The following is a 576,716-nucleotide window of genomic DNA, read 5'->3' as shown; positions in this document are numbered from 1 at the left end:
ACCACTTCAGACATGTTCTGAGGTGGTGGAGATTTATCGACGACATCTTCCTCATATGGAGTGGCAATGAAACTCAATTGATGGACTTATATGTGTTTCTGAACAATCATGACAAGAACCTGCAAGTCACGCTTGTACATGAGATCCAGTTTTTGGATAACAGGGTTATATATAGTGGAGGCACGTTTCACACTGAACTGTACATGAAGCCCACGGACACTAACACATTCTTGTGTTACAATAGTTCCCATCCTAGGAAGAAAATTCAGTTTCTTCCCTTTTCCCAATTTCCCAGGGTAAAACGCATAGTGACCGACCAGCACAAACTCAATTTGGCCCTGGACTCCATGACAACTAAATTTTCAGATAGGGGTTATCCCCACCAGTTGTTGGTGGAACATAGGGATAGGGTACGTAGCCTTGACAGGAATCATATGTTGTCTAAACAGAGAATTGTTAAGAAACCGGATAGAATTCCGTTTGTCTCTGTATACAATGAATTAAGTCCCTCCATTAACAGAATCGTCAGGAAACATTGGGATATATTGGTTACTTGTTTTAAGAAAAGCCCTGAGTTCAAACATCCACCGTTGTTTTTCATATAGACGCTCCAGGAACCTGCGAGATAAGCTGGTGAAGGCTGACATTGGTTCCAAGGGGGCCATTAGACAGACCACGTTGTCACAGCCTGGGCTGTTTTCACTGCCTAGGCTGTGTCAATTGTAAATATATCCGCAAGGGGAAGAAATTCACACACCCAACCACAGGCATGACTTATGATATCACGTTTCATTTAACCTGCGACTCAAGTTTTGTTATATACGTGTTGTCTTGCCCATGTAACTTACTTTACGTGGGTGAAATATCCACTGAGTTAAAAACCCACCTCAACAATCACCGGTATAGTATTAGAAAAAAACGTCTTGACCTGCCGGTATCTAAAAACTTCGCTGAGGCAGGGCACAAGGAGAATGATCTGAAGTGCTGGATCCTTGACCACATACCCCAACTAGAGATGGCCTTGCGGTTCGCCTGGCAGTCGTTTCGCGGCGAACTTTGTGTGTTCCCGATTCGCCGAACATGCAAACATATGGAGAAATTCACGCCCGCCATATTCTTTTACATTGTGAAGAACTTTGACCCGTGACACATCCATCAGGTGGTACAGGAAAGCCAATTGAGACATTTCAGCACATGGACATACCCCTACCTTTTAAATAAACCTGATCTGGCCGCCATTTTACATTCAGTGTTTTGCCAGGGTAGGGAGAGGTTGCTGTGTAGAGCAGGGACAGGCTGTTAGGGACACCAAACGCTAGCTAATAGGGCCACAAAAGTTTTTTTAAGGACTGGTATAGGTGTGCTATTGATAGGTGTGATACACAGAGGGGTGCGATATACTTATAATATACTTTTATAATGAGTCAAAAACATATAGATCTATATAGTGATCACCTGGAAGTCATGGGCCTAGGGGCTAGGGGCTTGTTAGGGCCATTTTTATATAGGGTAAGGTTCCAGACAGGGTCGCTCTTATCAGGGCGGGTGGTCTGTGGTTAGGCTATCAGGGCCAGAATGTAGGGCAATATCAGGGACAGTTCTTTGCCCACCCTGTCCTTCAATACCACATCATCATCTAGCCCAGGGATGGATTTTTTTTTGCTTTCCTCCTGGATTCATCGATGTGCACTGGAACCCCCCGGATTGTGGTAGGACATATGGTTTCTGATTTGGTGCCGCCGAGCACTTGTTATTGCCTACCACAGCTATGCTTTTTGGTTAACTTTAATAATTTCATTTATTTTCATTTTGAGGGATATCTTTTCCATTCATACGTCCTGAAAATGGGTCCGCATCCGTTCCGCAATTTTCAATGGGGCCGTAATATGCTGTCCGCATCCACGGATCCGCACTTCTGCATCTGTGCTTCCGTTTCCGCAAAAAAATAGAACATGTCCTATTCTTGTCCGCAATTGTAGACAAGATTAGGCATTTTCTATTATAGTGCCGGCAATGTGCGGTCTACAAATTGCAGAATGCACATTGCCAGTGTCCGTGTTTTGAGAATCCGCTAAACACTTCCAGATGTGTGAATGGACTCTCATAGTAAAATTATTAAAGGTTATGTTTTATCTTTATGTATATTCCAATGGATTGCCTTCCTTTTACAATGTTATAATATACTTTCTATGTTAGAAAGTATATTATAGTGCATTTGTATTGTGCGGCAGTTGTGTGCGGTTCTGCTGCGATAATGCCGGTATATAGAGGGACAAGCGTTATTGGAACAAATAATTTCAACTGGTGTGTCGTCCCCCCAAAAAACTGATTGAAGCGGGGTGTTATATACCAATATACTTTCTGTATAGTGCATTTGGGTACTGTATAGTGCAATTGCGCACACGCGTACGCGAAAATTATATTGCCGATATTTTGCATTGAAAACTGAAATTAGTGGAGATAGCAAATTCGATTAATACATCATGGTACATTATTAGAATATTTGTGCACTTTTAGTAATTATTTCTTGGCTGCAAATATGAGCTGAAGGTTTTTCAGGTTCGCCTGCCATTAAAATGAACGGGACCCGCCGCGAACTTGCGGTTCGCAAACATTTGATCGAATTTGCGCGATCGCGTTCGCGAACCGCCCCGGCAGATGTTCGTCCATCACTAACCCCAACTCAGACGCGGCGGTAATAAGCCCAATGGATTGAATGTTGAATATAATTTTGGGGATATTAAATAAAGTGTGGCTTACCTCCTCTGACCTGTGATTTGCATCTTGGTCTCCTGTGTGTGTACATGGAGAATCATAATATTTCTTGTTTGATTATTTTCTTCTTCTTTTTTCTCAGATCATTTGCACAATATAAAGACAGAAGGGATGGAGAACAAAGTCAAGTTGGATGCAGCACATTTGTCGGGAACGAGGCACTTTTAATGTAGTGTTTTTTGTAGTGTTTTTTATATGGTACACACTGCCCCACTCGAGGAGTGCCAGAGGGTATATGTCACACTAGCCTTTAGGGTTCAGCCTTTAATTTTCCAGGCATCACAGTTAATCTGCCCTCTGTATATATCTGCTCACCGGCTGGAGGAGATCCCTTCCGAGTTGAACAATGTCTGCACTAGAATACTGAAATATATACTAACCTAAAGAATTATTAGGAACACCTGTTCTATTTCTCATTAATGCGATTATCTAGTCAACCAATCACATGGCAGTTGCTTCAATGCATGTAGGGTTGTGGTCCTGGTCAAGACAATCTCCTGAACTCCAAACTGAATATCAAAATGGGACAGAAAGGTGGGCTACAACAGCAGAAGACCCCACCGGGTACCACTCATCTTCACTACAAATAGGAAAAAGAGGCTACAATTTGCACAAGCTCACCAAAATTGGACTGTTGAAGACTGTAAAAATGTTGCCTGGTCTGATGAGTCTCGATTTCTGTTGAGACATTCAAATGGTAGAGTCCGAATTTGGCGTAAACAGAATGAGAACATGTATCCATCATTCCTTGTTACCACTGTGCAGGCTGGTGGTGGTGTAATGGTGTGGGGGATGTTTTCTGGGCACACTTTAGGTCCCTTAGTGCCAATTGGCCATCACTTAAATGCCACGGGCTACCTGAGCATTGTTTCTTACCATGTCCATCACTTCATGACCACCATGTACCCATCCTCTGATGGCTACTTCCAGCAGGATAATGCACCATGTCACAAAGCTCGAATCATTTCAAATTGGTTTCTTGAACATGACAATGAGTTCACTGTACTAAAACTGCCCCCCACAGTCACCAGATCTCAACCCAATAGAGCAACTTTGGGATGTGGTGGAACGGGAGTTTCGTGCCCTGGATGTGCATCCCTCAAATCTCCATCAACTGCAAGATGCTATCCTATCAATATGGGCCAACATTTCTAAAGAATGCTATCAGCACCTTGTAGAATCAATGCCACATAGAATTAAGGCAGTTCTGAAGGCAAAAGGGTGTCCAACACCGTATTAGTATGGTGTTCCTTATAATTCTTTAGGTGAGTGTATAGCACAATTGATATATATGACCATGTCTTTACTATGTATCGTGTATTGTATACATTTTATGCACTTTTTTTCAATTGTATTTTATGTTATTTTGGTTGACACCCACTGATCTGATTGGGTCACATGATTTTGATGTGTTTTTTTTTACCTATATATACTCACCATATGCATATGTTCTTTGCTGGAAAAAGGCTCTAGTATTAATATATACTAGAGCCCTTTAGTATAAATTATATACAAAACAAACAAGTGTGAAACAACTGAAAATATGTCATCTCTGGGAACTCCTTCAAGACTGTTAGAAGACCATTTCAGGTGACTACCTCTTGAAACTCATCAAGAGAATGCCAAGAGTGTGCAAAGCAGTAAGCAAAAGGTGGCTACTTTGAAGAACCTAGAATATGACATATTTTCAGTTGTTTCACACTTGTTTGTTATGTATATAATTCCACAAGTGTTAATTACATGATTTTCCTATTCTATGACGTAAAGTCATGATTTTATTAAAGACACGGAGGCGAGTATTGCTTTAACTCTCTTTACTTGTCCACCATAGCAGCAAAGAATGAACAGTACAATCATGAAGAAAAAACCATAGCAACCGGTCCCACCCCCACATTCCAGTATATAAGGGCACCACCCTCTGGAAACCTCCTCTTTCTTTGCTCGACTGCAACACCACGAAGCTCACTGAAACTGGAACTCCGACCTGGATCCGGACCGAAGACACGACTCTTGAAAAACCTCCTCAACGAGATAAAACTGCCACAAACCAGTGACGTCAACCAACTCGAACAGGAACAAGGATGAACACTTCCCAGCGTACGCCCGTCTCAACCTAAGAACGGAAACAAACGGGATAAAAAGCAACTAGATGCTAGAAAAAATGTAGTCAAGAGACATAGTCACCAAACACATTACACATGTCATACACAATACCATGCAATACAATAGTAATCCAGACATTACAAACCCAGGGTGGGAAAAAAAAAAAAAGGGAGGGCAATACTCGCCTCCGTGTCTTTAATAAAATCATGACTTTACGTCATAGAATAGGAAAATCATGTAATTTTATAACAAGACACGGAGGCTCATATTGCAAGTTTAAAGTTGAGAAATCACAGTCTCAAAAACGTGCGCCTGAGGGCGGAAATAAAACTCCCGAAACGTGGAGACTCTAGACCAGTCTGCCAGTCTCATGACATCCTCAAGGCGGGCGCCTGCCACCGTCATAGATGTAGCCGATGCGCCGCGAACCGAATGAGCCGTAAAAATACTCGTGTCAATCCCAGCCAGACCGAGAATCCACTTCACCCAGCGCGAGAGGGTAACACTGGTGACCGGGGCATGAGGCCTGCGAAACGACACAAACAAATGGGGAAACTCAGGAGAACGTAACGCAGAAGTGCGAGACTCATATTCCCGCAAGCAGGCCACAGGGCAAAGCTGAGGCGAGTGCGGAAAATAAGGATATCTCACCGAGCGGATATTAGTCTTCGTCCGTCTAGAGATATTAAAGTGTACGCCCTCTGGAGTAAACGAACGAGCGTCCACATCTAACGCTCGCACAGTCCGAAACTCTCTTACAAGAGATCAAACAAAACAATGTGGCCAGTTTAGCGGACAGCTGTCGGAGGGACAACTGGGAATTAGACGACCACCCGGAAAGAAAATTTAAAACCACACACGCATCCCAGGTAGCCGAGAATCTAGGCCTGGGAGGACGAGAAAGACGAGAACCGCGTAACAACCGACACACGAGGGGGTGTTGACCCGCTGGGCAACCCTCAAAACCCTCGTGTTGAGACGATATGGCCGACCTGTACAAGTTGATAGTACGATAGGCCCTACCGGCATCGTAGAGCGAGGATAAAAAAGATAGAATTGAGCTCACAGGCGCTCGAACGGGATCCACATTGCGTGTTCTGCTCCAACTCGCCCAAGAGTCCCAAGCGGCTCTATAAGCACGTCGGGTTCCCGGGGCCCACGCGCTCTCCAATAGGAAAGCAGTCGTTCCTGAAACCCCTGACATTTCACCGGAGACCCTGAGACCCTGCATGCGAGAAGCCGAAGGGTACCCAACTGCAAGAGCGGATGAGGGTCCCCCGCCGGGTCCAGAAGGAGAGACGGAACATCTGGAAGGAGAAGAGGAAAATCGATCAACAGGTCCAGCAGTAGGGGGAACCAAGACTGAGACCTCCACAGAGGAAGCACCAGGATCACCTCCGCAGACTGACGCCGTATCTGAAGCAGCACCCGTGGAATGAGGGCAAATGGAGGGAAGGCATACATTAGAGCCCCCTCCCAAGACTGCAGGAACGCGTCCACTGCCTCTGCGAGAGGGTCCGGCCGCCAACTGAAGAACTTGGGAACCTGAGCGTTCAACCTGGAAGCAAACAGGTCTACACATGGAAGACCCCAACGAGATGACAAAGCCTGGAACACCGTTCCATCCAACTTCCAATCGCTGGAATCCCGAAAGTAACGAGAACTCCAGTCCGCCAACACGTTGTGGAGACCCGGAAGATGCTCCGCCACCACCATAATGCCTCTGGAGAGGCAAAACTCCCAGAAATCCTTTGCCAGGTAGGTTAATACCGATGAACGCGTCCCGCCCATACCGTTGACATATCGAACCGCGGAGACGTTGTCCATCCGCAGTCTGATACAAGTGGTGACAACGCCGTTGGTGAAACTGCGAATTGCTAGTGAACCCGCTAACAATTCCAGGCCATTGATATGGAGGCGGGACTCCTCTGGAGACCAAGGACCTCCTGTGGACACTCCATTGCAGTGTGCCCCCCAACCGTGCAGGCTGGCGTCTGATTCTATGATCAGGTCGGGCTGAGGCCCAAAGATCGCTTTGCCGTTCCAGATCGAGAGATTCTGGATCCACCACCGCAATTCGTCCATCGTTTCCCTGTCCAAGGAAATGGTGTCGGCATAGGAGGCACCCGAGTGAAGGTGGGCGATCTTGAGCCGTTGAAGGGCCCGATAATGTAAGGGGGCCGGGAACACCGCTTGAATGGAGGAGGCAAGAAGGCCAATCAACCGAGCCAGATGGCGAAGGGACAAAAATGGACGAAGCAAGGCATGGCGAAGCTCCTTGCGGATGCTGCGCACCTTGGTGAGGGGCAAGCTGAGTGTAAGGGCCACCGAATCTACTCTGAACCCCAGGAACTCCATTGAAGTGGAGGGAATCAGGCAGGACTTCTCCTGATTGACAATGAACCCCAGATCTGACAGAAGGGTGACAGCCATGGAGAGGTGTCTGCAAAGCATAGAGCGACATTGGGCCATTATGAGAATGTCGTCTAAATAGACTATCATGCGGACTCCTCTGCTGCGGAGCCAGGCCACCACCGGTCTCATCACCTTGGTGAAACACCACGGGGCGGAGGACAGGCCGAAAGGAAGGCAAGTAAACCGCCACATCTCGTCTCCCCACTTGAAGCGGAGCAGATCCCTGGAAACCGGAGATACCGGGACAGTCAGGTACGCGTCCTTGAGGTCTAATTTGACCATCAAGTCGCCGGGCAACAGCATGTCCCGTAACAGATGGATGCCCTCCATCTTGAAGTGACGATACCTTACGATAGAGTTTAGTGGTCTCAAATTGATGACGGGGCGCATCTGACCCCCTTTCTTTTGTACCAAGAAGACGTTGCTGACAATGCCTCCGGAGAGTGCAGGCGTGCGCTCTATCGCCCCCTTGTGGGACAACACCATGAGCTCTGTATGGAGCTGACGAGAGGCCGACCTGGACAGACGAATCGGGGGGGGGAGGAGGCAGGCGTGACGGAACATCTGTTAGTTCTATCACAAAGCCCCTGACGGTATCCAGGACCCAGGGGTCTGAGGTAATCTTTAACCAAGCTTGGAAAAAGAAACGGAGTCTGCCCCCAACAACATTTGTCAAAGAAGGCAACAGAGGTAGAAGATCGGGACTTACCCACTGGTCGTCTGGAATTGGGAGTTCCACGGAATCCTCTAGATCGTCCCGGGAAGCCTCTGGACGGGAAGAACGACGGCTGGTACCGCTGATCCTGAATGGAGGACCGGTTATTATAGGAGCCTCTTCCCGCGCCACGGGAGTGGAAATTGGAGCGGCCGGCCAGACGGCCCCTGGAGCTGCCGGCCCGTCCAGAAAAACGATGGCTAAAGACTTTTCGCATGGAAGTTTGGGCTTTGTCTAACGCAGTAAACGCGCCGACATACTTCCCTAATTCCTTAATAAAGGATTCTCTGAATAATTGGCCCCGAGCCTCTTTGCCCGCTTCAGAGAGGGCCAGATTGGAAAGCTTAGGCTCTATTTTCATCAATATGGCCTTGCGTCTCTCTATGGCCAGGGAAGTGTTGACATTTCCCGTCAAACAAATCGCCCTCTGGATCCAGCCACCTAACTCCACTGGATCTACCTGCCTGCCTTCGGCTTTGGCGGACTCCGCCATATCAAAGATCCTTGTAAGAGGACCAGTAAGGTCCAGGAGTTTATCTTGGACGGCCCTAAGGGCAGAATCCAATCCCTTTTTTGGGTTAAACCCTGTCTTGGCGAGAAATTGGACCATTTTGGGGTCCACTGTGGGCGTCTCGCACACCTTATGTGGGATTAAAGGTCGTGGGCATTCCGCACGTAATTTATTACGAGACTCCTTGGTTAAAGGAGCACGTATCTTGGACTCCAAATACTGTGCCACGTGAGTAGCAGGGAGCCATTCAGCGGAACGGGGATGATGGAGTTCCTCGGGGTTAAAGAGAGGTTCTCCCAAATTATCCATAGGTAGGTCCCCCTGAACAGTCTGCTCCTCTAATGGAGTAGCTGAAGCCGATAAAGCCCCTAAAGGCGACTGGACTACCCTGACATCGGCCAAATCTCCGTTTGAGTCATATGCCGACTCGTCAAATGCCTCCTCAAGGGATTCCCTTTCGGAATCAGACTCTGGCTCAGGCAGGGTCCTGGCCGACTTCCACGCACGAGGATGTTCTGCCTGGCGTGTACAGGCTCTTTTCCGCGGGACAACCGCGTTACCTTGGGATGGAATTAAACCATCATTCTGAGGTGTTCTGGAGGCTGAGGGGGTCCCTACATTTGGTGCTGACATGCTAGTCTGCGCACAGATGGCCTGCGATATGGATTGCGTTAAGGCAGAGGACATGGATCCCATGGCTGTGAGAATTGCATCAGAAATAGATTGATGCAGGGCAGGATTCTGCATAGCAGGATGGGCAGCATCCCTTGCATTATCAATATTAGGTGGCACCTGGGAGGCTGGAAGGTTAATCTGGGCTGGGGAGGACATGATAGGGCTAGAACTGTGGCAGGAGTAAGTCACCCCATACCTCAGTAAGTGGCAAGAGGGAAGAAAAAACCTGTGAAGAAAGAGAGAGAACGAACTAGAATACAGGCGATGGAATAAATGCAGGCAAAGAAGGGGGGAGGAGCAATAACTCACCGGAGCAACACAGGCGAACGGTAAGTAAAACGTGCGGCAGAGAAGATGGCGACGGTCCTGACTGGAGCAGCAGCGTGAGGGGCACTAAGAATGCGCCGCAACTCCCGCGAGATAGCCAATCAGGGGAGAGGGCACTGCCGCAAGATCGCGGCAAATGAAGGAAAAAATCCAAGATGGCGCCCCAAATCCCGCTCTCGCGAGACTACGGGCGCAGCAAGACGGGGCGCGAAAATGGCTGAGCGGAGGAGCGCAATGTCACGGGGCTAGAAGAGGTCAGAGAAAAAGGAAGGGTGAGTGTGAAAGGGGAACGGAGGAGGTGCGCGAACGAATGCGCCAGGGGAAAAAAACGCCGACGAGCGGCGGGAGGAGAACAGAAAGTAGTCTAAGGGGGAGGATAACCCCAGAAGGGGAAAAAAAAAAAAAAACTCACCAAATCTAAATAAGGGCTAAGAGCCCAAACCGTATACATAAACGGAATACAACCATAACACAGCAGTGAATAAGACAAAACCCCCAACTGTACATATATATATATATCACAATTAACAGCTGAGGAACCAATGTACTTATCTGCTATGGTAGCAGCAAAGAAAGAGGAGGTTTCCAGAGGGTGGTGCCCTTATATACTGGAATGTGGGGGTGGGACCGGTTGCTATGGTTTTTTCTTCATGATTGTACTGTTCATTCTTTGCTGCTATGGTGGACAGTAAAGAGAGTTAAAGCAATATGAGCCTCCGTGTCTTGTTATAAAATTCATAGTTTTGATGCCTTCAGTGTGAATCTACAATTTTCATAGTCATGAAAATAAAGAAAACTCTTTGAATGAGAAGGTGTGTCCAAACTTTTGGTCTGTATTGTGTATATATATATATATATATATATATATACACACACACACACGTGTGTATATAGACAGATAGATATAAAAAATAACTTATACAGAGTCAGCAACTTACAGTACATGCTGTATAACACTGGGGCCAGGATGGTGGGGGTTAACCTGTAGTCTGGAGAAAGCTGATGGCAAGGAGGGGGGGGGGGGTGGTAGGAGAAGATCTGTTCTGTCCACTGCTGTCAGAAGGTCGGAGGGCACACTGAGGTCATTAGGAAAAGGAACTTTGGTGGTGAAAAGCATAAAACATGTGCCCGAGCTGCCTGTCTCCACAGTCCCTCACCCCGATGAACTGCAGTGCTAGAACGTGCCATGTGACTGTGAAGCCAAACAGGGACTGAGTCAATAATAGCATACAGCCAGCAGAGCTCTGTAAGTGCTTCTGCTCTCTGTCACAATTCCCGCTCTGCCTGCCTCTGCCCCAGAGGATCTGCAGCCACCATTTCCGACTCCTGAATACAGGGAGAGGGACGGGCCAGGCAATAGGAGCCACTGCATCTAGGCAACAGCAAGTACCTGCTTGGAGCGAGGAGGAGGCTTTCAGGTGACCCGATGACTCTCCTTTGCGCCCAGATTGTAGGGCAAACTACTAGTGCTGCGGCCCGCCGTAGTACAGCTGTAGTGGGAGGTGGGCGCAGTGATGATGTAGGCAGTGAACTGAGTAGTGTCTGTGCTGCCGGCGCCCTCTTGCAGTTTGGCGCCCGGAGCAACGGTCTCCCTGGCCGACCCACGCTGCGCCACTGGCTATGAGTAAAAGGATGGCAGTCGTACCAAACAGACTGTTTAATAACACAGTCAGATTTGTTATCCTTTTTTAAAATAAGAAAAAGGTCCAAACTTGTATCTTGTTTGGAGGAAGATGTCTGCTGGTGTTTATTCACAGAGTGTGGTATCAGAAGAAGCAATGGCTTAATTGAACACTGAGTTCTGGGAAAGTGAAGAAACAATGGTTTGTGTTCTTACAAAGCTGTGAAAAAGTCTCCCTTTTTGGGAGCAGCAGGACAGTATGGAACCTAACGGACAAGACAGGAAATGTGTTATTGTGTAGGGGTAGTAGTAGTGGCAGCAGGACAGTATTGAATCTGACAAGGCAGGAGTTGTGCTCAGTCTGGGACAAGCCCACTGGCCAGGGCATAGTCTGTATAGTCATGTATTCCTTCTTTTTCATCTTCCCTGCCATGCTGTTACTGTCTTCTGATTTGTAAAATGGCAAAAAAAATAGAGAAGTTTGTCTGAATCGAATCACAAAAGTTTGATTAGTTTGGAATCAATTTCGCTCATCTGTACTCAAAATCCTTCCGAAGCACAAACAAGAGAGGAATGTCTTGTTTTTACTGACTTGTGTGTCATTTAGAGCCCAGAGAGATCAAACTCATTCACACCCTGCAATCAGTACTTCGTGCAACTGCAATTTGCTTTGATCGTGCAGGAAAAAAAAAAAGTTTCCTGTAGCATTATAAGCCTGAAGTCTGTTTTCCTACAGATCTGTCCCAGCACGTGCTGCTGGTAATGTGCTGCTGCCTCTTCCCTCTTAAGGTTACTCAGGGTTCTGTAGCTTTGAGCATCAACAAAATCAGGGACAGTTTTAGAAAAGTTCAGGTCATGGTAAACAATCACTAATTTATTATAAGGTTTTTAAAAAGCTGCATATATACACTTTATGGCCAAAAAGTATGTACACGCTTCTATTTGTTTTAATGCAGGTGTTTCAGCAACACTCATTCAAACAGGTGAATAAAATCAAGCACACAGTCATGCAATTTCCATAGACAAGTCCAGCGGCCCCAGAAGGAGTAAGCAGAGTAGTTTTTATGGCTCTCTAGGGCCATCAAGTGACTGAAGGGCACACCCTTTTTTTCCCTCAGGGCACACCCTGGTGTTGGGTTTCTGTCTGATGGTAGATGGGGTGCCTCTAATGTTAGGTGTTGGTCTGGGTGCAAGACAGGAAAACAGGTACAATCGCCGGCAATTGTGGAGTCAGTGACAAGGCCAGTTGGTATTAATAATAATGTCTCTCTTTACTAAAGTTCAGGATAGGAAGAATAGTACATTCAACAATGACAAGGCACAGTTCCAAGGCATATGCAACACAGTGCAATCCTGCCCCAGTAGCAGCGCATAGACAGCAACAATGATGGAGGTTGTAGTACTCCTTCTCTCTTCTAAAGTTTCTCAACAGAATCATAGAGATGCAAAGAGGTACTTGTTAAAAGGCGTTATCCCAAAAAATGAAAATCAGACATCATATAGTACATTACAATCTCTTTCTAACAAAGCTAGAACCAGCCCTGTGCCTCACATGGATCCAGAGATCTCCCCATTCATTGCTATGACAGCTCAAAGGGAGTGTCTTTTCTACTGACAGCTAAAGGGGGCGTGTCCATGATCTACCTATCACAGCTCAGGGGGCAGCTGAAGGCTTAAACTGAGCATGTGCGGCCTTCTATGGGACCCGGACAGAGAAATAAGAATAAGAACAAAGAGCAGGTGGCGCTATACTGATACAGTACATTTCACTGAATAACTGAGTGGCTATACAACATTTATAATTACTTGCCATTGCAAAAGTATTCAGAACCAGGTGCTGGTTTGAAAACTGTAGAATATTTTTCGTGGGACAAACGCTTTAACTGTTCTTGCAGCTCCCAGGCTGAGGGGTGCAGATATAAGATATGGCTGACCAAATCTTCCCAAAGTGTGGAATGGTACATTAACAATGTTCCTTCTCACAGCAACAAAGTTTCTCTGCCATAAACGTTCACAATATCTTGCTGACTGATTCCAATGCACAACCTTGTGTTCTGGACCTTCTAATGTCCTCCTCTCTGGAGCACTTTTGATTATAAAGTACCTTCTTTAGGGTACTTTCACACTAGCGTTTTTCTTTTCCGGCATAGAGTTCCGTCACAGGGGCTCTATACCGGAAAAGAACTGATCAGGCATATCCCCATGCATTCTGAATGGAGAGTAATCCGTTCAGTTTGCATCAGGATGTCTTCAGTTCAGTCGTTTTGACTGATCAGGCAAAAGAGAAAACCGTAGCATGCTACGGTTTTTTCTCCGGCGAAAAAAACTGAAGACTTGCCTGAACGCCGGATCCGGCATTTTTTCCCATAGGAATGTATTAGCGCCGGATCCAGCATTCAGAATACCGGAATGCCGGATCCGTCGTTCCGGCATGCGCATGCGCAGATCGGTAAAAATGCGAAAAATGTACAAGACGGATCCGTCGGTCCGCATGACAAGCGGAGAGACGGATCCGTCCTTGCAATGCATTTGTGAGACGGATCCGCATCCGGATCCGTCTCACAAATGCTTTCAGGCAGCAGCAGATCGGCGGATCCGACGACGGAACTGCCCGCCGGATCACACTGCCGCAAGTGTGAAAGTAGCCTTAGCTGTAGTAGTCTCCGAGATAAAGGTTCTCTGTGCTCGGGCTTATCTCTGAAGAGCTTGCAAATGCAGGTCTTCACTATAGCACAGCTATGAACAGACTCCCTGCTGACTAATCAGGGAATGGAGAGAGCCAGAAGCTCATGAATATGGGGACACATGGGCATGTGCTAGAGCTGTTCAATACAGCTGAATCAATTAAAGAAACGGACCCATACAGACATTATACAGTCATTACTATACCATGCTCAATGCCAAACGATCAGCTGCAGTAATGTAAAGCACACCACCATTGGCAGCCTGATGGACAACTCTGGCAGATGGCCACAGAATGATCTCTGAATGTAAAGTCTCTACTGCAAAATTTGGTGAACAACATGTAGAGGTATGAGTCTATTAATCAGGGCTTTGAGTGGACATCATTTTTGCAGTGAAGGGTAACATTATTGCTACAATGTACAAACCATTTTAAACAAATGTTTACTTCTAACTTTGGAAGTGCACAATGCAGGGACTATACAGGCATGGGTTGATGAGTTTATTGTGTAGGATGATTTAGAAGGCTGATTCAGGCCTTCCCATGCAACATCAGCACCTTTTCTCAACAAGGCTCCTTTGGCTGAATGAGCACAAATTCTCACAAGTATACGCCAAAATCTTACAGAAAGCTGTTTTAGTCACAGAAGTGTGTCCAACTGTATATTATTGACCATGGTTTTGGACTGGGTTGTCCGCCAAACTCATGTGGGTGTTGTGGTTTGATGACCACATAGTTTTGCTATAGTACAGTATATTAGTATCTAGTATAATATACTTGGTATTATATTATTTACCTATAACTTGCATTGTAAAGCACATTTTTCTTTAGAGTTGAAAACGGGAGACCGGACTTAAGACACATGTAGCATGAAACATTTACTGAACTTCTCCTCCCTGATGAGAAAAGTGGCAGTGAACAGATTATTATCTACATTGTACTGCAGATAAGAAGACCAGATGTAAATTTGTATTTTCTTACTGCTCCCGATTCCCCCGCTGTGCAGGGTTTACTGCAATACACTGACAGGATTGCTGCGCATGCGCACAGAATATCTCTCTATTATGTTAGCACAACACAGTGGTCTGGAGTGTGTTTTTCAGCGCAGATTTGATTATTGACCACAGGGTAATGGGAAGCAGTAGGAAAATTAAAATGAACAATCTGGGACCCTTTTGTGCAGTACTACTCGTTTATTACTACAGAAAATTGTCCAGAATCATAGTGACAGATTCCCTGTATTAAACTAGCTGCATCTTCTGCTGTCTATGCACCAGAACAGAAATCAACTCTAGTCAGGAGTCGAGCCATGGAGCTCCTGTCTGCTGCCCACCTTCTCCCACCATCACCTGGCTCTCTTTGGAAAGGTGGTAAGGGTGTCGGAAAATGCTAAAAATTCATATAAATTTTGTTACAAAATGAAACTTGCAATAATAATAAAAAAAATTCTACCCAAAACATCAGACATAGAATGTTACTATATAACCCCCAGTCTTTTTTTTGTACTGTAAGGTCACTTATCATTAACTCATTTCATGGGGAGCGTATTGCCCAAAACTGTTTGTAAATGTGGGCTGTTCCTGGAGATTACAATGTGTATGATGGCAAACCGACATGCCTCATTCTTTTTGCGCGTGGAGAAAAGTTATAAAATTGAAGCCTCCCAGGAGCCTCTCTAAGTATGAATTAAAACTGGGGGTGCAGAAGAGATAACTAACAGCTGTCTTAGGGTTTTCAGCCCTGCCAGGAACACCCACATATCGGTAGGATTTTCAGAAGCCCTGCCCATTTTTGTCACGGAATCAGTCAAATTTGCTGGGATTGTTCCTGCATAGTGTTGATCGAGCATGCTCGAGTCTCCTCCCCGCATGTTTTTTCGGCTGCTACGCATCCAATAAATGTGCCGGCAGGCATGGGATTCAGCCGCTTCCCTCCGGTTCTCCAGATCCGGTTGTTAAAATTACAGCCAGATCGGAGAACCGTGTTACCAGCTGAATCCCGATCCGGTGCGGCAGGAGATGAGCGCTTGCATTGTGGAATTGCTCATCTCCCTACATTCATCTGTATCACCGTCCTCAGGACGGCGATGCAGAAACAACACTGTAGCAGGGCAAAGGAGAGGCGTTGTCCCTGTTCCTCTGATAGGCTAAAGACACTAGGCTGGAAGAGGCCTGCATCGCATCGCTGACAGCGTGGGTTTATGTTTTTTTTTTTCTGTGGCGCGCTGGGGGAATTGTTGGCACATGGTGGACACTATGGGGGTATCTACTGCGGGCATTGCTGGCATATGGGGAACACTAGGTGGGCATCTGCTGGAGCATTGCTGGCACATGGGAGACACTATGGGGGTATCTACTGGGGGCATTGTTGGCACATGGGGGCTCTATGGGTGCATCTACTGGGGGAATTGCTGGCATATGGGGGACACTATGGGGGCATTACTGGCACATCATGGGGGACACTATGGGGGCATTATTGGCACATGGGGGACAATATGGGGGTATCTACTGGGAGCATTGCTGGCATATGGGGGACACTATGTGGGCATCTACTTGGACATTGCTGGCACATGGGGGATACTATGGGGGCATCTACTGGCACATCCTTGGGGACACTATGGGGGGCATCTACTGGGGGAATTGCTGGCACATGGGGACACTATGGGGGAATCTACTGGAGTAATTGCTGGCATATGGGGGACACTATGGGGGCATTGCTGGCACATCATGGGAGACACTGTGGGGGCATCTTATATTGGCACATTATGGGGACACTATGGTGTTGAGAGGGGGAAAGAACATTATGGGGACATAGTATATAGGCACATTATGGGGGCACTAAGAAGGGGCATTTATACTGGCACATTCTGGGGGACACTATGGGGGAATCTTATACTGGCACATTATGGGGCCACTATGGGGAAGAGGAGAGGAGCACCATGTGGGCATTTACTAGGGGTATTATATAGGGATATGTTATACTTGCGCACATTATGGGGGCACTATGGGGACATTAGCTCAACTGGGGGCACTGAGGGATTTTTTTGTACTGGCACACAGAACGGGAGCATTTTTGAACTAGTGCACATCATTATTATTATTATTATTATTGAAGGTGGCAGGTGATTTGTTAAGAAGGTAGGAGGATGATGGAAAAGTAGGAACCTAAGATGTCTTTTGTCAAACTGCAGAGACGAGAGATGGGTGAAAAATCATCATGGCGGTCTTTGTCTCAAAGGAGAAGATGAAGAAAGAGAAGGTCTGCATCAGAGGAGAAGTCACCTGATGTAAGAGGTATACGGTGCTGTATTGTGGATAGCACAGACTATAATATGTATGCAAATATATATTTAGTGCTAGGTACAAATGTGTATAAAATGTATATGGTGTAGGTAAATCTACTATAAGTGTAGCCTAGGTGTCATTTATATACTGTATGGTGTATATTGTATATGTGATTATGTGAGTGTAGTGTCTATATAGTTTGTTTATGTATGCATACCTCCCAACCCTCCCAGATCTGGCATAACTACTGTGTGGGGGCACAATGGAGAGTAAGCAGCGTTGGGACATGTAAATATATACATTGGGAGGAGTTAGAGGTGTTGGCCAGCGCTGTAAAAAAAAATTTGCATGACACTGATAGTTTAGCTTCTTAGACTTTTTAAAAGTTTTGTGGTATGTGTGTGTAGTGTATACATGGTGTATTTATGTATGTGTACCATGTATATGGTGTTTTTATGTGTGTTGCATATTTATGGTGTATGCACAGTATATGTAAACATGTGTCGTGACCCGCGTATCTGCCGTTGAGTAGGGAACCTGTTGCTAAAAATTTAAATCGCACCCCTGCATGCAGGTAAGTACTGCCCTTCACTGTAATGTCGTAGCCATGTTGGTTACTGGCATTACAGTGATTGGCTGGCCGGAACGCGTCATTGGGTGCTATATAGCACCCGATGATACGTGTTCGGCTCAGTGTTAGTCAGGGAGAGCTGTGCTGAAGAAGGGAAAGATAATGTAGGGAGTGATTTTTTTTTTAAGTTGAAAAACCCCAAAGTCCTTTTAAGTATTACTGTTGTGTGTGGCAGCAGCAATATATATTTTAGTGCAACCTGCGCTAAATTGCTAAAACTTTACAGACCCAAAAGTCCTTTTAAGGACTATTGTGTGTGGCAGCAATATCTATTTTTAGCGCATTCTGCGCTAAATAGCGTGCAATAGTTAGGCTGCTGCAGACAGCGACATTATCTGCGCTACATCTCCTGTGTAACTTGTGCGCATCCCAAAAATATCTGTAACATCCAGTGTACTTTTTACGTAGATGGTGTGCGCTGCAGACAGTGACATTAGCTGCGTTACATCTCCTGTGTAACGTGTGCACATCTAACAAATATCAGTGACATCCAGTGTACTTTTTCCGTAGACGGTGTCTGCTGCGGACAGTGACATTACCTTGGATACATCTCCTGTGTAACGTTTCCGTATCCCAAATACTTGTAACATTCACTGTAATTTTATATTAGCCTCTGCTGACATCAGCCACATTATCTGCGGCCTTTCTCCTGTATAACGTTTCCACATCCCAAATACTTGTTACATTCCCTGTTATTTTAATATTAGCCACTGCTGACATCAGCGACATTATCAGCAGTATTTCTCCTGTGTAACGTTTCCACATCTCAAATACATGTGACATTTCCTGTAATTTTTTTTATTAGCTGCTGGTGACAGCATTGACATTATCTGCAGTATATCTCCTATGTAAAGTTTCCACATCCCAAATACCTGTGACATTCCCTGTAATTTTTTATTAGCCGCTGGTGACATCAGCAACATTAACAGTGGTATTTCTCCTGTGTAACGCTTCCACATGCCAAATACCTGTGACATTCCCTGCAATTTTATATTAGCCGCTGCTGACATCAGCGACATTATCTCCAGTATTTCTCCTGTGTAACGTTTCCACATCCCAAATACCTGTGACATTCCCTGTAATTTTTTATTAGCCGCTGCTGACATCAGCAACATTATCTGCTGTATTTCTCCTGTGTAACATGTGCACATCCCAAATACCTTTATTAATTTTTTGGCACATACACTTACAAATCCTACGCTAATCTACGTGTGACATACTTTCAAGCATATATAACATTTAATATGAAGAAGGCAAGCAGTAAGGGACAGGGAAGTGGCCATGATGCTGGTGGTGCATGCCAACGCCGTGGCCCTGGGCGCGTTGAAACTGTGCCTGCTGCCGGGGCACAAGAAAAACAATCATCCACGATACCTAGCTTCATGTCCCAGTTTGCAGGGCGGCACAGGACAACGCTCTAGAAGTCATACCAGTGCGACCCGGTGGTCTGTTGGATTGCAGCAGATAATTTTTCCAGTCAGTTAAGCACCACCCTGTCTTCCACCAAGTCCAGTCTCAGTAGCCAAGAGTCTGGTCAACAGAATCTTCACCCTGATCCTCCTTCCTCCCACCATGGAGAGTCTTGGCAAACAAGTGATCCCACACTCGGATATTCCGAGGAGCTCTTTTCAGCGCCATTCCTTCATTTGGGCCTCTCGACTAGCCCGCTTGAAGAGGGACATGAGATCTTGTGCCCTGATTCCCAAACTCTTGAGCATCCACAGTCACAAAAAGATGATGGTGGGGAACGGCAATTAGTGTTTCACGAGGTGGATGATGATGAAGAAACACAGTTGCCAATAAGTCAACAGCAATTAGTGTCTCAAGAGGTTGATGATGAAGATGAGACACAGTTGTCAATAACTGAGGTTGTTGTTAGGTCAACAAGTCAGGAGGATGAGCAGAGTGAGGAAGTGGAAGAGGAGGTGGTGAACGATGAAGTCACTGACCCAACCTGGAAAGGTGGCAAGCCGAGCGAGGAGAGCAGTACAGAGGGGGAGGGATCCGCAGCACCGCAACAAGCTGGAAGAGGCAGTGGGGTAGCAAAGGGGAGAAGGCGGGCCACACCAAACTTGCCAAGGGGTAGGTGTTCCACAGTCTGGCGCTTTTATGAGGAAAGTGCGTATGACAAAAGAATTGTAATTTGCAACCTGTGCCATACAAAAATGAGCAGGGGCGTGAACACTAGCAACCTCACCACCATCAGCATAATCCGCCACATGGCATCAAAGCACCGTAATAGGTGGGCCGAACACCTGGGTCCACAATCTGTTTCTGCGGGTCACACCACTGCCTCCTCTTCCCCTGTGTTACGTGCTGGCCAATCCCAATGTCGAAGACGCAGGCCCGGATCCGGCTGCCCGGCACCTGGACCTTCACAAGCATCATCAGCGACCACATTCATTTCCGTGTCCCAGCACGGCAAACAAATGTAGTTACCCCAGGCATTTTGACGCAAGCGCAAATACCCAGCCACCCACCCACAGGCCATAGCACTAAATGCGCAACAATCCAAATTAGTGGCCCTGGAAATGTTGCTATTTAGGCTTGTGTACATTGAGGGATTCCGCAGCCTGATGTCGGTGGCCATCTCTCGTTATGCAGTCCCCAGCCACCACTATTTTTCACTTTGTGCCATGCCCACCTTACACCAGCATGTGTCCCGTAACATCACCTGTTCCCTGAGAAACGCAGTTACTGGGAAGGTCCACTTAACCACTGACACAGTGCTTACAGCCAGGGGCGCTGCATTTCCCTGACTGCACACTGGGTGAACGTTGTGGAGGGCTGGAGCGAGTCGTACACTGGGATGGCACAGGTGCTACGGACACCAAGGATTGCAGGCCCTAATTCCATCAGTGTTTCAGCAACCACCTACGTTAGTGGCTCCAACCCACAGTTCTCCTCCTCTGCCTCCTCCTCCACTTCCACCTCAGAATTATCCTCTTGCAGCACCAGTCAGCCATCAGTCGGTTGCTGGAAGCAGTGTAGAACTGCAGTGGGGAAGAGTCAACAAGTCATGCTTTAGCTGATTTGCTTATTTGAAAAACAGCACACCGCAGCAGAGCTGTGGCAGGGGATAAGAGACCAGACTGAGCTGTGGCTCACGCCACTCAACCTAAAACCAGGCATGGTTGTGTCTGATAATGGCCGTAACTTGGTGGCAGCTTTGGAGCTCGGCAAGCTCACACACATCTCATGACTAGCCCACGTCTTTAAGTTAGTGGTTCAGCAGTTTCTCAAAACCTACCCCAATTTGCCTGAGCTACTGGTGAAGGTTCGCAGCATGTGTGCCCATTTCCACAAGTCATCGACAGCTTCCGCTGGTTTGTTGACGCTGCAGCAGCGCTTACAATTGCCAGCACACCGACTTTTGTGCGACTTAAGCACGTGCTGGAACTTGACATTCCCCATGCTGGCCAGGCTTTGTGAGCAGCAGAGGGCAGTAGTGGAATACCAGCTGCACATGGTTGTCGCCTTTCCAGTCAGCTTCCGCTCTTCACAAGCGAGGAGTGGGCATGGATGTCTGACCTCTGTGAGGTTTTAAGAAACTTTGAGGAATCAACACAGATGGTGAGCGGCTATAACGCTATTATCACTTCTGTGTCTACTCAAGTGCTCTCTGCTCACAATTAAATCGAACGCTTTGCATGTGGAAGAGGTGGAAATAGGGGAAGACATTACACAGGGGGATAGACAGACCACCCTCAGTTCGTCTTCTTAGCACAAATTGTATGATGATGAGGAGTAGGAGACGGTTGCCTCCTCTACAGAGGGTAGTACCCATGGAAGTTTAATTCCATCTGTTCAGCGTGGATGGGCAGAAGAGGAGGAAGAGGATGAGGAGATTTATAGTCATCCTCCTGATGATGACAGCAAAGTCTTGCCCGTTGCGTCCCTGGCACACATGGCTGACTTTGTTAGGCTGCCTTTCCCATGACCCACGCGTTTTTCACATTTTGGACAACATTGATTACTGGTTGTTCACCCTTTTCGGCCCCCTGCTACAAAGACAACTTTTCATCTCTCATTCCTGTGGTGGAGAGGACAAACAAAATGGTGCAATACCAGAAAGTCCTTGTGGAAAAATTGCCCCAAAATTTTTTCAGCTGACAACGCTGGCGGCAGAGTACATAGTTCTTTGGGCAACTGAGGAGGGGAGACGAGGGGAACACACAGCAGTTCCAACAGAGGCAGGGCAACACTGTCCAAAGCCTAGGACAGTTCCATGACACCCCGCCAGCACCCTCACCCTGATGCATAGCCTAGTGTCACAAGGAGGGAAAAATTTGGGAAGATGGTGAAGTAGTACGTAGCAGACCGCGTCAACATCCTCAATAATCCTTTTGTGCCTTACAACTACTGGGTGACCAAGCTGGACATATGGCACGAACTGGCGCTCTACGCCTTAGAGGTGCTGGCCTGCTTTGCCGCCAGCGTTTTGTCAGAGTGGGTATTTGGTGCTGCTGGGGGCATAATAACTAATAACAGCATCCGCTTGGCAACGGAAAATGCTGACAGGTCGCCTCTTATAAAAAAGAACAAGAAATCCTAAAAAAGCAAACTGAGACTAAACAGGCTAAAATAATCAGTAATTTTATTAAATACATAAATATGACAAAAGACACAAAAGCACATCAAAAGATGTGGTACGAATCACTCCTGAGGAATAGTACAACACAGATGTATATAAATGGAGGCTTGTAATAAAATGCTAAAACGTCCCTGGAGGTGGAAGTGAAGATAAGTGATCAGGAGGGGCTGCCATAAAGAAAAAAAATTAAAAGAAAACTGAAGTTGTCTTAGTGTTAAATCGCAAGGTAGCAATACAAAGAGGTAGTGCAACACAAAGGCGCCCCCGGAAGAAGGCAGATCACGAAACGTGCCTTAGGGTGTACGGTTCTCCTGAGAAATCATCTCCTCCTAACTTTATGGGTAGGTTTATGGGATTCTATTTTTCCTCTGCTTGATTAAGGGGAGTGGCCTGGGCAACCAGGTGCTATAAATTGAACCACTGAACTCCCTGAGCTTGCTCTTCCTGAGGCTTGCTCTACTAAGTGGGCTTCTTTTTAAGTGGAGTTAAAAAAAAAGGAGTTGGAAACTAAGGCTGGATATAATTTCCTTGTGTGTTGTTGGCTTAATTTTAGGTAGTCCTTCAACTACAGCAGACAGGGTCTAATTCTAAATCATATTTACTGTTTTACTTTTTTACTGTTGTAATCCCCATTTAGTATGTGTTGCACAATTGACAACGCAGTCCAGTGCACATCTTGCATGATGTATGCAGTCCTGGAACTGCCGTTCGAGGGTGTATATCTTTGTTCAAAATGTGAGCAAATTACCCGTTTGCAATCGCAAATCGAGTCTCTAAACGGGCAAGTTGCAACACTGAGAGGCATTGACAATTTGCAAAAGTGTGTGCTTCTCACCTAGCAAGCACTCTTTGGGATAGATGAGGGGGAGATTGATAGAGAGGAGGCTGAGGAAAGTGACGTAGCTAGCTGGGTAACAGTTAGAAAGCGGGGTAGAGGGAAAAGTGCCAGGGAGGCTAGCACTGATCTAACACACCCTAACAAGTTTGCACGTTTGGCAGATGAGGGGGATGTCAGTCCAGGGATGGCACTGCTGCAGCCGGACACTTGTTCTGCCAGTCAGGGGAATGTCAGCTCCAGTAAGCAGGGAACCAGGAGAGCAGGGCAGGCCAGACAGGTGCTGGTAGTGGGAGACTCCATTATTAGGGGAACAGATAGGGAAATCGTCACAAAGACCGTGATCGCCGAACAGTGTGCTGTCTTCCTGCCGCTAGAGTTCGACACATCGTGGATCGGGTTGACAGATTACAGGGAGAGGCTGGAGAAGATCCAGCGGTCATGGTCCATATCGTAACCAATGACAAAGTTAGAGGTAGGTGGAGAGTCCTTAAAAATGATTTCAGGGATTTAGGTCAAAAGCTTAGGGAAAGGACCTCAAAGGTAGTATTTTCCGAAATACTGCCTGTACTATGAGCCACACAAGAAAGGCAGCGGGAGATTAGGGAGATTAACAAGTGGCTCAAGAACTGGTGTAGGAAGGAGGGGTTTGGGTTCCTGGAGAACTGGGCCGACTTTTCTATCGGCTACAGGCTCTATCGTAGGGACGGGCTGCACCTCAATGGGAAAGGGGCAGCAGTGCTGGGGAGAAAGATGGCTAGAGGGTTGGAGGAGTGTTTAACCGCCTCCCGATCGCCGAACGCAGGGATGCGTCCTGCGGGCGGTCGGGTTGTTCCTCGTAGACGCATCGGCGCGTCATCTCGCGAGATGCGAGATGACGCACATAGCCGCACATGCGCAGTGCGGGCCGGCCCGCACATGCACAGTGCAGGAGAAGTTCGTCACCAGCTTGCCAGCCAATGATCACCGCTGGCAGGTTGGTGACTTTTAAAAAATCGAATCACAAGCCATTTAACACATTATATTTATGATGGCTTCTGTGCTCTCTGCTGGTTCCTTTTCGTCGGTTGGTCCCAGCAGAGAGCACAGATCCCTGTGAGTACACCAAGAACAACACATTCAGCCCCAGATCACCCCCCATCACACCAATTAACCCCTTGATCACCCCTGTCAATCACTACTGAAAGGGAAAAAAGTGATCAGTGTAAACTGTCACTTTATTTTTTTCACCAGTATTGACTGTTAGGATTAGGATAGTTTAGGCCCCTTTGGTAGGTAGTTAGCTTCAGTTAGCGCCCAGCCCACTGCATCGCAGTCACTGATTCGCTGATTAGCGTATCGCTAATCAGCATTGGTACTTTTATAGTATCTGTAAGTGATCAGAACTGATCACAGTCAGATCTATAATAGTATTAGTGTCACCTTAGCTCGCCCTCCACCCAAAACGCAGTGTTTGCCCGATCAGGCCTGATCGGTCGCCCACACGTGCGTTCGCCCACACCCGCCCCGCCGCAGTGACAAATTATTATATTTTTTTTATCACTGCACAATCACTACACAAGCGCTGCGTCGATTAAAAAAATCAGTTTTGATATTTTTTTATCAATCGCAGCGGCTTACTGTACTTTGCTAGACTCCCATTTGTAAGACAGGCTTGCTTTTTTTCTTGGGTAGTCTCAGAGAATACCCCCTAAATTTAGTTGACCAAATGGCAAGGAAGGGGTATTCTTATGAAGAGGCCTACAGGCTTCTGACCCAGTCGGATGAGGAATGGGAACCCTCATCTGACGAATCCAGCAGGTCAGAATACGAACCTGTAGAAAGCAGTGGCAGTCTGACCCAAAGTTCGGACGATGAGGTTGAGGTCCCTGATACCACCAGGCGTACCGGCCCAGTGTTGCTAGACCACAGATTGCGCAGGATCTACTTCAAGGGCAGCAGAGTGGGGCTGGCGCTGTCGGATTACATGGTGAGGCATACACCAGCAGCGCAGCCCATCTTGGACCTAGTACCAGCACTGCCATAGAACATGGTGAAGAGGCGAGCACCAGAAGGGCAGTTGAAGCTGGTACGGTGGCATGTGCAGTAGTTCCCCCATCGCAGCCACCGCACAGACAGGCCCGTAGAGCCCCTGAGGTGCTGGCAAACCCTGATTGGCAGCCCCCATCTTCAGCTGCACCAGTAGTTCCCCCTTTCACCGCCCAGTCTGGAGTTCGGGTTGAGTGTAAAGGGGGAATATTAATCACCAATATTATGCGAATATCGATAATTAATATTCCTAAATAGGAGGAGCCGTCTAGTGATGACTCCACCTATTTATACCTTTATATAACAAATACAATATCCTTTCGCTATGCTTTACACTAATCACTAATGCTAGCTGCATGCGCCTTACTAACTCGCTACCGCTAACAAGTACACGCTACACAAAGGGTACAAATATAACGGTATTTATTTAACACACTAAGCACGCAATACACTAACAATACACAGCACTACACATATACAATACTCAAACTACGCTACAAGTTCCCAATTCCACCCATAAACTAACTATACAATACACACATACAAGTATAACAACCCACCCGCCTAGCTCTATACTGTCCCTACGGGGTTACAAGAGGGTTATACAGTTTGTATACAGCAAGGGTCCAGGGACACAGCAGGGCAGAGTAGGAGAAGGTGTGCAGAGTAGGAGAAGGCGGTTAACAGGGGACTGGCGCAGCAGGGGTTAATGGATAAGGGATATCAGGGGTAACAAGGGGCAGCATGGGGTCTGGGATACAAAGGGTTAGGATAATATGGTTGGCACTGCAAGGGAGGTACAATGCCATGCCAGCGTATACTCAGCCATCTCCAGGGCCAAAATGGGCCTCTCTTCCTTCAGGCAGCGGTCCTAATGTTTCTCTGTATCTAGTCTGGTTGCCAAAGGGGAGCCTGTTCCTTTGTCTTGGACTGATATATAAGTCCCTCTCACCCCCTCCCCCTCCCTTTCCAGGGGTGTGACATCATCGTGTGCGTGTGACGGAATGCATGCACTCAGATTGCAGCAGACAACTGGCTGGCCCCCACCACACGCCCAGCCATGTCACAAACACAAGGTTGGGGCCGCATAGTAAATAGGCTGATAATTCTTAGCCTTTGAAAAGTCACCAGGCACCTGGAGACATATCCACCCCCCTGCAGATGCCTGGGAAACTTAAGTATATATATATATATATGTATATAGATACTTGGGGCGCATCTATATACATATATATACTCATCATAAACCTGGGGGCATACATGGGCAGTTATAGGCCCATATATATATATATATATATACACACACACCTGGGGGAGAGCCATGGCAGATACACATATATGTCCCCCTGACAACACACATACACACATATTATATATATATATATATATATATATGTTATAGGGGGCCACAGCCATATATATTATAAGGGGCACGGTCTAAAGGAGGCACATATTTCCCACAGGGGCCACCATGAGCCCCTGGGGATCACCATGGGCAGACGTGCGCAGATGCTGGGCACATCTGCGCACATCGTCCCATGATGCTGTGGTTAATGTATGCACATATATACCATACATGCCCGCACGTGTTTGCAGGCATGCATGGATATATATGCATACGTCTCAACCCTTCCTCAACAATCCCCCTGTTGTCGGACTATATAATACGACAATATATTGGGGGAACGGGTTGAGATATATTTGCCCCCCCCTCAACCCCATCCTAGGTGGAAGTTCAGGAAGAACTGTAGTGTACACTGTTCTTTAGGTACTTAGACATCCCTAATCCATTTTCCTCCGACCTGCCCTTCACCGTAACCTACTACTCCGTCCACAGGATACACAGTCTTCTTCTTGACATCTTTAGGATACCACACACCCACAATCTCTTTAACAGTCTTTTAGTGTCGGCCACCCCCACTTTGGAGTGACCACACCCCCACAGTCTCTCGGTAATTCTGCCGATCTTCAGGTATCTTCGTCCCCCCCCAATTCTGGAGCGGGTTCACCCTTACAGTCTTTAACTGGCCTTTCTTTTATCCGTCTCTTGGTGTCAGCCACCCCCACTTTGGAGTGACCACACCCCCACAGTCTCTCGGTAGTTATGCCGATCTTCCGGTATGGCCCGCCTCCAAGGAATCTGGAGCGGGTTCACCCTCACAGTCTCAGTCCCAACTTTCTTCTATCACAACTTTCCAACGTCTGTTTCCATCTTGACGGGTGCGGTTCTCCCGTGGACAGATTAATAGGTCTTTACATAGCAGGTCAGACTCTTAAGCGGTGATGTCATAGTACCTAAATTCTACTGCGGAGAACACCTCCGCCACACTACACATCCAGCCCTTCCCTTAAGAACTTCACTGTTCCAGGGTTCAAGGTGGCAAATGAATGATGCCTGTCCCTATCGTGACCTAACCTTATCCCCATTCACACAAAATACATGTCGCATCCCTTCCAACACCACCAAATTCCATTACATATGTGTACCCATAGAGACTCATGCAACCTGGCATTCCTCTCTACCTCCAAAGACACAGGTAGGTCGTAGACCCCTGTGTCAATGAGAAACGACTATAGGATACAAATGTGTACAGTCAAATGATAGCTCACCGCAGTGCGTTGGGCGAGTTTTGGGCTGTCACACATTTGTACCTAGAGTGTCTATGGGTACACCATCAACCGACAAACAAAATCAATAAATACAATGTGCTATGGGGTTTCAGGGTAGTACATGTTATACGTCCCGAACCCCCATAGAAAACAAAGAGTGTCCATACATAATATTTGGCTACAGGAACCATGTTTGGTTGTGTCCTGAGCCTCCTCCTCCGGATAGTTCTGTACAGTTCTGTCTGGTTCTGGTGTATTTTGGTCAGTAAGTCCCTTGACCCTCCGATACACAGTCTACTGTAGGTGACGATCACCAGAACCAGAAGAAGTTTCACTGGGTGAAACAAGTGCTCTTCCACCCGAACGTCTCCGAATCTTCCTCCAGAGCCTTAAATAATGCTCCCGCTGGATTGTGGCACAGTCTTCCATCTCTAGAACACCTCTAGGCAGAGGTCGCTTGGTTGCCAAAATCCAGTGGGATCCTCTGGAGCCTCCCAAGAGTGTCAGGGGGAATAGCTGGCCTCTTCCGTGGCCTCTCCTGGGTTTTTCTTCCGCTCCATATAAAACCTATGGCAGAAGAAAATACCAGGTGCTCCCAGGGGAATTTCTCCCCTAACGGTGCAGTTAAATGTACAAAAATTCCCAGCACCAATACCTTTGACCCATGGGTAGAGAAAAGTATTGGGCTGCCCTTTGTCTCACAGGAATCCTCATTATCCCAACGCTGGTGTCTGAACACCCTACCTTCAGAGGAGCGTGTCCTCTGCTACACATCCCTCTGCACCAACAGATAAGGATGGCCTCCCTACTAGGTTAGGATAACTGGAGTTCTGTGGACAAAGCACCATCTTGATGGCACCGCATCCCTGTCCACTCATGTGTACCCAGGCTGACTTCCCCCTGTGATCCCATCTTGTGAAGGCCCGCAGAACCAACGGCATAGGCATGCCCCGGCTCCTCAGGACCCCACAACACAAGAACACAGTCCACACTCTGCTGCCAAACACTCTGCGTCCAATCCCCATCAGAGCTGTGCTACCTGCTCGGACTAGAATTAAGTGCGCAGCACAACATTACACCAATGTTGTCTGTCCGCCCCAGTCCCCAGCGCAACACAGCCCTACCGAAAACCTTGAGCACAACAGCGTTATCTGTATCGATCCGAGACCCTGGTTGCCCAGAATAATATCACATCATCCTTTGTGTGCTGCATGAAGAAGGTCCTTATGCCTTCTCCCGACCAGCAGGATTTCCCGTGTGATATTATCTGCTCGCGACCCTATACGTTCTCGATCCACAGTATAACACTGCTCCACTCCAAGGGGACACAGAATGAAACAAGACAGCAGACGGGACATTACAACACTACATAAATCAGCCCGGTGGAACACACTCATAGACAAGGACCACCATCAACATCAAGAAGAACGTTACAATGGACAACAAAAACACACAACATGGACATGTATAGGGAACAAACGGTGTAACAAATAGTACAGGGGTGTCAAATGTTGCCTAGCCTAGCTTGGCCACTCTGGCTCCTCAGCAGCTGATGATGCTGCCAAGAGGTTACCCCTTTATGGCCAAGCTGACTAGACCCCGCTGCACGATTTGCTACCTGAATCCCATCACTGGACACATTGCAATTACTTGCACAAGGGCAATTCCTTGCAATGTGTCCTTTGTTCCCACACCTGAAGCACCTGATTGGGCTTTCTGTCCTGTGTGTTTTGCAGTGCTTCGCTATATGACCCAAGCCACCACAAGCAAAGCATTTGATGTTTGCCCGGTGTGGCCTAGGTCCGTCCACACTGCAACCGCGCTCCCTGAATTGTTCCATCTTCAGGGAGGCACTTTTCACGATGTTTCTTTTCCCCAAAGTCAGGGAGAAATCTCTGTTAGTCTGGACAGGCTTGGTCTGGTGATTTGGCCTGTCACAGACTACTCTCCCCCCTATTTGCCCTGCATAGGGCACAGTTTTGGGATATTCCAACCCTGACTTTATGGGAAAAGAAAGGGCCGGCACCAACTTGGTGATGACCTGTTGCATGCCAGATATTATCTGGGAGCTTACAGCAACGTGAGCCTTCAATTTGGCTACCGTCACACTAGTAGAGGCAGTGCGTTCCTTGAAGGCCTTGACCTCAGTATAAGACTGAGTCAACTGAGCCTCAATTTCCTCCTTCTGCTTCTGCATTTCCACAAATTGTGACTGTATTCGAGCCACCTGCGCATCTCGGTCAACAGTAGACTGCACATTCTCCGCCAGCTGTGCCCGCAATGCCGAAACCTGGTCGGAACTATTGGCACAGCACTGGCAGTGAACAGCCGGAGGAATTGTCTCTGTTGACTGAGACACCAGCGCCACTTCCTTTGGCTTACAGATGCTAGCCTCAAACGTATGAACGAGTTTGGCCAGCATCCGAAGCCGTTTAGTGGCCTTATTCAACACCGTCCGTTTGTTAACACAAAGCTTGTCATAACTACAAGCCTGTGCCAACAAATCGGACCACAGCATTTCTGCTGACTTGTATGTGGTGGGGAGGATGGGATTGAATGTACTGTGTTTGCTCAAGTGTTGCAGTGTGGGGAAGTCCATTCTCACCGTTTGAGCATCCATCTTCTCCTTGGGGCCGTACCTCCTCGCAGCTGCTTGGAAGAAGTCCATTTTCCCGGAACGCCTCTTCCCGACCAGCCTGACTTTGTACGCTGCTCCCACGAAGATGGATCTCTTCCAGTGACGTGTCCTCTTCTCCCTCGCAATCACTCGAGCGATGTAGTGACCGTGCAAAGCAAATAGCAAAATATAAATTCACAGATAGAACATAGATTCTCTGCTAAAGATTTTGATCTGCGTTTGGTGCTGTGAGGAAGAGTCGCGTTACCTGTCCGAATTATCAGGTCCTAGACGCTCAGACTGCTGACCACGTCTCTCCTAGACGCTCAGACCGCTGACCACGTCTCTCTTGCCTGATAATTCACAGGATGGCCGACCTCTAACCTCAAAACCAAACACAGATTTCAAAATCTAAGCAGTGGGCCTGACTCGCCAATGTAAAGGGGGAATATTAATTACCAATATTATGCGAATATCGATAATTAATATTCCTAAATAGGAAGAGCCGTCTAGTGATGACTCCGCCTATTTATACCTTTATATAATAACAACATAATACTTTCGCTATGCTTTACACTAATCACTAATACTAGCTGCATGCGCCTTACTAACTCGCTACCGCTAACAAGTACACGCTACACAAAGGGTACAAATATAACGGTATTTATTTAACACACTAAGCACGCAATACACTAACAATACACAGCACTACACATATACAATCCTAAACTACACTACACGTTCCCAATTCCACCCATAAACTAACTAGACAATTCACACATACAAGTAATATTATCCCACCCGTCTATCTACTCACTGTCCCTACGGGGTTACAAGAGGGTATAGATTCAGCACTGCAAGGGTTATTTGCCAGTGAGTGCTGAGGTTAATACCAGCAGGAGAGCTGGGGTTCTGGCAGGGAAGGGGTTAATGGATTAGGGACATCAGGGGCACAGAATCAGGGCCACCAGGGTCCTGGCAGGGAAGGGGTTAAACACTCAGGGGTATGAGACCAGCAGGAGAGCTGGGGTGGCAGGGAAGAGGTTAAACAGTAGGGTTAATCAGGGGTAACAAGGGGCAGCATGGGGTCTGGGATACAAAGGGTTAAATCGTTGGTGGGATAGTGGTAGGGAAATGAGGGGGTGTATGTGGTTGGCACTGCAAGGGAGGTACAATGCCATGCCAGCGTATACTCAGCCATCTCCAGGGCCAAAATGGGCCTCTCTTCCTTCAGGCAGCAGTCCTCATGTTTCTCTGTATCTAGTCTGGTTGCCAAAGGGGAGCCTGTTCCTTTGTCTTGGACTGATATATAAGTCCCTCTCACCCCCCCCCCTCCCTTTCCAGGGGTGTGACATCATCGTGTGCGTGTGACGGAATGCATGCACTCAGATTGCAACTGGCTGGCCCCCTGAGGCTCACAGCACCACACGCCCAGCCATGTCACAAACACAAGGTTGGGGCTGCATAGTAAATAGGCTGATAATTCTTAGCCTTTGAAAAGTCACCAGGCACCTGGAGACATATCCACCCCCCTGCAGATGCCTGGGAAACTTAAGTATATATATATATATGTATATAGATACTTGGGGCGCATCTATATACATATATATACTCATCATAAACCTGGGGGCATACATGGGCAGTTATAGGCCCATATATATATATATATATATATATATACACACACACACCTGGGGGAGAGCCATGGCAGATACACATATATGTCCCCCTGACAACACACATACACACATATTATATATATATATATATATATATGTTATAGGGGGCCACAGCCATATATATTATAAGGGGCACGGTCTAAAGGAGGCACATATTTCCCACAGGGGCCACCATGAGCCCCTGGGGATCACCATGGGCAGACGTGCGCAGATGCTGGGCACATCTGCGCACATCGTCCCATGATGCTGTGGTTAATGTATGCACATATATACCATACATGCCCGCACGTGTTTGCAGGCATGCATGGATATATATGCATACGTCTCAACCCTTCCTCAACATTGAGACAGCTCAGATCGGATCGGCACTGGGGTTTTTTGAGCTGTTCTTGACTGCGGAGCTCTTGGACTTAGTCGTGGCAGAAACAAACCGGTATGCCACTCAAGTTATAGCCGCCAACCCGGGAAGCTTTTATGCCCAGTCTTTCCGGTGGAAACCCGTCCAAGTTTCCAAATTTAAAACTTTTCTGGGCCTTCTCCTCAACATGGGCCTGACAAAAAAGCATGAATTGCGGTCATATTGGTCCACGAACCCAATTCATCACATACCCATGTTCTCTACTGCCATTTCCAGGACACGATTTGAGACCATCCTGCGTTTCCTGCTCTTTAGTGATAATAGCACCTCTCGTCCCAGAGGCCACCCAGCTTTTAACCGGCTACACAAAATTCGGCCCCTCAAAGACCACTTTAACACCAAATTTGCAGATTTGTATACCCCTGAGCAAAAAATCTGCATAGACGAGTCCCTGATACATTTTACCGGGCGCCTTGGCTTCAAACAATACATCCCAAGCAAGCGCGCCCGGTATGGGGTCAATTTGTATAAGCTCTGTGAAAGGGCCACAGGCTATACGCACAAATTTCATGTCTATGAGGATAAAGATCAGACCCTGGAGCCGGTCGGTTGCCCTGACTACCTGGGGAGCAGTGGGAAGACAGTCTGGGACTTGGTGTCACCCTTATTTGGCAAGGGGTACCATCTTTATGTGGACAATTTCTTTACAAGTGTGCCCCTCTTCAGGCATTTGTTTCTAGAACAGATTGGCTGCTGTGGCACCGCGCAACCTAGTCGCCGAGGCTTCCCTCAACGGCTCATTACCACCCGTCTTGCAAGGGGGGAGAGGGCTGCCTTGTGTAACGAAGAACTGCTTGTGGTGAAATGGAGAGACAAGCGTGACGTTTACATGCTCTGCTCCATTCACACAGACACGACAATCGAAATTGAACGAGCAACTGGAGTCATTGAAAAGCCCCTCTGTGTCCACAACTATAATTCGCTCATGGGAGGGGTGGACTTCAATGACCAGATGTTGGCTCCTTATTTACTTTCCCACAGGACCAGACGCTGGTATAAGAAGGTGTCTGTATATTTAATTCAATTGGCACTGTATAATAGTTTTGTTCTCTACAGTAAGGCTGGGAGAACAAGATCCTTCCTCAAATTTGAGGAAGAGATCATCGAGAACCTCCTGTATCCAGGAGGTTCCGTGGCCCCAACCACCAGTGTACTGAGCCGTCTACACGAGCGACATTTCCCCAATGTCGATGCTGGTACCTCAAACCAACCCCCACCCCGATAAATATGTTGTGTCAGTAGCAGGAGTGGAATAAGGCGTGACACCCGCTATTTCTTTCCTGACTGCCCTGACCACCATGCCCTATGCTTAGGGGAGTGTTTCCAGAAGTACCACACACAGGTACACTTAGTATAGGGATTGTGTGACACAGGACAGGCACACAGGGGTCTTAGGGCCCTTTCACACAGAGCTGCTACAAACCTCTCCTTTCACCTGGGACAAAGTGCATAATGTACTTCGCCACATCTCTGGGCGATTTGCGCTTTGCACATTGTCCCATGGGGAAGGAGAGGTTTGTCCTATAAAGGTAAAAAAAAAAAATCACAGGTAAGCAAAAATGTTCAATAAAGTTTAGAAAAATTAATGTTCTGTTCAAATGTTATATAAATTAATGTTAATAAATTTATTGCGTTGTGGCCTGTTTTTTACCTTCTAGGTGGACCAACCGATCAACCAGCTGCAGCACTGATGTGCATTCTGACAGAAACATTGCGCTGCTGTCAGATTACACAAAAGTCGGTGTATGCGGCTGTCACGGACGGTGTACAGGAAACAAGGCAAAGCAACATGTATAAATGACTCGCTGGATCCAAAAGCTAAGGAACCAAGGGAGACCCCTGCAGAAGACCTGGCACTTTCCCTGGCTGCTCAGCCTATGCAAACATCCGAATGGTGGAGGTTTGCATATCCACGAACCTTGACTATAAAGCCCTGAGCACCCTACAATAGTGAGGGGACACGACCACCGGCTCCCTACACAAGATACGGAGGGAGTCAGGGTCACCTGGGATCCAGCAAACAGTAAATAACAGATAACGGTACAACACTTAGCTTTGTAGCAGACAGGAGAACAAGGTCAGCATGCACACACACTCCAGGAAGAAGTATAAGCCGCCCAGAAAAGCATTCTGGGGAGGAATTTAAAGGGAAGCAATTAGTCCAACACATGACAGCTGAGAGAGGCTAACGAGAGGAGGAACTGAATACCACAACACAGAAACTCAAGGAGGAGGTTCTGAAAGGCCTCTGTCAGAGCTTCTCAGCTGTCTGGTTGTGACAGCGGCGCTGCAAGACGAGATTTCTCCTCTGCAATTTAAAAGATATGTTTGCCGAGGCTTATGAGCTGAGGGGCGGTGTTCATATGCTTTGGCAAACACTTTGTATATAAAAAAATAAAAATAATTCTGGCAATAAATTATTCATCCACATCGATTGATGTGAATGGAGAAATCGGGTTTGCCAGGGCATACGGGCTGAGTGGGTTTGGATATTGGGCGGAGCTCCTATGTCCTGGCAGACGCCTTTCCTCTCCTTTTTTTTTTTGCAAATTTTTTGGCTGAGATTTTTTCATCCACATTGATAGATGCGAATGAAGAAATCTGTGCCGTTCATTTTTTTTTCAGCCCAGAGGCTGAACGGAAAAAAAAGGAGAATAGCAGAAACTCCTAATGCTGGCCATACATGTGATGATTGTGGAGACCCTCAAATGCCAGGGCAGTACAAACACCCTACAAATGACCCCATTTTGGAAAGAAGACACCCCAAGCTATTCGCTGAAGTGCATATTGAGTCCATGAAAGATTGAACTTTTTGTCCCAAGTTAGCGGAAAGGGAGACTTTGTGAGAAAAAAATAAATAAAAATCAATTTCCGCTAACTTGTGCCCAAAAGAAAAAATCTTCTATGAACTCGCCATGCCCCTCACGGAATACCTTGGGGTGTCTTCTTTCCAAAATGGGGTCACATGTGGGGTATTTATACTGCCCTGGCATTTTAGGGGCCCTTGAGCATGAGAAGAAGTCTGGAATCCAAATGTCTAAAAATGCCCTCCTAAAAGGTACTCATTGGAATTCGGGCCCCTTTGCACACCTAGGCTGCAAAAAAGTGTCACAAATGTGGTATCGCCGTACTCAAGAGAAGTAGGGCAATGTGTTTTGGGGTGTCTTTTTACATATACCCATGCTGGGTGAGAGAAATATCTCTGTAAAATGACAACTTTGCATAAAAAAATGGGAAAAGTTGTCTTTTACAGAGATATTTATCTCACCCAGCATGGGTATATGTAAAAATACACCCCAAAACACATTGCCCTACTTCTTCTGAGTACGGCGATACCAAATGTGTGACACTTTTTTGCAGCCTAGGTGCCAAAGGGGCCCAAATTCCAATGAGTACTTTTAGGATTTCACAGGGCATTTTTACGCATTTGGATTCCAAACTACTTCTCACGCTTTAGGACCCCTAAAATGCAAGGGCAGTATAAATACCCCACATGTGACCCTATTTTGGAAAGAAGACAGCCCAATGTATTCCGTGAGGGGTATGTTGAGATCATGTAAAATTTTATTTTTTTGTCACAAGTTAGTGGAATATGAGACTTTGTAAGAAAAAACAAAAAAATCATTTTCCGCTAACTTGTGACAAAAAAGAAAAACTTCCATGAACTCACTATGCCCATCAGCGAATATCTTAGGGCAGTGATGGCGAACCTATGGCACGGGTGCCAGAGGCAGCACTCAGAGCCCTCTCTGTGGGCACTCGCACTCTGGAAAAAGTCTATGGTCTACCAATATGCCTTAGACTTGCCTGCCATTCATCAGCGCAGGCACACTATGAACAGCACAGGCAGCGCACTGAATGTAGGCAGGCTATTATAGCTAAATGATAAAGTACATAAAGGATATACTATACTGGACTGTAGTATTCAGGGTAAATTGCTGTGCTGGCACTTTGCTATAAATAAGTGGGTTTTAGGTTGCAGTTTGGGCACTCGGCCTCTAAAAGGTTCGCCATCACTGCCTTAGGGTGTCTACTTATCAAAATGGGGTCATTTGTTGGGTGTTTCTACTGTCTGGGCATTGTAGAACCTCAGGAAACATGACAGGTGCTCAGAAAGTCAAAGTGCGTAAATTAATTTTTTTGCACCATAGTTTTTACATCGTTTGTAAACGCTATAACTTTTACCCAAACCAATAAATATACATTTGCATTTTTTTATCAAAGACATGTAGAACTATAAATTTAGAGAAAAAATTATATAGAAATGTAGTTTTAGTTGAAAAATTTTACAACAGAAAGTGCAAAAATTTCGGTCAATTTTGATTAATATAAAAAAAAGTAAAAATGTCAGCAGCAAAGAAATACCACCAAGTGAAAGCTCTATTAGTGAGAGGAAAAGGAGGTAATATTCATTTGGCTGGTAAGTTGTATGACCGAGCAATAAACCGTGAAAGTAGTGTAGTGCAGAATTGTAAAAAGTGGTCTGGTCATTAAGGGGGTTTAAGCTAGGGGAGCTGAGGTGTTTAAACTAGGGACTGGGGGGAGGGAAATTACATTATAGGAGGGGAAGATAGGGCAGACAGAGACCGGGGGCAATGTAGTGGGACTGGTGGAGGAATGGAAGGAGGGACTTGAACAGTTCAGAAGGAAAGGTGTAGGGTAAAAAATATACATAAACCTCTCAAATGTATGTATACTAATGCCAGAAGCCTGACTAATAAAACTAGGGAGCTGGAATTAGTGATGTGTGAGGAGCACTATGACATAGTGGGAATAACTGAGACATGGCTGGATGATAGCTATGACTGGGCAGTTAATGTACAGGATTACAGTCTGTTTAGAAAGGATTGTGAAAGCCGGAGAGGGGTTCTCCTTTATGTAAAGTCCTGTCTAAAGCCCACAGTCCGTGAAGATATAAGTGAGGGACATGAACATGTGGAGTCACTGTGGGTAGAGATACATGGCGCTAAAAACAACAATAAATTACTAATAGGAGTTTACTATAAACCACCTAATATACCAGAGTCCACAGAAAATCTACTATTAAACGAGATAGACGAGGCAGCAAATCATAATGAGGTGGTTATTATGGGGGACTTCAACTACCCAGATATAGAATGGGAAACTGAAACTTGTATATCTCATAAAGGAAACAGGTTCTTGGCAATAACCAAAAAAAATTACCTCTCCCAACTGGTTCAGGACCCGACTAGAGGAACGGCCATACTGGACTTAATGTTAACCAATAGGCCTGACAGAACAACAGACGTGCAGGTTGGGGGACACCTGGGAAATAGTGACCATAAAGTAATAACCTTCCAATTATTCAAAAGAGCGTTTCTACAGGGAGGAACAAAAATACCAAACTTCAAAAATGCTAAATTGGCCTAACTAACTGGGACAAAGTCCTCAAAAATAAAAATACAGCGACAAAATGGGATATCTTTAACCACCTCCCGACCGCCGTACGCGTATATGCGTCCGGGAGGTGGTTGCTTTATTCCTCCTGGACGCATATACGCGTCTTCTCGCGAGACGCGAGATTTCCTGTGAACGCGCGCGCACAGGCGCGCGCGCTCACAGGAACAGAAGGTAAGCGAGTGGATCTCCAGCCTGCCAGCGGCGATCGCTCGCTGGCAGGCTGGAGATCCGAATTTTTTAACCCCTAACAGGTATATTAGACGCTGTTTTCATAACAGCGTCTAATATACCTCCTACCTGGTCCTCTGGTGGTCCCTTTTGTTAGGATCGACCACCAGAGGACTCAGGTAGGTCAGTACAGTCCCACCAAACACCACACTACACTACACTACACCCCCCCCCCGTCACTTATTAACCCCTTATAAACCCCTGATCACCCCATATAAACTCCCTGATCACCCCCCTGTCATTGATCACCGCCCTGTCATTGATCACCCCCCTGTCAGGCTCCGTTCAGACGTCCACATGATTTTTACGGATCCGATCCATGGATCCATGGATCCGTAAAAATCATGCGGACGTCTGAATGGAGCCTTACAGGGGGGTGATCAATGACAGGCGGGTGATCACCCATATACACTCCCTGATCACCCCCTGTCATTGATCACCGCCCTGTCAGGCTCCATTCAGACGTCCGCATGATTTTTACGGATCCGATCCATGTATCCATGGATCCGTAAAAATCATGCGGACGTCTGAATGGAGCCTTACAGGGGGGTGATCAATGACAGGCGGGTGATCACCCATATACACTCCCTGATCACCCCCTGTCATTGATCACCGCCCTGTCAGGCTCCATTCAGACGTCCGCATGATTTTTACGGATCCGATCCATGTATCCATGGATCCGTAAAAATCATGCGGACGTCTGAATGGAGCCTTACAGGGGGGTGATCAATGACAGGCGGGTGATCACCCATATACACTCCCTGATCACCCCCTGTCATTGATCACCCCCCTGTCATTGATCACCCCCCTGTCATTGATCACCCCCCTGTCAGGCTCCATTCAGACGTCCGCATGATTTTTACGGATCCGATCCATGTATCCATGTATCCGTAAAAATCATGCGGACGTCTGAATGGAGCCTTACAGGGGGGGTGATCAGTGACAGGGGGGTGATCACCCTGATTACCCTGATCACCCCCTGTCATTGATAACCCCCCTGTAAGGCTCCATTCAGACGTCTGCATGCGTTCTGTGGATCCGATCCATGTATCCATGGATCCGTAAAAAATCATGCGGACGTCTGAATGGAGCCTTACAGGGGGGGTGATCAGTGACAGGGGGGTGATCACCCTGATTACCCTGATCACCCCCTGTCATTGATAACCCCCCTGTAAGGCTCCATTCAGACGTCCGCATGCGTTCTGTGGATCCGATCCATGTATCCATGGATCCGTAAAAAATCATGCGGATGTCTGAATGGAGCCTTACAGGGGGGGTGATCAGTGACAGGGGGGTGATCACCCTGATTACCCTGATCACCCCCTGTCATTGATAACCCCCCTGTAAGGCTCCATTCAGACGTCCGCATGCGTTCTGTGGATCCGATCCATGTATCCATGGATCCGTAAAAAATCATGCGGACGTCTGAATGGAGCCTTACAGGGGGGGTGATCAGTGACAGGGGGGTGATCACCCTGATTACCCTGATCACCCCCTGTCATTGATAACCCCCCTGTAAGGCTCCATTCAGACGTCCGCATGCGTTCTGTGGATCCGATCCATGTATCCATGGATCCGTAAAAAATCATGCGGATGTCTGAATGGAGCCTTACAGGGGGGGTGATCAGTGACAGGGGGGTGATCACCCTGATTACCCTGATCACCCCCTGTCATTGATAACCCCCCTGTAAGGCTCCATTCAGACGTCCGCATGCGTTCTGTGGATCCGATCCATGTATCCATGGATCCGTAAAAAATCATGCGGATGTCTGAATGGAGCCTTACAGGGGGGGTGATCAGTGACAGGGGGGTGATCACCCTGATTACCCTGATCACCCCCTGTCTTTGATAACCCCCCTGTAAGGCTCCATTCAGACGTCCGCATGCGTTCTGTGGATCCGATCCATGTATCCATGGATCCGTAAAAATCATGCGGACGTCTGAATGGAGCCTTACAGGGGGGGTGATCAGTGACAGGGGGGTGATCACCCTGATTACCCTGATCACCCCCTGTCATTGATAACCCCCCTGTAAGGCTCCATTCAGACGTCCGCATGCGTTCTGTGGATCCGATCCATGTATCCATGGATCCGTAAAAATCATGCGGACGTCTGAATGGAGCCTTACAGGGGGGGTGATCAATGACAGGGGGGTGATCAGGGAGTCTATATGGGTGATCACCCCCCTGTCATTGATCACCCCCCTGTCATTGATCACTCCCCCCCTGGTAAGGCTCCATTCAGCCATTTTTTTTGGCACAAGTTAGCGGACATTTTTTGTTTGTTTTTGTTTTTTCTTACAAAGTCTCATATTCCACTAACTTGTGTCAAAAAATAAAATCTCACATGGACGCACCATACCCCTCACGGAATCCAAATGCGTAAACATTTTTAGACATTTATATTCCAGACTTCTTCTCACGCTTTAGGGCCCCTAAAAAGCCAGGGCAGTATAAATACCCCACATGTGACCCCATTTCGGAAAGAAGACACCCCAAGGTATTCCGTGAGGGGCATATTGAGTCCATGAAAGATTGAAATTTTTGTCCTAAGTTAGCGGAAAGTGAGACTTTGTGAGAAAAAAAAACAAAAAAAATCAATATCCGCTAACTTATGCAAAAAAAAAAAAAATTCTAGGAACTCGCCATGCCCCTCATTGAATACCTCGGGGTGTCTTCTTTCCAAAGTGGGGTCACATGTGGGGTATTTATACTGCCCTGGCTTTTTAGGGGCCCGAAAGTGTGAGAAGAAGTCTGGGATCCAAATGTCTAAAAATGCCCTCCTAAAAGGAATTTGGGCCCCTTTGCGCATCTAGGCTGCAAAAAAGTGTCACACATGTGGTATCGCCGTACTCAGGAGAAGTTGGGGAATGTGTTTTGGGGTGTCATTTTACATATACCCATGCTGGGTGAGAAAAATATCTTGGTCAAATGCCAACTTTGTATAAAAAAATGGGAAAAGTTGTCTTTTGCCAAGATATTTCTCTCACCCAGCATGGGTATATGTAAAATGACCCCCCAAAACACATTGCCCAACTTCTCCTGAGTACGGCGATACCAGATGTGTGACACTTTTTTGCAGCCAAGGTGGGCAAAGGGGCACCTTTCGGATTTCGCAGGCCATTTTTTACACATTTTGATTTCAAGGTACTTCTTACACATTTGGGCCCCTAAATTGCCAGGGCAGTATAACTACGCCACAAGTGACCCCATTTTGGAAAGAAGACACCCCAAGGTATTCTGTGAGGGGCACGGCGAGTTCCTAGAATTTTTTATTTTTTGTCACAATTTAGCGGAAAGTGATGATTTTTCTTTTTTTTTCTTTTTTCCTTACAAAGTCTCATATTCCACTAACTTGCGACAAAAAATAAAAAATTCTAGGAACTCGCCATGCCCCTCACGGAATACCTTGGGGTGTCTTCTTTCCAAAATGGGGTCACTTGTGGGGTAGTTATACTGCCCTGGCAATTTAGGGGCCCAAATGTGTGAGAAGAACTTTGCAATCAAAATGTGTAAAAAATGCCCTGCAAAATCCGAAAGGTGCACTTTGGAATATGTGCCCCTTTGCCCACCTTGGCAGCAAAAAAGTGTGACACATCTGGTATCGCCGTACTCAGGAGAAGTTGGGCAATGTGTTTTGGGGTGTCATTTTACATATACCCATGCTGGGTGAGAAAAATATCTTGGTCAAATGCCAACTTTGTATAAAAAAATTGGAAAAGTTGTCTTTTGCCAAGATATTTCTCTCACCCAGCATGGGTATATGTAAAATGACAGCCCAAAACACATTCCCCAACTTCTCCTGAGTACGGCGATACCAGATGTGTGACACTTTTTTGATGCCAAGGTGGGCAAAGGGGCACATATTCCAAAGTGCACCTTTCGGATTTCACCGGTCATTTTTTACAGATTTTGATTGCAAAGTACTTCTCACACATTTGGGCCCCTAGAATGCCAGGGCAGTATAACTACGCCACAAGTGACCCCATTTTGGAAAGAAGACACCCCAAGGTATTCCGTGAGGGGCATGGCGAGTTCCTAGAATTTTTTATTTTTTGTCGCAAGTTAGTGGAATATGAGACTTTGTAAGGAAAAAAGAGAAAAAAAAAAAAATCATCATTTTCCGCTAACTTGTGACAAAAAATAAAACATTCTAGGAACTCGCAGTGCCCCTCACGGAATACCTTGGGGTGTCTTCTTTCCAAAATGGGGTCACTTGTGGCGTAGTTATACTGCCCTGGCAATTTAGGGGCCCAAATGTGTGAGAAGAACTTTGCAATCAAAATGTGTAAAAAATGCCCTGCAAAATCCGAAAGGTGCACTTTGGAATATGTGCCCCTTTGCCCACCTTGGCAGCAAAAAAGTGTGACACATCTGGTATCGCCGTACTCAGGAGAAGTTGGGGAATGTGTTTTGGGGTGTCATTTTACATATACCCATGCTGGGTGAGAAAAATATCTTGGTCAAATGCCAACTTTGTATAAAAAAATGGGAAAAGTTGTCTTTTGCCAAGATATTTCTCTCACCCAGCATGGGTATATGTAAAATGACACCCCAAAACACATTCCCCAACTTCTCCTGAGTACGGCGATACCACATGTGTGACACTTTTTTGCTGCCAAGGTGGGCAAAGGGGCGCATATTCCAAAGTGCACCTTTCGGATTTCACCGGTCATTTCTTACACATTTTGATTGCAAAGTTCTTCTCACACATTTGGGCCCCTAAATTGCCAGGGCAGTATAACTACCCCACAAGTGACCCCATTTTGGAAAGAAGACACCCCAAGGTATTCTGTGAGGGGCATGGTGAGTTCCTAGAATTTTTTATTTTTTGTCGCAAGTTAGTGGAATATGAGACTTTGTAAGAAAAAATAAATAAAATAAAAATCATCATCATTTTCCGCTAACTTGTGACAAAAAATAAAAAGTTCTATGAACTCACTATGCCCATCAGCGAATACCTTAGGGTGTCTACTTTCCGAAATGGGGTCATTTGTGGGGTTTTTCTACTGTTTGGGCATTGTAGAACCTCAGGAAACATGACAGGTGCTCAGAAAATCAGAGCCGTTTCAAAAAGCGGAAATTCACATTTTTGTACCATAGTTTGTAAATGCTATAACTTTTACCCAAACCATTTTTTTTTTGCCCAAACATTTTTTTTTTATCAAAGACATGTAGAACTATAAATTTAGCGAAAAATTTATATATGGATGTCGTTTTTTTTGCAAAATTTCACAGCTGAAAGTGAAAAATGTCATTTTTTTGCAAAAAAATCGTTACATTTTGATTAATAACAAAAAAAGTAAAAATGTCAGCAGCAATAAAATACCACCAAATGAAAGCTCCATTAGTGAGAAGAAAAGGAGGTAAAATTCATTTGGGTGGTAAGTTGCATGACCGAGCGATAAACGGTGAAAGTAGTGTAGTGCCGAAGTGTAAAAAGTGGCCTGGTCATGAAGGGGGTTTCACCTAGCGGGGCTGAAGTGGTTAAAAACATCCTAAAATCTCAATGTGAGAGGTACATACCGTATGGAAATAAAAGGTTAAGGAACAAAAATAAACCAATGTGGATATATAGAACTGTAAAGAAAGCAATAAATGACAAAAAGAAAGCATATAAATCACTAAAACTGAAGTGTAGCACGGAAGCACTTAAAAACTATAAGGAAAAAAATAGAACATGTAAAAAACAAATAAAAGTGGCCAAACTAGAGACCGAGAGATTAAAAATAACCCTAAAATGTTCTTCAATTATATAAATGTTAAAAGGTATAAATCTGAAGGTGTCGGCCCTTTGAAGAGTAATGAGGGGGGAGTCGCAGAGAGCGACGAGGAGAAAGCAAAGCTGTTAAATATTTTTTTCTCCAATGTATTCACTGAGGAAAAAAAAAAACTGTTAGATGACAAGCAGAATGTAAAAATAAATTCCCCATTAAAAGTGTCCTGTCTGACCCAGGAAGAAGTACATCAGCGACTAAAAAAGATTAAAATAGACAAATCGCCAGGACCGGATGGCATACACCCCCGTATCCTAAGGGAATTAAGTAATGTCATAGCCAGACCCTTATTTCTGATATTTGCAGACTCTATACTGACAGGGAATGTCCCACAGGATTGTCACATGGCAAATGTGGTGCCAATATTCAAAAAGGGTCCAAAAACAGATCCTGGAAACTATAGGCCGGTAAGTTTAACATCTGTTGTGGGTAAACTGTTTGAAGGTTTTCTGAGAGATGCTATGTTAGAGCATCTCAACGGAAATAAGCAAATAACACCATATCAGCATGGCTTCGGGAGGGATTGGTCATGCCAAACTAATTTAATCAGTTTCTATGAGGGGGTAAAATATAGACTTGACAGCGGCAAATCAATGGATGTCGTATATCTGGACTTCTCCAAAGCATTTGACACTGTACCACATAAAAGGTTAGTATATAAAATGAGAATGCTCGGACTGGGAGAAAACGTCTGTAAGTGGGTAAGTAACTGGTTCAATGATAGAAAACAGAGGGTGGTTATTAATGGTACATACTCAGATTGGGTCACTGTCACTAGTGGGGTATCTCAGGGGTCAGTATTGGGCCCTATTCTCTTCAATATATTTATTAATGATCTAGAAGGCTTGCATAGTAAAGTATCAATTTTCGCAGATGACACTAAACTGTGTAAAGTAATTAACACTGATGAGGACATAGAAACATAGAATGTGTCGGCAGATAAGAACCATTTGGCCCATCTAGTCTGCCCAATATATCTGAATCCTATGAATAGTCCCTGGCTCTATCTTATATGAAGGATAGCCTTATGCCTATCCCATGCATGCTTAAACTCCTTCACTGTATTTGCAGCTACCACTTCTGCAGGAAGGCTATTCCATGCATCCACTACTTTCTCAGTAAAGTAATACTTCCTTATATTACTTTTAAACCTTTGCCCCTCTAATTTAAAACTGTGTCCTCTTGTGGTAGTTTTTCTTCTTTTAAATATGCTCTCCTCCTTTACCGAGTTGATTCCCTTTATGTATTTAAAAGTTTCTATCATATCCCCTCTGTCTCTTCTTTCTTCCAAGCTATACATATTAAGGTCTTTTAACCTTTCCTGGTAAGTTTTATCCTGCAATCCCTGTACTAGTTTAGTAGCTCTTCTCTGAACTCTCTCTAGAGTATCTATATCCTTCTGGAGATATGGCCTCCAGTACTGCGCACAATACTCCAAGTGAGGTCTCACCAGTGTTCTGTACAGCGGCATAAGCACTTCACTCTTTCTACTGCTTATACCTCTCCCTATACATCCAAGCATTCTGCTGGCATTTCGTGCTGCTTTATTACATTGTCTTCCCACCTTTAAGTCTTCTGAAATAATTACTCCTAAATCCCTTTCCTCAGATACTGAGGTCAGGACTGTGTCAAATATTCTATATTCTGCCCTTGGGTTTTTAAGCCCCAGGTGCATTATCTTGCACTTATCCTCATTAAATTTCAGTTGCCAGAGTTCTGACCATTCTTCTAGTTTTCCTAAATCCTTTTCCATTTGGCGTTTCCCTCCAGGAACATCAACCCTGTTACATATCTTTGTGTCATCAGCAAAAAGACAAACCTTACCATCGAGGCCTTTTGCAATATCACTTATGAAGATATTAAACAAAATTGGTCCCAGTACAGATCCCTGTGGAATCCCACTGGTAACATGACCTTGTTTTGAATGTTCTCCATTGACTACAACCATCTGTTGTCTGTCACTAAGCCACTGCCTAATCCACTCAACAATATGGGAGTCCATGCTCAATGACTGCAGTTTATTGATAAGTCTTCTATGTGGGACAGTGTCAAAAGCCTTACTAAAATCTAGATATGCGATGTCTACTGCACCTCCACCGTCTATTATTTTAGTCACCCAGTCAAAAAAATCTATAAGATTTGTTTGACATGATCTCCCTGAAGTAAACCCATGTTGTTTTTCATCTTGCAATCCGTGGGATTTTAGATGTTCCACAATCCTATCCTTTAGTAGGGTTTCCATTAATTTGCCTACTATTGATGTCAGACTCACTGGTCTATAGTTGCTCGATTCCTCCCTACTACCTTTCTTGTGAATGGGCACGACATTTGCCAATTTCCAATCTTCCGGGACGACTCCTGTTACTAATGATTGGTTAAATAAATCTGTTAACGGTTTTGCCAGCTCACCACTAAGCTCTTTTAATAATTTTGGGTGTATCTCATCAGGCCCCTGTGACTTATTTGTCTTCACTTTAGACAGCAAACTTAGAACATCTTCCTCTGTAAAGACACATGCATCAAACGATTTAATAGTCATCCTTTCTAGTGGAGGTCCTTCTCCTTCTTTTTCTTTTGTAAAAACTGAACAGAAGTATTCATTAAGGCAGTCGGCTAGCCCTTTATTCTCTTCTACATACCTTCCGTCCTTTGTTTTTAATTTAGTTATTCCTTGTTTTAATTTCCTTTTTTCATTTATATATCTGAAGAATGTCTTATCTAGAGTTGAGCGAACACCTGGATGTTCGGGTTCGAGAAGTTCGGCCGAACATCCCGGAAATGTTCGGGTTCGGGATCCGAACCCGATCCGAACTTCGTCCCGAACCCGAACCCCATTGAAGTCAATGGGGACCCGAACTTTTCGGCACTAAAACGGCTGTAAAACAGCCCAGGAAAGGGCTAGAGGGCTGCAAAAGGCAGCAACATGTAGGTAAATCCCCTGCAAACAAATGTGGATAGGGAAATTAATTAAAATAAAAATTAAATAAATAAAAATTAACCAAAATCAATTGGAGAGAGGTTCCATAGCAGAGAATCTGGCTTCCCGTCACCCACCACTGGAACAGTCCATTCTCAGATATTTAGGCCCCGGCACCCAGGCAGAGGAGAGAGGTCCCGTAACAGACAATCTGGCTTCATGTCAGCAGAGAATCAGTCTTCATGTCATAGCAGAGAATCAGGCTTCACGTCACCCACCACTGTAATAGTCCATTTTCATAAATTTAGGCCCAGCACCCAGGCAGAGGAGAGAGGTCCCGTAACAGACAATCTGGCTTCATGTCAGCAGAGAATCAGTCTTCATATCATAGCAGAGAATCTGGCTTCCCGTTACCCACCACTGGAACAGTCCATTCTCAGATATTTAGGCCCCGGCACCCAGGCAGAGGAGAGAGGTCCCGTAACAGAGGATCTGGCTTCATGTCACCAGAGAATCAGTCTGCATGTCATAGCAGAGAATCAGGCTTCACGTCAGCCACCACTGCAACAATCCATTGGCATATATTTAGGCCTAGCACACAGGCAGAGGAGAGAGGTCCCGTAACAGACAATCTGGCTTCATGTCAGCAGAGAATCAGTCTTCATATCATAGCAGAGAATCAGGCTTCACGTCAGCCACCAATGCAACAGTCCATTGTCAGATATTTAGGCCCAGCACCCAGGCAGAGGAGAGAGGTCCCGTAACAGAGGATCTGGCTTCATGTCAGCAGAGAATCAGTCTTCATGTCATAGCAGAGAATCAGGCTTCACGTCACCCACCACTGTAAGAGTCCATTTTCATGAATTTAGGCCCAGCACCCAGGCAGAGGAGAGAGGTCCCGTAACAGACGATCTGGCTTCATGTCAGCAGAGAATCAGTCTGCATGTCATAGCAGAGAATGAGGCTTCACGTCACCCACCACTGCAACAGTCCATTTTCATAAATTTAGGCCCAGCACCCAGGCAGAGGAGAGAGGTCCCGTAACAGAGGATCTGGCTTCATGTCACCAGAGAATCAGTCTGCATGTCATAGCAGAGAATCAGGCTTCACGTCACCCACCACTGCAACAGTCCATTGTCATAAATTCAGGCCCAGCACCCAGGCAGAGGAGAGAGGTCCCGTAACAGACAATCTGGCTTCATGTCACCAGAGCATCAGTCTGCATGTCATAGCAGAGAATGAGGCTTCACGTCAGCCACCACTGCAACAATCCATTGGCATATATTTAGGCCTAGCACACAGGCAGAGGAGAGGTTCATTCAACTTTGGGTAGCCTTGCAATATAATGGTAAAATGAAAATAAAAATAGGATTGAATGAGGAAGTGCCCTGGAGTCCAATAATATATGGTTATGGGGAGGTAGTTAATGTCTAATCTGGACAAGGGACGGACAGGTCCTGTGGGATCCATGCCTGGTTCATTTTTATGAACGTCAGCTTGTCCACATTGGCTGTAGACAGGCGGCTGCGTTTGTCTGTAATGACGCCCCCTGCCGTGCTGAATACACGTTCAGACAAAACGCTGGCTGCCGGGCAGGCCAGCACCTCCAAGGCATAAAAGGCTAGCTCTGGCCACGTGGACAATTTAGAGACCCAGAAGTTGAATGGGGCCGAACCATCAGTCAGTACGTGGAGGGGTGTGCACACGTACTGTTCCACCATGTTAGTGAAATGTTGCCTCCTGCTAACACGTTGCGTATCAGGTGGTGGTGCAGTTAGCTGTGGCGTGTTGACAAAAGTTTTCCACATCTCTGCCATGCTAACCCTGCCCTCAGAGGAGCTGGCCGTGACACAGCTGCCTTGGCGACCTCTTGCTCCTCCTCTGCCTTGGCCTTGGGCTTCCACTTGTTCCCCTGTGACATTTGGGAATGCTCTCAGTAGCGCGTCTACCAACGTGCGCTTGTACTCGCGCATCTTCCTATCAAGCTCCAGTGCAGGAAGTAAGGTGGGCACATTGTCTTTGTAGCGTGGATCCAGCAGGGTGGCAACCCAGTAGTCCGCACAGGTTAAAATGTGGGCAACTCTGCTGTCGTTGCGCAGGCACTGCAGCATGTAGTCGCTCATGTGTGCCAGGCTGCCCAGGGGTAAGGACAAGCTGTCCTCTGTGGGAGGCGTATCGTCATCGTCCTGCCTTTCCCCCCAGCCACGCACCAGTGATGGACCCGAGCTGCGTTGGGTGCCACCCCGCTGTGACCATGCTTCATCCTCATCCTCCTCCACCTCCTCCTCATCCTCGTCCTCCTCGTCCTCCAGTAGTGGGCCCTGGCTGGCCACATTTGTACCTGGCCTCTGCTGTTGCCAAAAACCTCCCTCTGAGTCACTTCGAAGAGACTGGCCTGAAAGTGCTAAAAATGACCCCTCTTCCTCCTCCTCCTCCTCCTCCTCCTGGGCCACCTCCTCTTCCATCATCGCCCTAAGTGTTTTCTCAAGGAGACATAGAAGTGGTATTGTAACGCTGATAACGGTGTCATCGCCACTGGCCATGTTGGTGGAGTACTCGAAACAGCGCAACAGGGCACACAGGTCTCGCATGGAGGCCCAGTCATTGGTGGTGAAGTGGTGCTGTTCTGTAGTGCGACTGACCCGTGCGTGCTGCAGCTGAAACTCCACTATGGCCTGCTGCTGCTCGCACAGTCTGTCCAGCATGTGCAAGGTGGAGTTCCACCTGGTGGGCACGTCGCATATGAGGCGGTGAGCGGGAAGGCCGAAGTTACGCTGTAGCGCAGACAGGCGAGCAGCGGCAGGATGTGAACGCCGGAAGCGCGAACAGACGGCCCGCACTTTATGCAGCAGCTCTGACATGTCGGGGTAGTTGTGAATGAACTTCTGCACCACCAAATTCAGCACATGCGCCAAGCAAGGGATGTGCGTCAAATTGGCTAGTCCCAGAGCTGCAACGAGATTTCGCCCATTATCACACACCACCAGGCCGGGCTTGAGGCTCACCGGCAGCAACCACTCGTCGGTCTGTTGTTCAATACCCCGCCACAACTCCTGTGCGGTGTGGGGCCTGTCCCCCAAACATATGAGTTTCAGAATGGCCTGCTGACGTTTACCCCGGGCTGTGCTGAAGTTGGTGGTGAAGGTGTGTGGCTGACTGGATGAGCAGGTGGAAGAAGAGGAGGAGGAAGCCGAGAAGGAGGAGGTGGCAACAGGAGGCAAAGAATGTTGCCCTGCGATCCTTGGCGGCGGAAGGACGTGCGCCAAACAGCTCTCCGCCTGGGGCCCAGCTGCCACTACATTTACCCAGTGTGCAGTTAGGGAGATATAGCGTCCCTGGCCGTGCTTACTGGTCCACGTATCTGTGGTTAGGTGGACCTTGCTACAGATGGCGTTGCGCAGTGCACACTTGATTTTATCGGATACTTGGTTGTGCAGGGAAGGCACGGCTCTCTTGGAGAAGTAGTGCCGGCTGGGAACAACATACTGTGGGACAGCAAGCGACATGAGCTGTTTGAAGCTGTCTGTGTCCACCAGCCTAAATGACAGCATTTCATAGGCCAGTAGTTTAGAAATGCTGGCATTCAGGGCCAGGGATCGAGGGTGGCTAGGTGGGAATTTACGCTTTCTATCAAATGTTTGTGAGATGGAGAGCTGAACGCTGGCGTGTGACATGGTTGAGACGCTTGGTGACGGAGGTGGTGGTGGTGGTGTTGGTGGTACATCCCCTGTTTGCTGGGCGGCAGGTGCCAACGTTCCTCCAGAGGCGGAGGAAGAGGCCGAGGCGGCAGCAGCAGAATAGGCCGAGGCGGCAGCAGCAGAAGAGGTAGCAGGGGGAGCCTGAGTGACTTCCTTGGTTTTAAGGTGTTTACTCCACTGCAGTTCATGCTTTGCATGCAGGTGCCTGGTCATGCAGGTTGTGCTCAGGTTCAGAACGTTAATGCCTCGCTTCAGGCTCTGATGGCACAGCGTGCAAACCACTCGGGTCTTGTCGTCAGCACATTGTTTGAAGAAGTGCCATGCCAGGGAACTCCTTGAAGCTGCCTTTGGGGTGCTCGGTCCCAGATGGCGGCGGTCAGTAGCAGGCGGAGTCTCTTGGCGGCGGGTGTTCTGCTTTTGCCCACTGCTCCCTCTTTTGCTACGCTGTTGGCTCGGTCTCACCACTGCCTCTTCCTCCGAACTGTGAAAGTCAGTGGCACGACCTTCATTCCATGTGGGGTCTAGGACCTCATCGTCCCCTGCATCGTCTTCCACCCAGTCTTGATCCCTGACCTCCTGTTCAGTCTGCACACTGCAGAAAGACGCAGCAGTTGGCACCTGTGTTTCGTCATCATCAGAGACATGCTGAGGTGGTATTCCCATGTCCTCATCATCAGGAAACATAAGTGGTTGTGCGTCAGTGCATTCTATGTCTTTCACCGCTGGGGAAGGGCTAGGTGGATGCCCTTGGGAAACCCTGCCAGCGGAGTCTTCAAACAGCATAAGAGACTGCTGCATAACTTGAGGCTGAGACAGTTTCCCTGGTATGCATGGGGGTGATGTGACAGACTGATGGGGTTGGTTTTCAGGCGCCATCTGTGCGCTTTCTGCAGAAGACTGGGTGGGAGATAATGTGAACGTGCTGGATCCACTGTCGGCCACCCAATTGACTAATGCCTGTACCTGCTCAGGCCTTACCATCCTTAGAACGGCATTGGGCCCCACCATATATCGCTGTAAATTCTGGCGGCTACTGGGACCTGAGGTAGTTGGTACACTAGGACGTGTGGATGTGGCAGAACGGCCACGTCCTCTCCCAGCACCAGAGGGTCCACTAACACCACCACGACCATGTCCACGTCCGCGTCCCTTACTAGATGTTTTTCTCATTGTTATGGTTCACCACAACAACAAATATATTATTTGGCCCAATGTATTGTATTCAAATTCAGCGGGATATAAATTTGAGGCCTAGTATTTAGGCGCTGGGTGACCGGTATGGATTTAGTGACAGAATTAGACTTGGAAATGCACAGAAGCGTGTGTGTGAAGTTATTCTGAATGACCCTATGTGCACGTTCAATATGATCTACCCTTTTAGGGATAGATTTCAAATAGCTCTGATATAGCAGAAACGACTAAATTATGAAATTGCTAAATTGGGAATTGTATTTCAACCCAGAACAAAAAATGTGCTTTGACGGACACTAAATAACTTTCCCAGCCACAACAGGACAGCGGTAACGAGAGATTTAGCGGGATATAAATTTGAGGCCTAGTATTTAGGCGCTGGGTGACAGGTATGGGTTTAGTGACAGAATTAGATTTGGAAATGCACAGTAGCGGGTGTGTGAAGTTATTCTGAATGACCCTATGTGCACCTTGAATATTATATACCCTTTTAGGGATAGATTTCAAATAGCTCTGATATAGCAGAAACCACTAAATTATGAAATTGCTAAATTGGGAATTGTATTTCAACCCAGAACAAGAAATGTGCTTGAACGGACACTAAATAACTCGCCCAGCTACAGCACTAGGGACAGATTTAGCGGGATATAAATTTGAGGCCTAGTATTTAGGCGCTGGGTGACAGGTATGGGTTTAGTGCCAGAATTAGACTTGGAAATACACAGTAGCGGGTGTGTGTGAAGTTATTCTGAATGACCCAATGTGCACCTTGAATATTATATACCCTTTTAGGGATAGATTTCAAATAGCTCTGATATAGCAGAAACCACTAAATTATGAAATTGCTAAATTGGGAATTGTATTTCAACCCAGAACAAGAAATGTGCTTGAACGGACACTAAATAACTCGCCCAGCTACAGCACTAAGGACAGATTTAGCGGGATATAAATTTGAGGCCTAGTATTTAGGCGCTGGGTGACAGGTATGGGTTTAGTGCCAGAATTAGACTTGGAAATACACAGTAGCGGGTGTGTGTGAAGTTATTCTGAATGACCCAATGTGCACCTTGAATATTATATACCCTTTTAGGGATAGATTTCAAATAGCTCTGATATAGCAGAAACCACTAAATTATGAAATTGCTAAATTGGGAATTGTATTTCAACCCAGAACAAAAAATGTGCTTTGACGGACACTAAATATCTTGCCCAGCAACAACAGTACAGCGGTAACGAGAGATTTAGCAGGATATAAATTTGAGGCCTAGTATTTAGGCGCTGGGTGACAGGTATGGGTTTAGTGACAGAATTAGACTTGAAAATACACAGTAGCGGGTGTGTGTGAAGTTATTCTGAATGACCCAATGTGCACCTTGAATATTATATACCCTTTTAGGGATAGATTTCAAATAGCTCTGATATAGCAGAAACCACTAAATTATGAAATTGCTAAATTGGGAATTGTACTTCAACCCAGAACAAAAAATGTGCTTTGACGGACACTAAATATCTTTCCAAGCAACAACAGTACAGCGGTAACGAGAGATTTAGCAGGATATAAATTTGAGGCCTAGTATTTAGGCGCTGGGTGACAGGTATGGGTTTAGTGACAGAATTAGACTTGGAAATACACAGTAGCGGGTGTGTGTGAAGTTATTCTGAATGACCCAATGTGCACCTTGAATATTATATACCCTTTTAGGGATAGATTTCAAATAGCTCTGATATAGCAGAAACCACTAAATTATGAAATTGCTAAATTGGGAATTGTATTTCAACCCAGAACAAAAAATGTGCTTTGACGGACACTAAATATCTTGCCCAGCAACAACAGTACAGCGGTAACGAGAGATTTAGCAGGATATAAATTTGAGGCCTAGTATTTAGGCGCTGGGTGACAGGTATGGGTTTAGTGACAGAATTAGACTTGAAAATACACAGTAGCGGGTGTGTGTGAAGTTATTCTGAATGACCCAATGTGCACCTTGAATATTATATACCCTTTTAGGGATAGATTTCAAATAGCTCTGATATAGCAGAAACCACTAAATTATGAAATTGCTAAATTGGGAATTGTACTTCAACCCAGAACAAAAAATGTGCTTTGACGGACACTAAATAACTTTCCCAGCTACAACAGGACAGCGGTAACGAGAGATTTAGCGGGATATAAATTTGAGGCCTAGTATTTAGGCGCTGGGTGACCGGTATGGATTTAGTGACAGAATTAGACTGGGATATGGCCAAAAAATAACCACACTATTGCTGGTTAAATGCACTTGGTGACGGGCGCAGCTTGCCCCTGATGTAGTATATGGCCAAAAAATGAACAGACTATTGCTGGTTAAATGCACTTGGTGTCACAGCTTGACCAACCACACTACTGAGGGTTAAATGCACTTGGTGACGGGCGCAGCTTGCCCCTGATGTAGTATATGGCCAAAAAATAAACAGACTATTGCTGGTTAAATGCACTTGGTGTGACAGCTTCACCCTGATGTAGGCTTTAGCCAGAAAACAACCACACCATTGAGGGTTAAATGCACTTGGTGACAGGCGCAGCTTGCCCCTGATTTTGTATATGGCCAAAAAATGAACAGACTATTGCTGGTTAAATGCACTTGGTGTGACAGCTTCACCCTGATGTAGGCTTTAGCCAAAAAACAACCACACCATTGAGGGTTAAATGCACTTGGTGACAGGCGCAGCTTGCCCCTGATTTTGTATATGGCCAAAAAATGAACAGACTATTGCTGGTTAAATGCACTTGGTGTGACAGCTTCACCCTGATGTAGGCTTTAGCCAAAAAACAACCACACCATTGAGGGTTAAATGCACTTGGTCGCAGCTTGTGCTGGCGCACCACAAGACACAAAATGGCCGCCGATCACCCCAGAAAAATGTGACTGACAAACGGTCTGGGCAGCCTAAAAACAGTGAGCAATTGAGGATCAGCAGCTCAATGATCCACAGCTGCAGATCGATCAGTTAATCAAGTCCTTTGGAGGAGTTAATCTGCCTAATCTCGCCCTACTGTCGCAGCCGCAACCTCTCCCTACGCTAATCAGAGCAGAGTGACGGGCGGCGCTATGTGACTCCAGCTTAAATAGAGGCTGGGTCACATGGTGCTCTGGCCAATCACAGCCATGCCAATAGTAGGCATGGCTGTGATGGCCTCTTGGGGCAAGTAGTATGACGCTTGTTGATTGGCTGCTTTGCAGCCTTTCAAAAAGCGCCAAGAAAGCGTCACAAAAGCGCCAAGAAAGCGACGAACACCGAACCCGAACCCGGACTTTTACGAAAATGTCCGGGTTCGGGTCCGTGTCACGGACACCCCAAAATTCGGTACGAACCCGAACTATACAGTTCGAGTTCGCTCATCCCTAGTCTTATCCCCTTTTTTCATAGACTGAGCTAGTTTTTCTTCTGCCTGAGCTTTAGAAGTTCTTATAACTTGCTTGGCCTCTTTCTGCCTAATCTTGTAGATTTCCTTGTCTTCATTGCTCTGGGTTTTTTTATAATTACAAAATGCTAGCTTTTTATTTTTAATGATTTGGGCCACTTCTGCTGAGTACCACAGTGGTCTCTTCCTTTTTTTTGCTTTTACTGACAAGTCTAATGCAATTTTCTGTTGCCTTCAATAATGCACCTTTTAAGTAGTCCCATTTCTCCTGGACTCCATGTAATCCGTTCCAGTCTGATAAGGACTCATTTATGACTAATTTCATTTTTGAAAAGTCTGTTTTTCTAAAATCTAAAACTTTTGTTTTTGTGTTTGTGTGGTGGGACTCTTTCACAGTTCTTATATTAAACCACACTGACTGGTGATCACTAGATACCAAGGTTTCGCCTACAATGACCTCATATACCGAATCCCCATTTGTGAATATCAAATCCAAAATGGCCTCCCTCCGGGTTGGCTCCTCAACCATTTGTTGTAGGGATAACCCCAGTAGGGAATTTAGAATATCTGTACTCCTGGTAGAACTTGCTATTTTGGTTTTCCAGTTTATATCTGGAAGATTGAAATCTCCCATAATGATAACTTCTCCTTTCATTGTCATTTTAGCTATTTCTTCAACTAGTAGATCATCTAGTTCTTTAACTTGATCAGGTGGTCTATATATCACACCTACATGAGTTACTGCATGATTAGCAATCTGCAACGTAACCCAAACTGACTCTATGTTGGCCTCACCAACTTGTATTAGGTTAGATTTAATGCTATCTTTCACATACAGGGCCACTCCTCCTCCTTTCTTGCCTTCTCTGTCTCTTCTGTATAAAGAGTACCCTGGTATGGTTATGTCCCAGTCATTTCATTCATTAAACCATGTCTCGGTAACAGCCACTAAATCTACATTCTCAGATGCCATTATTGACCCAAGTTATTGACCCATTATTGATTTTTTTACCTAAACTGCGAGCATTTGTAGACAGGACTCTGAGCTTATCATTTCTTAACCTCTGTGCTTCTGACCTGTTCTGGCAGTATACTACTACAGAGGGATATGGATAGATTGGAGGTTTGGGCAGATAAGTGGCAGATGAGGTTTAACACTGACAAATGTAAAGTTATGCACATGGGAAGGAATAATGCAAGTCATCCGTACATACTAAATGGTAAAACAATCGGTAACACTGACATGGAAAAGGATCTAGGAATTTTAATAAACAGCAAACTAAGCTGCAAAACCAGTGTCAGGCAGCTGCTGCCAAGGCCAATAAGATAATGGGTTGCATCAGAAGGGGCATAGATGCCCGTGATAAGAACACAGTCCTACCACTTTACAAATTGCTAGTCAGACCGCACATGGAGTACAGTTCTGGGCTCCTGTAAACAAGGCAGACATAACAGAGCTGGAGAAGGTCCAGAGGAGGGCAACTAAAGTAATAACTGGAATGGGGCAACTACAGTACCCTGAAAGATTATCAAAATTAGGGTATTCACTTTAGAAAAAAGACGACTGAGGGGAGATCTAATTAATATGTATAAATATATCAGGGGTCAGTACAGAGATCTATCCCATCATCTATTTATCCCCAGGACTGTGACTGTGAAGAGGGGACAACCTCTGCGTCTGGAGGAAAGAGGTTTGTACACAAACATAGAAAAGGATTCTTTACGGTAAGAGCAGTGAGACTATGGAGCGCTCTACCTGAGGAGGTGGTGATGGTGAGTACAATAAAGGAATTCAAGAGGGGCCTGGAGTGTAATAATATTACAGGCTATAGCTTCTAGAGAGGTGTCGCTGATCCAGGGAGTTATTCTGATTGCCTGATTTGAGTCGGGAAGGAATTTTTTATTCCCCTAAAGTGGGGAAAATTGACTTCTACCTCACAGTTTTTTTTTTGCCTTCCTCTGGATCAACTTTTAGGATAACAGGCCGAAATGGATGGACAAATGTCTTTTTTCGGCCTTATGTACTATGTAACTACTATTGTCAGTAATATGAGGGCATTGTGTTTGCTTTTGCACTTTATCTCTGTTAGGAGGTCTGGGAAGCATACATTGATAGTGATTCACTGTGACTGCCAGTTTATTGTTTGCCGATTTTTACATTTACATACAATTTAGGTAGTTGCATATACTTTTTGACATTTTCCCATATTTTAGGATTTAATATATATCTTACCTTTGTGTTACACTACCTGTTTGTATTGCTATCTTGCGATTTAACACTAACAAGACATCTGTTTTGTTTTTTGTTTTTTTATGGCGTTTTAGCATTTTATTACAAGCCTCCATTTATATACATCTGTGTTCTACTATTCATCAGGAGTGATTCGTAGCACATCTTTTGATGTGCTTTTGTGTCGTCAGTGGCGTAGCGTGGGTTGCCAGCACCCGGGGCAAGCCAAAAATTGCGCCCCCCCCCGCGCCTACCCCAGGCACGCCACTTTTAACAGATACTGTAGTAGATCACTAGCAGTCCTATGTTACACCTCAGATAACACAGAGATAACTCTCTGAGTACAGATAATGTAGTAGATGGGTGTGAGGCCCCAGAATTCTGAACACGTACAGTGTGACCTGACGTCTGGGGCCAGAATGCGGCAGTATGGGCCAAATTCTCAATCTTCTCCCTCAACCCTACCATGAAACAGATATGTGGATGGACATTATTATTACAGTAGAATACCGCACCATACCTGTTACATCCAGTGACGTCTCCTGTGATGTAGACTCTCCTCGACGTCTTAATTCAGAGATAAGACCACCATGATAACTTCTTTCAGCCGCTTCTCGTCTCTGCAGAGTTTCACCGAAAAAAATTTAGGTTCCTCACTTTACTATCATGCTCTCCTTCCTTCAACACTGTCATCCTGCTGCCCCCCAATACTGAGCTAGAGCCAGACAGATAGCTTTCATTCCCCCTGTATATTATAATGGCCCCCTCTTTATTATTAATGTACTGGCCCCCTCTTTATTATTAATGTACTGGCCCCCTCTTTAATAACAAAGAGGGGGCCATTATATTAGCAAAGAGGGGGTCATTACATTAATAATAAAGAGGGGCCATTACATTAATAACAAAGAGGGGGTCATTACATTCATAACAAAGATGGGGTCATTATATTAATAATGAAGAGGGGGCCATTACATTAATAATAAAGAGGGGGCCATTATATTAATGATAAAGAGGGGGTCATTACATTAATAATAAAGAGGGGCCATTACATTAATAATAAAGAGGGGCCATTACATTAATAATAAAGAGGGGGCCATTATATTAATAATAAAGAGGGGGCCATTATATTAATAATAAAGAGGGGGTCATTACATTAATAATAATAATGTACTGGCCCCCTCTTTATTATTAATATAATGGCCCCCTTTTTATTAATAATGTACTGGCCCCCCTCTTTGCTAATATAATGTCCCCCTCTTTGTTATTAATGTAATGGCCCCTCTGTTATTAATGTACTGGCCCCCCTCTTTGCTAATATAATCGCCCCTCTTATTGCTGTGCCAATGCCATTGAATATAGCCTTTCTGCTCCAGTCCTCTCCTCTCCTCTCCCACCCCCCATACTGCCGCCAGAGCCTCTGCAATTAGGTAAGTTAACATAAAAAAAAAATACTTACCTATCTCCATCCCCGCTTGTTCCCGCCGCAGGCGGTCACGAACGCCTCACTGTGCCTTCCTGCGCCGCGTCATCGCGTCATCTCGCGAGACCCGACGCAGGAGGTCACAGTGAGGTTATCGTGACCGAGTCCTGCGTCGCTCGCCTCTACTGCCTTATAGGCTTCAGGCCACTAGGCCTGAAGCCTATGGGGCATAACGGAGGGGACGGGAGCCATAGGCTCCCGTAGCCCTCATTGAAATTTCAGATGCCTGGCGCCCCCTGCAATTTGGCGCCCGGGGCAACGGCCCCTCCGGCCCCCCCCACGCTATGCCCCTGTGTGTCGTTTATCATATTTATGTATTTAATAAAATTACTGATTATTTTAGCCTATGTAGTCTCAGTTTGCTTTTTTAGGATTACTTCATGATGCTGAGCTGGCTTCTTTAGGGTCAGACAATTTTGCCCAACATCTATGTGGGGTTTTCTTGTGTATGTTAACCTGTGCATGCTAAAAATGAACAAGGTCTGGATAGCCCCTTACCTTTCTACTCCACCAGAGGAAAGCGCTGAACATAAAAGCACTTTAAATGTGTTTTTTTATAATGTACTGAATACACTGTATTCCCATTCACCCCTTCCTCCACAAAACAGAGTATATGGTTCAATCTTCCATTTCTTGTTCTCCTCCTCTTCCATCATATCAACATGCTTATTAGTCTGCTGTCGCTCCTAATGTTGTAGAGGGTCAGCTCACCTGCAGGCCCTCACCTACAAACTTTAAGAGGGCCAGCTCACCTGCAAGCCCTCGCATGTAATGTTTTAGGAGGGTCAGCTCACCAGCAGGCCCTCACCTACAATGGTTTAGAGGGTCAGCTCACCTGCAGGCCCTCGCATATAATGTTTTAGAGGGTCAGCTCACCAGCAGACCCTCACCTACAATCTATTAGAGGGTCAGCTCACCTGCAGGCCCTCACCTACAAAGTTTTAGAGGGTCATCTCACCAGCAGGCCCTTACCTACAATCTTTTAGAGGGTCAGCTAACCAGCAGGCCCTCACCTACAATCTTTTAGAGGGTCAGCTCACCAGCAAGCCCTCGCATATAATGTTTTAGAAGGTCAGCTCACCAGCAGGCCCTCACCTATAATCTTTTGAAAGGTCAGCTCACCTGCAGGCCCTTGCATATACTGTTTTAGAGGGTCAGCTCACTAGCAGACCCTCAGCCATGTTTTACTGGGTCAGCTCACCAGCAGGCCCTTACCTACAATTTTTTAGAGGGTCAGCTCACCTGCAGGCCCTTGCATATAATGTTTTAGAGAGTCAGCTCACTAGCAGGACCTCACCTACAATCTATTAGAGGGTCAGCTCACCAGCAGGCCCTCACCTACAATATTTTAGAGGGTCAGCTCACCAGCAGGCCCTTACCTACAATCTTTTAGAGGGTCAGCTTACCAGCAGGTCCTCACCTACAATCTTTTAGAGGGTCAGCTCACCAGCAAGACCTCACATATGATGTTTTAGAGGGTCAGCTCACCAGCAGGCCCTCACCTACAATCTTTTAGAGGGTCAGCTCACCTGCAGGCCCTCATATAATGTTTTAGAGGATGAGCTCACCTGCAGGCCCTCGCATATAATTTCTTTGAGGGTGAGCGCAACAGCAGGCCCTCAAACATAATGTTTTACAGGGTCAGATCACCAGCAGGCCCTCGCATATGTTTTTGAGAGTAGGCTCACCAGCAGGCCCTCAACCATAATGTTTTACATGGTTAGCTCACCAGTAGGCCCTCACCTACAATCTTTTACAGAGTCAGTCACCTGCAGGCCCTCAACTACAATCTTTTAGAGGTTCAGCTCACCTGCAGGCCCTCTCATATAATGTTTTTGAGGGTCAGCTCACCAGTAGGCCCTCAACCATAATGTTTTACAGGGTCATCTCACCAGCAGGCCCTCTCATATATAATGTTTTAGAGGGTCAGCTCACCAGCAGGCCCTCACCTACAATCTTTTAGAGGGTCAGCTCACCTGCAGGCCCTCTCATACAAAGTTTTAGAGGATCAGCTCACCAGCAGGCCCTCACCTATAATCTTTTGAAAGGTCAGCTCACCTGCAGGCCCTTGCATATGTTTTAGAGGGTCAGCTCACTAGCAGACCCTCAGCCAAAATGTTTTACAGGGTCAGCTCACCAGCAGGCCCTCACCTACAAATTTTTAAAGGGTCAGCTCACCAGCAGGCCCTCACCTACAATCTTTTAGATGTCAGATCACCTGCAGGCCCTCACCTACAATCTTTTAGAGGGTCAGCTCACCTGCAGGCCCTTGCATATAATGTTTTTCGAAGGTCAGCTCACCAGCAGGCCCTCACCTACAATCTTTTAGAGGGTGAGCTCACCTGCAGGCCCTCACATATAATGTTTTTGAGGGTCAGCTCACCAGCAGGCCCTCAATTATAATGTTTGACATGGTTAGCTCACCAGCAGGCCCTCACATACAATCTTTTAGAGGGTTAGTTCACGTGCAGGCCCTCAACTACAATCTTTTAGAGGGTCAGCTCACATGCAGGCCCTCTCATATAATGTTTTTGAGGGTCAGCTCACCCAAAGGCCCTCAACCATAATGTTTTACAGGGTCAGCTAACCAGCAGGCCCTCACCTACAATCTTTTAGAGGGTCAGCTCACCAGCAGGCCCTCACCTACAATCTTTTAGAGGGTCAGCTCACTAGCAGGCCCTCACCTACAATCTTTTAGAGGGTCAGCTCACCAGCAGGACCTTAGCTACAATCTTTTAGCGGGTCAGCTCACCAGCAGGCCCTCACCTACAATCTTTTAGAGGGTCAGCTCACCTGCAGGCCCTCGCATATAATGTTTTTGAGGGTTAGCTCACCAGTAGGCTTGCAACCATAATGTTTTATATGGTCAGCTAATCAGCAGGCCCTCACCTACAATCTTTTAGAGGGTTAGCTCACCAGCAGGCCCTCACCTACAATCTTTTAGAGGGTCAGCTCACCTGCAGGCCCTCTCATATAATGTTTTAGAGGGTCAGCTCACCAGCAGGCCCTCACCTATAATCTTTTGAAAGGTCAGCTCACCTGCAGGCCCTTGCATATACTGTTTTAGAGGATCAGCTCACTAGCATACCCTCAGCCATAATGTTTTACAGGGTCAGCTCACCAGCAGGCCCTCACCTACAATTTTTTAGAGGGTCAGCTCACCTTCAGGCCCCTCACATATAATGTTTTAGAGGGTCAGCTCACCAGCAGGACCTCACCTACAATCTTTTAGAGGGTCAGCTCACCAGCAGGCCCTTACCTACAATCTTTTAGAGGGTCAGCTTACCAGCAGGTCCTCACCTACAATCTTTTAGAGGGTCAGCTAACCAGCAAGACCTCGCATTTAATGTTTTAGAGGGTCAGCTCACCAGCAGGCCCTCACCTACAATATTTTAGAGGGTCAGCTCACCTGCAGGCCCTCATATAATGTTTTAGAGGGTGAGCTCACCTGCAGGCCCTCACATATAATGTTTTTGAGGGTGAGCGCACCAGCAGGCCCTCAACCATAATGTTTTACAGGGTCAGATCACCAGCAGGCCCTCACATATGTTTTTGAGGGTCAGCTCACCAGTAGGCCCTCAACCATAATGTTTTACATGGTTAGCTCACCAGTAGGCCCTCACCTACAATCTTTTATAGGGTCAGTCACCTGCAGGCCCTCAACTACAATCTTTTAGAGGGTCAGCTCACCTGCAGACCCTCTCATATAATGTTTTTGAGGGTCAGCTCACCAGTAGGCCCTCAACCATAATGTTTTACAGGGTCAGCTAATCAGCTGGCCCTCACCTACAATTTTTTAGAGGGTCAGATCACCAGCAGGCCCTCCCCTACAATTTTTAGAGGGTAGGTTCACCAGGAGGCCATCACCTGAAATCTTTTAGAGGGTTAGCTCACCAGCAGGCCCTTAGCTACAATCTTTTAGAGGGTCAGCTCACCAGCAGGCCCTCACCTACAAACTTTTAGAGGGTTAGCTCACCTGCAGGCCCTCGCATATAATGTTTTTGAAGGTCAGCTCACCAGCAGGCCCTCAACCATGATGTTTTACAGAGTCAGCTAATCAGCAGGCCCTCACCTACAATATTTTAGAGGGTCAGCTCACAAGTAGGCCCTCAACTACAATCTTTTAGAGGTTAGCTCACCAGCAGACCCTCACCTACAAACTTTTAGAGGGTTACGTCACCTTCAGGCCCTCGCATATAATGTTTTAGAGGGTCAGCTCACCAGCAGGACCTCACCTACAATCTATTAGAGGGTCAGCTCACCAGCAGGCCCTTACCTACAATCTTTTAAAGGGTCAGCTTACCAGCAGGTCCTCACCTACAATCTTTTAGAGGGTCAGCTCACCAGCAAGACCTCGCATATAATGTTTTAGAGGGTCAGCTCACCAGCTGTCACGTACGGTGTACAGGAAACAAGGCAAAGCAACCTGTATAAATGACTCGCTGGATCCAAAAGCTAAGGAACCAAGGGAGACCCCTGCAGAAGACCTGGCACTTTCCCTGGCTGCTCAGCCTATGCAAACATCCGAATGGTGGAGGTTTGCATATCCACGAACCTTGACTATAAAGCCCTGAGCACCCTACAATAGTGAGGGGACACGACCACCGGCTCCCTACACAAGATACGGAGGGAGTCAGGGTCACCTGGGATCCAGCAAACAGAAAATAACAGATAAAGGTACAACACTTAGCTTTGTAGCAGATAGGAGAACAAGGTCAGCATGCACACACACTCCAGGAAGAAGTATAAGCCGCCCACAAAAGCATTCTGGGGAGGCATTTAAAGGGAAGCAATAAGTCCAACACATGACAGCTGAGAGAGACTAACAAGAGGAGGAACTGAATACCACAACACAGAAACTCAAGGAGGAGGTTCTGAAAGGCCTCTGTCAGAGCTTCTCAGCTGTCTGGTTGTGACACCAGCAGGCCCTCACCTACAATCTTTTAGAGGGTGAGCTCACCTGCAGGCCCTCGCATATAATGTTTTTGAGGGTGAGCGCACCAGCAGGCCCTCAACCATAATGTTTTACAGGGTCAGATCACCAGTAGGCCCTCACATATGTTTTGAGGGTCAGCTCACCAGCATGCCCTCAACTATAATGTTTTACATGGTTAGCTCACCAGTAGGCCCTCACCTACATCTGGCCGTGTAAGATGGAGAAACAGCCACTGATTCTTGAATGCTGTTTCTGAGACTGTCATTCTGTTTTCTGCCACAAGAGGCTGCTGTTTGCCCACACAGCGAAGTTACTGCCGGATCTAGATATGCAAAACAGATGATGACTCCTGCTGCTGTGTGCCAGACTGAGAAGGAAATGGTGACATGAGTAGACATGCTTGTGCTGAGTCTGAATACAGGATCCAGTGCCATCCTCAGGTCTGTGGGACTTGGAGTGGTCAAAGTGACTGCTAAAAGTGACTGATGCCTGTCAGCAATGCAGATGTTGCCAAGGGAGAAAGGATCGGTTCCCGGAAGGTCAGTTGGACCGTGGAATGTGGTTACAGATCCTGTGAGGCCCCATGATAGTTGAAAGGACCTGCAAGTTGGTGTAAGTCCCCATCGGATAAGGACCAGGCCACGGTCAGCGATCCAGAAGGCTTCCCAGAGAGAGAGAGAGAGAGAGGACTGGGTCCCGGAGGGCTGGAAGAGCCGTGGAACGGTTGGAGTTACCAGGAGAGGTGGAGTTGCTCAGCTTGGAGAAGAAGTCTGCCATTTTGTGAGCTGCATGAGAGAACCGTGTGGATCCGGATTCTGTTCCCAGGAATGAGTATCGGCGTCAGGAAGCTGATCGGAACAGAGGGTCAGAGTACAGGTTCTGCAGGGTCACATGTTGTGGCAGGGACTTGCTGTCAGTCTGGAGCAACCAGTAAACACAGGACATACCCAGGTCAGTGACATAGCGGCACGGTTATTGACTTGCAGGCTCTGCCGTGTGCGCCAGCGGTCAGATCCGTTACCCTGCGGCACAGTATCGACTTGCGGGCTGGTACCGTGACTCTGTGCCTGGGGTATAGGGTATTCTGGCCACTCCACTGTTGCTACACTACAAGGCCACTCCAGCGTCCAGGCTGGGAGTACTCAGGGCACATGAACAGTGTCATTTGGGGCAAGAGAAAGAAATGTGAGGTGTTTATTGTATTTTAAATATATGTGATATATACTCTCTGTAACCACGGTTGTTATTACTGTTAATACTACTGTTTATCCCCCTGTTCAGTAAAGTTACTGTTTTTGCATCAGGAGCTGGTGTCCGTGTCGCTTTCCTTATTCCATGACTTCGCTGTATCCTGAGGGTCCCTCCCTGGTTCACGGTCGCTCCTCTTACTGGTAAGTGAAAGGTCTGTGCGGCGCATTGCTTATAGCACAGACCTTTCACTTACCAGTAAGAGGAGCAACCGGCCAGCCATAGACAGCGCAGGTAAGTATAATGCTTCTAAAATTGCAAAGTAACCATGGCAGCCAGTCTCTTGCTGACTTTGTCACTGGTCTTTTCCTGTATTACTTTTTACATATTAAAATGTGCAGTTTAACTATTTAATTGGAAAGTGTATTTCTTAGCATTAGGCATTAAAGTTTTTTCTTTAGGAGTGATGTTACTTTGCTTTGTAACTTTTGACTTCTCCTTTTTTTTTGTTATAATTTCTCCTCTTGAGGGAAGCTGTCCATTGTGGTTTCTACCGCACCCAACATATATATAGCCTAGATCAGGCTAACTAACTATATATATATATCTATATATATATATATATATATATACTGACCAAAAATGTAAATGCAACACTTTCAGTTTTGCTCCCATTTTGCATGAGCTGAACTCAAAGATCTGAAACATTTTCTACATACACAAAAGACCCATTACTCTCAAATCTGTGTTAGTGAGCACTTCTCCTTTGCTGAGTTAATCCATCTGACCTCACAGGTGTGGCATATCAATGTGCTGATTAGACAGCATGAATATTGCACAGGTGTGCCTTAGACTGCCCACAATAATAAACAAATCACAGTGGTATTATAGGGTTACGAAAAGTATCAATACATAAATCACAGAGAGAAATGACTTTTCATCTAAAACATAACTTTTACTATCATTGGTTAAAATATTACCCCATCTTGTGTTAGGCTACGTCAAATAAATAGACGGGCCTTACTTTGGATGTATCAGGATAGTGAAGTCCGATGTATAAAAAATATATAACGGCAACTTACAGTTAGATGACTGTGGACCTGGCCATACGGTGAAAGAGAGGTGGTAGAGAAGGGGAAGGGAACAAAATCCCTAATACATCCCTCAATGTACCCATGCCTACAGGCGGAGCACTCGCCCCGAAAGGGGTGACCCCACCTCTCGGTGGCTAAGCCCTCGCTGTCGCCTAATGTTACCCTGCCTTTAAGGATAGGTAATGTTCGTCCCTTCTTAGCAGTTTGTCCTGACACGTTTCCCCAGAGATTGTAAAGACTGGTTCATCAGGGGACTCAGGATAGATGATCAATTGTTGCAGGTTTCATTAGATAATTGCCCATCTGATATTAGAGGGCAAACTTCTGATAATTATATAGCAGACCTCCTGGTATCATAAGGTGCACTGGTATTAGTGAATAGATGCTTCAAATACCTGTTTTTGGCGCCTAGAAATAAACCCTACCTCCTGGATAGCCCTATGACTGCCTTAGTATCGAGCACAGCACCACTTCCGGTATTTGGAACGCACGCGGCGCCAGGTGGAACGCACATGTGATTCCAAAACCGGAAGTGAGCAGGCGTCATTCAAATAGTCACTTCCTGCCTGTGAAACGCTTGCAGGAGTGTAGGAGGAGATTCAGGAAGGCAGATAGCGATACTGCACACATGATTGAAAGGGGGAGGGGAGTAATAGTGGATATATAAGTTCTGGAGCCATAGATTATAAAACTATGCATCTTTTAAGCAAACCATCCCATATACATATAGAGGGTGTGTGTGCAGAAGGGCTAGATAGAATAAACTGTCTTGAAATAAGTTTCTGTCAAAAGAACAGGCACCCCATATTGGTATATATATCGAAATGGACCAATTTCGGTCCGATACAAAGCAAGTTATTCAACAATCACATATTTGAAGGGTAACCATAGATCATCGCTACTACATGAACGCGAGGGAGATTAAAAAAAACAACCGAAGGAAATCTGTTCATTTAGTCCCATTGGAAATACTGTTTTGAGGCGGTATATCCACTGGGCTTCTTTGCGGAGAATTCTATTATCCCAGTTGCCACCCCTTGGTGACTGCCGTATGATTTCGATAACTTGGAATTTGAGTGTACTCACGTCGCCATCATGTGCCTCAAGTACATGACGTGCGATCGGTTTGTCTCTGCGATTCCTGACATCACCTAGGTCAGTGATGGCGAACCTATGGCACGGGTGCCAGAGGCGGCACTCAGAGCCCTCTCTGTGGGCACCCGCGCCTTGGAAAAAGTCAATGGCGTACCAATATGCTTTAGACTTTTCCTGCCATTCATCAGCACAGGACGCACTATGAACAGCACAGGCAGCGCACTGAATGTAGGCTATTAAGCTATTATAGCTAAATGATAAAGTACATGGAAGATATACTATATTGGTATTCAGGTTAAATTGCCGTGTTGGCACTTTGCGATAAATAAGTGGGTATTTGGTTGCAGTTTGGGCACTCGGTCTCTAAAAGGTTCACCATCACTGACCTAGGTGTTCCCCAACTTGTCTCCTAAACTCATGTTTGGTTTTTCCAACGTAACTTAGAGGACAACTACAGGTACATTAGTAGATAACCCCTTGGGTACGACAGTTGGCAAAGTCCCGTATGGTGTATGTTATACCAGTGCTAACACTGGTGAACACTTTTGATTTTAAAATAAAGGGGCAACAGACACAGTTTCTACCACACTTGTAGGTTCCCGTTGGTTTGGGATTAAGCCATGTGGTGGTTCCTACTGGTTTCTGGTAGTGACTGTGTACCAGTCTGTCCTTTAAGGAGCGTCCAAGTCTATATGTAATCGCAGGTCTGGGGGGGAGCACATCCTTTATATCTAGATCAGTTAGGAGAACATCCCAATATCTCCTTAGGATACCCCTAACTTTCTGATTTTGATGATCAAAAGTGCCGATCATTCTGATGGTATTGTCTCCTTTTTTGGCATTCTGGGTCTTATTAACTAACAGGGCTTGGTGTTCAGTTTTACTGGAGTGAAGGAACGCATCCCTCAAAACTCGATTGGGATATCCCCGTTGTTGGAATCTCTTACACATATCGGCTGCGTGGTGATGGAAAGATTCATATGAGGAACAGTTTCTTCTGACTCTAAGGTATTGTCCTTTTGGGATACCGCGTCTCAGGCTCTCAGGGTGATAGCTATCCCACCGCAATAGACTATTAGTGGTCGTTGGTGTCCTGTAGGTTTCGGTATGCAGTTCACCCTGACTCTTGGTAATGCGTATATCCAAAAAGGCAATACTCTCTCTGTCACTTTCAAAAGTGAATTTGAGACCTATATTGTTAATATTGAGGTGAGTAACAAATTCAGAAAAGGAGTCACTAGAGCCATCCCATTTGATAAACACGTCGTCAATGTATCTCCCCCAGAATAAAATATTCTGGGCCCATCGACGACATGGCTCATTGAACACAATGGTGTCCTCCCACCAGCCCAGGAATAGATTGGCATAACTTTTCGGCATAACTAATTTTCGATCAGGAGCAAGCTTAGTGTACGAACTCCCTCCAGATCTTCCAAGGATATGCCTAATTTAATACATTCCTCCTTGTCATGGGTTTTGAAAAATGTATGCCACTTTAATTTACGCACGAAGAGGCTAAGATCCTTGACCCAGTCAAAACAACAAAATTTGGTTATGGGAACAAATGATAGACACTGGAACAATCCAGAAGTCTGCCAAAACCAAATAGCACCACTTCCCAATCAAGTGATCAATCTGACGGACAAACCGCTGACTGACCAGGAGGAGAGACTTCTAACAAGGGGTCTATCATTCGTTCCCATAACCAAATTTTTTTGTTTTGACTGGGTCAAGGATCTTAGGCTCTTCGTGCGTAAATTGAAGTGGCATACATTTTTCAAAACCCATGACAAGGAAGAATGTATTAAATTAGGTATATCCTTGGAAGATCTGGAGGGAGACAATACCATCAGAATGATCGGCACTTTTGATCATCAAAATCAGAAAGTTAGGGGTATCCTAAGGAGATATTGGGATGTTCTCCTAACTGATCTAGATATAAAGGATGTGCTGCCCCCCAGACCTGCGATTACATATAGACGTGAACGCTCCTTAAAGGACAGACTGGTACACAGTCACTACCAGAAACCAGTAGGAACCACCACATGGCTTAATCCCAAACCAACGGGAACCTACAAGTGTGGTGGAAACTGTGTCTGTTGCCCCTTTATTTTAAAATCAAAAGTGTTCACCAGTGTTAGCACTGGTATAACATACACCATACGGGACTTTGCCAACTGTCGTACCCAAGGGGTTATCTACTTATGTACCTGTAGTTGTCCTCTAAGTTACGTTGGAAAAACCAAACGTGAGTTTAGGAGACGGGTTGGGGAACACCTAGGTGATGTCAAGAATCGCAGAGACAAACCTTAGGCCTCTTTCACACGAGCGTGAAGGATTGGCTCCGGATGCGTTCAGTGAAACTTGCAAGCAAGTTCAGTCAGTTTTGTCTGCGATTGGGTTCAGTTGTTCAGTTTTTCTGCACAGGTGCAATGCGTTTTGATGCGTTTTTCACGCGCGTGATAAAAAATGTAAGCTTTACAAACAACATCTCTTAGCAGCCATCAGTGAAAAATGCATTGCATCCGCACTTGCTTGCGGATGCAATGCATTTTTCACTCAAGTCTTATTCACTTCTATGGGGCCAGGGCAAAAACGCAGAATATAGAACATGCTGCGATTTTCACGCAACGCAGAACTGATGTGTGAAAAAAATGCTCATGTACACAGACACATTGAAATGAAAAGGACTTGAGCAGTCAATATACAGTAATATGAAATTGCAGCACTAAGAAAATTCATGCATATGAGGACTTGTTCATACAACCGTTGCCCCTCCATGGCCGTATTGCGTCTCGCAATACACGGGGCACCGGCCGTGTGCATTCTGCATCACGGATGCGGACCCAGTCACAGATGTGGTGCGGAACGGAACCACGGAATGGAGCCCTATGGAAGCACTACGGAGTACTTCTGTGGGTTCCGTGCCTCCGCATCGCAAAAATATAGAACTTGCTCTATCTTTTTGCGGAACGGACGGATCGCCGGCCCCATTCAAGTGAATGGGGTCGCAATCTGCATGCGGTAGCCCCACGGCCGGTGCCCGTGCATTGCGGACCACAGTTTGCGGTCCACAGCACAGGCACGGAGGGGCAACTGTCGTGTGAACAAGCTCTTAGGACCATGCTCCTACACCTCCCAGCTACAGATCATTAGGCGGCTGAAGAAGGTGCATATGGACCGAAACGTCCGGTCAAACATGGACAAGGAGAGTGGCTATTCAGTTTTTACAATTTATCAGTTTTGTAACTGGATCATGGACTTTTCTATCTAAATATGTAAATAAATTACCTAAATTGCATAAACGAGTGCCGCAATTTCATATTACAACTAGGAGGCTGTCTGATCTAAGCTGAATACCGCAGTGTGAACCTAGAGGTGAGTTAGGGAGACTTCTGTATAGTGAGTGCCTAGCCGGGCAAGCGTTTGTTGTTTTGTGTTGATGTAACACGTTGTGAGGTGAAGCTGCGATTTCATGGTGCCGAGTGACGCCAAACTTGAAAGTGTGATGTGCTGTGTGACAAATAAAGCACTGTTTGAGCTTGAAAACCCCCTGTTTGATGAGAAGTCTGTCATTGCTGACCCCTGAGAGAGAGCGATCACTTACATTATATATTATATACAGTGGATATAAAAAGTCTACACACCCCTGTTAAAATGCCACATTTCTGTGATGTAAAAAAATGAGACAAAGATAAATCATTTCAGAACTTTTTCCACCTTTAATGTAACCTAGAAACTGTACAACTCAATTGAAAAACAAACTGAAGTCTTTTAAGTGGAGGAAAGAAAACAAAACACAAAACTAAAATAATGTGGTTGCATAAGTGTGCACACCCTTTTATAACTGGGGATGTAGCTGTGTTCAGAATTAAACAATCACATTAAAATCATGTTAAATAGGAGTCAGCATACACCTGCCATCATTTAACGTGCCTCTGATTAACCCCAAATAAAGTTCAGCTGCTCTAGTTGGTCTTTCCTGAAATTTTCTTAGTCGCATCCCACAGCAAAAGCCATGGTCCACAGAGAGCTTCCAAAGCATCAGAGGGATCTCATTGTTAAAAGGTATCAGTCAGGAGAAGGGTACAATATAATTTCCAAGGCATTAGATATACCATGGAACACAGTGATGACAGTCATCATCAAGTGGAGAAAATATGGCATAACAATGACATTACCAAGAACTAGCAAATGATGGCCAATGGGATAGAGAAGGCGCTCATAGGGTAAGTAAATTCAAACAAACAAATTTCTAATGAAAGAAATGGTTTGCTCACCTACTGCGGTTGCATCAATTGGATGCAACTGCAATGGAGATCAAGTATAGATAAGGGATGGTTGGTGCAGCCAAGATCCGTCCTAACACCTTGGGCAGGGGCCACCCTGCCACTAGGGTAATGGAAATGAAGAGAAGTACGCTACACCTTAAGTGGAGCGTGTGGACTGCTGGGGGCGCACGAGACAACCAAACAAGGACCGTGTTTTAATTTCGGCAGTATTCCATTTATTTATAAGACAACGCGTTTCGGGGTAAAGTCCCCTTTATCAAGTCTGAGCCGGGAAGGTTAGGAGAGTGTCACGGCTCATCTGGGGGAGCCAGATGAGCCGTGACACTCTCCTAACCTTCCCGGCTCAGACTTGATAAAGGGGACTTTACCCCGAAACGCGTTGTCTTATAAATAAATGGAATACTGCCGAAATTAAAACACGGTCCTTGTTTGGTTGTCTCGTGCGCCCCCAGCAGTCCACACGCTCCACTTAAGGTGTAGCGTACTTCTCTTCATTACCAAGAACTAGGACGTCCCTCCAAAATTGATGAAAAGACGAGAAGAAAACTGGTCTGGGAGGCTACCAAGAGGCCTGCAGCAACATTAAAGAAGCTGAAGGAATATCTGGCAAGTACTGGCTGTGTGGTACATGTGACAACAATCTCCCATATTCTTCATATGTCTTGGCTATAGGGTAGAGTGGCAAGACGAAAGCCTTTTCTTACGAAGAAAAACATCCAAGCCAGGATACATTTTGCAAAAACACATCTGAAGTCTCCCAAAAGCATGTGGGAAAAGGTGTAATGGTCTGATGAAACCAAGGTTGAACTTTTTGGCCATAATTCCAAAAGATATGTTTGGCCCAAAAACCACACTGCACATCACCAAAAGAACACCATACCCACAGTGAAGCATGGTGGTGGCATCATGCCAAGGGGCTGTGTTTCTTCAGCTGGAACTGGGGCCTTAGTTAAGCTAGAGGGAATTAAGAACAGTTCCAAATACCAGTCAATATTGGCACAAAACCTTCAGGCTTCTGCTAGAAAGCTGAACATGAAGAGGAACTTCATCTTTCATCATGACAACGACCCATAGCATACATCCAAATTAACAATGGAATGGCTTCACCACAAGAAGATTAACGTTTTGGAATGACCCAGCCAGAGTACAGACCTGAATCTGATTGATAATCTGTGGGGTGATCTGAAGAGGGCTGTGCACAGGAGATGCCCTCGCAATCTGACAGATTTGGAGTGTTTTTGCAAAGAAGAGTGGGCAAATCTTGCCAAGTCAAAATGTGCCATGCTGATAGACTCATACCCAAAAAGACTGAGTTCTGTAATACAATCAGAAGGTGCTTCAACAAAGTATTAGTTTAAGGATGTGTGCACACTTATGCAACCATATAATTTTTATACGTTTTCTTCCCTCCACCTAAAAGATTTCAGTTTGTTTTTCAATTGAGTGGTACAGTTTATAGGTCACATTAAAGGTCAGGAAAAAGTTTTGAAATGCTTTATCTTTGTCTCAAAAAAAAAAAAAAATATATATATATATATTGGATATAGAAAGTCTACACACCCTGTTAAAATGTCAGGTCACCCTCTTCAGATCACCCCACAGATTTTCAATCGGATTCAGGTATGGGCTCTGGCTGGGCCATTCCAAAACTTTACATATACAGACGTGGACAAAATTGTTGGTACCCTTTGGTCAATGAAAGAAAAAGTCACAATGGTCACAGAAATAACTTTAATCTGACAAAAGTAATAATAAATTAAAATTCTATAAATGTTAACCAATGAAAGTCAGACATTGTTTTTCAACCATGCTTCAACAGAATTATGTAAAAAAATAAACTCATGAAACAGGCATGGACAAAAATGATGGTACCCCTAACTTAATATTTTGTTGCGCAACCTTTTGAGGCAATCACTGCAATCAAACGCTTCCTGTAACTGTCAATGAGACATCTGCACCTCTCAGCAGGTATTTTGGCCCACTCCTCATGAGCAAACTGCTCCAGTTGTGTCCGGTTTGAAGGGTGCCTTTTCCAGACTGCATGTTTCAGCTCCTTCCAAAGATGCTCAATAGGATTGAGGTCAGGGCTCATAGAAGGCCACTTTAGAATAGTCCAATTTTTTCCTCTTAGCCATTCTTGGGTGTTTTTAGCGGTGTGTTTTGGGTCATTGTCCTGTTGCAAGACCCATGACCTGCGACTGAGACCAAGCTTTCTGACACTGGCTAGTACATTTCTCTCTAGAATTCCTTGATAGTCTTGAGATTTCATTGTACCCTGCACAGATTCAAGACACCCTGTGCCAGACGCAGCAAAGCAGCCCCAGAACATAACAGAGCCTCCTCCATGTTTCACAGTAGGGACAGTGTTCTTTTCTTGATATGCTTCATTTTTTCGTCTGTGAACATACAGCTGATGTGCCTTGGCAAAAACTTCGATTTTTGTCTCATCTGTCCACAGGACATTCTCCCAGAAGCTTTGTGGCTTGTCAACATGTAGTTTGGCATATTCCAGTCTTGCTTTTTTATGATTCGTTTTCAACAATGGTGTCCTCCTTGGTCGTCTCCCATGTAGTCCACTTTGGCTCAAACAACGACGGATGGTGCGATCTGACACTGATGTTCCTTGAGCATGAAGTTCACCTTGAATCTCTTTAGAAGTCTTTCTAGGCTCTTTTGTTACCATTCGGATTATCCGTCTCTTAGATTTGTCATCAATTTTCCTCCTGCGGCCACGTCCAGGGAGGTTGGCTACAGTCCCATGGATCTTAAACTTATGAATAATATGTGCAACTGTACTCACAGGAACATCTAGTTGCTTGGAGATGGTCTTATAGCCTTTACCTTTAACATGCTTGTCTATAATTTTCTTTCTGATCTCTTGAGACAGCTCTTTCCTTTGCTTCCTCTGGTCCATGTCGAGTGTGGTACACACCATATCACCAAACAACACAGTGATTACCTGGAGCCATATATATAGGCCCAATGGCTGATTACAAGGTTGTAGACACCTGTGATGCTAATTAGTGGACACACCTTGAATTAACATGTCCCTTTGGTCACATTATGTTCTGTGTTTTCTAGGGGTACCATCATTTTTGTCCATGCCTGTTTCATGAGTTTATTTTTTTACATAATTCTGTTGAAGCATGGTTGAAAAACAATGTCTGACTTTCATTGGTTAACATTTATAGAATTTTAATTTATTATTACTTTTGTCAGATTAAAGTTATTTCTGTGACCATTGTGACTTTTTCTTTCATTGACCAAAGGGTACCAACAATTTTGTCCACGTCTGTATATATATATATATATCTATATATATATATATATATACACACACACACACAGTATACCTACTGAAAGTCATTTTACAGTTGGGTTGTCGTTAGGCAAGCAAAATATATCCTTTCTATACATAAACCTCTGCATTAATTAGTTTTCATACAAGTCAGTAGGATTTGTGTGATGAAACATTTATAGAACCACTAGACCTTTCTTTTCCTGTACAGTACCATTAATATAACATGCTTGATGGGGAAAATGGATGAGATTGTAATTAGCCCCCAAGTAGGAATGAAAATGCAGTGACTAATAAGCAAATGTTTCACATTCATTACCAGCAAAATCTATCCTTTGCTTCCACAAGCCTTGTAAAATAGTTTAACAGCGCCATCAAGTGGTACAAGGGTAGAATGCAACTTATGTTTTTTCAACTTCATTCCACTAACACTGGCTCAGACATAGTAAAAATATATAACACAAAGGTATGAAGACACTGATGCCAATTAGTGGGTTTCTTCGGATACATTAATAGCAAGAAATGTAGAAATGCAAGAATAAGGCTGTCTTCACATGGTCAGTATTTGGTCAGTATTTTGCATCAGCATTTGTAAGCCAAAACTAGGAGTGGAACCTATGCTGCTACCGAAAGCGAATGGGGTAGATTTATCAAAACTGGTGTAATGGAAAACTGGCTTGGTTTCCCATAGCAACAATCAGATTCCACTTTTTAGTTTCCATAGGATCTCTGAAAAAGGAAAGGTGGAATCTGATTGGTTTCTATGGGCAACTAAGCCAGTTTACCTTTACCCCTATGTGTTTTCACTTTTGGTTTTGAATTGCAAATATTGATGAAAAATACTGATTAAACACTGATCATGTGAAAGTAGAATAAAGCTAAGTAACAACCTATAGATAAACACCAGCAGCATAACACATTGTACCGAAGCATAGTTGCCAACTGTCCCGAATTAGCCGGGACTATCATTGATTTTCAGAGACAGCCCCGGCAAATTTGCGCTGTCCCAAGCTGACCATGAGTGGGGCTGAAACAAGCCCCACCCACAAGTAAAGGTTTCCGTGCAGGTTTGGGGCGTTCCTCGGGGTGGGGCTCATATGCCCTGATTTTACCAACTGAAATGTTGGTAAGTATTGTTGAGTGAAGCGAGCTTCTGATGCTTTATCCGAAGTCACTTCGTTCAAAACGTAGGAATAATACTGTACGGAGATGGATCTCCGATGTTTGGGCTCCGATGAGCCGAAGTAAGTTATTCACAAAGTAAATGCCCTATAGTGCTCCGCTCCCCCTTCTTCCTAGTGCCCCCCATAATGTACCAATATAAAATGCCCCATATATAGTGCCCCAGTAGATGCCCTCAGTGTCCCCCATAATTAGCAAGTATAAAATACCCCTTCTTAGTGCCCCCATAGATGAGCCCATAGTACTCCTTTCTCCCCTTCCCCATTGTACATACCATAATGTGCCCCAGTATAAAATACCCCTATACAGAGCCCCCATACAAAATACCTATTCTTTGGGGCCTCAGTAGAAACCCCTATAGTGTTCCTCCCCCCCCTTCCCTCATATAAAATACCCATTCTTTGTGGCCTCAGTAGATGCCCCTATAGTGTCCCCAATAATGTGCCAGTAAGAAGTGAGAGCAATAATGTGCCAGTAACAAGTGCCCCCATAGATGCCCCCCAATCAAGTGCCAGTAGTAGAACCATATACAAAAAAAATAAACACTTATACTTACCTCGATCAGGCTGGCAGTGATGCGATGCATTCCTCTTCCGGCCTGTGCCCCGCGCTGTACGGCTCAAGCGGTGCAATGACGTCATCGCGCCGCCTGCACCGGCCTCTGATAGGCTGCGAGGAACGGGGAAGGGAGACGCCTCTCCCCTGCCCCGCCGCAGCACTTCCATCTGTATCGCTGTCCTGAGGACGGCGATACAGATGACTATGGAGATGAGCTCTTCCACAATGGAAGCGCTCATCTCCCTGGGCCCTGCCGTCGCCCCCCATGTCACCAGTGGCCAGCAAGGCTCAAGAGGCAGCTTCCTTGGCCCCCCAGGAGCAACTAGGGAAGCTCCCTCTTTTGCCCTGCGTTAAAGACGGCCCTGTCTGTATGAAATGTATTCTCAGGCTCGGACTGGCCCACAGGGGTACAGGTGAATCCCCGTCTGGGCTCCTGAGCAAGGTGGGCCCCTAGTCTCCCACCCCCTGCATAAGTGGCACATAACACAGTAGACTTACTGCACTACATACATATATTCAATCTACATCACCTCAACCAGCCTATGTTCATATAAAAACTTGATAGATTATAAGAAACTCCTCAGTTTATTTTTATAGGCGCAATCAAATCTGAGATGAATTCTAGGTATAGAGGAAATCTACCAGTATTCTCTTTTCCCCAGGACCTACCTTCTCAAAGTTGCTGCAGGGACCCTCATATTCAGTCATCCGGTAGCATCTTGCTGCTGTCTATGCAGGTCATATTTGAATGTATCCATACGGTGGGCCCCCAAAATACATTTTACTGGTGGGCCTTAGGCACCCCAATTCCAACACTGATCATATTAATGCCCTTACGAAGCTAAGCTGCAGTGTAAAGCAGGACAAACAATGTGTCTCTATCAGTGTATGATGCTGACACAGAGACACTTACTGTACCTGAGTCTACACAGCAGGGCATGGTGGCGTTACACTATGTTGGTGACTGAAAGGGTGAAGATTCAGGTTCATCTGCAGAGCTGAGAGAGTAAAACTCTGCTACAGACCTGGGGGTTCAGCACTGGAAATGAAGGGTTCACTTCACACTCAAAACACATATTACTGACAGTCACTTCTCACCTAACGTCATTGTTTCCGCAGAAGTCTCTCTCATCATCTTACACTGTCACTTGCAAGTTGCTAGCAGAGGAATGAAATCCCGACTCCCGTGGCACAGTACACTAAAGTTTCTCTGCTGGGCGCTAGGCAAGCCAATCAGAAACAGGCTCTGCAAGCACTGCTAATGCTGATTGGCCAGCCTAGCACCCAGCATCGAGACAACATAGAGTGCTAGCCACTGATGATGTGCTTGAGTAAAGGGGGGCCCCCTGGACAGGACAGAGGAAGCAGGGAGCTGGAAAGCAGAGCCTGAGCCCTGGACAGGGACTCAAGACAGGAGCAAGAATTAGGTGTAAATAGGAGGCAGGGACTTTTGTCTAAGACCAGCCCCCCTTCCTCCGGGGCCGCATAGCAACTGCGTGGGCTTTTTTTTTTTTTTTTTCAGTAGAATCTGTATAAGGCCCCATGCACACAACCATATCCATTTTGTGGTCTTCAAATCACGGATCTGCAAAAAATATGGATGTGGTCTATGTTACATCCACATTTTTTGCTGACCCGTTGACTTCAATGGGTATGTGGGCCAGAGATAGTTTCTGTCAATGCAAAACTTTCCCCTATCCACAGAATATCTGGGACCACCACTGATCACGAGAAATGGATCCGTGTCCTCTTATGAATGAAGCGGCAGTGTAGCGTGCACATAGCTACTCTGTTCACTCTCTATGGGACTGCTGGAGACACCCGAGTACAATGCTCAGCTATTTCCAGAAGTGCCAAGCAGAAGGGAACATGGCTGACCTACCATTCCATTACTTTGGGGACACAGGATACCCATTCTCATGATCATGGGGGACATAGCAGTCCCCACCGATCAGATACGTTTCCCCTATCTTGTAGGTAGAGGATAAAAAAAATAAGCTGAGCTGTAAAACCAAGAAAGGCCATCACTATCTAATCAGCGGGGGTTTTACTCCCTGCACCCCATCCAGTTAACTATGAAGATTCATAAAAAGAGCCTCAGACACACCACTATTTAATATACATTGACTTCTTTATTAACTGCAAGGTATCAAATATACAGTAGATGTTCTCTTTAGAGGTCAGGGCACTAGTCTTAAATGTGGCCCTGTTGTTGATGGGTCTTTGACTCATGAAGAGTCAGGAGAGGAAAACCCCCAGTGGAAGAAACCTCTAGGGAACCATGGTTGAAGGACTGCCCTTCTCCTAAGTGGTGGAGGAAAACGATGGCACGTGACAAGGACGGTAGATTTTTCCTTGAATCAGGGGTGAATGTCAATAGTGAGACCAAGCCTGGAATTTGCCGTTTGATGCAGCAGGAAACTCACTTATTCGGTGAATACATCTGACCACGGAAAGTCCAGTGAATGACAAGTCTAGTGGTGAATGCAGAGACCGTGCCCAGAATCTGCCTCTTAGTGCAGAAGGATAGTCACTTCTTTAGTGAATACATCTGTCTGCAGAAAGTCTGGTGAATGTCAAGTCCAGTGCTTATTGCAGAGACCAAGCCTGGAATCTGCCTCTGATGCAGCAGAAAATTTACTTCTTTAGTGACTATGTCGGACTGCAGAAAGTCCGGAGGGTGAGTGCAGAAACCAAACCCGGAATCTGCCTCCTATTGAAGCGCAGGTCATCTGATCCTGACATGGTGGCCACCATGTTGTTGACTTGTGGTAGAGTCATCACCTCCAGCTGTATCCCATATTCATTGCAGGGACACAATGGGACCCCTACTCTGGTACAGTTGTAGCAGTCGAGTGAGGGAGAGACCACAAGGCAGGATTCAAATACAGTACAGCAGACGAGGAGGTTGAAACATATGCCGGTTTTATTGCACAACAAGATATAATGGCAGGCAAATTAAATTAACAGTAATGTACCGATATGCCAGGGGTGCAATCGACAAATGGCAAAAACTGTTTTAACAAGTTTACACAGAATTACAGGCAGGTTACTAGAAACAGGATATAATAAATGCGTTCCTACCAGCAATCACATACAAGTCCAGGCTACACTCTGCTAGTATAATCCTGTCTTAACCCCGCTAACCGAGGCGTGTTGCTGCAACACTCTGACTAAGGTTGCCTGCTCTATGCCCTACTGCAGATAGACACCGATGCCAAACTCACAGTTCTGAAGGTATCTGTGGTGTAGTCTTTTCCCACGAGGTGGATGCTTGTCTTGTCCGGTAGGTGAAGGAAGATGTCCTCTGGCTCCTGATGCAGACGCTTGACAGTCCCAACGCATGGTCTTTACCTCGCTCTCAGGGATGCAGCTGCAAAACTTCACTTTAGAGGTCACTGTAACTCTGTGTCAGGAACAGTCAGTGTTCAGAGCATATTCAGCCAGGCTCTGTCTATCCTCACCAATCTCTGCTTGCCCTTCTCACATGGCAAACAGACCCTCTCTCCTTCTCAGGGAACACACACATGCTGTCCCCCTGGAGCTTTCTGCCCCCCTTTTTCTTCTGAAAACCAACAAGACTTTAGCTGCTTTTGCCAAAGACACAGCAACATCTGGTGGCTGGAAGTAGTCATCGCAGTCCATGAAACCGTATTATTGCAAATGTCTGTGAATTGAAAAGTATTCCAGGGGCTGGTCCTTACAGAGTGATCTGAAGATACAAAAAATAATCCCTTTAACTTTATTAAACTTGGGCCCATGTTCCTAACATCAATACCAACAGGTATCATTGTCATTGACTGTTATAGCTGGTATTCTTGTTCTGGGACCCACTGCTATATCCAACATAAACAGAATACACCTTTATAATTGTGGGCTGATTTTATAGGATTTGGAGCTCAGTTTTCCTGATACAAATCGCCAAACCCCTGCTCTTCATGGAGAATCTAAACCCTAAATTATTCTGTGTCATCACTCTGATGTCACCAAAACTTGGCATAATATCAGTTTTTTTTATTAGTATGAGCTCCTGTCTTAAATCATATTACATTTTATGACTCCTGTAACAAGGATCTTACCTTATTTGGGGCTATTTTAGGTTCTAAAGCCCAATAACTTCTAGCAGGGGTCACTGATGAAAATCAGGAGATGGTATATTCAGCGCCTCATTTTGTCTCAGACCTCTGGAGATCCGATCTGCTGCAATTGCCTTCTTAACCCCAGGCTGTTTTTATTTCCAGTGGTGACCAGTGGATTCAGCTGTGTACAAGTTATATAGAAAACACCATGAATATCAAGAAGCAGAAAAATCACAAATCATCAATATACCCTATAAAGATACAAGGACTTCTCATGGATGCAGTCCCTATCATCTGATAATCTGACACATGTTTCCGGGACACAACTGCCTAATAATCAGGTCTCTAGAATCGAGTTAAAATAATAAATTAGGATACCCCCTCATTAATAGCGATGGCCTTGCTGTTTGCACGGAGGTCGTTTCGCAGCAAACTTTGCTCATTTGCAATTCGGCAAACATGGCGATGTTCGCATGTGCCATATTCTTTTGAATTGCGCCGAACTTTGACGCATGACACATTCATCAGGTGGGACAGGACATCCAATTAAGATGTTTCAGCACATGGAAACACACCCACCCTATAATAGAACCCGATCTGGCAGCCATTTTACATTCTGTGTTTTGCCAGTGTAAGGAGAATTGCTTTCTAGAGCAAGGACAGGCTGTTAGAGACACTAAACGTTAGCTTAAAGGGCCACAAAAGTCCTTTTGAGTACTGGTATAGGTGTGCTATCGATAGGTGTGATATACTGAGGGGTGTGATATACTTATAACATACTTTCTAACATAGAAAGTATATTATAGTGCATTTGTATTGTGCATCAGTTGTGTGCAGTTCTGCTGCAATACCGCAGCTATATAGAGGGACAAATGCTATTGGAATAATTAATTTCAACTGGTGTGATGTACCTGTTGCCCCTTAAAATTCTGATCGAGGGGTATGAAATACCTATAATATACTTTCTAACATAGAAAGAATATTATAGTGCATTTGTATTGTGCAGCAGTTGTGTGGGGTTCTGCTGCAATACTGCAGATATAGCGAGGGACAAGCGTTATTGGAACAACAAGGCAACGAGTGTGATATACCTGTTGCCCCCCAAAAAACTGAATAAGGGGTTCTATATACCTACTTCCACAAAATACTGATTGAGGGGTGCGAAATACATACTTCCGCCAAATATTGATTGAGGCCTGTAATACACAAACTTTCACAAAATGCTGAGTCAGGGGTGCGATATTCCTGCTTCCACCAAATATTGATTCGGGGGTTCTATATACCTGTCTCCACAAAATACTGATTGAGGGATGCAATATAACTGCTTCTAAAAAATACTGATTAAGGGGTTCTATATGCCTGCTTCCACAAAATACTGATTGAGGGGTTTGATATACCTGCTTCCACAAAATACTGATTAGGAAGTTTGATATACCTTCTTCCACAAAATACTGATTGAGGGGTGCGATATCCCTGCTTCCACAAAATACCGATTTAGGGGTGTGATATACCTGCTCCCACAAAATACTGATTATGGGGTTTGATATACCTGCCTCCACAAAATACAGATTGAGGGGTGCGCTATACCTGCTTCCACAAAATACTGATTGAGGGGTGCAATAAACCTGCTTCCACAAAATACTGATTGAGGAGTTTGATATATCTGCTTCCATAAAATACAGATTGAAAGGTGCGATATACCTGCTTTCACAAAATACTAATTATGGTGTTCCATATATCTGCTTCCACAAAATAGTGATTGAGGGGTGGCGATATACCTGCTTCCACCAAATATTGATTTGTGTCTTCTATATACCTGTTTCCATAAAATATTGATTGAGGGGTGCGATATACCTGCTTCTACAAAATATTGATAAGGGGTTCTATAATACCGCTTCCACAAAATACAGATTGAGGGGTGCGATATACCTGCTTCCACAAAATACTGATTGAGGGGGTGTGATATCCCTGCTTCCACAAATAATGATTTTGGGGTGCGATATACCTGCTTCCACAAAATACTGATTATGGGGTTTAATATTCCTGCTTCCACAAAATTAATTTAATTAATGATTAAGGTGTTCTATATATCTGTTTCCACAAAACTCTGATTGAGGGGTTCCTAAAATAATTCCTAAATGCTATATTTTTGTTTTTAATGATTTTGGCCACTTCTGCTGAGTACCACAGTGGTCTCTTCCTTTTTTTGCTTTTACTGACAAGCCTAATGCAATTTTTTGTTGCCTTCAATAGTGCCACTTTTAAGTAGTCCCATTTCTCCTGGACTCCAATGAAACAGTTCCAGTCTGATAGGGACTCGTATACCACTAATCTAATTTTAGAAAAGTCTGTTTTTCTAAAATCTAAAACTTTTGTTTTTGTGTGGTGTGACTCAGTCACTGTACTTATAGTAAACCACACTAACTGGTGATCACTAGATCCCAAGCTTTCCCCTACAGTAATATCAGATACCAAATTCCCATTTGTGAATACTAAATCTAAAATGGCCTCCTTCCGGGTTGGCTCCTCCACTACTTGCTGTAGAGATAATCCCAGTAGGGAATTTAGAATATGTGTACTCCTGGCAGAACTAGCTATTTTGGTTTTCCAGTTTACATCTGGAAGATTGAATTCTCCCATAATGATAACTTCCCCCTTCAATGTCATTTTAGCTATTTCCTCAACTAGTAGATCATCTAATTCTTTGACTTGGCTAGGTGGTCTATATATCACACCTACACGAGTTACCTTATAATTATCAAGCTGCAAGGTAACCCAAACTGACTCTAAATTGTTCTTGCTAACTTGTATCAAATTAGATTTTATGCTATCTTTCACATACAGGGCCACCCCTCCCCCTTTTTGCCTTCTCTGTCTTTCCTGTATAGAGAGAACCCTGGTATTGATATATCCCAGTCATTACTCCCCTTGAACCACGTATCAGTAACAGCCACTACATCTATATTCTCAGATGCCAAAATAGCCTCAAGTTCATTGATCTTATTCCCTAGACTGCGAGCATTTGTAGACAAGACTCTGAGCTTGTCATTTCTTAACCTTTGTGCTACTGGCCTCTTCTGGCATTGTTCCGGGGGGCAGTTGGACTGCTGGATTATCACTCTTTTGCCCCCCTTTCCTAGTTTAAATGCTTTTTAGCAAATACTTGGAACTGTTAACCGAGAACATTTGTTCCCTTGAGAGAAAGATGCAAACCATCTTTCTTGTACAGTTCATTTTCATTCCAACAAGAGCTAACATGAGACACAAAGCCAAACCCTTGGTTCAGACACCATTCCCCAAGCCATACTTTGAATTCCTTAATGTGCATCTTCCTGTCATGCTGAAGGTTATGCACAGGCAAAACTGCAGAGAATGAACCAGTTGATGCAACCTCCCGTATATCCTTTCCAAGTGTGTGGAAAGCTTCTTTCACCTTTGAAACCTCATTGCAAGCCAGATTGTTTGTCCCAAGATGGAGAATAACATCCACTTCCCTTTCCTGCTTTGCTTGCCTAACAATATTAAGGATCCGTCGTCTATCCCTGCTAGCGGTAGCACCAATGAGACATCTCACAACACCATTCTCCTCAAACTTCACACCTCTTATGATGGAATTGCCCACCAACAGCTGCTTACTATCAATCCTCACTGTCTCCTTTTTGTCTTTGGCTGCAGTCTTACATACTTTAGGCATGGGAGATGATTGTTTCTCACCCACTGTGCTTGAGCCAACCTCCATGTTGTTCTTGCATTCTGAAAGTGCTGCAAATGAATTATGGAGAGCCACAGACTGTGGGACATGCCTTCTATCCACAATCCTCAGTCTACCAGAACCTAAAGTAACCCATCTTCCATTTCTAGGGGGCCTCTGTGGCAGTGGCATTGCAATGTTCTCAGCCTGAGTTTGTTTAGTGGTTAATTTAAAAATCTCATATTTAAAAAAGGTAATTTCCTGCTGCATTATGGAGAGCTGTCTACAGATCAGACAGTATCCAAACCTCTGAAGAGTGGAACCTGAAATAAAAGCACAACAATTCCTGCACAGAACCAGGTCTGCCATTGTAAAGAGGGGAAAGATTTTAAACAAACAAATCTTGCTTGTTTAGATTGTATCCACCTCCATATTACCTCCAATGCTCTTGTAGATCAGCTCTTGGTAAAGCAGTCTTGGAAAAGCCGCAAGCTATAATTAGCAAGCTTATACTGTGTGGATATATATACACACATTCCCACAAAGGCTCCTCCCCCAACAGCAAATTAACACTTTACTCGCCTATGCTCAACACCTTACTCGCCTGCTTCTACCAAATATTGATTCATGTCTTCTATATACCTGTTTCCACAAAATACTGATTGGGGGGTGGGATATACTTGCTTCTACAAAATACTGATTAACGGGTTCTATATGCCTGCTTCCACAAAATACTGATTAAGTGGTGCAATATACCTGCTTCCACAAAATACTGATTACGTTTTTATTTATTTATTTGTTTTATTGAATCATTGAGATCGGGTATATTACATTGTATCCGTATATGATATTGTGGTACATAACAAAAAAAAATACAGCACCGTTTCAATGCATTGTATCAATGACAATAAAGATGTTAGAAACATGTCATAATGGACTCTTATTTACCATTTTACTCAGTACATTACGTATTTCTAGCAAGCTCTGTGTGTAGAGCATCCATTAACCGCTGAACAGAATATGATGTTTGTGTAGAAGAGCACCATATGCCATATAGTTTTTGGAATTTAAGTGCACATTTTCTATTTTTATATACTATGTTCTCATATGGGATAATAGTATTTACTAGCAATCTCCACTGTGACAAAGAGGGTGGCCTATCTCCTATCCATCTGATGGCTATTGCTTTACGTGCTAAAAATAATGTTTCTCTCAAGAATACTCTGGCATGATGAGAAAAAAATGCCTCATGGACAATACCAAAAATGCATACTTTCGGTTGAAGTGGGAGTGTACAATTTAATAAGCTTGAAAGTAAGGCTATCACATCTTTCTAGGATTTTTGTACATAGGAGCATGCCCAAAGGAGATTCCAGAAATGAGCATTATCCATCGTGCATCTATGGCACCTAGAATAAATTAGCCTGCCCATTTTACATAATCTAACTGGGGATAAGTAGCTCTGATGTATCATACATATTTGTATAAATTTGTAGTTTATAGCAGGAGATACCAGTGTTGGAGATTCTAAGACATTCTGAATGTCATCTTCTGACAGATACGGGATCAAAGTCTGCCACTTAGTTACTGCTAAGATCGGAATTCCTTTCAATTTAGTACTCAAAAGATGGGTATATAGTGCAGAAATGAAGCCTCTTGGGCCCTGAGTGCGAATAACTCCTATCATGGTTAAATTTGAGATAAGAACCGGGGTATTGTGGAAATGGGTTGGCACAGCATGGTGGAGTTGTGGGAATTTATAAAACGCTATTCTAGGTAACTCGTATCTGCTACTCAAAGAGTCAAAATCATTAAAAATTCTATTACTATATAGATCCCCTAAAGTGATGACCCCGTGGTTTTTCCGAAATGCGTTATCTGGTAGAGATAGTAAGGAGGAAAACATAGGTTTATCCCATAAGGGGTCTCTATGATATTATTCTGCACCTCATGTATATGCTTAAATGCTGACCAAACCTGTATAGCTACTCTATGAATAGGTAATAATTTCCGGGGAAATAACTTCGGTTTTTCCAGAACCGGCCATAAGGTATTAAGATTTAGATACGTGGCAAGTTGTCTCTCCTGACTGGCTAGATGATTATCAGGTGAGATTCATGAGTGTATATAACTCAATTGTCCTGCCAGGTAATATACTCATTAAAGGGTTGGTTTGATATACCTGGTTCCGCAAAATGAAAATTGAGGGGTGCGCTATACCTGCTTCCACAAAATACTGATTAAGGGATTTGATATACCTGTTTCCACAAAATAGTGATTGAGGGGTGCGATATACCTGCTTCCAGCAAATATTGATTCAGGTTTTCTATATACCTGCTTCCACAAAATACAGATTGAGGGGTGCGATATACCTGCTTCCACAAAATACTGATAAAGGGGTTTGATATACCTGCTTCTACCAAATATTGATTTAGGTGTTCTATATACCTGTAAATCTAGTAGAGAGGTGAGGCGGCACTGCAAGCGTCTCCAGCCAGCTCAGAAGTGGGAACTGTGAAGCTCAGTCGCAGTACGAACTTCAGTGGTGCTCTGCTATCAACGTAAGTGTGAGCAACAAAATACTGATTAAGGGGGTAGGATATACCTGATTCTACAAAATACTGAGTAAGGCGTTCTGTATACCTGCTTCCACAAAATACTGATTGAGGGGTGCGATATATATATGCTTCCACTAAATATTGATTGAAGCATGCGACACACCGGCTTCCACAAAATACTATTGAGGCCTGCGATACACCGGCTTCCACAAAATACTGATTGAGGGGTGTGATATAACAGCTTCCACCAAATATTGATTGAGGCCTGCGATACATCGGCTTTCACAAAATAGTGATTGAGGTGTGCGATATACCTGCATCCCCAAATATTGATTCAGGAGTTCTATATAACTGTTTTCACAAAATACTGATTGAGGGGTGCGATATACCTGCTTCTACAAAATACTGATTAAGGGGTTTGATATACCTGCTTCGACAAAATACAGATTAAGAGGTGCGATATACCTGCTTCGACAAAATACTGATTAAGGGGTTTAATATACCTGCTTCCACAAATACAAATTGAGGGGTGCGATATACCTGCTTCCACCAAATATTGATTCAGGTGTTCTATATACCTGTTTCCACAAAATACTGATTGAGGGGTGCAATGTACCCGCTTCTACAAAATACTGATTAAGGGGTTCTATATACCTGCTTTCATAAAATACTGATTGAGGGGTGCAATATCCCTGCTTCCACAAAATTCAGATTGAGGGGTGCGATATCCCTGCTTCCACAAAATAAAGATTGAAAGGTGCGATATACCTGCTTCCACAAAATGCTGATTAAGAGGTTTGATATACCTTATTCAACAAAATACAGATTGAAAGGTGCGATATACCTGCTTCCACAAAATACTGATTGAGCGGTTAGATATATCTGCTTTCACAAAATACTGATTATGGGGTGGGATATACCTGTTTCTTCAAAATACTGAATAAAGGGTTCTATATACCTGCTTCCACAAAATACTGATTGAGGGGTACGATATACCTGCTGCCACCAAATATTGATTGAGGCCTGCGATACACTGGCTTCCACAAAAAACTGATTGAGCGGTTAGATATATCTGTTTTCACAAAATACTGATTATGGGGTGGGATATACCTGCTTCTTCAAAATACTGAATAAAGGGTTCTATATACCTGCTTCTATAAAATACTGATTAACAAGTTCTATATACCTGCTTCCAAAAAATACTGATGGGGGGGGGGGGGGTGATATACCTGCTTCCACAAAATACAGATTGAGGGGTGCTATATAATACCTGCTTCCACAAAATATTGAATCAGGTGTGCTATATACCTGTTTCCACAAAATACTGATTGAGGGGTGCAATATACCTGCTTCTACAAAATACTGATTAAGGGGTTCTATATACCTGCTTCTGCAAAATACTGATTGAAGGGTGTGATATACCAGCTTCAACCAAATACTGATATACTGATTGAGGCCTGCAATATACCTGCTTTCACAAATACTGCTCTTCTCTAGAGACTTTGGCACAGGGTCATTTTGTAAATGACAGGCAGAAGAAGAGGCAGGCCGCTCTGCAGGGGTGGTAGGGGTCGGGCAGTTGCACCAGGCCGGAGCCTAAGTGGGAAATTGGAGAAGGTGCCTGCGATTACGTCAAAGGACGCACCATAGTCGGTTGAGTGGATCACTCAGCCTTCCGCTTCTGCACCCTCCTTATCCTCTGTATCTGCCCCCTTCTCACTCTCTGAGCTGTGCACATCCGAAAACACCACCACCATATCCCCAGATGTCATGTGGGTGCCCACAAGAGAGGAAGAGGAGGGGAGTTCAGAGGGAGAGACGGAGCAGCAGAACTCACAGTACACAGGAGGCAAAAAGCAGACTGCAAATGGATCTGTAGTGAGCCATCCACCATGCATGGTCACATCTTGCGCTCCCAGGACGCCAGCAAATGGCTCCGCAGTGTGGGCTTTTTTTTTATTTGTCAGCTGCTGACAATAGTGTTGCCATCTGCAGCCTCTTCAGTCAACGCATAAGTTGCAGTAAGCCCAACACTCACCTTGGGACGACCGCCTTAAGAAGGCACCTTGCTTCCCATCACTGAGCCCAGTTTGAGCAACGCCATCAGAACCCACAAAGCCACACTCCATGTGCTCCACATCCTGTCTCTTCTCCTCTCTCCTCTCATTTGTCCTCCACCAACTTCCACTGTGACGTTGTCGCGTTCATCTGACAGAAGGCAGGCTTCCGTGGCCCAAATGTTCGAGCATAAAAAGTTGATGATGCTGGAGAACCCTCTTGCCCAACGGCTGACTGCTGGCTTGTGGGAACTGCTAGCCCGCAAACTACTGCCATATAAGCTGGTGGACTCGGAGGCCTTTAGAAAATTTGTGGCCATTGGCACACCGCAATGGAAGGTCCCCGGAAGTAAATTTTTCTCCCAGAAGGGCATCCCAGAGCTATATGACCACGTTCAGCGGCAATTGAAAATATCTCTGGCACATAGTGTCGGTGCAAAGATACATCTGGTGGTCTAGTAAACACGGGCAGGGAAGGTACATAACTTTTACTGCCCACTGGGTGTAGCTTCTGACGGCAGTCAAGCATGTAACCATGGCACCCATGTGGATTTGGTGTTATCGCCACGGATTGCATGCAGGCCTGCCTCTTCTTCTCCTCCTCCTACTCCATCCTTCTTTTACACTTTGGCTGCTTCCTCCTTTTCCACTGCCCCCACCTCTTCTTGACAAGCACCACTGGGGCTGCCCAAGGGCTCTGGCTTCCCCGCACCACTCCAGAATCTATCATATGTTTCAACAGCATCTTCACTTCCTGGTACAACTTGAGCAGAATCTGCCGATATCTCTCCCGAATTGGAGGAGTGTCCCTCGTCGGTATCTCATGCATGATAGCATCTGTGCAGTCAAAGTCATCGCCGTGGTGGGCAAACGCAGCCTGATTCTCCTACAGCATGGTTTCAACTGCTCGCAAGTGGTCTGAACTGAGAGCCTTCACATCTATCTCCATTTGGTTCTCCCATTCCATTCTGGGGTCGGCACCTCTTCTGTGCTGGCAGTAACTGCCAGGGTCTAAACAGCATCACCTACCGGAGCTAGAGTCACTTCTCTCCGACTCAGTACTTCTCCCCGATGTAGGTACACACGAGTCAGTTCCACTCCCAGCGTCAAGGAGACTTCTAGATGTCCCATATTCACAGCTCTTATGGTCACTCTTCCATTCTGGACCACTGCCAGTGTCTGGGCCACCAAGGCATCCTGGCCTAGCTCCCATAGGCCCACCGGTTCAATGATCATCTCCATACCTTTGAGGTTGCAGAAGGTTCCCACGGGCAGTGTCAGTACATTCTCCTGGTTCGAAGGGGGGGTGAGGGTAGCTCTTCCCGACACTCGGATAGTACCCATGGATTGATGTGCTGGGACACTCTTCTGTGTCCCACAGAATCGGATCAACCATTGAAAGGCCTGGCTTGCGGCATGGCTTGTTTGCAATAACCTGGTCCCCGTTTAGTGAACATGATCTGGTCCAATTCTCGCAAAATGTTCATGCCCATTATCACTGGTACATCCTCTTTGAACGTCTCGTGGACCAGCAGGATACCTTTTCTCACAACGTCTTGTCCACATAGCCGTACATTCATCCACATGACTCCCGTGACAGGGATCTGTTGTTGATTAGCCGCTGTAACCCGGACAAATGTCTCTCGCTCTAGCTTGCCTAGCGCTTGAAAGTAACAGGTTGAAGAATGACTCAGGCATGGTCGTCACCTGTGACCCGATATCCACTGATCAGTCGACCGGAACACCTTCAAATTCAGCTCATATGGTGGGACACCCTGCGACTAGGTGTTCGGAGCCATGCTGGGTAACTTGGCTCTCCATCTCCCCTGCAGTACGTCCCACTACTGCGGGGGCCGGAAGTTTAACTGCAGTTCACCGCCAACACTATTTCTCTTGACAGCCTTTTCTTTGTCTGCATGCGGGGGTTGGCCTTAGGACTTGATTGACTGGCCTCCGTGGAAGATATTGAGGAACTTGGTAAGAAGGTAAATTAGGGTGAGGATATTCTGGTTTAGGAACCCATGGGTTCGTCTGATAAGCTTGTTGTCGGGCCGGGAAGGCAGCCTCAGGGGTATAGCACGACCCCATCTGTTTTTCCAGGTGCGTCAACTTTTCGTACATAGCACTCAGAGAGCTCTGTAAGTCTTGTACCACCCTGACTAGGATCTCTTCATTCTTTGTAACCCCGAGGGGTGTGACGATCTGGGTCTGTATCACTCCGGAAGCATAAATTTCTTCTTTGCTCTGTGTCACAGCCTCTGCTAATATTTGTCAAAAGGTTAGGGTAGGGTGCACCCTGACTCGTTCCTGCAGAGCCTGTTTCAGGGGAGTGCTGTTGAGTCCCAGAATGAATTGTTCCCACAGTATCCGGTCTACAGGTCCCATGCCAGTTACTCTGTCTGTCTTTTTTTTCTGTACCTCGGCCAATACTTCCTGTAGCGCCATCGCATATTGTGAGACCCCTTTGTCCTCCTGCTGAATCCGGTAAAATTACTTTGCCCGGAGGTGTCCTGCACTAGCTGTTTCAACTTATATTTCTTCCAGGAATCGCACGATTTCCTTCATCGTATTGCGCGTGACTTCTGGTTGTAGGAACACATTTCTTCGGGTTTCACCCTGTAGAGCAGCAAAAGGGATTTCTACTTGTAGCTCTGAGCTGACATTGTAAATCCTACCAGTGCTCTGTTATCTTTTCACCCAGTGAGACAGTGACATGTTCTGGCCATCAAATTTGGGGAGCAAGTTAAACAGCATGCCCATAGGAAGGGCCCTTGCAGGGGTTCCACCATTGCCTGAGGTACTGACATTAGCATCATGCACATTGCCTTCGGCCGCCTCCATCTCTGTGACTGCACCCTGCTCGCAGGGCCACTTGTAGCAGTCTGGTGGGGGAGGGACTGCAAGGCAGGATTCAAATACAGAACATTAGACGAAGAGACTGAAACAAATGCTGGTTTTATTGCACAACAAGATATAATGGCCGGCAAATGAGATTAACAGTAATGTGCCGATATGCCAGGGGCCCAAGCGACAAATGGCAAAAACTGTTTTAACAAGTTTACGTAGGGGATTACAGGCAGGTTACGTGAAACAGGATATAATAAATGCGTTCCTACCAGCAAACACATACAAGTCCAGGCTATACTCCGCTAGTATAATCCTGTCTTAAAGGAAATCTGTCACCTGATTTAAGCATATTAAAGTGTTACGACTGCCATGTACAATAAAATACCTTATTTCTTGCTGTAGTCTTGTAGACTGACTGTGCGATATAGAAGCTCCTGAGGGCAACAGTTTTAGATGTGTGACTGGGCATGCGCCGAGCATGCGCCGAGCCCAGTGACAAATTTAAAGCTATTGCTATCAAGAGCTTCTACATTGCGCAGGAGCAGGCAGTCTGCGGTACTGCGCCTGCATGAGATTTCACCGAGCAAGGAATCTGTGAGCGTAGTCCAAATAATCACATAGCGGAGAGGGGCGGCGGCAAAGAGTTTGGGTGTGGGCAGTTACTTATGCTGGAAGAGGCGTCCTTGGGCTCTAAAGGAAGGCGGGCTGGGGACTGTAGGGGGGAGTTACTGGGCTCTAGAATAGGATAATAACACCCCTCTGGGCACCTTGGACACTCATTTGAATAACATAAAAAGTGGATTTTATCGCTAATTAAACCATAAAACAAAACGTGAAGACTACAGCAAGAAAAAATATATTTTATTGTACATGGCAGTAGTAACACTTTAATATGCTCAAACCAGGTGACAGATTCCCTTTAACTTTGCTAAACGAGGCGCGCTGCTGCAACGCTCTGGCTAAAGTTGCCTGATCTATGCTCTAATGCAGATGGGCACCGATGCCAAACCCACAGTTCTGAAGGTATCTGTGGTGTAGTCTTTTCCCACGAGGTGGATGGATGCTTGTCTTGTCCGGTAGGTGAAGGAAGATGTCCTCTGGCTTCTGATGCAGACGCTTGACTGTCCCAATGCATGGAAATGCAGCTGCAAAACATCATGTGGCGAACAGACCCTCTCTCCTTGTCAGGGCACACACACATACTGTCCTTCTGGAGCTTCCTGCCCCCCTCCTTCTTCATAAAGCCAACAAGACTTCAGCTGCTTTTGTTAAAGACACAGCAACATCTGGTGGCTGGAAGTAGTCATCACAGTCCATGAAACCTTTTTATTTCAAATGTCTGTGAACTGAAAAGTATTCCAGGAGCTGGTCCTTACACAGTGATCTGAAGATACAAAAAATACAACTAATTATGACTGAACATGGAACAACGGAAAATTACATGTAAGTGACACACAATTTACTCCTGGTCACTCTAATCCCTTTAACTTTATCAAACTTGGGCGCATGTTCCTAATATCAATACCAACAGGTATCATTGTCATTGACTGCTATAGCTGTTATTCTTGTTCTGGGACCCACTGCTATATCCAACATAAACAGAATACACCTTTATAATTGTGGGCTGATTTATTTTCAAATATCTTTATAGGATTTGGGGCTCAGTTTTCCTGATACAAATCGTCAAATCCCTGCTTTCTTACACACTTCCATAGCTATAATTCTGGGAGCCATTGCTCAGGGTGGTGACTGCAGGCGGTTAGAATTTTATTATACTTATATGCCATTTATCAGGAGATTTGGGTGATTTTCCGCTAATGGCCACTGCTCTGCTCATCTTCATGGAGAATCTAAACCCTAAATTATTCTGTGTCATCACTCTGATGTCACCAAAACTTGGCATAATATCTGTTATTTTATTAGTATGAGCTCCTGTCTTAAATCATATTACATTTTATGACTCCTGTAACAAGGATCTTACCTTATTTGGGGCTATTTTTGGTTCTAAAGACCAATACCTTCTAGCAGGGGTCACTGGTGAAAATCAGGAGATGGTATATTCTGCGCCTCATTTTGTCTCGAGACCTCTGGTGATCCGATCTGCTGCAATTGCCTCTTAAACCAGGCTGTTTTTTATTTCCAGTGGTGACCACTGGATACTGCTGTGTACAAGTTATATAGAAAACACCATGAATATCAAGAAGCAGAAAAATCACAAATCATCAATATACCCTATAAAGATACAAGGGCATCTCGAGGATGCAGTCCATATTATCTGATAATCTGACATATGTTCCCGGGACACAGCTGCCTATTAATCAGGTCTCTAGAACCGAGTTAAAATAATAAATTAGGATACCCGCCTCAAAGGTCGTTTTGCGGCGAACTTTGCTCGTTCGCAATTCGCCAAACATATGGCGATGTTCGCATTCACCATCTCATCTTGCATTGCGCTGAACTTTGACACGTGACACATCCATCAGGTGGGGCAGGACAGCCAATTGAAATGTTTCAGCACATGGACACACCCCCACCTTATAAAAGAACTCTATCTGGCAGAAATGTTACATTCTGTGTTTTGCCAGTGTAGGGAGAGATTGCTTTGTGGAGCAGGGACAGGCTGCTAGGGACACCAAAGGCTAGCTTATAGGGCCACAAAAGTCCTTTTAAAGACTGGTATAGGTGTCCTATCAATAGGTAATATACTGAAAGGTTTGATTTATTTATAATATACGTTTCTAACATAGAAAGTATATTATAGTGCATTTGTATTGTGCAGCAGTTGTGTGCAGTTCTGTTGCGATACCGCAGCTATATAGAGGGAGAATCGCTATTGGAATAACTAATTGCAACTGGTGTGAAGTACCTGTTGCACCTAAAAAAAATGATTGAGGGGTGTGATATACCTATAATATACTTTCTAACCTAGAAAGAATATCATAGTGCATTTGTATTGTGCAGCAGTTTTGTGGGGTTCTGCTGTGATACCGCAGGTATAGCAAGCGACAAGCATTATTGGAACAACTATGCAACGAGTGTGATATACCTGTTGCCCAAAAAAAGAGGGGTGCAGTATACCTGCTTCAACAAAATACTGATTAAGGGGTTATTTATACCTACTTCCACAAAATACTGATTTAGGGGTGCGATATACCTGCTTCCACCAAATATTGATTCAGGTATTCTATATACCTGTATCTACAAAATACAGATTGAGGGGTGCAATATACTTGCTTCTACAAAATAATGATTAAGGGGTTCTATATACCTGCCTCCACAAAATACTGATCAAGGAATTTGATATACCTGCTTTCACAAAATACAAATTGAGGGTTGCAATATACCTGCTTCCACCACATATTGATTCAGGTGGTCTATATATACCTGTTTCCATAAAATACTGATTGAGGGGTGCAATATACCTGATTCTACAAAATACTAATTGAGGGGTTTGATATACCTGCTTCCACAAATACTGATTAAGGGATTTGCTATATCTGCATCCACAAAATACCGATTGAGGGGTGCGATATCCTGCTTCCACAAAATATTGATTCAAGTGTATGATATACCAGTTTCCACAAAATACTGATTAAGGGGAGGATATACCTGCTTCTACAAAATGCTGATTAAGGAGTTCTATATACCTGCTTTCACAAAATACTGATTGAGGGGTGCGATAAATCTGCTTCCACAAAATACTGAGTAAGGGGTGCGATAAATCTGCTTCCACCAAATATTAATTCAGGTGTTCTATATACATGTTTCCATAAAATACTGATTGAGGGGTGCGATATACCTGCTTCTACAAAATACTGATAAGGCTGCATTCACACGTCCGTGTGTGGTTTGCGGATCCGTGGATCCGCAAAACACGGACATCGGCGATGTGCGTTCCGCATTTTGCGGACCGCACATTGCCGGCATTCTCATAGAAAATGCCTTTTCTTGTCCGCAATTGCGGACAAAAATAGGACATGTTCTATCATTTTCGGATTCGGAATTGCGGACCCGGAAGCATCGTGCTGCCCCATAGAAATGAATGGCTCCGCAATTCCGTTCCGCAAAAAGCAGAACGAAATTGCGGACGTGTGAATGGACCCTTAAGGGGTTCTATATTCCTGCTTCCACAAAATACAGATTAAGGGGTGCGATATACCTGCTGCCACAAAATACTGATTAAGGCGTTTGATATGCCTGCTTCCACAAAATACTGATTAAGGGGTGGGATATCCTGCATCCACAAAATACCGATTAAGGGGTTCTATATACCTGCTTCCACAAAATATTGATTCAGGTGTTCTATATACCAGTTTCCACAAAATACTGATTAAGGGGGGGATATACCTGCTTCTACAAAATACTGATTAAGGGTTTCTATATATCTGCTTCCACAAAATACAGATTAAGGGGTGTGATATGCCTGCTACCACAAAATACTGATTAAGGGGTTTGATATACCTGCTTCCACAAAATACTGATTATGGGGTGCGATATCCTGCTTCTACAAAATACTCATTAAGGGGTTCTATATACCTGCTTCTACAAAATATTGATTATGGGGTGCGATATATACCTGCTTCCAACAAATATTGATTGAGGACTGCGATACATCTGCTTCTACAATATACTGATTGAGGCCTGCGATACACCGAATTCCACAAAATTCCAGGTGCAATATACCTGCTTCCATCAAATATTGATTCAGGTGTTCTATATACCTGTTTCCACAAAATACTGATTTAGGGGTGTGATATACCTGCTTCTACAAAATACTGATTAAGGGGTTCTATATTCCTGCTTCCACAAAATACTGATTGAGGAGTGCGATATACCTGCTTCCACAAAATACTGATAAAGAGGTTTGATATACCTGCTTCCACAAATTACAGATTGAGGGGTGTGATATACATGCTACCACAAAATACTGATTTAAGGGGTGCAATATCCTGTTTCCGCCAAATATTGATTCAGGTAATCTATATACCTGTTTCTACAAAATACTGATTGAGGGGTGGGATTTACCTGCTTCTACAAAATACTGATTAAGGGGTTCTATATATCTGCTTCTACAAAAAACTGATTGAAGGGTCCTATATACCTGCTTCCACAAAATACAGATTAAGGGGTGCAATATACCTGCTACCACAAAATACTGATTAAGGGGTTTGATATACTTGCTACCACAAAATACAGATTGAGGGGTGTGATATACATGCTACCACAAAATATTGATTAAGGGATTTGATATACCTGCTTCCAAAAAATACTGATTGAGGGGGGCGATATCCTGCTTTCACCAAATATTGATTCAGGTCTTCTATATATCTGTTTCAACAAAATACTGATTGAGAGGTGGGATATACCTGCTTCTACAAAATACTGTTTAAGGGGTTCTATATACCTGCTTCTACAAAATACTGATTAAGGGGTTCTATATTCCTGCTTCCACAAAATACAGATTAAGGCGTGCGATATACCTGCTGCCACAAAATACTGATTAAGGCGTTTGATATGCCTGCTTCCACAAAATACTGATTAAGGGGTGCGATATCCTGCATCCACAAAATACTGATTAAGGGGCTCTATATACCTGCTTCCACAAAATATTGATTCAGGAGTTCTATATACCATTTTCCACAAAATACTGATTAAGGGGGGGGGGATATACCTGCTTCTACAAAATACTGAATTAGGGGTTTGATATACCTGCTTCCACAAAATACTGATTAAGGGGTGCGATATCCTGCTTCCACAAAATTCTGATTAAGGGATTTGATATACCGGCTTCTACAAAATACTGATTCAAGTGTTCTATATACCAGTTTCCACAAAATACTGATTGAGGGGTGGGATATAACCATTTCTACAAAATACTGTTTGAGGGGTGCAATATACCTACTACCGCAAAATACTGCATAAGGGGTTTGATATATCTGCTTCCACAAAATACAGAGTAAGAGGGTGATATACCTGCTTCCATTAAATATTGATTCAGGTGTTCTATATACCCGCTTCCACAAAATACAGATTGAGGGGTGCAATATATATGCTTCCATAAAATACTGATTAAGGGGTCTGATATACCTGCTTCCACAAAATACTGATTGAGGGGTGCGATATCCTGCTTCCACCAAATATTAATTCAGGTATTCTATATACCTGTTTCTACAAAATACAAATTGAGGGGTGAAATATACCTGCTTCCACCAAATATTGATTCAGGTGTTCTATATACCTATTTCCACAAAATACTGATTGAGGGGTGCAATATACCTTCTTCCACAAAATATTGATTGAGGGGTACGATATACCTGCTTCCACAAAATTCTGATTGAGGGGTGTGATATATCTGCTTCCACAAAATAGTGATTATGGGGTGCGATATACCTGCTTCCATCAAATATTGATTCAGGTGTTCTATATACCTGTTTCCACAAAATACTGATAGATGGGTAGTATATACCTGCTTCTACAAAATACTGATTAAGGGGTTCGATATACCTGCTTCCACAAAATACTGATTGAGGGGTGCAATATCACTGCTTCCAAAAAGTATCGATTTAGGAGTGCAATATACCTGTTTCCACAAAATACTGATTGAGTGGTGAAATATACTTGGTTCTAAAAAATACAGATTAAGGGGTACTATATACCTGCTCCCACAATATACTGATTAAGGGGTGCGATATACCTGCTTCCACAAAATACTGATTATGGGGTTTGATATACCTGTTTCCAAAAAATACTGATTGAGGGGTGCGATATACCTGCTTCCACCAAATATTGATTCAGGCGTGCTATATACCTGTTTCCACAAAATACTGATTGAGAGGTGGGATATTCCTGTTTCTACAAAATATTGATTAAGGGGTTCTATATTCCTGCTTCCACAAAATACTGATTGAGGGATGCGATATACCGGCTTCCACCAAACACTGATTGAGGCCTGCGATATAGCTGCTTCCTCAAATACTGCTCTTCTCTAGGAACTTTGGCACGGGGTCATTTTGAAAATGACAGGCATAGGAAGAGGCAGGCCATTCTGCAGAGGTGGTAGGAGTCGGGGAGCTGTGCCAGGCTGGAGCCCAAGTGGGAAATTGGAGAAGGTGCATGCGATTATGTCAAAGGACGCACCATAGTCGGTTGAGTGGCTCACTCAGCCTTCCGCTTCTGCATCCTCCTCATCCTCTGTATCTGCACCCTTCTCACTCTCTGCTCTGTGCACCCCCAAAGACACCACCACTACCATAGCCCCTCCATTCCTCCATAGCCATTCTTGGCATCGCATGAGGAGGACTTCCAGAACCCCCTAGATGTACCGATCACACCACAAGAAATTGGGGAGAAAATCCAAAACCTGCAAACCAAAAAATCCAGTGGGATGGATGGAATCCTGCCAGAGATGATTAAACACGGCTCCCCAGAGGTATACGCTGCAATGTGTAAACTGTTCAATCTGGTCCTGAGTGCTCGTTACTACCCTACAGTATGGAACCAAGGCCTCATAACACCCATCCATAAGAGTGGAGACCAGTATGATCCATCCAACTACAGGGGGATATGTGTCAGCAGCACACTAGGGAAACTATTCAACAGTATCCTCAACAAACGGATCCTCAACTTCCTGACACAACACAACGTCCTCAGCAGAAGTCAGGCGGGGTTCATGCCAAACCATCGCACTACAGACCACATCTACACCCTGCACAGCCTCATCAAGAACCATGTCCACCATACAAAACATAGGAAGATATTCGCCTGCTTTGTGGACTTTAAGAAGGCATCTACTCCTAGATCTCTAATGTCAGTGGTGGTGAAGGTGACGATGATGATGTGTCGATGGACGTCACGTGGGTGCCCACAAGAGAGGAAGAGGAGAGTTCAGAGGGAGAGACGGAGCAGCAGATAGTAAGAAGGAGGAGAAGCAGGCAGAACTCGCAGTGCACAGGAGGCAAAAAGCAGACTGCATATGTATCTGTCTCTGCAGTGTGGGCTTTTTTTCACGTGTCAGCTGCTGACAATAGTGTTGACATCTGTAGCCTATGCTGTCAACGCATAAGTCGCAGTAAGTCCAACACTCACCTAGGGACGACTGCCTTAAGAAGGCACCTGTCTTCCCATCACCAAGCCCAGTGGGAGCAACGCCATCAGAACCCACAAAGCCACACTCCCTGCACTCCACGTCCTGTCTCTTCTTCTTCTCTTCTCTCCTCCCATTTTTCCTCCACCACCTTCCACTCTGACGTTGTCGCATTCATCTGGCAGAAGGCAGGCTTCCGTGGCCCAAATGTTCGAGCGTAAAAAGTTGATGATGCTGAACAACCCCTTTTGCCCAACTTTTGGCTTGTCGGAACTTCTAGCCCGACAACTACTGCCATATAAATTGGTTGACTCTGAGGCCTTTAGAAAATTGGTTGCCATTGGAACACCACAATGGAAGGTCCCCAGAAGTACATTTTTCTCCCAGAAGGGCATCCCAGAGCTATATGGCCAAGTTCAGCGGCAATTGAAAATATCTCTGGCACACAATTCCAGTGCCAAGATACATCTGACCACAGACACGTGGTCTAGCAAACACGGGCAGGGAAGGTACATAACTTTTACTGCCCACTGGGTGAAGCTTCTGACTGCTGTCAAGCATGTAACCCATGGCACCCGTGTGAATTTGGTGTTACTGCCGAAGGATTGCATGCAGGCCTGCCTCTTCTTCTCCTCCTCCTACTCCATCCTCTGTCTTCTCCTCGGCTGACTCCTCCTTTTCCACTGCTACCACCTCTTCTGATGCACCTCCAAGCTCCCCAGAATCTATTTGATGTGCCTGGTGAGACGTTGCCATGCTGTGCTGCGTCTGTGTCTGGAAGCCAAGAGCCACACCGGTCCTGCTTTCAGCTCTGCGGTCACAGGCCGATCAGTGACTAACTGCTCAATTTGACAGTTGGTAAAGTGGTGTGCGACAATGGTGCCAATCTGCTGAGCACACTGAAACAGGGCAAAATGACACATGTGCCGTGCATGGCACACGTCCTGAACTTAGTCGTGCAGTGATTCGTTGCCAAATACCCCGGGGTCCAGGACGTCTTTTTAGAAGATCTTACACGGCCATGGCTCTCCTTGCTGAAGTTCAGCGGTGTCACCACCTGCCCGTCAGATGTCAGTTTTGTGACAGCCCGACGCTCTGGAACTCCACCTTGTATATGCTTGATAGGCTGCTCCAGCAGCAACGTGCCATTAATGACTACCAGTATAAACTCTGCAGCAGGACAGTTTCTGGGGGGTTTGGTTTCATTTCACCATGCCAGTGGCTGCTCATGCGTGATGCATGCAGACTTCTGCGGTCATTTGATGAGATCACCTAACTGGTCAGTCGCAGCCATGGCACCATCTATGACATCGTACCTTAAACCTTCTTTGTGAAGAGTGCATTGTGTCGTGTCATTGATCAAGCCGTCGAGGAGCAGGAACTGGAAGATGAGAAAGTCGCAATGCTGAATGAATTCCCAGGGGGCTACTCCATCTGAGACAAGTCTGCAGGAGTCTGAAGAGGAGTCAGAGGAGAATGGTGGCTGGGGGGGGGGGGGGGGGAGGAGGAGGAGCAAGAAGAGCAGGCTTTGAGGGGGACTTTAAACTTTTCGGGGATCCTGGGTGTTGTCCATGGCTGGGGGGAGGAGACCGAGGACGACATTGTCCTGGGCGATGGGCTGGAGTCAGGCCGCTCCACTGCTTCCAATTTTGTGCATATGGGAGCCTTCATGCTCCAATATTTGCACAGGGACCCCCGTATAAAAAGCATTAAGGGCAAGGACCAGTACTGGGTGGCAACGTACTTAGACCCCCGGTACAAACACAAAATGGCGGACATGTTACCAGCATCACAGAGGGCTGTCAGAATGCAGCATTTTCAAGCCTTGCTGCGAGAGATGCTGCATTCTACTGTTGCCAGCGCTGGCAGAGGAATTTCCACCCACAGCGAAAATGTGTGGGTACTAATCCTACCGCGCTTGCAAGAACAGGGCGGTTTGAAGATGTGTTGGTCACTTTGGATATGGGATCATTCTTGCAGCCGCCCTCCGGATCCAGCCTCAGGGAACCCCTAGACTGGCAGGTGTCTGACTACATCAGGTTAACGGCTTATGTGGACGCTCTGAGAAGCGAGGAACCCCTTGACTACTGGATGTGCAGGCTTGACCTGTGGCCAGAGCTGGCACAATTTTCCATGGAACTCTTGGCTTGCCCATTGTCGAGTGTCCTGTCCAAAAGGACTTTCAGCGCAGCAAGGGGGATTGTGACCGACAGTCGCGAAGCTCAAGACAGTGTGGACTACGTCACATTTAAAAAAACGAATGAAGCATGGATCTCGGAGGAATTCAACACCTGTAATTACCACGTGTAATTGAATTTCCATATGCCAGCCCACACATATCCGCCATCACCCAGAACAAAGAATGGTCCTTGCCTTATGTATATACAGCGGCATAAAAGGCCTTTTATGTCAGGTGAATGCCTAATTTTAGGGGCCTGTACTGGCTGACAGTTACATTTTTTGTCCTGTGACCACCTAATGTACCTCCAGCCGCAGAATCCAAAGTTCTTTGCTGTCAGGTGAATGCCTATTGGCTAATTTTTGGGGCCTGTACGTGCTTTGCGGATCCACAATACACGGACACCGGCAATGTGCGTTCCGCATTTTGTGGACCACACATCATCGGCACTCTCATAGAAAATGCCTTTTCTTGTCCACAATTGCGGACAAGAATAGGACATGTCCTATTTTTTGGCGGAACGGAAGTGTGGATCCGGAAGTGTGGATCTGCAAATGCGCACAGCACATTCTGGCCCTATTGAATTTGAATGGGTCCGCACCTGTTCCGCAAAGTTGCGGAATGGATGCGGACCCATTTTGCGTACGTGTGAATGTACCCTAACATATTTATCCTGTGACCGCCTAATGTACCTCCAGCCACAGAATCCAAAGTTCTTTGCTGTCAGATGAATGCCTATTAGCTAATTTTTGGGGCCTGTACTGGCCGACAGTTAAATTTTTTTATCTCTAGGCACATAATCACACCCCTGTCTCACTCTGCCCCTCATTATAGTGGTGTATGAACGGCATTCACCATAAGGACCTTCTAATGTTACAGGGTCATGTGACTGTGCCCTCACCCCGTACTGGGCCCCTCACCCCATACTGTGCCCCCTTATACCCTGCATTGTGCCCTCTTACCACACCCTGTGCAGTGCCCCTAGTCATTCCATGTACTGTGCCCTCTTATACCCTTGTATCCGGTCATGGTATGGCGGTGTTATCCAGTCACTGTACAGAGGTGTTATCCGGTCAATGTATGGCGGTGGTATCCAATAACTGGATGGCCATAACTGTATCCCTTTCCCTGCCTACGCCATCCTTTTTTAGACCTGGCATGAGCGGGAAAAATATGCAGATTGCGGTGCTAAGGACCTTTACGCCACAATCTGTGTCAGAAATACGCCTAAAATCGACTTATTTCTATATAATAAATGACCACTTAATTGTATTATTATTCGTGGGTAGGGCTAATATCTTTATATTATATAAATTCTAGTGTATTATACTGTGCCTTGTATCCACCAGGATTGGTTAGCGCTCTGTCAGTACATGGTGGCCTCCCCTCTCCACCACGCTGCTCCACTGTGTACTGGTGCTTATTCTGACACTAGGGCTAGGTTGACATCCTATTTTTGCCATCCATTTAATGCATACCAAAAATGTGTGCATTAACAGATGCCTCAGACTGATGCTGTACAGTGGCGTCCGTTCACCATACAATTCCATGGTAGAAAAAAAAATTACGTTAACGTATGCATTTTTTTTAATAGACGCTGCAGGATACAAAAACATGGAGTGCTGCACATTTGTATACATCAAACCGATAGGAAATAACACTTCTCTACGCTCCAGCAGGGCACATTTTTGAGAGTTTCCCTTTAAGACGCATAAAAATTGCCCCTGATTAAAATACATATTTGTGTGTTCATTTTTGACAATGATCCCCTTCTGGTATATCACTGTTGTGGGACTATTTGTGTACTTCTAGTGTTTGCTGGCTGCAACTATGACCTGAAGGCCGATGTTCGTCCGTCACTATTAGAGTTGAGCGAACACCTGGATGTTCGGGTTCGAGAAGTTCGGCCGAACATCCCGGAAATGTTCGGGTTCGGGATCCGAACCCGATCCGAACTTCGTCCCGAACCCGAACCCCATTGAAGTCAATGGGGACCCGAACTTTTCGGCACTAAAACGGCTGTAAAACAGCCCAGGAAAGGGCTAGAGGGCTGCAAAAGGCAGCAACATGTAGGTAAATCCCCTGCAAACAAATGTGGATAGGGAAATTAATTAAAATAAAAATTAAATAAATAAAAATTAACCAAAATCAATTGGAGAGAGGTTCCATAGCAGAGAATCTGGCTTCCCGTCACCCACCACTGGAACAGTCCATTCTCAGATATTTAGGCCCCGGCACCCAGGCAGAGGAGAGAGGTCCCGTAACAGACAATCTGGCTTCATGTCAGCAGAGAATCAGTCTTCATGTCATAGCAGAGAATCAGGCTTCACGTCACCCACCACTGTAATAGTCCATTTTCATAAATTTAGGCCCAGCACCCAGGCAGAGGAGAGAGGTCCCGTAACAGACAATCTGGCTTCATGTCAGCAGAGAATCAGTCTTCATATCATAGCAGAGAATCTGGCTTCCCGTTACCCACCACTGGAACAGTCCATTCTCAGATATTTAGGCCCCGGCACCCAGGCAGAGGAGAGAGGTCCCGTAACAGACAATCTGGCTTCATGTCAGCAGAGAATCAGTCTTCATATCATAGCAGAGAATCAGGCTTCACGTCAGCCACCACTGCAACAGTCCATTGTCATAAATTCAGGCCCAGCACCCAGGCAGAGGAGAGAGGTCCCGTAACAGACAATCTGGCTTCATGTCAGCAGAGAATCAGTCTGCATGTCATAGCAGAGAATGAGGCTTCACGTCACCCACCACTGCAACAGTCCATTTTCATAAATTTAGGCCCAGCACCCAGGCAGAGGAGAGAGGTCCCGTAACAGAGGATCTGGCTTCATGTCACCAGAGAATCAGTCTGCATGTCATAGCAGAGAATCAGGCTTCACGTCACCCACCACTGCAACAGTCCATTTTCATAAATTTAGGCCCAGCACCCAGGCAGAGGAGAGAGGTCCCGTAACAGAGGATCTGGCTTCATGTCACCAGAGAATCAGTCTGCATGTCATAGCAGAGAATCAGGCTTCACGTCAGCCACCACTGCAACAATCCATTGGCATATATTTAGGCCTAGCACACAGGCAGAGGAGAGAGGTCCCGTAACAGACAATCTGGCTTCATGTCAGCAGAGAATCAGTCTTCATATCATAGCAGAGAATCAGGCTTCACGTCAGCCACCAATGCAACAGTCCATTGTCAGATATTTAGGCCCAGCACCCAGGCAGAGGAGAGAGGTCCCGTAACAGAGGATCTGGCTTCATGTCACCAGAGAATCAGTCTGCATGTCATAGCAGAGAATCAGGCTTCAAGTCAGCCACCACTGCAACAATCCATTGGCATATATTTAGGCCTAGCACACAGGCAGAGGAGAGAGGTCCCGTAACAGACAATCTGGCTTCATGTCAGCAGAGAATCAGTCTGCATGTCATAGCAGAGAATGAGGCTTCACGTCACCCACCACTGCAACAGTCCATTTTCATAAATTTAGGCCCAGCACCCAGGCAGAGGAGAGAGGTCCCGTAACAGAGGATCTGGCTTCATGTCACCAGAGAATCAGTCTGCATGTCATAGCAGAGAATCAGGCTTCACGTCACCCACCACTGCAACAGTCCATTTTCATATATTTAGGCCCAGCACCCAGGCAGAGGAGAGAGGTCCCGTAACAGAGGATCTGGCTTCATGTCACCAGAGAATCAGTCTGCATGTCATAGCAGAGAATCAGGCTTCACGTCAGCCACCACTGCAACAATCCATTGGCATATATTTAGGCCTAGCACACAGGCAGAGGAGAGAGGTCCCGTAACAGACAATCTGGCTTCATGTCAGCAGAGAATCAGTCTTCATATCATAGCAGAGAATCAGGCTTCACGTCAGCCACCAATGCAACAGTCCATTGTCAGATATTTAGGCCCAGCACCCAGGCAGAGGAGAGAGGTCCCGTAACAGAGGATCTGGCTTCATGTCAGCAGAGAATCAGTCTTCATGTCATAGCAGAGAATCAGGCTTCACGTCACCCACCACTGCAACAGTCCATTTTCATAAATTTAGGCCCAGCACCCAGGCAGAGGAGAGAGGTCCCGTAACAGAGGATCTGGCTTCATGTCAGCAGAGAATCAGTCTTCATGTCATAGCAGAGAATCAGGCTTCACGTCACCCACCACTGTAAGAGTCCATTTTCATAAATTTAGGCCCAGCACCCAGGCAGAGGAGAGAGGTCCCGTAACAGACAATCTGGCTTCATGTCAGCAGAGAATCAGTCTTCATATCATAGCAGAGAATCAGGCTTCACGTCAGCCACCAATGCAACAGTCCATTGTCAGATATTTAGGCCCAGCACCCAGGCAGAGGAGAGAGGTCCCGTAACAGAGGATCTGGCTTCATGTCAGCAGAGAATCAGTCTTCATGTCATAGCAGAGAATCAGGCTTCACGTCACCCACCACTGTAAGAGTCCATTTTCATAAATTTAGGCCCAGCACCCAGGCAGAGGAGAGAGGTCCCGTAACAGACAATCTGGCTTCATGTCAGCAGAGAATCAGTCTTCATATCATAGCAGAGAATCAGGCTTCACGTCACCCACCACTGTAACAGTCCATTTTCATAAATTTAGGCCCAGCACCCAGGCAGAGGAGAGAGGTCCCGTAACAGACAATCTGGCTTCATGTCAGGAGAGAATCAGTCTTCATGTCATAGCAGAGAATCAGGCTTCACGTCACCCACCACTGCAACAGTCCATTTTCATAAATTTAGGCCCAGCACCCAGGCAGAGGAGAGAGGTCCCGTAACAGACAATCTGGCTTCATGTCAGCAGAGAATTAGTCTGCATGTCATAGCAGAGAATCAGGCTTCACGTCAGCCACCAATGCAACAGTCCATTGTCAGATATTTAGGCCCAGCACCCAGGCAGAGGAGAGAGGTCCCGTAACAGAGGATCTGGCTTCATGTCACCAGAGAATCAGTCTGCATGTCATAGCAGAGAATCAGGCTTCACGTCACCCACCACTGCAACAGTCCATTTTCATAAATTCAGGCCCAGCACCCAGGCAGAGGAGAGAGGTCCCGTAACAGACAATCTGGCTTCATGTCACCAGAGAATCAGTCTGCATGTCATAGCAGAGAATGAGGCTTCACGTCAGCCACCACTGCAACAATCCATTGGCATATATTTAGGCCTAGCACACAGGCAGAGGAGAGGTTCATTCAACTTTGGGTAGCCTTGCAATATAATGGTAAAATGAAAATAAAAATAGGATTGAATGAGGAAGTGCCCTGGAGTCCAATAATATATGGTTATGGGGAGGTAGTTAATGTCTAATCTGGACAAGGGACGGACAGGTCCTGTGGGATCCATGCCTGGTTCATTTTTATGAACGTCAGCTTGTCCACATTGGCTGTAGACAGGCGGCTGCGTTTGTCTGTAATGACGCCCCCTGCCGTGCTGAATACACGTTCAGACAAAACGCTGGCTGCCGGGCAGGCCAGCACCTCCAAGGCATAAAAGGCTAGCTCTGGCCACGTGGACAATTTAGAGACCCAGAAGTTGAATGGGGCCGAACCATCAGTCAGTACGTGGAGGGGTGTGCACACGTACTGTTCCACCATGTTAGTGAAATGTTGCCTCCTGCTAACACGTTGCGTATCAGGTGGTGGTGCAGTTAGCTGTGGCGTGTTGACAAAAGTTTTCCACATCTCTGCCATGCTAACCCTGCCCTCAGAGGAGCTGGCCGTGACACAGCTGCCTTGGCGACCTCTTGCTCCTCCTCTGCCTTGGCCTTGGGCTTCCACTTGTTCCCCTGTGACATTTGGGAATGCTCTCAGTAGCGCGTCTACCAACGTGCGCTTGTACTCGCGCATCTTCCTATCACGCTCCAGTGCAGGAAGTAAGGTGGGCACATTGTCTTTGTAGCGTGGATCCAGCAGGGTGGCAACCCAGTAGTCCGCACAGGTTAAAATGTGGGCAACTCTGCTGTCGTTGCGCAGGCACTGCAGCATGTAGTCGCTCATGTGTGCCAGGCTGCCCAGGGGTAAGGACAAGCTGTCCTCTGTGGGAGGCGTATCGTCATCGTCCTGCCTTTCCCCCCAGCCACGCACCAGTGATGGACCCGAGCTGCGTTGGGTGCCACCCCGCTGTGACCATGCTTCATCCTCATCCTCCTCCACCTCCTCCTCATCCTCGTCCTCCTCGTCCTCCAGTAGTGGGCCCTGGCTGGCCACATTTGTACCTGGCCTCTGCTGTTGCCAAAAACCTCCCTCTGAGTCACTTCGAAGAGACTGGCCTGAAAGTGCTAAAAATGACCCCTCTTCCTCCTCCTCCTCCTCCTCCTCCTGGGCCACCTCCTCTTCCATCATCGCCCTAAGTGTTTTCTCAAGGAGACATAGAAGTGGTATTGTAACGCTGATAACGGTGTCATCGCCACTGGCCATGTTGGTGGAGTACTCGAAACAGCGCAACAGGGCACACAGGTCTCGCATGGAGGCCCAGTCATTGGTGGTGAAGTGGTGCTGTTCTGTAGTGCGACTGACCCGTGCGTGCTGCAGCTGAAACTCCACTATGGCCTGCTGCTGCTCGCACAGTCTGTCCAGCATGTGCAAGGTGGAGTTCCACCTGGTGGGCACGTCGCATATGAGGCGGTGAGCGGGAAGGCCGAAGTTACGCTGTAGCGCAGACAGGCGAGCAGCAGCAGGATGTGAACGCCGGAAGCGCGAACAGACGGCCCGCACTTTATGCAGCAGCTCTGACATGTCGGGGTAGTTGTGAATGAACTTCTGCACCACCAAATTCAGCACATGCGCCAAGCAAGGGATGTGCGTCAAATTGGCTAGTCCCAGAGCTGCAACGAGATTTCGCCCATTATCACACACCACCAGGCCGGGCTTGAGGCTCACCGGCAGCAACCACTCGTCGGTCTGTTGTTCTATACCCCGCCACAACTCCTGTGCGGTGTGGGGCCTGTCCCCCAAACATATGAGTTTCAGAATGGCCTGCTGACGTTTACCCCGGGCTGTGCTGAAGTTGGTGGTGAAGGTGTGTGGCTGACTGGATGAGCAGGTGGAAGAAGAGGAGGAGGAAGCCGAGAAGGAGGAGGTGGCAACAGGAGGCAAAGAATGTTGCCCTGCGATCCTTGGCGGCGGAAGGACGTGCGCCAAACAGCTCTCCGCCTGGGGCCCAGCTGCCACTACATTTACCCAGTGTGCAGTTAGGGAGATATAGCGTCCCTGGCCGTGCTTACTGGTCCACGTATCTGTGGTTAGGTGGACCTTGCCACAGATGGCGTTGCGCAGTGCACACTTGATTTTATCGGATACTTGGTTGTGCAGGGAAGGCACGGCTCTCTTGGAGAAGTAGTGCCGGCTGGGAACAACATACTGTGGGACAGCAAGCGACATGAGCTGTTTGAAGCTGTCTGTGTCCACCAGCCTAAATGACAGCATTTCATAGGCCAGTAGTTTAGAAATGCTGGCATTCAGGGCCAGGGATCGAGGGTGGCTAGGTGGGAATTTACGCTTTCTATCAAATGTTTGTGAGATGGAGAGCTGAACGCTGGCGTGTGACATGGTTGAGACGCTTGGTGACGGAGGTGGTGGTGGTGGTGTTGGTGGTACATCCCCTGTTTGCTGGGCGGCAGGTGCCAACGTTCCTCCAGAGGCGGAGGAAGAGGCCGAGGCGGCAGCAGCAGAATAGGCCGAGGCGGCAGCAGCAGAAGAGGTAGCAGGGGGAGCCTGAGTGACTTCCTTGGTTTTAAGGTGTTTACTCCACTGCAGTTCATGCTTTGCATGCAGGTGCCTGGTCATGCAGGTTGTGCTCAGGTTCAGAACGTTAATGCCTCGCTTCAGGCTCTGATGGCACAGCGTGCAAACCACTCGGGTCTTGTCGTCAGCACATTGTTTGAAGAAGTGCCATGCCAGGGAACTCCTTGAAGCTGCCTTTGGGGTGCTCGGTCCCAGATGGCGGCGGTCAGTAGCAGGCGGAGTCTCTTGGCGGCGGGTGTTCTGCTTTTGCCCACTGCTCCCTCTTTTGCTACGCTGTTGGCTCGGTCTCACCACTGCCTCTTCCTCCGAACTGTGAAAGTCAGTGGCACGACCTTCATTCCATGTGGGGTCTAGGACCTCATCGTCCCCTGCATCGTCTTCCACCCAGTCTTGATCCCTGACCTCCTGTTCAGTCTGCACACTGCAGAAAGACGCAGCAGTTGGCACCTGTGTTTCGTCATCATCAGAGACATGCTGAGGTGGTATTCCCATGTCCTCATCATCAGGAAACATAAGTGGTTGTGCGTCAGTGCATTCTATGTCTTTCACCGCTGGGGAAGGGCTAGGTGGATGCCCTTGGGAAACCCTGCCAGCGGAGTCTTCAAACAGCATAAGAGACTGCTGCATAACTTGAGGCTGAGACAGTTTCCCTGGTATGCATGGGGGTGATGTGACAGACTGATGGGGTTGGTTTTCAGGCGCCATCTGTGCGCTTTCTGCAGAAGACTGGGTGGGAGATAATGTGAACGTGCTGGATCCACTGTCGGCCACCCAATTGACTAATGCCTGTACCTGCTCAGGCCTTACCATCCTTAGAACGGCATTGGGCCCCACCATATATCGCTGTAAATTCTGGCGGCTACTGGGACCTGAGGTAGTTGGTACACTAGGACGTGTGGATGTGGCAGAACGGCCACGTCCTCTCCCAGCACCAGAGGGTCCACTAACACCACCACGACCATGTCCACGTCCGCGTCCCTTACTAGATGTTTTTCTCATTGTTATGGTTCACCACAACAACAAATATATTATTTGGCCCAATGTATTGTATTCAAATTCAGCGGGATATAAATTTGAGGCCTAGTATTTAGGCGCTGGGTGACCGGTATGGATTTAGTGACAGAATTAGACTTGGAAATGCACAGAAGCGTGTGTGTGAAGTTATTCTGAATGACCCTATGTGCACCTTCAATATGATCTACCCTTTTAGGGATAGATTTCAAATAGCTCTGATATAGCAGAAACGACTAAATTATGAAATTGCTAAATTGGGAATTGTATTTCAACCCAGAACAAAAAATGTGCTTTGACGGACACTAAATAACTTTCCCAGCCACAACAGGACAGCGGTAACGAGAGATTTAGCGGGATATAAATTTGAGGCCTAGTATTTAGGCGCTGGGTGACAGGTATGGGTTTAGTGACAGAATTAGATTTGGAAATGCACAGTAGCGGGTGTGTGAAGTTATTCTGAATGACCCTATGTGCACCTTGAATATTATATACCCTTTTAGGGATAGATTTCAAATAGCTCTGATATAGCAGAAACCACTAAATTATGAAATTGCTAAATTGAGAATTGTATTTCAACCCAGAACAAGAAATGTGCTTGAACGGACACTAAATAACTCGCCCAGCTACAGCACTAGGGACAGATTTAGCGGGATATAAATTTGAGGCCTAGTATTTAGGCGCTGGGTGACAGGTATGGGTTTAGTGACAGAATTAGACTTGGAAATACACAGTAGCGGGTGTGTGTGAAGTTATTCTGAATGACCCAATGTGCACCTTGAATATTATATACCCTTTTAGGGATAGATTTCAAATAGCTCTGATATAGCAGAAACCACTAAATTATGAAATTGCTAAATTGGGAATTGTATTTCAACCCAGAACAAAAAATGTGCTTTGACGGACACTAAATATCTTGCCCAGCAACAACAGTACAGCGGTAACGAGAGATTTAGCAGGATATAAATTTGAGGCCTAGTATTTAGGCGCTGGGTGACAGGTATGGGTTTAGTGACAGAATTAGACTTGAAAATACACAGTAGCGGGTGTGTGTGAAGTTATTCTGAATGACCCAATGTGCACCTTGAATATTATATACCCTTTTAGGGATAGATTTCAAATAGCTCTGATATAGCAGAAACCACTAAATTATGAAATTGCTAAATTGGGAATTGTATTTCAACCCAGAACAAAAAATGTGCTTTGACGGACACTAAATATCTTGCCCAGCAACAACAGTACAGCGGTAACGAGAGATTTAGCAGGATATAAATTTGAGGCCTAGTATTTAGGCGCTGGGTGACAGGTATGGGTTTAGTGACAGAATTAGACTTGAAAATACACAGTAGCGGGTGTGTGTGAAGTTATTCTGAATGACCCAATGTGCACCTTGAATATTATATACCCTTTTAGGGATAGATTTCAAATAGCTCTGATATAGCAGAAACCACTAAATTATGAAATTGCTAAATTGGGAATTGTACTTCAACCCAGAACAAAAAATGTGCTTTGACGGACACTAAATATCTTTCCAAGCAACAACAGTACAGCGGTAACGAGAGATTTAGCAGGATATAAATTTGAGGCCTAGTATTTAGGCGCTGGGTGACAGGTATGGGTTTAGTGACAGAATTAGACTTGGAAATACACAGTAGCGGGTGTGTGTGAAGTTATTCTGAATGACCCAATGTGCACCTTGAATATTATATACCCTTTTAGGGATAGATTTCAAATAGCTCTGATATAGCAGAAACCACTAAATTATGAAATTGCTAAATTGGGAATTGTACTTCAACCCAGAACAAAAAATGTGCTTTGACGGACACTAAATAACTTTCCCAGCTACAACAGGACAGCGGTAACGAGAGATTTAGCGGGATATAAATTTGAGGCCTAGTATTTAGGCGCTGGGTGACAGGTATGGGTTTAGTGACAGAATTAGACTTGGAAATACACAGTAGCGGGTGTGTGTGAAGTTATTCTGAATGACCCTATGTGCACCTTCAATATGATCTACCCTTTTAGGGATAGATTTCAAATAGCTCTGATATAGCAGAAACCACTAAATTATGAAATTGCTAAATTGGGAATTGTATTTCAACCCAGAAGAAAAAATGTGCTTTGACGGACACTAAATAACTTTCCCAGCTACAACAGGACAGCGGTAACGAGAGATTTAGCAGGATATAAATTTGAGGCCTAGTATTTAGGCGCTGGGTGACAGGTATGGGTTTAGTGACAGAATTAGACTTGAAAATACACAGTAGCGGGTGTGTGTGAAGTTATTCTGAATGACCCAATGTGCACCTTGAATATTATATACCCTTTTAGGGATAGATTTCAAATAGCTCTGATATAGCAGAAACCACTAAATTATGAAATTGCTAAATTGGGAATTGTACTTCAACCCAGAACAAAAAATGTGCTTTGACGGCCACTAAATATCTTTCCAAGCAACAACAGTACAGCGGTAACGAGAGATTTAGCAGGATATAAATTTGAGGCCTAGTATTTAGGCGCTGGGTGACAGGTATGGGTTTAGTGACAGAATTAGACTTGGAAATACACAGTAGCGGGTGTGTGTGAAGTTATTCTGAATGACCCAATGTGCACCTTGAATATTATATACCCTTTTAGGGATAGATTTCAAATAGCTCTGATATAGCAGAAACCACTAAATTATGAAATTGCTAAATTGGGAATTGTACTTCAACCCAGAACAAAAAATGTGCTTTGACGGACACTAAATAACTTTCCCAGCTACAACAGGACAGCGGTAACGAGAGATTTAGCGGGATATAAATTTGAGGCCTAGTATTTAGGCGCTGGGTGACAGGTATGGGTTTAGTGACAGAATTAGACTTGGAAATACACAGTAGCGGGTGTGTGTGAAGTTATTCTGAATGACCCTATGTGCACCTTCAATATGATCTACCCTTTTAGGGATAGATTTCAAATAGCTCTGATATAGCAGAAACCACTAAATTATGAAATTGCTAAATTGGGAATTGTATTTCAACCCAGAACAAAAAATGTGCTTTGACGGACACTAAATAACTTTCCCAGCTACAACAGGACAGCGGTAACGAGAGATTTAGCAGGATATAAATTTGAGGCCTAGTATTTAGGCGCTGGGTGACAGGTATGGGTTTAGTGACAGAATTAGACTTGAAAATACACAGTAGCGGGTGTGTGTGAAGTTATTCTGAATGACCCAATGTGCACCTTGAATATTATATACCCTTTTAGGGATAGATTTCAAATAGCTCTGATATAGCAGAAACCACTAAATTATGAAATTGCTAAATTGGGAATTGTACTTCAACCCAGAACAAAAAATGTGCTTTGACGGACACTAAATAACTTTCCCAGCTACAACAGGACAGCGGTAACGAGAGATTTAGCAGGATATAAATTTGAGGCCTAGTATTTAGGCGCTGGGTGACAGGTATGGGTTTAGTGACAGAATTAGACTTGAAAATACACAGTAGCGGGTGTGTGTGAAGTTATTCTGAATGACCCAATGTGCACCTTGAATATTATATACCCTTTTAGGGATAGATTTCAAATAGCTCTGATATAGCAGAAACCACTAAATTATGAAATTGCTAAATTGGGAATTGTACTTCAACCCAGAACAAAAAATGTGCTTTGACGGACACTAAATAACTTTCCCAGCTACAACAGGACAGCGGTAACGAGAGATTTAGCGGGATATAAATTTGAGGCCTAGTATTTAGGCGCTGGGTGACCGGTATGGATTTAGTGACAGAATTAGACTGGGATATGGCCAAAAAATAACCACACTATTGCTGGTTAAATGCACTTGGTGACGGGCGCAGCTTGCCCCTGATGTAGTATATGGCCAAAAAATGAACAGACTATTGCTGGTTAAATGCACTTGGTGTCACAGCTTGACCAACCACACTACTGAGGGTTAAATGCACTTGGTGACGGGCGCAGCTTGCCCCTGATGTAGTATATGGCCAAAAAATAAACAGACTATTGCTGGTTAAATGCACTTGGTGTGACAGCTTCACCCTGATGTAGGCTTTAGCCAGAAAACAACCACACCATTGAGGGTTAAATGCACTTGGTGACAAGCGCAGCTTGCCCCTGATGTAGTATATGGCCAAAAAATGAACAGACTATTGCTGGTTAAATGTACTTGGTGTGACAGCTTCACCCTGATGTAGGCTTTAGCCAAAAAACAACCACACCATTGAGGGTTAAATGCACTTGGTGACAGGCGCAGCTTGCCCCTGATTTTGTATATGGCCAAAAAATGAACAGACTATTGCTGGTTAAATGCACTTGGTGTGACAGCTTCACCCTGATGTAGGCTTTAGCCAAAAAACAACCACACCATTGAGGGTTAAATGCACTTGGTGACAGGCGCAGCTTGCCCCTGATTTTGTATATGGCCAAAAAATGAACAGACTATTGCTGGTTAAATGCACTTGGTGTGACAGCTTCACCCTGATGTAGGCTTTAGCCAAAAAACAACCACACCATTGAGGGTTAAATGCACTTGGTGACAGGCGCAGCTTGCCCCTGATTTTGTATATGGCCAAAAAATGAACAGACTATTGCTGGTTAAATGCACTTGGTGTGACAGCTTCACCCTGATGTAGGCTTTAGCCAAAAAACAACCACACCATTGAGGGTTAAATGCACTTGGTCGCAGCTTGTGCTGGCGCACCACAAGACACAAAATGGCCGCCGATCACCCCAGAAAAATGTGACTGACAAACGGTCTGGGCAGCCTAAAAACAGTGAGCAATTGAGGATCAGCAGCTCAATGATCCACAGCTGCAGATCGATCAGTTAATCAAGTCCTTTGGAGGAGTTAATCTGCCTAATCTCGCCCTACTGTCGCAGCCGCAACCTCTCCCTACGCTAATCAGAGCAGAGTGACGGGCGGCGCTATGTGACTCCAGCTTAAATAGAGGCTGGGTCACATGGTGCTCTGGCCAATCACAGCCATGCCAATAGTAGGCATGGCTGTGATGGCCTCTTGGGGCAAGTAGTATGACGCTTGTTGATTGGCTGCTTTGCAGCCTTTCAAAAAGCGCCAAGAAAGCGTCACAAAAGCGCCAAGAAAGCGACGAACACCGAACCCGAACCCGGACTTTTACGAAAATGTCCGGGTTCGGGTCCGTGTCACGGACACCCCAAAATTCGGTACGAACCCGAACTATACAGTTCGAGTTCGCTCATCCCTAGTCACTATCTCTTGCATCTAAAAGACCAACTATTTTATATAAAAATTCACAGGTTTAATGTTTGTAAAGTTAAATATCATTTTAGAGTACATGTGCTCAGCCTCAGAAAGTCCACTTGCAGCTTGCTCGCCTGACACAAGACCTTCAGACCTCAGCGCAGAGAGCTCCCAAAACCACAGAGTCTCCACAGCTTCACTGTGAAGTGGAGGATAATCCACTCAGCTGAGACTGCTGGCTGGGTTTTTATATCCCAGCCAAAACCTGGCCTGGAGCGTGGGGAGAAGCCACCCACCCTGCACTTTGACTGCTCCCTATAAGAGCCGGCCCGGATCGGCTCTACAGCCATACTAACTAACAAATAGTGTCAGTCAGCACTAACTGCCTCTGACACTTAAAATTACCGGATTTTACCTCACTGAGGCCAGGAATCTCGGTGACGCATACCTTCCATCAATGACGGACCCTTGCGCCTTCCTACACTGCCCATAGCAACCAATCAGATTCCACCTTTAATTTTTCACAGCTTCTTCAGAAAATGAGTGGTGAAATCCGATTGGTTGCTATGGGCAGCAGTTTTCCTGTACACCAGTTTGATAAATTTTCCTCTCTGACTTTTATTACACAGTATTGCCAAACACTAAAGGGGTTGGTCACTATATAAGTACTTTCCACTATATAGTGGGAGGTAGGGTAAAAAAGAGTTTCATAATATACTTTATAAAAAAAAATCTGAATGACAATGGTTTTATAATGAGCCCCGCCACCTGAGCCCCTCTCTGCGTACAGCCAGTTCGTCCATGCCTGCACACAACATGGAGGAGCTTTAGAGAAAGCTCGTCCATGGCTTTATTCTAACTGCACATAAGCTGCTTTTCCTAATAAGAGCAGAGCATGCCCAGTCTGCCCCTGCCACTGGCGCGCTCCCTGCTCCGACTCTGTCTCTACAACCGGCTTATTCCTGTCAGAGTTCGGAGCGGGAAGAAAAGTAAGAGCACGTCGGAGATCCGACTTCTGATGATATATTGCTAGGATATACCTTTAATTTCCAATCTGCGAGATTGATGTGTTAAAGGGAATATTAATTATTGATAAATAGGTGTGAGTCATCTATTGATGACTCCGCCTATTTATATTATAAATACTACAGCGTATAGTCTTTTATAGTCGCTGCCGTAGTAGTATAACACATGTAGTTCAGGGAATTAGGTAAGGCAACAGAGTTAGGCTGAAGCAGAAAAAGATAATATGCCTTTAAGATTAATTTTGTAGTGTAAGGTAAACTCAGTGACACAGCAGAAAGCATAGTGTTAATCTGTTGTTGCTGGGCAGAAGTCTTGACCAATCACAGCCAGCTTCTCACACAGCAAGAGTTTTCCCAAATCACAGCTAGCCTCACACACAGCCTGTCTGGGAATTCCCCTAGCAGGAGCTGCTAGAATAATTATTCATCAGAGACAGTAGCTGAACACACACAGATCCAGCCAGAGTTCAGTTTTATGGAAGCAAAGAGTCCAAAATAGTTCCACTGTGGCAGGCGCAGCACTATGAAGTGCCTTTTGCGCTGTGGCATTAGAAGAATTTTGATATCTCTGACTTTTAGTCTAACCTGACAGTCTATCACTCTGTAATTCCTCTAGCGCCGTTCTATGGAAACAGTAGGTTTAAAGAGCACACCAAATGCTTGAAATAACTTCTTTATGATCTTCAACTTTTCTTCATATATAACACTGCCACCTCTGCAGCAGATAGTCCATGTACAAAACACGTGTTGAAAAGTTATCACAAAATGGCGGTATGCTTAAGATGGTGGTTCAACTGTTCAATCTTGTCATTCAACAAAAGAATAGGTGGATATATTTCTCTCTTGAGTATCTGTACTCTCACTTTAAGTTATTTAAGTACTTTATGATCTCTCTGAGAGGTATATCTAAGATTTGACTAATACTTGGAGTATGCAGTTAGCAGTGACTATTTGCAGATTGTTTGAGTATGATCTGGTATGGTTGTATGCAATTTGGATTGCAATATGGAATCTGAATGAAAGTACACTTGTTTGGAGCAGCATCGTCTCCAGGTTGCACCAATTATGGTATGAATCAACAAACAAAGCCTGTTTAGGCTATTAACCTTGCTTGTCCCAGATATTAAAACTTAACTTTTATTAAATCTGCTAAGAGTTTCTAAGTGAAAAGAAGGTGAGCTACAGAAAGGGTTAAAACTATCTGATGCCCTGTCAGAACTACATCATGTGTATCCTAGCTACAATGTGAGCCGGGGGTGCACTCCTGTGCCTTCACACACTTTAATACTGTATTAGCAGAACTATGCAGCACCGTCCTGTCTGTATCGGTATAGAAGATTCTATGTGCAAACACTATTCAAACTAGGACATGCTCTGCTATTAACACTTGTTTTTTGTTTTTGTTTTTTTATCAAAATCGTTTTTATTGATTATCAATAAAGTTATTAACAAAATACAGATTTGTATACAACAACTAATATCTTATCAGTCCATACATTAGAGTCTTTCCAACATAATGAGTCTGTCACCATATAAACATGAAATCAGCGCAGTACAGGATATAAAGACAGATACATGTTATTATAAGAATACAGGACATTGCAGAATTAGTGTTAGCTTATTATATAACATCCAACCAACCCCCCCTCCTCCACCCTTTACTTGATCCAACAGAGAGACAGTTGCATTACCTTTATTTCTCTATTAGTTATGTCTCAGGAAGGCCATTTCAATGAGAACTGAAATTAAAGTGACCAATCGACATCCCCCATTCAACAGCATGTGCTAAGATAACTGGCCCAATAGAGAAAATTGCCCTCGTATGCAATCTCTCGATAGAGCCGCAGAAGCCAAACTCCCGTTCTCCACCCAACCCCTCCATATCGACAGGAATTTGTTGGAACATTTTCTCTTTACATAGACCCCTCTTTCAAAGCGTAAAACTGTATTCAGCCTATTTATATATTCCTGTTTGTTGGGTGGATTACCCCTTATCCAGTGTTTAGCAATTAAAACCCTCGCCTGGAACAGCATCTTATGAATGCACAATGACAGTTTATCGTCTATTTCTGAAGAGTCCAGAATACTCAATACACAGACTCTTGGGTCATTAGGCAATCTTATCTGAGTTGTAATGGTTATGATTTCACGTATATCTTCCCAAAATTTTTTACATTTTTGGCAATTCCAAACCATATGAAGCAGTGTTGCCTCTATTTCTCCACAGCGAGGGCATGAGGAGTTTGGTTGTGCGCCTATTTTGAATAGAAATTTTGGGGTTCTATACACTCTGTGTATTAAGTATAGCTGAGACAATCTCTGAGATTCATTCAGTGTAAGACTAGTTGTTAAAGCCAGATCATCAGTCCATTGTTAACGGTAATGGATAGAATTGAATAAAGACGCTGTTTAATAACCTTTTATGTCTCCACCTTGGGGGCAGTCTAAAAGGGCCAATAGGTATGGAGGATACGAGTAGGAGAGTATCAGGTAAGCCCTATCACCAATAGGTAACCTGCAAGTAACAATGACACTGCACCACCGTCATCCAGGTGGGAGTGTTCAGGTGAGTCAGATGCGCATCCAGTATGTACGCCAGAACTTACCTCCCTGGAACGCCACTGCAGGAAATTGCGGCTGTGCAGGAACTTAAATGTTCCCGAAGCGCCTCTTCTCATAGTGCGCCTGCGCATACACTTAGTCTTCAGGCGCATCTGCGCCTGCACGTACACTTAGATTCCAAAAGCATTGCTCTGCCTCACTGCGCCTGCGTATACACTTAATCTCAGAATTAGTTTATCTTCATCACTGAGGCTGCGTACTTTGTCTAACAGCGCTGCAGCTTAACAGGTATTATCGCCATCTCTGCTGTGTTTCGGCTATGTGAGCCCTAGGTGGTATAAGGGAACACCATAGCTAGATTTACACTCATTGGGATCAGATCATACTTTTAAATCGTATCTCGCCCGAAATGGTATCATATCTATAGCACAGTGGGCATAAAAAACGTGATCTCGCTAAACATATCGTATTTATAATAGTAAATATAGATAATCATGACAGCGTCTAAGCCTGCTCACAAATTGATAAATATCGATCATGTTTAATTGAAAAGTGCAGATAATTATTTAAGATTTGACCAATAGTTCTACTGATCTGTATGCAATTTGTATGGATTGCTATTTGTATGCTATTTGTAGTTTGCAATTGCAACCATACCAATTTTATTGCCAGTTTCAAATTGCAAGCATACAATTCCAAATTACAAATAACATACAAATAGCAATCCATACAAATTGCATACAGATCAGTAGAAATATCGGTCAAATCTTAGATAAACCTCCCGGAGAGATCATAAAATGCTTAAATAACTAAAAGTGAGAGTACAGATACTCAAGAGAGAAATATATACACCATTTCATGTTTAATGACAATATTGAACAGTTGAACCACCATCTTATGCATACCGCCATTTTGTGAAATCTTTTCAACACATGTTTTGTACATCGACTATCTGCTGTGGAGGTGGCAGTATTATATATGAAGCAAAGTTGAAGTTAATAAAGAAGTTATTTGAAGCATTTGGTGTGCTCTTTAAACCTACTGTTTCCATATAACGGCGCTAGAGGAATTACAGAGTAATAGACAGTCTGATTAGACTAAAAGTCAGAGATATCAAAATTCTTCTAATGCCACAGTGCAAAAGGCACTTCATAGTGTTGCGCCTGCCACAGAAGTCTCCTAAAAGCATGTGGGAAAAGGCATTATGGTCTGATGAAACCAAGGTTGAAATTTTTGGCCATATTTCCAAAAGATATGTTTGGCGCAAAAACAACACTGCACATCACCAAAAGAACACCATCCCCACAGTGAAGCATGGTGGTGGCAGCATCATGCCAAGGGGCTGTTTTTTTTTCCAGCAAGAACTGGGGCTAGAGGGAAGCTAGAAGGGAATTATGAACAGTTCCAAATACCAGTCAATATTGGCACAAAACCTTCAGGCTTCTGCTAGAAAGCTGAACATGAAGAGGAACTTCATCTTTCAGCATGACAACGACCCAAACCATACATCCAAATCAACAAAGGAATGGCTTCACCACAAAAAGATTAAAGTTTTGGAATAGCCCAGCCAGAGCCCAGACCTGAATCCGATTGAAAATCTGTGGGTTGATCTGAAGAGGGCTGTGCACAGTGCCACAGGAGATTCCCTTGCAATCTGACAGATTTTGAGTTTTTTTGCAAAGAAGAGTGGGCAAATCTTGCCAACTAGAGTTGAGCGGACACCTGGATGTTCGGGTTCGAAAAGTTCGGCCGAACTTGCCAGAAATGTTCGGGTTCGGGATCCGAACCCGATCCGAACTTCGTCCCGAACCCGAACTCCATTGAAGTCAATGGGGACCCGAACTTTTCGGCACTAAAAAGGCTGTAAAACAGCCCAGGAAAGGGCTAGAGGGCTGCAAAAGGCAGCAACATGTAGGTAAATCCCATGCAAACAAATGTGGATAGGGAAATGAATAAAAATAAAAATAAAATAAATAAAAATTAACCAATATCAATTGGAGAGAGGTCCCATAGCAGAGAATCTGGCTTCACGTCACCCACCACTGGAACAGATATTTAGGCCCCGGCACCCAGGCAGAGGAGAGAGGTCCCGTAACAGAGAATCTGGCTTCATGTCAGCAGAGAATCAGTCTGCAAGTCATAGCAGAGAATCAGGCTTCACGTCAGCCACCACTGCAACAGTCCATTGGCATATATTTAGGCCCAGCACCCAGGCAGAGGAGAGATGTCCCGTAACAGAGAATCTGTCTTCATGTCAGCAGAGAATCAGTCTGCATGTCATAGCAGAGAATCAGGCTTCATGTCAGCCACCACTGCAACAGTCCATTGGCATATATTTAGGCCCAGCACCCAGGCAGAGGAGAGAGGTCCCGTAAAAGAGGATCTGGCTTCATGTCAGCAGAGAATCAGTCTGCATGTCATAGCAGAGAATCAGGCTTCACGTCAGCCACCACTGCAACAGTCCATTGGCATATATTTAGGCCCAGCACCCAGGCAGAGGAGAGAGGTCCCGTAACAGAGGATCTGGCTTCATGTCAGCAGAGAATCAGTCTGCATGTCATAGCAGAGAATCAGGCTTCACGTCAGCCACCACTGCAACAGTCCATTGTCATATATTTAGGCCCAGCACACAGGCAGAGGAGAGAGGTCCCGTAACAGAGAATCTGGCTTCATGTCAGCAGAGAATTAGTCTGCATGTCATAGCAGAGAATCAGGCTTCACGTCAGCCAACACTGCAACAGTCCATTGTCAGATATTTAGGCCCAGCACCCAGGCAGAAGAGAGAGGTCCCGTAACAGAGAATCTGTCTTCATGTCAGCAGAGAATCAGTCTGCATGTCATAGCAGAGAATCAGGCTTCATGTCAGCCACCACTGCAACAGTCCATTGGCATATATTTAGGCCCAGCACCCAGGCCGAGGAGAGAGGTCCCGTAACAGAGGATCTGGCTTCTTGTCAGCAGAGAATCAGTCTGCATGTCATAGCAGAGTATCAGGCTTCACGTCACTCACCACTGCAACAGTCCATTGTCATATATTTAGGCCCAGCACACAGGCAGAGGAGAGAGGTCCCGTAACAGAGAATCTGTCTTCATGTCAGCAGAGAATAAGTCTGCATGTCATAGCAGAGAATCAGGCTTCACGTCACCCAACATTGGAACAGTCTATTAGCATATATTTAGGCCCAGCACCCAGGCAGAGGAGAGAGGTCCCGTAACAGAGGATCTGTCTTCATGTCAGCAGAGAATCAGTCTGCATGTCATAGCAGAGAATCAGGCTTCACGTCAGCCACCACTGCAACAGTCCATTGTCAGATATTTAGGCCCAGCACCCAGGCAGAGGAGAGAGGTCCCGTAACAGAGGATCTGGCTTCATGTCAGCAGAGAATCAGTCTGCATGTCATAGCAGAGAATCAGGCTTCACGTCAGCCACCACTGCAACAGTCCATTGGCATATATTTAGGCCCAGCACCCAGGCAGAGGAGAGAGGTCCCGTAACAGAGAATCTGGCTTCATGTCAGCAGAGAATTAGTCTGCATGTCGTAGCAGAGAATCAGGCTTCACGTCACCCAACATTGGAACAGTCCATTGGCATATATTTAGGCCCAGCACCCAGGCAGAGGAGAGAGGTCCCGTAACAGAGGATATGGCTTCATGTCAGCAGAGAATCAGTCTGCATGTCATAGCAGAGAATCAGGCTTCATGTCAGCCACCACTGCAACAGTCCATTGGCATATATTTAGGCCCAGCACCCAGGCAGAGGAGAAAGGTCCCGTAACAGAGGATCTGGCTTCATGTCAGCAGAGAATCAGTCTGCATGTCATAGCAGAGAATCAGGCTTCACGTCAGCCACCACTGCAACAGTCCATTGTCAGATATTTAGGCCCAGCACCCAGGCAGAGGAGAGAGGTCCCGTAACAGAGAATCTGTCTTCATGTCAGCAGAGAATCAGTCTGCATGTCATAGCAGAGAATCAGGCTTCATGTCAGCCACCACTGCAACAGTCCATTGGCATATATTTAGGCCCAGCACTCAGGCAGAGGAGAGAGGTCCCGTAACAGAGGATCTGGCTTCATGTCAGCAGAGAATCAGTCTGCATGTCATAGCAGAGAATCAGGCTTCACGTCAGCCACCACTGCAACAGTCCATTGTCATATATTTAGGCCCAGCACCCAGGCAGAGGAGAGAGGTCCCGTAACAGAGGATCTGGCTTCATGTCAGCAGAGAATCAGTCTGCATGTCATAGCAGAGAATCAGGCTTCACGTCAGCCACCACTGCAACAGTCCATTGTCAGATATTTAGGCCCAGCACCCAGGCAGAGGAGAGAGGTCCCGTAACAGAGAATCTGTCTTCATGTCAGCAGAAAATCAGTCTGCATGTCATAGCAGAGAATCAGGCTTCACGTCAGCCACCACTGCAACAGTCCATTGGCATATATTTAGGCCCAGCACCCAGGCAGAGGAGAGAGGTCCCGTAACAGAGGATCTGTCTTCATGTCAGCAGAGAATCAGTCTGCATGTCATAGCAGAGAATCAGGCTTCACGTCAGCCACCACTGCAACAGTCCATTGTCATATATTTAGGCCCAGCACACAGGCAAAGGAGAGAGGTCCCGTAACAGAGAATCTGGCTTCATGTCAGCAGAGAATTAGTCTGCATGTCATAGCAGAGAATCAGGCTTCACGTCAGCCACCACTGCAACAGTCCATTGTCAGATATTTAGGCCCAGCACCCAGGCAGAGGAGAGCGGTCCCGTAACAGAGAATCTGTCTTCATGTCAGCAGAGAATCAGTCTGCATGCCATAGCAGAGAATCAGGCTTCATGTCAGCCACCACTGCAACAGTCCATTGGCATATATTTAGGCCCAGCACCCAGGCCGAGGAGAGAGGTCCCGTAACAGAGGATCTGGCTTCATGTCAGCAGAGAATCAGTCTGCATGTCATAGCAGAGAATCAGGCTTCACGTCAGCCACCACTGCAACAGTCCATTGGCATATATTTAGGCCCAGCACCCAGGCAGAGGAGAGAGGTCCCGTAACAGAGGATCTGGCTTCATGTCAGCAGAGAATCAGTCTGCATGTCATAGCAGAGAATCAGGCTTCACGTCAGCCACCACTGCAACAGTCCATTGTCATATATTTAGGCCCAGCACACAGGCAGAGGAGAGAGGTCCCGTAACAAAGAATCTGGCTTCATGTCAGCAGAGAATTAGTCTGCATGTCATAGCAGAGAATCAGGCTTCACGTCAGCCAACACTGCAACAGTCCATTGTCAGATATTTAGGCCCAGCACCCAGGCAGAAGAGAGAGGTCCCGTAACAGAGAATCTGTCTTCATGTCAGCAGAGAATCAGTCTGCATGTCATAGCAGAGAATCAGGCTTCATGTCAGCCACCACTGCAACAGTCCATTGGCATATATTTAGGCCCAGCACCCAGGCCGAGGAGAGAGGTCCCGTAACAGAGGATCTGGCTTCTTGTCAGCAGAGAATCAGTCTGCATGTCATAGCAGAGAATCAGGCTTCACGTCACTCACCACTGCAACAGTCCATTGTCATATATTTAGGCCCAGCACACAGGCAGAGGAGAGAGGTCCCGTAACAGAGAATCTGTCTTCATGTCAGCAGAGAATTAGTCTGCATGTCATAGCAGAGAATCAGGCTTCACGTCACCCAACATTGGAACAGTCTATTGGCATATATTTAGGCCCAGCACCCAGGCAGAGGAGAGAGGTCCCGTAACAGAGGATCTGTCTTCATGTCAGCAGAGAATCAGTCTGCATGTCATAGCAGAGAATCAGGCTTCACGTCAGCCACCACTGCAACAGTCCATTGTCAGATATTTAGGCCCAGCACCCAGGCAGAGGAGAGAGGTCCCGTAACAGAGGATCTGGCTTCATGTCAGCAGAGAATCAGTCTGCATGTCATAGCAGAGAATCAGGCTTCACGTCAGCCACCACTGCAACAGTTCATTGGCATATATTTAGGCCCAGCACCCAGGCAGAGGAGAGAGGTCCCGTAACAGAGAATCTGGCTTCATGTCAGCAGAGAATTAGTCTGCATGTCGTAGCAGAGAATCAGGCTTCACGTCACCCAACATTGGAACAGTCCATTGGCATATATTTAGGCCCAGCACCCAGGCAGAGGAGAGAGGTCCCGTAACAGAGGATATGGCTTCATGTCAGCAGAGAATCAGTCTGCATGTCATAGCAGAGAATCAGGCTTCACGTCAGCCAACACTGCAACAGTCCATTGTCAGATATTTAGGCCCAGCACCCAGGCAGAAGAGAGAGGTCCCGTAACAGAGAATCTGTCTTCATGTCAGCAGAGAATCAGTCTGCATGTCATAGCAGAGAATCAGGCTTCATGTCAGCCACCACTGCAACAGTCCATTGGCATATATTTAGGCCCAGCACCAAGGCCGAGGAGAGAGGTCCCGTAACAGAGGATCTGGCTTCTTGTCAGCAGAGAATCAGTCTGCATGTCATAGCAGAGAATCAGGCTTCACGTCAGCCACCACTGCAACAGTCCATTGTCATATATTTAGGCCCAGCACACAGGCAGAGGAGAGAGGTCCCGTAACAGAGAATCTGTCTTCATGTCAGCAGAGAATTAGTCTGCATGTCATAGCAGAGAATCAGGCTTCACGTCACCCAACATTGGAACAGTCTATTGGCATATATTTAGGCCCAGCACCCAGGCAGAGGAGAGAGGTCCCGTAACAGAGAATCTGTCTTCATGTCAGCAGAGAATTAGTCTGCATGTCATAGCAGAGAATCAGGCTTCACGTCAGCCACCACTGCAACAGTCCATTGGCATATATTTAGGCCCAGCACCCAGGCAGAGGAGAGAGGTCCCGTAACAGAGAATCTGGCTTCATGTCAGCAGAGAATTAGTCTGCATGTCGTAGCAGAGAATCAGGCTTCACGTCACCCAACATTGGAACAGTCCATTGGCATATATTTAGGCCCAGCACCCAGGCAGAGGAGAGAGGTCCCGTAACAGAGGATATGGCTTCATGTCAGCAGAGAATCAGTCTGCATGTCATAGCAGAGAATCAGGCTTCATGTCAGCCACTACTGCAACAGTCCATTGGCATATATTTAGGCCCAGCACCCAGGCAGAGGAGAAAGGTCCCGTAACAGAGGATCTGGCTTCATGTCAGCAGAGAATCAGTCTGCATGTCATAGCAGAGAATCAGGCTTCATGTCAGCCACCACTGCAACAGTCCATTTGCATATATTTAGGCCCAGCACTCAGGCAGAGGAGAGAGGTCCCGTAACAGAGGATCTGGCTTCATGTCAGCAGAGAATCAGTCTGCATGTCATAGCAGAGAATCAGGCTTCACGTCAGCCACCACTGCAACAGTCCATTGTCATATATTTAGGCCCAGCACCCAGGCAGAGGAGAGAGGTCCCGTAACAGAGGATCTGGCTTCATGTCAGCAGAGAATCAGTCTGCATGTCATAGCAGAGAATCAGGCTTCACGTCAGCCACCACTGCAACAGTCCATTGGCATATATTTAGGCCCAGCACCCAGGCAGAGGAGAGAGGTCCCGTAACAGAGAATCTGTCTTCATGTCAGCAGAGAATCAGTCTGCATGTCATAGCAGAGAATCAGGCTTCACGTCAGCCACCACTGCAACAGTCCATTGGCATATATTTAGGCCCAGCACCCAGGCAGAGGAGAGAGGTCCCGTAACAGAGGATCTGTCTTCATGTCAGCAGAGAATCAGTCTGCATGTCATAGCAGAGAATCAGGCTTCACGTCAGCCACCACTGCAACAGTCCATTGTCATATATTTAGGCCCAGCACACAGGCAAAGGAGAGAGGTCCCGTAACAGAGAATCTGGCTTCATGTCAGCAGAGAATTAGTCTGCATGTCATAGCAGAGAATCAGGCTTCACGTCAGCCACCACTGCAACAGTCCATTGGCAGATATTTAGGCCCAGCACCCAGGCAGAGGAGAGCGGTCCCGTAACAGAGAATCTGTCTTCATGTCAGCAGAGAATCAGTCTGCATGCCATAGCAGAGAATCAGGCTTCATGTCAGCCACCACTGCAACAGTCCATTGGCATATATTTAGGCCCAGCACCCAGGCCGAGGAGAGAGGTCCCGTAACAGAGGATCTGGCTTCATGTCAGCAGAGAATCAGTCTGCATGTCATAGCAGAGAATCAGGCTTCACGTCAGCCACCACTGCAACAGTCCATTGGCATATATTTAGGCCCAGCACCCAGGCAGAGGAGAGAGGTCCCGTAACAGAGAATCTGTCTTCATGTCAGCAGAGAATTAGTCTGCATGTCATAGCAGAGAATCAGGCTTCACGTCAGCCACCACTGCAACAGTCCATTGGCATATATTTAGGCCCAGCACCCAGGCAGAGGAGAGAGGTCCCGTAACAGAGGATCTGGCTTCATGTCAGCAGAGAATCAGTCTGCATGTCATAGCAGAGAATCAGGCTTCACGTCAGCCACCACTGCAACAGTCCATTGTCATATATTTAGGCCCAGCACACAGGCAGAGGAGAGAGGTCCCGTAACAGAGAATCTGGCTTCATGTCAGCAGAGAATTAGTCTGCATGTCATAGCAGAGAATCAGGCTTCACGTCAGCCACCACTGCAACAGTCCATTGTCAGATATTTAGGCCCAGCACCCAGGCAGAGGAGAGAGGTCCCGTAACAGAGAATCTGGCTTCATGTCAGCAGAGAATCAGTCTGCATGTCATAGCAGAGAATCAGGCTTCACGTCAGCCACCACTGCAACAGTCCATTGGCATATATTTAGGCCCAGCACCCAGGCAGAGGAGAGAGGTCCCGTAACAGAGGATCTGGCTTCATGTCAGCACAGAATCAGTCTGCATGTCATAGCAGAGAATCAGGCTTCACGTCAGCCACCACTGCAACAGTCCATTGTCATATATTTAGGCCCAGCACACAGGCAGAGGAGAGAGGTCCCGTAACAGAGAATCTGTCTTCATGTCAGCAGAGAATTAGTCTGCATGTCATAGCAGAGAATCAGGCTTCACGTCAGCCACCACTGCAACAGTCCATTGTTAGATATTTAGGCCCAGCACCCAGGCAGAGGAGAGAGGTCCCGTAACAGAGAATCTGTCTTCATGTCAGCAGAGAATCAGTCTGCATGTCATAGCAGAGAATCAGGCTTCACGTCACCAAACATTGGAACAGTTCATTGGCATATATTTAGGCCCAGCACCCAGGCAGAGGAGAGAGGTCCCGTAACAGAGAATCTGGCTTCATGTCAGCAGAGAATTAGTCTGCATGTCATAGCAGAGAATCAGGCTTCACGTCACCCAACATTGGAACAGTCCATTGGCATATATTTAGGCCCCGGCACCCAGACAGAGGAGAGATTCATTTAACTTTGGGTAGCCTCGCAATATAATGGTAAAATGAAAATAAAAATAGGATTGAATGAGGAAGTGCCCTGGCGTACAATAATATATGGTTAAGGGGAGGTAGTTAATGTCTAATCTGCACAAGGGATGGACAGGTCCTGTGGGATCCATGCCTGGTTCATTTTTATGAACGTCAGCTTGTCCACATTGGCTGTAGACAGGCGGCTGCGTTTGTCTGTAATGACGCCCCCTGCTGCGCTGAATACACGTTCAGACAAAACGCTGGCCGCCGGGCAGGCCAGCACCTCCAAGGCATAAAAGGCTAGCTCTGGCCACGTGGACAATTTGGAGAAGTTGAATGGGGCCGAACCATCAGTCAGTACGTGGAGGGGTGTGCACATGTACTGTTCCACCATGTTAGTGAAATGTTGCCTCCTGCTAACACGTTGCGTATCAGGTGGTGGTGCAGTTAGCTGTGGCGTGTTGACAAAACTTTTCCACATCTCTGCCATGCTAACCCTGCCCTCAGAGGAGCTGGCCGTGACACAGCTGCCTCGGCGACCTCTTGCTCCTCCTCTGCCTTGGCCTTGGGCTTCCACTTGTTCCCCTGTGACATTTGGGAATGCTCTCAGTAGCGCGTCTACCAACGTGCGCTTGTACTCGCGCATCTTCCTATCACGCTCCAGTGCAGGAAGTAAGGTGGGCACATTGTCTTTGTACCGTGGATCCAGCAGGGTGGCAACCCAGTAGTCCGCACATGTTAAAATGTGGGCAACTCTGCTGTCGTTGCGCAGGCACTGCAGCATGTAGTCGCTCATGTGTGCCAGGCTGCCCAGGGGTAAGGACAAGCTGTCCTCTGTGGGAGGCGTATCGTCATCGTCCTGCCTTTCCCCCCAGCCACGCACCAGTGATGGGGCCCGAGCTGCGTTGGGTGCCACCCCGCTGTGACCATGCTTCATCCTCATCCTCCTCCACCTCCTCCTCATCCTCGTCCTCCTCGTCCTCCAGTAGTGGGCCCTGGCTGGCCACATTTGTACCTGGCCTCTGCTGTTGCAAAAAACCTCCCTCTGAGTCACTTCGAAGAGACTGGCCTGAAAGTGCTAAAAATGACCCCTCTTCCTTCTCCTCCTCCTCCTGGGCCACCTCCTCTTCCATCATCGCCCTAAGCGTTTTCTCAAGGAGACATAGAAGTGGTATTGTAACGCTGATAACGGCGTCATCGCCACTGGCCATGTTGGTGGAGTACTCGAAACAGCGCAACAGGGCACACAGGTCTCGCATGGAGGCCCAGTCATTGGTGGTGAAGTGGGGCTGTTCCGTAGTGCGACTGACCTGTGCGTGCTGCAGCTGAAACTCCACTATGGCCTGCTGCTGCTCGCACAGTCTGTCCAGCATGTGCAAGGTGGAGTTCCACCTGGTGGGCACGTCGCATATGAGGCGGTGAGCGGGAAGGCCGAAGTTACGCTGTAGCGCAGACAGGCGAGCAGCAGCAGGATGTGAACGCCGGAAGCGCGAACAGACGGCCCGCACTTTATGCAGCAGCTCTGACATGTCGGGGTAGTTGTGAATGAACTTCTGCACCACCAAATTCAGCACATGCGCCAAGCAAGGGATGTGCGTCAAACCGGCTAGTCCCAGAGCTGCAACGAGATTTCGCCCATTATCGCACACCACCAGGCCGGGCTTGAGGCTCACCGGCAGCAACCACTCGTCGTTCTGTTGTTCTATACCCCGCCACAACTCCTGTGCGGTGTGGGGCCTGTCCCCCAAACATATGAGTTTCAGAATGGCCTGCTGACGTTTACCCCGGGCTGTGCTGAAGTTGGTGGTGAAGGTGTGTGGCTGACTGGATGAGCAGGTGGAAGAAGAGGAGGAGGAAGCCGAGTAGGAGGAGGTGGCAACAGGAGGCAAAGAATGTTGCCCTGTGATCCTTGGCCGCGGAAGGACGTGCGCCAAACAGCTCTCCGCCTGGGGCCCAGCTGCCACTACATTTACCCAGTGTGCAGTTAGGGAGATATAGCGTCCCTGGCCGTGCTTACTGGTCCACGTATCTGTGGTTAGGTGGACCTTGCCACAGATGGCGTTGCGCAGTGCACACTTGATTTTATCGGATACTTGGTTGTGCAGGGAAGGCACGGCTCTCTTGGAGAAGTAGTGCCGGCTGGGAACAACATACTGTGGGACAGCAAGCGACATGAGCTGTTTGAAGCTGTCTGTGTCCACCAGCCTAAATGACAGCATTTCATAGGCCAGTAGTTTAGAAATGCTGGCATTCAGGGCCAGAGATCGAGGGTGGCTAGGTGGGAATTTACGCTTTCTCTCAAATGTTTGTGAGATGGAGAGCTGAACGCTGCCGTGTGACATGGTTGAGATGCTTGGTGACGGAGGTGGTGGTGGTGTTGGTGGTACATCCCCTGTTTGCTGGGCGGCAGGTGCCAACGTTCATCCAGAGGCGGAGGAAGAGGCCGAGGCGGCAGCAGCAGAAGAGGCCGAGGCGGCAGCAGCAGAAGAGGCCGAGGCGGCAGCAGCAGAAGAGGTAGCAGGGGGAGCCTGAGTGACTTCCTTGGTTTTAAGGGGATACTCCACTGCAGTTCATGCTTTGCATGCAGGTGCCTGGTCATGCAGGTTGTGCTAAGGTTCAGAACGTTAATGCCTCGCTTCAGGCTCTGATGGCATAGCGGGCAACCACTCGGGTCTTGTCGTCAGCACATTGTTTGAAGAAGTGCCATGCCAGGGAACTCCTTGAAGCTGCCTTTGGGGTGCTCGGTCCCAGATGGCGGCAGTCAGTAGCAGGCGGAGTCTCTTGGCGGCGGGTGTTCTGCTTTTGCCCAATGCTCCCTCTTTTGCTACGCTGTTGGCTCGGTCTCACCACTGCCTCTTCCTCCAAACTGTGAAAGTCAGTGGCACGACCTTCATTCCATGTGGGGTCTAGGACGTCATCGTCCCCTGCATCGTCTTCCACCCAGTCTTGATCCCTGACCTCCTGTTCAGTCTGCACACTGCAGAAAGACGCAGCAGTTGGCACCTGTGTTTCGTCATCATCAGAGACATGCTGAGGTGGTATTCCCATGTCCTCATCATCAGGAAACATAAGTGGTTGTGCGTCAGTGCATTCTATGTCTTCCACCGCTGAGGAAGGGCTGGGTGGATGCCCTTGGGAAACCCTGCCAGCGGAGTCTTCAAACAGCATAAGAGACTGCTGCATAACTTGAGGCTCAGACAGTTTCCCTGGTATGCATGTGGGTGATGTGACAGACTGATGGGCTTGGTTTTCAGGCGCCATCTGTGCGCTTTCTGCAGAAGACTGGGTGGGAGATAATGTGAACGTGCTGGATCCACTGTCGGCCACCCAATTGACTAATGCCTGTACCTGCTCAGGCCTTACCATCCTTAGAACGGCATTGGGCCCCACCAAATATCGCTGTAAATTATGGCGGCTACTGGGACCTGAGGTAGTTGGTACACTAGGACGTGTGGCTGTGGCAGAACGGCCACGTCCTCTCCCAGCACCAGAGGGTCCACTAACACCACCACGACCATGTCCGCTTCCGCGTCCTTTACTAGATGTTTTCCTCATTGTTATCGTTCACCACAACAACAAAAATATTATTTGGCCCAATGTATTGAATTCAAATTCAGGACTTTTTTTTACAGACACCTAACACTATCTGGCTATCTATTTAGGTACCGTATTACACTAATACAGGCACAGCAGTAACCACAGATTTAGCTGAATATAAATTTGAGGCCTAGTATTTAGGCGCTGGGTGACAGGTATAGGTTTACTGACAGAATTAGACTTGGAAATGCACAGTAGCGTGTGTGTGAAGTTATTCAGAATGATCCTATGTGCACCTTGAATCTGATATACCCTTTTAGATATAGATTTAAAATAGCTCTGATACAGCAGAAACCACTAAATTAGGAAATTGCTAAATTGGGATTTGTTTTTCAAGCCAGAACAAAAACTGTGCTTTGACGGACACTAAATAACTTGCCTAGCCACAACAGTACAGCAGTAACGACAGATTTAGCAGGATATAAATTTGAGGCCTAGTATTTAGGCGCTGGTTGACAGGTATACGTTTTACGGACAGAATTAGACTGGGATATGCACAGTAGCGTGTGTGTGAAGTTATTCAGAATGACCCTATGTGCACCTTGAATCTGATATACCCTTTTAGGGATAAATTTAAAGTAGGCCTGATACAGCAGAAACCACTAAATTAGGAAATTGCTAAATTGGGAATTGTATTTCAACCCAGAACAAAAACTGTGCTTTGACGGACACTAAATAACTTGCCCAGCCACAACAGTACAGCAGTAACGACAGATTTAGCAGGATATAAATTTGAGGCCTAGTATTTAGGCGCTGGGTGACAGGTATAGGTTTACTGACAGAATTAGACTTGGAAATGCACAGTAGCGTGTGTGTGAAGTTATTCAGAATGACCCTATGTGCACCTTGAATCTGATATACCCTTTTAGGGATAGATTTAAAATAGCTCTGATACAGCAGAAACCACTAAATTAGGAAATTGCTAAATTGGGAATTGTATTTCAACCCAGAACAAAAACTGTGCTTTGACGGACACTAAATAACTTGCCCAGCCACAACAGTACAGCAGTAACGACAGATTTAGCAGGATATAAATTTGAGGCCTAGTATTTAGGCGCTGGGTGACAGGTATACGTTTTACGGACAGAATTAGACTGGGATATGCACAGTAGCGTGTGTGTGAAGTTATTCAGAATGACCCTATGTGCACCTTGAATCTGATATACCCTTTTAGGGATGTATTTAAAGTAGGCCTGATACAGCAGAAACCACTAAAGTAGGAAATTGCTAATTTGGGAATTGCATTTCAACCCAGAACAAAAACTGTGCTTTGACGGACACTAAATAACTTGACCAGCCACACCAGTAACGACAGATTTAGCTGGATATAAACTTGAGGCCTAGTATTTAGGCGCTGGGTGACAGGTATACGTTTACTGACAGAATTAGACTGGGATATGGCCAAAAAATAACCACACTATTGATGGTTAAATGCACTTGGTGTGACAGCTTGACCAACCACACTACTGAGGGTTAAATGCACTTGGTGACAGGCGCAGCTTGCCCCTGATGTAGTATATGGCCAAAAAATAAACAGACTATTGCTGGTTAAATGAACTTGGTGTGACAGCTTGACCAACCACACTACTGAGGGTTAAATGCACTTGGTGACAGGCGCAGCTTGCCCCTGATGTAGTATATGGCCAAAAAATAAACAGATTATTGCTGGTTAAATGCACTTGGTGTGACAGCTTCACCCTGATGTAGGTTTTAGCCAAAAAACAACCACACCATTGAGGGTTAAATGCACTTGGTGACAGGCGCAGCTTGCCCCTGATGTAGTATATGGCCAAAAAATAAACAGACTATTGCTGGTTAAATGCACTTGGTGTGACAGCTTCACCCTGATGTAGGCTTTAGCCAAAAAACAACCACACCATTGAGGGTTAAATGCACTTGGTGACAGGCGCAGCTTGCCCCTGATGTAGTATATGGCCAAAAAATAAACAGACTATTGCTGGTTAAATGCACTTGGTGTGACAGCTTCACCCTGATGTAGGCTTTAGCCAAAAAACAACCACACCATTGAGGGTTAAATGCACTTGGTGACAGGCGCAGCTTGCCCCTGATGTAGTATATGGCCAACAAATAAACAGACTATTGCTGGTTAAATGCACTTGGTGTGACAGCTTCACCCTGATGTAGGCTTTAGCCAAAAAACAACCACACCATTGAGGGTTAAATGCACTTGGTGGCAGCTTGTGCTGGCGCAACACAAGACACAAAATGGCCGCCGATCACCCCAGAAAAAAGTGTCTGAAAAATGCTCTAGGCAGCCTAAAAACAGTGAGCAATTCAATAGCAGCAGTTCAATCATCCACAGCTGCAGATCGATCAATGGATGGAGTCTTTTGGAGGAGTTAATCAGCCTAATCTCGCCCTACTGTCGCAGCTGCAACCTCTCCCTACGCTAATCAGAGCAGAGTGACGGGCGGCGCTATGTGACTCCAGCTTAAATAGAGGCTGGGTCACATGGTGCTCTGGCCAATCACAGCCATGCCAATAGTAGGCATGGCTGTGACGTCCTCTTGGGGCAAGTAGTATGACGCTTGTTGATTGGCTGCTTTGCAGCCTTTCAAAAAGCGCCAAGAAAGCGACGAACACCGAACCCGTACCCAGACTTTTACGAAAATGTCTGGGTTCGGGTACGTGTCACGGACACCCCAAAATTCGGTACGAACCCGAACTATACAGTTCGGGTTCGCTCATCCCTATTGCCAACTCAAAATATTTTTTCTTCCCTATAAAAATAAAATATGGTTGCATAAGTGTGCACACCCTTAAACTAATACTTTGTTGAAGCACCTTTTGATTTTATTACAGCACTCAGTCTTTTGGGGTATGAGTCTATCAGTACGGCACATTTTGACTTGGGAAGATTTGCCCACTCTTCTTTGCAAAAACACTCCAAATCTGTCAGATTGCGAGGGCATCTCCTGTGGCACTGTGCACAGCCCTCTTCAGATCAACCCACAGATTTTCAGGAATCAGGTCTGGGCTCTGGCTGGGCCATTCCAAAACTTTAATCTTCTTCTGGTGAAGCCATTCCTTTGTTGATTTGGATGTATGCTTTGGGTCATTGTCATGCTGAAAGATGAAATTCCTCTTCATGTTCAGCTTTATAGCAGAAGCCTGAAGGTTTTGTGCCAATATTGACTGGTATTTGGAACTGTTTATAATCCCCTCTAGCTTAACTAAGGCTTTAGTTCCAGCTGGAAAAAAACAGCCCCAAAGCATGATGCTGCCGCCACTTCATGATGCTGCTTCATTGTGGGTATGGTGTTCTTTTGGTGATGTGCAGTGTTGTTTTTGTGCCAAACATATCTTTTGGAATTATGGCCAAAAAGTTCAACCTTGGTTTCATCAGACCATAACACCTTTTCCCACATGTTTTTGGGAGACTTCAGATGTCTTTTTGCAAAATGTAGCCTGGCTTGGATGTTTTTCTTCAAAAGAAAAGGCTTTCGTCTTGCCACTCTACCCCATAGCCCAGACATATGAAGAATACAGGAGATTGTTGTCACGTGTACCACACAGCCAGCACTTGCCAGATATTCCTGCAGCTCCTTTAATGTTGCTGTAGGCCTCTTGGTAGCCTCCAAGACCAGTTTTATTCTCGTCTTTTCATCAAGAGGGATGTCCAGTTCTTGGTAATGTCACTGTTGTGCCATATTTTCTCCACTTGATGATGACCAGGCATGGGATCCAACCGGTTATCTCCAGTTCTGCAGAACGGTTTGTTAAAATTACAGCAGGTTTGCAGGACCGGTGAGAAGCAGGAATCCCGACCCGGTCCTAGTTCAGCACATAACATAATTGATTATTTTCAACCCGGCGCTCCAGCTGCGGTTCACTCAAATGATCTCCCCCAGCACGGAAAAATGAATGCCCTTTTTTTTTAATCTAACTTACTACTGCCGCAGAGCCGCCGCAGTCCACCCGCCACACACAGTCACATGGGCTCAGGCCACGGGGACGTGACTGGTGAGTGAGCGACGCCGTGGCGGCGGGAAGCAGCCAGAGCAGAGGAACTGTCTAGAGGCTAGAACTGACTGACTGTGTTGTGTCATTCTGACTTAGTAACACAATCCAGACACAGCCGTCAGAACTCAGAAAGATTGAAGCGTCACAGGCAGCCAGCAGGAGTCAGGATAGGTCAGGTCGTGTTAGCCTGTTAGGGTAGTAGTGAGTGTGATGTGACAACATGGATGTCATGGAGGAGGCCAGGGGGGGGGGGGAAATGTGACAACATGGAAGATGGAGGGGGAGAAATGTGAGGGCTGACGTGACACGGGTGATTTGACAGGGAGAGTGAGAAATGTGACATTGAGGGGGTGAAATGTGACATGAGGGGCTGATGGCTGACATGGGGGGGCACGATGGCTGACATGGGGGGCTGTGGTCTGACATGGGGGAGTGATGGCTGACATGGGGGGGCATAATGGCTGACATGGGGGGCTGATGGCTGACATGGGGGCTGATCTGAGGCATTGGGGGTCTGATCTGAGGTCTGATTAACATTGGGGGTCTGATTGCTGGTCTGACCTGAGGTGTAATGGAAACTATTTTTTTCTTATTGTTCTCCTCTAAAACCTAGGTGCATCTTATAGTGCAAAAAATACTGCCCTAAAGCCAGCGATTGTCTGAGGCAGAGCAAAAATACCAGGACCATACAGAGGAGAAGCCAGCTGCTGCAGACGGGACCAGGGCCAGATGAGCTGTGGGGGGGCGCCAAAATGTATATGGTGTATTTATGTGTGTTGCATATATATTGTGTATGTATATGTAAACATGTGTTGTGACGCGGCGTGTCCGCCGCTGAGTAGGGAACCTGTTGTTAAAAATTTGGATCCCACTCCTGATGATGACTGTCTTCACTGTGTTCCATGGTATATCTAATGCCTTGGAAATTCTTTTGTACCCTTCTCCTGACTGATACCTTTTAACAATGAGATCTCTCTGATGTTTTGGACGCTCTCTGTGGACCATGGCTTTTCCTGTGGGATGCGACTAAGAAAATTTCAGGAAAGACCAACTAGAGCAGCTGAACTTTATTTGGGGTTAATCAGAGGCACTTTAAATGATGGCAGGTGTATGCTGACTCCTAGTTAACATGATTTTGAATGTGATTGCTTAATTCTGAACACAGCTACATCTCCAGTTATAAGAGGGTGTGCACACTTATGCAACCATATTATTTTAGTTTTTTTTTTTCTTCCCTCTACCTAAAAGATTTCAGTTTGTTTTTCGATTGAGTTGTACAGTTTATAGGTCACATTAAAGGTGGAAAGAGTTCAGAAATTATTTATCTTTGTCTCATTTTTTTTACAGCACAGAAACCTGACATTTTAACAGTAGACTTTTTATATCCACTGTATATATTAGAAATATATACATATATATATATATATATATATATTCAAATCTCACCCTTCCCTCTATAATGTGAATGATAATTTGTGCCACTTTGTCTCCTTCAGCTCTGTTAGCTTTTTCCTAAAGGCTAAATGGACGACTCATTATTCAGTAATTAGTAGTACGGTCGCTGAAAAAGACAATGTATGACAAATGCATAGCTGTTTTTAATATATCTAAAGGACCTAGCCACGCAAGGGGCTAAAAGACCAAAGGGGTCATAAAGTACAATTATTTAGATAAAGTTAAGAAATGTCTCAAAATGCAAGCAAAAACAGTAAAATAAAGTATTGACAAGTAGTGTTGAGCACGAATATCGCTATATCGAATATTCGTTATTTTTTAACATCTGAAAACATGATTCCTCCCTGCTTCTGCAACTTAAGCAGGAAGGAATCATGTTTTCATATCGAAAATAAAATGACCAATATTCTAAAAAACTAATATATAGCTATATAGGGAATATATTCGTTATTTCGAATATTCGTCTTTTTTTCCCCCCAATCTGTACAGTTGTTCGCATACTCCTCCCCGATAAGCGTACCCGTCACCATGGGAATGCCTGTGGATTAGAAAATACCATCGGATCTGAGTTTTCCCTGAGATCGTGAAAACTCAGATCCGATGGTATATTGTAACCCACAGGCGTGCCCATGGTGATGGGGACGCTTGTCGGGGAGGAGTATGTGAACGACCGTACAGATTTAAAAAAAAAAAGACGAATATTCTATATAACGAATATTCTCTATATTGATATAACTTCGTTTTTTAGAATATTTGTCATATTCTAAAACACAAAGTTATAGCAATATAGCGAATATTCATGAAATACACATATAGACTGCAATTTAGCTAATATAGTGCTATAGTATTTTCTTTTTATAGTGTAAATTTTTTCCAAATCTGAACTTCAGAAGAGACCAAAAAATTTGACTATAAAAAAAGATTATAGCACTATATTAGCTAAATTGCAGTATATATGTGTATTTTACGAATATTCACTATATTGTTATATATTCTTGTTTTAGAATACTACGACTATTCTAAAATACGACAGATATTGCACAAATGAAGTCAGAAGAATTCTATTTAGGAGCACAGACTGCCAGAGGATGCAACTAATTTATGACAAGGCCTGTGCACAGAAAGCATCTGTGTTTGTTTGTAACTTACTTTGTAATGGAACAGGAAGGTTTAGAAATAGTTCCACTGTCATAATAACTAGAGATGAGCGAATTTCTAAAAAATTCAGTTTGTCCGGTTCGCTTAATTCTCCCCAAAAATTTGGTTAGATCCGAATTTAATCTTGGCGAATCGCCAAGAGAGCCTTTATAGTGGTGTAAAACACTGTGCCTTGTAGAAACACACATACGGAGTCTGCTGTGGTAATGAAACAATACTGTGAGTCAGTATGACATGCAGATGACAGGCGTCACTCTTAGAATCACTTATTTATACTTCACTTATTTGGGCAGTTACGGGGCCAAAACTGACCAAGTAACACAAGTATGAACTGTCAATGTTAACGTCAAGAAGAAGAACACTCCTTTTACACCTTCGGCAGCTGATTACACATAGATGTCTACAGAACCTGTTCTATTAAACGCTAATACAAGTAGAGCCCCCCCGAACAGAGTGGAGAGGGTGTCAGCAGTAAGTTTGTGTTGACGTCACAGATTATTTTGCCCTTCCTCTGATCCGTTAGAACAATAACCCCGAAAAAACAAATCTGGCTGTGGAGCATCCGCCATCACTCGGTCAGCATTTGGTCAGTAATCCATCAGTATTGATAGAAGCAAAAAAAAAAACAGGAGTGGATCCAAAACAGAGATGACACATGAATGGAATATTGCATGTCTTCTGTGTTTTGTACCCACTCCTGCTTTTGGCTACAAAATGATAAGCCAATTCAAATAGGGGACCATGTCATGCATGCCTTACAGCTGTTACATAAACAGGATCCATTATGCGTCTAATTTCTGACAAATCAGAAGAAGGGTCAAATAAATGATGATGTCAGCCAGGCCGAAAGGCAAAATAGTGGCCCAGTCATGAAGTGGGGAGGATGGGAATAGCATAAGAAGTCCACAGAGTGGCCCTATGACATCGTGGTGAGATGTAAGCAGCATGAGGAGACCACAGAGTGGCCCAATGAGTCTGGATGGAGGTGGCAGCAGCATCAGGAGGAGGCCAGAGAGTGGCACAATCACAGTGTGGAGGTGGTGGCAGCAGCATCAAGAGTCCACAGAGTGGCACAATGACAGAGTATGGAGGTGGCGGCAGCAGCATCAGGAGGAGGTCACAGGTTGGCACAATGAGAGTGTGGAGGTGGCAGCAGCATCAGGAGGCCACAGAGTGGCAAGGTGACATAGTTTGGAGGTAGCAACAGCATAAGGAGAGCACAGAGTGGCCAGGTGACATAGTGTGGAGGTGGCAGCAGCATCAGGAGACTACAGAGTAGCCAGGTGACATAGTGTGGAGGTGGCAGCAGCATCAGGAGACCACAGAGTGGCAAGGTGATATAGGGAGGAGGTATCAGCAGCATCAGGAGACCACAGAGTTGCAAGGTGACATGGTGAGGAGGTGGCAGCAGCATCAGGAGACCGCAGAGTGGCAAGGTGACATAGTGTGGAGGTAGCAGCAGCATCAGGAGACCACAGAGTGGCAAGGTGAAATAGTGGGGAGGTGGCAGCAGCATCAGGAGACCACAGAGTGACCCAGTGACAGAGTGGGGAGGTGGGTGGCAATACCAGTACCAGCTAAAGATGGTGGGTGAAAGAAGGAGCACTTGACATGAGATGTGTGGCATCAGGCGGGTGGTAGCATCAGAATAGTAGCTCAGGCAGGTAGCCAGAAGAAACCGGATTCATCTTGACAAAGGTAGGTCTCTGCTAATTTTGGGTAGACAGGCGAGTTCTTCTTTGGATACCTTTGGCCTCCGCCGCACTAAACACCCACTCTGATTCCACACTACTGGCCAGGCATGATAGCTTTTCCAGGGAAAACTCTGCCAGTTGCTGCCACAAGTCCAGTTTAGCTGCCTAGTCGTCCAGTGGTTCTTCGATGTGGGGTGGCAGGGTCCTGTCCAATTATGCCAACACCTGCTGGTTCAGGTCCTGCTCCAGATCTAGCTGCTGCTGGTGAGTTGTTTCTTCAGTAAGCAAGTGAAGAAAGCTGCTCATCAGCAACTCTAGACTCAAGTTGCTGCTGATGGAGCTAGAACTGCTCCTACCCCCCCCCCCCACCCTGCCATAGCAGCTATGGCAGAGGAACATGAGCGCAGAGGGACCCCCTGGTCATACCTGCGAGAGTATGGATGATGGAGCAGATAGGCAGCGGCCAACTGTCTACATAGGATGTCTCTATAGTAGTTCAGTTTGTCCTCCCTCTCAGCGGGTGTAAAAAAGGCCCCCATTTTGGATCGGTAGCGAGGGTCCAACAAGGTGGAGAGCCAGAAGTCATCCCTCTGCCGAATGGTGACAATTCGGCTGTCACTACGCAAGCAAGTGAGCATGCATTGGGGCATTTGTTCAAGTGACTCGGAGGGAGTACCTGCCTACATCTCAACTGCATACTGCCACAGTGTGTCTAAGTCCTCTGCCTTGTCTTCCTCATCAACCTGTAGCTCCTCTGGCTGCTTCTGTTCCTCCTCTCCTGTCACCTTTGTAGAAACCCCCCCCCCCTCGTTTCACTACACATTGCTTGTGCTCCAATATCTTCCTTCTCCTCCTCCTCCAGTTCAGCCCCCACAGGGCTCATGTGGCCATGAGATCTAGGTGCCACATCTCCAGTCCCATGTCCAGCCAGATTTACCAGCATCTGTTCCAGGACATGAAGCAGTAGAATGACGTTGTTCATCCCGTAGTCCTGGTGACTGACAAATAAAATGGCCTCCTCAAAGGGCCTGAGCAAACGGCAGGTGTCACGCATGAGCTGTCCGCTTGGATCATCAGAAAATCGTTTATGGCCTTTCTCTGTTCGTATAGTCGGTCCAACATATTGAGGATGGAATTCCAACTGGTGGAAATGTCGCATATCAGCCTATGTTGGGAGAGGCCGTTCTGCCGCTGCAGCATAAGGGGGGTGTTCTTGGCAGTGTACGTGTGGCTGAAGTGCATGCAAAGTTTCCTGGCCATTTTTAGGATGTCTTGAAGATGGGTGGAAGACTTCAGGAACTGCTTGACAACCAGATTGAACATGTGTGCCATGCAGGGTGCATGGCTCAGCCCTCCCTCCTTGGCGCAGCGCCGACACCATGTACTTCTCATTGTCAGTCAACATGGTTCCAATTTTGAGTTGTGGCGGAGAAAGCCAGGATTCGATTTCTTGATGAAGGACACGGAGCAGTTCCTCCCCTGTGTGACTCCGTTTTCACAGGCAAACGAGGTGCAGAACAGTGTGACACCGCCGTGCCCTGCACTATGCTGGAGGGGAACTGTGAATTGTCCCTGCAGTGGAGGCTGAGGACACGGTGGAAGATGAGTAGGCAGAGGCGAACACTGTCGCAGGATCAACGGCGTGAGAACATAGAGGCAGAAGCGGCTTCACCTGGCCAAGTTGATGGTGTGGCTGTGCAGGAACCACATTCACCCAGTGGGCTGTAAAGGACATGTACAGGTCCTTCTAAAAAAATTAGCATATTGTGATAAAGTTCATTATTTTCTGTAATGTATTGATAAACATTAGACTTTCATATATTTTAGATTCATTACACACAACTGAATTAGTTCAAGCCTTTTATTGTTTAAATATTGATGATTTTGGCATACAGCTCATGAAAACCAAAAATTCCTATCTAAAAAAAATTGCATATCATGAAAAGGTTCTCTAAACGAGCTATTAACCTAATCATCTGAATCAACTAATTAACTCTAAACACCTGCAAAAGATTCCTGAGGCTTTTAAAAACTCCCAGCCTGGTTCATTACTCAAAACCGCAATCATGGGTAAGACTGCCGACCTGACTGCTGTCCAGAAGGCCATCATTGACACCCTCAAGCAAGAGACAGAAAGAAATTTCTGAACAAATAGGCTGTTCCCAGAGTGCTGTATCAAGGCACCTCAGTGGGAAGTCTGTGGGAAGGAAAAAGTGTGGCAGAAAACGCTGCACAACGAGAAGGGGTGACCGGACCCTGAGGAAGATTGTGGAGAACAGTCAGTGGTCCAAAGTACTTTTTTCAGATGAAAGCAAATTTTGCATGTCATTCGGAAATCAAGGTGCCAGAGTCTGGAGGAAGACTGGGGAGAGGGAAATGCCAAAATGCCTGAAGTCCAGTGTCAAGTACCCACAGTCAGTGATGGTCTGGGGTGCCATGTCAGCTGCTGGTGTTGGTCCACAGTGTTTTATCAAGGGCAGGGTCAATGCAGCTAGATATCAGGAGATTTTGGAGCACTTATGCTTCCATCTGCTGAAAAGCTTTATGGAGATGAATATTTCATTTTTCAGCAAGACCTGGCACCTGCTCACAGTGCCAAAACCACTGGTAAATGGTTTACTGACCATGGTATTACTGTGCTCAATTGGCCTGCCAACTCTCCTGACCTGAACCCCATAGAGAATCTGCGGGATATTGGGAAGAGAAAGTTGAGAGACGCAAGACCCAACACTCTGGATGAGCTTAAGGCCGCTATCGAAGCATCCTGGGCCTCCATAACACCTCAGCAGTGCCACAGGCTGATTGCCTCCATGCCACGCCACATTGAAGCAGTCATTTCTGCAAAAGGATTCCTGACCAAGTATTGAGTGCATAACTGAACATAATTATTTGAAGGTTGACCTTTTTTGTATTAAAAACACTTTTATTTATTGATACACTGTGTATGCAGCTTGCTGCTGCTTTCTGCAAGCAGACACCTGCGTGTCTGGCCCGTAAGCCCTCTCTCCGCTACCACAAGCATGTGTGGATGCAAGGCTGATGCAAATCAGCAGAGACATACCACCTAAACAAGCATGTACAGTCCTACCTGGACTGTGGCCTTTCTCTGGCACACACTGTGTTCCCTCTGACCCCATGGACTTCTGGGAACAGTGAACAGAACTAGACAAGTTTTCTATCTGTAAACTTGCAGGGTCGTGCATATGTGGCTGGATGGGTGTAGTAGTAGTTGTACTTATGGTTCTGAAGCTCCATGGGCTCGAGCAGAGATGGGAAGAGTGTGCCGGTTCTTCACTTGAAGGCACACTCCAGTTCGGTGAAAGGCAGGGTCCCTGTTATCATGATGTGGACACCTTTTGGTGTAAATGTAATGCAGTACAATGATAATGCAGCAGAACGGTTCTTTGTTGAATTCAAATGCAAACTGTTGAGGACAGGTCTTACATGCAGTGGACCTGCTGATGTTACACTGAAATGCAGTATGTAGATGATACAGTTCTTGCAGCTGCAGAGGTAGCAATTGGCCAAAAAGGTGTCTCAAAGGTGTCCCTTGGTATATGGATCAATCTTTCTTATTCTGCACATAACTAGTTGTCTCTGACTTTGTGATCCAGGTGTGGGGTGTACTACTGTACTTTTAGGCAATATCTTGCAACCCAGAGGGCGTTCCTCTCAATGGCAGGCATAACTCTTCTGCTACCTTCTTTGGACAAGGTTGCTTATCCACATTTCCACCTTGGGATGTGGAAATATGCACAGGTGTTCCAAACTGTGTGTAATGTTCTCAGGCACCTCAGGCTCCTCCTAAACACAGTTGCTGTCAAGACTGGAGACTGGTTACTTCTATGGGTTTTCTTTATACCTTTGACATCTGGTCCACTTTCTGTAGGTGTTCTGGCTCCATCCTGGGTCCAGGGGATCTAGGTCCAGGATTAGCTGGCCTGTCAGCTTCACATTTTCTTGTGCTTCCTTTCTCTAGCCCTTTCTAGGCTGTAAACTAAACAGGAATAGACTGACTGACTCAAGAATGTTCTGTCCTCTTTTATATAGAAGGTTGCACCAGTCCCATCTCGTGGTGGCTAAAAAAAAACATGTGCTCATACAATACAATAAGTTTACAGTAAATGCATTTTCAAGCTGTGCTGTATACTGTGGCCTTTGGATGCCTTGTCAAGCCTCCAGTGTAATCTCAGACAGGGTTTTCAGCGCGGCAGGTGGCATCCTTACACCCAAATAGACAAAGTCATTCTCCAGCAGTATATAAAACATCACTTTTGTCAAAATAATTGTGGCATGGATCCATAAAAATTTTCAGACACCTCTGGCTGGAGCTGATAGATAGATCTGCCATTGCTGATGGTGGCTAATTGTTGGCCCCCATCACTGCCAATGTCTGCCTGCCTACCATCATGTTCCTTACTGTATGGCTGCTGCTAATGATGCCACCACCACAGCTGCCACTCCCCACTGCTAATTTCCCTACTTCCATTTCAATTACCCCTCCTCAGCCACCCCTATTACTACTACCCCAACACAGCTGCACACACATCTATTGCCTTGTCTGTTCCATGCTGTGCTGCTACTGCTGGCGCTGTCATTGCTGCCCCTATTACCCCTACACACCTTACCCTTTCCATATCTACAGTGTACTGCTGTTGCTCCCAATTAAAAGGGAGAGTTTTTCCAGGCATATTCAACTTCCGAACAAGCGACTGTTTCTTCTGCCAATAACTCTTGTGTGTGTATAAATACTGGCAGGCATTCTGCCCCGTTAACGTATACTTTTTGGATGCTTGTGCACAACAAGCCACTGTTTCTTATGTCATTAATATGTGTGTGTATAAACAGCATCTTCCCCAATAAGGGACAATTTTTGGAAGGTTTCTAATATTTAAAAGAATAACACACGCAACGACGCAGTGTGTTTTTACAGGCTACTTGTTTACTTGTTAACACTGTCAACCATACGTATGTCAGTGTCACTCTGACATTCTTTGCTATTGCTGTCATTGCATTAAGGAGCTTAAAAGCAGGAGTGTTGGGGGGTTTGAGAGAAAGAGAGACATTTTGTAAAAAATCTGATTCATAGGAGACCTCAGAGTGTGATACACCAATTTAAAAGGCCAATTGGAGCATTTTTGATTCATATAGAAATCAAGCACAAAATGTTGGAGAAATTCAACGAATCAGTAATAAAACAGATTTGAAGAGGTTCACTCATTTCAACTGTTTTATTTAGGGAGTATCTGCATCTAGCCTGTGGGGTTTGTATTTACTTTGGCATCTAGTCTGGGGTCTGTATTTACAGGGTTGAGTCTGTATTTATTGAAAGGGTCAGGGTCTCTTTTTGTTCAGGAGGTTTGGATCTGTATTTAGGGGTTGATGTCAGGTAAAGCTGAATTACATACCAGTAAAGTAGCTGTAGTATCCCTAGCACATCATTATTGCTTCTGTAGGACTTTTATAGGAACATATCAATGTGGTTGCGCCGTAATTGAGCATTTTAGTCTGTGAGAACAAGGTGCAGTATGTGTTCCTGTTAAACAGATGTGGTTTTATAATGACAAGAAGCTTCCCTCCGTGGTCTCCCTGCCCCATCACATCATCCAGCCCTTGAAGTATTCTAATGGAGCGACGTTATGCTTTCAATGCATCGGAAGTAATGAAATGCTTCTGGCTGCATATGTGCGCCATTGATTCAAGATAATGAACTGCTGTTTAATGTTAGATCACAGTAATGAAAAGCTGCTAAGCACATCTTCCCTCCTGGTCTATTGACACTGGCTCTGGGCTATTTACCCATTAACCTCTTGCCTGCCACAGCACTTCAAGACTGTTAGACTATTATAGTGCCGCCTAACTGCATCCTTTTATGAATGCAATAGTGGGAACTGTTTTCGGCGTTACAGGTTCAGAGAATGGAGAGGTAGGATTTGTTACACTGATTTGATTCTAGGCTTATCTATTGAGGTTGCTTTTAAAGTCCCTTTACACAGGCTGACCAAGCATGCAATTATCAGGAATAAACCATTCATTCCTGATAATTACCTGTTTGGCAGATGGGGTGGGAGCTGCTTTCACATGCAGCAATCACATCCGCTATATGTACAAGTGTGCCACCCCAAGCGAGGTTACCCACCAACCACCAACACTTTTGTATGGGTCCTGTGTTGATGTTGTTTATGTTTGCACCGTCCTGTATTTTTATTTATTTTTTGCATTTTCTGTATGTATTAACATGTTGTGTTTTTGTCAAGTCATGGCAAGGGTCTTCCCTACAGTTTACCTATAATAGATGTCAGAAAGGGCAGGTGGGGTTGAAGGTTTATAGGCTCCTTTATGAATAAAAGGTAAAGCATTGCTGAATGGATTATTATGATAACTAAATCTATTTCTAAGAGCCCTTTTACAGGGGCTGATGATTGGCCAAATAAGCGTTCATAAGAACGTGAAATCCCAATCATGCAAGCCCACCTTAACAGCCCATCAATCATCCAACAAGTGAGCAGACTGTTATTTTAAGTTCACATAAAAATTATGGTGTAAACAAGGAAAGTGATAATATGCAAACAGTATGGGGGGGGGGGGGGGTGAACAAGCATGCAAATGATCATTTGTCCCATGCGGTTTGCAGTGCCTTGTGTCGACTTGTAACATCAATCAGCGCTTGTTATGGTCCTGCATAGGCCCCTATAAAAGGATTTTTAACCACCTCAGCCCCCCTAGCTTAAACACCCTTAATGACCAGACCACTTTTTGCAATTCTGCACTACACAACTTTCACGGTTTATTGCTCGGTCATGCAACTTACCACTCAAATGAATTTTACCTCCTTTTTTTCTCACTAATAGAGCTTTCATTTGGTGGTATTTCATTGCTGCTGACATTTTTACTTTTTTGTTATTAATCGAAATTTACCAAAATCTTTGCAAAAAAATGTCATTTTTCACTTTCAGTTGCAATTATTATTTTTTTAACTACATTTCTATATAAATTTTTATCTAAATTTATTGTTCTACATGTCTTTGATAAAAAAAAAAATGTTTGGGTAAAAAAAAAATGGTTTGGGTAACAGTTATAGCGTTTACAAACTATAGTACAAAAATGTTAATTTCCGCTTTTTGAAGCAGCTCTGACTTTCTGAGCACCTGTCATGTTTCCTGAGGTTCTACAATGCCCAGACAGTAGAAAACCCCCACAAATGACCCCATTTCGGAAAGTAGACACCCTAAGGTATTCGCTGATGGGCATAGTGAGTTCATAGAACTTTTTATTTTTTGTCACAAGTTAGCGGAAAATGATGATTTTTTATTTTATTTTATTTTTTCCTTACAAAGTCTCATATTCCACTAACTTGTGACAAAAAATAAAAACTTCCATGAACTCACTATGCCCATCACGAAATACCTTGGGGTGTCTTCTTTCCAAAATAGGGTCACTTGTATCTCTGTCAAATGACAACTTTGTTTAAAAAAATGGAAAAAGTTGTCTTTTAGAGCGATATTTCTCTCACCCAGCATGGGTATATGTAAAAAGACACCCCAAAACACATTGCCCAACTTCTCCTGAACACGGCGATACCACATGTGTGACACTTTTTTGCAGCCTAGGTGGGCAAAGGGGCCCACATTCCAAAAGAGCACTTTAGGATTTCACAGGGCATTTTTTACACATTTTGATTTTAATCTACTTCTCACGCATTAGGGCCCCAAAAATGCCAGGGCAGTATAACTACCCCACAAGTGACCCCATTTTGGAAAAAAGACACTCCAAGGTATTTCGTGATGGGCATAGTGAGTTCATGGAAGTTTATATTTTTTGTCACAAGTTAGTGGAATATGAGACTTTGTAAGAAAAAAAAAATCATAATTTTCCGCTAACTTGTGACAAAAAATAAAAAATTCTAGGAACTCACCATGCCCCTCACGGAATACCTTGGGGTGTCTTCTTTCCAAAATGGGGTCACTTTTGTGGTAGTTATACTGCCCTGGCATTTTAGGGGCCCAAATGTGTTAAAAATGCCCTGTGAAATCCTAAAGGTGCTCTTTAGAATGTGGGCCCCTTTGCCCACCTAGGCTGCAAAAAAGTGTCACACATGTGGTATCGCCGTACTCGGAAGAAGTAGGGCAATGTGTTTTGGGGTGTATTTTTACATATACCCATGCTGGGTGAGTGAAATATCTCTCTAAAAGTCAACTTCTCCCATTTCTTTAATACAAAGTTGTCATTATAGAGAGATAATTCTCTCACCCAGCATGGGTATATGTAAAAAGACACGCCAAAACACATTGCCCTACTTCTCCTGAGTACGGCGATACCACATGTGTGACACTTTTTTGCTGCCTAGATGCGCAAAGGGGCCCAAATTCCTTTTAGGAGGGCATTTTTAGACATTTGGATCCCAGACTTCTTCTCACGCTTTAGGGCCCCTAAAATGCCAGGGCAGTATAAATACCCCACATGTGACCCCATTTTGGAAAGAAGACACCCCAAGGTATTCAATGAGGGGCATAGGAAGTTCATAGAAGATTTTTTTTTGTAGCGGAAATTGATTTATTTTTGTTTTTTCTCACAAAGTCTCCCTTTACGCTAACTTGGGACAAAAAGTTCAATCTTTTATAGACTCAATATGCCCCTCAGCGAATACCTTGGGGTGTCTTCTTTCTGAAATGGGGTCACATGTGGGGTATTTTTACTGCCCTGGCATTTTAGGGGCCCTAAGGCTTGAGAAGAAGTCTGGAATATAAATGTCAAAAAAAAATTACGCATTTGGATCTAGTGAGGGCTATGGTGAGTTCATGTGAGATTTTATTTTTTGTCACAAGTTAGTGGAATATGAGACTTTGTAAGAAAAAAAAAATCTATTTCCGCTAACTTGTGCCAAAAAAATGTCTGAATGGAGCCTTACAGGGGGGTGATCAATGACAGGGGGGTGATCAGGGAGTCTATATGGGGTGATCACCACCCTGTCATTGATCACCCCCCTGTAAGGCTCCATTCAGACGTCTGTATGTGTTTTGCGATCACCCCCCTGTCATTGATCACCCCCCTGTAAGGCTCCTTTTAGACGTCCATATGTGTTTTGCAGATCCGATCCATGGATCCGTGGATCCGTAAAACACATACAGACATCTAAATGGAGCCTTACAGGGGGGTGATCAATGACAGGGGGCTGATCAGGGAGTCTATATGGGGTGATCACCCCCCTGTCATTGATCACCCCCCTGTAAGGCTTCATTCAGACGTCCGTATGTGTTTTGCGGATCCGATCCATGGATCTGTAAAACACATACGGACGTCTGTATGGAGCCTTACAGGGGGGTGATTAATGACAAGGGGGTGATCAGGGAGTCTATATGGGGTGATCAGGGGTGATCAGGGGTTAATAAGGGGTTAATAAGGGGTTAATAAGTGACAAGGGGGGGTGTAGTGTAGTGTAGTGGTGCTTGGTGGTACTTATTACAGAGCTGCCTGTGTCCTCTGGTGGTCGATCCAAGCAAAAGGGACCACCAGAGGATCAGGTAGCAGGTATATTAGTGTCACGAGGGTGTCAAGAGCCACGTCTGACTCCGTTATACCCGGGGTCAGGAAGTCGCAGCGGGTGGCTGCGCGCTCTATGTCTAAAATTCACGGTGTTTCTTAGTGTTTGTTTTCTGTGTTTGCCTTGCTATCCTTTTTGTCTCACTCAGGGATCCGTAGCTTCTCCTCCTCAGCTGTTTCTTGTCTGCCACTCCCAAACTCCTTATATTCTCCTCTCACACTTCTCTTGTTGCCAGTTATAGAGCTTCCTGCCTGGACATCTATGCTGACCCACTGGAGCTGAGAATCTGGTTGTTGTTCCAGAGTGCTACCCTCCGGATCCCTGTTGGGCTTTTGTTGTCTCCTGTTGTTGCCCTCCTGGGATTATATGTTTAGTTTGTATTGTCTGTCCTCCCCTTGGTGTTTTCCTTTAGAGCTAGTGGTGCGGACTAGTGTTCCCACCGCCCTGTTCACTATCTAGGGCTCATCCTAGGGAAAGCCAGGGTTTTAGGCACGTGATCGGCGTACGGGTGAGGAACCCGTCTAGGGACGTCAGGGCAGCCAGGTGCCAGCCGCAAGGTGAGTCAGGGGTCACCACCTTCCCTCTCACTAGGGCAGGGCCTCCCTCTTTTCCTCCCTCCATGTCACGTATGTGACAGTTACGCCGATCGTGATAATTAGACGCTGTTATCAAAACAGCGTCTAATATACCTGTTAGGGGTTTAAAAAAATTGCATCTACAGCCTGCCAGCGAACGATCGCCACTGGCAGGCTGTAGATCCACTCGCTTACCTGCAGTTCCTGTGAACGCGCGCGCCTGTGTGCATGCGTTCACAGGAAATCCCGCGTCTCGCGAGATGACGCATAGATGCGTGACTGTGCCTGAGTGATCCTGCGTTAGGCGGTCCGGAGTCGGTTGAATGAGCACCAATAGACTTGTTATTTCATGGATCAGCACTCGCCTGTGTACTTTATGCAAATAAGAGATGGGATTATGTTTACTTCTGTGTGTATAATAATACTAAGAGGCATTCCTGAGCATTTTATTACAAAAGTGTTTCCTTTAACCTTTACATCGATTCCATACTCACATGTAGAGATAAGCAAATTTTTCCAAAATTTGATTCAGACACTTCGCCAAATTAATTCATTGTCAAGAAGTGCATTAAATCTGCTATATGTCGGCATGCAGGGATAGTGTATCTTGGTGTACATCACTAGTCCTTTCTGTTAGTGAAACAGTTACTGTGAGAGGCAGGTCTCATACAGTATATAGAACAAGACAGGTTATTCACCCCAATTTGAGAATCAAGGCCTAATATAATTGATTATCCATTAAACAAGGTGGACACAATTCAATTAGATAGCTCTGAGCCTTACACAGGGATTGATGCAAACTGCGCTGTATCCTACAGATGCCTTCAGAATGCCGGTGATCGTCTGGACACAAAACGCAGCATGCAGCTGCTGAATTTTTGCAAGTTCTCCACCGAACCCTATTATATTTAATAGGGACGGCAGGCTTTCCGATTGTCTCCAGCAGTGCCGGATCCAGAGAGTTCCGACAGGCTGTTCTCTGCCGGAACAGCCTGCCAGAATACATGCCACAGATGTGAAACTAGCCTAATACAAGTGCAGTCCATATTTAGTTCAGATATATCCAATATACAGTATATGGGGCTCATTCATTAACTGATATACTTTTTTGAAATCTGCAAATCCTTCCTTTGCCGACAGGTCTGGAAAAGGGGTTGTGGCATGGGCGGGTAAGAGGGCAGGTCGGTGGGAGCAAGGGAGCTGGTGTACATTCAAGATTGTTGCATGTCCTGCTAGAGGAAGCGCCAATGTTATGTAGAAGACTGCGCCTCCGCAGGTCTTTGTCTCTTCCTCCAGCAGTGCAGGGACACTTAAGACTGGTGTGTAAATAGCCCCTATGTGTCTTAATACATGTGGAGTTCAGTCTATACAATGGTAGAATACTGGTAGAGAGCACAATTTTATTCATAAAATGCACATATGATATTTTTCAGCACCATGGCCAGCAGGAGAGATGATCCAGATTCTGCTATTTGTTGCATATGTACAGTGTGTCGCACATATTGTAACTTGCCCTCTTCACTGCTCTTCTTCAGGTTTGCTTTACTAATAGTGATTGATATAAGTTTAAATATTATATATTGATATTATGTTTCGTCTTATGCAGTATAATTCACCTATTATAGTCATAGTTGCACACACCATGATTATAATAGGTGAATTATACTGCATAAGACGAAACATAATATCAATATATAATATTTAAACTTATATCAATCACTATTAGTAAAGCAAACCTGAAGAAGAGCAGTGAAGAGGGCAAGTTACAATATGTGTATCAGAAAATGACCTACTGTTTAAACTTGTCTAAAATTAAAAAGATGTTATGTTAAACATATTTTGAAATAATTTTTTGTGGTCTTATTTTTTTATTTTTTATTTCACCATCTATATAAAAAAATAATAATAAGATCCGTCAGTTTGTGAAATAGTAACTAAGCCTAATAATAGGTTTTGCATGTGCTCAAGGTTTTTGGAACTGTGAAAAGTGCCTAAGGCTTCCTTGCAATGAACAGGACTTTACCAAGGAATTTTGAGAGAATGCTTCACACAAACAACTTCTTTGAAATATAGGGGATACTGTATCCACTATATCCAAGAAGATATGGGGAACTGTCTGTTTGGTTCTCCAGAGTTCCTTTAGTTGCCCCCATGGCTGCCTGTGACATGGAGGAAACTTGGTGACCTCTGATTTATTTTCCTATCAAAATGACTTTGCAAAGTCCAAAAATCTATTTTTCACTCATAAAAAGAAAGTTGCGAGTGTCACAGGCTTGCAAAGAGACACTCAACGCAATTATACAGTTTAAGGGGATTCTTCAGCTTTTTAACACCTCACCCCCACACTAGACATGTGGAGGAAAGCCTATTTACCTGCTCCCCTCTGTGTTTTCTGTGCGCCACTCCCTACTTGTAAACTTCTGGCATAGATGAGCTGTTGCCGCCAATGACTAGCTGCAGTTGTGATGTGCCCCCAAGTGGCAGGTCACTGGGTCATATACAGCTTAGGTGACATTGGCTTCAATGGCACACATGAGTCATATACATGCCGCAGGGATGTCACCATAATTATGTAAGTGGAAGTGGAGTGGCCATCTCAGTGACTTAGTTTCCAGTATAAACCAGCCCAGGGAGGGGCTGATTGTCCACCTAGGAAGAGAGTATGAATGGAGGGAGTTGTGGTTTTCCTGCTGGGATAAGCATCACCTGAGAAATATGAAAGCTGAAGTATAAAAAGTATCATCTATTTGGCTCATAATTACCAGCGTAGGATCAGCCAAAGCAGCACTGTTTGTTCAAGCTTTGTACCCATTTGAGAACTGTATGTTTTTATGCCTCTGTGTTGAAGAATACAACTGTGATGATTATAAGCCTTGCAATGAGAGGTTCATTAACAAGTTTAATACAGCAAAAATATGTGACTTATTGGAGTAGTTGTCCAGATCTCTATATTTAGGACTATTATACTTGGATAGAACAGTGAGTTCCTGGAAGAATGTCCCCAGTATTAGAGCAATAAGTTTGATTACACAGCTATCATGTAGGAGATGAGCGAGGCCCTGGAGAGAAAGGAGAGGAGGTAAGCCTTCTTAAAATCAAAAAGACCTATGGGTCCAGGATGAAGCAGAGACTTTATTTGGACTAGATGCAGAGGAGAAGGAGGAGGTGAAGGACAAATGCTAAGGCATGATCATCTGGTTTGGCCGCTAGAGAGTCTTTGCCATCCTAGATGATGATGCCCTCAAGCAGCACCTGTTTGCAGCTGCGGGGTGGTCAAGAGACCAGATTGTCCTGAATGGACTCTAATCTTGCATCAAGGAGAAAAGATGAGTTTAATCAGTTTGCAGGGCCCCAAAGAAGATGGGCTGGTGTTGGTACTAGACCGCATGGTGGAACTTCGTAATGGCAGGTCTCAGAAGACTGGGACCTGGATGGTGACTGGGAACAGAAAGAGTAACTAGTACTAAGGGTGCAGCAGTGCCTGTGCTGGTACTAAGTGTGCAATCGGTGGTTATGCAGGAATCTGCAACTTGAGCCATGGCCAAGAATACTTACCGCCCACTTAACAGCTGACTTTGGTCTGTTAGATGAGAATAAAGCCACATCAAGCATCAACCAGGGAGACCACGTTGTTACTCTGCACTACAGCTCTTTGGTACACATACAGTGACTTATGGTCTTCGAATTAGATCATCCTTGAGCTTAGAGTATGTGTTGCCATGAAGGGCTAAGGTAAGGATGGGATAAAAGAATGCAGGGAGTTGTGGTGCGGTCATAGTGGTGCAGAACGGACCTTGTAAAAGGTGGCAGAAAGGACTGATAGGCTTGTCCACATACAGAGACTGACTAGCCTTCCTATATCAGTGTGTACCCAGAAGGTTGGTCACTGTGTGTGAGCAGGGTAAGCGGGAGTTTTACTGTATGTTCTAGGCCTCCTGTCAGCATTAACTCTGCTTCCACTCAGAAATCCTGATCCAAATCATATAAACCTACAGGTCCTTCTAAAAAAATTAGCATATTGTGATAAAGTTCATTATTTTCTGTAATGTACTGATAAACATTAGACTTTCATATATTTTAGATTCATTACACACCAACTGAAGTAGTTCAATCCTTTTATTGTTTTAATATTGATGATTTTGGCATACAGCTCATGAAAACCCAAATTTCCTATCTAAAAAAATTAGCATATTTCATCCGACCAATAAAAGAAAAGTGTTTTTAATACAAAAAAAGTCAACCTTCAAATAATTATGTTCAGTTATGCACTCAATACTTGGTCGGGAATCCTTTTGCAGAAATGACTGCTTCAATGCGGCGTGGCATGGAGGCAATCAGCCTGTGGCACTGCTGAGGTGTTATGGAGGCCCAGGATGCTTCGATAGCGGCCTTAAGCTCATCCAGAGTGTTGGGTCTTGCGTCTCTCAACTTTCTCTTCCCAATATCCCACAGATTCTCTATGGGGATCAGGTCAGGAGAGTTGGCAGGCTAATTGAGCACAGTAATACCATGGTCAGTAAACCATTTACCAGTGGTTTTGGCACTGTGAGCAGGTGCCAGGTCGTGCTGAAAAATGAAATCTTCATCTCCATAAAGCTTTTCAGCAGATAGAAGCATAAAGTGCTCCAAAATCTCCTGATATCTAGCTGCATTGACCCTGCCCTTGATAAAACACAGTGGACCAACACCAGCAGCTGACATGGCACCCTAGACCATCACTGACTGTGGGTACTTGACACTGGACTTCAGGCATTTTGGCATTTTCCTCTCCCCAGTCTTCCTCCAGACTCTGGCACCTTGATTTCCGAATGACATGCAAAATTTGCTTTCATCTGAAAAAAGTACTTTGGACCACTGAGCAACAGTCCAGTGCTGCTCCTCTGTAGCCCAGGTCAGGCGCTTCTGCCGCTGTTTCTGGTTCAAAAGTGGCTTGAACTGGGGAATGCGGCACCTGTAGCCCATTTCCTGCACACGCCTGTACACGGTGGCTCTGGATGTTTCTACTCCAGACTCAGTCCACTGCTTCCGCAGGTCCCCCAAGGTCTGGAATCGGTCCTTCTCCACAATCTTCCTCAGGGTCCAGTCACCTCTTCTCGTTGTGCAGCGTTTTCTGCCACACTTTTTCCTTCCCACAGACTTCCCACTGAGGTGCCTTGATACAGCACTCTGGGAACAGCCTATTCGTTCAGAAATTTCTTTCTGTGTCTTACCCTCTTGCTTGAGGGTGTCAATGATGGCCTTCTGGACAGCAGTCAGGTCGGCAGTCTTACCCATGATTGCGGTTTTGAGTAATGAACCAGGCTGGGAGTTTTTAAAAGCCTCAGGAATCTTTTGCAGGTGTTTAGAGTTAATTAGTTGATTCAGATGATTAGGTTAATAGCTCGTTTAGAGAACCTTTTCATGATATGCTAATTTTTTTAGATAGGAATTTTGGGTTTTCATGAGCTGTATGCCAAAATCATCAATATTAAAACAATAAAAGGCTTGAACTACTTCAGTTGGTGTGTAATGAATCTAAAATATATGAAAGTCTAATGTTTATCAGTACATTACAGAAAATAATTAACTTTATCACAATATGCTAATTTTTTTAGAAGGACCTGTATATATAACAAAGCTCAGCTTCTCTCCATTATATACTGCTCTCAGATGCAGCATAAAAAATCTGCAGCAATTTTCTCCATGTGCACTACCCCTTCCGCCTCTACAGTATTTCAGTCAGTGGTATGTTCTCTGCCCCCCTCCATATTAATAATGGCACTAGGAAAGGGTGCCCATTGTCCGTTTTGCTTTTTTTATTGTTATGGAGACTCTAATGCAAGCTGATATGCAATAGATAAGACCCTTTATTAAAAGGTGCCCTCATAGGGGACTGGGGAAAAAAAGTTAGCAGCATATGCTGATGAATTGCCTCTTCTTAGAATACTTTAGACTTTAGATACTTTAGATAATTTTAGTGTGCTTTGTAACTTTAACCACCCTCCAACATCCGCCATACGTGTGTAGTGGATGTCGGGGTTTTTAAAGGTGCCGGCTGTTTGACATAGCATATATCCAGTGGTAGAGTCCGCGATCGTGGACATCTCTGATCACAGACTTTTAACCCATCAGATCAATAGCGACCATGTCACCGTGTTTATCTTTATTCCTAGGCAGAATTTCAGTGTGACAACATTTTTCAGCAAGTAGGACTATACCGTGAAAATATTACCATAGCGTATGTCTTTATTCCTTGGCAGAATTCTATTGCGATGATGTCACAATAGTGTTTTTTTTTATTTAGACAGAATTTCATCGTGATGACGTCACAATAGTTAGTATGTGTCTTTTTTTTTGTAATCTTCCATTATGACAAGGTCGGAATAACATTTTTCTTTATTTCTAGATAGAGTTCGGTTATGATGATGTCACAATCCTGTTTGTGTTTTTTTACAAAGCAAAATAGCATTGTGGTGATGTCACAATATAATTTGTCTCTTTTCCGTCAACATAAGAGATTGAGAATATGTTACAATAACATTTATCTTGATTCTTTGGCAGAATTCCATTGTAATGATGTAGAGATGTAGGCGAGCTAATCTTGATTATTTAACAATGGCAAGAAAATGTTAATTGACTTTTTCATCGGATTTCAATGGCCTTTGTCACGAGATAACACTGTGACATGTTATGAGCCAATTTGAGCCCAGCTACATCTGTAACAATAGCATTTTTCGTTATTTATAGGCAGAGTTCCAATATGATAATGTCACAACAGGTTTGGTTTTTTTGCTAAGGAGGAATTCTGTTTGGCAATGTCACAATATCTTGTGTCTATTTTTCTGTGGGCAGAAATCAGTTGTGATGATGTCACCTTAAAGTTTTCTTCATTAATAGATTTCCATACCAATAGCGTCATAATAGCTTTAGTTTTAATCCCTAGCCCGAATTCGACTGTAAAAACTATTTTTGCTCAATGCCTGAAAAGTGCACAGTCGCTTAGTGATGTAATAACTGTGCTTAGGGCCATAAAGTCTCCCCATGGTGTTCCTCTTCCCCTCATGTTTTCACTGCAAAAATAAGTAAAAAACTAAAGCTGCATCACCTTCATCTGTGTTTTCTGACACTGGTTTACATTAGATATAGTTTTTGTGAGTGTAGGGTTGGTTTATGAACAGTGAAAGAGAGTCTGCTTGCAGGTGAACGAGGACTACAACCTGTGTGAAGATTAGGGAGAGTCCCATTCCCTCACAATATTATGATGTTTCATAGAGTCTTGTAATAAAAATGATATATTTTAACAACTATTTTTTTTCTAATGAACGTTGAATGTAATGATACACAATTCAATTTTGATTATAGATGTATTGGATAAACTGGTCAAGTTCTAGACCCGTGATGGCTAACCTCCGACACTCCAGCTGTGGTAAAACTACAACTCCCAAGATGCACACTTGTTTGGCTGTTCTCAGAACTCCACAGAAAGGAATGGAGCATGCTGGGAGTCATAGTTTCCCCACAGCAGGAGTGCCGGAGGTTAGCCATCACTGATTATCAGGCTGATTATCAGGAACAAACGTTCGTACGAATGATCGTTCCTGATAATTGGCCCTGGAAATGTGCCGCCCTTCACCCGTTAATCAAGGAAATACTCGTTCATCGGGTAAAAGTATCTTTCATAAAATAATTTGTTGCCAGCAAACAATGAATCTGTATGGGGATAAGCAATCACAGTAGCAATCTGTCATCCCCATACAAAAGAGATGATTGCTGCTATCACCTCTACTCAAGATCAGGAAATTATTGAGAACATTGGTTCACTCCTGATAATTGCCTGGGCATCGGCCTGTGTGAATGCAGCTTCGGTCCACATTCTGATTTATCTTCTTTACTCTAAACAAAAAAGGTCTGGCAGTTCCAATAATAGAGTGCTTGTACGGTATAGCCTACATCTACAGACAACATTTGTAGACACAAATCCCAACCCTATGACAGCCCCAGCCTGAGGCTTTATGCCCCTAGAATTGTCTACTTCCATATGAATCTCATAAGCTGTACATTGGATGCTGTATAACAGAGTGATGGTTCCCTTGATGCACAGTGCTGCATGGCTCTGTAGTCCAGCTCTGCCATGTACATGAGGCCTTTTGACTTAATACATATCTATAGCTACAGTTATATTTACATTTTTTGGAGCCTTCCCTAACACTATGTCCTCTGTAAGCGCAGGTGTATTCCCCAGCCACATCCAAAGAGGATTTCTGCTCTTCATTGAAGACTGGAATCTTAAGGGAGACACAATATCTGTAATCGTCTTGAGGTACATAACAGATGAACAAACAGTTTATTTTGTACAAAACAGATGCCTAGGCATTGAAGCTGGGCTATTAGTGACAATTAAAAAAAAAAACAGTTTAGGATGCACATATTCCTTTTTAGAGCTGTAAGATCCAACACGTTTAATTCTTTTTTTTTTTTACATAAATAAAATATTTAAAAATACTTTAAAAATGCCTTTTTCCATTTTTTATTTCTCCATAAATATTTTTTTTTTCTCATAAGGCTCAGTGTTTATGACAACACTCTTTAAAACATTTTTTTGTTTGTTTTCCTTTACACAAAACTTTTACATTTGTTTGACAGCGCCAAACATCCCTTTGTAACAGAACGTAAGAGACAAAACATTTGGAAACAGTAGCTAAATAACAAACCTCTTTGTTCTGACTTCTAATAAACCCGAGCTCTGAAATCAAGGATTTTTTTGGCTTAGAACAAGAAGTGCAGACCACCCTTTTTTTTCTGCTTACTAAAAAAAAATCACAATGATATTGATCCATGTACAATTCCACCTGTGTTTCTTTTTGCGCAATAAAATAAAAAAGGAACCGAAGTGTGATATCATGCAGAACTTATCTTAGCTACGAGAGATTTTAAGTTCCCTGAAATGTAGCTGCAAATAATATACATTGGCACATTTATCAAACAGAAACATGTGAGGAAGGTCAAATAATATTTTAAAAAACACAAATACAAGAATCAGTAATACAGAGTATGTTCAGATAGCCATCCTGTAGGAGAATGGCAGTTCAAATGTTATATTCTAGAGGCGTCATATTTACAATGCGTGGATCTGGAATGATTCGTGATAGACACTGGAGTTGTATTTTCATTTATATACAGGGGCCAGTCTTCAAAAGGTGCAACCATTCTTAAAAAAATAAGTTTTGCTCCATTGCAGGCCCTATTGTGAACCCTTAATCTGCCTCATCTCGCTCACATTCATTTAAAGAAACACAGCCTGTACTGCCTATGTGAGAACACTGGATGTCGGACATGGTCAGACAACATAGAGGAGGACATGATAGGTTACGTAATGAAAACATGGCAGATTGCATTGTAAAAGGTCTTTGCTGCTTGACATTAAAAAATTTTAAGCATGGGGTAGATGACATTTCTAATGTCCTGTGTCCGTAGTATTATGTCTATAGAGCTAGAGGGGTTGAGAATTTGCAGGTCTTTGTGACAGGAAGATTCTGCAGGAATTACACTGCCGGAGGCTAATGTCTTACTTAAAGGCTGGATGCCAGTTTTTCCAGCAAGACGTTGCCACACAAGTAGCTGGGGTTTAGAATGATATCCTTTAGGAAAGCTGGTGAATGAGCACTAAGGCAGAGACAGAATGGGTGGCACTCACCACATATCACCAGAGCAACAGGGCACAGCAGAGACAGACCAGAGAAGCTTTGGCACTGGTTAGAATGAGTCTTTGGATGGATCAGAACCAACAATGATGAGGCAGCCACGGGTGATCAGAGTCCATATAACAGAGGAGGTTCTCATGGCACATGAAATGGATAAAGTGTTTTCATTAACTTGTGCAGGATTTTTCTATTCACTAGTGGCTAGTATAGGTAGCTGCGATACTGTTATACCCACCACCCAGGTGCCACCTGAAATGTATACAATTATACATAGTTTCACAGGTAAGAGCTTCATGGAGAAGAGGGATGCAGCCGTATGGGTACATATATTCACAAACTGCAGTCTGTCAAGATGGTGAAGGAGAACAGGAAAACGCACAAGAACCCTACTGCATGGAATACAGAGGTCTTCCTAACTGGCAGCTGAACGGCCAACATTTCCTGTGAAGTCCCTACTAGTTTGCAAAACCAATAGAGCAGCTTTTTCGCTAACAATAAAGGGACACTCCAGGCAAATCTGATTAAGCTCAATGATGTCCAGGACCTAAAGGAGGTGGTGGTGCATGAGTCAGGGATTTAATGAACACCTTAGAGAGAATCCATGTGTCATGCTCTGCCCCTCAGGGTCTGCACTAGTCATAAGTGCAGCTTTGCAGACTAAACACTCCTAGATGCCGCGCTGTGTCCAGTTAGCTTCATGGACTATAATCAAATGTGTATCTGTACATAAGATCACTTCCAAAGGTGATTATGAACTGAATTACAATCTACACTTTGATGAAACACCTTGGCAATCTATATAGGCAATTATATACAGGCATCAAAATAAGTCTCTCTGCTATGCCTTTCATAAATCTGACCTACAGTTACTGAACACTGGAATTACCTTGTGTATCCAAAAGACCTGCAATGTGTTCTCGTCTGCAGCAGAAGCATATCTCTCATTATGTGCTCAGCTGCACCATTTAAATGGGACAATTTATACAAATAATACTCCTTCCAGATAATTGCCCTGATCCTCGTACATGTAAAAGGCAGACAAATATTGTGACCTTTTGTTCCAACACTGGCTGTATACCACAGGCCACTTAATGCTCTTTTACATGGGCCGATGGCCGTGTAGTTCCTGTTCGTTGCCTGATCATTGAGCCGAGGTGATGCCCCATTTACATACATGCAGCTGTCTTTCTTTCCTTATGGGGATGAATGATCGCTACTGAGATCTTTCATCTCCATACAGATTTTTTGTTTGTTGGCCGCAGATCCCTATTTACATGGGATAATGAGCTGGCCACAAATGATGATTTTATGTGCTGCATAAAAGATGCACTTACTGACAAAAGAGCATGGGGCAATTATTGGGAATGAGCATTCACACAAATAATACTCCTCCAGATAATTGCCCAAATCCTTGGTTCATATAAAAGGGCCTTAAGGCTGGCCACAGATTTTGGCAAGATCGCCAGATCATCTAATGTGTACGGAGGCCTCTTGACTCTTCCCCGTCTGCAGATTTCCAAAAAAGGATGAGTTGGGCAGGTGGACATCCAATCCTCAGGAGAGATAAGCCACTGCCAGAGGTGTGTGAAAGTGGCTTACTCTCCTCCTCCATTCAGAACACATGCACACATGTGTATGGGGGTCAGGAGAAAATGCGGTATATAGAAAGCTTAAGTTGTCAATGAGTAAGACTCATACAATAGCTGAATGGTCATTAGTAAAGAGTAATAGTAATGACTCGCTATACGGTAAGACGTAAATGAAGGGTGGTCCAGTGATCTGACAACTACAGGCTACATTAGTGTCTAGGAATAGCACCATTTTGATGAACACCTTGCTTCATCAGCATATTATATGGTAGCAATTTGTCTTAAAATATGGAGAACTTCAAATTGTCTAATGGGACTGCTATACTGTGTATTAAAAATATTAATTTCTATTACTGTAACTATTATTCTATATACTTGTATTATTATCTACTAACCTGTATTAGTCATCGGTAGCACAACAAAGTTTTGGCACACTTGTACAATGGCTTTTCAGCTGTGTAGACTCAGGTAGAAGCTGTTCAGGTAAATCTATATATGTTCTATGGAAAGAACTATTGTACATGGATGATTTTGATAATATGAGGATGCTGGTGAGACATAAATGGCAGCACATACAGTGCAGTACTGCACTAGTGCACGCATGCGTAAGTTGTCATTTCAGGTGCAGTAATCACAGTTCACATTTTGAAATCCCGCTAACGAGAAGCTGCAGAATATACCAACAAAGCAGAAGAAAGATTTTACTGATTCATAATTCACAAAAATTTGTGAATATGAGATATGTGAAGGGTTTAGACAGGTTTCTAGCCTTCAAGAACAACTATTCAGACATATTGTTTTGTTGTTGTGTACAGACCAATAAAATAGGGAAAGGGTAATTGTCAAGTGATTACAAGGCTGATGAAACATAACACTGTAAGCACACATTGTTGAAATAAAAGGGTTTTCAATAAATTGAGAGGACAGTCTACCAAAATTTGCCAGTCTAAAGCTACCCATAGATATTAAGGTGCCTCCACACCTTCCAACTTCCCCATACATATAAGCTCTCGGTTCACTGAGTATGTATGTGCTTTCAAAGGGGAAAGAGTAAATAGCTACTTCCAAACACCTCTGGTGGTGGCTTATCTCTGGGAGAACAAAAGGAACGGGTGTTGTAAATCAAGCCTAAATTAAGAATGACGCCTAGCATTGCATGCTACTTTTAATATACATGTATTTTTAGTACAAATTTTCTTAAAGGCTATGGATGCCTTTGCACTGATTTTGTTTCCTAAATGTAAAATTAAGCAACTACTGTAAATAATCTTTATTAAAAATGTCCAACCATTATGCTGCTGTAGAGTCTGTGTAACTCCTTTACATAGCATATTGTGCTGCTGCTTCTGGCATAGTTTGGACAGCACACTGGTCCTGGCTGTGTCAGCTCTCTCTACTCTCCCCCTTTTTTTTAGAGATGGCAGCAGAGAGGGAAGAAGAATGTACACAGCAGATCAGAGTGTGGGGAGAACGGTTTTAAATGGGTTTTCCAGTAATATTGATTTTTAAGCAATTTATCTGCTCCACACTGCTCCAGCCCTCCTTGCTGCCTCCACTTTCTCCACCTTTCAGTCCCCGCACTGTTTACATCTGGTAGTGCATGGTCACATGCACTCCTCCAGCCAATAACTGACTTCAACAGTATTGTGGCCACAAGCAGCATGACACAGCTGAAGCCAGTCATTGGCTAGAGTGGTGTATGTGACCATACCCATGCGCTGCCAGATGTAAACAGTATGGAAACGGGAAGATGGTAAAAGTGGAGGCAGCGAGGAGGACCACAGTGGTGTGGAGCAGGTAAGTATGAATCTTCTACTTTAGGGGCAAATTGCGGGCACTTGTTTAAAAATGAATGTTACCAGAAAACTCCTTTAAGGTAACCACTAAGATATGTAAAAATCTATTTTCCATGTCAAAGGTGCCCATAGCCTTTAATTCAAATTTCTGTTGTATTTTTCAGGTTGGAAACCTCAAATAATATTCTCACAGTGGGCAGCTGAGGGAATGGTATTCAAGTAACAAGTGCTTGTACACACCAACATGGTGGCAAATTGACTGAATATGTCTACAAAATAGTAAACTAGGCCACAAGACCAGGCAGCAGGTTTTACAATTGAAACAAAATGCACTATACCTGTATAACCAACTAGAGATAACAATCGGTTTCCAGAGAAAACTATCCCTTGCTCTTCTAAGGTGACCTGCACCTTCTTGGAAACCAATGACAACTTAAGACAATATGGACTGTTAAGGAGAACAGAAGAAGTAGACAGGGAATGCCCCTGTTAAAGTAGTCAGATAAAAGAGCAGTTAGATAAAGAACTAGGCTCTATAGATTGATATATCAACTTTGATACAAACATGGCTGTATCTGCTGTAGGTCTCTATATTATCAGTTAACCAGAGAGGTAGAAAATCCAGATATGCATATTTTTCCATGAAAGGTGGTACTGTATGCTAGGTTAGCAGGAAGGTGCATTCATTCTTACCACTAACAATATTATATATGTCATATAACTTATTGCAAATTCCACTTATTGTACTAAATGATTTTGGTCTTAGTTCTACATCAGTCTGTAATATAGGTAGGCAAACCAAGCATTTATGGCCACCATAGACTTCTTGCACATATGTCAAAGTGCATAAATAGCTCTGACAGATTAGAAGAGGTCACATTTGAAATTATATGGGCTTCTGGCTTCTTACTTGGACACATTTCATTCATGCAAATGACCCTTTAGTACACTATGAGGCCTCATGCATACTGTAATTACTATTCTATTATAGCTACTACACATACAATGCCATGTGTGAGAGATATCCTTCCCTAAAATAAATGTTCTAGGGTAGAGATTGTTTTAAGATGATATCAGAGTCATGGAGAGGTTCAGAAGGACCACAAAGATGTCTATGAATGATGTCTCTTCACTCTGTGAAAGTTTGTATGGAGCCAAAATATGGCCATATGCATGTGACCTACAGATAATATTCTGCCAAAAAGACATCAGCTAGTATGAAAAGGCAGAACATGTGACATTGATATATTGAGGAATAATTTCTTTGAAGAATAGAAAAACTGAATAGTAGCAGTGCGCCATTTTAATTTGGAAAACACTGGCTTACGCAGAGATCGATTCATGACCACTCCAGGCACTGCTGTATGACCAAAGCCAGGTTATCCACAAGGAGGATATCTAAAGGTGGCCAATCTGCAATACATTTTAGACAACTCTAGGCCAACAGCTATCTGTCCCGACACCTCCATACACATGCATGTGTTAAGAATGGGAAGATGGAAGTAAGTCACTACCAAACATCTCTGGTGGTGGCTTATCTCTCTGTGAACAAAAGGATCAGACATTTTGAAATCCAAATGTTTGATCCTTCATTCCTCACACATCTGGGAAGCAGGAGACCCCAAACTCAATAGGTGATTGAGTGGTTCCATCAAAACTGGCAGGTTCAACCAACATTAAATGTGTATTGTCAGCTTAAGGTTTGTTAATGCAAGGGTACAGAGCTCAACAATCCACTGCATTTAACCAATTCTGTCAACTATGTGGTCTATGCTATGCTGGAATTAACCAATGCATCTTTTCCTGTGTAATTATCTTTTCAGGTATAAGTTGAGCACCTTCCTATATGGAGAAGTGGGTTCTAGTTCTTGTGTTCTTTATGAGATTATAGGTGGCAAATTCTTGCCCACAGACCTTTAATACTCTACAGTGATGACATTGCACTGATGAAAATGGTGCTGGAGATTGGAGGAAGGAATTGCTAACAGCCCCATGAACCCATGATGTATATTATATTTTTATACTTGTTTCAGTAAATACACAGTAGTCATCATAGGTCAAGAGAGAGAAGGAACCATACATTGATATATTTACTTCACCTGGGTTTCATGGACACATTTGTAGCAATGCTTTGGACAGAGATCTTCCTCAGGCTTGTTGCAAGACATGTGTGAAACCCCTGGATTTCACACTTGATCCACAACTCCTGCAATGAGTAAGGACTCTGTCCGAGACATTCACTTAAGTTAGTATCCATTTATGTCTGGAGTGCGGTTTCTTCTCTCACTGTATGGAATCTTTGTAGGTCCCTAGACAGGACCAGAACTTTCACACTACATGACTATTATCCTAGAGGTGAGTGTGACCTTTGGATATTATTGTCTCTTTCAATCAGTTGTGCTCTGATTGCAAAATGGTAATTACTCTATATCCCTGAATAATGAACAGATGTGGAACTGTATAAAACATTTAGAAAAATAGAAGTAGATTTTAAAAGATCTAGGTTTAGTTCATATGTTCAATACATGTAAATGGATACCATGTACTAATCTCCCACCTTGACATTCACTATGCCTGTCTTTCATATGATTGTCTTCAGCTGGTTGGAGTTCATACCCCAATGACAAGAGATCAGTGCATCCTGACATGTTGTGTGGTAAGTCCAACTGAGGAGTCAGACAAGTGCTTCAAGGAGTATGTAGAAACTTTATCTTTCCTCGAAAGTCCTTATTGTCTCATTTTGCTATATACTAGCCAGTATTTATGATTGTGCCCAGCCTTCCAGTGTATATGTATAATGCAAACACTGCTTTACAATTAACTGGTGAACTTCCTAATTCGTACTCGTGAGGATTGAATTTCAAAACAGTTAGGGTTAACAGCTGATGTGCTGTGATGTACATGCATACCATTAAATGCCCACCAACCTTTCACATAACTTTGCATAAATCAATAGTACAAACATAAGAAACTATAACTATCTTAACAATGAGAAACATCTAGTTCTCATGTTATCAGTTTTTACCTCTCTCCCTTGCTAATTGCTTTTCTCTTGTCTTCAAAATGTTTTAAAAAGATGTTTCATCTCACTGTTACTAAGGAGAGATGACACCCATTACCGACCAACAGCCAGCTGATAAACAGCCTGGAAGCTACTGAAACAGTGAGCGCTAGCACAATCAGCTTTTTCCCAGTTGGCTGGTAATCTGGACTGTGTCTCATCTCGCCTTAGTTATGGAGGATGGATCAGCTGCACAGAAGGATCATATTACACATATCGATACAAGTCTATGGAGAGGGGATGGGGGAAGAGTGAGGAAGTGCTGGGTGAGACAGAAGAGACAGGCACAGGCAAAGAGACTGCTGTAGCTACTTAGGAAGTTTATATCTCAGCCCAAGGGTTTTATTCACAACCATACAGGTCAGTACTTCTCTGTAATGCCCTCCATGATTCTGGAGCAGCTTCTGAGTGAGTAAAAGAAGGCTAGGAACCAGATTCTCCTGGATCAACATTCAGGATAACAGGCTGAAGTGGACAGACAGATGTCTTTTTACAAACTATGTTATTATGTTACTTTCTGCTTGGAGTGGATGGCAGCTTTTCTCCACCCAGCATCTCTGGGATAACTGCAAACTAGACATACAGCATGCACAGGGGAAAACTGCTAAAAGTGCGGGTACAAGTCATATAGTGGACAGAAACAGTATTATTCCTAACGTACGCACACTGTACTATTGATTAATGCAGTTGTTGAAAGGTTAGGTATGCTTTAATATATATATATATATATATACACATATATATATATATATATATATATATATATATATATATATATATATATAGCTTAAAATAATAAATTTATGAAATAAGATGAAGAACAACCGGATGGGGATTTCATTGTCTGTAGCCAACAGTAAGAGTGGATGCACCTTCGAATTCTATGAGCTGAGCATGACCTAAATCTCTTGCTTTTACTTCCTGCTGGTGGTCTATAAACAGCCAGTCCCAAGGCACCTGGCACAGGGATCATTGAACACAGTGAAAGGTGGGTACAGCTGGCAGTAGTGAGCTCTGAGAACTAGGCTCAATCATCAAAGTGTTCTAGGAAGAAATGCAGTATAGCAAGACGACACTAGAATGAAAAAACAGTCACACTCCACAAACAAAAAGACAGGATCACCTTGGGAGAGCAAAGTGAGACATGAAACAAAGGCAACTGTTTAATACGCTCTGACACCATCTTCCTCTTTACTCAAGGGGGATACAGACCCATTTAAATGAATGAGCCTATCTGCAGCATGGAAAGGTGTGTTGAGCAGCATACTAAATACAAAAGTGAGCAGAAGGAGAGAACAGAATCCAGAGGAAATCTTCCAAAGCAAGAGAACACCAATAATGTGTTTGGGCATTTGGGTATAATGGCCATTTGGACTCAATGTCAATGTCAATAAAATAAAATGGAAGGCAGATATATGTTTAAGAAATGTTTGAGGCTAGATATAGTATAGGAAGAGATAGGGATAAACAAGGAAGGCAATAGCTATAAAAGTACTTGTAAATATCAATGTGCGGAGAAGCTTATAGACTTGCAATAAGTGATACAGTATGTAATACTTGTCATGACATATTCAAAACTCAAGCCAGCACCAGGACTGACAGCGATTATTACAGTGCGCTGCTGCCCTTCCGGCTAAAGTGCGCTGCACGGTATATGTGAAGCCGTAGGTACTTTACACCACAGACGTTATTGCCATTTTGACAAGGGACAATTCCACAAACCATGTGAATGACTCTCCCATTCAGACACGGCTTCAGGCATCACCTATGCAGACATGAGTATGCAGCATTAATGTATACCAAAAGTGTAGGACATCAAGCAGCAATATCTTGTCTGTTTTTCACATGGTCTTTAAGTTACAAAGCTCACAGTGACTCCAAATAAGAACAACAATTACTGGCTAAATGCGCTGCCTTCTTCGCTTTGGAATGTGAAGCGGCAGCAGTCAGAGTTATACGGGGAAAAAAATTTGAATCCAAAACAGAAAAAAAAGACTCTTTGGAAAAACACAAAATAAATATTCATGATGAAAAAAAAATCTAATAATCCCTGTTTGATGGACTTTCATCCTTATCCCAGAACATCTATGGAACGAGTAAAGCAATAGATAGACTGCACAGTTGCTAGCAGACTCAATGGGAACTACAGAGCTCTGGCACTGCTAAGACAGTGGGAGGATCAATATACAAGCAAGAAGCTGATTTCTTCCCTTCCTGCATCTTTACACCTCCTGAACAAACATAGATTTACACAAGAGTAGTAGATACAATGCACAGGCAGCTTAGCGTGCTGTCTCTTTGACTTCATAGGACGTGCATCTACAGTAGGTTCACACAGCCTGTCACCAGACTTTACACTCTGCAAGCTTCCCCTTTTGCTTCTTGCGCAGGAGTGCTTTGTTGAGGAGTTGAATGACCACTTTCAAATCGCTTGCTCTTATGGAAGCAATGTGGATGAGGCAAACCCAACTGCTTCAGGGCCAGGAGGACTAACAACCAATGGCCAGTCCCCTTGGGTCTGGAGGCGTTGGCATGTATATTGAGTGAAAATCATGAAATGAAAGCAGGTTATGTGTTTTGCTTAGGGTGCTTTCCATTAACCATTGTATGTTTTTTTCTCTTAATTAGAGAGACTTTTCTTTGAGCAAAATGTGCAATTTCCACCAAGTAATTCAAAAAACATTAGTGGTCATTATCACGGAAAGCAAGAGAAGTCCCAGAGTCCAAGGAAAGAAACAGCAAGAGTCTTGAGACTGTGAATGAACTCTTCAGATAGAGGAAATGTTTCATGGAGCTTTTCAAAAGCAGAGCAGTTCCTGTAGTCCGACGGGAAAAAAAATTAACTTTTTAAGGAAAAAAAAACTTTTTAAAGTTAGTTTTCCTGTCTTGTTTGCTAATTTTGTATTTGGTCCTTTCATAGTATAGTTGCAACAGTGCTTCTCCGAAAAAAGGTCCATCTATAAATATAATTTCTTTTTCTATTTTAATACTCCTTTCTTAATATATATTTATATATTTATATTTTTGTATTATTTTTTGAAAGGCGTCAACCTGCTGAAGTTTTGCCAAAATGGTGATTGACTTCTTCTTGGTTCAGTGAACTCAAAAACTTGCGGCTGGTTTAGGCCATCGGTCACCATATACTGTCCTTGAATTGCCCCGGGTTCCTGAGGCGGCGGGTATGCTGGAGGGACCGAGCGTGGGCAGCTAACGCCAGCTAGAAGGGAAACACACACAAATTAGACTGCTATAGAACAATGTTACAGTATATATCTCAATGAAACGGCATCAATTAGACTTTCACCTTTATATAAGTAGAAGCTACAAGGCTGTAATTCTATGTTTTTTTTAATCTTTGGACCCCTCAATCAAATACATCATGTTCTCTTCCCTAATACTTTCACTGCCATGGGGTTTGCAAATTCCAGAGCGCTACAAAGTTAGCAAGAAGTTATTACACTATTCCAACACATGGCGAGAAAAAATAGAAACTTTGACACATTACATTAAATTGATGGCTAACAACAAAAAATCAAAAAGCAACAATAATTTTTTTTTCAAGGTCATGTGTCTGATAGCCTGACAATAGAATACCTTGGTCCATTGGTTCACACAGCGTAACTTTCGGTTTATTTTTAAGTTTGTAATACTTAACTTAATGACCAATAGGCGCATAGTGTTCTTTTTAATATCCATTAGATTTTGATATGATCCGCCACAAATGTAACTTAAAGGGGTTATCCGAGTTATGGGAAAAAAAATTAAAACCTCATAAAATTCATCAGGACATACATATACATTGGTTAAGCTTGATTTCTTAAGAGAGAAACTCATACGTACACCTTTTCATGGTTCTGTTATTGCCGTGTTTACATGCTGAAGTACAATGCTGAGGGGGCGTATAACAACAATGCCTGAGCTCTGCCTCATGAATATTTGTGGGCGTGAACAATCTGACCTTCCCCTCACCCTGCTCTGCACATCCTAAGTTTGCATTAAAAAAAACAGTCACATGATCATCTCCTAGCTCACACAGGCAGATCTTCCTGTCACATTGCAGATACAGCTACGGCTCAGATACAGCTACAGCTAGGATGCAGCTATGGCTCTATCTATAATATGGTCATATAGCTGTATCTAAGCTACAGCTGTATCTAAGCTACAGCTGTATCTAAGCTACAGCTGTATCTAAGCTATTGCTGATTCTAAGCTACAGCTGTATCTAAGCCACCGCTGTATCTAAGCCACTGCTGTATCTAAGCCACCGCTGTATCTAAGCCACTGCTGTATCTAAGCTACCCCTGTATCTAAGCTACCCCTGTATCTAAGCCGTTGATGTATCTAAGCCATCGCTATATCTAAGCCATCGCTGTATCTAAGCCATCGCTATATCTAAGCCATCGCTGTATCTAAGCCACCCTTGTATCTAAGCTACCCTTGTATCTAAGCTACCCTTGTATCTAAGCTACCGACGTATCTAAGCTACAGCTGTATCTAAGCCACTGCTGTATCTAAGCCACTGCCGTATCTAAGCCACCGCTGTATCTAAGCTACCCCGGTATCTAAGCCGTCGCTGTATCTAAGCCATCGCTATATCTAAGCCATCGCTATATCTAAGCCATCGCTGTATCTAAGCCATCGCTATATCTAAGCCATCGCTGTATCTAAGCCATCGCTCTATCTAAGCTACCCTTGTATCTAAGCTACCCTTGTATCTAAGCTACCGCTGTATCTAAGCTACCGCTGTATCTAAGCTATCGCTGTATCTAAGCTACAGCTGTATTTAAGCTACAGCTGTATCTAAGCTACCTCTGTATCTGAGCTACCTCTGTATCTAAGCTATTGCTGTATCTAAGCTATAGATTAGATAAAGATATATCTTGGATGCAGATATAGATATAGCTATAGCTATATCTAAGCTATATGATGGACAATTATTTCCTTTTTTCCCCAGGGGGGTATTAACAGTATAATGGGGACTTGTTGAGGGGGTCAGGGCTGTAATAACAATCCCCAGACGCGGGAGGGGAAGGTGTAAACTGGCCCAAGTGAGGGAAGGAGCCAGACACATACCCTGCTGCTGGTGCTGCTGCTGGAGAAAATCAATCACCTCGGCTCTGGTAAGTATCGCACATGAGCGATCGCTTACCATCGCCGAGGCTGTGTGAGGAGAGGGGGGGCGGCACCAAAGGCTCTGACGTCTCGTTTACAGAGCCGGGCCACTCCCTCAAGCAGGGGGGAGCTTGTAAACGAGACGTCAGTGCCTGAGCAGGGTTGATGACGTCGGGGGTCACATGACCCAAATGTTAACTGGCTAAACAGAGCAAAATAGCTAATGTAAGTGATTTACAAAATAGTTTAATATAATACTATCAGTGTTATTAGCATAAATGTATTTAACTCGGATAACCTCTTTAATAGGTACATTTTGGCTATACCTCAATGTTTCTTAATGGAGGAAAATAAAAGATTATGCCCTTCCTCATTAAAATAAACATATATACTTAGCTGAGGAGAGCCGAGGAATCAAGGAACAATTATCAACAGGTAGACAGCTATTGACAATATAGGCAAATTCATTTCTGAGTCTTAATTTTTACTATGTTAGTTAACCACTTAAGGACCACAGGTTTATACCCCCCTAGTGACCAGGCCCTTTTTTACAAATCGGCACTCCACAATTTTAGCGGTTTATTGCTCGGTCATGCAACTTACCACCCAAATGAATTTTACCTCCTTTTCTTCTCACTAATAGAGCTTTCATTTGGTGGTATTTCATTACTGCTGACATTTTTACTTTTTTTGTTATTAATCGAAATTTAACGATTTTTTTTGCAAAAAAATGACATTTTTCACTTTCAGTTGTAAAATTTTGCAAAAAAAACAACATCCATATATCCATTTTTCACTAAATTTATTGTTCTACATGTCTTTGATAAAAAAAAAATGTTTGGGTAAAAAAAAAATGGTTTGGGTCAAAGTTATAGCGTTTACAAACTATGGTACAAAAATGTGAATTTCCGCTTTTTGAAGCAGCTCTGACTTTCTGAGCACCTGTCATGTTTCCTGAGGTTCTACAATGCCCAAACAGTAGAAAAACCCCACAAATGACCCCATTTCGGAAAGTAGACACCCTAAGTTATTCGCTGATGGGCATAGTGAGTTCATAGAACTTTTTATTTTTTGTCACAAGTTAGCAGAAAATGCTGAATTTTTTTTTAATTTTTTTTTTTCTTACTATGTCTCATATTCCACTAACTTGCGACAAAAAATAAAAAATTCTAGGAACTCGCCATGCCCCTCACGGAATACCTTGGGGTGTCTTCTTTCCAAAATGGGGTCACTTGTGGCGTAGTTATACTGCCCTGGCAATTTAGGGGCCCAAATGTGTGAGAAGTACTTTGCAATCAAAAGCTGTAAAAAATGACCGGTGAAATCCGAAAGGTGCACTTTGGAATGTGGGTCCCTTTGCCCACCTAGGCTGCAAAAAAGTGTCACACATCTGGTATCGCCGTACTCAGGAGAAGTTGGGGAATGTGTTTTGGGGTGTCATTTTACATATACCCATGCTGGGTGAGAGTAATATCTTGGCAAAAGACAACTTTTCCCATTTTTCTATACAAAGTTGGCATTTGACCAAGATATTTCTCTCACCCAGCATGGGTATATGTAAAATGACACCCCAAAACACATTCCCCAACTTCTCCTGAGTACGGCGATACCAGATGTGTGACACTTTTTTGCAGCCTAGGTGGGCAAAGGGACCCACATTCCAAAGTGCACCTTTCGGATTTCACCGGTCATTTTTTACAGCTTTTGATTGCAAAGTACTTCTCACACATTTGGGCCCCTAAATTGCCAGGGCAGTATAACTACGCCACAAGTGACCCCATTTTGGAAAGAAGACACCCCAAGGTATTCCGTGAGGGGCATGGCGAGTTCCTAGAATTTTTTATTTTTTGTCGCAAGTTAGTGGAATATGAGACTTTGAAAGAAAAAAAAGAAAAAAAGAAAAAAATCATCATTTTCCGCTAACTTGTGACAAAAAATAAAAAATTCTAGGAACTCGCCGTGCCCCTCACGGAATACCTTGGGGTGTCTTCTTTCCAAAATGGGGTCACTTGTGGCGTAGTTATACTGCCCTGGCAATTTAGGGGCCCAAATGTGTGAGAAGTACTTTGCAATCAAAAGCTGTAAAAAATGACCGGTGAAATCCGAAAGGTGCACTTTGGAATGTGTGCCCCTTTGCCCACCTTGGCTGCAAAAAAGTGTCACACATCTGGTATCACCGTACTCAGGAGAAGTTGGGGAATGTGTTTTGGGGTGTCATTTTACATATAACCATGCTGGGTGAGAGAAATATCTTGGCAAAAGACAACTTTTCAATTTTTTTTATACAAAGTTGGCATTTGACCAAGATATTTCTCTCACCCAGCATGGGTATATGTAAAATGACACCCCAAAACACATTCCCCAACTTCCCCTGAGTACGGCAATACCAGATGTGTGACACTTTTTTGCAGCCAAGGGGGGCAAAGGGGCACATATTCCAAAGTGCACCTTTCGGATTTCGCAGGCCATTTTTTACACATTTTGATTGCAAAGTACTTCTCACACATTTGGGCCCCTAAATTGCCAGGGCAGCATAACTACGCCACAAGTGACCCCATTTTGGAAAGAAGACACCCCAAGGTATTCCGTGAGGGGCACGGCGAGTTCCTAGAATTTTTTATTTTTTGTCACAAGTTAGCGGAAAATGATGATTTTTTTCTTTTTTTCTTTTTTTTCTTTCAAAGTCTCATATTCCACTAACTTGCGACAAAAAATAAAAAATTCTAGGAACTCGCCATGCCCCTCACAGAATACCTTGGGGTGTCTTCTTTCCAAAATGGGGTCACTTGTGGCGTAGTTATACTGCCCTGGCAATTTAGGGGCCCAAATGTGTGAGAAGTACTTTGCAATCAAAATCTGTAAAAAATGACCGGTGAAATCCGAAAGGTGCACTTTGGAATGTGTGCCCCTTTGCCCACCTTGGCTGCAAAAAAGTGTCACACATCTGGTATCAACGTACTCAGGAGAAGTTGGGGAATGTGTTTTGTGGTGTCATTTTACATATACCCATGCTGGGTGAGAGAAATATCTTGGCAAAAGACAACTTTTCCCATTTGTTTTATACAAAGTTGGCATTTGACCAATATATTTATCTCACCCAGCATGGGTATATGTAAAATGACACCCCAAAACACATTCCCCAACTTCTCCTGAGTACGGCGATACCAGATGTGTGACACTTTTTTGCAGCCTAGATGCGCAAAGCGGCCCAAATTCCTTTTAGGAGGGCATTTTTAGACATTTGGATCCCAGACTTCTTCTGGCTCTTTAGGGCCCCTAAAAAGCCAGGGCAGTATAAATACCCCACATGTGACCCCACTTTGGAAAGAAGACACCCCAAGGTATTCAATGAGGGGCCTGGCGAGTTCATCGAAATTTTTTTTTGGGCATAATTTAGCAAAAATTATTTTTTTTTGTTTTTTTTCTCACAAAGTGTCACTTTCCGCTAACTTAGGACAAAAATTTAAATCTTTCATGGACTCAATATGCCCCTCAGCAAATACCTTGGGGTGTCTTCTTTCCAAAATTGGGTCATTTGTGGGGTGTTTGTACTGCCCTGGCATTTGAGGGTCTCCGCAATCATTACATGTATGGCCAGCATTAGGAGTTTCTGCTATTCTCCTTATATTGAGCATACAGGTAATGAGATTTTTTTTTCCGTTCAGCCTCTGGGCTGAAAGAAAAAAATGAACGGCACAGATTTCTTCATTCGCATCGATCAATGTGGATGAAAAAATCTCTGCCCAAAAAAAAAAAGGAGGGGAAAGGCGTCTGCCAGGACATAGGAGCTCCGCCCTACATCCATACCCACTTAGCTCGTATGCCCTGGCAAACCAGATTTCTCCATTCACATCAATCGATGTGGATGAATAAATCATTGCCGGGATTATTATTTTTTTTACATACAAAGTGTTTGCCAAAGCATAGGAACGCCGCCTCCTCCTCAGCTCGTATGCCTCGGCAAACGTATCTGTTACTGCAGAGTAGAAATCTCGTCTTGCAGCGCCGCATACACCGACTTGCGTGTAATCTGACAGCAGCGCAATGCTTCTGTCAGAATGCACATCAGTGCTGCAGCTGCTTGATCGCTTGGTCCACCTGGAAGGTAAAAAAACAAAAAAACAAAAAAGAAAAAACCAGGCCGCAACGCAATAATTTTATTAACATTAACTTTAGAGAACATTAACTTTTCTAAACTTTTGAAACAGAACAATAACTTTTTTGCTTACCGGTGATTTTTTCTTTTTTTTTTTTTTTTTTTTTACCTTTATTGGACAAACCTCTCCTTCCCCATGGGACAATGTGCAAAGCGCAAATCGCCCAAACATGTGGCGAAGTGCATTATGCACTTTGTCCCAGGTGAAAGGAGAGGTTTGTGGCAGCTCTGTGTGAAAGGGGCCTAAGACCCCTATGTGCCTGTCCTGTGTACGCAATCCCTATGCTAATAGTGTACCTGAGTGTGGAACTTGCGGAAACACTCCCCTATGCATAGGGCAGGCTGGTCAGGACAGTCAGGACAAAAAAAGGTGGTGTCACGCCTTATTCCACCCCTGCTACAGACACGACATCTTTTTCTTGTGGAACGTTGAGTTGGGGTACCAGGATAGACAGACGGGAAGTGTCTGCCATGTAGCCGGCTCACTACATCAGGGCCTTGGGGCACGGACCCTCCTGGATACAGGATTTCCGAAATGATCTCTTCCTGGAATTTTAGGAAGGATCCTGTTCTCCCAGCCTTACTGTAGAGAACAAAACTATTGTACATCGCCAATTGGATCAAATAAACAGACACCTTCTTATACCAGCGTCTGGTTCTGCGGGAAACTAAATAGGGAGCCAACATCTGGTCATTGAAGTCCACCCCTCCCATGTGAAGGTTATAGTCGTGGACAGAGAGGGGTTTCACAATGACTCCAGTTGCCCGTTCAATTTGGACAGTCGTGTCTGCGTGAATGGTGGACAGAAGGTAAACGTCCCTCTTGTCCCTCCACTTCACCGCGAGCAGTTCTTGGTCACACAAGGCAGCCCTCTCCCCCCGTGCAAGTCGGGTACTAACGAGCCGTTGGGGGAAGCCCCGGCGACTAGGTCGCGCGGTACCACAGCATTGAATTCCGACTATATGTAAGTGCCGAAAGAGGGCCACGCTTGAGTAAAAATTGTCCACGTATAAGTGGTACCCCTTGTGGAATAAGGGTGACACCAAGTCCCAGACAATCTTGCCACTGCTCCCCAGGTAGTCAGGACATCCGACCGGCTCCAGTTTTGAGTCTTTTCCCTCATAGACCCTAAAACGATATGTATAGCCTGTGGCCCTTTCACAGAGCTTATACAGTTTGACCCCATACCGGGCGCGCTTGCTGGGGATGTACTGTTTTATGCCAAGGCGCCCGGTAAAATGTACTAGGGACTCGTCTATGCAGATGTTTTGATTAGGGGTATACGCATCTGCAAATCTGGATGACAAATGGTCTATGAGGGGCCGAATTTTGTGGAGCCGGTCATAAGCAGGGTGGCCTCTTGGATGACAGGTGCTATTGTCCGCGAAATGCATAAAGCACATGATGACCTCAAAACGTGCCCTAGACATTGCAGCAGAGAACATGGGCATGAAATGTATTGGGTCTTTAGACCAATATGACCGCAATACATTTTTTTTTGTTAGACCCATGCTGAGGATAAGGCCCAAAAAAATTTTAAACTCGGAAACTGTGACTGGTTTCCACCGGTAAGGCTGGGCATAGAAGCTTTCCGGATTGGCGGTAATAAACTGTGTGGCGTAGCGGTTGGTTTCAGCCACAACTAGGTCATAGAGATCCGCGGTGAAGAACAGCTCAAAAAACTGAAGGGCCGATCCTAAATGAGCCGTCTCCACGCGAACTCCAGACTGGGCGGTGAAAGGGGGCAGTACGGGTGCGGCGGAATCAGGGGATTGCCAATTAGGATTTGCCAGCACCTCTGGGAGACTAAGGGTTCTACGGACCTGTGAACGCGGTGGCTGTGACGGGGGAGTTATTGCACGTGCCACCGTACCAGCTGGAACTGCCCTTCTGGTGCTCGCCACTTCACCAGGGACTACGGCAGTGCTGGTAGAAGGTCCAGGCTGTGCTGCGCTGCTGGTGTATGCCGCACCATAAACAAGATCAGCGCTAGCACCACTCTGCTGCAAATGAGGATCATCATGCAGGGTAGGCAGAACTCTTACATGGGATCGGGTACGTCTGGCCGTAGCAGGGACCTCTACCTCGTCATCCTCACTAGCCGTTAGAGTGCCACTGCTGTCTACAGGTTCATATTCTGAACCACTGGATTCAGCGGATAAGGCGTCCCCATCGCTTTCATCCATCACGGTCAGAATCCTGTAGGCCTCTTCAGCGGAATACCCCTTGTTTGACATTTTGGGTTCACTAAATTTAGGGGGTATTCCTCTGAGACTACCCAGGAAAAAGAGCAAACCTGCTTAGTAAAAAGGAGTGCTTGCGAAGTAAAGCTGCGATCGCTAATAAAGATCCAAAAAGCTCAAAAGTGATCTTTTATAGCGGCGCAGCGATTTTACGGTTTTTGCAGTGATCAGAAAAAAAAAAATTCTGTCACTGCGGTGGGGCGGACTGAACGCAAGTGTGCGCACAAGATCAGGCCTGATCGGGCGAACACTGCGTTTTTTGTAGAACCTAAGGTGACCCTAATGTACTTATATAGATCTGATTGCGATCAGTATTGATCACTTACAGATACTATATAGTACTAGTGCTGATTAGCGACAGCGATGACGCTAATCAGCGACTAATCGGTGACTGCGGTGCGGTGCGGTGGGCGCTAACTACCTAACAAGTAGCTAACTACCTGGCGGTGATAAGGGACCCTAACAGGGGGGGTGATCAATGACAGGGGGGTGGATAAGGGGGTGATCAGGGTGTCTAATATGGGTGATCAGGAGCTAAATAAGGGGTTAAATAAATGACAGGGTAATATCTAATGTGTAGTGTGGTGTTTGGTGCTACTTACTGAGCTGCCTGTATCCTCTGGTGGTCGATCCAAGCAAAAGGGACCACCAGAGGACCAGGCAGGAGTTATATCAGACGCTATTTTCAAAATAGCGTCTGACATAACCATTTCATTGGCCGATTCAAAAATCCACAGCCTGCCAGTCAATGATCGCGGCCGGCAGGCTGCAGATGAACTTGTGAACTGCGCAATCCTGTGAACGCACGCTCCTGTGAGCGCGCGTTCACAGGAAATCTCGGCTCACGCGAGATGACGCCAATCGGCGTTAGTGTGACCTGGGAGCGCCGCAGAGATGACGCCTTTCGGCGTTAGTGTGACGGGAGGAGGTTAAAGGGGTTGTCTCAATTTTTTTTTTTTTTTAAAGGACATTTTTATTTTTTTCAAACCATCAACTCATGCAATTACATAAGACTACCCATTGAATTAGTAAATACAATTAATCTGTATATTACCAACTGCTGTTGGTTCTTTTCCATATTTTTATGTCCACGTCTATGTGGTGGACAGACATGCTCAGTTCTATCCTTCAACTGCCACCAGCAATGTCTACTGTTAGAAGCTGGAAAAGGATCTAGGAATTTTAATAAACAGCAAACTAAGCTGCAGTAACCAGTGTCAGGCAGCTGCTGCCAAGGCCAACAAGATAATGGGTTGCATCAAAAGGGGCATAGATGCCCGTGATGAGAACATAGTCCTACCACTTTACAAATCATTAGTCAGACCACACATGGAGTACTGTGTACAGTTCTGGGCTCCTGTGAACAAGGCAGACATAGCAGAGCTGGAGAAGGTTCAGAGGAGGGCAACTAAAGTAATAACTGGAATGGGGGGACTACAGTACCCTGAAAGATTATCAAAATTAGGGTTATTCACTTTTAAAAAAAGACGACTGAGGGGAGATCTAATTAATATGTATAAATATATCAGGGGTCAGTACAGAGATCTATCCCATCAGCTATTTATCCCCAGGACTGTGACTGTGACGAGGGGACATCCTCTGCGTCTGGAGGAAAGAAGGTTTGTACACAAACATAGAAGAGGATTCTTTACGGTAAGAGCAGTGAGACTATGGAACCCTCTGCCTGAGGAGGTGGTGATGGTGAGTACAATAAAGGAATTCAAGAGGGGCCTGGATGTATTTCTGGAGCGTAATAATATTACAGGCTATAGCTACTAGAGAGGTGTCATTGATCCAGGGAGTTATTCTGATTGCCTGACTGGAGTCGAGAAGGAATTTTTTATTCCCCTAAAGTGGGGAAAATTGGCTTCTACCTCACAGTTTTTTTTGCCTTCCTCTGGATCAACTTGCAGGATGACAGGCCGAACTGGATGGACAAATGTCTTTTTTCGGCCTTAGGTACTATGTTACTATGTAAGCTGTGTTACAGAACTGTAGCAAAAATTACATACCCCCTGAGCTGTGACAGGGAAAGAGCTGCATCAGAAAGGATGCACCCTCTGAGCTGCTACATTAAGATAAATTTAGCACAACAATTGGAGCAATGAATGGGGAGATCTCTGGATCCATGTGAGAAAAAAGTCTACCTTTGTTAGTGTCAATTACTATATGATGTCTGATTTTCATTATTTACATTATCTACAGCCACTTATAAGTGCACCGAATTCTACACTTATCACACACCTCTTTCCCCCTCTACCTGACTAAGGCCACTTTCACATCTGAGCTTTCCCTTTCCACTATTGAGATCCGTCATAGGGTCTCAATAGCGGAGAAAAACACTTTAGTTTTGTCCCCATTCATTGTCAATGGGGACAAAACTGAACTGAACGGAGTGCACCAGAATGCCTTCAGTTCAGTTTCACTGCGTTTCCCATGACGCACACGAAAGCGCTGCAAGCAGCGTTTTTGAGTGCGTCCTGGGATGCGGAGTAAGACAGATGCATCATGACTCACAATGTAAGACAATGGTGATGGATCTGTTTTCTCGGACACAAAAGAAAATGGATCCGTCACAAATTGACTTACAATGGTTTTAGAGACGGATCCGTCATGGCTATTTTAGATATAACACAACCGAATCCATTCATAACGGATTCAAAGGGTTTTATTATCATGACGAAAGCATTTTTGCAGATCCATGACGATCCAGCAAAAATGCAGATGTGAAAGTAGCCTAATGCACTGTAGGTAACTATTCAGAGACTCTGCACTCACCGAAAAAAGTCAACTATTCAGCAACAGTCCTACTGAGCTATCACAGAACAGAGATACCGAGCTGTGCGTGATAGGGAGGAGAGAAGAGGAAGCTTTCTTACACACATAGTACATCTAGTGAACATATCGTATTCTAGTTCTACACATCTCCCACCACTGCTTCACTGAGAGAGGTAATGCTCAGCCGTTTCAATTTAAAATACAGTTATAATGTCCTCCCTCTGAATGAGTGAATACTTGATCCAACCATTGAGATTAGAAGAACTTGAGGAGCTCAAAAGAGTATTCTTAAGTTGGCCTTCTGTGGTCATGATGGGACTATGTGAGTAGGCAGTATTATGGAAATGGCCGAGCTGGCTGTTCTTCTCTGTCCATAACTTCCATAACTGTGAATGGGACCTACACAAATAGAGTAGCACAGCAAGCTCATGAGTGATGGAAACAAACAGGTTGTATAGCTGCTAGGGAAGATTATTATACCTGTCCCCTGCAGACACCTACTCTGGTTATTCCCATCCTGGCCATGAAAGTATGAGATGGGAATAACTCTTTTACCAGGACACCCTTTGCTAATTAGAAGCAGGCAAATAATTGTTGGTCTAGGGACGGGGTGAAGTGCTCCTGCCTGTGGGAGAACAAGATGGCAGTCAGTATCTGTCCATTCTAATTGAGCTGAGCTGAAGAGAAATTAACAATTAGAAAAGAAGGCCGTAGAGGGGAAAAAACGCTGAAAAATACACAATGCAGGTGAAATTGTGGTGAGAAATTGCGATATTACTTAAAGGGTTATTCCATTTTTTATTTTATTTGTTTATATTATTGTAAATTATACAATTGTTAAATATACATGTATTTAAAACTTAGCTTAAATACTTTTCTTAAATCAGGTTGTTGACCCCAATAAAATGGTATAGCCCATGAATCAGTCAGTCCTGGTTAATGCATCCATGGCCTATCTGAAATATGGCATTCAGTAAGGAACAGTGTTACCTGATATGTGCTGGGTCAGCACACGGGCCACTTCCATAGGACTAATGGTGGAAACCATTGTGGATATTGCAACAACTTTTTCACTCTATGTGTTTTAACACGGCTGCTTGTTTCCAGGTGACTAGTAAAATGGATTCCTGTCTCTAGGTGATGTTGTAGGTATAAAAAAATTAACAAACGTGACATAGGGAGCAATGTTAGATGTATTTTTACAATGACACTGACAGACATGACGAGGTGCTGGCAGTAATGCTTTATATACTGTATACATACATGCTGCATCTCAATAAACTACTATCCACCTGTTATATACCTGAACCATCTTCAGTCCTTTTCAGATCTCCTACAGATGCGTTTTACAGGACTAAAATGGGTTGTTTTTCCTTATGAAAACGCAATTTATGTATTTAATAAATGTATACAAGCAACATTTTTTATATATGTACAGTATATTTGACAATTCTCTAAACAAATAATTGTAGCCATTAAAACCGGAATACCCCTTTAAGTACACACACATGACAGCGTATTCTGGAAATTCACCTGGAATCATAGATATGCTTTAAACCCTTCATATTTGAGGATTTAAGAGCATAAAGAACTTTGCACAGGAATTATAATCTCCAGAAATGAACTGCAATGTCAATCGGATCCGATTTGCCTTTCATTTACTTAATTTCTTTTTAAAAAAGTTTGGAAAATGGCACCAGGACCTTGGATCTGGTAAAAGATTTAGATTCTATTTAAAGATCTATTAAACATCTCCAGGTATTAGCTATCTCTATGAGAGGCAGGTTAATCCATTAGTTTATTTTACTGTTACTGTAATTTTAACTGGTCAAATGTGTGTCCTAAGTTCTTGTCAGTGGGAAACTTTTGATGCTGCAGAATTGAAGATATAGGCCTGTGTGATATAACGTCTTGCAGACCTTCTAGCACTGGCAATACTCTAGCTCTAAAATCCCTTCGGACTAAAAGGTCAATGTCTCTATGGCTCTTACTTGAAAGGGAACTCAAATTAATGTTCTTTCTCAGAGGCAAATTGAGCTAAGATTAAAATCAAGAAATTCTCTAAAGAAAGTTGAATGGCTTAAAGTGATTATGAAGTACAGGACTCCATTCTGTATACCAGTATACAGCATACTGCACCAATTCTGGATGTATTGTAGTGTATACCAGAAAAGTCACTGATGAGGCGAGGTGAGGCGATTGCCTCAGGCAGCACCAGGTAGGGACAAGTGGGGGGCAGCGCAAAGGCCTTGGGCAATGAGTGCTTTCAGTGTGGAAGAGTTCATCTCTGCATATTCAACTGTATCGCTATATTAACCAGTATGTTTCGTAGCACTATACGTAATGTTTTCCAAGCATGCCTTAAACTGTAAGGCCGGAGGGAAGGAGTTAGGTTGAGAATTTGGCATGTGGGGGGGGTCATTTCTATTTTTTGCCTCAGGCAGCAGAAAGGCTGACTGTGTGTACCTTTAAAGTGAACCTACCACCATGAAAATTCAATGAGCTGAGCATATTGACGTAAAGTTTTATGGCAAATGATTTATCAAAATTTTTAATTTATTAATTTAACTTTATTAATTTTACTTTCCGTTTTTGAAGTTTCATTCCCTAAGCTGTCATTTTTATATTTTTCTTTTCACATAGCCGTATGAGGGCTTGACTTTTGTGGGAGAAGTTGCACTTGCCATTGGCACAATTGAAGATTGCAAACATTGTAGTGGGAAACTGAAAACAAAATCCAAATGGGGTGAAATTGCAAAAATAATAATTGAAATCGTTTTATAGGCTTAGTTTTACTGTGTTCCCTATGTTGTAAAACTGACCTGTTACCTTTTATTGTAAGGGTTAGTACAATTACAGAAAAAACACGTTTATATAGTTTTCCTTGTGTTTCAATACTGAGAAAAAATATTTTTCTGCATCGCCATATTCTGATCCCTATCACGTTGGATAGATCATCAGTATCTGATCGGCGGGGATCCTGGGATCTCCGCCGATCAGCTGTTTGAGAAGACAACAACACTCACAGTAGCACTATGGCTTTCTTGCTGTTTCCTGCAGGACAGTGACATCAGGACTATTTCACTGGCCTGGGCATAGCTCACCCCCATTCACTTAAATGGGGATGAGCTGTGCCCAGGCCAATGAAATAGATGTTGTTGTACTTTTGTCTGCTCTGTTACCATTTGACATGCTAGAGGGTAGTATCATCACTGATGGTATCACAGGGGAAGAAATAAAGGATAAATAGCAACCGGCAATTATACAATGAGAAATTAATTATGCACTTTCCTTAGTTGAAGTGTATACAGAATAAATATGCAACACACGGCAACAGGACTCATAATTTGTATTGTCACTTCATTCAGGCATTTATAATGGCAGATCTGTTCTTGCCCTAAGTGTGTGCCTCATTGTTCATATATGCTTTCTGATGATGATAATTGCAATCACATTGTAAGTCAATACTGAAATGAAAGGGCTTTCAATGCTAAACAAATGAGCATTTCAGTTTATACACATGGCCCATAATTTTGGTGTTAACATTTTAACTCTCGAACCAACTCAGGAAAGAGGAACAGTATCAAACCATATAAAATTGTAGCCACGTGGAGGTGCAGGATAGGCCCCTAGCAAACAATGTCCACAGTATTGCAGATCTATACAAAAGACCTTCTGGTTCACATTTACATGGTGCCCTCTGTTCCATCTACTTTGCTACAGATCTGTCCATTCCTGGGCTCCTCTTCTGCCATCCAAGATGGTTGCACTGCTTTTCAGACTGCCTGATGCATGCTATGCTTTGGTAGCCCAAGACACTTCCTGCTACCCTTGGATTGGACAGCAGTGCTCATGTGAACATTAATGGCCAATCCAAAAGCAGGGCTGGACAAGCAGGAAGTGTCTTGACCTGCTATTGTACAGCGTGCACCAGATAGTCTCAGAAGTGGTATGACCATCTTGTATGACAGAAGAGGAGATTAAGAACTAGCGGATCTGCAACTAAGGTGAAAAGGAGGCACCATGTAAGTGTTTTTTTGCTCTCTAGTTAGGGCTCATGCACACGACTGTTGGATGTTTTGTGGTCCGCAAATTGCTGATCCGGAAACCACAGATACCAGCCGTGTGTATTCCGTGGAGCGGAACAGCTAGCCCCTAATACAACAGTCCTATCCTAGCCCGTAACGCAGACAATAATTAGACATGTTCTGTTTTTTTTTGCAGAATTACCATGCAGACATACGGAAACGTAATGTACACAGAGTCAATTCAGTTTTTTGCAGTCCTATTGTAGTGAATGGTTCCACATACGGGCCACAAAAAAAGGAAGCGTACACAGAAAAAAAATAAGTTTGTGTGCATGAGCCCTTAATGTCATTAAGCCTTGAATATAAGCCCTTAATGAAATAATACTGATAGAAAATTGGTGGGGAGAACTAGTGCATATAAAAATGGCACTGCTGTCTATGTGACTATGTGAGATTTCACACATTAAAGTAGCCATACACCTTCAATAGCTGTCAGCCGCATGCGAGTACCACCAAGAGCTATTTCTCCTTACACATGCACCCTCAGTTTGCTGAGTATGCACATGTTCTTAATGAGGGCAGGGAAATAAGCTGCTTTCAGACACCTATGGTGGCAGTTTATCTCTCTTGGGGATAAATGATTGGGAATGTGGAAATTAAACATGCCAGATACTCCCGAATCCAGGATATCTGCTAACAAACATTGGTTGGACAAGTAACACACATTAGATGGTTGTCCAGCCCCATAAAAATTGGTGGACCTTAGTGTAGAGTCTTTGGCCACCTGTATTTTGACATAAATAAATCTGACTGATCACAGTGTAACGGCCTTTGGTTTGCGCTGTGACACTGTTGCCACACTTGCGGTTGCCCGCGGCAATGTGTTGCTGTGAGAGCATGCGGTGGCAGTGTCTCGGCCTTCTGGGTGTTGCTGCTGGTAACGTGTTTGGTATGCTTGTGTGTGCACTTTCCCTTTAAGTTGCAGCCTCCCTCTGTCTGGTGCTTTAAGGGTTAACTCCCTCACTGGGTGTGGTCACTTGGATTATATCTTCTGTGGTTTCCTGGCTGGAGTGAGTTGTACTTCAGCTGTGGATGGTACTGGAGCTCTGCTCCAGTCCAGGGTGTTCCATCTGTCCAGTGAGGGCCACCCTTGTGGTAATCAATGTTATCCCGGTGTATCCTTCCCTTCCTGTCCCTATTTGTATGGAGTAGGTTATGTTCAGGGTGTTTGTATGTCTAGTTTGGTGTTTCATGCCTGGTGATGTTTGGTGTCCGGCATGTTTACTAGATATTCCCCTGTCTCATGTTATTGCAGCTATGGTGTCCTGGGTTCCTGTGTGGTTTGTGGTGTGTGCTGTGTCCTTTAATGTTGGTGTGGACAGCAGCACTAGTGCACGAGTTCCAGTCAGTGTGTCTGTGGCAGGTAAGTGTGTTATGGGTTTCGCTTACCTGCCATCTCCTTTTTCTGTATGTGTTCCCCTCTCCTTGCAGCCTGGCCTCAGATAGAGACTCTTGTTCCTCCATTACTAGGATGAACAGGTCGTCTCTTCCCTGCTCCTTTGTGAGGGATTACCAGGGCGACTTAGGGTCTCTAGGAATCCTGAGTATGAGTCGTCCTACCATCGGGGTCCGCTCATAGGGTGAGGAGTCAGGGAGAGAATTAGGGACGCTTTAGGACAAACTACAACTCCCAGCATGCCCGAACAGCCTACAGGTATCAGCCTACAGCAGGGCATTGTGAGAGTTGTAGTTTTACAACAGCTGGAGGGCCGCAGTTTGAGGATGCCTGCTGTAGGAGGTAACCTGCTCCCTTATTACTCCTTTTGGCCAGGCTGATTCGCTTTTACCCTTTGACTCGGCACAGTTTCCCCCACTCTCCACCGTGGCACACAGTATTTTAAATTTTCACAATAATTGGATATACTGTAATAATGGTATGTGGTAAGTTCAAACTGTAGAGAATCTATAAAATTAACTTTTGGTTCCAGTAGTAGGATGTTACCTGAATGTGCACTTGCCATGGCATGCCATTGAATGTCTATGATACCAGCACATCTGGTTTCACATGGCAGGAGGTAAATCAGGTAATATTTATGCATTTTGGAAGTTCCAGTGGCCAGAATAAAAATGTGACCCTCATGGAGAAACTTTATCAGTTCTGAGGAAACTATAGAAGTAGCTATATCATTTCATTGTGCAGGATAGCACAGAGAATTGATGGTTTTAGACAGCAGGCATGGGACATTCTCTTAGAATAGAAAGCCTAAAAGCCCTCTGCAAGTGACGCCTGTTTTCCCCCAGGATGAAATTAAAGTTTAATTTGAAACAATCCGTACTGCCAAGTTCTTCACTCACGAACATGTGAGTGCCACGTGCCTCCTGTTTTCATGCAGTGAGCAGCTGCCCGAGTATTTCTCCCTAATAAATATTGCAAGCTGTTTGAGTGTCTGAGAACACATGATGGATGCAAAACTAAGAAATACTGTGGCTCGAACCTCTGGGATTCACCCTAATACTCGGCATCAATATCAAATCATAAGAGGTTTGCTACAAAGGCAGGGTGAATATACAGTACTCAGGGAATAGCCAAAGTTAAGCATTTTACAGGTATTTATACTAGATCAAAGTAGCCAAGATTCTATGGGATTCTTGTATTTTGGTGGCTGATATTATATTTACCAAGGTGGAAAAAATAAAGAGAATAAAAACGAACTGCCCTGAGTATAGAGAATGTACCTTTCACACCAAACATAGGAGGGAAAGGGGTGAGGAAATAAGACCTGGAAACTAGGGAAAGGAGATGGACACCTACTAGTAAATCCCTTAATCAAAGTCCTGACTAACAACCAGTATGAGCAGAACCCAGAGGTAGGTGAGTTCATACACAGGAATACCTAGTGTCCTAACTCACCCTATAGGACCCTGGTACAAATGTCAGGACTGAGAGAATCTGTTCATCCAAAAGGAAGGACGAACAGGAGTCTCCCTCAGGCCTTATTACAAATAACAGGGAAATGTAACACACAAAATAACCCAAACAAAATACAAAAGGGAAAGAAAACACTTAACTTCAAGTGGCTATGGCAGCACCAGGAACACAGCCAAGATCCACACACCAGCAATCCACAACTCAAACAGAAGCTATAAACCGCATAGTGTGAGAGACAGGATTTTATTTTGTCTCTCTTTGTTGTAGTACACATTATTCTCCACTAGATGGCAGAAATCAATTAAATGCCTTGTATACATTTTCTTTGTTCTGAGATCATTAGTGAAAGAAAGGAGGAGTTAAGTTGCTAGTTTCAAATGTGCCAATCAAACTCAGGAATAAAGTTAGTAAACTACTCCCTTTTTGTCACAGAGCCAATAAACTTTCATCTAGGACCACCCTTTTGTCTACCTCATATTGCCTATATAAGTGTATGTAACTGTAATAAAGGACGGCATAGTTTCCATGATACCAGCCTGTATTGGTCTCATTGAGAAAGCTGTATGAGCTCATACTTATAATAATAACTGATTTGGAGCCACACAAAAGAAGAAGTGTGTCATAGACTTTGCAACAACAAATTGGCGCCCAACGTGGGGCCGACAGCTTGCGTAATTTCCAATTCAAACTCCAGGAAAGGACTTGCGCAAAACCATCAGACGAGGCACAAGCTGCAGCAAGGTAAGAAGCTTTAATTCTTACAACCTCCTCTGAGTCTTTTGCCCAAGTGGTTTCTCAAGAGTTGAATGTTGGTGTTATCGCGATATAAGGGTTCAAATTATAGCTGATCTGTGTTATAGCAAAAGAACCTGTTGAAATATTCCTTCTTTGTGTGGTGGGACATGCTGGAACTAAACAGAAGTTGTTAGACAGCTGAGTCGGATATCCTGTGACGTAGAATTGGATTCCAGCCAGAATCTGACGAGTTTTTGGAAAAAGGAAGGATTATATTCCTAGATCGGAAGGATCTAGATTATATATATAATATTGAGTTCCCTTTTCGGAAGAATCGATATTATATAGGTTTGAGTTTCCCCTAATTGGATTACTTTTAGTTAGACTTTTTTTATTATTATTATTATTTTTTTTTTTGAGAATCCCAATTAGGAAGAATCTAGGTTGAGAATTTTGTGATTTCCCGTTCAGGAAGAATCTAGGTTAAACATCTTTTGGTTTCCCGTTTAGGAAGAATCTAGGTTAAAAGTATTTGTGGTTTAATGACTAGGAAGAATCTAGACGTTAACATATAATAATGGGAAATTCTAATGTTGCAGGACCAAGTGAGGAGATGTTAACAGCAGCTCAGTTGATGAGAGAAAGAGAAGGAAAAGTTTCAGTAACTAAGTTAAAATCGTTCATGCAGGCAATTGGTATGCCTTAAACTGGAAGATTAGATGAAAGTTTATATAAAAATATAATGCAGGAAAAGAAAGGTTGGTTGAGAGATAATAATAGGCTGGTGCAAGCAGAGTTATGGTGGAAGTTGTCTGCAGATGTGACTGATGGAAAGTTGAAAGAAATTGAGAAGAATGGACAATATTGGTATAGTAAGATGGAGGACTTGGATGTGGTAGGGAACAAAGAACAGGAAAGTCTGCCATGTGGCATCCCTTCCCCCACCACATCTGTTGTAACTTTAAAAAGTAATCCTGGGTCTTGTGGTTCATCAAACAATACTATTGCTTCTTCTGTCAGCCCCTCCTCTACACCATGTACTGGAATGTGCTTATCAGCACCTCCCACTGTGCCTTCTGCTCCCTCCATCCCTTCCCCATCCCCCAAACCTCCTTCCTTAGAACACCAACCCCGTCCTTATTGGGGATGGGAGTGTGTGTGCAGACACAAAAATGCTGACATGAGTAACATGTGTGTTGTTTGTGGATCTCAAAGACAGGACACAATTCCTATCATAGTTCCCAGCACTGGATTATATCCAGTGATGTCTGCCAATAACCCTTCCCAATTGTATGTCTCAACAGTTAAAAATGTACCTGCAGTAATTGCCCCTATGATTCCTACTAGAAATATTCCAGACCAGTCTACTCAATCTAGGAATACACCCACTTTAAGTCCGATTTCAGACTTGAGTGGATTTCTATCACAGGAAAGTATGGGATATCCAACATCATTGTTGGATATGCAAAATCTCATGCACCCAGTTTCCCTTGTTAAATCATCTCCGCCAAATCCACCCCGACCAAATATATCCTATCGTGCACCCAGGTACCTAACCCCTGGAGCTGCTCCTCTCAGAGGTCCAAATGACATCCCTGATGAACCTGTGTATCGCCCCTTTGTCCCCTAGTGAGATGCTGGCCATGATGAGTAGAATCCCTAATCCAGAGGACTTACCCATGCCGTTCTGTAGAGAGTTAGCGAAGATACAGAAAGCTTTCTCATGTTGCTGGAGGGATTTAGAAGATTTAGTCCAGTGTAAAGCTGGTGACTCCTTCTCTCAGATAATAGCCTCTGCAGTGGGATCTTATGAGGGAGATGATACTACTTTGTTGTCTGGTGAGCAATACATAGTGAAGCTCACGGAATGGGGGAGAAAGCGATTAGGTGATCAGTCTGTTACATTGTCGGATATGCATCAGGATAAAACGGAAAGTGTGGAGAAATTTTACACTAGACTCCAGCAAAGATGGGTGGATTTGGGCTTTGAGTATACCTCAAACATGCATGAGAGAATTTTAAGTGCTGCTTTTGTGGATGGTCTTAGGGAAAGCATTCGCAAGGGTCTGGTATCAGCTAGGCCTGAATGGAGAACTATACAGCCCTCCATTTTGTTACAAGTAGCAAAGGGGGTTGAAGGTGAATTGAACAAAAGACCTAAGGCGGGTGTGGCCGCTTACCAGCCCTCGCCCCAAAAAGGGGAAAGGAAACCATACTATAATTCTGTAAGATTTTGGAACTGTGGCAGGGTGGGGCACATTGCACGAACTTGCCGATCTCCACGCTCATGGGAGGAGAAAGAGGAGGAGAATGCTTAGCCCCCTCAAGTGTGACGCCCATAGGGAGTTGGCAATCCAGAGTCAAACGCTGTGCCCCTATTAAAAATTCAAATCTTAGGGCCTGCCCCAGTTGTCTCCTTGGCAATCAATGGGGGGGAGCCCATCCCCTTTTTGATTGACACTGGAGCAGCCAAACATGTAAAAAGATCCCTCATGTCTAAGGATAGTATTCCATGTGTAGGAGTAGATGGTAATGAGGTTCCTACTCCTCTCACAAAGCCAATACAAATTGCATTTGCCCCAAACCAACAAATGCTAAGTCGTCTCTTAGTCAGTGACACCGCCCCTGTTAATTTGCTAGGAGCAGATTTGTTGCAGAGAATATATGCGCAGATAACATATCTTCCTGATTGTACTGTGAAGTTACAAGGCGAACTAGGAGAAGAGGATATATGTCTCTTAGCGGCCTGTGATTATAATCCATTCCACATGTACGTGTCTACACTTTCTGAAGAGGGCGTGTCCCTTCTGCTGCAACAATTACCTGAACATCTGTGGGCCTCCGGACCTTCAGATGTTGGCCATTTATCTGTCGCTCCAATGATGGTAGAATGTAAACCTGATGCTCCTTTACCTCGAAAGGCGCAGTATCCCCTCAGTATACAACAAACGGATGCCATCACTAAAATAGTGCATGATTTTGTCAGTAATGGGGTACTAATTGAAACCTGGAAACTCGTTCCCCATTAAGAAAAGGGGGGAAAAAGGCCAGCCAGTGCAGTATAGAATGGTACATGATCTTAGGGCTGTTAATGAGTCTACAGTTTTTAATACCCCAGTGGTAACAAACCCACATACACTGTTGGCACAGATTCCCCACAGTGCAAATGCATTTTTCTCAGTTCCGTTACATCCAGATTGCAGACATCTTTTTGCTTTCACACATGACAGGAAGCAATACACCTGGACATTCTTACCACAAGGTGCACATAATTCCCCCAGTATGTACAGTACTGCCTTAGCCCAGGTTTTAGCGGATTGGCCCATTCCATCTGAAGGAGTTGTCTTACTTCAATATATGGATGACTTACTTCTTTGCTGCCCGGGAGAGGAGGTGTGTAAACAAACTTCGGTGTCTCTTCTCACCTTCCTGGCTGCAAATGGCTGTAAAGCTTCCCGCAAGAAGCTTCAATTTTGTTGTACCACTGTCACCTTTCTAGGGCATTGTATATCTCCTGGGATTAGACATCTCACCCCAGACCGTATAACTGCAATGGAACAAATTCCTTTGCCTACTACAGTGGGGGCTCTGAGAATTTATTTGGGTCTAGTCTCATACTGTAGGCCTTGGATCAGAAATGCCTCTGCTCTTCTGCAACCCTTGTATGATTGTCTCACCTCTCTTCCTTTTTCATTGACAGATAAGGCCGTGGAGAACTTTCATACATTACATTATTGCACTGAATGTCTTGGCCATGCTTCAGCTGTTCTCACACCAACTAGGGCTGGCCAACAGCGTCCAGTGGCGTATTACTCTGCCAGACTTGATCCAGTGGCTAGAGGAGCGCCATCTTGTGTCCGTGCGGTATTGGCTGTACAACTCTTGCTTGACAAAAGCTCTGAGATTGTGCTCAATTATCCAATTACTGTTTTTGTCCCTCATGACATCTCAGCCATTCTCACACAAGTACAGCCTAAATACCTGTCCACTGCCAGACACCTTAGACTAGAATGTGCACTACTTATGCCACCAAATGTCACCATCAAAAGGTGCACAACTTTGAATCCAGCTACTCTGCTGCCTCTGGAGGGGGGAGGGAGTAGTAGTATGAGTCATCTAGCTGAATATCTTCTTGACCTGGAAGATAAACACCACTGTCTCCAATTAATGTCCCAAGAGACAGCAGGGTTTGATCACATGGTACAAACCGGATTCAAAAAAAGTTGGGACACTGAACAAATTGTGAATAAAAACTGAATGCAATGATGTGGAGATGGTAAATGTCAATATTTTATTTGTAATAGAACGTAGATGACAGATCAAACGTTTAATCCGAGTAAATGTATCATCTTAAAGGAAAAATATGTTGATTCAAATTTTCACTGTGTCAACAAATCCCCAAAAAGTTGGGACAAGTAGCAATAAGAGGCTGGAAAACGTAAATTTGAGCATAACGAAGAGCTGGAAGACCAATTAACACTAATTAGGTCAATTGGCAACATGATTGGGTATAAAAAGAGCTTCTCAGAGTGGCAGTGTCTCTCAGAAGCCAAAATGGGTAGAGGATCACCAATTCCCACAATGTTGCGCAGAAAGATAGTGGAGCAATATCAGAAAGGTGTTACCCAGCGAAAAATTGCAAAGACTTTGCATCTATCATCATCAACTGTGCATAACATCATCCGAAGATTCAGAGAATCTGGAACAATCTCTGTGCGTAAGGATCAAGGCCATAAAACCATACTGGATGCCCGTGATCTCCAGGCCCTTAAACGACACTGCACCACAAACAGGAATGCTACTGTAAAGGAAATCACAGAATGGGCTCAGGAATACTTCCAGAAACCATTGTCAGTGAACACAATCCACCGTGCCATCCGCCGTTGCCAGCTGAAACTCTACAGTGCAAAGAAGAAGCCATTTCAGTGTGGCAAAATGGAAGACTGTTCTGTGGTTAGACGAGTCACGATTCAAAGTTCTTTTTGGAAATCTGGGACGGCATGTCATCCGGACCAAAGAGGACAAGGACAACCCAAGTTGTTATCAACGCTCAGTTCAGAAGCCTGCATCTCTGATGGTATGGGGTTGCATGAGTGTGTGTGGCATGGGCAGCTTGCATGTCTGGAAAGGCACCATCAATGCAGAAAAATATATTCAGGTTCTAGAACAACATATGCTCCCATCCAGACGTCATCTCTTTCAGGGAAGACCCTGCATTTTTCAACAAGATAATGCCAGACCACATTCTGCCTCAATCACAACATTATGGCTGCGTAGGAGAAGAATCCGGGTACTGAAATTGCCAGTCTGCAGTCCAGATCTTTCACCTATAGAGAACATTTGGCGCATCATAAAGAGGAAGGTGCAACAAAGAAGGCCCAAGACGATTGAACAGTTAGAGGCCTGTATTAGACAAGAATGGGAGAGCATTCCTATTTCTAAACTTGAGAAACTGGTCTCCTCGGTCCCCAGACGTCTGTTGAGTGTTATAAGTAGAAGGGGAAATGCCACACAGTGGTGAAAATGGCCTTGTCCCAACTTTTGGGGGATTTGTTGACACCATGAAATTCTGATTCAACATATTTTTCCCTTAAAATGGTACATTTTCTCAGTTTAAACTTTTGTTCCGTGATTTATGTTCTATTCTGAATAAAATATTAGAAGTTGGCACCTCCACATCATTGCATTCAGTTTTTATTCACGATTTGTATAGTGTCCCAACTTTTTTGGAATCCGGTTTGTAGATACTCCCTTAGAAAACCCAGATTTAGAGCTCTTTGTGGATGGATCGCGGTATGGTGTCCAGGGGAAGCTTTATACTGGGTATGCAGTTGTCACTCAGCATGATACAATCAAAGCAGAATCATTGCCCTCTCACATGTCTGCACAGGAAGCTGAACTTAAAGCTTTGGAAGAGGCCTGCAGGTATGCGGAGGGAAAAACTGCAAACATCTATACAGATTCCAGGTATGCTTTTGGGATCACCCATGATTATGGTCCAATTTGGAAGGCTAGAGACTTCCTTACAGCAAATGGCAAGTCAATTAAAAATGGCAAAGGGGTGAAAGCCCTAATGGACGCTCTGCTGTTGCCAACGAGGGTGGCCATTATGAAAATTAAAGGCCATTCGTCAGGAAAAACCCTTGAAGCTCGGGGAAATCATCGAGCTGATCTGGCAGCAGAAGCTGCTGCACAGAAACCCAGAGATGATCCTGTAGGGATAGCAGCAGTACAAGAGCAAATCTCCCTGCCAGTCAACTATGAAACATTTAAAACCTTACAGTCTCAAGCAACCAAAGAGGAAAAGGCAGTATGGCTAGAGAAAGGACCTGTGATGACCCCAAAAGGAACATGGGAACTTAGAGGAAAGCTGTGTTTGCCCCGTGTCTTGTTCCCAGTCACAGCCCAGGCCACTCATGGGAATACTCACCTGTCCAAAACTGCGATGACTGCTCTTGTTAATAATCACTGGTATGCCCCAGGATTCAGTGTAACTGCAGCCCAATTCACTCAGGCTTGTATGATTTGTATCACAACATAGGAAGGACGGTAAAAACACCTTTGAGGCACACTCCCAGCCCCGATTTCTCCTTCCAAAGATTGCAAATAGATTACATCCAACTACCCAAAGTTGGGACCCTAGAATACATCTTGGTATGTGTAGATCTGTTTTCAGGGTGGCCAGAAGCCTATCCTGTGGCCAAAGCCACTGCACAAAACACAGCCAAGAAACTTCTGAATTAGATCGTTTGCCGGTATGGGGTCCCAGAGACAATTGAGAGTGACCGAGGTTCTTAATTTACAGGGGAGGTCATGCGTGAAATTATGGGATCCCTGGGTATTAAACAAGCCTTCCATACTGCGTATCACCCACAAAGCAGCGGTAGAGTAGAATGACTCAACGGCACAATTAAATCAAAAATACAGAAGGCCATTGCAGAACTGAATAAGCCATGGACAGAGTGTCTCCCTTTGGCACTTTTCTCCATCTGGTATACACCTAACCGGAGGACAGGCCTGAGTCCATATGAAATATTCTTTGGGAATGCCCCTAGATTAGGACTCTATTTTCCACAACAACTCCAGATGCACCATAGTAGTCTTTCAAAGTACGTTATCTGTCTTACAAACAGACTGTCTAATGTGTATTCCCAAGTTTTTGCTTCTCTTCCAGATCCAGACAGCATAGAGGCGACTGATTCTCTACAACCAGGAGATTGGGTAGTGGTGAAACGACACGTGCGGAAAGTCCTAGAACCACGATTTGAGGGTCCACATCAAGTACTGTTAACCACTGCCACTGCTGTCAAGTTGGAAGGAAAGCCTAATTGGGTCCACGCATCTCACTGCAAAAAAGTACCAGAACCTAAAGTGCTGGAATGACTGCAAGGGCCGTAATATTTTGACATGCCTTACTGTTTATTTTATATTGTACAGGGGGAAATGCACAGTCAGATCAAGTTCCAAATTCCATATTTAGAGCAATATTAATACAAGGGAATCAGAGTGTAATTATATATGTATCTCCTACAGCTTCACCCATGATTGACAAAACTGCCTTAGAGACAGGGTTTTCAGACATAAATGTATGGCTAGAGTGGATCTGCTATACGGTTCTTTCCCAGAAGCGATCCAACATAGCATGTGCTGCAGCTCGACCTCATTTGGGTAAAGTACCTTTCCCTTTGAGTGAGGTTACCGATCCTGAGTAATGACACCTCCCGCTGCAGAACATTAGAATTACTTTATCCTATTGTTCATGATAAAGATCATATGGGTTTCGGTATAACGCCATACCCTGGAAATTATACCTGTTTCAATCGTAACAGTACAGGCAAAGACATTGGTGTTTTCCCTCCAGGATATTGTTCCTATAACATATATTTAAATGAGACAAGTAGTGACTCTGATGTTTACCCTGATAAATGGTTTGTCCACCAAGATTATCAACATTCAGATATCTGGTAGTTGTGTGGAGACATGAAGCTCCGACCCAGAATACGAATGGAATGGATTGGCCAATGTACCTTGATTAAGGTGCTGATGCCTTTTGTTCTATTTTCGACTCTTGAGTGGGATCAAGTCAATAAGCAAACCAGTGTACGGTCACGGCTAAGGAGGTCACTCTCTACATCTTTTGATTCTCATGTATACATAGATGCTATAGGAGTCCCTAGAGGAGTTCCTGATGAATTCAAGGCTAGAAACCAGATAGCTGCTGGTTTCGAATCAATATTTCCCATAATTGCCGTAAATAAAAATGTAGGCTGGATTAACTATTTGTACTATAATCAACAGAGATTCATAAATTATACTCAAGATGCGGTAAAAGGAATAGCAGAACAACTGAATTCTTCATCGGTGATGGCGTTACAGAATCGACTGGCCCTTGACATGATCCTAGCGGAAAAAGGAGGCGTCTGCAAGATGATTGTAAGTTCCTGCTGCACCTTTATTCCGAACAACACTGCCCCTGATGGAAGCATCACAAAAGCTTCAAAAGGACTAACTGCTTTATCAAATGAACTAGAGGAAAACTCTGGAATCAACAACCCATTTACTTCATGGCTAGAACAGTGGTTTGGGAACTGGTCTAGTGTATTAGCCAATCAGTTAATGACACTGGTGGTAGTATTTGTGGTATTGGCATTAATAGGGTGTTGTGTGATTCCTTGTTTTAGAAAAATTGTTTTTAAAATGTTCAATTCAACCACACCTGCAACCACCAGGTACATGCATTGTGACACTTACAAACCTAAAGATTATTTGGAGAACCTCTTTGAGGAACGCAATTCCGTCCTAAAACAAATAAAATCTTGTTGATAATTGCGGAATAAATAGATCCAGATGAAAGCAAACCCGAAAGGGAGTTGGGGGGACCTCGTGAAGCAATAAGGAAAGTCTAGCTCTTCGCTGTTTAGGGCGTTGGGAGAGTACCTCACATTGCTTATTCATCTTGTATCTATTTACAGCAAAAAGGAGGGATTTGTGAGAGACAGGATTTTATTTTGTCTCTCTTTGTTGTAGTACACATTATTCTCCACTAGATGGCAGAAATCAATTAAATGCCTTGTGTACATTTTCTTTGTTCTGAGATCATTAGTGAAAGAAAGGAGGAGTTATGTTGCTAGTTTCAAATGTGCCAATCAAACTCAGGAATAAAGTTAGTAAACTACTCCCTTTTTGTCACAAAGCCAATAAACTTTCATCTAGGACCACCCTTTTGTCTACCTCATATTGCCTATATAAGTGTATGTAACTGTAATAAAGGACGGCATATTTTCCATGATACCAGTCTGTATTGGTCTCATTGAGAAAGCTGTATGAGCTCATACTTATAATCCTAACTGATTTGGAGCCACACAAAAGAAGAAGTGTGTCGTAGACTTTGCGACAACAATAGCATAATGGGAGAAACAACAATAAATAGAGATGGTTAAATGACCATAATAGGCAAGCACCAGAAACAACACAGACGTCATTTGATCCAAACGGAAAACATGTCAGACCAAACCACGTGTTGCCAGTCTCACCGATCTCCTGCCACCTGTCGTGGGAACGTCTGTGCCAGTACCATGGGCTTTGCTCCATTAGCTTACATATTGCCTATATAGTAACTCTATGGACACACCGCATCTATACATCAGGATCACTCATAGAATCAGAATAGATGGCACTAGAGACTCAGCTTTTGCTCTCCTGGATAACAGCTGATTAATATTCCCTTTTTCCCAGGAAGCGTTGCTTGGCCTATGAGACTTCCTACCCCAATTTGGAGAAACTAGACCCATATCAAAGACCTCTCACCAAGCAGAGAAGTCTGCTCTACACTATCAAAACCTTTGAAACAGCTGGCTGTGGATAGGTATTTTTCTTATGGAAAAGATTCTGGCTTTCTATTTATCCCAACTCATGTCCCAAAGCCTGTTTAAAGGGCCAGACATTGACCAATATACAGTAGTCATCTAATAGGTGGCACTAGACAGGCAATTTTTTACAGAATCCCTGTATGGGATGTATATACATAGAAACAGTCACATCCTGAAAATCTCAGCTTGGGAATCAAATTGTGATTGACAAAGTTTATGCAGTCTCGATGCTGACTTTCAGAATTAAAGGTGTTTTCCAGGATTTAACAGATATGCTCATGTACTTGTTTACCGCAAGCATCTTCTCCATGATAGTTTTTTTTATTTTTTCACTCTCCTGACCCCTTTTCACCATGCAAGCGAATGACTCCGGTTTGTTTCCATCTTGCATGTGGCAATTTTTGTTATTGTATGTAACCAAAATCATGATGCACTTCTCCTTTCTCTGCCACAGCTCCAGTACTGCTCCTAACTAGGGTTGAGCGAACACCTGGAAGTTCAGGTTAAGCCGGGTTTGGCCGAACTTTGCCGCAAAGTTCGGGTTCGAGACCCGAACTTGACCCGAACCCAATTGAAGTCAATGGGGACTTGAACTTTGGGGCACTAAAATGGCTCTAAAAAAAGTCATAGAAAGGGCTAGAGGGCTGCAAAAGGAAGCAAAATAGGGGTAAACAAATGTGAATACATAAATTAATTTAAATAACATAGAATTAAAAAAGAAAGTAAAAAATAATGATCTTGAACTAGGAGGCGGAGGTCAAAGTGGAGTAGGAGGTTGAGGAGGCGGTGGACATAGCGGTGTAGGTTAAAGCGGTGGAGGAGAAGGAGGAAGTAGCCAACACTATTTTGCTTTTTTTTTTTTTTTTTTATAAATTTGGGAAGACCCCAAAACATTGGGAAATATAAAAAAGAAAACAAAAAGACAGTGTGCTGTAGTATAACAATGGCTGGTTAGTGCCGGTATACATGTCTATTCTTCACAAGGTACGGACAAGTCCCGAGGGATCCATGACTGGTTCATTTTAATGAACGTGAGCTTGTCCACATTGGCTGTGGACAGGCGGCTGCGCTTGTCTGTGATCACCCACCTGCCGTGCTGAACACACGTTCGGACAATACACTGGCTGCAGGGCAGGCCAGTAGCTCCAAGGTGTAAAGGACAAGCTCAGGCCATGTGCCCAATTTGGAGACCCAGAAGTTGAGTCAGTGCGTGTAGGCGTGTGCACACTTACTGTTCCATCATGTTGCTGAAATGCTGCAAAATACTGCAAAAGTCCTTCCATATCAGCTGGTGGTGCTGGTTGTTGTGGTGTGCTGACAAAGCTTTTCCACATTTCGGCCATGCTAACCCTCCCTTCTGAGGTGCTGGCGGTGCCCCAGCTGCGTTGGCGACTTCTTCCTCCTTCTCTGCCTTCGCCTTGTGCTTCCACTGAGCCCCCTGTGTCAGGTGGGAATGCCATCAGCAGCGCGTCTACCAGCGTGCGCTTGTACTTGACCATCTTCTGATCACGCTCCAGTGAGGGAATTAAGGACGGCACGTTGTCCATGTAGCGGGGATCCAGCAGGGTTGCCACCCACTAATCAGCACTGGTTAGAATGTGGGCAACTCGGCGGTCGTTGTGCAGGCACTGCAGCATGTAGTCGCTCATGTGTGCCAGGCTGCCCAGAGGCAACGAATAGCTGTCCTCTGTGGGAGGTGTATTGTCTGTGTCCTCTGTATCCAACCAGCCACGCTCCAGTGATGCCCATGAGCTGCTTTGGGTGCCACCCTGCTGTGACACGGTTCCTCCTTCTCATCCTCTTTACTGTCTAGAACTGTGCCGTGACTGGACAATTGTGTACCTGGCCTCTGTTGGTGCAGGAATCCACCCTCCGAGCCACTTGTGAATGATTGGCCAGATAACCATGGAAATGATCCCTCTCCCTAATCCTCTTCCTCCGATGCCACATCCTTTTCCATCATTGCCTGAAGCATTTTTTCAAGCAGACATAGAAGTGGGATACTAATGCTGAGGACTGCGTCATCAGCACTGGCCATGTTGGCTGAGGACTGAAAACAGCGCAACATGGCACACACGTCCCGCACGGAGGCCCACTCTTTCGTGGTGAAGTGGTGCTGTTCCGCAGAGCGACTCAGCTGTGTGTGCTGCAGCTGAAACTCCACTATTGCCTGCTGCTGCTCGCACAGTCTCTCCAGCATGTGCAAGGTGGAGTTCCACCTTGTGGGCACGTTGCATATGAAGCGGTGAGCGGGAAGGCCGAAGTTACTCTGCAGCAAAGACAGGCAAGCAGCAGCAGGGTGAGAACGCCGAAAGCGTGCACAGACGGAACACACTTTCTGCAGCAACTCTTACATATCGGGGTAATTTTTCAGGAACTTCTGCACCACCAAATTCAGGTAAGGGATGTGCGTCAAACCGGCTTGGCCCAGAGCTGCTACAAGATGTCGGTCATTATCGCACAGCACCAGGCCAGGCTTGAGGATCAGTGACACCAAACATTCATAGGTCTATTGTTCCATGCCTGTCCACAGCCCCTGCGCAGCCCCCAAACAGATGAGTTTCAAAACAGCCTGCTGTCGTTTCCCCCTGGCTGTGCTGAATTTGGTGGTGAAGGTGTTACGCTGACCGGATGAGGAGGCGGTAGAGGAGGAAGCAGAGTAGGAGGCAACGGGAGGCAAAGAGAAATGTCCTGCAAACCTTGGTGGCGGAAGGACATGCGCCAAACTGCTAGCCACCTCTGGTCCAGCCGCCACTGCATTTACCCAGTGTGCAGTTAGGGAGATATAACGTCCCTGCTTGTGCTTACTGATCCATGTATCTGTGGTCATGTGGACCTTGCCACAGATGGCGTTGTGCAGTGTACACCTAATTTTGTCCGCCACTTGGTTGTGCAGGGCGGGGACGGCTCACCTGGAAAATTAGTGGCGGCTGGGAACCACGTACTGTGGGAAAGCCACCGCCATAACTTTATATAATTTTTTTCTAAGATATTTTTGACTGTTGTTAACAGGACCTGCAGATGCAGCAGGTTTTCCAAAGTAAATTAAATGCATATAGAGACAAATTATAGAGTGCAGCATCTAGCCTTAAAGTGGTATTCCCATTTCAGATGTTTATAGCATGTTCACAAGGTGCATGAAATACGTGAGTCCCACCTCTGGCCAGTGGATCCAGGCAGCTAATCAATGGACAGGGAGAAGTGTCCAACTCTTCATTCCTTCTGCGAGTGGGTGCAACGGCCAGCACATTCTGTGGTTAGCTTCAGGTCCTAGAGGTAGGATCCTCATCTATCAGACATTTAAAACACATCCAGTGGATATGCCGTAAATGTCTAAAATCAAAATACCCTTTTTGAATTGAAATTATGATACTGGAATACCCCATTGAAGGAATTGATAGTTTTTAGTTTGTACTTCCCTAAATTGCATTACTAAAATAATAGATAACTACACTACGTGCAGAATTATTAGGCAAATGAGTATTTTGACCACATCATCCTCTTTATGCATGTTGTCTTACTCCAAGCTGCATAGGCTCGAAAGCCTACTACCAATTAAGCATATTAGGTGATGTGCATCTCTGTAATGAGAAGGGGTGTGGTCTAATGACATCAACACCCTATATCAGGTGTGCATAATTATTAGGCAACTTCCTTTCCTTTGGCAAAATGGGTCAAAAGAAGGACTTGACAGGCTCAGAAAAGTCACAAATAGTGAGATATCTTGCAGAGGGATGCAGCACTCTTAAAATTGCAAAGCTTCTGAAGCGTGATCATCGAACAATCAAGCGTTTCATTCAAAATTGTCAACAGGGTCGCAAGAAGCGTGTGGAAAAACCAAGGCGCAAAATAACTGCCCATGAACTGAGAAAAGTCAAGCGTGCAGCTGCCAAGATGCCACTTGCCACCAGTTTGGCCATATTTCAGAGCTGCAACATCACTGGAGTGCCCAAAAGCACAAGGTGTGCAATACTCAGAGACATGGCCAAGGTAAGAAAGGCTGAAAGACGACCACCACTGAACAAGACACACAAGCTGAAACGTCAAGACTGGGCCAAGAAATATCTCAAGACTGATTTTTCTAAGGTTTTATGGACTGATGAAATGAGAGTGAGTCTTGATGGGCCAGATGGCTGGATTGGTAAAGGGCAGAGAGCTCCAGTCCGACTCAGACGCCAGCAAGGTGGAGGTGGAGTACTGGTTTGGGCTGGTATCATCAAAGATGAGCTTGTGGGGCCTTTTTGGGTTGAGGATGGAGTCAAGCTCAACTCCCAGTCCTACTGCCAGTTTCTGGAAGACACCTTCTTCAAGCAGTGGTACAGGAAGAAGTCTGCAAGGTAAGAAAAAGATGATTTTCATGCAGGACAATGCTCCATCACACGCATCCAAGTACTCCACAGCGTGGCTGGCAAGAAAGGGTATAAAAGAAGAAAATCTAATGACTTGGCCTCCTTGTTCACCTGATCTGAACCCCATTCAGAACCTGTGGTCCATCATCAAATGTGAGATTTACAAGGAGGGAAAACAGTCCACCTCTCTGAACAGTGTCTGGGAGGCTGTGGTTGCTGCTGCACGCAATGTTGATGGTGAACAGATCAAAACACTGACAGAATCCATGGATGGCAGGCTTTTGAGTGTCCTTGCAAAGAAAGGTGGCTATATTGGTCACTGATTTGTTTTTGTTTTGTTTTTGAATGTCAGAAATGTATATTTGTGAATGTTGAGATGTTATATTGGTTTCACTGGTAAAAATAAATAATTGAAATGGGTATATATTTGTTTTTTGTTAAGTTGCCTAATAATTATGTACAGTAATAGTCACCTGCACACACAGATATCCCCCTAAAATAGCTAAAACTAAAAACAAACTAAAAACTACTTCCAAAAATATTCAGCTTTGATATTAATGAGTTTTTTGGGTTCATTGAGAACATGGTTGTTGTTCAATAATAAAATTAATCCTCAAAAATACAACTTGCCTAATAATTCTGCACTCCCTGTATATTTGTATAGGGAAGTCTCGGCAATGATGATATACAGTAGATGCTAAAGATCTCTTTACTCTGTGCCTATAAGGAGCAGCTTAGATTACAGCAGGAGTCAGGAGAACACTAAGCAGCTTTAGCCAAAGGACTTTCCCTAAAGATCCCAGTTGTGCAATAAAAGCGGCAGACAGGCTTCCTAGTAATGCTGTTACTCATGTACACTCAGAGGAGCGTCCTGCGGTTGTCTGCAGAGTCCATTTTCTTTCCGCATCATGTGTGTCATTACACTGCAAAATGCTGCGCAGACAGCTGATAATACTTAAACCCTTTTATTACCGGAGGGATAGGCAATTCAATTTAAACAGTTAATCTAATAGTATGCCTCCTAAAAGGTGATGACAGGAGGCACAGTGCATGCATTAGGGAATTGCACACAAAGCCGAGGCTTGTAACACATGGCTTTTTTTTATTTATTTATTGTGTCTTAGTTACACAACGTAAAGGTGGTTACTAAAATGTATATCTCAATGAAGATATAGCAGATATAGTAATCACAATCATTGCTGCATATACAATACAAAAAAATCATTGGTGAGCAGAATAGAATCATTTATAGTAGCAGGCTCTGACCGGTCCACAGGGGAACAGGTGAATCCACCGGTGTACCCTTAATCCCTCACCCCCTGCATAAGTCTTACACAACACAGTTTACTGACTGCACTACATATTGGATTGGCAGCATACAGCATCTGAACCAGCCTATGTTCATGTAAAAATTGGTTATATATACAGTACAGACCAAAAGTTTGGACACACCTTCTCATTCAAAGAGTTTTCTTTATTTTCATGACTATGAAAATTGTAGATTCACACTAAAGGCATCAAAACTATGAATTAACACATATGGAATTATATACATAACAAAAAAGTGTGAAACAACTGAAAATATGTCATATTCTAGGTTCTTCAAAGTAGCCACCTTTTGCTTTGATTACTGCTTTGCACACTCTTGGCATTCTCTTGATGAGCTTCAAGAGGTAGTCACCTGAAATAGTTTTCACTTCACAGGTGTGCCCTGTCAGGTTTAATAAGTGGGATTTCTTGCCTTATAAATGGGGTTGGGACCATCAGTTGCCTTGTGGAGAAGTCAGGTGGATACACAGCTGATAGTCCTACTGAGTAGGCTGTTAGAATTTGTACCAGCCTCAGAAATCGCAGGTTAACAGCAGCTCAGATTAGAGACCAGGTCAGTGCCACACAGAGTTCTAGCAGCAGACACATCTCAAGAACAACTGTTAAGAGGAGACTGTGTGAATCAGGCCTTCATGGTAGAATATCTGCTAGGAAACCACTGCTAAGGACAGGCAACAAGCAGAAGAGACTTGTTTGGGCTAAAGAACACACGGATGGACATTAGACCAGTGGAAATCTGTGTTTTGGTCTGATGAGTCCAAATTCGAGATCTTTGGTTTTAACCACCGTGTCTTTGTGCGACGCAGAAAAGGTGAACTGATGGAGTCTACATGCCTGGTTCCCACCGGGAAGCATGGAGGAGGAGGTGTGATGGTGTGGGGGTGCTTTGTGGTGACACTGTTGGGGATTTATTCAAAATTGAAGGCATACTGAACCAGCATGGCTACCACAGCATCTTGCAGGGCATGCTATTCCATCCGGTTTGCGTTTAGTTGGACCATCATTTATTTTTCAACAGGACAATGACCACAAACACACCTCCAGGCTGTGTAAGGGCTATTTGACCATGAAGGAGAGTGATGGGGTGCTGCGGCAGATGACCTGGCCTCCACAGTCAACGGACCTAAACCCAATTGAGATGGTTTGGGGTGAGCTGGACCGCAGAGTGAAGACAAAAGGGCCAACAAGTGCTAAGCATCTCTGGGAACTCCTTCAAGACTGTTGGAAGACCATTTCAGGTGACTACCTCTTGAAGCTCATCAAGAGAATGCCAAGAGTGTGCAAAGCCCTAATCAAAGCAAAAGGTGGCTACTTTGAAGAACCTAGAATATTACATATTTTCAGTTGTTTCACACTTTTTTGTTATGTATATAATTCCACATGTGTTAATTCATAGTTTTGATGCCTTCAGTGTGAATCTACAATTTTCATAGTCATGAAAATAAAGAAAACTCTTTGAATGAGAAGGTGTGTCCAAACTTTTGGTCTGTACTGTATATATACTACCCAGTTTATTATAGACGCATCAGGTGGCTGAGATGACCTGCAAGTGCAGAGACAGGCCAGCTAGCATCCTCTTGCTGCAGCTACCCCATAATCAGTCATCTTGTAGCATCTTGCTGCTGCCTGCCATTGTCTGAGCAGGTAATATGTGCATGTACAGTAGCTGTACAGTGGGCCCCCAGACAGTGGCGTACATAGAAATGTAAGGGCCCCATAGCAAGGATCAAACCACGCCCCCACACAGGACAGAAGGGTTTCTGCCTAAACCTTTTTCAATGACCCTTGGGAAATTTTTCCGCTGCTTCATTTAAACAACTAAACTAAAAGTTGTTCCTTTAGAGGGTAGAGTCCTGACCAAGTTTTCACTTCCAGTAGAAGAGGAGATAATCCCAATTAAGGCTGGGCCCCCTCTTGCCCTGGGCCCCATAGCAGTCGCATGGTCTGCCACTATGGTAGTTACTCCCCTGCAATACATTTTACTGGTGGGCCCTAGGTACTAAGTTCGACACTGTATAGCAGAACCAGTATCGGTATTGTGTAAAAAAAAAAACTGTCCCCCCTAGGACAACTGCTCTTGTCTTTCGTTGGCAGCCCTCATTTGAAAGGAACAATGAATTCCCAATATCTCATAAAGTGATTATAGTTACAGATAAATGATAGGAGATGGCTTGTAAAAAGGATGTAGGTATCTAGAAACAGGAGGATCATCAAACAAAACCTGGAATTCATGCTCAGCCAACTAGACCACATACCAATGTGCTGGCGAGAAGAAGGCTGTCAGTTGAGTAGAATCTTTCTTCCTTAAGCCCCTTTCACATGGGCCGACACCTAAGTAATGATCAGGACCAAACTGTTCATTCCCGATTACTGCCCGATTGTTGTGCTGCACTAGAGCTGCATTTACATGAAGCAATCATCATCTCTGTATGATGACTACTGCAAATGTTCATGCCAAAACAGACTCACTGTTTCTGGGAAGCAGATCCCTGTTTACATAGAGCAGTGTTCTGCCCACAAATTATGATTTTAGGTAATGCATGAAAGATGTGATCATCTGACAAATTAGTTTGTGGCCTTTACATAGGACAATTATTGAGAACACGCATCCGAATATTCATCCCTGATGATTGTCCCAATCTTTAGCCCTAGTAAAAGGGCCCTATCTCTCAGGTTGTGTCCACTACTAGAGCCAATGTAGGCTATATTGAGGCAGGGCCCTGACAACTGTGAGGGTGCATGAGGAGACTGTAGGGTGACCTCAATGTCTGGGTTTCAGAGGCAAAGATTTTTCTCATTAACATTGAATTTATCATCTCCTTTGTATATGAAAACAATTCCGCTACTTAATGTACTGCATAACAAGGTATTTAGCAGGCAAGTCGGCGAATATTTGCTTTACTTACCTTTTTGTTTGCTTACTTTCCGGACAGTCATTGCTGCTTGCCTCTTCTGATATTCAGAAATTTCAAATCCTAGGGGAAGAGACAGAGGACTAATTTAACCTTCACATAATTATAATGTTACTGCAGCATATCTTAACTTTAAGGTATTATGGACTCGTGAACCACAGTAGATAGTGATCCCCAGTTCTGATACCAGGGTGCATGTAGTGGATGTACAGCACAGAGTGAAAATGCTTAACAAGCTGAATAGAAGTAAAGTGTGATGTATTGTACGTTTATAGACTACATTTTATATAAGGTATCTTAGAAACATTATAAATCAGCGGCAAAAATATTGATTGTCTTTGTTTTAGGCTCTTCTAATCAAAGCTACACAATTAACACGGTTGTTCAGAACAAATTTGTTTTAGCACGACCCATTAAGTGGACATGTTAATAATTTGCTACCTTTATAATAAGTCATTTAGACGCAACTGAGTCTTTACATTGACCTCCTCCCAGAATACACATCTGGCCAAGTTTTTCAATGTAACGGGCAAGGGGCAAGCTACGGACTGAGCATTTGCTGCATTGTTTGAGAAGAAGGGCCAGACCTAAAGGTAGAAGAGCCTTCTGATACAAGAAAATAGGAAAATGTACGTATTTGTTCTAACATTATCACTTAGAGCCACTGGTTTAATAGACATGAGACGCAACAGCCACTTTTTTAAGTTCAAATGAACTTATTTGGGCTTCTTATAAACCTACTCTACGTGGCAGATTATTCAATCATCAGCAGAAGAATTTCCCAATGAATAAAGCATTTTTCTGTGACTGGTTCATGATTGAGTGAGATTAAAGTGGTTTTCCAGGAGTTTTACACTGATAACCTATTCTCTGGATAGGTCATCAGTATTTGATTGGTGGGGCCTTCTCCAGATTTTCCTAGGCCAGTAATGTCACATTCATCGGACACATGGCCTATGCGCAGCTCAGCCCAATAGAAGTGAATACAATGTACGACACTTTGTTTGGTAAGCTGCGAGAAGGCTGCAGCACTACTGCGAGCGTAGGTGCCTTCTCATCGGTGTCAGACCCTCACTGATCAGATTATGATCACCTATCCACAGCATGAGTAATCAGTGTAAACTACTGCAAAACCCTTTTAAAGGTAGGAGCACACAGACACTTTTTGGTGGATTTGAGGAACATTATCCTGCAGGTTTTTCAGCCAAAACCAGAAGTGGATCCAGCAGGAAAGAGAATTCCTTAATTTATATTTCCAATTCCTGGAAAACCTGCAGGAAAATTTTTCTCAAATCCTCCTCCCAAAAAACTGTGTGAACCTGTCCTAATAAAGTCAATTTTGTAAGTCTTGTCTGTATGCACTGATTTATGTTCCCTGTACCATTAATATTAAGATCAGCCAGGACCAGTATCTAAAAAGGTATTTTTGCCAAAAATATTCATCAGATGTTCTCCAGGTTTATTACATTGCTTGTATTTATTGCTATTGTTCTACCTCGGCTTCCCTCAAAGGCATTTCTTTTTTTAATGTGATAGAAAAGTAAGTAATCCATTGTAATTGTCTTTTCGTTGTGGTGATTCCTTTTCCCTAGACTGCTTCTTGGTGTATTTTTGAGTATTGCTTATTGTAACGATCAGAATATTCTTCTGAAGTTGTGCGCTACCATCACACAGGCAATAATCCTCCAGTAACAACAGCTTGAATCTGGCCATAAACATAAATTAGCGTGAGGTTTCCAAAATTAATAAGTAAGAAAATGCTGTGATTGGAAATTGATTCCCGTTACATAATGTGTTAAATTCTGCGTTCCAGACAAGTATAGTATTGCAAATTGAATTAAGGCTCAGAAATATAACCACCCACACAGTTAGCTCACCTATTTTCAGCAGGCAATTACATAAAAGCTTTTCATAACCAGCCAGAAGAAATACAGCATAATAAAGTCTTAGGCTAATAGAACATATAACTGTAAGCCTAAATTAATGCCAAACACATTTTGTACTGATTTTTCACATTTTGTTCCCCTTTTACAGGGTCATTAAATGAAGCTCCACTTTAAATTCATTTTAAATATCAAATTGAGGATTTGTATCAATATCAATTTCCTTATGTTAGGAAAATACCCCCTAAATCTTTGGTGGCTACCCCAGTGGATAACAGGTCTGCAGGCCTTATGCCATTTTTAGGATCTGTGGTGCCTATTGCTTGCTAAGAGTCCTTACTGTACCTCTGTGTGTATCCAATGTTATATGGTGGAAGTATAAGTAAGAAAAATGGTGTGATCCAACTGGGCGTGAACAAAAGAGGAAATGCAGGTCTTGATGGCGTCCATATGTTGACGCAAGGTATAACTGCACAAAGCTGTAAATATGCTCACCGGATCGAGTTGTATGATCTTTCCTTCCAGTGACTGTGGCTCCTGCACCAGCCTGAAGGCTTCTCCAAGGAGATCCCAGTTATAATATAATACAATAAAAAATTAAAACAAGATCAAGGGCACTGCCACACATGAAATCCAAAATAAAAGGCTGTATAAAATAGTATTACAGTAAAATTGTACAACGCGTTGCGAGGTCAAGCCGACCTCTTTTACGAGTACATAACATAAACATTTCTACATGTACTGTGTGTAAATTTCTCAGGGGCTGGAAGGAGACATTGCAAACCTAATTAAAACCAACATCTGGAGATGAAATGATTTGTTGAAATACAGCATTAAATAATGCATGTCAATGAATCATTTCAGTCCCTCTCCTTGTCCTGACCGCTAAACGCATTGTTCAATTTCAGTATCATTCTCTTTAATAAAACATTTTATTTTGGATGTGTAGCAGAGCCCTCAATCCTGTTTAAATGTTTTATTGCATTCTGTTATCATTGTGGTATTCTTCTTCTTGCTTCTAGAGTAGAATACAGTGCTTCATGGAGGCACCATACACCCACCATCACAAGCAGCCCTCACAGGTCCATCATGCATGAGTCCTAAGTGTTGGGTGATGTCGAACGCTCTGCAGTTCGACAGGACACACTGCGGTTTTTGTCCGGCCACCTCTCAGCATGTTTGCTGTCCTGTGGTCATTACAGTGAATGGGTCTGGGGAGGACTTCCAACAGCACATCTGTATGGATCAGGGGAACAGCCTGCCGGACAATCCTAACCCCAGTGTGAAAGAAGCCTAATCCTGCTGCTAGCAAAAATATTTCTGATCACAAATTACAGTATATACAGTAATTGCTAATTTTTTTATTTTCTCAAGACACTATTGTCAACTTTTTATTTTCAGTTGATGAAGAAAAGCCTTTTTATATAGTATTTCTACTTTAAAGTAACTAATACATCTTCTGGGCCACACACATGGCATCAATTTAAAGGGAATCTGTCAAACTGCCAACAATAGATCCTGAGGAGTGAAGTTTAATCATGTCTGTGTTGTTGATCATACTGCTAGGATAAAAGGGACAAAACATTTCTATTGAAGAGAGCTGTGGGTCTCTTTGGTGTAGGTACTGGCTGGGTATTAGCCCTGTTTCTGCCTATATGGCTATTACTCTTTTTCCAGGTCAGATTTTCATTAGCAATTGGGGGATTTGATCTCATACTGGTTTGACTTTTTATATATTTGCAACTGTTCATCTGCCCGAATCTGTTAATTTGTATTATGGATTGATGCTATATGTATATGGTTTCTGCACCATTCTTTTCCATCTCTTTGCTTTCCCTGTTACCTCATACCATTTATAACTATGGTACAATTAACCTATGTTATGTATGCTTACATTTAGTACAATTAAACTTGTTTTCTCAGGACCTATTTTAGTGTTTGCAGTTTGGTGCAGTCAAACCCACGTAAAGATTCCAAATCTATTGGAATTTACTCTGAAGTTCCTACAAATGAGTACAATGCTGAGCTGACCCCTGCAAATAAAGGCCATATTGTTTTGTTTTGTAGAGATGATGATCTTACCAATTTTTTCATCTTCTTGCACCATCTTCCTTTCTTCCCGGAAGGCACGCAGCCACCTCATCTTTTCCTCTAGTTTCTTGGCAATATAAAGGTGCATTTCTTCAGTTTCCTTGTTATGTAGCTTGAAGGCATTCTTAACACTCACATTAAAGTCCTCATCTCGCCCATCGTCTACTTCTATGACGTCAAATTTATCCATGTCCATTCGGCCTTTGTAGTACAGAATATCTCTCCGGATTAGGTCCTGTAGGCAGCACAAGGTAGGGTTACCAGAAACAACTTATATATCTCTACTTTATATAATGGTTTGAATTTGTAGTCAAATACTTCTAGCTAAGGAGTGTTAGAATATGTGTTAGAATAAGACACATATTATCAGTGGTGTACATAGAGAAGTAAAGGCCCCACAGCAAGGATCAAGCCAGGCCCCCACACAAGACAGAAGGGTTTCAGCCTAAACCCTTTTCAATAACACTTGGGCCATTTTTCCGCTGCTTCATTTGCTAAAAGTTGTTCCTTTAGAGGGTAGAGTCCTGACCAAGTTTTTACCTCCAGTAGAAGAGGAGATAATCCCAACTAAGACTGGGCCCCCTCTTGCCCTGGGCCCCATAGCAGTCGCATGGTCTGCTGCTATGGTAGTTATGCCCCTGCATATTATAGTACAGTCTTTAGCCATTCCATAATATAGGAAGAATGATAGAGGGAATGTATCATAAATGTAAAGAAAAGCTCTGATCTTTAGACCTTATCATAAACTGTGTAAAACTGGCCATACACTATCTGTGAGCTATCAAGTACTTCTTCTGATCAGAGACAGTGAAATTCCCAAATTATGGAAATTCCCCTAACATTTAGGCATTTCCATATTATTGGTTGGCTACCTCACCAACCACTGGGGTATAAAGCAACAGCAAGGGTATAAACCAAAACTTCTACCTACCCATCTCAAGTGCTATTCTTACATTATAGGGGAATTGCAGTAGGATACAATGTTTTAAATAAGGGGCAAGATGGGCCAAAAAATAAATGTGTTACCTGCCTCACGCATCCCCTGCTGTTGCTGTACCAGTGGGTCACCATTTCTTTTTAGTTCCTTGGCCTGGCTCGAGTCACAGGAAATGGCAGATAATGCTCACCTAACCAGTCACTGGTTAAGGAAGTCAACACTGCAGCCAGTGATTGGTGAGTATTGGAACAGCAGCAGCAGTGGATCAAAGTAGTTTCTTTTTTTAACCCGTTCGGTCCCTTCAATGAATCATCTGCCGTGGCACAGTGAAGTAATTCTGAACCTTCTTATTTTGGGCAACTCCAGAAAAACCTTTTTCATCTTGAGGAACTTCAATAATTATCCAATCCTTACTACAAAAGAAACAGCTCACAGGGAGCACCAAGTAGACAAATATGAATCATTATTATTACATGCCTCCTGCTGACAGAGCTTTGTCCAGGTCTTATTATTATCAATATGTCCTAGGCTTTTACAGAGATACTGGTCCAAGGGAACCTTCTGTTCATACTGGCACTAAAGTTTCCATTTTTAGCGGCGATATATCTTAATGGGTCTTGAAGCACTTATTATGGCTTAATCAATTAAAAATTTATATATTTTTTTAAATTATAGTCATCAAAGATTTGCAGGGACCTGAGGCAGAAGCAGTAAAAAAATGTGTGAATGGAGCCAAAGCGCTTAAATTTTTAGGCCTGCGGCCCTAAAGATCGCTTTCCGTGAGCTATATACTGTATCATAAAAGAGTATCAGTAGTCCCTGCAATGCACTTGAAGGGAAAGTCCTCACTGTCCAGTCAGAAAGATGAACATGCACAGAAAACCATATCTGTTAGGAAGCTCAGCAAAGTGGAAGTTGCAATCATCTGGATGAAATCCAATCAGAGGCAAGAACCATCTGGAGAAAAGACTTTGGCTGCTTTAGAGACCGCCAGACATTGTGCAAAAGGTTTGTGAGATAACAAAGTGGGTTAATGACTTATAACTAGAAAGCAAGGAGCAGCAAATACATAAAACTGAGAAGTGATTTTTGCTCAGTACTCAGGTTGGTTTAAAGATGCAGGAGCAAATGATGAATTATGGGTGTAGAGCCCCCAAAACAGCAAAGAGCTGCCCAGAAATATCCAGCATTAAGGACTTTCTGCAGAGATTAATATTGTATTGTGTGGAATAACGCCATACTGTACGTAAAAATTATACACCATACTCTAGCTTTCTATATGCTAGGCCTCTTTCACACATCAGTGAATAACAAATGCACGCTCCATTTCCACTGACTCTAAAGGGGTTATACAACACCTATAATATCCCCAAATGCCTAGGCATCTCATACAGGTTATACTTACTCCACTCCCTGGCACCTGCATCGCTCCTGAAGCCTGCACAGTTTCTGATGCTTCTCCCCACCGCACAGATCAAAACATCATGCGATGGGAGTGGGCAGCCAATGGCGGGACGGGACGCGGACGAGCCTCATTCCCATTGTGGCCTGCTATTGGCAACCCCCACCCCATTGCTTGATGTTTTGATGTGCGCTACAGGGAGATGCAGCAGTGGCCGCGCGAACATCAGGAGCGACGTGGGTGCCGGCGAGGGGTTATGTATAACCTGCATGAGGTCCCTGGACATTTTGGGGGTATTATAGGGGTTGGATAACCCCTTTAATGTCTGTATTCCCACTGTGGGTCTATGGTGACACCACAGAAACATGCCCCATTTGTGTCCATTATTTCGGTTCTCTCAATCACATTGTAGTCTATGGATCTATGAAAACCACAGACACAACATGGATGCTATCCATGGTTTTCACGGATTGTTGCTAGAATATACTCTAAATATCAATTTTCAGCCTAGTGTCTGTGGAATACAGATGACACAGAGAGTAAAAATCAGACACATGGATCCTTCACGGACATCTTAAGATGAACCACTGACCGTCCTATCATGAATGTCATCACAGACATGGACATGTGAAAGAGGCCTTAGAAAGATTTTCACTGTACTGTAGTTAGAAATCTACAATGTCAGGTTCAGTCTTAGGCATGCAGTACCTGTCTCTCTGGTTAGCACTAAGAGACGTCAATCTTTTAGGTACAGCGACACATGGCGTAAATGCGTAACTTTGTGTGGAAAATCGACAGCACAAGCAAAGCAGATGAGATTTCTGAAATCCCAAAACCTGCAGTGTAAACTGACTTTCACTGTGGGATATCAATCTGTAGCATGTCAATTTGTGCTGCAGGTTTTGACCGTAACTTTCAACCTTTGCAACGCAGACACTGAAAGCAGCAGAAGTCCTGCTGTGATTCCTGCAGGAATGCCTCGGCAAGGACCACCCGAAAGGTGGTTTTCAGCCAGATCTGTATCCGTACTCATAAATGCACTCACGAGGACATGAAAGTGCAAGAACGCTGTTCCAAAAAGTCAGTGCAATTTTATAAAAATGGGCCTTCTCCTATATTTGATATTCTCCTTATTGTCCCATTTATTTTATTTACACTGCGTTCAGAAATCCATTACATGTAATTTTCCAGCAACACAACACGCCTTAATAATATTACCGTCTGTTTTTACGGTGGGTATGAAAGGAACGCTGTGTGTAACATCTCAGGCTCCAAGTACTGTAGGAGTAATTAATGGGGTTCATATCTGTCTTAACTGCGCATTAGGTAGTGATGGCAGCAACAATGAAGACACTTATCTGATAATTACTAGCACAGTAATACTGTTCTGGTTTTAACCTGTTAATCTTTCAGTTAGATTCTATAAGGTGTTTGACAATACTAAGTAATATATTGTAAGGGATCGCTCTCTCTCAGTGGGTCACAATCACAGATTTCTTCGCAGACAACAGGATTTAATGTCCAAACGGGTGCTTTTTTTGTCACTTCAGCACCCACACAAACATAAACATATAATAAACACCTGCCCGTCTAGGCACTTCCTAACACACAGTAGTTTTACCTGACTCACCTCTAAGCACAGCTTGTACACAGGGTCTCAGGCTCCAAGCCTTAGCAGGTCTGGTCATTAGACACAAGTCCAGACAGGGAAGAGATCAGGCTTCACATAGCCTCTCGGCCCCTCAGCCCTCCTGGCTGAGACCACCCAGAGCCTATGTAGGCTTCTGCTTCCAAGTTTTCTCTCCCCATACTGACACACAGTGGCTTGGTTTTATCCCTCCTTGATTACAGCAGGCCTCACCTGCGATGACCTCAGGTGAAAGACAATATCCGGACTGGAAGGGTGTGGACTGGCAGATCCTACTACCAAACCTATCCACCAGTCCAAATGAAATCCAGCCCAGAACAAAATGTAAACAAAGCTATCTCAGCAAACTAAGCTTTGCTGAAACCCCTGCTGCTTTCTGGATTTTATTTATCTCACCCAGCTGAGGTATCTGAGTGGGATATACACACCATCCAGCACTCACACTGTACACATCACCACAATATATAGGATCTTTAAATGAATAGTCATGCCTTAAAGGGGTTTTATCCCCACAGACATTGGTGCAGGGGCGGATTGGCCATAGACCTTACAGGGAAATTTCCCGGTGGGAACTCTGGGAACTGCACCTATCTCCAAAATGGGCACCCGAAAATGAAGGAGAAGACACCACGCATTTGTTGCATGGTCTATATTCATTTCTATGGGAGTTCCAAAAAGCTTTGCTCTGCTATTTTCAGAAGTCCTATAGAAATTAATGAAGAGTACATCGGGCAAATGTGGCCACCACTCTATTCGTTTTATGGAACTGCTGGAAGTAGCCGAGACAGAACTCAGCTATTTTTGGAACTTCCATGGAAATGAATGGAAGGTGGCCTTGCATGCCTGGCCACCTTCCATTTACTTTGGGGGTGTCCGTTCTGGAGAGGTGGTATCCACACTTATCTGACATTGGTGGAATATCCAAGCGATATGCTACTAATGTCTGGGGTGAGACATCCCCTTTAACTAAAAACTTGTCATGCTCTCCTGACAGCCCAACCCCCTCCCTTGCTGTCCTATAGCACTAAAAATATATATACTGTGCTTATCATATAAGCTTTAGTCCAGCACTGGCTACCATGCTGCCATCTTCCTCTCACTGGAACATGGGATGGAAGCACTGAACATAAGGCAATTATACACTGTTAACTATTCTCAATGTGGAGGATAATGCAGGATCGCAACAAGAGCATAGTGACCCGGTATAGTCGCCCACCATCTGTGTCTTTTGTGCCTCTGCAAACACGAGGCTAGAGTTATTAAGGCTGGTGGGTCATGCAGTCAGTCAGGTTCTGTCCCCTTTAATATTCTGTATAATTATATTCCTTGTAATGTAGTGGGTTAGGGATAGTTAGATAACATACCCATCCCCCATTGTGAGAAGGCCACATTCCTAAGTGCTTTCCTAAAAGACCAGCGTGCTGCACACTGGAGGAGGAGCTGAAAGGTATAAACCTGGTACACACAGACAGTTAATTGGCACTCCATTGAGGAACATCATCCTGGTATATTGATTTGAAACACTATCCCTATGGGGTGTTGGCCATGTACTAAGACATGGCAACCGGAGTATTGCATTGTTGAGGTCCGTTATTTACTTTTACTACTCTGTATCTGATTTGTTTGTTTTATATTTTTTATCATTCACTCAGCCTGCGTAAGCCTATTTATATTCAAATCGTTGAATTCACATTAAAACAATATATTTAGCACATTTTGCACCATCTTAAAGTAATACAATGAAGTCTATGCCTGATTTTAGCAGGTGCTGATTAGAATTTTCTGGTTCTGATTAGAATAATTTTCTGGCTTTAGTATTAATAAATCTGCCTAAGACTTTTTGGGCTACGTTCTCACTGCCCACTTTTCAAATTGTGTCTAGTGTGGTACAAAGAGTACATTTTTTGTGACAATTATTACATTTAGGTGCTCACTTTATGCCATAAACTGTTGTAAACTGATTGATAAATGTGGGTAAATGTGTTGTTAAAATGGTCAGGTCAATGTAATAGAAAGAATACAAAACAAAGCTAGTGGGAGCTGAAAAACAATAATATATTGAAAATTTTTTAAACTAATAACCATAATTTACCGGTGCTGTGCGCAACCTTAATTAAATATACCGTAACTTGTCATGTATTTATGAAGTCTCCTGAAACATGTCACCTTGATGTTACACTAACATTGGGATCATATATCAATGAAAAGTACTATTGCCTTAAACAATCATTTCCAAGCTAATAACAATGCCATAATTCCAAATACATTACAATGATAAGTTCACCTTTTTACATAGAACCAACTGGTGATCGAATAAGAAGAACACTCTCTGCTGCTGGCGTCCATATGGCTGGTAAATCCATTGCATCTCCCCTGTGTAGATAAGTTCTGAACTTCTGTCCAGGATATCATCACCCTATGAAATACAGAGTCAAGTGAATGATGCAATGCAGTGAACACTTATAGGCATAGACCGTTACATGTTATCCAAAGAGAACTTTAACCTAACATTTGGAAAATATCATTGGGCTCTTGTCATCTGATGACTTCTTGTCTTCTAGAACATTAATATTATTAATATAAAATAGGATGTAATTTATTACAATCAGGGTTGTCAACCAGAATTTTTCTTTTTTTCTGGACAACTTGCCCCAAAATCATAGGAAGCCAACATTTTTTATAGACAAATTGGAGAACCATAACAAATGATAAAGATTATAACTCATACATGTCTATAGCTCAATATACTGAACTCATTACCAGCATATACTGTGAGCTGTAAAATGATGAAATTACCACCAAAATCATCTAGTCAACTACCACCAGCCTAAAACAAAAATCACGAACGCATCTGTTTTTCTTAACAGACACAGGAAAAAAGTTGCCTATTTTTAGGGACTGTCCAGAAATTAATTTTTAGGGACAACCCTAATTACAATCTTCGTGCCTGAAACAGGACTTCCCCTATATAACTTCACAGTTAGATGCCAATGGAATAACAAACTAAAAGAAACCCCTAGGATGAAAAAACAGACGTGTAAAATAGATTCTATACCGGTGATGTAGCCTGCGCTGCCAGAGGAGTCATGTACTGTATGATGAGGCACAGGCCTCATTAAATAAAAACCAACCTGCGTCCTCCAGCTCTTCGTTCATCGGAATGAAATCTATGGAAGCTCGCAGATTTCAGACATTACTTACACGTTTCTGCCGTAAATAATGATGACTGAGCCCTGCCCACACCGCACTCTCGTCATGCACTCTGTTTGTAAAATGCCAATTGCGACTAGAAAAGTCACAAAAATAGCCACAAGGGGAATAATGAATTTCTCCTAGTGTATTTAGCATGTTAAGTGTCAGGTTAACAATGACTACATCTGTATTGTAATAATGGTGTCGGCCACATTAACCACTTATTGAAACCTCTCTGTCTAAAACTTGCATTCAGCTACAAGAAGGGTCTTTTGTGTTGAAGGACACTACATGTTCATGCATTACAGGGGTAAGCCATCAATTTCAATGGAACTGAAGAATGCTATAGTTTGTGATAGGAAGGGAAGTAAAACATTTGATCCAGGGCCACAAGCAAATTACACTTAAAGGGTTTGTCCCATGAAAAATATTCTACAGTTTTCAAAGCAGCATCTGGATCTGAATACCTTTCTAATTGCATGTAATAAAAAATGTATTACAGCCACTGAGTTATTCAAAGAAATCTATTTGTATAGCGCCACCTGCTGGTCACTCTTTTTCTAATTTCTCTGTCCTGTTCCCTGAGATGGAAGCACATGCTCAGTTCCATCCTTCAATTGCCACCAGCTGCATCAGAAATGACACGCCCCCTGGGAATGGACACGCCTCCTAAGCTGACAGCTTCAAATAAGATCTAGCAGAAAATTGGAGCAAAGAATGGGGAGATCTCTGGATCCATGTGAGGCACAGGGCTGGTTCTAGCTTTGCTAGAAAGAGATTGTCATGTAGAAAATTATGTATGATTTCAATTTTTTACATTATTCATAGGATAATCCCTGTAAATGTTGGGGGGGGGGGTCCTAGTAGTGGATACCCTTGTAGTCAGGATTTGGACCCCACCAATCACATACTGATGACCTATCCTGAGGACAGGTCAACAGTATTAAACACTCAGACAACCCCTACCAGGCAGTAGGTCTGGTTTAATAGGGTTGTTCCTGCTGGCAGGTGATGTAATTCATAAAAATGACATCTGTAGAATATTTCCTGGTAAGTTTCCAAGAACTTGTATTGTCCCCGCGCTCTTTCTGTGATGCTAAAATCCCACCCTAGAGGTGGCTGCATCCACGCCTCGGAAGTAACAGCCTGGTAAATACAAAGAACGAAACCATTAGAAGATTTCCATTGTTAATAACACTGTTCAGCCACATTGTATGAAAGGGAGTTATTTACTTGTGGAGTGGGTGCAGTAATTCCTGATTTAGTGAGTGGCATCACTGTGTTCTAATTAGGGACTCACAGACTGATTAGCACTGCAGGCGAGGGGGAGATCAGGCGGGAGGGAAAGCAAAAGCAACGTCTTTTCTTTTTTTTCACCAGGCTCCCTTTTTGATGCTTTCTGTTGTTTGAAAACCATGTTGTAGTCTCTGACTTTATTTTCCTCAAGAGATTTGCTGATCAAGCTGGCCCTGTCTCCAGAACAGCATCTTAGCGGCACGATGCACGGTTTTCAGCCCAGCGTTTGATGTGAGAAGGCATGAAAAAAGGGCTTTTAAATGTGAGTTTCAATGCCTTACTGGAGAATCTGAACACACATGGAAGCATTTGAGTTGACAGCTATGTAGGCAGCTCTTCTATTATGCACAAAACCGGTTAACCTTTTTGCTGCTGGAAATGGCGGATCAACTCAGGGATGGTAGGTCCTGGTTGACTGGGTGCTTGCAGAGATACTTTGGGGACTACTGTAAAGAATAAATAGCTATAGCATATCTGAACAATAGTATATTACGCTGTATATTAAAGGAGTTTTCCAACATCTTTTTACTGATGACCTATCCTCTGGAGTATCTGATTAGTGGGGTCCAACACCTGGGACCCCCACCGATCAGCTGTTTGAGAAGGCCTCGACGCTCGCAGTAGCACTGCGGTCTTCTCCAGCTTTGCCTAGGCCATATGACGTCACATTCATCGGTCACATGGCCTAAACGCAGCTCCAATGTATGACAATGTGCTTGGTGAGCAAGAGAGAAGACCGCGGTGCTACTGCGACCGCCAGTGCCTTTTCAAACAGCTGATCAGTGGAGGTCCCAGGTGTCGGACCACCCACCGATCAGATAATGATGATCTATCCAGAGGATAGGTCATCAGTATAAAAAACTGTTGGAAAACCCCTTTGATTGCATAGTCTTGGTAGGGACATCCGCACATTTGTATATCATACCGTGCAGCAGGGGCGTCGCTAGGTTAAAAAATTCGGGGCCTGGGCCCCGGATGTTTTGTCCCATGCCCCGAATGTCCTGCCAACCTGCTAGATACAACTGTATTGCCGTACACAGAACGGCAAATACAATTGAATCTAATATTGGGACGAGGCGAAGGACCTTTGGTGACATCACAGGTCATGTGATCAGCAAAACAGGCTGTGATAGGATGACCAGGATGATGTCACCATCCAGGTCATCCTATCACAGCCTGTTTTGCTGTTCACATGACCTGTGATGTCACCAAAGGTCCTTCGCCTCTTCCCAGTTCAGGATTGGACCGGAGTCAAGAGGAGAAGGAGCCTAATGGTGATGTCTGTACAGGAGAGGTAAGTGAAGGGAGAGGCAGAGAAATGCTGGGAGTTGTAGTTATTTAACTGGGATGTATTTTAGGGCTGAAGGGAGGGATGTTATTGACATGGAACTGTGTGCTTGAGGTGGCTGGGGGAGGGAGGGATGTTATTTACATGGGACTGTATGTTGAAAGTGGATGGTGGGGGGGAATGATGTTTATGTACATGGGACTTAATGTTTAGGGTGTTAGGCTACGTTCACACTTGCGTTTGGTGATCCGCTTGTGAGATCCGTTTCAGGTCTATCACAAGCAGCCCCAAATTCATCAGTTTAACCCCAATGCATTCTGAATGGATGCGGATCCATTCAGAATGCATTCGTTCGGCTCCGTGCGGTTCCCCGTTCCATTTTGGAGGCGGACCCCAAAATGCTGCAAGCAGCGTTTTTTGTGTCCGCATGGCCTTGCAGAGCCAAACGCATCCGTCCTGACTTAGGCTACTTTCACACTAGCGTTCAGAGCGGATCCGTCTGAGACGGATCCGCTCATATAATGCTGACGGTGGATCCGTTCAGAACGGATCCGTCTGCATTATATTGTAAAAAAAATTCTAAGTGTGAAAGTAGCCTGAACAGATCCGTCCAGACTTTTACATTGAAAGTCAATGGGGGACGGATCCGTTTAAAGATTGTGCCATATTGTGTCATCTTCAAACGGATCCGTCCCCATTGACTTACATTGTAAGTCTGGACGGATCCGTACGGCCAGGCGGACACCCGAATGCTGCTTGCAGCGTTCAGGTGTCCGCCTGCTGAGTGGAGCGGAGGACAAACGCTGCCAGACTGATGCATTCTGAGCGGATCCGCGTCCATTCAGAATGCATTAGGGCAGTACGGATCCGTTCGGGGCCGCTTGTGAGAGCCTTCAAACGGAGCTCACAAGCGGAGCCCCGAACGCTAGTGTGAAAGTAGCCTAACAATGTAAGTCAATAGGGACGGATCTCTTTGCATTGACACAAAATGGTGCAATTGTAAACGGATCCGTCCCCCATTGACTTTTAATGTAAGTCAGGACGGATCCGTATTGGGACTTAGAAATTAAAATCTAATACAAACGGATCGGTCCTGAACAGATGCATTCGTTTGTATTATATCGGTGCGGATCCGTCCTGTACAAGTACATGACAGATCCGCACGAACGCAAGTGTGAAAGTAGCCTTAGGGGGTGATGTTTACATGGGATTGTGCGTTGGAGGCGGCTGGGGAAGAGGTGATGTTATTTACATGGGACTGTATGGTGGAGGGAGGATTATAACTACAGGGAGCACTGCAAATCCAGGGGACATTATAGGCGTTCTTATTACTACTGGGGGCTCTATAGGAGGGTCTTGTAGATCTGCCTTATTTCTACTAAGCGCACTATGGGGGCCTTATTACTACTGTGGGGTCTGTAGGGAGCTTTATTACCACTGGGGGAACAATAGGGGGCCTTATTTCTACTAGGGACTCTGTGAGGGTATTATTAATATGGGAGGGCATTGTTGAGGAGCATTATCACGGTTGGGGCAGTGTTACTAATAAGGGCATTCTAGAAGGGAATTACTATTGGTGGGACTATGAGGAGCACTATTACTATGGGGGGCAGTAATGTTTCTTTAGGATAGTATTTGGGGGTATGGGGGGGGGGGGGGGTTGAGGTTTTGGCATAGCAAGCAGCAGAATAACACTGTGGGGACTCCAGTTGGGGGATAATGATAGAAAGTGAGGAAGCTAAGATGTCTGTGTGTCACACTCTGCAGAGACGAGGCGGCTGAGAGAAGTTGTCCAGACCGAATGGAGAAGATGATGACAGAGAGGAGACGTCCCCTGAAGGCGCTGGATGTGACAGGTAAGTGCCGCTGTATAGCAAGTACAGCATAGTGCGGGGGGGGGGGGGGGATATTTATTGGGGCTTGTGCCCCGGATCTTTTGAGACCCTAGATCTTTTGAGACCTATCTTAGTTTTTTCTGTGATTTTTTTTGTCTATGTAGTATTTGCTTGAGGGAGTGACACCTTCAAGTGTGAATGCGCACATATTTTATCTTGGGAGTAGCATTCCTCTGCACTTTTGCCCTTCCTATCCAATAGAGCGCCTTGATTAGGTGGTACATATGGGTACGCTTGCTCCTCCTCCCATTGGTTGCTTGATGCACATGGAGGTGACTAGGAGCAGCACACCATATGTGCGGCGTCTGCGCTCCTGAACATAGAAGCCCAACGGCTTAGGTAGGTTTAGCGTAGGACCCGCCTGACCTGAGACCACCTTGGCGTTCGGTAGGCGGGCACAGATGTGTTTTGATCAAAATATATTGACTAAGTGTCTCAGACATTATCATATCAGAGTGAGGACTTTGTCCATATATAGTGCTTGCATCTACTTTACTAAGTGCACTATTATCTTATTTCTGTGGTTTTCTTCAATAATATGGCCAGGGACATCCGCACAATTGTATATCATACTGTGCAGGATGTTTTTATCTTAGTTTTTTCTGTGATTTTTTTGTCTACATAGTCTTGGTAGGACAAAAATTTCTGCTAGACATGGTGGCAAATCCCATCAGAGGAAAGCAGGAAAATGTTCTCTTTGGGATCTCTTCCATTTCAGAAAGATTTCACTGCTTTCAGGAAATATATCCTAAAATGGACCAAGACCATGATCTAGTTAATACATGCAAGATTACCAAAAACACATAGATCTATAAAATAGCATTTAAGTGACATAGATATCAGGAATAGTAAAGTACCGCAATACAGCATGGTGTTAATATAATCACCCTGGGACAAGGCGACCAATAACCTACGCTAGTTGCACTTGGTTTCAATTAGGTTCTCCGGTCTCTCAGCTGCCAGTTGTTGCTCCCTATCAGCTCCGCCGAGGATTATTCGGGGCGCACTGAAGCACACAGCTGTGACTCCTTATTTAGAGGGGACTGGCTCAGTCAGATAACAGATGCAGCTGGGAACACGTCATGTATACAAGGCTGGAGACGCCGGGTCCTTCCAAGGGGAAAATTATTCCACATTGGTCGACGAATTAACCCTGTAATCTTTGTTTTCAAATCCATCTATTAGTAAGTATTAGTATGTATGGAAGGGAAGGAATTGAAGAGAAGTTGTGATTTTATTTTAATTATGATTATAATAATAATTACTATTAATATCTGTATTTTGCTATCTCCGGTGCCCCCGAGGAAATGAATAGAGATGAGCAGAGTCATGGAAGATTTGATACAGCCGCTTCGTCACTAAGAGCATTTCTTTGTATGTAGCGGGTGCAATGGCGACTGCGCCGCCCTCACATCATTGAACCCCTCAGATGCCACGTTCATCACTGATCACGGCATCTGAGATAAAAAATTAGGGCTTTTAGGGGTTATTCAGTTAAAAATAAAAAATACTCACCATATCCATTTGATCGCGAAGAGCCTGCCGCAGCCATCTTGATTAAAGACACTGCGCAGAATCTTGTGTCGGCCGGCGTGGTGACATCATATACGTCACCGTGCACAAGATTTACTGTGGAATCTTCAATCAAGATGGCGGCAGCCTCTTTGTGCTCAAATGGATGAGGTGAGTATGATTTTTTTTTTAACCGCCATTTCAGGGAAAATTGGATCATTACCAGATAGAGCGAGGAAATTGGGCATCGTGGCAAATTAAATTTTTCCCAAAATTCGGATCAAAGTCCACTGCGGATACTTCAACCCTCTCAACACTAGAAATTGATGGAATGACGGCGCGCATATCCAACCAGCTGCTCCATCCATTTCAGGGGAGTCTCAAAGGGGTACAAGATCGAAAAGTTATCCTCTATCCTGTGGATAGGGAATAATTTTCTCTAACCAGAATACCCTTTATTTTTTTATTTTTTTTAATCAAGGCATAGCCGTAAACTAATTTTCCATCTGCTTTTAAATCTACCTGTTGTATCATATGAGGGACAGACTGCTGCTCTGTTTTCCTCCATACTTTACCCTGCAGTGCAGCATATCAAGATTAGCTGTTGACATACATGCCTACCTGAGAGTCAGTGTTTGTAGAACTGCATCCTGTTATAGCAAGGATTTTCACTAATCAGTGAGAGAAAGTAAGGTCTCAGGAAAATGAGCCTGAGTAAGGGCTCGTTCAGTGTTTTACGGGGCATTTTTAACTTATCCATTTTTCCTTTTTTTGTTTCAGTAGTGTTTCCGTTCCAGTTTTTCCGCTATGGCATATACAGTATACGGTAATTACATAAAAAAAAAATTGGGCTGGGCATAACATTTTCAATAGATGGTTTTGCAAAAACGGAACGGATACAGGAAGACATACGGAGTACATTCCGTTCCGTTTTTTGTTTTTTTCCGGACCCCTTGACTTAAATGGAGCCACGGAACATGATTTGCGGGCAATAATAGGACATATTCTATCTTTGACTGGAACGGAAAAACAAAAATATGGAAATATGGATTTTTTTTTCCGGAACCATTGAAATGAATGTTCCGCATATGGACCGTATATGGAACGCAAAAAAGGGCCCGTATATATGGAAACAATTTTTTTTCGTGTGAACGAGCCCTAAGGGCGCTATTACATGTTCTCGGCTGAGCCACCAACTACTGAGCCGCCCCTGCACTTGCTCTGGTTTCCAGTTACACACTAGATCTGTATCTAAATCTAAAATTTTGCCAAGGTGGAGTAGCTTGTTAATGCCACCTCTCTGGCACCAACATAGGGCACATGCTCCCTCTGCCCTCCGCTAGTTACACCTCTGCAGTACATACTGCAGGAAAGCAAGTCTACTTCTCCTTTATACATCAAGGTATGTCCACGTGGAATGTAAAATACAGTGGAAAAATCTACAGCAAAAAGTCTGGAGTTAGTTACATGTGTTTTTTTTGCTGTGGAAATGGCTGTAGATTTTATCCTCCGTATTAGAAAGTGTGACATTTGCAGCATAACTCAGCATGCTGAGGACAGCAAATCTGCATTGCAGGTCAGTTTATGCTGCAGATTTTTAATGTAGCGCCTGGGTGAGATTTTAAGAAATTAGCTGGTTCTGTACACCGCTGTGGATTGTCTGCACAAAACCTGGGGTATCTGTCACATGAGAACCAGCCCTAAGGTTACAGCCAGAATGCTGCAACATTGGCACCAGATAGTAGGGATGGTCCTGCAGATATCAGTGCAGGAACACTGCAGATTTGCAGCAGATTTAAACTTCTGCATTGCAAAGGGTGAAATCCACTGAAGAGAGCATAAATCATGATGCTACAGACTTAAACCACCACTGCAGGTCGAGTTATATTGCAGTACCCCAGTGTGCTACTGCAAATGGTTAATTCTCTACTAACGGGTTAATATCCATTGTTAAAGGGGTTATACAACTATTTGTAACTGGATAGGTCTTTAGCATCTGATCGGTGGAGACCTGGCACTCGGGACCCCCGCTGATCAGTTGTTTGAGAAGGCCCAGTTCTCCTGTGAGCGCTGCAGCCTTCTCGTTTCTTACAGCCTTCTCATTTCTTACCCATGGCCAGTGATGTCATCAGTAACAAATAGTCAGATAACCCCTTTAACAATGAATATTAACCCATTAGTAGCAGATTAACCATTTGCAGTAGCCCACTGAGGTACTGCAATATAACTTGACCTGCAGTGGTCGTTTAAGTCTGTTTGTCGTCCAACAGCTAAAATGGGAACACTGTTTAGTTAATGTGTCTTCAGAAAGATGAAGGCTGGACCCACCCCCTCTGAGGGAAGAGCCTGGGAGTGTAACTCAAGCTAAGGGCTCATGCCCTTGCGGTGCTTTGTCACTGATCCGTTGTTCCGTATCTAATTTTTTTTTCTCTCTGATTTAAGTCCTCTTCTGTTCCGTTATTGCACAAAACATATCCGTATGGTTTTCGTATTTGATAAGTTTTTTGCGGATCGTATACAGAAACAGTAACTTATTAATCACCAAACACATGAGCAATATGGGCTGGGCATAGCATTTCTACAGTATGGATCCGCAAAATACGGATGGAATAAGGATGACATACTGATGTGTTCCGTATTTTTTGCTGACCCATTGACTTGAATGGGGCATTGGCCGTGATTTGCGGACAATAATAGGACATACACTACTTTTTTGTGGAACGGCCATGCAGACAAAAGGAAACGGAATGCACACGGAGTAACTTCTGTATTTTCTACAGCCCCATTGAAGTGAATGGTTCCGCATACGGGCCGCAAAAAAAACCTGAACGGAAGCGGAAAGAAAATATGTTTGTGTGCATGAGCCCTAAGAGAGAGGAAGCCTCTGCATGTGCCTGTGCAGTGAGAGACCTGCTGTAAGGAACCCTCCCCCTTGCATCCCAACAACTACCACCATCTTCTGAGAGACAAAGAAGTACAGAATACACAGACTGTTAAGGGCCAATTTAAATGCAAATGACAGACAGTAAGTACAAGCACTCTTATATAGCTACAGGTCTTACTGCTAGTGTAGAAGGTACATCGCCTCAGGCTCCCGCCACACATTGACCGTGGAATAGTTACCCGTTGGAGGATCTACACCCCGTTGTGGGAACTGCAGTACATATTGTGAATGTGCCCTCCTTTGGTCGACTTGGAAAGTAGTTTCAATCTGAAGAGACTCAGAGTCAGCCATCTTACACCTATAGCAGTTATTCAGCTTTGGTCTTGTGTATGCAGAGTCTGAACTGATTGCTACCAGTGTCTCTAATTATACGTAACTAGTGATGAGTGAATCAAAGTATCTGAAGTGGACTTCAATTCGAATTTCCTCATGCTTTGTGGTAACAAATCCATTTTCACTGAAATGGAGGTAAAAAAAATCATACTCACCTCACCATTTGAGAGTGAAGAAGCCTTTGCGGCCATCTTGATTGAAGATCCGGATGGTGTCATCACGCACCGCAAGAGATTTTGCTCAGTGATGAACACAGCTTCTGAGGGGTTCTATGATAGGGGGTGGCACAATCGCCGTTCCCAGTCATTGCACTCGCTACTTACAAAGAAATGCGCTAAGTAGTTTATCAGAAAGCAAATTTATTTGTGAAACTCGGCGAAGCAGCTGAATCAAATGCAGCCAATCAGCAGCCAGCCCTGTGATGTTAGAGCCCTATAAATAGCCTCAGCCATCTTGGATTCTGCCATTTTCCAGTGTACTTAGTGCGGCAGCAGGCGCTAGGGACAGTGGTAGAAAAGGCTTGAAAACTTATATTTTGTGCAAAAGAGGATTAGAAGTGTAGGGAAAGGATAGGGAGGAATTATTCCACAGTATTGAAGCAGAACAGGGTCCAATAGTGGAGTGTACAGCCTGGGTAACAGGAACAATCCTATTACACCTTGCTGCACTGACTGCGGATCTAAATTGCCATTATACTGATGCTCATTTCAGGTTTGCAATTGATGATACCTCTGTAATTCCATCAAACCGTTCTTGTTGTTGGGGTCTTATGAGCCCTTTTGCAGTGCAGTTATATATATGTTCTAAAGCCTTTTTTTGTCGTGCATTAGTGGGGGAGGGGGAGGAAGGGGCTTATTAGCCGTTGTGTGGTGAAGTGAGAAAATTACAGCCCTTTTTGGCATGTATTAGTGGCCCCAAAAAAGTATTATTTGATGTTCAGCGGTGCAGTTATATGTTCTAAAGTCATTTTTTGGAGTGCATTAGTGGAGAAAAAGAAAAAGGGCTTATTAGCCGTCGTGTGGTGAAGTGAGAAAATTACAGCCCTTTTTGGCATGTATTAGTGTCAAAAAAAGAAATTATTTGCCATTCACGGCCACAGTTATATGTTCTAAAGCCTTTTTTTGTCATGTATTAGTCGGTGGGAAAAAAGGGGCTTATTAGCCGTTGAGTGGTAAAGTGAGAAAATTACAGCCCTTTTTGGCATGTATTAATTTCATTTACATTTACTTATGTGATCTAACAGTATGTCAGACAGAGAATTGACAGGTCCTGCACAGGAGAGGTGCAGAGGCCTAAATGTTTATGGCGCAGGCACAGGTCGCAGCAGAGTAAGGGGGCGTGGCAGCAAGAGTCACTTAGAGAGGCCTGAGCTCCCAGTGTCAGCTAGCGGTCGTGTCTTGACCAGCAACCCAGCGATTCTTGAATGGTTGACTCGATCTTCGACTTTGTCGCAAGTGACTCCCACAGCCAAGAGTCGGTGGGTTCGTCAGGCCCAACCCGTTAGTTGGCATGGCCCGGGAGCAGGCCCTGTGCCGTCACCTGTCTTCAACCTGCCTCTGTTCTTTTCTGTTCCCTCAGCCAGAGAAGTATTATATGCTGTGCGCTCAGCTCCACTATAAAGAGAGGACGAGCTACTAGAGGACAGTCAGCAGCTACTGCCCAGCCAAGATCTGGAGGAGACATCCGCTGCTTCCTCCGGTAGGCAAGCAAGTAGTGATGAGGAGAGTGGCATGGGAGCTGGTGTTGCAAGTGGTAAGGCTCCTGGGTAAGAGACCATTGAGGAGGACATCAGTGACTTGCAGACAGTATTCGATGATGAAGTAGGTGATCGCAATTGGGAGTCGGGTGACGAAGGGGCTTCATCATCATCGGCAGAAGAGGATGGCAGTTTGCGCATGAGGCAGCGGCAGAGCCAGCAAGTCGGTAGCGTGGCCGGGAGTCAGCAGGGTGGCAGCAGTGGAAGGTCGGAAGCCAAACTTGCCCAGGGTAGATCACCTGCTTTACAGGAGCCTACCAGCCCGGAAAGTAGTGGTGTAGCGGTTCACGGTGGCAGTGGCGTTAGCAGTCAGTCAGTGCGGAGTGTTGGGAGTAAAATCACCTACTCGACGGTGTGGACAATTTTTATTAAGCCGCCGGGGGAGGTGCAACATGGCCAAATGTAGAATCTGTGGGCAGAAGGTGAAGAATGGCCAGGGTGCCGATGTTAGCACCATGGCTCTGAGTCAACATATGCAGCATCACCATAAAGTCGCCTGGGAGAACAGTGGCTCCAATGTGGTGGTCCAGCCTGCCACCCAGTGGCATGCACACTATTTCAGGCAGTCAATGCTCCACCACCTCAGCCGAAGGAAGCTGTCTGTCCTTTCCATCATCTGCTGGTCCTGAGGCTTCTGCTCCTCTTAGTCAGTCATTTCGTCAGCAATCGATCACCGAAGCGATTGCCAAGAGACAACAGTATGCGTGTACTCATCCAATGGTGCAGAAGCTGAACTTGCTCCTGCATGACGCACGTGTTCAATCTGTCAAGTGATTCTTGAAGGCTTCCACTCATCTGCAAGACATTCAAAAAATGTCCAGAAAACTTTGCATGCACTTCAGCCACTCGTACACCACCAAGCACACCCTCCTTGAGTTACAGCAGCAGAACGGTGTCCCCCAACATAGGCTGTTATGTGACGTTTCCAAACGTTAGAATTGCATCCTCCAAATGTTGGACCGAATGTACGAACAGAGAAAGGCCATAAATGATTTATTGATGATACAGGTGGACAGAGGTACTCCCCTGTGTAACTTCGATGTTAGCCAGTGGCAGCTCATGCGTGACACCTGCCGTTTGCTCATACCCTTTGAGGAGGCCACTTTATTTGTCAGTCGCCAGGACTACGGGATGAACAACATCATACCACTGATTCATATCCTGGAAAAGATGCTGGTAAACCTGGCTGGTCAGGGGACTGGAGACATGGCGCCTACATCTCACGGCCACTTAAGCCCTGTGGGGGCTGAACTGGAGGGGGAGGACATTGGAGCACAAGCAATGTGTAGCGAAATGGGTGTTTTATTTCTACACAGGTGACAGGAGAGAAGAAGCAAGAGGGAGATGAGGAAGATGAGGCAGGTGACCCAGACACACCTTGGCAGTATGCAGTGGAGATGGAGGCAGGGAGTCCCTCCGAGTCACTTGCGCAAATGGCCAGATGCATGCTCACTTGCTTGCGTAGTGGCAGCCGAATTGTCACCATTCGGCAGAGGGATGACTTCTATCTCACCACACTCTGTCATTGTGCAACTCTGTGGTCTCCTGATGCTGCTGCTACCTCAACACTATGTCACCTTGCCACTCTGTGGTCTCCTGATGCTGCTGCTACCTCAGCACTATTTCACCTTGCCACTCTGTGGCCTCCTCATGCTGCTGCTGCCACCTCCACACTCTGTCATTGTGCCACTCTGTGGTCTCCTGATGCTGCTGCCACCTCCACACTATGTCACTTTGCCACTCTGTGGTCTCTTGATGCTGCTACCACCTCCACACTATGTCACCTTGCAACTCTGTGGTCTCCTGATGCTGCTGCTACCTCAACACTATGTCACCTTGCCACTCTGTGGTCTCCTGATGCTGCTGCCACCTGAACACTATTTCACCTTGCCACTCTGTGGCCTCCTCATGCTGCTGCTGCCACCTCCACACTCTGTCATTGTGCCACTCTGTGGTCTCCTGATGCTGCTGCCACCTCCACACTATGTCACTTTGCCACTCTGTGGTCTCCTGATGCTGCTGCCACCTCCACACTATGTCACCTTGCCACTCTGTGGTCTCTTGATGCTGCTACCACCTCCACACTATGTCACCTTGCCACTCTGTGGTCTCCTGATGCTGCTGCCATCTCCACAATATGTCACCTTGCTACTCTGTGGTTTCCTGATTCTGCTGCCACCTCCACACTATGTCATTGGGCCAATCTATGGACTTCTCATGCTGCTCCCACCATCCCTACTTAATGACCTTTATGACTGGGCAACTATTTTGCCCTTTTGGCCTGTTTGACATCATCATTTATTTGACCTTTCTTCTAATCTGTCAGAAGGAAGGAAAAATGAGGCACACAACTGATCCTGTCTGTGTAGCAGCTGTAAGCCCTGTATGGTCCCATCAGAATTGGCTTATGATTTGGTAGCTAAAAGCAGGAGTGGGTACAAAACACAGATGATATGCAAATATTCAATTCACGTGTCACCTCTGTTTTGGATCCACTCCTGTTTTTTTGGGCATTAGCAATACTGAACTAGATTACTGAACAAATGCTGTCCTAGTAAAGGCGAATGTCCAACAGAGAGGATCCATTTTTGGGGGGCATCGGGAAGGGCAAAATAATCAGTGACGTCAACACAAACTTACTGTTGACACTCTCTCCACTCTGTCGGGGGGCTCTACTTGTATAAGCATTTAATAGAACAAGTTCTGTAGACATCTATGTGGAATCAGCTGATGACTGTGCATAAGAAGTGCGCTCTTTCACGCTAAAGTAGATCTTGGGCCTTTGCTCGGTTCTTTATACCTGACGCTAACATCGACCTGTAAGGCTGAGTTCACACTTGAGTTATTTGGTCAGTTTTGGCCCGGTAACTGCCCAAAGAAGTGAGCAGTGGGAGGCACATATGCAAACTGTTGTAATTCCTACACCGCTCACCTGATTTGGATGTAAATATCCTCAAATTAAAGCTGACAGTCTGCAGTTAAAGCACATCTTGTTAGTTTCATTTCAAATCTATTGTGGTGGTGTATGGAGCCAAAAATGTTAGAATTGTGTCCTCAAATTAAAGCTGACAGTCTGCAGTTAAAGCACATCTTGTTAGTTTCATTTCAAATCTATTGTGGTGGTGTATGGAGCCAAAAATGTTAGAATTGTGTCCATGTCCCAATATTTATGGACCTGACTGTACAAGTAGTACCAGACACATGTAAGAGGTAAAAGTGTGCCTGTCAAAAAACATGCTGCAACTGTGGATTGAGAATTTAAGTTACTTCCTACATTATTTCCTGCTTTAATTATCCATTTTACTAAGTCTAAAACATATTGCAAGTCTTAAAGTTTTATATAGTCTATAAACACTCAGCAAACATTTTGCGTTTTTATTGGTGCATAAATTATGTATTTATAGCAGCATTCCACTGGAAATGAATAAAAAATCACCAGTAAATATCTTAAATTGTTTTCTTATATCAAGATGAGAACAATTCTGTACAACCATTACTGTAACAACCAATCCAGCCTCCATTAATTCTCCCACAGGGGTATAACACGTAGTGTGCAGACTGCTGAATGGGTAATCTGGCTACTTATCCAGAAATATACCTCCCACTCCTCCATCTGAAATAGCTGACTTATGCAAAAGCTGTAATGGGAATGACAATTCCATAGACTAATATGTAATAAATAAATTTAGCCTGTTGAAGAGACGAGCTCTTTAAGGGCTCTTTCACACTTGCGTTCTTTTGTTCCAGCATAGAGTTCCGTCGTCGGGGATCTATGCCGGAAGAATCCTGATCAGGATTATCCCCATGCATTCTGAATGGAGAGAAATCCGTTCAGGATGCATCAGGATGTCTTCAGTTCAGGACCGGAACGTTTTTTGGCCGGAGAAAATACCGCAGCATGCTGCGCTTTTTGCTCTGGCCAAAAATCCTGAACACTTTCCGCAAGGCCGGATCCGGAAATTAATGCCCATTGAAAGGCATTAATCCGGATCCGACCTTAGGCTAAATGTCGTTTCGGCGCATTGCCGGATCCGACGTTTAGCTTTTTCTGAATGGTTACCATGGCTGCCGGGACGCTAAAGTCCTGGCAGCCATGGTAAAGTGTAGTGGGGAGCGGGGGAGCAGTATACTTACCGTCCGTGTGGCTCGCATGGACACGTCATCCATGCGCATGGGGCGCTCTGACGTCATTCTGGAGCGCCCCGGGAGCCGCACGGACGGTAGGTATACTGCCCCCACTACTACTATGGCAACGAGGACTTTAATAGCGTCCTGGCTGCCATAGTAACACTGAACGCATTTTGAAGACGGATCCGTCTTCAAATGCTTTCAGTTCACTTGCGTTTTTCCCGGATCCGGCGTGTAATTCCGGCAAATGGAGTACACAACGGATCCGGACAACGCAAGTGTGACAGAGCCCTAATATGTGTAAAATACATGTCTATATTTAACTGTAGCATGTTAGGCATTTTCATAATATTATTGCAACTCATTTTTACAGGGTTGTCCATCTTATTAAATAATGGCCTATCCTAAGGTTAGGTCATCACTAGATGATTGTCAGGGGTCAGACACTCTACACCCACCCCCCCATCATCAGCTGTTCGACAGTAAATCCGCCACCAGAAGCTCCTGGATAGTAGTGCTTTTGTAATTGCATGTTATAAAAAGAATTGCAAAGCCACTGAGTTATTCAATAAAATATATCTGTATAGCGCCACCTGCGGTTTGTTTTTTCCTATTTCTTTGACCTACTCACTGAGAAGGCCGCACATGCTCAGTTTCATTCTTTAACTGCCTCCTGAGCTGTGATAGGGAGTGCTGAGACACGCCCCCTGAGCTGTGATAGGGAGAGCTGAGACACGCCCCCTTAGCTGCAGCAGAAAAGACCCTCTTCTTGAGCTCTTAGCTTAATATAAATTTTGTAGAGCAATGAATGTGGAGATCCCTGGATCTCCAGGGCTGGTTTTAGCTTTGTCAGAAAGAGGTTGTCATGTACTATATGATGTCTGATTTTTATTTTTTACATTAGTCATGGGATAACCCCTTTAATAAAAGTTGGATAACCCATTTGAAGATTAACTAACTTTTCAAAAAACGTGTGATTGGTTGGTGTCTGAGTGCTGATAACCTCACCAATCCCTAGAATGAGGGAAAAGAAGTGCGCATATAGCACTCTTGTTGCTCAGGACAGAATGAAAGTACACCGGATATTATGGAGGGGTACACATGGCCATACTGGCATTGCCTGGTATCTGCTTTTGTCCCTGGGCTAAGATAATTTTCTGCCCAGCAACAAGAGGTGTATTTTTAGATGCTGGATTTGGAGGGAAAAGGTTTTCCTGCTCTTTGTGGGATCACTGGGCAGAAGTTTGAGTTTGTCAGGTGATTTGCCCATAATTGGTCCAGGCAGGTAAACTATGGTATCCCAGGGTCTGGGGTAGGGTTACCTGAGCCCTAGTAACAAGGGCTGATTGGTGGATGGGTGAGGAAATAGGCTATAAGTATCCGAGCTCCGTGGGCTGGTCTTGCCTTTGATCTACAACTGCCCGTGGATCCGGATCCTTCGTGCCCCTCCCGCCTACACCCCTTTTATTGTTATGTTTGGCCACGGCCTGGTGAAGGGTGATGTAAGGATAGTCATCTCGTGATGGGATGGATTCTGATAGATATATTTATGATAATGGAGCCTGAGTTTATGACTAGACTCATAAATGGTTCATTAAGGTTTGTTAATGTTTGGTTTTAATAAACAGGCCTTGGCCATTTTTACCTCCACTCTTTAGTCGGTGTTTCATTAATGTTTTAATATTATGGTTTAAATAGGTTGAAAGTTAGGCAAAATATGCCATGTATTATCATGGGAATGGACCCATAGAGTTCTATGGCGCCCGTCTCCGGCAGTGAGGAGAGAGAGCATACTATGAACACGCTTTTCTCCCCTCGATCTAGGTATTGGTGGGTGTCTCAGCGCTCATACCTTAACCTATGGCATATCAAAAGCTTTGTGAAAAGTTAGTGTCAGTTAAGGCCATGTCCAGTGCCGAAGCTCCACAATAAATTGCAGTACAATGTAACAACTAACTATAGCCTCCAATGTTGTCATTAAAGGGGTATTCCGGTAGGTAAAATGTATCCCCTATCCACAGGATAGGGGATAACTATCAGATCGGTGGGGGTCCCAGCGTTCTTGAGAATGGGAGCCCCGTACCCCTTCGCACATGCACGTGGCACTGTACGGGGCGTCTGTTCTAAAGATCGTGGGGGTCCCAGTGGTAGGACACCCACCAATCTGAGTTATCCCCTATCCTGTGTATAGGGGATCACTTTACCTAGTGGAATATCTCTTTAAATCTGCCATTACAACCTCCAAGACATTCCATAGTTTAACTGTTCTTACTGCAAAGAATCCTTTCCTGTGTTGATGACTGTATGATGAGAATACAGAAATATCAAGAAGCTCTCTCCCTGCTATCATGGTGACTACACTCTTCAGCTACAAATTTCTACATCCTTAACTTTACAGCTGGCTTTCAAATTAATAAACTGCTTCAAATCTCTCAAAACAATAAAAATGTTTCATCTCAGAAATCTATTTTTCTCAGTGACTAAAATAAAAAAATGCACAAACAGTACCAAGTACTGTATGACGTCCCTGAGTCATACAGCCACTTACTCTCTTCCTCCAGTACCTGTGTTCACCAAGTCAATAACATCCACAAGCAAATTACGCTGAATGATTGCACATAGTCCAAATCAAGCCCAAAAATCCTTATCTCATCAATGTTTCTGTGATACAAAATAAAAGTATTTTGCCACTTTTCCTATGAGAATACATTGTGGCGCATCTCTGCGATAAATGTTTAAAAATGTAAGGCATAATTAATTTGTAAGCAATTTGATTAGACACACTAATAAATTAAATTACGCTTAGGCCTCTTTCACACTTGCGTTGTCCGGATCCGGCGTGTACTCCACTTGCCGGAATTACACGCCGGATCCGGAAAAACGCAAGTGTACTGAAAGCATTTGAAGACGGATCCGTCTTCAAAATGCTTTCAGTGTTACTATGGCACCCAGGACGCTATTAAAGTCCTGGTTGCCATAGTAGTAGTGGGGAGCGGGGGAGCAGCATACTTACCATCCGTGCGGCTCCCGGGGCGCTCCAGAATGACGTCAGAGCGCCCCATGCACATGGATCATGTGATCCATGCGATCACATCATCCATGCGCCTGGGGCGCCCTGACGTCACTCTGGAGCGCCCCGGGAGCCGCACGGACGGTAAGTATGCTGCTCCCCCGCTCCCCACTACAGTTTACCATGGCTGCCAGGACTTTAGCGTCCCGGCAGCCATGGTAACCATTGAGAAAAAGCTAAACGTCGCATCCGGCAATGCGCCGAAACGACGTTTAGCTTAAGGCCGGATCCGGATCAATGCCTTTCAATGGGCATTAATTCCGGATCCGGCCTTGCGGCAAGTGTTCCGGATTTTTGGCCGGAGCAAAAAGCGCAGCATGCTGCGCTATTTGCTGCGGCCAAAAAACGTTCCGTTCCGGAACTGAAGACATCCTGATGCATCCTGAAGGACGGACTGTCCATTCAGAATGCATTAGGAAAATCCTGATCAGTATTCTTCCGGCATAGAGCCTCGACGACGGAACTCTATGCCGGAAGACTATAACGCAGGTGTGAAAGGGCCCTAACTATTGTTTCTTGCAATAAAAGCGGAAGATAATGGAAACTGGCACCTGTTAAAAGAGGAAGAAATAAGGAAAAAGGGACGGAGCCGGAAATAAAATTGAGAGATAAGTTGGAAAATGAAGGGACAGAAACCAGAGAGAACAAGAGCATGAACGAGACATATCAGGCTCAGAGAGAGTGACTAAATGATAGAGGAGGCAGCAAAGAATTATATAAGTACCAATGTGGAAAGCACTAATGCTAGAGGTCGGTAGACAATACAAAGGGCAGTTTTTGGACCCTGAATGTCACAAGAACTATTAGAGTCTCCAGAGTTCTGGTGCAAACTTAGTATTGTAGTGGGAAATACTCTCCTGCTAAATCCATCATTCCAGCACTGCCAGTCCGGTAAACCCAGCTGATCGCTGCAGCGATTCTGTGCCGTACATCCATATGACTGCTGCAGATAATCACTGGCCTGCAATTGCAGTAGTTACGTATGTGGATTTATGGAATGTAATCACTGCAGAAAAGTAGGAAAGGACCGGGTGGGGACCACCAGGGTGTCAGTGCTGTAACGGCAAAGGATTTAAAGGGGTTCTCATATAGATCATCAATATCAGATTGGTGGGGGTCCTGAACGCGGCACCTCCACCTATCAGATGTTTTAGGCTACTTTCACACTTGCGTTGTTAATTCTGGTATTGAGATCTGGTAGAGGATCTCAATACCGGAATTAAACAGATCTGTTTTGATTTTGCACATTAGGATGCGGTTTCGAGAGATAAAAACGGATCCGTCACTAAATACATTGAAAGTTAATGGGTGACGGAACCGTTTTTTGAGGCTACTAAAAGAAAACTTCCATCACCATTGATTACATTGTTTTCAGTGCTGGATAAGTTTTTTTCAGTTTTTATGACAGTCACAAAACGGAATGCTGCTGGAATGGAAGATATCCCGATGCATCCTGAACAGAATGCATGAGGACCAAACGTAAACTTTTTTCCCGGTATTGAGATCCTCTGCCGGATCTCACTACCGGAAAACAACAACGCAAGTGTGAAAGTTGCCTTAGGCACTTGCAACGCTGAAAATTAGATAGTGTACGGAGCTGGAAGCAGACACGGTGTAGTGGCTGTGCTGGGGTAACGCAGCTCAGTGCCTATACAAGTGAATGCAGTACCCTGGCACAGCCACTACACAGTGTATGGAGCTGTCTGCTTCCAGCTGTATACTGTATAGTTTCCAATTCCGTGGCTGCCCAAAACAGCTGATCTGTGGGCATGTCGGCTGCTGGGACCCTACTGATCTGATATTGATGACCTATCCTGAGGATAGTTCATTAATATCTGTAGCCCAGAGAAACCTTTTAAACAGATAAGCATTGTTTATTATATTATATTTTCTGCTGTTATGCTATTTTTTGTTCACTCCCCTTTAACTCTGACTTTATGATGTGTATTTTTTCTATATTATTTTCTGCATTATTTCTCAGACTAGAGAGATATACAACCATGTTCTGAGCTCTCTACTTGAATGTAGTCATTGTAGAGTGGGCCCTCATGCCATGTTTTCATCCGGTGCCCCGTGGTTACTTATTACACCAATAAAAAGAAGAAGGTAAAGTATGAAAAGGCTGAAGAGATGATTTGAGAGCACAAAAGAGTCACGCAAAAAAGAACGATAAAATAATAAAGGGTAGGAAGTATTATCCGAAGGACTCTTTCACGAGCGATACGGATTGTGTCAAGACCTGTTCAGGAAATACTGATGATTTTGCGCACAAGTTGAATCAGTTTTTTCTGCGATTGTGTTCAGGGTGTGCGTTTTTCTGTTCGGATTGTATTTGGATTGCATGTGTTTTTCACACGCATGAAAAACTGAAGAATAACAATCTACATCTCTTAGCAACTATCAGTGAAAAATGCATTGCATCCGGATGCCTTCTGTTTTTCACACAAGCCTTATTCCCTTCTGTAGAGCCAGGGGCTGCGTGAAAAATGCACAATATAGAATGTGCTGCAATTTTTTTTCTGGACGCAGAGATGATGAGTGAAAAACACCCCAAAAAGTCCAACACATGTACATAGACCCATTGAAAGGAATGGGTCAGGATTCAGTCCAGATGCAATGACTTGGCTACATGTATCGAATCCGGATGGAAAACTTGCTTGTGTGAAAGTGCCCTAAGAGGAACACCTGTAAAAATGTTAAATGCCGTAGATGCCAATTCACCTATTTTGCCTTTCTAATTTCACAGATCACTGCTTTCTTGCTTACCTCCCAGTCCAGAACGGATGCTTGCCACTGTGCGATTTTGTCAATATTCTCCAGTCTCCTCTTTCGCTCATTGATCTGTTGAGTGACATTCCTCATGACAGCAAGAGCAGCAGCCACATACCTGTAATCACTGCAGATATAGAAAAAAAAAACATGTATATTTTAATTCTGATGTGAAGACGGTTCCTTGATGTGACGTATGGCTTCTATACTAAGAGCATTGGTAGTATTAGTCATAAAGAAACGGCAATGACAGGTCTACACAATGTACAACCCTTTCTATACTGGTCATTCATTACTAGCTTACATCAGAAAGAAGAAGAAACGACTCCAGATGAGTCACCAGCCCGATCCTAGATCCCAGTCTACAGTGTATACCTTGCATAGAATTTGTGTGGTGCCTGTGGGTCCCCTTGTCTCTTACCTTCTTGGAAGATTCACCCTGGATCTTATGCAACAACTACCATGCAGTGAAGATATAAAATGGTAACATCAATGGGCCACTGTATGACTAAGTACCACAGCACACACATATTAATTAGACTATATTTCTCTTATCTTTCCATGAACACCTACACATTCATCAAAACTGAGCATTTTATTCTTAGGTCCAAGTATAGCACAATCCATAGTGGTAATTCCTAATGGATAACAGCAGTGCTGTCTTTAACGTGGGGCAGCTGTCCCGGCCCCAGTTGCTCCTGGGGGCCCCAAGGCAGCTGCTTCTTGAGCCCCGTTGGCCACTGGAGGACCTTTCATGGTTCCATACTTTATTAACTAAGAAGCAGGACATGTAGGGCATACATGGGTGATCTCCCTGCACTTACTATTATTTCTGGGTGCCGCACAGTTGCGCTGCTGTGGCCCCCGTTACATTCTCCCTCGCTGTATGCTAAGTACAGCATCGGAACACCACGGAGGAGACATCAGCTGGCTGTAGCGCTGTGCAATCGCACCGCAGAATGTCTCCTCCCTGGTGTTCTGATGCTGTTATTTAGAATACAGAGCGGGAGAATGTAACGGGGACCACAGCAGCGCAATGGAGAGGCACCCAGAAATAATAGTAAGTGCAGGGAGATCCCCCATGTATGCCTTACATGTCCTGCTACTTAGTTAATAAAGTATGGACCCATGAATGCCTGCAGCACTTGTGTTCTTTCTCTTGCCCAGGGTCCAATCAATCTTAAAGATGGCCCTGGATAACAGACAAAACAGTCGGACTCGGCCTGATTCCAGCTGATGTGTCTATCATTCATAATGGCCTGAGCCTTGCCTGTCAGTACACACACATGGTAAATATTACTGGCAGGTGAGGCTTGGACTCCTCTGCTACTGTGGGCCCTGTAGCAGCCGCTGGCCCTAACAAAAAGTGGTGTTCCCAGATTTGGGCATTCCCAAATTTCCAGGAACTGTCCCTAATTTTACAGCAAATTCAGTGTCTCCTAAACTGAAAATGGCTGGGGCTTATATAGGCCCTGATCAGAAGTGGTTGTCCCCAGACCGATTTGGGCATTTCCGAGGGTGTGGCATAAATAACCCGAATGTACCTAAACAATGTTGGTAAGTACAAATAGGTAAACTCTAGAAACAGTATAAAGCCAGAAATACAATGTGAGGAGTCATATGAAGGACTTAGTGGGGAAATCCTGAACATGTCATAACGGCTTTTCTCAAGACTGCAATCAATCTACTCCACTGGACCACAACATGCATTACTTGAACTGTAGAAAAAAAGCCTGGAATAACCCAAGGCAATGGGAAACGATAATAGAGCAAATATGCATATTAACAATAATTTCTATGTCTAGGGTTATTATACTATAGGGTGGAATCTCCTAATACACAGAAAGACACAACCCTACCAGATTCTGCTGTTATCTTGCCTGAGAGCAATTTAGGAAATATTTTATCTGCTTCACTGCCTCTAAAATCCAGCTCAGAAGCCCTTGCAAGCACTGAAACGTTATTGAGATTCCTTGCTCTACCTTGAAATGATCGTGTATAAGATATCATTTTATTTATGTACTGACTACTGATGCTCCTTATTCCCATTGCAAAAAATAAAGCGCAGCAAGTATTCAAATGTCATATAAAATTAATAGTTCTGTTAAACACACATTGGATCTCTGAGTATCAATTAATAATAAAATGTTATAAATAATTCAGCCTTAGATTCCTCGCTCCTAATATACTGTAGACGGGACCAGGTTTGGAGACTATGGGGGTCATTTATTTTATGATGCTTTAGATCCCGGTCTTAATAACGTCTATATCTGGCGGTCCGAAGTTACGAAGAGGCGCTGGCCTCCACCTTTGGCGCATCCAGCACCAGTCTAAATGTAAGATAGCTTCCTTGCTGTCTTACATTTAGACAGTTTTCTATGCCTAAAACAGACATAGAAAATGATAAAAGTCGCATATTGCGGCACAATTAACCATTACGCCGCAATCTGAGCCAGAAATACGCCTAATATACGCATATGTCTGGATAATAAACGACCCCCATGGATTTTTCCTATGCACACAAACATATTTTTTGCAGTTCAGATGCAGACCCCTTCCTTTCAATGGGACCGCAAAAGAAACAAACAGCACACCATGTCCATTCTGCAGCCCTGCAAAAAAATAGAACATGTCCTATTCTGTCAATTTTACGGACAAGGATAAGGCAGTTCTATAGAGGGTAGGATGTTCCATTCCACTAATACACACAGCCGGTATCTGTGTTTTGAGAATCCGCAATTTGCATACTGCAAAATAGGCTACATTTGTGTGCATGAGCCCTATTAACTATTAAAACTACTAAGATTGTACTGGATTGTCATGGTGACAAAATCCTTTTAAAGAGCATCTGAAATTAGGTTTCCTAATCCAATCCCTAAAAAAGAGGTTAGGGTACTTTAGTCGACTACAACGTATCACCTGTTAAGGGCTCATGCACACGACCGTTGTTGTTTTGCGGTCTATTTTTAACGGATCTGTTGTTCCGTATCTGAGGTTTTTTTTTCTCTGATTTAAGCCCTCTTCTGTTCCGTTATTCCCCAAAACATATCCATATGGTTTCCGTATGCGATCCATTTTTTGCAGATCGGAAACCGAAACAGTAACTTATTAATCACTAAACATATGGGCTGGGCATAGCTTTTCTACAGTATGGATCTGCAAAATACGGATGAAATACGGATGACATACGGATGTGTTCCGTGTGCGTTCCGTGTTTTTTTCAGACCCATTGACTTGAATGGAGTCTCGGACCGTGATTTTCGGACAATGATACGGAAACAGAATGCACACGGAGTACCTTCCGTTGTTTTTGGGGACCCATTAAAGTGAATGGTTCCGCGTACGGTCCACAAAAAAAAAATGAACGGAAGCAGAATGAAAATATGTTCATGTGCATGAGCCCTAAGTCAGTACATTTTGGTTAAAGTAGCAAATAGAGATAAGCAAACTTCCCAAAATTCATTTGGGGTCCAATTTAGTTGAATTGACCATCAAATTCAATTCGGTCTGAAACTAAAGTGCTTAGATTGCCCTGAAAGTCATGTGTAACACGGCCCTAAGCAGTCCAAAAATGATCCCTTTTTGGTGGAAGGTGCCTTCTTCTTTGCCTTTTGAGCTGTAAAATAACGGCTGCCATTATGCACAATTTGTGCAGGACAAATCCCCCAAAATTCAGACTAGTTGGAAACCAAATCTTTTGGGAAATTTGTAACAAATTCAATTTGTTTAAAATGGATTTTTGCGGTCCAATATGGCATTAGCGCTTGGCCCACCAGAGGATCCTCTGGTTCTCTGGTGGGCCAGTATCATATGATGTCCAGGTAACTCCAGTACAATTTCTGATCAAAACATTTCTTACTGACATAGGAGAAAATGTAGCTCAGAACTGAGGAATGTTCTTTCAGACCCACAGAAAGCCCCAGTCCATAATTCTAACCTCCATGACACATGTCCCATTTCATTTTAGGAGGTTCATCAAATGAACTCATTGATCTACCTACCATCTAGTCATCATGATGGTCCAGTGAGGACGTAAATTAGATTTTCTTTGTTTTATGTTCTGCACTTATACTTGCATTATTAACCAGGGATTAGCTGGTCTATGCTAATTAATTTAGAGGTTTATTGTGATTGCCATATATTGAGCCAAGAAAATATATTCCACTTGTATTAGAACAAATTGACATCTTCATCCCGGGGACTTAGTTTCTTCCTCCCTCAGGGTCAGCACAGCTGTATAGAATAGTATGAATGAATGTGTATGCCTTTCTACAACTTTATGTAGACTGTCAAATCTCTCCAAAAGACCACCCCCTTATCCATACCATGTTTTCTGAACAGATTTTCAATTCCACCTTACATTATGCATACTGATCATCTTCTTTGAGAAACCACACCTAGAAGACCATTTTTCAAGTAATTTTTGGTTGTCTTCTCACTGTATATATATATATATATATATATATATATATATGTACTGTACCTAGCCAGGAGGTAACATCATTTTGATAAATGCATGGATCCTGCAACACCATTTCATTTCTTACAATATGTGGGAATGGGAAATCATATTTAACAAGGTTGTCTAGAAGTTTTTTTAAATGTTCCCCCCTGTGGGGACACCTCACCATTGAGGCCAGTGACTGGCTGCTCTGGTGCACGTGATGGCGTCCATGCACAAAGTTTGCATGTGGTGAGCAGAAGTCCAGAAAAGACAGCAGGTTTCATGGTATATAAGACCTAGGGCCTCATGGTAAAAATGCCCCTAGTTGGCCAAATTTGGAACATAGCTAAACAGCAAATACTAATGTACCTTCAATGGAGAATCGGCAATGGTAACAGCAAGTATAAGGTCTACTAGAGAAGCTTTGATCTGGGCTATTACATGATGCAAAGACGTAATCATCTGTAAATAAAGTCAAGTACACAGCAGGGAGATACCCCTGACAGGAGTCGTAATAAAAAGAAGACAAATGTCTCACATTGTATTCCTGGTGTCTCGCCCTATAATAAAGAGAAAACAATAGGTATCTGCTATATGTGCAGGAAGAAGGGTAATCCATCTTCTTTAGGAAAGACACTGCAGTCAGGCTATTGATTTCAACCTTATGTATTCATTTGATTCCACTGGACATCAAAGCTTGTTAATTAGAAGAATGCATGTGGGCAGCTGCCACTGGTGTATGATTAACTACCAAGAGCGAATCCTAATGAATGGCAGAGAGATAACGGAAACCTTCCTGATCACTAGGCATATGGATATGTCGCTTGGAATAAACTAATATTGACAAGGCTGCCGAATTCCCAATTACAAGGAACAATTCTCACCACTGACAAGGCATGTCCAGCCTAATCCAATCCAGAATATGCAGAACATTCTATAGAAAACTAAGTAAAAATCCAACCGGTGCTTAAAGGGGTTATCCCATGACTAATGTAAAACATGAAAATTAGACATCATATAGTCATCACAATCTCTTTCAAACCTAGAACCAGCCCTGCACCTTACATGGATCCAGAGATCTCCCCATTCATTGCTCTGCTAGATTTATATCAAGCTGACAGCTCAAGAGGAATGTATTTTCTGCTGCAGCTAAGGGGGCGTGTCCATGCTCTCCCTATCACAGCTAAGGGGGCGTGCCCATGCTCTCCCTATCACAGCTATGGGGGCGTGTCCATGCTCTCCCTATCACAGCTCAGGGGGCACCTGAAGGCTGAAACTGAGCATGTGCGGCCATCTCAGTGAGCAGGACAAAGAAATAAGAACAAAAACAAACAGCAGGTGGCGCTATACAAATACATTTTATTGAATAACTCAGTGGCTATGCAAAATTATTAGTATTTATGTAATTACAAAATAATTCAGATCCAGGTGCTGATTTGAAAACTGTAGAATATTTTTTATGGGACAACCCCTTTAAAAGAGCATCTGTTATAAAGTGTTGGGAATAGCTAATAAAATAAAAGTTTTACATTTTTAGTGATATATTGCACAAATTTTCCGACAATTTTAAATATGTCTTAACACATCTAACACTTCATTAATGTAAAGGGGTTTTCCACATTATTATTTTTTGCCAATGCAAACCGAGTAGGCTCTGCTAAAATAATAAAAGCACTTCTCTTACCTTTCTAGCTTGCTCTGATCAAGCGCTCACACTCATTCCTCTCCCTAGGCTGCAGCCATGATTGTGATGACAGTGATGTATTGTGGCTGCAGGCAATAAATAGCCCCAACGGTGTATGTCACCAACTCAGCCACAACAATGCTTCACTGGCTGCAGCCTAGAGAGAGAAAGGAGCAACAGCACAGGATCAATAAAGGTGAGTGGAAGAGCTTTTAGGGCATTTTGCATTAATTAAAAAATAATGTGGGCAACTGCTTTAAGGTTTTTGTGGTTTTTTTATTGCACTTTTTCATTATTCTTTTTTTGGGGGGGGGGGTTGATGTTGGGTGGGAGTGAAAATACAGCATGCTTTTTTTTTTTTTTTGCATTTTGCATCCATTGCCAAAACCTTGTAAAAACTGGAACTGCAGTGAACAAGGTGTGTGTGAAGCTGCCCTTATACTTTTCCTTCTTTTTGGATATATTCCTGATTATGGTTCAATATTTTTTATTTATAAAAAACTGGTCTCTTTCACATGGCAGTATTTGATCAGTTTTCTTTTTTACTTCCTACCTGCATAAAAAGTGTAATGGAGAAATGTGGAACTTTCCTGTGTTTTAGGCCTATTCCTAAGTCTTGGCTTACAAACGTGGATGTAAAATACTGACCAAATACTGGCCAAAAAATGAAGTGTGAAAGTGGTCTGAACTAACTAAAATAGTAGAACCTATTTACAGGTCTTGATAGTGAAGTCACATTACAAGCCAATCAGCACTGTGCATGTAGAGAAAGCTTCAAAATTACATCTTATATGAGACTGGAAGAGAATATTCATAAAAAGGCCTTTAGAATAAGAAATACATATTTAATTTGGGAAGATTGAAGACAAAAACAAAGCATTGTGATGACAAATGCGCTATAAATTTCCTCTCGCTCTTCGCAAAGGCTGGGAATCTGGTATAAAAATAGCCTACAACTCACTGAGTTTAACGTTCCTCACCATATTTTGAGATTGCTCTTGTACCTACAGTAAACCAAGCTATTGTTGATTAATCAGTTCCTTTATCTATTCTGAGAAGAACCTTTAAAGATGGCAGAACTCTTATAGGCCCATACTACAAAGGTAATCTAGTCATGAGTATACCTGTGCTCCTGTGCTGTGTATTTAAGAAGCTCAGCCAACTGAAGCGGGTACTTGCAGATCTTCTGTACAGGTGTCAGAAGGAACCCATCGATAGCAATGTCTATCATTTGCTGCAGTAGTCGGCATGCTTCAAAGAAATGCTGGTACCTGCCGTCCTTCATCAGCTTGGAGAGCTCCATGCAGGCATCCAAGTGATTATTGCAGTACTCTGAGTAAATCCAGAACCCATCTTGCTGTGGGAGGAAAAATAAACAGGGACAAAAAGTTGAGACAATATTCAAAAGAAGACATCGAAAACAGCAAGCCAGAAACAGTTCTGTGACATTATAAAATGAAGGGCATACGTCAAGAGATATAGAACGTCTGTACGATCACTTCTACTCATCTTCTCATCCAAATATCTGTCCCTAAACATTGCTTTCTATGTTTATTTTCAGATACCAACATTCTTTTTGAAAAATTACACTTTTTATTGTATAAGAAAAAAAGTTCTCTAAGAAACTAGGTGACTCATTGGTATTGCAGTGGCAGCCTATGAACATTTTTACTGGATGACCTTGTTGATTTAATAAGCTTTAAGTTGGACAAAGAGTGAATTCACACAAGGCAGAAAGGCTGTGGATTGTTTCTACCAGATTTGTGCCGAAAAGATCCACAGAGGAATACAGCAGTGGGCAAGAAGATGAGATTTTAAAAAATCTCATCCACATACACTGGTAATTTTCTGTACAAAATTTGACCTGTTGTGCAATGGCAGAATGTAAATTGTTGTCAAGAATGGATCTCAATGGGGATGAAAAAATCCACAATTAAATTCTAGCTACTTTTTCTGCAGATTACGGTGGGCTAAATCTGCAGATTTGCCGCTGCATACCGTATATCCCTGCAAATTTGCTACATAAATTTCCTGCTGCGTAATAACTCACTGAAAGAGAATTACTCGCAGCACTGCAATGTGAAGGATCAGCCAAGCATATTCCCATTTTCATCTTTCTCACCCCCTGTGACATGATTGGCAGTGGGTGGATGTTGGGCTAGCTGCAGACGTACCATGGAGTTAAGCTTTAAAGTGTATAAAGAATGAGGCTGTTTGTATTCACACTTATAAAATTTATTTTTTGTATTATTTTTTTGGACAATGCACAAAAAAATAAGGACAAAGGGCCTGGTTAGGCCTGTAAATATGGCAGGAGAAATGATGGAAACTGTTAGGAGATAAGTATTTTGATGTTAAAGGGGGCTGTCTCACTTCAGCAAATAGCATTGATTATGTAGAGGAACTTAATACAAGCCACTTACTGATGTATTGTTATTGTCCATATTGCTTCCTTTTCTGGCTGGATTCATTTTTCCATCACATTATACAGTGCTAGTTTCCATGGTTACGACCACCCTACAATCCATCAGTGGTGGTCATGCTTGCACACTATAGGAAAAAGCGCCAGCCTATTTGGTGGCTGAGAACGTAGCAGCGCACATAGGGTAGTGCTTTTTTCTGATAGTGTATAATGTGATGAAAAAATGAATCCAGCAAGCAAAGGAAGCAATATAGATAACAACAATACATTAGTAAGTGCCTTGTATTAACTTTCTCTACATAACAAATGCCATTTGCTGAAGGGACACAACCTCTTTAAGCCTGTATTACACAGCCCAATGTGGCAGACGATTGTCGAGAGGGAAGCGTTCCCTCCAGGCAATTGCCTGCTTGGTAGCGGAGAAGATTGCTGCAATTACATGCAGCGATCTCCTCTGCAGCATGGAGAGGAGTGACCACTATGCCATTGCTTGTCCACATGCTGTACAGTGGTTTGCCGGCGGCAGATCGTGATTAGACCCCATGATCTGCAGCCTGTAGACAATAAATTTTTAACATGTCAAAAGCTTTGGATAGCCTGATGAACGAGCGTTTGCTTGTTCATTGCGCAATCAGCGGCAGTATTACACTGCAAGAGGATCGCTAACAATCGTTCACACAAAGGCTCGTTAGCGATCATCTGCCGAAAAATTGGCAGGTGTAATACAGCCTTTAGAGTTGGGGAAGCAAATAGATTGTGTACATCAATTAAAAGGTCAAATGTTGTTCATTAGAAGATTATGAAGATGTTTCGGAGAGACAAATGTTGAAAAAAAGTTACTGCTTGGAATTGAAATAGCCCTTTAAATGGGTTCTCCAGGAATGATTTACAATGGCCACCAACAACCTGTCCTAGAATGTAAGCAGGACTGGTTGCCTCCACTTGCAGAGCTGCAAGGGACCTCACCACACACTACACTTGGGCGCATGCATATACTACATATTGGTGAGCGTTCCTGTCAGGCTGCTCAGCCATGATGGAATATCATAGGCAGGTTCACATCATTACCATCTATTGATGAGCAGTGCAGTGAGGCCCCCTCACCCACAGGCAGCTCTGCAAGTAAAGGCAACCAGTCCTGCTCACATTCTAGAACAGGTTGCAGTGGCCATTTTAAATCATTCCGGGAGAACACCTTTAAATTCAGTTCTATGTACTCAACACAGTTTATTTATTTTTTGTGAATAGGTATCTTGAAATGCGCTGCTGTACTGATCGGTATGGGAAATCATCTCTGCCCCCAGCTACTACACTGTATAATCGTTCATTACGGCCTGGTAGTGGAAATGTATTAAAAGGGTTAGGTTCTTAAATCATTTATTATTATTTTATCCTATTTCACTGTACTGACACTTGGATATGCTTGTATTTTGTAGATAGGTTCTGTTTTGCTGCTGAGACAATGCTGCAATTTCCCTATCTAAGGGAATAATAAGGTTACATTTTAGATGAAAATGAGAAACTCTGAAAGTCAGAAAACTCTCTTAATCAATGTCAAGAAAATCTTTCCAAGTCTAATTATTTATAATGTGTAGACCGTATATAAGATCCCATGCATGTTGACACGTCTGTCCTTCAGCACAATGTATAAAACTTCAATCATCTAGACAAATAAATCGGAATAGGAGACACACAAGGGTCATTGGTTAATGGCAGAACAGCTGAGTCTTCCAGTGATATTAAGGAGAATGATCCATCTCTCCACCATCAGCTAATACCTCATAATGAGGCACATTGATTAAATGCAAATGCTTTGACCTGTCCGGTCCCTGAATGCCTGTATCTTCCGGCAGCATATGCAACCTGTCTAATCAGAAAGAAAAATTAGGTGTAATGATCCCTCATTAAGCACTATGGCTGCTTTTTGCTCATTTGAGCCTGTTTTTCATGTTACCTACACCTGCTTCAAACACCTTGAATGACCATTAGTGGCTGCTACATAGGGAAAGTTTTAGTTATGTCAACTTTTAACTTAAAGGGAAGGTGTCGCCTATAATGGTTTCTGCTAATTAAAACCAGATAGTTGTAGTTTTATTTTATAATTGTAGATTTCTTTATTCTATTCCTTGAACATAGTTATGAGGGCGGCCATCTTGCCTGAGCTGTTGTTAACAGCCTTTGGCGATATGCTTTACAGTAGTGTTCTCTCCCATTCACGGTTCTCTCTCTCAAAAGGGTAAAGTATACCCTTCTCTTTGCCAGTGGGAGGAGTGGGCGACTCCTGCCCAGGCCCCTGGAACTGCTGGTGGGATGCGACCACCCAGTTCACCCCCAGGGCCATAGACACAAGTGGGGGGGGGGGCACTATTTTCTATAGGAGAGATTTCTAGGAATGCTCTATGACCCATGCAGAGATAATTTTACTGGGAGGGAATAGATAAGCTGTAACATCATGTATTGTGAATGGTGGATCGTGTGTTATCTACACTGTATATAGGTGATATCTATCATGGTAAATTCTGCCTGCGATAATAAGATCACTGTTAAAAAGTGATCCGAACCGACTAAGTGGTGTCTGTTATTAGTTTTAGTGACTGCAGTATTTTATACATTGTTTTTAAAATATAGATAGTAACATGAAAAAATAAAACTCACAAAAAGCTTTCTAAAACAATATGTTTAACATAAAACAATAGGTCATTTTCTGATGACATATTCCCTTTAAAGAACGTGACCCAGCATTTTGCTAAGGGGATCAGACACTAGTTTATGCTGCCCCTTGTTGGGTCACCATAAAACTGGTGATGGATTCCCTTTACTGAGGTTTTCTCATAAAGAATGTTCATGGTATTTCCACTGAATTGTTGCTTTTTTATTGTTTCCAATGGAAAATTGGTAATGATGTTTGGTTATACCCCATTAACTAGGACCTGTCAGCGATCCTGACCTGTCTGTTTTAGTTAATATTTGTATCCCTCATTAAATCATTCTGGATCATCTTTTCTCATAACTATGAGTTGTGCTGTTCTTCTGTTATGCCCCCAGTTAGGGTATGTCCTTACACAGTCTGAAACTGTAAATCAGTGCTGACACTATCTGTCAGACTGTACAGAGAAACACTACAACACACGTTACGGGAAAAGATGCTACAGAATTGTTATTTCATGTGAAATAAACAGACAGGTCAGGTTTAGTGACAGCTCCTCTCCTGACATGCCTGTTTTTAGCATTTTGCATTCCCCATGTAATAACAATTCTGGAGCATCTATTCTGACTTTATGTTGCACCATTGCTCTATTATTCCTACTAGATGTTTATAAATGAATTGCCAGAAGTCTGCAACAAAGGTCCAACTGGGTGTTACCAATTGGGGGTGTTTCCCTGCACAGTCTCACACTATCCAATCAGTACAAATTGTGCAAAGACCCCCCCCCCCCCATTTGATAACATCCTGTTGGACCTTTATTGCAGACTGCTAACTACTAGAAGGGATAATGAACAAATAAAATACTTGAATTTCTCTAAATGGCATAAGCCATTTTTTATATCAGAAGACAGGACAGATGAAGAAAGAGGATGACATGACCCTAGGTGGTGTGTGTGTGTACACCTTGGCAGGCAGTTGCTGCAAAAAAGCTAAAATTTTATGGACCATTTTAAAAAAACATAAAAAATCCTAGAACACACTAGGGCAGATTTCTTCCTAGCCAGGCTACAATAACCAGGCGCGCTGCCAGATGTTACACCTGATTTATGATGAGATGCCTCGCCATAAATCAGGCACAACATCTGGCAGTGTGTGCGCCTGAACTGAGATCTACGCCAGACTCTGGCTGACGTAGTTTTCAGTGTTCCTCTACACCAGAAAACTGGTGTAGGAGATGATGAATATGGCGGGGCTGTCGGCCCCACTACCTCTCTGCCCTTGCCATGCAAAAATTTTAGGAAAATGTAGAGGCTGGCGAAGAAACGGCACAATTTTTTTTATGCATGTGCCATAGAAAAAGTTGCAATGATAAATATGGCCCAGTGTCTTTTAAAACAGGCTGATTGATACCGCCAGCAGCATATATATATATGTGTGTGTCGTTCTCACTTTAATATTACTGAAGATGGATTGACATTAAAGAGCTTGAAATGGGTTGCAAACAGTCCTAGGAGACCCCAGAATGTCAATCAAAACTTTTCAGGGCAATCGGAGCAGTTTCGATTTGGGTCAAATTTATCTAGACCGGAATCGAATCACTGATTCGGCCAAATTAAATCTGAATTGAATTTCAAGAAATTTGCTTATGGCTAGTCATAAGATGCTACTGTTATTGCATGGGGAATGCAGGGAGACATGTCAGGAGGAGTGATAGGTCCTTTTTAAAATCTATGGAAGATAAGGAATAAGTCAAAGTTTACACTTACTCTAGTCAGTCAAACTCTAATCACAGAGTAGCTTGAAAAACAATATGTTTTTCACTAGAGACTGCATACAACATTTACTGCAACTTATCCCAAACTGGTCCCAGTTATTACTTAAGGTCCTTTTACATGGACCGATTATCAGGCAAATTATCAGGGATGAGGATTTGTACAAACATTCGTTCCTGATAATCTGCCTGTGTGAAAGATGTCGGCAATCACCTGATAAATGTGCAAATGATCTCTGATCGGGTGATCATGTCGTTCTGCTGGCACAAAAAAAATCATAATTTCTGTGCAGCAGATTATTCTGTTAGAACAATTATCTGCTGTGCAGGAATAATAATTTCCTATGAGGACAAGCAATCATTGTCCTGATAGCTTGTCCCCATACAGTGGAGGTGATAGCTGCATGTAAATGCAGCCCTCATCTACACTGATGATCTCACCAAGGTCGGCCTGGCCCACCAGAGTACCAGAGGATTCTTCAGTGGACCCAAGCTCTTATGCCAAAATGGGCCCCAAAGATCCAGGAAATAATCCATTTTGCTGACATTGGTGCCAATCACTCACCACCAGGGTCTAATTATATGATTCAAACCCTGTTAAAGAGTTGGGGATCAGGAATAATTTCCTGTGGTCGGCGCCCAGGAACCCACGTCCTACACTGGATCTGTGTCTGCTTTGTTCTCAATAATCTGCCAGATCATCTATATGAGTATAAGGAGGAGCATTTACACTATTTGAGGAGCAGCCGATTGTCGGGAAGAAAGTGTTCCTTCCTAAAAGTTGGCTGTTCGTTAAGTGGAAGTGAAGGATCATCTCCACAGAATGAGCGATTGCTACTGCTATCGCTTGTCCCCATATAGAATACTTGCTCCTAGGCAGCAGAGTGCCATTTGGACAGCAGGATCTGCTGCCCGGGAATGATGATTGATGTGTCCGCGCCTTCGATCATTTCACAAAATGATCAAGTGTTTTTCGCGTTCTTTGGGTGATCTTCAACAAATCATCGGGAACAAGCGTTCATAGGAACTCCTGATAATCGGCCGGAATAATGGGACGTGTAAATCCTGCTTTACAACCAACTGTCCCTTCTCTACTCTCTTATCAGATCTAATAAAATATCTACTGAACACTTTATGGAATTTTCACGAGAAACACCGCAAAATGGGCACTAATACACACACAATATTCTGTGTGAGTGGTCATCACATCTACCATATCATTGATCATAAAACATGAAGCTGAGAAAACACATGGATTTAATAATGAAGTGCCATGCCAGATGCCAGTAGATGCAGACTGCTCTTGTAAAACAGGAGCGTGCCCAAAAGGCTCTTACATAATAGTGGTCTATTCATTGCAGATAAAAATCTAAAAAAGGGGGAATTATAATTTTCTTGACGTTCCCTGACATATTCACAGATGATGAAGGCCAGACCTGTGTGGCTTATGTAACAGCACGTTAAACTAGGCTGAAACCCTCGGGCATTTAGTCAAGTGAAGTGTAATGTTCATTCTACATGATGGGCCGGCGCATTTTACTGCTCAGCTGCTGTCATTTAGGCAGTGTCAAGAAAGCAGACTCAAAGCCATTTCCAGCAGCAGAAAAACCTGCATGGATCTTTAACCCATTTATTACCAGGGTCAACACTTCGGCAAATTTTCTATCTTTCAATTCCGTATTCCATTATTATGACAGCTGGTGTAGAATGCAACGCAGGTTGAAATGGCAGGAATTCCCTGAACTAACTGATAATCCAAACGCATCTATACACATTATAGTTCAGGTCTTCTCAACCTTTTTCTACTGGTGCTTCACCAGCCACAACACTGCAATGCCCGAGCCTCGCCAACAATGATTGAAGTCCATGCCAAAATTATGAAAATTACCGTAATCCATTTACATTAAATTTGTCTCCTAAACCCAGTTTTACTGTAAAATAAGCACGAAAGGAGTCAATTATGTTTCTAAACCAGAGACTGATGGAGCAGAGAAAGACATATGCAGACTATTGCATCTGTCAAAACTCCCTCCCCAGCTACACCTCATAGTTAAAGAGGACCCTCACCTCTCCTGACATGTCTGTTTTAGTTACTCCTGATATTCTTCAACAATTTTATTTTAGTGACTAGTGTGGAGATCCAAAAAATTCGATTCGGCTGCTTTGCCGGTTTAAAAAAAAAATATTTGCTTTGTGACTAATTACTTTGTCACAAAATAGATTTTTTGTAAATAGTGGGTGCAATGACAGGGAACAGTGATTGTGCCGCTCACCATCATTGAACCCTCAGATGCCACGTTCATAGCTGATTGTGGCATCTAATAGCAATATTACATCTCGCGAAATCTTGTGAGGCCCGTGATGACGTCATCATATCGGCCAGCGTGGTGACGTTATACATCATCATGCATGGGATTTTGTGCGAGATCTTCAATCAAAATGGCGGCGGCCGGCCGTCGTGAGAAAATGTATTAAGTATGTTTTTTTACACCATTTCAGGGAAATCGAATTTTCTTGGACTTCAATTCACTCAACACTATTTGTAACTCTGTGTTTTGCCATTGCTGTATTCTTCATATTAGAAGTTTATGAGTGAATTACTAGCAGTTTGCCATAAAAGTCCCTTTGGGTGTTACCAGTTAGGGGTGTGTCCCTGTACAGTCTAACATTATCCAATCAGTGCTACCAGTGTCAGACTGCACAGGAATACCCCCAACTGGTAACACCCTGATGGAAATTTAATGCAGACTGCTGGCAATTTATTAATACATTTCTAGCACAAATAATAGAGGAATGGCACAACATAGAGTCATAAGAATAGATGCTCCAGAAATGGTATTACACGGGGAATGGAAGCAGTTGCTAAACAGACATATCAGGAGCAGGGATAGGTCCTCTTAAAAGAATAAATTCACTAGGCCATGGCTACAAACAGGGGACTACAGGCGGTACTGACTCTAGGGGCCCAGGAATATAAATCCAAAAATATGTCCATTTAAATAAACACAGTAGAGTACATGATAAAGTATCAGAGAAAAGTAAAGAAGTCCAAGTAGCCCTGATGTCCACATGAGTAAATACCACTTGCATATTCTTAATGGCTGCCCTGATTTAGAGAATATGCACTGTCCATATGCACTAGGCCCAATAATACCTATCCAACATTTTTTGTGACCATCCTTGGGACTTTCTAATGTTCTCGTTCTAATGTAGACATATTCAAAATAATTTGTTACACCTAAGAAACACACACAATGTCCCAGATCTACTAATCGTAAAGATAGTGTAAGCTTAGGCTGTCTATACCTGCACAGGGACTCATAAATCTGATGCAGAGATAGGCAACTTTCACTAACTTTATACCAACTATTGGGTTTTTACTCCAGGATTGTGCCAAGATTTTGGGACAAAATGGTGTGGTGCATATTAGGCCCACCACTTTTCCCATGAACCTCAAACCTACTTTACAATAAGCCTCATCCCATTGTTGGAGAAAAGTGAAGAAACCCTAGATGTGTCAAATTGGACCAATTTGTGCCACTTTTTTCGACAGATTTTTGGGGCAGACACATCAGTAAATCTGGACCAATATCCTTTACTTGTAATGTAATCAGTTCAGTCTCAGGGAGTGGGATATTATCCTTTACACTCACTTCTGGCAAAAATGAATGTATTTTGTCTAACAGAGCAATAGACTGGCTAAGCTGTGATGGATGGTACAAAGTATCCCTATGGAGACAGGAAGCACTTAAACAGCAATAGTAGATAGCAAAGACCTCATGGTTGTTTCATGAAACATGAATAGAGTTAAAGAGTCCGTTAGTGTATGTGTATATTTATATCTTATTAAAAGACATATGTTAGATTTTCAGGCATTTTTTTTTTCTATTTGTGAAGTTATGTTGCTTTACAGAAAGGTAGCACTTACATCAACATATTTTATGACCACCTCAGGAGAAGGTTAAGAAATGAATTCTCCAAATGTGAAGAATAAAAAAGTACATTGAAATTCAAGAAAATGCAAAGGTTACTATAAAATACAATAGTATGCTATTGAAACAATATAATCCAGGTGTTAAAGCTCTTTATGATGCCACTTTCTTTAAAACATGTAAGGACCTTAATACATTTTTATGACCAAGTTTGAAAAGCTATTTGAAATGTTCTTGCAGCTTGACTATAAATTGTAGGCTAAAGAGACCTAACATTTCGCAGCCCATTTAAACCTACGTGTTCTAGAAAGCATGGTCCTATTTCACTGAGATGTGGCTCCTCATTATTGTACTGCTTCTCCAGGTCTCTGACAAAGCCCATCTGGAACCGGTAGATGTCCTCAATGTTCCCGAAGATGACCTTTAACTGCTCATCGCTGAACATGTCTCTCCGCTTCCTGCACTGCTTTAAATAACCCTGCCAGGGACACAAAATCACACAATGAGGTTAAAAAGAAATGCAATGCAGCAAGTTCAAAGAAATCAATTATCCATTGCAAAAAAGACTTTAAAGAAATTACAAAAACACTTTTTAAACCCATTATTTTGAACTATTCTTCGAGTTAGTTAAATGCTTTTTTCTGTATATAGCTCCAGTGCATCTAAAATGAAAAGAAAACCAAACATTGCCAAACCTGATGAGAAATCTACTATTGTTTTGGGGTTTACAGGTTATTATTACTGGATTCTTGCAGACACATCCCTTTTATCGGTCCTTCTACTGCTTAAATGCCTATGAAATATATATTAGTAAGCAATAGGGGACAAATAGAAGGTTTACTTGTAGTCTGTAGCCATGAAATCACATGGTTTTACAGATCAGCTGTAATTAGAAAAATAGTTTTTTAGACATATCCTCGAAGAATAACACACGTCTACTGTATTGTAGGTGACTATAACTGGACACTAATGATTGTGCACCAAAAATGTTCCAGGTCAAGTGTTCTTATACAAGATACACAACTGACGTCCAATATCCTTTTTCCATCAGTAGGAAGTAAACTGTGATTTATATTACATGTTTTTATTAGACACTAGTATTGGTCGAGCACCAAAGTGCTCGTGTGCTCTGGTGCTCAAGTAGAACACTTCCCGATGCTCGGGTGCTCACAATGGAAGTCAATGGGATAACCCAAGCATTAAACCAGGCATCCCCTGCTCTGAAGAGGGGAAGGTGTCGGGACTCTAGTTCGGCTTATGAGTCCCTGCTCTGACTCCATATATAGCTATGTCTATATATGGAGTCAGTGCTTGGGGACACCCAGTGTATTTAAATCTAATTTAGCCTCTGTTTCGGAAAAGTTTCAGGTGGGAATCAAACTCACAACCTTCTACATTACAGCCAAGAACCACTACACTATAGAGCTGCATGGTCAGTTACAAAAAAATATAAATAAAAAATATGAGACTTCTGCTGTATAGGAACACTTACTACTAGTAAGTATTCCTATACAGCAGAAGTCTCATATTTTGTTTTGTTTTTTAGTAACTGGCCATGCAGCTCTATAGTGAAGTAGTTAACATTCTTGGCTGTAATGTAGAAAGTTGTGAGTTCGAATCCCACCAGAAACTTTTCAGAAATAGAGGCATAATTAGATTTAAATATACTGGCTCGATCACACGCGATTTTCGGCCGATCATAGCGATGCTCGAGCCGAACTAGTGTTCGGCTGAGCATACTCACCCAACGAAATGAAACTTGCCTGTAGGGATATTCCTGGGAGCAACGGAGCTAGGCGCAGCCTTAGCATAGTGCTGTGTGACTTGGGGAGAAGTTAGGCAGTTGAGGGGTTAAGGTTTAGGTGAGGGGAGGGGGTCATGGTCATGGTTCCCGGGGAGTGGGGGCGGAGTTTGGGCAAACGGCGTTCGTGGGAAGAAGGAGAAAGTTTTTTCCCGCCCGCCCAGTATAGTGGCTGGGGTTGGTGGGTTTTTTGCTGTGGCGTGGTAATGGAGGGTCCTGGAAGGCAATGATAAGTTTAATAGGTGCATGCCAAGGTGGCGTGTGCATCTCAGGAGGTTCGGTAAGCTTGTGCATGGGGCTCCTGTTGGGCAGATGGGCCTACAGGGGAGATCAATTACAGTATGGAGGATTCGGTGCTCTCGGGTCGGTGACCGCGGCCGAGGGTAAGGCGGTATGACAAGTGGAGGTGAATGGTGGAGAGCACAGCTTACCTGTTGCCTTCTAGGATCCTATGCAATGGTTCATATGTTATGGTAATTGATATGTTATGCGTGTTATTACGTATTTCTGTTAAGTGATAATTGGTGTTGTTTAATAAAATGGCCGAGATGGCTCTTTTCCCAAGAAGATGTCTCTGTCTGTTAATTATGGGATAGGTGGGTGCAGTAAGGTAAGGGGCAGGTTTATGGGCCGGAGTATCTTCCATCCCATAAGTCATCATCCCTATATTTTTACTTTAACTGCCATGTTGAGCTTTCCATTAAAAAAAACGCATTTAAGTATCAGCAACTTGGCCATATACTTAACAGACACTGGTGTAGCTATAGGGGTTGCAGCGGTCATAACTGAGATTGGGGGCCTTGCCAGTGGCGCATTGCTGATTATGTATTAATTGATTATGATTAATTGATTAACTGATTATGTCCCCCTGCCCCGCCATTACCTTTGGTAGGCTCCAGCCCAAGACAGAGGACAGCACAGCGTTGTAATGACCTAAGCGTGCGGCTCAAGAAAGAGGCTGGTAGCAGAAGTAAGTATCTACGTTTATTGTTTTTTTTTATTTTACACCATGATGTGGGGCATCTACTGGGGTAATCTACCATTAGAGGGAGTTACACTATGGGGCCATCTACTGGTGGCACTATGGGGATATTGTGGGGGAAGAGTACTATTGGGGCTTCTACTGGGAGCACTATGGTGACATTGGGGGGATAGCAATATGGGGGCATCTACTGGAACACTGAATAGGCACTGGCAGCCTGGCCCACATAAGGGGGTGGGGGCATGTTTTTGAACTGGCATGCATTATGGGGGCACTATGGGGATATTGACTCTACTAGGGCCACTTAGAGAGAACATTTTTTGCACTGGCACACAGAAGGGGGCATTTTTTGTGCTGGCGCACATTTTAAGGGGTCAATATTTGCACTGGCATGCATTAAAACCAAGCATTTTTTAGCACTAGCACACATTATAAGGGGATATCTTTTGTACTGGCACACATTATAAAGACACATTTTTTTGCCCTGACATGCATTATAAGGGGATATGTTCTGTGCTGGTGCACATTGTAAAGGGGAATTTTTTGCAGTGTCACACATTATAAGGGGGTATTTTTCTTACTGCCGTACATTATAAAGGTGCCTTTTTTTTGCACTGGCATGCATTATAAGGGGGTATTTTGTGTGCTGGCACACATTATAAAGTAGTATTTTTTTTAGGACTAGCGCAAATTGTGAAGGGGATACACCCCTGCCCCTGGCCACAAAACACTAAGGGAAGGAAGGCCCAGGCTGAACTCTTGCACCAGGCCCCATGAGCCTTTAGCTACATCTCTGATAACAGAATGTATACCTTATACTCATGTGTACTGTATAAACATACCATAGAACTGTATTTAAACAGATGTAGAAAAAAGGGTGGGCCACATTTACCAATACAGTTTTATAACACCATATAAAGGAAAAGAATGGAGGGTGAATTTTTGTTTAATACATTTTTTCCCAATTACTGTATTCCATACATAATGGGGGACATTTATCAATGTATTTATGCACCAGTAGTGCACCACAAATTGCGACTTTTATAGCTGAAGTGTTGAGAAAGGGGAGGAGCTTAGCTGGAGGGGGCAGGGCTTCATGTGGCCCACAGGATATCCTCTAAATTTCACCAGAAAGTAGTGTAAACTTTAGCTGAAGTCTACGCCAGCCTGTAGCATGGCAGAGCAGGGACGCACCAAATTTATTCGGGTATCTGCCTGTTAATTAGGCACATCCCACTCCAATGCAAGGAGATCAAGACTGGTGTATGGATACCCCAGTTTTGATAAATGTCCGCAACCTACAGCAGAGTATAACATTTTTTATTGAGTAATCAAAAATATCCAAGTTATTAGCCATAAGAATAATATATTTTAGTGCCAACTTCTTCCCACACCCTTTCCATGATTTCTCTTCCATGTCTACTTTGTAGATGCAAAAACTCAGACCGGTTGCATTTGAGTATTGCATCCACAAGAGTCAAAGTTCAGGAAATGTGACCAATGGTTTTCACAATTGTTAATGTGTTTTTATCTAGTAACCATTTTTTTTTCCTTTGCATCATTTTTTGCAGTTCTCTAGGCAATGATGGATCAGTAAAAAGTAGACAGAATAGCTATTATATCCCATGGACTATGGCCATGTTTGACCCACAAAATGGACCAAAGTAGTGAAAAAAAAGGTGTGAAAAAAACACACTACAATCAATGAATACTTGTGCCGTCTGTGATTCACTGACTTGAATAAGCGCTTAGGTTGGAATCACACATACAGTTTTTGTGGCAGTGTTTGGAGCCAAACACAGGAATGGATTCAAAAAGGATCACATCACATCGCCTCTCTTTTGTGTCTACTTGTATGTTTAACTCAAAAATGCACAAAATTTGTCAGAAACACTGCATGTCTGATTCCAGCCTGGATTACTTTGGACTGCATTTTCATGTATCATGATGGGACTATTATGGAGGGTAACAGTGCACGTGGAAGCTTTGTACTGTATATTATTCATCCAGGTGTTACAGGGTAGTGCTAGATGTGATACAACAGATACCTTTACTCAGAACCAAAATCGACCCTGAAAATGTTGCTTTCATAAAGCTTACTTTAACAGAGAATTTTTAAATCAAAGAATTAATGATATATTGTATTGGTACAGGTTTGACCCCAAGGAGTAATAACGTAGTGAAACTCTGCAACTTGTGAAACTTTTCTTAAACTACAACTCCCAGCAGGGCATGCTGCATATTTACAATGCTTTCAGATTCTTCATTGTCTTTTCCTCATTTGCAGTGATCATGTTGTAAAGTTTGTGCTCAAAATGTTAAAAAAAATTATATAAAAACATATACAGGAATGGATGATATCTTTTCTTCCTAAAACCATATACAAGTAATATATTATCAAAATGCAGATTAGCTCTCTTTCAAAAAAAGTGGTTGCGACCTGTGCTCCATTTTGTTTCAGCACTTAGAAGCTTGAAATACACAGTTGTGAAGATGCCTTTTTAGTCACACTGTCATAAGGAATGAGGTTTGACTTACTAATGTCCTAAAGATATTTGCAGGCGGTGTTGTGAGGCTGCTCTGACCTCTGTAGCTTTTTACAATTTTGCTGGCTGTTACTTCACATATTCATGTGGCAATAACGAAGAAGCCATTCACCGTGTGATACCAATAGTCAAAATTCCTGACTTGACTTATATTTTCCTTAGATGGTCACAAGCCTTAGAAACTAATGTCCTTAGGTTATGTTAAAGCTAAAGGCCCCCCAAAAAAATTTTATAGACAAAATGGAATAAACTAAGATTGTAAGATTAAAAAACATTATATGTATATTGTTTTGAGATGTGTGGTTAGGAATTTGGACACTTGATTCTTCGAGAACCCTGAAGCAAATCATCATATAGGGACCAGTATATGGCAGCAGAATCAGCTAGCAAAAGTCCAGTAACATACATGGCATGTCCATTTGGTATTAGGTAGAAATCATAGGGGTCTATAACTAAATTCAGAATGAGCCTCACTCCTTACTGAGAGCTATTCTTAATAATAATCTTAAAATGTAATAATATGTCTTTATAGGGGGGTCAGATGTCATTTGAAGACGGGTATCTGTCAAAAAGCGGATTTAAAAATAAAAATTGCTGTTGAGTACTATCATTGGAAAATTGTTCATGCCAAATGGATGCCAGGACTAGGCTACACATCCCAGCAGATATTGATCATTAATTTGCCTTTTACATTTATTGGCTTTTCATCCAAAATGGCAATCCTCAATGACCAACTGTGAACGATACAGAAAGTCAATTGTAAACTGGATTGTCTGAAATCCCTGATTTATTACCAGCTTAAAGAGACTGTCTAAGACTTAAATATTGACGACAAATCCTCAAGATCAGCCCCCAGCACCCCTGCCGATCAGCTGTTGGAAGGGGTCCATTCGTGCTAGTACCATTCATATGAATACAAAAAAACTCAATGCATGACCCTGTGCTTAATATACTAATAAGAGGCCACAACATCGTCTGAACACTGTGGCCCCTTCAAACAGCTTTATCAGCGAGGATGCTGGGAGTTTGCTCCTTACCAATGAGATACTGATATTGATATATAGATCATCAATATTTAAATCCTAGACAACCTCTTCTGCAGAGAACTGCTTTGGTGAAAAGTCTCTACTTGCAACTTTGCAAGGTTGCGATACTGTACATCTGTACAGGGTCCAGGAAAAGAGTTATGATATATATGTGATCATATGTGATATTCTGTATAAATTGAAAATAAGTTACAGGAGTTAGAACATGAACATACAAAACAATAAAAATAGAAAAAAAAATCATGTATATTATATGATTTGCTATTATTTTGCTCCTGGCAGATTTCCCTTCAGCAACATCATATTAAATCTGAGGGTGAGGCAATGTGAGAGCTGTATTCAACGCCTCAAACATAAGAGTAGGAATACAATTACTCACATCATTAAATAAAATGAGCCATTATTTACATCATGCCCAAGGAAACCATTCAACGATAATACAGTGAGACAACATTTCTTCTTGCATTGCCATGTAAAGAGCTGTATCCGAGGGTCTGCATTGGGTTCACCCACTTAGAATTAGAAAAACAAGGTTGCACAGTAATGATATGCCAAACGATAAAAAGTGAATAAATAATTCTGACACCCGAACTGTATTCACAGACAAGGGGCCTCGTTCAAACACTGATACAGACAGAAAGTGGCCACTTGCCATAGGAACCAATCAGATCATCTCTATTATTTTTGATTAGCTTGACTAAAAAATAAAGCTGAAAAAATGATTGGTTGTAGGGGTGACTGCTCCTTATTTTGGCTGCACTACTTTTTCCAAACCCTAAATACATTATACCACCACCATACTACACTGCGACCTTCTATTGGTTAAAATAAGCATCTTAATTTAAATCCTGTAGTAAAATTGTTATCACTATAGTGTCATCAGTGGTCAGAAGATTAGTCACAGAAGGACAGGTTTTGTACTACTCCAGATAAGGTACAGAAGATATGTTCAGAGGGTAGCTGGGAGGGTGTCAAGGGATGTTCCCCAGGTGCCAAGTGGGTGCCAACAAGCCAATTTGCCTTGGCCCTGGTCAATGGCATACATAGAGAAGTAAGGGCCTCATAGCAAGGATCAAACCAGGCCCCCAACACAAGACAGAAGGGTTTCCACCTAAACCCCTTTCAATGACCCATGGGCCATTTTTTCCACTACCTCGTTTGCTAAAAGTTGTTTCTTTAGAGGGTAGAGTGCAGACCAAGTTTTCGAACACTGTAGAAGAAGAGATGATCCCAACTGGGCCTCATCTTGCCCTGGGCTCCATGGCAGTCGCATGGTCTGCCGCTATGGTAGTTACGCCCCTGGCCCTGGTATTTTGATACACATCTAGGGCAATTAACTGAACATTTATGAGTGAAGCAAAGCCTGGTTACAGCCATAGATAAGTTAATACAGGAGAAACACAGGAGAAAAAGATGATGGGGCTACTTGGAGAGCATTAGTGATGTTATTGCCCGATATCAAGTTCCAGATTCTACTGACTGTAAAGCATCCATCTTCTGCTGTGAAGAGATGGTGGGGAGACCTCAAGGAAGGAAATTAAACTACTAACAAACTATAACAGCACCACCAATCATGAAAATGAGGACCTTGTATCTTGCGGAGTCATCCAACATGAATGTGGCGGCAAGTTGAGCATATGCACTGAATCTGCTTCCAATCCATTCACCTCTAAAGGAGTTCTGGAGATACTGTAGCAGAGTACAGCGCTTTGTTATTTCTCAAACTCCCACAGAGATGGATGGAGCAGCAGGCGGGGTCTCGGTTAGTCATCATACAAATTACCAGATTGCTACAGACAGCCCCCTCCCCCTAGAGTATCAGCAGAACCTCCAGTAGGCTAAGACCTCTACAAAAGACAAACCCATGTGAAGCTGATCTGGAGTCCACGCACATGTTCTGTTCAAATTTTAAAGTAAGCCCTCAGAACCATTCCTCTGTTGGTTCCAAGGAAAACCAGTCTGAAATTGATCCGTCTTTTCCCAAAACTCCAGTAAAACTTTGTCATGTTCTACTCTGGGGAAATTTTATAGAAAAAAAGGACACTTAAGACAACTAAAGGAGTTGTCACACGAAAAATATTCTACATTTTTAAAACCAGCACCTGGGTTAGAATACTTTTTTTCTAATTGCATGTAAAAATGTAGTAAAGCCATTAAGCTATACAATAAAATGTATCTGTATAGCACCACCTGCTGTTTGTTCTTTTCTTTATTTCTCTGTCCACCTCTCTGAGATGGCCGCACATGATCAGGGAGAATTACAGAGAGAGAGCTACAGCAGAAAGGTGAGTAAGGACACGCACCATGAGATGCCAGCCTGAAATAAATCTAACAGTGCAAGCCAAACAATGTATGTAGAGATTAGAGCTGAGCGAATTTTCACCCAAAAATTTGCTTCGTGACAAATTACTTTGTCACATAGAGCATTTTTCTTTATGTAGCGGGTGCAATGACAGGGAGCAGCGATAGAGTCGCCCCCGTCATTGTACCCCTCAGATGCTGCATTCATACTTGATCTCGGCATCTGAGTGTAAAATTAACAACAAAAAAATTGAATCAAACTTACTGCCTCCATTTCCTTGCGACGGGCCAGCCACCACCATCTTGCTTGAAAATCTCAGCCGAAATCCCGTGCGGCGCAAAATTAAGTCATCACGCCAGCTGGCGTGGTGACGTATGACGTCATCATCACGCCGGCCAGCGTGATGATGTAATCTCGCGCCGCATGGGATTTAGGCTGAGATCTTCAAGCAAGATGGAGGCTGGCTGCCCGTCGCGAGCAAATGGAGGAGGTAAGATTGGATTTTTTTTTTTTATCCTGTTGCACGAAGAATTTTTTTTTTTTCCTGTTGCACGAGGAAATTCAGCATCTAGGTGAATCAAATTTATCCTGAAATTCGGATCGAATTCCACTTCGTGGGATTCGATTCGCTCATCTCTAGTGGAGATCTCTGGATCCATGTGAGGTACAGGGCTGGTTCCAGCATTGTTAAAAAGATATTGCCATGAACTATATGGTGTCTGATTTATTTTCTTTACATTAATCATTGGATAATCCCTTAAAAAAATTATGTAAAGCTTTTCATCCCACTGCTAAAGATGTGCAGCAGATGCAAATGGTCTTGTTTTTCTCCCATCTTTGATGGCCTTTGCTGGTACTTTTCATGAACTCATGTGCTGCTGTCTTGTTATATTTTTTGTTCTCTTAACACATTGCTGTCACAACAAGAGCTTTTAAGAAACTGTGTACTTGCTAAAAATGTTACAATCAGAGAGGGGATGTGACAAAAGCGCAACGCATGGAAGTCCGACTGATTTAGTATACTTTGATGATTTCCAATGTGCATTATGAAGTCATAATACAATAACAGCTCATACAACCCTTTGTCATTGCTCACTTGCTTTCCTCAGTTCTCACAGGCCCAGGCTGGCATGTTGTTTGCCTGTTACACTTTAATTTTACAGATGATGCCTACATCACCAAATATTCTGAAACTTGAAATGGCTGCCTGGACTGTATGTCACAGTCAGTTCATCACATATTTAGGAATATTATTACAAAACCTAAAAGAATCCCATTTGCACATTGTTAACATGGTGTCTTTACTGTGTTTAGCAGTGGATGTCTTTCTCTGTCTAGGTCCATAGCAAACCTGGACATATGACAACCTGGTCTGGACATATGAAAATGAGGATAGCCTGTAAAAGTTTCCATTTGTCACCATTTATATTATTAGGATGTGAAGCTTCAAATATAAAAAAGGGTTGACTGATCACGACAGCTCTGTTTATATGGGAACTGCATTGTCATCCAGTTGATTTTGCCTGGAGGAGTTGCCATCAAAAAGCTTAATAGGGACCTTTTAGGGCTTATAGACAGTTTTTTTCTGCTGTCAAAATCCATTGATGTTCCATTACCACAATATTTAATTGGTGCTTAAAGTAAGAAACCACTTGATATAATATATTAAAGGAGTTGTCCCATAGAATTGACCCTAGTCCCTATGACCTATTTGAGCATGTGTACATCATAGAGGGGGGAGGTCCCTGTCTATGAACTGGAGCCGAAATGCCTGGCTGGTCCTAGCTTACATTAGCGTTATTGCTTCCATTGTTCTACTCATTACACAAGCAGATGAAAAGAACATAAGAGCTGGTGCTGGCATATAACTCAGCAAGACAGTGTTGGATGGACCCCACTGATTATAATAGTCTGTTTCCATGAGTAATATTCTACTGGACAAGATAGTGCAACTGCAACACCTGCTACTCTATTTCATCAAGTACTTTTGATGGAATCTGGGATGGAGACCATAAAGGAACCTTCTCCTTGAAGCCTAGCAAGATCAGTTGCATTCCAGGGATATTAGGAGCAAGACCCACAGTGATCAGGTGATTGTGGCCCCAATCTAAAAGAATTTGTCTATGATGATACAAGCCCACTAAAGATATGCCATAAATGTTTGATAGATGTGAATCTCATCTCTGCACTTATCTCCAGAACAAAGGTTCCTTGATCTCCGTCCTGGCTGGTTAGGTGGCCACTCAATGGCCATTGCATCCGTGCATGGAGAGGTTGCAAGCATGCACTTCTATGGGAGTTTTGGCTCTACTACCGGTATTTTCAGCAGTTTCCATGACTCCCATAGCAATGAATGAGTGGCCACCTCTACATTCTCTCTCTGCCAGAAGTTGCTTCCAGGCTGGGTTCAGAGGATACCTATATTGGAAATAGATGCAGTTCCAGAAGAGGGACTCATATTTATCGGACATCTATGACACATCCTGCAGATATAAATATCAAAATGGTATGGTCATCTTACCAACCCTCTCTACTTGACAATCTAATGTGCAAGGACTAGTCTGGAGGCTCAGATCCACATCAAAACAAGAGGCCCAGAAACACAGTGAACAAAATTAAACTTTGAGTTCAAAGGTAAAAATGTTCCAAACAGAGAACCCTGGTGTCAGCTGAAAACAGACTTGATGTGTGCCATGCATTGGTCTTTTCCATTCATAACTTAGGTCCTGTGTTCTTTATTCTGCATACCACCATGACATGAATTGTTAGTGACATTGTCATCAGTCAGCTCAGTTCAGAAAGTTTCTGCTAGTTGCATTGCTGCACACCAAGCCTTATTATAACACTGACCCATGACAAGTAGGTAATGTCTATGCCAAAAGCACTGATGCCCTTGACAGACAGTGATTGTGACTCCTGTCAGCCACAGCGTTTAACATAGTTTAGCCACAACTTGGGGACATTGCTACCACGTTTGTCATTCCTGATTTGATTTACTGCATCCCAAGCACTTTTCAGCTTGCCTTCTCAAAAACTAAAGCTTTGGGAGAGACAAACAGCTTGGAAAGAGTTACAGGCAGAAGGGAAAAGCTACACACTCACAATACGTACGTCAGAGCCTAGAAAACATTCCCTTGTCTACGCACAATCTCGTGCGCACTACACAGAGGCTCTTATTTTAGCCATACAATGCATAACTCCGTCACTCTCATTCTGTGCCTTTGTCTCTCCATTTTGTGACAGCTCAAAAGATCACCCTTCAATAGGGTTTCCTCCCTTGTCTTCAGGGGCCTCACAATCCACGACTGTCTCCAGTACATCACAAAGCTTTTACCAATGTGTGATGTGCACACATGATGAAATAATGAGAGGGAAGTGCTGTATTAATGGATGTCTAGAAATACAAAGAAGAAATAAATGAAATATAATTTGCCTGCTTTGGAGAGTGATCTAATTGAAAGACGTTTTTTGACTCAAAACGTAATGTGATGATTTTTTAAGATGGAAAATATTTTACACTTCATCACTCAAAATCATGTCACATCATCCTTGTACTTCACAGTCATTTGGCATCACCAGTTTCCCAATGAGACCTGTGTCACATGGGCATTTGGCCCATCACTTTTAACAGTGCTGTAGGGACCCTCTTACATGAGTCATATAGGAATGGCAATGCTGTTGTGGGGAGATGGGGGAATAGCAGTCACACTTGGTCCGTAGTACCGGAGGGGTCTAAAGGCTCCTCTGCCACACTAGTATTATAAGTGCCACATGGTAGATAAGCGGCCCTACTACAGATTTTGCATTAGGGCATAAAGGGCACGAGTGGTGTGATTCAATACAAAAAATACATAAATACATACAAACTTTAACTACAACATCTGATATTTTGACACAAAACTGCAAAGAAGGAGCGAAATTTACTAATACTGTCAAATCCTTAGACAAAATCAGTGCAAACTGAACATAGCCATACACTTTCAATAGCTGTAGGCCAAACGATCTTTAGGCTGACAGTTATCTTTCCCAACTCCCCCATACACATATGGGCTCATCCAAAAGCTATCACTCCAAAGTCGCTCCTGGCTCCCCATAGACGTATGGCTCATCCTCCTGGCTCAGCCAAATGAACATGTGTATTCAACGGGGAGATTGGAGAAAGCCTCTGGCAGACATATCTCCTGGCTTATCTCCCAGTAGAACAATAGGATCTGGCAAAAATATTCACTTCCCTTGACCCTCTTCTCTCTCAATATCATGCGTCAGGGGAGAGTTGGGAGCTCCTCATACTCATTAGACTGTTGTCCGAACCTGACAAGTTTTTGGCTGACAATACACTAATGTGTATGGGGAGGGGAGGTGCCTTAGACTGGACAGTCTAAAATAGAGGCTGATGTTGGATGAAAAATTTGGTGCATCTTTAGACTGTCTGGTCTAAGTTTATATCATCTATTGATTGGCTTACTTGCGCTACAATCAGAATTCCAGCCATGCCTCTTTCCTGTTATGCCACACCTACTTGCTTAGCGAGGCACAAAAAGTGTCTAAGACAGCAAATATGGTGTTTGATATGTGCACCAGAATTCTAGTTAAATTTTATTAGTTAATTTGCCCCATAGTGTAGAATTTACTGCTTTGGAAGCAAACAATGGGACAGAGAGAATCAAAATTGGAAGTAGCAGATGTGTTAGAATATATTTTGTTCTTCCTAACTAAAGGTTTCCTTTGTTTACCTGGAATAAATAGAGTCTAGTATAGAGTCAGATAGTTCTGCACCTTTCATGCTGAACTATTAGAAGTTTACACATTCTCTTCACACATTGGCCTAGATCTACTAATGTGTAACATTTTACTGGAAGTAACCACGAGGATGATGATTATTTTATTTATGATTTGAACAAACTATATTTGGACATTTTGTTGAGAATGTTACATAGAAAGAATAGGGAACAGAAACTACATGGTCGTCCTTATAAACAAGACATGTACGGAAGATGAATACATCTTAACTTGGCATGTCCTCTTCAAACCTTAAAGAAAATCTGTCAACTCCAAAACACCCCCCATACTACAGTAAAGCTTATACTAGACCTGCTCATCAGCGGAGGAGACCACTGCTATTAAATGCAGTGATCTCCTCCTCAGTATGAGGAGGAGTGATCGCTAATGCCATTGCTCACCCCCATTCTGATCACTGGCAAACAATGATTTTTAAACCTGTTGAAAGATTCCAATTATCTGATGAATGAACATTTGCTCGTTCATCAGGTAAACAGCAGCAGTATTGCACTGCCAGATCTTTACGATAAGTAATGCAGGAGTAATATCAGCTTTAGTGGTGTATAGTGTAAGTGATGTTGAGTCCGGTTATGTAATTTTTACCAGCAGTAAAATGCATTAAGAGGACTCACACACATATTGGAGAGGACTCAAAGTGGAGTCCTCTCCATGCATTTTACTGCTGGTTCATTGGGAGCAGAGATAAAAATTACATAAGCAGACTATGCCTGACATACACTACACACCACGTACTCTAGTTTGGGGGCTGTTTTGGAGCTGACAGATTCCCTTTAAAGGGGTTTTGCAGTATTTAAAAATTGGTAACCTATTCCTAGGATAGGTCACCAATATCAGATCGGTGGGCGTACACCCTGCACATCAAATTGCTGTTCAGTTGTTCAGGAGTAGCTCCAGCACTGGAAATAGGCGTGGACTCTACACAGTTTCACCCATTGTGTTGAGCGGAAGCAGACTAGGAACTTAAAGTTGCCCTGGAAAAAAACTAAAAGTGGCCCCATGTTGTAGTTGGGTCCAAACTGACAGAAAGGAGGGCAATACAAGTGGGTAGGGCCAACACATGTGAGCAGGAACAACAGAAATAGGTAGAGTCTTCAATACTGTAGTGCAGAAAAAAATACTGCTCCAGCAGAACCAAATACCACAGTGTAGCACAAAATACTGCCACCTGCCGCACAGTATGAAACTGTATCATCTTTCTGAGGATGGCAATAGAGTTGGACTCAGGAAGGCACCTGTGTCCTCTGGCCAGGTGCATAAGTGTCTGATGCTCTTATATTAATTAATGCTGAGAGCATCAGATCTTCGTGTGTGGCAGCTATAAGGAGAACTAGGGTGGCCTCCTGGGCATCAGCCCACAGGGAAATTTCCCTGTAGGGTTTATGGCCAGGCCGTTCCTGGTGTTGAGGATGGAGCTTGGTTCGATTCACTTCAATAGGAGCAGCACTGCAGTAGCCAGCTCCTTCCACTACACAATGGATGATGTATAGTTCTTGTGGCTATTCCCAGCACTGGAGCTACTCCCAAACAACCAACCGATCTGATATTGATGATATCCTAGGTATTTAATAATATAAGTTATACTAGGTAGACGAACAGCCGGGGAGCAATCATATTGTTCAAACTTAGTCTCTGTGAATTAACCTTTATAGTATTTTGGAAAGGTTTGTGAATTATTAGCCTTATCACAGCTTCATTCTATTAGCATAATAACAGTTTCATGATATTGAGAATGTAACATTTGTCATTTCTTCTGCAGTATGGCTTTTTAAATTTTCTTTTTACTTTTTAGTATGTATATTAATTGTTAAATATAATTTAATTGACATTTAATATTATCTAATAAGATGAGTGATTTTTTCAAAAATTCGATTTGCCGATTCGCCCAATTTTTGGGGAAAAATTTGGTTCGATCTGAATTTTTGGGTGGCGAATTACATAAAAAAATGGCTATTTCCTAGCTGCAGAGAGCCTTTATATGGTATAGAACACTGTTCCTTTCAGTAACACGCATAGAGATGTCTGCTTTTGTAGTGAAATAATACTGTGAGTCCGTATGACATGTAGATGACAAGCGTCGCACTTAGAATCACTGAACACTTCACTTATTTGGGCAATTATGGGGCCAAAACTGACCAAATAACTCAAGTATGAACTCAGCCTTACAGGTTGATGTTAGTGCCAAGAAGAAGCGCACTCCTTTTGCATCATCGTCAGCTGATTCCACCTAGATGTCTACAGAACCTGTTCTATTAAACGCTTACACAAGTAGAGCCCCCCGACAGAGTGGAGAGGGTGTCAGCAGAAAGTTTGTGTTGACGTCACTGATTATTTTGTCCTTCCTCTGATCCATCAGAACAATAACCCCCCAAAAACGGATCCTGTCTGTGGAGCATCCGCCTTCACTCAGTCAGGATTTAGTCAGTAATCCATCAGTATTCAATTGTGCCTGCAGTGGAGGCTGTGGAAACAGTGGATGATGAGGAGGTAGAGGCGGACATTGTCGCAGGACCAACGGCGTAAGAACGTTGAGGTGGAAGCGGCGTCACCTGGAAAAGTTGCTGGTGTGGCTGGGCAGGAACCACATTTACCCAGTGGGCCGTAAAGGACATATATTTTCCTTGACCGTAGTTACAGCTATCGACCAATTTTACCCAAAAAGGCTGTTTCACCCCAAAAAATTGACGTAATTCGGTCTATACAGAAGGAAGTCTCCAATCACTCATCATTTCCCCCCCAAAATGTACAATCATCAATAAATTTTCTCCCAAAAAGCCTGTTTCACATAAAAAGAATTTCACCACTACGTAATTCGGTCCATACAGCAAAAGTGGTGCACAATCGCCCATCAATTTTCCCCAAAAATTCCTGCTTCACATCAAAATATTTCACTACTACGTAATTCGGTCCATACAGCAAAAGGAGGTGTACGATTACCCATCAATTTTCCCCAAAAAAGGCTGTTTCACATAAAAAAAATTCACCACTACGTAATTTGGTCCATACAGCAAAAGAGGTGTACAATCGCCCATTAATTTTCCCCAAAAATTCCTGCTTCACATAAAAAAAATTCACCACTGTTTAATTCAGTCCCTACAGCAAAAGGAGGTGTACAATCACTCATTAATTTTCACCCAAAAAGCCTGTTTCACATAAAAAAAATTCACCACTACGTAATTCGGTCCATACAGCAAAAGGAGGTATACGATCACTCATCAATTTTCCCCAAAAAGGCTAGTTCACATAAAAAAAAGTCACCACTACGTAATTCGGTCCATACAGCAAAAGAAGGTGTATAATCACCCATTATTTTCCCGGAAAAAAACATGTTTGAAATAAAAAAAATTCACCCATAAAAGGATAATAGAGTATGCCTACAGAGTCCTTTTGTTATGGCTTTGCACAGGGAGCAAGAATGTTACCCACAATTCTGATGGAACTCCTGATCTTAAGAAACTAGACTTAGACTCCAAAGTAGAGGCTCTCGTGTGTGCTGTGGAGATGGAATGCAGACGGAGCAGATAAAAACACATGCATATTTTCAACTTGCTGAAGCTGCTTGATTAAATTGTGAATAGATGGTAAAGGCAAAGTCTGCTGGTATGTTGTCATCAGCGTCTTCATTATGTTTACTGCAGGACCCATGATGACGTAATTCGGTCCAAACAGCAAAAGAAAGTGTACAATAACCCATCAATTTTCCCAGAATTATTTTTTTTTTTATAAAAAATTTCACCAATAAAAGGATAATGGAATTCGGTTTATACAGACCAAAATCTACAATCACCCATCAATTTTCCCAAATAAAGCCTGTTTCACATAAAAAATTTCACCACTACGTAATTTGGTCTATACCGCAAAAAGGGCTTTACCACATATAACTGCCACGCTGAACCGCTGCAACTTAAAATTAAAATATTGTGAAAAAGTTCACTAACCTTGGCTCAAATTGTCACACTGTAGTCCAGGGTTCCCCAACTCCAGTCCTCAGGGCCCACTTGCCGGTCAGAATTTAGGAGTATCCCACAGAATGAATACCTGTGGTAAATCCTGATGGATGGACACTAATTATATCAGCTGACCAATACTAAGGAAATCCTGAAAACATGAACGGAAGGTGGGCCCTGAGGACTGGAGTTGAGGACCACTGTGACAGCTAATTAATCCATACACACTGAGCAAAGGGTACCTGAGATTGTGTCTTTGGGGTTTTCATAAGCTGTAAACCATAATAATCCAAATTATAACAAATAAAGGCTTGAAATATCTCACTTTGCATGTAATGAGTCTATCTCATATATTAGTTTCACCTTTTAAGCTGGATTACTGAAATAAATAAACTTTGCACGATATTCTAATTTTTGGAGTTTTACCTGTATAACAAATAAGACGTAGAAATATTTCCTTGTAATAAACCCTGTTAATGCCCGTTTCAAACAGCACTTGCACCCTAATACGAACAGTTTGCTGGAATGACAGAGCTGTATAATGGCTATTTGGATCCCCAGTCAGTGCTGCAAGGTGTAATAGGATTGTTCCTATTACCCAGGCTGAAACCTCCCCTACTGAACCCTGTTCAACATAAATGCTAGGGAATGATTCCTCCCTATCCTTTCCCTACACCTTGAATAATCTTTCCCTACACTTGTAAATCATTTTTTTAGCACAATTACGTTTTTTCTAACACTGTCCCTAGCGCCTGCTGACGTCTCTCTCCGCACTAAGTACACTGGTAAATGGCAGAATCTAAGATGGCTAACACTACTTATAGGGCTGTGACATCACAGGGCTGGCTGGCTGCTGATTGGCTGCATGCATGGCATTATGGGTGATCCCACCTTCCTAGAGTTCCTTTCTCCATGTCCTCACACGTGCAGCAGCCATTTTAGGAAAAAATGTGATTCGTTATCGTTACCACGAAGCGTGAGGAAATTTGGTGCAAATTCGGATCGAATTCTACTTTGTCAGCTTAGATTTGATCATCTCTAATTATATAATATTGTAAGTGTGTCTTAAAAAGCTATTTTACTTCTGAAAATTCCTGTATTTTCACATCTGCATTAAAGGCTCCGCTCAGGGCCTCCGTCACAGGGGTAATAAAAAATAGCTTAGAGGAAAGTCCTGCGTGCAGGACTGTTTCTTTGCTAAAACAAACAATGGATCTTATTGTAGTCAATAGGGTCTGTTAGGGTACTTTCACACTTGCTCCAGGACATATCCGGCAGGCTGTTCACCCTGTCGGATCCGTCCTTCCGCTGTTTTGCCGTGCCGCCGGACCGCCGCTCCGTCTCCATTGACTATAATGGGGATGGTGCGGCGCTCCGGCGCAGTACGGCAGTTCGCAGTCAGAGGCCGCCGAACTAAAAAGTCGGACATGCAGGACTTTTAGTCCGGCGGCCTTTCGCCGCGCACTTCCGTACTGCGCCGGAGCCTTGCCCCTGTCCCCATTATAGTCAATGGGGACGGATCGGCGGAGCGGCGGTCCGGCGACACGGCGAAACAGCGGAAGGACGGATCCGACAGGGTGAACAGCCTGCCGGATCCGTCCTTCCGCAAGTGTGAAAGTACCCTTAGGCCCCGTTCCTATCAGTTATGTGCCAAATCAGTTATGTTCCTGACAGTTATGTGCTGGTACTTACATTATTTTCTCTGATGTAAAAGAGCCCTAACACACACATATATATATATATATATATATATATAAGAGGCCTGTGGTACCACAAGATATATTCAGTGTGAAAGTTATGGTCAATAGTCTTTACGAGTGTAGAGCGAATCGAAGTTCACAAAGTGGATTTTCGATTTTGATTTACCACAAAGCCAAATTTTCTTGTGCTTCATGATAACAAATCGATCTTCCCTGAAATGGCGGTAAAAATGTAAAAAAAAACATTCTTAACTCATCCATTTGAGCGTGAAGAGGCTGCCGTGATCATCTTGCTTGAAGATCCAGCTCAAAATCTCATGTGCAGTGTGATGTTACCACATTGGCCAACCTAATGATGTCATCACTTGCCGCGAGAGATTGCACGCTGGATCTTCAAGCAAGATGGCTTCAGCTGCCTTTTTATTTTTGTTGATCAACCCCTGAAAGGCTTTAATATTCAACTAAGATGATGTGATCAGCAAAGAATGCGGCATCTGAGGGCTCGGCTCAATCGCTGTTCCCTGTCATTGCACTATTTACAAAGAAGAGTAATTCTTCACAAAGCAAATTGTTTTAGTAAAATTGGGCAAAGCAGCTGAATTGAATTTTTGAGAACTTCGCTCATCTCTAATCGTTACCTTCAGATTACACCACCCCAAATTTCTAGTAAATAAATTAAGCTAATCACTTTGTAGTTTTTATTATTAATCGTGTCATTACATAACAAAATAATAAAGTGCAAATATATATTCATTGCCAACAAGTGGTAAATATGCACAAATGTCGACTGTGGGTTCGGTGTTCGGGTGATTTTATTATTTTCCGTTCTTCATGTGGTCAGTGCAGTGATGTCACCGAAGGTCTTTTTGCAAGTCTTGCAGAAAAGAAGATACCGGCTGCGTGATCGAGTGAATGAGGTGAGTTTTTTTTTAACCCCTTAATAGACATTTTATTTAGCATTCTGTTTTAAGAATGCTATTATTTTCCGTTATAACCATGTTATAACGGAAAATAATAAAGTTCGGGTCTCCGTTGACTTAAATGGGGTCCGGGTTCGGGGTGAAGTTCTGGTCAGGTTAAGGGTCCCGAACCCGAACTTTGACCTGAAGTTCGGCTGAACCCGGCAAACCCGAACTTCCATGGGTTTGCTCAACCCTACTCATAGCCCTAAAAATGAAACATGGCTTCTTTGTTACTCAGCTGATAACATTTTCCTCTGTTAAATATATTATCACACAAGACTCCTTCCTTCTCATTTAACCAGTGACTACATGATATAGTATACAGGATAAATGTTACGACTATACGTACTGTGTATTACATACCCTGGAGTGCAGGCATCTACTAGGTCTGGGCCAATTACATGAGGCCTATTTAGGGACCACTGCCGCTCTGTAATTTTAATGTCATATAAATAATAAAAGCACACTAATGACACAAGGTTTCTACAGCATTATAGCGTTATGGAAACAAACCAGTTGGTTGTAGTCAGGAACCTGGTCCCATTGAAGTTTTGCTATGATACTCAGGCACTAGAAGATGTTAAAGGGGTTTTCCAGTGGTAAGACTATGCAAATGAAGTGCAATGGGACAGAGGATAGAGATGTGCTTCTTTCTTTTTATTTATAACATTCTTGGCCTTCAGTTAAATTTTTGAGGGTCTTGGAAAACTCCTTTGAAACAAACTGCCACATTTCTATTTAATCAGGGGGGAATTTCCTGGATATTTTTCTCAATCTTCTGTTTCTGCTTTCTGAAATTGCACACTATTTTACAGTTTATTCCAGATGCCAAATACCAGATACTGTAGAATCCCACATGCCTTTTTTGCCGCAAATTTTCAGGAGCAGCTTTGTCGGACAAAAACAGTCGATAGAAAAGATAGGCAAAGTATCAGTCTCTCCTTTAAGGCTCATGCACACGGCTCTAGCTGTAGCTGTATTTGCATTATGCAAATTGCGGACACGGATACCGTCCGCTTCTGTATGGCATTTTGTGGAACGTAACATCTTGGGCTTTATAGAACAGTCCTATCTTTGTCTATAAAATTGACAGAATAGGATATGTTCTATTTTTTTGCGGGGCCAAGGAACAGCAATACGGATGCAGGCTTTTGCGGTCCAATTAAAGTGAATACAGATTGGATGCAGACCAAAAGTATGTTTGTGTGCATGATCCCTTATAGTACGGCGACATGAGTCGATATGCTGCATATTTTCATTAATGGAATTGTCTGCATAAAATCTAGATGAATTATAGTAGTAGTAAAGTGGATAAGATTTTTTAAAATATTATTTGCACGCAAAAGTATCCACACATAACTTTAGCCGTGGGGAAGAAATGCACAACATGAGTTGACCTCCTGTCACCGTTTGCAAGTCATAGCATGAACTCCATTGCAAATGGTATGTCCATATGGATTTTGCCACAGATCAGTGGCAAAATCCATAGCAGATTTTCTGCACCAAAAAATAGCCCACGTAGACACACCCTTATAGTTACACACTTGGATCCACTCCCGGCTTTGGTTCCACAACCGCCACACAAACTGCACATATGATTCCGGCCAAAGGAATATATTTTTTTGTTGTATTTATGTACTGTGTGTATTAGTGAAGTGCTATGTTGTGATGTTTTAAATTCAATATTATTTAAAGAATGAGAGACGTAAAGAATGATGAGATGTTTTTCAGTTAGCTGGCGATATTATTTAATGGAGGTAAGAGACAGGAGCAGTGAAAATTGAAGGTAACAGCAGGGAAATACCTTGACAATGATATTGTCAGGAATGAGGTATAGGAAGAAACACCAAACTGACAACCAGGAGGGAAAGGGAAAGCCACTAGGCCTCAACGCTAGGGACAGGAAAAGGTCACCTCCTAGTAAACCTACTCCTGGCCCTGACTCCTAACTGTGTGGGCACCCCTTGAAGGTAGAAATGCCCATACCCTTGAACCTGGGACCCTGGAGACCCTAAAGAGCCCTAAGAATATTGTCAGGGCTGAGGCAACCCGTTCCTTCCCAGATTAAGAAACAGGCGTTTCCCTGAGGCCTAGTAACAACAAGCAAGGAAGGGAAAACAAAACACAAACAAACGTGACACTTAACTTTTGTAGTGATGGACGAGCAGGAACACCAGAGACGACATCGAACCACAAATGTGTCTTTACAGTCATTACCTGTTGGGACTTGAGTTAACTGTCAAACATATGTAGTGACATTTTCTTTTTCCTCTATTTATTTGTAAAATGAGATTAGCCCTGTCAACTTACATTACCACTTTACAAAATGTATTGTAGAGCTGTGTCTAAGGGCTCACTACTAACACTATACATTTATATTTAAAATTGTAGGTCTTACATTATGTTACAGCCGTTCTCGCTCAGTATTCGTTAACCCAAGACTAAGAACATTTCTGACTCCCGTGAGAATGCATATAGCCTGTTATATGGGTGGTTCTACCTTGACACTAGTACTAAAGCTACCATGTATAAACCAAGTTGGCATAAAAGAATTGACAGACAGGCAGCGAGAAGAGAGCAGGGAATTATCTGTGTATACTTGTATACAGTAGGAAGCACAGCTCTGGAGCACAAATGACTTTAATGCTTGTTTTAGAGCTCCAGACAGCACACTGGTAATGTACTGTAGATGAAGGTAGACAAAGGACAGACTTGCAGACAGAGTCATAAGATACAGACAGAGCAGGCAGGCTGGATACTGTAGTTGGCAGGAACACAGACAAGGCAGACGGACAGGGTTAATTCAAACACAAACAGAACTGAAATGGGAAGTGAAGGCAGGGAGGAAACAGGCCTAGAGCACAATAGTAATACAGGCAGGAAATAATGCAGAATAAACGCAGGTAAATCACAATATATCTTCTGATTTTGGAACCTAAAGCTCAGGCACCCTCTAACTGGGAAGAGTGCCTGAAATACCCAGGGACCCCCAGTCATTGGCAGGGGAAGAATTGGAATGATTTGGAATTGGTTTTTAAGGAATTTAATCATTAGACATAGGGGGTATTTTATCATGCATTGCCCTCCAGAATTCTGGTTCCAAAAAGTAGCAAAAAAGGGGCTTTGCGACTTTTTGGAGACGTTTTGTGACTTTTTGAATTTTTTCGTCACTCACTCCAGTTTTTAAAGTGTCTGGTACAGTGGGTGTGGTTAGCTATTTTAGTTTTGCTCCAGATTTATCACTGAGACTTTTTAAAAAGTCTCCAATTCACTCCAGTACAAGGGCAGTAGGAAAACTGGAGTAAAATTTCTAGACAAAAGTGCCAGACTTAAAGATGCAATAAATTTAACAAGGAACATACAACATTTGATAAATGTGATGCTAAGTACCCCAAAACGGCCGTCAAACTGACTTCAAATGTTACCCTTATGATAAATTCCCCCGATATACTTTGCCCAAAAAACCCTTAGTTGAATGATGACTCTCACTAACACATAATATAAATTGAATATACTTTCCCACCCCTAATATCCCTTATACTCATACTTTTGGTAGGTTCTATACCTTTGGCAATGTGCACACAAACTAAGCCATTTAGCATGCAACAAATCAACCCAGCCTAACCCAAAATGCTCCACATCAACACTCTCTGCCCACAAGAAACACAGTACACAATCTACACAATTTAGGTGCTGAGCTGCTAAATTATCAGCTGCTACAAAGAGGAAAATGTTTATTCTTCTTATTAAAACATCTGTAAATTATATCTGCAAAAAAGTAAAAACATAATATAATAAGTGGATTCAAAAAAGAGGAGCAGTCATATCTGTCCTATCTCTCCTTTTATGATCCACTCCTGATTTTGGCTTCCAAAGCTGCTTTCAGAAACCTGACTGCGTGGCCGTACCCTAAGATGTATATAAGGTAAAATACTCAAAAATGTGCTAATGTAATGGCCTTTAGTCATATATTTTGCCAGTATGTGTCTCCCTATCTTTGCCTTGACAATGCAGAAAATTGTGGTCAACTACTCTTCTCTATACAACAGTACTTGTAAGAAAAATGCATACCACACGGTCTCAATGGCAGACTTATGCAACTGTATAGACATCCAGTGGCATACAAACCCTATGGCACACTTTTGGTGGAAAATTTCAATCGGTTGCCCAGAACGCTATTTCCAAACGTGATATGAACCCTTGCCTCATATTTTGAAAATTCCATGACCTGCACCAAATGACAAATCCAGCTTTACTACTGACAAATGTATGTTGTGTATATACATGTATGTGGAGAGTAAAAAAGGTTTTATCATCTGAGGTATCATTGGGAGTAAAATCTGAAACTGGGGGAAGGTGGATGTGTGAAAGCTGCGCAATCTGATCATTCGACTTCATACCTAACCATGGACCATTGGGCTACTGGTTTGTCGATCTAGAGAAGGGAGCCTAATGTTTGGGAGACATATTAAAATATAACCTTTATTAATCAATGCTAAAGCAAAACAAAGGCCCCGTTCAAATGAAACATGAAAATTAAAATAGGCGTTCAGTTATCAAACGCCAATAGGGTAGGTGAGTGCAACAAAATAAAAGCCCCATTCAAATAAAACAGGCATACTCAAATTGCGGCCCTCCAGCTGTTGCAAAACTACAACTCCCAGCATGCCCAAACAGCCTACAGGTTTCAGCCTACAGCAGGGCATTGTGAGAGTTGTAGTTTTACAACAGCTGGACGGCCGCAGTTTGAGGATGCCTGAAATAAAACATGAAAATTAAAATAGGCGTTCAGTTATAAGATGCCAATAGGGTAGGCGAGTGCAAAAAAATAAAATCTTCATTCAAATGAAACAAGAAAATTAAAATAGGCATTCGGTTATCATATGCTAATAGGGTAGGTGAGTGAGTGCAAAAAGACAAAAGCCCCATTCAACTTAAACATGAAAATTAAAATATGCATTCAGTTATCAAATGCCAATAGGGTAGGTGAGTGAGTGCAACAAAACAAAAGCCCCATTTAACTTAAACATGAAAATTTAAATATATGTTCAGTTATTAAGCGCCAATAGGATAGGTGAGTGAGTAGTTTGAATGTGGTTTTCTTAACATTGATTAATAAAGGTTGTGCTTTAATATATCTTCCAAACAATAGGCTCATTTCTCTAGATTGACACACTGAATTGCTGGAAGCTGATATATTGCTAAGGTGAGAATAGCCACTCGCATACTGAGAATTTTCTATTAGTTTTAGTTATAGATACATCATTCCATAAGAACAGGAAAGCACGTCATCATGAAAATAATACATAATAAATATCTATTCAATAATTAACAAGACAAAAATAGCGCACTTTTGCTGTCAGACCTGGAAGTTTACATACTGAACATTAGTATCACCTACGGTATTCGCACTAGAATCCCACGGAGACTCTCGGTGATGTGTATCCATTGTAGACAAAAGAGGATGGAGGGAGGATTCAGGGCAATTTACTTAGCCCATATAAAATAACATTAGACATATTGTGCGCCTGGTGCCCCACTCTCCTCAAAGCAGTCTGACAAGCAGATGTTACAGAACTGTTTGCTCAGTAATACATTAAATGGGCCTGCGGAAACTGACAGGCTGTCCACGTCCAGTGCTAAGTACCATTCTATGTATTCTCCCGGGAACACTGCAAACTTCCATAATGTTAAGTGCTAAGTTTACTGAGCATGGGTATAAGAGATCACTATTTGTCAGTGTCATTAAGACTGTATTACTGCAGTGAGCATAGTCCAATGAATGACTATATAGTAAAAGAGAGGCATCTACTGTATATTAATATTGGTAGAAGAATGACACGATACAGGGAGAAACTGGCTTTAAAGGGCATCTGTCAGCAGATTTATACTTACGAAACCGGCTGACCTATTGGCAGCTGAAGGCATCTGTGTTGGGCGCATGTTCATATGTGCTCATATTACTGAAAAAAATGATGTCTTAATATATGCAAATTAGTCATTCAGAGAAACTGGGGTGTTGCTGTTACTCCGCTCTCTCTACAACTTCCACGCCCTCTGCACATTGATTGATAGGGCCAGACAGTGTAAACGGGATCCTGCCTACCTGGCCTTGTCAACCAAAGTGCTGAAAGTGCATCAGTTGTAGAGAGAGCAGAGCCTCTAGGTGTAAGTGCTCAAGCACACGGCTGTAGCAGTTTTTTCAGATCTGCAAAACACAGATACCGGCCCGTGCATTTTGCCGAATGGAATGTCCGGCCCATAATAGAACAGTCCTATTGTTGCCTGTGATACGGACAAGAATAGGACATGTTCTATTTTTTTGCAGGGCCGCAAAAGTCGTTGCGCATCTTTTGCAGCCCCATTGAAGTGAATGAGTCCGCATCTGACCTGCAAAAAATGTGGATCGGATGCGGACTAAAACAACGGTCGTGTGCATGAGCCTAAACGGCAACGCCCCCATCGCTCCTAGAGTCTGCATATCTTAAAACTTCATTTCTCTTAGCTATGCGGGCACATGTAATAAACAGGTCAGCCAGTTTCATATGTACAAATCTGCTGACAAATGTCCTTTTAACAAAATACAGCACAATTTATGGAATGCTGGAAACACTTCTCCCCTCGCTCCACCATATCATTGTTGTACATCAAAGCCAAGAATGCTAGATCATTATAAATTTGGGGCAGCTTCCGCAAGTTGACTAGTTCAGGTCCTTGCATTTCATTATACAGGAACCCTGCCAATCAAGGAGAGGGAGGGGCTGGCAGAAGAAGTGGGAGGAGCAAAGGTGCACAGAGCAGCAACATAAAGCAACAGACGGCTAAGTGAAAGGTATCATTACATTCGGCTGAGTTACATCCTACAAGGCATTCCCTTTAATAAAAAATAAATAAAAAAATGATAATAAATGACCACCAAAGTATAAGTGAAAGATCTGCACCTGTTCTGTCTTTAGACCCATACCTGGTTTTGGCTCAAAATCACTGATGGAAATCACTGACCAAACATTGACTGTCTGAATAAGGGCTCATGCACATGAAAGTGTTCCGCCATTTCTGTACATTGGGGACTGCAAATTGTGGTCCCCAATGCATGGGCACCGCTCGCATGGTTGGCACAGACGGATGCAGAGCCATTCAACTTGATCGTGGTTGATCCATCTACACCTCAAAAAAATGGAACAAGTTCTATTCTTTGTGCAGTGCGGAGGCACGGACAGAAAACCCACGGAAGCACTCACAACAGTTTCACCCAATGAATGAATGTTTCGCTAATTCATCGGGTGATCGGCTGCACCATTAGATGGTCATTGTCAGGAATGAGCGTTGGTAGGAACATTCGTCACTGATAGTGTGTCCAACAACTGGGCCTTAAAGGCTATGTACACCTACGGAGACAATTTTTTTTTATGATTGCATGTTATTCATTTTTGGCAAAAAATGTTTTTTTTCAATTGGCATTCATTTAAAATATTGAGCTGTTATGTCACAAAGGCTTAACAGCTTTTCTAGCTGTGTGACTGATACTTTCACTTTGACTTTGGTCATCTTATAAACCTTATCGCTAAACTACTGAGATGTGATAAACAGTTATTTAAGCCACATTCTTATCACTAATACAAGAACTGAGCTATAGGAGTGTTTATGATGTCAGAGAGCAGAGATAAGGAGACCATCTGCTCCTGGTCTGACGGAAAAGATAGAAAATCCAAAAGGTGCTACTAGAGCATGTCAGCTATGTACAGAAAAAAAGGATGCTATATTTTGAATAAAGACCAATTTAAGAAATATATATTTTTAGCTTAAAATGAGTACAATGCAATAATAATAAGAAAAATTGCCCACAAAGGTGTACACAGCCTTTAAGGCTAGGTTCAAATCGGCCATCATTGCAGATTTCATTAAAAAAGCTGGAAAAATGAGCCTGACATCGTAAAATGATAGAAATCACGATGGACAGCTGACAGACTCCATTATAGTCAATTGGGTCAACTGGGGATTGCTCCATTTTGTCTTTCAGGATCCATAACTGTCATTATTTTCTTATTTTTTTCTGTTTCTCGCCCCACAAGAAGTAGTGGTCAAGCAGGAGGCAAGTATGTTACATGTCGCTACAGCCTGTGAGAACTAGGGCAATGGGTATGAATCCTGTTTTGTTGTCTACATTATCAGTTATACTCACATTAATTGTCTTCCTATGGTATTGGCCATAGTGTGTGAAGGTGTTTGCCTGACAAGTATATGTACCGTATGGTAGAAGGGATGTGCTCAGTCTGGTAGCCTCCTTCAGTATTCCTTAAAAACAATGGTTGGCAATGAGTATCAGCACAGCTGGTAGACAGCATTGGTGATGGAACATATTAAATCCATATTTATTGCCAGCGTAACAACCTATATTAAATGAGCAAAGTGCCTTCAAATTGAGCACAAGGTCCCAGGGGTAGTCGTAAAGCAAACAGCATCAAAGATCCCACTTTAATTTGATTGAATTTGCCTTATCAGCAGAAACTGGGCCAGTTTTAAGCAACCTAACAGGAAGGCTTCACAGTTTAAGTCTTTTGGGATTTAGTGTATTTATTCCAAGAAGGGCTGAGCTGAGTGAGCTCATTATATTTTAAGCTGTGAGTGACAAGATTCCAAAGGTTAACAAAAAAAAAAAGGACTAAATTAATGTATATATTCAAAAAAAGCAGACAGAAAGAGAACAGCAATGACCAATATCACATCATCCTCAAAACTGGAGACCTGGAAAGAAAGGAAAATCGAAAAGCCAGCAAATATGAAGTGATGCATGAGATAACACCTACTCAATATGACTGACTGGTTCCATCTGATGCACAGTGGTGCTCTGTTTAGGAAATGGAGAAACCCAGTGAGATGTTTTGTGAAGCATTTTAATCACCACTGGAACTAAAAGCCTCCACCATGGTGTATGTTTAACGCACTGTATGTGATAGAATAAATATGGCCAGATTAGATGAAGACTTGAAAAGCCTTACCTCACAAATATCTTTCAAGTGCTTGATGTAGTGGCGTTCTGTGCTCATGATTTCATTGATGACATTTGCTCTCATCTGATCCCGGTTCTGCAGTGTCCTGCCAATACATAGGCAGTCGGAAGATGGGTCCAGATGTCCATTCTGTACTTCGCTGGTGCCTTCTTCCACCCCATCTTCTTGGTTTACCCAGAGCTTCAAAGCAAAATAAGTGTGTCAATAAAATAGGAAGATGAAGTAGGGTTGAATTTACATTACAGGATCACACAGTTTGGCCATACAGGGCCAGATCTTACAGCATTGCCATATGTAGAAGCCATTGCTATAGACATCTTTAACGGATGTACTAAAGGGAAAATAATATTTGCCCCACGATCAATGCCCTAGTTATAAGAATCTAGTCCAGAACCACTTACATAAAAGTAAATTGTAATAGAAACTCTTTTATAAACTTTGCACCTAAAGCGTCGTTATGTACCAAATAATGAAGATGTTCTACCCTAGAAGCGTTGCTTCAAGGGAAATACCTTTGTAATATGGTCCTGTATGAATTCATAGCACAAAATTGTAGGATTTCTTGTTCTATTGTATAGGATTTGTGCACAGTGGTCTACCTGGGCATAAGCCCAAAGTGAATAAGACCTGAAAATCCATGTCTTAGCAGAGTGATTGGGTTAGGAATATGGCTCTACAGTAAGAATCTACACTTTTCCAGTGGTATTTTGTGGTGAAAAAAAGCAGAAACTGACTCAAACAGCAGGTAAGTGTGAGTGGGGAGGAACCTTGTCCCATGCCCCAAAGTACTCAAAGCTAACTGCTTTCAGACTTACAAAGGCCAACAAAAATAAGAAAACTATCTGTTATCATTTCAGTTTGTACAGTGTGATTTTGGCATGGAATACAAGTGTAGAGAAAGCTTTCCAAGAGAAGATCAATGCCCCTTTAAAACTTACTAAATGCACAACTTAAGTCATTCTGTGAACCGTCTTCTTCCCACTACATAATGAACCGTTTCTTTCATTCTTTCCTCTTTAACAAGCTCTGCTGCATCTTCTACTATTAATTCAACAGCCTGGTTGGCTGAAACACTCTTAATGGGGAATCTTGAATATTCAGTAGTCTTAGTCTAAGGAGGGAACAATTGATCCTTTTCTTTAAAAACAAGGCCAGACCAATCCTCGATGCACATTCCTGCCAAACCCACTCGCAGTGTACAATAGCACACTAGTGCAATGCCAAACCTCAGGGCTAGAGGTCAAGAAACGTCAAGCTGAGTGCTATAGATCCATCCTGAAATACAGCTAAGATGGTTTTCTTTTTTATTTTAGCTGTAACTTTCAAGTTTCTTTTGAAGTTCTGCTCCACTTCAGTGATACAGAAATAAGCCTCATGTACACTTCAATATCATGTCCGCTAAACCTGTCGGGCAGCACATGGAGTTCATATGGTATACAGAGATTACAGGCTCATAGTACCACCTTATAGCACAGTATGGAAGTTACCACATTTTTTTCCCCTCTAGATTTTGTATTGACTCTGTGCAGTGCAGTGACACTATGGAACTCTCTGCCTGAGGAGCCTGATGTTTGGTTTTTAAGCACGTTTCCTAATAAAATACACACTGCGAGGTGAAGAAGGACAATCTACTTTTTTCGCTATTTCTCGGCCTTGGTTCCGGTTCTGTGTCCGTGCTCCTCGGTGGTGTATGGAGAGGTGAGCTCCAACCTGGTGTTTTTACGTCTCTGCCTGAGGAGGTAGTGATGGTGAGTTCACTAAAAGAGTTGAAGAGGGGCCTGGATGTATTTCTGGAATGTAATAACATTACAGGCTATAGCTACTAGAGATGGGTCGTGGATCCAGAGAGTAATTCTGATTGCCTGATTGGAGTCGGGAATAGCCTGTTTGGGCCTTAATGACTAAGCCAGATTTTGGAAATCTGACATATGTCAATTTAGCAGAGAATAACTTCGTAAAGGTTTTACACATCAAAGTAAATCTGACATTGTTTTCTAGCCATATATTGTACTTTAGTTAGGTGGTAACATTTTACCAATAAAATATGCGTATCTTTATTTTTTTGTAAATGAAAAACTATGAAAGTTTATAAAAATTGGCATATTTTCCTATTTTTTACTGCAATATTTCACATACATGCATAAATACTATTCAATATTTTTATCAGAAATATATTTCCACATCTTTTTTTTTTTAATTTAGGAGACTTACCATTTTAACATAAATTTTAAAATTTTTGAAGTACCTATTTTTTGTGCAACAAGCCAAGTTCGCAGAGGCTTAGAAGTGTCAGAATAATAGAACCCCCCCAAAAGTTAAACCATTTTGAAAACTAGACCCCTTAACGTATTCATCTATGGGTGTAATGAGTTTTTTTTTACCTCCTAGTCATTATAAAAAAAAAAATATGGTAAACAGGAGAAAAAAACAAAAAATGTTTACACAAAAGTGTCAATTTAAAGACAGTTTTTTTTCTACAAAGCACGTGAAAATGAGGACGTACACCCCAATATGTATCACCCCATTTCTCCTGTGTTCAGAAAGACCCCAATTGTGGCCCTAATCTTATGTCTTGACACACGGCAGGGCCCAAACATAAAGCAGCACCCAGTGGCTTTCAGAACACAAAATTTGCTTGAAAATGTTTTAGGCCCCATTGCACACTTGTAATGGTGTTGAGCTGCCAAAACAATAGAAAACCCCCATAATGGACCCCATTTGAAAAACTAGACACCCTAAGGCATTCATCTAGGGGTGTAGTGAGCGTTTAGACCCCCTAGTTTTTAGTAGAAATGAATGCTAAGCAGGCGGGAAAAAATATATATTTTTCATTTTTTAACACACAAGTGTCAATTTAAAGACAGATTTTTTTCTACAGAGCACATGAAAATGAAGAAGTACACCCCAAAATGTATCACCCCATTTCTCCTGTCTTCAGAAATACCCCCATTGTGGCCCTAATCTTATGTCTTGACACACGTCAGGGCCCAAACATAAAGGAGCACCTGGGGCCTTTCAGATAATAAACTGAAAATGGTTCAAACCCCATTGCACACAAGTAATGGCGTTGAGCTGCAAAATTATAGAAAACCCTTATAAATGACCCCATTTAAAAAAACTAGATACCTTAAAGCATGCATCTAGTGGTGTAGTAAGCATGCTGAGTGCAAAATTATTATAGGATCAAATAATGAGTATATATTTATTCAAATTATTTATAACATTTTTAGATGGGTAACCCTGTTACTGTTTTAGAAATCCGTCACACGGAGCAAAATGTCTCCAACTATGTTGGAAATTCCAGTTTGTTCACAAGATACAAGAACACTGATAGGGCTGTAATGACAAGCTGGCATTCAAGGACAGTGACTGGTCGTACAACGTCTCTTTAGCCCCATCAATCCCTATATGAGAGACGAACTTGCTAAGTGACACGGTGCATAGAATATATAAAAGGACAGTGTCCAGAACTGTCTGTGGGAGCAGTAATGGATCACTAATTTCCAAAATGATGTCAATATTTCTAGATGTGTTGTGGGGTGTCCACAAAAAAGAAATTCTTAATAAAGCCCTTCACGTACTGGTGAGGAACAACTCAATCATTAGAGAGCCTTCAAATAAAAAAATATCATGCCAATATCATGATATAGTAATGCGAATGGGATTAACACCGTTGTGTGACAGGACATAGTCATAAAAAATGCAATCAGGAAAATTAAGAAAACAAATCAGAAAAGGTAAAATTTGTTTTAATGTCTGAAAAAAAAAATTAGCTCCACAACCCATCCCAAAAGGATCCCTCCCTCTCTGGAAAGCCCACAAACTAAACAGAAAAAGAGAATAAATTGACTTCTGAAAAGCCCCCCGAGGGCCCCGACCCACCCTTTTTGGTATTAAATAAAATTAATAATTAGCAACCGTATGGTACATCTCAAAACAGGGGTAATTGCAGAGGCCTGGTTGTGATGGCCAACTGGGGCAGTAAATTCGGGTGTCCCCCCTCCTTCCATGTTTGCTACACACCCCGCATTGTTTCTGAGGCTATTTCTTGCTGGTAGTGGCAGGAACGGGGTGAGGGAAGTGGCGTTCTGAAAGCCTTCGAACATCCTCAGATTCAAAGGCTTGCCCAGGTGCGGGGGACTCAAACAGGAGACTCTCAACCACCTTCTCTTGGAACTCAAGGAAGTTGAGGGTTCCTTGGGACTTTTTAAATAAAACAAAACTATTATAGGTAGCAATCTGAATGAGGTAGATTGCTACCTTTTTATACCAGGCCCTGTTTTTTCACTTCACCAGGTAGAGTTGAAGCGCCTGGTCTGAGAGGTTTGCACCTCCCATAAATTTATTGTAGTCTGTCACATAGACCGATTTGTGTTTGTCCGTAGTAGCCCCCCTCTCCCTAACTGCTACTGTGGTGTCTGCGTGCACTGTAGTCAGCATGTAGACATCCTTCCAGTTCACTGCAAGCAGCTGGTTACTTGCACGGGCGAAGGATGCTCCTTTCTCCAAAAGCTTGGACACCAGCGGTTGTGGGTATCCCAATCTATTTTTGCGCACTGTCCCACAAGACCCTGTGTTTGCAGCATGGAGGGATTTAAAAAGTGGTATACTGCAATAAAAATTATCCGTGTACCGTGGTACCCTTTGTGTAGGAATGGCCAACAGATCCCACACAATTTTTCCCGATGTCCCAATATTTTCGGGGCAGCCTGGGGGGTTAAGTTGGGAGTCTCTGCCCTCATAAACAGACAGACCGCAGGTGTAGCTGGTTGTGCTCTCGCAAACCTTGTATAATTTTAACCCATATCTGGCATGCTTGGAGGGAATAAACTGACAGATTAGTTTGCTGCACAATTAACTCAAGGACTTTATCATCCACAAATAAATGAAAAAAATCATAAAGGGTAAAATTGGTGAGGTCCACATTAATTTGGTGAGTGGATAAAAATTGGGGTACTTGGGGGGAAAACGAAGTGACAGGAACCCACATAGTAGAAGGGGCGGGACCGCTGGGTTGAGAATGAGATGAGGTGAGCCATTTTTTTAATAAAAAGCTCAGAAAGAAATTAAAATAACTAACGTCGCTAATAGACTAGTGACGGACTCCCACTGAACGCCAGTAACAGACGGACACAGGGTCCCTAATGAAAATAATTGACCGTCACTAATAGACATTTAATGGCGGACGCCTAATGACGTACACCCACTGATGGGCACACACTGACGGACACCCACTGACCACCAGTAACAGACGGGCACAGGGTCCCTAATGAAAATAATTGACTAATAGACACCCACTGACGGACACCCACTGACAGCCAGTAACAGATGAACACAGGGTCCCTAATGAAAATAATTAAATAATAGACGTCTAATGATGGATGCATAATGATGGAAGCCTAATGACAGACGCCTAATGGCGGATGCCCACTGACGGACACCCACTGACCGCCAGTAACAGACGGACACAGGGTCCCTAATAATAAAATAATTGACTAATAGACGTCTAATGTCAGACACACACTGACCACCAGTTATGGACAGACAGTTTATCAATTTTTTTATCATGTTTTTTTGAGCTGGGGACCCAATCGCTCTACCAAAAGCTTTCTCCCTCCTCTCTTACATGAGAGGAGGGAGAAAGTTTACTGCTGGCAGTGAATCGCGGTGATCACGTGATCAGAGACCGCTTTTCATGGTGCGGGCACGGAGCTCCAGAGCTTGATTTAAGAGCTAACTTGGGCTGAAGTGCCACCGTAAATGGCGGCGCTTCAGCCCAAGGCCCCTTAGTAACCGCCGTAAAAACACGTATGGGTGGTGACTAAGGGGTTAAGTGGGGAAAATTGGCTTCGACCTCACAGTTTCTTTTTTGCCTTCCTCTGGATAACATGCCGGACTGAATGGACAGATGTATTTTTTTGGCCTTATAAACTATGTTACTATGTTAGATATTATTAATCTACTGTTTTACATGTTTTCACAGTGGGTCCTGCTATATGTGAGGCAGCTTACATTTGTCCTGTTGAAGATTTTCTTTCATTTCTCCTGTTACAAGTTGGCTTCATTATGGGGGGGGGGGGGGCAGTTGAGGTCCAGTTCTGATATGGTGGTACTGTTACAGGTTAGTAATATTATAGGTGCATTTTGGCTGGCATGGTATAGGGGCACTGTGGCACATGAAAAATTTGCCAAAGCATGCAAGGTTTACCACTTGTCCATGTACACCTTTCTCATATCTAGTTTTAGACCAGTGTTTTCAAAACATTCAGATTCAGTTTAAGAGTACTTTCACACTAGCGTCGTTAGAATCCGGCAGGCGGATCCGGAAAACCGTATAGAAAAGGATATCTTTTTTTTCCCGAATCCTGTAGATCCTGTACACTTATTCATTGAAATACTGGATCCGTCTTTCCGGTATCATCCGGAATAACAGATCTAGTATTGAATTTTTTTAAAGCTAGAAAGAACTGCGCATGTGCAGACCGGAAAACCGGATCTGGCCATGCGGCAATTTCCGGAACACTTGGTACCGGATCCAGCATTAATACATTTCAATGGAAATTAAGGCTGGATCCGGCAAGTGCGGTAGTGTTCTGGAATTTTGACCAGAAAAAATACCATACAAGGGACGGAACGGAAGACATCCTGATGCATATTGAACAGATTGCTTTCCATTCAGAATGCATTAGGACAAAACTGAAGCATTTTTTTCCGTTATTGAGACCCTTTACCGGATTTCAATACAGGAAAAGAATAACGCTAGTGTGAAAGTACCCTAACCCAATTTTTTTTTATGATTCATCTTGGGTGAGAGAAAGAGAGGGAGAGAGAGAGACAGAGCACCTAGTACAGAGATGTGTGCTTCTCAATAATATATACAGTCAGGTCCATAAATATTGGGACATTGACACAATTCTAACATTTTTGGCTCTATACACCACCACAATGGATTTGAAATAAAACGAACAAGATGTGCTTTAACTGCAGACTGTCAGCTTTAATTTGAGGGTATTTACATCCAAATCAGGTGAACGGTGTAGGAATTACAACAGTTTGCATATGTGCCTCCCACTTGTTAAGGGACCAAAAGTAATGGGACAATTGGCTTCTCAGCTGTTCCATGGCCAGGTGTGTGTTATTCCCTCATTATCCCAATTACAATGAGCAGATAAAAGGTTCAGAGTTCAATTCAAGTGTGCTATTTGCATTTGGAATCTGTTGCTGTCAACTCTCAAGATGAGATCCAAAGAGCTGTCACTATCAGTAAAGCAAGCCATCATTAGGCTGAAAAAACAAACCCATCAGAGAGATGGCAAAAACATTAGGCGTGGTCAAAGTCAAAACAACTGTTTTGAACATTCTTAAAAAGAAGGAACGCACCGGTGAGCTCAGCAACACCAAAAGACCCAGAAGACCACGGAAAACAACTGTGGTGGATGACCGAAGAATTCTTTCCCTGGTGAAGAAAGCACCCTTCACAACAGTTGGCCAGATCAAGAACACTCTCCAGGGGGTAGGTGTATGTGTGTCAAAGTCAACAATCAAGAGAATACTTCACCAGAGTGAATACAGAGGGTTCACCACAAGATGTAAACCATTGGTGAGCCATAAAAACAGGAAGGTCAGATTGGAGTTTGCCAAATGACATCTAAAAAAGCCTTCACAGTTCTGGAACAACATCCTATGGACAGATGAGACCAAGATCAACTTGTACCAGAGTGATGGGAAGAGAAGAGTATGGAGAAGGAAAGGAACTGCTCATGATCCTAAGCATACCACCTCATCAGTGAAGCATGGTGGTGGTAGTGTCATGGCGTGGGCATGTATGGCTGTTAATGGAACTGGTTCTCTTGTATTTATTGATGATGTGACTGCTGACAAAAGCAGCAGGATGAATTCTAAGGTGTTTCGGGCAATATTATCTACTCATATTCAGCCAAATGCTTCAGAACTCATTGGACTGCACTTCACAGTGCAGATGGACAATGACCCAAAGTATACTGCAAAAGCAACCAAAGAGTTTTTTAAGGGAAAGAAGTGGAATGTTATGCAATGGCCAAGTCAACCACCTGACCTGAATCCGATTTGTGCATGCATTTCACTTGCTGAAGACAAAACTGAAGGGAAAATGCCCCAAGAACAAGCAGGAACTGAAGACAGTTGCAGTAGAGGCCTGGCAGAGCATTGCCAGGAATGAAACCCAGCGTCTGGTGATGTCTATGCATTCTAGACTTCAGGCTGTAATTGACTGCAAACGATTTGCAACCAAGTATTAAAAAGTGAAAGTTTGATTTATGATTATTTTTCTGTCCCATTACTTTTGGTCCCTTAACAAGTGGGAGGCACATATGCAAACTGTTGTAATTCCTACACCGTTCACCTGATTTGGATGTAAATACCCTCAAATTAAGGCTGACAGTCTGCAGTTAAAGCACATCTTGTTCGTTTAATTTCAAATCCATTGAGGTGGTGTATAGAGCCAAAAATGTTAGAATTGTGTTGATGTCCCAATATTTATGGACCTGACTGTATGTATTGTCTAAGGGGTACTCTTTTCCATTATGGAGAGCTCATAGGACACCAAGTACGAGTGTGCAGTATTGTAGACCAGGCGATGCCCCTACTATGCCAAGTAGCTGAGTATGTGTGCACAGTATTATAGTTAAGGTGATGCACCTAGTACGCCGAGTACGTGTGTGTACTATTGTAGGCCAGGTGCTCATCATGCCTGAACTTTTCAAAAAGTTAGGCGAACTTCAAACAAATCTTGTCAGGTTCACTCATCTCTAGTGTTGACAAAAATAATGAATCATTGTACTATTTCAGAATAAAATTTGGATATGAATTTTGGTATCTTCCATTGATTAGTCATTTTTACAAATATGCCGCTTGGGGTGGGGTTTAAAAGAAAAGGCATACATTTCTATATCTTCTGGCATAAAGCAGCTGTCTTAGATTAGATTAGATTTTTTTTCTAGAAAACAGTGCCATTTTTGTCCAAGGGTCATGCTTGGTTTTGCAGCTGAGGCTCTTTTTCCAATCCCAGATAATCCCTTTAGGATTTGCATTGAACTTGTTTTCAGTGTTCAGAAAGTAGGGAAATATCACACACTTCTTCCAGTGTCTTTTCTTTTCTATTGGCTGTTCTGGCATTTCTTCATAAATAATGAGCATTTTTCCTACATGCTAATTACAGTGTCGTTATAACAGCAAAGAGCCAGCTGTCCTTTCACAGTGAGCGCTAGATTTCACAAGACTGCAGGGGAATTGAGCTATAGTTTGGGGGGAAAGGAAGCACTGGTTATTTTTAGAATATAATAAATCAAGATGTGAGACGTGGGAGTAACCTTATGAAAAGGACACCTATTGCTTCTCATTTATGAGTGTGTTTTTACTAAGCAAATTAACCGTTGGGGGGGGGGCACACATGGCGTAAATGTTGAGGATTCTCTGTAATGGCATTGCAGGTGGAAAATCTGCAGCTAGAGATGAGCGAATTTCCACTTATGAAATTCGTTTACACTTCGTTTGTTGGTAAAAGCTGAATTGCGTTATAGGATTCCGTTACCATGGACCATAACGCAATTCTATGACGGAATGCATAACGGAATGCCTTTAGAGAAGGAAACCCCGGGCACATGTGTTTAACAGATGCCACTGACTGGTATTCATCAGCTATGAAAAAAAAAATACCACACAGTCACAGACTTTACCCAACTTCTCTGTCAGAAAAAGTGGTACAAGGCTTCATAAATATTGTGCTTATTCTGAGCACAATATTTTTTTTATGTATTTACATCAGACAACTGCCATAAATACATTCATAAGTGTCCTCTATACAGCTCTAAATCTCTTGCTTTTCTTCACACATCCTATTATAAAACTGGATGCCTGAAGCCACCACTAGAGGGAGCTCACTGCACAGTAATTTATAATCTCTTTGTATTGAGCCGTCCTAGTGAGGGCTGCAGTAAAATGCCATAGAATTATGTTGGGGAGCTGGAGAAGGAGATCAGGGTTGGATCTCCTCTTACTGGTGGAACTGTATGTGGGAAAACATTTCTGTTTTTAAAGATGCTGTTCACCCAGAGGAGCCTTTCGGGCAGACCTCCCCACGGCATCGGACCTGTAGGGGGAGGCATACTTACCTGCTTCCCTACTGCTAATTTCCAGTTTCTTTACTCCCCTTCCAACACTGCCTCCATCCGTACTCTGCACATTAACATCTTGTTTGATGCATGTCACATGACTCCTGAGGCCGATGACTGGATGCAGCGCCGACATGTGTCACGAGACCTATTGACATTACACATAGGGACATGTCATCACTGTGGCCAGTAATTGACTTCTGTGGCCACGTGACCTATGTCAAAGAGGAAGTTGACATATGGAGACCAGTGGAAGGCAGCGGCAACAGGGACAGGACCAGGAACCGAGCGGTGGGGAGCAAAGGAACCGGAACCCAAGTTTGCTGATCTGGGACCATGGGGTTTCTCCCCGAAAGGTCCATAGGGTGAAAAAAACCTTTAAGTATATTTCGAAGAATTAGGTTGTTTCTATGCAAGAAAAAAGAACATGGGTTGTATTCATGTTTTAGGGTTTCAAATACTGTATATACTGTACAAAATGACTCTCTACCCTGACCTCTTTATGATTATGAGAGTATGAATTTCCACGGCATTCCAGTCAAGATATATGCAATTCTTTTTAATCACCAAAGAAGTGTTTGCATCACTTATTATTCCATACAGTATTATTTATATCCAGGAGTAGAACAAACATAATAGCCACATTGTATTCCCCGGACGTTTCGGTCTGAATTAGACCTTTATCAGAGGGATCTCATTGGTGGCAGGAGGGTGTACGCTGTCCTGGATACCTCCAAGATAGCGTACACCCTCCTGCCACTAATAAGATCCCGCTGATAAAGGTTTAATTCAGACCGAAACGTCCGGGGAATACAATGTGGCTATTATCTTTGTTCTACTCCTTGATATAAATAATACTGTATGGAATAATAAGTGATGCAAACACTTCTTTGGTGATTAAAAAGAATTGCATATATCTTGACTGAAGTGCCGTGGATATTCATACTCTAAAAATTCTCTTCTCACACGAGCACCCAGACCAGCACAGTGGAGTGCAGATCACACATTTACAGAATTACTCTTTATGACTATGACATCTACTAATCTGCAATTTTAATTGGACCAACATGAAACCATTTAATAATAAAGCGTAAGCGGCTGATGTGATATGTCGACAGGGAAACAAAAATAAATACGGAAATCCTTGCTTAACTCTCTAGAGACTTTCCAAAATTAGAAACCTATTCTTTGCGGATTTGCCAAAATAGAAGCTTAACCAGGTCACGGCTGCCACCAAAAGTGGAGACGTGGAGATGTGAGCAGAGAGACTTGCTGCTACTTCTGCAGAACTTACTGAGCCATCTGTAGTGTTATGTTTCTACGTAGAAAAGAAATCCCTGGGCACAGGCGCACTCTTTATCTCTCATGTATTTTACAGACAGCAGTGCAATAAATCATCGCGGGGAGAAAGATGTATGCGTTAGGAAGAATATTAGTCAGTGTCACTGCGTGTTAGTCAGGTATATTATTAGCACATATTAGAATTACACTTAGATATGCAAAATATATACAGTACAGTATAGATTCCCATTGAAGACATGAAAATGAAGTGACGCATATATTATTAAGTAGTGAACAAAAAATTGTTAATCAAACCAGAATGTTTTTTGCTTTGATGGCAGATTTGCACACTATTGGCATTCTCTCAATCAGCTTCAGGGTAGTCCCCTGGAATGGTTTACCAACAGTCTTCAAGGAGTTCCCAGAAATGCTGAGCACTTGCTGCCTGCCTTTTCTTCACTCTGCAGTCCAACTCATTCCAAACCATCTCAATTAGGTTAAGGTCGGGTGATTGTGGAAGCCATGTCATCTTATGCAGCACTCAATCACTTTCCTTCTTGGTCAAATAGCCCTTACTTAGCCTGGAGGTGTGTATTTGGGGTCATTGTACTGTTGAAAAACAAATTGTGGTCCCATTAAGTGAAAACCATAGCTGAAGAATGATGTGGCATCTCCTCCTCTATAGTGCTGTGGCATCTCCTCATCTATGTTTAACAGTGGGTACCACACACGTAGAAACCATCAGCCTACTTTTTCAGTTTGTTACAAATAAATGAAGGTTGGAATGAAAATTACAGCATTCCACTGGTCTAATATCTACTTCTTGTTTTTTCTTGGCCGAAGCAGTTCTCTTCTTCTTGGTGTTTCTCAGTATTGGATTTTTTGCAGCAGTTTGACCATAAAGACCTGACTCTCCCCTGAACAGCTGATGATGTGATGTATCTGACTGGATCTCTATAAAGCATTTATGTAGGCTCTAATTTTAAGTGCTGTTTATGAACCTAGCCTTTGCAGCAGAAGTAACTCTTGCTCTTCCTTTCCTGGGGCAGTCCTCACGAGAGCCAGTTTCATTATAGTGTTTGATGGTTTTTGTTCAGCCCAGCAGAGTTGGAGAATCATTCTAGTTCCTTCTGCCACAGACTTGGTATTTCTCAAGTGATTAGTGTGGTTATAGCATCATCTAGTGGTGTTAAGTTGCATTACACTTAGTTTTTCTGTTACAAAGACTACTGCATTGTGGGTGGTGCACTGCATTGTGGGATTGCAAAGCATCCTGGGAAAGAGAAGTCTCCGGTCTCCAGGACACATTAGCAGAGCTGTCCTTTTGCATATCTCCTTCTCAAACGCCACCATTTTTGTAAAAGCATATCTGGCGAGAGATCTACCTTTGTTTCAGGGACATATGTTATTCAGAGCTATTCAGCTAGTTGTAATTGTTACTCAGGGAGTTGTTACTACTGTTAGCTAGACATGTAATCTTATGGACAGGCAGCCATTTTACCCTGTGCTTCAGGGTTAATGCAAATGTTGTAGTACATGCTATCTATATACTTATACATGCTATTTGTATTCTTGTAGTTTTACCAATCAACAATCCTGTTTTAGCAATAAACAAGTTAGACTACAAAGAACTGTCCTCTTATTTGGAAGACAGGAATGGTTTATGCCGAATGTTAGACTGCACACTGTGTGAACATGTATGGAGACAGAACCGTTCTTATGACTGCACTTGAGGATACCTTCACAGTTCTTGAAATCTTCTGGACTGACTGACCTTCACTTCTTAAAGTAATGATGGACTGTTGTATCTCTATACATAGTTGAGTGGTGCTTGCTATAATGTAGATTAAAACAGTAGTAGAATAGGGGTAATGGAACTGTGCACCAATTCTACCTGCACAACACATTATGAAGATAAGAAATTCCACAAATGAACTCTTGACAAGGCATACCTGTTCATTTAAAACTATTCCAGGTGACTACCTCATGAAGCTGATTGAAAGAATGAGAAGATTGAGAGAGTGCCAACAGTGTGCCAGCTGTCATCAACGCAAAAGTGGGCTACTTTGAAGAATCTAATATATAATAGACGATATACACTTTTTAAAATATATTTAATCCATATATGATCCTTCATTACTTCATGTCTTCAATATGAATCTAGAAAGTGGAAAATAAAATTAGTGTCCAATAATTGATATGACATTTATTAGGCCTAATACTGGTAAAATATTGTGATCATTCATCACCATGAATGACAGCCTCGATCAGTCAGTCACGACAGCTTTACCACAGTTCAGATACAAACTTAATTCACCATGTTTATTTGCTCCTTCTTCTTCTTTTTTTCTTTTCTTTTTTTTGGGGGGGGAGTGCTGCATAATTTTGTGTTCACTGATGCAATGCAGAACTGGAAACAGCTGTTGGGTTTGAGGCTATTAAATGATGTCATTATAGTTAACATGATTAATGCTGGAGGAGGTGATGCTGATAGGCAGACTGATACATGTGTTAATAGCAATAGTATCATTACTGCAGCTTACAAGTAGCTCAGTATTATTGGCCTTTGGCATGTTATGAAAATAATTGATAGTTTGTAGAGTTACTCACCCTCACAAAGCTGGCTGGAAACCATCCTTCCTCATCATCTATCTGACCCCACCACCAGTCCTTATTGGAAGCATCCAGGACCTTGATGACGTCTCCAGCTTTAAATGCCAACTCCCGGTTGGCCATGGTGACGTGATCCCATGCTGCCTCAGCACTTACAATAGATCCACCCCTGATCAGCTGCAGATAAAAAAGAGAGTTGTTAGTGTTACTTATGGTGTCATATTATAATAAATGAAAATGTCAATTCATTTCAAAGTACACACAACAGACAACAGAAGGCAGAGGGGGAATGATTGCCGCAGTACTGCACGGCCTAAGCTGGTGCACACCACCAGAATCCCAATCAGCACATTCACAGGGTGACATGCAAATCAGATGCCAGGCAGCAGCACAACATAAAACAAAAGCATGTTAGCTTAGGGAGATAACGCAAAGAAGGGAGCGATATGAATAGATGGTCCATGTGGACGAATACAAATGTCTTATTACAATAGCACAATATGAATAGAACTACAACTGTACAGTTCATCACATTCTAAAAACGATTTGCAACCATTAAAAAATATTTTATTTTGGGCTTTTTTTTGCCTTTTAAAAAAACACCATGAAATCCTTGCTTTTTTTACAAGCGTTTTTGGGTAGTCACTATATTTAGCTTTTTTTTTTTCTATATAGAAGTTTATGGGAAAATGCCCTTTAAACACCCAGAGCATGCTGAGATTTGAAAAACTGTCAAGGGACAAAAAAAAAAACATGGAAAAGAACACATGAAATGTCTTAAAATACCTTGACAAAAACTGCATTTCCTATTGGCCAACATGCAACAAATGGCAGATTTTTTTTTTTCTTTTATGCTGCTATTGCTAAATCCTTGTGCAGTAATTGCATATAATGCTGTATGCTAACATTGCAGCCACATTAGGCTACTTTCACACCTGCGTTAGGTGCGGATCCGTCTGGTATCTGCACAGACGGATCCGCACCTATAATGCAAACGCTTGTATCCATTCAGAATGGATCCGTTTGCATTACCATGAACAAAAAAAACAAACTAAAAAATTATTTTTTTGTTCATGATAATGCAAACGGATCCATTTTGACTTACACTGAAAGTCAATGGGAGGCGGATCAATTTTCAATTGCACCATATTGTGTCAGTGAAAACGGATCCGTCCCCATTGACTTACATTGTAAGTCAGGACGGATCCGTTTGCCTCCTCATCGTCAGGCGGAAATCAAAACGCTGTAAGCAGCGTTTTGGTGTCCGCCTCCAGAGCGGAATGGAGGCTGAACGGAGGCAAACTGATGCATTCTGAACGGATCCTTATCCATTCAGAATGCATTGGGGCTGAACTGATCTGTTTTAGGCCGCTTGTGAGAGCCCTGAAACGGATCTCAAAGCGGACCCAGAAACGCCAGTGTGAAAGTAGCCTTAGCTGTCATGGGGTGATTCTTTTGGTCACCCAGTCATCTACAGGGTCTTCAACTTCCCTCTTTCAGGTCTTCCTTTCAGTCAGTCTGAGGAGAGATGGCTCATACCAACCATACTTTTCCACTGCTTTCCAAGTAATATAGTCCCATCTCACTTCTTGGAGATCACCCCTTATCAGAACCAGATTTTTCTTTTCGGCAATTAACAAATACGTTAACTTATTGTCTATGTACAGTGGACCTCTTTAAAAAGACCACTTTGGAAACTGTTCTTTTCCTAAAAACGTATTTCGTTTTTCCATGTATTTTCTTTTTTTTTATCTGAGCATTTGGCATATCTGTGTTTTCACCAAAGATAGTGCCCCAAATGTGTCTGAATTTTCACATCTAGGGTGTCCTAATTCCACATGCTTGACTAGGGGGTGGCAATTTAGCTGAAAGGAGCAGAGCTTTGTGAAAAAGGGGGAGGAGGCTAAGATATTTAATTTTGAGCCGAAATTGCACCAAACTTCTGAGAAAAATCTGTCTCAAAGTTAGCCAACCAATAGTTGGTATAGAGCCAGAGAAAGGTGTCTATACCTGCCCCACATTTAACATCTAGCATGAGACCCCGTGATAAATCTGGTGCAGGTCTAGACAGCCGGTCTAAGATTATGCAATTTTTACGATTAGTAAATCTTGACCAATATGTACTAGAGTATAATAATGAGAATTTGTCCCTATATCAGCTACATATAATGCAGTTATACTCTTACATACAGTGCATAAGAGCCTTTTGACCTCAAATCCATAAAGGTCCATATGCAGCTATAACTTCAAGCCTCTTTAGTAGGCCTCTGCTGGTATTGCATGCCTGTGGTATATTATACAGTGTATGCTGTAAACTAATAGAAGACCTAAATATACTGTACATGCCTAGAATCACTAATATGTTTTGCCCTCAGTAAAGATGGCAATAATGATGGCTAGGAAACTTGGAGATGGGCAATTTTTAGAGCTGCTCCTCACTCTCATAAGCTTATCTGTTTACATTCCTTGCATAATATACAGTTTGATGTGCGATTCTCAGCTCTTCATTCTACAACACAGCAGGAAAGGAGAAGACATGCAGCCAAGGCCGAGCAGCCGAGCAGAGCTAACTATCCCTGGGACAGAAGGCAGCACTTGATAATGTCACAGCCCTCCATGGTTTCCCTTAATCTGTACTACAAGGACAGGCCAGTGGTGCATGCAGCTTGAATCCAGTTTAAATCCCAAGAGCTTTACTACTTGACTTCAGATTAAATACGCTAGTTTCACAGTTCCTGTGAGAGCGCCAGCACTAAAAACACGTCTAATTCATGTACCTATGTTACATAGATAGATCATCACCTCATGAATACAGACATCTTTATGCAGACGTTGGTAGACATAGGTTAGGAACCCGTGATGGTTTCTGGTTGGGTTCTGATTGTCACCAGAGAAGAAAGAAAAAAAGTATTTGAACACTTTTCTTAGTTCTCTACATAATACAAGTAGAGAAAAAAAAAATAGATTAATTCTAAAACAATAGTAAAACTATATCTTCTGCCTACAGGAAGAAAGCATATTCAGATTTGGCCATTTATGGGATAATTCGTCCTAATATGTTTATATTTTTGTTATAAGGGCACATAAAAAGACCCTCACCAATCCAGAAATAAATGATTTTGGTGATATCTTCCATAATTTAATATCTTTGAAATAGTGAGTGCTGCTATCTTGGCATATTGTATGTGCATAGCCACATGTAAATTTTATTATATTCTGATGTCTCCTGATTGTCGGTCAGAGCTTTACCATGCTTGATTCTTAAGCCTAGTGTTGCATCTCAGCTAGGGTGCTTCCCAACAGGCTTGTACCCAGTGGACAGTCTAGAGCTTTTACAGTGTTCCAGGTGTCACCTCCATCAATTATTAGCTTTCTGGTGGCCACCACCAAGTCACTGGTGACTGTACTCACTATTTGGGCACTGTACGCACTAAATAACACTGTTTGGGCAAAGTATAGCACTACTATGTGGGTAAATTATTGAGTTATTCAATAAGATGTCTGTATAAGGCCACCTGCTGTCTTTTCTTTTATTATTTCCTTTTATTATTTTCATCCTTTAACTGCCTTCTGAGTTGTTATAGGGAGAGAGGCAGATCTCTGAACCCATGTGAGGTAGAGGGCTTGTTCTAGATTTGTTAGAAAAAGATTGTCATGTACTATATGATGTCTGATTTTAATTTTCTTTTATATTAGCCATGGGATAGCCCCTTTAATTGTTAGATTCATGTGGGCACTGTATGACACTAGATGACACTTTCTGGGCAAGGCATTATATTCTGGACAATTTGACTTGCACTATGTGTACGGGAAAAGAACAGAACCAAACGGGTGATGACAGTCACCTTTTTGGCAAAGTGTATTTATCTAAAGAATAGATGATAGTATGACAGCATAAATTACAATAGAAATATATATATGTTCATAGGATTGGATAAATGTCAAAAGACTGTTCTGTACTGCTCATTACTATCCCTTTTCTTTCTCTAAAACTTGGGAGGTATGTAGAAAACTATTCAACTCTCCTGTACAAAAAGTGAAAATGTCATAATATGTTGAAATTATGTAAAAGCTATGGGAAATTAGCAACAGCAATAGAAAACATTATGCGGAAGAATCCATAAGGAGTCATAGATTTTACAGTAGCCGTCCATCAGGGCAGCCATCTGTAGTACTTGTGCCTCATACGGATAAATGGTTTAGGCCTTGTCAACTCCATTTTGGATGCCATAGTGATGGATAACATAATCTTCACAGCAATTATGTTATCTGCTTTCCCACACACTGTGGTCAATATATCTGTGGGTGTCTTACCAAATATTACCAAATATTCAGTAGAAGGCATAAAACAATTGGACCTCTTTTTGTATATGGTAGCAAATAAGGGCTGACACGTCGGGGTGCACCCATCTTTGGAAACGAATGGTATCGAATCAAGTTTCCCTGAAAAGGTGGAAAAATGAAAAAAAAAAATCATACTCACCTCATCCATTTGAGTGCGAAGAGGCCACCACAGCCATCTTACTTGAAGATCTAGTGCAAGATCTTGTGCGTAGTGATGTATGACTTCACCACGCCGGCCAGTATGATGACATCATCATGCACCACGCAAGCAAGTTGGCTGGGATGGCTTCTTCACGCTCAAATAGATAAGGTAAGTGCAATTATTATTTTTTTATTATTATTAACCCCTGAAAGGCCTTAATATTAATCTCAGATGCCGCTACCAGCGATGAACGCTGCATCTGAGGGGTTCAATGACGGGAGGCAGTGCAGTCGCTGTTCACCCTTATTGTAAGTAATTTTGTCACAAAGCAAATTTTGGGGTAAAATTCGGCGAAGCAGCTGAATCAAATTTTAAGAACTTTGCTCATCTCTACTCATATACATAGGCCCCTGACAGCAGTAACACCTAAACTACCTTGACAGTGTTCCTGGTATCCATACACTTGATTTAGCCATAGTCTGACTTATGGCCGATAGGTGTATTACTGCATATATATAAAGTAAATCAGAAACATGCAAACCATCATTGGGAGTGCAAGGGCTCGCACTATAGTTTCATCTCAAGTCCTAGACATTGCCTTCCCCTATTACTTAAACAACTCAAGAAACATTTCTGTACCAAGGAGTATAATTATATTGTCAAATGTGTGTGTAACACTTAATAACATTGTAAGTCACTCTGGCCTGCTCTGTCCAGCCTTTGTCATGCTTCATAATAAAAGAGGCATTAACTGATGGCCCAGGACATGCAGAGAATAGGACAGTGAAAGGAACAAGGAATATGTAATGAACACTTTCCCATGAACGGGCCTGCAGACAGGAGATAACAGCACTTATACTGCAAGGCCATTGTGAAGACAGCCCGCAACACTAGCCAAGTGTGTTGTGCAGAGGAGACAAGTCCGCTGTAACACTTAGCAGGAGCAAGACTGCATATTGCTGGCACCTTATTCTTTCCTGTTAACTCACTTCACATTCATTTTTTGTCCTATTCTTTAAAAGAAGCACATGTAATAATACAACACAACTACTGCGGCTTAGAAAAGACACCATGCCTACAAATGTAATGCAACACCCATTTCGCAATATGACAAGCTGTAGATAGTACGGCTTGTTCCTACACCACTTCTGAGATTTATACTTGCTCATGATAGTTAGGTTTAATTGAGTATTGTGATATATGTACAGTAGACACCAATTAAAAAGAACAAAATCAACTCATTCAACAAATTAACTATTACATCTATGAATGGTTATAGATGTGGAAATGGTAGAGAAGGTAACCAGGAGCTAATGACGTCTGTACATTAAATTCTACTGAGATGAGCTATGGTCAGGAAAAGTCATCATGGTGGTCTAGGCCAGATGGTGAAGAAAAAGAAAGAGATCTACAATCAGAAATGTCACTTCTGAGTTACTAAATTTAATTATATTTATAGGGTCTTCAGGATAGAGAGATAGATAGATAGATGATTGATAGATAAATAATTAGTTTTATTTTTTGAATGGGAGGAAATACCATTGGGGCCCATACATCCAGGCAACAAACTGGGGAGAGGGGGCATGTTAGCAGCACTATTAAATTAACCGTTCTTGCAGAGAGCTATATCACAGATCTGTATGGTATGAACCTGTAGTATAGTAGTATGGTACCCTTCAAATTTGGTAGGACCACATTGTACCTGTATGTGCCACAGAGACACTAGAGGGTTTATTTCTCAATGATTCCAGAATGGTCCACCAAGAAAATCAAGGTATGCTCCATGACATGCTGCATTACGGCAAATCGGTGATCATAATGCCATACACATGCCGCTTTATATTATAATTGATCATGAAGCAAATCAGTAATTTTTGCATTAAAAGTAATACAAATAAAATTATACTAAAATGTTTGCCTAATAACTAAATTAAACAGTCTTTAAAGGTAATGTGCCATCAGAAAATGACCTATTGTTTAAATCACGTTTATATATTTAACATTTAAAAAAAATATCTATATTTAAACAAAAAGAAAAACTAAATCCTGCAGTTTTCGCACTATTAACTCAAAATTTCAGACAATCTCTTTAAGGCTGGGGCTTCACAAATACTTTTTATCAGACAACTACAATAACAACTGTCAAATGATGTTTCTAATGGGCATAACTACTGTTACATAGCTAAAAGGCAACCATATCAGCGGATGTGCACCCCAGAGGCTAAGGACCCAAACTCAGGTGAAGAATGTTGCTTCATTTGGTATCTGAGGAACCTTTCATTTGTCAAACCCTATTTCAGAATATCACAAGGGCATGAACAAATTTCACTTTAAGTTAAATGCAAACAGTTTTTGTAGCGTGACAAACGTCTGGGTGTAGCTGGAAAGAAGTATTAAATGAAATATCAGAGTAAAAGTGACTCAACACTCCCCCAAAAAAATACCTCAACTACTTGCACGCATCGGAACACTCACTGGAGGCAGCAGGGCCTGATGAACACATTCTGATGACGTCACCTGATCATGCAGGTCCTGCTGCCTCCAGTGAGGAGCAAGTGTTCAAGCCAGGGGTCAAGTCCTGGGAAAAAAAGTGTGGGAACTCACCCAAGATCCACTGCAACCCCCCCCCCCCCCTCCAAAAAAAAAAAAAAAAAGCACAGAAAATCTAGCACGCTGTAATTTGTGTAGCTGTGGACTGAGCCAAATGTACACATTGTGATCAAAACACAATATCACAGTGCCATCCTCTCCCCCTGTCCCCTAATGTGCCAGTATCAAGTTCCTCTCTCCTACCCCCTTCATGTGCCAGTATCATGGCGCCAATAGCCCGCCTCCCCCGTGGCAGTAAAGTAACAGTCCGGTATTAAAAAAAAAAAAAAAAAACACTTTTAGAAAAGTTTGTCATGGGATTCGAACTCATGACCCCTAAACATCAGAGGCAAGGCATTTACCCTCACAGCCATGAATGCTGTCTAGGTAGTTGCTTAAAAAAAAATATATAAGACTTCTACTGTAGGTAACTTTGCCCACTGTGTGTGGATGTAGCAGAGCTGGGTGTGTTGGGGCAGCTGTCATGTGTATGGTTGTACACTAGGTATCAGTACACTAGGTATCAGTAGGAGTCTTAAAAAAAAAAAACACTTTTAGAAAAGTTTATCCTGGGATTCGAACTCATGACCTCTACACATCAGAGGCAAGGCATTTACCCCCACAGCCATGAAAGCTGTCTAGGTAGTTACTTAAAAAAAATAAAATAAGACTTCTACTTATACCTAGTGTACTGATACCTAGTGTACAACCATACACATGACAGCTGCCCCAACACACCCAGCTCTGCTACATCCATACACAGTGGGCAGCTGTCATGTGTATGGTTGTACACTAGGTATCAGTACACTAGATATAAGTAGAAGTCTTATATTTTTTTTTTTTAACCAACTACCTAGACAGCATTCATGGCTGTGAGGGTAAATGCCTTGCCTCTGATGTGTAGAGGTCGTGAGTTCGAATCCCAGGGACAAACTTTTCTTAATGATGAACTTCTAAATGATCTCCTATGTGTCAGCTGCGAAGTGACTGAACATACTCGCAGCGTATTAGGCCGACAGAAGAAGTGAAGGAGATGAGGTCAGTAGGGGGCGGGGCGCCATGAGAGGAGTCACAGACAGCAGCAGCACCGCACAGACAGCTGTGAAGCCGCTTAGCCTGCCCTGCACAGTGCGCTTCACCCCCTGATTTCTCCTGGCTTGAGGCTTGAAAGGGAACGGCGTTCCTGCCATGAAAAAAGTGCAGGAACGCCGTTCCCACGCGTTCCCCCTCCACTCGACCCCTGGTTCAAGCACATGCAAGTGGTTGAGTTTTTTTTATTTTTAGAAAGGCATTATTTGTACTGGAGGGGCACTATGGGGTCATTTGATGTCCACTATGTGTTACAATATGTATAGTTCGGGCACTGCAGGGGTCAGTTTTGTTTAAAAAAAAGCCAATGAGCTACATAAATTTTTAATGGTTGATAAAAACTGATGCAAAATGGATGCAAAACAGCCATTAAAAATGGATAAACGGACAGAAAAAAAAAAGCACAAATGATGTACAAACTGATGCAAAATGGCCAGAAAAAGCTGACAGTGTGTCTGTTTTTAATGGTCATTTTTTTTCTCACTGTTGTGCAAGAAAGTGGTCTTTGTAGTATGGTTGTCATGTACTAACCAGTTTTTTTTGATATATGGGATCATTGAATGATCACAGTACGCTTTCTTAAGGCTAATAAGGAATATGATATTACCGGAGAATCACTACATATGCTTTCGAAAATCTCTATTTTCACGATGAGCCCAGTGCAGTGCTTAATGCCCTTTATCTAGTGAAACAAAGATAAAAATTGGCCTGACAAGTGCACTGTATTTATTGCTCCATAGATTACGAAGTCTGTCAGATGGGAAGTGTAATGTGAGCTATGTTAATGAATTATGTTAAAAGTAAGGTAAAAAGTTCTTCTGCAAGATTTTTTTTTGTCCTTTCATAAATGTGAAAATATTGCATCCAAGGAAAAGCAATTTCTTCTTTTTTAAGATCAATCAACTCTTGTGCATTTAGGAAGGAGAGGATTTTGCTCTGTCTGATGGCTTTTATGGCTGATTGTGGGTGATGCAACAATGGCCAAGTATTGGCAACCTAATTACAGTGTCCACTTTTTGTTTTGTTTTCAGGAATAACCCATATTTGTTGGATCCTATGGGCTCAAGTACACAACTGCCTTTAAAAACTGATGCAAATGGTGGGAAAATGGCCATGAAAAACAGATAAATAAAAAAAATGGATACACACTGATTCAAAATGGCCGTGAAAAACATTTTTTCACTGTCATGTGAATATAGCCTTACACAGCTTGGAACATTTCTACTTGTGACTCGGAGGAACACGTAACCAGCACTAATACATCATTTAAGCTTTGCCAGTGTTTTGCCTGTGAATTATTGTATGCGCTGTAGGAGACTTTCAGGCAACTGCTGCTGTGTGAGTCACTGATTGTGATGCCTCCTACGCGCTCTGCCTACCATGATCTATATTTAGAAATTCAGGCCAGGAAAGTCGCAGGCTTTAACCCTTCTGCTACAACAAAGTATAGATAAAAAATGCTGTAAAGGCCGTTGGAAAATATCAGGAACTGCAGGAGAAAAAGGTTCAGTATAACTGAACTTTGAGCAGGTCCAGCTCACACATGCTAGAAAATGTCCAAACCATGGCATAGAAGAGGTTCTTCATCTCATGATGATCTCTAAGGATAATCGACGGGAAAGTGTTTGACTTGAAATACTTTAAAAATGGACAAAAGACTGCCCCCCTACATTTAATTACTCAGCAACAGCCAGGAATCTTGGAGCATCTAAGCTCTAATCGTGGCCATGTCTGCACCCGTGAGGTGACAACGTGCCTTTTCTCCATGCTGTCAAACTGCAGACCACTCATCCACTAGTGTCACTGGGAATCACTGATTGGAAGCGCAGAGTCTCTCTAGTGCATCGAGGGATAAATATAAAGTGGCAAGAACGTCGCTTAAAAACGACAGAGTGAGGGAAAGCCTGTCAGAGCTGCTGTGCCTTTGACAAGAGGACCAGGTAAAGTATGTGACAGGCCCATCAAATTGCTCACAGATCATTCACACATCAACTGTGTGACCCTGCACGTCACGTGTTCTTTAGGGCTGGATTCATCTTACAAACCAGAGCTTTTGAAGTATTAAAAGGCAAGACAATGTGGCTTTATTATAAACACCTGTAGTAAAGAACATTGTGCAGGTTTCAGCTATGACAACCACTAAACTCAATTTTATTTAGGTTAGACTTGAAATTGAAAGCTATACCACAGTTATCTGCCAACCACTTATGACAACAAGTGCCACTAGCTGGCCTCTTAAAAATGGGTTGAGGATCAGGACAATTTTCAGGGATGATTGGTTGGGTGATGGCATCTTTTATGTAACACATAAAATCTTTATTTGTCAGCAGTACAGTGCCTGGTGTATACAGGAACGTGCTGCCGATAAACAAGGAAACTGTATGGGGAGTAGTAGCGATCTTTAAGACCCATATTGCCCTAATCATTGCTGCACATAAATACTGTTAACAAGTGGGCAATGATCAAGAAAGAACATTTGTAGGAACATTCATTCCCAGTCATTCCCTGGTCTCCTGGCTCATGTAAAAGGGTCTTTACACAGCAACTGTTCAAAGGTATTACATTACTATGTATTATATAAGATGAAGATCCAAACCATTCCAGGAATCTGTAACAATGGTTGCCTTTTGAGTATGAGCAAGATATTCAGTGAAGAAGCAAACAATTGTTGACAGAATGTATTCATATATGGATGTTTGATTTTTACAGAAGCTTTAAAGGGAACCTATCACAATGAACAGACTAGTCTGCCAGCAAAATGTCCCAGAGCAGGAGAAGCTGAGCAGATTGATATATAGTTTAGAGGATAAAGCTTCAGTAGAAATTACATTTTGAATTACTGCTGAATTACTGCTCATTATATACTTCAAAGTCCAGTGGGTGGTCCTAAACCCATCTCTATATACACAGTCCTAGACGGTAAGCTTCTAGTCACTAAGTAGGACTGCCCACTGGACTCTGAAGCATAGAAAGAACAGGGATTTGGAATATCAATCTGTTCAGCTTCTCCTGCTCTATAACATGTTGCCCATAGATTACACCTCATCTCTAAGGTGCCGGGCTCCCTTTAATGGCGTTCTTACTGCAGGCATTGATGGCATATCACCAGGCTGAAAAAAGCAGAGCAGAATCGACAGGACTTTCCAAGTGCTGCTGGCACTTCATTCCAGTTTTCAAGAGAAATACATTATTCAGACTCTTTATTATGGGAACCAGCATCAATGAGCACAATCTCTGTACAAACAATGGCCCAGATTTACTAATGTGTCTGCGCAAAAAATCTGTCTAAAAAAGTGGTTTCAAATTGGCTCATCTAGGGGTTTCTACACTTTTTCCCGACATGCAGGGCTTAGTGGAAAATGGGCAGAGCTTAACGGGAAAGAGTGGAGGGCCTAAGATGCACCATTTTGCACCAAATTTTCAGTACAGTTCTGGCTTAAAAATGTATCTCAAAGTAAGTCAACCAATAATTGGTATAGAGTCAGAGAAAAGTTTATATTCCTACAAGAGATTTATCATCCAGCCTGAACACCTGTGATAAATCCGGTTGCAGGTCTAGACAGCCAGTCTAATCTTATGCCACCTTTAGGATTAGTAAATCTGGGCTAATGTATAAAAAAAGAATAATATCAAGTAGAAAGAATAACTCAGCACAGCACCTCAAGAAAAAACCTACTGGAGGGCAATTACCAGGCAATAAATTCAACATGTCCAAAAGGTGAAAAATCCCATCAAGCATCGGATGGACACTGAAGGGCAGCACTGAAAGGACACTCTGAGATCAATGTCTCCAGTAATACGCAAGGAGAAATAGGACTTGACATGGGAATTTTAGGCTTAGTGAGCAATAATATGAATGAGTCCTCTCTCAACCTTCACTCAGCAACGAAACTGCCCAGAACAAAAGCCGTTAAAGGTAGAAACCGCTACCATGCGGCAGGAGTCTTATTTTACCTCTTGTAATTAACTGTCTTTTCACAACACATTTTAACAAAATGATCACCACTCTGAAAACATGGCCATATGGATTGATTTTGTGCTGGCAGCCCAGAGGCAGCGGAGCCAATAACCGTTCTGTATTCTCACGCAAGACCATTTACTAGAGCGTGCAGGAATTTAATCTGCAGCTTATACAGTGAGAAAGACAATGATTGGCAAAGTCTTCTCATCAGGATTCATTTCTACATAAGCACACACCTCACATTCGCTCTCCATCAGCAGAGGGGGCAACACGTAATACACGCCATAATGTTTTTTTTTAGGAGCTACAGCTACAGTTTGATACATTTTGCATGGTGGATTTTTTTTCTGCTGTGTTGGTTTATGAAAGTGACTTTTCCCAGTTGTCCTTTGGGCTCCAGCTGGTTCTTTCAGATGAATACATTTTTCTACCTAAATTTGTCATTTTTTCTAAGAGAATATAATTTTATTTAAACAGCGCCAACAGAATGTACAGAATCTGATCTGATAACAGAATACCAAGGGAAAAACACAGCTGAAATATTAGGATATGTTCACACTGAGTTTCTCAACGTGGATTTTGGTGCGGATTCCGCATCCATAAATCTCGCCAAGGAAACCTGCAATTCATCTATTGGGGTATCTGGCCTGGGGGTATCTGCAAACCTTTGGTTATGTAATGTTATGTACCATGTATGCACTTTACACCAGCAGGTGAAGTATGTTTGGCATCAGGAACGGGGATAACCACCCCATTCCTACCCTCTTGGTAGGAATCGGCTATTCCTGCTTCCTGCCTGGAGAGGGGTTAGCTTGGATAGTGAGGAGTGAAGGTAGCACGTTCTATTGCTTTTTCTCCAAGGGACCAGAGAACCAATTAATCTGCGAGATCACTACTTCAGAGAGACTTTAAAGACAAAAACTACAGGTATCTGAAAAACTACAGCATATACAGTCAGCAGAGTGACGAGCTACCACAGCTATACAGACCCTGCAGCAGGTGAGGGACTACTGCTCAGACACCCATCACCTTGATCACATCCAGGCCAGGCCAACCCATAAAACCTGTATTTTCACAAAGTGGACAGCAACAACCACAAGTACCAGCTGTCAGCTGTCAGCCACCAGTACAAGAGAGAGAGAGACGTCAGCAAGATACTATACCAGAGGTGCCATTACCAGCTACTTAGCCAAAATTATCATCTAGGGAGAGAAATTGCACTGTGTACAAAATAGTGTTGGATGTACAGTACTATAACTCCTATTTTGCAGTAAGTAAAGATATACTTTTTTCTTTTATCCTGGCCTGAACCATTTCACAGCACCCACCGATCCCCTTAGGGAGTACATCATTACACATCATCTCATCGGGGCCACTACCACTCCCACCCTCTGCACTGGCTCCCCAAGGACTCACTGAGCATCCAAAATTCCTATTAATTTTGGCAAGATCAAAAAACTGATTAAAAAAAAACATCAACATAAAACCCTCCAAAAAAGCAATTTTTTTTTAGCACATAAAAAACTCCACGTGAACATATCCTCACATATCCTGGCTTATTCATGTATATATAGGAAAAGGAAGCAAAGAAAGCTGAATAAAAATGAGTACCCCTCCCAAGATAAATGAAACACCGCTGCAAAATTAAGCATTGTATGGCAAAAGCCATTTGAAACACCTATCCAATGGAACGCTGCACATAACCCATTTTTCACTGTACAGGAAAGAAAATGTCTTATTCAACTGTAGTGATGGAGCAAAGAGCATTACCACCTAAAGGCCGTTTTACACGGCCGAATGGAGCATGCAATAGTTGAGAAGGGAAGCGTTCCTACCTGACAGTTGCCAGCTCGTAAGTCGAGGCGAAAGCTGCTTTTACATGCAGCGATCCCCTCCACTGAATGGGGACGAGCAATTGCTACTGCAATCACCAATCCCCATACAGATTCATTGTTTCTGGGAAGCAGGTCACTGTTTAGACAACACGATCTGCTGCCCACAAACAATGATTTAGGCATCCATAAGCGCTTCACTCTTTCATCAGGTGATCGGCGGTACCTGTACATTAGCAGATTAGCAGGGTCGAGCATTCATACAAACGTGTATACCTGATAATCTGCCCGACAAGCAGGGTAAAAGAACCTTTAAATAAGAAATCTCTGGTATATTAACACACAGAAATTTTCCACTGTGAATCTTATGCTATGAATTCTGCAACAGATCTGGGAAAATTTGCCTTGGATTATCACAGCGGATATCGCTCTATGACATACTTGGATTTAAAATCCGCAAAGTAGATTTTTCTCCCAGCGCGTGAATGAGATTTGCTAAAAACCTACCCATTTTGCCAATTTTCTGCTGGAAGAGTAACTGCCATATGTAAACATACATATATAACGCTTTTTTTGGTCAAGTTGATAACAATACAATTTCTTAGATATGTCTGATACTAGTAAAGCTGGGGGGTTGCCAATATATCTGCCAACAGACCTCCCATTGCCTATCACTGATGGGGAACCCCATATGCCCACTTTACCACTGCAGTCAATCACTGGCCTCAATAGTGATGCCCACATGCATGGCGCAAGACCTCTGAGGACAGTGTTTGACTGCAATGGTCATGTAAGGTTTACATACAGGTACGTCATCGCTAAGTAAACACAGCCCGACGCGAAGGACCAGAACAGTGGCACTAGAATCGGCAGAATATTAAAGGGGTTACCCAGCAATTTGATATTGATGGTCTATCTGACTCCTGGCATCCCCACTCATCAGCTGTTTTAGGAGGCTTTTACGTTCACCTGAACCCCAGTGAGTGCTGCAGTCTCTTCACAGCTTATTCATTGTACAGCAGTTATTTTTGGGGTTGCACTTCAGCCTTATTCACTTGAATGGGCTCAACTGCGTCTAGGCCATGTAACTAGTGTACGGTGAAGTCCACTTTGATATCATTTTTAACTATACGATGGAAGAGAACATTAGAATGACTCTATTTAATTGTGTTTATTTATAATATCATTCTTTTTCTATTTGGATGGAAATTCTCTTAGGGTCAGTTCACACACAGGATTTTAATGGCATTTTTTGCTCCTGTGGCTTTGGTTGTATTGTTTGGGATAAAGACGCCAGCTCCAAATGTTAGTTGAAGGTATATGGGAAATACGAAACACGGCATTCACAGCCAAAAATGTTTTCTATGAATATTGAGTTACAAATTACACCTTTTTGCTGGAAGTGTCCCTTTAATTGGGTTACTTTTTGGGGTTTCTAACTTTTGTTTAAAATGCAGCATGTCGAAGCTCTAGGGTTGTTCTGGAGATTTTATCTTCATCTTGTCTATAAGGAAAAACATCAGGAAAAAAACAAGGTCCACCGAGCTGTTTAGTAAAAAAAAAAAAAAAAAAAATCACTAAAAAAGGGTCATAAAAATTCATGCTGTATGGAAAAAATTTGAGCAGTTTCTATGGTGTTTTTTCAGTAAGCAAAAAATGTCAGAGGAAATTTGTGTGTGTAGGGACCCTGAAAGAGGTCTTCTAGTTTTATTTAAATAAAGCATGATGGTTGTATAATGAATGGCTTTCTAACATATACTGTGCCTCCATTCCTCAAAATTTTCTAAGTCTCTGTTCGTTGTGTGAAAGCATTCTTGTATTCATCTATACAGCTGAGAAGTTTATACGTGGAATTGAGAGCACTATAATCCTATCTGGACTAGGCAAGCGTTTGAGCTAAACCTCCTGAATTTCAGTCTAATATGTTTTGCCTCAACTGATACATTGTAGCAAACCAGGACAGGCGAGAGATTTCTGTATCTGCTACTGATTTATTTCACAGAGGGAATTCTCCGATAAGCTGGACTAGGTCTCAATGGGTACGGCCTCTTATGTAAAGAGGTATCTCCTGAGAAAAGAGAACCATCTTGTTAGCGCTACCTTGTGATGTGGCTCCAAACAATCCAACATTTTTCACAATCCAACTTTTTTAACAAGGGAAAATAGCCATGCGTACTGTTTTCCCATAGATCATTGCCAGTAAGTCTCCATACCATGGAGTACTTCCAGTAAGTCTCCACTCAGGGCTGGTCTCTTTAAGGAGATTCAGCACCCTGCCTAAGCTGATAAAGCTTTGGAAGTCAAGACCAGGAACGAATAAAAAAAGAAGCATATGTGTCCTTTATATTTTCTCTCATTTTACAATCCACTCCTGGTTTTGGCTTCCAAAACTGCATCAGGAAGCCTGACCCTATAGGTTTCCAACATTAGATGGAAATATGAATAGTTTTAAGTTCAACTAACTCCAAACAGAGATATTGAAAATGGGGAGGAATTAGGAGACAAAGGGGGAAATGAACAACTTCAGGGGCAATTATCATTATTATTATTGCATTGTACTCATTTCGGGTTAAAATAATTTTTGCAATTGGCCTACGTGAGCTGCTAGATGGATTAGTTTTTAGATTCTGGAACCGCTGTGCTAAAATTATTTTGTGGCAGGTGCCTCTTAATTTTGGTGCCGTCTTGATAAATCTCCTATTCTATATTCAAAGTTGCACAGCCTTCCATTAAAAGGTTAAGAAAATGAAAATACTTAAATATTACTTTATTATAAAAATATTCCCAAATACTTTTCATTAGTTATAATGGCTCGTTTTGTCTGGGGAGCAATCACCAGGGGAAATAAAATAGCCGTCGTCCTATTAGTACACAAATCCTGTCCTAATCACACAGGAGGACAAGTTACTGCAGAACACTGAGCTAAAGAGCTTCCTCATCCTCCTCTTTGCTCTGCTTGATGGGGATTATGATCCTGAATACAGCTGGTAAGATCTTCAGCTGAATCTCTGTAGGAATGGAGTTCACGAGGAGACATGCAGTACAGAGAGGAGGTGGGAATGTGGCTAAAGAGCAGCAGCTGTTGTATGCAGTCTCCATTACATCAGTCTGTCCTGTTCATCCTCTCTATACTTCATGTCTCCTCGTGGACTCCATTCTCACAAAGATTCAGCTGAAGATCTTACCAGCTGTATCCAGGATTATAATGCCTGACAAGCAGAGCAGAGAGGAGGATGAGTAAGCTGTTTAGCTCAGTGCTCTGAAGTAGCTTGTCCTCCTGTGTGATTAGGACAGGTTTTGTGTGCACTAATACGATGGCGGCCATTTTATTTCCCCCGATGATTTTTCCCCAGACAAAAAGAGCTATTATAACTAATGAAAGGTATTTGGGATTATACTTATAATAAAGTAATATTTAAGTATTTAAATTTTATTATTTCACAGAGAACCCCTTTAAACAGTGATTAAAGGGGGCCTAGATTTTTGATAAAACCACGAGTGGGCAGCAGGGATTCTCGGGGCACTCTGCACTGCCAGGTTTCTTCTGCTCTGCTCTGCTTTTCCAGCATGCGGAATACAGATCCCATATACTTTCTGTAGATCCGTACTCTGTATTCTGGAAAAGCCAAGCAGAACAGATGTAACCAAATGGTCCCCTAAAAGATAAAAAAAAAAAAAAAGGAAAACCGGTTTTGCTTAGTGAAACTATCAACGGCAGTGAGATACTACCAGCACGTTCATCAACTGGTCCACAAATGGCTAAAGAGGCAAGGTGCATTATACATCAGACAAAGCACACAGAAATCCCCCCGTATAACTACTGTGAGTGCAGAATGATTTCATATGTTTTAGAAGTGCATTTTCTTGCTGGAAATAGGTTTCAAATCACTTTAATGCACGTCACTCATAAAATATGTATAGCAGGGCTGCATTATTTCATTTGTGGCACTAAGGAACTATGGTACTTAAGCCGTTTGCAGAGGTTTAATCACACATTTATGATGGAGTGTCTCCTATTTTTGACCAGCAAATACACCGGTGCACAGATCATAAAGAAGATTCCAGAATTCATAAATATAAAGCACAAAACGATAAATTCTGTAAGGGTCACTCCCAAAATGGTATCTGCTCACAATAGGGTGATCATGTACAAATCGGAGATGTAAGAGTCTAACCTATCCGAAACTATAAACTGCCCCACCATATGCCGGGCCCCTCACATGGAATATACTTACCCCCACGCCACTCCTGGTCCCCGCGCCACCGCTGCTGCCTCTCCCCCTGCACGGATGAAAACATCTGGTGTCGGGGGGGAGCAGCCAATGGCAGGTGGGGATAGGGACAAGCCTCCATAGAATCGCGGGTGACGCTAGGGAGGCTCATCCCCGTCGCGGCCTGCTATTGGCTGCTCCCCCCGACACCTTTCATCCGCACAGGGGGAGAAGCAGCAGCAGCGGTGCGGGGACCAGGAGCAACGCAGGGAGCGGGGTAAGTATATTCATTGTGAGGGGCCCGGCATATGGGGGGCAGTTTATAGTTTCAGATAACCCCTTTAAATCCATCAATGCATCTAACAAGTCAAGTCAGAGAAAAACATAACTAATGTAACAATGTATAGAAAAGTGCAACTATGTAACTAACAGCCTCTGCTGAAATAGCTAAAAAAGACAGTATACTCAAGGACAGTGTTATAAGAAATGGGACCCTGGGCAACTGACAAAGCTGCATCTGCAATTTGTCCTTTTTAGACAGTTTTTCCACTGATTTTTAGTTCACATAATATCTCTATATAGTGACAAGATAATATTGCCCTTAGAGATGAGAAAAGTTCTTAAAATTCGATTAGGCTGCTTCACCGAATAAAAAAAAAATTGCTTTGAATTACTTTGTCACAAAGTGAATTACTTTGTAAGTAGTGGGCGCAATGATGGGCAATGGCAATTGTGCTGCCCCATCATTTAACCCCTCAGATACCGTATTTATCTGAGATTAATATTAAGGCATTTCAGGGGTAAATTATTATTATTTTTTTTTATTAAATTGTACTCACCTCATCTATTTGAGCATGAAGAAGCCGCCGCGGCCATCTTGCTTGAAGATCCAGCACAAAATCCCACACGGTGCGTGATGATGTCATCATGGTGGCTGGCGTGGTGACATCATACGTCACTGAGCACGAGATTTTGCATGGGATCTTCAATCAAGATGCCCGTGGCGGCCTCTTCGCGCTCAAATGGATGATGATTTTTTTTTATTTTTACCGTCATTTCAGAGAAACTGTATTCGTTACCACGAAGCACGAGGAAATTCAGCTTTGCGGCGAATAGATTTCTCCCTGAGATTCGGATCGAAGTCCACTTTAGATACTTCGATTCCCTCAACACTAATGTCATATTAAGCCTATATAATACCATTACATAGAGCCCAAATAATATACGGTACCCAAATACTTCCCTTTAAGACACCACAACATACGTGTGGCTGGTGTAAGTCTGCTCCTAGGTTTCCAGTCCTTGGGACCCCCTAGTATAAGAGGGTTCTCAGCAATTGCCCTATTTAGCAAACATATATAAGACCTCATGGTAACCTCGTGTAGTAACCACGTCTGTATAATACCGATATAACCACTAGGGGATCACTGTGGTATCATTCTGCTGGGTTGTCACAAGGACCTAAACGTCATACAGTTCTCTTCTCTATTGATCATGATATTTTAAGAAAGGCAGGTCAAGGTGAGGCAGCGTCTCCTCGTCACCTTCTTTCCATCCATCAAAACAATTATTACACCATTGGAGGTTTACTGTTTGGTGTCTGCTAATTTCCCTTTTTATAAATTTGCAAGGAAAGAATCTAACTTTAATGGGTTTAGGTTCATCATTCTGTCACAAATTAAGAATCAGTGTTTAATAATTAATTACCCACATGAATTAATTACCGTTACAAGTAACCACGTATTCAAGATGAAGCCAGCTGTAATGTCACATAATTAAAAGGCAGGAAGTTGTTGCCAGTTGGTTTAGTAATATCTATCTATCTACAATCTTTTATCTATCTATCTGATATCTATCTACAATCTAGCTATCTATAATTTTTTATCTATCTATTTATCTATCTCATATCGATCTACAATCTATCTATCTATCTATCTATCTATCTATCTATCTATTTAATTTGAAGAAAGTGAGGAAGCAGCACACTGTATAAGCAGGGGGTGCACGTCCGGCCAGTGTGGACCAGCACCTAGGTCCAATGTACTAGAAGTGAAAAATAGCCAGCAGCACTCCAAATCAATTCAAATGTTGAAGATTTATTGGACCTGGGTCCAATAAATCTTCAACATTTGAATTGATTTGGAGTGCTGCTGGCTATTTTTCACTTCTATCTATCTATTTATCTATCTCATATCTATCTACACTCTATCTATATATCTATCTAGTATCTACAGTGCCTTGCAAATGTATTCACCCCCTTAACTTTTTTTTTTGTATTTTGTTACATTACAGCCTTATATTCAATGTTTTGTTAATCTGAATTTTATGTGATGGATCAGAACACAATAGTCTAAGTTGGTGAAGTGAAATGGGAAAAATATATAAATAAAACTATTGTTTAGAAATAGAAAACAGAAAATTGTCACGTGCGTATGTATTCACCCCCTTTGTTAGGAAGCCTATTAAAAGCTCTGGTGCAACCAATTACCTTCAGAAGTCACATAATGAGTGAACTAATGTCCGCCTGTGTGTAATCTAAGTGTCACATGATCTGTCATTACATATACACACCTTTTTGGAAAGGTCCCAGAGGCTGCAACACCTAAGCAAGAGGCATCAGTAACCAAACACTGACATGAAGACCAAGGAACTCTCCAAACAAGTAAGGGACAATGTTGTTAAGAAGTACAAGTCAGGGTTAGGTGCACCATCAAATCTATCATAACCAAATGGAAAGAACAGGGCACAACAGCAAACCTGCCAAGAGACGGCCGCCCACCAAAACTCACAGACCAGGTAAAAGGAGGGCATTAATCAGAGAGGCAGCATAGAGGCCTAAGATAACCCTGGAGGAGCTGCAGAGTTCCACAGCAAAGACTGAGGTATCTGTACATAGGACGACAATAAGCCGTACGCTCCATAGAGTTGGGCTTTATGACAGAGTGGCCACAAGAAAGCCATTACTTTCAGCTAAAAACAAAAAGGCACGTTGCGAGTTTGTGAAAAAGGCATGTGGGAGACTCCCAAAATGTATGGAGGAAGGTGCTATGGTCTGATGAGACTAAAATTGAACTTTTCGGCCATCAAAGAAAACACTATGTCTGGAGCAAACCCAACACATCACATTACCCAAAGAACACCATCCCCACAGTGAAACATGGTGGTGGCAGCATCATGCTGTGGGGATATTTTCAGCAGCCGGGACTGGGAAACTAGTCAGAGTTGAGGGAAAGATGGATGGTGCTAAATACAGGGATATACTTGAGCAAAACCTGTCCCACTCTGTGCGTGATTTGAGGCTAGGACGAAGGTTCACCTTCCAGCAGGACAATGACCCCAAACACACTGCTAAAGCAACACTTGGGTGGTTTAAGGGGAAACATGTAAATGTGTTGGAATGGCCTAGTCACAGCCCAGGTCTCAAGCCAATAGAAAATCTGTGGTCAGACTTAAAGATTGCTGTTCACAAGCGCAAACCATCCAACTTGAATGAGCTGGAGCAGTTTTGCAAGGAGGAATGGGCAAAAATCCCAGTGGTAAGATGTGGCAAGCTCATAATAGAGACTTATCCAAAGCGACTTGGAGCTGTGATTGCCACAAAAGATTGCTCTACAAAGTATTTACTTTAGGGGGGTGAATAGATATGCACATTGACTTTTTCTGTTACAAATGTAGCAGGGGTTACACTCACACTCTTAAGTCAAAGTTATCTTGAAACAAAAGCCATTGGAAATCAATTGCTTAACGCATTTAGTTTAGACAACATGTCTCATAAAGCATGAGTGTTAACCCTGCTGTATTGTGTATTTTGTCCTATTTGTTGTTTGCTTCACAATAAAAATTTAAAAAAAATCTTCATAGTTGTGGGCATGTTCTGTAAATTAAATGATGCAAATCCTCAAAAAATCTATGTTAATTCCAGGTTGTGAGGCACCAAAATATGAAAAAAGTAATTGGTGGTTGGGGGGGGGGGGGGGGGTGGTGAATACTTTTGCAAGGCACTGTATCTATCTATCTCATATCTATCTACAATCTATACATCTATCTCACATCTATGTATCTATATATCTACAATCTATCTACAATCTATCTATACGTATATCTATCTTATATCTATCTATTATTTATCTCATATCTATCTACAATCTATACATCTATCTAGTATTTATCATCTATCTATCTACTGAATATAACATGCATGCGTGTATAATACATGGTACATGTATCTGTAATGAATGAGAGCTAACAGCTTTCCAGTCACCTGATAAAAGAACATCCACTGTGACAGAGAACAAGTGCCGTCATATACATGATCACCCAGTAAAAGAGAAATCATTAATACAAATGATGCACTTCTCATCTCTGACGTCTGCAGTAATCGGGCGATCCACCTCCTCTAGAGGATGATTTCAGAAAACAGTAAGTGTGACTTGTAACATTCCCTTTTCTATTTTACAAATGTGTATTCACTTAAAGAGGACCTGCCTCTCTCCTAGCATGCCTGCTTTAGTAAATACTTGCATACCCCATAAAGTAATCCTGTATTGGGCCTTTCCTCTGTTATTCCTTCTGGAAACTTATGAACAAATAGAGAATTGGCCATTATTATTTTTCTAATCATAAGGATGAATCTCTACACAGGGTGGAACAGCAAACTCCACTAAAATGGCAGCACCCAGTTATCAGTTTATTAATACAAGTGTTTGATCAGTGAGGGTCCAAATGTTTGGGGCCCCACCGATTATGAGAATGGGAATTCCATGTGAATGAAGTGGTGGTCATGCATTCATGCTGCCGCTATGGGTAGAGGCAGACAAATATTCTCATGATCAGCGGCGCCCCCAAAGGTCAGAGCCCTGCCACTCAGACACTTATGGTATGTTCTACATACAGCAAGTGCATCTTACTCCACAGATTTTCTTAGTAAATCTGGCCAAATGAGTTTGTGAGCCGCAGCAGTACTGATTCCAATCTTGCATACCTCACCACGCTAACATCTTTTACATGGGACTGCAGGTAAAGCGACTATTATATAAACTCAGAGCTGAAACAGTTCATAAACCATGCAGCCTTAAAGAGTTAAATGACAAGGGCATCTCTGCTACCTAAGGCTACCTCCACATGGGTGCGCGGGTAGACTTGCACAAATTGCGCACAAATTTTTGTACAGATTTCTTTGAATTTCCATACCAAAGCCTCATCAAAATCTGAATGTCTTACTTGCGGATTTTGTTGCAGATTTGATGGGATTTTGCTGCAGCTCTCATCCTTCCATTGAAAAGGTGAAATCTGCACTCAAAATCACACACAATTAAAAGGCAGATGAATAAAACTGCTTTTCAGTCATTTAAAATTTCTGCAACAAAATCTGTTGAGTGTGAAGGCGCCCTTAGGCTACCTGCACAAGTTGCGGATTATTCATGTTTTTTCTGAACAGATTCTGATGGCGCATGTGAGAGCATCCTTTACCCTAAGTTCACACCTGAGCGTTTTACAGCGCGTTCAAACGCGCTGTAAAACGCTCAACACATGAAAACCAATGCTTCCCTATGGGAATGGTTCTCACCTGGGCGTTTTACAGCGCGTACGATCGCGCTGTAAAACGCCTGACGCATAATCAAGTACTTGAGCTTCTTTGGGGCGTTTTGACGCGCGTTTGTGGCCATAGGACACTGCAGTCAATCACACAAACGCGCGTCAAACGCGCGTTTACTATTACAAAAAACGCGCATAAAAACGCGCGACTAAAACGCGCGTAAAACGCGCGTTTGGGAAACGCTCAGGTGTGAAAGCAGGGTAAAGGAGTTCGCAACAAGGTCACATGACAATGGTCACATGACGCAAGGTTATCCAATGATTCACTGCAGGCAGCGTCAAACCGGATGTTTTCGGCGATTATAACAGCCTGGGAGGAGAAGGAGCAGGGAGCCAGCACTGGGAAGCAGGCAAGGGTGGGTTCACATCAGCGTTATGAATTCCGTTACTGCTTTTCATTATAACATAATGAAAACGGAAAATAACGGAATTCGTAAGGTGGAATTTAAAACGGAAACCTAGAGGTCTATGGGCAAGCATAACGGATTCGTCTGGTTTTCGTTATGCAGGACAGAAAAGAAAGTCCTGTTGACCTAAGTAAACTTCCTGATAAAGGTCAGGCCCCCACCTCATTCTTAAACAACCCCTTTAATCTGGACTGACATGTTACATGAAGAACTATAGGTACCAAGGTTATTAGTATTATTTATAAACATTAATACAAAGATTACACCAGGATTCTGCAGAAATCATGTAAGACTGAGTAATCCACCAGACTTCTCAAGGGTCTTTCTCATGCTGCTTGTAATACCTTGTGATGGACCTTCATTGTGTTCAGCACAGGTGATGCTTAAGTCAAAGGCGCCTGGCTATCCTATTCTTTGATATGAGTTGAATTCCTCCAGCAATGTAACCTTTCTGTTTGCTTCATTACTGCGGGTACACGCTGTGTGAGAGGCCTAGGGCATCCCTTACAAGAACTCCCAGGTGTCGTGCTGCGCCAGGATTGCTGCAGAGATGTCCCTGCCCAGCAGATATTCCCCAGGAGTCTTTGTTGCGGCTGTTTTTCATTATCTAACAGTTCATTGTTGCCTGTGTATCGAGCAGCTTTGCTGTCAAATTGTAGTAACAGCAATATATCCTTGTCAGTGAGTCAGTGCTGGCTGCTCAGGCACCTGCCTCAGCATGTGGAATATTGGAAAAGCTAATATCTGGCAATCAAATTGTAAACTTAAAAACACAGACTGTGCAGCGTGCTGGCAGTCTACTGCAAGGGGTAATGTCACTGTGCATTGTGAGTCTGCTAGGTTGTGTACAGGAAAGGAGGGAGTCTATTAATCAGTCAGCCCCCTAGGTACTATAACTGGGTGTGGGCTGGTTCCACCCCTGTAGCTAGAAGGCTGCTGAATCAGTGTGTGGCTGACAGCCAGAGAGTCAGAGCTCATGCACAAGAACACATATTTTTTTCTGTGTCAGTTTTTTTTTTTTTTTTGCAGCCCCTATGTGGAACCATTCTGTGTGCGTTCCATGTCCATATGTCTACATGGCCGTTCCGCAAAAAAATACAACATGTCCTATTATTGTCCGTGTTACCGACAAGGATAGGACAGTTCTTTAGAGGGCCGGAGGTATCATTCCACAAAATGCGGAATACACACCGCTGGTATCCATGTTTTACAGATCCGGAATTTACAGACCATAAAAACAGCCAACGGTCGTGAGCTCTTAGGCCGTGTCAGGAGGGCTGAGCTGAGAATCAGCGGTAAACAGGGGGATATCAGCCTTGTCAGACAAGCGCCTGCCTCTGAAGAAAAAGAGAACTGGATGGAAGAAACTGCACAGCGGCCATTACAAAGGAGGGTGCTGGAGAAATGTAAGCCAGTGAGCACTTATATGTCTGTAATGGACTTCACTACATAGCGGTGGGGAAGATAAACCATATTAAATTTTTTTGCGGGGCTGCGGAACAGAGCAACGGATGCGGATAGCACACAGAGTGCTTTCCGCGTATTGAAGTAAATAGGTCCACACTTGAGCCGCAAAAAAAGTGGCTCGGATGCAGAACCAAACCACGTTCGTGTACATGTAGCCTAATACTTATTGAACAATATAGCTGGGCATTGTAGTGCCACATTTATGTGCAGAGATACAAAATTGTTGTGAGATAGAAAGACAAGTTGCACCCTTGGCCGGATTTAAGTAGATTGTGCAGGTTATATAGAATGAGAACTTTACTTGGCCTACTGGATCCTATACACAACCGTGCCTGCTTTCAACCGTGCCTGCTCTCTAAAAGTGCTTACCGCATTTCTTGCTTTATAAGACGCACCTGATTATAAGACGCACCTAGGTTTTTGAGGAGGAAAATAAGAAAAAAAATATGTAACCAAAAGGTGTGCTTTTGGTGGGGTTTTGAACTAATGGTGGTCTGTGGATGACATTATTATGGGGGATCTGTGGATGACACTATTATGGGGGATCTGTGGATGACACTTATGGAGGGGATCTGTGGATGACGCACTGTTATGGGGGCATCTGTGGATGATTCATTCTTATGGGGGATCTGTGGATGACACTGTTATGGGGATCTGTGGATCACATAATGATATGGGGGGGATCTGTGGATGACACTGTTATGGGGATCTGTGGATCACATACTGATATGGGGGGATCTGTGGATGACACTGTTATGGGGGATCTGTGAATGATACTGTTGGTCTGTGGATGATACTATTACGGGGGATCTGTGGATGACACTGTTATGGGGGGATCTGTGGATGACACTGTTATGGGGGATCTGTGGATGACACTGTTATGGGGGGATCTGTGAATGACACTGTTATGGGGGGATCTGTGGATGGCACATATATAGCATCTCATGCTGGTCCCCTCTGTGTCTTCTCATGTCCCTGTGTAAATAGTGACCCCCATTACACCGGGCCCCGCTCACAGCAATCTATACATGTAAAGTCTATTCATGTAATCTTCAAGCAGTGGTTCTGCTTTGTTAAACTATTGTAATAGTCTGTAGTTATACTCACTATCAAAGCAGTGGGCAGGCCAGAAGCGCAACGTCACTCACTCAGTCACGCTCCTGCTCCGCCAGCTTCATTACGCTGCCAGCCTGCCCGCTAGTTTGATAGTGAGTACTACTACAGACGATTATGGTAGTCTAACAAAGCAGAGCCACTGGTTGAGGATTACATGAATAGACTTTACATATGAAAACTGCTTTGAGCTGGGCCCGGAGTAATGGCGTACAGTGACTGCACCGGGCCCTCCGCAAGTGCAACAGCAGTTGCCGGCCTCCAGCCCCTCCTCCCACCCGCATGATAGAGGTTAACTGTAACTGATACATCGCAGGCTGCGCTGTGCAGCATAGCGTCCGGCGATGTATCAGTATTAATTGTATTAATATTAAATGTTATACTATTTGCTGATTTGGGGAAGTAATGTCTGCATAAATAAATGGTTATATTATATATGGTATGCTGTGTATACACAGTCGAGTCACATTATTATGACCACCAGCTAATATCCAGAGTAACCGCCATGTACAGCATGGACAGCAGCTAGATGGGCTGGGAGTGACTCAATAAGGTCCTGGTAGGTTGTCACAGGTATCTGGAGCCATGCTGACTACAGTGCATCCCACAGCTGCTGGAGGGAGCATGAGGAAGGATCCATAGAGCGAACACGACGATCAAGGTGGTCCCACAGATGCTCAATTGGGTTCAAGTCTGGGGAATGAGGGGTAGTACTCACTAGCAAAAATCTCATCTGCCCCAGGGAAGTCAATCAGCAAGTATGGGTCTACATGATCTGTAAGGATGGATTCCTAACCAAATAGGTTGAGAATGCCTAGTGTTCTTCCAGCAATGGCTGCAGCGTGCTTGTTCTCTGATGTTTCTCGCCTGACGCCATGTCAATGAAGAAGAAAATATGACTCCTAGGAGAAGGCAACCCTTTGTCAAACAGTGGAGGTCCAATTCCTATATTGACGTGAAAATGTAAGCTTTTTCTGCTGTTGCAACTTCATTACACAAACATAAAAGAGGATTCTTTACGGTAAAAGCAGTGATACTGAGGAGGTGGTGATGGTGAGTTCACTAAAAGAGTTCAAGCTGGGCCTGGATGTATTTCTGGAGTGTAGTAATATTACAGGATATAGCTACTAGAGAGGGGTCGTTGATTCAGGGATTTATCTGATTGCCTGATTGGAGTCGGGAAGGAATTTTTTCCCTTTAAGTGGGGAAAAATTGGCCTCTACCTCACAGTTGTTTTTTTTTGCCTTCCTCTGGATCAACTTGCAGGATGACAGGCCGAACTGGATGGACAAATGTATTTTTTCAGCCTTATGTACTATGTTACTATTAGCAGAGGTGCAGTGACCATCCATCTACTTTAGAGCCCTATGCGCAGTAGGGTTTGCTGAGCTGTTTTAGACACATGTTTGGTAGCCCATTGGTTCATTTTGGCAGTGAGATGCTCCACTGTCTGCAATTTTCAAGTCGCTTATTTACAATGGTGCCATTTGTCCACTCACGATACACTGTCTCCACAGCAGCAGCAGAACAGTTCACAAACTGCAGTTTCAGAAATACTGCCAGCCTTGGCCCAGAAGCCAATAATTATCCATTTTTTGCAACTTTGATAAATCATCACTTTTGCCCATGACAGCAACAAGGGATATAAATGCAGACAGCCTATCCACACCGTATATACCCACCAAGCCAGCTCACTACACGTGACTACCTTCATCAGCTACGCACAAACGACTTCGAAAGTAGGAAGTGGTCATAATAATGTGACTTGACTGTGTGTAACTGATATATGGATTGAATTATATGTTGTGTATTGGGGTAAATGGGATTAGGTACTGGTCAAAGGATTCCGTGAGATTGAGAATGCAGGGCTGTGTCATTTGGACAGCAATTATATCACTGTAATAATATGCTGGTGTGTTCTTAATAAGGGGAGCACTGAAGAATCGAGGGAAATAAGGGATAACTTAGCTTACAGTGCGTTAGTCATTTATTTACAGGAGACAAAACTTTAAATGGGTTGTCCAAGTATGGAAAAAAGTAATTCTTCCCTTAAAAACCATAGATTCGCTCTTTTAGATTAAATGTGTCTGGTATTTCACCTTCACCCCATTCGTTGAATTATAATGAGCTCCCGTACCAGACACAGTCTAAGGGTAAAAGTGGTGCTGTTTATGGATAGAAAAAGCATGTTTTATTCTAAATCCTCTGTGATTGGGATGAATCGCTTTCAATTAGGCCAATTTTTAGACCACTAACCTAATTGGTGCTATTCCATTAAAGTACGAGAGATACGGTATTAGACTTCTGTATATGCACCAGGAACCTGGTCAGTTCTAGACATAAAGGAAGATATTAGACTTCTGTATATGCACCAGGAACCTGGTCAGTTCTAGACATAAGGGAAGATATTAGACTTCTGTATATGCACCAGGAACCTGGTCAGTTCTAGACATAAGGGAAGATAATAGACTTCTGTATATGCACCAGGAATCTGGTCAGTTCTAGACATAAGGGAAGATATTAGACTTCTGTATATGCACCAGGAACCTGGTCAGTTCTAGACATAAGGAAAGATATTCGACTTCTGTATATGCACCAGGACCCTGGTCAGTTCTAGACATAAGGGAAGATATTCGACTTCTGTATATGCACCAGGAACCTGGTCAGTTCTAGACATAAGGGAAGATATTCGACTTCTGTATATGCACCAGGACCCTGGTCAGTTCTAGACATAAGGGAAGATATTAGACTTCTGTATATGCACCAGGAACCTGGTCAGTTCTAGACATAAGGGAAGATAATAGACTTCTGTATATGCACCAGGAATCTGGTCAGTTCTAGACATAAGGGAAGATATTAGACTTCTGTATATGCACCAGGAACCTGGTTAGTTCTAGACATAAGGAAAGATATTCGACTTCTGTATATGCACCAGGACCCTGGTCAGTTCTAGACATAAGGGAAGATATTCGACTTCTGTATATGCACCAGGAACCTGGTCAGTTCTAGACATAAGGGAAGATATTCGACTTCTGTATATGCACCAGGAACCTGGTCAGTTCTAGACATAAGGGAAGATATTAGACTTCTGTATATGCACCAGGTGAGTCTAGACTAGTATTGAGCGCGAATAGCGAATTTTAATTGCGAATATCGGCACATCGAGAATTCGCAAATATTTAGAATATAGTGTTATATATTTGTAATGACGAATATTCATATATTTTTTTCCATCTGAACACATGATTCCTCCCTGCTTCTTGCTTGTGGGCCAATGACGTCATTGGCCCACAAGCAAGAAGCAGGGAGGAATCATGTGTTCAGATGGAAAAAATTATGAATATTCTAAAAATGTATATATAGCACTATAGAATATAGTGCTATATATTAGTTTTTGACCCACGCCTGTATTGAGCGCGCAATATTCGCATATTATGCCATCATTACCTTGCCGATTTTCGCGTAAAAAAAAAGAATGTCGAATATAACGAATATACGAATTCGTGAATATATGACAAATATTCTACAAAATATTTGCGAAATATCACGAATTCGAATATGACCCCTGCCGCTCATCACTAGTCTAGACATCAAACTATTCCTCTTGCATGTCAACTTAGTTGAAGGAATAATATCCATCCTATAAAATGTATGTTGTACCCAATCTACTCAACCTAGACATGTAACCAGCTAACTTGATGTGTTCTTCACATAACATATTGAGGGTGTACCTGTTATCTGACCTCCCCAGAATTTATTTTGCATCCCATGCCTGCCTCCAACCCATAGCCATTACGATCCAGCGTGGGTAATAAACTGACATCAGATGAATTCCATGGGCTGCTACAACTTGCATGCTTCCTCTAGTACATTCATCGGTGTTCATTTTGCATCTCTTGAATTTTAAAGATGTAATTCATGTTCCCCGAGTAGCCGTGAGCTTCACCACAAGCTGACTTTCCATTTGTCATATTCCCCATCCTTCCCTGTAATGTTTTATTACCAGAGAGGTAATGTGATCTATCAACAGCTTGAGAGCCCTTGGCTCTCCTAACAAACCCCTTCACTCCTGGTTGTAATAAATCGTCAGGGGCAAAATCACCTCTGCTATAACGCAACCACATTCTTCAGCTACTTTGTGCCATTTATTATATCTGCCTTTACCTTCCTGACATTGCTGTCCTTTTTATTCTACTCATTTGCTCCAGTGAAATAATAAAGCATGATAAATGATTGATTTCTTAGGCAAAACTGGGATAGGGAGCCAGAAAGGAGTTCCCTCCAGTGTTACCGAAATTCAGATTCATGGCCTTATGTAATAAAATGATGGAATGAGTGCAAAACTATTAAAAACCAATTGTGACACATAATTATGTAATAAAACCTATATGAGCAGTAAGATATATAGGAAGAAAAGGTTCCTAGTGGCCTAGAAGACAGATAATGTGCAAATACAAACATTGGGGGTCATTTACAAACATCACTACGCCAGTTTTTTGCATAAAAAGACCCCTTTTTGGGACTTTTTAAATGTCCGTGGAACAATATTTTATTGCACTGGTATTTTTAAGCGATTCTCACCACTTGTAAGTGGCAAAAGCCTGGCAGGGGTCAGGACATTGGCTCTGGCAAACTCACTGAAATTTACACTTGGAAACAGGTGTAAAAGAGGAGTAAAAACGACTCCAGTAAGGGACCGGCGTAGTTCCCGGAGGTGCACCTAATGTATGACGAGGCATGCACCTCGTCATAAATTAGGTGCTTCCTCTGGCATCGCAGGGGCTGTCAGAGACAGGCGTTAAAAGCCAGTCTTTGATAACTGACCCCATTGAGTGCGTCAATACTACATGCATATGGCGGTAGAATAATTACCCCAATATGCCCCTAGTCTTCAATCATTTTGCATGTAATGGATTGTGCAGTATTCATGGTCAGTGAGCAACACACCCCACAACAGGGTCAGTCACCTTATCAGATTGCTCTGCTGGTTTCCGTAATTACCTTGTACTTTACACAAGATAACATCTGACAGCTTAATATGTGATAGACATAAAGAAATAATTGGCCATACAGACAATAGCAGGAGAAAACCATGCATTGGTATAAATCACGATTCCAAGTACCAGCGTAGAAACGACTGTTCCAGATTACGTGGATTTCTACAACATCTGCGTACAACGGGACCTAATATATACTGCTAATAAATAAAGTATATACATGGATCACCATACAGCGTAGTCCAGAAGACAAACCAGGTGGAGTTGTGAGGAAGTTATTGACCTCACTATTGAGCTCATGATAAATTCATTAAAAGAATTTAGAGAACAAGGTAAATGATGACCAGAAGGTATAAATGTTCCACTAGTCACATGATCATTTATCTAATGTAGGCACAGATGTCTCTGAGATGTCTTACAGATATTGTCCAAATGTATTTTTTTGTGTTGCAAACTGGTAGTTTAAAATAACAAAAAAAAAAAAAAAAAAGGACAACCCCTTTAATTCTGTCCACTGAGTAGGTGAAGGTCCACAGCTTAGTCTTTTTCCCTTCCTCTGTTTCGCGCCACACCATATACATGTGACACCGTACACTGACCTGCTAGCATCACCTATAGGTACAGTCCTAGTGGGGATGAGGGGACATCCTCTGCGTCTGGAGGAAAGAAGGTTTGTACACAAACATGGAAGAGGATTCTTTACGGTAAGAGCAGTGAGACTATGGAACTCTCTGCCTGAGGAGGTGGTGATGTGAATTCACTAAAAGAGTTCAAGAGAGACTTGGATGTATTCCTGGAGTGTAATAATATTACAGGTCATAGTTACTAGATTTCTGGAGAAGGGTCATTGATCCAGGGAGTTTTCTTATTGCCGGATTGGAGTTGGGAAGAAATTTTTCCCCCTAGGATAAGGAAAATTGGCTTCTACCTCACAGTTTTTTTTTTTTGCCTTCCTCTGGATCAACTTGTAGTATACCAGGCTCAACTGGATGGATGTCTTTTTCCAGCCTTACAAACTATGTTACTACCCCAAACTGGTATCAGATGCTTCACAATTATTAAGAGGTGCATGTCTCATAATACGTTTGGCACATCTGTTCAGGTTTGTGTGCCAGAATAAAATCTACACCAGCAAGGGAGCTAGTGTAGATGTAATAAATGTGCCAGACCAGCTATGCCCAGCCCCACACTAAACACCTGCTGCACCACTCAACCCACTTTTTTGGAAAAGTAGCAAATGGGGTGCAAAAGCCCCAAAAAGTTGCTAAATTTGGTGCCATCAGGATGTGCATCAAACTTTGACTTTTTGAGTTTGCCTGAGCCTACAGTTTCTGGACTAAAGGGGATAAATGTTCTCTGATATACCTAGAAATGCAATCACTGCATATATTACCTGAGAAGCTTTCTGGTCATCCTAAAGAATTTCCATTGATAAAATAATGGTTTTATAATATTTACGGTCAGAAAAATCCTACAAAATGTGGCCTTTCCATGTAACTAGGCTCTGCTCACTTCATGTTTGTGCCATAGGCTATGGCGTACATCATGGCACATCCAACAGGTATTTACAATAGATTCGTGACAGGTGGACACTCCGATTTCTGTTGAAGATTTGCAGTTGATGTACCACAGCTCCAGTGAAGATATGACCTTTTTGAATGGACTAATCTACAGTTTTTCAGTGCAGAATCTGCAAGAAGAATGGACATGGACAAAAATCTTGCCAGACTTTACTTCCAGGACATGTTACAAAAACCCAGCTAACATGCGCTGTGGTGTATCCTTGCTGAAATCCTAATCAAATTGTGAATGGGTCCGATAGTTCAGAAAACATAGCAGTGCTCCAGAGCACTAAGAGCTTAGTATTTGAAGTTCATTTGCACTGTAAAGCATGTGGTCAGGGTTTGTCTTCATGAGACAACGCTTTGTAAACAAAAACTTTTATTAGGTCTTTACGTAAAATAATAGGCCTATAAATACAAGTTGTAAATAGCATTTATTCACATGCTTGTTTCTACTGTTTTTGCTAGCGTTAAGATATACAATGATCACAGGAAAGCTGGGAACCAAATTTGGATCTTAATGATAAGGTACCAGTTGATTTTGAGGCTGTTTCTGACTACTAATGATGGGGTCTAAGCTCTTGAATGAACACAAACAGTATTTTCCTTCTGCTGCTTAAAAACAGCTGTACAGATCGAAGCAGGCAGAAAACTCCAGTAATAAGCCATCGCCAATAAAACCTTGGACTTAGCAAACACCCAAGCCCCGTAAAATGTATGCTAAATCCCAAATCTAAATTGTTCTGCTCTAAATATTTGATAAGCCTGCCCTAATTTCTGTTCCCTTTGATATTCATACAAGAAAGAACGTGTTTAAAGAACAGGGATGGCGTAGCCTAAGCCAAAATGGGCCCCCTCGTAAAACAATTTAACACCAACACACTCTGACTTCTTTACTCATTTGATAACTATCCACCCTCACAGCATCTTCATAGATGTTGCAGTAGGGGCTTCTTTCTCAAAAGCCCTTCTACAATGATATCTGATTGCTGGGCTTGTTACCATAAAACACAGCTTCACCTTACTAGAAAGGTCAGACCTTATCCTACGAGCCAGGCTGCTACTAATGGCATGGAACATGTCCAACAAATTCTTGGGTCTCCGAGACTTACGTGCAGGAGGTTCTAGTGCCAAACAAGACTGCATACTGGTAAACAACAGTCGTGTCTGTCGGCAGGTTCATCCCTGCTATAGTCTTTTATGAAAGTTCCTGAAAGCCAAAATGAAATGCATCCTGACTCATCCCTATCACACTTTGAACAATTTGCTGAAAATAAGTCTAAGAATAAAGTGTGATCTATTGGTTTCAAGATAGGAAAGGTTTTGCGCCAGGAACAAGAAATCATTGTAATAACAATTGGGTTTTTGAAGAGGCTGCTGGAAGAGTATGAAAGCCAATGAAATCATTACGGGAGCCTCTTGTGGCAGCACAGAGGCCGTACACGACGCAGAACTCTATAAGATAGTTGAGTAGCAAGCCACCAAGTGTCCATGGAGTTCAAGCCATAATGAGTTTAGGAGCTTGTCGCATAATAGCTGCCTGGAAATGTGAACATTTTGGAAAGCGTGGCGGAACATATCTATGAGACGTCAAGCCTCTTGGGCACTGCTTCCTACGGGAGACATGATAATGAAATAAAAATTCTATGGAAATACAGTAAGTAGGTCAGATCTACATGTATTTGCATTATCAAATAGACCATTTGCTCATTACCCAATAAAACTAGAGACAACAATTATGTAGAGAACTGAAAACACAGCATAAGTCATTATTGTGTGCTCGGCGGCCTCCCTGCTGCCACCAGACATATTGTGACAGACAAGCACCTTAATCACATGTGATCTATCCTCCAATCCTATTAACTGATTAGATTAATACACCAAGATCTATTAAACCAAAATCACAAGGCAGAAATCTATTAATATCTCATGATCATTTCTTACGACACATGAAGTAAATTGATATGGAATTACTGTGGGAATAGGAAACATTGCTGCTGTCTAAAGCTGGTCAGATACATCAGATATACAGTATGTCTGAACCTGCTGATTCCACCTATTGTCTATTGGGGCCTCCTAAATCTCCCCGATGGGCGATGTCAGGGGGTGAAGGGTCAGACACTTTGATTTTGTCATACCTTATCCTTTTGTTCTGGAAGAGATAAGTCACCTGCCAAAGGTGTCTGCAACACACAGATGCTTGGCCACATGGAGCACACGTTTGTATTGGGAATTCGGAGACATAGTTGTCGGCCTAACGAGCATTCGGCCAACAATTATCTCAAGTGTCAGCTTAACTTTAAAGAGAGTCTTTCACCTAAAATGACCATTATACACCACAAACATCATGATATCCATTACATTCCCCATATTATAATCTTACCTTTCATATTGCTGTCCGTCGCCTATTCTCTCTTAAAAACACTTTTATTCCATATTCTAATCAGGTTCTGAAGGTGCCCAGGGGCGGCGTTTATGCGGCCGGTGCCCAGGCTCCACGGCGCTGTTCAAATCAAACCCCTCCCCTTTCACCCCTCTGGCCCGCCCTCGGTTCTTGAGATACCATCCTCCAGTCAATGACAGATCCGGCGCCTGCGCCTGCGCACTCCATTACCCACTAGGGCAGAGGCAGCAGAGCATTTAATCCGCATGCGCCGGCCCGATCTAGCCGGCGGAAGTAAACTGCCAAAATATCGGGATGTACGGGCCGGCGCATGCGCATTAAACGCTCTGCTGCCTCTGCCCTAGTGGGTAATGGAGTGCGCAGGCGCAGGCGCCGGATCTGTCATTGACTGGAGGATGGTATCTGAAGAACCGAGGGCGGGCCATAGGGGTGAAAGGGGAGGGGTTTGATTTGAACAGCGCCGTGGAGCCTGGGCATCGGCCGCATAAACGCCGCCCCTGGGCACCTTCAGAACCTGATTAGCATATGGATTAAAAGCGTTTTTAAGAGAGAATAGGCGACGGACAGCAATATGAAAGGTAAGATTATAATATGGGGAATGTAATGGATATCATGATGTTTGTGGTGTATAATGGTCATTTTAGGTGAAAGACTCCCTTTAAGTGCGACTGTCATTAAAACTTATGTCTGGTTACAAATGTGCCCATATCTCCTTATAGAACCTTAAAGGGGTGGGATGAGTCACAGCAGAGAACAAACGCTTTGGCAACTGAATGGCTTCTGAAGCCTTTCTTGCCGCTGAGCTTTACAAGCAGATTCACTTGTAGATGTACTTGAATGAAGGTATAAATGGCATCCTGTTTCCCATCACCCTCATAGAGGCAAAAAATTTGCTAGAATCTTAAATGGACACTTCCATCCCAAACTTAGTTTTTTTTTTTATAAGCTCATGGTTAGGGTTAGAATTTTTTTTTGGGAATTTCAGTTTTTCTTTTTTGCCGTACCATGCAGTTGCAATTGTAATATAGAATATTGTCAATAGATATGATAAGATCTTCTATATAGATGAGTAATCCATAGTCAGTTTACTGCTGCTGCATGGAGAATATTTTTCCCATAAACAACAGAATCTTCTAATGGAGACTTTTTCACGTCTCATATTCCTTCACCAGGCTTTGGTCACACCTGCATCTGAGGCTCTGTCCAAAACCTTTATTGCAAATTCCATTATTTTTACAGAAAAATAGTGTTGCATTAGTGCTTGCACTGGACAATAGATGATATCAGATTTGGACTGTTCTTTTTTACAGACATTACTGAGACATATTCATAAAAATTGGCAATTTTCCAGATGTCTGCCATATTCATGGAAATGAGGCGCATGAGTAATATTCATTGACATAAACCTCGAACTATCCTTCACTGAGGTCTAAGCCACAAAACATGTGAAATTGTCACATCAGGAGCCAAATGGGGAATGCTGATAGTATCAAGAACAGAGATGTAAAACTGGGGTTAACCTATTGATTTTTTCAGCATACATTTATGCAATCGACATAGTGGAGATTTTTCATGAGAGGACTTCTTAAAGTCACTTGGTTGGAGTCTGTTTTACCGTAATTTGCCATGCAATATATATTTGATAGATTTGACGGATCTTTAAGTCTAACACTTCTGTCTGGAGATGGTACTCCACTTTCTACCCCACACCTTTTATTGGATTAAGATTGGGACTACTTTTACGACTGTGTTAAAAGATGTAGTTGATAAATCTGTTTGAAATCAGCTTAACAGACTAAGGCCTCATACACACGACCATTCAGTTTTTTGCGGTCCGCAAACCGCGGATCCACAAAAAACAGAAGCAGCCCGTGTGCCTTCCGCAATTTGCAGAACCGACCGGGCGGCCCATTGTAGAAACGCCTAATGTTGTCCGCAAAACGGACAAGAATAGGACATGCTATATTTTTTTTGCGGGGCCTCGAAACGGAGCAATGTATGAAGTGAATGGGTCCGCACCCGAGCAGCAAAAAATGCGGTTCGGATGCGGACACAACAACAATACTGGAAACTTTGTAGAAACGCCTAATGTTGTCCGCAAAACGGACAAGAATAGGACATGCTATATTTTTTTTGCGGGGCCTCGAAACGGAGCAATGTATGAAGTGAATGGGTCCGCACCCGAGCAGCAAAAAATGCGGTTCGGATGCGGACACAACAACAATACTGGAAACTTTCAAGTGTTGCAAACTTTGACGGACATAATCCCAAAAAGTTGCAAAAACTGGTGCAAAGGAAACTTCACTTAGCAACCAATCAGATTGACCATTTCATTTTCCAAAGGAGAGCTGGAAAATGAAAGGTGGAATCTGATTGGCTGCTATGGGCACCAGTTTTGAGAAATCTTTTCCATTATTTCTAAAACTTCTTGAGCAAAATTTCTGGATTGCAGGGCTTGATACATTCCCACCATAGACTTTTCTCCAATTCAGCACTTGTCTACTGCTATGTATTAAATGAGAACTAACACAACACTGCTATGTATAGTTATCTAAATTCCTGCTCACAATAGGTTAAGCAGAGTCCAAGTTTCCCTATATATAGAATAAAATCCCCTTTGAAGTCCGGACCCTTATCTTAACATATTAATAGAGTCTCTAAGTTCTGCTTTTGATCTTGCAGGAGGGTAAGACATGCTTTTTGGTCATTTGTTTGTTTCTTTCTTGGTTGTCTATTCAAAATTGAAGATCTTACACAAAGGGGACCTTATAAAAACAAGAAACTGAAAGGAACATGTGGATCTGTCCTTTTTTCCCTACAGGAATAAGCATTGTTAAATTTTTTTGGATGGGTTTATCAGACATATCACATTTGAATAGACTTCTCAATGTTGTTTTCCTGTTCTGTTAGAAGAAATATACTGTATTTTAACAAGAATTATCAGACGCACGATGAGTTATCGGTCCAATACCTGGAGCCCATTTACTCTGGTTCCCCTATGACAAAAATTCATGTCCTGTTCTCAGGTAGTATATATCCATATACTAAGGCCCCTTTCACACGGGTGAGTATTCCGCGCGGATGCGATGCGTGAGTTAAACGCATTGCACTCTTACTGAATACCGACCCATTCATTTCTATGGGGCTGTTCACATGAGCGGGGATTTTCACGCATCACTTGTGCGTTGCGTGAAAATCGCAGCATGCTCTATTTTGTGCGTTTTTCACGTAACGCAGGCCCCATAGAAATGAATGGGGTTGCGTGAAAATCGCAAGCATCCGCAAGCAAGTGCAGATGCGGTGCGATTTTCACGCACGGTTGCTAGGAGACGATCGGGATGGAGACCCGATCATTATTATTTTCCCTTATAACATGGTTATAAGGGAAAATAATAGCATTCTGAATACAGAATGCATAGTAAAATAGCGCTGGAGGGGTTAAAAATAATAATAATAATTTAACTCACCTTAATCCACTTGATCGCGCAGCCGGCATCTCCTTCTGTCTTCTTTCTTTGCTTTGTGCAGGAACAAGACCTGTGGTGACGTTACTCCGGTCATCACATGGTCCATCACATGATCTTTTACCATGGTGATAGATCATGTGATGGATCATGTGATGACCGGAGTGACATCACCACAGGTCCTGTTCCTGCACACAGCAAAGAAAGAAGCCAGAAGAGATGCCGGCTGCACGATCAAGTGAATTAAGGTGAGTTAAATTATTTTTTTAACCCCTCCAGTGCTATTTTACTATGCATTCTGTATTCAGAATGCTATTATTTTCCCTTATAACCATGTTATAAGGGAAAATAATACAATCTACAGAACACCGATCCAAACATGCCGATTTTTCTCACGCAAGTGCAAAACGCATTACAATGTTTTGCACTCGCGCGGAAAAATCGTGCATGTTCCCACAACGCACCCGCACCTTTTCCTGCAACGCCCATCTGAAAGAGGCCTAAGTGTCTTGAATAATGCTGGATGTGGAAATTGATGTGGATGATTTAGATCCACAAAATTTTTCTGAACCTCAAGAATGCATGACAGGAAACCTTGGGACACTCGAGCTGATGGGCTGGAGACACTAGACAAGTAACTTCTAACTATGACATATTTACACAGGATCATCTGAATGTGTGATCTGACCCCCAGGAACAACTCCCATCTGTATAATGAAGGTGCAGTACCCCAGACCTGGCATTGTCTGCAATTGCTTGTTGTTATGTATTATGTTATGTATTGAGCTATGTTCTGCTGTGCTCTCTAGCAGAGGTATGGGTATGGTTGGGAATGATTGGCAGGAACAGTTATAATAGCCCTGTTCCTTCCCTCTTGATAGAAGTGGGCTGGTCCTACTTCCTGCCAGGAAGGGGGGGGGGGGGGTTCAAGCACAGACAGATTGGAGGAAGGAAGCACAGGCCAGAGCTCCTACTCCAAAGGACTGTAATCAGTGTACATGTGAGACCTTCAATGTAGGAAGAGTGCCAGAGTCAAAAACACTGCTTTCAAAGACCTTCAGTGTGCCTAGACAGCAGAGTGATCAGCAAAACCACAGCTTTAAAGACCATGCTGCAGGTGAGGGACTACAGCTCAGACACTCATCACTTGGACCTCTTCCAGGATAGTCTAACACCAGATCTGTATCCCATCGTGGCTACCTATATCCACAAGTATATGCAAGTGAAATTTAATTGCCACTAACTAGCCAGCATACAGCATACCTCATCACTTGTTGACTGAAACTGCACTTTGTACCTACTACTGCTGGATTTGAAAAAGAAGACTTTTATACTTTTACTTTCTGGCCTGATTCTTCAACCGACTTTTGCACTGCACTGATCTCCAGGGAGCAATGAGGCCTGAGGGAGTGCACCGTGACATAATATCTTATCAGGACCACTACCACTCCCATCCTCTGCACCGGAGGCCCGCTGCAAAGGAGCTTAAACACTTGTGTAAACAACTGAATTAGACAACATTGCAAAACCTGGGACACCCAGATTTACAGATGTGTATTAGTCCCCTCATTCTACAGATCATTAAGGTCTGATCCCACACTGATGGCGCTTTACATTACACTGAGTTTTCTGAGTGTTCTAAATGTTATGTCTGAATAACATAAAAAAAAGTCTAGTATATAAAGTTTAAAAAACGTTTTGAAAAAAATACAATAAATGTAGCTCCAATATCTACAGTAATTTCTATTCATTCCCTCACCTCCAAGGTTCCTCATTATCTGTGACTCTGATGTATATGGATGTACTGCAGATGTGTAAGACATAAAAGGCATATTTAATAAAAGAGCTGGTAAGAGAAGGGAACAGAAGAGTTAATTTCGACAGTTCAGCTCCTCTTCGTGATCCAATGGCTGCCTTTCCTAATTAGCGTGTCAGACTGAAAATAGAAATTCAACATATGATGCTGCTCAAGCTGATATGTAGGAAGTGTCAAGCTAAAACAATTTGGTGTTTATCGGGTGGGAGGGGCGGTAAACATAAAATTAACAGGAAGGGGTGGGTACAAGAAATTGCACATCTGAACATTACCGCATACCTCAATATCACCATGTTATTGACACCATACTGTGTGCTGAACATGGGAAAAAAATCTCATTAAATGTAAAGGAGAAACTAGTGGCAGACTACATTGGAAAATATGGGGAAAAAAAGTGCTATGACGTATATCTATATCTATATATATATATATATATATATATATATATATAAATATATATTTATATATATATATATATATACAGTACAGACCAAAAGTTTGGACACACCTTCTCATTCAAAGAGTTTTCTTTATTTTCATGACTATGAAAATTGTAGATTCACACTGAAGGCATCAAAACTATGAATTAACACATGTGGAATTATATACTTAACAAAAGTGTGAAACAACTGAAAATATGTCATATTCTAGGTTCTTCAAAGTAGCCACCTTTTGCTTTGATTACTGCTTTGCACACTCTTGGCATTCTCTTGATGAGCTTCAAGAGGAAGTCACCTGAAATGGTCTTCCAACAGTCTTGAATGAGTTCCCAGAGATGCTTAGCACTTGTTGGCCCTTTTGCCTTTACTCTGCGGTCCAGCTCACCACAAACCATCTCGATTGGGTTCAGGTCCGGTGACTGTGGAGGCCAGGTCATCTGGCGCAGCACCCCATCACTCTCCTTCATGGTCAAATAGCCCTTACACAGCCTGGAGGTGTGTTTGGGGTCATTATCCTGTTGAAAAATAAATTATGGTCCAACTAAACGCAAACCGGATGGAATAGCATGCCGCTGCAAGATGCTGTGGTAGCCATGCTGGGTCAGTATACCTTCAATTTTGAATAAATCCCCAACAGTGTCACCAGCAAAGCACCCCCACACCATCACACCTCCTCCTCCATGCTTCACGGTGGGAACCATGTAGAGTCCATCCGTTCACCTTTTTTGCATCGCACAAAGACACGGTGGTTGGAACCAAAGATCTCAAATTTGGACTCATCAGACCAAAGCACAGATTTCCACTGGTCTAATGTCCATTCCTTGTGTTCTTTAGCCCAAACAAGTCTCTTCTGCTTGTTTCCTGTCCTTACCAGTGGTTTCCTAGCAGATATTCTGCCATGAAGGCCTGATCCACACAGTCTCCTCTTAGCAGTTGTTCTAGAGATGTGTCTGCTGCTAGAACTGTGTGGCATTGACCTGGTCTCTAATCTGAGCTGCTGTTAACCTGCGATTTCTGAGGCTGGTGACTCGGATGAACTTATCCTCTGCAGCAGAGGTGACTCTTGGTCTTACTTTCCTGGGGCGGTCCGCATGTGAGCCAGTTTCTTTGTAGCGCTTGATGGTTTTTGTGACTGCACTTGGGGACACTTTCAAAGTTTTCCCAATTTTTTAGACTGACTGACCTTTATTTCTTAAAGTAATGATGGCCACTCGTTTTTCTTTACTTAGCTGCTTTTTTCTTGCCATAATACAAATTCTAACAGTTTATTCAGTAGGACTATCAGCTGTGTATCCACCTGACTTCTCCACAACGTAACTGATGGTCCCAACCCCATTTATAAGGCAAGCAATCCCACTTATTAAACCTGACAGGGCACACCTGTGAAGTGAAAACCATTTCAGGTGACTACCTCTAAAAGCTCATCAAGAGAATGCCAAGAGTGTGCAAAGCAGTAATCAAAGCAAAAGATGGCTACTTTGAAGAACCTAGAATATGATATATTTTCAGTTGTTTCACCCTTTTTGGTATGTATATAATTTCACATGTGTTAATTCCTAGTTTTGATGCCTTCAGTGTGAATTTACAATTTTCATAGTCATGAAAATAAAGAAAACTCTTTGAATGAGAAGGTGTGTCCAAACTTTTGGTCTGTACTGTATATATATATGATATGTCCATACATTGAAATATATAATATAATATGTGGATGTACCCTGTATGTCCAGCATTGTATTCTGGATGATAAATGCAGAGTAAAGGTGAACTCACACAGAGCAGATTTGTTGAAGAAATTTCAGAATCTGCCGGTTGTGACGATTGCCCAGAATGGATACAATTGTAGAAAACCGCCAGCTGTGCGAAATGTTTGGGTATGACCTCAAGGAGTGGCTATACTGCAATTGGGATGCAGCGGTCTTGCGATAAGTGTGGCTGTAAGAGCCACAGCAGCATCATATTAAGTCATTAGAACAGCATTGCCTATTTGGTCCTCCTTATTCATGGTCGCATTGTTTTGCGGGTTACCAACAATGAAGACCGAATAAACAATGCATTGTAATGGGATCGAGATAATACGACGCTGCTGTGGCTCATGTGGCAGCAGGACACTGGAACTGCAGCATGGCCGCTCCATGTGGCTGAACCTTTAGTCTATACAACTTTACAGTAATTTCCAAAAGCATGCCAGCCAGCAGAGATCTTGAAAATGGTGAGGAATTGAAATGTAAATGAATGTGCCAGGCTTTTTCATTGAACAATGAAGAAGCTTTATTTTACTTACATACAAATGGCAAATCCTTTAATTTGATAATAGATAGTACGACGTACAAGCAATTTGCCTGCATTGCGTAAACCCGTGCAGAAACACTCCCCTCACTACTGAATAAATGAATGAACATAGGCTACGGTAGACCTGAACACTAAGTGGGCCAATTACAACTACACAATCCAGTCATGCATGACGCATAAGGTAGATGTGAAATTTGAATACACGTTTAACTAAAAGATACCTGGAAGATACGGTATATAGTGGAAGTGAAATATACTTTTCTGCTATAAAGTAACATAAATGCCTTATTTTTGTCCCATATAATTATTCACCCTTCGAGTCTGTTAATATACAAACATTTTAGAAAATTTGGTTTTACTGAATGAATGTTCGTTCTTCTAAAGTGTCAATACCGCAGGTGCACAAGCAGGTGCCAAACTATAGAATCAGAGGATTTTTATTTCTAACTAAACCACGCAGCAAAATGGGAATGCTTAGAAGGAAGGGTTCTGGTTTATAACGAGAATGACAAGTTGATTTCAATTGCTATTTGTCATAGACCAATCTGGCAACAAAATCTAGGGTTCATCAGCATATTAGTGGCAATATATAAATGGAGCCCTGACACTTGAAGATTCAGAGTAACCTTCATAGTTCGGTCGCCAGACAAAAAAGTTCTTATAATTGGAGGATTAGGACAGCAGTGCAGTGATTTCAATCAGCCTAGTAAAAATGTAACTTCCTATGGCGTAGAGTAGGGATCAGCAACTTCCGGCATCCCAGCTGTTCTGAAACTACAACTCCCAGAATCCTACTTTCAATTCTATGGGAGTTACAAGAGCAGCCAAGAAGCTGTGCATGATGGGATATGTAGTTTAACAGCAGCTGGAGTGCCGAAGGTTGATCCTTGACGTAGATCATACATACATTCATATACATAGCTTTTCCTAAAAGCCAGCTAAATGGACATGTCTAGGCTTCAAAGGGTTGAAGCATTGCACGTAAAAATAATCTAGAACATACAGAATAATCCAGAACATCCAGAAACAGTTTGATCTGTTTGTTTTTCTGCAGCCTTCATGCATTCTCATACCATGCAGGGTGCTCAGTTCCATTCAGTGTGAAATCTATCAGATAAGCTCTCTTACAGCTCAGTATGCAGCCGTTTACTCCGTTCTCCTGGTTGCTCAAAAAGCTGACATCACTTTTAATTGTATATTTATTTTATCTCGTTTAGGCTAAGTTTATCTATGCATTGAAGGCTCAGTTAGAAAATTCCACCATATTTCATAATTTTTTTTTAACATGCTGCATTTTTTTTCTGAGATAAAATGACAGACACTAGGATAGAAACCCAATAGACCTCATTATAAGTCAATAAGTCCATTGGATGTCATTGTTTTCCATCATGTGGCGGATGCGTCACGGCACAGAATTTTATTCTTCTGCTCCTATGACTGAACTGAAAAATTATGGGGGCCATTTATTAAGAGCTGTGTTTTCCATGATGGTCTCAAGTCCCTTTGTGCTGCCGGAGGATACGCTAAAATTATGTAGAGGCTCAGACCTCTACATAAGTGTAGTGCTTCATCCAGCAGGCCGTGAAGCAGAGTGAAGAGATAGAGAGGGTACCAACTGAGCCATCACAGAGCTATCTGATGGATTTCACTGAGCGACACTGAGCAGCCTGCAATGCATGAGAATACATGCAGGTTGTAGAAAACAAACAGAGAGTCAGAGACATTTTAAATAAAATACAAATATAAAAAAGGGGTTTTGTATCCCTTAAATGCAGCCAATGAAAGAAAAAATGAAACCAAAAGATGTCTATTGCCTCTAATATATGTTCATGTGATGTGTCAAAGTAACCCCTGTCCGATAATGCATACTCTTAATGTATGTATAGTATGCTTCCATGCCATAGTGAAGTCACAGTGGATAAAATTCTATAAAAGCATGTGCCTATCTCTTCCAAGATTTCAATATATTCTCATTCTCAGCCATCAAGCATGACGTGCATGCCCGAGTTCCTGTGAAAAATCAGACCTTAGGTGTTTTGCTACAAAGGTTGCCAGAAGTCATCATAGTCACTATTCACAAGATACTATAAAGTGAGCGTAATGTGGAGGAATTGTATACTGCTGCAGTATACTAACCAGTCAGCCATGGAAAAACACTTACCATGCAACAGACTTAGTATTGTTAGACACGCTCCATGATTAAATGAAGTGCACAATGCTAATGCAAAAATGGGTTCACTTTCAAAGTGTGGCCAACAAAGACACAACTGTTCAACCTCTCTCACTACACAATGCACTTCAAAAAGTACACTAGCGATCGCCCCCACATTATGACACAATGTGGCCTTGTTCTGGGCATACCTTATTTTTCTGACGATTCTGACGTCGTGCAGGAAAACTGATTGTGGATTAATTTAATTTCCCATGATAACTGGCTTTGCCATTGCTGAAATCTAAGGCCACTAAATCCACGTTCTCACCTATCAAGCAGTACGAGCTTGCTTTGCTTCTTTTCGATAGAGATGAATAAGACAGCTAAGTGGGCACGGTCAGATGTCTCCCTCGATCCCATTCATTGTGAATGAAACTGTTGAAATAATTGGAATAAATGCTATTTTGGCTCTATGGAGAGGGATCACACATGCTAGTCCTACTCTCTTGTCATAGAACTGGCGCTTGGGACCCCTTGTTCAACAGGATTTTCCAAGACTTTTATACTCATGAATTATCCTCTGGATAGGCCATCAGTACCTGATCGATGGGGGTCTGACACCCAATCAGCTGTTTGAGAAGGCACTAGCGCTCGCAGTAGCGTCACGGCCTTCTTTCAGCTTTGCCTAGGCCATTGATCACATGGCCTAGGCGCAGCTCAGCCCTATTGAAGTGAATGAAGCTGAGTGCAATACCAAGCACAGCTACTATACAATGTACGGCGCTGTGCTTGATGAACAGAGAGAAGACAGTGGCATGGCACGATGTCTTCTCAAACAGCTGATCGGCGGGGGTCCCGGGTATCGGAATACCACCAATCAAATACTGATGACCTATCCAGAGGATCAGTTAAAACATCTCGCAAAATCCCTTAAAGCACTCAACAAGTCAGTGACGGGCAGAGTTGAAGGGGTCAGGCTGTTTACTAGGGGTGAGGATTGCTTTCCTTAAAGGGGTTGTCCAGTTTACATTACTACCCGCACTACCAGCACATGCATGCAGCTATCAGTACTGATGTCTGATAAACAGATCATATTTACATGCAGGTCCGCGGTTCCAGATGCTTCCCTCCAAACATGGCCAGAGATGGAGAGTTCCGTCTATCAGCGACCTCCATTCACTTACACTGGGAACAGACTGCGCATGTGTCAGGTCCCCTGTCTGTCCCCAGTGTAAGTGTAAGCTGCAGATTGATGGGATCCTCCTTCAGCAGCCATGTTCAGAGCAAAGCACCCAGAAGCAGGTGAGCCTCCCTAATTCGAATATGAATTATTCATAACCACTGGATATCAGCGCCGATGGTTTAATAATGTCTATTACTAGATGTATGCATGTGTTGTTCCCGGTACATGTGCAGCTAGTAATATAAATGCAGAAACAAACACAATACAACAGCCATCTCTATCATTACTATCGCTTCTGCTCTTATTACTATGTTTCCAAAAGGTAAAAACAAAATAACAATAGAAAAACATTGCAAACACCCAAAAATACTACTGACAAGTCCGGGCACTGAGGTGGACCCTGGGATGGCAGATTTGCTGCATTTCTGTACTGCCCTGTGCAGCTGCTGTGAACACTTCTCGAGCTACCTTGTGTTGCAGTGTCTATAGGGAGATGCACGTTGCCATGGCAACAGGTTTCAGCGAGGGAAGGAAAAGCCGTACACATCTCCTTGGAAGAATACTTAGAACCAACACTGTGCCCCACAGCTAGATGTATTTAGATGGCTAGAAAGTCATAAAAAATAAAAAAAAGAGAGAACACGGGACCCCATTCTCGTGATCGGTGGGGGACCAAATGGTCGGACCCTCGTTGATCACTTATCCTGTAAATTGAGAATATGTCTTCATTAGAAAACACCTTTATTAGCAGTGGAATAGGTATTAGACCACACATTTACCTAATTGCAAGAATTCTTCTAGAATTGGACCATACCTGCCTGGCTCGGTAAACAGTGGCGTAGTTTATAGGGGGTGCAGAGGTAGCAGTCGCTACCGGGCCCAGGAGCCTGAGGGGGCCCAAAGACCCTTGTGCCACATAAGAAGACACTGGTATTATAGAAAGTGCATGCTGGTCAAGTTACACCTCTGGCTGGAGGGAAGGGGTTAGGTCAAGAATTTGGCATGGGGGGATGTGCCGTTTCAATTTTTACCTCAGGCAGCATGAAGGCTATGGCTTCCTTGCCCCTGGCCACAATGCACTGAGGGAAGAGGGCCCAAGCTGAACTCTTGCACCAGGGCCCATGAGCCTCTAGCTATGCCCCTGCTTGAGAAGCATGGGGTCACAGGAGAAATCTTGTTACCTTCCTTTTTCTTTCCATAAAACACAATATGTGGGTCTAGGTTTTCAAGTTGCAATTTATATATGTTAGGCTGGGTTCAGACCTGAGCGTTTTACAGCGTGTTCCTACGCGCTGTAAAACGCTCAACAGGCAAGAACCAATGATTCCCTATGGGAATGGTTCTCACCTGAGAGTTTTACAGCACGTACGATCGCGCTGTAAAACGCCCGACGCCCCAAGAAGTACAGGAGCTTCTTTGGGGCGTCTTGTCGCGCGTTCCCGTACATAGACTTCAGCGGGAACGCGCGACAATGGGCGTTCGCTTGTCTCTGTATGCTCGATTGCAAACGCCCGTACGATCGCAGCATACAGAGCGTACGTTCAAGTACGCTCAGGTCTCAACCCAGCGTTCGAGCATGCGCACTGAAACCTAACATGTCACATACACATGGCGGAAGGCTGAAGCTATTATCTAGGTTTGGGCTAAAAACAAGCAACATTGATAAAAAGTCTCTCTGTGAGAAGATGCAGCTCATGGTATTTTAAAGGGAATATCCTTATGTAGAGGAATTCTACAATAAAGGATTAATAAATGTGCAAATTCATTCCCTTAGTAACCGCAGGTCCTGATTTACATCATGTGCATAGTCCAGGACTGAATTTCAAATTCTAATCAGGGTGATTGATCCATTGTATATTGCTCGTATATACTTGTATATTGTGAGCATAATAAAACCATTTTTACTCCAATTTGCATGATGGTACTTCACTATTGGATGCAAATTTTGGTGTTCCATAGAAGCCTGGAAAGGAGAGGAGGCTTTGACTGGCCTGTTTGCTTCCCCGTGTCCGTGATTTTTTTTGGCTGGCTTCGATTGTGGATTCCCTGTGACCTCTGAGGCAGCACGGTCCAACCAAAAGAAATGCAGAATTTCAAATTGTTTAACGCTGGTTTCACACTTGAGCGTACTCTGTATGCGCTCTGTATGCGCGATTTTATCAGGCGTTAGGAAACAAGCAAACGCCCATTGTCGCGCGTTCCCGGAAATCTATGTGCGGGGACGCACGACATTACGCCCCAAAGAAGCTCCTGTACTTCTTGGGGCGTAGGGCGTTTTACAGCGCGTTCGTACGCGCTGTAAAACGCTCAGGTGAGAACCATGCCCATAGGGAATCATTGGCTCTTGCCTGTTGAGCGTTTTACAGCGCGTAGGAACGCGCTGTAAAACGCTCAGGTGTGAACCCAGCCTTAGTCTCAGAGCTGAAATCTCATAGCATCAAATTTGGAAGGGTGTGGTTTTCTGATTTATTACATCATAAAAGCTCAACTAAGCAACTGAAACGTGTCTGACAGCAAGCTTGTTGACTATCTATTTCCAATGACAACCATCTGTGGTGAGGATGCAGATTTGCTCTGTAATGCAGAGTTTATCTGTGGTTCATTGTAAGAAAGAATTGGGGTCATTTATCAAACTGGTGTAAAGTAGAAGTGGCTTAGTTGCCCATAACAACCAATCAGATTCCTCCTTTCATTTTTGACAGCTCGGTTGGAAAATGAAAGGTAGAATCTGATTGGTCGCCATGGGCAACTAAGCCACTTCTACTTTACACCAGTTTGATAAATGAGCCCCAATGTATTTTGTCTAGATTCTAAATTGATACTCTCCAGTCCAAACTTAAAGGGCATCTGTCAGCAAACTTGCACCTATGACACTGGCTGACCTGCTACATGTGCATCTGTATCGGTCCCATGTTCATATGTGCTCACAAAAATGATGTTTTAATATATGCAAATGAGGCTCCAGGACCAACGTGGGCGTTGCCGTTACACCTAGAGGCGCTTCTCTCTCTGCAATTGCAGGACCCTCTGCACTTTGATTGACAGGACCAGGTAGTGTTGGAAGAGTTGGCAAATCTCCAGGGGCCACAACCACACGTTATGGCTGCCTTCTCCCGAAAGGAGCCCTCCATGAACTGTCAATGTATGTAGCATCAGGTTGCTGCGCCCTTAGATGTAGCCCCAGAGCACAAATGTGCATAGAGGGAGTGCGTGGTCGTAAAAAGGGGGCGGGGCACCACATAAAAGGGGTGGAGCTGACAGTCTCCTGGAAACCAAACTGGAAAAGTTGGCGAGCATGCCCTTAGTGCATTACACAATGGGAATTCTCCTCGCCTGGGATACAGTAAAGGTCAAATGTAGATGAATTTTAGCCACATTCAGTTCAGCTGACAGAAATACTGGGCGGACAGTATGACATGATTCATGCTATTTATATAGATTGATAATTCAGTTTTCAGGTTAAGCTCTAATATTTCTGCGATACTGCAGTCATATAAAATACTGGAGCTTAACCCAAAACCGGATTTTTTTTGTCATGGTGCCCGCCCCCCGCCCTCCATAACACTGTACCATGTAGATTATTTCCATCATCAATAGAAATTAAGATGAATACACTGGAGGCCTCCGGGGTCTTTCCGCTGCTTGCCGCAATCTGACTCACAGCGAACGCCAGGTAACAAGAGCAAAGATGCGTTGGATTATAATTCTGCTGAACACTTTTCAGATCAGGTAGCTGGCAATTTATTACCATGACTACAGCCGGCTAACAAAACCCAAGGCCTGGCCGCATCCACAGTGGCTGCCGCCTTTAATGGGGGAGAAGGACAGCAGAAAGCTGAGATCACGTCGTATGCGGGCAGACTCCGTTCACCAGTTTGTCAGTCAGGAGGTCGCACCGGCAGCCACATGTGGAAGCCTTCTGCCCGGCTCTGACACTAGGACAAGGCTTATCATATTTAATTTGGCACTTCATTTTCTGGGAAATCGATAGAAACTAAGTAAAGAGTATAGAGTGACTCCCGGAGCCGTGGGGCAGGAGACGGAGCCGGAGTCTAGTGTGCTTCACTAAACAACCTGACCCATTACATCGGCTGGCAGGAGCTGCTCTCAGATGTTACCCTGTCTCCTATGCCACATCCAGCCATGAACTTTCCAATCTGAGGTGGTGAATTTCCACTTTGGCCGAGGGACCATTCACCTGACCATATCGTTTGAAGTCCGCATATTGCGGATCTGCAAAATATGGATGCGGTCCATGTACAACCTTTTTGCGGGCCCCCTTGAAAACATTTCCTATTCTTGTCTGCGAAACTGACAAGAATAGGCCACGTTCTATAGTTTGTGGATTGGGAACTTAAAGTGGCCCAGGAAAAAATACTAAAAGTGGCCCTGTTTTGTAGTCGGGTCCAGGTTGATGAAAGGCAGGGCCGACAATACCATATTGTGGCACATTTTACCACCCTAACAGAGCCAAATACCACAGTCCATCATAAAATACTGCCAGTAGCACAAAGTACATCCACAAAAACTTCCACAGGCCGACCGAGAGGAGGGCCCAGGTGGCCCCCTGGGTATTGGCCCAAGTGAAATTTCCCTGTAAGGTCTATGGCCAATCTGCCCCTACCCGCAGGGACACAGACAGTACACAGATGTCAGCATGACTGAAAATATGGTTGTGTGAATGCAGCCTAAGGGTCCATTCACACGTTCGCAAGTGTTTTGCGGTCCGTAAATTGCGGATCCACAAAACACGGACACCGGCCATGTGTGTTCCGAATTTTGCGGACTGCATAGGGCCGGCACTATAATAGAAATGCCTTTTCTTGTCCGTGTCTGCAGACAAGAATAGGAAATGTTCTATTTTTTTTGCAGGGCCGCGGAACGGAAGCGCGGATGCGGACAGCACACTGTGTGCTGTCCGCATCTTTTGCGGTCCCATTGAAAATTAATGGGTCCGCACTTGTTCCAGAAAATTGTGGAAAGGATGCGGACCCATTTTGCGGACGTGTGAACGGACCCTTAGTGAGAGACCAGATGGGGAAGCTGACCAGGTGCAGCCATGCCGTAATTTTACCGTCATTTCCTGCCACACACAGGGGTGGCTTAGCCACGTGCAGCCAGCTGCACTATCTAGCCTCAACCTTAGGCAGCAAAGGGCTACAGATACACCCAGATGTATACATCAAGAATATGGGTACAGTCTGACAACCTCTAAGGTCTATCTTCCAACAGAGACTTAGCTAGCTTTCCATTCTTTGCACTTTTCATACAGATGTAGCGTTTGGTGCTGATCCGTCATGGATCTGCACAGACAGATCCGTTCAAATAATATAACCGCATGCATCCGTTTGTATTATCTGTAACATAGCCAAGATGGATCCGTCTTGAAAGTCAATGGAGGACGGATCCGTTTTCTATTGTTCCAGATTGTGTCATAGAAAACGGATCCGTCCCCATTGACTTACATTGTAAGTCAGGATGGATCCGTTTGGCTCAGTTTCGTCAGACGGACCCTAAAACACTGCAAGCAGCGTTTTGGTGTCCGCCTCCAGAGCAGAATGGAGACTGAACGGATGCATTCTGTGCGGATCCTTTTCCATTCAGAATGCATTAGGGCAAAACTGATCAGCTTTGGACCGCTTGTGAGAGCCCTGAACGGATCTCAGAAACGGAAAGCCAAAACGGCAGTGTGAAAGTAGCCTTACTCTTTGTGGCTGTATTGTTTCTGTATACTAATAACTCACATTGCTATCTTAAAGGGGTTTTCCAGGTTCAGGATATTGAAGTCTTATCCTATCAATATTACATTGGTGGCGTCAAACTCCTGGAGAAGTCTACCCGGCCAAGGTCTACTTAGCATTGGAAGTGCAGGAAATCGCAGGTTCGTCCCATTCACGTGAACGAGGCACAAGTGAAATAACCTGCAAGGGGACTGCTAAGTGGACGACGTGCAGGTAGACAGAGTGAGGTAAACAATGAAGAGCCCTCAGCACTCGCATGATCATTGCAGCCCCTTTAAACAACTGATCAGCCGAGTCAGACCCCCACTGATCTGATATTGATAGCCTATCCCATGGAAAATCCTTTCAGATAACTTCTTTGGTTTAGCTGCAAAATGACAAAGTCAGCTCTGCTATGTTAAAACCAAAATTCAACTGGATGCCTATAAGAAGTCAGATGAGCTGAGGAAAGCTTGCCAGCATATTGCAATTATATCCGGAGACTTCTTTTCCATCTAAGAGCATCACTCATGATAAATCAAATGGTCCAGGAGGACCCTTAAGAACAGTAATATCTACATTTACTGGACTTGATATCAATTTTTGTTCATATGCATATATATATATTTGTATTGCCCTCTACCTGTGGAGGAATCCATACACACCTGCTCCCCATTGCTCCGACTTCTGTCTTCACTGGTCTTCCAGTTCCCGTCTGTCAACTTCTACAGAGAAGGGGTCACATGTACTGCTGCAGCCAATCACTGTCCCCAAGTGCCACTTGACCCAGCAGTGATGTGCCCCTTGGGGATATATCACCCCTGAGGCCAGTCATTGGCTACTTCAGTGCACGTGACCCCTTTTGTGCTGAAGTTGCCAGTTGGGGAACAGTAGACCAGTGAAGAGAGACAGAGAGATGGGACGGAGCGACGGGGAGCAGGTGACACTGGATTTGTCCTTGGGTGTTCCAGGCTGGAAGGTGATGGGGGGGGGGGGATTTAAAAAAAATATCTGGTCCGCCCCTTTAAGGTAATGTGTAACTGTATTGGCAAGTGTGCATCTCATAACACAACAGCCCAATGGCCAAAGCCTGCCATTATTCAAAACTCACTTCATGTACGTAGCTCTAACCCATCCTATATGGTCAGTACAGGAAGACTAGATGGTCTGCACGTGAAGCAGGAACATTAGATAAAATATTATTATTAATGGTATGATGCCTATATATGTACTTTGAGTCAATACAGTCTATCTATCTATTATCTATCTATCTGTTTGTCCGTCAACTATCAATTATCTATCTATCTATCTATCTAACTATCTATGTATTATCTATCTATCTGTTTGTGCCTCAACTATCTATCTATTATCTCTCTATCCGTATCTATCTATGTATTATCTATCTATTATCTATCTATCAGTTTGTCCCTCAACTATCTATCTATCTATCTATCTATTATCTATCTACCTGTTTGTCCGTCAACTATCTATCTATTATCTATCTATCTATCTATCTATCTATCTATCCGTATCTATCTATGTATTATCTATCTCTCTATCTGTTTGTCCCTCAACTATCTATCTATCTATCTATCTATCTATCTATCTATCTATCTATTATCTATCTACCTGTTTGTCCCTCAAATATCTATCTATCTATTATCTATCTATCTGTTTGTGCCTCAACTATCTATCTCTCTATCCGTATCTATCTATGTATTATCTATCTCTCTATCTGTTTGTCCCTCAACTATCTATCTATTATCTCTCTATCCGCATCTATCTATCTATTATCTATCTATCTGTTTGTCCCTCAACTATCTATCTATCTATCTGTCCGGTAATTAGCTATCTATCTCATATCTATTTATCCAAACACAGAACACTTAACATAAAAACCATGACGCCAGCTAACAGTGTACCATGTTGGGTAACTGATACATATAATGCAGCAATAATACCTGTACACAAGGACATGTATCCTTCCTGTAAGTACAGTATAGGAAGCTTTGCTTATTATGACCCTTTTCTGAAATCTAACCTCCGTAAATAATTTAACTGATTTCTGTATGAATAGTGATTTCTTTAATTATCTCCACCCTTCCATAAATATTCATATATCATGATTTGTACTTTTTCCAAAATGCAGATAATCACTTGTACCAAATGAAGGCTGCTATTTATGGCACAAACTTTTGCTGTAGCGTCAATGGCAGCAGAAACGGAAGGAGATGCACAGCAGCAACCAGCAATGGTAGCCGAAGCCTTGCTGTCCTGTCAGTGGCCGGCTCGGAAGTCAAGCCCATCCAGTATATGCCCTATAAAGAGTCGCCGAGGGCTGGTAAACCTTGCATTTTGGATTCGAGTCACAGCCCCAGTGCGGCCCTGCTGTGTACTGAGCGCAGATAAAGCTCTGCATTGCTTTTCTAAATAAAAACCCAATTCTAGATCCAATCATTTATGACGGATAAAACACATCGCCCCTTATCAAGGCAACCTATTCCCTGGCTTGCTTTATATTCAGGCCAGATTACTACGTACGCTACTGCCAAAGCTTGAATTGGTCGTTTAACTGTTTGTGCACTTGGATAGCTTACTGAGTTAGGAAAATACCATAGGTTTATCTGCAGTCCTATGTAAAACCTCCGATCTTGCTTTGGGTACCAAGTTATAAAGTCAGCCGTAATACATAGACAATCTCAGCTCTACTATTAAAGCCTGCTACATCAGTATTTTGCCATTCTGTGCCCCCTCCCCATTAAGAGACCATCATTTCACGTCATGTTAACTTCTCATTGTGTGAAACCCACCATAAGGACTAGCAATACAGGTTTATCTTGATTAATATCCCCCTTTTTCTGCATTGGTCTAAGAGAACGCTCATAAGCAGATAGAAGCAAATGGTGACAATGTAAGCAGAGATTTGTCACCCACCGCTAAAGGAAATGTGCTTATCTAAGTGCAGATTACATAGGAAAGGGAAAGATGAGGATGCCAATGATTTCCGTTCTGGTCCAACGGACTTCATCCCTATTTCTACACATCTAAGGCAGAGCACTAAGGGATTACACCGTTAGGAAGTCTTAACCCTCAACGTCGAAGGGCTGACATAAAATGCTGGCCAATACGTTACGAGAAGCCCCCCACCCCTGGCACTGGAAGGGTTTAATATGACACACACACACAAAAAAGGTTTAGACAGAGATAATATAGCAACGTCATACATATCACAGCGAGTCCATGGTGAACCTCGATGGCATTGCGTGCTCGGTACGGTATTGTGCTCTCTTTCTCTCGTAGGCTCCTGCCGACAGCTCCAAGGGAGGAATCCGTTTACCGAGTGCCCAGGAAAAACATAAGAATCACGTTCACCAGCAGCAAGACCACGATCACTGCAAAAACCACCACCGTTTGGACATCCAAGGTCATAGTGCAGTGCAATACATTATAATGGTCGAGGCGGGGGGCTGGAAGATTTTGAGGTGTCAACCTTTGCTCTGCGAAACTGTCCATACATCCAACATGTTAGAGTAGAAGGGGGACATAAAGCTTCTCTTTCTTCCTTCACCATTTTTTGTTCCCCCCCTCTTTAATCAGATCTCTCTCTTTTTTTTTTATGCCTTTGCTAAAAGCACTTATGGAGTGAAGAGAGGGGGGACGTCAGCTGGGACTTGAAAATGCAGAAATCTTTAGCAGAAAAAAAAAAAAAAGAAAAGAAGAAGAAGAGAGTGGAGCTGCTCGTGTCTCTCCTGTGTTTTAATTGGATTCCGTGCAGATAGGGCTGTGCATGAGATGAGCCCTCCACAGATTTGGAAGCTGCTTCTGGTGCTGCTGCGGCTCTGCGAGAGAGGCAGCGGCAGTGTCATGAAAGGCGGGCTGGACGCATGCTAAGCAGGAGGCATAGGGATTTAACTGTCAATCAGAGAGCTGGGACCAAGGATGGTGATTAATCCTTTTTTCGAGGCAACAGTGGGTATGATAAGATGGATGAAGCTGCTGCAGTGCATACAGAGCATCTCTTTATATCAGCAAGGGAGGAGTGCTTGGGCACAGAGTGACAGGAATGTGTGAGAGGGGCAAGGGGGTGGAAAGTAGAGAACTGAAGGGGGTGGGAGACGAAGGAACCGGCAGGGGGATCCTTATAAAATGAACAGGTCCAGGTCACTATGATCAATAATGGATGACCAGTATCTTGATATTAAAGAGCGCCTGCCAACCAAATGTTCTCTTCAGTGTGTATTAGCCAATCCCTGTTAAATGATGTTGTAAAGTCACAGTTTCAGATGTCTTTCTTCGACACAATCGTTAGAGGACCTGCCCCTGTCCAGAACACATCATTTAGCAGCCTCCATAGCTAATATACTTGAAAAGGACCACACAGGTCGAAACGTTGCATAGTGTTGGTGAAAAAACCCTTGGAAATTCAAGACTGGAGAGTGCTGCGTTTTTTTTACAAGTGCATCTAATATACTTCCCATACACTGCTTTGTGGCAAGGGGCAGAGGAGCACATAGCCATTATGCTGCCTACCGCCCCATCATATCAAATTCTTGACCTAACCCCTTCCCTTCAGCCAGAAGTGTAACTTGACCAGCATGCACTTTCTATAATACCAGTGTCTTCGTATACAAGGATCTTTGGGCCCCCTCAGGCTCCTGGGCCTGGTAGCGACTGCTACCTCTGCACCCCCTATAGCTACGCTCCTGCGCACAGGCCAGCTTGGGAGGAGTGGTGGCGGCTATAAGGGTGGTCTTAGTTCTCACAGTGACTAATCCTGAGCCAGCGCTCTCCCAGTCTGCATGCACAGTGCTTTGAATGGCTAATCCTTCTTCACCTCAGGACACACCCTGGACTTTGGGGTTCCCTGCTTAGTGGTGGCTGGGGTGCCCTTGATATTAGATGAGCAGAGGGGTGCAAGGTAGGAGATGAGATATGGAGACCAATGACCAGGCCAGCTTGATTTTAATAAAATACAGTGCACAGTGCAAATACAAGCAGTGGGCACATTTCCCAAGTATATCACACAGTAGACTTTTCTCAACGGCTGGATATAGGAGGTGGGTACCTCCCTAAGTTTCTTTCCATAGATATAAGCAATCTTCAAAAGTTATGCAAACTCTCCATATTTAACTCTGCAATGCTCAACTGCAGGGTGCAGTCCTAAATCAGATGACCAGTCTGCCTCAGTAGTGTGGCAGCTGCCAGAAGAAACATAACCAAAACCATGGACAATGAAGTCTGAAGCTGTAAATGTGCATCACTTTTTACTGACTTTGTACAAGCACTGCCCTTTCTGAATGGTCCTCAACCTTCTGTAAAAATGTAATGCTTCTTTCTCTCAGAGGTTGGTCCTTAAAAAAGTTGCTTTTATGGCAGGTTGAAATCATACATGGATGATGTCTCACTGCAGAAGAATTATTTTCTTCTGCTTTAACTTGTCTGGTTTACACACCAGCAATAGCATGCCAGTTAACTATTTCGTACCCATATACAGCCCTTTAAGATACATAGGTTTATTCCAAATGGTTTTGGTATGCATTACCTGTCCGGGCTGCAGTGGCGTGATCCTCATCTTCGGCGGGAAAAACACACTGCCCAGCCGCAACCCCCAGTGCAATGCTCTATTTCTCTACGCAGTGCGCTGTGGGAGACAGGCAGTGGACTGATATACAGTCCATCTGCCCAGTTACTTGTTTAGTTATGTGTCTGACCTATTGGGGCACCAGGTCCCCGGACCAGAACCTGATTGGCACACCAAAATATCAGATACTCAACTAAATTGTTAATTGGGCAGATTTACTGTATATCAGTCCACTGCCTGTATCTCCCAGCGGATGCGTGTTGCTGGGGAGAAACAGAGCATTGCACTGAGTTGCTAAGGACATGGCTTTGTCAAAGGGGGGGGCAGCATGTTTCTCCAGGTGTGGCCACGCCGAAGCTAAGGATCACGCCACTGGAGCCCGGACAGATAGGTTCATTACACCTGATCATTTTAACAGAGAACCACTGGGTCACTGCAATAACACAGCCTTATGCATATATTTTATAGATGCCTACATAATTAAAATTCACCTACTGACTGGTCCTCTGAGATGCTGGTCATATTGCTAGTATGCAGCTCGTTAATATGGATTTATAGTGCCTCTCTCCCACTTTATGCGCCTTCTCAGCCATGCATCTAGGCTGAAATTGGTCATGTCACATTTCTCTGGTGGCCTAGCTTAATTTCTACAACCTCTAAGGCATGCTGCACAATATTTGGTAGGAGTCATTTTCCTGACTAGTTTAGCTTTGACACCCTGCCCTCTGAGGACCTGATCCTTAACACCATCTCAGCTTGAATAAAAAAGCATCATTGTCCGAAACATAAATAAATTCTGTTTTGTATAATTAATTTGGTGTGTGGTTTCTTTATCTTTATACAATTCTGGATGTGGTTGTGACCTGTGACAGTGGACACCATAGACACCTGAACCAACCTAGGACAACAAACAAAGGATTGGGTGGCTTGAAAAATCTTTGCTGAAGATCTGATAGTCGTTTCCATACTCTTAGACAATCATCACTCCTAGCAGGATGCTTGAGGGGCATCCATGTTGCCTATAACCAGTGAGGGCCTTTCAATTATTGTTATGATCATTAGCAAATCATAATGATAATTTACCCGGATTTTAGAGGCAGGATTGCTTTAATGAGGAACCGCCATCATTCCTGACATCTGTTCTAGAGAATAATAACAAAAAATGATAATTCTGTAGCATATTTCTTTATGACACTATTCAGTGACATTCCTCTATTATTCTTACTATAAGTTTATGACATAATGGACATCTGGCTGTTACCAGTGGGAGGGGTGTCCCTGCGCTGCTAGTGCCTGACTGCGGAGTGACACCACAACACCCGCTGGTAACACCCAATTGTACATTTATTCATAAATGGAATAGTAGAGGAATGGCCCAACAGTCAGTTTTAAGAAAAGATGTTCCAGAATTGTTATTGCATGGACAACACAAGGCTTAGTAAAACAGAAGGAGAGGTGACAGGTCCTCTTTAAATGGCGCCTAGTTATTCCCATGCCCTATGCAAATACAATTTGCAAGCGTCAGTTTAGACAACAGCTATGCATTTCTCTGACTAAAGGTCATAGGCACCCACCAAACTCCCAATTATGCCATGTACAGTTAAGAAAACTGCATGTGGTCTAATCAGAAAACTTAGGATCTTATGAAAGCCCCTAATTCTATTCCTTATTCTGCTACGGAAAGCACAACATGAGAAATGCAGCAGACAAAATTTCTAATCATGTTGCTTTTGTAGGCCAAGTAATGAGAGGAGGCATGTTCTACAGAGATGCTACATAGGCAAGATTTATGCAAGCCCAAGAGCAGAAAGCAGGTCAGGCAATGCAGCAGCATGCTGTTTATCTATGGAGATGAAACTGAATGCTGTAGCTTTATGACATGGGGCACCACTTAGGGATTAGCGTGCGGTACTGCATTGATTATAAAAAAAACAACAGGCTAATATCAAAAACAGGGGCTAATTGTATGGCCAAGAGAAAAAAGATTCTTATTTGTAAAATAGCTTTTTATATTGAGGGTCTTCTTGCCACAGCTGATACCCGGGTTCCCTGTAGAATCTCCAATGTTGACAGGCAGAGGTAGGATAGATAGGACTACAGGAATTTTTTTATGGAGGGGGGTCCTAAATAGACAATCCCTCATCAGAAAATGAGCTTTTTTTTTTAACTCGTTTTTATTTTCGGTTCTACTATCTGTTTTTAAAAAAAAGCTCATCTACTCCCCCTCCCTACACAATTACTTCTGTACAGATCAAACAGCATGACTGTAAGACCCCTTTCACATGAGCGAGTTTTCTACGCGGGTGCAATGTGTGACGTGAACACATAGCACCCCCACTGAATCCTGATCCCTTTCACTGTTTTCATGCATCACTTCTGCGTTGTGTGAAAAACGCAGCATGTTCTATATTCAGCGTTTTTCATGCAGCCCTGGCCCCATAGAAGTGAATGGGGCTTCAGTGAACAAGCACTTGCCTCCGGATGCAATGCGTTTTTCACTGATGGTTGCTAAGAGATGTTGTTTGTAAACCTTCAGTTTTTTATCACGCGCGTGAAAAACGTATCAAAATGCATTGGTACCAGCGCGGAAAAAACTGGACAAGTGAACGCAATCGCAGTCAAAACTGACTGAACTTGCTTGCAAAATGGTGCGAGTTTCACTGAACGCACCCTGAACACATCCGGACCTAATCCGTCATGAAAGGGGCCTAACAATCTCCCATAGAAGCGTCGTATAGAAGAAACCGCAGCACTCTCCTGTCTTCAATTCAGTGGAATTTATTTCACCAGCAAAAAAAAATGCGACGTTTCGACCGTAAAGGTCTTTCTCAAGCAACTGTTGCTTGAGAAAGACCTTTACGGTCGAAACGTCGCATTTTTTTTTGCTGGTGAAATAAATTCCACTGAATTGAAGACAGGAGAGTGCTGCGGTTTCTTCTATACGACGCATCCAAGGGGGAACTTCTGACTGGCTCCCAACACGGCTGGCACCACCACAAGATAAGACTTACATTTTTCGTTGTGCTGCTATACGCATTTTTTCCTAATCTCCCATAGAAGTCAATGAACATGTATAGTGTACAGGTTGCTAGGGTCCATGTGGCTGTTGTAAAGCAAATCACTTAGTGGCATCTCAGGCAAGATGGCTGCCACTATAATCAGATACAGAAAATAGAATAAAAAAATCTACAATCAGAAAATAAAAATGTAAGAAAGAATATGTATCAGTCTTTGTTTTTTAGCAGCAAAAAAATAGATGATCCATTCCCTTTAAGACTGACTAAAGAACTGTTGATGTGAGTGGCAAATGACATATGACTAAACAGACAAGCCTACATGATGAATGCTGGGTGATATCAACAGATCAAAAATGACAGTAAAGTTTTTCAAACTTTCAGCTTTTACAAAACCTTAGTGAATTATGATTAAAAAAAACTCCCCCTCCTCCAGCACAATTTTTTTTTTTTAAAGCAATGACAATAATCCAACTTGCCGGCATTCTTTATATACGGCAAAGAAAGTAAAACCGTGTCTGACAAAGTTTGTTATGTTACATAAGAATGTATAGTAATTGGTATAATTGAGGGATGTCTCCTGGTAACAAAAGTAACTGGCTTGTGTGAACACTAGATGAATCATATACAAGATTAGTCAGAATGTAAATTCAGTGCATCTCATGAAAAAAGGAACATGAAAGTGGGACCCAGGAGTACAACTTCACTAAGGGTACTTTCACACTTGCGGCAGGGGATTTCGGCAGGCAGTTCCGTCGCCTGCCGGATCCGTCAAAACGTATGCCAATCCGGAAAAACGGATCCGGCATAAAACATTTTTTCACATTTTTTCGGTCTGAGCATGCACAGATCGCAATGCCGGAACACTCGGGCCGGCATTAATGCATTTCATTGAATGTTCCGGAATTTTGGACGGAGATAAAACCGTATTATTTTCTGTCCTGAAAAGTAAAAAAGACTGAACTGAAGACATCCTGATGCATCCTAAACGGATTGCTCTCCATTCAGAATGCATTAGGATAAAACTGTTCCGTTCTTTTCCAATATAGAGCACTTAGGCCCCTTTCACACGGGCGAGAATTCCGCGCGGGTGCAATGCATGAGGTGAATGCATTGCACCCGCACTGAATCCAGACCCGTTCACTTAAATGGGGCCGTGTAGATGAGTGGTGATTTTCACGCATCACTTGTGCATTGCGTGAAAATCGCAGCATGCTCTATATTCTGCGTTTTTCACGCAACGCAGGCCCCATAGAAGCGAATGGGGCTGTGTGAAAATCGCAAGTATCCGCAAGCAAGTGCGGATGCTGTGTGATTTTCACGCACGGTTGCTCGGTGACGATCAGGATGGTGACCGATCTTTATTATTTCCCCTTATAACATGGTTATAAGGGAAAATAATAGCATTCTTAATACATAATGCTAAGTAAATTAGGGATGGAGGGGTTAAAAATAATTTAATTAAATTAAACTCACCTCATCCACTTGATGGATGGTGATGGACCATGTGATGAGCGCAGTGACTTCACCAAAGGTCCTTTTCCTCCCAGGTCCTCAAAGAAGAAGAAAGAAGACGAGTCGGGCTGCGCGAACAAGTGGATGAGGTGAGTTTAATAATTTAAAAAAAAAAATTTAACCCCTCCATCCCTAATTTACTTAGCATTCTGTATTAAGAATGCTACTATTTTCCCTTATAACCATGTTATAAGGGAAAATAATAAAATCTATACAACACCGATCCCAAATCTGAACTTCTGTGAAGAAGTCCGGGTTCGGGTCTGGGTACCAAACATGCCAATTTTTCTCACGTGTGTGAAAAACGCATTAAAACGCTTTGCACTTGTGCAGAAAAATCATGTTCCTGCAATGCACCCGCATCTTTTGCCGCAACACACCCGCAACGCCTGTGTGAAAGAGGCCTAAAGAAATCAGCCAAGATACCAGGAAGAGAATTGTGGACTTGCACAAGTCCAGCTCAACCTTGGGTGCAATTTCAAGATACCTGAAGATGCCTCGTTCATCTGTACAAACAAGATGGGAATGTCCAGCCATCATACTGCTCAGGAAGGAGACGGGTTCTGTGTCCAAGAGATGAACATGCTTTGATCCGACATGTGCATATCCACCCAAGAACAAAAGCAAAAGACCTTGTGAAGATGATTGCAGAAGCTAGTATGATTGTGTCAATATCCAGAGTGAAACGAGTACTGTATCAACATGGGCTGAAAGGCCACTCTACTAGGAAGAAGCCATTACTCCAAAAGAAACATAAGCAAGCCAGAAAAAAGCCTGCCTGCCCTGCTTGTTTCTTAAATACCTATGCATTCATCTACCCTACCAGTGTGCGGTCCAGATCTAGTAACCTGTATTTAAGCCCCAGTTACTATTCAGACTGTTCTTGTGGTTTTGGTGCATTTTCTGTATCCTGCACTCCCAGTCTTTGCACTGAAAGTTAGCTGCTAACTACATAGGGACAGTCCCTGGAGGTAGCAGTCCGGTTGGTTCCCTGCAGTAAAGGCCAGATGTATGTACAAGGGTTAAAGGGTAAATACCCAGGGAGCGATGGAATAACACCCGTAGCGTTAGTCCTACCCCAAACCATTTAATTGGCACAGTGGGTTCACATTCACTGCTCCATACAAAGCATACACAGTATGGCAGTAAATTGTATGGATAAGCGTGTTTATGGCAAAACACACCCTATGACATCTCAGATTGTTGAAGCAAGCACATTTGATAATTGTAGAATATTTTATTAAATTGAACTCTAAATTTACAGACTATGTAATCTACTAAAAGAGCAGGGAGAATGTCAAGAATGAGTAAAGGGTTTTACATGTCCTCCCTGTAAGAGAGTGATGGACTGCTGAACTACGGCCCCTGCTGACACGACAGCATCCTTAGCACCAGGATGCAATGCTCTGTTTTCTCCTGCAGTGGGAGTATGCTGCAGACGATTAGTAGTGGCTGATTGTTCAGTTTCTCTATTACTGCGTGCTGGTGTTTCCGACTAATGGAGCACCGAGCTTATTGGATTGCTCGTTCCTCTAACCCTGGCTTGTTTCTTAACCACTCTCTGTCTCTCGCTTGTTACTGCATAGCTTGTCTGGTTTTGACCCATTTATGTAGAACTCTGGTATTCTGTCTGTCTGTCCTTAATGTTTGTCTGTCTCTGCACTTAAATAGCGTAGGGACCATCGACTAGTTGTGGTTTAGCTAACTAGGGCTTGCACTGAAATTAGATAGGGAAGGAGGGCTGGTTCTAGTCTTAGGGCTCACTGTTCTTGTCTGTCCCTACCTACAGTCGTAACACTCCCTCAGAAAAAGGGAAGATGGCTTACATGTGTATTTATGATTGTGTTCTCTAATGCTAGTAGACTTTAGGTTTACCCCTTGAGACAAAAATGTATAAGATTAAGGGGACAACAAAATAAAAGATCTATCTATCTATCTATCTATCTATCTATATATATATATATATATATATATATATATATATACCCAATGATGTGTAACTTTTTGGGAGATCTCATAGACATTACTTGTCCAATATTGAAATTGCACTTTAAAGTAATCTAGAATAATGTAGTTTGAATTATTCCCAGACACCTTGGAACATGATTCAAGGTAGGCATTTATATGCTATCCTTCAACTAATATTAAGAATTCTCTTGTTGACTAAAGAGACCCCATTTTCCAGATATACTACTAAGGCAAATATGGCATAAAAAGAAACTTCCAGGAGTGTATAAATCAGACTTATTTGATAGATTACTGTTGAAAATCAATTTTCTTTGCATAATTGTGTTGTTATTACGTGTATCCATTTCAATATTAAGAAAATACACTGACAGGCGCTTATTGATTAATATGACCCTCCAGATTACCCTTTAGAAATAAGTCATTAGTAAGTCATATCTCTTTAGAAAAGAGCAAAAATATTACGTTGTGCTGTCTGCATTGTTTGCGGCTCCATAGAAATTAATAGGTCCCCATCCGATACACAAAAAATACCGAAAATATGGTCACGTGCATGGTGCCTATATGTCTGTGCAAAATGACACAGTTACCAAATTATCCAATCTTTAAAAAAAAATTGCATGCCTAATAAAGAGAGAACAATGAAATGTGCCTTTGTGTTGGTACAAATGTCTCATTGTTTTCTCCAATATTGCATGTTGAGAGTACAATATGTTGTCCCTCTTCCTGCTCTTCTGAGAAATTTGCACAAAGGGGTTATCCAGCATTTTCTTCTAACCTAAATTCCACCCACCTCCCCACCAGACCTGTGAAGGGAGGCAAACTTAATTGTGGTCATGTGTCACTTGGGGGACTCTTCACTGCTGCAGCCAGTCATTGTCTGCAGCATCATATGATGACCTCCATCTATTCTACAAGTTGACAAGAGGGGACTAAAGCACAGCAAAAACAGTGGTGAACCAAAAGAGCAGGTAAGTGTACTTCCTTTCACAGGCCCAGCAGAGAGGAAGGGTGGGGTTCAACCAAAAAAACTTTCAGTTGACTCGCTTTTCTGACTAGAATGTGTTGTGGCACTGATGCATTTCCAGTTAGCTAGTTATACTCCCCTATCATTAAGTTCAAGAAATGGAATGAAACAATATATTTTTTTCACGAAGAAAAATGCGACAAGATGGGAAATAACCGAGTTTCCATTCTAACAGTGCGTGCCTTACATCACTTATAGGTGACCCACATAGATAAAGGCATTCTGTTCTGTGGGGATTGTCCTATTGTGCGGAAGTGTGCACAAATCTCTAATGAAAGAACTCCATAGGGATCAATGATTTATATTACTGCTCGGTGGAAGCGCGTTAAAGCAGTAAAGCACAAGGTTAAAAAATATACATGCTGCAAGCCGAAACAGCTCTTCAGACGATATGAGGTGTAGTCCCCATGAGATCTACCTAACTAGTATAGAAGAAGGTGGAGAGGATAATTTTACAACCTAGCCACACAGATCTACATGAGCTGAAACGAATGGTGATAGTTTCATAAGATTATGGACAGCTATCAGATACAGGCCTGGGAAATATTGTAGCTGGAGATGGTCGAATCGATTTGCAAGGTTTTAGATTTGCAGCAAAGCAGAGCGTTTCTCATTTTGGAAAATCAATGGAGAAGAACATTTTGAAAGATTCACTGCTCTTCTGGTTTCGCCAAAGTAATTGTGGCTTTGTTGGTTCCTGACTTAAAGAGAACTTGTCACTATGTAGTGCAATCTGCAGGCAGCATGTTATAGAGCAGGAGGAGCTGAGCAGACTGATATATAGTTTTATGGGAACAGATTGATTTGTAATTTTCTACATTTAAACGGGTTATCTGGGTTCAGAGATGAAGTCGGACATAAGCTCGCCTTATTTTTTACCATGTCTGAGTGGAGCATCAGAGTATTTCTTGCTTCGATGCTCCCCCTTGCCCTGGGCAAAGGCTTTTAATTTACTACAGGTGATGTACCGATCTTCACAAGAGTATGCTAGGTGGAGCCATCAGCCTAGCAGTGATCCTGGTGACGTCACCACCACAAATGGGCGTTCTTTAGCGCTGGCCTAGGTGCTAGAAATGCTCCGATGCTCCACTGATACAGGCTAAACGTGTGAAGGGGAGCTTATGTTCGAGTTCAGCTCTGAACTCTACTCTTTCTGAGTTAGTTGAACACAGAACTTATCTTATGAGCGATTGATGCCTATCTATGTATACACATTTACACAGAAGATTATATCAATCACTGATATTTAGACATTTAAATCTCTGCTTTTTCTAAGTTCAAGATAGCCCATTCAGCTATCATCAGAGATTGATAGCATTCTCTGTGTGTGTATACATATGTAGCAGTCAAAAACTAATAAGATGGGTTCAACTGAACTCACAAAGAGCAGAAACCTACAGATGTAGCAAAGTTAACAGTCACAGTCATAACGAGTTAACTAGATGTGATAACTCACCAGGTGTGACTGTTAAATCATCTGTAAATGTATAAGTTTCAAGTTTTGCTGAATCTTTTCCCACAAACTATATACATATATATATATATATATATACACACACAGTATCTGCTCAGCTCCTCCCGCTCTATAATATACTACCTGCAGACTGCACTCTATCTCATGGTGGCATTTTTTTTTAAAGGAGTTGTCTGGGACTAAAATATTTATGACCTCTCCTCAGGACAAGTCATCAATATCTAATTGGCTGAGTTCCGCCTGTCGACACCCCCTCCCATCGGTGGTTTTAAGAGGCCACGGTACTCGGAGGAGTACTATGGCCTCATCATAGTATACCAAGGACAGCTCCATCTATTGGATAGCAGCTGTGCTTGGTATTGCAGCTTAATCCATTTCACTTAAATTAAACTGAACTTTATAAAGGCCATGCGACCAATGGACTTGATGTCACAGGCTGAGGAAGAGGATGCAGCCTCACCTAAGCTCCATTGCCTCTAACAACACTTGGTTGTCTGGTGCACAGTTGGGCTCCTACCCATCAAATTTTGATGACCGATCCTGCGAATACATCATCAGTGTTTGAGTCCCAAGCAACCCTTCTGATAATCATTGCATTGCCACTGTGTAAAAATAAGCAATATAGATGACATGCTATGGAATATACATTATATAATACAGTATACAAACACCTTCTCCAACTACAACTATTGACTATAGTAAACAGGGGGGGGGGGGGGGGGTCGAACATTTCATCTGTGATTTCAGTTTCTATCTTGGACACAACTACAGTACATTACAACAAGTACCTCTGTTCCTAAGAAAGATCGCTCTGTTTGTGAGTGTTTTAACACTGTCAACCATAACATAAGTTCTTAAAGTTCCCACAAGGCACATTCTGTGCCTGTTAAACAACCCTAAATAGAAAAGATGAAGAAATAACTGTGAGATATAAAAGCCCACTAGGCTTTATGATACCTCTCTGGATATACAAGACTTTTTAATCATGTCTGTTCCAAGTTACCCACTGAAAATACACGCCATGTTGGTTGTGATAGTGTTTTGCACCACAGGTATACAAATGAAATACCATCGCAAGCGTTATCTAGTTCTTAATCACAATAAGAGTTTGATGTACCATGATAAGTCATGTAAGTCTAAGAGCTGAAATAACCACCCATTTAGATGCAGGTTCCATGACGTGGAATGGGTAATGAAAAGTATGTATGTATATAGAGAAGGTGCTGAGAACTGGTGATATAATTCCAGTATGAAGAAGATTCCTTCCCCTACTTGAGAATTAGCAAATTAAAAAGAAAATCGGGCAAAGGATCCATTTCATCATTGGAAACAATGTCATACAGAATAAAAAATGATGGGTGCTCGGAGGAATCTAGAAATCCTCGTCCTATGCCTCAACTACAGTTTAGTGTCTCAGGTTCATGCTGTCGGTCTCAGCCTTTCCATGGAAAGAGTGGTGGTCTGAGGGACAGACCTTTATCATTTCAGTGCCATAATTCCGTGACTCTACTTTCTTAGTATGCTTTTGTTGGGTTACATACAGAATTATTTTTTTTTTGGGGGGGGGGGGGGGGGGATTCTTCTTATGGGAAAAGTTTGAGCTTAGTTTGGGCATACACTATGGGGAAGCTTTATCAGACTGGTGTACAGTAGAACTGGGGCTTAGTTGCTCATAAGAACCAATCAGATTCCACCTTTTATTTTTCACAGCTCCTTTGGAAAATGAAAGGTGCAATCGAATTGGTTGCTACGGGCAACTAAGCCAGTTCTATTTTACATCAGTTTGATAAATCTCCCCCTATGCTCCTAAATGTTTCAGCTAAGGGTCATAATATTAAAATAATCTATATAAAAATAATAGGTAATACATAGATGCATATTTTGATCAATAAATACCTTACTGTATATACCCACAAAACCATCAATTGACAGCACACGTAATAAACAGCAATGCCCAAACAGCCTAAATCAGTTTCATATTTATGCAAACTGTTGTTGTGGACGCTCCGCAAATTCACAAATACCAAGGAGCACTTAGGTCAATCCCTTAGGATTATTCACACATCACTTTGTTGGAGATCAGTACAATCCAGTTCACTACGGATTATATTATCAGACCAATGAAGCGTATTATGGCCAAAAGTAGCCACTTCTCTGACATTTATAGACAGCTCTGAAACTTCCTACCGTAACTCCTAGCCCAAATCCTGCTGTATATTACATTTCAGCTCATAGATCTAGTTTGCCCCGCTTAGGTAATTCATCATTACTAGTTTAATGAGCATCTGCAAAAAAAACACATTAAACCATATGGCAGCTTTCCGGACTTCTAGAATATAGTAGTGATGGAGAAGGCAAAACCGACCCACTAAAGCCTACACCGTCTGAACTGACGCTAAGTCATCATGGTCCATTCACCAGGCAAGATTCTATGAAATCAATCAAATGTGTTAATTATAAGACATTGGCTCAGAAGACATAGTAGGTATTTTACAAGAGAAATCACAGTGCCCCCTGTCTTATCCAAGTAAAGTGGAAAGTAATTGCACCAGTCATGACCCTTCTACTAGGAAAGCTATGGTAACACTGCTGTACTAGGGAGAGAAGCATTTTCCTCCTAGCAACAGGCGCTTCGACTGGAGGTTTCTCTAAAAAGTGAGGGGGCAGGTTCTTTCAGTATATGAAAGAGGGCAGGATGGCCATAGTCTATGGAAGTAGTCTACACATGCCCTCACTTCTATGGGGAGATAGCTGGAATCCAGTCTTTTTACTTCCCTGAGCAGATTGCTATAGCCATGGCAGGTAGTCAAGACTTGTCTTGACATACTCTCTTTCTGGCTGTGGAGTATCAGAGGCCTTCATGATGGCTTTAGGATGTGCAGATGTGCAGGTCATGATTCTCTATAGATACTCACAGATACCTATGCATTCCATTACAGCACATGACATCACATGCCACAGCATGACATCATTCCCAGTACACAGGCCTGGATTCTAAAGCCCAGCAATGTGTAAAACCTACCTTTCCAACCTATCATTCATGTCTCCTATGTGATCCGAATAGCTGAGTGCCTATGGCCGCAGAGAAACACAACCATACTCCCAAGATGTGAATCAATTATTCAAAGCAGATCCCCGAATGTTACTCCATAAACCCCTTAAAATCCATCCAGCCCTGACTACCCCCCCTACCCACTGCAGCATTTATTAACTCTACGTGGTATGTGCAGCTTCACACACGAGCGTTGCCAGCAGCCCGGTGGCGCTGGGTCTATTTTTAGCTGCAGCTGTCAGTTTCGCGGCCGTGTGAAGCATCATCCTTTGGCTGAGCTTTCTATACAACGGGAATAGGTCCCCTCGAAATAGTAGAATAACCCATTCTAAGCCAGACGGGGCCTGCAGCAGCATAACCTGGGGGGGGGGGTAGGGGGAAAACTGCAACAGAAAGACAAAAAACAGGCAAGCAACAAAGCAGGTATAGGTGCCTCCACATAACAAAGTATCCTTACATTGGTACATGCTCTTGATACCTCAATATGGGATGAAGAGTCTAGCAACCTCCCTCTGCACAGAGATGCATCTCCATGTTCTGTAGAGCCAGTAATGATGTGTATAAAATGGCTGGAGCTTAGCCCCGTAGATCTGCGCTGCCTCTCAGAGAGAAGGGTAGAGATAGCAGCAGCTACCTGGACTCACCATCCCCTCTCTGCCGCTGGTCCATGCTAGGTTCTGTCGATCCATCCTGAGCGATGCTTGTGGCCCCCTTACTCCTGGGTTTTAACCCCCTCAGTGCCAGCTGCAGACTCACATCTGTTTCCCTCTGCGTTATTAGCACATTGCCTCTTAGCTTTGGGGGCTTTTCTTGGGTGGTTGAAAGAGACCCTTTTGCTTTGTGTCTCTCACTCTCATACATACACACACACATCCCCTCCCCCTCTCTCTGTCTCGCTCTCATTCCCCTCCTTCTCACCCTTTTTATTCTCAGTCTTTTCCATTTACTCTCATCTCTAGATTGAGTCAATTCGTTTTAATTTCACGATCATTTGCTTTGTGCGGAAATGCGCTCTTACTTCAAGCCTACCCATTATTCTCATTTACATATTTTATATTAAGGCAAGGCATTCATTATATTTCTAATCTTCTCATTCCACTTTTTGGGGTCTGAAATGTAGAAGCTAAACCAATAACATGGCTGTATGTAGGAGAAGAGACTAAAATCCATTCCATTTCTTTGTGGCCCATATGCCGAACTATTCATTTCAATGGGGCTGCAAAAAAAACGGAAATGACTCCGTTTGTATTCCAAGTCCGTGTGTCTGCATGACCGTTCCGCAAAAAAATAGAACATGTGCTCTTACTGTCAGCATTATAGCCAAGAATAGAACTATTTTATTAGGGGCCGGCCCTACCGTTCCGCAAAATGCATAATGCACATGTCCGGTATCCGTGTTTTGCGGAGCGCAAAACACCCAACGGTCGTGTGCATGAGCCCTAAGAGGAAGATACTCTTAATTTGGCTAAGGCCTCTTGCACTTTTTTTTTGTTTTTTGCGTTCCGTATATGGAACCATTTTTTTCCGCAAAAAAAACCCGGAAGAACTCCGTATGACTTCCCTTTCCATATTTCCGTTCCATTCAAAGATAGAATATGTCCTATTATTGTCCACGTAACAGACAAGGATAGTACTGTTCTATCAGGGGCCAGCCAGCTATAGCAAAAAACGGAATGCACACGGACGTCATCCGTATTTTTTGCGGATCCGTCTTTTGTGGACTGCAAAATACTGAAAAAGCCATACGGTCGTATGCAAGAGGCCTAAACAATATTAAGCCATATAACTTATAAAGCTACCGGGGAAAATTTAATTTGTTTGTACTTTTTGCTATTTTGTCATTTTTTCATCCTGTAGACATGTTTGCGTAACAAAGACCTATGGAGCCTCATAGCAAAACTTCAAATGAGGGCCCCACACCAGCATGACCACCTTCAGAAGCTTATGATAATGTTGGTTTTTCTTGTGCACAGGGATAATGCAAACAGAGGTGAGACAGTGGTCGGATAACGTACAGGGATACAGCACAAGCAGAGCAGCCCCATAGCAGCGTCTATGCTTGCTACCCTGGTTGTTGCACCCTGATCACCATTCATGCAGGTAAGGACCTAGATGAACTTGAATGGATCATGAGAACTAAGAGTTCAGGTGTTTAATTTTAATGAGCTACATGTAAAGCAGACAATTAAAGGGCATCTGTCAGCAGATTTGTAGCTATGAAGCTGACTGACCTGTTACATGTGCACTTGGCAGCTGAAGGCATCTGTGTTGGTCCCATGTTCAAATGTGGTGATGACGTTTTTACTGCCTGGTCCTGTCAAAGTGGAGGAGGCACTGCAGTTGCAGTGAAAGCAGAGCATCTAGGTGTAACAGCAACGCCCTTGTTGCTCCTAGAGGCTCATTTGCATATATTTAAACATTTTTATCATTATTATTGCATTGTACTCAGTTTCGGCTAAAAATCGTTTTTTTACTAATATGGAGCCCTTTTTTCTGTACAGAGCTGAGATGCTCTAATAGAGGGATCTGAATTTTGTCTCTGCTCTGTCAGCCAGCTAATCTGACAGACTCCTTACCTCTGCTCTCTGACATTATAAACACTCATTATAGCTCAGTGCTTATCCTACTGATAAGAATGTGGCTTAAAGGTGTTGTCCAGGTTCAGGGCTGAACCCGGAAATACCCATAATTTCACCCAGGCAGCCCCCCTGATGTTAGCTCCGATGCGCTCCCTTGCCCTGCACTGGATCGCGCAGGACAAGAGCTCTTTTATTTACAATAACACTGGGCTTTAGCCCAGCAGTGTGTTCAGTGAGTTAGGCCGATCTGCGCATGGGCAAAACGACGGTTTAGGGAAATTTCACAGCGAAGTTCAGCTGGACACCGGGACACTGCGCATGCGCCGGAGAGCCTTACCAGCCTTAGGGTAGGAAAAAATGATGGCCCAGTGCGCAAGCACGGCTAACTACAGAATATCCATCCGATCTCCGCGCCTGCGTAGTGTGGGGGTAGGGGAATCTGATGGCAATTTTTTCTGTTAAATAAATATATATATTTATTTAACAGAAAAAATGACCATCAGATCTCCCTACCCCCACACTGCGCAGGCGTGGAGATCGGGTGGATGTTCTGTAGTTAGCCTCGCTTGCGCCCTGGGCAGTAATTTTTCCCTACCCTAAGGCTGGTGAGGCTCTACGGCGCATGCGCAGTGTCCCGGGGTCCAGCTGAACTCCGCTGTGATATTTCCCTAAACTGTCGTTTTGCACATGCGCAGATCGGCACAACTCCGGCACGCCTCCTCACGTCATTTCCGGTGCGACCGGAAGTTACGAGGTAGGGAAATCTCACGAAGTAAGGTAATGTAACGTTACAGGGGCACAAATAACCAGTGCACCGTAATCTGTGCCAATAATACGCCTCATATAGGTGTATTTCTGATAGTGAATGACTCGCTTAATATTAGCTACGATTAGTAAATCTGTCCAATCTTTGTATCATGACAAACTGATTTGCAACTGTCTAATATACATTTTGTCTGAATTGCTCGCCATTTCCATTGCTGTGAGTCAATGGGAACATTTTTACATTTGCAGGATGAAAACTTGATACTGTATATTTCTTTCATTTGACCGACCCTCGGTACTAGGTGTACACAGGTCTCATTCTGAATGTAAGCAAGAGTGTCCCCTTTTAATGGCAGCAAACATAGATCTTGAACATGGTGAGGAATTGAGACATAGGGGGAGATTTATCAAACTGGTGTAAAGTAGAACTGGCTTAGTTGCCCATAGCAACCAATCAGCTTCCGCCTTTCATTTTTGACAGCTCCTTTGGAAAATGAAAGGCGGAATCTGATTGGTTGCTATGGGCAACTAAGTCAGTTCTACTTTACACCAGTTTGATAAATCTCCCCCATAAAGCATATTGGGAAATTGCAGATCTTTTTTGTGCCCCTGCACAAAGGCACTTGTGGTATGTGCCCATATCTCCTGACCCCATGCTGAGGCATCTGACGGCTTAAGGACTCATTCACATGGCAGGCAATTTGCTGTACCCAATGCACAGGCACCATCCTTGCTGTTTCCGCAGACGAATCCAGACCCATTCAACTTGAATGGGTCCCTTCTCCATTGGCACTGCAAAAAAAAATTACATGTTCTTTTTGTGGTTCAGAGGCATGGAGAGAACCCTACGGAAGCACTCCGTAGTGCATTCAAGTGAATGGGTCCGGATCCATGATGCAGTGCAAAAACAGCTGGGGCTCGTATATTGCGAACCCGCTGTTTGTGGGCCTCAATACGGGCCCCGCCAGCACATGATCATGTGCATGAGCCCTAAGGCATCTGTGTTGGTCCCATGTTCATATGTGCCTGTATTGCTGAGAAATATGATGACAACGCCTGGGGTTCCAGGATATCCAGGTAGGAGCACCGTGACACATGCACAGCCACACCTAAAGGGGCACCATAGGCTACCCTCACACCATTCTGGCATTCTTACACCTAGGTACCACCAATACAATCTACTTAGGGGGACTCCGTCCCGTGTTGCTGAGATGCAACTGGCGTCACAACAAAACTCTTTGACTTTAAGGGATCCAGTCCGTTGCACCTAGAGGCTCTTAAAACATTGTTTTTCTCAGCAATGCGGACACATATGAACATGAGACCAAAACAGATGTGTTTAGCTGCCAAGTGCACAGGTAACACGTCAGCCAGTGTCATAGGTAAAGATCTGCTGACATAAATGCACAGCAGGAGTCAGGGAAGCCCTATTATTTTGAATGGTGGGAGCACCAGAGGTAAAACACTCACTAATTAGACATATTTGCATATTTGTACAAAAATACAGATGAAACATGAAAACTAGGTAAATGTGGGCACTGCACAAGGGTCAATATGGCCATGTTATTCTCCACCTCCTGTGGAACATGGTCATTGTATTTTATATGATGTATGTGATTTTCCCTGTTATCTCTGTATCAGGTCTGTTAGGGGTAGTTCCTCCTCCTAGACAGTAGAGGGATCTAGGGAACCCCTAGTATATATAGTTAGGCCCAGACAGGAAGGGGGAGTGCAGTATAGTCCAGGAGGCTAGTGAGTGCAGTCTAGCCTGCCTGATGTTCCTGAGCAGGAGAAGCTCAGAAGTTGAATCCAGGGGAAGAGTTGCCTGCTGAGAGAAACTAAGTTCCTACAAAGTACAGTGCAGAGCAAAGGTGATTCCAGCCGAACCAGAGAGCTGAAGGGCAGAAGGATCTATTTAAGCAAGGAGACATATACCTGAGGAAGTTTTCCCTAACCAAGGATAAAGCCAGCAATAGGGCATACGGGCCTTGGGATAAAGACAGACAGGATTCTGAGGAAAGTGCAGCCTGATCTGTAAGTGTTTAACCCCCTGAGTATCTTAAAAGAACATTGTGCCTGCCAATTGATGTAAACCCTGTATGTTACTACTTCTTACATATGGAACTTTGACCAAAGACTCTAAATAGTTAACTGTTCAGTAAACAGAAGTTTTGGTTCACCACAACATCGTGTTCCTCAATTATTCCTACCATAAATCGGTGTGCCACCGTTACCGGCACTGGCATCACAGATTTAAAGGGATCTTGCCACAGGCACATTAAACAAAACCTGCAACATCCAGGGCACCTCACCTACCATCAGGCCTGGTCCCTATACACAGAGAGTGCCCCAGAGGACCCCCTGTGCCAGCCTCTCCATCACTGCTGTACGTCTGCCCAGGGTATATAAAAGACTGTGAGTACTATAACCACCCTCGGTTAGTAACTACCCCTGTGACCTCACCATTCGCCTCACCCTGCAGGGCGGCGTACTGTATATAGTATTGGTGGTTGGACTGTCATAAACCAAATCTTGAAATCAGAAAGTTTTCTCCATTTTCTTAAAGGGATATACCAGGGCTTTAACATTTATTAAGATAGGCCATCAATATCACATCAATGAAGGTCCACATCCCGAACAACACAGAATAGCCTCCCTGATAAAGGGGAGGTTAGTCACTGGACAATACTAAGGCTACTTTCACACTAGCGTTCGATCGGATCCGTTCTGAACGGATCCGATCATAATAATGCAGACGGAGGCTCCGTTCAGAACGGATCCGTCTGCATTATATTGGCATATAAAAGCTAAGTGTGAAAATAGCCTCGGACGGATCCGTCCAGACTTTCAATGTAAAGTCAATGGGGGACGGATCCGCTTGAAGATTGAGCCATATTGTGGCATCTTCAAACGGATCCGTCCCCACTGACTTACATTGTAAGTCTGGACGGATCCGCACGCCTCCGCACGGCCAGGCGGACACCCGAACGCTGCAAGCAGCGTTCAGCTGTCCGCCTGTCCGTGCGGAGGCGAGCGGAGCGGAGGCTGAACGCCGCCAGACTGATGCAGTCTGAGCAGATCCGCATCCATTCAGACTGCATCAGGGCTGGACGGAAGCGTTCGGGTCCGCTCGTGAGCCCCTTCAAACGGAGCTCACGAGCGGACAGCCGAACGCTAGTGTGAAAGTAGCCTAAAGGATCTATTCTGCAAAATGGGTCTGGACCCATTCATTTTCAATGGGGTCGGAATGTGCTGTCCGCATTTGCGGATCCGCACTTCCTTTCAGCAAAAAAATAGAACGTGTCCTATTCTTGTCCGCAATTGCGGACAAGAAAATACATTTTCAATGAGAGCAATTTGCGGATCCGCAAAACACATACGGACGTGTGAATGGACCCTAGTTAAGGGCTCATGCACACGAACATTTTTATTTTTCGTGTCCCCACTTCAATGGGGCTGCAAATAAAACGGAAATGACTCCGCGTGCATTCCGTGTCCATATGTCCGCATGGCCGATCCGTAAAAAAATAGAACATGTCTTATTATTGTCCACATTACGGGCCGGGCGTTCCGTTCCACAAAATGCCGAATGCACGCGGCCAGTATTCATGTTTTGTGGATCGCAAAACATCCAACAGTCGTGTGCATGAGCCCTAATACAAAGGGGTAATTTACATAAAACATAACCTTTAATTATTCAAGTTAAAAAGGGGACTCGGCAATCCAGTAAACCGGTATGAACAAGATAAAGGATAATGCCCCAAAAAACATATCCATGAAAAGTTACACCTGAAACCTGGATCGGTACCATCCCTTTCCTACAGTCATCGTCTACAGCCCAGCCATCATAGAGACCCAATTCTGGACCCAGCGGACAAAGTATCCTTACCCCACACTATCAAGGATGCGGTAGGACCTCTGTTTTATTATATTTTTTTTGTAATCTGCATGGTGTACTGGTACCACTGTGTACCCTTCTGTGTATATTTTTGGTCTCAGGTGGATTCTCCATAAAACTAACTGTCGATAGATATATTTTTGGGGGCCTTATCCTTTATCTTGTGTTGGTAAAGGTTTATTTGACTGCTGAGTCCCTTTTTTGACTTGAATAATAACTTGAATAATTAAATGTTATGTTTTATGGCATCAACCTCCCAGAACCCCCACAATCAACTTTTTGCAGGCACAGCTAAATGGGACTGCGCTTGCAATATTTTTCCACCACAGTGTATGACGCTGTGCTGGTTCCAGCTCACCATGACTCCTACAAACGGATGATTGGAGTCACCTTGTGTCGGACCTTGCCGATTTGATATTGATGACCTAGTAAATATTAATCTCATGGGAATACCCCTTTAATCTCCCTGTGCCTATTTTTTTGCCATAAATAGTTGCAAATCTCATGTTTACAAATTTGTAAAGGCCACTTGTGACAAATTTTGTTGCAAGTGGAATTTTCGGCTCCACCCTCGCCACTTTCTGAAAATGGTGCATAGCGATGGGAGGGGGGTGCGTGGGTCCAACGGTCTATCTCATTTAAAACAGGAGCAAGTGAAGACAGAGATGTACAGCAGCTCCAAACTGCGGTAGATATGATTCTGGCGTACAGACAGCGGTTCATCATAAATTAGTCGCATCCTCCAGCAGCGTAAGAGATTTTGAAGACTGGCGTAAAATGCCGGTCTTTGAAAACTCTCCTCCTTAGCGCTGCTATAGCTGGAGATCTCAAAGTGATTTCAACTTCTTATAACAGCATGAAAATGCAGTCTTCACAGTAACTCCTTTCATTCATACATATTCACTAAAAGGGATTTTTGAACTGATGACCTTTCCTCTGGGTAGGTCATCAGTCTCTGATTGGTGGGGTTCCGACACCCAGGACATCATGTCCATCAATCACATGACCTAGGCACAGCTCGGGCCCACTGACTTGAATGGGGCTGCAATAACAAGGACAGTGGCTTTACAATGGATGGCTCTGTGCTCGGTAACATAGTAACATAGTACATAAGGCCGAAAAAAGACATTTGTCCATCCAGTTCGGCCTGTCATCCTGCAAGTTGAGAGAAGGCCGCAGCGCTGTGAGCTCCCAAGTGTTTGACCCCCCATGATCAGATACTGATGACCTATCCAGAGAATAGATCATTACCAGTTAAAAAAAATCCTGGAAAACACCATTAATTGAGAATTTAACCGACAATGGAATGCACTTTTTTGTGCTTGAGGATTTATACTGTATCTTGAATTTGCACATAAATAAGTAAATAAATGCACACCGTGCTGTATCTGCATAGTCAAGATATACAGTAGTTAAGAAGCCTTACGCTCCATTCGCGCGTCCGCAAACTGGTCCGCATCTGTTCCACAATTTTACAGGAACGGGTGCGGACCCATTCACTCTCTATGGGGACAGAATGGATGCGGAGAGCACACTATGTGCTCTCCACATCTGCATTTCCGGAGCGTGCCGCCGATCTTCTGGTCCGCAGCTCCGGAAAAAAATAGAACATGTCCTAGATGCAAAAATTGCTGATAAGAATAGGCATTTCTATGGGGGTGTTGGCCAGGTGTATTGCGGATCCGCAATGCACTACGGACGTGTGAATGAACCCTTACTGTACGACTATATGACAGTATGACTCAAATACATATTTAATGTGCACTTCAGGCTTTGCTGCCTCAAAAGTCAATAGGGAAAAATAATTGGAACTGTCATTAAAGAGGACCCCAGTGGCGGCCCCCACTGATGCCAAAGACGCCCCAGTTCATCCCCTGTTGGCTGCGTTGATTTTGGCGCCTTATATTATATTGAGCCGACTCGGTTATACTAGGAGGAGACTCTCCCTGGCTGTGAGCGCATCCAATCAGAGTGCACCGCTCTTAGCCAGGGAGGTAAGACCATAATTAGACTAGGGCTAAACTGATGAAAGGTCCTCTTTAACGTCTAATACCAGGCCAATCACTGTATTGAGGCTATAAGGCTGGGGACTACTGGGTCTTACACTAAACACTTCATAATAGGTTGTACTAGTGGGAAAAAAAAGGGTTCCTTTATACTACAACATATCACAGACCGTTTTAGTACATAGGTGTCACAAGTAACCATGGAGTCCCAATATAAAACTTGGGGGCCTTGCTTCCTTACTACGGACACGGCTTCTGATAATTTTGGTCTCCAGTGTCTTTTCTTCAATGCCTTGGTCTCCCAGTTGTTGAGCCCCATATTAGTTGTTCAGCCAGTTCCCTCAGGTTTTCCAGATCCAGTTGTTAAAATTACCGCTGGATTGGAAACACGGGTTACCGCCTGAATCCATATCCGGTGCTTTGGCAGCGGCAGCTGGAGATGATCACTTCCATTCCATAGTTTAGCTCCTTGGGCTTTTTAAAAGTTGGGTGGTATGTGTGTGTAGTGTTTATATGGTGTATTTATGTGTATGTGTGTTGCATATATATGGTGTATGTACACTCACTTAAAGAATTATTAGGAACACCTGTTCTATTTCTCATTAATGCGATTATCTAGTCAACCAATCACATGGCAGTTGCTTCAATGCATGTAGGGTTGTGGTCCTGGTCAAGACAATCTCCTGAACTCCAAACTGAATGTCAGAATGGGAAAGAAAGGTGATTTAAGCAATTTTGAGCATGGCATGGTTGTTGGAGCCAGACGGGCTGGTATGGTGTTCCTAATAATTCTTTAGGTGAGTGTATATGTAAACATGTGTCGTGATGCCGCGTGTCCGCTGTTGAGTAGGGAACCTGTTGTTAAAAATTAGAATCCCACCTCTGGGTATAGTGCAGGGGTCAGCAACCTTTTGCACTCCAGCTATTGTGAAACTACCACTGCCATCATGCTCAATAGCCTGGCTTTCTCATAAATTCCAGAGAAATGAATAGAGCATTCTGGGAGTTGTCGTTTTAAAACAGCTGGAGTGCCAGTGGTTGCTGACTCCTGATATATACGTGAACTACATGATGTAGCCGTCACACACACTTTTTTTCTGCATACATATTTGGTATGCATTTTTTACATTCATTTTTTGCTATATATGGAAAAACAGCCAAGGGAACACCTTACCTAGAGCATGCTGCATTTTGGGAAAAGAAAAACAAAACACAAATGGCTAAAGGTGCTGCAAAACATAAAACATTCACTCGTAGTGCTTTTCTGAATTTTCTGTTGATTTACAGCAAACACAACAGTGTCCTTTGGCAAAAAAAAGCAGCAAAAACACTAGGAAAAGTGTTTTTTCGGGAGACATTTATGATGGCTCTATGCCACTTTTCTGGAGTGTAAAAGTCTCACACATTTTATCTCAAATTTTGTGACATTTTAGCTTTCTCTGACACATCTTCACTTTAAAAAAAAAGTGTCCAGCATGTGGAGGTCACAGGTGGGACTGCCACAGCCTGACTCACCTTAAAACACGAGCGGCAGAAAACTGATGCTCATTACACCAGAATTATATATACAGCTGGGGTTTGTTAATAAAGTTAGTTCAAGTTGAGAGAGAGAGAGAGAGAGAGAGAGAGAGTGAGAGAAAAAGCAAGTGCATGGAGGAGCAGAGCAGGCTCAGTCCAAGATGTAGCTGCCCTTCTTTCCTCTGGGCCTTGATCAAGCCTGGAGAGGACAGACCAGTCACAGCAGCCCAGCACAGACAATTGAGTCTATGTACGAATATAAAGAAAGTCTAGTGAAGATTAGAGTTGAGTCTAGCCAAGGGACTTTACAAGCACCAGTGACCAGGAGGAACTTAAAGGTACCTGGACACAACTGGATGATTAGTGCACAGAATTATCCTTTTTCACTAAATGCCTTCTGGGACATAGTGAACATGAATATTTCAGGAGAGCATCCTGTATGAAATAATGTAGCAGAGAGTTTGCCTGCCATGAGGGAGAACGCCCTTATTGGATTGCTCAATATAAAGTAAGGAAACCATTATATTCAGTACCTGAGTGCTAGAGATTGGACTTACAGTGTAAAGTAGAACTAGAACTTTTGTCTTGCCTGTAAAGTAACAGCATTAGGAAAACTCCTCAACTTATAATTGCCAGACCTGTTGTATGGATTACAGCTAAACTAATTTCTGAATCATCCTTTATGCCATATAAGTGCACTGTATTGATGAACTGTACCAATGGTACTGAGACATTAGATTTAAGTAAATGTTAAACTGTTTATACTGCAACTGACCCCTCATCCTTCTACTACCCTTAACATTTGCACCTTATGGTGCTGGCGTCACAGGGGCCCAGCCACCAAAGCACCTTAAGCATACCGATTACCATCAAGGGCACCTCAACTTCCATCTGGCTGGTATTCCCTGCAATAGAGAGTGCCCCGGTGGATTTAGTGCTGTCTTCCCCATCACTGCATGCCGGCCCAGGGAGGCTCTGCTAACAGTGAGTGCCAAAACTACTACTACCCCCATCGACCCACTGTACGCTCACATGTTGCCTCTGAGGACCCGGTCACTGACTGCAATTTCTTCAAACTTTGTATCACAGTCACTCTTTCCACACATAATTTTTTTCCTCATCTGAAAAGGTTACTGGTCCAATGATTTACTCATCTCTCTAATAAATCCAGATGTTTTCATAATTTCCTTTCAGAATTCTCTTTCTGAGCCACCATATGGTCCATGGGTTGTGAAGCCAATTGATATGTTCTAGGTTACATCAGAAACAGGACGTAACCTAAAACATCTCAGTAGGCTTCACTTATGGAATTTATGGTGGCTCCGAAAGAGAATTCTGAAAAGGCAGAAATATTGCGATTTTCTAGGTTACATCTTAAACAGGAGGCCACTGGCAATGGCTTGAAGATCTCTCTAATTTATGAGATAGCATGTATTGAAGTAATGCTAAAAGCTGAGTTGATAGGTGGGTCTGGAATGGAGGTGGGCAGGCCAGATCTTGAGTAGGATAAACAGTGATTCAGCTTCTGTGCCTTAAACAATATGAACATCTCAATCAGAATCAGCATCCTTCCTGAATATGTTCAGCTATCAAACAGGTTGTGTGTGTACGTATGCTGCCATATGTGTACATAGCGTCTTACGGGATTAACAGACAAAACACAATGGATAATGGGAATAAATGCTTCAGAAGTGATCATATAAGCATATGGAATACAATCCTGTGCAGAGAGGAGGATACTAGCAAGTCAATGTAGATGATAATTTCCTGGAACTCTACAATCATTTTGGGAAGTATACACAACCATTTGTTCTTCACTTTTATTGACTATAGCCCCCCGAGTTACTGATAATGTCAGAATTTTTATATTAGGTGCAATTGGTGCCAGTGTTATAGTAATTTAGTATAAAAGCTGATACACAGAAATGTTAATCCGTCCATGTAAACCAAATACACTATAAACAGGTGGATTCATTTCTATATCAATGTATTCATACAGAGAATAGATCATGTTTACTCATATCATCATTGGTCCCTCAAGTGTAATAGGCCTTGGCATCTGCCCAGCTTTGCCCTATTATTATGACAATGCTCCTATCCAACATGAACAATAAACTTTAAATAGGTAACAACAGCTTAATAATTTGGGTAATGACCAATAGCTGATTGACTAGCTTCTTAATAATACTCTAGCACAGATTTATATTGTATTAGACCGCTGGGTCCATTATTTTTAGGTGGTCCTTATAATTATACCATTGAATATCATTCCACACATGATATATACAACTAATTTACAGAAATGTTATGACTGTAAGGATTCATATATATTTTCTTCATGTCTGAAGAGGATTTCTGAGCAGGAATATGGGGAAAAGAAATAAAAAAAATAATAATTGAAATTTAGAGTATTTTCATGTAATTAACCGTTTTTGGCTGGCACATGTTCTAGTATCATCCATTTCCGTCTCAAGAGCCCCTTTTGTTTTGAGATTTGCACTTGCTGATTGATGCATAAGCATTTTATCAGACCATTAGATTTAAAAAGTTGGCTCTGGAAATTTTAACCTTTTCAGTGCTGAAGAAATAATTGGTAAGCCTACAGTCATCTTTAATAATATACAGCAGCATTAGGACACTACAACAATAGCAAATGTCCAATAGTTTACCCACCGTAGTGTCCAATATTAAGATAAAATGATGCAGGGAATTTAAAATGGTTGGCCAGCTTTGGAGTGGCTTTGAATATAACAAAGTCCATTCACCTGCCTCTGCTCCATTCTTGGCCTCTTCTGGTTCCAGCAGGACCAGGAAGCAGTTTGGGCCCGTTACCGCTGTGACCAATCACAGGCCTCAGCGGTTACAGTGGCTCAAACACAGCAATATACCATTCAAGCTGCTGTGACCGCTAAAGATTGTGATTGGCCACAGTGGTCATGGGACAATACCACTTCCTGGTGTTGCTGGGACCAGAAAGGTCCAGGATCGGAGCAGTGGCAGGACTACAGACAGAGTGGGGTTTATTATGTCCAGGGGTACAGGGGAGGACCCCAGGGTCCAAGGCTGGACAACCCAATTAAAAGAGTTGCACCAGGATTTAGAAAAAAAAAAGGATCTGCTTATTTTTCTCACAAAGATAGCACTGTTTGTAAATGTGGACTGTGCCTGGTATGGCTATCCATTCCCATTCAGTCAAGTGGGGATGGGCTGTAAAAGCAGACAAAACACATGGATTGGAGCCCATGGAGAGCGGTACCCAGCTATCTTCATAATTCCTAAAGGTACATATGTGACCATCGCTCCACTGCCTCTGGAATGGGGTAATGGGAGCACAGAATGAAGACTTATACAGTATGTATGTCTGGTACTAGCAGAACGAGAGGAGAACCAGTCACACTGTCATACATAATGACTGCCGTATTATGGCTCTGCTATGTAGAGGTGTAAAAAGTACTTCTAGGCTGGTGCATGGGTCCTCTCCTGTGCTTCCTCATACTTTCAATTTTATATGGAGGCATACAGAGGCCATTTTCTGTCATAATCTGTTGCTTCCAAAGGGGGATATTTGTGTACCGCAATACATTGTCGCTTTTGGGGTCAGACCGGAGAAAATTATTCTTGAAGCCTAACCCCCATATCATTAATAGTTTAATAGGTTTTGATTCAAATAACAAGACCATAAAGGCAATTTACTGTCTCCAAAGGCAGCTCAAAAATTATTATTTTTCCTGCATCTCTGGGGCCTACTATAGTATCAGAGCCTGGGCTCACCAGGGAGTCCTCTGGTACTCTGGGGACCAGTCTGACACTGGCGGCTGTGCAGCTCCATACTATGAAGTCATACAGACTCTGCATCAGTCACAGGATTTCTGCTTGCCAGGCAAGTGCAGATACTTGTAATGAACATCCTAGGACTCTTAATAATATCCTAGGACTCTTGTATGACTCCTATGCAGGTTACAGGACCCTGTAATGCATACAGAATTTGAAAAAAGTGAAAACTCCCAGCAGATATTAGCTCTCCTATACTGCCATATGTTAATTATATAATGTGAATATCCAGAGATCATTCTGCTTTAAAAATAAATCTTGCATACGGAAAAGAAATGTTAATGATTTACAGTTTTTACATGAAACCCCCCCTGATGACGGTCCAACATTTATATAGCTGGAGAACTAGAAAATGAGCCATTTACATGATTCCAGCAGTGAACACCCGATGTCCATCTTTTCCTCCTGATACTTGTTTTTCTGGCAAACAACCGCTTCTTGGAGTCTACATGGCGTAGGATGGTGATTTTCCCTTCACCGCGACTGTAGTCATCAGGTTGGCCAGAGTCCATACCTGACACCTGCTGTTTCAGTGATGGGAAAATGACCCAGCTCAGGTGTCAGTCCCTGCCAGATGTGATCTAATGACACCTCCCCCATAATAGGGCCAGAGAAATTATCTTTTGTCCTCTGTGAATCTAAATGTACCCAGCTCTCCACTCTTGACAAATCCCTTGCTCACGGGGTAAATCAAGCTCATAATTGTAGCCCATTCACTTGGCAATATGCCCATCCTTTAACTTCCTCACTGCCAATAAGTATACAAGTACAAGCACACTGATGTGATCTCCAAAAGTTGCTCGTATAACAGAATATGACAATTTACGGTCTACTGAAAGATTATCTGGGTGTAAAAATGTAAAAAAAAATATATAAACATAATACAAATATATATATAAGAAATAAATGTAAGTGCTGGTCCAGGAACAGAAAAATAAGATTTATAGTAAATGCCATAGATTAGAAAGACCAGAAAACACAAGGAAATATTACCATGTTGTAAGCTATGACTCCCAATAATGTGACTGATGGATAATCCCCACACTACTAGACCATACTGAAGCACAAAATATATTCCACCACAGGGGTTCCTGTTCTCCTTTTTAAAAACCTATGGTTATGTTTACAGTGACTTTTGTGAGGTATCATTCTATCATCTCTATTATTTAATATTAGTTATGATTATTGCAGTCATGTAAGAGCTTCTTTGTGGTTTATACTAGATACTTCCAAAAAGAATGCTTACATGAATATTCCCTGGGTAAACATAGCATATTCGAAGGCTCCATTTGCATTGGCTTGCTTATTTCTGTTTTGCTCCGTTCCAGGAGAAGAAGGAAAATAACGGAAGCGCTGTACCCGTATCATCAGGACATATAGGACAACTTATTGACTCCAATGACTATAATGGGGTCATCGGGTTTCTGTCTCATTGCCCAAGCAAAGTAGATCAGCATAAAATGTGAAGCATTTCAGACATAATCTGTGGTGGAGATACCTAACGAAGCTTCCAAAACAGATAGGAACTAAGCCTAAGCTTCAGTGAATTGTAGAGCTCTAAGCAGCTTTGGACTGGGAACTTCAAGTGGCCATAGAAAAAACTAAAAGTGACCCTATTTTGTAGTGGGGCCCAAACTGACAGAAGGCTGGGTCAAGACAAGTAGGCAAGGTCAACAATACCATATTGCGTGCACATTATACCACCCCAGCAGAGCCAAACACCACAGTGCATCACAAAATACTGCCTAGCAGCATAAAATACCTCCTTATAAACTTCCCCTTTGTGGTGGCCAGTGCCAGCTGTTCTGTCCTCCTACTCCAGTTGCCTTAAGACATCAAAACAGTTAAATTAAGGAGTCAGAAAGGGAGCATTAAATTATTGCTTACCATGGCTGGTGGTTGTGAGGAGGGCTCAGGCGGCCTCCTGGATATTGGCCCACCTGAAAGTTTCCCTGTAGGAACTATGGTCAGTCCAGGGGTGGACTGGGTACTTAAATTGGCCCTGATGTTGTAAGTGGGTCCAAATAGACAGAAGGCAAGACAAGTAGATGGGCCAATAGAAGTTTGCAAGGTCAGCAATACCATAGTGCCAAACAGAATACCATCCCACATAACCAAACACCACACTGCAGCACAAAATACCTCCCTAGAATACCTCCCTAGAAGCTTGTCCCCTGTGGTGGCCAACAATAGCTGCCATGTTCTGTCCTCCTCCCCTAATTGTCTCTAATTAAGATATGGAGAAGGGGCTTAATAGGTGAGATACAGCCACAGCACCAAACCAGCCTTACCTTTAGCACGCTGCTTGGACTTCATCTAATAATGACCCTTATGGTGCCCCCAGTAGTATGTACCCGACCAGTGGCAGTGAGGAGGGCTTTAGTGGACCTATCAGCATCGGCCCACCAGGAAAATTTCCTGTAGGCTCTATGGCCAGTCCACCCCTGGCTCAGTCCTCCCGTGGCTCTAAAGGTATCTCCACATGGTCAGGTCTCCTGATGCAGTTTTGGAAGCCAGAATCAGGACTAAATCAATACAGAGGAGAAGTCGTATCTCTCCTTTATACTTACTCTCCTTTAATGACCCACTCCTGATTTTAGCTTTTAAAATTGCATCAGAAAACGTAACCATGTGGCTGTACCCTAGAGAACCAAGGAAGGCAGTAGATTACCAATAGATCTCATGCTCTGCTCACACAATCTAATGTCTATGAAGGCTGTCAGACACTTCCCATGTGATTAAGTTCCTATTAACACCGCACGATAATCGGTCAAATTACCGGGAACAATCGATCAGGCAATGAACTTGCAAACTCTTGTTCATTGGCTGATGGGCATCTTTCATCAGGATTATCGGTGTAATCAGGGATGTGCTACCGATAATTAATAGAACAGAATGTGGGAGGAAGGAATAATCAGTTTGCATAAGCCAGTGTAATCCAGCCTTTGCAAACGAGTGCCAGTGGATGTGTTATCATCCACCAACGCTCTCAATGCCCAAAGATCGGGCACTAAAATACCAACATTGCATTCAGTGACAAGTCTTTCTTGTAAATTACAGGTTTGTAGGTTTTAATGGCTAGTACAGTACTTAGATATTGATGGCCTATCCTCAGAATAGGTAATTAATATTGAAATGACACCTGGGACCCCCACTGAACAGCTGTTTTGCGTATCTTCCAGTGTCGGAAACTACACAGTACACTGTATAGTTCCCAGCCCTGCCAGACTGCAGCTGAGCTCCCATTGACTTGAATGAGAGCTGAGCTACAGTACCCTGGCACAGCCACTACACAGTGAACGGAGCCTTCTGCATCCAGCTCCATCCACTGTATAGTTCCCGGGGCAGACTGATCCTCAGGGTGCTTGGTATCCCCACTGATCTGATATTGAGGATCTACCCTGAGGATAGGCCATAAGTACTTAAGTTCTGGAAAACCTTTTAATTACTTAACAATCTTCAGCAGTACATTCATTTCCAGTGTTTAAATGTGTACACAGTTGGGTCTTATTTAAACCTATTCAGCATTAATAATCGTCACAGCCGTTCTATACAGACGTGGACAAAATTGTTGGTACCCTTTGGTCAATGAAAGAAAAAGTCACAATGGTCACAGAAATAACTTTAATCTGACAAAAGTAATAATAAATTAAAATTCTATAAATGTTAACCAATGAAAGTCAGACATTGTTTTTCAACCATGCTTCAACAGAATTATGTAAAAAAATAAACTCATGAAACAGGCATGGACAAAAATGATGGTACCCCTAACTTAATATTTTGTTGCGCAACCTTTTGAGGCAATCACTGCAATCAAACGCTTCCTGTAACTGTCAATGAGACATCTGCACCTCTCAGCAGGTATTTTGGCCCACTCCTCATGAGCAAACTGCTCCAGTTGTGTCCGGTTTGAAGGGTGCCTTTTCCAGACTGCATGTTTCAGCTCCTTCCAAAGATGCTCAATAGGATTGAGGTCAGGGCTCATAGAAGGCCACTTTAGAATAGTCCAATTTTTTCCTCTTAGCCATTCTTGGGTGTTTTTAGCGGTGTGTTTTGGATCATTGTCCTGTTGCAAGACCCATGACCTGCGACTGAGACCAAGCTTTCTGACACTGGCTAGTACATTTCTCTCTAGAATTCCTTGATAGTCTTGAGATTTCATTGTACCCTGCACAGATTCAAGACACCCTGTGCCAGACGCAGCAAAGCAGCCCCAGAACATAACAGAGCCTCCTCCATGTTTCACAGTAGGGACAGTGTTCTTTTCTTGATATGCTTCATTTTTTCGTCTGTGAACATACAGCTGATGTGCCTTGGCAAAAACTTCGATTTTTGTCTCATCTGTCCACAGGACATTCTCCCAGAAGCTTTGTGGCTTGTCAACATGTAGTTTGGCATATTCCAGTCTTGCTTTTTTATGATTCGTTTTCAACAATGGTGTCCTCCTTGGTCGTCTCCCATGTAGTCCACTTTGGCTCAAACAACGACGGATGGTGCGATCTGACACTGATGTTCCTTGAGCATGAAGTTCACCTTGAATCTCTTTAGAAGTCTTTCTAGGCTCTTTTGTTACCATTCGGATTATCCGTCTCTTAGATTTGTCATCAATTTTCCTCCTGCGGCCACGTCCAGGGAGGTTGGCTACAGTCCCATGGATCTTAAACTTATGAATAATATGTGCAACTGTACTCACAGGAACATCTAGTTGCTTGGAGATGGTCTTATAGCCTTTACCTTTAACATGCTTGTCTATAATTTTCTTTCTGATCTCTTGAGACAGCTCTTTCCTTTGCTTCCTCTGGTCCATGTCGAGTGTGGTACACACCATATCACCAAACAACACAGTGATTACCTGGAGCCATATATATAGGCCCAATGGCTGATTACAAGGTTGTAGACACCTGTGATGCTAATTAGTGGACACACCTTGAATTAACATGTCCCTTTGGTCACATTATGTTCTGTGTTTTCTAGGGGTACCATCATTTTTGTCCATGCCTGTTTCATGAGTTTATTTTTTTACATAATTCTGTTGAAGCATGGTTGAAAAACAATGTCTGACTTTCATTGGTTAACATTTATAGAATTTTAATTTATTATTACTTTTGTCAGATTAAAGTTATTTCTGTGACCATTGTGACTTTTTCTTTCATTGACCAAAGGGTACCAACAATTTTGTCCACGTCTGTATAACCAGTGGTGTACATCGAAAAGAGGAGGTCCATAGTAAAGATTAAACTGCACTCCATTGTGTTGCTGGGTTTTGCTACTTCCCACAGAAGGGTCTGTTTTTCCTCCTTCACCTCTTTCCATGACCCTTGAAGCCAATTTCCCACCCTTAAGTTTGCTAATAATGTTGTTCCTCCTGACACCATGGGTTCTTGCCACCTAATTGAACAGGGGATTAAACCAACTAAGGCTAGGCCACTTTTCTTCAAAGGCCCCATAGCAATATCATTGTCTGCATGGTACATGACCATGACATAGCCATCTATTAACCCATCATTCCTTAAAATATATTCTGTTCCTGTTGACCTGGGATGAAAAATGAAACAACACAAAGTATGTGGGAAACCAATCCAATCTCCAACAGACGGATTTACCAGGTCAGCAATGCCTCTTTTATTATTTGATTCCATCCACCCTCCCCTTAGGGGAAATTACTTGGCAGCTGAAGGCATATGTGTTGGTCCCATGTTCATATATGTCCACATTACTGAGAAAAATGAAGTTTTCATATATGCAAATGAGCCTCTAGGAGCAAAGGAGGCGTTGTTATTACACCTAGAGGCTCTGCTCTCTCTGCAACTGCCGCACCCTCTCTACTTTGATTGACAGGGCCAGGCAGTTTAGATGTGATCACACCTGGTCCTGTCAATCAAATTGCAGAGGGTGTGGCAGTTGCATGAGAGAGTAGAGCCTCTAGGTGGAATGGTAACACCCTCATTGCTCCTAGAGGCTCATTTGCATACATTAAAACATCATTTTTCTCAGCAATGCTAGAACATATGAACATGGGACCAACACAGATGTCTTCAGCTGCCAACAGGTCAACCAGTGTCATAGGTACAAATCTGCTGACAGATATTTTGAATGGCACTTTTACTATTCAGAAATTACGGTATGTATTTTGTTCTTTATTCACAAACTATATATTACTGGAACGTGACTGCTGCCGAGAAACGAGTGCAAAGCCAGAATCTAATTTATTGTGCTGTAATTCGGTACAAATGCAGAAGACAACAACAGTACACAGCAATTATCAGGACATTTACACTTTATCTAACAGAATTGCTGCTCTTGTTCTACAGAATGCTGACACGGAATAGATCCAATGCTATGAATGCCGATATGTAGAGTCACAAAGGGACTCCGAAATTAAGTCTAGAACTGTTTTCTTGCATATCCCTTTGTACAGAATACAGACACATACATCTTTGCAGACTTTTCACAAGTCAGAGCAATAGACTATTTCATATATACCTCCGTCTGCAGCAGAATGCCACTATTTATGCCAGAAGCCTGATGGATCCCATTATGGTGAATGGGGATCAGGTGCTGTCCGGCTATGCTGGATATGGTAACTCTGGTAGCGTGCTCCTCAGTTGGAACAGAATACTGGATTTACCTGCTGCAGATGTGAACCTAGCCTTTAACGATCCCAGGGTGCGTTGCTGCTGGGACTCCCAGCAATCAGCTGCAATCTAGAAGTGATCAATTACACTGCAGCGCCACCACAGGGCAAATATAACATTACACTGTTCTAATCTAATCAATAGACTGTCCATATATTGTGCAGATATGCTGGGTCCTCCAGAGCAAGAGATGCTTTTTGTAGCCAGGTTTTCTATACCACTAATAGGGTATGTGAAAATGGGCAGTATGGAGTTCACCTGGTTTAGTGCTCATGCACGTGACCATATGTATTTTGTGGTCTGCTCTTGTCTGCAAAATGGACAAGAACAGGACATGTTCTATTTATTTGCGGAACAGACGTGCGGACATACGGATACGGCACAGTCATTTCCAATTTTTGCGGCCCCATTGAAATGAATGGTTCCACATATGGGCCGCAAAAAAAAACCAGAGCGGATACAGACAAAAAATACGTTCGTTGACTGTTCAACACTGGCTTCCTGGATTGGAAATACACGTATTCCCAAGTGAAACTTTTACTATGTTATAGATTGTATAGTCCTTTAATTAAAAATAATAAATAAAATAAACGTCATAGCTCTGATAAGTTTTGGGGCTGTCTTTTATCCACCGACATCACTACAGCTTTTTCCTGTAAATGTACAACTTGATGATGGCTATTTTGGTTGATGTCCATTAGGACTGTGCGTAATCAAAGGGTCTGGATGGGTCACTGATTGCTCCAAAAAGCCTCCAGTTCTAGTAAAAGTATAAAAGAAGAATAGCCATAATCAGCTGTACAATCGTCTCAGAATAAGAACATGGACGAGGTAGGACAGGAAACAAATTAGCGCAAAAGATAATTGCAAACTGTGGTGATGCAGCCCAACCGAGAGGCTTCATTTTTGTTTTGGCATGGACGTCTCAAGGGACAAAACACCATAGGCAACTGTACTTTATTTCCCCTTGAAAGAGCTGCCCGCTGAGTATGACTAACCCCATCCAGACATCTCTCTTTACCTGCCAGATGCTGCCTGCCCCCTCCTACATCTGCATCCCTTGCTGAGTTCCTCATTGAAACGTCCTGTTGAGCAGCCTTCGAGGGGACATGGAGATTAACAAGAAGCTCGTGAAGTGACGTGCATGTGAAGGGAACCCCCATGCTAGAGAGAAATCCCTGGAAAACCTGCTCACTATACATGGCACCCTCACCCCTCCCTGACCAGAGTTTAGCCACAGGCCAGCAACAAAGGTTTAATTAAAGTGGACTCGATGGGATTCTGCAGCTTTCGCTGATCTGCAGTTGACTTGCTGTTTCCTTTTTTTATTTGTTCCCCCCCCCCCTCATTTTTAACCCATTAAGCACTGACAAGTGAAAAGCCCCTTGAAATATAATGACAAGTGCTCCCTCCTCCCAGCACTGATGGGATAAAGATTAACTGCAACACATCTCTATGAAATGTCTCGGCTCTACAGTTTCCATGGTGATAGATCACCCGTTGCCAGAGCGGTACCCACGCTGGCTTCCCATTGGCTGTTAGGCAAATACACACTGTTGCAATGCAAGGAGCGTGAGTGGCAACAGGGGGTCAATTGATTCCCAAAACCTTCAGAGACACTTTTGTGGGAGGATTTAATACTCAACAAACAGGAGCTTTATACAAAGCAAGGTGTGTGAAATCAAAAGGAATCGCAGCCCCCCCTGTTCGCCTTTAGCGCAAGAAATAATTTACCCCAGGGAATTGACAGTGGAAAATTGGGTGACCCATCCGAAAGGTCACTGAATAATTCTCATAGGTTAGAGTACGTTATTCCACAATCTATCTTTAGAGATGGTGGATCATTTGCATATCTGGTTATATTGGAAGGAGATCTGTGAAAAGATTAAGCATTGACTAGCACCGTCTGAACGATGAATTCTTTTGCTTTAGTGTCTATATAGAATTCTATATTAGTCTTTCTCCATGTGGCTAATAAGCTTTGTGTATAGGTGAATCACTTTAATAAGCAGCCATATTTAATGAGAGTAGACTAACGATGGCCTATCCTTTGGATAGTTCATCAATATCTAATCAGTGAGGGCCCAACACCTGGCACCTCCTACGATCAGCTATTTGAAGAGGCTGCTCCTCATAGTAGACCAAGCACAGTGCCGTACATTGTATAGTGGCTGCTCTTTGGCATTGCAGCCTTGACCCATTAGCATGAATAGGCAATGTGACCAATGAATGTGATGTCACTGTCCTAGGAAGAGAGCACAGTGCTGAGTGGCGTTCTGCGGCTTCTTCAAACAGGTGATCAGTTTCCTAAAAAAAAAATCTGTGCCATGTGAACCAAACAATAAAATATATAGGCATTTATCAAGACCTCCATTGTCTTCAGTCTTGATTGACCCTGTGCCACCAGAGGAGACATCAAATTTGTGTAGAAGCTCAGGCCCCTCATAGATACTGCTGATACTGCTCTCATCAAGCTATCCAATGACTTCTAACCGTTCCGAATCTCAAGGTCAGTACATCCTATTAAATAAGGGGACCTTTTCAATAGTTGTTCCTATAGCTGCCATCAATAATTCAAGGTCTCCATGACTGCTCAGTTCAGGTAGCCTCACACTTTTAGTCGGCACTAGAGAAGCTTATGTAGTTATATACAGATTCTTTCATCCACGGGCCTATTAAATATTCATTCAATTAACAGATTCCATTGCTTTGATGGACCCATTTTTACTGGGTAAAGTAGTGTAGTAGATTATGTGATATTACTCAACAAGCCAAAAAAGCAGAGGCTAAGAGGACGAACCTCATAGCAAATCTCCCACTGAACTTAATGCGGATTTTACAGAAATGTTATTTGATGTTTTTCTGTAAAATGAAAGTAACATACACACAAACTCTAATATGGTTAGGGTCCTGGTCTGAAATGCTCCCATTATTGTTTGTAATGGAAAATGCCTGCACTACAATGGTCATGGAAAGTTAGATGAGGTTTCTGAACTGATTTAATTTTATAACACAAAATGCCCCCTTACTGGAATGCCCCTACCCATTCCAAGATGTATCACGCCCTTTTTCATGATGCATCACGCCCCTTCAGAGCAGGTATGGGTGTCGGGGCTGCTTCTATTGAAGAGACATCCTGGAGACATACAGTTGGAGCTCATAGAGTGCTGCTTTCCAGGAGAAAACAGCTCTTCATGAGCTGTGCGGGAGAATTACCAGCTCTCCTGGGAAACTGGGGGTCTCCACCTTTTTCCGGATACTTTATATGTAAGATACCGGAAAAGATTTATGAAACTGTCTTTGTGGCCCATAGCAACTAATCACAGCACAGCTTTCATGTTTTTAGGCACAGAATACGAACTTAAAGCTGCACTGTGATTGGTAGCTTTCTTTCTTTTAGGCTGAGTTGATATCTTCTTTGGAGGCTCTAGGCCAGGGATCTGCAACCTGCAGCACTCCAACTGTTGTCAAACTACAATTCCCAACGTGCACACTTGCTTAGCTGTTCTCAGAACTCCCATAGAAGAGAATGAAGCATGTTGGGAGTTGTAGTTTCACAACAGCTGGAGTGCTGAAGGTTGATGATCCCTGCTCTAGACAATGTAGAACAGCTTCCTGCAATTTTTTACTACAGAATTTGCAATGGAGGCTTCTAACAGAGATGATGTTGGGTCCGTCATGTGATTTATCCATTTTTTTTGCTTGCATTCCGTTTTTCGGTTCCTCTGATGGAACAGACTAATGGAATGCACCACTGAGATGTGGAAGACTTAGACAGTTTCATAAATCTCCCCTCATCTATAATTAAGCAATTTCTCTCCCATGATCTTCAACCAGGCTAGTAACAGATTAGGGAAAGATCAGGTCTTTATGGTCTATATTGGCATGATTTCCCACTTTAGGCCTATTGCACACGAACGTTGTTCATCTATTCCGTGCATTGGGGACCACAATTTGCAGTCCCCGATGAACGGGCAACATCCATGTGGTGGCCGGGACGGATCGAGACCCATTTAACTTGAATGGGTCTGTGATCTGTCCGCACCGCAAAAAAATAGAACAAGTTCTATTTTTTTGCGGTGCGGAGGCACGGATAGAAACACCACGGAAGCACTCCGTAGTGCTTCTGTGGGGTTCCGATCCGTGCTTCCGTTCCACATATCAGTGATTGCGGACCCATTTAAGTGTATGGGTCGCATCTGTGATGCGGAGTGCACACGGGCCGGTGCCCGTGTATTGCGGACCCGCCTTATGCGTTTGTGTGCAAGAGGCCTTACTTGGGTGAGTTTTAATAGCAACATTCTAAACCTCACCATAGTGGTGAGCAAAACTGGTTTTGGACTGAATTATCCCACACATTAGAATAGATTTCCTAAAAAAAATAAAAATAAGTGCCACGTGGAACAAAAAATAAAAATACTGTATATAATCTTTATTAATTACCAAAATACATCGTAAATAAAAACAATAAAAAGATGGATTCAAGATATAGAGTTTCTCTGACCTAGAGTTCCGAAAGATTCGAAAAACTCTCTAACAGTTTTATATATAGTCTATGGTGTACCAATATTCATTTGACTTTTCCTGCCATTCATCAGCGCAGGGCGCACTATGAACGGCACAGGCAGCGCACTGAATGTAGGCTATTAAGCTATTATAGCTAAATGATAAAAGTACATGAAAGATATACTATATTGGTATTAAGGTTAAATTGCCATGTTGGCACTTTGCGATAAATAAGAGGGGGTTTTGGGTTGCAGTTTGGGCACTCAGTCTCTTAAAGGTTCATCATCACTGATCTAGGTTTAATGATACCATTACATCCCAACAACCAGATTCGGGGAATACTATATCTCCATATGGAGAGTGAAAATCATTTGTATACCATCTTCCTAACAGCCTACATGGAAGAAGGGTATCTGGTAGGTCATGGGCGCAGGGTTGCACCTAGCCTTTCTGCTGCCTGAGGCGAAAACTGAAATGGCGCCCCCCCAATGCCAATTTATTAACCTAACTCCTTTGCCACAAAGAAAGCGCTCGTTGCCAATGGCCCTTCCGCTGCCCCCCTCCTGCCCCTACCTGGTGCTGCCTGAGGCAATCGCCTCACCTGGCCTCATTGGTGGTGCACCCCTACACAGGCGAAAAGTAGTCCACAGGATGAATAGTAGACACCCTCTTCTTCCAATCTTCTTCTAATTTTGACAACTGGATCAGAAGAGCATTTTGCTACTGTCGTATAATGCATCAGAATATGAAATTAGATAAATCAGCCAAACAGTCCTTTAGTTACAAAAAACGTATCTACACCCTGTAACAGAGATCTGCCCTGGTGGTGAAGACGTACGTGGGTCCTATCAGCTCTCTGTGTTTGGAAACAGCCACAACTTCTCCTTTCAACAGACCACTATACTTTCAACTTTTTCTCAGCCGCTTTCTCTACTCCCACACTCTCTTTAATTAGAAGCTGGTTGCTAAGAAATGCTATCTGTTGCTAAAGCCCACAGCCCGGGTCCTAACACAAAGTTACTAGCACTGCTGCACATTCTCACTTCACTGCTCATGCACATAGACATTTAACACTTTACTACAGTGTTGGATTTAAATAGACCCTGTAACCCTTTCCATTCTAGTAGACTTCATCCCCTTTTCTGTTTTTTGTTCTCTATACTGAGCTGTTAAAGGGACTAGTATATATTTGGATTGTGTCAAAAGCTGTGACGTCGTTTTAGGAAGTCGTGTATTTATTCATTTGTCTTTACACGGGCCAGTGATCGGCACAATTATTGGGAAGGACTTTTCCAAAGAACAGTTGTTCCTAATTATTGCCCTGTGCATAGGTGCCTCTGATCCCCAGATGAATGAGCAAATACCAGGTGAGAGATTTGCTGACGTGGTCACCTAAATCATCGCTGATGGGAAGCAGATCGTCCTGTCTAAGGATAGGTCAGCAATATCCGATCGTCAGGGGTCCGACACCCAGCACTCTCGCCGATGTGCAGTGTAATGAACAGGACCTGCCGATCAGCTGTTTGCAAGGGACCCTTCCTGTTCATTACACTGCACTTCGTCTCGGAAGTGCAGTGTAATGACGAGTACTCGCTCCATTCACTTGAATGGAGCAAGCACTTGTAATAACACTAGTCTGCCACTCCACAGGAAACAACACATAGCGTAAAGACCAGGAAGCGGTGCTCACATGGAGTGCTGCCGCCTCGTCAAACAGCTGGTCGGCGGGGGTGCCAGGTGTTGGACCCCCGCTAATCAGATATTGAAGACCAATCGTGAGGTTAGGTCATAAATATAAATCGTTGCACAACCGCTTTACGTGTATTACCTGTGTAACAAGGAAGATTAACAAGCAAAGATATATTGTAAATCCAATTAGACCTTATGAGGCCCATCCTAGAAACTTGCACATCTACAGTAGATTCCCAGGTGAAGCTGTCATTCCTAGCAATTGACGGTTACAAGTAATGAGCTATGGCAGGCATAAATAGAACAAAGGTAACTTTTCACCATAAATTATCTTCAGTCCATAGTTATGGTTTTGGAGTTTGGGAGAAATATGCCACAACAATTAGTAAATTTCTAGACATATAACACATGACAGTACACAGCAAAGTTGATCATATAATGATGGCAATTATGGGAAAAGTTTTTGCAGACAGTTGAAATAAGTAGTCATCCCTATATGAATGCATGTCTAGCATTGCATGGAGGCAGGAGGGGTTCGCACCACTATCCTTTGTGAATGAAACATTAAAGGATAACTGTCACACTTAGACCCTAATTTCAATTTTCATATATGTAGTTACTCATAACATGATATTCCAGAATCAGTTACTATTAGACTGACTTACCCCATATTTAATAAGATTCAGCCCTTAGCAACCAGTCTGCATAAAACTGCAATTTCACTATTCAGTTAAGATGGCCGCCACTGCCCTCATCCTGAGGCTAATCCCGCCTGCCCTCACTAGCCAGTAACAATAGCCCCCCAAAAGTGTCAGTAACCAGAGCCCTCCCCCTAAAGGGTTAATCTCCTGCAGCACAAAGGGGTCCTGTTACCACATGTTGCTTTCATTTATACACTGAGCAGACGGCAGATCTCCCTTCCCGCTCTGCGCTGCTTCTACTCTGCGCTGCTTCTACTCTTCTACTCTGCATTGTCCCAGTCTGCTGAGTGAGGGAGCGTCTGCCAAGCGCAGGGACAGGGAGAAGTGCACACAGCCCAGGCACTGTTATCAGCTGCTGAGGAGGACCTGGCTTTACTCATATACTTACAGTCCCTGGCTGTCAGTAAAGTGACCCTGCACGCTGCGTGCTTCTGCGTCTCCCGTCCTTCAACACATAGACGGACCATGCCTAACAATCCTAACAATCAATTTTAAGCACAGGTAAAAGTAGGCATTACAGGGAACTAAACTGTGGAATTAAGGGGTAATTGAATACACAGTGAAAAGTTGAAATAGGGCCACCAAGGTGATATTAATCACCACAATCCAATACTCCCCCCCCCCCCAAAAAAAAATACGACAGTTATCCTTTAAGAATATTTAACAGTTTTAATAGAACTGCAAAGGATGAAGAACCCAACGGATTATGGATGGAGCTCAGGAGGGCTGATCAACAACAAATTCATGTCTATGACTGTCCAAAGTCATCCAGCATTACACCAATAGTATAACATGAACTAGTGGCCATCAGCCATCAGAGGCATCTTCAATGTAGAGGGCAGATGCATTGCTATGTACATGTATCATACACTGTAAAACTAATGTTACAGATAGAGATGATTATAGTTACACCTAAGGGTGTACCTACCATTGCGGCAGACTATGCGAATGCTATGGGGCCCAGGGCAAGAGGCGGCCCAGTTGGGATCATCAACTCTTCTACTGGGGGTGAAAACTTGGTCAGGACTCTACCCTTTAAAGGAACAACTGTTAGCAAATGGGGCAGTGTAAAAAATGGCCCAAGGGTGAGTGAAAGGGGTTTAGGTGGAAACCCTTCTGTTCTGTGTGGGTGGCTGGTTTGATCCTTGCTATGGGGCCCTTACTTCTCTATGTATGCTACTGGTTACACCATATAGACAAATGTATTGGACACATCTCTTAATCATTGAATTCCGGTGTTTTATTCAGTCCTATGGCCACAGGTGTAAGAAATCCAGACCTGAGCTATGCAGTCTGCCTTTAGGAACATTTGTGACAGAATGTCTTATTCTAAAGAGCTTTCTGGATTCTGGTGTGGTACTTTAATAGGATGCCAGCACTGCCACAAGTCAGTTTGTGAGATTTCTTACTCCTAGATAATCCACCATCATCTGTGAGTGTTATTATTACAAAGTAAAAGCATTTAGGAACCACAACAACTGTGGAGACCACAGAAAGTTAGGCCTCTTTCACACTTGCGTTGTCCAGATCCGGCGTGTACTACACGTGTACTACGTGGAATTACACGCCGGATCCGGAAAAACGCAAGTGTACTGAAAGCATTTGAAGTCTTCAAAATGCTTTCAGTGTTACTATGGCAGCCAGGACGCTATTAAAGTCCTGGTTGCCATAGTAGGAGCGGTGGAGTGGTATACTTACAGTCCGTGCGGCTCCCGGGGCGCTCCAGAATGACGTCAGAGCGCCCCATGCGCATGGATGACGTGCCATGCGATCACGTCATCCATGCGCGTGGGGCGCCCTGACGTCACTCTGGAGCGCCCCGGGAGCCGCACGGACGGTAAGTATGCTCCTTCCCCGCTCCCCGCTACACTTTACCATGGCTGCCAGGACTTTAGCGTCCCGGCAGCCATGGTAACCATTCAGAAAAAGCTAAACGTCGGATCCGGCAATGCGCCGAAACGACATTTAGCTTAAGGCCGGATCCGGATCAATGCCTTTCAATGGGCATTAATTCTGGATCCGGCCCTTGCGGCAAGTCTTCAGGATTTTTGGCCAGAGCAAAAAGCGCAGCATTCTGCGGTATTTTCTCCGGCCAAAAAACTGAAGACATCCTGATGCATCCTGAACGGATTTCACTCCATTCAGAATGCATTAGGATAAAACTGATCAGGATTCTTCCGGCATAGAGCCCCGACGACAGAACTCTATGCCGGAAGAAAAGAACGCAGGTGTGAAAGAGCCCTTAGACAGCGGGTCGGCAGGTGTGGAGAAGCATAGTGCATAAAAGTCACCAATGCCCTGCAGACTCAATAACTGCCAAACCTCCTATGGCATTAATATCATGAAAAAAACTATGCACCGGGAGTGTCATGGCATGGGTTTCTATGGCCAAGTAGCTGCATGCAAGCCTTGCCAATGCCAAATGTCAGAATGCCAAATGTCAGATGAAGTGGTGTAAAACATGTAACCATTAGACTTTGGAGCAGTGGAAACCTGTTGGCCTAGGGCCCTTAGCTCAAGTGAAGGGAAATTTTAATGCTTCCATATACCAAGACATTTTGGACAATTGTATGTTTCCCACATTATGGGAAGCCTTTGGTGAAGGCCCTCTTCGGTCCAAGCATGACTCTGCCCCAGTGCACAATTCAAGGTTCATAAAGGAATGGTGTGGAAGAACTTGACTAGCCCACACAGAGCCCTGACAAGTCCATCGAACACTGTTGGAATGAACTAGAATGAAGATTGCTAGCCAGGTCCTCTCATCCAAAATTAGCCCAAAAAATTTAAGAATCTGCAAAACCGTCACACAAAAACATTCCAAAAACAAAAAGCCTTTCAAGAAGAGTGGAAGATGTTTGAGCTTCAAAAAGGGGGCCAGCTCCAGATTAATGTCTATGGATCTAAAACAGGATGTCATAAAAGCTCCTGTAGGTGAAATGCATGAGTGCCCCCGTACTTCTGTCCATATACTGTATAAGCTTATGGAATAAAATTGATTTGCTTTGTGACTATAGGTATATTCATGGAGGAGATTTGTTGTAGAGATTTGTGTGACTGAAAATCAGTTCCATACATCTGCATGGGATTGTTCCTGCAGCCTGCACATTGATTTTTTTTTCATCCTCTACTCAAATTAATGGGACAGTCACAGACATTTCTGAAACAAATCTGCCGCTTGTGAACAGACCGTAGTAAAAACCATATACAGAATAACAGCAGAGAAAGCAAGAAAAAAAACGAACAAAATGAAACCTTGAAAGCATTGCCAATAGAGCATAACCTTTGTCACACTCTCACTGATTTTACGGGAGCTCCATCAGCATAATGGAGATCTCTAAGTCATACAACAGCGATCAGTTTCAAAGTAAGCATACCGCTCTGAAGGGTAGGTGCCCCAAAACATAACCCTAACTTTCTTGTAAAACTCCAGTACTCTAAGCCTGAGAAATGCTTTTTTGATTTTTAAGCAAATAAAGTTTTCAGTTCACAGTGGACGCGACAAACAAGAAGGAGAGGCACTGGATAAGCTACTGGAGGAACAATGGTGCCCTACTCAGAGCAAAACCACCTATGGTGCACTAGAGACTCTATTTACATAAAAAATAAAAAGAGAAGCATTTCTTGGGGTTAAAAAACTGGATTTTCACAAGAAATTTATGATTACAGCATCTACTCTACATGGTGGTATGGTAAGTTTGAAATCCATTTTGGAGGTGACAGACTCCCTTTAATGTAGTAGGGTCATCCACATGGCAACATTTATTGGAGGATGGCTACGCCTGGACATTTTGCACCCTTAAGAAGATTGTTTTTACTGTACCCTTCACTTTGGCAATTGGGGAAAAATGGCAGTGTGTCTTATGAATACTAGTGAGTGCTTCTATTATGGAAGTGCTTACTAGTATGCAAGAGGTGTGGGGAGTGGTTAATGTAGTGCTGCTATGGCTGGCTGTACTCTCAGCTCCCAGGTCTTCTTTGAGCAGTGCGCTGCATGGTCCTGACTGTGTACAGCATCAGGACGTAGTACGCGTGGCCCTGGGGAAAAACATGGAGCGGTGAGTGCAGGATAAGCGGCTGGATGTGCAGAGTGGTGGTACCGTCTGGAGAGGAAAGTTCATTTAGTTATTTTTGGTCTGATCTGAGGTCTGTTATGGGGGCCTGATATTGGTGTTTCATCTGCGGTCTGATATGGAGCTCTGACCTGAGATCTGATATCGAGGGTCTGATGAAGGCTGGAGGTCTAATTTGGGGGTCTGATCTGAGGTCTGATGAAAAATATTAGCTTTTATTTTCTTTCTCTAAAACCTAAGTGCGTCTTTTAATCTGATGTGTCTTATAAAGAGAAAAATACAGCATATACTACTAAGAACAGATTTGCATATGTATTTACAAAGTAATGCTTCTCATTGATGGGCTACACCATCGCAGAACAGAAGATTTTACATCCTAAGTACAAAATGTACTCAAAAGTTGCTTACCTTGAAAGATATTGTATGGTAATACATTCATAATGTGATATAGAATCATTTATAAGTGGTGGATCCAAAGTTAATTGAAATTTTAAAAGTAGCTAAAGGCAGCTAAGAGGACAGGAGCCCCCAAAACACCCACTTCACTTGCATTCTCCACAGCTTGGTTGACAACATATTTTAAAAACTAAATTCTAGTTTCTATGAATTAAATAGCTGTAAAATGTGCAGTACATAGATAAAAAGTGGGGGAACAAAATTAATTTCTTTTCTCTTGAAGGCAAAAAGCATTCCTCCTCCGAAAAACTAATACAAATTGCTTAATATTATCTATAGAGCAAAATGAAGAAAAATTTCAACACTTTAGTACAGAAAGAGAATGTTTTGAGCTATAAACTGGCAAAGTACTGCAGTTATCTTTTAATGAACATTATATCAAATATTCTTACTTATTGGACCCCCTTCTCCTAAATATGAGCAGAGAGCATCCTGTATACATTCGTGCACTGCTAATCACAATGGGGAGATAGTAAAAGGGCAAGAGAGTGATAGTTTGCCCACATAATTCCATCAGGTACCACATCAATCAATCAATCAGATTCAGACTTTCATTCTCCAAACGGCCTCTAAAAAAATTAGAGAGGTAATCTGATTGCCAGCTATGGATTGAAAGCCATAAGGCTTCATACACATGTCTGAGTTTACATGAAGAATGTATGGAAACAGATAGAGCCCCTATGGTTCTGTATTCTGGAGCTCTAGGCATGGCGGGTGCTACATTATAATGATGGAAGGGGAGAACAGCACTGTAATATGGTGTATGATAGAAAATCCCACCATATCTAAGTGGTATGACTCCAACAGGAAAAGCATGAAGGGCGTACACAAAAATCATGGGGCCCCATAGCAAAGATCAGAATTAGGTCAACCCCCAAGATTGAGACATAGTCTGGGCAGTCTCCTGGTTTTCACCCATTAACCCCTATACAGGCATCTGGTCTTTTCTGCAGGAGAGCCACCCCTAATACCTCTTGGAATAGTTCTGGTGTAGTTGGCAGCTGACCCATGGGGGTCAGATACACTGTTGTGAAGCACCAGGGGATCAGGCAATATACATACAGTGAATCAGGCTGAGATCAGGCAGGCAGACTACATGCAATTCTGAGAAACAGTCCCAGGACCAGTGCAGGCGGCACAGGGTCAGGGTCCAGGCAACAGGCAGAAGAACAGACCAGAGAAACAGGCAGGGTCAAGTCAGACGGCAGACAGACAAACGGAGTATAGCTCCTTCACAGAATCCAGCATGCTAGAAAGACCAGACTGAATCTGTTGCTCAGGCCAGGAGTGGGACACACCGCAGAGAATTTATAGTATAGCTGATTAGCCAATTAGTCAAGTAGCTTCACACAGAAACCAAGGAGCATAACCCTTGCAGTGCTGCAGTGAATATCAAAATACAAAAACAAAGGAAGGATAAACCCTATTGCTATACCCCTGAACCAGGGCCCTGTAAAATGTTAATTTGCTGTATTACTAAAATGATTACTGCTTTGTATTTATTCACAAAAGCTGTCTATATGTGGCAATCTTTAGTTAATTGACTTTGCAGAGAAAACTAGCTTTCCCCTCTGAGGAAGGAGATATCTATCCAGGATTGCATCAGCCACTTTAGTTCAGTCAGGCAATGTCTACCGTTCAAGGCACATGTTCAGTTTAGCTCCAGGGGAAACACTGTTCCCGTTGAGAGAACAGTCTCTGAGGGAAGGAGAAGACATTCATAGACGACCAAGGAACACAACACCATGTGTGTTAGTAAAGTACTCGCCGTTTATGGTTATTGACTTTCCTGCTTGTGGAAAGATTAAGAGTTAATGGCACTTATTGGGAGACTTTTTGCATGTAGATGGTTTGTAGTCTCTGGTATCTAACACACTTTTTGCTATGTGTTTAGATCAGGGGTGCACAACGTTTCCTGGTTGGAGGCCACATTGCCAGACTGAACCAATGACGATGGCCGAAATTAAAATTTAACAGTGTATTAACAACTGAAATATTGTACTTATGGCATATTAAACATACATTATATACCAGTAATGTCTAGTTACACTTCCAGGACTCCCATCTAATGGGAGAAATACATGAAAAATGCATGTGAGCAGCCACAAGACATAGGCATACATGTTTGTTACCAGATGGTTGGGGGCCGCACAGAATGGTATCAAGGGCCGCATGTGGCCCCCGGGCCGCAGGTTGTGCACCCCTGGTTTAGATGGTTTGTATTCTGGGATGCCTACCACATTTTTTAGAGTTTTGCACAACTGTGACCATTTTGGAAAGGTTGCAATGTGTTTCTTAGGACCTTAGGGGACTACTACTTCTATAGCTGGATGTACTACAACTCTCATTCTGCACATTAGTAAAGAGAGACTTGTTCATGTTTTACAATTGACCTGGTTGCTGACTCCAGCACCCCCTGGCGACCACTGAACCTACATCTTCTGCCTTGCACCTGCATCAAATCCACAACACCAAGGCACCCCATCTACCATCAGGCAGGATCCCAATCAGGGTGTGCCCCAAGGAAAGAAAGAGTGCACCCTCAGCCCTCCTATCACTGTCCTGGCACTAACAATGCTGCAAAAGGAGTGGTGTAGGCTAGCAGCGGACACAGACCGCCAATGTAACAGTTGGAAATTATTTTTCATGTAATATGTCTGATCAAGGTGCAGACAACTTTTTTCAATTTAGTCTTAGACCTGTATAGATTTGTCTTGCAGTGTAGTTTTCAAGATGGCAGCCTATTACAAATGTCTACCAACGAGTATGCTATAATAAGTAATATATCAACAATGAGCCTTCAGGCGACTTTAACCTAACAATGTATCTTTGATGGAAAATTGTAATTTCCCTCACTACATGCTTTTATTTAGTAATTTGCTGCCAACACAATCCTACTTGCATTATAAATTTTGACCATTATTAGAAAATGATACCCGTGACACCTTGAACTACCCTGGCCAGGGGCGTAACTACCATAGCGGCAGACCATGCGACTGGTATGGGGCCCAGGACAAGAGGAGGCCCAGTTGGGATCATCTCCTCTTCTAATGGGAGTAAAAACTTGGTCTGGACTCTACCCTCTAAAGAAACAACCTTTAGCAAACAAGGCAGTAATAAAAATGTTTCATTAAAAGGGGTTTTTGGGTGGAAACCCTTCTGTCCTATGCTGGGGGCCTGGTTTGATCCTTGCTATGGGGCCCTTTCTTCTCTATGTACGCCACTGACCCTGGCACTTCAATTTTTCCCTAATTGCACAAAATAAGTTGCAATAAGTGGATAAACGTCTACTAGCCCAAGGTGAACCAATATCACTTATGAGCTGCTCTTACTTCCAGTGACAGCTTTGTCTCCTCTCAGGAAAGAATTTATAGAAAAATATATTCAATCCGGTTATGATCTGTGGTGACCTCTAGTGGTAAAAGCCGTCCCTTTGCCACTCTCACCCTCTTAGCAGGACGCCTGCAATGTGCCAAGTAAAAATGGTAACTCCACACAAAAAATGTAGTTACCATAAGCTAAAATGAGATGTTTGTTTGCATTTGGGTTAGAGACAGCTAAGGGGTTAATCTATTTGCGCCTCCTAAATCAGCAGTTGTAATGAGTTCTTTCTGGTTGTACTGTGGATATGAATTGTCAGATTACATCTCTGGATCAGGCTCACACCTCCCCGCCAGTCACTCTGGATTATCCCTCTTTTGTAGAGGAGATAATTTCTCCTCCATGCCCGTTCAGCACTTTTGTCATTAAAACAGCGCCTGGGGCAGGTACCTTGCGTAGGCTGCAGTAGAGACAATGCCGGCTGAGAACAACCGCAGTCTTACAGGTCTGCCTGACCGGCCCAGGATATATCTTCTCGTGATTTTCTGCAGTCCACACTTCATACATACAAAATGTCAGCAGTAATTAGACTGCTACAATATCATGCAATGGAAAGACGCTGGTGTTTGTCACCAATGTCAGTCTACCAGTCGTCTACATCAACTCTAGGCATCAATCAGTGATGGCCAAGACTATGGGGCACTTACTAAGCTAAATGCAGAATTTCAGCTCAATTTGTACCAAAAACAAATACACAAGATTTACATGTGTTTTGTGGCTAGATAAACAAAGGTTGTGGCTTAGAGGGAAATAATCATGGCTTGGCAGAAAAGAGGTGTGGCACATTGTGCCAAATTTTTTGTGTCGTAAGTAAGGGCATAAGTAAGACAACCAAGAGGTAGCATAAAGTTAGATAAGTATCTAAAGATGCACCAAATGTATCAGACAACTTGAGCCACTGTGATAAATTTGATGCATGTTTCCTAGGTCTAAGCTATCTGAATTTAAAGGGGTCGTCCAGTTATTTTAAAGTTCTGGAAAAAGTATCAGAGTGGGTTAAAAAAAGAAGTCACTTGTCTGATCACCAGCTGCTTCTATTTTGAGGCTTACTGAGTCCTGCTGGTCTCCTTACTTCCTAGTCTTGTCTTGACACAAAATTCATCAGTAGAAAGCAGACTGTGTCTCGGTTTATGCAACTGTTATTACAGTCTATGTTTTGTCATGAGGGGAGCATTACTAATCAAAATGTACCAGAATTTCTGGTGCACCATGTGGCAAAAAATAACATATATAACCTGCACCACATTTATTTACCTAACTCGATAAGGGCTCACCTTAAGAATGGAGGGATAGTCAGTGTATGAGGGTAAAACCATTGCACTTTTATTCAATACAAAAGTACATTAATTTTTACATTAAAAAAATTAAACCCACACTAAATTGTGTATTTAAATGCCTGTGACCTTTAGGGCTCATGCACATGACCGTATGTATTTTGCGGTTTGCAAAAAACGGATCCGCAAAAAATATGGATGACGTCCGTGTGCATTCCGTATTTTGCGGAATTGAACAGATGGCCCCTAATAGAACAGTCCTATCCTTGTCTGTAATGCGGACAATAATAAGACATGTTGAATTTTTTGGCGGAGCGGAAAAACGGACATATGGAAAAGGAATGTACACGGAGTACCTTCAGTTTTTTGTCACCCCCATTGAAATGAATAGTTCCGCATACCGTCCGCAAGAAAAAACGGAATGGACACAGAAAGAAAATACGTGTGCATGAGCCCTTATGGTCGGAGCACCCACCACTTGGTGATCAAACAATACAAAACTAATCCTACCATGGAGAAAGAAATGCATACCATGTGTCTCAGTTCACATCCAAATAAAAAAAATTGGAATACTAAAAAGTATATATAATAATAGAAGAGCAAAAAAGGGAGTAAACAGTGTTAATGTCCAAATAAAATAGTGTCCATGTGGACACCAGTGGAGGAGAAGACCGCATTCATATTACCATTAGTTATGGCCTTGCGGTTCGCACGGCGGTCAGTTCGCTGCAAACTTTGCGTGTTCGTGATCAGCCGAACATGCAAACATATGGCGATGTCTGCTCGTGCCATATTCTTTTGCATTGAGATTGAGCCAATTGAGACGTTTCAGCACATAGACACCCCCCAACCCTATAACAGAACCTGATCAGGCAGCCATTTTACATTATGTGTTTTGCCAGTGTTGCATTTTGGAACAAGGACAGGCTGTTAGGAACTTAGGGACACCAAACGCTAGCTAATAGGGCCACAAAAGTCATTTTAAGGACTGGTAACGTTGTGCTATCGATGGGTGTGATACACAAAGGGGTGTGATATACTTATAATATACTTTCTAAGGGTTTATTTACACGACTGTAAGTGTTGTACAGTCCACAAAACACGGATACCGGCCGTGTGAATGTAGCCGGCCCTATGATAGAAATGCCATATTCTAAGTATAGGACATGCTCTATCTTTTTTGCGGGGCCGCGGAACGGATCTACAGATGCGGACAGCACATTGTGCGCTGTCCGCATCTTTTGCGGCCCCATTGAAATGAATGGGTCCGCACCCCCCAAAATTGCGGAACGGATGCGGAGCCAAAAATACGGTCGTGTGAATGTACCCTAACATAGAAGGTATATTATAGTGCATTTGTATGCTTCCAGAAAATACTGATTGAGGGCTGCCATATATGAGCTTCCACAAAATAGTGATCGAGGTTTTCCATATACCTGCGTCCACAAAATTACTTCTTGAGGGTGATATACCAGCTTCAACTAAAAACTGATTGAGGCCTGCCATATATCAGCTTCCACAAAATAGTGATCGAGGTTTTCCATATACCTGCGTCCACAAAATTACTGCTTGAAGGTGATATAACAGCTTCAACTAACAACTGATTGAGGCCTGCCATATATCAGCTTCCACAAAATAGTGATCGAGGTTTTCCATATACCTGCGTCCACAAAATTACTGCTTGAGGGTGATATAACAGCTTCAACTAACAACTGATTGAGCCTGCCATATATCAGCTACCACAAAATAGTGATAGAGGTTTTCCATATACCTGCGTCCACAAAATTACTGCTTGAGGGTGATATACCAGCTTCAAGTTCAGCTTCTGCACCCTCCTCATCCTCTGTATCTGCCCCTTCCTCACTCTCTGCTGTGTGCACCCCCAAAGACACCACCACCACCACCATAGCCCCTCCACTCGAGTCAGAAATTATTTTCCCATCCATTCCTAGACCTCAATGATGTGCAGCCATTCTTGGCATCGTACGAGGAAGAGGAGGTAGGAATGGCCGCCACCCAGCGGTCTGATGACAATACCCATATCAACCCAAGGAGGGTGATCCCCACTGTTGCTGCCTACTCCGAGATTTCTAATGTCAGTGGTGGTGAAGATGACGATGATGACGTGTCGATGGACGTCACGTGGGTGTCCACAAGAGAGGAAGAGGAGGGAGTTCAGAGGGTTAGACGGAGCAGCAAATAGGGAGGAGAAGGAGGAGAAGCAGGCAGAACTTGCAGTGCACAGGAGGCAAAAAGCAGACTGCAAATGTATCTGGAGCAAGCCATCCACCATGCACGGACACATCTTGCGCTCCCAGGACGCCGGCACATGGCTCCCCAGTTTTGGGCTTTTTTTTTTATGTGTCAGCTGTGACAGGACAGCCAATTGAGACGTTTAAGCACATGGACACACCACCAACCCTATAACAGAACCCGATCAGGCAGTCGAACTCTGCAGCAGGACAGATTCTGGGGAGCCGGCCGTGTCTGCAGTGTAAATCTCGCGCCGTTCAGTGAGGAAGCCAGGTGCAGTGAGGAAGCCAGCAGCCGACGAGCGTCCTTCCCTCACTGCGCCTGCGCCAAATACTGAACGGCATGAGATTTACACTGCAGACACAGCCGGCGGGAGGAGAGCAATGCTGCCCTGGCCCTGTCAATCAAGAGAAGGGCGTGAAAAGAGGTGGGCACACGGAGCCTCTAGGAGCAGGTGCAACTGCCCCACCTGCTCCTAAAGGCTAATTAGCATATAATAAAAGTTTGTTTTTCTCAATAAAGGCTTTAGGCAGTGAGATGGCACTAATATAGTTATGTTCATATCATGGATGGTGTTGCAGAAAGCTGGAACTTATAAATAAACATCCGACTGGCTTGATCCCAAACTAAGGAGCATATGGGTGAGCCCTATAAAAACCCTAGAGCTCTCCCTGACTGCTATGCCCATGCAAAGGTCTTTATGGTAGACGATTGCATGTACACATACCTCATACTATGTGACAGCTGAAAACCCTATAATAGTGAGGGGACACGACCACCGGCTCCCTGCACTTAATACGGACGGAGTCAGGGTCACCTAGAATCAAGCTAGCAAGGAAACACAAATAAAGGAAACACACTTATCTGAGGAATCAGCAGAAGCAGCCTTCAGCAGTGAACACAATCCAGGAAGAAGTATAAACCGCAAAGTGAGGCAGTATGGGAGGGAATATAAAGGGAGACAATTAGTGTATATAGGTGACAGCTGGGAGAAGGAAAGGAGATGACAAAGTGAAACCAAAACAAAGGACTTCATGCAGGTAGAGAACATCTAACAGACCTTCTCACAGAAGTGGCAGTGACAGTTCATCTGACATTAGCACATCGCTAATGTCAGTCAGCTTAATACCCATTTTTCAGGTGACAAAAACCCTTTAAAAATCATACCATAAATTAAAGGGGTTATTTCATAAATGAGTAAAGAACTAAAATCAGGCATCATATAGTACATGACAAACTTTGTCTAGGAAATATGGAAACAGTCCTGTACCTCACATGGATACAGAGCTCCCCAATCATTGCTCTAATTGCCCTGCTAGATTCTCTTCAGTCTGTCAAATCAGGGGGCATGTCCATTCTCAGGGGGTGCATCATTTTTGCTGCAGCTCTCTCTCTTCAACTGTCATAGCTTCTAACAGAAGATATGGCCAGTAGCAATTGAAGTATGGAACTGAGCATGTGTGACCACCTCAGTGGGTGGACGTGCAAATTACTATAGAGATTGAACACTAGGGGGTGCTATTATAATAATATTTTTTTGTTTAATTTTGTTTACTAAACCACTTTTGTTACAAAATAGATCACAAAAGTAATTAGTGTTTAATGGAAGCACAAGTCTAAGGGCTCTTTAACACTTGCGCTCTTTTCTTCCAGCATAGAGTTCCGTCGTCGGGGCTCTATGCCGGAAGAATCCTGATCAGTTTTATCCTAATGCATTCTGAATGGAGAGAAATCCGTTCAGAATGCATCAGGATTTCTTCAGTTCCGGACCGGAACATTTTTTGGCTGGAGAAAATACTGCAGCATGCTGCGCTTTTTGCTCCGGCCAAAAATCCTGAACACTTGCCGCAAGGCCGGATCCGGAATGAATGCCCATTGAAAGGCATTGATCCGGATCCGGCCTTAAGCTAAACTTCGTTTCGGCGCATTGCCGGATCCGACGTTTAGCTTTTTCGGAATGGTTACCATGGCTGCCAGGACGCTAAAGTCCTGGCAGCCATGGTAAAGTGTAGTGGGGAGCGGGGGAGCGGCATACTTACCGTCCGTGCGGCTCCCGGGGTGCTCCAGAGTGACGTCAGGGCGCCCCACGCGCATGGATGACGTGATCACATGGCATGTCATCCATGCGCATGGGGCGCTCTGACGTCATTCTGGAGCGCCCCGGGAGCCGCACGGACTATAAGTATACCGCTCCCCCGCTCCCCACTACTACTATGGCAACCAGGACTTTAATAGCGTCCTGGCTGCCATAGTAACACTGAACGCATTTTGAAGACGGATCCGTCTTCAAATGCTTTCAGTTCACTTGCGTTTTTCCGGCTCCGGCGTGTAATTCCGGCAAGTGGAGTACACGCCGGATCCGGACAACACAAGTGTGAAAGAGGCCTAAGTAGTCTAACACACACACACACAAATATATAGCAATTCAGATATTTTAGAAAGATGCTCTGATCCATCCCATAGTTCACACATTATTCTAAACGCCAATCCTGTAATATCTCAGGAAAGGGGAATGGATTATCAGAAAGAGAAAATGCTTAGACCCCAAAATAGTGCCAAGCTTCTAGTGCAAAATAAACTGACAAATGGGTGGTATAAGAGAGCAAACAGTCTAAATATTCACCAAATATATCCTACAGCATCAGCCACTGTAATAGATCCGGCGGATCTTTAACTCGTCGAGTCAAAAGCTGGCCATACACATTAGATCTATGTCAGCAGAACCCACCGATCTTATATGGGGCCTCCTGAATCTCTCTTAAGATGGGGTATGTAATGTTGGTTCAACTCTTTGCTCTCAGAAGATAAGCAGCAGCAGCCAGAGGAATCTAGCAACGGCTTCCTCCCCTCTCCGAGCATGCATATGTATGGGAGGATTGGGAGAGATAGACCTTTTGGCTAAGGTATTTCATCTGTTAAGTTTGTCTAAATATCAGGCTTCCGTTAAATGGGCAGGCTACTGGGAAGCTACAAAGAGTCATATATGAATGAATTCTCATCATATTAGTTTACAAAGAAATTCCCAAACGTAAAGTCGTAGCTGCACTTTAATAATTCCTTCTGCGTTTGTGATTTTGCCGCCATCAAGCCAGCTGTGTTGGTTCCACTTTAAGACGTGCACGAGTGTTAAATATCTGCTTGTAGAATACTGATTTTAGCTATGTGGGCTTCTACTTAAAATTCAAGCCATGAAGTGGAGTTTGGAACTGAGGTAAATGTAGTCCTGTGAGTTCCTTATCTGCCAACTGACAAACCTCAATTTACATGACAATCTGTGCTTTTAATCCAAGCAAGGAGCCCTCAGCCTCTTACGCAAACCAGTTGTGAGACAGAATATTATAGCACACGTTGATCGCAGATTTTGGCAGAGAGTCAATGTACATGTTTTATCTCTGCCTTGGGTGGGAAGAAGATACGTGAATTAAGAAGAAAAAACTAAAACTTGTTTTTACGATTAATGGAAATCAGCTGCAGACGTAACCTGCAATTACTCTGCTGCTGCAATAGCGATTATAATGGAGTGAGCGTGCCCCATCATTACTGTCTACGCAGCAATGATCAGCTATCAAGGCAACATCTGTCACCCTGCAGTGTGCCCCCTGGCATATAACACCGCTCTGCTGACCACTGGAAATTAATATTATAGAAATGAAGAAGGAGCTTGCGGCAGCAATCAGGGCCATACATTGGTTGTTGTTCATAGCTGCTGGTGAAAGAAGATATTTTACCTACAGTAGATAATTCATTGATATTGTACAGTACAAATTTATAAAGCCTAAACCAGAATCTCTTCTAATCCCAATATTTAACTACAATATACCCCCATTTATATTTCACTTCCTTCAATCTAATTGTTAACCTATATGCAATTCCCACAACTACAAGTTATGACTCAGTGTTGTGACATTCCTCTATTATTGCTCCCAGCAGTTTATGAATAAAGATACAACTGGGTGTTACCAGTTGGGCGTGTGTCCCTGCCCAATCTGACACCATCCAGTCAATGCTGCCAGTGTCCAGCTGTGCAGGAACATGTCCACACCTGGCAATAACCAGTTGTACCTATGGGAGAAGAACAAGAACAAGAGCAGCACTACATATTACCAAACTTGATACGGGCCAGGGATGGGATAGCCTGGTGCACGCAGCCTTGGATCCTGGCTTACAATCTTGGACAGTATAATAAAGGAAAGCCGCAGCACTCTTCCAATTCATGTGATTTATTCAATTATCTGCATCAAACATGGCAACATTTCGATTATGTCAGTTTTGTCAGTATTTTGGTGCCTCACAACCTAGAATTACCATGGATTGTTTGAGAATTTGCATAATTTAATTTTTACAGAACATTCCCACAACTTTGAAGATATATATATATATATATTTATTTTTATGTCGAAGCAAACAACAAATAGGACAAAATAACAGAAAAAGTCAATGTGCATAACTATTCACCCCCCTAAAGTAAATACTTTGTAGAGCCACCTTTTGCAGCAATCACAGCTCCAAGTCGCTTTGGATAAGTCTCTATGAGCTTGCCACATCTTACCACTGGGTTCTTTGCCCATTCCTCCTTGCAAAACTGCTCCATCTCCTTCAAGTTGGATGGTTTGCGCTTGTGAACAGCAACCTTTAAGTCTGACCACAGATTTTCTATTGGATAGAGATCTGGGCTTTGACTAGGCCATTCCAACACAATTACATGTTTCTCCTTAAATCACTCAAGTGTTGCTTTAGCAGTGTGTTTGGGGTCATTGTCCTGCTGGAAGGTGAACCTCTGTCTTAGCCTCAAATTACGCACAGAGTGGTGCAGGTTTTGCCCAAGAATATCCCTGTATTTAGCACCATCCATCTTTGCCTCAACTCTGACCAGTTTCCCAGTCCCAGCTGCTGAAAATATCCCCACAGCATGATGCTGCCACCACCATGTTTCACTGTGGGGATGGTGTACTGTGGGTGATGTGATGTGTTGGGTTTGCACTAGACATAGCGTTTTCTTTGATGGCCGAAAAGTTCAATTTTAGTCTCATCAGACCAGAGCACCTTCCTCCATACATTTTGGGAGTCTCCCACATGCCTTTTCGCAACCTCACAAAGTGCCTTTTTGTTTTTAGCTGAAAATTAATGGCTTTCTTGTGGCCACTCTGTCATAAAGCCCAACTCTATGGAGCGCACGGCTTATTGTCGTCCTACGTACAGATAATCCAGTCTCTGCTGTGGAACTCTGCAGCTCCTCCAGGGTTACCTTAGGTCTCTGTGCTGCCTCTCGGATTAATGCCCTCCTTGCCCAGTCCGTGAGTTTTGGTGGGCGGCCATCTCTTGGCAGGTTTGCTGTTGTGCCATGTTCTTTGCATTTGGTTATGATAGATTTGATGGTGCTCCTGAGGATCACCAAAGATTTGGATATTTTTTTAAATCCTAACCCTGACTTGTACTTGTCATAAACATTGTCCCTTACTTGTTTGGAGAGTTCCTTGGTCTTCATGGCAGTGTTTGGTTACTGATGCCTCTTGCTTAGGTGTTGCAGCCTCTGGGACCTTTCAAAAAAGGTGTGTATATGTAATGACAGATCATGTGACACTTAGATTGCACACAGGTGGACATCATTTCACAAATGATGTGACTTCTGAAGGTAATTGGTTGCACCAGAGCTTTTAATGGCCTTCCTAACAAAGGGGGTGACGACATACGCACATGCCAATTTTCTGTTGTCTATTTCTGAACAAAAGGTTTTATTTATATATTTTTCTCATTTTACTTCACCAACTTAGACTATTGTGTTCTGATCCATCACATACAATTCAGATTAACAAAACATTGAACTTAAGGCTGTAATGTACCAAAATATGAATAAAGTCTAGGGGGGTGAATACTTATGCAAGGCACTGTATATTCATAAACTTCCAGTAGGAATAATAGAGGAATGTCACAACACCAAGACATAAGAAAAGATGCTCCAGAATTGTTATTACATGGGGAATGCATGTCAGAAAAGGTGACGATGGAGGTCATTTATCATCAGATATACGGTACTCCACTTTTGTGGTGTATATCTGGGTCAGATTCTGTTGCGTGCCAAGGTTCGGCAGAATCTGCGACTTCTTCCCTGCTGATACCAGGTCTAAAAAAGTGGGCTGGTGTGACTGGGGAAGGGGATGGACATGGTTTAGGCATAGAAAAAGGGTCTAAGTGTAAGACAACAAGGAAGTTGTCTTACATTTAGAATCAGAGCTGGATGCGCCGAAGTTATGTACAGGCCGGCACCTCTACATAACTTTGGCGCTCCACCGGCAGCTATAGGGATTAAAAATATAAATAAATGTGCCCTAATATGCCTTGAATAACTACATCAAACCATCCCCTCTTATAATAATTTCACTTTACAATACCTTTCTTTATTTAAAGGGATGGTCTAACAGAATAACATTTTTACATATGACAGAGTGGATTAAACAAAAAAGAAACATTTCTCACTTCACTGATTCCCATGCCTTTTGTCCCCATTGCTCTTGACTCCTAGTCTCTGCTGGACGCACTGGAAATGTCAGGAACCGGATGGGGAGCGCAGAAGGGGTAAGCTTTAGATGGGCGGTAATGGGGAATCGGCGACGTGTTATCAGAGAGTCAGAGGGTCATCTTGGGGGGCGCATGTTTCGGCATGTTGTGTGTACATTGGGTCAATATGGGAAAATTGCAGAAGGTAAAAAAAAGTGACTCAACATAGGCTTCCTGGGAGCTGGCAGCTTTACCCTACTCTGCACCCCCCAAAGTTGCCTGTAAAGTTAAAGAGCACCTGTCAGCAGGATGAACCCTATTAAATCAGACATGCTGTCTGGTAGGATTGACACCGCTGAACAAAATCATACCTCATTTGCACAAATAATTACAGTATATTTTTTTCCTCTAAGGACCGCCGCAACCAATTTTCACATGGCAGGTATCATTTTAATCACCCCTACCAGGTGTTATGCTTTCATCCTGCTGACAGGAGCTCTGATCTGAAACATGCCCAAGGAGACCAATACCAGCCACCTACAGTATGTAGTTTGTCCTCTGCCACTTGTGTGTGCCATCAGAGGTTCCCATTATTACAGCCTGTCCTAACTTTTCCTTAGTTCCATTTTGTTTTCTTTACTTTTTTTGTTTGTAAATATTTATGTTTATCGAAAATTAAAAAAACACAAATATTTTTGTTAAAGCAGTTATCCAACCCATATAATACCCCCCAAGATGCACCTCATAGAGGTTATACTTACCTCGCTCCCAGACACCAATGGCAATAGCAGGCCGTGATGGGGACGAGCCTCCCTTGCGTCACCAGCTGGAGATGCAGCAGCGACCGTGCAGGCATCAGGAGCGACGCGTGTGCCAGGGACCAGGGTGAGTGTAACCTGTATGAGGTGCCCGGGCATTTTGGGGGGCATTATAGGGGTTGGATAACCCTATTTAATGGGAATGTGATATAATTCTCCTCGTGTTCAAGTCCCAGCCAGTGGAGGACACTTCACAAAGTTATTTGCGTAGAGAACACCTTTTTATGGATACTGCTGTAATTTCAGTGGGCACATGCTACATTTGCCCATTGTGGTCCACTTCAGCACACTGCAGTACATTTTACAAGCCTATTTCCAGCTAAAAAATAAAAAATGTGTCCACGGCAGCAATTTCTGAAATATAGAAGAACAATTTAATCAACTACTGTAATAGTCTATTTAGTGATATTACGATTATTCCGAGATAAGCAAGCATCCAGTGAGATCTCTAGCTAATGTAAAATACGGCTCATGCTGTTATCAACCAACTAAACCTACCACAGACACAAAACAGTTAAATCACTTTCAGCTCTGCTACATTGGTGCATTTTGTACGTACGCTCATCAGCAATGCTCCAGTTCATTGCTTCAGTTCTTCAACTTTCAATTAAATTAGTTAGTGGAGGTGACCAATGCATAGTGTACAAGATCCAGACGTCTAGGCTCCCTCACACCTTCACTGCCACAGTCCCACACTTACTGTAGGTGCTTACCTGTTGTAGAATGTCTCCCAATGTTCATGACAAATCACAAAATGATCACTTTCCTCTTCTTTATCAAATCCCCTGGCATTCCGGATAAACCACACATACACTGAGTACAGTCATTTCTACCCGGATGCAGAACATGGTACACTTACCCTATACGCTGTTTCAAAGTACTAAAAAGTTGCAATTTGTCTTCTTGATTCCGCACAACAGTCTCCTATGGAGGCTTACAACACACGCACAATAGACTACTGAAAGACACAGCAGGCACCTGTTTTGCAGAACAGGAAGTCAATAGTGTATGAAAAATGGATTCCCCTTTGCCATTTTATTACAGTACATAGTGTCAGAATCTGTATAGAAACAGTGATGTTTAACAGAACACGTAAAACAAATTGTCTTTCTGATGTCAGCGACGTCTCACACTTTCCTATTACCATATTTCTTTAAAGAAATGGGCATTTACTGTTGAAATGAAAGCGCACACAAAAAGCAAAAATGCCTTTCTTCATATTCAGGTAGTAATTTGTCAGCCTGCTTCACATTTATACACATTTTACCATTTTCCCTGTAGACAGAGAATTATAAAGCACATATCGCTTGCCGGAATTATTTTAACTGCCAGGTAAAACTGCTTTTTATAAAGAGTATAACTTTAAAAAAAATACAATATATGCCTAAATGCCATTTTTCTTTTCCTGGTCCCATCTGATGCTCAGAACTGATAGAGAAGCCCAGCTGGCCTGACAATCAAAGCCTACAACTACCACCACTCTTGATAGAAATGATATTGCAGTATTTTTCTACAAACCGGATTCCCAAAAAGTTGGGACACTATACAAATCGTGAATAAAAACTGAATGCAATGATGTGGAGGTGCCAACTTGTAATATTTTATTCAGAATAGAACATAAATCACGGAACAAAAGTTTAAACTGAGAAAATTTACAATTTTAAGGGAAAAATATGTTGAATCAGAATTTCATGGTGTCAACAAATCCCCAAAAAGTTGGGACAAGGTCATTTTCACCACTGTGTGGCATCTCCCCTTCTTCTTACAACACTCAACAGACGTCTGGGGACCGAGGAGACCAGTTTCTCAAGTTTAGAAATAGGAATGCTCTCCCATTCTTGTCTAATACAGGCCTCTAACTGTTCAATCGTCTTGGGCCTTCTTTGTTGCACCTTCCTCTTTATGATGCGCCAAATGTTCTCTATAGGTGGAAGATCTGGACTGCAGACTGGCCATTTCAGTACCCGGATCCTTCTCCTACGCAGCCATGATGTTGTGATTGATGCAGAATGTGGTCTGGCATTATCTTGTTGAAAAATGCAGGGTCTTCCCTGAAAGAGATGACGTCTGGATGGGAGCATATGTTGTTCTAGAACCTGAATATATTTTTCTGCATTGATGGTGCCTTTCCAGACATGCAAGCTGCCCATGCCACACGCACTCATGCATCCCCATACCATCAGAGATGCAGGCTTCTGAACTGAGCGTTGATAACAACTTGGGTTGTCCTTGTCCTCTTTGGTCCGGATGACATGGCGTCCCAGATTTCCAAAAAGAACTTTGAATCGTGACTCGTCTGACCACAGAACAGTCTTCCATTTTACCACACTCCATTTTAAATGATCCCTGGCCCAGTGAAAACTCCTGAGCTTGTGGATCTTGCTTAGAAATGGCTTTTTCTTTGCACTGTAGAGTTTCAGCTGGCAACGGCGGGTGGCACGGTGGATTGTGTTCACTGACAATGGTTTCTGGAAGTATTCCTGAGCCCATTCTGTGATTTCCTTTACAGTAGCATTCCTGTTTGTGGTGCAGTGTCGTTTAAGGGCCCGGAGATCACGGGCATCCAGTATGGTTTTACGGCCTTGACCCTTACGCACAGAGATTGTTCCAGATTCTCTGAATCTTCGGATGATGTTATGCACAGTTGATGATGATAGATGCAAAGTTTTTGCAATTTTTCGCTGGGTAACACCTTTCTGATATTGCTCCACTATCTTTCTGCGCAACATTGTGGGAATTGGTGATCCTCTACCCATATTGGCTTCTGAGAGACACTGCCACTCTGAGAAGCTCTTTTTATACCCAATCATGTTGCCAATTGACCTAATTAGTGTTAATTGGTCTTCCAGCTCATCATTATGCTCAAATTTACTTTTTCCAGCCTCTTATTGCTACTTTTCCCAACTTTTTGGGGATTTGTTGACATCGTGAAAATTTGAATCAACTTATTTTTCCTTTAAAATGATACATTTACTCAGATTAAACGTTTGATCTGCCATCTACGTTCTATTACAAATAAAATATTGACATTTGCCATCTCCACATCATTGCATTCAGTTTTTATTCACAATTTGTTTAGTATCCCAACTTTTTTGGAATCCGGTTTGTATATAGCAGTATTTTTATATATGTAAGGAGCTGTTATTTGTATGAAGCTTTCTCTTGTTTGGTCACTATATGTTGTATATTTTTTTATTACTATTATCATCATTACTATTATTATTATATGGTGGTATTCTGGTGCAATTATGTTTGCAGTGTATATTGTTCATACTGTATAGTGTTGTTTAGGCACTGTATGCCGGTTAATACGTACTGTTTGGCCCACTATATGTGAGATGGGAGGAACACCATGAGAGGACACCACACAAGACGCCTTTAGCATAAGACTAGCCCTGATGCTTATGATTCTGCAATAAACAGTGTCTTCTGACTGAACAGAACAACCTGAGGGAACGCTGACTGGTCAAGAATGCACATCATGTGGGGCACTGTGGCCAATCACCGGCCTCAGTGGTGACATGTCCCCAAGTGGCACGATACTCAGCGGTGATGTGTCCATGCACATGACCCCATCCAGAGAGCAGGTAAGTGGATTTATTTTTATAGGTACAGGTGTCAGGAAAGTACTGACCCAAGATAACGACTTACCTAAAGCTGAAATAAGGCTAGTTTTACACATGAGGCAGAGATATACAACAGAGGACAGTCAGAGAACGGTGTGCCAGAGTTCTCCGGAGCCAACCTAGCCGGATACTGCTGTTCACCACCAGAATCCATTGACTATAATGGGAACCACACTATATCTGGAATAGTGTAGAAGAATATATAATGTGTTTATTTAGAATAAAAATATCAAGAATAAAAATATACAAAAAATGCAAATAAAAGGATAGACCCGTAAATAGATAACAGGTGGTATGAGTATTATTCAGTATACATGATTAGTGATGATTAATCAGGATCAGACAAATCAATGGTATGCTAAAATATAAGATGTATCGAATGGATCAAAAAGTCAATATCGATAATATGAGCCTTAAAATAGTTGGTGTCTGATCATGGTTATATCAATAACAAATGAATGATAAGAGATATAAAAAATATCAAAATATCCCTATAAAGACATAAAATGATCCCTAATAATGGTGACTAATATCAATTAGCAATTTTATTCCTCTTGATTGTCATAGTTATGTGATATATATATATATATAAAAAAAGGGATATAAAGGAAAGAGGCCCAGTTTGTCCTTAATATTTGAAGAAAAACACAATTGTAAAAATATTCTTATTTGTTATTAGCCCTCCTGTAGTAGATGTATAGTAATAATACTGCTTTAGATTGTAGCAATGTCCCGACTTATGGTGAAGGTAGATAATGATCTAAATGATTGGTAGTTAGTGGTCAAACCGTAATAGGAAGATAGATATTGATACTATAGGTCTTCTGTATAGTATCGTATGTCACCACTCAAAATCTTTGGCAATAGCAATCATTATTTATAATCTCTAGCAATACAGTTTTTTTTAAATTAATCATCCAGTGAATTCAACTGTTCTTATATTTGGATTATTAGTTTATAATAAATCTCCTCCTTATTCCAAATAGTTTCCATTTATAGGGTAACTCACGCTTTGGTGGTAAGGCTGCCAGGCACCTCGCTCCGGTCTCTGTTCCAAACTCCCAGCCGCTCTGTTGGCATCTCACGTGACACATGGCGTCCCACGTGGTTATTCACAACACTCTCGTCCGGTTGGTTACTTTCTATACTTGCGGTTCGGAGTGGGTGGGGGAGGTACCTTAGATGTTATAGTTGAAGTTAAATGCAGCTGTATATGTCCATATGTGATATAAATAAATCACTTGCTGGATCATGGCAGGTTGTTTTCTTTGTATATTAGTTGAGATATCACTGTTCCAAATCCCAAACGCGTTTCGAAGCACACACGCTCCTTCTTCAGTGGGTATGAACAGTGTCTGAGCTGAATAAATTTTTATAGGGTCATCTACTAACAAGGAGGAGGAGTATCCAGGTATCCCAGTTTTAAGCAATTGAGAATAGCTGGTCTGGATTCTAGCTCTCCATATATATATTGTGTATACTGTTTGCTTTGTGCATTTATGTTCAAGGTATTATAGAAAGCAAATCTAAATATTAGGAGCCTAAAACAAAGATAATCACAAATCCCATATAGAGGATATTAATAACATTCAAAGACATATAAAAAATAATAATAAAAAAATATATATAGTAATATCAGAATCAGAGGATCACAAAAAAACGCAAATGACTTTTGTTTTACAACACATTAATATTTGTTTTCCCTTTTTTGACTATATTTTGCTTATTTATTTTACCTATTTTCTTTCTTCTATCTATATTTAGTTCATATATGGTCATCTACTTGAAGGGAAGCGGAGGATGGGGGCCCTTCAAGAAGGGGAGATCAAAGGGGCAGGACCAGACACCAACCATTTTTTGACTCATAATATCGATTTAGACTTTTTGATCCATTCAATACATCTTGTATTTTAGTATACCATTGATTTGTCTGATCATGATTAATCATCACAACTATCACTAATCATGTATACTGAATAATACTCATACCACCTGTTATCTATTAACAGGTCTATCCTTTTATTTGCATTTTTGGTATATTTTTATTCAAAATAAATGCATTATATATCCTTCTACACTGTTCCAGATATAGTGTGTGGCATCCATATATACTTACTTTATCCAATTTTCATATCAGGCGGCGGGTACGCCCAGGATAGAGCACCACAATGCAGAAAGTCTGAATAAGTGAGCCACTAAATTTTACTTACTTATAATGGGAACCAGCCAGGATCTGGGACACAACTGCTGTGCACAAATTCCAGCATAAATGCCGGAGAAGGGCCAGATTACTTCCGAATCTCATTATAGTCTATGGAGTCTGGTGAGCACGCAGCAGTAACCAGCTATTCTGCATCAAGAGACCTCTGCTAGGCTGTTCTCTGCCAGAACAGCCTGCTGGATTGCTCTGCCGCCTGTGTGAAAGAAGCCTGACCCTTGGCAAATGGTGGAGACAGTGACCAGGGCTAGTTAAAACATAACAATGAACCATCTTTTTACTGAGAATGATGGGCAACACAGTACAAGCATATCTCCGGGCCAATTCTGAGGTATCTCACAGAGCTTGCTATTCCCACCAGCTGTGTAGACAGCAACAATGATGGTAGTAATCCTCCCTAAGTTTCTTCCCTTTCTTTTAGGGGTATTCACACAGTTCACGTGTTCTTTGGCAGCTGTCCAGCAGCCCCTTTCTGGCAGGATTCAGCCTCATAAATGGTGCATCCCTGGATGAAAGTTCCTTCTTGAGCATGTTTGACTGCAGTCAAACTCAAACAGGTCTAGTCCCTAGCTCCTCAGGGTGAGAACTTCCTGAATCACGCCTGACTCACCAGCTGATTAAACCATAACAGGTCTGCATTGATGGGCTCCCCACCTAGGGTGATAGGGGCAGCCTCCTGTCTGCTGAGTAGGGCCAGAAAACTGAGAGGTGACCCATATAGAGCTCTTGGGACCATAGGGCATGAGACAAAGCATTAACTCTTTTAGCAATAAATTAGCTTTGTAGCAGTGATCCACTGTCTTCTTCCCCTCTCTGCACAAACTCACAGTTCACAGACCATGTCTGGAATACTTACCCATAAAAGTAAGTAAGTAATTGTATCTACAGTCTACAGGTTTCCATGGTCCATGTGGCTGCTGTAAAGGATATTTCTGAATGTTGTTAATAATAGCTCATGGCCTTATAATATGCCATCACCTAAATAACATTGGTACAGCCCCTTTAAAAGTAACACCCCTGTGCTGAGGTAAAATTGTCATTGTTGCTTCTCACGTAAGACTGATGTAAAAAAATGTAGATTTACATCGAGTTTAGTGTGAAAAAGTTTTGTTTATCCTCCACACCAAAGACTATCAGATATTAAAATCTGTAATTACATTGGAAAAGCAGTAATTAGATTGGGACTGCCATATCCCTGAAAGCTTAATCCTAATTATTAAAAACCCTCACCTCCCTTTCGTCAACAAGAACAAAGAAAAAAAGGTGGATATAGATAAAAAGATAAATGAAAACATTAAGCAAAATGGTAAATACGAATATAGCCGTATGAAGAGAAAGTATAACTTTTGATCCCCATTCCATATTCATATACCAAATTACTAACCAAACCACCTTCTGAAAATCTTATAGTTTTAAATAGGATTGTCAAGTGAAACAGAGCTATTGTTTTCTATAGGCCATGTCTGGCATGTCAATCAAGTTAGAGGGACTAGGCTGTAATACCAGACACAGCCCAATGAGAAGTGTGGCGCTACATAAAAAGTTGTGTGTTTTTGTAATTATGGACAGTCCCTTTAAATATTATTATACAATGCTGTGTAACATTACAGTGTTATCCTATATTGATATGTATACTAGGTGCCATATTAGACATATTTATTATTTTAGCACAACTACTCAGGTTACCTGATCTTTTTTGTTTCCTTTATTGCTCTTGGCTTACTGTACTGTATTTATGTCTCCAATGATCGCCTATATTTGGGGGGTTCAGCCCGCACAACCTTGTATGCAGGTGCACATTGCTATGGCGAAATACAGATAAACGCAAAAACACAAATGCAATCGCACTCTGCAACCAGCACTCTGCCCTGCCTTTATGCTGGATGTTAAATAAGGCATTGGTGTACATTTTGACCAAAGCGCAAAAAGCCACTCACCACGTCGACCTTGACGTGGTGAGTGGCTTAATACACTTTGGTCAAAATGTACACCAATGCCTTATTCAACATCCAGCATAAAGGCAGGGCAGAGTGCTGGTTGCAGAGTGCGATTGCACTTGTGTTTTTGCATTTATCTGTAGATCGCCTATATTTGTGTATTATTTTATTATGAAAATTCATTAAAAACATGGGTTAAAGGGGTTATCCTGTGAATAATGTAAAACAGTGATGCCCAACCTACGGTCCGCGGGCCAAATGCGGCCCGCGAAGCAGCGTCATGTGGCTCGCGCAGTAACAGGACTTTATCAGCGCAGGGCGCGCTGCGAACAGCACAGGCAGCAAAGCGATGCTGCCTGTGCCTGCAATCTCCCCGCCCAGCGCCGCCTCCTAGCTAATTTATTCACTGCACTTGCCTCTGTGAAATTGAAGAGAAGCGCCGTAATCTCGCACAGGCGCACTGGCAGAGGCATCGAAGTGCGCATGCACCGTCTTCCTTGCCTCTGCCAGTGTGAGATTACGCCGCTTCTCTTCAATTTCACAGAGGCAAGTGCAGTGAATAAATTATCTAGGAAGCGGCTCTGGGTGGGGAGGAGATCTGTGGATGACACTTAGGGGGATATCTGTGGATGACACTGAGGGGGATATCTGTGGATGACACTGAGGCGGATATCTGTGAATGACACTGAGCGGGATATCTGTGGATGACACTGATGGGGGATCTGTGGATGACACTGAGGGGGGGATCTGTGGATGACACTGAGGGGGGATCTGTGGATGACACTGAGGGGGGGATCTGTGGATGACACTGAGAGGGGGATCTGTGGATGACACTAGGGGGGATCTGTGGATGACACTGAGGGGGGATCTGTGGATGACACTGAGGGGGGATCTGTGGATGACACTTAGGTGGATCTAGGGAGGGGTGTGGGGATGTTGGGGTGGGAGGTCCTTGAGGGGTGTTTGGGTGGGAGCTCTGGAAGGGGTGGGAGGTCTGATAGGTATGTAGGGGTAGGAGATCCAAGAGGGGGGCCCATAAAAGTTTTTGCTATGGGGCCCAGTCATTTCTAGCTACGCCCCTGATTGGTAAGATTGGGCGGGCACTGGAGCGATAGAGCGCCGTGCTGTAGGAGAAGCCAGCGGGAGATGAAAGGAGGAGGGGCCAGCTCCTGGTGGTGTTGGGCACACGGCGCAAGCATGGCGGTGGAGGATCTGACTGAAGCCTAAAGACCAGACATCAAGGTAGACCTGCAGAAGAAGGTGACAGCGCAGTATGTGATGTATACATGTGTGTAATGTATGTAGTGCAGTGTGTGATAATCACATACTGCACTACATACATTACACACATGTATACATCACATGCCCCCTCACAGTAATAATGCCAATATATGTGCCCTCTTCACAGTAGTAATGCTCACACATGCCCCCTCACAGTAGTTATGCCCAGATATGTTCCCCCTCACACAAGTTATGCCCAGATATGTGCCCTCTTCACAGTAGTTATGCCCTGATATGTGCCCTCTTCACAGTAGTTATACCCTTATATGTGCCCCCTTACAGTAGTTATGCCCAGATATGTGCCCCTCACAGTAGTTATGCCCAGATATGTGCCCCCTCACAGTAGGTATGCCCAGATATGTGCCCTCTTCACAGTAGTTATGCCCTGATATGTGCCATCCTCACAGGAGTTATACCCTGATATGTGCCCCCTCACAGTAGTTGTACCAGATATGTGCCCTCTTCACAGTAGTAATGCTCACACGTGCCCCCTCACAGCGTTTGCATTTCTTTCTGGCAAAGCTACCTGGTTCCAGCCCGCAAAATTTATACCAAGTCTAGTGCGGCCCTCAGATGAAAAATGGTTGGGCACCACTGATGTAAACAATGAAAATCATAATCTAGTACATTACAACTTCTAACAAAGCTAGAACCAGCCCTGTATCTCACATAGGTCCAGAGATCACACCATTTATTGCTCCAATTGTTCTTCAAGTTTTCTGGCAAGCTGTCAGTTTAGGGGGAGTGTCCTTTTCAGAGGTGTGTCCTTCTGCTGCAGCTGGTGGCAGTTGAAGGATTGAACTGAGCATGTGCTTCCATCTCAGTGAGGAGGACAGACACAGTAGAAAAAAGAGCAAACAGCCAGCTTCCTCACTGCGCCTGCGCCGACTACGTCACAGTGAGGAAGCCGGCACCAGGATCGCATCATTCACTCACTGCGCCTGCGCCGAAGACCAAAGTGAATGGCGCAGGCGCGGGATTTCGCCAACGATGCAGGGAACAGTGGCATCAATCAAGAGGAGCTGGGCGGGCACAACACAGGACCTGGGCGGAATACAGGGTGAGTGGACGGAGCCTCTAGGTGCTGATTTTACGCCCATATAGCACCTAGAGGCTCATTAGCATATAATAAAAGTGCATTTTTAACAAAAACGGCTGCAGGGACTAACATTAGAAACATACTGTTATGTAGTGCTGACATGGGCGCATCGCTAATGGCAGTCAGCTACATAACAGTATTTCTGGTGGTAGAAACCCTTTAAAGTGACACTGGTCAGATTTGCAAAAAATGGCCTGGTCCTTAAGGTGAAATAAGGCTGTGTCCTTAAGGAGTTAAAGGTCTGCGTCTGAGCGGACCGGAAGAACGGGTCCGTCAATGCGACAATTTAAATGCCGAATCCAGCACTAATACTTTTCAATGGAAATTAATGCCGGATCCGGCTTTCCGGCAAGTGTTCAGGATTTTTGGCCGGAGAGAAAACTCCAGCATGCTGCAGTATTTTCTCCGGCCAAAAAACGTAAGAGGGACTGAACTGATGCCTCCTGATGCATCCTGAACTGATTGCTCTCCATTCAGAATGCATTAGGATAAAACTGATCAGTTGTTTTCCGGTATTGAGCCCCTGTTACAGCTAGTGTGAAAGCACCCCCTACTCAGTCAGTAGCTATAATAAAAAAGTATTCAGATCCTGGTGCTGGTCTGAAAACTGTAGAATATTTTTTTGTGGGACAACTTACGAAAATGTTGTTTTATAATTCATCAATTAAAAATGCACATACTCTGGGAGTCCTCAATACGGTTTGTTTGCAGGTCTCTTGCATTGATCTTAGTTCCCAAATCCCAAGACAAACAAGTGCTCAGGGATCAGTGGGCTAATCCTGAATTTATAGTACTGTCCCACACACACCTGCCCTGACTCTGCAAGGCTTCACCCCCATGACTCCAGGTAGCAGATTTGCATACATCTGTAATGGTGCACCCCTGCGCCGGATAAGACTGCCATTTAAGGACAGATTTCCAGCAGAAACGCTGCACCACGTGTGGACATGGTTAGAATGCTATCGACTAGTCCTACATTCCATGTAGTCATTTTGATGCCCCAAAAACTGACAACAAGTTCCCTTTGAAGTACACAAAGCAAATAAAATCTCTCGGCAGCAGCAAGTCTGCTTGTTGATGGTTTGCCTTTAGCAGCAAAACCGATTTTATTTTTGGGATCCGTGGGGGTCTCAGTTGCTTACATACTAAAGACCAAATGTAGCGCTGATACTTACAAGGACAAATTTTGGAGACCTGCAGGCGAATATGTAGTAAACAGCACATGTAGCGCTGGTACTGAAAGTAAATTGTAGACTCCAAGGGCAAATTTTGGGGACCTGTGGCGGAAATAAGATACCTAGGTGGCCAATGTATTAGTATAGAATCTACTAATAGAAAGTACATACAGTATACAAACTGTTGCTGATGGTATCATCAATGTAGAGATAGGTGAATTAATTCGAAACAAATCGAATTAGTTACAAATTTCACATAAATTAGTCTGCCAAAAAATACAAAGTTTTGGAGATTTGCTTAGGACAAATCATGCAAAAGCAGCGTCCAATGCCATTTTACTGAGAGAGAATTTCATGACCCTGGGAAGGAGTGGGGAAGGCTTGCCCTGATAGACAGCCGATCAGCCAATCTGGAGCAGAATTCTGGCAGGTCCTTCTGCCGAGAAAGCTGTGTCTGCCAAAAAAGCAATAGCAGACACAAGCCAGTAATCTAGGGGTAGTAGGGACACTATAAAGAGAGAACAGGGAGATATAATTAGGCAGAGTTTAGGGTTTTATTAGGGAAGGCTTAGCATAAAGAGTGATGGACTGGTCTCTATGAGTTGTGTGTTGTTTTATAGCTCATACAGCTTAAGTTCTACCCTGCTACGAACTATTTTTCTCTATATACTGACAGCCAGCCAGCTTTTTTTCATTTTTGGAAACCAAGAAACTAAACAGCTTTTTAAAGTTTATAGGCTTACTGCCAGCACATACTAAGCAAGTACTAAGCAATTGCTCCCTTTTTTCTCTCTAAAAACTTCAATTTACTATTTGTAATCGTGCATTGTCAGTGCATCAATATACCTTTGTTATTGAACGTATTGTATTACTGCAAGATAGCAAAGGCGCTGCAATAATGCCATTAGTTACCAGTGTTGGTAAACGCATTTTACTACTACAAGATACCGTGTAGTCACAGCAAAAGCATTTTACTTAAAAAACTGCATTACTATACCCATGTTAGTGAACATGTTGTACTGCAAAAACTGCAGTACTATTCCCATTTTAGTGAACACATTGTATTACTATAAGATACCGTTTAGTTACAGCGAAATCATTTTTACTACAAAAACCGCATTATTATACCTGTGTTAGAGAACACATTTTAATTGTAAAACTGCATTATTATATATATGTTAGTGAACGCATTTTACTGCAAAAACCGCATTACTATAGCCATGTTAGTGAACGCGTTCGTTGTATTACTTCAAGATGTTTTACTACAAAAAGTTACTTTCATAATTACCATTGTAAACTGTCAATACCAGGGTGCAATGTATTAGTAAAAAGGGAGCAACATTTAACTGCACCTCTAATAATCTGTGTACCGTACCAAGCCTGCAGCTTTTCATTCATAGGCCTCATAATAAAATATCTGGTAAACGGAAGACTGCAAAATGAAAGACCTATGCCTCATCACCCGAGAGTCAGAATGTGAGTAGTAGTGCAAAAAGCAGTAGCAGCATAAGCCATCTGGCCAGTAGTAGTAGTAGCAGGCCACAGTTCCACCTCACTTCCAATAAGCATCAAATTATTATTGAGGACAAACGGGGGAGAGAAGAGAAAGAGCAAACATTTGTAAAATAAAATAATAAATAAGATATAAACAATCTGAGTCCTAGGAGACCTTAGAGTGTTATATACCAATTTTCAGGTCAAATAATGCACTTTTGATTCGGATAGAATTGATTTGACCACAAATCGAATTTCTTTAAAAAAAATTGACGAATCAAACATAAAACCAATTTCAAGAAATTTGCGCATCTCTACACTAGCAGTCCATTTCATCTTCCAGAATAAAGCTACAAGACTGATTGAATGTTCCTCTGTAATTGTGATTTGTAATTCTTCCCCGCTAAAGCACAGCAATGTGTAAGAGGAAAGCAGCCAAGGAGAGATTTGCACCCACACAGATGACGACACAGCATCTGAGGCTGCCTTAGTGAGGAGAAGATAGGAGGGAGCAGGGATCCCTGTGATATTATTTCAGCTCTAGGGCAAGCTTGCAGAAATGATCCTGCTGTGTTCCTCGGCTGCTTCTTACAAGCTCTTGTCATCTTTCCTTCCAATCCTCTCATGGTTTTATGTAACTGTTTAAAAATTGACCAGGCTTCTTATCCCTGACTTAGCAGGGACGTGTCTGTACATCCCATCTGGCAGAAAGGCCTGGAAGGATTCCCTAGGAAAACACAGAAGTGATTGTAAATTTAAAGCTGTGCAGTGTGCGCTGAATATCCCTCAAGAGCTATGAACTGATTACAATCTAAGGAATGTGACAAGTCCCAATCACACACAGAAAAACCACAATCACTACATACATGTGTCCTAAGTTGAAACTCCTGGGACCCAGGGTCAAGCTTGTAACAGGGCTGTGCGTCTACCATGTGCCATACTGGTGCCTTCAGCCACCTCAGACAGCAAATATCACTTAGTAGTACACATGGAATTGGCAAGACATCCTAGAAGCTCGAGATTCATTTACAATAACCCCAAGGACAACATTTAGTCTTCGCAGTGGTCAAAATATGTTTAGAGGCCAGAAATGGAACATAAAGTATTGTGAAGTTTTTCATTGGAGATAAGGGGAAAAAACAAATAGACAACAGAAAGTTTAGGTGTTGCAGATACCTAGAAGAAAGCAGCCCCGGAAGATTTCACCCCATTGGTCCATAATGTGATAAATCTTACAACTCTACTATTGGAGAGCTTTTATATTTGCAGGAGAGTGAAAGTTCTTCATTACTCTGTGGGACTTCATCATTTGAGCTTTGTGATAACTCAAGGACCTACGATAACACAGTCACCTTTTTCTGTAGCCTCATGTAGAACCAAAGATATCACAAAGATCTGCGTCAAATTACTGTTCTGCTGTCTCAACAATGTCAATCTTGATATGTTAGCAGTTGGGTTTTCAGGAATAGATCCATTTAAACAGGGCATTGAGGTTAATACCAGTCATGTCTCTCAGTTATATCTTCTATTGTAACAAAAGCCCAAAACATCTATGTAGACAGAAAATCTATTTCTGCAGCCAGTATTATAGCGTAGGAGCAGAATTCAATGCTCCCTGCTGCACCGAACGTCCTAGTAACATTATCTCTGTGATTGGGAGTGAAAGCAGAATGTCAGCACAACCTGGGCGCTTATTGGGAAAATGGACAAAAGCTACTCTGTCTAGTGCAAGAACGAGCAACCTCAGCAGCCCGCATGCCGCAATGTTATCCTGGAGTCTGAAGATAGACACAAATGGGTCCTTCTGCGGGTGAGAGAAAGAGAAGACCATATGCCCTCTTACACCAGTGATACCATCTGATGCTTATGTCTGCTGACAGCCAGTGTCAGCTCCTTATGCTCTGAATGGACAATTTTACTTACACGCTGATACACACAAAACCACAGTATTACATTGCCTTATACAGAAAAAGAACATACAGTAGTAGAAAGGGGGGGGGGGGTGTGAAAGAACAGTTTAGGTGTTATAATAGTATAGCCTCTAAAACACAGCCCTCTGAAATGGACCATATGTAACGCCTCCTCAGAGTGGCATTATCACTTTTGCACCCCGCCACTATCTTCTATGGTTAACCTAATGTCATTCTGTGTATTTATTTCCAGGTCTCGTATATTGTGAATATCTATTTCCATGTTACTGTTTATGTTCAAATGTAATGTGCCTGGTTCACTAGCAGGGGGCAGTGCAGCGTCCCACAAATGTGTGTAACTGGAACACTATAAAAATCTGCTTATTTATGTATTTATCTAATGTATGGTATTTCACATTATCAGTCTGGCAATGTCATTTCACCCATTCGCCCCTAGATGGTGCTGGCAGCACATTATATATATAGCTGGGGCGTGTCTCGAAGAGAGAGTAGAACAGAAAATTAAGTAGTTAGTGAGAAAAGGAAAGCAAGTGTATCGAGGAGAGAAACTGGCCTAAATCAACATGTAGCCGTTTTCCTTTCCTCTGGGCCTGATCAAGCCTGGAGAAGACAAACACAGCAACCAAGCACCAGACAGTTAGTCTATGTCTAAATATTAAGCAAGCCTAGTGAGGGTTATAGCTGAATCTAGCTTATGGACCTCATCAGCACAAGTGCCTGAGAGCAACTTTCTAAGTGCCGGGACACGAATGGATAATTAGTGCGCAGAATTGTCTGTATTCACTAGAAGCCTTCTGGGATATTGTGGAACACTAAAAACCTGAATCCTTCAGGAAAGCATCCTGCAAATAATGTAGCAGCAGACTGATGCCTGCCTTGAGGAAGAATGCCCTTATTGGATAGCTCAAGATAAGTAGAAAACAGCATATTTAGTACCAGAGTGCTATAGTTTGGACTTAAAATAATTACAGAAGTCTTGCCTGTAAAGTGTCAACCTTAAAGAGAACTCAACTGACAATTGCCTAAACCTTATAAGTGGAATACAATTGAACCTTTTTCTGAGTCATCACTTATGCCATGTGAATGCACTTTATTGATGGACTGCAACATCTGCCTTGAGACTATTGATTCAAGTAAATGTTCAATTGTTTTACAACTGACTCTTCATTACTACTACTACTACTACACTCAACATTTGCAACTTACGGTGCTGGCATCACGAACACAGGGGCCTAGCCACCAAAGCACCTTAAACACCTACAACATCAAGGGCACCTGAACTTCCATCTGGCTGATGTTCCCTGCAATCGAGAGTGCCCCAGAGGGTTTAGTGCTGTATTTCTCATCACTGCACGCCGGCCTGGGGAGGCTCTGCTAACCGTGAGTGAAATACTACCCTCATCGGCCCACCGTAGCCTCACGCGTTTCCCCTGCGGACCTTGTCGCTGCATTAATTTTGGCGTCACGAAAAATAATACAAAATCCTTTGTGCCTATTGAGAATAAGCCCCATTTATTTAATTGAGAGACTTTTGCTTGTTAAACGTTTATTTGAGCTGGAGAATTGTTCAAATTGCTTAAAAATTGCATAGGCATACTATATTAGTCATCTGGTGCAAAATCGCATTCTTAACAGTGGAAAAACTGCTTTCTTTCAGTGAATGGATGCATTGAACCTAAAATGGCTGCTGGAGGCCCTCTTGATTAATTTACTGCACCAGTACTGCACCGCCCTGCTGGCGGCGGGAAAACTGAGTTACACCCCCTCAAGAGCAGGGAAAATTTATGGCGCCACCCCTTTATGCAAAGCAATTAATATTGTGCTTACCTCCAAAGTTGTGTTGCCCAAGAGCCAGCGCCTCCCCTATGCAAAGTGAACCCAGGGGTTGGGTCGCGCACCAGAAGAGCGTGACGTGCATGTTCACGCTGGACACGTCAGATGACGCTAAGCACTCCAAGGAGAAAGAAGTGCCAAAGAGAGACAGCTTGGCCAAAAGACAAGCTGATTCTGCATCGGGAACTGCACCCGAGGGAGCGGAAATCAATCACTCCACTACGCAGATGATGATCTGTGCACCTATCACCCCGAAGTTGAAGGCTCGCATCCAGGACCTCTGCGATCGACATTGGACGGAGCGTGGTGTGGATCCACCGCCCTGACCGCCAACTACTGCTGGTCAGGACACCCCTGAACAGTGTGTCTCGACCAATTTAGCCAAAAGGTCCGGTCCAGACCAAGCTACACTTGATTATAGGTGGCCAGTTGCTGACCACACTGAACTTTGGGCAAAATTATCGGCTGAGATTAAGACGGCCTGTCTACCGCGCACTCATGCGTGTAAAAAATATAACGAGGGTATAACTCGTAAGCTGCTAGAAGAACCCCTGGAACATACTTTGGTACCAGTGAGGAGACTGGGCAGGGTTTTGTATTTCTGCAAGACGCGTAGGTTTGGGTTCATCCGCGATCTGGAGACTGACCGGGGCTATTATGTTAATCGCAGATCGATCAAGCGAAAAGAACTTCCCAGCTAGCTCCATAGTCTTTATCCAAATTATGTTCTGGAGTTTACCCTGCTGAAGGAACCCATGTCCTATATGCCACCGTAGTGATCTGACCAGGGCAACAGACAGCATTGTGGGATTCCACTCAAGATTATAGCTCGGAGGAAGATGAAGAGCTAGAACCCTCTACCGCCACCACGCGGCCGACTGCCAAGTATGTGCCGCCTAATACCCACAATCAGTATGCCACAGGTTTTGTGGGCACCAATATTTTGTGGCAACCTGCCATAGCCACTAGTGATCCAGTTGCACCTCCTAAATTTAAGCAGAAGTGTCTAAAGGTCAAGTTGGAATCTGCATCCACAAACTCTTGCAACAACTTACCCAGCAACACCGCCAGGAGATTCCTGTTCAACCTCCCGTACTGAGGCCGTTTACGCATCCATACACTGAAGTTGTTCCTGCTACCAACCAAAAACCCACCGCTATAGTCATTCCAGCTACTGTAGAGAAAAAGTTACTGCCTCTTCAACAGTCTGTGGTTTGGCCGGGGCCCAGGATATAGAAACTGGAGGAGAATCCTTCCATATTTAATGAGGTGAGAAAACATTTATACCTCCTGATTGTACCTACCAAACGCTCCCTATGACTAAATAGGCCAGTTTGTCAATACTAAAAATGGAGCAGGAGCACTGTTGAGGGAGGAGTTCTATGTTTTGTTTTAGGTTTGAGCTCCCTCTCCTTTATTAAAAAAGACTCCAATAAAAGGACTCCACCATCCTGACAAAATCCAAGTTGCACCTTGTTTTGTGCCATTTTGCCCCCTTTTTATCCCCTTCTCAGGTTATCTGAGACTTTAAGTTAAAAATATTATGCAACGTTCAAAGAACTGTACCCAGAAAGAAATGTTTCTGTGCCTTAAAAACATTTCCACTTTAACCCTATTGAATTATACCCCAAATCAGGGATGGACTTTGTCTCAGGACTATGTCATAGACTGCATTGCCGCAAATGTGAGATCACTGCCCATTTTGTCCCCGTCAAGTTAATAAGAAGAACAACACCCATTATCCCTTTTTGCTATCTTGCACCTATCACCCCGAAGTTGAAGGCTCGCATCCAGGACCTCTGCGATCGACATTGGACGGAGCGTGGTGTGGATCCACCGCCCTGACCGCCAACTACTGCTGGTCAGGACACCCCTGAACAGTGTGTCTCGACCAATTTAGCCAAAAGGTCCGGTCCAGACCAAGCTACACTTGATTATAGGTGGCCAGTTGCTGACCACACTGAACTTTGGGCAAAATTATCGGCTGAGATTAAGACGGCCTGTCTACCGCGCACTCATGCGTGTAAAAAATATAACGAGGGTATAACTCGTAAGCTGCTAGAAGAACCCCTGGAACATACTTTGGTACCAGTGAGGAGACTGGGCAGGGTTTTGTATTTCTGCAAGACGCGTAGGTTTGGGTTCATCCGCGATCTGGAGACTGACCGGGGCTATTATGTTAATCGCAGATCGATCAAGCCTTGTTTTGTGCCATTTTGCCCCCTTTTTATCCCCTTCTCAGGTTATCTGAGACTTTAAGTTAAAAATATTATGCAACGTTCAAAGAACTGTACCCAGAAAGAAATGTTTCTGTGCCTTAAAAACATTTCCACTTTAACCCTATTGAATTATACCCCAAATCAGGGATGGACTTTGTCTCAGGACTATGTCATAGACTGCATTGCCGCAAATGTGAGATCACTGCCCATTTTGTCCCCGTCAAGTTAATAAGAAGAACAACACCCATTATCCCTTTTTGCTATCTTGTGCAATAATATGCAATACTTTAATGTGAAATATGCAAAATGTGTATGTGATAAACTGCCTAGAATGTGTTGTTGTTCATAACCCTTTACTACAGGAGGTTATCGAAGTGTCATGATAGTACATTGCAATGAACATATGCATATTTGTGTATGGAGCAGATTTGGTATATTTCAGAAGACAGCATAGAGATCCACAGCTTCAATCACTGAAAACGTCAAGGACAACTTATCTTTTAGCAGTGGGGTATGCAGCGTCCCACAAATGTGTGTGACTGGGACACTTTTAACATCTGCTTATTTATGTATTTATCTAATGTATGGTATTTCACATTATCAGTCTGGCAATGTCATTTTACCCATTTGCCCCTAAGTGGTGCTGGCAGCACATTATATATATAGCTAGGGTATGTCTAGAAGAGAGAGTAGAACAGAAAATTAAATAGTTAGTGAGAGGAGGAAAGCAAGTGTATCGAGGAGAGAAACAGGCCTAAATCAACATGTAGCTGTTTTCCTTTCCTCTGGGCCTGATCAAGCCTGGAGAAGACAAACACAGCAACCAAGCACCAGACAGTGAGTCTATGTCTAAATATGAAGCAAGCCTAGTGAGGGTTATACCTGAATCTAGCTTATGGACCTCATCAGCACAAGTGCCTGAGAGCAACTTTCCAAGTGCCGGGACACGAATGGATAATTAGTGCGCAGAATTGTCCTTATTCACTAGATTCACAGCAACTTACAGTGCTGGCGTCACAAACACAGGGGCCCAGCCACCAAAGCACCTTAAACACCTACACCATCAAGGGCACCTCAACTATCTGGATGGTGTTCCCTGCAATTGAGAGTGCCCTGGAGGATTTAGTGCTGTCTTCCTCATCACTGCACGCAAAGGGAGGCTCTGCTAACCATGAGTACATGAACTGCTACACTCATCGGCCCACCGTAGCCTCACGTGTTTTCCCTGTGGACCCGGTCGCTGCAGCAGCATAAATGGCAGAGCTACAGGTACATAGAATGGAACCTTCCTTTCCTTTCTACCACCCCCTTTGTGGTGGGGTGGGCATGTCCCACTTGCTGCAGGGAGGGAGGAGTTTAGTTTAGAGTTAGTTGAGCTTATCCCCTTCTAGGGGAAAGTTCTGGTTTACCCCCTTCCAAGGGAGGCTGTGCAGCAGGTGCATGTAACTGTTGGACGTGCCTTGCCCAGGCCAGCTAGAGCACCTTGAACTCTGCTGGATGTGGAGTCCACAGCTGGAAGCCTCTGAAGCCAGGAGTAAAGTTCCCTGGACCAGTTTACAGTCAGACTACAAAAAGAAGTTGCAGCACCCAGAGAAATCTAAGTTATGCAGCTATACTGTCTGCATAGCATAGTCAGAGAGCAACTGTGTAGCAGAGAGGAGTTTGCCTGCCAAGGCCTGCTCGAACCGAGACAAAGCCTGTAAATCGTTTGGAGAAAAGCTGTTATCAATGTCATCACAAGGTCTGGACTCCATTTATTTCCTCATCCCCTTCATCAACAAACCCCCTTTCATTGCTGCAGTGCCAGCGTATCCAGGTAGGAGCACTGTGACAAGTGCACATTAAGGGACATTATAGGCTACCCTACACTACTCTGGCATTCCAACACCTGGGTACCACCTACTACATCACTAAAAGGGGCCCTGTGTCCTTGTTGCTTCATTGCAACCGGCGTCACAAAAACAAGTACTCTTTTTCCTCTTAAAGGGCCCTAGGGGGAGGCGCCCGCTGCATATGCATCATGGACTTTTGCAGGGTCAGACTGGCCCATCAGAGTACCAGTGGGCTTGGGTTCTGATACAGAGGTCTCAAACAAGCAGCCCACATGCAGCCCCTGAGGAAATTATCTGCAGCCTGCAACCAGTTGGGCCACATCTGCGATGAGGGGCACACCTGCCTCTGAGGGAGCAACAGTTAACGGTGGGCCATGGGAGCCTATGGCCCCTTTTCCCATTGTCCAGCCTCATAGGCCTTAGACCGCAAGGCCTGAAGAATATCAGACAGTAGAATGGTGAATGAGCTCACAATGACATCATCTTGACCTACTGCGCCAACTAAGATCCAGCCCATGAGGACACAGTGACCTATGGCAATCAGGGCTGCAAGCTGCAAAGAGGTCTTTGGCCTGGTTCGCTGACGGTGTTGGGGAACGGAAGTTCAGGTGACTTTTTTTTATATGTCGGCACTACTGACGGCTGTATGGGGAGCATTAATACAGTTTGGAACACTACAGGGGAGGCATTATAATACATGGGGCATTAATACAGGCCACAGCTCTACATATGGCCTTGTAATACAAGGGTAATACGGGGGGGGGGCATTATATATACAAGCACTACAGGGGGCATTATAGTGCAGGGACACTATGGGGGGTATAACTGAAGGAGGACATTAAAACTACAGGGAGCACTTCAGGGGGTCTTTGTAAAAACTGGAGCTACTACAGGGGACATTATAGCTACAAGGGCCACTTTAGGGTGCATTATAAATACTGGGGGCACTACAGAGGGGCTTTATAAATACTGGGGCTACTACAGGGGGCATTCTAACTACTGGGGCTACTACATGAGGCATAATAAATACTGAAGCCGCAATGAGGTGAATTCTAACTACTGGGGGCACGATAGGAGACTTTATTACCATTGTGGGCTCTATAGGGGTGCCTTATAGCTCAGTGTTATTACTACTTGAGCTCTAAAGATATGCTTTATAGAGGGGCCTTGTTACTGCTGGGGGTACTATAGGGGTCCTTATTTCTACTAGGCGCACACATTGTTACTACTGGGGGACATTATTATTAGGCAAAACATGGAGGGTATTTCTTCTAATAGTGGCACTCTTGGGGAGCATTATCATTATTGGGGTAACGTAGGGGGCACTATTACTATTGAGAGCAATCTGGGAGCACTAATACTATGGGGGGAACAATCTGTAGGGCACTATATTAGCAGTATAGTGTTTGTGGGCACTGGGGGGAACAGCGGGTACAGTATTGGGCATAGCAGTAGGATAACAATTTGCGGGTACTAGGAGGAAAAAGTGAGGAAAGTGGAAAGTAATATAAGATGTCTTTGTGCCAAACTTTGCAGAGACAAGACACGGCTTAAGAGAGTCATAAAGGCGGTCTGGTCCAAATAGAGAAGATGATGAAAAAAATATAAGAGGTATGTGGTTCTGTATCCTGTTAACAATAATTTTGTATTATATCATATTTGAAATGAAAGTGGTTCGTCAACTGGAATTTTTTTCTTTCTCTGTCCCACATATCTGGCCGAGTTTGAGACCCCAAAGGTCCAGGAGAAAAAAAAACACCATGTAGCTGCCTTTGGCACCAATCTTTTGCCACTAAGGTCTATGTCTTTGATTTACGGTACAACTTTTATTGATGACATAGCGGTTAGACCCTGAAAATAACTTCCTCTGGTAGACCCAAAGAACCCTAGTCTGACACGGCACTTATGCACAGGACAGATTGGCAAGGGCTTCTTTTGAATCCTGATGTGTTTTAGAGAAGTTCTCTTCTACAAGCATCTGTAGTTTGATGGCAAGCAATAACGATGTAGAGATCAGCACCCAGCTTTTCTTTAACATACTGTATAAATAACGGCCCTGATGTCCTATTGCTTTCCTCTAGTCTTATTGAACAGACCAGTGAAGATATGGCAGATAGACTTATGCACATCTCTGGGTGCCCGTCTATTCCTCTTGAAAATTCTCATCTATTTCATCAGCTCACGTCCTCTATGTGCTGGTGTAAATGACTTGATCTGAACTTGTCCCTGGACTATAATGAAATGCAGGCTGCAACAAGCCTATAGATTAACCAATTTAGCTGTGTGATGCTATTTTTATCTGTCGGTGAAATATAGGAAGGCTCTTTTTTTTAACCTTATGACATCTCATCAATGCAAGAAAAGAGAACATTTTGTTAACACATGAGTGCCCAATGCATGTATGATGCCTTCTTGTGTTTTACCAGACTTAAACTGACCTTACATATTGGATTAATGTCAACCATCCAACTGAGACTGGCCAACTATCTAATGTGCACAAGAGCTTCCCGATCTACTGTTAGGATCGACCCACTGCATTTAAACATGCCTGTTATTTTTGTTTTTATGCAAGATAAACTGCTACCAGAGGAGTTTCTCCTCTCCCCAAGTTCTGAGCATGCATGTGTATGGTAGGGCTCGGAAGACATAGTTGTCGAATGACTTCCATTTAAAGGGAGTCTGTCACCTCCATATGGCCATATACAGTGCTTACATGGCTCTGTAGCACACCTATACAGGATTGTAATGGTACCTTTGTTCTTTTCTTAAGATTTGCACCAGCAGGAAAAACTAAGTTTAATTCATATGCAAATGAGCACTCGCAAGTGCCCAGGGGCAGCGTTCAGTGTGTTGGTGCCCAGGCTGCTCTGCCTTCTTTTCACTTTACTCCTCCCCAGTCTCTTCCTTTGCCCGCCCTCCAAGTCTGGACCTATCGATAAGGCAAGAGACTTGGAGGGTGGGCAAAGGCAGAGGCTGGGGAGGAGTAAAGTGAAAAGAAGGCTGAGCAGACTGGGCACTTACACACTCAACGCCGCCCCTGGGCACTTGCGAGTGCTCATTTGCATATAAATTAAACTCAGTTTTTCCTGCTGGTGCAAGTCTAAAGACAAAGACAAAGGTACCGTTACAATCCTGTATAGGTGTGCTACAGAGCCATGTAAGCACTGTATATGCCCATATGGAGGTGACAGACTCCCTTTAAGTGTATGGGAGTCCACAAGTGTTGGACTGTAAAAATTACTTACAGGGCCAGACATACTTCCTGTGCAGCCGATTCAGCTGCACAGGGGCCCAAGGGTGGAGAAGGGCTTTCCCGGCTGTAGCAGAAGATCTCAGGCTGCACTGCTAAGTCCTAGTTCACACGTCAGTTATTTGGTCAGTTATTTAGAGCCAAAACCAGGTGGAGGTCAAAAACACAGAACAGGAGGAAATCTTTCCTTCATATCTGATCTCAGAGTAGGCATCACTACTAGTTTTGCCTTAGAATAACTGATGAAAATAACAGACCAAATAACTGATGTGTGTACTGGGCCTCAGCTGAGAGTAGGATTTAACAGGCTGACAGGTATGGAGTTTAGTGGACTGCTGGGTGGAGAACTTAGCAGAGCAATGGGGACAGAGCTTAGTGGTGTGACGGGGCCCCCAGGCATAACTTTGCTTGGTATCCCAGAGATTCCAAATCCGTTTGTGTGTATAATTTATGATCAGTATCGGCCACCTGCACCCTCATCTATAGACTAAGTGAGTGGGTACCTCTATCATGAGCCACTCACTGTATTATTATGCATCACCATCATTTAATTTCAGTACTTGGTTTATCATTACTGGATAACATTTATTGGGTATTGTCTCACTAATCCTCTATTGGTCCCCTGACGAACCCTAGTGGGGGAAATGCATTGGGACAGTGTAGGGTTAATTAGGACACACTAGGAGAAGGCTTTATCCACTATTAGGATGTTTCTCAATGGTTGAAGAGTAAGTAGGGTATATCAAGGTCAGCCGCCCCCCCTTTCCCAACAGACACACACCATTGTTTATGTTGCCTCCCTGTGTGCTATTCATAAAGCTTTAATTATCTTATTCTTTGAACAGTGTAGGGTTAACTAGGGCGCAGTAGGGGAAGGTTCCTGTGTAGGTTTTACAGTCCATGTATAGATTTCATAGCTTCCATGGGACAACAGAACACTTTTTTGCACTGAATGAAATAGTTGTAAAAACAGCAAACAGGTGATAAATAAACACTACAAAACACTACAAAGGCGCAAACTAGACACTTTTTTTGTTACCATTAGTATATATATTGTAAGAAGGTACAAGGAATCATTGTGAATGATAGGTACGTGTAATCGAGGTTCCTGGCCTCGGTGGAGTAAGAGACGGTTTTTATGTGTCAGCAGCAGTTGCTGTTTGACACCTTAAGGCCTAATGGACACGGCTGTTCCGTTTTTTGCGGTCCACAAACCGCGGATCCACAAAAAACGGAAGCCGCCCGCATGCCTTCCCCAATTTGCGGAACGGAACAGACGGCCCATTGTAGAAATGCTTATTTTTGTCCGCAAAATAGAATAGGACATGCTATATTTTTTTTGTGTGGGGCCACGGAACGGAGCAAAGGATGCGGATAGCACACGGTGTGCATAAAGTCCTAATACTTTGTATGGCTGTATAGCTGATCTGGGACGGCTCTTACTGGGAGTAGTCAAAGTATTGGGTGGGTGACTACTTCCCATGTTCCAGGCCAGATTTTTCCAGGCCTAAAAACCAGCAAGCACTGCCAGGTGAGGAGAATTGCCTCAGTCTGACAGTGGAGCTCATGAGGTGTGTGTGCTGGGATCTGAGGCTTGTGCCGTGCTGGAGAGCTGAGACCCATCTCTAAGGGAAACGGGCCCCCTAAAAGCCTGCTATGGACTGCTGGAGGCAGAACTGCCAACAAGGTGATTTTTGCTATGTGGACTTTCCATTGTGTGTGAACTAACAACAAGACTGCAAAATGACATTTTGTTTTTGCTTTATGTGTGAATAAACACGGAAGTTTGATTTAAGAACTGGTAATTTGCCTCTGTAGTGCGTCCGCACACCCTGTCTACCAGAGCGAATCCCCACAATATACATATATTACAACATTTTGAGTTTATCAGAGCAACTCAACCAACCCTCACCCTAATGGACGCATACCACTAGATGTATATAGCATATCTGAAGCCGGAATTCCACATGGCTAATGTGACCACCTCCTTTTTTGCATGTTTTTGTATAAACTTTACTATGCAGAGCCAAGGTGGCTAATAACAATGCTTCTGGGTAGTTCTAAGCAAGAGACAGGAGGGATTCCTCAGTATTGCAGTACTGTATCTCCTTATTATTAAGACATAGTGGTGGGGGTATATCCAGGCAAAAACTGAATTGACTATTGCGCAGAAATTTACATAAACATGAAACCAATGGAGAGCATTATTATGGAAAAGTATCACAGTATATGGCAAAGATGAGAACTCCAAGCTTATTCTACTTAAAATGTACAACAGGGGTGCTATCACCCTGAAGATGAGGTAGCTGTTTTCTACATTATCTTCACATGTTTGCTAAGAAACACCATAGGTTGCATTGTAGTTTCTATAGGAACACTGCTCGGAGGAAGCAGTTAGGAGAATTCAGAAACATTCAGTTACATCTGATAAAAACATAAAGGTAGATTTACAAAGCTAAATGCACCAGAATTCTGGTTTAATTTCCACCAAAAACTCACTTGTGTGCCACATTTATTATTTGCTTTTGTCAGTTTTTGCAAATCACTTGGCACCGGTATGACTTACGGAAATACATAAGCTATCCATACTTCCTGAACCCTTTTCTCCAATAAACATGCATGCTGGGCTCAGCGTAGCATTTGTGCCCCTTCTATAGGGTGAGAAGAAAATGCCACTGCCAGACACCTCTAGTGGCCACTTTGTTCTCATAGGAAAAAAGGATCTGGAATGTTGAACAATACACATACACGTTAGATGATCGGTGGGTCCCAGTAAAATTGAGGGCATCAGCCGATGTTCATCTAATGTGTATTTCTGCCTGTAGAGATTCCAGGATGCTAACACTCCCCCTGCACCATACAAAATCTTGCTTTCTAAGGGCTCATGCACACAAGCATAATGGCTCAGTGCCTGTGCTGAGGAACCCAAATAGTGGTCCGCAATGCACGGGGACTGTTTGTGCGTACTTTGTTTTCAGATGCAGACCAATTGACTTGAATGGATCCCTGATCTGCAAGTTACGGCCAAAAATAGAATATGTTCTATCTTTTTGCGGTGCAGAGGCATGGAACCGAAAGCCCACGTAAATGTTTCGTAGTGTTTCGGTGGGCTTCCGATCCGTGCCTCCTATTTGCAAAAGATAGGTGAAGTCCTATCTTCGGTCATATCTTGTGGATCATAGACCCATTCAAGTCAAAAGGTCCGTATCCGCAAAGCGGAGTTCACACAGCCAGTGTCCATACATTGGGAACCTGTCGTTTTCGGTTTAAAATATAGGCACTGAGCCCTTATGTTCGTGTGCATGAGCCCTAATTCTAGGCACGAAATATCCAATATAGGTGAAGCCAGACAGAAGCTGTGGGCCAGCTGTAGAGTCTGAGGACACAAATTTGTGTAAACCTTGAAAACACGCTAGTCAGGAATTATTACTACATGTCACATGGATTTAAGTCATTTTAAGAAATGTTCTTCACAGAATGAGAGAACAGCTCTGGACTAGACCTAAATTATATACTTCTGGTATATGAACTGCTTCAACTATTTACTTTCCCAGCTTATATTGAAAATTCTTCTTGTTAACACTTAACAGCAACAGGTTTGCAACTGGGTTCTCCTTCAAGAAACAATTTCAGGGCATGTGGTTGAACACAAAGTTAAGTCACAAATGTGGCATAATAAGCAATTGCAGAACATACTGTATGGGATTAAACACTTGAATGTTACCGAACTATACAGTAGTCTACTTAAAGAAAGTATGTCACTTACTTTGAGCATTTTAGACTGCTCATATCACGTTATAGCACAATTGCCCAACATAGAAATATTACCTTTATTGTGTCCTTCCCACATCCAGAAGCTGACAAAAACACCTTATAAAGATATGCAGATTAGGCCCCGCAAGTGCCCAGGGGCGACGTTATGGCCACCAGTGCCCAGGCCCCTCTCCTATGTTCCAGCATAACTGCTACCCCTGCAGTCCTCTGGCCCACCCTCCTCTTCTACTTCATCCCCCTCTTCTGTCTTAGAGATCTTGTGCGAGCACCGGTCACTGCTGGGCCCGCGCATGCGCACTGTTAAGATTAGTGCCTCTGCCCATAGCGGGCAGAGCAGTGCACATGCGTGGACTAGTGTTGAGCGCGAATATTAGAATTGCGAATTTTTTTCTTGAATATCGCAATTTTGAGATTTCGCGAATATTTTGAATATCGTTCTATATATTCGCGAAATCGAATATTCGTTTTTTTTTTTTTTTTTTATTATTATATTTTTTTCTTTCCCACTTCCCTAAAGTTGTTCTTACCTGTCCTTTGGATTCCTGGCTTCCTGGCTGCTCCAGTCAGTGGCGTTTTCAACTTACTGCTATATTCCATATTAGCTAAATTACAATCTAATCTATATGTGTATTTTACGAAATTTCGCAATAGTCGAAATTGCGATGCGAGTAATATAACACAAAATAATCGCATGAAGATTTCAACTTAGCACTGCTATATTCCATATTCTAGCCTAATATGGAATATAGCTGTGCTAAGTTAGCACTGCTATATTCCATATTAGGCTAGAATATGGAATATAGCAGTACTAAGTTGAAATCTTCATGCGATTATTTTGTGTTATATTACTCGCATCGCAATTTCGACTTTTGCAAATGTTCTTAATATTGCTCTAACTTCGTCTTTTAGAATATTCGTAATATTCTGAAAGACGAAGTTAGAGCAATATTACGAATATTCTAAAAGACGAAGTTAGAGCAATATAACGAAATATCGTAAAATACACATAGATTGTATTTAAGCTAATATACTGCTATAGTAATATTTTTTAATAGTGTACATATTTTACAAAACTTAAGTTCAGAAGAGGCAAAAAAAAATTAGAGGAAAAAAAAGGGATTATAGCACTATATTAGCTAAAATACAATCTACAGGTCCTTCTAAAAAAATTAGCATATTGTGATAAAGTTCATTATTTTCTGTAATGTACTGATAAACATTAGACTTTCATATATTTTAGATTCATTACACACAACTGAAGTAGCTCAAGCCTTTTATTGTTTTAATATTGATGATTTTGGCATACAGCTCATGAAAACCCAAAATTCGTATCTCAAAAAATTAGCATATCATGAAAAGGTTCTCTAAACGAGCTATTAACCTAATCATCTGAATCAACTAATTAACTCTAAACACCTGCAAGAGATTCCTGAGGGTTTTAAAAACTCCCAACCTGGTTCATTACTCAAAACCGCAATCATGGGTAAGACTGCCGACCTGACTGCTGTCCAGAAGGCCATCATTGATACCCTCAAGCAAGAGGGTAAGACACAGAAAGAAATTTCTGAACGAATAGGCTGTTCCCAGAGTGCTGTATCAAGGCACCTCAGTGGGAAGTCTGTGGGAAGGAAAAAGTGTGGCAGAAAACGCTGCACAACGAGAAGAGGTGACCGGACCCTGAGGAAGATTGTGCAGAAGGACCGATTCCAGACCTTGGGCGACCTGCGGAAGCAGTGGACTGAGTCTGGAGTAGAAACATCCAGAGCCACCGTGTACAGGCGTGTGCAGGAAATGGGCTACAGGTGCCGCATTCCCCAGGTCAAGCCACTTTTGAACCAGAAACAGCGGCAGAAGCGCCTGACCTGGGCTAAAGAGAAGCAGCACTGGACTGTTGCATGTCATTCGGAAATCAAGGTGCCAGAGTCTGGAGGAAGACTGGGGAGAGGGAAATGCCAAAATGCCTGAAGTCCAGTGTCAAGTACCCACAGTCAGTGATGGTCTGGGGTGCCATGTCAGCTGCTGGTGTTGGTCCACTGTGTTTTATCAAGGGCAGGGTCAATGCAGTTAGCTATCAGGAGATTTTGGAGCACTTCATGCTTCCATCTGCTGAAAAGCTTTATGGAGATGAAGATTTCATTTTTCAGCACAACCTGGCACCTGCTCACAGTGCCAAAACCACTGGTAAATAGGTTACTGACCATGGTATTACTGTGCTCAATTGGCCTGCCAACTCTCCTCACCTGAACCCCATAGAGAATCTGTGGGATATTGGGAAGAGAAAGTTGAGAGACGCAAGACCCAACACTCTGGATGAGCTTAAGGCCGCATCCTGGGCCTCCATAACACTGCAGCAGTGCCACAGGCTGATTGCCTCCATGCCACGCCGCATTGAAGCAGTCATTTCTGCAAAAGGATTCCCAACCAAGTATTGAGTGCATAACTGAACATAATTATTTGAAGGTTGACTTTTTTTGTATTAAAAACACTTTTCTTTTATTGGTCGGATGAAATATGCTAATTTTTTTAGATAGGAAATTTGGGTTTTCATGAGCTGTATGCCAAAATCATCAATATTAAAACAATAAAAGGCTTGAACTACTTCAGTTGTGTGTAATGAATCTAAAATATATGAAAGTCTAATGTTTATCAGTACATTACAGAAAATAATGAACTTTATCCCAATATGCTAATTTTTTTAGAAGGACCTGTATATGTGTATTTTACGAAATTTCGTAATATTGCTCTAACTTCTTCTTTTAGAATATTCGTAATATTCTAAGAGACGAAGTTAGAGCAATATCACGAAATTTCGTAAAATACACATATTAGCCTAGCCATAGTCAATTAGCATAGGAACGTTGCCTTATACTATCAAGATAAATAATCGCAATACGCGAAAAATAAATCGCATATTATTCGCGATAATTGGAATAATTACAAATATTTGATTTCGACGAATATAACACGAATATTCATTCGAATATTCGCGAAATATCGCGAAATCGAATATGGCACCTCCCGCTCATCACTAGCGTGGACCCAGAGAGGCCGTCCAGAGTCAGGTTGCACCAGGAGTGGCTGCTAGCTTTTTCCTGTTCAACAGTACCAATGTGGCTATCCAGGAGCCTACCCGCGGCCACAATCTGCCCCACTTAGGCCGTTTCCTAATAGGTTGAACCTGCCACTCCACACTTGATCTTCCCTGTGCATCCACCCTTGGTCACGGACATGCATCATCTCCTATATGTCTTGTCTGTTATGGGTTGCCTGCTTCAGATTTCACCCACTCGATTTTAATAGGTAGCAAAATCTCCATGCAAATCTTTATCTCGACACATATGGTTTGGGAATCTTTCAGTATTCTGCTGTGATTTTTCTGTGAAGTATGAACCCCCAACTTCAAACATCTTTCTCTCCTACAAGGGCCGAGAAGATTAAAGCAATCAAGCAACAGGATGGGAGTCATATGAGATTACACTAAGATTATACTACTTTAATAAGTGCTGTAAGGCCCCATACCCCTGGTTACAAACAAGACAATACCTGATAGACAATGGGATATAAGCATCTCAACACACTCCCTGTAATACAATAGGGTTGTTTTGTGTTTCCAGCACCTTTTTCTCAACAATATGAAATTCTTTGTGATTTCATATTTTAAAAGATAGAAAGACAGACAATGAAATGAGTGAAAAGACATAAAACACAAAACATTTGTGTGGCTTGGTTCAATCAATTCTAAATCTATTGAAGAATACAGCTATGCTACTCGAATCCCATAAAAAAAAAAAAGATTATACAATATTCCAATAATATAGCGCGCACTCATATTTACTCTGTGGGAATAGAAACATACTAAATCTCTCAAGCAAATCAATTTTCTTTTTAAGATATGAAACTTCAATCATATTAATTCAAACCTGTACACCTGTCAGAAGCTGCAAGAACGCTTCTATGGGATCATTTTGCAAATTCTTCCATTTGCTAGATAAATACTTGAGAATAATCACAGTACAATTATGTCTGTCTTTGACTAAAGGAGAGATGAAAATGCTTTGACAATAGTAATGCCTTCCTTATATCCCAAGGTAAAGATGCTGCCAAAGAGAAACATTTCATTGCATTTTTCCCCTTTGAACATAAATCCAGCAGATTCTCTATTTCTGGTTGAGCAAATGTGCAGTACTATAATAATAATAAAATAAAAACTTTGCTAGCATTTCATTTGTTCAGTATTCTGTCAGGCCATAGCAATATTGCATATGGCCAAATTACCTGAAGCCAAAATACAGCAGCCATAGGCGTTTATAGGGTAAAAACTGTGCCTCAGAATGCCCCCAATTTCTTATTAGAGGAGTATGTAGTTCTTCATTCCAAGAAGAAAGAGAAGTGGACATATTAAAGATGTTATCCCATGAAAATAAAAATCGGACATCATATAGCACATCATATAGTACATAGCTAGAACCAGCCCTGTACCTCAATGGATCCAAAGATCTCCCCATTCATTGTTCCGATTGATCTGCTAGATGTATTAAGAGCTGGCAGCTCAGGGGGTGTGTCCTTTCTCAGGGGATGTGTGCATTCTTAGGGTATGTGTGATTTCTCAGGGGGTGTGTTCTTTCTGCTGCAGCTCCTCCCTGTAACTGTCTCAGCTTCTAACAGTAGATACGACTGGTGGAAGGAGAGAACTGAGCATGTGCGACCACCTCTGCTATGTTACTACGGTGGACAGAGATATAAAGAAAAGAGCAAACAGCAAATTGTGCTATACAGAAAGATTTCATTGAGTAAGTCAGAAGCTATACTACATTTTTAATTACATGCAATTACAAACAGCATTCAGATCCAAGTCCTGGTTTGAAAACTGCTGAATATTTTTCATGGAACAGCCCCTTTAAAGATTTCAGAAGGTTTTCCCTTTTTCATGTACTCCTAGGGTTTTCTGCCATATTTGGTTGAAAAAAGTGAGGCACTAAACAATAGTGAAATAAGGCTAAAATATAACCTATTTCACTAAATATTAATGGAGAGGGTCTTACAGTGCCACACATTTTGGGATTTCAATATTGGGCAATATGCTTAATGGTGGTCAAGCCAACCTTAAACTTTAATTCTTGTCTGCTTAGCGCGTTGCACTCCCTTCAATAGCTTACGGACTCTTCTAAGCAGCGGACTAACAATCTAACAATAAAAACAACTGACTGTTACAGAGCTGAAAAGGGTTTCTATATGTTATGTTATTGTGACGTGTTGGGGTGGATTTATTGCAGAAGTTTCTGCAGCTGTCTGAATGGGGCTTGCAGAAATCCACGTGCTTGACGCCAGCAACACCCCATTCAGATGAAACTGATATGCATTCACAGAAATTTCACACACAAATCTGTGTCCGCATGTTCAGCTTTTTAGGGGATCTGTCACCTACAGTAATATATGAATAATTATGCTGCCTATGACTCCAGATTACTCATTTCTTCATTTCTATGTGGATACTTACCCCCATCACCCTGCTGGGCGCCCACAAACCGGCTGTGGAATGTCCTCTCCATTATGTGTGCATGTATCCACATACACATTACTGATCTGAGGTTATCAGCAACAATACTAGCAACAATACTTGAAGGGAACCTGTTACTATGAAATGCAGTGCAATCAGCAGGCATCATGTTATAGAGCAGGAGGAGCTGAGCAGATTAATATTTGTTAGATTCTCTTTAGCAGCATTTGCCAGAAGTGACACATCTCATTTACAATCAACATAAGATCTAAAGGATCAAGTACAATCCTAAAAGTACTGGCTATGGTCTAGTCAGGCATGTAGTAAATGATGCAGGTCCTAAAGGTGCCCATAACCCTTTAATAGCTTGTGGACATTCTTTAGGTTATCTTTCCTGACTCCCTCATACACATACATGCCTGGTTCAGCATGTATGTGCTTTTAGTGGGCAGAGAGGAGAAAGTACCCGCCAGACGCCTATGGTGATGGCTAATCTCTCAACTAAAGAAAAGGAATAGGCATTGAAGTTGAACGTGTCCTATCGAAAGATCCTCATACACATTAGATTGTCAGCAGATCCACAAAAATGGCTAGTTGAGCCAACTTTACACTAATGTTCATGCAGCCTGTGTTGGGCAGAAAAGACTCTGTACATTCCCGTGTAAGACTCTTGTCCATGCTGAGATACATCTTCTTCTCTCTTTCGAGTCCTACCTATAATTAGCTGAGTAGAGTACATAGTGATTGAATCACAGCACCCTGTGTGTAATACCGGGTTATGGAGATTCCCGACAGGGATCCCCGACTGCTTTCACATGCTTGAGTTTCTTTCTAAGAAAAAAGGTTCTGTGGCACATGATTAGAATCAATGAGAGTCATAAATCTTCAATGACACAGAATCCTTTCCTTGCTGTAATCAGGTCATTAACACCTACACCGTACAAGTCAGTGTAATAATTCCACTGGGATCTGTACATCTCCTGGAATACAGATGTATCAAGCGTAAAACAAAGTGTATGGTAAGTGCATGTATGTCATCAAACCCTCGACTATTGCAGCCAGGAGATTGCACGCAATGTTAATTAACGGTAATGAGTAACACTACTTTACTATTTACCAGTCCATGACCTCCGCTTCTTCTATATGGGTTGGTTGTAATGATTGCATTGATTCCCTTGGCTGAGGTCTTTATCAGACAGGTTTTACAAGTGCAGAACTGGAATCTCTTGGGAGTGGGTTCAACAGACTCGGAGCACCCAGAACTTCATCAAGAGTCTATGGCCTATTTATCAAAACCTACATGCAAAATTAAATTCCCCAGAATCATCCAGCAAAAAAAATAAAAATATTCTGCTGAAGTGACTTTTTTAATTGATCTTCTTTCTGTGTTGCCCAATTACTAGAAATCAGAACTAGGACTTGAGCTGTGAGTCGCTGCAGCAGTATTTAGAAGACATGGCTAACCCTCTACTATCTTCAAAGCATAGTTATCTTCAAAGGATTTTATTTCCCACGTTCACTTATAACGCTCTGAAAAAGAAAATGCTGAAATAATTTGATTTTCGTTTTTCAAAACCTGTGCGCCAGGCTCAGCATGCTGTGCAATGTGCTGCCAGCCCATGCACCAGCGTTAATTTGTTGTCTCACTCCCACACGACAGTGCACCTGATCTATTTGTATGCAGCTGAGATGCTGCTTGATGTAGTTATCGCAATGGTTTGCCCCCTTAGGATGTGTCATGCTAATCACGCTCAAAAATAACTTCTCCTCTCACCAGCTATATGAAGGTTGAGCACTTCAACCCCATAGCTAGTGTGAACCTGGCTACCGGGTTTAACTCTTTCGATTTCATTGAAATTGGTAACGCCTTACTTACCCAAACACATCTTATTGCAGGCAAACGACACTACCACATAGACTGTCATAAAAATGCTATAGAAAAAGAAAAAACCTTCTACTTTCCCCTCTAGATTCTCTTTGAAAGACGAGGCTTATTAAAAATAAATAATGCAAACTTTCTGGGGAACTGGAACAGCGCTCATGAGTTTTCTAGTGCACCAGCTGCATAGTCACAGACTTTACTATTAGGAATTAGGAAAACATATGTTGGATTTTACTACTAGAAATCCCCCTGCTTAAAAGCAAAGATTGAAATTATTTTGCTATGAAATTCCAGGAATGTTCAAGACCATTGATTCCCAACTGTAGAGGAACCTATGAAAAATCTTTCTACTCCCAGAGAAACCCTGCTCTTATTTCTTGACAAACTAGATGTGGGAGTACTGTATTTGAACAGACTGAAGCATCTTTGAACAAGCGGAAAGTTATGTTCAGTACCAAAAGTGACTGGTCTAGCTGCTTCAGTGTTTTGAGGAACTCCTGACCAGGACTCAAGGATTCCAAAGACTCTTGTGAATGCTGGTTGAGAAACACTGGTAAGATTTACTAAGCTTAATGAGCCACAATTTTAGCTCAATTTGCTCCAAACAATTGGTGTACATGCCTTGCACCAGATTATTATGTGTTTTAGATACTTTTTGTGCCTTATTAGTTTTGAGAATTTTCTAAAAAGGAAGTGTGTTTTAGAGAAAAGGGGATGGCTTAAATTGAGCCAAATTGCACTAAAGTGTTGGCGCAAAATATTGGTCTAGTGTAAGCCAATCAAGAGGTGGCGTAAGGAAGAAAAACATCTAGCTTGTCTTACAACATGCACCATATCATTCACACAACTTGAGGCACTTCGATATTGGTGCATCTTCTGCCTAGACAATAATAATAATTATATGGCATTGTCCTAAACAGTGTGCCAGGACACTGTAAATACAGACTGGAAATCTTCATCCGAGCTGACCAAACCAGTGTGGAGCTAATTTTGTAGGAAAAACTCAAAATTCACATAAAATATGAATATATGACAATATACATCATGTTTAGTAGCACACATTTCTTAAGGTATGACAGTAAGTACCAACCTGTATCTAACTATTCATACTGGTGTGAAGAGCATGCTTACACATATATGAATAGAATTATTGATAATTTGAACAGAATCTACATGGTTGACAAGGTTTTTGCAGCCCTTACCTTTTCTAGAACTTTTGCTTCATGAAGATTATAAAGATCAATCATACATACATGAAAAACAGGATGCATAAAACCTCATACCTGGTGCACTGGAAGTTGATGGGACTCAATATTTATAGGCTTCCATCTCCTCCCCTTCCTGCTGTCTCTACGAACCTCCAGAGTCTTCGAGCCAAGATCCTCCTCTCCTAAAATAAACATATGCATATTAAACACAACCTGCTCCTGTAAGAGTCTAAGTCTGGCCTTACACAAGATACCTGTACACTGAACGCTTTATTATCCAAAAGCTATATCATGTGACTCCTTCCCCATACATATGCATGTGTCCTGGACAGAAGAGGGAGAGAGGCCGATGCTAGAAACCTCCCCAAGCAGCAAAATGATCACATATGTTAAAATTCTAATTGGGAGGCCCCACAAACACTAGATAGTTGCTCCGCCAAAATCAGCAGGTTTGGCCAATATATACTTCACATGTGAATTTCTTCTTTCCAGATTTTAGCCCCCATCTTCCAGTCCCATGTTAGCTCAAACTTGCTGTAGGTGTCCTCCAGATATTATTGCCATGACCACACCTCATTTACTTTACTAACCTGTGCTCATTAACTTCTTTTTTATCCATCCAACTTGATCAAGTCCAGATGGAGTGCTCTGAGAAAGAGGTAGTGACATAAATCTATCCAGCGGGAACTTGAAAGAAGGGGGCACAGTGAGTGGAGTTGGGGGCAGTCTCAGAGGCTGAAAAGAAGAATTACAATGTCATCTATAAATAATAAAGTAATATCATGAAGTATAAATCTGAACACATGCCGCCTCCCCTAAGTTTGTGGTTGGGTCGAAGATCCAACCTGTAGAAGTAATAGAACACACTTTTTTTTGTGTTTTTTAAAATGGAGTATATAAAGCTGCTATTGTGTTAATAAAAAGATGCTATATTGTATTGTGTGTCATGCCTTGTATGGTGTGCAATGTGTGGCATGCTTACTATTCTTTAATGTAAGACCAACACCAAAACATCCTTCAAAAGACACTGTAAGGTCATAAACTCACTTTAAAAAAACAACATCTAGATGCAATAAGTGCTAGACCACACTATGCATATCTAAAAATATTAATCAAAACAAGTTAAAAAATACACAAAAATAAAAAATTATTGCAATGCACCATAAAAATTTGAGGGTACAAGTAGTAAGTATGTAAGACTAAACCAGCATCAATGATATACTGACACCAGTACCAACTACAATGTATGCATGCATACAGCCAGTTATCAACATAGGGTGCATAGAAAGGCAAGTGTCATGGCTAATACACACCACACCTCATGTGTTTTGCCAACCTGCTTCATATTTCTCTTTTAGCTGGCCACCGTAACAAATAAGAAAAAAATCCAATATCTTTGTAAGCAATGCTACCATTCCTTCTTATTCACTAACTTGTAGCCATCTTACATGTTGGGTACAAATCTTCTTTAGCTACTGTGTCCCACCAGTCATTTCCTGATGCTTAATCGTTCAATTTATAGTAATGGAAGGTATGAAGACTTTTGAATGAGAAGAATCATAGATTGCAGTAACTTCCAGTGATTTAATTGTAGCGATACCTACATGCCCATTTCTCTACGGAGCTGGGTCATATTCTCTCCGGGCTTTCTAGGCTCCCAGAGTCACTTTTTGACCCACTAACTAGTCAGAAACTATTAAAGTTGAGACTCCCTTTAATGTAATTTATCATTATGTCACAAACCATGCAACATAATACTGATTTAGATTAGGCTACTTTCACACTAGCGTTCTGCTGTCCGCTCGTGAGCTTCGTTTGAAGGAGCTCACGAGCGGAGCAGAACGCCTCTGTCCAGCCCTGATGCAGTCTGAATGGATGCGGATCCGCTCAGACTGCATCAGTCTGGCGGCGTTCAGCCTCCGCTCCGCTCGCCTCCGCACGGCCAGGCGGACAGCTGAACGCTGTTTGCAGCGTTCAGCTGTCCGCCTGGCCGTGCGGAAGCGTGCGGATCCGTCCAAACTTACAATGTAAGTCGATGGGAACGGATCCGCTTGAAGATGACACCATATGGCTCAATCTTCAAGCGGATCCGTCCCCCATTGACTTTACATTGAAAGTCTGAACGGATCCGCTCAGGCTACTTTCGCACTTAGAAATTTTTCTAAGTTATTAATGCAGACGGATCCGTACTGAACGGAGCCTCCGTCTGCATTAATATGAGCGGATCCGTTCAGAACGGATCCGATCAAACGCAAGTGTGAAAGTAGCCTTACACAACACCGTGATTAATGAATCAATATAAGATAAAACATGAAATACTGGAGAAAAGGTAGAAATGTGAAGCTCACCGGGAGAATACTTTCATCTTTGGTTAAAAGACCAGAGGTCATGACTTTAGTGGACTCATCACTCTTCTGGTCACTATCTGAGTCACTTGCGAGGCTGGTGTCATTGTCTAACCCATCATTGGTATCAGTGTCGTGTTTAGCTGATATGGATTCCTCCTCTTCCTCGTATTCCGTTTGCAAGTCATTATTGATCTGCACCTGATCAGTCAATTCTGCACCTTCAAATTCATTCACAGTCAATTCCTCCTCTCTGGTGATATCAACAATTCCATTATGCCATCGTTCCTAGACGGGATAAATTCACAAATCACGGAAACATGAAAGAATGGTCAAAGAGCATCACTACTTCCAAAAATAAAAGCCAAGGTACAGTTAAACAGGAATGAAATGACGACTAAAATTTAAAAGAGTCCATGAAGAATTATGAAATTATAGAAGAGATCATAGAGAGGTCCCTTCATAGGTGCAGACCACGGGGACCCCCATGTTGACGTCCTATAATTACAGTGAACAACAATCAACCTTACATTTTACTCAGACCAAAATTTCTGCATGTTTTGCCTGTGGATCTCGAGGAAAATATCTGGGACTGACCCTCTGAGATTATGTATGACAACACTGTGAAATTAGTGTACAACAACTTTAATGAATATTTGGGGCTGACCCTCTGAGATTATATGCAATTGAAACAACAGTGGAAGCCTTCCTTGGATTATCCTAATTTAAAGGGGGTTGTGCACTAATTTCCAGACCTCTCAGACTGCATTGGTGATCATACGTACCTGATCTCCAGTGCTAGGTCCCAGCCTTGTAAGCTTGCTCGAGTACTTTAACACTGTGGCCAGATTAACGCTGTGGCCAGTCACTGGCTGCAGTGGCATCAAACCAGACATTTACATGGAGGGATCCAACGCCAGAGATCAGGTAGGTATGATCACCAACACGAGTCCTGCCACTCTGAGGGGAAATTAGTGTACAACAACTTTAACAAATATTTTAGGATCTACTATATGGAGTCCCATTAAAAGCAAAGACATATTTATGTTAACCACTAACAGACCGGGCCATTTACCCCCTTCCTGACCAGGCCTAATTTTGCTAATCTGACATGTGTCACTTTATGTGGTAATAACTTTGGAACACTTTTACTTATCCAAGCCATTCAGGGATTGTTTTCTCGTGACACATTGTACTTCATGTTAATGGTAAATTTGAGTCAATATGTTTTACCTTTATTTATTAAAAAATTTCAAAAGTTAATGAAAATGTGAAAAAATTCACAGTTTTTTAAATTTGAATCTCTCTGCTGTTAAGACAGATAGGGATGCCTCATGAAATATGTATTAATAAACATTCCACATATATCTACTTTATTTAGGCATCATTTTGGTAATGTCATTTTTTTTTTTTTTAGGACGTTAGAACGTTTAAAAAATTTTAAGCAATTTTCTATATTTTTTAAGTCAACTTTTATAAGGACCAGTTCAGTTCTGAAGTCACTTTGTGGGGTTTACATGGTGGAAACCCCCATAAATGACCACATTGTAGAAACTACACCCCTCAAGTTACTCAAAACTTACTTTACAAACGTTGTTAACCCTTTAGGTATTGCACAAGAAAAAAGGAAAATGGAGATTAAATTCCTAAATTTCACTTTTTGGGGAGATTTTCAATTTTAATCCATTTTTTTCTTTAACACATTAAGGGTTAACAGCCAAACAAAACTCAATATTTATTACCCTGATTCTGCAGTTTACATAATCACCCCACATGTGGTCATAAACTGATGTAAGGGCACACAGCAGGGTGCAGAAGAAAAGGAGCACCATATGGTTTTTGTAAGGCAGATTTTGCTGAACTGGTTTTTAGATGTCCCATTTGAAGCCCCCCTGATGCACCCTTACAGTAGAAACTCCCAAAAAGTGAACCCATTTTGGAAACTAGGGAATAAAGTGCCAGTTTTATTGGTACTATTTTGGGGTACATTTGGGAATTTTTAATTGCTCTATATTACATTTTTTGTGAGGCAAGGTAACCAAGTTTAGACACGGTTTTTATTTTAAATTTTTTACAACATTCCTCTTACAGGTTAGATCATGTGCTATTTTTATAGAGCAGGTTGTTACGTACGCAATGATATAAAATATGTCTACTTTGTTTGTTTTTTTTTGTTTCAGCTTTACATAATAAAGCATTTTTGGAAAAAAAATTATGTTTTTGTGTCTCCATTTTCTGAACACCATATTTTTTTATTTTACTGCCGATCATCTTGAGCAGGGGCTCGTTTTTTTCAGGAAGAGTTTATGTTTTTAATGGTACCATTTTTGGGTACATATTATTTTTTGATCATTCATTATTACACTTTATGGGACAAGGTGACCAAAAAATTGGTTTCTTTAGCACAGTTTTCATTTATTTATTTTTACAGTGTTCACCTGGGGGGTTAGGTCATGTGACATTTTTATAGAGAAGATCGTTACGGACATGACAATACCTAATATGTAAATGTTTTCTTTATTATTTAAGTTTTACACAATAATAGCCTTTTTGAAACCAAAAAATGATGTTTTAGTGTCTCCATAGTCTAAAAGCCATAGCTTTTCTAGCCGATTGTTTTAGTTAGGATCTCATTTTTTGTGGGATGAGGTTACGGTTTGATTGGTACTATTTTGGGGGCATAAGCCTTTTTGATCGGTTGGTTTATATGTCAAATCTTTTTTTTTTTATAAAACACTTCAATTTTTTAGTTTTTATTTTACACTTTGCATCCCCCATAAGGTCATACAAGACCTCTGGGGGACATTTAACTTTATCTCCAGTCATTATTTTCTTGATTGCACTGCAATCTACAACTTTTCCCCGCTCACGCCAGGTTTAAAAAAGGGGATTGGCATGGGCGGGGAAGGGGCCAGTTGTAGGTGTAGAAAAAGGTCTAAATTTAAGCCAGCAAGGCCGGCGCCTCTGCATAACTTAGGCGGATTAACCTCCAGTGCACAGGGTTATTATGACCAGTGTTTTAGACCCCCACAATCCTTACTTGCTAGAAGGGTCCCTTGATAATAAAATGATCACAAATTCGTCCCCTGTCCACTCAAATCAACAGATTATCTGTGTAATGCAGGATAAGACAGGTCCTCTAAGGAAATAGAGTCTCTTTGTAACCACCTCTGACCTGAAGATACAGATGGTGAACAGAGGATGTCCCTATTAACTCAGAATTCCCTAAAACATTATATGAAAAAAAGGTTTTCTGAACTAGGCAATCCTGTTTCTTGCAATATGACTTTGCTTCCAATAGTGAGAAAACCCTTTGAACCTAAACTATCTTTTCTCAAAACTAAAGAGAAAGCCATTGGGCAGGTTACATATCTGATTCAGATGTATATTTTTCCTACAAGGTATTGTGATCAGCATCTGCTAACAAAAGCCTCTTATGTAACAAACTGTTTCTCTACTTAGAGTCCTATGTGCTGTAGTCCTATAAATAGTTCAGCAAGTACATCCATGTCCAGATCAGCACCTCCATCTACCTATCCTAACCTGGGTATGATGGATGTAAGTGCTCAGGGGCTGTGGGACCTCTCCTAGAATATATATATAACTGCAGCTCAATCCTGCCCTCAGGTTAAAAAGACGCTGCTGGTTTATCCAAGCATTCATTCTAGATAACAGGCCAATTCAAACTTCTAATCCTGAACACATAGCATTTATTATTTTGTAAACAGTCTTTTTTTAATACTCTACTATCACAGCTGACTAAGGCGATAAACTATATTCACACGTAGCAGTAGTGGTGTGACAGGAAGCTGCACCACTGACATGTAAAAAAAAAAGGAAGCTAAAGGAAGTTTTGTGATGCAGTTTTCCTGTCGTCACACGATTTTTAAAGAAAATGTTTTAGGAAACGTTCCTAGAAATGTTTCTATGGAATAGAGCAGTTTTTTTCCCTATTGATTTAAAGTGAAATTGCATTTTCAGGTAATTTTTCAGAATAAGTTATATATTTTTAGCAGTTTATCCCTCTGCAATCTGTAATTCTTGTTTTTTTTTCTGAGCTAGCGGGTTGAGGCTAGCTGGTTTTTATATCTGCCCAAACACAGGACATGGATAAACAGGGAATTCTGCTTCCAAACTCTCTGTAGTACAACCTCAGAAGCAGCATCAGTAAAATAGCACATTACACCTGAGTGATGAGCAGTTTAGATTTTAATCCAGAAGTTAATTAAGACAGTAAAGCACTTACAAATTAGTGGCAGTGTCTGCGACAGTCTCTCTACCTCTCTGCAGCATCCCCTTCCTTCTTCCTTTCCCCTCTCCATAGACTTCTATGTAATTTGAACCTTCAGTGAGCAGACAGCCTCTGAGCAGTGAATTGAGAGTCAATTAGGGGGAATGTAGAGCAGGAGAGGAGCCTGGAAAGGTACTTTGATTTCCACCTACACTCCAAAGACATGCTGATGGGGAACTTAGATTATGAGCCCCACTAGGGACAGTAAGTGATGATAATTAGTGATGAGCAGCATAGGCAATATTCGAATTTGCGATATTTCGCTAATTTTTGGCAGAATATTCGCCATAAATTAGAAAATTTGAGAATTCATGATCTCTAGTCATTATTTACTTGATTGCGAAAAATCGGCAATGTAGTATATTTGCGATACAAAAATTGCGATTAGAATATTCGCGATCAACACTAAGGGGCAGGCAACTTTCCTATTGGTTGCTAGGGATGTTGCTAAGTGCCGATATTCGCGATAAATTCACAATAAATTTGCGATTCGAATATTCAGGATCTACACTATTTGCAAATACGAATATATAGCACTATATTCTAAATATTTTCGAATTCTCAAAGTGGCGATATTTGCGATTCGAATATTCACGCTCAACACTAATGATAATGTCTGCAGAACTCTGCAGAATATGTCAGTGCTATATAGGTAAGTAAAATACTAAATTAATCATTCTATGATAGGATATATTACAAACTTTTGTATATTTTCTTGTAAAATTAATTTATGGAAAAACAATAAACAGTTACTTTTTAACAGAAAACCTCCAAATTCGGCAAATCCCAACCACTACAATGCAACCTGTGCCCACTGTAGCACTACAGATCACAGACAATAGCAAAAATCTATGAAGTCAATGTGCATGTGCAGCATGGTTTTATACATTTCATTACAACTGCTAAAATAGCAAGTAAAGGCCTCCAACAATTAAGAACAAAGACACTTGTTAGAGTCTTTACAAAAACTATAGAATAAGGGGGCACACCACATTCAATGGAGGATTGCAAACCACGGCATCAACACATAACCAAACAAAAAAGAAAGAAACAGAGACGCCGCACACTGAGGCCGCACATCCAATTATAAAAATAAATAATTTATTAGTAAACACAAAACCCAGGGGTCTGACCTGGCTATACGCGTGGGGCGTATTAACCGCACACCATGGTCGCCTGTCTTTTTATTCGATGAGTCTTTGATGCCATATTTATGAATTGTACATCTTTTTGGTCTTATTTATGTTCTGATATTGAACTTGGTGTTTGTGGATATGTGTGGGACTTATTGATCCAAACACAATGTTGTAATTGTATACAATGGTTTTAACTTTTTGGGTTTTGTGTTTACTAATAAATTATTTATTTTTATAATTGGATGTGCAGCCTCAGTGTGCAGCGTTTCTGTTTATTTCTTTTTTTGCTTGTTAGAGTCTTTGAGGTCAATGGTAAGTAGGGTTATGTTAAACGGGGACATGCCGCTCCCGTAAAGAAAGCTGATCGTTGATTCACGCTCGCTTATGCTCCATTTAAATGGCACAATCTTCTTTAATACAATTGCTCTTCCCCATACAGTTTGCATTTCTTGGCTGCACATCCCCTGGTTACATGAGCACATGTGCTGCTGCCAAACAAGCCTTTACTCATTTGTCGACTGATTGCTGGACATGTTTGTACGTAGCAATAATCAGAACGAACGTTCATCAGGACATTGATTCATCCAATCATCTGCTTGAGAAAAAGAGCCTACACTCTATACGCCAGTTATTGGTTATCTCCAACTACTGCTATAATGAGCCATACTGAGAGCATTCATTTTGGGAATTTAGACATTCTGGAAATAATTATATGGCTTAATGGCAAATAACGGATTTATTACCATCAACATTAGTATTTTTATTTATAATAATTTTTTTAACATGAATGTAACTTATTTTCAACGAATTTCACCCAAGTTAGGTTAAGTTCACATCACCGAATTTGATGTGCTTTTTGTTAAATGCAGCAGGCAGTAGAAGCTGAATGAAGATAGAAGGATCTTCTATCTTCATTCAGCAGGACCTGCGCTGACGTCACCACGTGGTGAGAGCGATTACGTCATCAAAGGTCATTTTGCAGTTCCTGAAAGAAGAAGAAAGAAGACGATGCCGGCTGCGCGATCAAGTGGATGAGGTGAGTTAATGTTTTTTAATTTTTAACCCCTCAAGGCGCATTTTACTAAGCATTCTGTATTAAGAATGCTATTATTTTCCCTTAAAACAATGTTAAAAAGGAAAATAATACAGTGAATAGACTTTAACCCCTTTAGGACACAGCCTTATTTCACCTTAAGGACCAGGCCATTTTTCGGAAATCTGACTAGTGTCACTTTAAGTGGTGATAACTTTAAAACGCTTTGACTTATCCAGGCCATTCTGAGATTGTTTTTTCGTCACATATTGTACCACATGACACTGGTAAAATGAAGTCAAAACAATACATTTTTATTTATAAAAAAAAACCTAATTTACCCCAATTTATTTAAAAATTGCAAATTTCCAAGTTTCTATTTCTCTACTTCTATAATACATAGTAATACCTACAAACATTGTTATTAATTTACATTCCCCATATGTCTACTTCATGTTTGGATCATTTTGGGAATTACATTTTATTTTTTGGGGATGTTACAAGGCTTAGAAGTTTAGAAGCAAATCTTGAAATTTTTCAGAAATTTTCAAAAACCCACTTTTCAAGGACCAGTTCAGGTCTGAAGTCACTTTGTGAGGCTTACATAATAGAAACCACCCAAAAATGACCCCATTCTAGCATTCTAGAAACTACACCCCTCAAGGCATTCAAAACTGATTTTACAAACGTTGTTAACCCTTTAGGTGTTCAACAAGAATTAATGGAAAATAGAGATACAATTTCAAAATTTCACTTTTTTGGCAGATTTTCAATTTTAATAATTTTTTTCCAGTTACAAAGCAAGGGTTAACAGCCAAACAAAACTCAATATTTATGGCTCTGATTCTGTAGATTACAGAAACACCCCATATGTGGTCGTAAACAGCTGTACGGGCACATGGCAGGGTACAGAAGGAAAGGAATGGCATACGGTTTTTGGAAGGCAGTTTTTGCTGGACAGTTTTTTTGACACCATATCCCATTTGAAGCCCCTCTGATGCACCCCTAGAGTAGAAACTCCAAAAAAGTGACCCCATTTTAGAAACTACGGGATAGGGTGGCAGTTTTGTTGGTACTATTTTAGGGTACATATGATTTCTGGTTGCTCTATATTACACTTTTTGTGAAGCAAGGTAACAAGAAATAGCTGTTTTGGCACCGTTTTTATTTTTTGTTATTTACAACATTCATCTGACAGGTTAGATCATGTGGTATTTTCATAGATCAGGTTGTCACGGATGTGGCGATACCTAATATGCATACTTTTTTAATGTAAGTTTTACACAATGATTTTATTTTTTAAACAAAAAAAATCTTATTTTAGTGTTTCTATAGTCTGAGACCCATAGTTTTTTCAGTTTTTGGGTGATTATCTTGGGTAGGGTATGATTTTTGCTGGATAATATGATGGTTTGATTGGCGTGATTTTGGGGTGTGTGTGACTTTTTGAACGCTTGCTATTGCACTTTTTGTGATGTAAGGTGACAAAAAATAGCTTTTTTTAAAACCTTTTTTAAATTTTGACGGTATTCACCTGAGGGGTTAGGTCATGTGATCTCTTTATAGAGCAAGTTAATACGGACGCGGCGATACCTAATATGTATACTTTTTTAATTTATGTAAGTTTTACACAATGATTTCATTTTTGAAACAAAAAAAATCATGTTTTAGTGTCTCCATATTCTGAGAGCCATAGTTTTTTCTGTTTTTGGGCGATTATCTTAGCTAGGGTCTCATTTTTTTGCGGGATGAGATGACGGTTTGATTCGCACTATTTTGGGGTGCATATGACTTTTTGTTCGCTTGCTATTACACTTTTTGTGATGTTAGGTGACAAAAAATGGTTTATTTAGCACAGTTTTAATTTTAGATTTTTTACGGTGTTCATCTGAGGGGTTAGGTCATGTGATATTTTTATAGAGCCAGTCGATACGGACGCGGTGATACCTAATATGTATACTTTTTATTTATTTATGTAACTTTTACACAATAACAGCTTTTAAAAAAAAATATGATGTTTTAGTGTCTCCATATTCTGAGCCATATTATTTTCTTTTTTGGGGCGATTATCTCAGGTAGGGGCTAATTTTTTGCGGGATGAGGTGACGGTTAGATTGGTACTATGTTGGTGGGCATACGCTTTTTTGATCGCTTGCTGTTTTACTTTTTGTGATGTAAGGTGACAAAAAAATGGTTTATTTAGCAGTTTTTATTTTTTACGGTGCTCATCTGAGGGGTTAGGTCATGTGATATGTTTATAGAGCCGGTCGATATGGACGCGGCGATACCCAATATATTTTTACCTCATTTGGGAAAAATTACGTTTTTGTTTATTTTTACTTGAAACTAAAAAAATTGGGGGGGGGGGGGGAAACTTTATTTTTCCAACTTTTTTTTCACTTTATTTTTGGTCCCACTTTGGGACTTAAACTTTTGGGGGTCTAATCCTTTACAATGCATTCCAATACTTCTGTATTGGAATGCATTGGCTGTATGAGTAATACAGTGTGTATTACTCATACAGCTTCCGGCCTGTGAGATCCAGGGGGCTGGATCTCAAAGGCTCGTCACCAGAAGGCAGCGTGATGCCTTCCTTAGGAATTGCGCTGCCCTCCATGCCATCGGGTACCCCCTACAGCCCCACGGGGATCCGATGGCACCGCCGCCCGCCGCCGCCCTCAACATAAAAAGCTACAAACTGCAGGTCTGAATTGACACGCCGACATGGGGGGGGGGGGGTGTCACAGGACCCCCAGCGCATTGAGCCAAGGTGCCTGCTCAATGATTTGAGCAGGCACCTTGTTCCAATCACCGCCCGCCGGGCGGCGGTGATCGGAAATACACATGACGTACCGGGACAACATGCTGTACCGGTACGTCATGTGTCCTGAAGAGGTTAATTGGGTCTGGGGTTGCTCATCCCTATCATCTCCTAGCAACCATGCGTTAAAATCGCACCGCATCCGCACTTGCTTGCGGATGCTTGCGATTTTCACGTAGCCACATTAATTTCTATGGGGCCCGCGATGCGTGAAAATCACCACTCATCTGCACAGCCTTATTGTAGTGAATGGGTTAGGATTCATTGCGGGTGCTATGCTTTCACCGCACGCATTGCACCCGCGCTGAATTCTCGCCTGTGTGAAAGTGGCCTAAAGGACAGATACAACTTCTCCTCTCTTTTGAATTCATTCCTGGTCTTGACTTCTAAAACTGCATGCAGAAACCTGACTGTGTGCTCGTACACTTGAGGAGTCAGTGTAGTGTTCAATCGTCAGATTTTAGTAAATTCATACAGAACCAAATAAAATGTGTTAAATGTGTAATTTAATGTAGAAATACACTCACCGTCACTGGCTGGTTTAGTCGCCTACCTATCTAAGGAAGAATTGGATACACTTCAAATGGAAGTTGCTACAATTAAGTATGGCCAGTAGATGGCGCTGATATACTTCCGAAAGCTAAATGCGCCACATCTGACGATTGTATTAAATGGGTTAGAATGATAGTTGGTGTCATTCATACAGTTCTAGACCTGAAGGCTATATCCATTTACTGGAAGTAACAATATAATGCCCAGCATTTTGCTGCAATGAAATGGAAAGCTCTGATGTGCAGTGATGAAGAAATAAGGTTGTGCTGTGACACATCCCTGCACTGTGATTCCTCGGAAAATCACTTCTCCATTATTAGCGGATCCTCTGTTTGGGCTCTGAACACATCATTTCTTTCTCTGTCAGTACAGCAATCAAGTGAATGGAGATTACCCCTGATTGTGGCTGCACGCACTGAAAAATCACCTTGTAATTTGCAGTTACTCCACTCCAGGACAATCACAAAGGCCAATATATCTCAGGAATGGAGCTTTACCTTAAAATAGTTTTGACGTCTGAGAGTACAAATACAGCACCGAGTTTTTTGATGGCCACTTACAGGGGCTTAACTAGAAATCTCTGGGTCCCAAACTTTTGAATGAGCCCTCAATCCGGGCCCCAACTAGTGCACCACTGATGGGGGTGACAGAGGCACTAACTACCTAGATGTTGCGGTCACTACAGACTGAGGCATCTCAGGGGTTAACACATGGCTGCTTTATTCCAAAAACAGCACCACACCTGTCCACAGGTTGTGCCTGGTATTTTAGCTCAGCTCCACTGAAGTAAATGGGGCGTTGCAATACCACACACAACCTGTAGACAGGGGTGGTGCTGTTTTTGGAATAGAGCAACCATCTTTTTCTCGTCCTAAAGAACCCCTTTAAATGGTGATCTCAGCCATAGCAGAAGCATGTCAGGTGTGTATTACAGCCAACAATGGCTGTGGTTGCATCTCAAATACAACTTTATACAAATATGTGGTCGTGCAGAGTATATCACATACGGCTTTGTACAGGAGGTTGCGCCCTCCTCTTTCATATCTATGGGATGGTCATAGGCTCTGTTCAGTTTTAAATGCTTAGTGTAATGGGTTTTTATCTCCATGTTATCATCCCGGATATATTTATTCTGCCTTCTAGTTCTGTAATCAGTGTTTTTTTTCTACTTTTCAGGCCACCATGGCATTCGGTTGCAATAAGCAGTGTTTGAGTCCTCGATGGCGGACTTCTGGGGGTCAAGACAAGTGCCTCTAATAGGATTTTAATGGTAGAAGTTAAAGGGAACCTGTCACCTCCAAAACACATTTTAAACCGACATCATTACCTTACAGTAGCCCCCAGTGTGTTCCTAATCATGCTTTTCATTCCTACACTGGTTGTTGGATACTTAATAAAAATGCTGTTTAAATTTCTGTGTTTTCGCTATCCTCAGAGTCAGTTTGAAGTCAAGGGGGCAGTGGCGTCCTTGCTTTAAGTCAAGCTAAGCCCGCCCCTTTCCCGTCCTCCCTTCACTGTGCTTGACATCCTGCTGTGAGACTGGGATCGTGCAAGTCTCGCACATGCGCGGTGTGCTTCTTGTCACTGCGCGATCCCGTCTCCCGCACTCAGCCGGCCGCGAGGAGCATGTGCAGAGAGAGGAAAGCGGCTGGCTGAGTGCGGGAGCCGGAGACGGGATCGCGCAGTGACAAGGAGGAGGTGATGTTATTTACATGGGACTGTGTGTTGAAGGCGGCTGGGGAGGGGGTGATGGAATTTATATGGGACTGTTTTTTGCAGGGGGCTGTAGATAGAGAGGGATGTTATTTACATGGAATTGTATATTAGGGGGGGCTGGAGAGATGGTGTGATGGTATTTATATGGGACTCTATGGGAGAGGGAAGGAAATAGACTCTATGGCGGAGGTGCTGAGGAATTATAATTTCTGAGGACACTAAACGGAGGAATGTAACTACAGGGGGCACTGCAGGCGGCATTATAAATATTGGGGGAACTTCAGGGCGAGCATTATAACAGTAGGGAGCGATATAACTACAGGGGACACTGCAAGCGGCATTATAAATACTTGGGGCGCTTCAGGGCGAGCATTATAACAGTAGGGGCAGTATAAATACTGGGGGCACTGTAAATCCAGGGGACATTAGGCGTTCTTATTACTACTGGGGCTCTATAGGAGGTATCTGCATTATTTCTAAAAGAGCACTATGGGGGCTTTATTACTACTGAGGGGTCTGTAGAGAGCTTTATTACCACTGGCGGAATAATAGGGGGCCTTACTTCTACTAGGGGCTCTGTGAGGGTATTATTAATACTGGAGGGCTCTTATACTAATGGAGGCACTCTTGTGGAGCATTATCCCAGGGGTAGTATTACTAATGAGAGTATTCTAGAAGGGAATTACTATTGGTGGGACTATGAGGAGTACTGTTACTATGGGGGGCACTCATTTTTCTTCAGGATAGTATTTGGGGGTACAGAAAAATAAAGGGGTTATACCACCCAAACTGCTCAGTCAGGGGGCGTTTACATTTCTATTGACTGACAGAGGATAGCACGCAAGCGCGGCCAATGCTCCGATGTCGCTGGGGTAGCCAAAACCTATAACGACCGGCAGTAAACAAGGCTACAAAAGAAGGTTAAAATTGTTAAGAAGGGAGGACGAATCTCTATTAACTTCTATTGGGTAAGTTAATACTGGTGTCAAAAACTACACAATTAGGCAGACTTTAAAAGATGGGATAACCCCTTTAAGGAAGCTAAGATGTCTGTGTTTCACACTCTGCAGAGACGAGGCGGCTGAAAGAAGTGTCTGGACCGAATGGAGAAGATAATGACAGAGAAGATCTACAGAGGAGACATCACCTGGGAGCCCCTGGATGTGAGAGGTACGTGCTGCTGTATAGCAAGTATAGTAAAATGTCTCCTAGTGCTAGTGTTTGCAAGCTCAGCCAACTCTTCATTCACAGCTATAGGACTGCAGGAGATATCCGGGCCAGCGCATGGCTATGTTTTGGAACTCCCATAGTGGTGGACAGAGGGTGGCCATGCATGTGAGGCTGCTCTATGTTTACTTTTGGGGTCCTGTTCTGGAGCTAGGAGCAGGTTCTAGATGTGAGGCTGCACCTATCTGACATTGCTGGCATATCGTAGCAATATGTTATCAATGTCCCAGATGGGCCAACCCCTTTAAAGGATATCTATAATTTTTACAAACTTCTTAAAGTGTAATTTTTTTAAAAAAGGTCTGAAGAAAACGATGCCTCTCCATTTCAGTTTTTTTCTGCATGGTGGTCATTGAATAGCAGATTCATAGAAATCCCTGCGACCTTCTGACCATGAGATGGGAGTCATGACAGCCTGCGCCCTGTGCAAACAGAAGTGTTGACAACAACATGCAGGGGACAAGAAAACGATTGTTTGACCACAGTTGTTTTTTTTGCATCAGGCCATGTGAAAAGCCCTCCAAACGAGTGCCGATCAAACCATGGAACAAGACCCTAAGGCCAAGTTCACATCTGTGGTGCTGTTCTTTTTTTCTGTTCAGAATATAAGAACAGAAAAACTGCAGCGCCGCACCTGGCCGGATCCCAATTATTATAATGGTCTCAGTTATGGAATACAGCAGTCTACCTGCATAGAACCTCCAGATGTGAACGTAGCCCAGCAGAGCACACTCATAGTAGCGTTTACAGTATGGCTAACATAAACTGCTCATGCCCTTGACTCTGTAAGAACAGTGAAGGCATGAGATTAAATGTCAGAAGTTAGACATAACACATTCATGTGCTGTGGATTGTGATGAGATAACTATAACTACAGGCCTGGGACAGGAAAATATTTCATATTTGTAGACACAATCTTGAAGTGAATATCCACCCTTAAAGGGGTTGACCACCTTTTACAGCAGGGAATGTGAGTGAGGCAGCCAAGACCAGGCAGTGAAGGAGACGGGATCTAGTGGCGGGGAGAAAGTAAAATGCTTCCTTTTTGCAGGTCTGGCCACCGGGGGTTTGCCAAAAAGTCCCTAAAACGTGGCCAACCCCTTTAAACACTGCTAATTGATAATCCAAAATGTGGTGTCTCTTAACACATCTCTGTAGTAAGAGGAGATGACTATTTTTTTTATTTTTCTTTAACTTGCACATTTTATTAACCACTTAACATCCGGGCCATTTGCCCCCTTCCCAACCAGGCCTAATTTTGCAAATCTGACATATGTCACTTTATGTGGTAATAGCTTTAGAACGCATTTACTTATTCGAGCCATTCAGAGATTGTTTTCTCGTGACACATTATACTTCATGATAGAAGCAATTCTTAACGTTTTTAAGCAAATTGCCAAAACCCACTTTTTAAGGACCAGTTCAGGTCTGAAGTCACTTTGTGGGGCTTACATAGTGGATACCTCCATAAATGAGCCCCACTGTAGAAACTACACCCGTCAAGTTACTTAAAACTGATTTTACAAACTTTTTTAACCCTTTAGGTGTTCCACAAGAATTAAAGGAAAATGGAGATCAGATTTTTACATTTCACTTTTTGGGGAGATTTTCCATTTTAATCAATTTTTTTTCTTTAACACATCGAGGGTTAACATCCAAGCAACACTCAATATTTATTACCCTGATTCTGCGGTTTACATAAACAGACCACATGTGGTCGTAAACTTATGTAAGGGCACACAGCAGGGCGCAGAAGAAAAGGAGCGCCATATGGTTTTTGGAAGGCAGGTTTTGCTGAACTGGTTTTTAGATGCCATGTCACATTTGAAGCCCCCCTGATGCACCCTTACAGTAGAAACTCCCAAAAAGTTACCCCATTTTGGAAACTAGGGGATAAGGTGCCAGTTTTATTGGTACTATTTTGGGGTAAATATGATTTTTAATTGCTCTTTTTTACGTATTTTTGTGAGTCAAGGTAACCAAAAAATGGCTGTTTTGGCACTGTTTTTATTTTTGTATTTTTTAAGACATTCTTCTGACAGGGTAGCTCATGTCCTATTTTTATAGAGCAGGTTGTTACGGACGCAATGATATCAAATATGTTTATTTTCTTTGTTTAAGTTTTACATAATAAAGCATTTTTGAAACCCAAAAAATTATGTTTTAGTGTCTCCATAGTCTCAGAGCCATAGCTTTTTATTTTTTGACCGATTGTCTTAGTTAGGTTTTTATTTTTTGTGGGATGAGGTGACGGTTTGATTGGTACTATTTCGGTGGGGATATGCCTTTTTGATCGCTTGGTGTTGCACTTTATTTGATGTTAGGTGACAAAAAATGGCTTTTTTGGCACAGTTTTTATATCTTTTTTTTTTTACAGTGTTCACCTGAGGGGTTAGGTCATGTATTATTTTTATAGAGCTGGTTGTTACGGACGCGGCGATACCTAATATGTGTACTTTTTTTATTTATTTCACTTTAACACAATAATAGCATTTTTGAAACTAAAAAAATATGTTTTAATGTGTCTATGTTTTGAGAGCTATAGTTTTTTAATATTTTATGCGATTTTCTTATGTAGGGGATCATTTTTTGCGGGACGAGGTGACGGTTTTATTGGCACCATTTTCTGGGACATACGCCTTTTTGATCACTTGATGTTGCACTTTTTTTATGTAAAGTGACAAAAATGGCTTTAAAAAAAAAAAAATATGGTGTGGATCATGTGATATATTTATAGAGCCGACCGTCACAGATGTGGCAATACCAAATATCTCAAATATTTTTTTTTTTTTTTTTTCTATTTTGAACTTTTTTTATTCCTTACTTGTGGATTTTTTTTGTTTTTTTACATGTGAAACTTTTTTTATTTTTTATTTTAACACTTTTTTATTTTATTTTATTTTACACTATGCGTCCCCCATAATGTCATACAAGACTTCTGGGGGACATTTAACTTCAAATTCCCCCCCAATATTGATTTCTCCTGTAACTGGGGCTGACATAGTAGCGGTCCCTGCCTTCTCTATGGGTTGCCCTGCTGTCACTGACAGCGGGCAACCTGCTCTGCAGCTGCACAATTAGCGTGCAGCTGCCATCTCTGAATGGACGTTCAGAAACGTCCATTCAGAGATAGAGATCTACCTCCCAGACGTTTATAGTCAACTGGATAATCACAATACATTAGTAAGTGCCTTGTATTAACTTTATCTACATGATACATTTTCAGTTTTAATTTAGGGAATATAGATACGACAAGGAACCACATAACATGTAAACTCAAGCGCGCACTATTAGACCTGATAAATATAAACTATTAAAATATAAACTGATCAAACAATACATTAGGGACATACCTCCCAAGTGTCCCTCTTTTGGAGGGACAGTCCCTCTTTTTGACCCAAGTCACTCTGTCCCTCTTTGCTCCCTAATTGTCCATCTTTTTGATCTGAAGTATAGATTTGCATTATTACATTTACAATATTGATCCAGAATGTATTTCCCTGGTACTTATCTACATAATAAAGCCAACCTTGCATATTATTTTTTTATTTGATGCAATTTGGATTTTCAAAATTTTTATATTCAGATAGTTTTTGCGCTATTTCGCAAAAAAAACTATTGAAGTTTATAAACTTGCAGGAAAAGTGGATCTTTCACACAATAAACCATAAGGGTCTCTCTTTGACCATACAAAAAGTTGGGAGGTATGATTAGGGATGGTATAGTAGGCTGTTAAACAGAAATATCTGTTGTGGTGCGCAGCTGCCACCAGGGGGAATTAAAGCCAACCATACTGTACACATATGGATGTAAAGATTTTGGGACATCTGAACAACTTTTTTGTCTCTGAACAACCCCTTTAACTCTATGGCCAGACAGAAATTTTCTGACTCCGTATCAGAAAAACTGAGTTCCAGCCGTTATAAAGGTATTAAGAAATTAATCAGCACAGAATTTTGGTCCTAACATTGACATGGAAGTTTACTTTAAAGCAGTTATCCAGCTTTGTAATATATGGATAGGCCTTCAATATTAGATAGATGAAGGGGTGACTATGAGGACCAACAGTATATAGTATGGTGGATATGGTGCTGAGATGTTCACACACTTCTATGTGCAACAGTACCTCGAGGTGCTAGTCAATTCTCAACAGTACCCTCGGGTGAGTGTTGATGAGTTCCCATTCTGGATCTCCTTCATGACAGCAAACTGCCTCACTACATGGCAGAAAACGAAAAACAAAAAAATATATAGTGGCAATTCTGGAGGAGCTGCTCAGCCCCTGACAGTGTCAGGGGCTGAGCAGCTCCTCCAGAATTGCCACTATATATTTTTTTGTTTTTCGTTTTCTGCCTTGTTAGATTTGAGTGCGTTTGCCTTTACTTGGCATTCTAACACTCTTTTGCACCTGGTAACCTCCATCACATGGTCTGGTGTGGGTGTGGCTCGCGGCCTGGCTTCATTCACATAGTACTACCGCAGTATTCATGCTGGGCATTTGTGTGGGAGCTTGGCTGCGAGCTGAATTATATCACCTCCAGACCGTGTTCACACCATAGTCAGAGCAGTGGTTAGGACCCCTTGCCATGCTGAGAACCGTGACGTGGTGCATGATGGGCTCCGATATCTTCCTGACAGGAATATATTGGCAAAAGTCTCAGCTTTTAATACCTGCATTTATGTCTTGCCAGCATAGTCAGTGTTATATCTGGTTGGTGCATTCTCTCTCTGTGCCTCACTACATGGTACCATTCCACCTCAAATGGATATCTGTAGTGACCCGGAGGGGAGGCGAGTAGGATGAGCGTGGGAGTTGTGGTATTGAGACTAGTATGGTACTCACAGTGGTAATCTCTCACTCTGCCACTCCCTGGAACCATGCAGTGTCTGGCGGTAGTATGGGCTGCCCCTGGTATTGATCATGTTGCGGGCAGGAGGGCAGGTGCAATGGAGTAAGTAACCAGGCCAGTTGGTATCAATAAATAAGTCTCTCTTTACTAAAGTGCAGAATAGGAGTAGTAGTACATCCGGCAATAACATGTCACAGTTCCAAGACATGTAACACAGTGCAATCCTTCACCAATAGCAGAGTATGGACAACAGCAACAATGGAGGTTGTAGTATTCCTTCCCCCTGTATCTTTAAAGTCTGCAGAATTTTAGGCATGCAATGAGGCTCCTTATATGCTTTTTCAAATTCCCAGCCTGAAGGGGCAGATATAAGATAAGTCTGGCCAAACTGTCTCCAAGTGTGAAAGGGTGTGCTGTCTCTCGGCCATAAACACGCACAATACCTTTCTGACTGACTCCAATGCACGGCTTTGTAGAATCTGGACCTACTGATTTCCTTCTCTCTGGAGCATGTTTGATGATAAACTAGCTTCCTTAGTTGTAGAAGTCTCAAAGATGAAGCTCAGCCCTAGCTCTGAGGAGCTTGCACATGTAGGTCTTCACTGTTCTTCAGGCAGAATGAGGCCTCTTGCACACAAACTTTGTGCATCCGTTCCGTGCATTGGGGACCGCAATTTGCGAGTCCCAATGTATGGGCAACGTCTGTGTGGCGGCCGGGACGGATCGAGACCCATTGTCCGCAATTGCGTACAAGAATAGGACATGTTCTATTTTTTTCCGGAGCCGCGGACTGGAAGTTCGGGGGCGCGCTCCAGAACTGCGGATGCAGAAAGCACATAGTGTGCTCTCCTCATCCATTCCATCCCCATAGAGAATGACCCATTATACGGACGTGTGAATGGAGCCTTACTGATAATTTCCAATAAAACTATATATCAGTCTGCTCAGCTCCTCCTGCTGCATAACCTGCTGCCCACAGATCAGAAACCTTGGTCAATGTGCCAGGTTCCCTTTAAAGTAATCAGCACACAGTAATCTTACGAAAGAGGGAATATAATGCTTACCCCAATAGACTAATTAAAGTCCTCCTTGGGCTTCTCCTTTCTGTAAACTACACTTTCATGAAATTGCCCTCATATTCTTCACTTAATTTCTAATTTTGTTTCAATTAATTTGCAATGTTACCCTAATGAAAACACATTCATGGTCCTCATCTCATTTCTAACAGAATTTCAGCTTTAAATTCAGCTAGCACCATAAAGTCTTTTTTAATATTTCATAATGTATAAGGTGTCTAAACTGACAGTCTGTGCTTTGCCTGTAATCTAGATTACGAAAATCAAACAGAAATCAAATATATTCACAGGAAAGGTTTTCCCTATCTAACTAATGAAATCTGAATGATTTTCATTGTGCGCAGTTTCCCTGATGTTTATTCATCGAACGCATCCAGCAAAAATATTGCCATACCACTACCGGAAAATGAAAAAGAATATCTAAAAAACGTAGCACTTTAACGCAATATGACATACCTGTTTATCATAAGCATTAACCATAAGTATGGAGCAGGCTGACGCACTGAGCTCAATCTGAACATGGCGAGTTCCAGCTGTGACCGGGAATGGAGATATCTCTAATACCGCTCATTTAAACACTCAGATGCCACTATTGATAGAGACAGTAGTATTTGTGGGGTTCTCCCATCATAGTCCCTGCAGCAAAATCGCGGGGCTCCGATCAGTTACTATGACAGCCTGGGGCCTTGAGAAGGTATCCGTGGAGAGAACATTGACCAGCCTTCAGTATGTCCAGGACATTTTGGAACCAAGGCTACTGCCTTTTTGATTTAGTTAAAGGGGTTCTCTGGTAATTAAGAAAATTAAAATACTTAAATATTGCTTTATTATAAATATATTCCCAAATGCATTTCATTAGTTGTAATTGTAGGTTTTGTCTCGGGAGGAATCATTAGGAGAAATAAAATGGCCGCCTTTCTATTAGTGCACACCAAACCTGTCCTAATCACACAGGAGGACAAGTTACTTCACAACACTGAGCTAAAGAGCTGCCTCATCTTCCTCTCTGCTCTGCTTGTCAGGGATTATGATTCTGAATATAGTTTAATATGATCTTCAGCTGAATCTCTGCAGGAAAGGAGTTCATGAGGAGACATGAAATACAGAGAGGTATTGGAGACTGCATACAAGAGCTGCAGCTCATTAGCCACATTTCCACCTCTTCTCTGTACGTCATGTCTCCTCATGACCTCTGTTCCTACAGAGATTCTGCTGAAGATCATAGTAAGCTGTATTCACGATCATAATCCCTGACAAGTAGAGCAGAGAGGAGGACGAGGCCGCTCTTTAGCTCAGTTTTCTGAAATAACTTGTCCCGCTGTGTGATTAGGACAGATTTTCTGTGTACTAATTGGATGGCGGCCATTTTATTGCCCCTGATGATTGCCCCCCAGACACAATCAGCCATTATAACTATTGAAAGGTATTTGGCAATTTATTTATAATAAAGTCATATTCAAGTATTTTCATTTTCTTATTTCCCGGAGAACCCCTTTAAGAGACATGGTGTTTCAACAAGGTGCCCACACACTGCTCACGCTACACAACATGCCCTTCAATGTATTCAGTTGCTCTACTAGCCAGCAAAATCACTAGATCTCTTCCTCATTAAAGGGACTGAAATGGCATACCACAGAAGGATATCCAGTATCTGTATGACTTTTACCATTAGAGATGAGCGAATTTCATGTTATGAAATTCATTCATGCTTCGTTTGGTGGTAAAAGCAGAATTGCGTTATGGACCATAACGCAATTCTATGACAGAATGCATAACGGAATGGCTCTAAAGGCCTCCCCTGCATAACGGAAATGGGACAGATCCGTTTTGCAGCCCATAGACTTCTATTATGACGGAATGGATAACGGAATGCCTCTAAAGGCATTCCAATATGCATTTCGTCATAGAATTGGCACCTCCGCCGATCATCTGTTTCAGGGAGCCGCCGTGCTCCTTGGAGCTCTAGGTCAGTGCTTCCCAACCAGTGTGCCTCCAGCTGTTGCAAAACTACAACTCCCAGCATGCCCGCACAGCCAAAGGCTGTCCAGGCATGCTGGGAGTTGTAGTTTTGCAACAGCTGGAGGCACACTGGTTGGAAAACACTGCTCTAGGTAGCGCAGCCGGCTCCCGGCAGCTTTCCAAGCACAGCGCTGTACATAGTACAGTGGCTGCATTTGGCATTTCAGCTCAGTCCCATTTACCTAAATTGGGCTGCGAGGAAACTAGGCCATGTGACTGATGTACCGTGATGTCACATGGCCTAGGATTGAGTCTCCAGCCTCTTCAAACAGCTGATCGGCAGAGGCCCTGGTGTTGGACCCCCTCCAATTTGATCCTCAAGATAGGTCATCAATATCATTTACTGGATAACCCCTTTAATGTGACTCTGCCTCAACATATATCCTGCTGCAGAAGCCAAAATAAAGGGTACCCCACCTTGGCTGTATGTTCTTTAACTAAGCACCGCTAGCAGATTATACTTTGTCAATCTAAGCTCAATCGCATGAATTTTTCCAGTGTTCTTGTTTTTATTTTCAGCTAATGAATTATAGATTAAAAGAAACAGATGCACAATCAGTTATATATATTATAAACTGGTTAGAATATTCTCCAATGCAAACTGGCAAATTTAGAATAGAATATTGTTATAAATTAAAGGGGTTGTACATGACTAGAAAAACATGGCTGCTTTCTTCCAGAGACAGCGCCACAGCTGTCCATTGGTTGTGCCTGGTATTGCAGCTCAAGCAGCTGAAGAGTACAAGAGTTCCACTGTTTTCGGAAGAATGCAATAATGTTCTTTCCATGTCACGCTACAGTTAGTATTCAGATGACATAACAAAGTGGAACAGATCACCATATTTATTAAGACACTGACTGGACAGTCACTGATCTGCTGGCCAAGGCACATCCAATGTGGTTTACTTCATTTATTTTACAGGGGTAGATTTCTGGCTAGTAGTTGAGGACAGATGTATAATCTTTATTGTATTTTATTTCGATGGACATCTTAGACATGGTTGGAGGCTGAATATTCATTGGATGTGTTACGTTTAACCATGCGTGCATCTAGTTTTTGCACTTTGTGCAAAAATAATACTGAATTTGTCATTACACAGAAAAATTGCTTTGTTCTGGTTGTAAAACTTCAAATTGGAAAGACCAATATGTGTCACAAAAAAGGTTAAATCCAAAATGTTCATTTGATTTGTAAATCTTTTCCAGAAGAGACATTAATAACACATTTCTTATCGCCTTGATTCCCCGCATCGTTAAATATACCAGAGTCAATCTTTCTATGAAGTTAGTCTGCAGTAGTTCTTAATTCCTTTTATCAAACAGGCTAGTCAGTGCAAGTTTTATAGAAATTGGGGCTGTGGGCACCTATGAAACACCTCGTCTAAACACCATCAAACATTATTCAAATATATTCCACACTGGATCCATTCACTTCAGTGGGGCAGAGATTCCAAAGAATTCATCTTTGGACTCTGTTTAACTTGCTTACTGTACATTTCAATTTTTTTGCTGAATAGATTAGCATGGTAGACAACAATAAGACACTTAAATAAGGATGTAGCTCTTAATAAACTCTGCCTCTAATGCCACCAGATGTAGACACCCCAAAACAGCTGTCTGCAGATGAGATGCTGGCTTAATTATTATCCAAGTCATGTCTTAAGACTTGTTTAAATGCTCAAATATTGACTTATAGGATAGCTGCCTTACATCTGGTAGCATTACAGGCAGAGTTTGTTAAGAGCTCATTTGCATCCCTTTTTTCCCAGAATTCCAGAGGAGCATGTATCTCCTATAAGACTCCTGACGCTGATTAGACGCTCTCTATAAAGACATATACTGTAGTATCCCCTGAATAAATAAGGAAGTATTTAGTGGTAAAATTCCTTGTAATGCAGGGCAATGAAGATTTACTTGTCCCATTCTCAGGCTGCTATTCAGATCATGGTGGCTCCTGGGCAATTGCCCAGTTTACCAGCCCCTTAAACCGGTAATGTCTATATTTTGCAAATGGGATACAGATTTTAGTATTTTATGAAGCAATCTATAGACTGTTAGCTGCCTTCAGACTGTTCTCACTCCTACTTGTATCAGAAAAACAAATTAATGGCAAGTATCCACTCTTTCCATTGCCTCACCTATACCATGGACAGGCAACTGGGATATACTTTTTCAACCGAATTTTAGAGTTAGTGATGAAAAACAAATAATAGATGAATATGATCCTACCTCTTCACAGGAGGAAGCTGTTGACGATAAACTGAAATGAGATTCGCTGCACTCAAATACATCCTCATCTTGCACACTTGACTGAGTCACAAATGAGCTTTCAGCATTTCTCTCAAAATCAGTATGCATCTTGTACTCATTTAGAGGCTCTTCTTGGGAATGATCAGAGGAAGTATCAGAAACTTTACTAGAACCATCAGTACACTTATATTCCTCAATTTGGGACAATAAAAATCCTGCCTGTACAGATTCTTCTGGGCTGTCATCCATGCTGCATTCTTTGACTAAATATACAGTATTTTCCACAGTTTGTGTAAGCTCATCTGTTGGCTCACAAATCTCTTCTTTTGTTGGAACATTTGGTGATATGTCTTGAACTGATAGATTATCCTGGGCATGTGTCTCCCACACACCTGAATCAGGAGACTGTAGAAGCGCTGATGGAAAAGTCAAAGCATTCTCATTTTCAATAATAAGAGGTTCCTTGACAGAGGAGGTTTGTAGTCTAGGAGTCCGTGGAGTTGACTGAGATTCTTGATCATCTGATGCAGATGATCTGGAGGAGCCTCTCCATTTTCTTGCTGCTACTGCAACATTGCTGAAAAATTTAAAAACCCCACTAAAGTTTCTGGATTTGCCACCATTAGCTGTGTCAGATGTTTTGGCCATGTCAATAGTGTCCTCACATTTTTGGTCTATTTCAGGAGAGGCCAGATTATCAGTTGTGCACTCTGTATTTTGGAAAGTAGTTCCCTGAATTTTATCAAATCCTTTTGAATTATCTTTTGTGGCTAGTGAAATACCTTTCAGGTAACTCCACATATATGAGCTTCTGCCTCTACGATGTTCTGGTGGGATTTTAAGTCCTCTTCTCTGGATTTCTCCTTCAGCGATAGTTGAACTCTTAGTGCTGACCAGTGGACGTCTACGATTGCCGCTTATGCTTTCATTGTCTATATACTCAGAATTTCCATTTATTCCAATACTTAAATCCCTTAACCACTTGTTATCATTAGATATACATTCAGAAATGCTAATATTTAACTCAACATCTTCAAAAGAGGTATCTAAATCATCAATGTAACCTGCATAGGAATGTCTGTATGGTCTTTGTCCATCAGCATATTTCCTTGTTCTGAATAAAGCACTCGGAATAGAAAGTTCTATGTTTTCTGGTAGTTGATTCTGGACTTTAGTTTTGGAAATCCGAAGAACAGAACTTTTGGAAAATGTTGCAGATCTCAACCTTTTAAAAGATCTCACTTTGTCCATAAAAGATAGTTTAGGCTTGGGTTCATTGATTTCAGTTGTAAGTATCATTGACTGAGGTCTCTTACTACGTCCAGAGTTTGCCCTTCGCCTATTGACAAAACTCCAAATACGAGTCCCTTTTGCTTTCTTTTCAAACCGATGTGGTGAATCTTCTGTCTGAAGTTGGGTGGAAACACCACTTACTTCACAAGGATCAAGTTCACAAATAGCCATATTGTCTGAATTGTTCTCCTTGGGAAGAGCCTGAAAGCTTTTGTTCATGTAACCATTGAGGATTACTTCAGAGTGATTGTTTAAATTGCCATTAATAACTTCCATTGCTCGGTCTCCTGCCCTTCACCACATCCCTTCTCCGCCCAGTAGAAAAGCAGTAGAAGAAAGCTGTCAAATAAAAATATAAACATTAGAAAAGTATATTAGAATGAAAATCTGTAATTTTTTAATACATGAAATGTCAATATGTAGAATGTATCCTAGCATAAAGCACTCCCACAAAAATTTTCATTCACTGGCCCATTAGAAGGGTACGTGATATAAACTGCAGTTAAGGTAATCTTTTAACCGGTGGCTGTATTAGTGAGTTATCATCCCTCTTCTGGTCCTTAGCTGTGTCATGTGACCAACACACTGACTCTTCAAGTTACACTGTGTCTTATATGTAGTCAGGAAGTCAGTTTCTCTGTTCATTTCTATGACATTAACATTGAGGCTCCCATATAAACAAACAGAGGAACCGACTTCCTGTCAGAGAGTCAGTCACATGACTCTTCTGAAGACCAGAAGGGAGTGAATAACTCGCAACTACAGCTTTTAGTAAAAGGGATACCTTCAGTACAATTTTCATCATGTACCTTTTTATCAGGCCAGACAATAAAAAAATTGTTGGAGAGCTTCTTTAATACTCAGTACTCTACTTTCAGTACCACCAACAGAAATATACCAAAAAAGTATCTAATACATATGTCATATGCATGAACTGTAAGCTCTACAAAATAAAAATAAATAAAAATAATGATGAACATTAGGCAAAGGTTTTTCTTCATCATCCATAAACCACTGTACCAAATAACTGATTTGACTTTGGGCTATCTCTAAGGATGTTATCTTGGCAGTCCCTTTTAACCCCTACACAGGGATCTGGTCTTCACTGCACAAAGCCACTAGGTCACTGCCTACTCAGAAAGTCCTGGTGTACCATAGTTTGCAGCTGACCGACAGGGGTCAAAGACACTGGTTGAAAGCACAAAAGGGTATGACAATACTTGTAGTCTGGAAACACGCTAAGGTCAAGTCAGACAGCATATAAACGAATCCGATAAACAAGTCCAAGCTCAGGGCAGGCGGCATTGGGCCAATACGAGAAACAGACTAGGGGTCTGGAGTAGAGTTGGCTGTCAGGCAGGAGTTCGAAACACGGGTAGTCAAGACAGAATATCACCCCTTCACTGGTAACTAGAGACTAGGAACCTAAGCTCAAGCAAAGAGGTGGAAGAAAGTGCCTAGAATAAATAGGTGGGATGATCAGCACCTTATTCAACAGCTGAACAGAAAGGAAGGGGGAAGGTTAACCTTTGCAGTACAGTGAACCTGTGTCTTTTTCAAACCTTACCAACTACAGTATGTAACAATATGTATATGTAATTGGTCACTGGTTATTTTTTTTTCTACTTTTGAACACTGAGCAGTCAACAGACTGCTAATTTACTCCACATAATCTGACCCTATCGTTGTCAGGGAATCTGTCACCAGTTTTAAGGTGACGTATCTGAGGACAGCATAAACTAGTGACAGAGATCCTGATTAAAATACTGCTTCACTTTCTTTTTGTTGGCCCTGTAATTTTCTTAAAAGCCCTGTCGAGCAGCTTCAGTGCAAATGTAATGACCCAGAGTGGCATTACCACCTCTTTTGTACTCCCACTATCTTTGTTGGTGCATTCTGTGCCATCTCATGCATATAATGCCATGTCCTGCAATGTGTGTATTCATATTTCCTTATAAACTACTGTTAACATGTTATGTGCCTGGTTAACCAGCAGGTGGTGGCAATCAGTGCAGAGCTAGTTTCCCTGGAGAGGAACCTCTTTGTTCCATTCCAGCCCTCTCTAGAGAGGGAGGAGTTAGTTAGTGAGGCAGTTCAGAGAAGCCCCTGTATGGGGAGGAAGCAGCAGGCCTTGTCCCTGCCGGACAGGCCTTGCCAGTGAAGTCTACATGGTTGCATGTCCCCTCCTAGGACTAAAGATAAAGATAAAGTAAGAGACAGACTACAGCTAAGCTAAGTTCCAGCAGAAGAGGAAAGTTTTATAACTCCCTGCCTGCCGCCATTCTCTTAAAATAAAGACTTTTAAAATATGCTAATGATCATCTAGGTGCTATTAGGGCGTTGCTTCAGCACCTAGAGGCTCGATCTACTAACCATTTATCCCGCCCAGGTCCTCCGTTTAGCCCTCCTCCCCGATCCTCTTGAGTGACGTCTAGTTAGCTGGATCGCTAAAGAAATCCCGCGCCTGCGCCATCCACTTCTGGATTCAGCGCAGGCGCAGTAAGTGAAGGAGGCGCTCCTGGTGCTGGCTTCACTCACTGTGCCTGCGCCGAATACAGAAGTGGACGGCGCAGGCGCGGGATTTCTTTAGCGATCCAGCTAACTCGAATGTCGGCAGGGACAAAAGTATAAAGAACACTGTTATGTACTGCTGACATTAGCACCTCGCTAATGTCAGTCAGCTACATAACAGAATTTCTGATGATAGAAACCCTTTAACTGCAACTGGAGTCACGACTACTTGCTCTATAAGAGGGACATATTTCGTAGAAACCTCCTAGGGGGCAAGGGATACCCCAGATGCCTAAGAGTGGTCCGATGCACAAGCAGTACTCCAGAGTTTTCTCAGCCTGGGGAGTCTTCATATTCATGAGATGCCCACTCACAGTATGGGAAGAAAGCTGCCAATCATCCATGTGAGGGTAGGGGAGCCAGGACCTCACGAATACAAGGACTCTATCACTCGGCTGGCAATGGAGCTGCTCACTTAGAATTTTATTCAAATGACTGGGCATAAAAAAGTGGCCCTGTGTTTTAGTTAGAATCTCTGCGCCTAATGCATAGGAATATTTAGGACTGCAATATGTCCACCTCATCTACATGTATTTCTACAGCAGAAGTATATTTCTATGCGTATTGAAGACATTCCTGATTTATACCCGCATCATTTCTTGACAGTAATATCCCAACTGAACAGAAAAGCGCGTGCTCAGCACTAGTGACATGTCCTGGCAAAGACCATCCGTCCTTTCATGATGCTACCAGCAGTGATGGAAAAACTGAGACATAAGAACAGAAGTGCATAAAACATCAGACAACATAACTAATCAAAGACACCCATAGCCAATAAGTGTATAGCATTTATCTATCCCGCATGGCTACAAGAATAGGCGGCACCTGATGTAGTTTAATGGGGGAACTCTCCATAGTACGTCTCTAGACTTGTCGATGAATTTAAAAAAAGGCAGACAAGAATGCACAGGAATGATAACCATACAGGAAAGCCAGCATAGGATGCAAAGGGGCTTAATGAGTGAAATACCTGTCATACTTTATAATCGGTGCTTATATGTCTGGGCTTCACCATTACATTTCTTGGAAGAAGAAAAAAACTAGGACTATACACACCCTATTGCTTCAGTCTCCAGTGGACACAAAGAGAAATAAAGATTTTGGAAAATTAAACTTTAGTTTTACTGTAGTTTATATTATACACTTCTAAGCTCACGGTACAGTATGCAATACCTCGGCCATAATTGTGTATAGAACGCTATCCATGGCCATTGATGATCATAACTGCATGACATTGTACAAACAGGTATGTGCAATTTGACCCTAAATGTAAGTAAAGAATCTAGGAGTTGGGAGATGTCTTACATAGCCTCACCATAAGGAGTTTGTTCATCTTTGGGTCTATTTAGGCGGTGGCAGCAGTGCGTTGTACTTGTTGAAAAAGTCAACTGCTGGGTCACGAATTGCAATGGAATATGTGAGTATGATATTTTTCATGTGACTTGGCACATTTGGCCAGCAGCTATTTTTCCCAACTTTAGGCCTCATGCACACGACCGTTGTTCGGGTCTGCATCCGAGCCGCAAAAACTGCGGCTTGGGTGCGGACCCATTCACTTCAATGGGGCCGCAAAAGATACGTACAGCACTCCGTGTGCTGTCCGCATCCGTTGCTCCGTTCCGTGGCCCCGCAAAAAGAATAGAACATGTCCTATTCTTGTACGTTTTGCAGACAAGAATAGGCATTTCTACAATGGGCCGCCCGTTCCGCAAATTGCGGAAGGCACACAGACGGTTTCAGTTTTTTGCAGACCGCAAAAAACGGAACGGTCGTGTGCATGAAGCCTTACTATAAACATGCGTGTTTGATTTAACTAAGCATGCATATTTATTTCAATAGGAAATGGGGTGTTGGTAAGCAGCTTATCTCCTATCAGAAGAAAGTAGCGGGCATGTTGAAACCCTACATGTTTCTGCTTTCCTACAACATCTGCTATCAGAGGACAGTTAGGAAGCCCCACTGTACACAAGATCATCGAACAAATCTTTCCATATTGCTGGATTCTTCTTTCTATAACATTTTCAAGACACTAGAAATTCAATGATAGAAGTGGTGACGAGCATGACATAGATGTTAAGGTGATTTGTGACATCCTGGTTGTGACCTGCATTGAGGGTTGCACCACAGTCCTGAAAATTAAGTTGGCTAAGGTAGGGACTGAGGTATTGACAGCGGTATTTGTCTGGCCGATTCTGGTCCCCATTATAGTTAATGGGGCCGGACGGCATCCATGTAGCTCCCGGCAATGACGGATTCAAAGGGACCAGAACGATGGTTTGAAAATATTCTAAGAAATATAGAGGGGACGAGGAGGTCATCAATCAAGATGGCATCCTAATGTTCTTGTATTTAAGGGAGATTGGTAAACACTCTGCTATATTAGAGGGTGTTTTTTTGTGCTGTTTGATAACTGACAATGAGCATCTATGATTATAATGAGGAGATGGATTGTCTATCACATAACCTATCTCTGGATCTTTGTTTTAGAATTAATACTTTTTCATAGTATATCTGTTTTTGTTTTTTGCAATTAGTCGCTAGGTATCATATCAATGGTTTAATAATAGGATAGCATACATCAGCCATCAGGGACACCCCTAATCAGGGCCGTCCTACGGCATCCAGGAGGTTTCTGATACGGGATCTCCCCTATCGGGGCGGCTATTCAGTTTTTAGGCAGGGCATAAATAGTGAGAGGGTCAGCTATAGGGAGAGAGCCCATAGCTTACTACTAGGCCCCATCCCTGGCACATACTAACTCTAATATCAAGTACTAACCTAGCGCTTTTGCTTTATTTTTTGTGTTTGTTCATTATTTTGTTCTATGTTGGAGGGTCTTTCGTGTATATTATAGATAATATTAAAAGCTTTAAGGGAGGTAGCCTGTGAATTTAAGAAATATAGAGAACGGTCTATTTGATAAAGCTGCACTACAGGAATTTTTAAGGCTAAAATGCAGGCACTTTATTCAGTGAAAGGGTTAATGAATTTGTGAATCTGTCAGGTCCATGTAAGTCAGACAGCAGTGTGAAGCTACAATGATGTCTGACAGCAGACAATGTTTTCAGAGGAACCTTTTCATGGCAATGAATTGGGCTTTAGTCACTGACATGCTTATCTAACAGGATCTGACTTCTGCATAAGAATGGTCAAAATAACAAACTCTCCTGCTCCCTAAACGAGGGCCCTACATTTATAGTATAGTAATTGCAGCACGCCAGACCTGCAGGGCATAGACGAAGTGAGGTCACGGTTATGGGCAATCGAGGGTACTCACTGTATTGGAGAACCCTGGGCAGGCGCGCGGCAGTGAAGGAGAGGTAGACACGGTTCCTCTGGGGCACGCTCTGTAGATAGGGACCAGGCCTGATGGTGGATGAGGTGCCCTGGATGTTACGGGTATTTTGAGTGCCTGGGGCAAGGTCCCTGTTGTATTTGTGACGCCAGTGCCTTTGGACGGTGGCACGTCGGTTGGTGGTTGGAATGATGGAGGTACACAAGTAGAACAGTGAACCAAACGTAACTTTACTGAACAATCCAACTTTGTACAGCAGGTAGTAGTACAGTCTTTCAATCACAGTTCCACAAGGAGGCTTATTCACAAAATGGCAGGTAATAATTATGCAAGATACGCAGAGGGTAAATTCACAAGCACTCAGCAGCAGGTTGTACCTTTCCTCAGAATCAATGTACAGTGTCCTTTCTAGAACTCCTGCTCTGGCTTTATCTCCCAAGGCCCGGATGCCTAAAGGGTGGCTTAAATCCTTGGTTACTATCTTCCTCAGGTATTAGATTCTTGCTGCACTTTCTAGCTTCATCTGCTCATCAGGGTCACTTAGCTTACCCTGGATCGCCCTCTCTTGTAAAGTGGATGACTGTAGGTTTCTCCCAGGAGGTTGGGTCCTGTAACTGGGGTGTCTTCAGAGCTAACTAAGGCTCTCTTGTTCTCAGGCAGGCTGGAGCTTCTCACTAGCCTCCTGGACATCACTAGCAGCCAGGGCTATCCAGCTGCATGTCAGGAGCAGGCTTTTTAACCTCTGTCTTCTCAGACTCCTGACTCTGCACTAACTCTCCCTGTCTAGGCCTGGACATTTATACTAGGGGCTCCCTATCTCCCTCTAGTGTCTGGGATGTCTAACTACACCCAACTAGGCCTGCTGTTGCATCATACAGGGGTACATTGCATATAACAACACATTAAAACATACATTAAATGCACAATTAAACATGACATTTCTGTTCCTTGTGAGTAGGAGTAACGCGCACACCAATTGACCCTTGTGTAGTGCCCACCCCTACCTAGTGGGACACTACATAATGGTTTCAGAAGTGCTCGTCACTTAGTGTCGATGACCATTCTGATATAGGCAAACAGCCACAATACACACTATAGGAGAAGACCTGATCCTACACTGTCCCATCTACAATATACGTATGGTCGTTAAACATGTATGGCAGGAATGGCCAACCAGCGGCGCTCCAGCTGTTGCAAGACTACAACTCCCAGCATGCCCAGGCTGCCTACAGCTATCATACTACAGCAGGGCATGGTGGGAATTGTAGTTTTACAACAGCTGGAGGGCCGCAGGTTGGCAATCCCTGATGTAGAGGATAGTGTCTAGTGCCATCAGGATACAGAGATGTGCAATCATTTGTGGTCTGAGGGTTCCAAAACCATCACAGTTGCACTTGCCTATAAAAAAAAACAGAAGATGCATCTAGCAAGGCACACATTTATGACTCTATCCCTCCTACGCTTGCCATTACCTACTACTACATTTCACTCCTCACTTCTAACACATCTATAGTAGTGCTTCAGTAGCTCCTCTCTGCAGTAGAATATCCTCTTTTGCAGTAAAGCAGTCTTCATCACTACTATTACTCCAGCAGGCCACCTTTTGCTTGGCAAAATTGAAGAACTTAAATACCTGGAATGGCTCCCCTATCTGAACTACAAGATTATCTGGCAATCTTGGTTTGTGATAATAGATGGTTCATCATCAATATTTTATTACTTCTATTAAATACAGGGGAAAATAATGCAGGGATTGCAAAGCTAAAGAGACACTCTTCCAGGTACCTACCTACTGCCAAGAAAATCTCCCTAATTTTGTCCACCAAACCAAAAATGTAGCTAGGCCGCCTTAGCCCTGCTTTTAATAACTTCATTCTCCATGACGGATATATGGTGGCTCAGTGGTTAGCGCTGGGGTCCTGGGTTCGAATCTAACCAAGGACAACATCTGCATGGAGTTTGTATGTTCTCCTTGTGTGTGTGAGTGGGTTTCCTCCGGGTACTCCAGTTTCCCTTTACATATTGATAGGAAACTTAGATTGTGAGCCCCATTGAGGACAGTTGGATGCTAATGTCTGTAAAGCGCTGCAGAATATGTCAGCGCTATATAAGTGCACAAAATAAATAAATATATTTCATGAACAAGGTATACTTGGGGATTTTTGACAGACGCAGTATATCCATTATGGTATATAGAAAGTCCCCTACTGGGACTACAAAAAAAATTTGTTTTAAAAGAAGCACCCAAAAAACATTTTTCCACTTAAATATTCTTTTATCATGTTAGGAAATAAAACAAAAAAGGACACATTTGGCATTGCCACAGCCATAATGACCCAAACTGTAAAATTATCATTTTATTTAACCTGCATGGGGAACACTGTAAAAAAAAAAAAAAGATTAAAAACAATGTCAGAATTATTGTTTTTTGATAGTTCAGCCTCTGACAAACTGGAAAAAAAAGTTGTGAAAAATCTGCCTGTACCCCAAAATGGTACGAATAAAAATGTAAGCTTTTCTTGCAAACAACAAGCCCTCAATCAGCTCCATCAGCGGAAAAGTAAAAACATTATGCCTTTCAGAATATAGTAACAAAAAAAATGTTTTATTTTAAAAAGTGGTTTTATTGGACAAAAGTAAGTAAAAAAAACTATATAAAATAGTTATACCCATAATACTACTGACCCTCAGAACATATAATTTAGACTGTACACTAAACATTATAAAAATGAAACCCAAATACTAAACTTAGAAATGAAAAAGTTTTATTCCCCCCCATAAGCAAAAAAATGAATTGATGGAAAAAAAACACAGCGTCCTGAAGGCCAAAATAGGTTGCATCCTAAAGGGCTTAAGCACCCTGTTAAAGGCAAAGCATTTTGTTGGCAGATCCCCAGAGTTCAGAACCCAGGGCATATATCTGACTAGTTATAACCCTAAATTAACACCTCTGCATCATCCCACCAGTCGTATGTGTATATTTCCATAGCCCTCAGAGTTGCAAACTTGTCATAATACTATCTCGTTCTAGCACTGGGCAGAAGTATTGCAGGTCTATATCTTGATATTGATATATCTTGACACCATTGACCAAATCCTCCTCCAAACTTAGCACCAGTAATAACAGGGAAAAAGAGAGGTACAAAAAATCTGTACATGGGGCTTATTTTTAATAACCATTTTTTTTAGGAACACTTAGCAGATTAGTGTACAATATGTAAGGGATATGTTGTTTTCAGTCAACCTCACTACCTATATACTGTAAGTGTGCAAAGAACACCCCTCATACTTGCAAGAAGCCTCATTATTTACAAGCTAAGGATGTCCTGGTAAAGCTTCTGCATATCCGTTTTTTCTTCCAAGGCAGGAAGAAAATGTCAGGAAGTGAGAGAATAAAGAAAGAGCACAAGGGACTAAAAGAACATCCACTTAACCCTCTGTATGTCAGGTGACCTCACAAAGTGTTTGCATTTCATATACTAATGGCAGTGAAAGAGTCCTACCGTATAATAATTATGTCATTCAGTTTCACTCTACTGAGGTGGAAAAAACAGGCAACTTCCGTCCTTACAAATTCAAGAAGCTTGTTTCCCATGGCAGGCAGGAAACCAGCACTAATGGCCCGGCTCCTCCACATTTTGGCATCATTGCCAGCACGTGTAACGAATTTCATTTGCAGAGAAACATAATTTCCCTTTATTCAAAAATTCTGACATTATACATGTACAATTCAAGTTTTCATCTCAGTTTACCAGCAAATTAGTATTGGAAAATCTGAAATAAAAATTGTTCTCTTCATAGCGTCATGGTGGCATCTTCTCAGACAAGAGAAACACGGCTCTGAATTTTTTCTTATGTGGAAGATAGTGAGGCAGGGAAGGCAACGGGTGCCATCAAGGCACTCATCCCCCAAAACCTATCGGGACCAGTTTCAGAGAAAGCCAATTAAACGCTCAGAATATTTGGGGATTTTGGGAGGAATATTGTACTTGGATACATTCAAACTCACGACCCTAGTGATGCCAGACAACAGTGCTAGACACTGAGACCCCATTCTGCCCACTGAGATACTAGAATGTATCTGCGGAAAGGTGTACCATGATGAAAATGAGAGTATCAAAAATATAAGAACAGAAGACACCATTCTTAAAAAAAATATGTAAAGATCAAAGAATTTGATCAATAATTATTTTTTTTAAATGCTCACATGTGGATTTTTTAGGAGGCAGGGAGATGTGTTTCATGCTGCAGGACCAGACTACTCAAGGTTTGTTTGCAGCCTATAACCATTGTAAAAAAAAAAAAAGTCTGGTTAGGAGCTGTAGACACAAAGTGATGTGAAAAAAATTGTTAGGAAACATTCTTTCCTGTATATTTACTTGTATATAAAGTGCGAGTGCTGCCAAAAATTACAAGGAAGAGGCACTCCGGTACAACCTGTATATCACATAAAGGAGGGCCCCATTCACATTGTGGTACAATTGTTAAGGTAGTGGGACTCCTCCACTCATAAAGCCTATGCACTAAGTGAAAGGTTACACATAAAGGAGGGCATCATACACAGCCTTGAAAAATTATGATTGATGGCCCGCTGGTGACCCTCAAAAACATTTGGAGCAAGGGCCTACTGATCTGACCATCTAAAATATTATGGGTGAGGGCCCGCTGCCGCTTTGATGACTCTAGATAACCTGGGGCCGATCGCACGTCCCCTTGACAGCAACAATCCATTCGGATGTCTGCCCTATCAACTTTTGATGTTGTTTTCAGCGCAAACCATGGTGACCATGGGTAATCGTGGTTCGATTCCGAAGAGGGAGCCTGAGAAACAGCTACGGCTACTACATCCAAGCAAGGCAGCTTGCGCGCAAATTACCTATTAGGTATAAATAGGTGAGGGCCTGCAAGTGAGCTGACCCTGCAAAAGATTTTAGGTGTGGGCCTGCAGGTGAGCTGACCCTGTAAAAGATTTTAGGTGCGGGCCTGCTGGTGAGCTGACCCAGTAAAAGATTGAAGGTGAAGGCCTGCTGGTGAGCTGACCCTGTAAAAAATTATATGCAAGGGCCTGCTGATGAGCTGACCCTGTAAAAAATTATATGCAAGGGCCTGCTGGTAAGCTGACCCTGTAAAAGATTTTAGGTGCAGACCTGCTGGTGAGCTGACTCTCTAAATGGTTGTAGGTGAGGGCCTGCAGGTGAGCCGACACTCTAAAACATTATATGCAAGGGCCTTCAGGTGAGCTGACCCTCTCAAAGATTTGAGGTGCAGGCCTGCTGGAGAGCTGACCGTGTAAAAGATTTTAGGTGCGGGCCTGCTGGTGAGCTGACCCTCTAAAAGGTTGTAGGTGAGGGCCTGCAGGTGAGCTGACCCTCTAAAACATTATATGCAAGGGCCATTAGGTGAGCTGACCCTGTAAAACATTATATGCGAAGGGCATATATACGAGGGGATTATATGCGACAAATTAGCATGTGTTGATATGATGGAAGAGGAGAAGAAGGATGAGAAAAGGAAGATTCAACCATATACCCTTGTTTGTGGTGGAAGGGGTGCATGGGAATACAATGTATTCAGTACATTATAAACAACACATTTAAAGTGCCTTTATGTTCATCAGCTTTCCTCTGGGGAGTCGAGAAGTCATGGTCAATCCAGGCCTTGAGTCAACCTGTCAGCATTTTCAGTTGACTGGCGGAAAATGCCCGCTTAGACAAAATGCTGGCGGCAGGGCAGGCCAGCACCTCCAAGGCGTAGAGCGCCAGTTCGTGCCACGTGTCCAGCTTGGACACCCAGTAGTTGTAAGGCACTGAGGGATCATTGAGGACAGTGACACGGTCTGCTATGTATTCCTTCACCATCTTCCAAAATTTTTCCATCCTTGTGACACTGGGCCATGCATCATGGTGAGGGTGCTGGCGGGTGTCATGAAACTGTCCCAGGCTTTGGAGAGTGTTGCCCTGCCTCTGTTGGAACTGCTGTGTGTTCCCCTTGTCTCCCCTCCTCGGTTGGCCAAGGAAATGTAGCGTCCCTGGCCGAATGCACTTGTCCATGTGTCTGTGGTTAAGTGTACCTTCCCAGTAACTATGATGGTCAGGGCACAGTGTGATGTTACGGGACACATGTTGGTGTAAGGCGGGCACGGCACACCTTGAAAAATTGTGGTGGCTGGGGACTGCGTAACGCTGGACGGCCGCCGAAATCAGGCTATGGAAGGCCTCAGTGTCCATAAGCCTAAATGAAGATAAAAGAGAGATAGGAGGCAGTGCCTCATGTGTGGTGTTGTATAATAATTGGTAAAAAAGTTAAGTAGAAACGCTTACCAGATGATGAAGCTTGTGCCGATTTTTCCGATCAGCGTGTGGAGTGCCTGCGCTACTGCCTAGGTTCCAGCCTGTGCCTAAGAAGCATTCGTCGGGGAGAAGTATCATTGCAGAAGGAAAAATAAACTAAACCTTTAGGATGGCGCTGTCAGCAGGAGTCAGAAGCAGGTAAATATTGATAACACAATACTTTTTATTTACAGTCAACGCATTTCAGGGGCGGAGAGCCCCCTTCATCAGGACAATATACAACATGTTGTATATTGTCCTGATGAAGGGGGCTCTCTGCCCCTGAAACGCGTTCACTGTAAATAAAAAGTATTGTGTTATAAATATTTACCTGCTTCTGACTCCTGCTGACAGCGCCATCCTAAAGGTTCAGTTTCTTTTTACTTCTGCAACATAAGCCTAAATGACAATATTTCCAGGACCAGTAATTTGTAAATCTGCGCATTTAGTGCTATGGCCTGTGGGTGGGTGGCTGGGTATTTGCGGTGGTGTGACCTGCAGACACAGATTGTGGACCCAGGTGTTCGGCCCACCTATTACAGTGCTTTGCTTTGATGCCATGTGGCGGATCATGCTGGTGGTGGTGAGGTTGCTAGTGCTCACACCTCTGCTCATTTTTGTATAGCACACGTTCCAAATTACAATTGTTTTGTTGTCCGCACTTTCCTCAAAAAAGCGACAGACTGCGAAATACCTACCCCTTGGCAAGGGAGATTTCCGCAAGGGGATGCTACGTGGAACAGTTGCAGGCCTGTTTGGTGTGGCCCGTCTTCTCCCTTTTGCCACCCCACTGCCTCTTCCAGCCTGTTGCGGTGCTGCAGAATTTCCCCCCTCTGTACTGCTGTTCTCACTCTCGCCTTTCCACCTTCCTAGGTTGGGTCACTTACTTCATCGTCCACCACCTCCTCACTCTGCTAATCCTTCTGACTTGTTGACCTAACCACAACCTCAGTGATTGACAACTGTGTCTAATCCTCTTCCTCAATCTCTTGAGACAGTAATTGCTGTTGAGTTTTTGGCAACTGTGTCTCATCATCATCCACCTCATTAAACAGTAATTGCCATACCCCACCGTCATTTTCTTGTGACTGTGGATGCTCAAGAGTTTGGGAATCAGGGCAAAAAATCTGTCCCTCTTCAAGCGTGCTTGGCGAGAGAGGGCCAAATAAGAAATGGCAAGGAAAAAAGGTCCTCGTAATATCCGAGTATGGGAACACTTGTTTAGCCAGACTCTCCATGGTGGGAGGAAGGAGTATCAAGACTGGACTTTGTGGAAGACAGGGTGTTGCTTAACCGACTGGAAGCATTATCTGCTGCAATCCAACCGAGCACCTGGTCGCACTGGTCTGACTTCAAGAGTGGTGTCCTGCGCCGCCCTGCACACTGGGACATAAAGCTAGGAATCATGGATGACTGTTTTTCTTGTGCTCTGGCAGCAGGCACAGTATCAACGCGCCCAGGGCCACGGCTTCTGCATGCACCATTAGCATCACGGCCACTGCCCCGTCCCTCCTGCTTGCCTTCTTCATTTTAAATGTGATATATGCTTGAAAGAATGTCACACGTACAGTAGCGTAGGATTTGGAAGTGTATGCGCAAAAAAATAAAAAAAGGTATTTGGGATGTGGAAACGTCACACAGGAGATATCCCGCAGATAATGTCAATGCTGTCACCAGCGGCTAATAAAAAATGACAGGGAATGTCACAGGTATTTGGGATGAGGAAACGTTATACAGGAGAGATACCACCGAAATGTCAATGTCCAAAGCGTCTACGTAAAAAGTACACTGTATGTCACAGATAAAAATTTTAGACGCACACGTTATACTGGAGATGTGGCACTGGTAATGTCACTGTCCGCAGTGGACACCGTCTATTGAAAAAGTACGCTGGATGTCACAGATATATTTTTGATGCGCACCCTTTACACTGGAGATGTGGCGCAGCTAATCTCACTGCAGCAGACACCGTCTACGGAAAAAGTACACTGGAGATCACTGATATTTTAGGGATGCGCACACTTTACACAGTAGATGTGGCGCGGATAATTTAACTGTCCGCCGCGGACACCATCTACTGAAAGAGTACACTGGATGTCACTGATATTTTAGGGATGCGCACACTTTACACAGGAGATGTGGCGCGGATAATTTCACTGTCCACAGCGGACACTGTTTACGGAAAAAGTACACTGGATGTCACTGATATTTTAGGGATGCGCACACTTTAAACAGGAGATGTGGCACGGATAATTTCACTGTCCTCAGCGGCCTATTAGACGCTATTTAGTGCAGGATGCGCTAAAAATATTTATTGCTGCTGTCACACACAATAGACTTTTGGGTCTCTGAAAAGTTTTTCTAATAAAAATCTTCCAATAACACTTCCTACACTCTGTCCCTTCCTATGCACAGCTCCCCCTAAGACTGAGCAATTTAGCGTAGGTTGCGCGACAAACATATATTGCTGCTGTCACACACAATAGTCCTATACTCAGCTCTCCCTGACTAATACTGAGCCGAACACGTGTCATCGGGTGCTTTATAGCACCCGATGATGCGTTCCGGCCAGCCAATCACTGTAATGCCAGTAGCCAACATGGCTACGGCATTACAGTGAAGGGCAGTACTCACCCGCATGTTTATTGGCTGCGTAGCAGCCAAGAAACGTGCGGGGAGGAGACTCGAGCATTGCGCTCGAGCACATGCGGTACTCGGGCGAGTACTACCATGTGCCGAGCATCGAGATGCTAGAGCCGAACAGGTGTTCTGTCGAGCATGCTTGATCATCACTAGTGGTCATAAGAGGTGTTAACATCCAGAGCACTAGACTGACTGCTTATTTCCTACGACTGTCAGACCACAGTTAGTGTAGCTATGTTCTACAGTAAACCTCAAAGGTTTAGATATTCAAAAATGTGAGGGGTGTACTCACTTTTGTGAGATACTGTATTATAACTGTATCTCACACCAATGGTTTTTAAATGGATCTTTTGAAGTTATAGGCGGCGTTCCTTGGAATATATTGCTGCACATGGTGGTGCCATGCAATAATGTCAGTGCCCCAGCAGCAAAGTGGTTTGTGTAGAAAATAGAATCTGATCACCTTCCTAGAAGGAATTCTGTCTCCAGAAGATTCTGTTAAATCAGGCACAAAGCCTTGTACGACTAGTTCAGCTGAATGTAATGCCTTTCACATTGCTTCATTCTGGTGAAAAGTTACTTTTAATCCATATGCAAATGGTTAAGTGCACCGAGGGCAGGCCCAAGCAGTGCTATTGTGCACCCTTGTTTCTCTCGCTTCCTCTTCCAGTCCCCCCCCTTCCCCCCTTTTCCTTCTTGATTGACAGGGCCGAGTTCTTACATAGACATCTTGCCTGGGTCTGTCAATCAAGAAGGAGAGGGAGGAGCACGAGTGCACAGAGTGGCTTGGGCCTGCCTTCAGTGCACTTCATTGCTCATTTGCATATGGTTAAAAAATTCTTCTTTTCCAAAATGAAGCAAAGGATCGTTAAGTGAAAGGTATCATTACATTCAGCTGAGAGAGCCCTAACAGGCATTGTGTCTGGTTTATCAGTGAATTTCGGGGGGACAGATTCCCTTTAAATATAAAACTACAGATTACCTATAGAATTTTCAGTTAAAAAACATCTGGAAGAATGCTCAGAATACAAAACCACCATTACCATTCTGTTGGGAGAGCTATTATTAGACACCTATTTGGGTCTATTGTTCTCCTAGGTTAGAAGAATACCCTGGAGTTTTCCTTTTGTTTTACACTGCCGAGGCTGCAGTCTGTCCAACCTTTTAACCTTTATTTTTTCAAAGCTCTCCTCGTCTTCTCCCTGCCGATTGTTCTTAACCCTTTGACACGGCAAACCAAAAATAACTTGTTTATTCTAATCTATAGAAAATATCTTTCACATCAAAGTCAAGGTTTCATAGTATAGTAATAATTCTGTAGTTAATGTACTTTATGCCAGGATGTAGATAGATCTATACCGTTACAGTTACACACATGGTAACTGAAGCACAGTGGGCTTACAGTGTAAATTCATTTTATTAACCCTTGAATAACTAAGCAACAACCTGCACAGTCTGGGCCATTAAACTGCAGTAAGGTATTTTGCCATCACATGCAGCCACAGCTTAAACAACACATTTGGGGTCAGTTATCAAACTGGTGTAAAGTAGACGTGGCTTAGTTGCCCATAGCAACCAATCAGATCCCACCTTTCATTTTTGACAGATCCTCTGGAAAATGAAACGTGGAATCTGATTGGTTGCTATGGGCAACTAAGCCACTTCTACTTTACACCAGTTTGATAACTTACCCCAAATGTGTTTGATGTAGAGATGGCCCTGAGCTGTACCATGCAACCAATAGACTACTACAGCTGTCACGGGGGCTGCTCAATGCAGACAGCAGAGAACACTTCACAGTGAAGCGATTGTAGTGTCCCACTAGGTAAATGTGGGCACTACACAAGTGTTAATTGGGCCACGTTGTTCCCCACCTTTTGTGGAACAGGGTCATTGTATTTTATATGATGTTTTTATGTGTATTTTTCCTGTTATCTCCTGTACCAGGCCTGTTAGGGGTAGTTCCTCCACCTAGACAGTAGAGGGAGCTATGGAACCCCCTAGAATATATTGTCAGGTCCAGGACAGGAAAGGGTCAGTCCAGAAGGGAGTGAAGCTAGCACTTTAGCTAGAGAGGAGCTGAAGATCAGTTCCAACATGCAGCTAGATAGCCCAGGTTCCTAGCTTGCATCCAGGGGAAGAAGTTGCCTCCTGAGAAACCAAGTTCCTTTAAAGGTGCAGTGCAGAGCCAAGTTTATTCCAGCCAAACAGAGAGCTGAATGGCAGAAGTATATACTACAGCAAGGAGACATATACCAGAGGAAGGTTTCCCTACCCAAGGATAAAGCCAGCAATAGGGCATACGGGCCTTGGAGAAAGCCAGACAGGAACTGAGGAAAATACAGTCTGATCTGTAAGTGTTAATCCCTCTGAGTATCTTGCAAGGACTTTGCCTGCCGTTTATATATAAGCCTGCCTGTCACAACCTGTTACATGTGGAACTGACTAAAGACTGTAAATAGTTAAACTGTTCAGTAAAGGAAGTTCTGGTTCACTGCAACTATTATTCCTACAATAAATCGGTGTGCCACCGTTACCGGCACTGGCGTCACGAACTTAAAGGGATCTTGCCACCGGCACATTAAACCAGCAACACCCAGGGCACCTCACCTACCACCCGGCCTGGTCCTTATACACAGAGAGTGCCCCAGAGGATCCATGTGCCAGCCTCTCCATCACTGCTGTACAACTGCCCAGGGTATATAGAAACTGTGAGTAACAACTCGGTCTATTAACTGCCCCTGTGACCTCACCATCGCTCACCCTGCAGTGCTGCATACTGCACAATGTCTCCAGTACACTTGAAGGGCTAGTCCGGTTTTAATGATTGCATTTATTTGTACACAAGTTAAACAAGATGGCGTCAGTCATGTGACACTCAATCCTGTCATGTGACCTCTGCCATGCAGTTAACTGTTCAGAAGGCGAGTAGCAGTTTACTGAGATGCAGAACATATTAAAACAGTACGTGTACAGCATTAATGCCTGCAGCAGCACCTCGTCATGTCTGTCAGTCTCTGTGTATAAGCACATCTAATATTGTTCTCTCTGTCTCCCCTGTATGTGTTATGTTTGTAATTTGTTTTTAAAGTTCATTTTAATAACAACATGACAATATCATCTACAGACAGGCAGCCATTTTACACATCACCTGGAAACAGGCAGCCATGTTAACACACATACACTGATGTAGTTGTTATAATAGTAGTTGCTATAATAGCCACAATGGTTTCCACCATTACACTATGTAGTTATCCCATGAAAGTGTCCTGTGTGCGGAAGCACATATATGTCATGTAACACTGTTGCTTGCTAAATCTCAGTAGTGTGTCACATGACTGTTGCCATGTTTCAGTTGGGCCATGGATGCATTACACAGGACTGACTGATTCATGAGCTAAACCATTCTACCATGCAAATAGGGGGTCAACATAATACAAATTCTAACAGTCTATTAAGTAGGACTATCAGCTGTGTATCCACCTGACTTCTCCACAACGCAACTGATGGTCCCAACCCCATTTATAAGGCAAGACATCCCACTTATTAAACCTGACAGGGCACACCTGTGAAGTAAAAACCATTTCAGGTGACTACCTCTTGAAGCTCATCAAGAGAATGCCAAGAGTGTGCAAAGCAGTAATCAAAGCAAAAGGTGGCTACTTTGAATAACCTAGAATATGACATATTTTCAGTTGTTTCACACTTTTTTGATAAGTATATAATTCCACATGTGTTAATTAATAGTTTTGATGCCTTCAGTGTGAATCTACAATTTTCATAGTCATGAAAATAAAGAAAACTCTTTGAATGAGAAGGCGTGTCCAAACTTTTGGTCTGTACTGTATATAGTACAGTTAGTGGGAGATAGTCAGTGTAGGTTAGATAGTGATATAGTGTAGCTGATAGGTTCCAGTGCAGGGTGTTAAGGTAGTGTGATAGGTTCTGCTGTCCATACATACATGCTACAGACATAGTGCTGTGATGTCACAAGTTCACAACAATACTTAGTGCACCAATCAGAAATATGTAGTCAGACCTGCTAAAATGTAAAGTTGCACGCATTTTGCAAAAATATGCGCATCATTATTTGCTGATTCGCGCAATTGCGAATATATTGGAGCACTCTATCTGCATATAAAGCTTTTGTAATGTTCTGCCTTGCCAACCATTTTCTCCAGTCTCAGGAAACTTCTATCAACTTGAAAAATGTAGCAACAATGACCCACGCCTGTATTGCACGCGCAATACGCGCATATTACATTGCCGATTTTCTCAATCAAGAAAACAATTCACCGCTTTGACCGCTTTATGCATCTCTTATGTAATAACAATTCTGGAGCATCTATTCTTATGTCTGTATGTTGTGCCGTTCTTCTGTTATTTCTACTAGAAGTTATGAATGAATTGCTATTAGTTTTCAGTAAGGGTACAGAGAGGAGGTAACCAGTTGGGGTGTACCTGCACAGACTCACTCTGGCATTCATCAAGGTTTTTCTGTCAGAGTCACATAAAACTGGTGGCATACAGGGGATAGCATGCATATAGTAGGGCACCATGCACATCTACAGGTGTCCTATTATGGGTCTGTATAAAACTAAGCAGTAGACCATACAAGCCCTCCTCACTGCTGCTGGCCGGGTACATACTACTATAGAGGTCATTATTAGAGGGTTAGGTAGGGCTGGCTTGGTGTTGCAGCCCACATCTCATCTCCTAAGCCCCCTGCTCCATATCCCTATGAGAGACAATTGGAGGAGGAGGACAGAACGTGGCAGCTATTGATGACCACCATAGAGGGAGAGCTTGTGAGGAGGTATTATGTGCTGCACTGTGATATTTGGTTCTATGGGATGGTATTCTGTGCTGCAGTATGGTGCTAACTTGTATTGGCCCTATCTACTTGTGTTGTCCCTCCTTCTGTCAACTTGGGCCCACCTACAATATTGGGGCCACTTTCAGTATTTTTTTTTCCAGGGCCACTTAAAGTTCCCAGACATAATACAGTCATGTGCATAAAACCTAATGCTGGGCATACACATGTAATAGATGTCGGGTGTACTAACAGCTCCCCCATACACATTAGGCCCTGACAAACGTGTACAGTATGTTTACTCTATGGAAAAAGCAGAGAAAGCTGCCGCCAAATACTTCAAGAGTCTTAGCTCTCTCTCAGGAGAACCAATAGATCAAAAGAAAATAGTGATTTCCCCTGATCCTTCTCCTTCCCCCCGGCAGGTAGATTGGGAACTCCCCATACACATTAGAGTGTTTGCTGAACCCATCGTTCTAATGTGTATGGGGGCCTTAACTCTGAAGTCGTAAAAAGTAAAAGGAAACCACTAATAAAGTATAAAATAATTTCACTGCATCAACTCTATTAACTCTAACAGCCCAACTATAATTACACTAAACATGCTGATCAGCATATTCTATATTGTCCATATTGCCTCCTTTGTTGGCTGGATTCACTTTTCAATCACATAATACACTGCTTGTTTCCATGGTGACAGCCACCCTGCAATCCATCATTGGTGGCCGTGCTTGCACACTATAGGAAAAAGTGCCGGCCTCTCTGGTCGCTGGGACGGTGGGAGCGCACATAGGCTAGTGCTTTATCCTATAGTGTGCAAGCACGACCATCACTAATGGATCACAGCATCGGCTAGGGAGGAGGAGACTGCCCTGTTTCTCAATGGGCGTCTACTTCTTTCTGGCTGTAGGGCTGTCCAATCACAAAGGAGAGCGTCACAGCCAGGGAGAATAAAAAACCTTACCTTCCCCCTGGCTGTGACACTCTCCGCTGTGATTGGACAGCGCTACAGCCAGGGAGAAGGAGACGCCCATTGAGAAACAGGGCAGTCTCCTCCTCCCTGTACTGATGCTATTCATTAGCATACAAGGCGGGAGAATTCAACAGGGGCACAGCGGGCGAACGGAGCGGCGCCCAGAAAAAATTGTAAATGCACTTAGATCCCTGCTGTATGCCTTACATAACCTGCTACTTATTTCATAATGTCTGGACCCATAATAGGTCCTCTTTAAATGTATGTCCAGTGAACCTCCTAATTTTAGCTAGTTCGGCCAATCATCTAATATTAATGGAAGCCTACTAACTCTCTCCTAAAAGCAAGTGTTGGCAAGAGAAGAGTTGGATTTCAACATGTCCGATCCTTTTGTCCAGAGGTATCTCTTCCACTCACAACACATACATGTCCGGGTGGAGAGAACATGCACAGTATGGGGGGATTAGGAGAGGTAGCTGAACAACCATTCATCCAGCAGTCATCTGTGTATGGCCAGAACCTTATGCTTCAGTGGTCTGATCAGGGTCCAGACCTTCTTCATGTAATAGCAAAAAACAGCGCCCTTCAGTTGTTTGCATAATGATCGCAGTCACTAAGATAAGGCCAGTGTTCATGGCTGCCAGATAGACATTATTGTGGCCTAGTCGTCAGCTGGCTGGTGGGATATCTGGATGTTATATTATCCTAGCTCTGCTCTCTTCATCTGACAGGGGACATGAGGTCAAGCAGATGAATTCACTTATGTGTGATTTATCCTTTTGTTGTTCCTGTCTGAGTGCGATGAACTAGGAGTGTCGCTCAGTCCAACAGTCAGATGACCCAAAAGATAAATTGTGGGATTCCTTCCACATTCCAATCCCTCAGGTATGTACAAGGGTGTATAAAAAGAAGACTCACTACAGTATAGATAATCTAATTGTTAATTATTATTATTACAGTTTAAACAACCATCACTCATTTATTTCCTCTCCCTGTCCTGGTGGGTTTCACACTTCTTACATACAAACTCCACACAGTTCCCAAGCTGAGATATCAGGGACCATGGTGCTGCATACATAGTGAAAGAGCTGGATGACATGAAACAAAAAAATCTAAAATCATATTCCTTTAATATGGCATCATATTAAAAACATCCAGACAGTTAAAAAAAGTACACATAGTAAGAAAACTCCATTTATACGTTTCAAGCTCCTATTCATAGCTTTAAGGGTCATTGAGTTTTGAGAAAACTTTTGATATGTCATAGAGTTGAAAACTGAAATAAGTAAAGGAGAGCTGAGCACATAGGTAGGACCGCTACGGAAAAGGTGGAGATGGACTAAATTAGAGGGGCTCATCTTGTGGGGTTGTGCTTGGAGCGCAAAACAATAGAAAGCATGTAGTATGTGATGTTGATGCTGCCAGACTTTATCTCATAGGCACACACTAGGATATGCTCCCATTGTCTAATAGGTGCGGGTCCCACCGCTGGGACTTGCACCTATCTCCTAAACGGAGCTTCGAAAGTGGTGGAGGGCGCACTGCCTCTATTCATTTCTATGGGGCCTCCGAAAATAGCCGAGCGCTGGCTTGGCTATTTCTGTCGGGCCCATAGAAATGAATGGGAGTGGTGGCCGGCCATGCGCATTGAGCTCCTATTCACTTCTACAGGGAGAGTGCTTGGTGGTGGCCAGTCCAGAGTTCTCCAGCCACTACTTTGCCCTCTCCGTTCAAGATATAGGTGCAGGTCCCCAGCAATAGGACCCGAACCTATCAGACAATGAGGGCATATCCTAGCGATATGCCCCCATTGTCTCAGGTGAGAATACCCCTTTAATAAATAATGGTAGAGCAATACTGAACTATATATACTGTTGGCGGTGTTAAACAATTACAACAGTTTTTTGGGGTAAGAAATACGGGCCCAATTAAACGTACCCTACTGTGAATACACTATAAACTGGTATTGACAAATTAAAAATGATTATTTGTGCATACACTGCAAAATACATATGCTGGGGATGCTGAGAATATGCCTATAAAACACTAATGAACTGTAGAAGCTTTGCAACACGTTTTTGGGGAAAAAAGGCTGAACCCACTAATTAAAACTTTTGATATAGTTCTTTGAAAACGCAGTGACCCTTTAATCATAAAAAATGAATAAAATAATGAATTGCCTCATCTACCCAGTTATCAGCATTAGGGGCGCTGCCTGGGGACTTCATTTGCATAATGATAGAGATCAATGTACACTGCTGTTCTAGGTATGTATGTTTCATCACGTGTAGTAGGACCCAGCAGATGTAAAAGGTGGATCTGATGGAGCAAGTATCATATTAATTTTCATATAATTGTTCTACGGCATACATATTAGGACATCGTCAGACATCATCCACAACTCCATCCTCCGTCAGGCAAAACTCCATCAGCCCTCAGACATCAGACAAAACTCCGTCCTCCGTCAGGCAAAACTCCATCAGACATCAGACAAAACTCCGTCTTCCGTCAGACAAAACTCCATCAGACCTCAGACATCAGACAAAACTCCGTCCTCCATCAGGCAAAACTCCATCAGACCTCAGACATCAGACACAACTCCGTCCTCCGTCACCCAAAACTCCATCAGACCTCAGACATCAGACAAAACTCCGTCCTCCGTCACCCAAAACTCCATCAGACCTCAGACATCAGACAAAACTCCGTCCTCCGTCACCCAAAACTCCATCAGACCTCAGACATCAGACAAAACTCCGTCCTCCGTCAGGCAAAACTCCATCAGACATCAGACAAAACTCCGTCCTCCGTCAGACAAAACTCCATCAGCCCTCAGACATCAGACAAAACTCCGTTCTCCGTCACCCAAAACTCCATCAGACCTCAGACATCAGACAAAACTCCGTCCTCCGTCAGGCAAAACTCCATCAGACCTCAGACATCAGACAAAACTCCGTCCTCCGTCACCCAAAACTCCATCAGACCTCAGACATCAGACAAAACTCCGTCCTCCATCAGGCAAAACTCCATCAGACCTCAGACATCAGACAAAACTCCGTCCTCCGTCACCCAAAACTCCATCAGACCTCAGACATCAGACAAAACTCCGTCCTCCATCAGGCAAAACTCCATCAGACCTCAGACATCAGACAAAACTCCGTCCTCCGTCAGGCAAAACTCCATCAGACCTCAGACATCAGACAAAACTCCGTCCTCCGTCACCCAAAACTCCATCAGACCTCAGACATCAGACAAAACTCCGTCCTCCGTCAGGCAAAACTCCATCAGACCTCAGACATCAGACAAAACTCCGTCCTCCGTCACCCAAAACTCCATCAGACCTCAGACATCAGACAAAACTCCGTCCTCCGTCAGGCAAAACTCCATCAGACCTCAGACATCAGACAAAACTCCGTCCTCCGTCAGGCAAAACTCCATCAGACCTCAGACATCAGATAAAACTTCGTCCTCCGTCAGGCAAAACTCCATCAGACCTCAGACATCAGACAAAACTCCGTCCTCCATCAGGCATCAGCCAAAACTCCGTCCTCCCTAACTCAAAATACGCCCTACTACACACACTATTCACCTGACGGAGCTGCTAGCTGCTGGAGAGGCAAAGGACCTGTGATGACGTCATGACCATGTGACGAGTCACGTGTGTGGGAGGGGTCAGACGTACACAGCAGCTGGTAGAGTGTACAGAACAGTAGCCATCAAATAGAGCTCTGTACTAGAGATGTGTGTGTAACCTGCATGTAGCAGAGCTGTGTACTGTGTTACAGAGATGTATGTGTAACCTGCAGGTAGCAGATCTGTATGTGTAACCTGCAGGTAGCAGAGCTGTGTACTGTGTAGCAGATCTGTATGTGTAACCTGCAGGTAGCAGAGCTGTGTACTGTGTAGTAGATCTGTATGTGTAACCTGCATGTAGCAGAGCTGTGTACTGTGTTACAGAGATGTATGTGTAACCTGCAGGTAGCAGAGCTGTGTACTGTGTTACAGAGATGTATGTGTAACCTGCATGTAGCAGAGTGGTGTACTGTGTTATAGAGATGTATGTGTAACCTGCAGGTAGCAGATCTGTATGTATAACCTGCAGGTAGCAGAGCTGTGTACTGTGTAGCAGATCTGTATGTGTAACCTGCAGGTAGCAGAGCTGTGTACTGTGTAGTAGATCTGTATGTGTAACCTGCATGTAGCAGAGCTGTGTACTGTGTTACAGAGATGTATGTGTAACCTGCAGGTAGCAGAGCTGTGTACTGTGTAGCAGATCTGTATGTGTAACCTGCAGGTAGCAGAGCTGTGTACTGTGTAGCAGATCTGTATGTGTAACCTGCATGTAGCAGAGCTGTGTACTGTGTAGCAGAGCTGTATGTGTAACCTGCATGTAGCAGAGCTGTGTACTGTGTAGCAGTGCTGTATGTGTAACCTGCATGTAGCAGTGCTGTGTACTGTGTAGCAGAGCTGTATGTGTAACCTGCATGTAGCAGTGCTGTGTACTGTGTAGCAGAGCTGTATGTGTAACCTGCATGTAGCAGAGCTGTGTACTGTGTTACAGAGATGTATGTGTAACCTGCAGGTAGCAGAGCTGTGTACTGTGTAGCAGATCTGTATGTGTAACCTGCATGTTGCAGAGCTGTGTACTGTGAAGCAGAGCTGTATGTGTAACCTGCATGTAGCAGAGCTGTGTACTGTGTAGCAGTGCTGTATGTGTAATCTGCATGTAGCAGAGCTGTGTACTGTGTAGCAGAGCTGTATGTGTAACCTGCATGTAGCAGAGCTGTGTACTGTGTAGCAGAGCTGTATGTGTAACCTGCATGTAGCAGTGCTGTGTACTGTGTAGCAGAGCTGTATTTGTAACCTGAATGTAGCAGAGCTGTGTACTGTGTAGCAGAGCTGTATGTGTAATCTGCATGTATCAGAGCTGTGTCCTGTGTAGCGGAGCTGTATGTGTAACCTGCATGTAGCAGGCTGTGTACTGTGTTACAGGGATGTATGTGCAACCTGCATGTAGCAGTGCTGTGTACTGTGTTACAGAGATGTGTGTGTAACCGCATGTAGCAGAGCTTTTTACTGTGTAACAGAGATGTGTGTGTAACCTGGGAACTATAAAAAAGTGTAAAATAAAACAAAAAAATTCAGATCACCCCCCTTTTCCCAAAATGAAAATAAAAAAAAATAAAAAAATACACATCATGAGTGTCGCAATGTGTAAAAACACCCATTGTATAAAAATATATTCCCCATACGGCAAACGGCAAAACAGAAGAAAAAAAAGAGTCCAAATGTCCGATTCGCCGTTTTTGGTCGCTTCATTTGCTACAAAAATGTAAATAAAAAGCGATCAAAAAGTCTTAAACACCCCAGAATGGTATCAGTGAAAAGTTCAGATTGCCCCGCAAAAAATGAGCCCCCACCCAGCGCCGTACACATAATTACATAAAAGTTATAGAGCTCAAAATATGATGACAAAAAAAAAAAAATCAGATTCTGTAAATCTCCTGTCACTCCAAGTTACTCAGAATTGGTAACCCTAATTAATAAATACATGCAACATGAATGCATATATGCCGCTTCACACAGATCACAAGTGTTAGGCCTCTTGCACATGAACGTTGTTGGTCCATTCCGTGCATTGGGGACAGCAATTTGCAGTCCCCAATGCACGGGCAACGTGCGTGCAGCAGCCGGGACAGATCCAGACCCATTCAACTTGAATAGGTCCGTGAATATGTTCTACTTTTTTGCTGTGCGGAGGCACGGCCAGAAACACCACGGAAGCACTCTGTAGTGCTTCTGTGGGGATCCGATCCGTGTTTCTGTTCCGTTCAAGTGAATGGGTCGACATCACGGATGCGGGATGCACACGGCTGGTGCCCTGTGTATTGCGGAACCGCCGTATGTGGTCCACAATACAACTACAGGCACACAGCGACCATGTGCAAGAGGCCTTACAAAGATGGGATTTAAGGTGCACATCCTCTTGTGCTTCCCATATTCCACAGATTTATATCACACAGCTACTTACAGTTGTGCTGATAAGTTTACATACCCTTGCAGAATTTATGATTTCTTAAAGGGGTATTCTCATCTTCCCTTTTTCATACTTACCTTCCTTGAGCGTGACGTTCACTTCCTGTATTCTTCTCCCGGCCGGGCCGCGCTTGCGCAGAAGACTGAAGATTCTCTCCCGGCCGGGCCGCGCAATGTCCTGAACGCGCACAGCGCCGCGCATGTGCCATGGTGACTTATTCCTGGCCTGTATAGTACAGAGTCGGCGTGCGCATTCGCGGCTCTGTACTATACTGGCCAGGAAGAAGTCATCATGGCGCATGCGCAGCGGCATGCGCGTTCAGGACATTGCGCGGCCCAGCCGGGAGAGAATTTTCCGTCTTCTGCGCAAGCGCGGCCCGGCTGGATTCGACAGGAGAGGTGGCCGTAACCAGGGGAGACCAAAGACAACGATCAGGTAAGAGGGGACTTATTTTCTAAAAAAGGATGGGAATTGGGTAATAAAATGTATTTAGAAAAATTATCACTGTCAAATCATTAACAGATTTAAGAGTGATCATTAAGATGAGAATACCCCTTTAACCATTGTTCAGAGAATATGATTGATACCACAGACACTTCTCTCTCGCTCGTGGTTAGTGGTCGGCTGAAGCCATTTATGTCAAACAACGGTGTTTACTCTTTATAAATCATAATCACAACACAAACTCCCCAAATGACCCTGGTCAGAAGTTTACACACCCCAGTTATTAATACCATGTATTGCCCCCTTTAGCATCAATGACAGCTTGAAGTCTTTTGTGGTAGTTATGGATGAGGGTCTTTATTTTCTCAGATGGTAAAACTGCCCATTCTTCCTGTTGAAAAAAAAAAGCAATTCCACCACAGTTTTACGTGATTTCTATTTACGACATTCGATGTGCGATAAAACTGACTGGTTACTTTTATTCTACAGGTCAGATCGAATCCGGCAATACCTTATATGTATAGTTTTTCTTGCGTTTTAATAGTGTTAAAAAAATAAAAATATCCGATTTTTTTTGTCGCCATATTTTGAGCCCCATAACTTTTTTGTAATTATGTGTACAGAGCTGGATGGGGGCTCATTTTTTGCGGGGCAATCTAAACTTTTTACTGATACCATTCTGGGGTGTTTAAGACTTTTTGATCACTTTTTATTTACATTTTTGTAGCAAATGAAGTGACCAAAAACGGCGAATCGGACATTTGGACTCTTTTTTTTTCTGTTTTGCTGTTTGCCGTATGGGGAATATATTTTTATACAATGGGCGTTTTTACACATTGCGAAACCCATGATGTGTCTTTTATTTTAATTTTGGGAAAAGGGGGGTGATCTGAATATTTATGGTTTTTTTTTACACTTTTTTATAGTTCCCAGGTTACACACACATCTCTGTAACACAGTACACATCTCTGCTACATGCGGTTAGACAAACTGCTCTATATACAGAGTACACAGCTCTGCTACCTGCAGGTTGCACATACATCCCTGTAACACAGTACACAGCTCTGCTACATGCAGGTTACACATACAGCTCTGCTACACAGTACACAGCACTTCTACATGCAGGTTACACACACATCTCTGTAACACAGTACACAGCTCTGCTACATGCTGTTACACACACTGCTCTATATACACAGTACACAGCTCTGCTACATGCAGGTTACACATACAGCTCTGTAACACAGTACGCAGCCTGCTACATGCAGGTTACACATACAGCTCTTTAACACAGTACACAGCTCTGCTACGTGCAGGTTACACATACATCTCTGTAACACAGTACACAGCTCTGCTACATGCAGGTTACACATACAGCTCTGCTACACAGTACACAGCACTTCTACATGCAGGTTACACACACATCTCTGTAACACAGTACACAGCTCTGCTACATGCTGTTACACACACTGCTCTATATACACAGTACACAGCTCTGCTACATGCAGGCTACACACACATCTCTGTAACACAGTACACATCTCTGCTACACAGTACACAACACTGCTACCTGCAGGTTGCACATACATCCCTGTAACACAGTACACAGCTCTGCTACATGCAGGTTACACATACAGATCTGCTACACAGTACACAGCTCTGCTACCTGCAGGTTGCAGATACATCTCTGTAACACAGTACACAGCTCTGCTACATGCAGGTTACACATACAGCTCTGATACACAGTACACAGCACTGCTACATGCAGGTTACACATACAGCCCTGCTACACAGTTCACAGCTCTGCTACATGCAGGTTACACATACATCTCTGTAACACAGTACACAGCTCTGCTACATGCAGGTTACACATACATCTCTGTAACACAGTACACAGCTCTGCTACATTCAGGTTACACATACATCTCTGTAACACAGTACACAGCTCTGCTACATGCAGGTTACACATACATCTCTATAACACAGTACACAGCTCTGCTACATTCAGGTTACACATACATCTCTGTAACACAGTACACAGCTCTGCTACATGCAGGTTACACATACATCTCTATAACACTGTACACAGCTCTGCTACATGCAGGTTACACACATCTCTGTAACACAGTACACAGCTCTGCTACATGCAGGTTACACATACATCTCTGTAACACAGTACACAGCTCTGCTACCTGCAGGTTACACATACAGATCTACTACACAGTACACAGCTCTGCTACCTGCAGGTTACACATACAGATCTGCTACCTGCAGGTTACACATACATCTCTGTAACACAGTACACAGCTCTGCTACATGCAGGTTACACATACATCTCTGTAACACAGTACACAGCTCTGCTACATGCAGGTTACACACACATCTCTAGTACAGAGCTCTATTTGATGGCTACTGTTCTGTACACTCTACCAGCTGCTGTGCACATCTGACCCCTCCCACACAGGTGACTCGTCACATGGTCATGACGTCATCACAGGTCCTTTGCCTCTCCAGCAGCTAGCAGCTCCGTCAGGTGAAGAGTGTGTGTAGTAGGGCGTATTTTGAGTTAGGGAGGACGGAGTTTTGTCTGATGTCTGAGGGAGGACAGAGTTTTAGCTGAAGTCTGAGGTCTGATGGAGTTTTGCCTGACGGAGGACGGAGTTTTGTCTGATGTCTGAGGTCTGATGGAGTTTTGGGTGACGGAGGACGGAGTTTTGTCTGATGTCTGAGGTCTGATGGAGTTTTGTCTGACGGAGGACGGAGTTTTGTCTGATGTCTGATGTCTGATGGAGTTTTGCCTGATGGAGGACGGAGTTTTGTCTGATGTCTGAGGTCTGATGGAGTTTTGTCTGACGGAGGACGGAGTTTTGTCTGATGTCTGAGGGCTGATGGAGTTTTGTCTGACGGAGGACGGAGTTTTGTCTGATGTCTGAGGTCTGATGGAGTTTTGTCTGACGGAGGACGGAGTTTTGTCTGATGTCTGATGTCTGATGGAGTTTTGCCTGATGGAGGACGGAGTTTTGTCTGATGTCTGAGGTCTGATGGAGTTTTGTCTGACGGAGGACGGAGTTTTGTCTGATGTCTGAGGGCTGATGGAGTTTTGTCTGACGGAGGACGGAGTTTTGTCTGATGTCTGAGGTCTGATGGAGTTTTGGGTGACGGAGGACGGAGTTTTGTCTGATGTCTGAGGTCTGATGGAGTTTTGTCTGACGGAGGACGGAGTTTTGTCTGATGTCTGATGGAGTTTTGCCTGACGGAGGACGGAGTTTTGTCTGATGTCTGAGGGCTGATGGAGTTTTGCCTGACGGAGGATGGAGTTGTGGATGATGTCTGACGATGTCCTAATATGTATGCCGTATTGTTCAAATTTGTGCAATTTTCGCTGCATGTAATAGTGCAGAGATTGAATGATCTTTCATTTTTTGATTGGATCTTTCAACCTGGCTGAGAGCGTTAGTCGCCACCATATCACCTCATCGAATCAGAAATCTGCCAGACATTACCAGTGAAATAGTTCTAGGGCGGGGGAAAAGTAATGATTGTAGAAACGAGCAGTGAAAATATTTAGATTATGGTCTCCTCTAGTTACACGTTTTTACGCACAGTAATTTTACACTCGTTCATTGGGTGAAAGAATTGCTGATGTAGACACCAAAATCATCATTTCTGGATAGCTGATTGACCTGTGTAACATGAATCTGCTGCCCAGAAACAATGAATATGTATGGGGGCAAGTACAATACCATCATTATCAAAAATGTTGCGTGACTTTTCTGCATGAAGTCACATGACATATGATGCCATGTAGCCATAGCCTTACATGCGGCAATCATCTCCTCTGTAGGGAGAAAATCAATTGCTACTCCAACAGAGACATTGTTTCTGGACAGCAGATCACTGTTTACACAGGACAAGCTTTTGAAATTATGATTTTGGTGTCCACATCAAGGATGCTTTCAACCAATGAAGGAGGATTTGCTCATTCATCAGGTAATTGGCAGCATCTTTACACTGGCCAAGTATTGGGAATGAGCGTTCGTATTACCCAAATATAGGCCCATGTAAAGGGGCTTCAATGATCTTTTCATACTTAGATCCGTCACCATGACAAAAGGACATGCCCTACATCTACAGGAAAGAAGGTCTCACGATTGACATTAATGAGGATTCTTTATTGTAAGAGAAGTGAAATTATATAACTTTCTGCCTGTAATGTGGTGTCTGCAGTCATCTCCCCTCTTCCAGTGGTCAGAGACACTGGAGTACTCACCCCTCCCAAGATGCTAAGGTCCATGCCACCTGTAGCTGTCACCTTTCTTCTGCTCTGGATTGTGCACGGTCCCATCAGGTATGTGTGTGTGTGTTTGCGTTTTTTGGCACTTAAAGGGCCAAGACACATGGGCTAATCTGCCCTGAGCCTAAGGTTAGGTTCACATAAACTTCTTTGGAGGAGGTTTTAAGGTAAATTTTCCTGCAGGTTTTTCAGACAAAGCCAGAAGTGGATTTAGCAGAAAGTGTAACGGCTGCTATTTCTTCCAATAGCCCTAATGTAGTTGGCATTTGACCCATAAGGATTACAGACACTAGTGCAATGTGCCAAGGAATCAGGCAATGCCAGTATTAAGTAAACAGGCAGAGGTCAAGGCTGGCAGAGTTTGTGTGATTCTGTGAAACTAATCCAAGGTCAGGGCATGTGGCAAAGGGTCAGTACAGTAGACAGGCTAATGTCAGGGCAGGCAGCAAAGTCACCCAACAGACAGAAGTTCGGTACATGGGCAGACAAAACAAGATAATGCAACTTCACTGGCTAAACTAGTAAACTAGGAACCTCAGTCCATGCACTTTCACCAAAAATACCCAGGGACCGTCAGCCATAGGCTAGGAAAGAATTAGGACATGCATGCACTGGCCCTGTAAGAGCCAGGAAGAGCACATTGTATAAGCGGGAAGAGAAGGCTGGACTAACCAGCACAGGCTACGTCCTGCAGGCTCAGGAGGCGGTTGAAGAAGGGAGGTAGCAGGTCTGGGTCCTTCATTTATATTTCCACTTCCTTTCTAATCCACTTTTGACTTCGGCTGAAAAATCTGCAGAAATCTGCCTCAAAACCTCCTCCAAAAAAAACATTTAAACCTACCTAGGGTTCCCTGAGAGTAGGTCCACACCAGGTGCATTACAGTACCACATTATGCTGTGTTGGTTGATTCACTGAATCTTGGATGAGGCTTGGTATCTTTCTTAAAAATATTGATGGTACTAAATTTCTTGAAACGGGACGTTGATCCAAGTATGTCATATTAGAAAGTCAAGAAAATGTTTTTCTTTCCTATACTGGGGTAACTGACATCCTCCTTATGGAGTTCTTTGGGTGGTTTGCCTTCCTCAACTCAGTATGATTATAGGTTAGACTAAAATATGTTACTATGAGCGGCAATATATCATGACGTGCCTTCTTTTCACATTTTTAGAAATATCAATGGACTTGGAATAATATACGGTAGCATACTCTTGATTTGCGATATACATGAAGAGTTCTCTATAACTATTTGGATTCTATCTCCAGTGAAACCAAATTATAAAACCAATTTTTGTGCACATAGAAAATCCATGTACCATAAACAGTACTGACAGTTTCTTTAGTACTGTATCATCTTTTGCAATATATTAAAAACTGATAAAAAAAAAATATTATTAATCCAATGCTGAAAAATCCAAAAAACTGTGATGGTTAAATAAAAATAAATCTATAGTCAAATTATTGAGCAATTTAAAAACGTAAGGTAGCATCTTATTTCCCACAGAAGGCAACAGTAATTGCCAAAATAAATCCTAATTTTAAAAAAGCTGAAACTGAAGGATGTTCTTAAAGGTTACAGTTGTCATGCTCCAATTCATGGCTTTAATTTTTAAATATAAAAATGTAGATTATTATTTCTAATTGACCCTATATATGCAGTTTCATTTTGGAGGTCCTTACGTTTGATCCAAATGCCTTTTCCCTTTTTGGTCTGTAAATGTCCCTCTTTATACTATATGTACAGAAATCTCTGCACATACTACAGAAAAAACCATTAAAATGTATGGAATGTTTTTTCCCCCCCTTTTTTTTGCATTCCTGCAGTCTTATTTAAGGTGTTTTTTGCTGTATACTTTGAAGAGTCATATTTTCAGGCAAAAACACTTTGGGGGGGAATTTATGACGCCCTGCACTTCAGAATTCTGTCTTAAAAAAATCACAACATAGAGCTTTGTGACTTTTTGAGGTCAATAGAGTAAAGTTTTTGTGACTTTTTGCATATTTTCCCGTTCCAGCTTTGAAAAGTAGGTGGAAAAGTGGGCCTACTTAGCTATCTTATTACCAAAAAAGTCACAAAAAAACCCAAAGCCGCAGGGTGCTGGTGCAGAAAACTAGAGTAGCATTTCTAGATAAAAGTGTTATCCGAGCCCTATAATGCCCCTCAAAATGCCGGGGCATCGCATACTTACTCCGCTCCCCGGCACCCGCATTGCCTCTGATGCACACATGGCCACCGCTGCACAGATCAAAACATCTTATGAAATGGTGGGGAAACCAATTGCAGGCTGTGACGCAAACAAGCCTCCCTAGCATTGCAGATGACGCTAGGCAGGCTCGTCCCCATTGCGGCCTGCTATTGGCTGCCCCCCCGCCAGATTTTTTGATCTGCACGACGGGAGGTGCAGCAATGGATGTGCAGATGCGAGTGCTGGGGAGCAGGGTAAGTATAACCTGTATGCAGTGCCCGGGCATTTTGAGGGGAATTATAGGGATTAGATAACCCTTTTAACCCCTTCATACATGTGAGTGTAAGTGTATATCTGAGATGTGCAAGGGGTAAATGATGCTGGTTAACATTCCATACACAGCGGGGTTCAGCTGTGTTAGACAGCTGACATCCAGCTTCAATGACTGAGATCAGAGATAAGTCCGATCCCACTCATTTGTTTGCTTAGATACCATGGTCAATAGTGACCGCAGCAACTGAGAAGATTGGCAGAAAAGCTCGATCGGAGACACTCCAGTGAAATCATGGAGTTCCAATAGTAAATATGTCAGTCTAGGTTCTTGTGAAGGTTCCCAGGCCTGCGACAGGTAATTAATTATCTGTTAAGTCCTGCCTGCAGTAGGGCTTAATAAGCAGCCAGTATAAATCCCGTAATCTGCAATAGTAAAATAGTAATCTACATGTTATAAGAAATCAAGTAATTGCATGCTCAAGTTCCCTGAGGGGGTTAAAAATTAAAGTAAATAAATAATAAAAAAAATATATATATATATATTAAAAATTAAAATCACAATTTTAAATATAAAAAAATAAAAAGAATAAAGTGGTATTACTGTGTCCAAAAAAGTCCAAACTATTGAAATATTTATCATGCATGATGAATGCCATAATGAGAAAAAATCTTCCTCCACAAAAATTGAATAAAATGTGATCAAAAAGTCTTATGTATGCAAATTATTACACGTTTCCCTCAAAATCTCGATTCCAGCAGATCCGAACTTTTACAAACAAATCGCTCAAAATGGCAGCAACCGTTTTACAGGTCAGAAGACAAAGAAGAAGGCATCTGCCACCAAAAAGTGATAGTTTTTGGATTATTTTTAATTTAAAAAAAATTCAACAGGGCAGTGTGTTTTAAAATTTTCCTTTGTACTTGCACATTATAAGAACTGTAGTTTTTTAGTTTTCCATTGACAGGGCTGCATGAGGAATTAGGGGGAGATTTATCAAAGTGGTGTAAAGTAGAACTGGCTTAGTTGCCCATAGCAACCAATCAGATTCCCCCTTTTATTTTTCAACGGAGCTGTGAAAAATGAAAGGTGAAAGCTGATTGATTGCTCTGGGCAACTAAGCCAGTTCTACTTTACACCACTTTGATAAATCTCCCTCTTAGTTTTTTGCAAGACAAGGTATAGTTTTTATTGGTACAACTGTTTTTTTTTTTGCTTGCAATATTCACTGCAGGAAAAATGATACGTTCATTTTATTGTAAGGTTTGTTATGGATGAAGTAATAACAATTGTATAAAGTTTGTAGTTATTACCTTTTAGTGTTGCTTCGTAACTTTCTATTTGGCTAAAAGGGTTCTCTGAGATTGTAAAAGTAAAAAAAAAAAAATGAAAAACATGTTCAGAGTGTTCCAGGTTCCTCTAATGCAGGGATCAGCAACCTTCAGCACTCCAACTGTGGTGAAACTACAACTCCCAGCATGCACACATTCTTGGCTGTTCTTGGAACTCCTATAGAAGTCAATGGAGCATGCTGGGAGTTGTAGTTTCACCACAGCTGGAGTGCCGAAGGTTGCTGACCTCTGCTCTAATGCTTCTGGTCACCACGGACCAAAAGTGTGATGCGCTGTCAGGACCCTCTGAACATTCTGGTTTCGGAGAACACTTTTAATTACCGGTAAACGTATTTATTTTTTATTTTTTGCAAAATGTTAGTAAAGGACCTGATTGTGATCTTCTGATCGTCTATATATTTGTATTGCAAAGTATTATGCCTGTCAGTGTTACACTGACAGGCAGCCTACTAGGCTCTGAGGGCCATTGTTGGAGCCAGTTCTTGTGCGAATACCATCACAGCAATGTACAATCATGGCAGTTATACGTTATAGAGAAGGTATTTTTCATTTTCTGGACAATTCCATGGGACAATGGATTCACCCAACTTAAAAAAAAAAAAAAAAAAACTTATAATCAGGACTGTCCTTAGTAAAAATGTAGAGTGTGCTAAAATGTACTCACTCACCATCACCATAAAGAACGGTACTTGAAAAATGTGTGATGTCTGGAATTTTCGTGATTTCAAGCAGTTCAGGAGCCCAACATCATCCTGACATTTTGTACAGCTCTGTTCTGGAAGAGAAGGTAGGCAACCGAACGCCTATTTGAAGTGGTGAATTAAGGGCTTTGTAATAACACAGCATGGAGTCAGTGACAGACGCCTTGCACAACGCTTTCTAAGACATGTGCTTTACTAATAACCACTTACATCTGCCTTTAAACTGTCACTCACCCCAGCTGCTCCACAAGACTCTGCACGATCCAGACACAAATCAAGACATGCTCGAAGACTGCCGAATGGATGCCCAAGCAGCATTCCTCCCAGTCCATTAGCTTTTTCATTAGAACCTTGTGACTTGTATTGCCATATTCTAACACTCCACCTCAGTGTTGGAATATGGGAATACAGGTAAATGCAAGGCAAGGTTACAGTAATGGCTGTTACATTTGTGGCCAAAGAAATTCACCTCCAGTAGCCCGGCCTAATATAAAGCATCTTGACTACCCAAAAAGTGGAGCCAACTGTATTATAGCAATGGAGTACATCAGCTCCCATTATTTAAGGATTGATAATAGTAGAAAAATGTATTTGAAAATATTCCCATAATTGTCATACATTGGACTGTGATAATGATGCCTGGAATATCCCACTTTAGTTATAGGATAAAAAATGTAGGTCCAGCCATAGAACAACTATTTTTGTGGGCAAGTATATCCTGGTGATGTCCAGTGCTCTGGATCATATTACGTAATTATTGAGGTTTTCCTATCTCTTGAATGGTGTATTTCCACTGTACACATTTATAGCATATCCACAGGATATGTACGGCATGCCATATGTGCCTGATATCTACGAGTCCCACTATAAACCTCCACCATGTAGGACCCCCATTCTGGAGATAAGTGGGACCTGCATCTGTAAACTATTCATGACATAGCCATGAAAATATTTCTTAAATATGTAAGATGGGAATATCCTTGTAAGAAAGTTTTTGAGAATTTTTGTGACGTTTTAGATCATTAAGCGGGTCATTAAGAGTCTATGCAAGTAGCGAGGTGTGGTGTGTATTGTGCTTGACTGTACACCCGGATGGATACGGCTGAAAGGTCAGGATTCCTGATGCAGTGTTGGAAGCAAAAATCAGGAGTGGGTAATATAAGGAGAGAAAGTATAAAGAACAGATAAGAACAGACTTCTCTTCTTTTTTTTTTTTTTTTATTCATCTGGTTTTGAATTCTAAAAGTAGATGAAGAAACCTGACTTGTGGCTGTACCCTTATGTTGCAGTTTTTACAAAGTGATGTGAACCAGTGATACTGTTGCTCTTTTATGTCTTACTTTGTTTTACAAGACTTTATAAGCCGTTGTTCCCTACTACAAACACAGAGAGGAAAATGTTCCATTTAGATTCTAGAACAGAATGATGACTTCCTTCTTGCTTCCCATCCCCATTTACTATGTAGCAGGATGCAAGCTGCATTTTATTAAATCTGTAGCACAAAAGGAGCATACTTCTAACAGCCCGAAATCCCCCCTCCACACACACCTACCATGTGCCATTTATATTATTGTCGTCTTCATATATGGCGGGTCTCAGGCACCAGGCTCAGGTGTGAATTCTATAGCTACAATCCTGTTCTGTAGTATGAAAGTCTATAGTTAGGGCTTGTTCACACGACCGCGTGAAGCCTGTGCCCGTGCTGTGGACCGCAAATTGCGGTCCGCAATGCACGGGCACCATCCGTGGGACAGACGCATGGGGAATCGCAGACCCATTCACTTGAATGGGTCCACGATCCGTCCGTTCCGCAAAAAGATAGAGCAAGTTCTATCTTTTTGTGGTGTGGAGGCAACGAACGGAACCCAGAAAGAACTCCGTAGTACTTCCGTAGTGTTCTGCTCTGTGCTTCCGTTCCACACCGTTCCGTATCTCCGGATTTGCACACCCATTAAAGTAAATGGGTCTGCATCGGTGCCCTTGTATTGCGGATCCGCAAATGCGGCCCACAATACGGCAACGGGCAGCACACGTTTGTGTGAATGAGCCCTTAGAGTGAGATAAAAACACTTTGTTTTTAGACTTATGCCTATTTTTGGCATATATTTGTTGCAGATTAGATCGCAAAGGGGATTTGCGGCCCAATCTGCGACTATTCATCATGCAAGGTCTAAAAAGGTGCGTGGTGTGGGCAGAGAAGGGGTGGGGCAGTCAGCTGGCCGGCCCATCTCATTTATCATTTTCTACGCCTACTTTAGGCATAGAAAATGATCTAACTCTATGCCAACAAGGGAGCTGGCGTAGATTTAGGCCGGTGGTGGATGCGCCTAAGTTATGTAGAGGCAGGCCTTAATAAATAACGGTCTTAATAAATGACCCCATATGACCCCAATTCACAGCATGGAGTGGTGCTGTAGCATCATATACAGACTAGTGGCTGTGCTTAGATGAAGGGGTCATGACAGTCATTGAAGCACAGTAACCATTCTTATCGTTTAGTCCCAGAGGTTGGATCCCCTACGATCACACGTTGATGGCCTATATAGTTATTATATTTCTTATGCCGGCCCAGTGGTTACGCTTCCACACTGGGAATATGGGTTTCCTATAGTAACCACTAGTGCTGAGCGAATCGAAGACTTTGATCCAAATTTCAGGATAAATTCTATTTGTCACAAAGCCGATTTTCCGCGTGCTTCATGGTAGTGAATCGATTTAACCTGAAATAGTGTAAAAAACAAACAAAAGAAAGCATTCTTCCCTTTCAGCTGGTAGGATGATAAGCGCCCAGCATCATAGCAAATGGAGTGTTATATGACTATTTTATTGGCTTTACCTTTTTTAAAATCTGTTCTTTAGTATTGGTCAAAACCTACACTGCATTTTTAGTTTCTGCTAAGATTATATATTTTTGGGTGGTGACTTTGCTTGCGATGGACCGGCTGCCGCCATCTTGCTTGAAGATCTCGCATGAAATCCTGTGTACAGTGACGTCATCCCACCAGCAAATGGATCAGGTAACTCATTACGGGAGGAAGTCATTTCTCACAAAGTAAATATTTTTGTAAAATTCGGCGAAGCAGCCGAATACAATTTTTGAATAATTCGCTCATCTCTAGTCACCACCCAAAAAATATATCATCATAGCAGAAACTAAAAATTAGGGATGCGATGTAAGTTTTGACCAACACTAAAGAATGGTTTTAAAAAAAAGGTAAAACTAACAAAGTTAAAGCCAATAAAATAGTCATGTAACACTCCATTTGCTGAGATGCTCCGCTTATCATCGTACCAGCTGCAGCAAGTCATTCTCCAATGGCTGAACATAACAACTTTGTATATGTCACTGTCAAGCCAAGCTTTAAACTGGTGCTGCAAGGAGATAAGAGGAGATTCTTCATGGTCATCTGATAACACTTCCCCTTCTGACCCTGAAATTCCTCTGCAAGGGTGTTTTTACAGGGTAAAAAAAATGCCATCCCCTCCTCCACCTTTAAAAGCCACAGAGTCTCAATCAGGCAGCACTGATATATTTTTTTAGGAATGGACATTATCTGTCTCTTTCATATCTCGCATGGCACGTTACCTTGAAATATTGCTCCCTATTATGGTTTCAGACATAATGATATCATTTATTGTAACGATACACTTTAGCTCTTCAGCCATTGATAACTCACTCTCCGTCAGTATTGACCCAAGTTCATTTCCTTTACTTCCATGGTTATTATGAATGATTATTAATATGCGTATGAACTTTAAGGTAAGGTTGTCCAATCTGGTCCAGCAAAAGCATGCAATCAATCAACAGATTCACGTTTCCAGTCTTGCAGCCCTGACCCTTTACTGAACCAGGAGAACAGGCATAAGATACATTCAGCTGTTAAAGAAAATCAGTGCTGGCAAAATTCTACGCCTATGTTCATACATAGCTGGACCTGTGCATCGTCTATAATGGGCCCAATGTCCGCCACAAGGGTGTCCTTCTGGAGTAAATTTGACCAGTAGGCATCGGCAAACACTGTAAACCGCAGTCAGCAATGCTTTTAATAGAAGGGGATCCCCGGGGATTTTTTTTTGCAGTGGAAGCAAATGAGCAACATGTGGAACTATATTATATAGGGGGAAGTTTCTGAACATGGAATCTGCTTCAAAATTCTGTGCGTTTTTTACATCATTTTCTAATATGATTTTTGATCCTACCAATTTCGATGGAAACTTTGGATGTGGATTTGGTGTGGAATTTTTCCATGCCATAGTTTTCCATGCTGTGGAAGGTGAATCTCACACATATTCTGTGTGAAATTCACAGCAAAATCCAGGCTAAACAATTCCCCCACACAGTTGCATATATTGGAGGAATTTGGAACTATATGTTTGGTGTATACATCCGTTACATTTTATATGATGTGTGCAACACTATGGTGTTACTATGCACAGAGCCTAAGGCTAGGTCTACACGACGACATTTGTCGCGCGACATTTTGTTGCACCAATGTCGCGCGACAATTTTTATAATGGCAGTCTATGGTGTCGCACTGCAACATGCGACATGCTGCGACTGCGACGCGACAGTCGCAGAAAATCCATTCAGGATGGATTTTTCTGCGACTGTCGCGTCGCAGTCGCAACATGTCGCATGTTGCAGTGCGACACCATAGACTGCCATTATAAAAATTGTCGCGCGACATTGGTGCAACAAAATGTCGCGCGACAACTGTTGCGCCCTATCTGTCGCGCGACTTTTTGTCGCGCGACAAATGTCGTCGTGTAGACCTAGCCTAAGGCTTCGTTCAGAGATGTGCTTTGAATTCAGGCAGTCTATTCTAACAGAGGAATAGACTGCTGCAGTCACCTGTACCTGGCATAGCCGTGTACCACTGTGCACCACCCAATCCTTATTCACTGTAATAGGATCAGCCGCTTTCCAGCATATATGCCAGATTTTGGTCAGACCAAAAATGCTGCGTGTAGTATTTTTTGCATGGCCAAAAACTGCCATGTAAGCTGGATACAGTGAATTCTAGCAGTCTTGTTCCTCCACCAGAATAGACTGTCAGAGTTCAAAGCGCATATATGAACCAAGCCTAAGATGCATTAATGACTGTACAATTTTAACATAAACCATTCCTTTATTTTTTCACCCAATAAGACATAAAAATATCTACAATAATAAGTTTAATAACATGGCAGCCTATTAGGGTGGGAATGGGGTTCCTTGTGCCCACCAGAGAAGATTATTCTCGGGGCCCAAACCCCATATAATTAATAAAGTCTATTAGCTTTTCAGTCAAAGAAATAGACCCTAGTTGCAATTTATTGTCTCCAAAGGCATCTCCAAATGTTTTTTTTTCTTCTTGACTTTTGGGACCCACTAAGGTATCAGAGCCGGGCCTAGCAGAGGGTCCTCTGGTAGGCCAGTCCAACACTGCAGCCCTCCCTGACTAGAAGAACTTCACACTGGATCAAAGTAAAATGTCAAAGATCCACGCCAAACTTGAAAATAGTATTTAAAGTAATTGTTAAAGGGGACGTCCAATTTAGAAAACATATCCCCTATCCACAGAATAAGGGATAAATGGATAAATGTCTAATTGGTGGGGTTCCGACCACAGGGTTCCACACCGTTCCTGAGAAACAGGACCAAGGCCCCCTGTTTGAAAGGAGTGGTGTCATGCATGCGTGATGCTGCTCCATTCACCTCAATGAGGATGCTGAGGCTAGGCGAGAGGTTGTACTAGTCTATCTCCAGCAGTCCCATACAGTTAGGATGTCTGTCACTCCATTTAAACAGGGAGCACAGGCCCTTGTTGATTGAGGATGACAATCTCTTAATGGGATAACCCCTTTAATTCCACCTCTTTAGAATTCAGGTTAAAAATGTAGTGGGGGAGATTTATCAAACTGGTGTAAAATAGAACTCGCCTAGTTGCCCATAGCAACTAATCAGATTCCACCTTTTATTTTCCAAAGGAGCTGTGAAATGTGAAAGGTGGATTCTGATTGGTTGCTATGGGCAACTGAGCCAGTTCTACTTTACACCAGTTTGATAAATCTCCCCCAGTGTTTTTTTACATTTTTGTAAAAAATATACTGTATATACCATTGGTTGCAGACACTTGGTCTGCACAGAAAGATGCTAAATTCTAATTCTACATCTTCTAATAATGGATCAGTAAAGCTGATAAGCAGGATACTAGAGGGGAGAGCGAAATGGTGTCTCCTGTCCCATGTGGCGGTGGTGCTGACTTTCTACTATCTGTAATTAGCTGCAGTAAAACCATCTCTTCACGGTCAGGCTGCAGGTGGCCGAGATATAACTGCAAGGCATGCTGCTGATGTTACCCCGGCTATGGGCCTGACAATAGCCAGACCTCTAGAAGAAATTAAAATCCTCTGAAGAGATCCTTTCAGCTAGAGCCTAAGTGGAGACAGTAATTTGGACATATACAGCCTGTTAAAAATAATTCAAATATGTTTAATCCAAATTCTGGATATAGATTACCCAGGTTGGCCTCTAACATGTATATAGCACTAATGATTTTGCTGTATAACACATCCTTATATTTCTTTTTTCATGTCGGTTTACCATTTTAATCATGTCTTCTCTTTTGAGGGACCTATAGGGCACATGGTCGTATATCGGTTCTGTACAAGCTCAGAGTTTTCTTGTTTGTTTCTACCGGACCTCACTTGATATTAAGGCATACATAGGAACATCATGGATGGCATATTAAAGAAGTATTCTCCCCCAGAAGCTATAATATGTAGTACAGAGGCTTCACAGGGCAGAACATGGAGTGCCTATAGCTCGGACAACTAAGGACTATATGTGCCACCATACAGGACTGTACGAGTTGTACCATCCAAATAGAGATACAATTCAGTGCTAATTCATTTTATATTTCTTTATAGGAGCTTTTTACAGAACTCAAAATCCTCTGCTTCCCATTACATCCTCTGCTGGTGGCTTTTTGTACAGCTAAATCCTGGCAGCCCGATCTACTGTAACTTCCAGCAATTTCAGATGAAGAGAGCTAGGGGATGGTGTTCTCTGCCAGAGCAACCTGTTGGAGACCACAAATGCAACTGTGAAAGAGGCTTTAGTCTCCACAACCTTAAAGAGGTTGCTCACCCTAGAGCCCTTTTCTGCAGAACACCCATCATTCCAGGACCTGTGATGAAAATCATACCTACAGATGTAGTAGAGTTAGCACTCATGCTTAATGAGATGTGTTATCTAAACTAAATGCGTTAAGCAAACACCTTTAATTGCTTCTCAATGGCTTTTGTTTCAAGATAACACGATGAGTTAAGAAATTTGAGTTAAGATTTTTAGTGTTAACCCTGCTACATCTGTACGTGATCTCTGACACTGGATTCTGGCTCCTTCATTTTCCCAGCTTTTCATCAGCTCTTGGGTCTCTCTGCATTAGTGATGGACATCGGCCGGGGCATTCGCTTTCAAATGTTCATTGACTTTAATGGCAGGCAAACCTGAAAAACCTTCAGGTCATATTTGCAGACACAAAATACTTACTAGAAGTGCAAAAATAGTCCCACAACATGGACAGTGACATACCAGAGGGGGATCATTGGCAAAAATTCCCACAAAAAAAAGATGTATTTTAATCAGGGGCCATTTTTATGCGTCTTAGAGAAACTCTTAAAAATGTGCCCTGCTGGAGCCTAGAACATTTGTATTTTACGCCACGAGAGTGCAGGCCCCAAAAATTAGGCATTCACCTGACAGAAAAGAACTTGTGATTAAGTAGCAGGAAGTACATTAGGCGGTCACTGGCTAAATTTTTTTACTGTAGGACAGTACAGGCACCCAAGATTTGGCATTAACCTAACAGAAAAGAACTTGTGATGATGTGGCTGATGGTACATTAGGCGGTCACCAGATAAAAATTTTACTGTAGGCCACTGGAGTAGAGGCCCCAAAAATTAGGCATTCACCTGACAGAAAAGGCCTTTTATGAAGCTGTATATATATAGAAGACAAGGACCCTACTTTGTTCTGTGTGGTGGCGGATATGTGTGGGCTGGCATGAGGAAATTCAATTACACGTGGTCGACACAGGTGATGAATTCCTCAGAGATCCATGCGTCATTCATTATTAGAAATGTGAGGCTGTCCACACTGTCGTGAGCTAGGTGAGTGCGCTTATCGGTCACGATCCCACCTGCTGCGCTGAACATCCGTTCGGACAGGACACTCGACGAGTGGCAAGCCAAGAGTTCCATGGCAAATTGTGCAGCTCTGGCCACAGGTCAAGCCTGCACACCCAGTAGTCCAGAGGTTCCTTGCTTCTCAGAACGTCCACATCTTCAAATCGCCCTCCTATTGAAGGTGCGGTAGGATTGGTACCCGCACCTGTTTCGCTGAGGGTGGAAATTCCTCTGCCAGCACCTGCAACAGCAGAATGCAGCATCTCTCGCAGCAAGGCCTGAAAATGCTGCATTCTGCCAGACCTCTGTGATGCTGGTAACATGTCCGCCATTTTGTGTTTGTACCAGGGTTAACAGTACGTTCCCACCCAGGTCCTTGCCCTTGGCCTTTATGCTTTTTCTACAGGAATCCGTCTTCAAACACTGGAGCATGAAGGCCCCCATTTGCACTAAATTAGAAGCGGTGGAGCGCCCTGGCTCCTGCTCATCGCTCAGGTAAATGTCGTCCTTGGTCTCTTCCCCCCAGCCATGGACAACACCTGGGATCCCTGAAAAGTTTAAAGTCCCTCTCAAAGCCTGCTCTTCTTGCTCTTCCTCCCCCAGCCATCATCCTCCTCTGACTCCTCTTCAGACTCCTGCTGACTTGTCTCAGATGGATTTCAGCATTGCGAATTCCTCATCTTCCAGCTCCTGCACCTTGATCAATGACATGATGCAATGCACCCTCCAGAAAGAAGGCATAAGGTACGATGTCACTGATGGTGCCCTGGCTGCGACTGACCAGTTTGGTGATCTCCTCAAATGGCCCCAGAAGTCTGCATGCGTCGCGCATGAGCAGCCACTGGCGCTTTGAAAAGAAACCAAGCTTCCCAGAACCTGTCCTGCTGCAGAGTTCGTACAGGTAGTCATTAACGGCACATTGCTGCTGGAGCAGTCTATCAAGCATTTACAAGGTGGAGTTCCAGCGCATCGGGCTGTCACAAATTAGACATCTGACGAGCAGGGGGTGTCGCCGCTGAACATCAGCAAGGCGAGCCATGGCCGTGTAAGATCTTCTAAAATGGCCAGAGATTTTCCTGGCCTGCCGCAAGATGTCCTGGACCCCAGGGTAATTGGCAACGAATTGCTGCATGACTAAGTTCAAGACGTGTGCCATGCACGGCACGTGTGTCATTTTGCCCTGTTTCAGCGTGCTAAGCAGATTGGCACCATTGTCGTTACCAACTGTCAAATTGAGCGGGATTAGCCACTGATCGGCCTGTGACCGCAGAGCTGAAAGCAGTGCAGGACCAGTGTGGCTCTTGGCTTCCAGGCACAACAGCCACAGCACAACATGGCAACGTCTCACCTGGCACATCAAATAGGTTCTGGTGGGCTTGGGGGGGTGCAGCGGAAGAGGCAATAGCAGTGGAAAAGGAGGAGTCAGCTGAGGAGGAGACAGAGGATGGAGTAGGAGGAGGAGAAGAAGAGGCAGGCCTGCAAATAATCAGTGGCAGCAACACCAAATCCACACAGGAGCCACAGGTTAAATGCTTGACGGCCGTCAGAAGGTTCACCTCAATCAATATTTGGCGGAAACAGGTGTATCAAACCCCTTTATTAGTATTTTGTGGAAGCAGGAATTTCGCAGGCCTCAATCAATATTTGGTGGAAGCAGGTCTATCAATCCCCTTAATCAGTGTTTTGTGGAAGCAGGTATATCGCAGGCCTCATTCAATATTTTGTGGATTAGGTATATCAAACCCCTTAATCAGTATTTTGTGGAAGCAGGTATCTCGCAGGCCTCAATCAATGTTTGGTGGTAGCAGGTATATTAAACCCCTTAATTAGTATTTTGTGGAAGCAGGTATATCGTAGCCCTTGTAGGTATATCAAACCCCTTAATCAGTATTTTGTGGAAGAAGGGATATCACAGGCCTCAATCAATATTTGGTGGAAACAGGTATATCAAACCCCTTAATCAGTATTTTGTGGAAGCAGGTATATCGCAGCCCTCAATCAGTATTTTGTGGAAGCAGGAATATCAATCCCCTTAATGAGTATTTTGTGTAAGCAGGTATATCGCAGGCCTCAATTAATATTTGGTGGAAACAGGTATATCAAACCCCTTAATCATTATTTTGTGGAAGCAGGTATATCGCAGCCCTCAATCAGTATTTTGTGGAAGCAGGTATATTGCAGGCCTCAATCAATATTTGGTGGAAGCAGGTATATCAAACCCCTTTATCAGTATTTTGTGGAAACAGGTATATCAAACCCCTTAATTAGTATTTTGTGGAAGCAGGAATATCGCAGCCCTCAATCAGTATTTTGTGGAAGCAGGTATATCAAATCTCTTAATCAGTATTTTGTGGAAGCAGGTATATTGCAGGCCTCAATCAATATTTGGTGGAAGCAGGTATATTAAATCCCTTAATTCGCATTTTGTGGAGGCAGGAATCTCGCAGGCCTCAATCAATATTTGGATGAAGCAGGTCTATCAATCCCCTTAATCAGTATTTTGTGGAAGCAGGTATATCGCAGGGCTCATTCAATATTTTGTGGATTAGGTATATCAAACCCCTTAATCAGTATTTTGTGGAAGCAGGTATCTTGCAGGCCTCAATCAATATTTGGTGATAGCAGGTATATTAAACCTCTTAATCAGTATTTTGTGGAAGCAGGTATATCGCAGCCCTTGTGGAAGCAGGTATATCAAACCCCTTAATCAGTATTTTGTGGAAGAGGGGATATCACAGGCCTCAATCAATATTTGGTGGAAACAGATAAATCAAACCCCTTAATCAGTATTTTGTGGAAGCAGGTATATCGCAGCCCTCAATCAGTATTTTGTGGAAGCAAGTATATCAATCCCCTTAATGAGTATTTTGTGGAAGCAGGTATATCGCAGGCCTCAATTAATATTTGGTGGAAACAGGTATATCAAACCCCTTAATCATTATTTTGTGGAAGCAGGTATATCGCAGCCCTCAATCAGTATTTTGTGGAAGCAGGAATATCGCAGCCCTCAATCAGTATTTTGTGGAAGCAAGTATATCAATCCCCTTAATGAGTATTTTGTGGAAGCAGGTATATTGCAGGCCTCAATCAATATTTGGTGGAAGCAGGTATATTAATCCTCTTAATCCGTATTTTGCAGAAGCAGGTATATTGCAGGCCTCAATCAATATTTAGTGGAAGCAGGTATATCAATCCCCTTAATCGGTATTTTGTGGAAGCAGGTATATTGCAGCCCTCAATCAATATTTTGTGGAAACAGGTATATGAAACCCCTTAATCAGTATTTTGTGGAAGCAGGTATATCACAGCTCTCAATCAATATTTGGTGGAAACTGGTATATCAAACCCCTTAATCAATATTTTGTGGAAGCAGGTATCTCGCAGGTCTCAATCAATATTTGGTGGAAGCAGGTATATCAATCCCCTTAATCATTGTTTTGTGGAAGCCGGTATATTGAAGGCCTCAATCAATATTTGGTGGAAACAGGTATATTAAACCCCTTAATCAGTATTTTGTGGAAGCAGGTATATAGCAGGCCTCAATCAATATTTAGTGGAAGCAGGTATATTAATCCCCTTAATCAGTATTTTGTGGAAGCAGGTATACAGGTCCTTCTCAAAAAATTAGCATACTGTGATAAAGTTCATTATTTTCTGTAATGTACTGATAAACATTAGACTTTCATATATTTTAGATTCATTACACACCAACTGAAGTAGTTCAAGCCTTTTATTGTTTTAATATTGATGATTTTGGCATACAGCTCATGAAAACCCCAAATTCCTATCTCAAAAAATTAGCATATCATGAAAAGGTTCTCTAAACAAGCTATTAACCTAATCTTCTGAATCAACTAATTAACTCTAAACACCTGCAAAAGATTCCTGAGGCTTTTAAAAACTCCCAGCCTGGTTCATTACTCCAAACCGCAATCATGGGTAAGACTGCCGACCTGACTGCTGTCCAGAAGGCCATCATTGACACCCTCAAGCAAGAGGGTAAGACACAGAAAGAAATTTCTGAACGAATAGGCTGTTCCCAGAGTGCTGTATCAGGGCACCTCAGTGGGAAGTCTGTGGGAAGGAAAAAGTGTGGCCGAAAACGCTGCACAACAAGAAGAGGTGACCGGACCCTGAGGAAGATTGTAGAGAAGGACCGATTCCAGACCTTGGGGGACCTGCGGAAGCAGTGGACTGAGTCTGGAGTAGAAACATCCAGAGCCACCGTGTACTGGCGTGTGCAGGAAATGGGCTACAGGTGCCGCATTCCCCAGAAACAGCGGCAGAAGCGCCTGACCTGGGCTACAGAGAAGCAGCACTGGACTGTTGCTCAGTGGTCCAAAGTACTTTTTTCGGATGAAAGCAAATTTTGCATGTCATTCGGAAATCAAGGTGCCAGAGTCTGGAGGAAGACTGGGGAGAGGGAAATGCCAAAATGCCTGAAGTCCAGTGTCAAGTACCCACAGTCAGTGATGGTCTGGGGTGCCATGTCAGCTGCTGGTGTTGGTCCACTGTGTTTTATCAAGGGCAGGGTCAATGCAGCTAGCTATCGGGAGATTTTGGAGCACTTCATGCTTCCATCTGCTGAAAAGCTTTATGGAGATGGAGATGAAGATTTCATATTTCAGCACGACCTGGCACCTGCTCACAGTGCCAAAACCACTGGTAAATGGTTTACTGACCATGGTATTACTGTGCTCAATTGGCCTGCCAACTCTCCTGACCTGAACCCCATAGAGAATATGTGGGATATTGGGAAGAGAAAGTTGAGAGACGCAAGACCCAACACTCTGGATGAGCTTAAGGCCGCTATCGAAGCATCCTGGGCCTCCATAACACCTCAGCAGTGCCACAGGCTGATTGCCTCCATGCCACGCCGCATTGAAGCAGTAATTTCTGCAAAAGGATTCCCGACCAAGTATTGAGTGCATAACTGAACATAATTATTTGAAGGTTGACTTTTTTTGTATTAAAAACACTTTTCTTTTATTGGTCGGATGAAATATGCTAATATTTTGAGATAGGAAATTTGGGTTTTCATGAGCTGTATGCCAAAATCATCAATATTAAAACAATTAAAGGCTTGAACTACTTCAGTTGTGTGTAATGAATCTAAAATATATGAAAGTCTAATGTTTATCAGTACATTACAGAAAATAATGAACTTTATTACAATATGCTAATTTTTTTAGAAGGACCTGTATTTCAGCCCTCAATCAATATTTTGTAGAAACAGGTATATCAAACCTCTTAATTAATATTTTGTAGAAGCAGTTATATCGTAGGCCTCAATCAATATTTGGTGGAAGCATAGATACCAATACCCTTAATCAGTATTTTGTGGAAGCAGGTATATTGCAGGCCTCAATCAATATTTGGTGGAAACAGGTATATCAAACCCCTTAATCAGTATTTTGTAGAAGCAGGTATATCGCAGCCCTCAATCAGTATTTTGTGGAAGCAGCTATATCAAACTCATTAATCAGTATTTTGTGGAAGCAGGTATATCACACCCCTCAATTATAATTTTTTTACACAACAGTTATATCACACCACCCTGTTTATTTGGGGCAACAGGTATATCGCAGCCGTCAATCAGTATTTTGTGGAAGCAGATATCACACCCCTCAATCAGTTTTTTGGGGGGCAACAGGTATATCACACCCATTGCAAATAGTTGTTCCAATAGCGCTTGTGAACCACACACAACTGCTGCACTATACAAATGCACTATAACATACTTTCTATGTTAAAAAGTATATCATAAGTATATCACACCCCTCAGTATATCACACCTATCGATAGCACACCTATACAAGTCCTTAAAAGGACTTTTGTGGCCCTATAAGCTAGCGTTTGGTGTCCCTAACAGCCTGTCCCTGCTCCACAAAGCAACCTCTCCCTACACTGGCAAAACACAGAATGTAAAATCGCTGCCAGATCAGGTTCTGTTATAGGGTGGGGGTGTGTCCATGTGCTGAAACGTCTCAATTGGCTGTCCTGTCCCAGCTGATGGATGTGTCATGGGTCAAAGTTCGGCACAATGCAAAAGAATATGGCGCCAGTGGACAAATTGCCATAAGTTTGTATGTTTGGTGAATCGTGAACACTCAAAGTTTGCCGCAAAACAACAGCCGGGCAAACCGTAAGGCCATCTCCTTTCTGCATCAATATCTGGTTTTACGCATATGAATGAATGGTTTCAGTATTGACATCTCACCCATGTCATGTCACACATGGGTGACACATCACCACTGCAGCCAGTCAATGACTATACTGTGGAAAACTGTGTACAGTATAACAGCTGCAGCAGACATGGGGGAGCAAAGGAGATGGAACCCAGCAGCAGGAATCAGCTAAGAATGATTCCCACCAGGGGTTACGCCAGGCTGGGGGTCTGCAGAAAAGGTCCCCAGTGGTGTAAAACCCCTTTAGTAAATCTATTTGGCACATATTTACCCGAAAGACATAATATCTGATTTTATTGCACTTTAACCCGTCTACTCTTTATATCCAGATTGTTGATAGATTGATGACTATTTATACTTTATCAGAAGTGGGTAAACCACAACACTTTTTAGCTTTTCTTAAAAGGGTTTTCCAGTTTACAAAAAAAACATTTTCATATTCCCAGTTAGGGAATTCTAAGTTAATAGAGGAAACTCTCTGTTCAACATCCTCATCTTTTGCCCAGAGTGATGGACCATGTGATGGACCATGTGATGAGCACAGTGATGTCATCAAAGGTCCTTTAGCCAGGTCCTGAAGAAAGTAGAAGGAAGAGGAGATCCGCTACGCGATCAAGTGGATGGGGTGAGTTACATTTGTTTGTTATTTTAACCCCTCAATGTACATTTTACTAAGCATTCTGTATTAACCACCCCCCGTCCGCATGTTGACTATAAACGTCCGGGAGGTGGTTCTCTATCTCTGAATGGACGTTTTTGAACGTCCATTCAGAAATCGCAGCTGCGCGCTAATCGTGCAGCTGCAGATCAGATTGCCCGCTGTTAGTGACCTCAGGGCAACCCTTAGAGAAGGCGAGGACAGTTCCCAGGCCTCCCTACCTTCTAGATCGCTGTATACACATCGCTCGCCGAGCACTGTGTATAAAGAGCAGGAAGCGCTATGCGCTTCCTGTTCAGGCCCGGCAGTCATGTGACCGCCGGAGGCGGGTGAGTGCAGGAGCTGTTGGGTCTTTCACAGACCTTGATAAGCCCTGCACTGAGGCTGTACAGCACAGTATACTGCTGTACAGCCTCTTTGGGGGGTGTAATTCCCCTGTAACTGGGGCTACTCCATCAGCCCCAGTTACAGGAGAAATCAATAGTGAAAAAATAAAATAGAATAAAAAGTGAAGTTAAATGTCCCCCAGAGGTCTTGTATGACATTATTGGGGACGAAAAGTGTAAAATATAAAAATAAAGTGTTAAAATAAAAAAATTAAATAAAGGTTTCACATGTAAAAAAAATTCCCCCAAGTAAGGAATAATAAAAAAAGTAAAATAGAAAAAGAAAAAAAAAGACATATTTGGTATTGCCGCGTCCGTGACGGTCGGCTCTATAAATATATCACATGATCCACGCAGTCACCTTACATCACAAAAAGTGCAACACCAAGTGTTATAAGGGAAAATATAAAAATCTACACAACACCGATCCCAAACCCGAACTTCTGTGAAGAAGTCCGGGTTCGGGTCTGGGTACCAAACATGCTGATTTTTCTCACGCGCGTGCAAAACGCATTAAAACGCTTTGTACTCTCGCAGAAAAATCATGCATTTTCCCGCAATGCACTCGCATCTTTTCCCGCAACGCCTGTGTGAACCCAGCCTAACAGTAGTCACCCACTCGAAAGACGCAACCTTGATGTGGTGAGTGGAGGTATGCATTGTGATGAAACCATATACAAATGGCGTCATATATAGATGATGGTGTGTCGTATACAATTCATTTTTACTGAGAAGCCATGTGTTGAGAATCAACATATCAATACACAGCATGTGCAATCCATAGTCTCTCTTTCTCTTTGGAATTTTAAAGAGAGTTTTATATATTTCAAGACAACTAGAAGATGATTCAAACCACCCCAGAACCAACCATCCATTTGTAGATCCCCTGAATAACAACCTTTTTTAAATCCCTACCACTTACTTGATTTGCAGTTAGTGGCGAACCCAGACATTTAACCCCTGGGGCAAATCTACCTGAATTTTTTTGTAGGATCGTTATTTTACCCCTTTATGACAACCTGAAAAAGTACTGAATTTAGGAACTTATATGTGTCTTCTGGCAGCTGAAAATGGCTTAAAGTGAGCTCGTCACATTAAAGATGTAGTCTGATCTGTGGGGACTTTAAGTAAATGATCAGATTGATGTATAGTTTTGTAAAGAAAAGATCTGGTATTGGTTTAAAATCCTTATCATTCTATGCATGGGAGTCAGGTGGGCTGTCCTACTCAGTGATTGACAGCCTTACAGATAGGACTATGCATACAGGGAGAGCCTTCACTCACTTTATAGAGCTTCCTACTGGACTCCTGAGTATAGAATAAGCAGAATTTTTTTTTTTTAATCAGGCAGCTCAGCTCCTTCTGCTCTATAGCATGTTTCCCGCAGATTGGATTACACGTTCAACGTTACCGGATTCATTTAAAGATTAACACTGAATATCTGAATGCTACTGGTGATCTCTGGGAATTTATAGGTTAGAGAATGCCGCTCGAAGAGTAACTGGGACATGAGACCCCCATTCTTGCCATTGGTGGGGGTCCCAGTGGTTGGACCTCTCTCAATTGTTTAGTTATTTCCTATCCTGCAAATACGGGTAACCTCTTTAATGGTGATAACTCCAGTGGACTAGTGTAGTGAACAGGGTAATACCAGCATGCTTGTTCATTTAAAGGGATATTTTCATCTCAGCCATACAACTGAGATATGATTACCCTCTGTGAGGGATATCACCCCTCGCGCCTGCTTGACGTCAACTACGTCGAGCTCACAACACGTGGTATGGTCCCTGGTCACCGTGACGTTACGCCCTCCTGGAGGAGCATGTAAGGTCAGCTTGGTACAGTTTACACAGACACCTCCTGTCCACGCGGGCACAGAGAGGCAACAAGCTGAGAGAGCCTTTCACTGCCGCGGTGAAACAGCGCTTTCTCAGCCCGGGTAATCTGCCACCAGCTTCTCATTTGATATAAGCCCAGTCCGCTAACGGGATTATATAGGCTGAGAAACCAACCTGCTGTAGCTTATAACTAGGCCAAAACCCAGACGTGATCGAGATGCAAGACAGCACAAGATTAAATTATATATTTAATCGCCTTAAGGGCACACTAGATATAACACTATACACACAGGACATATACAGTGGTCTGAGGTTACAAATACAGGTAATATGGTACACACAGGATTACACAGAGCACAAGTCAGTTACCGGGTAGATGAATGTTCCTTTGCGTTCTTATTAGTCCTTTGCTGTATTCACATGGAGGGCAGTGATGTCAGCTTGTTGCAGGTCCCTATAAACACATGGCACGATGTGACCCTCCTTCAGAGAAAAGACATGCCTGCTTGCTGGCACAAGTCTTTTAACCTGTAGCCAGTCCTTCCCCTCCCGGCCTCTGCTGGGCTGACAGCAAATGACCCACAAAACATTTTAGGGTTTATAGCTCCAGGCCAGAAGGTCACAGGGAGATGGTTCTGGGGCCAACAGATCCACCTGGGTCCAGCTAAAAGTAGAGTCCAAACATGGTACCGTTATTTGGTTTCTGTGGGAAGATATGTATATCTCCCTTCCCTGGCATCCCACCACCAAACTGAGACCATGGGCATGTTCATCATGGCCACCGGGACACAAATATGTATCCGGTTTGCGCCTGTGATGGCCGGGCGATATCTAATTCCTTATAAATCGCCAGTTCCATGCTGTCCACTAGATTTGATTGAACTGGGGAATGCCTTAGACCCCCTGCAGGGAGGTTTTCCTGCAGGATCCATGCTGTCTGAATGGGATGTGAAATTGTAAACAAAGGTGGCCTGCAAGAAGTTCCCTGACATATGGCTGGGGCTTTGAAGCAGGGCCCTCCTGTGGAGTTCACTACCTCTGCTATCTTTCAGCAAATAGCGGGTGTGGGGACATGGCTGACAGTAAATATTAATCCATATTCCTCACACCCTCGTAAGCAGTTATGAGAACAGGGGAGCAGGCCATGCTATGCAGTTTCAGTGACTATCATAGATGTGATTCTGAGTTACTGAAGCAGCATAGTGCAGCGATCTACGTTGTTTCCATAACTTGTGCTTTATGAAAACAATATAGCTCATTTTACTGCACTGTTTGTGTAGCGTCCTTTCACGCTAAGCCGTCCTGACTGTTTCCGTGACTCAATGTATGGCCCCTGCATGCCATGGGCATTTCAATCGAAGCAAAGAATGGCTGAGGTGGAAATACTCATTTAACGTAATAAAGTGTTTTATGCCAAAATCACTGGTGTCTAAGGTAGTGAAGAGGTTAGTGCCAGCTATCTGGGTTTTTTAAGGTCGTGACATGGTTAATGCCAGCATCTGTGCTGGTCTATAGTAGTGAGGTAATGACAGCTTCACTGGTAATCTAGGGTAATGAAAGGGTTAATTGTAGCATTGGTAATTTACACTCACAATGATACAAGATAAAGGAGAATTCCGCACGCCCCCTGCGTTCCAATGATGCTTTTTCTATCAAGGGAATCAAAATATATGTGACATTTCAGTCCAAGACTCTGACCTTGTAAGGCCTCTTTCACAAGAGCAATACGGATTGTGTCAGGATCTGTCCAGGGAAAAACTATTTTTTTTGGTTTTTAACACAACTTGAATTAGTTTTGTCTGCAGCAACCATCAGTGAAAAACGCATTGTATCCGGATACCTTCTGTTTTTCATGAAAGTCCCATGGAGGCAGAGCTGCGTGAAAACTTCAGAATATAGAACATTCAGCGATTATTGCTGAAGGCAGTGATAATGCATGAAATATGACGCTCATGTACACAGACCCACTGAAATGAATAGGCCAGGATTCAGACCTGATTCAACAGAAAACTTCCTTGTGGAATATTAGCCTTAACCCCTTAATACATAATGCAGTACATGTACAGCATTATGCACTGCAATTGTATGAAGCAGGCTGTTACTGTGAGCCTGGTCCATACGCGGTGAGTGCTGGCTGTATAATACAACCGGTACCCGACCGCAACAACTGGGAAGGGTGATCATGCTGAACCTCGTTTTTTATCCTCTCAGATGCCGCATGCAGCGGTCACGGCATCTGTGAAGTAGGGTAGAGTGATGTGGCTCCCTGTGCCCTCCAATCAGAGCCCCTGCAGTGAAATCACGGGGCTCTGATTGGTTACTATGACAGCCTGGGGCCTGCTGAGGCTTCCCAGGGCTGTCATAGTAACCTCCCTGCTAAGCTGTACATGAGGCATAGCTCAGCAGGGAGCATGTCAAAATTCCATTCACCATAATAGATCTTTATTAGGGTGAATGGGACAAGAGATCAAAAGATCGCAGATTCTAGCCCCTTAAGGAAAAATATTAAAAGTTTAAATCACCCCCTTTCCTAATTTTACATATAAAAATATGTAAACAATAAAAAATAAACATTAGATATCGCCCAAAAATTAAGAGCTAATATAGATATGTAAACGGAAAAAAAAAAAGTTATGGCTATTGGAACGTGGGGACGAAAAATCAAAAAGGAAGAAAATAGGCCTGGTCTTAAGGGGTTAATGTAGGTTCAGACTGAGGATTTGGGGTGCGGGTTTAGTCATGGATTTGGTGCCAGAAACTGGGTCAAATCTATGCTAAAACCATCTCCCATTGCTTTCTATTGCCTTATTGCAGATCATGTGGCCAAGGGATTTTGCCCATTCTTGGCTGGTTTTACTTCTAACAAAACTGCAACAGGAGCCTATTCATGGTTTAGCTTAATTCAATGGAGCTAAACCTAGAGCAGGTCTGCATGAAAACCCACGGCAAAAACCACAGCACATCACAGCGGTTACTGACATCGGATACCTAAGGCTACTTTCACACTAGCGTTCGTCGGTCCGCTCGTGAGCGCCGTCCAGCCCTGATGCAGTCTGAATGGAGCGGATCCGCTCAGACTGCATCAGTCTGGCGGCGTTCAGCCTCCGCTCCGCTCGCCTCCGCACGGACAGGCGGACAGCTGAACGCTGCTTGCAGCGTTCGGGTGTCCGCCTGGCCGTGCGGAGGCGTGCGGATCCGTGCGGATCCGTCCAGACTTACAATGTAAGTCAATGGGGACGGATCCGTTTGAAGATGCCACAATATGGCTCAATCTTCAGGCGGATCCGTCCCCCATTGACTTTACATTGAAAGTCTGGACGGATCCGTACGAGGCTATTTTCACACTTAGCTTTTATATGCTAAAATAATGCAGACGGATCCGTTCTGAACGGAGCCTCCTTCTGCAATATTATGATCGGATCCGTTCAGAACGGATCCGATCGAACGCTAGTGTGAAAGTAGCCTAAGGATTTTGTCGTGGACATAATCCTCTGTGTGAACCTACTCTAAGTAATAGATTCCTATTTTGTGTTGTTTTCTTTTTTTTTTTCAGAATTCAGGAGCACAGTGCTTGATGGCTATTTCCCTAGTCCCAATTGCTGGAATATAGTAGTTTAAAAACCCAAGCAGGTATGTAAAGCTTGTACAGAAAGTATGAATAACATAATGGTTGCTAAGTGAACAATAGCTAATCATAGGAAAGTACATAGAGGCTCCAACACCTCAATTATTGCTAGCAGATAATAATTTTCTACCCCGATTAAGGAAACATAAATGACTACAAGGTGTACAGAAACACCCATCAATTACAATGGAAATCACAGCCAACATCAAGGTTTGTTGTTCATACACCAAAGCTTCAACATCTTAAAGGGGTAGTCCAGGATTTTAATACTGATGGCCAATCCTCAGGATAGGCCATCAATATCAGATCTGTGGGGGTTGGATAGTTCGCACCACCACTGATCAGATGTTCTGCAATTGCTAAGGTAGCTCCAATGCTGGAAGTTGGTGCTGGAACTACACAGCTCCGTGGTTCAGCTCAATGGAAGCAGCTCTGTGGATATCAGCTCACTCCGCTACACAATGGATGGAGCTGTGGAGTTTCCCAGTTCCGACCCCAGAGCTACTTTGAAACAGCTGATCTGCTCAGGTGTGGGGTGGCGGGCCCCCACAGATCAAATAATGATGGCCTAGCCAGAGAAATTTTTAAATCTTAGAATCTTAAAAAGGGTTTATTCCTCCTACTAGCAATATATAAAGTTTACAAGATAGTGCCAACCCTACACAGACTGGCAGATATAATATTGTAATCAACAATATCTGAGATAGCTACAATACACAGAAATCAATTAAAGAGGTTATCCAGATTTTTTCATTTGATGGCCTATCTACAGGATAGGCCATCAATATTTGATTGGTTGGGTTCTGGCTCCCACCAACTCCATTCAGCTGTTTCAAGAGACCATGGCACTCACCAGATCAGTGGGTACTACTGCCTCCTCACAGCTTACCAAGAACAGAGCTGTCCATTAGATATCAGCTGTGCTTGGTATTGGAGCTCAGGTGCATTCACTTGAATTCTCTGGTGGTCCAGGTTCTGATACCATAGTGGTCTCCAAAGATCATGAGAGCGTTAATAACTTGCCAAGTTTTTCTTTGAATCAAAATCTATTAGACGTTATTGATATGGGGTTTGGGACCCAAGAATAATTCCCTCTGGTGGGCACAAGGAATCCTGGTCTGACCCTGATCCCGGTTAACCTCTTTAATGACATTACATACAATATATAACATACAAGTTATAAAAAAGTCTGATCTGCAAGATGAAAACTGCCCTTACTGCAGCCACTAATACACCATCTTCAAACCATTTAATACAGAGTAGCTGACTTTGTAGAGAACATTTCCAGACCTTATAAGTCTCTCCTAACACACCATAGATCAGCGGTTCTGTAAGGTCCTGACACAATTATGATTCGTGCTGGAAACCAGTATGAAAATCCCTGCCTACAAATCCAGTACAAGGCATCATGTAGATATTCTATAACAGGAATATCACAATGATTTTGAGTGCTCTGTAGGGGGTGGTGGGGATTGCTTTTTCACTTTGCAAAGTATTCTGTATTGCAAAAATGTTAAAGTTATCAGGGTGAGCTTCACATTATGCATACAAATGTTTTAGTATGTCTTATTCTGTGTGGAACTGGCAAAAAAAATGAGTGTCATTTTCCACAAGAAGCTGCATTATTAGAGTATAACAGAGTGTCAGATGGTCACATGCCTCCCATTCATCCCAGATCCAGCAGGACAGTCATGAATTTTGGCCTTTGTCCCACAGTCCTAGGACAGCTGCTGCATGTCCCAACATTAACTGTATGTTCCCCCTCAGGATTTGAACGCAATGGTGAAGCACGGATATGTCAGCTCCACTATTCCTCTGCTGCCAAGTGTGATACAGTGAAATCAGGTTAAGCTATCTACACATAGCTTGCTCCAGGTAAATGTCCTTGAGCAGACAGAGGTGCTTTTTTTTTTTTACCTGAGAGGCCTTGAGGAGTCTCTGGGTGGGTACTATTTCTATTATGTAGCCTGCCTAGTATGCATGAGGTGTACTGTAAATTAGTATGTCTAACATCTGCTGGCATGAGAAAGACTCAGCTTTCTTCTACTTTTTGTCAGGAAAGGTAATTTGAATATCTTTGCCAGAGACCCAAAGAAACAAAATATTGACACTTATGGGGCCTAATACTGTATGGGAGAATTTATGGGGGCCTCATAATGTGTGGGGGGCAATTATGGGGGGCCTCACACTGTCACTCTTTATGGGGCCATCATACTATTTGGAGTGCACTTAAGAGGGCAACACATTGTGTCGGGGGCACTTATGGAAACTTCCTACTGTGAGGCAGAACTTAAGGGGCAGTATATTCTGTGGGGGAATCATACTGCACAGGGACCACTAACGGGGTATCACACTATGTCAGGGGCACTAAGGGGACATTCACTAAAGGGGTATTCTCCCTTTGTGTTGGTCATTAATTACTGTGTGGGAGCAGAAAAAGGACTTGGCAGGGTTGGTAGTGTATAGATTCGGAAGACTTAGAGGCATAGATTAGTGTAAAAAAATTTGCCACTGATATAATTCAGAATTTGTGCTTTTCAAAAGTTGTGAGATATGCGTATGGAGATATGCATGTCAATGACTATAATCTCTTGATCCTTACTACAAAGCTGCGGAGGCTTCGTGAGCCCTTGTTCTGATTTGTCCTAAAAAACATATTCTCTCACCATTAGAACGTAAAACCTGCATCCTGAATATTAAAATCGACACTTTTTTAGGTAGAAGTTGGCAACCACACAGGTTTTCCATCATCTGTAACCATGCCTCTGACTGGCTGCCTGCCAAGCTTAGACTCCAGTGGTGCATGGGACAGTCCAAGTGAACCGAGAGTAACTGGGTGGAGGCACATGAAACATTTATATGTGATGTTAACAGTAGAAAACAGACTATAATAATATAAAATATAACACAATTAAAAGAATAACACTGCAATGAAACTGAAATAAAAAATACAACAGAAGAAGCCTTATATTATGCTGGCATTAATATATGGACGCTTCCTTCGCCGGCTTATTGTATGGGCACTTTTAGACGACATATGTGTACAGTAGTTGGCACATTTGTATGAGTACTTCTGTGACTGGCACTTTAATATCCATACACTTGCATGGGGATAGACAGTAAGTATGTGACTGTGGCTCACATTTATACTGGCACTTCTGTATGTTAAATACTGGGGACACTACTGGGAAAGGACAGGGGGAATGCTAAATACTGGGGGAACTACAGTTAAATACTTTGGGCACTACGGGGAAATGCTAAATACTGGGGTCACTACAAGGGAAGGAATGCTTACTACTGGGGACACTACAAGGGGCTAATGCTAAAAACTCAGTGCACTACAGAGGGTGTTGGCCATGCTAAATACTGGGGATGCTATAGAGGGGGCCATGCTAAATACTGGGGGCACTATAGAGGGGGCCATGCTAAATACTGGCGGCACTAAAGAGAGAGGTAATGCTAAATACTTGGGGCATTCCAGAGAGGGAAATGATAAATACTGGGGAACCACAGAGGGGGCCATTATAAATACTGGGGTCAATAGAGAGGGGGACATTATAAATACTGGGGAACTACAGAGGGGGCCATTATAAATACTGAGTTTACTACAGCAGGGAATTATAAATACTAGCATCTGATTCTATCATTTCTGCAGTATAGTATTTGGGGGCATTGGGGAGCACAGCAGGTACAGTGTTTGGGGCAAAATGATTGAAATCAATAATCATCGTAGTCTAGTCTGAATGGAGAATATGAGGAAAGAGAATACCTACATGATAGGAGGATGTAACTGCCTGTATGTTTGAAAGTGCTGTATATAATATCTATCCAAATATTTATTTAACAGTAGGACTAGGGGAGGGTTTGGACTGAAAATTTGCATAGGATGAACGGGAGGAACGTCATTTCAATCTTAACCTCAGGCAGCAGAAAATCTAGAATCAGCCCTGAGGATAAAGACTGCTGATCAGTAGAAAAACACATAGTAAGGTAAGAAAGCAAATAGCACAGTGCTCACTAAAAGAATATGCAATATTGAGTACAGTACATACATTGGACAACTCAAGCATAAGCACAGGAATGTCACTGGTAAACATTAGCTCAGCTCCCGGCTATATAATTGTAGGCACCAACATGCAGAACAAGACAGACAGAAAACAGTTAACATGGTTGAAAATGATAATTTATAATTCATTTTCCCATAGAAAATATTCATTAATGCTTTCTAGGAAGGCTCAAAACAGTATGTACAGTATATCTATTCCCAAGCTTATGTGGCACCAATGTTTCCAATGTATATCCCCTATCACAGATGGGAATACACAAAAGACAGAATTTCATAGAACAGGAGATTGAAGCACTAACAAGGTACCCACAAAAATACAATATGTCAGTATTCCACCAGAGGTGATCTCCAGCTAGGTTCCCTGCAGATCAGAGGCTTTACATAGAGTTCTTGATAGAAGGTCATCATCTGATTTCAAACTTAAAGGGGTTGTCCCATATCCCTTTCTTAACCCAGGCAGCCCCTGTGAGATGAGCATCGGAGCATTTCATGTTCTGATGCTCTCCCTTGATCCAGTGACGCATTGGGTCTCTTCTAGGTGAAGGCCTCCACCTAGCAGTGTTCCTGGTGACATCATCAGCACTAATGGGTGGGTTTGGACAGTGCTAAAGTCCGCCCATTAGAACCGGTGATGTCACCGGGAACACTGCTAGGTGAAAGCCTCCGCCTAGCAGTGTAAAAATGTAAACATAAAAGCCCTTGCCATGCGTGATACAGCACAGGGCAAGTGAGAGCATTGGAGCATGAAATGCTTTGATGCTCATCTCAGAGGGGCTGCCTGGGTGAAAAAGAGGATATGTCGAGGTTTAGCTTTGAACCCGAACAACCCCTTTAAGCCAGCTATACACATTAGATGGTAGTCTGCTGAAAACTTGTTCACCTCTCCTCATCCTTCCATACACATGTAAGTGCATGTATTCTGAACAGAGAAAGGGGAGGAAGCTGCTGTAAGACTCCTCTGGCAGAAACTTATGTTATTGAGAACAAAAAAATGATTGGGCAGGTGAAATCCAACTGCCCAATCCATATCTCCTCCAACATTCACCATCATGGAAGTGTTTGGAGACCCTCATACACAAAGATGGTCGGATGGTCCTGCAGAAATCGGCGGGTTCAGCGAGCATTCATCTAATGTATATGGCCAGTACACATTAAATAAATGTCAGCCAAATCCATTGAATTCAGTGACACTAAAGTGATGTCTAGTGTATGGGGGGGGGGGGGGGGGGAACTTGACTTCTCTGATCAACTTTCAACTTCCCTATCTATTTTGTTCCAAAGAAAATGCTCTGGAAGTGGTTTTCTCCTGTCCCCATTTATGCTGGACGGAGCCGTGCGCATCCGTGTTCGTTGTTCCGCTTTCCGTGATTTTCTGCGGACCCATTGACTTTCAATAGGTCAGTTGAAAACTCGGAAAATGCACCGTTTGTCATTTGTGTCCGTGATCCGTGTTTCCTGTCCGTCAAAAAAATAGGACCTGTCCAATTTTTTTGACGGACAACGGTTCACGGACCCATTCAAGTCAATGGGTCCGTGAAAAAACACGGAGGCACACAAGATTGCCATCTGCGTCCGTGATCCGTGTCCGTAGGCTACTTTAGCACAGACGGATCCGCAGATCCGTCTGCATACAGCTTTTTCAGAGCTGAGTTTTCACAGGTGCTGCCAGGCAGCAGGGGGCAGAGCCCCCCCTCCCTCCCCAGTTTTAAATTCATTGGTGGCCAGTGCGGCCCCCCTCCCTCCCTCCCCTGTATTAAATTTATTGGTGGCCAGTGCGGCCCCCCTCCCTCCCTCCCCTGTATTAAATTCATTCGTGGCCAGTGCGGCCCCCCCTAATTAAAATCCCCCCCCCCCCCGATCATTGGTGGCAGCGGAGAGTCTCGATCGGAGTCCCAGTTTAATCGCTGGGGCTCCTATCGGTAACCATGGCAACCAGGACGCTACTGCAGTCTTGGCTGCCATGGTTACTTAGCAATTTTAGAAGCATTATACTTACCTGCGCTGTCTGTGACCGGCCGGGCTCTCCTCCTACTGGTAAGTGAGGTATGTGCTATAAGCAATGCGCCGCACAGACCTTTCACTTACCAGTAAGAGGAGTGCCCGGCCGGTCACAGACAGCGCAGGTAAGTATAATGCTTCTAAAATTGCTAAGTAACCATGGCATCCAGAACTGCAGTAGCGTCCTGGTGGCCATGGTTACCGATCGAAGCCCCAGCGATTAAACTGGGACTCCGATCAGAACTCTCCGCTGCCACCAATGATGGGGGAGGTATTTTAATTAGGGGGGGAGGGGGGCCGCACTGGCCACCAATGAATTTAATACAGGGGAGGGGGGGCCGGGGGGTCCACACTGGCCACCAATGAATTTAATACAGGGGAGGGAGGGAGGGGGGGCCGCACTGGTCACCAATGAATTTAATACAGGGGACGGAGGGAAGGGGGCCCACACTGGCCACCAATGAATTTAAAACTGGGGAGGGAGGGGGTCTGCCCCCTGCTGCCTGGCAGCACCTGATCTCTTACAGGGGGCTATGATATGCACAATTAACCCCTCAGATGCGGCACCTGAGGGGTTAATTCTGCAGATCACAGCCCCCTGTAAGAGATCGGATGCTGCCAGGCAGCAGGGGGCAGTCATGTCCACAGTTCTTAGTATATTCTAACTTGAAGCGTCCCCATCACCATGGGAACGCCTCTGTGTTAGAATATACTGTCTGATCTGAGTTTTCACAATGTAACTCAAATCCGATGGTATATTCTAACATAGAGGCGTTCCCATGGTGATGGGGATGCTTCAAGTTAAAATATACCATCGGATTGGAGAAAACTCCAATAGGGACTCCTGACTTTACATTGAAAGTCAATGGGGGACGGATCCGTTTGCAATTGCACCATATTGTCATGTGCATGAGGCCTAATGTGTATGAACAACCTTAGGAGTGACTATGAAATGTTCTGTTGGGTAGTATGGCAACAACGTGTCTTTTCAGACATTTTCCAGGCTCATGTTTATACATAGCATGTTATCTTTACATGTACAAAGCAAACAAAGTCGTGGGAAACTCATCTTTGGATATGTACCTTTCTGGAGACTTCTACAGCTACATTAATGTTTGTTTGGCTCAGTAAAATAACACCGTACACTATAACAATGTATGGGTTTATTGGAGAATTCATTATATCTCATGCACATGTTGTGCCAGCTTGGATTGTTCTATATTCACTCAGTAAGTTTGTGTAAATTTGTTTACCAAGTCTGAAGTTAGTCCTTGAATTTCAATGCTCTGATGTCACCTATTGTACAGGGAAACTGAGATCATCTGATGGTACAGTGTGATAATGCCTATAGTGCACGATTAGACTGGCTGGGGAACTGGAATCATGACCAGAAGCAGATCTGAACAACATCACTAAGCAATTTACATGAGCACTTTTAAGCTGCTGGTCATTAAATAGTTCTTCATGGAAAAGGGTACAATTCTACAATCTATGAAGCCTCACGTTTTATGTTATTAGGATATGACAAAAGAAGTCTCTGGTGGATGTCCATAAGCTGGTATCCCTCTGATGCTAAGAATGAAGGGCCTAGTGTGCTCTTCCAAGTGTTAAACCCTTTTGCTTTAGCTCAGAGATCACACAATCTCCAAGCTCTGTGTTCTGTCCTCCTGTTCAACTCAATGAGAATGTAACATTAAAGTTCATGGACTCCACTAAATCACAGGAGCCCACTGATGACATTTCCTCATTGACACTGCTTCAAATGTTACAAAAGGGAACTGAATTTTCAGCAATACCCTAATACATAATTGGCGCTAGCAATTACAAAGCTCCCTCAGGGGCCACAACTCATTTTTTGCATAGTTACACAGTAATCATCTCTAGTTGTTGTATGGAAACATAGGCAGTTTTTGTATCTACCAGCCTAGTGATGCTGGGTAACAGCCCACATGGGTTATCATTTAGCTTTCTCAAAAACACGCAAACAATTTGTGAAGCTTCATGTTTTATTACCCATGACAGAAGAAGTCACCAATGGATCTCTATAAGCTGGCATTCCTCTGATACTAAGAATGAAGGGCCTAGTGTGCTCTTTCAAGTGTTAAACCCCTTTGGCTTTAGCTCAGAGATCACACAATCTCCAAGCTCTGTACTCCTATTCAACTGAATGAGACTGTAACATTAAAGGGGTTTTCCAAGACTTAAATAAATACTGATGACCTACTCTCTGGAGTCTGGATAGGTCATCATTATCTGATCAGTGGGGGTCCGGCACCCAGGCCCCCCACCAATCAGCTGTTTGAGAAGGCTGCAGCGCTCTCAGTAGTTACTACTGCCTTCTATTAGCTTTACCTAGGCCAAGTGACAAAACATTCATCGGTCACGTGGCCTAGGCGCTGCTCACCCCTATAGAAGTGAATGGGGCTGAGCACAATACCAGTTGCAGCTGCTATACAATATGCAGCAGTGTGCTTGGTGAGCTCAGGAGTCCCAGGTGTCAGACCCCCACCAATCAGATACTGATGACCTATCCAGAAGATAGTTCATCAGTATTCAAGTCCTCGAAAACCTTTTAAGGTTTATGGGCTACACCAAATCTGATGATATTTCCTCCTTAGCACAGCTTCAAATGTTAAAAAAAAGAACTGCATTTTGGAGCAATAACCTACTATATAACTGATACTAGGAACGACAACGCTTCCTCGGGTGTTGCTAATCATCTTGTGAATAGTTATACAGTGATCTAGCTCTAGTTCTTGTATGCAAACATAGGCAGCTCTTTCTATCTATAGGTCCAACAATGCTGGGTAACGACTTTTAATTGAGACTTAATGGTAGCCACATCAGTTGTAATGTAGCTTTCTCAAAAAGACATAAAACGAAGAAACAAATTAAAGGGGTTGTCCGGGTTCAGAGCTGAACCCGGACATACCCTTATTTTCACCCCGGCAGCCCTCCTGAGCCTCGCATCGGAGCATCTCATGCTCCGATGCGCTCCAGTGCCCTGCGCTAGATCGCGCAGGGCACGGGCTCTTGTGTTTTCAATAACACACTGCCGGGCGGTAACTTCCGCCCGGCAGTGTGTTCGGTGACGTCACCGGCTCTGAGGGGCGGGCTTTAGCTCTGCCCTAGCCGTTTTACTGGCTAGGGCAGAGCCAAATCCCGCCCATCAGTGCCGGTGACGTCACCGGGCTGCCTGTCAGCCCCATAGAGAGCCCCGGTACGTCACCGGAACTCAGAAAAATGCCTTTGCCCTGCGCGATTTAGCGCAGGGCAAAGGAGAGCATCGGAGCATGAACTGCTCCGATGCTCATGTCAGGGGGGCTGCCTGGGTGAAAATGGAGGTATGTCCAGGTTCAGCTCTGAACCTGGACAACCCCTTTAATAGAAATGTTAACAACTTAATGGAAGAAAACAACAAAAACATGCATGGAAGTCATTACAATACAGACCCTTATATGTACTCCCCTAATAAAGAAGCACCCTCCATTCATTTATATGAGAGCCTCAATGTCAGTCTTATAGGAATAAATAGAGAGCCTAACTTCCGATCAACAATAAAAAGGCTGTGTGAATAGACTAGTCAGAGTTGGAGTCATGGTGGCTGAGAACGGAGCTTATGATTCTAAGATATAGAGATATGTAACCTCAAAAGGTGATTTTTAACATCCAGTACATCTGTGGACACCAGATTGTGGATACAGCTAGGAAAATACTTCACATAAATATTCTGCAGAAATCGTTTTTGTACTAAAGACCCAACTCAGTATTTGAACTACAACTAACAAGGATTATTTCTATTAAGCTACTGTGTTATGTTTTAGGCCATATGTTGTATTATGTTATGGGTGAACAACAGTCATGCTGTTATCTTCTCCCTCTTTTCTCTCCACCACCTTCTGAGAGAACATCCAAGGAACTAGGTGACCATAGATTAACATTAACATTGACTATGCTTCTGACCTATAACATCTACACTTCATCTGAATTAGTCTTATTCAGTGTCAAACACATGCTTTCAATAAATATGATCAACCAAGTCCACCCCAGTTTCCATAGAGCCGTGGTTTCCTGGATCCTATAGCTTATAGAAACTAAACTACATAAAATGTGAGATGACTACTATTATGTTACATAATTTATGTCTACTTTATAGACATAACAGCATACACTATTGGGTGGCATTCCTCCTTAAACTTTGGGGGGGAAAGATGTTTATGACCTATTGTTTAGGTTTCCTATTTAAAGGCCTTTAGTATTAACTACTTGGTTGCTCACAATATCTTTAACTGGATCCACAGCAGTTGAGAACAGTTATAATTGTCTTCTATGCTCACGTACTCTGGAAAACGGAAGCAGGTTGGGAGAGGACTGCTTAAAATGTCTTTGTTGACGTCCATAACAACTCCCCTAATGATTTTGGTCATTGTGTTCAAGACTGGAAGGAACTCATTGTTGTAGCGTTAAGAAGTTCAGCCCTCTAACGACACACACAAGATATCGCAGTCATTTTTATGTATGTTCTTAGATTAGACCAAAGTGGATCAAACAAGAAAAAAAGAACAAAATATTTTATTAATCCTTAACCAGTCAAAAAATTTGGTTCTACAATGTTGTTACAAAAAGTGCAGTCGGATATCATAACTGCTAGCTATATCTAGACGTTAATTGTCCAAAAAAGGTTGATAGGGTCACCAGTGTAACTGGATTTATGTGTCTTGGTTCCTGTTTTCCTTATTATGTTTCCTCAAGAAAGTTAAAAAATAACCATTTTTGCACAAACAGTCTAAGCATACTGTTTGATGTGGGCTCTATATTAAGACTAGACTGATCTCAGGAAGTGGGGTAACCATTTACTGCTTGGATTTCTGAATCCGTTCTATAGATAGAAGAATGCGTCGTCCTTTCGACTGGATTGACTTGGTCCATAAATCTTAATGACTTTGTCCATACCCTGTTTATTTGTTGTTTTAGAATAGAATATGTTTATAAAGCCTATAGCGTCCCTCTCCATAGTTCCCATTTACAACAAGTTAATAAGGTATCCATGCCCATCCCTCTTGAGCTTACACATCTGCATGTCTGCTGTGTGGGACTGCTATGGGTGCAGACACTGGTGTGGTACATGGATTTTAAAGGATATGTAAGACTAGGGATGCTGTGGCTTTAGTCAGCTTAACTTTGGTGAATATTTTTCATTCACAGTGACTCTTTTCCTATTACTCAGACTAATGGTACACCCAGATTAGCAGGGCAGGTTCCTATCACTTGTTTTTACAGTATTTGCTGCCCAGAATAAAAAAAATATGATGCATTTTATTACTTGTGATGTGTTCCCCTTTTTATTTAGAAATTGTTTTCCACCTAAAATTTCATGAAGTTCTTACCGTAAGCAATGATTTACCATAGAAGTATTTATACACTTGCTACGGCTTGTTTTTCCTTACCTGCATACCACATTTAGTGTGATTTGTCATTTATATTTACAACATTGATCCCATGAATAGGTTTCAGTGAAAAAATGAAAATGTCCACCAGTGATGTTCAAAAGCGTGAAACAAATGGCAACACACAAGACCACATGTTTTCGTGTCCCTGAATGGCCTAAGTATTCAGAAGGACTCGGTACTGGTAACATGATTTGTGAATAGATTTTGACATTTATTATAACGTCTACCAACAACTTTGACACTTTACGTGTTAGTTAGATATTTGTTAGTTAGGCTTTCATAAATTGAAAGCCTAAAGGACTGATAGAAATTCTTCTCTTATTTGAATTCACTTCTGGTGGATTCCAAAAACAGCATCAGGAAACCTGACCGTGTGACCATACCCTTACAAAATAAGAAACAATGCTAATGAATAAAAGGATAGAACTGTTGTAGTTACTTCCTACAAGGCACTTTCTTAATGTACATCTGGTGGTGCACAGACAACCTATGAAAGCTACAAATGAAATGAATGCTCCAGTTTGCATCTCTGGAATGTGTGATCAGAAGCATGATTAGCCCATAGTCACCTTAACTGATGCTCCCCCCACATCTATAAACAATACACTGGCCCTGAAACTACTGTATATTCTGCATTATATAAGTGCCAAACTTGGTAGATTGCTTGCAATGTGTTCAAATTGCCCTTCTGCTCATATAGTAGCAGGTTAGCCCAGCATTCCCTACTGATACAATAGGACTCATCACAGGCACATCTTCTACCCAAGCTCTGTCATCTGCACATGTACATACAATACACATTACCTCACGAGTTTCAAGCTGAAGCAGCTCCTCCAAAAACTGTCAGGGATGGGTCTGCATGTTTGCTGTCAATCACAGACAGGCAGCTCCAGCTTGTCTGAGACCAGGGTACACTATAAACACTGCTTGGCCAGCACCGCAAATACCATCAGCTCCACTGTATCATCCTGGCAATTCCAAAATTTCCACCAAAAGTTTTCTTCTTCCAATCCATACAACAATCCTGAAGGCGACTTCAGTTTAAAGAAATGTCAAAAAGTCCAAACTATCTAAGGAGAAGGGGGTTAAGTATTAAAGGTCAATAGGGAGGAATCAATAACAACATGAGGGCAGTGTAATCCAGGGAGAGAAATCCACGTGTTTCCAGCCAGGAGCTGCTCCTGGCTCAGGGATGAGGAACAGGAGTGGGAGTTCAGACCAGGGGTGTGGAGTTGAGAGCTGCCTGACATGAAATGTATCTTGTTTCCAGGCTCAGGGCAGGGCTGCTGCTCTGAGATCAGACACTGAGCATAGCCTGCTCTCACCTCACCAATAGCAGAGCCCTCAGCACTGAGTATGTCATCAGGCCCTAATCAGGAATCTCCAACTGCACAGTCAAAACTTCCTCTCAGAAGAATAAGCCCATGTTCTTTGTTTTTTCTACATTTCAGGCTGGTGACACCACGGCTACTGTCGGTCATTGTTTTAAGTAAGATGACTTTTCAATAGCTTTTTTTTTACTTTACATTCTCTGCAGGATGTACTGTACAGCTCTACATAGGGATCTCTTTCTAAACAAGCATTTTATTATGCCTTTCCATAAATAGGGTAGATTTATCATTAATGACGTATGTTGTATCACTTTACATTCATCAAAATGTTGCAGGTGGCTCGATAAATTTGCATAACTTGCTGTCTTCATGGTTGCCACACATGTATGATAGTATTTTGCATACAAAGCAGAAAGAGCTACACCTCTTGTCAGGGTTGGCACACTCCATCTTTAGGAAAAATCTGGAACTTAAGTCCATTTTCTTAAAAAACCTTCCTCCATATGGCAAGGTGAGGAGCACATTAAGCAAAGGGCCCCAAGATTTAGAAGCAGTTGCATACATAGAAAATGGAAGGACCATGGCAGAGATCTAAATGGCTCCCAAATTTTTTGCAATTATTTGCCACCCAGGACAAAGGGGTTGGGGTTTGTCTCCCCGTCACACCCCTTCTATGACTCCTGGGCTAGTCCCTTATCTAGATTGCTACAATGCAGGTCCCTGTAGATTAGAGTCCTGGAAAGGTTCTCACCACCCAGTAACAGAGCAAGAGCTCTCTGGCAGCTGCATGGTGGTCTGTCTCTATGCTATGGCATATAAGCCCCTGTTTAGGGGGTCTCAAAAGTTCTTGTGTGTTACGGCAGTGGATGTGGAACTGTAACGCCCCAGAGCTGCATTACCACCTTTGCATCTTGCTATTGTCTCCTATGGTTAACCTAATGTCATTCTATGTATTAATTTCCAGGTCCTGTACAATGTGTATTTATATTTCCATGTAACTGTTATGTTCAAGTGTAATATGCCTGGTTCTCCCTCTAGGGAGGAGTTTAGTTCTAGTGAGAGTTAGTCTAGAGTACCCCCCTACTAGGGGAAGGCTGCAGGAGCCCATCCCTGTTGGACGAGCCATGCCTGGGACAGCTAGAGCACCTTCAGTCCAGCTTTATCTGGAAGCCACAGCCAAGAGCCTCAGCAACCAGGAGTAAAGTTTCCTGGACAAAGCTAGAGACAGACCAGACTACAGAAAGTGAAGTACAGCACCCAGAGAAAGCTAAGTTATACAGCTATCCTGTTAGCACAGCAGAGCCAGAGAGCAACTGACGTAGCATAGAGGAGTTTGCCTGCCACCGTTTATGCCAAAATCTGCTGGAAATGAAGATAAAGCCTGTAAATCGTTTAAAGAAAAGTTTATTCAAGTAAAGCTACTGTTCAACTATATACAAGGTCTGGACTCAATTTATTTCTTCATCCCCTACTACTACAACCCCCCTTTTCTGCTTTCGAAGGGCAACACCTGGGGTCCAGCCTATCCAGGTAGGAGTACCGTGACATGTGCACAACACTTAAAGGGACATTTAGGCCACCCTACACCACTCTAGCATTCCTACACCTGGGTACCATCTACTACTATCACTGCAACTGGCGTCACGACAAAATATGCACTTTAACCACTTGAGCCCCCCTAGCTTAATCCCCCTTAATGACCATACCACTTTTTACAATTCTGCACTACACTACTTTCACGGTTTATTGCTCGGTCATACAACTTACCACCCAAATGAATTTTACCTCCTTTTCTTCTCACTAATAGAGCTTTCATTTGGTGGTATTTCATTGCTGCTGACATTTTTACTTTTTTTTATATTAATCAAAATTTACAGAAATTGTTGCAAAAAATGAAATTTTTCACTTTCGGTTGTAAAATGTTTCAAATAAAACTAAATTTCTATATACATTTTTCTCTAAATTTATTGTTCTATATGTCTTTGAAAAAAAAAAAATGCAATAAGTGTATATTTATTGGTTTGGGTAAAAGTTATAGTGTTTACAAACTATGGTACACAAATGTGAATTTCCGCATTTTGAAGCAGCTCTGACTTTCTGAGCACCTGTCATGTTTTCTGAAGTTCGAACAGATCGACCGCCGCCAGAACGCAATCCTGCGTTAGGCGGTCCAGAGGCGGTTAAGGGACCCCGAGAAGTGCACCCGACGACTGCAAAACCACTGTGTTAACCAAGCATATTTGACTTGGGGTTATTCCTAGTTGAGTTATCCTGGCATTTGCCTGGTTTTCACCCCTTACCCTTTATACAGGGATCTGGACCACTTCAGGGGAACCAACAGGCCACTGGCTCCTGGAGTAGTCTCTGTTTGGTTGACTACTGGCCCATGCGGCTCAATAGACAATGGTGCATATCCCTAGGGTCAGGCAACACTGTTGTCAGAGACAGGCCAAGCCCAGGTCAGGCAGAGTATGTGCAGTCCAAAAAACAGTCCGTGGACAGAGCAGGCAGCTCAGGGTCAATACACAGGTCACGCAGAGGTCAGGTCAGGCAGGGTCAGTTCATGGGCATAAAAGCAAAATTTTGGCACCTTTGCAGGAAACTAACAAGCTAGACAACTTATTTTTCAGGAACCCTCCCATAGGGGAAGGTGCCTTCAGTACCCAAAGGTGACCAGCCACTGGCCGGTGTGAATGAGGATGCATGCATTGGCCCTTTAAAAAATTCGATTCAGCACAATACCAAATTTTCTTGCACTTCTAAAATGGCAGCTGCATGTGTTACACAGTGAAAGTCAGAAGCCCGTGACAGTGAGATCATCCATAATGCCATGCAGCCAGCTAATCCGCTTTTAGTTAAACCCTGTGATGTAACAGCCCTACAAAAACCTCATCCCGTGCAGTCTCCATGGCAGAGAAAGATATGGCAAGCTCTCATGCACAAGGAACAGTGTTGCTGAAAACTGTTTTAAAAAGAATATTGAATAGGGAGAGTGCAGGGAGAGTTTTTGAGTCGATGGGGACTAAAAATTCAAAGTCAAAGTGGTTTTCAGACAATGAGGGCATATTACTAGGATATGTCCTCATTGTCTGATATGTGCGGGTCCCACAGCTGCGGCCCGCACCTACACTGTGAACGGAGGTCCGAAAGTTGTGGAGGGCAACTACCAACTACCCCCTTTGCTCTGCTTCGTACGACGACGCCTGGGGTCTAGTGCATCCAGGTAGGAGCACCGTGACACGTACGCAACATTAAGGGACATTTTATGCCACCCTACACCACTCTGACATTCCTACATCTGGATACCACCATCTACCATATCACTAGAAGGGGCCCTGTGCTCTTGTTGCTTCAATGCAACTGACGTCACGACAAAAACAAGTAATTTTTTTCCCTCTTAAAGGGACCCCTAGCAGCGGCCATTCGCTGCACACTTACTGTGCCTCATTATTAAAGGGCGGTCTAATATCTCGCTGTGTGCATCTTGTTCAACTGCTAAAACATCCATAGTAAATTTGTTATTTTACAGATAGAATTACTGTGCCTCAGTATTAAAGCACAGTCTAATATATGGCTGCATGCATCTTGTTCAACTGCTAAATTAGTCTTTGCTTGACAAAGAATCACTGGAGTCGAAACACTGCATCTTGGGTGAGGAATAAACACCGAAATATATTGAGAAGCTGGAGTGCTGCGGTTTTCTTCTTCTAATTTGGTACTTTGGGGACCCAAGGTCAAGATCCGACACCGCTGGCCACTAAATGGACTGAGTGAAAACATCTCAACAGGTAGTGCTGTCCTTCTCTTTTTCTTGTTCAACTGCTGCCACATTCATGATTAATCCATTATTTTACAGATAAACCTATTGTGCCTCAAAGGGCGGTCTATTATCTCTCTGCGTGCATCTTGTTCAACTGCTGTGACATTCATAGTTAATCCGTTATTTTACTGATAGGCTTACTGTGCCTCAGTAGTAAACAGCGATCTAATATATTGCAGTGTGAATCTTGATCAATTGCTAAAACATTCATAGTTAATCCGTTACTTTTCAGATAGACCTACTGTGCCTAAGTATTAAAGGGCGGTCTAATATTTTGCCACGTGCATCTTGTTCAACTACTGCGACATTCATAGTTAATACGTTACCTTACAGATAGACTTACTGTGCCTCAGTATTAAAGGGCAATCTAATATATCACTGTGTGCATCTTGTTCAACTGCTGCCACATTTATGGTTAATATGTTATTTTACTGATAGAGTAACTGTGCCTCATTATCAAAGGGAGGTCTAATATATTATATCAAGATGCAGGAAACGTGCATCTTGATCAACTGCTGTGTAGGGATGGCAAACCTGTGGATGTTTGGGTTTGACGAGTTCGAGTTGTCTCAAAGTTTGGTTCGGGTACCCGAACTTGACCCGGAATGACATGGAAGTCAATGGTGACCCAAACTTTGAGGCTGTAAAATGGCTGTAAAATAGTCATAGAAAGGGTTAGGAGGCTGCAAAAAGAAGCAAAATTGGGGTACGAGTAGGACAATTGCCCTGGAAACAAATGTGGATAGGGAAATTACTTAAAATAAAATAGAATACATAAAAATAAAAAATAATAATCTTGAATCAGGAGGAGGAGTTGCAAGTAGAGTAGGAGGTTGAGAAGGCGGTGGACGTGTCAAGGAGGTGGAGGTCCGAGTGGACGAGGAGGTGGACATGTCGGTGTAGGTGGAAGAGGTGAAGGATGAGGAGGAGGTAGCCAACACTGTTTTTATGTTTGGTTTTCTATTATTTTTTTATTTTATTTGTGAAGGCCCCAAAACATTGGGTAATGGCAAACAGAAAGCACAAACTGCGCTAGAGTATAACAATGGATGAGTGTGGCCGGTATACTTCTCTACTCTGCCCAAGGTACAGAACGATATCACAATGACTTGCAGGTAATTTTTTAATGAATTATTTTAAAGGAGTTGTCCAGGAATTTGAAGAAAGGGAAGAAAACTGAAGAAGGTCATGTTTCTCAATTCTTTCCAATTCATAGTGACATACTAAGCCAACCACGACTTTTTTGGTTTTTTATTCTTTTTTTATTTTATTTGTGAAGGCCCCAAAACATTGGGTAATGGCAAACAGAAAGCACAAACTGCGCTAGAGTATAAAAATGGATGAGTGTGGCCGGTATACTTCTCTACTCTGCCCAAGGTACAGACAAGTCCTGTGGGATCCATGCCTGTTTCATTTTAATGAACGTGAGCTTGTCCACGTTGGCTGTGGACAGGTGAATGCACCTGTCCGTGATCACACCCCCTGCCGTGCTAAACACAAGTTCCGACAATACACTTGCCACAGGGCAGGTCAGCACCTCCAAGGCTTAAAGAGCTATTTCAAAATTAAAGAGGACCTTTCACCATTCCTGACATGCCTGCTTCATGCATTCCTCATGTAACAACAATTCTGGAGCATCTAGTCTTATGGCTCTATGTTGTGCCATTCCTTTATTATTTCTACTAGAAGTTATAAATGAATTGCTAGCAGCTTGCAGTAAGGGTACAGAGGGGTGGTAATCAGTTGGAGGTGTGTACCTGCACAGTCTGACTCTACCCAGTCAGTGCTGCCATTGTCATGCAGTTCATGCTCCGATGCTCTCCTTTGCCCTGTGCTGAATCGCGCAGAGCAAAGGCCTTTTCTGGAGTTCCGGTGACAAACTAAAGTTGGGAAAGAGGAGTAATTAAAATTTTCAATATTTTGATTTTTTTCACTTTTTTTTCTGTGACTGTCGCGTCACAGTCGCAGCATATTGCATGTCGCAGTGCAACACCATAGACTATCATTATAAAATTTGGCATTCAACATCAATGTCGCAGTGTAGTTGTGCCCTATGTGTCGTGAGACTTATTGTCATGCGACACATGTCGTCGTGTAGCCCTAGCCTAAAGCTGACCTACAGCAGTGAAGAAAAATGGCTGGGTTGTTATGGAAACTTGGAGTAAAACTGTGTGTATGTGGAGACTAAGAGCCTTCAAGCTTCTATTGGCTGATAAGGGACATGAGACCATGTGTATGGCAGTTGGGATATGAAGAGAAAGACTTGCAGGCTCGTATTGGCTAATGCAGGTCATTTTTGAGGAATATCTCAGGAACGGTACTTCCTGGACACCTGATGTACCTGTGTGCCAAATTTGGTAAAGATCGGTCCAGACAGACATTCAGACATACAGAAACTAATTTATATATATATATATATATATACTAGCTGAAGGACCCGGGTATATTTAATCTATTTCATTTAATGTTTGTGTGTGTAGTAAAAGATATCAATACTATCCACTATAACAGTGAGCTCCACAGCCCCCCTCCTTAACACCCCCCCCCCCCCACAGTGCCTATATAAGAGATATATACCGGTATATAAATAGTTCACTTATAAGGAAGGACAGATTATTGTTGTGTCCTTGCCAGCTATGTTCACTATTTTATTTTATCAGTCTGAATTGCAGCCAGGACGTTCGTATTAACAGGGCTACATTCATGCTTTATTTTCTAACATAACCCAGCCAGCCCACACATTTCTCTCCTCTTGTGGAAGAGATTACTCAGCATTTCACACTACGGAGAATTGACAGGAGGGAACTGGAGAAAGGTTCCAACAGAACGAGGTGTGTCACTTTAATTTCTGTTACACATGTCATCTGATGACATAGCTTGGGCACCTCAGGCATTGGGACACCTATCTTGCAATAACTGGCCTATCCACAGTTTACCTCACCCTGATTCCACAGCTGAACATGCCAGAAAAAGGTGAAGCTTATAAAACTCAACAACAAGTACTTTCCTCTGGATGATATCCTGACTCACAGGTTTCCCTCTCATAATAATTATATAAACACTTAATGTGACCTGCATTTCGCAATTTAAGTGGATCCTTTCCTAATAAAAATGATTTCAGGTTGTAAAAGTTTTTTGTATCAACTGCTTACTGTGCAAAAAATATAGTTCAAAACGTTAAAGACCTACCGGTAATCCTATATCGAAAAAAACACTAGAGAATGAGGACAGAACTAGTCTGGGCTCAATGTACTGCGCGGTTATTAAGGTTTGGTGCAAGCTATTGGTCAGCAGAAATATTGAGGACATCGAGAAGTGGGTTTACAGTAAACCATTGGGATTCCAGTGAGTACTGTAGGTCTAATGTCACCAGACTGTGGGCACATTATTACACCAACCAGTATACTACAGTATTGGCCACAGTGTGCAACTAGGTTAACAAGGAATGGTCACCAATATAAAATAGGGAATGGTTCTCAACCTTTGCTACCTCCACCCCTGAGGGTACATCTCACATGTCTAGAGGTTTCTTGCAGTGCCTTCATGCTATGCTTTTGTTGTGGAATGAAGTATTATCCTAGCCTTAGCATGAAGTGATTGATTTGAGTATGGGAGTATTGGGCAACATTGAAAAGTCACTGCTCTAGGGTGTCCATCATGGAAGTTAGGAAGAGGTTATCCTAGCCGATGACTTATCCTAGCTGATTGGTGAGGGTCCGACATCCACATTCTCGAAAATCATCTGTTCTATGTAGCTCCATCGCTAGAATTTGGACCTGAAACACCTAACTGCAGCACTTCTCCCATTAATTTCAACAGCGCTGCAGTTGTGAGTGCAGTCCAGTACAATGTTGATAGTGCTACGTAGCTCTGGCGCCGACTTCTGATGACAGAGCTACACAGAAGAGCTGATTGTCGGGCGTGTGGGGCATCAGGATAAGCTAAGAAAAGTTTATACAGAGAATAGGCCATCACTTAAAAAGGCTGGACAGCCCCTTTAGGTAGTGTACTGCTCTTCAATTTGAATTAAAATGGCTTTAATGAGCGTCATCATGGTTTCTGCAAATATCTAGACACTAGATTTCTGACACTATAACATCAAGTAAGTACTGCAAAATAACCGCACAACTCTCTGAAGATCTGGTGCTGTGCAAAGCAAATTCCTGGAAATATACCATGATCACACAGCCATTATGACATTGCCTGAAGTACCTCCTGGAGCCTAGATAAATTATAGCAGCAAAAGGAAAAACCAAGTGGTAGGGTAACCTGAGCTATGTCTGAGGCGCCATGTAATACATTTCCACTGTGGCAACCACTGTATTTAAATATCCTGGTTGGCCTTGACTTTATTTAGAAAAATCAGCCATCTCACTTGTTTTGATAGTTGAACGATATCACAATGACTTGCAGGTAATTTTTTAATGAATTATTTTAAAGGGGTTGTCCAGGAATTTGAAGAAAGGGAAGAAAACTGAAGAAGGTCATGTTTCTCAATTCTTTCCAATTCATAATGACATACTAAGCCAACCACGACTGCTACAACAAGGCAACTGCTGCCAATGCAGTAACCCAGAGCAGTGGGTATCTGCAAATGGTTTGCTCTTTAATTAAATGTTATGCAATGTATTTTATGCCACATATTGCAACCAGTATAGCCATGTATGGATGGCACGGCCAAGAGTTAATGATCCTGGCTCAACCCTTGCAGATTCTCGGTGGTGGCTGGTTCCAGACTCATCCAAACACCTAACATCAAAGGTACCCCAGCTACCATCAGGCAGGATACCCAGAATCAGTGTGTGCTCCAAGGGAAGAAAGGGTACCCCCTTCTTTCACTGCATGGCCCTAGGGAGCAACGGCATGAGAACATCTGGTGTGATAGAATGGGACTACCAGAGCAGCTTCTACTGCCATTCTCCACTCAGACTCCTCAAGGTCTTGCTGCATCAAGGCCAATAAGATAATGGGTTGCGTCAAAAGGGGGCATAGATGCCCGTAATTAGAACATAGTCCTACCACTTTACAAATCATTAGTCAGACCACACATGGAGTACTGTGAACAGTTCTGGGCTCCTGTGAGCAAGGCAGACATAGCAGAGCTGGAGAGGGTTCAGAGGAGGGCAACTAAAGTAATAACTGTAATGGGTGGACTACAGTACCCAGAAAGATTATCAAAATGGGGGTTATTCACTTTAGAAAAAAGACAACTGAGGGGAGATCTACAGGGAGTGCAGAATTATTAGGCAAGTTGTATTTTTGAGGATTAATTTTATTATTGAACAACAACCATGTTCTCAATGAACCCAAAAAACTCATTAATATCAAAGCTGAATATTTTTGGAAGTAGTTTTTAGTTTGTTTTTAGTTTTAGCTATTTTGGGGGGATATCTGTGTGTGCAGGTGACTATTACTGTGCATAATTATTAGGCAACTTAACAAAAAACAAATATATACCCATTTCAATTATATACCCATTTCAATTATTTATTTTTACCAGTGAAACCAATATAACATCTCAACATTCACAAATATACATTTCTGACATTCAAAAACAAAACAAAAACAAATCAGTGACCAATATAGCCACCTTTCTTTGCAAGGACACTCAAAAGCCTGCCATCCATGGATTCTGTCAGTGTTTTGATCTGTTCACCATCAACATTGCGTGCAGCAGCAACCACAGCCTCCCAGACACTGTTCAGAGAGGTGTACTGTTTTCCCTCCTTGTAAATCTCACATTTGATGATGGACCACAGGTTCTCAATGGTGTTCAGATCAGGTGAACAAGGAGGCCATGTCATTAGATTTTCTTCTTTCAGACCCTTTCTTGCCAGCCACGCTGTGGAGTACTTGGACGCGTGTGATGGAGCATTGTCCTGCATGAAAATCATGTTTTTCTTGAAGGATGCAGACTTCTTCCTGTACCACTGCTTGAAGAAGGTGTCTTCCAGAAACTGGCAGTAGGACTGGGAGTTGAGCTTGACTCCATCCTCTACCTGAAAAGGCCCCACAAGCTCATCTTTGATGATACCAGCCCAAACCAGTACTCCACCTCCACCTTGCTGGCGTCTGAGTCGGACTGGAGCTCTCTGACCTTTACCAATCCAGCCACGGGCCCATCCATCTGGCCCATCAAGACTCACTCTCATTTCATCAGTCCATAAAACCTTAGAAAAATCAGTCTTGAGATATTTCTTGGCCCAGTCTTGACGTTTCAGCTTGTGTGTCTTGTTCAGTGGTGGTCGTCTTTCAGCCTTTCTTACCTTGGCCATGTCTCTGAGTATTGCACACCTTGTGCTTTTGGGCACTCCAGTGATGTTGCAGCTCTGAAATATGGCCAAACTGGTGGCAAGTGGCATCTTGGCAGCTGCACGCTTGACTTTTCTCAGTTCATGGGCAGTTATTTTGCGCCTTGGTTTTTCCACACGCTTCTTGCGACCCTGTTGACTATTTTGAATGAAACGCTTGATTGTTCGATGATCACGCTTCAGAAGCTTTGCAATTTTAAGAGTGCTGCATCCCTCTGAAAGATAGCTCACTATTTTTGACTTTTCTGAGCCTGTCAAGTCCTTCTTTTGACCCATTTTGCCAAAGGAAAGGAAGTTGCCTAATAATTATGCACACCTGATATAGGGTGTTGATGTCATTAGACCACACCCCTTCTCATTACAGAGATGCACATCACCTAATATGCTTAATTGGTAGTAGGCTTTCGAGCCTATACAGCTTGGTGTAAGACAACATGCATAAAGAGGATGATGTGGTCAAAATACTCATTTGCCTAATAATTCTGCACTCCCTGTAATAACTATGTATAAATATATCAGGGGTCAGTACAGAGATGTCTCCCATCATCTATTTATCCCCAGGACTGTGACTGTGACAAGGGGACATCCTCTGCGTCTGGGGGAAAGAAGGTTTGTACACAAACATAGAAGAGGATTCTTTACGGTAAGAGCAGTGAGACTATGGAGCTCTCTGCCTGAGGAGGTGGTGATGGTGAGTACAATAAAGGAATTCAAGAGGGGCCTGGACGTATTTCTGGAGTGTAATAATATTACAGGCCATAGCTAGAGAGGAGTCGTTGATTCAGGGAGTTATTCTGATTGGAGTCGGGAAGGAATTTTTCCCCCTAAAACTAGGAAAATTGGCTTTTACCTCACAGGTTTATTTTTTGCCTTCCTCTGGATTAACTTTGCAAGATAACAGACTGAATTGGATCGGCACACAGTATGTCTTTTCCAGCCTTACATACTAACTTTTTATGTTAAACGATATCTCTCCATGCTAGCAGAAGATTACTTATTATGATTTACACCAGACATTGGCATAAAAAAGGCGACTTTAGACTTTATGGCGCACAGACGGCCAGAGATATGCAGAATTTATTAAGAGGTGTGTGCCTGTTAATAAATTCGATGCATTTTACTCCAGGACACTTTAGTTTAAAGGGGCATATCAAAAGCTTTGAGTTGTGGGGGAGTGCTGAGACCCTCAGAGATGGCTAGAAGTGCAATAGAGCCGGACTGTGGGTGCAGTTACACGGACGCCAATTATGCAATGGGTCAGGATATGGGTATAATAGTCTATGGTTTTGTTCGTGACGCCAATTGCAGCGTGCGCAGGGTACTAACACAGGGCCCTTTAAGATGTAATAACTCACGTACCAGGCTAGGAATGCCGGAGTGGTGTAATGTCTCTGTGTGGTAATGGCAATAGTGACAACGGTGTCTCCTACCTTGGTACGGCTGGACTCCTGTATCCTGGCTCACTTACAATAAAATGAGTGTTGTGCTAGTAGGAGTAATTGAGGGATTTGGTAGCAGTAATTGAGATCCAGACCTTTGGTAAAGTTCAAACTTGTCTTTACTAGTTGCAGCTTTCATCCAAATGAGATACAGCATTAGTCTTTTGTCCCAGCAGGTATTGGCAATGTGTGGCAGGAATTTGGCCTCTGTGCTGACTATCTTCTGCTGTCTTGGGGACTGACTAGCTGAGGAGGAATATGGCTTCTCCTAGTCTCTGGACTTTGACTCACAGTTATTGTCTCAGGGTATGCTTCTTCCTGTAACTGGAGGTGGCTGCTTGCTTCTACCAGCTGAGGCTGCAAGGCTCAGGCTGAAGATTATGATCAATTGTCTCAGCCGAGACAAGATCCTGGCTTTTGATCCCTATATCTGGGAGCTCCTACACACACAGCCTTCCCCAGATCTAGAACTGGATCTAACTGCTTTTCTCCTCCCTTGCTGCAGGATGTGGGAAACTCCACTTAACTTAAGCAGGGGGGGGGGGGGGGGCAGAACAGAACAGGAATGTTCCATACTGAACAGCCAAAACATTAAAACTATTCCTACCAACGATGCTGCCACCTGCTGGTAGACCTGAAACATTACAACGAAAATATCACATTTAAAAAGGTTTTATCTGCACAGTTGTAAAGACATGAGGGAAATCACACCAAATGACAATGTTAATACTGTTAGCAGATTGTAGTGGGGTAAAGGAGTTTAGTAACCCAACTCTGGGGTGTTACAGAAGGAGGAGAGAGAAGCACTCACATATTGTGCTCTCTTCCCTCGCTGCAGGAGACAGGCTCAATAAAAGTCTATGGGCCCAACGTTGAGATGAGACAGCATGATACTGTATGCGAGCGCTTGTCTCTCTTCATTCTAGCAGTTGGTGGGGGTCTCAGCACTGAGACCTCCACCGATCAAAATTTTTGATATGTCCATTTTTATATTAACATGTAATTATTATATTTTATGAATTCATAGAAATGTACTTTACCATGTGAAGTGTGAATGTCACTTATTCTAAATATGTCTAAATATCAATAAATGCTGTGGTATATAAAAGGTTCACTATGTCATTGCTTTAAAAAGGCTCCATTGACAGTGTTGTAATATGCACCACATGGCTGAACAGGGCTAGTTATGTAATTTTACCCTGGAGAGCTGCCAAATCGTTACCATTTTAATTTCTGTTGAAATTCTAGAAAACAAAAAAAAAGTAAACGTTAAATAAAAGTCATTCTATAAAATGAAGTAGTAGTAACAGGATTTTAAGTGCCAATATTACAAACAGTTCATATGTACTAAAATAATAAATTAAAGAGAACCTGTCATGTTGAACATGGTATCTAAGCTGCAGGCAGCATGTTGTAAAGCAGGATGAGCTGAGCAGACTGATATGTATTTTGCATGAAAGTATTCAGTATTAGGCCCCATGCACTGTGTTTTCGGGCCACATAAGGTCCACATTTTTTGCAGATCAGAAGCCAACCCGCAAAAAATACAGACAGCACGCTATGTACTTTCTGCATCCATATGTTGTCCATGGCCCTGCAAAGATGACAGAAAATGTCCTATTCTTGTTCATTTTGTGGATAACGGGATATTATTGAAGATGGAAAATAAATGGCTGCATGCACACAGCTGGTATCCTTGTTTTGCGGATCAGCGGTTTGAGAACTGCAAAACACATATGGTCATGTGCATGTGGCCTAACTTGTATTTTATTCATTTAATTAATGCTCATTCTGGTATGTCAAGGAGGTAAGACGAGGAGGCGGTCCTATCAGTGATTGACAGCCTTCCCTCTATGACTGTGTATACAGAATAGCTGTCAATCACTGCAGCGCTGGGGTCCTAGGTTCGAATCCGACCAAAGACATCTGCATGGAGTTTGTATGTTCTCTCCGTGTTTACGTGGGTTTTCTCTGGGTACTCCGGTTTCTTCCCACACTCCAAAGACATACTGATAGGGACCTTAGATTGTGAGTCCCATTGGGGACAGTTGGATGCTAATGTCTGTAAAGCACTGCAGAATATAGTAGCGCTATATAAGTGCATAAAATAAATAAATCACTGATAGAACTGCCTCCTGGACTTCAAAGACCAGAATGACCAGAAATATAAGTGGTAGGCAATTGAGAGTGCCGGATTTGTGTGAGGGGGAGGCGGGGCGTTCACTATTTAAACCTGGCCCTCCTGCCCCCACTTGTCGGTTTGAACACTTTCAAATCGGCTTGTGGGTTGGTGCCAGAGAAGTGTGTGCGTCACTGGAGGATCGGGTGATCGGTTGCGTCGGGCTCGCCGCTACGGTGATTAGGTAGGCAGGGTGGCCGCACACCCATCTTGCGATGTATTAACATGTGGGGCTGCCGAGCGTGCCGCCGGTCCCCAGCCGCGCTGGCGACTACCCGCGCTCCCGATCGCTGCCGGCACCCCCAGTGACATCTCCGGTTTTCTCTATGTGTGTACTCGTTGTTACTACACACTCCCGCTCTAGGCCCCCCCATACAGGCACCCCGATCCGCGCCAGGCCCGGCGCCAAGCACCCCCGCTCCCACATACAGTGTCCCTCACCTGTGGCGCAGCAGCGTCGGATCACGCCGGCCGTCGGCTCCACAGCGCAGCTCACTGTCTTGCTGCGCTCCAGCAGCTCCTGGCTTGTTAGTGGGCGACACCTACAGGCCCATACTGGTACTGCAGTCCAGGTACAGGCATCCCTTGCTCAGGCAGTGGCTAGGTACAAGGCAGGGGAAAAGGGGGGGGGAAAGGGGGGGGGAAAATAAAATTAAAATCTAAGAGCAAAGACATAGAGGGTTTCAAGGAGGGGGGGCTGGCCACTGCACTTGCGCACGCAGCCGGGCCGCCCGTAAGGCTGTACGGTGCGGCAGGGGGTTGGTTAAAGCGCAGTCGCCATAGTCCGGTGGTTAGCTAGGGAGCGGCGGCATGAGTGAAGGGTCACCCAGCCGGCATGCGCTCACTCATATGTCTGTCCTTGTTTACCCAGGTCCACAGGTGGTTGGCTAAATTTACGACACTGTGGGGGTTTGTGGCTGTCATGGCCGCCAGGTGAGTTAGGGGTGGTGCATGCACGGGCTGAACCCCTCTTTTCTCCTGCTTAGGCTTGGGGGTCGGGGGATGGTGGACTACTAGGTCCAGGCCGCTGGCGCATCTATTACAGGGTGGCGCCTACAGTCGTGGCCTTTGGTGGGGGGGAGGAAAAAAATAAATAAAAATAAATAAATACATTTTTGTACAGAGAGGAATGTTGCTTTGCCAGGTCTGTCACGTCTACAGATCCGCTCTAAAGCCCTGCCACAACTGCAGGCAACAGTCTGTCACGACTACAGACCCGTTATAAAGCCCTGCCACGACTGCAGGCATCAGTCTGTCACGACTACAGACACGTTATAAAGTCCTGCCACGACTGCAGGCATCAGTCTGTCACGACTACAGACACATTATAAAGTCCTGCCACGACTGTAGGCATCAGTCTGTCACGACTACAGACCCGTTATAAAGCCCTGCCACGACTGCAGGCACAAATCCGTTGCGACTACAGACTCATTATTTAGGCCGGCTACTACGGCACACAGTAACCTCACGAACGACATACTCGTGAGCCATACTACCATGGCGGTGGGAGGGATTCCGGTACCGCTACTTACGATGCAGGGTCCCCTCGGGGCTGCAGGTGCGAGGCGGTCACATCCACGGACTCGGCCGCACTCCCGTTGACCACAGGCACGGGGTGGGGATAGCTGCGGGAGGTGGTGGCACGGCCACACATGCAGCCCAGACACAGCCGGGGAATGCAACTTCACGGTCACAGGCTAGGCCCGGTCAGGCCCCAGTCTCCCAGCGGGTCCCAGTCACGCCACAAAAAAATAAAAACAAATAAATATATATACAGCCAGGCAGTTAACAGCGGAGTCGCGCATCCAGGCTACGGTCACAAAGACTACGATACTCGGACCTGCTCATTTGACTACGGACTTCAGAATCCCTGCCCGACCAGGCGGCAGACCCGGCAGCGCTTCTGGTCACGACCGTGGGCGCCGTCGGCCCTTGGTCACAGACACTAGGTCCCCCCCCCCCCCCCCGGGCAGAGTCGGTCTGGTCCGGCCAGTAGATAACGATTAGCATTGATGTGGTTACTTGAGTTTGAATTTCTTTTAGTAGGGAGATGTCGCAGGAGTTACTTCCAGAGGGGTCCTTATCGTCTCGGGACAGCGGGGAGCAGCAGACCGTGAGATCAGCGGAGTTGCCGATAAGGTTGTGGACCGTCCCTAGGCTGATGGCAGAATTATCAAGCAGGGGCATACCGTTCCCGGCCGCCGCGAGGAAGGCGGAACTTCACCACCTTCTGACTTCACAACCAGCGGCTCCTAGCCGAGATGAGGGGTCCCTCAGTGCCATTCTGACTTCCCTAATGGAGCTGCATGCTGCGGTCAACACCATGGGTACAGCGGTGTCCGACATGCAGGCTAGGCTGGAGACTGTCGAGGGCCAGCCTGCAGCGTTCAACACAGTGTTGCAGACAGGGTCTGTCGCCAGCTCATCAGCATCCGCAGCGCCGGGTGGGTCCAGCTTTTCCACAACCATAGCTCCTTCCCATTTTGTTCCTCCCAATATCCGGCAGGATATTCTGGAAGGGAAAGACATTAATTTGGCGTCCCTGCTCGTGCCAGCACACGAAGCCCCGGACAACAAGACCACATCCTGCGGAGAGGTCTCTGTTGTGCTCAAGTCTAGGGACGCACGGCTCAACAGGAAACTCAATGTTCCCGAGTTTGTGCTGGCATTCAGCCTTTACCGAGACGTGGTGTGCTCTGCTAGCTCCCTTAGGAGGGAGGAGCTGGACCTGTATTTATTCAAGGTCGTCGACCTAGGGTACAAGTATGGAGGCACCACCTTCTATGAGTACCACCGCTCCTTCTCGGCAAAGGCGGCGGCCACACTCGCTCAGTGCAAACATGTCGTAGACTGGTCTCGGATGGATACCGAGTTATTTTGCCGCCACTTTGCGGGCCTCAAGGCCCCGGCTTGCACTGGTTGCGGTTCCTACGCCCACACGGCCGGATGGTGCTCAGAGAGCGGTAGCACAGCTGCGCCTTCCGTGTCCGGCGTTCTCCCCATCCAGCCGGCGGGCAGGGCTTCCGCGTCCAATGACAAGTTGGGGCGCCCGGTGAAATACCTCGGTAAGTCACCTTTATGCAATAATTTTAATTATGCCATATGCCACTACAATCAATGCAGGTTGTTGCACTTATGTACCCAGTGTTTCAGGGCTCACCCCCGCGTCGCTTGCACGCAAAAAGGGGGGAATCACGCATGACTAAGCGTGGTTAACGTGGATCTCCTCGCCTGTTTCTTAGCCGGTCATCCAGATTCAGATTGGGTACTATACGTGCTCAACGGTCTGCGGTCCGGCTTCCACACAGGCTTGCTGGCTCTTCCGCAAGCCCCGCATGAGTGCGGGAACTTGGCGTCGGCTATCACAGATCCCGAGACGGTCACCCAATTAATCCAAATCGAGCTGGATAAGGCTTATGTGATCGGCCCAGTGCGGCAGCCTCCGTTTGAGTGCTGGAGGGTCACCCCGGTTGGGGTGGTGACAGGAAAATTTTCCAATAAAAAAAGATTGGTGTACAATTTGTCAGCCCCACATTCCTTAGCAGTCCCCAGTCTGAATTCTTTGATCCCCTCGGAAGAATTCTCCATGAGGTACACCTCTATTGATGAGGCGATTGAGGTCATACTCAAGTTCGGGAGAGGGGCCTGGTTATCCAAGGCGGATATCACAGACGCCTTTAAACTGCTCCCCATCCATCCGGAACTCTGGCAGTGGCATGGGATAAAGTGGCAAGGGCTGTACTACTTTGCCAGCAAATTGACCTTCGGGTCCAAGTCAAGTCCATGGCTCTTTGATCAGTTGGCTAGCGCGTTGCATTGGGTCTTATCAGACGTCTTCAGGGTCAGCCCTGTCACGCATTACCTGGACGACTTCCTTCTGGTCGAGCCCCCGACACGGCAGCCTCAGGACCTACAGCACTTGCAGACAGTATTTTCTGACCTCAATGTGCCAATAGCTTCTCACAAAGTAGAAGGCCCCGACACCACCATAACGTTTTTAGGGATACGTTTAGACTCGGTGCGCATGCAGGCGAGTCTCCCACCTGATAAATTAGATAGAATCAGGCAGGCCGTGCATAGGTGGGCTCAAGTGAGAGTAGCTTCCAGAGCGGACCTGCAATCCCTGTTAGGCATGCTCAATTTTGCCATGCGCATCATTCCCCAAGGCAGGTCCTTCATCTCTAGGCTTTTGGCGCTGCTCCCACAGGCCCGCGCACAGAACGAGATGGTACGGTTAGGTCCAGAGGCCATGGCCGACCTGATGATGTGGGACAGGTTTTTGACACACTGGAATGGCGTGTCGCTCTTCATTCCGGTAGTCTCGAACCAGTCTCCAGTGGTCCACACTGATGCCTCATCGTCAGTCGGCTTTGCCGCGCTGTACGGTCGCATCCATTCCAGATTTCTCTTCGTGTTCCACCTTGTTTGAGGTATATCCCTTAGTGGGGGCAGCAGTGGCGTGGGGCGAGCAGTGGAGGAACTGCACGGTACTATTTCTCACGGACAATACGGCAGTTGTGGACATCGTCATGAAGGGCAGGTCTAGTTCCAAACTGGTCATGTCATTCGTGAGGAGGTTCGTCTGGTTGTCTCTGACGCACAATTTTCGTTTCGTATGCAGGCACATCAGTGGAGAGCGCAATGTCGCTGCAGACGCCTTATCCCGCCTTAATTTTCCACTTTTCTTTCAGGTTTGTCCAGGGGCAGATCTCTCGCCGACACCAATTCCGCACCAGGCCCAGCTGCGCTTGGATTAGTCTCGCATCTCACCGTAGCTAAGACACTGATGGCTAAATCCTTGTCCCACAATACCCTGCGGGCATATAAGACAGCGTGGCGCCTGTTCCAGAAATATGAAAATACCTACCCGGCCGCAGGCCTGGGACCTATCACTCACCTACTGGGTTTTGTTGGGTTTTGCCACTCTCAATTACACTTATCCTATAGTACGGTTAAATTATACCTCGCAGGTATTCAGCACCACCAGTACAGCCTATATCTGGAACTACCGTCACTTTTCTCTGCCCACCCTATCAAAGCGGCGTTGAAGGGTTTGCGCAAGACGTCTGTCGCAAAACGACAGGTGTGTCAGCCCTTTACCGGCCGCTTGTTCAGGTTGGTGACAGACAAACTACAGGGCGAACCATTCGGCCCACAGGTTAGCGCGCTGGTAGTAACAGCATTGTATCTGGCCTTCTATGGGTTCCTCAGGCCAGGTGAGCTAATGGGCGCCAACACGCTGGCCGGGTGCTTGCAGAAAGGTCAGCTCGTCCGGCGCGGGTCCATCTATGTGCTCACCTTGGCCTCAACCAAAACGGCACGGCCCGGGGAGTCGGTGGAGGTCAGATACTTCCCCACGGCCAATAGGTGGTGTCCGGTACGTGCCTTTGATGCTTGGCTCCTCAGCATTGAATCCGAGCCGACATCTTCTCCCCTACTCGCACTAACCATCGCGGTCTTTCTTAAATACGTGCAGGTGCTGCTGGCAGGGTCAGGGGTCGATCCCCTCTCAATCACAGGACATTCCTTACGCATTGGCGCGGCAGCCGCGGCGTCCCTGCATAAGGTGCCGGCACATATTATTAAACAGTTGGGTCGCTGGAGTTCCGCATGTTACATGCGGTATATCCCGGATCCGCATAACGAAATGTCACTGGCTTTTCAAGTGTTGGCGTTGTAATTTCGGTTATTAAAGCTTTTCAACACTCCTATGCATGGTTCTTTTTGGCCCCTTTAGGCTACCCTTCTATAAGCAGTTCCGGCACAACTCTGCTGCTTCTAGTAGGCAGGGGAGGGTAGGCTTAGGTAGGGTATCCTCTCAGCATGAGCCGATCCGAGCACAAGTGGTAGGCAATTGAGAGTGCCGGATTTGTGTGAAGGGGAGGCGGGGCGTTCACTATTTAAACCTGGCCCTCCTGCCCTCACTTGTCGGTTTGAACACTTTCAACCCACCCAGGAGCCCTCCCTTCTTTCAGGGCTCATTATTGGGGTAGCCCCCTTTAGGCTACCCTTCTATAAGCAGTTCCGGCAAAACTCTGCTGCTTCTAGTAGGCAAGGGAGGGTAGGCTTAGGTAGGGTATCCTCTCAGCATGAGCCGATCCGAGCACAAATGTAGAAATGACAAGTTTTACTGAATCATTTCCCACAAAACTATATATCAATCTGAAAACACAAGTGAAATCGCACTCTGTAACCAGCACTCTGCCCTGCCTCTGTGCTGGATGTTGAATGAGGCATTAGTGTACATTTTGGCCAAAGCGTAATAAGCCACTCACCATGTCAAGGTCGCCTTCATGAGTGGTTCCTAACACTAGTTCCTACCTGTTATGGGCCATGACAGCCACACAAAGTCCAGGGAGCGCAGGTACAGCATGCACGCCAAGCACACTCTGCTTTTAACCCCGTCCGATGCCATTACAGCTTTCATCGGATCCAGGGATGCAAGTACCAACATGCATGCTGAGCCCACTATATACTTCTCGTGGAGCCAAATGACTACTGGTAGGTGCTATATAAGCAGACTCAGTTTTATACTGACTTTAAAACCAGCCTCGAGGGCATACTAACTGGTCAGGTGTGCATGACTGCTTGGAGATCTCCACGCCTCCAATATATACTACAAAGAAAAAAATGTTGAGGGGTTCAGCCCGCACAACCCTGTATGCAGGTGCACATTGCTATGGCGAAATACAGATACAAACGTAAAAACACAAATGCAATCGCACTCTGCAACCAGCACTCTGCCCTGCCTCTATGCTGGATGTTGAATGAGGCTGTCATGGCCCATAACAGGTAGGAACTAGTGTTAGGGACCACTCATGGAGGCGACCTTGACGTGGTGAGTGGCTTATTACGCTTTGGCCAAAATGTACACCAATGCCTCATTCAACAATAGGTGACATAGTGTGGAGGTGGCAGCAGCATCAGGAAACCTCAGAGTGGCAGGGTGACATAGTGTGGAGGTGGCAGCAGCATCAGGAGACCACAGAGTGGAAAGGTGACATAGTGTGGAGGTGGCAACAGCATCAGGAGACCACGGAGTGGCAAGGTGACATAGTGTGGAGGTGGCAGCAGCATCAGGAGACCACAGAGTGGAAAGGTGACATAGTGTGGAGGTGGCAACAGCATCAGGAGACCACGGAGTGGCAAGGTGACATAGTGTGGAGGTGGCAGCAGCATCAGGAGACCACAGAGTGGAAAGGTGACATAGTGTTGAGGAGGCAGCAGCATCAGGAGATCACAGAGTGACCCGATGACAGAGTGGGGAGGTGGGTGGCAATACCAGTACCAGCTGAAGATGGTGGGTGAAAGAAGTAGCTCTTGGCATCAGATGTGTTGCATCAGGCAGGGGGCAGCATCATAATAGTAGCTGAGGCAGGTAGCCAGAAGAAACCGGTCTCTTTTGTCAAAGTGTTGGTGTGGCACCATGGATGATCTAGTCTGATGCATCAGACATTGGTGGGTGGAAATCCTGGCTGATCCACACCTGATTCATCTTGACAAAGGACAGTCTCTCCACATTTTGGGTGGACAGGCGAGTTCTTCTTGGGGTACCTATGGCCCCTGCCGCACTAAAACACCTGCTCTGATGCCACACTACTGGCCGGGCAGGGCAGCTTATCCAGGGCAAACTCTGTTAGTTGTGGCCACAAATACAGTTTGGCTACCCAGTAGTCCAGCGGATCTTCAGTGTGGGGTGGCAGGGTGCTGGTCAAGTATGCCCCCACCTGCTGGTTCAGGTCCTGCTCCAGGTCTAGCTGCTGCTGCTGCTGCTGGTGAGTAGTTTCTTCACCAGGTGGGTGAAGAAAGCTGCTGATCAGCGACTCTAGACTCAAGTTGCTGCTGATGGAGCTGGAACTGCTCCTTCCACCCCACCCTGCCACAGCAGCCATGGCAGAGGAACATGAGCGCAGAGGGCCCCCACAGTCAGACCTACGATAGGCAGCGGCCAACTGACTACATAGGATGTCTCTATAGTAGTTCAGTTTGTCCTCGCTCTCAGCGGGTGTGAATAAGTCCCCCCATTTTGGACCAGTAAAGAGGGTCCAACAAGGTGGAGATCCAGAAGTCATCCCTCTGCTGAGAATTTGTCTGTCACTACGCAAGCCAGTGAGCATGCATAGGGCCATTTGTGCAAGTGACTCGGAGGGACTCCCTGCCTCCATCTCCACTGCATACTGCCGGTATGTCTGGGTCCTTTGCATCGTCTTCTTCATCGCCTTGTAGCTCCTCTGGATGCTTCTGCTCCTCCTCTCCTGTCACCTGTGTAGAAAAACCACCCATTTCGCTACACATTGCGCTATCCAATGTCCTCCTCCTCCTCCAGTTCAGCCCCCACAGGGCTGGCACCACGTCTCCAGTCCCCTGACCAGCCAGATTTACCAGCATCTGTTCCAGGACATGAAGCAGTGGAATGATGTTGTTCATCCCGTAGTCCTAGCGACTGAGAAATAACGTGGCCCCCTCAAATGGCCAGAGCAAACAGCAGGTGTCATGCATGAGCTGCCACTGTCTGACATCGAAGTTAAACATGGGAGGACTCCAGTCTGCTTGGATCATCAAGAAATCGTTTATGGCCTTTCTCTGTTTTTATAGTCGGTCCAACATATGGAGGGTGGAATTCCAATGGGTGCAAACGTCAGCCTATTTTGGAGGATGCTGTTCTGTCGTTGCAGCTCAAGGAGTGTGCTTTGCGGTGTACGAGTGGCTGAAGTGCATGCAAAGTTTCCTGCCCATTTTTAGGATGTCTTGCAGATGGGTGGAAGACTTCAGGAACCGCTTGACAACCAGATTGAACACGTGTGCTATGCAGGGAGCTTGGCTCAGCCCTCCTTGATGCAGCGCCGACACCATGTTCTTCCTATTGTCAGTCACCCCATGGTTCTGATTTTGAGTTGGAAAAATTAAAACTCCTGTACTCCACTAGATTTTTTTAACCAATCTAGTGGAACACAGGAGTTTTAATTTTTCCATTGCAACTCGGCCTGTTAATCATCTTCTGATACCTACGTATCTACCCATTTGGAGTGTAACCCAACCTATTACCAATTCCGATTTTGATTTTTTCCGATGTCCATTGAAATGTATTAATGCCGGATCCGTCCAAAAGATTTCCATTGTTTGCCGGATTGACGGATCCGGCATTTAATTCTGCGCCTGTGCAATCAAATAGGAGGAGCTGTGGGCGCAGTCTGCTTCCTGTTGTCTCTTCATTCCAGCCTGGAGGGAGAAGGGAGGACGCCATTGTAGGTGAGTATAAAATTAGTTTTTTTAATGTTGTTCAACAATAAATAAATATAAGCAGCTCCTATGTACTTATACATAGGAGCTGTAGTACATAGGTGATTCTAGGGGTAGTAGTCCTGTTGTCTACCACTCCTAGCATCCACTATGTACTTGTACCACCTGCGGGCCCTATGTACTTTGGCATAGGGACTGCAGGTGGTTCAAGTGGATGCTAGGGGTAGTAGTCCTGTTGACTACCACTTCTAGCATCCACTATGTACTTGTACCACCTGCGGGCCCTATGTACTTTTGCATAGGGACTGCAGGTGGTTCAAGTACATAGTGGATGCTAGGGGTAGTAGTCTTAAAACATGAATAACACTTCTATAATTTTTTTCAAATGTAGGCCCAAAAAACTAAAAAAATAAAGAGTTGTGAGCCAGAACAACCTCCACGACTGCCCTGGCCGCAAGCCTGCTTGACAGCCTGACTTGCCAACCAAGCTTGCCTGCGAAGTTATGCTTCCCTGTACGCACGCAAGACAGCCAGACCGACAGTTTTTCAACTGAATACAAAAATAATGTCCAGTAAGTAATATTTTTGTGGGTGTGTTGTATTATGAATAGTTCAAATCTAATTATTATATATTTTTTTTCTACAGGCACATCATCTTCAAGTGAGGCCGGGAGCTCTCCTCCAAGACGTCATCGACATGATACGGTATGTCATGTTTTGAAGCATTCCCCATTGTAATATTATGACAGTATTGTAAAAATTTTCATTTTTTATTTCACAGTCATCATCTGTTGAGGAGAAGCTTCCCGGCCAAGGGATGGCAGGAGAGGAGGAAGTCGGGGGTGGGGGACAGCAAGCGGTAGTTTTTTTAAATAGTTTTTGTTTTTTTGTCTCAAAATTATGTTTTGTATGTTTGTAAATTTTTCTTTTTTTTCTTTTATTACAGTCAGCTCGTCCCGTTGAATCAGAGAGAGGTCGTCGAGCCTCAGCCAGAGGAAGTCGGGGAGCATGCGGCGGTTGTGGTCGTGCGAGTATTTTCAAACAAAGTATTTTTAATTCCAAATGTTTCAAACATTATGTTAAATCATTATTATTATTATTTTTTTAGGGTTCCCGAGGCTCCACCAGAACGGATGAGGAGGACGTCTGCGGTTTTTGGATCGACAACGACCTCCTCATCCAGATGGTGGAGGACCAACCACCATTGTGCGACCACACAGACCGCCACCCTGCAGACCATCACGCAACCCGACTCCTCTGGCTCCAGTGAGGCGGTAGTGCCTAATTGGGACGACCTCAGTGAAAGTCAACGGGAGTGCCGTAAGTATATAGTACTTAATTAGTATAGACAGTGTCTTGTGGCAAGTACAGCACCGCCCCACATCCCTTCTTCCGCCCCAGACCTATTCCCATCCATGACCTATACCCCATCCATGCCCTATCCCCCATCCCAACCTCAACAACCCGGTTCCCAAACTACCTATCTCCCTTCCCAACCTCCACAAGTATGTGTCGCTCTTCAAGCGTGGGGAGATAGACCAATAGTGTGTGTAGAACAGGCCTGACCTAATCTACCAGCGCCAGTAGAACGACACAAGTATGTGTTGCTCCTCAAGCGTAGGGAGATTGACCAATAATGTGTGTATAATAATGAACAAAAAATTTAATATACAAAAATGCACCCCACTGTAACCACCAACATAAACAGGCAACCAAACATAATCACTTAACGGTTCATTCAAAATTAATCACAAATTGTTTATACAAATCAGTCCTGCAAGTCCACCCTTCCGGCATCAGAGCAGAAATAATCGGAAAAAGAGTCTCTCATCCTTGCAACCGCTACACTTGACTGCAGTCCAAAATTTTGAATGCTGGCCATCTCGCTATTCTCTGGTATCTGCTCGAAATTTAGGGGTTATTTTTTAAGGAGGTAGTTGTGTAACACAACAGCAGACTTTACCACCTCATCGATCGTTTCTACTTTCATATGAATGGGTTTAGTGAAAATCCTCCATTTTGCAACCAAAAGCCCAAATGTGCATTCCACCATCCTTCGAGCCCTGGTCAAGCGGTAGTTGAATGTGCGTTTTTTTAAAGCTAATCCACGGCTGGAATATGGTTTCAGAAGATTTCCACACATTTGGAATGCCTCAACACCAACCAATACAAACGGCATTGTTGGGGCATCTGTACCTGGCATGGTTGAGGCGGAGGAAAATCTAATTGTCTGTTATATAGACTACGGCCCATATAAGAATTTTTAAAAACCATTGAATCGTTGGTGCATCCATAGGCCCCTACGTCGACAGCAACAAAACGATATTGGGCATCTGCGATGGTTATTAGGATGATAGAGAAATATTTCTTATAGTTGAAAAACTCTGATCCAGTTCCTTGGGGCTTAATAATCCTAATATGTTTCCCGTCTATCGCACCGATGCAGTTGGGAAACTGACAAACGTCCCAAAATGTTTCTGCAATTTCTGTCCAATGTTGTCAAGTTGGATGTGGGATAAATTCATCATGCAGTTGTTCCCACAAAACACGGCATGTCTCCTTCACAATTATGGAGACAGTTGATATCCCAAGCCAAAATTGAAAATGGAGTGATGTGAAACTTTCTCCACTTGCCAGAAATCTAAAAAATATATCTATATATGTAGGGTAAATACTAGTAAAATACTTTAAAAAAAAATACAATACAAGGTACATCAATCGGACACAATTCTTTGGGACCTTATGGCCATTCATTTGTTCTGTTGTAATTTACTTCGGCCAAATAAATTTTTGGGAAAATACAATGATAAAACAGGCTCACCAACAATATTCCTCACAGTGCTTTCAACATTGGTAATGCCCAACATATGGGTAAACGTTACCAGACAAGATGTTGAAGTCACAATAGTAATGCAGAGCCTCATTGGCATGCGCAATTCTGCACTTTGTACAGTGATGCATGAAAAAATTAGGAAATTTCGGTTCTGAAAGATTTATGGTGTCACCTTAAAACCATAAAAATCAACCGTAAAAACATTATAATATAAATAAAGTTAACAATATATAATAATTATTAAAATTTTATTTACTTTATGGTCAGCAATAGGCATTCTCCTTTTTGTTGTCTTTTGATGTTCTCCCCTACAACATCCGTGACACTTACAAATACATCACATGTGTAAGGTCTATACATAAACTGCTAAGATTAACCCCTACACTAATTCTAAAGTGCCAGTGCATCAGATTATTAAAGAGTAAGAATATACACGTACATGTATATCATATCAATGACAGCCAAAAGGTGTTGCAGCCAAAATCACCATAATAAAGTAATAAAGTATATTAAACCATGATGTGTGCTGCGGCCAGGATGGCGCCAAACGCTGGAGTATAGTACAGACATGACTTTAATGATAGCCTAGATCTGGTGAAAATATTAGAATGTTGTATATATGTATATACAGTACAGACCAAAGGTTTGGACACACCTTCTCATTCAAAGAGTTTTCTTTATTTTCATGACTATGAAAATTGTATATTCACACTGAAGGCATCAAAACTATGAATTAACACATGTGGAATTATATACATAACAAAAAAGTGTGAAACAACTGAAAATATGTCATATTCTAGGTTCTTCAAAGTAGCCACCTTTTGCTTTGATTACTGCTTTGCACACTCTTGGCATTCTCTTGATGAGCTTCAAGTGGTAGTCACCTGAAATGGTCTTCCAACTGTCTTAAAGGAGTTCCCAGAGATGCTTAGCACTTGTTGGCCCTTTTGCCTTCACTCTGCGGTCCAGCTCACCCCAAACCATCTCGATTGGGTTCAGGTCCAGTGACTGTGGAGGCCAGGTCATCTGGCGCAGCACCCCATCACTCTCCTTCATGGTCAAATAGCCCGTACACAGCCTGCAGGTGTGTTTGGGGATATTGTCCTGTTGAAAATAAATCATGGTCCAACTAAACGCAAAACGGATGGAATAGCATGCTGCTGCAAGATGCTGTGGTAGCCATGCTGGTTCAGTATGCCTTCAATTTTGAATAAATCCCCAACAGTGTCACCAGCATAGCACCCCCACACCATCACACCTCCTCCTCCATGCTTCACGGTGGGAACCAGGCATGTAGAGTCCATCCGTTCACCTTTTCTGCGTCACACAAAGACACAGTGTTTGGAACCAAAGATCTCAAATTTGGACTCATCAGACCAAAGCACAGATTTCCACTGGTCTAATGTCCATTCCTTGTGTTCTTTAGCCCAAACAAG

General features: G+C 43.2%; 1 protein-coding gene across 3 annotated transcripts; it reads right to left on the bottom strand.

Moving 5' to 3' along the window:
• Positions 1-167,900: 167,900 nt before the first annotated feature.
• ARHGEF9 (Cdc42 guanine nucleotide exchange factor 9) lies at positions 167,901-549,358 on the bottom strand. Of its 3 annotated transcripts, XM_044268649.1 has the most exons (14): positions 548,932-549,358; positions 478,526-480,178; positions 455,579-455,863; positions 453,821-453,965; positions 453,306-453,412; positions 299,692-299,871; positions 285,641-285,832; positions 256,857-257,036; positions 246,911-247,143; positions 239,656-239,785; positions 217,760-217,891; positions 211,480-211,723; positions 207,509-207,577; positions 167,901-170,290 (listed from the first exon to the last, which is right to left on the bottom strand). In XM_044268649.1, the coding sequence occupies exons 2-14, from the start codon at positions 480,113-480,115 to the stop codon at positions 170,103-170,105; spliced, it is 3,675 nt and encodes a 1,224-aa protein (XP_044124584.1). In that variant the 5' UTR covers positions 480,116-480,178; positions 548,932-549,358; the 3' UTR covers positions 167,901-170,102. The 3 variants fall into 3 exon arrangements, with proteins under 3 accessions (XP_044124584.1, XP_044124586.1, XP_044124585.1); XM_044268651.1 differs by lacking the exons at positions 453,306-453,412; positions 453,821-453,965; positions 455,579-455,863; positions 478,526-480,178; positions 548,932-549,358 and adding an exon at positions 370,070-370,167; XM_044268650.1 differs by lacking the exons at positions 453,306-453,412; positions 453,821-453,965; positions 455,579-455,863; positions 478,526-480,178; positions 548,932-549,358 and adding an exon at positions 355,696-356,189.
• Positions 549,359-576,716: the final 27,358 nt, after the last annotated feature.

Source organism: Bufo gargarizans, chromosome 9, assembly GCF_014858855.1.
Source record: "Bufo gargarizans isolate SCDJY-AF-19 chromosome 9, ASM1485885v1, whole genome shotgun sequence".
NCBI lineage: Eukaryota > Metazoa > Chordata > Amphibia > Anura > Bufonidae > Bufo > Bufo gargarizans.
Note: the sequence above shows the minus strand (reverse complement) of the source record. Positions and strands in the feature narration are given on the sequence as shown.

Coding starts and splice junctions, on each gene's coding strand:
- ARHGEF9 (XM_044268649.1), bottom strand. CDS start 480,115: ATGGAAGTTATTAATGGCAATTTAAACAATCACTCTGAAGTAATCCTC. Junction 299,872..453,305: donor ATCAACTTCCAGTGCACCAG/GTATGAGGTTTT, acceptor TTTTATCTGCAG/CTGATCAGGGGTGGATCTAT. Junction 239,786..246,910: donor TACACAGCACAGGAGCACAG/GTATACTCATGA, acceptor CTATATCTGCAG/TGATTACAGGTATGTGGCTG.